The following is a 563,348-nucleotide window of genomic DNA, read 5'->3' on the forward strand; positions in this document are numbered from 1 at the left end:
AGAAGGATGGTTACATCAAAACATATCACGACAAATAGCATTCCAGGTCAGTGAAGGATTTTACTCGAATTGCATGTCTGTCATCAGTTCACGTATTGAATAAATTTCCCTCAGAAAGTGTAGGCAAAAGAATTTGCCTCTGTTTCATTCATACGGCTCAATGTGTGCGTCCAACAGCTTCTAATGGTTAAAGTCACTTTACCGCTGAATGTGCCAAATGGTGATTTCTGAATGTAGTTGCCGTGTGAAATAGAAGCAATTTCTTCCTGGACGCAGCCAATAATTGAGATGATTGGTTGTTTTAGTCTCTAGATCGAATAATTGCAGTAAAATTCATATGTATATCCTATTTACAAGCCAACATGTTTATCAAAATTGTCCAATAAATGTTATTTACGTAATCGTAATTTACGTAATTTATATAATCACTGGGAGATTATTATCCATTAGCATAACTCTTTGACAGGAGTGCATGATTTAAATATTTTAAACTTACAATAAAGTATGTGACATGGAAAAAATTTCTACAGACTTCCATGAAATTAGACTGAGGCATAGATTTCTGTTTCAAGACGAGCCACATTTTAGCGAAAATTGTATCGATTCTTTGAAAATAATTCATGATACTGAATTGGAAAAATATATAACATTGACTAGCTCACACTGCACCTGATTTGTCGCCCCCCGATATCTTTTCGAGAGGATATCCAAAAGTGCAATCTATAGTAACTAATCAGCATCTTCAGAATATTTCAATTGAAAACAAGTATCACCGAATTGCATCGGAAATACTTGGAAATGTGCAAAAAATGTTTCTTCATTATTTTATATATGTGGTTATAGTATCAGTTTGAATATTTAGTCAATGAATATTTAGTCTTATACTTGCCTTGATTTTCAATCTCCAATCAAATATCGATGAGTAATAAATGCATAAAATTCACATCAACATAAAAACACTTCCATGAAACCAGTGAAACTGTTGAGGTTAGAACCGTTCTTGCGACTCATTTTCCCATCATCACTCTTCTTATGAGGGTAAATCCAGAATTAGTTGAATACATCATTATTTATGGTCACTGATGTCAATCTAGCAACAATGTAGTGAGCAGATTCATGGCATCATCAGGGTTATGACCGGCTACACAACTGTGTAGTTTGCAAGAATTTCAGGACTTTTGGTTTATTGCTACACCTCACTGAATTAATTCAAAAAGAGTTACACTCTGCAAGAGCAAAACAAGGATTTGTTTGTGTTTCTCTTCCTTTAATATTCATTCCTATTTCAAATTCTGTAATGCATTATACCCATTGGCCCATTCGAAACGTTAGCGTGTTTCTATTAGTTGAAGCAAGTCGTCAATAATGTTCTGTTGAATCCAAAAACTCGCCTTATGTCAAACTTCAAGAATGTTGCTCGTGCCAAATGAAGAAATATTTGGGATCTGAACAAGCGCTACGCTGTCCTTACATTATAGGGTATGCGCATAGTTTGAATTCTCATGCGCATCAGTACATGCAACCATAGAAAAGTGAACTATTTTCAGCGTCTGATATATAATCTCCAGAAAATCTCTGGAAACACTGGACGCCAGTGAAAACCTATCGTGAAATCTTTACACCAATTATGCCAAAATTATCATCAAATAATTGTATTATAAGGAATAGCAGAAAACATATTTCAACTCAGATTTATGTATTCAGTTGATGGCCGTGAAATCATTTACAAAATTAAACAAATGTTCAAAGTAAAATTTTTGCTAAATTCGTTTCAAAAAAATTAATCGAAAGTATGGCCACTTTTGTCAGGCAATAACTCGATTTCTCAAAACAAATCGACATATTGATTCAATTCGAAGTCAAAACCAATGCCAAAGTTCCATTTAATGGAAATCTGTTAAAGAAAATGTTTCTCCAAGTTACAGACTTCAGTGAGTGACAGTGTTAAAAAAAATTCAATTAATTGCAGATGTTCACAAAATGTTCAGTTGGGACTTTCACATCAATCTCATTTCCAAATAGATATAGTGACTATCATTAATCATGGAATTAATCCTTAATCCAGAAAACTAAACTGCTTCACAGTTTTACCTGTGCTCAATATCGTCCCCGACAAAAAACGAGAGTGAATACCTATATTCAAAAACATCATTGTTTAGCCTGTACTCTTCAATGCCTCAAGCCTTCACTCGCCCTTTGTAACCACAGCTTCTTCGTCAGTCTCGTTGTCTGATTCATCGGATTCTTTGGAACCGAATCTTCTGCGGAACTTCACTTGACATTCTTTCATCTTGAAGCCTATCAGTGGATGCAGGGCAGACTGCAGAGACGTGAACAGTTTCGGAAAGAGTATTTCTTGTTGGGTGAGAAGTTGTTTGATTCTCTGGCGTTCTTTCGTGAGTTTTGGACTGGAAGAGCTGGTCAGGACTGGTAAGTTGGCATTGGTGCTGAATTGACGGAGTGCCTTCTCTCGGACGTAGACGAAAGGTCGTATCACACGAACATCATGTTCCCTAGAACCAAAATGAATTATGTTTCAGTGAACTAAAACACACCTAAATATTTGTTTGTGACCTAAATATTTGAAGAATTCCGTATGATGTCACAACAAGCTGTTTGGTGTGCTGTACACCAGCTTCTGAAGGGGTCCTCACAGAATAAATGAAGACTGTTGAACCTGGGTATCTAGGTGGTATGATTGTTATTCTAGGTGCCCTATCCAATCATTAATGTAATGTTGTTTCAAAAATTTCCGTACCTGGAGACTGATTTAGACGTAAATGAATCATATGATGTATGCACGGAATAGGGGCGTCGCCTAGCAAATTTGGTAAACTCTGTTCAAGAAACTGGCAATAATTATTCTCGTCCAAGCTGCCGGGAGGAAAAATCCCCAATTGGATAATTAGTAATAATTCAAGCTCGAACAGTTATCGAAAGTCAGCTACTTTCATGAAAAATGTTTTGTTTTGACATTAAATTGGAAATTTTTGGCCTCCATTTGTGACAACCAGAAATTAATTTTCAATGGAAAATCTCAAGAAAGTAAGGCGTGGACTAGTTGAATATGATGAGGATATAATATCGAATAATCATGAATATTTATCAGCTATAATATCCCAAGGACATTGATAACTAACGAAATAATTTTATCACAGTTTTCGAAAGCACGTTATTTGGTAACATCCCGACGCCGAAGGCGGAGGGATGTTACCTAAAATAACGTGCTTGAGGAAGTTGTGATAAAATTATGAGTTATTTATCAATGTTCGAGGGATATTCGGTGAGAAAATTTTTTGCAATTCGAACAAAATTATTTTTTGAACACACAGTTATTAAAAGAACAATTCGTATAATGATATAACTCCATAAATATTTTCCAAGTGTATTTTTTACTATTGACAGTATTTTTTGGTGTATTTTCTTCAATGATTTTGTCAATTGCCGCATCATTTTGAACACCAAAGCGAGGAAGTGACATTTTTGAAATAAATTGAATTACTGAAATGTCAAACAACTTTATTGTGTTGGTTGCTTAGCAATGTCATGACATAAGTGATAACTACCCGTGAAAACTATCCATGGGTAGTTATCAGTGTAATGATGGTTTCATTGGTTATTTCGACACACATGACTAGAAATAGACAAATTTGATAGGATAATTTTTTTGGCAAAAAATTTTCCATACTAGAACACCACCATACAAATCATTTGTTTTTTCTCTTACTCATTTCAGGGTTCTCTTGAATTAAATTTCCAAGACCTTCTTCGGTTTCCGCTATTCGTACAGTATGGAGTAGTTTTTTGGTTGAAAAGATTCTTTCCACTCGTGCATCCGAAACTATTCTATTCTAGGGTCTTTCATTAGGTCCTATCTTTCAATTTAAATGAAACAAAATGTGTGTTAGAGATATCATCGAATTTTCATATTCGTTCAAAGACCTATTGATGCCATTATGTGTGAAATATAACATTATTCAAATGTCCGCCATGGTTTTTTTGGGTGGAGCGCATCCTCTGGCGCCTAAGTAAGTATGAACTTGACCGATGACATGGATTATGTTGGATTTGAAAATCCCTGTAGTTTGTGGCTTATTTGCACAGAAATTTTATATTTGCACATGTTTTGGTAATGAGTGATTTTTTTGCTGGTATCTTTTTGGCATCACTGTTTTTGACAGATCGCGCGTGAATCGTGTCTTGTGTCATTGTCGAACTTGTTCGGATTGGTCTATAATTTAACCATGAATCGACTTACGAATGAACAACGCTTGTAAATTATTCAATTTCATTATCAAAATGCATTGTGCACTTCTTCCAATTTATGGGCAGTTTCGTCGACCTACTGAGGGAGCTATTCGGAAGCTTGTAACTAAATTTCGAACCTAGTTTACATTATTGGACATTAAACTACCAACACGCATACGTAGAGTGTGGACCGAAGAAAATATTGCGACTGTATCCGCCAGTGTTCATGATGACCGTGAAATGTCGATTCTCCGTGGTTCGCATGAATTGGGCCTCTGTTACTCCACTACGTGGAAAATTTTGCGAAAAGATTTGTATAAAACCTTATAAGATACAGCTGGTGTAACAATTGAAGCCACATGACCTCCCACAACGTCTAACAGTTGGAGGAAAAATTGTGTTCAGCGACAAGGCTCATTTCTGGTTGAATGGATACGTTAACAAGCAAAATTCATCTGGAGTGAAGACCAGCCACAAGTATTGCAAGAGCTACCGATGCATCCCGAAAAAATCACTGTTTGGTGTGGATTATGGGTCGGTGGCATCATCGGGGGCCGTACTTCTTCAAAGACGACAATGGCCGAAACGTTACTGTGAATGGCGAGCGCTACCGTGTGATGATTAATGACTTTTTGTTGCCCAAAATGGAAGAATTGGACATGACAGACATGTGGTTTCAACAAGACGGTGCCACATGCCACACGGCACGCGAAACAATGGCTCAATTAAGAGCCGCCTTGGGGCCCGTCAATTGGCCACCTAGATCGTGTGATTTAAAGCCTTAGGATTATTTCTTGTGGGGTCAAGTTAAGACTCATGTCTGTAGGGATAAACCAGCAACGACGGACGCTCTGGAAGTCAATATTGGGAAAAAACTCCAGTAATATTCATTACTACACCAAAGCTTCCAAACAGTGCATCATAAATTGAAGCATTTCATTTATACGTGAAATACCGGTCGATATGTTAGAAAGAGTGTGCCAGAATTGGAACTTGCGTATGGGACATCTAAAGCGGAGCCACGGACAACATTTGCATGAAATCATCTTCAAATATTGAATTATATTGATCGTTCTATCGATTCCAATGAAGATACTCATCATCTATTTTTTCAAATTTTTTGTGTTGTTTTGAAAATCAAATCCTGTACCTCTCAAAAAATCACCCGTTACATCCATCCATGGTGATGTGATAAAACAGAATGAATAAATGACAACTAATTTGACAGATGTACCAATTGTCAAAGTTTGAAAGTCCCTTTTTGAAGACCCTATATCTGGATAACATTCTTGATGTAATCGTCTAGCTTCAAATGCATTGCCATCAGCAAGCCCATTTATGCAAAAATGCCTCATGCCAGAAGAAAAAATGCCTGGAATTCGAATTCGCTTCAAAATGAATGGTGCCTATTTTTTCAAAAGTATTCACTCTATATTCCTGTACAAATGCCACTGAATAAAATATCATAAAATCTACTATAATGAATGGCTGTTGATGCTTAGATGGCGTGTGCTGAATTTCAAAAAAATGACAAGGACGTTATTGAAGTTATGATGAAAACAAGTTTTTCCTCAAGATTCCAACACCCTGCAGCTAAAAAGTTGAAAGATTCAATACAAAGTTTCATTTGTTTTTTTCTTGTTTTCTAATCACCTCCTCAAAGATCAACTTCCCATTCTGAAACACCCTTACTATGTTGCCTCATATTATGACTGACGACTTCAGTTTCATTTCACATGATGTTGGTGAAATTTGACTTTCAACCATTCCGATACTTTTACACTTACCAACTAGTTACTATATATCAAAAATAATCTATAAAATCCACTCACTTGGTGTAATAATGAGCCCTCATGGTTCTCAATTTTCCAGTATGAAACACAGAAAGCATAAAACTTTCGCAGAGATCATCCAAGTGTTGACCAATTGCTAACACGTTGTAACCAGAACTCTTTACTGAAGAATACAATCGATGCCTCATCGTGGTGGTACAAAAACTATAAAAGTTTTCTTTTGGTTCCTCTAACTTTTCTGAAGAAAGTAAACACGAATAACGAATTATTTCATCAATAATCACCATAGTTACCTGGTTCTGTTCCAACATCACATTTCTTGTCGTCGATAATGTAGTGAACCCCTAAACTCTTGAGGTGAGGTATTAGCGCACATGGATCACATCCAGACGAATCTGGATCCACTGTGAGAGCTCCGATACTGAACAACACCCCGTTATTCTTGGCATGATTCTGGTACTGCAGCAGTGTATGTAGAAGACAGAGCGAGTCTTTGCCTCCCGAGAGGCAAACCATCACTTTGTCTCCGTCTTTCACCATATCAAACTCATTGATAGCTTCGACGGAAGGTTCCCAAATGGTTTTCTTCGGGCAGGTATATTTCGTAGCTAATGTTTCCAGTAGGTTGGCATCATCACTGAGATCTCTGAATATTCTAGGTCTTTGTTTTTGGAGAGTAGAAAATCTAACTTCGGAATCCGACCGCCTGTGGCCGTGAAGAGATTCGGAGTTACTCCGAGATTTGAACTCCCCGTTTGAGTATTGCTCTTGCTCGTGAAAAGACAGGTTGATTCCGCTGTCTTGACTGCTGACGCTAGCCACCGTCGAGGAGAGTATTTTGTTTTTGTGAGCTTTCTCGTCGACGTTTTGTTCGTCAAGTTTATGCGAACTCACGGATTTGTTGATGACTTGTTTGGCAATTTCGCTATTAGAAGCAGGAGAATGAGTCTTGAGTTCATGGTCGAGGGTAGATAATTGTTTTTCTTCGCTACATGTTCCTAGGCTGGATGTTCTTGAAAAGGGGTTTTTGTCTTGATTATCAGGAGTGATAAAAACGTCCACAGCACTCACTACATCACGAATTTCAGACTTGACCTCATTAGCCATTTCTATCGAAACTTTCTCTAAGTACTCTGCCACCTGAAAAAATAATTCATGTGAAAATCTGTGAAAAAACTTTTATCGCTCAAGTTTATGAGGTGGGCGTATAGAAAAAGCCTGGGAGCTAGGTCAAGATACCATAGAAATTGATTGAATTAAAAATTTTATCATCATTGACTCGACACTTGGTGTTTTAAATAAACAGAATAATTTATTCAAAATCGTACTAACATTAAAAAAATTTGCCTCTTCGTTCAATGCGAGCCTAGAAACAATGCGGTTATAAGATCGAAAAACACATACTCGACTTACACACACAAATTACACACAAAAATTGAAAAAATTATAACAGAAACCTAAAATAACTTATTCTCTACTCAAGAAGCCTGCACTGAATTTTAGAGCAACAGAAACAGAATCTGCATCATGAAAGAAAACAAACTCCCATTGAGAAAGTCAGTAAAGGCTTATGCTCAAACGATGATTCAGCCAAACCAGAGACGATAAAACCTGTATGACTGGATCCTCTGTGTTGTCAGGTACATCTAACTCACAGATCATATCATATAAAAACGTTGCTGCGGGCATTACAGTGTGATTCTTGCACGTTGAACATTCGATCACATCAGTATCGATCAATCAACTGGAATGACTTCAGTTAGTCATAATAGTTGCCGTAGAGGATTTTCCAGAAAAGGTAGGATTCTAGAGCTGAACAGCCCGGTTTGGATGACTACAGGTTACTTGAAAAGATCAGAAGAGCTCATCTCTGACTGATCTAGATTGAGGAAAATGAATCAGGATCTCACAACTTTCGAATGTATTAGTTTTCACGAGGAAGTTCTGGCCCTGTAATATTATCTCAGCTTCGATTAATGAATATTCAATAAGCATCCAAAATTTGTTAGCAGATTCTCAGGTACGATGCTAAGACATCAGATCATCAGGCATCAGGCGTTGACCTCATTCCAAAGTTCCATATGAATTGTATGTTTTTCTGCCTATGGGTTATGAATAATTAACAAAGTTTAGTCCAAGATCGAAGAAATCTTTAAAAAACGGATCCAAAGGAAAATTACACATCTTTCTTTTCTTCTCATAATTCCGATCACGTTTTACTGTCAACTTTTTAAATTCAGTCGACCATTTCATTTTTCCAATTGTATTTCAGAAGGCGTGAAAAATATGAATACAAACTAGGAAAGATGATGAGGAAGAGGTACAACACCTCTCTGTCAGCATGGATACTCTGCTCTCAGCAGGAATACAGACCACAGAAAATATGCCTGCTCCGTCATGGTCCGGATCAGATTTTCAACGTTTGGCAGAATCTCACTCAATCCGGTGATCACCACCGAATGAAGTAATCAGCTTTGTTGAAAATCTGAATGAATTTGGTCGAGTTTGGTCAACTGACTCTTTTTGGAGTGAGCTCAATTCCATATCTACTTATCTGATCTATATTTATGTGTGATCATAATGAATTTCTCAAAACAGTAACGTTCATGTCCATGATACAAGGCAAATTATTGTCTATCACATAAAGGTAGAACATATAGCATTTTCTAATTCCTCTAATATACAGGGTACTGAAATTCATTCATGTCAAATAGATAGAACTCAAAAATCATTCGAAAATGAATAAAAAGTGTTTCCAATGAATATTGATTATTTCTCAGTTCATTTATTTTTCTCAATATTTTTTTATTTTGAAACCAATTTGTAGTTAATCCGCATGTGACTTGAAAATTGGTACTGTGTTGTGTGAAATTTTATTTATAGTGTGAATATGTATAACATGAATTTCACTTGTATGGACTTCCATCGTCTAATATGATTCTAATATGAATCAAAAGTAAGTTACTTCACGACGTCTTTGGGTGATGACTGAATTATTCCCTCGTGATATGACTGTTTATAGATCATTTGAGCGCTTTCACCTATCCCCTCTTACCTCTCTTCGTTTTACCGGTTTAGCGGGAGTTGAAAGATTTTCCGTTGGACTACAGGTTTCCATATAATACCTATCTCTACGCTTGTATGACTGAATTAGTTGTTGGACAATATATATGCAGCTTCTTCGAACTTCCTATTGAACCAGTGTTTCTCATTGTTGATGATCTCAATTTGGGACCACTTGATGTTATGTTGATGAATCCAAAATGCTCTATTATTCCCGATTTGCTGGTTTCTCCTCGCTGTGTATTTCTCTTGTGCTCGGCAATGCGAGCTTTCAATGGCCTCTCAGTTTCACCGATTTACGATTTGCCGCACTAACAGGGTATTCAGTAAATGTAATTCTTGGAATCGCAATTCACGTTTGGTGGCCTAGTGAAAGCACTCGAATGACCTATAAATAGTTATCTCACGGAGGAATAGTACAGTCAACAACCATACAAGAAATTTATTTTCATAATCATTATCTCAATATAATACTAACAATATTTATAATAAGAAAATCACATTATAAAATGTTTAGGCATTTGTAATAAGGAGTTTCAAAAAATATAAATATAAATAAAGTAGAAAAGTAATAATTCTGCTAAAAATTGCCAAAATTATTAATTATCGTTTTGAGGATTTCTTCGCCTGAAGACGTACTCTTCGATTTTATAGGGTATTTCATTGTTTCTGTCAAAACGTCTCTGAAAGCTATGGATATCTAATTTCTTATAACCATTTATAGTTGAAGATTTTTGTTTATAACAACTTTGGGAGGTCCTTGATTGCTTACATTGAGTCTTTTTGGTGATTTGACTCAGCAAAGATATATTTTTCGTTTTGTATTATTCCTTGGCATTTAGCACTCAACTTATTTTGACATCTTACAACCCACTTCTGACTCCAGCGAGGCTCAGTCGGTGTACACCCTAAACTTTGTAACGACACAATTCATTATTCTCATGCAAAGATATATTTACTACCTTATACTAGAATGAGTCCTTTATAAGATTTTTATGTCCACTAAAAAGTGCTTACCTCATTCGCAGAAATCGAATCACTTCTTCCATCTTCACTTCCACTCCCGTGCCTTTCATAAAACGAAGGAATACTATCACTATTCTCCAAAACATCTTCCACTTTGGATATAACTTCTCTGATTTCAGACTTGATATTAGTAGCTAACTCTTTTGTCATTTCGGTGACGTAGGTCTGCAAATCAGGACCGGGCGATGCTCTACCACACTGCAAACAATCGAACGTATTTGCCAGAAAGTTCAAGCTGTGTGTTGGAGACATCTGGTTGGAGTCTGATTCCAGAGAGTTAGGCTCGTTTTGGCTACTGTAACTGAACTGCCTTTGTCTTGTGTTCATCCCCAAACTCACTCTTGTCGAAGGGCTTAGAACGGGAGGAGACACATTGGTATTTCCTAAGCTGAAACAGCGTTCCCTAGCGAAACTCTGCTGTAAGTGTTGATTCAAATTCGCAGCATTAACTGCTTCTCCAACGGCGAAATTAACAGAAGGCTGAGAAATTTGGGGATAATACAGCCCATTCACGTCTTGCAAAAAATATGGCACAGGTGACGAACAAGTTAACAAATGGGGATCATCGATGGAAGGAAGACTATAGTGCCTGGGGGATCCCCCAGGATTATTTATTTGATTCGGGTATCTACCAACATCGCTGTCTCTGTCCTTTACTTTGCCACGGTCATGTTTCTTGCAAAATAAGTTATTGGCAGGATCAAACGGGACCTTTTGTTTGACATTTTGTGCATTGCTGGTGAGTAAGCTCTGAGCTTCGTGTTGTAACATGAACCATCGCAATTTTTCACTTCTAGAATCGAACTGAATACCCTGGTCCTGGTAAGGGCCTCTGTTGGCAGTTTTTCTAGCTCTATTGAATAAATTTCTGGCAGTTTGAAGACACTCGGAGTGGCTTTGAGGAAACAACCCTGGTCCGGAAATCCTCCTTTCATTCATGGTCATTTTACCATCGACATAACGGATAGAAGAAAGCCACTTTCTGTCCTTGGAGGCTGGATTCGAATGGTGTCTCCATTCAGCTGTTTCTAGATCCACCACATATTGAGGCAAGAGTTTCCAACCTTCTGTAGCGACCATTTTAATAGCTTCCATGATGAACGCCAGTTCAGCATCGTTTATGAAGTACGGAAGACTGATTCTAGTGAAGCCTGGTCTAAGTAGTTCCAAAGTTGAATTCTCCACGCCTAGATTCAAACTGCTCAAGCGCCTGAAAACAGAAGCAACTCAATGAGGAACAAATGTTGGTCGATAAATGAATATGGAAAACAAAATATGTGGTATCACTGTCTGAACATTTCAATTGTAAGGATATTTTAATAAAGTATTTTTTGTTGAAGCTATTTTCCGGGTCCGGTCCGGTCAAATTAGTCTAAAAAATAAGAGTGAAGGTACATGAATTTACAACAAGCTGCAAATACGTGTAATTGTTCAAAACATAGTTGAAAATAAGATTTTGGAATTCCGAATGATTGCGATGCCTGGAAAAAAATTTATTCGAGGTCAAAGGTCAAAAATCTCGAATAAAATTGGTACTTTGCGATTTTCAGGAAAACGGTAGGTTTTATCATAAAATAACTTCCGATAAGAATTGTAGATCATAAAATTCTCTACAAAAAATGTATCAATCCTTTTTTTTCTTAGAGCCACCGTTTCTGAGATACGACGAGTCAAAAAGTTCTAAAAGTTGTAATCGTCATTATATGCATAAGTATGCCACGTATATGATTCTCTGAAGTTGTAATTCAAGTAAAAATATTTTTCTATTGGTATAAATAAGTATAAATAAAAGAATATCAGGTAAAATGAAATCCAGTCCCTTAATTTGTACGCTAGTGTAACCTTGAGCCAACATCTGTCTCCCTGTTCAATTGTGTGCGTGGTTTACTCGTTCTTCTTACTACTCGAACTCCACCTGAAAAAACTATTTTCTTTCTGAAGCCAGGAAAAGCTCAAAGTCAAACCGAAATATATTCGTCAAAAAGTTTATCTACTTTTGCAAAGAGTCAAAATCACGTACTATTTTTACACGCAATAACTGGCTGTGATACGACGTCTGCATTTTACAAAAGGGATAAAGCAACAGTCTTTAAAATGTTTGGAAAACAATATTTAGTTCAATGTGCTGAAGTTTTCAAAAAAAGTAGTTCGACTCAACAAGAAATTATCACCAACGGAATTCAGTTTCTTCTTTCTATGTATAAAGCTCCGAAAAAAACCACCTGCTTAGATCAGGATCGATATGCATGTTTCGTAAAAAACACTAAATATAAGAAACAGGTGCAATTAGCTTGTCTTCCTCCAACCTCAGTTGCTGCTCATAAACATCTTTTCCGGGTATATTACCAAGTTCAAGTGTGGCTTGGTTATCAGCAAGACCCAAAAGACTGAGGTTGGAAGTTGGTCGACAATGCATTAGAACCTATTCAGACTTTACTCCCACCTGCGCCGGAAAAACTACTGAACACAATTTTTTGCAACTGTAAAAAGGGATGCAGCGCTAAATGTGGTTGTAAAAAAGTTGGACTGTTGTATTCTCTGGCATGTACACATTGTCAAGGCCAGTCATGTTCTAATGCTGATTCACCAATAGTGGAGGATTCATTTGATACCAACGAGAAAACATGCGATACATCACTCTTGACGCAGTTTACCTACACCCAGGGTGAACATCAAGAAGTAGAAGAAGATCAAAAAGAAGAAGACCAAGAAGAAGAAGAACGACAAGAAGAGGTATTTGAAGGTTATGACTCAGATGAATAAATTTTTAATTTTTTTTTATTTCAATCGCTTTTATAATTTCCAACCCTTCCTAATATATTATGCAAGTTTTCAATTTGACAGAATCACAGCAGACATGTGGGATAGGCCTACTGGGGAAACCACGTTTAAAAAAACGCGCTAAGTACACTACCTCATAGGTGGCGTGGAAATGTGTGCATATAATGACAATTGCAACTTTTACAACTTTTTGACTCATCCTATCTCAGAAACGGTGGCTTTAAGAAAAAAAGTATCAATACATTTTTTGTAGAAAATTTTATGATCTACAATTTTTATCTGAAATTATTTTATGATAAAACTCACCGTTTTCTTGAAAATCTCGAAAAAACCAATTTTTTTCGAGATTTTTTACCTTTGGCCTCGAATACATTTTTTCTAGGCATCGCAATCATTCGGAATTTTAAAATCTTATTTTTAAATATGTTTTGAACAATAACACGCGTTTGCAGCTTGTTGTAAATTTATTTACCTTCCAATGTCGCAGTGCCCAAGTTGATGCTCCCGTTGTCACGAATGCATTTCTGGACAGAATATCAGGCATAAAAAGCCGGAAATAGCTTTCACAAATTTATCCCTGGCCGTGAAATTTACATTCTATTTCTTGTCTGTCACACCGTAGGAATATAAAGACCAAAACTCTAGTTGATTATTTCACTATTTAAAGCAATTGAAATTTTTGTTCAAGTTTTGTAAATCGATGTAATTGGATTTCGAAATTTGGAAAAATAGAAGCCTAAAAAGTTAACAAATATACCATTCTATCGGATCTCTCAAGAAATGCGATTTCAGAAGGTCTTTTGATTTAACCGTTGTGGGACTTCCTGCACAGTGATATACTTTTCTGTCCAATATCAAGACAGACATTGGTGCAAACTTCCTCGTAGAATAAATTCTCACAGATGATCCTCGCAGCAGAACCAATCGAGTGATCACGTGTACACCGGTTTCAAAGTGTTGCTCCTCATGAGCGCAGGACAGATCCAACCTAAATGACATACTGTCAGCTCCAACAGTGCTGCACCGCATATATGAATCATTCGTCTGAGAGATGATCTGTTTCAACTACAATAAAGTCAAACACTAACATAAAATTAGAACAATTTCGATGACTGTGTCAAGGTGAGACGTACGTATTAGAAAAATAGATTTTTCGAATTGAAAGTCGAAAAATCTCTCCCCACCTTTCCGACACAGTGAGATGTTGTGAATACCTGCCTAAAATCAACTACTTTTCTGGCTATTACCAAGATGGACTTTGAAATATATTCAAGAGGCGATTTTGATAGTGAATTTCTGCATATGCTTGTTGTTTGTGCTACGACGGGATCTTGCTGTCTGTAAACTTGTGATATTTGCTGGGTAGTTAGGAGAACTGAGGAGAAGTGGCTGTTTTCAATTTTTTATTCGAAATAATAGTTCTAGAATTAGAGATCTTCATGAAGCTGCTATGAATTGTTTGTCTGGCTCTGAAGCAGGTTCTAACGTTCAACAGACTTTTGAAGAAGAGGGAGGAATCACCAAATGTTTTTTCTTTTTGAGCTTTTCACGTTTCCTAGCCATTGTCTTTGAGTTTCGTTAAGTTGCAGTAAACTGAACTGGAAAGCCGCGAAATTCAAAATGAGAGAAAAGAAAGGGTACCTAATTGACCTATAAAGTAGTGTGTAATCATCAAGAATGAGTCTGTCAACACCAGAAGATGATTGTTGATATCAACGATTGATAACATTCTTCGTTTTCTCCACCATTTTAGTTACTATTGATGTTTCTCTACTAACTTTCTCTTTCTAATAACTCTCTTTCTCTAGCACCCTATAATTTTCAACTGACAACAGATATCACATCTTTCTGATACTTAGAAGCAGATTTGCTCACTAGGATATCCTCACTAGCCTGGCCTTCAGTAGAAGTCAATACAAAAATTGTTACCTTCAGTTTTAGAGTCACAAAACCGTTCATATGCGACAAATACACTAAACAAGGAATGTTACCTGTCACGACCAGAGAAATATATATCAGATGGTTATGTTCAGAAGATTATCATGCCTGATGTTTCACCTACTGTGGCAGGTATACTCAAAGGAGGTGTTAGAACAACTAAAGCACTGTCTGTTATCACCGTTGATAACGGTATACGGTATTTTTAAAGGAAACGTTAGTAATGATAACCTGCAGACTACAGCCAACATATCCATAAAATATATTTACCACAATCACATTGAATCCATGCTGTGATAATGTGAACTCACCTATCCTCTAAAATTATATTTTCATATTGATCTGCCAGACTCTGATCTATTCCTAGCAAATCTTGGGCATATGCACCCGAACATGGACAGCCGGCTCTTGCTTGGATTCCAAAAACGTCGTTCAATACGGCGCTCACGAAATTGTGGTGTAAGAAAGTTCCTCTGGGGTGCCTGACCATGAAGGAAAACACCGAAATTCTTTTCAAGTTAGGCGAATTGTTTCCCAGCAGAATTACCTCTGGAATGGTCCTGATGTGTTGTAACATTTGTCTGAAATTGGAAATTTTCAGCTGAAGGAAGATCGAGTACATTTAAAAAACAAATTTAGACTTGATGGATAGAAATCAAACTTCATTAAAATGATATTATCCAAATCCATTGAGTTTTTGTAATGTTTTTCTCAAACTCTTCCCCCAACATTTTAGTGTAGCACATGGTATAACTGGTTTATGAATAATGATTCGGCCATGCACTAATGAAACATTTTATCATCAAGCCCATCAATTCTTGAAACCCATAATGATACAACTTGTTAGCAAAGCAATTATTGGGGTTTTGAGTGGTTTCTGTTGTTTGAATGTTTTGAATCGAGAATATGATTATCAACTGTGATCAGTTTGTATAAATTACCAGTTGTGGGCAAATTCTGTGCGATTTTTTATCGCACAGAATATAACAAAACACACTTATCTCGAGTACATATTCTTGAATGAGTATATAAGTGTTTCAAAATAAATGACAAGTAAATATTTCATTTTCGGCAAATGAACACATATCGTTTGCAGCTAATAAACAGTCCAGTTGAAGATAATTATCTTATCAATTTGCAATAAGGGGCGTCCATAAATTACGTGAGGTGTTTAAGGGGGGGAGGGGGTCGAGTCAAATCTCATCTAATCTTACGTTGGAGAGAGGGGGGGCCCCGGCGAATATCACGCAATTTTTTTCTGATTGAAACAAAAAAAATTATACTATTTTGGTCCATTTAATGCAGATTGTATATGCTTAAGATTTAATCTTAAGCGTAATCGTAATACGATTAGGATCATTCACTAATTCGTTCGAAAGAAAATAATTTCATTCATACTTCGACGTTATACGTCTACTGACTGTCAAGCAACCATATTTGTTTTATACCAAATAGCTCAATTTGATCTGAATTTACGGTACAGTGTAGCCCGTCCTTTGTTTTCACGCCACTGTCAGCCGAACGCACGACTCGATGCACGAGAGCGTACGAGCTCATATGGACATGTTGGTTCCAATAGTCTCTCTTGAGACTGCGCACGATTCTCCATGGACTGAATTAGAGTAGATATTCTTTTCACAGTAGTTAGGATTTGAGTATTCTATTGTTGAATTTTTATTACACTTATAATTAAACTCTCAGTAATATTGATTACTAGTCTTAACTAGTCGTAAATAAAAGCACGAAGCAATTTTTTTTTCTTTTTACAATAACCATCCAACGTGTTTTCGTAAGAAACCCACATTTTGAAAAATCTCACGTGAGATTGGGGGATGGGGGGGGTTGAGTAAAATCTCACGACATCTCACCAGGGGGGAGGGAGGGAGGGACAGAAAATTTATAAAAACACCTCACGTAATTTATGAACGCCCCCTGAACAAATAAATATTCCATTTTCCATCAGCACCTTTTGATTTTGAACAAAATATGGTTTGCTGGTTATTTCTGTTAAGAGTATTAGTTTCAGAAATGCAGTTATTTGAGGTAATCGTAATTGGTTTTAAGCATCTTTGCATTTCTTACATCTTTGATTTTTATTTCCCATGGAATCAAAAAAATTCTCGAAAACAATCAAAGGAGAAGGGTAGATCACTGATTCACCCAAAAAATTTCACTGCTTTCGAATGAAAATTCCGATAAGGATTTATCTCATTATGAATTTTGCCCTCCAATTTAAAAAAAATTGTGTATTTTTAGAACTTGGATTCTTAATCATTTCAATGTATGACCAACAGTTCCCTCACATCCTCATATGACTGAGAGGAATGATATTTGAACTGGATAACCCAATAACCATTGAAGGTTATCCGGATATACATCCAGTGGGGTCTAAAGTCGTTCACTTGAAAATATATTTCCTTTTTCTCAAATCCTTGTAGAAAAAACTTGAAATATTGTACAGAATTGTATTTGTTACATTCAATATCTTTCAAAATTGAATTTTACATACATAATATACTGAATGTTGACATGGTCCTTCCCAAATTATATTTAGACAATACCGCTGTATAAAAATATTTACCATACCTTAAAATAAATTGATGGATGTAGCCGTTACTACGTGGTAGGAGATCATAATGAAAAGAGAAATGAAAATTTCTATGTTTTTTACCACTTTTATTTGTAACTGACGTTACTGCAGTTTCGTCCTATATGGACATTCTCAAACTTATACAATAAACTTATTATATAAGTTTCAGAATGTCAATTTAGGACGAAACTGCAGTAAAGTTAGTTACAAATAAAAGTGATTAATAACATAAAAAGTTTCATTTTTTTTACCATACCTGTTTACCGTACCTCACAAGTAAGTGATTTTTTACTCAGGTGCTAATTGATGATGTAGCGAAAAGACGTTTCAATCGTTCATTCAAAATAGTGTTTGTTTTTGAAAAAATGTAATATCAAATTGGTTAATTTTTTGCAGAAGGAGTTTGAAAAACAAGTACATGACCTGAAATAGCAACTTCATGTCTCTAACAATAATAATAGTAACAATAATCGAACGGTAGCTCGTTATGATAGCGTGGGTGGTGTGCTCTACTCACTCACCGACAGTGGTGTGAAGCGGTCGGTGAGTAAGTGAAGCGAAAACAGATTCTTAACAGAATATCAATAATAATAACGAAATTTTGTGGGAAACTCTCTATGAATTATGAAAAACTTCACACAGAGGTGACTACTTTCAACAAAATACAATTGTCAGTTATGAAACCATAACCAAATCATATAAAATGTATCAATGATACGTGGAAATAACTAGCATTAGAAGACATGTTACTTTTTACTTGGTAAAAATAATTGTTAATGGGATATGAGCAAATATTTTGGAAACATTGCTCATAATATTGAAAATATTACTCTGAATCAAGAAAAATAAAACACTGTCTCAATATATTTGTCTTTAGTTACATTTCAGAATCAAACGTCACACAGACATATGGATAGAAAACTGTATCCGAAAAATATGTTCCTATTCTCTAGACGTGTGCATTCAACAACTACTCTTCAGGATAACCAACGGGAATAACACCCAAATCGCATCTCCAATTCACTCTTTCACGGTGTTAGTGCGAATGAGTTGGAAAAGGAAACATTGCTTCTGTAGTGAACAGAGAGCCGGACTCGAATCACGGTAGTATTTTTTCAATTTAGTTTTTCCCTTATATTCCGCAAATCTAATTTTTCTTATTTATATTACAGACGCTCAAATTTCTTTTATAAACATTCATAAATCTGCACTGATGTTGTAACCATGCATAGCAGACGATACACGATACTTGGCAGAGTGTGAAAATACCAGTAACAACAACGATCAAACGAGAAATGAGATTGATTGATGCCAGAAGCGAGAGAAATCTCAGGGTCACTGTTATTTCACAAGCGCGATGAAAATTCGAAAGAAAATATCTATCTGTTTTCAACAAACTAGATATCTACTGGTACTAGTGAATATTTAGGACAAAACTGGTAATGTATTCCTAACATAAATGTGTCTAACTTCATAACAGGGCTATAGTGAAATATTTTTCAATCACATTTTTCCCAGCTCATTCAATAGGCGAGTGTAACCACATGAATAGTCTACCGGATCACCCGTCTCCAATTCAGTTGCCTACCGTGTTTGAAGGTAAAGTCCAAATTTTGCAAACATTTTCAAAAATTTGTTACACATACAGGGCATTCGTAAGTTTGACACTGTTAGCATCAATCCCATTCTCTCCCAAATATATATTTTGGTTTCTACTCAAAAACTAAACAATAATTTAATATACGCAAAACACCGAACACATTTATAGTAATTAAATTTTTTGCTATTTTCGAAAAAATAATCAAATCCCAAAGTTTTGAAGGGAAAGTGTTTTTAGGAAGTGAAACGTATTTTTTCCAAGTCTGGACCTGGATTTCACTTTTCATTCAGACGATATTCGACACTATGTTGAACGAAAAATGTATGCAGTAAGTATGAAGAAAGTTACTGAAAACCACCTAGATGTTTCCCTAAACAATCTGTTTCTAACCAATGAAATACCTTATAAATGATATTGAACAGAGAAATATTAACAATTTTCAATAATAAATTTAGAATAATAAACTTTGAGGAGATGATACGCAATTCTTTAAATTCTTTTAGAGTATTTTCGTTAGACTGTTAAAAAAACTCAGTTTTCATATGATACTGAGCAAGTTCCACATGACAAAAGAAAAATCAGTTATTCAATTTATTAATTTGATAAGTTGATAAGTTGATATAATCCTTATATCAACTTATCTGAAAACTAAAAATGATACTTAAATCATCAAACATTCGATTTCATGATCTTTACTTCAGGACCATCTTAGGGATTGTCGGGACCCTTTTAACACGAATTTGGCACCCCGTTAGAGAATAATATCGAACAAATTTAAACCGACTGCAAGCAAACAAAAAAAAGGAGAAAACAAGCGATAGATATAAATATGTATTCTCAATTCCTGCTTTTAATTCAAACGCTGAATTAAATCACGTAGTTAATCCTTCGCCACTAGCATCGTTTTTTTCAGCTTCATCTTTTACTTGGTGAAAGCTCAGTGTTGCTAAATTTTTCTTGTTTGTTTCTTGTTTACACTATTTAATCAATTGAACTTTGCATATTTACATTTTGTACGTATTTGTGTTGAATAAATAGCCATTCATTCGACATACAAGTTCTGGGGTGAATTCAAAAGTGAATTATGTCAGCGTCAGTCATTTGGGGCCACCGTGAGGCCGGTGTGTGCAGACGGAACTACTACTAATAAAGAGCTTTCCAACAAGGACTTTCGAACTCTGACAATCGATAGGAATCATACGTTAAAAGGTAAGACCTCGTTAGTCCTTAGCACAAGTTTCTCAACTTCCGAGACTTGTCGTTCGTATGGGGGCGACAGCTAATTAACGAAAAAACAGATTTTGAACAGATTTTTTTCAAACAGATAACGTCCATCTGTCAAATCAGTTGTCATTTATTCGGTCTGTTTTACCAAATCACCATGGATGGATGAGGAATTCAGTATAATAAAATAATAATATTGTTTCATCAAAATGGATTTCATTCGGGCAACACCCGTACGTTGACAAAACGCAAGATCTGTCAAAAACATATCCACTGTCTGTGAGAGTGTGCAGGATAATCCGATGCAGTTGATTTGGCGTCGTTCACAAGAACTCAGCCTTTCGCAGACCACAACATGGCAAATTTTACGTCGTCAGCCTGCCCCCGTACAAAATTCAACTGAACCAGAAACTGAAGGTGAACGACTATAGAAAACGACGTGTGTTCGCTGAATGGGCTCTGGAGCAGTTGGCAATCTACCCTAGTTATCATCGAAAGATCATCTTCAGCGATGAGGTCCATTTCTGGAATGGGTACGTGAACAAACAAAATTGTCGAATTTGGGACAATCCATATGAGATCCAACAGCGTCCAATGCATCCCGAGAAACTCACTGTTCGACATGGATTTTGAGCTGGCAGCGTCATCGGTCCATATTTCTTTGAGAACGACGTTGGTCAGGCCATTACTGTCAACGGCAAGCACTGGAGGTCGATGATATCAAACGTATACTGGCCTCAGTTGGATGATCTGGACACCAACGACATGTGCTTTCAACAGGCCGGTGCTACGTGTCAAACAGCGCAGGTGGTGTAAACTGGCCACCGAGATCGTAGATTTGACCACGTTAGATTTTTTCTTGTAGGGTTTCCTCGAGTTTCAACAAACCACAGCAGTCCTCAAGCGGACATAATCCATGTCATCGGTCAAACATTTGAACGATATTATATTCCACACATAATGGCATCAATTGGTCTTTCAAACAAATGAAAAATTTTGATACCTGGCACACTTTTATTCAAATTAAGAGATAGGAAGCGCCTTTGTAATATAAATGAGCGGAAAGACCAATCATTAACGTAACCTACATTATTTTATTTCAAAACGCAATAAACTAACTAATTATTATGCGATACAATTTACTGGAATCGTTAAAACATGAGACGAGAAGGCAAGGTGACGTAATTAAACTGATATTAAAGATCACACCTACTACAACATGTGTTCTATAAGATTGTTCAACGAATTTTTGATGAAAATCAGCGATGTGCAATAAAATACAAACATAATTGAACTACATCGTTTGACATTGTAACCACGTAATAAAATGCTGCAAATTCCTCGAAGAATGAATGATTCAGTGATCAAGCGTCACAAATATAATAATTCAGGAAAGTTCACATGGACCTTGACACTATTCTGTCAGAAATAAAGACCTATTATTTATAGAGATATTTGTATTCTTCCCACAATGGCACCAGCCGGTCCAGAAATAATGCGGTAACATTGACATAAATAATCGCAAAAATGCAGCGTTTGCAATGCACACTCACTTGTTGATTTTTTCCTGTCTCTGTACTATATTAGTAACGGAAACCGTGTCTTTCAGTTGCATTACAAGACCTGCTCTGATCGATTCCACCACAGCTGCACAGCTGCCATCTTCTACCATGTCAAAGCTCTGAAACAGAAAATTAATTACAACATAAATAATATCACAACAAAAATAACATCAGAACAAAAATTACATGTGTCTAGTCTCCCAAAATATTGATATGCTAATGACCCTGATCTAGTAATGAACATGAGCAACAAAAGAGTGCATAGCTTTTTTTAGGGTGTCAGATTGTAAAATCTCAGTTTGCTATGCACAAAGTCCATTTAAAAGATATATGTAAACAAAATAGTGCGATTTACCGAGACTTCAGATGTAGACAATATGTAACTCTGGCCTGGATTGAACACTGGATCAAAGGAGGCAAGCAACTCCTGGACAATTAAAATTATACACAAAGAAATAGAATGGGTCTGTACAAACATCAGCTACAATGAAAATGATTGGTACAATATGTATGTATCACTAACAGATAGTGGAATTTTCCAACTATTTTCACATGCCATACTTTGACTCTGAAGAGAGAGTTATTGATTGATTCGATTTTCATTATTATTATGTTTTTGGTGTAGACCGAGTACTACTACTTTGCCAAGCTTTTGCTTCTAATGGTACAGTACAAATCATACTTACACTAAAAATCAATGTGAAACAATGAAATAAACATTTAAATTACTATATATATATATATATATATATATATATATATATATATATATATATATATATATATATATATATATATAAATAGGATATATATATATATATAGGACTTTTTTTTATCGATGATAATATGACTAGTGTATATATTGGATAATCGAATAATACCGTGCATCAGTAGGGCAATTGAGGAGAATATGAATATATTCGAAAACGAAATAGTTTTTCAGCAGGATCTTTCCATTCAAGAAACCACAATGCTCTTCAATACTTTGGAAAAAAGTTATCCCCGTTTGGCCAATACTGATCTATTCGACACTGAAGTTTCTGCATGTATTGTTTTCTGGTCCATGGCTTTTTTTCGTAGTTTGCTAGAAAGTCGATATGGAGTCGATAATATCCACCTTGTAACTGTTGTTAACAGCGGTTTGTTCTATGAATCTCAGCTCTCTCTGAAAATTACTTTCCGATAGTGGAATTCAATAGTATGTGGAGCATACTATTCAACTGCCAGTCATGATAACTGACAGTTATGTCCATAATAAAGCTCTAAATTTTTGACATGGACAGTCAGTCAATTGTATTAGAATTCGTAAAACAAATATTTATGAACTTTTCATTCAGTTTTTTCGACAACTTCAGACTATTCGACGATTACACAGACGATTCACAATTTATTCGACACTTTATTGTGAGATTTTCACTGTGCAGTTTACAAAATCGCAACACATGTTTCGCTATATCTACAATTGCTTTCTCACACGTTTTCATACTCACATACTTCACCGCATCACTTCATAATTCTTAAAACAAAATATATGTTAGATATTTGAAAACAAAATCATCTTTTATAATCATAATCTCTGCGAAAGACAAATTAGGGGCCAACCTAAATTTTCTCATCTGCTTCTAATGGAGAGAGAGAGAGAGTAATGAAATTGTAGAAAAAGCTTGGGATGAATTTCTATCACGTTCTTCAAAGACACGTGGAGTGTGAGCCGAACTTCAAATAAATCACTTCTATATCTTGATAATCGCTGGGTAAATAATCCTTATCTCATTGCCATTGCCGAATTATATGTATACTCATTCGAAGTATGAAAAGATACGAAAAATTAAAACTTCCCAAATAAAAATATTGTCAACATTGAAAAACACTTACCTTATCATGTTCGTTCGACGCGAAAAACCCATCAGGCTCGCAAGTGTTCAACCGTCTAAATATAGATTTTTTGGCAATCAAAATACCTGGAATAAATAAATAATCGCTGGTGAACGAAAACGTGTATAAAATATAAGGTGCTTCCTCACCTGGTGTTTGAACTCCGCCTATGAACTTGTGACCGGAAAAATAAACAGCATCTTTGAACGCAGAGTGTTCTTCTACTCCTGGAATGGAAGGATTCATGTCTATGAGTATGCTGGGAGCACCAATATTGAAGTCCCAAAACGCCTGAGCGCCATATTGATGAAGAAGTATCGTACAGGCTACATCGTCTATTAGAATACCAGTTACACTAGAAGCTATCGAGAAGCATCCTATCAGCTGCCTTCCGCAATTCTGGTGGAATCTCAGTTGGTTTTCAAGTTCGGTTAAGTCTAAGTGTCCTTCTTTGGTTTCTTGAATTCTCACTATCTGTAACAAATATATACTCATTGACGATTGAATTTTGTAAGAAATGTGACCTTAAACATTTAAATTATGTATTCAGCACCAAACCTGGGAAGGTTGTAACGTTTCATGCTATTCAATAATTTTCAACAAAACTGATTATCAAAAATATAAACATATGGATAACCTAGTTGGTAGGTCGAAACAGTGTATTCAAGAGTTGAATCATGAAGGACGGAGTCAAAGTTTGACCGCCTTTAGGAGCATCATTGATATTTGCGGTTTGAATCTTCACTTGATTACATAGATAGCGTTTCCGAAAATGAGGAGTACTCCAAGACATCATTCACAGATACCCTAGTTTTTCTTAGAGATGACAGTATCTTTTTTCTTAATCTCTTTTTAAAATTCAATTCGTTCAACTGTTACGCGGTTTGAATGAGATTGCTGATCTTCTCCTTCCACGTTGCTTCTTCTTAGAAAGTTTCGCAATGCAGCACAGCTTTCAATACGGATTTTGTCGTTATATGTCGACCTAATCTGTACACCAATCTATTGTACAAGTTGTGCGGCTGATGGTGTGCCGAATGTACTAGTCTTTCGATAACTGCCACGTTTTTTGCTGCTTTTCGCTGCCTTATGGAGTCCATTTTTTTTAATTTCCGAAAAACACTGCAGCCTCATGAACTTATTGCATTTTACCTCTCATCTTTTCATGACGTGCTTTCTAAGAATTTTACTTCCTGTTTCTACAGGTTCTTTATTGGATGTTAGTCTAATTCTACTGGACATCATTTCGATAGTCTATAAATGGCTCAGTTCCTCTGACTGAGGGCCTCACCTAAAATATGACAAACTGTCACTCTCCCTACCTATAGTTAAGATCTTCGTTATAATTCAGGTGTTCCCTAAATGGGCAGTGTTGAGTCAGTAACTCTGCAATCATTCTGGGTTTAATACCTGTTCTTCAGGTATTTACTCAGTCGTTTGCTTCATAAAGGATTTTCCGTGTGTGCTCCATGATATATTTTTAGGTAGGATTCTTTACATTTCTTATCAAGCCAATTTCCAATCTGGTACAATAGATTCTGGTATCCATTCATATGGTTCACGGCTCATTTATGTAGTTGATGCCCGTGGGTTGGGTTACCTATCGTGCGCGTCCCAAGGTGGCGAATTGGGAAACGGCCAGGGGACTGGAGGCCCTGCCCGGGAAGCCAATGCGGCCTTACGGACGGGTTCGCCGGACTCCTGGTCAGTGGCAGAAATAAATGAGGGGAACTGAAACCCCCCAAAATCCTTTGCAAAACATGCCACCGAGGAGCAGCCTACCCAAGCTAAGGTGTAAGAAATCATGCCGACAGCTGAATGGCCGCAGGGTGATTTGCGGTTACGAACGATCCTCTTGGGGAACTGGGGAAACCTAATTGCGATCAGCCTACCTCTGGTAATGCGAGGCTGTGCCAGAAACGGAAACAACAAAAACTAATCCCGAGGCTGGACAGAAGTGCTCACCTCAATCTAAGGCGGTGGCTGGGGATGAACAGAAATGTCCACCCCAATCTACCGCTTGGAATGAGACTGGACATAGCAGATCTCATCCAATTGCAAGGGCACTTCCTGCGGCCGCGCCAAGGGCTCGACTTTGAATACAGACAAGGAACCGGCTGCCCCTGCAGGAAAGCTCCCTCACTTGTGCACCTCCAAGGGAACCGCAAGAGAGTTGGAGAAGCCGCGCAACGACAGTAATATCGTTGCATCTTCCAAAACCTTGGCGGAGGCCACCGTGAGACACCTCAAGGTTGCCAAAGAGAGTGTGGGTTCGACGAGTCTTGGCCTACACCTGCCAATATAAAAAAGGTGTCTCCTAGTGACCTATTCACCTTCCTGGAAAGGACAGGATGGACGATGACCTAGGAGGACAACTCCTCTGGAGGATGTACAATGATTCTTCATTGCCTGTGTCTAGTATAGAATAATTCTATTCTGTTCCGCCACTGTGTTTCTGTTCTTCACGGCATTTTCAGGCTAGCTGCCTATGATGATATTGATCCGTTGATACCTCGAATCAATATTCTTTGTACAATAGAAAATCGCATACCCTTCCGTCTGAAAAATGGATCTATATTGACTGACCAAGTAGCGAATGTAAATTTCTGCTTTAAATTTCTTATTTCAGTCCCCGTGACATATTCGGTTTTCAATCATACTGCAGGGTGTTTCTGCCAAGCATGTTATCGAGATGACATCCACTTCTCACAGTTTGTGAAATTCGTGATGAAAGTGAACTTAGGTCCATGAACAGGTTTGGTTTTCGTTCACCAAATGCTTCAACTTTCAATGTTGCCCCCCCTGTAATTCAGTAAATTTTCCGGCCTGAATCAGTCAACCTTTGCTTCCTCCATCATTACAAGATATCAAGGAGTGAGATTCAAAAGTATCTATATCATAAACTGTTTTGAGTAATTTATTTTGCTTTGAATACTCTAAAAATAGCCAAGGACTTGCGCCCTGCAGAGTTGACTGCAATCATTTGACTCATCTTTAACTACAAAACTACATTCTGAATCTAGAATCACTCCCATAAATTCAGCTTTCTCTTATCTCCTCGCTTCAGAAATTCAGAAGTTAGTCCAACTATCTCCTCCATATTATAAGGTTTCACAACAAACAACCAGACTGCCCCTTCGTAACGGTACCACTACTGTTTTCCCCATAATGGTTTGGCACACTAATCTTTCTTAGCATGGAGTCTATGACTCAATATTGATACTTAGTATATAATAAGGCACATGTACCTTGACAACTCACTTCAATTGGCTTTTCCCTTCTGAGTTTGTCAGGAGTTGAACATTTTTTGGCAATGCGATTCTTCCGAGTTTGAAATACACGAAGAGTATTATTCTACCGTCTCACCTGTGCACTTTACTTAATTTCCATTGGTGAATTTGTAATGTCATAAAATATCCTGCTTCCGTATATTTTAAGCTACTTCATCAAAGTCAGAGGTTTTGAACTTAACTTATGTCTCAGACGTAACTCATGTCTTTCACTAACACAAAGTTATAATATGAATGGACTGACCCCGTTACTATCCATGATATCTTATCTTAAGATACTTTGACTGAACCACATGGCCTGAATCCAAAAATGTATTTTCTTGGCTATAAGCCTATTTTGTTTTATATAATTTAAATAATACAATGTACAATTCACTTATCTTGATACTTCCTGTTGCCTGACAAGTGAGCACTGATGATGACGAAAGTCGAAAGCGCTTTGCAAGAATTTTAATATATTATACACTTTAATACAAAACTCTTCGATTCATTAATTCAAATAAGTGTATTCAGCTTTTCCAAATCCTTTTAATTATTGAACAATTCTAACAAACGTTTTTTCATTTCTAGATGTGTTTTGTTAACACCGTAGCTTCCTCGGTGGAAGCTACCAAGGAAGCTACGGTGTTAGCGAAACGCGCATAAAAAATTGTTTGATTATTATCATGGACAAAGTTATACGTTTTCTAGTTTATACAGTATGTAAAAGCCAAATGAAATAAATTAATTATTTCCTTGACGGTACATATTTAAACAAAATCTCAAAATATCAAATTCAAATTATAATTTGACATATATCAACAGAAAAATGCTACCCTTACCTTCAACCCCCTTTGGATGACAAGTACAACCCCCAATTTTTTAATAGGAAGTATAGGTTTGTGATATATCGTTTGAAAGGTCTCTTCATTCTTTATTCAAAAATGTTATTGCTCTCAAAATTATTGCAACAATTAAGATAAAATAAATTAAAATCATGTGGTTACCAAAAATCGATAAAATACACTCAAAACTTATTGTAATATACTCAACTCATTTCATGTTGAGGTATTGATAATAAGAAAGGAAGCAAAAACCGTAGCAATGTTCTTTTCAGATGGTATCTTTCAAAAAACTGTAAATAATTTCCGTGGCAACGTTAGTTCAAAACGTCTTGTCAGCTTGTTTTGTATGTTACAACATTGGTTGTCAGTATTTTAATTTAACTTTAAAGTTCGTTAACTTCAAGTCTGACAAATGGTTAGATTAACGGAAATGCATAAAATAACAGTTTCACAAATGATTGGTTACGGAGATAAAGTTCGAACACAACAGAAAGTAGCTCGCCTATTTCTTGAAAAATTTCCTAATTAACCGCCCTTATCTCAAGGAACAATAAGCAAAATAGAGAAGCAGTTCCTGAGCTTGGTTATGTGGGGCAGATAGAAAAAGCAGCTTCCAATGCACTGAGTGATGAACTCAAATTAGATGTGATACTTGAGTTTGAGGAAAACCCACATACATCCAGTAGTCAGGTATCCACTACATTCAATGTTAGCCGTACATCGATAGTAAACATATTTAAAGAATATAAAATGCATCCCTATAGAATAATACCTACTCAGGAGCTCATGGAAGACGATTTTGATAGAAGAACTTATTTTTGTGAGCAAATTATGAGCATTGAGGGCAACTAGAATGGTGATAATTATTTGGCACTACTTCAAAATGATGTCATTCCAATTTCAGCAAATTTATATCCTGGTCCAGGAAACACTCTAGTTTCAGCGAATACGATATAGTTTCAGTAGGATGGAGTATCACCACATTACCAAGTCAATGTCCAGCAATACCTCGATACAACATTTCCCAATCGGTGGATCGATTGAATGGCCAGCGCGATCACCTGATCTGTCATCATCAGATTTCTTTTTATGGAGGTATGTGAAGAGAAATGTGTACAAAACTAAACCTTCAGATTTGAGTGACCTAAAAACTAATAACGCTTGCAATTGGGTCGGTCACACCTGATATGGTAAATAGTGTTAGAAGACAGTTTTATTTGACATTAGAATGTTGCCAAGACATTCGCGGTGAACATTTTGAACATCTACTTCGTTAACTCCATAGTACTTTTTCGTTTTCTACATTTCATTACGTTTTGTATCACATTTTAGTTTTCGAGTGTATCTTATCGAATTTCGGTAACCACATGATTTTAATTTATTTTATCTTAATTGTTGCAATAAACTTGAAAGCGATAACATTTTTGAATAGAGAATGAAGAAACCTTTCCAAAACCTATATTCCCATTTGAAAAATTTGGGGTTGTACCTGTCATTCGAAGGGGGTTGAAGGTAGGGGTTGCATTTTTACTTTGGAAAATGTCAAATTATAATTTACTTTCGACATATTTCGAGATTTATTCAAATATGTATAGTAACCCAAATAAGGAATTTATTCCATTTGGCTTTTACACACTGTATATCACACTGTGGAGTGAACAATCACCTTCAGTGCCAAAAAATCGCTAAGTGTTGTTGAGTATTTTTATCCGTAACATACAATATGATCGTGGAAAATTTCACCGGGAAACTACATATGAAAGCCGTTCTATCAATAATATCGTACTAAAAAGTGAAGTTGAAGTATTTCGGCTTGGCAGACGTTCAAATTTGTTAACCGGTTTGTAAACATGTTAATTAATAGCCGATACGTCTAATGATATGACAAAATAAATTCGAAAAGTGAATCATCCCCAGAATCGGGTCATCCAAGAACATTTTATTTCGGTTATTGATAGAAATGTGAGTTTTATTGTTAAATTTGTCGAGAAAAGGTTTAGCCTCATGTTTTGATATTTCAAAAATCAGTTATTTATGTATACGAGGTATTGTTGAAGGAGGCATAACATTTATCATCTTCACAACAAATACGAATCCCAATTTAGAATAAAATGAATGTCTGGAATAACAAGGAAACGATTTTTTTCGTTTACTCTGATAGGAATTACATTTTGAGGAATTTCATTATAATTATTGTATTATCATGTGGCGATCATCATATTTAATGATGAGATGTAGGAGATTGATCCTAAATTTAAAAATTACACAATTCAACAGACAGACAGAAACTGTCGTAGTATTTCGTTTATAGTTTCTACCGTATCAAACACCATTTCAGCCAATTCAGGAGCGCTATTCATTCCTGTTGCATTCAATTCAATTTATTTAGAAAATTTATAAAATTCAGTTCAGTTGACACAATTCTCGCTAGGTTTTGAATCCTGTCGTGGACAAACGTATGCGACAAACATTTATATTGAAAGTTTTAAAACAAATAGTAAAACAATGTTATTTTTAATAATGAATTAGTGAGAGTAGAAAGGGGAAAAAACTGGATGAAAGTTATGTACTTGTAAGACAACTGGGATTGTGATATAGGTAATTTTCAGTTCAAGTGAGTAAACCAGGCGAAGATCTCTGGCTTACAGAGACAGGCTTGTCTGGCCATCAGTGGGGCCATCAGTACCACACCGTAAGCGGCCATGGAGATCCTTCTAGTTCTACCTCCTCTACACATTTTTCTTGAAAGAGAGACTGCATACAGACTTGCGCACATTGTCAATTGCACAAATCAATTTAATGCCGATTGCAACATAGTTGACACTGGAAGTCACAGCATTCTGGAAATGACCCCTGCCTCCAACTGTCAACTATTATTATTATTATTATTACAAATAAATGAAGGCTGAGGACAAAGTCCTATGTAAGCCTAAAAACGAAGGATATTAACAAGTTAATGCAATGCATGCAAAAAGAAAAGAAAAATAATTAATATATGCATAGAGGCGATTAAGCAAATGTTTATTTTGTTTTTGAAACTGTTCATTGAGTCGGAATTCATAACATCGTTGGGTTAGTTATTCCATGTTTCGAAAATACGATTCACCAAAAAATATTGTCTCTGCTTCGTTGCGAATTGTTGTTGAAAACAAAAAGTTCTTTCTGATTAGCATAGTTATACTTAGCTATACGGAAAGATATGATGAGATTTCCACGGAGTCGACGTTGGTCAAAAGCTAGCAATTGTGCCATCCTCAGTCGTTCGGGATAGGTTGGACACACTTTACCAAATGTCATACGTGTGGCTCGACGCTGTACATTTTCCAACAAGTCCCTATTGCGCACCAGAACAGGACATCACACAGAACCTGCATACTCCATGATTGGACGAACGTAGGTTTTGTAGAGTTTTATGGAACTTGTATATGATAGATGAAGGAACGTTTTGCGGATGAGGTAAATCAGTGTATTTGCGCGTTTGCATGTGGATATTATATATGTTCGGATCAAGTTAAGTCAGTATTAATAGCCACTCCCAAGTCTACATATGAGGACACTGTACGTAACGATTGACCGCTTATTGTGTACGCATGAGGTGGATTGTTCTTTCCTTGTCGACGTTAAGAGGTAGAAGCCAATCCTCGCACCACTGACTAATCGAGTTGAGGTCTTCTTGAAGGGAATGATGTTCGACTAAGGCATTTCCATACAGTTTAGTGTCATCGGCATAAAACGAATGCTGGAGGTTATGTGAAGAGCAAGATCACTTGCATAAACAACGAAGAGGAGCGGGCCAAGAACAGATCCCTGGAGAACTCCACTTGTGACTTGTCTGTGCGAAGAAAAAGAGTGACCCACTTTGACCGTGAAAGTTCTGTCTGTCATGTAATTTTCAATTCATAGGTTTAGTTGGCCTCGAATACCGTGTGTGTCAAGTTTGTGCCATTAGCCTTCTCACTGGGACCCTGTGATAGATTCCATTACTTTTGAAGATACGGTAGTACCTTAACTACCTAGGTAGTTAATTGGATTGAGTTTATCGCCTTTTTGAAAATAGCGGTGACAGATACCTTCTTCCAAGCCCGTGGGATGCGAGATTTTCCGAAAGAGACTGACATGATTGTTGACAACGGAGAGCAGAAAGTTTCGGCAAACTTTTCGAGAAAAAAGGGGCTCATTCCATCCAAACCAGGAGATGAATTCGATTTAATGTTCAATAAATGATTTTTAATGTTTTCCGAAGTGAACGTCACATTAGTGAGATCATCACGTAGTCGTTCTGCTACAATTTTTGGTAATTGGTCATCTCTAGGCTCAACCATGAAGGAGCTTGTGAAAGAAACGGCCAAAATCTCTGCTGCCTTATAAAATACTGTTTCCGGGAGAAGAAAATATTAATACCAGATAGTTGTTGGTTCACAGATGGATCAAAAACACCTTCCGGTTCTAGTGCAGGTGTTTTCAGTCACCGACGCAGGACAGAAATATCAACCTGCCTAGGAACCTACGCGACTGTATTTCAAGCGGAAATTTACGCTATTGAATTGTGTGCGGAGAGATTGGAAGAATCCAACCTCATATACAAGTCAATAAAAATATTCTCGGACAGTCAAGCGGCGTTGGTAGCTCTTAGCTCCTAGCGAGCAACGTCTAAATTGGTAGCAAATTGCCAAAAACGACTCTTCTCGATAGGAAGACTTGAAAGATTGTCTCTGATCTGGATTCCTGGCCATACTGGCCTGGAAGGCAATGAGGCTGCTGACGCCCTTGCAAAAGATGGTACTGCAAGCAGCTTAATCGAACCAGATCCTGTCATTGGCATCGCTTTAGGCTTTGCCAAACAAAGATTGAACACCTGGATGGCAAGAAGATTTATAGACTTCCGGCAGAATCTTCCAGGATTGGCTCACTCCAAAGCGTTTATTCACCCTTTGAAGCTTGATACCAAACAGTTGTTGGACTACAGTAGGGATGAACTACCTTCTTCTTACAGGTCACTATCATTTGAATCGTCATATGCAGTGACTGGGATTGTCGGAACACACTGTGTGTTGCCTCTGTGTGGAAAATGATGAAACAGCAGAGCACATACTTTGTGCTTGCCCCACTGGAGACCAAATCAGGTTTTTAGAGTTCGGCAGAGCCGTACTCTTACCATCTGACCTAAAAGACCTTCGTTAAGAAGCTGGGTTTATTTGGTCGAGTGTGGATATGTGTGGCCACAATAAACCCTTGGAGGTTGCGGTGGAGTGTCGAATAGGCCCACTCACTTTGGAACTAACCTAACCTAAGTAAGATGTCTGAAGTAGGATTTTTCAAAATGAATATTTATATTTTCGTTCCGAAATGTTTGAAATTATATATTCCTTTGAGATTTTTGAGGAGAACATTATATAAGTCGAACCCATAAAAACAGAAAAGAGATTTCGAAAGCAGTTTTATGAAAAAATTATTTTCTGATATTAGAATTGGTCTTCCATCTTGTATCTTTTGGCAGTTGCAGATATTTTTTTCATGTTCATAAAATTTTCATTTGAGTTTCTACGTAGAGTTGTTTCATTGTAAAGTGTCATTTTTTAAACTAATTTTTAGTTTTATATTTTAAGCAGTGAGGTAGTATATGAAGAATATAACATAAGTGATTTTTTTTTCGACAAAGTATCAAGTATATCATTTTTTCCATTGAACGACTACTCCAGATACTTTTATTTGTTCATCTACTGACAACACTAGTCTAAAGTAATGTTCTTCGTCAGCAAACATTATCATCGGATTGAAAAACCTTCATAAAGTGTAACTAAACCTTACCTTCGCTCCAGTCTTTTGCCACAAATTCAAATTGTCATGATGCTCAGTAGAACCTGTGAAAATTATTGGTGCCTCCCGAAGATCAAGGGCAGATATTAATTTTTCTAAAGCGTCTGTGCATCCATGCCCGGAAAATATCACCGCGTCTTCTTCTGTTGCATTCACGGCACTTCGAATGATGTCTCTCGCTTCTTGCCTAGAAAAAAAAGTAACCTCAATATGAGCACATTGGAGGTGAATAAATGTATTTCAGAAATGAGAGATCCTTCTGGTCATATGTAAAAATTCTGTTCGTTCAATCATACTAATGTATCAGGTTGTTTCAATAAATATTCATTCCACTGTGCCAAGGTATATACTGATCGATACAGAATTTTGTACTCTATACATTCGTGCTCTCAATTTTTCTCAAATTTCAATGTTTTGCCTCTTTCAGCATATGATGTCTTTGAACGATTATCGGCAACATTTTTTTCTACAAATTCAAATCTCCCTACAGCGCTGTTGAAAAATTAACCGGGCATTTGGCAATGATAGTGTTAATGAACGCACTGTTTGACGTTAGTTTGCGAAACTTCGTTCCGTAGATTTCAGCCTCGAACATGAGCCCCGAAGTGATCGACCTACAGAAATCCAGAATTAGGATTTGAGGACCCTGGGGGAGACTGTTGACCAATCACAAACAGAGTCCTATTGTGCCGAAAATTAGATCAGCAGCAGCCGGCACTGGTCGACAGAAAAGGTCCGATACTGCCGAATGGAGCGTTGATGTTCCGCCTCGAACACCATACTCTCCAGACCTCTCGCCAACCGACTATCATCTTTTCAAGCACTTCGTTAACTTTCTCACCGGTAGAACCTTCGGCAATCAGAACCAGGCAAAACGGTTTTCGTCGACTTCATCGAATCCTGAGCACGCAGTTATCATGCTGACAAAATTAGTTGACTCGTGTTACGTTGACAAAAGTGCACTTATTGAAATGGCGATCATTTCGATTGAATCGGGTAAGTATTTATTACAGTTTAAAGTAGATTAATGAAAATGGACAAAATTTTTGGAAGAACCTTATAATTGATTCTGTTGAGAAGATAGAAATTGAAAATTATTTGAACACAAACAGGGTTGGTAGGTTTAAACCAACATGCTTGAAACCATGGTTTAAACCAACTGGTTTAAAAAAACTGTTTTTTTATTGGGTTTTTCTCTCTATGTTCTTGATATTATTCTGATAATGAAAACTACAGCTCAATAAACTATAAATGAAAATTTGATATTTGAATTTTTAAATTAATATATTTTAAGTTATTCCAATAATTAAAAGAACTGTAATTTGACACTAGTAATATTTAAATTTTTCTTCATTTTGTTATTTTTTCAATACATCTGCCGCAAATGAAGATGAATAAATTGTATTTTTGTAATTTCGAACTTTGTTATTTTTTGTTTGTGTAAATAAAAATAAAAGTTGTCCTAATCATTTTTTTCATTATTTATTACTATTATTTCATAAAATAATTTATTAATTTTTAAAGTATTTAGACTTATATTACTTTGTATCAAATGAACCTGGTTTAAATCAATAAACTTAGTTTGAACGAAGAAACCTGTTTCTTTTTTGGTTTTTTGGAGAAAACCTTTTTTTGCCAACCCTGAATACAAATATGTTCAATTTCGCTACTGTTCTGTAGATCAAAAAGCACTACGATATGGTCCGAAGCTGAATAGAAATGAATAGTTTCATTTTTCTCTCACTTACATTCATGGTTGTGTCTAGACCTGAGAAGATACGCAACACAAGCTTTGCTTAGGCGTTTCCTAAGAACTGAACACCACCATCACTTATTTATTGTTATTCATTTTTTTTTTAATTTACTGTAATTATTATTAATATATTATAGACAAGAATAAGTATCTGAATTGAATGAATTGATTGATTCTGGGTGCAGGATGGCTCTGAAGTGAAATTTTTTAAGTCTCATTCATTCTCCTCCACTAAACAAGGCATACCTGGCCTGGCATACCATATAGAGCGATTCATGCCAAAAGTACATAGCAAAGTGCAGCTGCTCATCATTTCGAGATTCAACCTAATATACCTTGAACCACACGTTTTAACAATTCCCTCATTTGAAGAATATACTTTCCAAAACGGTTTTTCCAAATAAATATAATCTGCAGCGATTGATATCCAAAGTAACTCGCTACTTTTGCGCAGGTACAGAACATTTTGAAGATTTTAATACAATGTTTGTACATTTCCATAAAGAAGTTTTCAACGCTATAATGTTTTCTCACATATTCAAGAGTGATATCATGTAAATGATGGCATGAAAATTTATTATCATTAGGTGAATGAGGAAACTTCTGTATGAATAACAAATAGCATGATAATGCCAAGTATTCCATCAAAGTGACTTAATATTGCGTGGTTATCAAAGAGATTCATTAACGAATTATTGTGTGTGCTCTTATAATTTTTGGGTGATGGTAGTGTGCAATCGAAAACATAATCAGTTTTTTATAACTCATCGCCCGCTTTTAGAAAGCAGGAAGTTAGGCGAAATTGAAGAAAACTTTCTTGAGCAGCAAGTTCAACGATGTAATTGTAATGTAATCAAGTGAATGTTGCAAATGTAAATTTGTTCACTTTTCGAAGCAGGAAACTCCATTTTTGATGTGTGTATTATTAGGATGCGTAGGTTAATTCCAATTTTATCGCCTGCTTGGATTTTAATAGATGTAAACATTCTCTTTTCGTCTCAATAATTGAAGAGTTAAAAATAGTTCGTAAATTCGTGAATAGCAATAATCTATAAATATTACAGCTTCCTTGGTGTGAGATTTCAGATATTTGCAGCTGACAGAAAGTTCTTTGGGTATTCTAATACCTTCGAAAATGCGCGATAGAAATTAAATGGAGGAAATCGAAACTAGAGTTTTCCAATTATTGTTGTTCACTGTGCCAGGAAATGAAATGAAAATAGCTTGTGTATTATGACCAATAGTTTCGGCTTCTAATATGTGTAAATTCATTTTAATTGATTGGTTCAGTGAAAATGATACTTTATTATGTAGTATTACGTATATAATTTCATCAAATATTGAAAACATCAATATAATCCCAGACTATTGAATTTATTCTGCTGATAAAATAGTAGCCTGCCAATTTTTTACTGGGTCTTCATTGTATCGTAAAGAACAACAACTGGAACGTTGAAGCAAATTTAAGTTGAATACTTTGAATACTCGAATACTTTCACCATAAACGCTTGTGTTCCCCAGGGATCCATATTGTCTCCAACCCTCTGTTTAATGTATATCAAAGACCTATTGGAAAAAACCAAGAATCCAATATATTACTTTGCTGACGAGAGCACACTTGTTCCGTCATTTCATCTGGAATCTAGGACATCGGCATCTTCACTGGCAGCAGAAGATTGCATATCTTAATAAGGATCTAGAAGTGATTTCGAATTGGGGTGAAAGTAAGGAGGTTCAATTCAATGCCACAAAAACCCAGGCATCGGTTTTCTCCAACAAGAAAAATGTCTCCGGACCGGATATAATAAATTTCAGGTCAGACAATGTCTTGATACAATCATGTCGCCGAAATTGCGAAGGCTGCTTCTCAAAAGACTGGAACACTGTTCCGAACCAAAAAACTGTACCCACCTAAGCAACTTTTGATGCTTTATAAAGGTCAAACCAGACCATTTTTGGGGTATTGCTCTCATGTATGGGGCTCTGCAATTAAACATACACTGAAGTTGCTGGATTCCATCCAGAAAAAAGCCATCCGCCTAAATGGAGACGCGAACATCACATGCAACCGTGATAGCCTGGAACATCGAAGAGAAGTTGTGATTTATCTCTATTCTATAGATACTTTCACGGGAAGTGTTCAAATGGTTTGGCACATTTGATTCCACCAAGAGCGGTACGCGACGTTTTGAGGTTCAAATCAGTACAACTCGAACTTCGCTGTTTAAGAACTCTTTCATCTGGAGAACTGCGTTTATGTGGAACACACTTCCTGAGAACGTTTTTCCAAATGGATTTAATCTTCAGCGATTCAAATCCAATGTGAATCGCTACTTTCGCAGAGGCACCGCTCTGGGAGCGCCTTAAGGATTTTCCTGTAGTGTTTGTGTTTTGTCCTTAAAAAAAAGACTGCCTTTTTGCCTCAATCTGTCTCTTACAGTACGAAAATTATACTAAACAGATGAGAAAAAATTATGATAAAATATATAGAATCACGGGGTGAGTGGCGGGGGATCACTGTCTCTCTCTTATGGGTGTTTGACAGTCCCCCGGTGCAGACCACACGGCACTCACCCAGTAAAGTTACCGGTCAACCACCCAATCCCGCACCTGCGGGTAACAGGCGTTGGCCGGTTTCAAGCTAGATGTGTGGAAGAGGTGTCTCGTAAGAGCCCTCGGCGGTTACTCATCCAACGCTGGAAAGGTACCTTTCCTAACATGAGTGCCCCTCGGGGTAACGTAAGGGTATGCGGTGCAGACCACACGGCGTACATCCAAAAGTTGTTGATGAACCGCCCTATCCCGCACCTACACGGGTAAGGGGCGCGACATCTTCGACATATGATGTGTGGTAGAGGATGCTCGAAAGAGTCCTCGACGGTTACTCATCAAACGTTGGAAAGGGAACTTTCCTAACATGAGTTCTAGGGGGGAGGTGAGTGCCCGCTCGCGGCTGGAGGCTAGCGAGCCTCATCTCCAACTGGCATTGGCCTCTTAGGGGCAGCGGCTCCACTAGCGGGTAAAGGGATACGGGGATGCGGTAATCCATTCATGGGTGCATTGCAGCCCCATACCGAGGCACTGGACGGCTTATGCTGTTCCGTGATCCTCGCCTGCTTCTGTACGGATCCGAGCGTTCGAGGTGTCGGGGCTCGCGGTCCTTCCGGGCTCTAGTATCCGAGTCTAGTCTTGGAGGGCACCAAGGCAGACGCTTGAGGTGTCGGACCCCGGTTGGACGGAGCTACTAGTATCCGAGCTTAGGACCCCGACCGGCCACTTCCGAGACCATATTCCCAATTGATTTGGCATGGTTGGTGGGGGCAGGTGTGCGACGCGAGCACTCTCTGGCGAAAGAAGAGCTTAGTTAACTTGTACGAACGTTCGGTCGACCGCTGCCGACGGTCCTGTCTCTTGGTTAGCCACACTAAGTAGATGTAAGGAAGCAATTCCGGGTTCGGTGAGCGGGAGGAAGCCCTGCGAAATCCTGTTGATGTGGGGAGAGGGGCGGTACCCGCAAGGATTTCCCGAAAATCCACCCCTCCACACCCGATCGCATCCAACGCCAGGGTGCGTCTGGGGGCCTAACCGGCCCCCCAGGCCCCCCGGTGCGGTCGTAACTATGACTCTCAACACTGTTTTCGTTTTAGTGCATCAATATTTCTGAGAATTCAGTACCTACTGTTATGGAATTACACTCAAATTAGTAAAGGAGATTACGCTGAAGTGTGGGAAGCCTTCAAGTATCGCCTAACTTCAAACCAAATTTCGGTACCATAGTATTCCTCAACTCAGATATGCTCTCCATTGAATTTTCGAAGTTATCTGGTTCACCAGAAACGTCTAATGTGGCCATCCACCGTGAATCATCCTGTATAGTGTGTGCACATCGATATTTTGATGCAATAAATGTACAACCCCAGGCTTTCAGAAGGAGACAGTGAAGACAAAAACAGTAAATTCCAGTCAGCTATTGGCCATGGCATGAAGGTTTCTTATTTCGCCTACAACTGAGGTATACATTATCAGAGAAGATGGCGCGATATACTTTATATAGTCGCAGTAAACGATATAATCACATTTAAAGTTGCCGGCACTCTCAAAGGCCAAAAAACCAACACATAGAAATGAACCGGTTGCGAACTAGTCCACGTGTTCAGTTCAGAACTGATCGCCATTTAAGTATTGAAACTCGATATTGGTGCAGTAATAATTACTTAAAATTTTTGTTATCTGCTTGAAATGTGGCGTCCTTGGACAAGTATTGATAGTAATAACGAGTGTGATAACAACGCAGATTTTTCCAGTGTAGTGATTCCAATAGCCATGGTGAACAATGCGAAAAAGAGATACCAGTGAATAAGATTCGTATACATTTCAATATTGAAACACAAAAAGTATGTTTCAATGTATATCTACATCTCACGTTCGGTTTCGAGGGAAACAAACTATTACAAGCAACATCAAATAACTAAATAGAGACAAGAACAACGACAAATTTTCTATTTGGACGAAACTTGGTATGACACTCACGACACAGTTCCGAAAGGGTGGACTGATGGTTCAAGAATGTGTACGCCTAACATGCCTGCAAACAGAGTGTCACGACTAATCATTGTGCATTGCGGAGGAAGTAAAGGATAGGTTCCGCATTCTTCGAAATTATGTGGAAAAAAACTTGAGGACTGCAATGTCGACTATCATAAGAACATGGAAGCTAATATTTTCGAAGAATGGTTAGAAAACACATTTATCCCAAATTTAGATGCGCATAGTGTAATAGTTCTTGACAACTCTTCGCGACAGCTCATCAAAGTACCGAATAAAAATTCGAGGAAAGATGAAATACAAAGTTTTTATTGGATAAAAATTTGTATTTTGAAGATTACTATACCAAAATCCAACTACTTGAACTTTAGCAGAAAAAACATTTGAAAAAGTGTATGCCCTTGAGAGTATTACTGAAAAGTATAGGCACACCATACTGAGACTTCCCCCCTATTTTTGTGTTTTCAATCCCATCGTGTTGATTTGGGAGAAATTGAAACAAAGCATCAAGCGTAAAAATAATTTTCCAAAGAAAGTAATAGAGCTAGTTAAAGAAGAAATATCTAATAATACCGAAAAAGACTGACAGAAGAGGATTAAAAAAGTAATTTTAGTTGAAAAAGACTATATGGAGATTGGACAATTCCATATTAATGGTGGAAATAAATTCATTATTGATTCAAATGACGACAGTGATAGCAAAGAATAACCAGAGCACCACTTACGTTGCCCTATAGCCTGTGATACTGTATGTTGCAGTTGTTGTAAATGAGAAAATGTATGGAATGAAATCCTGCATGCCAAGGCGAATGAATCCAGAAAATAGTTTTGTTGCAGTTGTCTTCGATCATAAAAACACAAATTACTTCAAGTATTCAGTAATACTTTCATACAAAAATATTTGTAAAATATAGAAATGAATAATTCAGACTAGAACAACATAAATTATGAAATCAGAGACGTTTCATTAAAAACGCCTCATTAACCAAAGCAGTGTTTTTGTAATGATCACTCCACTCAAAAATAATGGAAGGGAAATTATAGTTATTAAGAGACTTGTAAGATGATGCAACTAGTGTAACGATAGCATGGTATGACATAAACTATTATATTAAATGAACTGCCCCAGAGCTTTTGTTTCCTAGATAACCATTTGAGGCTAATGTATGCAGATTGTGGTGAATGAAATCTGGAATTCCCCAAGTGTTGTTGGTTTCCTGCGTGATCTATTTTATCCAACAAACTATCGGCATTTATAATAATTCTATCATGGAAATTGCGTAACAATCAGAACGAAAAAATATCTTCACAACAGAAAAATCTGTGGAATCATGGTATATGGAAAATATTTTTTTCTTGTCTGACATATATTTTACTGGTTTTTTTGACATGGATAACTAATGTTTGGTAAGTGCACCTGTTTGTTTCTCTTTTACATAATATGAGATTGTATAAACTTCATAAATTTTGCAATATGTATTGCCATATACTGTTCACTTATTAAATTATTTTATTATAGAGCGATGATGGATCGTCATAAAACCAAATTGTTCATCTACAAACATTTTTGATCCCTTTCCCAACCAATAGAAAAAAACCGCATTTGAGATTATTATTTTTATTAACCCCTGGCATCAAATCGGAGTTTATTTTGCCACAGATGGCTAAATCTTGGTGACACTCTAGTACTAGCCCTGAGATTATACGTTGCTGTTCAAGGCTAATAGGGCTTGTCTGCTGCCAGTGCAGATTGTTATGTTTTTGCCAGAAATTCCTTTCCTGGTTATTTCTTTTGTGGCGATTGAGATACCAGCCAGTTCTGTTTGGTCCAAGCTGGTATTTTTTCTGTTGTATATTTTTTCATTGAGAGTAGCTAAAAGGACTGTTATATTGGTAAAATATTATATAGTATCAGCCGGAAAAGTGATGACACATCTTGACGAGATACTTAATTGAGTTCGAATCAAAGTGAAGGTACAGAAACCGACAGAATGGCTTGAGGCATATTCTTGCGAAAAAAATTCAGTCTCAGTATTTGTATACTCTATATCAATCAGTATTTTTTCTCAAATATATTCTGGAGATGAAACACAAAAAATATTTGGCATTATTTGCAACAGAAATGAATACCCAGTTGCACGAGAAAACCAAAACTTCATTCGCAAATTCAAAATGAAGACAAAAACCACTATCTCAAAATAATTTCCAGTGTGAGGAAAAAAGTCTATTCATGCAGTGAAGGACTAATGATGAAGTACCCTTCGAGTCCCTTGCTGTCTGAAATTTTCATGGAAAACATAGAGTATGAAATCCATAATAATCAGTCAACTAACAGTTTCTTGTAATGGTACAGATACGTAGATGATATCGTAGTCTGTTTCACTGATACAGATAGGCAATTAGGCAAGTTCATTGAATATGTCTATTCCATCCACCTCTCAATAAAATTCATCACTAAGAGGAAGGTAAATAATTTAATAAATTACCTTGACTTAACCATTAGGAAAAATGAAAATAAATATGAGTTTCCAATTTTCCACGAACTATCTTTCACGGACATTATCATACATAATTCCTCCACACACCCTTACCAGCATAAAGTTGCTGCATTCAATAGTATGTTTCACAAACTATTGAATATTCCACTGTCTGAGAATAATTTCCAGAGAGAGCTGAATTTGATCAAATAAATCGCGGTCAACAACGGTATTAAGGTAGATATTAAAGACTCCATTCTTTCCAAAAAACCACAAAAGCAAGACATGGACCTGGTCTACCCAAATTCAAGATGCGATAACGTCAGTTATAGGACATTGTCATATTTGGGTGAAACAACCAATAATATCGCCTGTTTTTTGAAGAAAGAATTCGTAAACGTAGCTTACAGAACGAATAATAGTCTAAGTAAACTTATTAAAAACAATAAAGACAAAGCTTCGGTGTCGGATAGATCAAAGTATATAAGCTGACTTGTGGCTCTTTCCAAAACTGTATATTGGCCAAACAGGGAGAACATTTCCCAAAGAATTAAAGAGAATATACGTTGTTTGGTAAGTAGAAAGACCAATTCCACATTTGCAAACCACCTTTTAGCAGAAGGACATGAGTTCAATCATGAATACGACAGACACATTACATTTAGAAGAGAAGAGTTCGAAACTCAATCTTCTAGAATGTTTAGAAATCAATAGATTCAGGTAATTTGCTGAATGATCAATTAGAATTGAATAATTTCCCGTTACTAAATATTTTTTCAAATGTGGTAACTGGGACATAGGCTTAGGTAATTTAATTCATCACAAACTTAGGTAAAAATCAGGTAATTGAAATGTAGGTTCTTCTAATTGTGAATCTAAATTTATTAAGCATTGAATATGTAGAATATTGTTAGTAAAGACACAACACGTGTTTCGCCCATGGCGAAACACGTGTTGCGTTTTGAAAAATTGTTTAGTTAAAATCTCACAATAAAGTGTTTTTTTGAATACGTTAAAATGGAATTTTTTGAATCCAGAACTTCAATGATTTACAGTATGATCCAAACATACACACACACAACTTCCATAACATGAATGTAGATGCTCGTACGAAGTTCTAATGGATTGTATTTCTTGTGGCATATGTGGTTATTCAAATTCTGCATTAGTTTACATAATAAAAGTCAAAAAAACTGTTCGCCAGTCTGATTCGATTAGTGAGTACTTATTATACATCGTCGTACTGTGTGTTTGTTTGGAGCTCTACGAATCAAATTCATTCACACAGTCATCCAAAATAGGGCTATCACTGTGTTTCTCAGAATCATAACAATACTCATAAATATTTGTTGAAATACTGGTATGTGTATGATATATGAACACAAAGTGAAGATAATCAAAGAGCATTACGATTACTGAATATGAAAAATAATATTATTCTCAATCCGAATCATATTGCTTTCTCTGACTGTACCTTTCCGAACCTTAATCAAATCATAAATTCCAATGGAACCCATTTTTATGAAATTCATCTATTTATCATGTTTTATTATTTAATTCATAAATCAGGTTGTTTCGAAAGTTTAGTCCGTTTTAATGTCATGTGTTTCTGTAGCTCCGTATCTCTATAAATATTTATTCTACTATACTGATCGATAGAGTATTTTGTACTGCATACATTGATGCTGTATTTTTTCCCAATTTCAATTTTTATCATTAGTGGTCGACGTACAATAATCGAGAACGAGGATTTGAGGACCCTGGTAGAGACTGACTCATCACAAATGGTGCGTGGGATGGCAGAAAAACTGGGCGTCATCTCCAATGAGGTTTTTGATGATATAAAACGTATTGGGAAAGTCAAATAACTCGAAAAGTTGGTGCCCTACGATTTGAACAATCGACAGAAATTGTCATCTTTGGAAGTAAGTTCTTTGCTATTGCGAAATCAAACTGATATTTTTTGGATCGGGTCGTCATGTGTGATGAAAAGTAGATCCTCTATGACAACAAGAGATGATCAGAACAGTGGTTGGAAACCGATGAGACACCAAGGCACTTCCTAAAGATGGAAACCCAGTAAAAAAAGACCATGATTACTTCATTATTACTGAAAAATGTTCAAATCTAATATAGGAATGTGGGCTTCCGAGCTGGCGTCAATGTTTTGGTTAGTTTCCTTTTTTTAAGGACAAAACACAAGAACTACAGAAAAATCCTCAAATGTGCCAAGTCACTTGAATACTTCCCGTTAAAGTATCTACAGAAGGAAGACAAATCTTCAACTTTTCTTCGATGTTCCAGACTGTCAAGGTTGCAAGTGATGTTTGCGTCTCCAATCAGGCGGATTACTCTTTTCTGGATGGAATTCAGCAGCCTCAGGGTATGTTAGGGGGGCGGAGCTCCATACATGAGAACAATACTCCAAAGAAGATCTGATCTGAGCTTTTCAAAGCACCAAAAGTTAATGAGGTATGTACATTTTTCTGGTTTCGTTCCAAGCAGCCTTTGCAATTATGGATTCTTGTTCCTTTCCAATAAGTCGTTGATATACAAAAAAGATGGTTGGAGGCAATATGGATCCCAGGGGAACACCGACGTTGATGGTGAAAGTATTCCAGAGATATCCATCGACGGTAACGTGCAGAGAACGTTGTTCCAGGAAGCTGAAGAGACATACACAAAAATGATTCGACAAGCCATAGCATCGAAGTTTAGCCATCAAACTCTCATGCCACACATGGTAGAAGGCATTATTTTTTGTTTGGTTACAATCTCCACCGTGATGTTTTCAAAAAAACATTTATATCGAACATCAACTATATAAAAAGATAGTTAAATGGCATCGATTTGAGAAATTTCGCAACAGCGTACTTTTCGAAATATTTTAGAATTTTCAAGCGCGCGTTCTTTCAATATATATTTTTCGAAAGTAGATATTTGATTTGGTACAAAATAAAGTCAATGTCAACAATGTCGTAAACAGTTATCGAATGGATTATTTTTCATAAATACCTAAATAATGTGGTTTGGAGTGATGATATGCTGGTAGTATAATGAGTATTCCCATAGGTAGGTAGTACCTCTCTTAAAATATATTCTTCGATGAATTGCAGAGATCGCCCAGAAGCCACATAGTCGCAAAACACAACTGAAACAAAAAAATATTGATATAAATTCATATAAATCTAATATATAAAAATGGATATTTGTTGGTTGGTTGGTAAGTGATAAACTTCTACATCGCTCAACCGATCGTGATGAAACTTGACATGTATCAGTAATTTTCCATAGAGAAGGTTTTTAGGTTATCAATTTTTCTGTAACTCGCCACTAGATGGCGCTGTAGAACAATTTTTTGAAAGCAGTGTTCTATAATGCTGCGTACGCCTAAGTTCGTTGATTCTGAGTCTGTCAAAACATTGGAACAGCAGCGATACAGCAACATAGTACTAGTATTCATATAATATTCATATAAATATTCATATTATTGATATAGAAAAGCTGAAAAAAATCAATATGATGAGCAAGTCTCACCAATCTTCATGGTTTAAGACGTATCAAACAATGTATTCCATGAAATAAATCCTTCTTGGCTTTCTACTTATCTTCAAATAGAAAAAATTGAGAAACTTGTATAAGAGTTTATTTTAAACTAAATTGATAGTTAGCCTCTTCTGTGTGCATTGCGCCTTTATGAAAGTAGGATATCCATCCTTACTCATTCTCAGGCTTGTTTTTTAATGGCAATTGAGCCCAATAACGTATTTGGTTCACCCCAGCACTACTAATGAGAATACGGCAGTTCGAAATAGCGCTATCTGGTGTTGAGTTCCAAATGATTTGTTTTGGAGTTCAAGTTTCCGCTAATTACCTTGCAGTGTGAGCTACGCATATAGACATTATGCAATTTCTCATTCGACGGTCGATATCGATGACAACTTTTTCAACTTGCTAAGCAAGACAGAAACTCTTTTGAGCAGCTTTGGAAATTATTCTCTTCTCTAATGATCACCGCTTCGTTTATGGTGATGCTAGGATAAAATGATTTGGTGAATAGGCTAACGAGAGTAGGTTCAATGTGAGATGTTTAGTTTGTCCACTAGCTGTTCTCAGATTCGAACTTAGAATTCAGCTATGTCTAAAGACAAGTACTGTACTCGTCTTGATCTGTTCATGAATTGTATGTTTGGATAACTTTTTGTAGGTAGGTTAGGTGTTAGAAAGAATAAAAAAAGCCAAAATTCGTGCTTCATCAATCCTACCGATTCAAATACTTCTCTTGAAACGCTTGTGGTTGGACAACTTCCTTCATCAAATGGATATATCAGTTTGATTTGCTTAGATGGATATTGAAGGTGGTCTGAAGTTTTAACTTTAACCAAAATAACAACAAAAAAGATCCTCCAATTTTTGGAGGATGGACTTTTGATTTGAATTCTCTTCGGAAATAACAACGGATAGTTTGACTCTTCAGTCTTCAACGAGTTCTGAATGTCGTTGGGTGTGCAGTAGAAAAACTGCTACTTATCTCCTCTCTGAGAATGAAATTATTAAAAAAAGCATTGTGCAATGAAAGCAGAACTTGAATGTCATAAATCATAGATCTGCCTGCTATTTCCACATGATGAAATTATGCTACGCAAATGCGGTGAGATCACTATTCTCGTAATAAAGATATGGAATGTCTGTGAAATATAAAACATCACAGGGTGGAATACCGAAAGGTACAAAATGATGTCACTCTAATTCTTCGAATGTCACGTAATCATGCAATATTCAATTAGAGTTCACCCAAAGTTCGAATGCTATCTCACGATGATTTATTACCAAATGATTAGTAGACAAATATCAAGAACGATAACGTTTTCATATCAAATGTTATGCTATCCTCAGATCCAAAAATTTGACCTACTGACATCGATATATAAATAATCATCTCAAAAATATAAACATTGTATGATTAGCATGTAGTTCAAAGCGAACCTAGTTGATTTATAGAAGCTGTCAATCACATTTGAGTATATCGTAGATTTTGAAAGGTTGTCGCACTTTTCGAACTTTTACTTATTCTAACTTTCATAGCTGGTGTCTCTTATAGTACAATTCCATAATAGTAGGTACTAAATTCTCAGAAATAGTACTGCATTGAAACGAAAACATTGTTGTCAAGATTATGATTCTATATTTCAAAAGAGTGTAGAGTAATAAATCATGAAGTGTCATAAAATTTGCCTGAATTTCGTTGTCGTCCATGGTCGTAGGCAAATCTTAGGATTATTAAACTTAATAATTAAAGTAAATTAAAAATTACAGACATAGATAATAATAAAAGGCCATTTTTGGGAAGTAATTTGGTCTAAAACTAAGTACCTACATATATTTAGGTAAGTAAAATTTCTTAAAAAAAGATTAAGATTAATTTTAGTGGTTCTTGTAAACTTATTTAATATGCAATTTGGGTTCATATACTTGAGCATGATTTCTCAAAAAAGGGTTAACACTTAGTTCCGAGGTGCCATGTCATTATAATAATCCCTTTTTGACCCTGCCCACCAATCATGCAATACCTATTAAACCCAGGTAATTAAGAAAAAGGGTTTAAATATATTGTAATGGTATCTTAAACATTCGAGTTATAATAGTAATTGTTACTACACCAATTAAACGTACAGTGATATTGTGATATAGAAATAGTGAAAAAGTTATAAAATGGGGACATTTACTCCAAAGAAAAGAAGTGTAAAAAATTCTCCGCTATCTGTTTGCGAAAAAGTTATAATTTTAAATGTATATGATTGCATAAAACACGATCACCCTAGTTTGTCTGTACAAGAAAGTGTTGAGCGATGTGCCCGAATGACTGGAATTGGACAGTCCACGATTTTTAAATTATTGCGAGAAAGAAAGATATCAGGCCAGGTAAGTCCATGCAAGAGAAAATCAGGAAGACCAATAAAAATCTTAGATGAAGACACCAAATGTGACATTCGAAGAAAAGTTCATTCGTTTTATTTTAAAAAGGAAATACCCACTCTTGAAAAAATATTTATCGAGATAAGCCAAGATAACGATATTCCTTTGATATCCAGAAAACTTTTATGGAAAACTTTAAAAAGTATGAATTTTGCCTGGGAAAAGCACAATCGAAAGGCACTATTACTGGAAAGTGATGAAATTGTTTGCTGGAGACGAAAATATTTGACAACTATAAAGCAGTACCGCAGAGAGCAAAAGAAAATTTTTTATCTTGATGAGACGTGGATAAACGAAGGTTATATAGTCAAAAAAAATGTGGCAAGATAAAAATATAACAAGTTCTCGCCAAGCTTTCATAGAAGGCCTTTCGACGGGTATTAAAGTGCCTTCGGGAAAAGGGAAGAGGCTTATAATTGCTCACATTGGAAGCGAAGACGGATTTTTAAAAGAAGGTTTGTTAAGCTTTGAGTCGTGCCGGACGGGAGATTATCATGAGGACATGAATTCGGATGTCTTCGAAGACTACTTCGGGGAAATGTTAAAATTTCTTTCAGCTGATTCGGTCGTGGTTATGGATAATGCAAGCTACCATTCAAGGCGCTTAGAGAAGGTACCAACTTCAGCTTGGAGAAAGCAAGAAATTATTAACTGGCTGTCAAATAAAGGTATTCAGTTTGAGACGAATTCAGTAAAGAAGGAACTACTAGCCATAGTAAAACAACATAAATCTCGCTTCATGAAATATGCCGTAGAAGATGTAGCAGAAAAGTATAAAGTAACTGTGCTGCGCCTACCGCCATATCATTGCGAATTAAATCCTATAGAACTTATATGGGCACAAGTTAAAGGATATGTTGCAAGGCACAATACCACATTTAAAATGAAAGATGTCAAGGTATTGTTTGATCAAGCCATTATGGAAATCACATCAGAAAACTGGCAAAAAGCAATCCAGCATGTTTTAAAAGAGGAAGATAAAATGTGGGAACTGGACAACTTGGTCGATCAGGTGGTTGACCCTATAATTATAACACCAGGGGATGATGACAGTTCTTCGGATGAAGACTATACTGATGTAGAATAATTTAATTGAATTGTAAATATACTGTAGCGGGATAAGCAATCTGGACAGAGACCAGTGTATCAGTGACAGTGACACTTTTGCTTAGGTTAGGGTTTAGAATTAAGGGTAGTCTGAATAATTATTTTCTCGGAAGGTTCTCGAAAATTGTACCTAGTAATCTCTAGAACATTCAATTAGGGTATAAATAGAGTGTTGTTAAACTTTAAGGGAAGTTCACAGTTTTAGTATTGTTCAAGTGTCAAATTGTAATAACGTATCCAGTAAAGTTCTTGTCGTTTTTGTGAATAAATTGATTTAAAGTCCCCACAAGTGTTTCAATACGTAAAGTTCGTTCGTGTGTGTTTGTGAGTATTTCCCGATTTCGGTTCGTATATATTTTATTGTTACATTTTATATTTTTTTAATAACACTGTTCTGCTGTATTAAATTTTTATTTCCTTTAATTTAATTATTATGAATGTATATTCTTTTGGCAATTATCCCACTAGCGCGCCTCTGGCTCAGTATTTATCCGTCGATAACAATGGACAAATCCCTTAAAACAGGGTGATACCTACCTGCTCTTTATGAAACGACATAATTTTGCAATGCGGACTAGGGAAGTGACAGAATTTATTGACGGATCACCCTGTAGCGCTTTTGAATACTTAATGAGATTTTATTACTCTACACTCTTTTGAAATAGACTATATATATTTCATCATTTTTCCACATCTGTACGCCACTGTAAGAGGCAAATCAAGGCAAAAAATCAGTCCTTTCTGAAAATTTAGTACCTACCATGAGATCCGGCTTTTAAATAACGAGACTGCATTCCTGGAGGAGAAGGGAAAAAACGAGTAGTGCGTTAGGTATACGAACATATTTTTTTCTTGTGCATCAATCACAAATTTCTGGACTGAGCGCTGAAAATTGTTGCAAGAGGCCTATAGGGACAATTTCCTATCTCGTGCGCGTGTTTTTAAGTGGTATAAACGCTTCAGTGAGGGCCAGAAGAGCAATGAAGATGACCAGCGCCCAAGTCGCCCTGTCACTGTTTCAACTCCGGAAACAGTGACCAAAATCAACCATATTGTGCGTACAGATCGATGCTCTAAATGCCGACAAAGAAACGGTTAGAAAAAATTTACACGAGGAATTACACACAGGCAAAAGTCTGTGCGGAGTTGGTGCCAAAAAATCTGACTCCTGACCAAAAGCTTTTGCGTCAACAGGTTTGCTCAGATTTTCTTGGAAGGTTAGAAGAAGATCCCGGACTGATGAGAAACATTATCAGGTACTTGCGACGAAACGTGGATTTGAATGTTGAAACAAAGCAGCAATCGATGCATTGGAAAACGCCTGAATCGCCCAGAATCAAAAAAGCAAGGATGTCCAAATGAAAATTCAAGGCAATTTTGATCCTTTTTTCGACATTAACGGTATCGTGATAACTGAATGGGTTCCAGAGGGTCAGACTGTCAACCAGTCTGCGAGAACGAGTTCGTAAGAAACGGCCCGAGCTGTGGAGGAACTCGTGTATTTCGCACGCTCCTGCTCACAACACGCGCCGTACTCGCCAGATTTGGCACCATGCAACTTTTTTTGTTTCAGAAGATAAAATCTGCTTTGAAAGGGAACCGATTTGAGTCGATGGAAGCGGTAAAGCAAAAAAACAGCAGAACTCCTAAAGGCCTTTACCAAAGGAAACTTCCAGCGCTGCTTCGATGCTATCGATAAAACGTATGGAAAGGTGTGTGACGAGGGAAGGGAAGTATATTGACCGGGAGCATTCGAATGTGGAATAATTTATATCATAAAACTCTTTTTCGTAACCAGCCTCGTTATTTAATAGCCGGACCTCGTATTTTGGAATTATAGTTATCAGTATTTTGTAGGTTTAGTTTTCCTTATCATCTTTTCCGAATACATAAACGTTATTTTGAAAATCATAACTTTGTATTGGATTTTTGTAACTGTTGACATGATAATTTTATTTGATAATATTTGGTAATTTGTATTCATCAATTCATTTATCAATTTATTCATTTTCACCCTAATTCACACTGGAATTGTTTTTTTTTTCTCTGACAAAAACTTCACCCGAAGTCAAAACTCATAATAATATCCTGAGATCTTCAGTGTCGCAAGAATAGTAGAAGTATGTTTACAGTGTTCCGTGTTTGTGTATGGTCAAACATGTACTGGTGAGACTTCAAGAACTTCCAGAATATAGAGATCAGAACAAAAAAACAATGTGTACATTGAAATGTACTCGGATGTGGATAACTATTATAGTTATTGAATTAGCAGCATGTCTAGGAACTACATAGCTCTCATGTTTCTGTATAATTTGTGATACCACTCCACACCAATATTGCACAAATTTCAGTGATCAGTGTTACCCAAAGGCATTATTTTGAAACTGAATGTTCAATTTTCATGGACGCAATCGATATTAAAATACAGTGATATACTGATTTTAATTTCATTCACAATATTCATGTTAGAGATTGTAAATCATGGTAACCCAGTATGTGTATGATATCCTTGATTACAGATAACAATAGGTAGAGAATTGTCACTTTCATACAGGCCTTTAATATAATGAGAATCTAATAATGGCTTCAGTGCAGAATGGTGACATATCAACTAAAAACCATAACCATGAATTCATTCGTCAACCTGAACATAATTGCCACCGTTTTGGCCATTTTATTACCATCAGCATACAATTTTAAATGCTCCACTTTTGCATTTGGCTCATAAATATCAAGGTGTTCAATTAATTATTCAGTTCCAACTTTTTGAACGTGCAAAGTACATACATATATTCAAATTCTGAATACGGGATCTTTCTCAATGCTACCACAATGTCATATACTCAACAAAAATCAAGTTTCTCTACGAGAACATGGATGTGAATAGATCCTTGCTTGATGTTCTGTTTCACTGATCATCAATCCGACTTCAATGTTTCATAATATTTAGTACTTTCAGGTGAATATGGTGACATCTCCCAGAACGAAGACTGCATTTTAAGATTCCATCCACGAGTATCAAAGAAAAACGAGGCTTCCTAAGGCGGTCTGTTGCTAAGTCAAGCTTCAACATCAATCGCCAAACAAGATAGGTCCTCTTTCTTTCAATGCAGCTTCCACTGCAAAATATAGAGAGCAGAACCAAAAGACAACAAAACATTCGTGATCCAACATCAGGCAGTGCTGTTTCGACTCGTCATAGGTATCATCAATGGTGCTAGGCTGAACCACGAATGTATTGCTGAACTCAAGTGCCCTTAAAGGACCCAAATGACTCTACAAACAACAACACAAATTCAACAACCACCAATACAAAAATCACCGATTCAACATCCACCGACATATTTATGATGTTAGAGCTTCTCACAAAACAACAAATACACTGAGAGCCATACCCGCATATACAAAATCTGACTACATAAGTTACCTCGTGAAATAAAAGTTATATTGGTGAAACTTCCAAATCATGTATGTATGTATATATATATATATATATATATATATATATATATATATATATATATATATATATATATATATATATATATATACAAATATGAAAGTTATTGAGTGTCTTGATATTGAAACAGAAGTTAATATCGGATTAATATCGGACATAGCACTCATGAAAGTGGCAAACCATAGACACGTGTTTCGGGCTTTTGGCCCATATATATATATATATATATATATATATATATATATATATATGTATATATATATATATATATCTCAAATAACCGGCAACTATTTCACTCTAATATAATTGATCAATCACAATAATGATTTGATGTACACTCCTAATAAAGTTTTCATTTAATGGGTTATATCGACTCTTTTTCCTGAGGTAAGCGTATTGTATTTCATAACAATGAATTTAATGACAAATCTATACAACTTACGCGACCTTTCATTATTCGCGTGTACTTTATGACTTGTTTACTTCCTTACCCAGCTAATTTATGGCGTTTACATTTCAACAATTGAAAGTGACATGACTAGACAACGACCGTCAAATAACCGTGAAAATTTGAAATACGTCGTGTTACTGACACTAACTAGATTCTGCAATGTTCTCGACATTATATGTATATTGAGAATATATAGTGTCACCATAAAGTAATGCAAAAAAAATTTGAAAACACTGATATAATCCTTGTTCCCGGAAAGAAATAGCTATTTTTGCATTTAGAGTTTCTCGACAAACCTCCAATATTTTTCGAAACTTATCAGTAAAAATGTGAATATAAATTATTTGCTCAACCTATACAAGGCGTTCCAATGAAAACTTGACCCCCCCTGTGATTCAGAAACGGTTCTAGGAGGACTAATTCTGAAATTTTGAAATCATACCCGAAACTTCACCCTCCTGCGATCAGCAACTACCCTCCTATTTTTTCAATGGCATGAGGGGTCCAGTGATACATCATTCGAAAGGTATTTTGTCCCTCTATTACTTCTGTTAAGTTTTTTCGAAATTGTTTCATTTGTTATTGGGAAATTGAATGTTGAACGTTTTATTTAAGAAAAAACAGAAAATTCGCTGTCGCTCATTTTATTGAGGAAATCAAGAAAAGTTATATTAATGGGGACACAATCAATGGATGAAGTGTTCAAAATGACCTCCACCTAGTTCCATACAATAATACAGTCTACTTTCAAAAGCGTTCCGTACATTATTCAAGATGTCCGGAGTCAGCAATGAGCATTCACGAACAATTTTCTGTCGCAGGTCTTCTAGATTTGTAGGCTTCAGGTGTTCCCACAGAAAAAAAGTCCATCGGTATGAGATCAGGTGATCTAGCTGGCCACTCTACTGGACCTCTTCAGCCGATCCAACGCATTGGAAAACGTTCGTCCAAAAACTGTCTCACCCGAACCTCAAAATGTAGAGGTGCACCATCCTGCTGGAATGTTATTTCATTTTCTACTGAATTATCATCATTTTTTAAAATTTGTTTAATCATAGGATATAGGTACACAGTCTTGTAATATATTTAGATATGTGTCTCCATTGAGGTTACCTTCAATAAAGAATAGTACAACAATATGATTATCAAGAATACTGGCCCAGACACTCAATTTTTGTGGAGTTTGTGGATGTATTTCCATCACTAAATGGGGATTCACATCGCTCCAGTAAATACAATAATGTCTATTCACTTCACCATTCAAAATGAAAGAATTATCGTCTGAAAAACATGTATAATAGGTTTGGGTTAATTATTGGTCAATTTCTCGATGAACATCTCACATAACTGAAGTCGACGATCAGTATCATCTTCGTTTAATTCCTGACTAGCCTTATTCTGAAAGGATGGAATTTGTAGGCTTTCAAATAGATTATCGATTATCCATTTGTAATCTCCTAAAACTGCAACTTGAACGCCGTCATTTCTGACAGGACGGGATAATTCATGTTATGGTCTAGATGATTCGTATTATAAATTGTTGCATCCGCTTTAGCACATTCATTATTACGATAACAGGTTGCAACAATTTCTATTCGTTTTCCAATAGAATAAACTATGTTGGAACACAGTGAACAAGGATGACTGAATAATAATTCGTGAAGAAATTACAGTGGCCCACTATCTACTTTTTGTTCTGCGACAAGTAGATTCAACAAAAACTACCAGTGCAGAGAAAACTAACAGTGTCGTCCACTTCAAAACGTTTACTACTAATTAAATAAATGTTTACAAATCTAGAAGACCTGCAACAGAGAATTGTTTGGGAATGCCGATTTCTGACTCTGGACATCTTCAGTAATAATAAGGAACGTACTAGACTGGAACTAGATGGAGGTCATTTTGAACACTTTATCCGTTGACTGTGTCCGTTGATATTTTTTTTGGTTGAATTCGCTCAATAAATTGAGCGACAGCGAATTTACTGTTTTTTAACGATTCTGCAACTTTACATGACTGATGGACTGAGAATAGCCATGATGCCTAGATGATTCCTAGGTGGTTCGGGAAGTTATTAACATTGCCTACCCAGGACACGAGGCTTATGACCCATGTAGTCGATGCCGATGACATCACGAAAAAAAAAGATATTTTGACTATATTATCAAATAGTAGTTTAGATCGAAGGGACAAGAAGCTTCTTTGCAACCCGTAGAATGAACGGTTCCAAAGTCGAGTCAATTGAAAAACCAAAACGATAATACAATCGTTGACGGAAATATTCATTAGTTGAGATAAATGGGATTTTCAGGTGAACCGTCAAGTTTCGCCATCGTTTTTGTTTGTTTGAATAAAACTATCGTTAAACCAACGTAGAAGTAATACGACTTTCGTAACCTTGACTGTATTTACATATTTGCTGAAACGTTCGTTTTCCATAAACGTATATCACTCAGTTCCAGTTCGGCGTCTGCTCTAGAATATATGCCAAGACTGGAGTAAGCGTTTTTTTCTGTATAAACAGGAAGATGAAGATGGAATTTGCACTAATGTACTGAATAAATAGTAGGTTTTATGGTGCATCAGTTCATCCAATGAACATGTCGTCGCCAGTCTGGCATTTCAAAACAAACACAGCTCACAGAAACAGTTTCATATTAATGAATCGAATAGGTTTTTGTATGAAAGTGATTAATTATAAAATTATTGCAAAGCGCTTTCGACTTTCGTCATCATCAGTGCTTTCTTGTCAAGCAACAGTACATGGCACATTTGTAATATTTGATAATTCCTGTTACCTGACAAGTGAGCACTGATGATGACTAAAGTCGAAAGCGCTTTACAATTATTTTATAATAATACACTTTCATACAAAAACCTCTTCGATTCATTCATTCAATAAGTGTATTCAGCTTTCCAAATCTATTTAGTTTTATATTAGTTATTGAAGCAGGAATGTAAATTTGAGAATTGTGAAACTATGTTTTTGGAGTACAAACTGAATACGGAAAAGTGGTTTTCGTGTAATTCAATGTTCATGTGAATTTTTCAGGAGAGCTTTTTCTTCCAGAATGTTTTAGAGAGGAACTTCTATGCGTGATCTACACATGTCTGTGAAGAGTTCATTTTGAATTCCTGTCAGTTTCCTTCCTTCGGAAAATTCCCACATTTTTCATGAAGATGGAGAGGTAGAAAGCCAAAATGCTTTTTTTCCAGAAACTATATACCCTTTCAATCTACATACAGTGTGTGAAAGCGAAATGGAATAAATTCATTATTTCGGTTACTGTACATATTGAAAAAAACCCGAAACACGTTAAATGTAAATTATAATTTGACATTCTTCAAAAATGCCACCCCTACCTTCAACCTCCTTCGAATGACAGGTACAAACCCCAGTTTTTCAAATGGGAAGTATAGGTTTGTATTATATCGTTTGAAATATCTCTTCATTTTCTATTCAAAAATGTTATCGCTTTCAAGTTTATTGCAACAATTAAGATAAAATAAATTAAAATCATACGGTTACTGAAATACACTCAAAACTAAAATGTAATGCAAAACGTAATGAAATGTAGAATACGAAAAATAACGAACGTCTTAGCAACATCTTATTCCCAAATAAAATTGTCTTTTAACAATTTTTAAAATATCAGGCGTGACCGACCTAATCGCAAGCGTTATTCGTTCTTTTGAGTCAATCAAATCTGGAGGTTTAGTTTTATATACAGTGTTCTTTACATATCTCTATAAAAATAACTCAAATGATGAAAGATCAGGTGATCGCGCTGGCCATTTAATCGATCCTCGCCTCTCTATCCACCGATTGAAAAATGTTGTATCGAGGTATTGCCGGACTTGGTAATGTGGTGTTGCTCCATCCTGCTGAAACCACATCGTATTCACTCTAACTCGAGGGTTTCCTGGATCAGGATATAAATTTGCTGAACTTGGAATGATATTATTTTAAAGTAGTTTCAAATAATTATCACCATTCAAGTTGCCCTCAATGAAAAAGGGACCAATGATATGGTTTTCTACAATACCTTCCCAAACATTAACCTTTTGAAGGTATTGCGTGTGTTCTTCTCTCATCCAGTGAGGATTTTTCGTTGACCAGATGCGGCAATTTTACCGATTAGCACGAGCCTTAAGAGATCAGAAAACTTAACGTCTTCCAATTGTATGATTTTGTAATCCAACATGTCTATCATTTGTAAAACTGTTATTTTATGCATTTCCTTCAATCTAACCAATACTGACAACTAATGTCACTTGTGACAATAAGTTGACAAGTCGTTTTAAACTAACGTTGCCCCGAAAATCATTTACAGTTTTTTAAAGGATACCATCTAAAAATAACGTATCACAACATGAAATGAGTTTTGAGTATATTGTAATAAGTTTTGAGAGTATTTTATCGAATTTCGGTAACCACATTTGATTCATTTTATTTTAATTGTTGCAATAAATTCGAGAGCGATAACATTTTTGAAAAAAAATTGAAAAGACCTTTCAAATGATATATCACAAGCCTATACTTCCTATTTAAAAATTGGGGGTTGTTCCTGTCATTCGACGGGGGTTGAAGGTAGGGGTAGCATTTTTCCGTTGAACTATGGCAAATTATAATTTGAATTTGACGTATTTCGGAATTTCGTTAAAATATGTTCTGTAACCAAAATAATGAATTTATTCCATTTGGCTTTTACACACTGTATGTTTGCCTATAAATAATCATTACCAAATGCTTCCAAAGATAGAATTGAGGAACAACTTGACCATAAAGAAATCTAACAAATTGTTACGGTCACCTGTTTTAGTTACAGAGAAATGGTGAAATATATGAGAAACTGGAAAACATATACCCCAAAGAAGTACAGAGTGTACATCTTCATTTATAATTACATTAGAGTCTTTAATGACATCGAATATATCGTTACGATTGTGATGGAAAAAGCATTAAATTCACTATTGGAACTTTCAAAATATCACCATGTATATAATAAATTTTCAATGGTGTGTCAAACCTGGAGTTGATCTTCCATTCATTTGAATATTGAATACAATAAATAGTAAAGAACTGCTACCTTCTCTGATCTTATTGAAAAATGAATGTTTCTATGGACTGCAATACAAGATGAAATATACAAAGACATGAAGCTAACTTTAACAAAAAAATCAATTGTTATCAGTTGATTGAAAAGACACCTCCGTTCATCAAAAATAATTGTTTAGCTTTATTGTTTTCACGATAAACAATGGCAGTTATTAACATAGGATATGAATTTTTCACATAATTTGTTTATTAAATTGTTTTAAATAAATAGAGAAATTCAATATTATTGAAAAATTTTTTTTGCTATTTTGTTGTCTGGAGATAATTATGATTCTAAAAAAAATTTTTTTTATTCATTCTAATACTTTTTTTATGGCACTTTTTTATATACAGCTGTTTCATTTTTTTTCTGCTTCAGAAAGAATTATAACGTTGGTCAATATTTGTTTATGAAAAATTGTTAAACTATTAAACAATTGAATAAAAAAATTTTTTTGACAAACTATTTAAAAGTGTGAATTATGGTTTTTGAAAGCAAAATTATTTCTTAACTAATTATTTAAACAATCGGAATATAAAAAAAAACGATCTTAAGCAATTAAAAATTTAAATTAGGAAAAAAAAATTTCAACAATATTGAATTTCTCTATTTGTTTAAAACAATTTAATAAACAAATTACGTAAAGAAATCATATTCTATGTTAATAACTGCCATTGTTTAATGTGAAAACAGACAAAGCTAAATATCAATTGACAAAAATATATATATATATATATATATATATATATATATATATATATATATATATATATATATAACAATTGAATAACTTTTTGAAAAATGGTGATAAAACTTTTTTTTCTACGGGACTCGATTCATTCAAGTGTTGAGAAGACACTAGATTTTTTTCAAAATGACATTTTATGTTATAGAAAAATTATTTATTTTGATAAACTCCCCTTAGCGGCAGCGCGCGCATGCCGTAACAGCCGCACGGAACCCTATTTTCAACGTCAAATGAAAATTATAAATACTGGAAATAGAGTTTAGGGAGTCGTGACTTTTTTATCGAAAATGCCCTCCTCTTTAACGAGCTTTTTTCAAAATTGCTTAAGTATTGATATTTTTTGAGTTATTAACGAAAAATTAAATACCATTTTTTTAAATCTTATTTTGTTAATAACAATTGCAATTTTTTACCTGCACCAAAATCCTTCAAAAAATTTTTTCTAGAGGTGATTCCGAATCGAATGAGCTATCGCTCATATTTTTAGGACCTTTATCTCTATTTTTCATGTTTTTGAACTTGTTGATTAGACTATCAATATAGTTCGTAGATGGTCAATATATTGATCAAAATCGATATTGGCACAATGATATTGACCGTGTAAGGCCCGCTTCAGAGATGCAAAGTCGGTTAAATTAGGAGAAAGTTGCCCATTTATAGCTTGTTTGAATGGTAATTCAAAATTTACTAATTTAATGATAAGGGTGATACATTTATGAAGTTGTCGTCAAAAATGCCGACATAAGCCAACCGGTATTGGCGAAGGTTTGTCGAAGACGAAACGTCGAATTAAAAATTTGTAAAACGAGACGATGAGACAGCGTTCTTGAACTGAAGTCCAACGAACGAAATTGCGGGCAAAGGGCAGTTTTTGATAATTACTCATTCACAATGTTTGTTCCCTAGTCATTATTTGAAATTCCAGTTTTGGCACTTGACCTGAAATAAAAATCATAATCACTCGACTGTATGATTGCATATTCATTGTTTTTTGTGAAACTATATTGCAACTTCTGATGTGAATGTAAAGTTCACATAAAAAATGTCGACGCTAAAAACGATTTACCATTAGTAGATTCGATATTTGCCAAAATACACTCGTTTAATTTATTGATGATTAAATGTGGCCCTTCCATGACACGTGCCAAATATAATGAACAGCAAACAGATTTGTATTCAAAACTTTGAAGCAGAACACGAAGTGGTATGGATAATTCAAGCCAATTTATCTATATTTTTTGAGCGGAAGGCTGAATACTGATGATGTTTACACTTTGCAGAAGTCATAAATATATCAAAGATTACATAACAGTGTTCAGGGTAGGCATCGAAGATTATTGAAATTAGCTTAGATTCAATTTGCCATTACTTTTTTTTACCAAGAGTTTGTATATGTAATTCAAAATATTAGTTTTGCCATTTCATTCAAGTTTGTACATATCATTGATTTTTGTGATTCGAGGAACAAAAACAAAAATATTATTGAACTGATCATAAAAATTATCAGAAAAAAGAAATGTTTTCATCTCCCGATTATGCTAGCTTGGTTAGAATACCTATTTTTGTGTGAAAAGTGTTTTCATTAGGTACACTACAACACGAATCAATTATTTTTTGGGGCATAGAAACCACAAAAATCACTATATTGTTCACAAAAAAGATGGAATAGTAACAAAGCATGATCTGCTTCTAATTTTTCAAAGATCGATCATTATTGAACCATGGATTTTAGCCCCCAAGCGTTTTCACACACACAACTAAATTCAATCTATCGATTTCGTTTCTGTCAATACATTTTCATTCTTAGTTATGGTGTGTCGATATGTTTGTTTCATTTTCCTTCTCCAGTTTTCAGAAATTTCCATATTTCTACAGAGGACAGATCATGACGAAAATTGAGGTTATGATATTTGTGATTGAGTACGCATGAATAATTGATTTGTAATGGTAGGAGTGAAGTGAGCAAAAATATCACAGTATTTCTTACGGTCTTTTGGGTGTATAATCTTTCATAATGTGAAAACTGAACGAAGATAAATCAACAGAGAATCTACCGGGGATAATAAAGGACAAACTAAAAAGTTACTGCGTAATATGAACCACTACCATAATAACTTGTATTCATAAATTCTGCCTACAAATTGAATAATTCATGGAGAAATTGAATTTCCATACAACCAAAAACACAAAAACACTGATTCCTCCGCAAAAATGTCTTTCATAAAATATTGTCATATGTTATTCACAATAACGAGAGTATGAAAATCAAATCCATCTCAACGGAGCATGCAATTAGTGTATCGAATATTGCGAATCAATCCGCTGAAGGTGAAGAAGAATTTGCCCGAGAGAAGCGCCTTGTTTAGTATGCCCAGGTCTATCTGCTATGTTGGCTCCGGAGCTACTATTAAAATCTACTAATGACTCACTTTATCTTCATTTAATAATTATTAAATGGCTATGAATAAGTTAAATTACCATAATATATTTTCTACTGCTTTTTGTATGACGCCATTGTTTTTCGGACACAAAATCTACATTTTAGCAAGAAAATGGCCTAATAACACTGGCTGTGTTAGTATTGGTCGACTTCGTGCTTCACGAACACTATATAGATAAGTTAGATCCATTACGGTATACGAAGTTTGTCGTTTCAACTAGTTAGTTCATAACAGTGCTTCTATTCTAATAGGAAAAAAAATTGTGTAAATTTCTCATGTTACCGTTTTGGTATTGAACGAGCTGCTGAAATCAACTATCAATCTTATCCAGGTCATAGGTGCGTTACAATTTATTTTGACGTTATTCACTCCTTCAGAGAATTGTTTCCTTGTTGCCAAATATTGAAAAGACATTCGTCAGAGAAAAAGAACATTTAGACACTTTTCTATGTTAATTTTCGAAACAACTAGTCCAAGAGTGTGAGTGTGACTGCGAGAAGTCTAATGCCGGTCCTGGTCAAACAAAAACAAATAAAATTCATTTGGATTACACAACACACTGAAACGATACAAAAATATGAACAGCAGGTCAATAAACATGAATACGTCAGAAGTAACAATAACTAACTTTTAGTTTCCAAAGTTGATCATGAAAAGGGGTTGAATCTGATGGTTCTTTGATGTCGGCCTATCTAATTCTTTTTAAAAAACACAAATCCTTATAATATTTATTTCATTCAAGACGCGTTTTCAGTCCGTGTAATGAAACGCATCTTGAATTAAATTTATATTATGAAAATTGTATAATTATTGGGTTCTTGTGATGCACTGTTTGGAACCTTTGGTGTAGTAGTGAATATTGCTGGAGTTTTTTCCCAACACCAAAACGTTATTTTAACATCTCGACACGTGTTTCGATCACCAAGTGATCATCTTCAAGGGGAAGATTGATCTTCTTCTTGAATATTCTTGATATTTGTTAAAGTTATGAAAAACAATTACAGAGATAGGTTTCGCAAAGTGAAAACTAGATGGAAGAGCAATATTTCATATTGTACAATACTCATTATTACATAGAAACTGAATCTTGCCCTAACTTCATGAACAAAATGTGTTTAATTTTTTTATTGGTATTTCATTGATTTTTAATTGGTAATAAAGACTTTTTTACCGTAGTGTCAGGCGCTGGTTAGGCCCTATCCCCCGTAGCCCTGATACATTCGGGACGGCGCGCCAGCATTATCAACCTATGACCACTCCCCACACCGTGGGGTAAGTGATCATTGGGTCCGAGAATCATGTGCCCTGAGCAAGCGCAGTGAGCCAAGAATGACAGCCTTCTACAGCTGTGCGACTGCCTCAGTGCGGCAAGCCGGTATGATTTTGAAATTCGAGAGTAGAGAGGACATCATACCACCAATGACTCCAATAATCAGAACAACCATCTTGACAGAGTGATCTGCATAGAGTCTGCGGAGTTCGAAGAGAAAATCTCGATATTTCATCCGTTTTTACTCCTCTTTTCGGACGATATTCGTCTCGCCAGGAGCTGAAAACACCATGACAAATATCGTCTTGCTCTGGTGGTCGATAAGAACTACTTCAGACATATATTATTGTTTTTTTTCACCGTATTGTGCGCTGGTCAGGCCCTATCCCCCGAAGCCCCGATAGGTTCAGGAGGGCGCGCCAGAATTATCAACCAATGACCACACCACCCACGCCATCATTGGGTCCAAGAATCATGTACCCTGAGCAAGCGCAGTGAACCAAGAATGACAGCCTTCTGCATCTGTGTGGCTAAGATTTCTGCCTTAGTGTGGCAAGCCGGTATGATTTTAAGATTCGAGAGTAGAGAGGGCATCATTCCACCAAGGACTCCAATAATTAGAACAACCATTTTGACAGACAGATTATTGTTATTACTATTATTATTATTGTTGAGTCACATTTTTTATTAACTGCAGAAAATTTATCACGTCATTGCAATTATTCATTTTCGGTTATTTATTACAGAATGCCACCTAAATAAACTTTATCACTGTTCATTACCCAACGTTGGAAATACGTTTCACAAAGTGAACTATATCAAAATCCAGTGATGTTATATCAGGCATTTGAGCTGGCCGCTCTGTAAGCCCTCTGTCTCCAATTCAGCGAATAATTTCTAAGCATTCCATTTCAGAAAACGTATTTCATTATTTTTCATGTTATATTGTAAAACATCAAACAACATAACAGTAAATTATGCAGTAGTTCGAAACAGTAGAACCTGCAACTACAGATAGTTCCTCCAAACCTCATGAGTGTGGATTTACAAAGAGTTGATATTTTCAAAAAATTCAAGATAATATGATCCTTACTACAGTATCCAGTGTAGAAATTTGTTTTGTTCACAATTTTCAAGAATAATATCGGTTCAAATGTACCTATTCAGATCCATAATTTTCGAAAGGTCATGATGGAGTGCCCGTCATCGTACTTCTGTATCTGTAGAGTAGGGAGGCTGAGTGTATACCCACAGCACTTAGGCCACATGTGACCCATTGTACATCCTCCCGAAGAGTTGTCCTCCTAGGTCATCGTCGATTCCGTCCTTTCCAGGAAGGTGGACAGGAGACATCTCCTTTATATCGGCAGGTGAAGGCCAACCCCTTTTTCAGTTAGTACTAACTTTCTAAAGTAAACTGTTATGTGTATTTGTAGAGTAGGTAGGGTGAGTGTATACCTACAGCACTCAGGCCACATGTGAGCCATTGTACATCCTCCCGAGGAGTTGTCCTCCTAGGTCATCGTTCATCCTGTCCCTTCCAGGAAGGTGGACAGGCCACTAGGAGACATCTTCTTTATATTGGCAGGTGTAGGCCAAGACTCGCCGAATACAAACTCTCTTTGCAACCGTCAGGTGTCTTACGGCGGCCTTCGTGAAGGTTTTGGAAGGTGCGCGGCTTCTTCAACCTTGTTGGGGTTCCCTCCGTGGAGCTGCACAAGTGAGGAAGCTTTCCTGCAGGGGCAGCCGGTTCTTTGCCTTTATTCAAGGCCGAGTTCTTGGCGCTCGCCGCAGGAAGTGCCCTTGCTGTTGGAGGTGAAGAGGGGGAGGAGGAGGGTGCCCTTATAGCTGCTGCCAAGCCTACCTCTTTTGCTCTTTTTCTCCTTTTGGACTCGGCGCCGCAAATACGCTCATGCCTTGGCCTTTGTATTATATCACGAGGTGATCTGCCATGTCCAGCCTCATTCCGAGCGGTAGATTGAAGTGGACATTTCTGTTCATCCCCAGCCACCGCCATAAATTGAGGTGAACATTTTTGTCCAGCTTCGGGATTGGTTTTTGTTGTTTTTGTATTTGTTATATTCATGTGTGTTCTCACGAGTAACAGGGGAAGAGTTGGTCACTCTGGCAGAGCCCCGCATTACCAGAGGAAGGCTGATTACAATAAGGTTTCGCCCGGTTCCCCAAGGGGATCGTTCGTAACCGCATATCACCCTGCGATCATTCAGCTGTCGGCACGATTCCTTACACCTTAGCTTGGATAGGCAATCTCGTCATCGTACTTAAAAAGTGCACAAATGAACTTCCCATAAAGTGCAACAAAAATCTTCCAAATAACTATATACCAGTCGCTTTGCTAACAGTGATATCAAAGATCAACCTAAACCAGTTGAATATTTGGAAGGCTTTAACATTTTGAGCGACCATCAATATGGCTCTAGGAAACAAAGATCAACAGGCGACCACCCATATTTGGAATAACGCAATCGAAAAACATGGAGAATCAAGAGCTGTCGCGCTTGATATTTCTAAGATCGTGTGTGGCATGAGGGTTTGCTGGCCAAACTTCGATGCTATGGCTTGTCGGATCACTTTTGTGTATGGCTCACCAGCTTCCTGAAAGAACGTTTCTTGCAAGTAGCCTTCGGTAGATATCTCTCGAATACTTTTATCAACAACGCTGGTGTTCCCCAGAGATCCATATTTTTGTATATCAACGACTTATTGGAAAAAAAATCCAATATATTCCTTTGCTGACGACAGCACGTTTGTCTCGTCATTCCATTTGGATTCCAGAACATCGGCTGCGAAGGCACATCTTCACGGGCAGCAGAAGGTTGCATATCTTAATGAGGATCTAGAAGTGATTTCGAATTGGGGTGAAACTAACCAGGTTCAGTTCAATGCCACAAACATCCAGGCATTGGTTTTCTCCAAAAAAATAAAAGTCTCCGAACCGAATATAATAATGTCGGGGCAGACAATTCCGCGTTCTGCTTCGATCGAAGTCAAAATGTAAATCAATATGTCTTGGCACAATCATGTCGCTGGAATTGCAAAGGCTGCTTCTCAAAAGCTTGGATCACTGTTCCGAACCAGAAAACTATACACACCTCAGCAACTTTTGATGCTTAATAAAGCGTAGATCAGACCTTCTTTGGAGTATTGTTCTCATGTATGGAGCTCCGCCCCTAAACATAACCGGAAGCTGCTAGTTTTCATCCAGAAAAGAGCCATCTGTCTGATTGGAGACGCTAACATCACGTGCAACCTTGATAGTCTGGAACATCGAAGAAAGGATGGGGTTGGGGTATCACTTCTATAGATACTTTCACAGAAAGTGTTCAAGTGACTTGGCACATTTGATTCTACCGAGACCAATGCATATCAGAAATAAGCAACAGACTGTGGCTGCTCATCGTTTTTAGGTTCAACACAGTTCACCTCGAACTTCACTGTTCAAGAACTCTTTCATTTGGAGAACTGCGTGTATGTGGAATATGTATGTAGGACCGTAGGTCGAAGATTCTCACGATAGCATTTGCTCTAGAGCAAAATTTTAAAACTTATGTGATTGCCTGCATTTTGCGCTTGATGTGGGATTGTTTCTATAAAAAAGTAATCGCTATTGTAAGCTCAATAATAATGCGTTTCAAAATCAAAATTTCAGGACTCATGTGTCATATTTCAATATGATCAAGTTCCGAAATTATAATTACCTGTCAAATATATTGATAACCTGAATCGGTTGAACAGTCTTGTGCATTTTTCCGGTGAGAAATTGTGTTAAAACTGCAAAGCCATCAATTTCTTCATATTAATCTGTATAAATATCATAACGAAATAATAATATAATCAATAATATAATCAGTTGCCCTATCCATGAAATGAGTTTGTTGGATGGATCAATATCAAACACTTCTTATTACTTGTTCGTTAGAGTCATCTTTCAATTTCAACGAGATAATCTAACACTGAGACACCCGGTATATAATGAAATTATCGAATAGCAATATACCTTATGAATAAATGAAAGAAAAACATCACCTCGTACCTAAATAGCACCTTTCCTGTAGCTTAGGTGTGAAATAATAATGGTATCTAGAATTTGAAATGTCAAGTTTTAATACCTGGGCTCGTATTCATAACTTTCAATTAGTGATTGGCAAATTGTAATCACACCTGTTGGTCACTCAAGACATCAATCAAATCCGCAGCGATTAATCCTTGATCTACTGAATGAAAATTTTGCATAAATATAATGCTGTCTGATAGAAAGTTGCATGATCTCATAAATATACAATTTAAATGTGATTTGGGCATGAAAGATGAATTGGCAGATATTAATTATACATATACAGCCTTCTAGCATTCGGAATGTATTGGAACTATCCCGTTTACTATTCAGCACACTAACGAATGTCCAATGAGATCATTTCATTAGTTTACTATAACGTGTAGCAATGATAACAAAACAATGTCGATATATCATAGTTGGTGTTCAGAAACAAATTTCTCGGACTCGTCAATTTTTGTTTGGGAGAAAGATATTGTTTAAGCAAGTCTTCAACTTTGTCACATCAAAGAAGTCAGATCCAAACCATGAACCTCAAATGGTATTAGAGGTCAAACCTCGTTTGAAAGGTCAGCAATTTTTTTCCAATAGGAAGTATTGTGAAAACACATTATAAAGAATATTGAACAAATATCGAATGTTTACATTCCTTCAGTTTCAAGTCTAATTGCTTTTTGTCAGTATTTAAACAATATTTCTTTGTAGATGGATCAGTGGAAGAGGTAACCCGCTAGGTAAACTGATTCAGGTCCGATAGGGTTTTTCTAGAATCACTTTGAGACTACAATTGATACAACCAAATCGGCATCTATAGATGACATACGTCAACGCATGAGATGCTGAAAATTGGAATATTCACATTGGAAATATTTCATAACGTCCAAAACTGCTCAAAACACCTCTTTTGATCACTCATTGAAGTGGAAAGTTGGTCAGTGATCATTTTTATGTATCTCCCTTTGTTCCCTTGATTCTTCTTGATCACGATCTTGTCTACAGATTTTCATTAACATATGAATTGACAGCTAATATGCAGGCAATTCGTTCGTTTCAAATAGAACGTTAATGCATATTAGAAAGACACTTAGAGACAATATGGGTCCCTGGAAAACACTAGTGTTGATAGTGAAAGGATCCGATAGAGAACTCTGGATGGCTGGCTACACGTGAGGAACAGTTTTTGAGGGAGCCAGGGGGAAGATCTGAGAAACCATCACATCCAAATTTGATTAGTATTCCTTATGCCACACACGCTCAATAAATGAAGACTCTCCTCAATCGCATCATTAAAGGTGAGTGCTTATAATATGTTTTATGTATTCAACATTATTTAAAAACAAGAAGGAAAAACTTCTTCAAGGTCAATTGGGGAGCATAAAAATAACTTTCCATTATTGGCACATTTTTCATGCATCGGAATCAGGAGCTTTGTTGACATTGATTCGTTTCAGGTGATTACTGTTCACAGTCAATAGACTAGTTCTTAATTACCTAATTAATAATACGATTAGTGAGAATCAGCGTGCGTTTGGTAATTGAGAATGTAAATCCACAAGAAGTAGACACATTAAACTGGTTTTAAGTAGTATGTCACTTGTCTAGCTGTACTTGCTTCTCTCAATAACTTGATGGGTGTAGCCGTTACTACGTGATAACTACATTATTTACTTAGGATTACAACTGAATTGAATTGCCAATAATAATCAAGTAAATAAATTCATCTTGCGAAAAACGATAGTTTAGAAAACTGTAATAAAAACAGTTGTGACTATATACAGCCAAAAGTGACCAAAATGCAGACTATGACGGAGCCCAATATTTCATAATGATAGTAACACGATAAACGATTGCATAGGCTGGTCATTTTTATGTTTCCAGGAAGAAGTGGACTTGCACTTCGAAATTCTATTTCATGAATACAATTTCCAGATTGGTACTGATATATTAGTGTTGGCACATCATCAAAAATGAAAAGTTACTGTTTACAGTGGAGTGTTGGATAAACATCGACTGTTGATAATCAATGTACTAGTCATTTCAGATGTCTGGTTCCAAACATATAAGAATTTGAATTCGAATATATATCAGTTGGAGTGTTTTCCATAAACTTACTAATATTCCAGAAGGTTATTTTAAATTCATTTCGCTTGAGAAAGCTGTTGTTTAAGGAAACACGTGTCGCGATTTTTGTATAACCTTTATAGTAGTAGGTAATCTGACAATAATTTTTGTCATTTATCGTTAATAATGATATTCATCAAGTACCGTCCCGATTCAATAATATAGTTCAGATATTCATCTATACAATAGCTTCCTTAACCATAATGGTCCGGAATAAAAATGTATTCGGTCTTTTCACAAACATATCTGGGGGTTATACAATAGTTATCATACACTTCAAAAAATCAGGACACATTTATATATGTTTTTTTTTCCTGAAACGTAGCCAAAAATAACTTCTACCAATATGAGCATATTATTTGGAAGCACCCTGTATCCATTGTTGCCATGTACGACTGAGAAAGTTATTTCTCGTATCAACTCCTCAGAAATGAGCGTGATTTCAGAGATAGCAATCTGGAGGAAACTAATGAGGGAAACAGATGACTAAAAAATCGTAAAAATCTTGAAGTGAATTCTAACGGACTCGACTTATTTTCGAAATTACAATGTTTTTGTGTTTTCTGTTTTTTTTTAGATACTGTTTTGATGAAACTGAAAAATAAAAATTCGATTTGAATATGACCTAACGTTTGGTTAATGTTTTTGTTTCAATAACGGCTTTTCACAATAGTAATACAGTATTCAATAATCTTAAAAATAGTTAATCACCAACGAAGTCTTGGTTATAAATGAAAAAATAATCAGTTATATCAATAGAAATTTCAAGGAGAAAATAAGTTTTTCATGTAATGGTTTCAAAAAGTAAGCAGTATTTTTTATGGAAAAAGTATATGGAAACTTAGATTTGCTTCAGATGCAAAGTGGTACAACATATTCAATATAATATGTTAATATGTTCTGTTTTCCGTGGTTGAGCTCTAGAAAAAACAAAAAATAAAAACGAAAATAGAAAAAAAAACGAAAAACATGAAAAGGAGATCAGGGTGGATTGAAGGGGTTATATTTTTAGGAGTGATTAATTTTTGGGAAAGAAAGTTTTTGGCTTTCTACTACTCCATTTTGATACAAAAAAAAGAGGTGAGGAAATCTTCCAAAGAAAGGAAGGAAGTAATCAATTTGAAAATAAGTAACTCTATAGAAGTATTTGTTTTGAAAGAATTTTTTTTTATTTCGTGTAATTCAATGTTTATATGAAAGTAGCTGTTTCAGGAGGACTTTCTTTCAGTTTGTGTCTGAAAGTTACTTTTTTGCATGATCTACACATCCATGTATAGAGTTACTTATTTTCAAATTGATTACTTCCTTCCTTTCTTTGGAAGATTTCCTCATCTCTTTTTTTGTATCAAGATGGAGTAGTAGAAAGCCAAAAACTTTCTTTCCCTGAGATCAGGGTATATTGCTAAACCAATTGCAGCAACAAAATAACTAGGGAAGCAAGAATGCAAAAAAAAAGTTAAACAGGAGACTTTGCTGAAACAGAGCAAAGAAAAACAAAGAAAGCAAGACCAAGAAAGCGAGACCAAGAATCGGGAATACACCAACATCTGGGAAAGCAAGAAAATAATTTTATACTGAAAATTAGTAAAGGGCCACGAATTTTTCAAAAAGAAATAATCGAAAAAGTTGAAGGTTATATTAAGGAAGTGCGGATTGAGATGAACACATTCATGGGCTGAATAGTAGTTAACCGGTACTTCCTGCACAGAGTTTACCAATATTGATGAGAATGGGCTTATTAACAGCCACAAAACCATCAGCTGGCAAAATCCTGAAACGTCCAACTTGAGGTAGTCATCATGAGGTATGGACCGCCAATAGCGCTTTTCATCACTATTTATTTCTCTACGTTTTTCGTACTTCATTTCAATAAACAGACTTGTTGAAATAACCCGGTAGAAAAAATAAACAAAATAAATATCAAGTGAATTGCATTTAATTCAAATAAGTTAGAAAAAAAAATAAGTGTCCTTGTTCGGAGTCATTATTATAATATCATTTCTCCGAAAAAGAACAAAGAAATGGTGTTGTTATGGAGTTCGTAATAATTCATATCTATATTCTATAAAGTTCATACTAAAACATGTTCGAAATGTAGAATAATGAGTGTAAAAATATGGTAAAAGTGGCAATGGCCTTCGTCTTCGATCGATTGATAATGTTACCAAAGATACTTAATTTTTCATCCCAATATTTCTATGGAGAAAATATATAAATCAGTCATTGAGGTAGTTCATAATTCATTAGTACAATAACAATATTTTCGAAAATATAACCTCAAACTTGGCATCAAAATTTTCAATTACTCATATTATAAATATCATTGGGATCAATTTCTATAGTAATTTAAAAGTTTCTACTGGTTTAACAATGAATTTTCACCGTTTATTGAGATGAAATTTTTCAATAATATTCACTTCAGTAGTGATGAAAAAACCTGTTGTTATAACGAATCAAGGTAATGCAATCGAAAAATTGCTGTATAGTTACTTACATTGGAATACGTATAAATATTTTGAAAAAAAAACTTTTCGCGATTTTTTTGTTGAAGTTTAACAATATTGGATAATTCAATAATGAATCATCGAACATACATCTCAAGTACTTAACTTCAAGTATGCATAGATATTTTAGAAAAAAAAACTCCGCGTCATCATCATAAATTAAGATAACTATAGCCTTTGTTTGGGATACTTTGAGTGAGGAAATGGTTTTGCCAACAATAGTTTGGATTCATATTATTTTAGCAATTTCACTCCTACTATTGACAAAATAAAAAAATGAGTTTTTTTTCTAGAACATTTCACAATTAGATACTTTTTCCATATGCAAATGTAACAATTTTAAGATATCAGTAATTGGTCATAACAGTAAGGCGTATCAACCAAATCACCTTCTCATTTTTGTTAAGATAAATAATTTTATCTCCTACATAAAATCTACATTTTGATGATAATTATGTCATTAACAATCGGTTCACTTCACGTACAAGGAAACTAGGAGTGTTTTGTACCAAATGAATTTCGCAAATTAAATGCAATTGAGGTTACGTAACACCAATAAATCTACGGTCAATTACCAAGTTCCACAAAGTTGCACTATACATCAACTACCAAATTAGGACTTCCTTTTGAAGGCGAACTGAAAGATCTGCTCCACTGTGTCAATTTCATTAAGGATTTCCTTCATCATTCGTAGGATCAACCGTTAGAATACGAATTGTTGTTTTTATAGTGAAATCATTACCCTATTGAACCATTTTTCTCGTTAAACCACAGTTATTGGTTAGGTTATATTGTTATACACACGGATTTATCATTTCTCGTTAGTAACTATTAAAAACATTTATCGTATAAAGTTATATGGGAAAATTTGATGTCATGTCCATAGAGGAACCTAAGGACCAGATAATATCTTAAAATATATTTTCAAAAATCACCTGAAAAAATGTATAATATATATTTCAAAAAATCTTAAGAAAAGGTCGTATTTATGGGAACAGACCCTTGTATTTCCTATTAACAAATCTGGAAACAGACTGTATTTCCAGAATTATACACCAATTTCAAACCTATTTATTGAATAGTTTGAATCGGTGGTATTCGATCATCTACATTGTGATGTTTTTATTATGTGTGACTGAGAATTTGTAAGGAAAGATCTCTCAAAACATATGTATTCGAATATATCCAGCCTGGATAGCGAAAATCAAGTTGAGGCATTTACATCGACTTCAGTAGAACTTTTGAAGATCGACTGAACTTACTGGTGCCAGGTTTCCTGTATTGGCAAATTAAGAGACTCAAAATCTCAAGGTATAACAACTGGTGTACCTCAAGGAGCATATTTATGCCCCCTGCCCTTCAATATGTATATCAAACATTTCGTCATGTTTCAAAATCGATTTCGCTCTCGTATATCGATGATCTTGAAATATTTCACACTGTGTCTAATTTGAAAGATTATCTAGATGATGCGCCTTTTGCAAAACCACAGCCAGTTTCACCACAATAAATTCCATACATACACTCCATCAAATCAATTGATGGAAAGATAGTTTGGTAAAAAATCTTCATGAATGTGCTTTCATCTTCAAAGGTTCAAATAGGTGCCCATAAAATAGCAAACATCCAAAACAAAATCATCGTTAACGACAATAAAAATATTTTCGTAACTTAGCGAATAACTTCAATATTATAGAGTTGAATCTAATCTGTATTACAGAAACAAGTTATTCCGAATATAAAATCTACGTTCAAAATACTAGACGGTAAATAGATACTATTTTCATCAGTAATCAAATTCATTATATTCGATATCACTATCTACAACAAATTACAAATTATTACACGAATTTTCCTTTGGGTCAAACATTAGAGACAATATTAGAGACAATCTAGGGATATCCTATATTTCAAGGAGAATATCATTCTATAAATATATACCTATGATATAATACACCTGACCGTGCTTTTGGGCTCTGTAATACAAAGGAAGGTCTCGAGAAGGAACTAGACATCATCAAAAATGATCTTCAGCGGAATGGATACTCCAAAGCGATGGTAGAAAAGACTTTGGCTAAAAGACAGCAGGAGCCTCGCAAGGAAGAGAAGCCGTCACAACCAGTGCTTGCACTTCCCTACATCAGAGGATTATCGGAGAGGATAAGAAGAATTGGTTCCAAGTACAACATTAGAACCTGTTTCAGATCCGGTAACACTATCCGTAGCAGCCTCGCGAAAACCAGGCCCCCAAACGCGGACTGCGATTCCAAGAATTGCATTTACCGGATACCTTGTGAGTGCGGAAAATCCCATATTGGTGAAACTAAGAGGCCATTGAATGTTCGCATTGCCGAGCACAAGAAGCACACACAGCGAGGAGAAACCAGCAAATCAGGAATAGCAGACCATGTTTGGACCCATCAACACAACATCGAGTGGTCCCAAGCTGAGATCTTGCACAGAGAGGAACATTGGTTCAGGAGAAAATATAAGGAAGTCGCATACATGATGTCCAACAATGTATTCAGCCAGGCCAGCGTAGATATACGAAACATATGGAAACCCATCATCAAAAAATGACCAACTCCCGCCAAAACGGTCATCTCTCACGGAATCAGTGAAGCGGAAAATGGAAAGTAGAGAAAGTGAAAGTATTTCAACGGCCTATAAAATAGTCATCTCTCGGAGGAATCAGTTCAGTCATCACCCGAAGACGATTGTAGATAACAACAATCGAAACGTCGTGAACTAACGTGACTTGGAATCTCTACACTTTTTTATTTTTCTATTATTTTCTTTTTTCATTCCTTTAATTTTTATTTATTCAATTATTATATTTTTACTTGTAGGTTATTTCACTATCATTTCATTTCAGGTCTATTGTTGCTTAATATAATTGTTATTTTCAACTATTCTTTTTTTAATTATTCTTTTTTACTTGTTTCAGGGATTTCAAATCATTTTATAAAGTAGACAATGGAAGTCCGAACTAGTGAAATTGAAATACACCTGACAACGTAGTATGAAAATTCTTAGTCATTGTAAAAAAATAACGAAATGCAGTTGAGATTGATTGTTTTTTCATCGTCTATCAGCTTGTTTTTTTCATACAATGACGTTTCATCTCATCGAGTTATGTTAACCAAAATATGGAATTTCACCAGGCAATAAAATAAAATGTTTCTGTTTACTCGAACCAAATGAAATCGGTTCATGGAAGTATGTTCATAAAACTAAATGAACCTAAAATATGGTCATTATTTATGAGAAAATGTATTGACGTAAATTGGGAATATTCTTTTAAAATTGACCTTACTGAAGTATCATTGTTTTTATAAACATTCAACATATTAAAAACAATTTTGGAAGTGTATCGGAACTCTGAGAAGCCTAACTCTTCCAAACAATGACCTTTCAAAAGAAATGAAAATAGTTGTTCTGTTCAAATCAGTTATGCCATTGGTATATTTTGCTGAATTTACTATTCAGCGTTTTGATGTATCACATATAAAGTCGTTTCATACCTATAATGTTTGTTATTGATACATATTTAGAGAAATATGACTTCATCAAGGTAATGAACTCTAATAAAATTCAAATTAGTCTGATGACTGTGCCGAAGAGAGAAGGGAATAAATATACACATCATGTACTTATGTGAATCATTCAGACTATTGAATACATCTGAACAACTCATTCTTTTGAGTTTGTCAGAAGGAATAGACATGCATTTTAACTATATGTTAATGACCTGACGATGCTTGACATTATAGGAAATGTCACCCTCTTTGCCGATGATACCACCATACTATAGCATAATGATAAGCAAACTGATCTTCATCATATTATTAAATCAGGTTAGAGTGGTGCGACTCGAACCTTTTACCCTTCAACATTGGAAACTAAGAAAGTGTCCTCCAAATGTGCAGTTGCTGATATTTCTTTAAACCACCAGATTATTGAAAACAGTGTTTTTTCTAAATTTCGAGGACTATACATCGACAACGGTGTCAAATTCAATAAACATGTCAAAAACTTGAATGAAAAATTTTCCTCTGGAAGTTATGCTGTGAAAATTGCTGCAAACGAACTAGGATACCCAACCGCAACGACAGTATACTACTCCTTGACAGAGTCACATTTGCGATACGGTATCCCATTCTGGGGAGTGTGCAGTGGCAATGTTCTTCAAAGTGTTTTTGTATTTCAAAAAAGAGCCCTGAGATACCTCTGTAAACTAACAATTTCGTGATTCGTGCAGACTTCACTTCAAGCAACACAACATACTCACGGTAGTGTCTATATTCATAAATGAACACAAACAAAATTTCATTACAGGGAATAGATATCCCACCCGTCAAAGTAACTATCTTAAACTACCATTTCGATCTTCCACTCTCGTTAAGGATTCAATTATATATAACGGCTGCAAAATGTATAATAAACTTCCAAATAGTATTAAAGATATACCGTCCAACGCCAGCTTCAGAAAAGAAGTAAAAAGATTTCTTTCCGATAGAACCTATTATTTTGGAAGAATATTATGTGGATAGAATAGAATGATAAGTAGACCAAAACTATACACGTTCTATACACTTATATACACTTTCTATACACCATATACCTTCTATTGTTTGTTATATTTTGAATTTCAAATAAGTGGCCGTTTTTATTAAATTTAATTTTATATTTTATACATTTATCAAATGTTATCCATTTACAGGGTGTTCCATCTCAGACGAGCCACCCCGGACATCTTTTGACGTATATTTTAGGCTTAAACGAGCAACCCCATAATAGGAGGCTCTTCAACCCCTCAAACTTGAATAGGGGAGAGGGGTTTGGTTATACTTCATTTGAAAGGTCTTGGATGTCTCTTTTCAACGGTGTATGAAAAACGTAAATTTGATGAACCATTGTCGCCAAAAATCTATTTTGCAGCTCGAATGAGCCACCTTGAATAATTTGGTTAATTTTACAACGTACACGCCTATTTTTATCAAGCCTTTTTTACAGACTGAAACAATCGTCAAAAAATTACATTCTTGAAGAATTCAATTGTGTTATCATCATGCTTACAATCAAAAAAATAAAATCTGCATGTTTAAATCCAATCTTCAAATTGTCCTCCATTGATTTCCATACAAACTCGCAAACTGATACATACAAAAACAGCAAAACATTTCCTTATCTTGCCTCAATTTTTTTGTGCTTAGAAGGTGATTATCTAGTTGTTACTTTCCTTCGATCATATCAGAATTGAAAATATTCTGTTGAGTTACTACTTTGCTGATTTATTTAAAATTTAAAAAAATATGGTGTACACATTGCAAGAACGTGTTGAGCTGGTTAGCTTTCATTACCAAAAACAAAATTGTGCCCGAACGGCTGCAAGGATATTTAACCAAAACCATCCTGAACGTAGCGTTCGCCATAAGTACGTACTGGAATTGATTTCAAAATTTGTGGAGACGGGTTCAGTAATGGATAAAAAAAGGGCACCCATTAGAATTGTGAATAATGGAGGAGCAGTTGTGGCGGTATTGGGACATGTCCAACTTATGCCAAACACGCAATCTGTACGACAACTTTCTGCAGTTTCCAGTATTAGTCAATCTAACGTTTTCAGAATTTGACATAGACACAAGTTCCATCCGTACAAAATTAAATAATTTCATGAATTAAATGATGATTGGGATCGAAGGCAAAAGTTTTGCGAAATAATGGCCGAGCGTATCAACAATAACCCAAATTTCTTGTACAACGTTTGCTTTTCTGACGAATGCACTTTTTTACTTGATGAAGAGGTTAACCGGCATAACTGTAGAATTTGGAGCAATACAAATCCTCATGTATTTCGAGAAGCTCACACTCAACATCCAGAAAAGCTAAACGTTTGGGTAGGAATTTTGGGAGACCACCTGATTGGACGTCTGTTCATTCCTGATAATTCAACTGGCGAACGTTATCTTCAAATGCTGGAAAATGCGATTGATCCGTTAATAACTGAACAATTAGAAAACGATCCTCTACTACTTGAACAACAATTGCATTTCCAACAAGACGGAGCTCCTCCACACTAAGCCGCACCAGTTCGCCAATACCTCAATTTGCAATACCCCGGTCGTTGGATTAGAAGAAGAGGTCCTATGGAGTGGCCTGCCCGATCTCCTGACCTGAACCTTCTGGACTTCTTCTTGTGGAGACATCTCAAGTCCAAGATTTTTGTGACTCACCCTGAAAATTTGGACGAACTACTCCAAAGAATTGTGAATGAGTGTCGTCAAATAACTCCAATTATGTTGAACCATGTCAGAGACGGTTTTCAGTCAAGATTGTATTATTGTACAGAAGTCAATGGAGGACAATTTGAACATTTGATTTAAACACGCAGATTTAATTTTTTTGATTGTAAGCATGATGATAAAACAATTCAATTTTTTCAAGAATGTGATTTTTTGAAGATTGTTCAAGTTTGTAAAAAGAGCTCAATGAAAATGGGCTTGTACATGTAAAAATAACCAAATTATTCAAGGTGGCTCATTCGAGCTGTAAAATTGACTTTGGCAAAAAGGTTCATCAAATTTACGTTTTTCATACACCGTTTTGAAGAGGCTTCCCAGACCTTTCAAATAAAGTATCACTCAACCCCTCTCCCCTATTCAAGTTTGAGGGGTTGAAGAGCCTACTATTAGGGGGTTGCTCGTTCAAGCCTAAAATATACGTCAAAAGATGTCCCCCAAACAAAATCATTCGCATGTTTCGGGAATTTTTTCCACCCACTATGGGATAGAAAATATACGGGGCTCGTCTGAGATGGAACACCCTGTATACACGGTTTCTCAACAAGGTTCATTGATTCAATAATTGATACAATTTTAGGAAACTTCCAAAGTAGGCAAAGTAGGCACAAAGATGTATAGGTCATGCATATAAGTTACTTTCAGATTCAAATTAGAAGAAAAAGCCGTTTCGAAACAACTACCTTCACATGAACATTGATTTTTAAAAAAATATTGTCGAAATAACTATATAATTTCATGTGAACATTTAATTTATACACGTTTTCCTATTCAGTTTGAATGCTCCATACATTCGTGATGGAGATTTAACGAGGTCTTACCTTTTAACGTGTGATTCCTAACACGGGTTCGACGCTGGCCTTGGGCTTGAACCCACGGCAGTCAATTCGAGTGAGTAAACAAAACACCCACGTCGAACCGACCGGCTACCGACCGATACAGAATATAATATATGGAAGAATGTTGTTATGAAATTTCTTATACGCGATGAAACACTAATTTCATTCATAACCTTACGGAAGAGGCAAATCTACTCATGTCACGACGACAGTACTTGAAGACATTCATATGCTTATTTGTTCTTTCATTCATTACGTTCTGTAGTGTTCCTATGAATTCAGTTCCTTAACGAATGGTTTTACTACCAACTGAATGAGAAAAAATTATATTCATGTAATATAAACATATGAATTATGAAAGGATGAAAGTAGTTACTTCGAGAGGGTTTTTGTTGCAGTTATTTTATTTCTTTTTTTATTTTGAAGTTTCCTATATTTTTATTCGATCATGCAGAAGTAGGAATCCAAAAAGTACTTGGTACTTGAGGTACTGGGTACTGGTACTTGAGTAGGTAGTTTAGGTACTAATAACAGCTCTATTACTAGTTGAAGTGAATTTTATTGGTTTTGAAAACAACTTTCCAAGTATTTTGTATTTGAGAAACAGTGGAAACTGAATTCAGCATTGGTCCTAAATGAGAAAAGAACGAAAAAAATAAACTCATTGATCATATTCAAGAAATAAAACCCGCTACCAAGTTCTATTCTCTGAGTTATAGAAACTGCAAACAAAAATCGATTATTTTTGCTGTCATGACTTACTCGTCAACTCCTTTATGTGCCAAGTAAGAACCTGAAAGTTTACAAACTTTTTGACTAATTTTAGCAGACTCTCGCTAAATGTAGTTTAAAATATCGTTTTATGATAGAGTTACGTCAGTGTTTGAATAAAGGTGTATGAAAACAGTGAACAATGTTCCAATAAACGATCAACATGGTAAATATTCTATAAGAAATCGTTGAAATTGAATCCAGATGCTCATAAAGCATATGATCAAGTTAAACATTTGACATTTAAATACTCGTTCGGAATATTATGTTTCAGTAATTTCGAATGTAACGGAAACTTCAACACGTGTGAATTTTATCTTTATCATTAACAATAACACGAGTGAAATACAGAATAAAAAACACAATAACTGTCACGGTAAAATACGCTCCTTATTTTTCTCGTTATCCTTGACATCGGTTCACATTGTCACCATCGCAGAGGAAGGTGATACGCTGTCTGTTCAAAAAATAAGTTGAATTTCCATTTTTCTCAGAAAATATTTATTTATTCGTCACTTTATATTTGATCCCCTTCAAAGTAATCTCCCTCATATAATGTATACTTGTGCCGCCGTTTTTTCCAATCTTCAAAACAGTTCTTTTATGGATGTCCTTGTTTCTATTTTATTTTATCTCCTCAATTGTCGCAAAACGACGTCCTTTCATAGGTCGCTCCAATCTTGGCATCTCAAAAAAGTCGCAGGGAAGAAAATCTGGTGAATAAATTGTCTGAGGCAGGATTACGGTGTTGTTTTTGGCCAAAACAAGCAATGACGAATGACCAGGTGCATTATCGTGATGCGAAAACCATGAATTGTTTTTCCACAGCACTGGACGTTTTCTTCGTATTTCTTCTCGCAAGCGGCGCATAACTTCAAGATAATTTTCCTTATTGACCGTAGGACTATGTGACAAGAACTCTTCAAGATAATTTTCCTTATTGACCTTACGACCAGATGACTTGAACTACTGATGCACTACGTCTGTGACCGAAAGCTTCATATTTGATCGAACGTAATTTTTTGGTCTTGGCTCGCCTAAGCTCTTCCATTAAGACTATTGGACTTTCGTTTTCATGTCATGACAATATACCCATGATTTGTCACCAGTTATGACATTTGGATCGCCGTTGACGTCATTCATCAATTCCTCAGCTATGCTCATGAGCCGGATTATTCGATTAAAATTCAGCAATTGTAGAAAGAACTTTGCTGACACACGCTTCGTATTAGACCTGTTTAGATTCTCGGGGAACGAGCTCGTGGCCTGATTCACTGCGACCTTTTCAGATCCATTGTGGTGCTCCTTGGCTGTTAGAGCTCATTGTTTAGCTTGATTTCTTTGATGAAACTTTACACTGACCTCTTATTCACATAGCTGGCAGCTTCTGGTTTCTCTTCCATGCATATTGCGTGTCTTAGCCTTGCTATCGTTTCGCATGCACAGAGTACGCGTAGTGCGGTTTCTTCATCTTCTTGACAGAACCTACATTGGATTTCTTCTGTCAGACCCATGTTGTTCATATGCTAAGTGAATGGGAATGCTAATTGCTAAGTGAATGTACGTAGCCCGCAAAATTTGAACATTATCCTTATTTTTTTTTCAGCAGTCCACGTTACAGAAGAAATACCAGTGCTAATTGTTATTGTAATCATCAATAATATCGAATACCGGTGTTGAAAATAAAACACATCATCTAATAATATTGACACAGATCTCTACTCTATTCTACCCTAATCCAGTTATAAAAATACCAAAATCACGAAACTAGATAAAAAATATAGCAATAAAAAACTAATAAAATACAGACAAAAAAAGTCTCTATAAAAGGATCATCTGATCGGAAAAACTGCTGTCGAATTGGAGGAAACACGAAAATAACATGGTTCCATAACGAAATCCTCAACAATGAATCGAAAGAGACAGTTCAATCCAATACAAAATGAAGCAATGGGTTACAGGAGTTAATCAATGTTACCAAGAATGAACCTGTAGAAGTAAGTACAAAAAACAAGATTGGTATAATCAGTTATCACCCGAAGACGATTGTGGATACTAACAATCGAAACGTCGCGAAGTAACTTGGCTTAGAATCTTTCAATTTTCATTTCTTGTTATTAATTTTCAGTTCTTGATAATACTTTTTAATTTTCATCTTATGTTAATTTCATTGTAATTTCAGTTTTTTTGCTTAATATAATTGTTTTTTTTAGTCAGCTAATCGGTATAATGACTGTTATGAAAATACCCTAGTAGCGTTTATATAGAGTCTTGTTTTGACTAGAAGGGGCATTTTGTTTCGAAGGCAATACCATACCCCTCTGAATGTTTATAGACCATATTTCCAATAATTTCCAGTGTTTGCTCTACAGGAGGTCAAATTTCGAAAGCAAATCGACTAGATCTCGGTACATACACAGGATATTCATATTTACATGCTATCCCGCACACTGACAGACTTTACTACTGCGAAAACAAACAACAAAGGCATGATTAAAAATATCTCTCATTAAATAAGTATCAAGAATCGTCCAGCCTTGAATTCTACGTACACAAGGATCAATACGCTTTCATGATAAACATTCTAAGGTACCTATATGCTAGTTAACAAAGGCCATTTCATTGAGAATCTTACATCCAAGACCTGATATTATGATCAAGATATCATTTGATGAGAAAAATTTTAAGAAAAGTCAACAGAAATGGTGAAAGCTATGAATAATTTAGTAAAAAACTCACGGACTATTTGAAGTATTTGAAATCTGAAGAAAAAAAAAATCAGTAATTTCACCTTTGAAAGCTGTACCGAGAATATTTTCAATTTTAATTTCGAGATGAAAATTGAACAATTATATAATTAAATTGAAAAAATGGTTATTACCTAGACATGAGTGAACAATAATCCGGGGGCATAATATTTTACTGCAGTTTTGCAACTAACTTTATGCTTTTGCTAATCAGATAATGTTTGCTAACTACAAATTTACATGAGAATTGAAAACCTTGGAATTTTTTCACTATTTGGAGTTAAGTTTGAAGGTTTCAAAATTTTTTTTTTGTAAAACTTCAAAAATTTTCAATTCTACTTTTTTATCAATAATGTGTCATTTTTATGGACAATTTTTTTTTATTTTCCTTTATACTAGTGCTCAATATCGTGCAGTTATCTGAGAATATCAAAGATCTGAAGTATTTTATTCGTATCTTCAATAGTTCAGTTAGTTATTTTAATAACAATAAAGGAAATTTAAATAGAAACGTCCAGTCCGAGTGATGAAAGGAATAATTTAAAATGATACAAACATTTCAAAAAGAATGTAGTAGTGAACAAATATAGGGAAAGAAATAATTTTTTCATAAGTGAGAATTAATTTATTGAACAAATAAATATGGCAGAATACTACAAATAATGACATGAAAGATAATAGATATTGACATGTAGCAGCATATTAATGAATCCAATTTTTAGCAACACGATTTTTTTTGAGAAATGATTTGTTTTCTCAAAAATTATTCTTTTTATTGAGGATTATATTGTTAATTTTTATATTTGACTCTCTCAATGTTTAAAATAATCTTTCAAACAGTGAGAGTTGAAAATTAAAATATGTTGTTGTCATTCAGCTTCAAGGAAAGAGAAAATAAAATGATAAGAATAATTCAAAAAAATGTAAGTTAATTGCTTTATTCACATTTCAATTGTTGAGATGACATCGACTACTGATAAAAAAGTGAAAACTGAACTGTTAAACATTCCAAGGAGAAAAAAATACCAGGTTTTATTTCAAAAAGTATCTGGTTTTCTATCACGCCAAGTTCTTGCACTAACAAAAATAACTAATCAACCAGAGCATGGTAAAAAGGAATATGGCAATAAAAAATGTCTGCCAACGGATTATTTATTTATATTGTTTTTCTTAATATAACTAAAAGTGAACTGATATTCATTGAATTGTACCTATTAAACTACAACACGCCTGAGGAAGCTATTTATATAGCGAAACACGTGTTGCGGTTTTGTAAACTGTTTAGTAAAAGTCTCAGAATGAAGTTTTACTTCAATATATTGGATTTTCGGCCAATTCCATGACAGGGATTGATTTTGTCATAACCATATATAACAGTCACGACCGAGGTTTCTCAATTCCTTTGATGGCTATTTTGAACACTGGCTTGCATAACAATTAATCTGTTTAATTTAGGCGGTCGGTAGTCAGGCGTTCGGTAGTCAGGCGGTTCGACGTGGGTGCTTTGTTCACTCATTCGAATTGACTGCCGTGTTGGTCGGTGGTTCAAGCCCTAGTCTTAAAGATCGATTTCCACTTGCTATCGTCCAGCCCGTGTTAGGAATCACACGTTAAAAGGTAAGACCTCGTTAATCCTTAGCTCGCACACGTTTCGACTTCTGAGGGTTGTCGTTCGTAGGGGTGTGACAGTTGGTTAACGGAAAACAGATTTCAAACAGATTTTTTTAATATTATTATTATTATTATTATTATATTATTACACAATTTAAAAATAATCCAGTCCAACTGTTATATGTGATGCGCGATTATTATATATTTAATGTATTCAATATTCTGTAGGGTTTTTCCTACAACTACTTAGTTTAGAAACATTTTATTTCTTTATTGATTTTAATTTTGCGTTATAAATTTTTGTAAGGAAATTAACTTTTTATTTTATAACTGCGTTATCTAGCAGTCGTCCAAAATATCTATCTGCTTGGGTTTTTATGTTAATTCTTTTATTTCAATTTTTACTTATCATTTTCGGATTTTCCCATCGCATATCATTGAAATGCTATTTTCTTTCGAAACGAAAGTTGATTGCTGAAAACAGATGAATATTTAGAACGACAGACAGCACTTGTGATGTTTCGAGTAGGTACTCATTGTTAACACTTTTATGGATCAAGACAAGGAATTCGGGCCCAAGTGGTTGACCTTTCTTGACTATATTTATGACCCCGACCTTCATGAGTGATACTTTTTCGAAAGTTACTTCGTATTTTCTTTGTCATTGTGCTTTGTTGTTAATACATTTTATTATTGATAAACGCTGTGTTCTTCTAAGTAATAATCACCAGTCCCGATTATTCTTTTACGTTTCTTCAAGAATCCGACATATATATTAGGTTGTTTCAAAAGTTTGATTCGTTTTACTATCATCTTTTCAAGCACAAGATGATTTTTTCATTGGTGAAACATTCGCCAATCAGGACCAGGCAAAAAATCCTTCGTCGATTTCATCGAATCCGGATCATCCAATTTTTATGCTGACGGAATCAATCGACCTCTGTTCCGTTGGTGCTATTTGCAAAAATCCAAACCAAACGTTTTTACCCTTTAGTAATTTCAGCCGATCCTCAAAAGTTTACGAATATAATAACACCTTGATCGTAACTTTCGGTATTCAGTCTTGGAGATCAGGTAAAATGACGTTTATGCACCAGACTATATCGTAAACATTCTAAACTACCTATCCTATGGATAGATAGACATTGTAAACATGTTAACAACCCATCACTGGTCGAATGATACTTTTAATATTAATCCAGAAAGCATTCACCTTTGTGATGAGCATCAGAAAACAAATATTTGCTGCACGAAGTCTAGTCGATCGTTTTGAGGTGAAGGTTAATAAAAGAATGGATATTAACTTTTTTGACTGACAAAAAATCCGTCATCACGCAGGAAACTGACTGGATTTGAAGGTCAGTGTTAAGATGCTTATACACTTCTTCAGTAAATCACTTGAATGGACTCTTTTTATTAAGGATGAAATAATTTTGGTTGTATGTCCAGTTCTTCTAGATAATTACTCCCCGTCCGAATATTTATATGAAATACATACCCTAATTGGTACAAAAATTGATATTTTCAAATGCACTACATCTAATATTCAAGATGAAAACCAGAACTGATGAAGAAACGATCTGAGTGGCAGTCAATAATTGTTCATAAATATTTCATTTTGTCAATGGGTTTTATTGAAATTATTTTTTGGTAATTGGTTATTTCAAGAGAATCAAATTCAGGTAATGATGTCTCATAACTTTCTAGTTATTCCTACTAAATCCACGGTAAGAACTTCATAATTGAACCAGTCTCTAACTTTGCACAAATTGTTTTCAACTTTCTGTTTGTGAGCAAATTCCGTTTGATCGGGATTGTAGAAACAGAAATATGACAGTGTCGTCTGCATACCTGAATATATTTCCTAGGGTTTTCATAGTGGGAGGATTATTTTCATTTCTATATAAAACTAGGGGGCCCGGCGAACGTCTTTCCGCCTATCAGTCAATGAATGTGCAAATTCAGGGATTTTAAAATTTCTACAAAATTATTGAGCATGATAAAATAGATGGGGAGTGGTAGTGAGAGGGTTCTCTTCAGTAAAGCACCCTGTGATATACATGTGAGCTATTAGTAGCTTTTCATTATAACACGTCACTATCATCACCGATGTATTATTATTATTGTTATTTTTCTTTTTTCATATTTACCCACCTTTTAAACCTTCCCTGCACTTCCACAAATAATTCAAAACCAAAATTAGCTAAATTGGTCCAACCATTCTCGAGTTTTGGCGAGACTATCGAAAAGCAATTTATTTTTATGTATTAGATATTACCATTGTTAAATCATCTGAAAATGGAACTTTTAACAGGTGATCGACTGTATTGCCAAACATGCGCCAAACTAACTGACTGCTATAAAAAAACAAGTATAGCTGAGGCAGCAGTCAATCTGATAATAACACTGATTATCTTCAAACATGACTCAACCTCTGCCGGAAACACTATACTCTTACGAAGGTTCGAAATATGTGAACACTTCAATCTTGCAGACCACTATTATAATCTTCATTCAGTCATTGTTCACTGTGGTTCTGGCATTGAATCTGGTCATAATTACGCCTTGGTCAAAGACGAAACGGACTGGTTTAAGTTTGACGATAGTCGTGTCACTAAGTGTTCTGGCGATGTATTGAATTTATTGGAGCCTCTGGAGACACTCTACATTTTTATATGAGAAAGAGAACATTGGCATATCAAGATCTTCAGATGATGTGATGCTGCAGGTTTTTCCGGATTTTCCTGCAGCTGAAAAAGCAAATGCGCCTTATTATCCTATATTATCCTATTCTCGATAAAGAAAAACACAAAAATCATAAAAAAACTCAAAAATCATAAAAATTGGTCCAGCTGTTCCAGAGTTTTTCCATATCATTCTTCGATATTCATTATTCTATTTTCGACAAATCCAAAAAGCCAAAAATCATAAAAATTGATCCGGCCGTTCTTGATTTCTTTCATTATTATCATTATTACTTTTCTTTTATCATTTTTACTCACTTTTTAAACCATCCCTGGACTTCCTCAAATAATTCAAAACTAAAATTAGCCAAATCGGTTCAGCGGTTCTCGAGTTTTAGCGAGACTAATGAACAGCAATTCATTTTTAAATATTAGATATGGAGAAGATGGGTCCTAGAACAGGTCCCTGGGAAACAGCACTCTTTTTAATTCTGTGCACACTGTAATGATCATTGCTATTGTTGTAGATGATATTTCAAACAGCCTTTTTTTCTTGCAAGGCATTAAACAACTAGGAATGATCCATATATTGTAATACCAAAAAGAATAAGAATTGGCTTGAAGAGGATGATTCCGTCATTCAGGGATTTTCCACAAAAAACGGGTTTTCAACTGCATAAGATCGATCACGGCGGCTTCGTGAAAGAAAATCGTTCGTTCTCCATTATGATAATCGACCTAAGGGCGTTTGTTGGTTCCCAGAAGAATCGCAAAGTTGTTATGTAGTCACGATACCCCAGTGGTAAAAATAGAAATGAGATCACCGTGAGATCCTTCGAAATAACAATGCGAAATATCAAAAAGAGTTGTTTTTCACGATCTGTGAGCTGCACCGCAATATTCAATAAAATTAATGGCTCCTATAATAAAGCCGGAATTAAGCTGGAATTATATTATTGTGTCGTGGTGTGTCGTGACGCGCCACAAGTAGGTATATCATACCCAAACATTTATCTTGTTTAGAATTATATTACTAAAGTGCAGTGTGTCGGGACGCAATCTGTCGTGACTGCGATCGGTCAATTCCCGATCGGCGTCAGAACGATGGCGGGGTTATGACGCGACAGAATACTCCATACTAGTATGTTTCTGATCTGACGCGTTAACTAGCTAGAGAATAGTCGTTTGCATTTATTTGTGCAGAAGATGTCGAACGAACTTATTGAACTTGTTAGAAAATACGGGTTTGCATTTTTTTTAATCATTTTCTACCATAGAATGTAATATCTCAAATTGATTTTTTGACATCCTGAAATATTGATGAAATCTTTCTTCATCACTAGTTAATGATATTCGCTTCGACTACCTCTCAGATCATTAACTGGATGAACCCAATATTTTCTCTTCTCTTTTTAAGTAAACTTTACATTTGAAGACACGCAAGGTTTTCTTCAATATCACTATCCGAATCGGAAGAAAACATTTTAGATGCTCGCATGCGTTTACTCCAAAGGCCACCACTGTATTGACTCGAAATAACGTCAGAGCGCGCCCCGACACGACAGAATACTCTGCACACTTGCCGTCACGTCAGAGAGCATCACAACACACCACGACACAATGATATAATTCCGGCTTTATATATGGCGGCACAGATAGTGCCGCCATATAGAATTTGGAAACAATGGCTTTCACGCCGCCATTTTGGAAAGAAATGGTCACCTGTAATATATTGTAGAGAAAATAATTGTATATTCTATTGAATCGACTGAAAAAATCACAAGATTATATTCGAAAGTTTTGACTTGGATTCATTTACAGTGTAACTTTTCAACTGTTTCATCAGTATTAATTTCTGGAGAACTGCGTTAATGTGGAATAAACTTCTTTAGAACGTTTTTCCAAATGGATTTAATCTCCAGCGATCCAATGTGAATGACTACTTTCGCACAGGCACCGCTCTGTGAGCGCCTTAAGCATTTTCCTGTAGTGTAGTCCTTTAAAAAAAGATTTCTGATCAAGATTGATTAAACATATTTCGCTTCATTCATCTTATTTCAAAACTGCTCTCAATTTATAATTTGTCGATTATATTTGAAAATGTATCTTGATTATAAAAAGAAGAAGAAAATAATCACCTGAAAGGTGCGACTCAGTTCCCCGCTGTTCATGAAAGAGAACATATCTCTCCTCACATATAAGCATTTTCTTCTTTCCTTACACCTCGAATACGTTGGTTTTTCATCTCTTTCCAGATTTTGTGGTATGGGGAGAATCAAATCCCAGAAAGGATCAAAGGTTACCAGAAGAGTTTCAAATATAAAAATTTGAATTTTATTCGATCACCTGAACAAAAATGCTGTATCTTGACGAGTGTTTCGCCAATCAAGTTAGCATCATCAGGAGATGACTGAAAGTACTCTTGAAAGCTATGTTAATGTTTTTGTATGTATCTGGACGAATCATTGCTTGCATAATGAGGGTAATTGATGCCTAGTATTTTTTTATTGTCCTATTATCATTTACTACCTGACTGATACCTATTCTATACCTTTTTTATACTTATAGTTACGTACGAGTGCCAACAATGAGGTTTTAGGAATAGGAGCTTTATCACCGTTCATCGGTTCTATTGAACAATGACGTTATTGTAATAACTAGCAAACTATATAGCAAAGTTTCATACTTCATTACTCCTTCATGAACTAGTAAATGATTAATTGTTTCAAAACTAAAAACACGTTTTAAAAGCAACACAAACTCAATCAAAAATAAAAAATAATTCGACACTAACTTGAGATTGTGTTCAACATCAATAATAAGTCCTTTGGCTTGATGTAACTAATGACTTCTAATAAGTCTGAAATCAACATAAATATATATACAAAAAAAATTGTAAGAAAGTGTGGGATGATTTGAATTATATTTTAATTATGGTTTCAATCTGGCACACAGCTCCTAACCAAATATTTATAACAATAGACGCCACGCTTTTTACACCAAAATTATTTTTTTACATAGATTTATTCTCATTTCAGACTTATGGAAAGTCATTCATTACATAAAGCCATAGGACTCCTACTATCTATGTTAAACACAATCTTAAATAAGTTTCGAATACATTTTTATTTTGGGTTGCTATTAAAGCATGTTTTTTCATTTTTCCAAACTTATTGTATTGTTACCGATTGCCTACCCTGCTGAGGATCAAATCAGGTTTTCATAGTTTGGCAAAGCCGTACTCTTACCATCTAACCTGAAAGACCACTCACTATACAAACTAATCAGCTTTTTTAAGAAGCTGGGTTTATTTGGTCGAGTGTGAATAGGTGTGAGCCACAATGAACCCATGCGGGTTGCGGTAGAGGACTCACTTTGGACCTAACCTAACCTAAGCTAATCTAACATGATTGTCACCGTTTCTGTACAAAGTTTAAAATAAATCTGTCCATTCAAAGTCAGTCAAAATCGAGTCCAAAGGAGTGGGTTACAAACATACAAGTGAAGCTAACAAAAGCGTGTTAGAAAAATTAATTCTATAATGCAAACAAACAAGAGAAAAACGAATTGAAATTCAATGAACAAGAATCACAGCTTGTCATAAATATGTGATTCATTTCAATTCCAAATATTCGCGTGTGGACAATAAAATTGATTGAACAATAAATATATTCGCACACAGCACTTACCCTAATCAACAATAATTGCTAGATTGGCGCAATTTGCGAATTTTGCACTTTATTTGCATTGGAAAACAAACAATTTTCTGACAGCCTACATATTATACACGGGTTACGAAAGAATAAACGCAAGGTTGAAAGTTTTGAGGGTCATAGTGTAACGGCTGATCCAGACCTTGGAGTTCAAATGCTTTTTTTAACACATGTGGGCGATAAAACTTTTCCAATTGTCAACGCGACTGTGCGTGGGATATTACTTATAACCTGCGTTTTTCTTGGGTTATAAAAAGTCCGAAATGAAATATGAAGGAAAAAATAAATACAGACGCACTCATATTTTCATGACGCCAATGGCAACTCAAAACAGGATTATTGTTATTGTAAAAAAGGTAGACTAATAATAGTTTCAAATTGATTTTAACCGAAAAATGTCTGCTGCCTGAAGAATATGTAGAACCACCCTAACATAATCCAACTTCTTTTTAGACGAATCTGCGCATCTGATTAGTTAAATAAACATTGTTATCAAAAATTACCGAAAGTGGTCGGTTTTTTTTGTTTTTCGTTTTTTGTTATTTTAAATGATAATTCAGTAAGTATACAGGATGACTTAACATCGACTTATTACGTCATCACCTGTCTGTATGAAACACTCCCTCTATTTTTCAATTTTCCTGAGATACCTAGCGGAGCCAATCCCAAGTTGTGTCTAAATGGCAGGTACAGGGTGGGCAACAATACAAATGATGCTTTGAAAAAATTGGAAATTTTTACGTTCTGTGAACGCAATAACTCTTTTCTCAAAAATACTGTTGGGACCGAAATCGCTGTTTCCTTTCAAAATTTTTGCCATACAGTAACATTATATTCAGGAATGTTTAACACCCTCAAATACACCCCATTTGTGCTAGTGCAGTTATTGACGAGGACAAGATAAGATGGGCTATATCGGGCATTTCCCCCTTCAAGTCGCCAGGAACTGACGGTATAAGACCAGCTCTTCAATGGGGACTGGATATTCTTATGCTGCACCTGGTTGGAATATTCAAAGCCTCTCTAGCTCTGAGGTATATTCCCAGTAAGTGGAGAGAAGTACGAGTAATATTTATACCCAAACCAGGCAGGATGGACTACACCTTACAAAAAGCATTCCGGCCAATTAGTCTCACATCGTTCTTTTTATAAACTATGGAGATGGAGTACTTCATAAGAGATGAAGTACTAGTTCACAACCCACTTCATCCAAATCTGCATGCATATACTCCGGATGGTCTACTGATTCGGCCTTTCACCATGTGGTTGACAGAATCGAGAGATCATCCTGGGTATATTCATAGATATCGTTTGATAAAACAATATTTCCAACAATTACCCAACAACTACACTCCATGAGTGTACCCTTGGTAGTAGGAGACTGGATACTAAAGATGCTCTCTAGTAGAGCAATAAGTATCCATGTAGAAGACATCAAAGTGAGAGGACTGATCATGAGGTGATGTCCACAGGAAGGGGTCTTATCACCCCTTCCCTGAAACATAGTTCTGGACACCCTGATTAATGACCTCATCACCAAATTAATCACGATAATGGATTCTACACATTGCATATGCAGATGACATAGTTATCTTGCAGACCGGCAAATTTGTGAACAAACTGTGCGATAGAGCGTAGGATAGGCTCAAATTAATAGAAACATGGTGTAAGAACTGGCTAATTTGAAATATCCACAAAAAAATAACCAGAAAAGGAATTTATGACAAAAACATAACAATCTGTACTGACAGCAGACAAACCCTATTAGCCTTGAACAGACAACGTTCAATCTCAGGGCTAGTACTAGAGTGTCACCAAGATTTGGCCGAAGCCTCGGTAGATGATAACATTAAGTTGAGGTGGGTTAAAGGGCACGACAGGAGTGAAGGTAATCGCATCGCCGACTCTTTAGCCAAGGACTAAGAATTTTAGGACGCAGTGGCACCCACGGCCTGATTTCGACAATTGCGGAACTAGCCAAATGTTACACCATGCTCAATTCCTAAAGAGACGGGATGGAATCAAATGACGCAATCTTGCCAGGAAGCTGGCGCCGAAGAAATATCTGGCGATGACCAGAAAAAATCTACGCTTCATAATAGGATTTCTGACTGGTCACTGTCAACTAAGGAAACACCTCCATAATATAGGGCTAGTAGACACACCTCTATGCAGGATGTATGAACAGGAAGATGAGACTGTCAGGCATGTCCTATGCGAGTGCCCGAAGTTATCGTCGTCGTGTGTTCGGCGAGTCTTGGCCTACACCTGCCGATATAAATGAGATGTCTTTATTCAGCTCTGAAGTACATTCGACTACTCATCGATGATGACGAGAACCATCACTTCCGAAGATCCAATATCAGATTCTGCGATATTTCCTGGCAGCATCTCCATCAGGCATCCATTTATTTCAACTTCAAAAACCCCAAGCTGGACAAAAGTTTCGACGAAAAATTAAAAAAAAAATATTCAGAACAAAAAAGTGTCAGAATATTATTCGATTGTATTCACTGCTCGGAAAGGGTACTAGATATTTTCACAGGGCTACAACCTTTATTATAAGGTGGATTTCTACAATGTCTCATCATCCGTACACCCTTGATCTTTCTTTACAAATGATGGATGCCGTGAAAAAACAAATTCCATAAGGCATTGATGACATTTCCTGTGCGTCCATCATCATCATGCATTCTGATTATTATGACTAAATATTATAACACGTCGTGTTTTATTTCTTCTGTTGCAGTTTCATATTCGTTCCAAAAAACCGGAGGATAATGTTACTGTGTTGTCCACCTTCCTGGAAATGACAGGATGGACGATGTCCTAGGAGGACAACTCCTCGGCAGGATGTACAATGGGTCACATGTGGCCTAAGTGCTGTGAGCTTAAACTCACCCTCCCTACTCTGCAGATACAGATACACCCCACTTGGTCAGGCATAAAATTTGCTGGAGTTTTATCCTAACGCGAAACTTTTTTATCCTCGACACGTCTTTCAATCACCGAGTGAACATCGTCAAGAAGATTAAACTTCTTCCTCTTGAAGATGATCACTTGGTATTTTAAACACGTATCAAGGTGTTAAGAATAACGGTATGGTGTTGGGATAAAACTCCAGTAATATACATTGCTACATCACAGGTTCCAAAAAGTGCACCACAAGTATAAAATTTGCGTTTATTATTGTATTCATATCAAGCCAAAATGTTCAAAACAGGTGATTCATTATCATGCGGACCTCCAAAACAGAACATTTGTCATTTCACAAATCCCACTATTTCTAATTTATGTATTTCGTGTAACAGATCGAGCTTAACATTCAGCTGACCTTGACGAAGTGTTCGGAATTAAAAATAACTTTCTTTTCCGCGTGGAGAATTCGTACGGATTCATCAAGTCTCTAGTGAAACCTTCTTCGTTTTGTACCAAATCAACCGATACTTGATTATATCTCAGTGGTTAGCTGTGTGACGTAAGTGAAATTAGTTTCCGGTTTTGCTGGTTTTATTTTCAGATAATAATTAAATTAGCACAATCATTCTTACATTCTAGAGAACATATCAGTCCCTCTTTTCAAGTAGATATAGTTAAGAATACACAATGGAAAATTTTCGTGTACAAACTATCTATACCATAAACAAGCATATAGCTTGGCAAAATTAGGAAGAGACTTGAGAATTCTATCTCTCTCTCACACAGTATCCTAACGAAAGCGCGTCTTAGGGAAGGTCTTTAGCCGAGACTTTGAAGTCGCTTCCAAGCTGTACACCAAAATACCTGATGTTCTCTTGCACCTATCTCACACACTATATATTTTTTTTTTTTTTTATTTAAAGAAAAATATTGCATCGACCACGCAGGGTCATTAGCAATCAACATTACAATTTCAATTTACATATAGTGATTGTTTTAACGCTACGTAACAATAATTCCATTTTCATATTTTGTCTATTAGATGAGTTTCAGTCAGAAATGTTATTAAGTCAGAAATATCCGAACGGTTTTCTAATAGGGTTTTCAGGTTGGGCTCCAATTTGAACTGAAACAAACGTACTGACGAGTATAATCCAGTATTTTCAGTAGTAGTTACTACAGGATGATTCTGGACGAGGCCTTGTTAGATGTATCATGAGAAGTACTTGATAGAAATCTGCGACTAAATACCGAGTTCATTATCAGGAAATAAAGTCAACCAAGAAAAAAATCAATTCTTCTGTTCCTTAAAAAATTCCAAAGTACAGAGGATCTTCAAACCTTCCTCTTTCAAATCACATTTACAGCTGACGCAGGTAACTTTTTGAAAAATTATCAACAATAATTCCAATTACCTCTTCCTTTTATTATGAGAAACGTGGGTTGTTTCATCTCCAGTAAATGCATGAAGGAAAAATAGAGGATTTATTGTGATCAGATATTTCATCAACATATTTTTGTGGAATAAACTTGAGAGCATTATTTTCAAGTATTTTGAAAACATTTATCAGTCATCGAGTGCTAAAGCCGCCGATAAAACTAACTCAACAACCTTCTGTTACAATTACCTAAAGGAAGTTGTTATCTACATCTGATTTTGTGAATAAATGGTCTGCAACACTCTCTGTCCAACACCAACAAATATTATTTTCGGACAGTTATTTAGCAGAGAAAAATAATCAACACATTTGTATTCTTGCTGTTCTCTAAAAACTTCTCTTTACGTATATTTAGAGGCATAAATTCCTCAAATTGATCATCGTTAGATTATAACTGATATATCCACGATTTCTCTCAAATATTTCCGTCTATAACAACGTTGGTGTCATAATTATTACCTGGATACTGGAAGTCACAACATTCTGGAAATGACCTCTGACTTTATGTCCAACTATCAGACTCAGGACAGAGATATCTACCTACCTACCTAGGAACCTATGCGACTGTATTTCAAGCGGAAATTTACGCTATTGAATTGTGTGCGGAGAAATTGGAAGAATCCAACCTCATACACAAGTCAATAAAAATATTCTCGGGCAGCCCGGTGGTAGCAAATTGCCAAAAACGACTCTCCTCGATAGAAAGACTTAACAGATTGTCTCTGGTATGGATTCCTGGTCAAACTGTCCTGGAAGGCAATGAGGCAGCTACTCCCTTGCAAAGGAGGGTGCTGCAAGCAGCTTCATCGAACCAGAATCTGTCATTGGCATCGCTTTAGGCTTTGCCAAACAAACATTTAACAATGGCAAGAAGATTCATGGACTTCTGGCAGAATCTTCCAGGATTGGCTCACTCCAAGGTGTTTATTCACCCTTCGAAGCTTGATACCAAACAGTTGTTGGACTACAGTAGGGATGAACTACGATGTCTAACAGGCCTTCTTACAGGTCACTGTCATTTGAATCATCATATGCAGAGACTCGGACTGTCGGAAGACAGTGTTTGTCGCCTCTGTTTGGAAAATGTTGAAACAGCAGAGCACATACTTTGTGTCTGCCCCGCTGGCGAACAAATCGGTATTTTAGAGTTCAGCAGAGCCGTACTCTTACCATCTGACCTGAAAGACCACTCATCATACAAACTAATCGGCTTCGTTAAGAAGCTGGGATTATTTGGTCGAGTGTGAGTAGGTGTGAGCTACAATAAACCTTTGCGGGTTGCGGTGGAGGGTCGAATACACCCACTCACTCTAGATCTAATCTAACTTAACCTAAATACTCAATGTACTGTAGTTATACTAGTTACTATACGAGGAATTCTTGGGAGAAAAATCACAAAAATCATAATTTTTAACATATCATACATATTGTTTATACAAAATGAATAATCTTCAGAAACTTACTGAATTTCAGTAAAACACACAACCGTTAAAAAAAATCGAAATCGAAGTTGTTTCTGGGAAATTCCTTCATAGTTTCTTCTACTTGTTTGAAACAAGAACCGCAGCTAGCATAGTCCTCACATATCGGACACTGAAGTTTCGTTTCAACTGTTTTCAATAAATTTGTTGAAATTACTTCTGTTCAATAAGTTACATCTTCAAATTTTCAGAAAATGGGCGATATTATTGGGTCCACCAAAATGAGTCAATGTCCTAAGACGTTTATCCTTCTTTTCAAATTGGACAGACATGGTTCATGACTTGTTTCCGTAGTTTTTCAGACAGAATTGAGTCAATATTATCTACTACGTTACCGTTGTTGACAGCAATTTGTTTACGAACCTCGATTCTAGTCAAAAATTACTGTCTGAAGGTACAATCTTGTTGAACGTTGAAGTAATCAAACACAACTCTAATTACTGGAGACACGTCATTCTCTATTTGGTCAAAGATATATGTGGATGTCGTAATCTCCATGTTCTCCATTGCCAGCTTTCAGTACCACTCTCACAAATCCCTAATATTTATGACAGAGAAATAGCGAGTTTAGAAAGCCGGTCGAATTTTTGCAGGGCACTTGAGGGAGGTCCTACTTTCATTCCTATTATTGTTGATTTATGTCGAATTTTCTCAATAAGAGAAACGAATCAAATGTAGAAGTCGTAGAATAAATCCAAAACAGGCACTCTCCCGAACCCCAAAAACCCTGAAGATGTCAACTTGTTATGGCATCTTCAGGGTTGAAACGTGTTGAAACACGTTTCAACATGCCTGAAGAGTAATGAAAGCAAGTGTTGAGTTTTCTAGTGAATGCAACATCGAATTTCTTATTAAGAAAATAACCAATTTTGACACAATTTTTGGAGTTAGTAGAGGGACAAGAGATCTTTCAAATGAAACGTAAATCGACGTAACTTTTGAAATTTTGGAAGTTACCACCCAGCAAACCAAAAATCTGGGTAAATTTTTAAATCAAACTATCTTCTTCCCTGATGCATACGTCACAATTTTGATACCTTAGATTACATTGAAATGTTTGTAATGCAATATTTTTTATTTTTTCGGGAAATAGAATACAGCTCAAGTTACTCAATAATAGCTTAGCTTTCTATTGGTGGGTTGATTAGTTTTGAACTCTGTATTATAAACGGACAAACACATTATTACGTTTACCAGTGGGTTTGTTAATTTCCAGATAAAACGTAGTTATATATTTTTTTTGTTTAAGTACAGTTGGTTTAGTTACCAACTTGAAACATTCAACAGGGCCGTGGATCAAAGATGTTATCACCAATAGTATGAAAAATTTCTAAACAAAATGGGCGCCAAATGATTTGGCCGGCTTTTATTACAAAATTCACTAAAATATACAGGAGATAACTACAAGATTCAAGCATAAACTAATACCCAGGGTGTTAAACGATATATGGGCACTAAACAAAAAAAACAATCGCGATTAAGAAAACCGTAAAGGTGATGTCACTGATTCTTATGTTCTAATTAACGATGTAATGAGTCAATTCTTGCAAGAACTTCGGTTAGAAGAGTTGAATGTGAACAGGCAACACATCAATCATTCAATTCTTCTCAACTATGAATATGGTTTCTAGTATAATGTACAACGATTCGACCCCAATATACTATTTCTTATGGGGGTTTCTCAAGTCGCAGGTGAATGCAAATAAAGGTGCGTATTCAACAAAATAGCGAGCACGAGCGAACATGAGCGAATAAGAGCGAACATATACGAATGCTCGCCCATGCTCGCTCGTGAATTATATCGCCCGTTCCCATGTGAACCGCTGACCATGCTGAAGCAGAATCTCGCGATTCTGGGAAACTGATGTGCAAACATTCTTATCTTCATGGGAAGAATACTTTTGTAGTTCAGTTATAATTTTGCTCTCATACTGTTAACATCAATTTCTGTTAATAAAATTAATTTTTAAAAAAGGACTTTGACATCCGAAAGTTATATTTGGCGCAGTCGGTAGGATACTCGAAATTGAACGTATCGAACGTGCAGTTTTCGTTTCAACGATTTATCGGGTATCGAACTTGTTGTTTTGTCTTGTGGAGGTGTTTGTGAAGGAGTGGCTCTTCAAACCTCAAGAAACCCAATCCATCGTGGACCTTTAGCTACCCTCAACAGGCAGATCATCGGGGAGTGGAACAGAATCGTCCAGTCTCGCAAGGAAGTCTTTCTGGAAATCAAAAATCGAGGAACCAGTCGTCTACCTTATAAAGGATGCTCAAAGTTCTTACAATTTTAATGTAAGTCGTAATTTTTAAATGTCTATTGATAACTTATCTCAAATTCTTGGAAAGTTAAATTTGAATAACGAAAACCCTTCAGCTGACTCTTCAGTTTCTTTGCCTAATTCTTCTAGTAGTTCAAATATAATAATGGCTAATCAATTCAACTCAGAATACCTTAGGTGTGTGCCTGAATTCGACGGCAACCCTAATGATTTAAATAGATATCTAGCAGTTTGTGATTCAATAATTAATACTTTTTATAATGTGGCTGAGCCGACAAGCTTTCAAAATGTTTATTTGCTGAACTGTCTCATTTCAAAATTTCAGGTAATGCTAAAGTAGTAGCCAATATACAGAATGTTTCAAATTGGAGAGAACTCAAAGATACATTAACCAGAAACTTTGCCGATCAAAGGGATGAAACTTGCCTAAACAGAGACATGGTTATGCTTAGGCAATCCCCTAATGAAAAGCCTCAACAGTTCTATGATAGGTGTTTAAATATATTGAACCTATTGTGCAATTATATCGACGTTCACGAAATCACACAAGAATCTAAAAGGTGTAAAAGAGATTTATATAGCAATTTGGCATTGAAAACCTTTCTTTCTGGGCTCAAGGAACCCTTGGGTACTACAATACGTTGTATGCAACCCAAATCTCTCAGTGAAGCATTGCAGTTTGTTTTACAGGAAGACAATGTAAATTACTTCCAAAATTTCTCAAATAAGAATACATTTAGACCAAACTTTCAACCTTCTAGAACACCAATTCAGATCAGACAGCCAAATTCTTCTCCTGTCAATAATTATAGTACACCAAATAACTTTTTCAGACAGCAAAATCAATTTCCTTCACAACCAATACCAATTCAGCCACGAGCACCAAGCCAACCCCAAAAATTCTTTACCAACGCGCAAGTTTTTAGACAACCATTTCAAAACAGAAATGTTTTCAGGCCCAATCAGAATCAGAACTTCACAAAACCTACACCCATGAGTGTATCCACCAGAAATACATATCAAACAAATAAACCAGTACCAATGAGTGTTTCGACAAGAAACGCCCCTAATTATCGATCAGGTCCCTCAAACTCATTTCAAAACCAACCCCAAAGAAATTTTATATCAGAGGAATTATTTAATACGGTAGTTAGTGACACTCAAAATGAACCAAATTATAGCGAACACGAATATTACGCTGAAGAAGATTATAACGAACATTATGACGAATTTCTATACTGCGAAAATGAAAATCAGGAAAGTAACTTTGACAATTCCGAGGTAAATTTTCAGGAAATGCCAACCACGAACAATCAAACCTAGTTCCGCAAATAATTTCTTTCAATAATTCTAGTTCTAGCGAATTATCATATATAACATTTCCGGAATATGACGCAAAATTTCTCATTGATTCAGGCTCCACGAAATCTTTTATAGATCCAGAAATTGCTCAAAAACTGTTTCCAAATCTAATTAAATACGACCCGTTTATTGTTTCCACAGTTTTCCAAAAATCAGCTCATAAATATAGCGCATCTATGCCCGCTTCAAAATTATTCAATTTGCCACAACAAAAACATTTAAAATTTTTCCTTTTCAAATTTCATGACATTTTTAAAGGATTAATTGGTCTTGACAATTTAAAACTTTTACAAGCTAACCTAGATTTTGGTAATGGCTATCTTATCACTCCTTATGCGAAAATAAAACTGAAGTTTCAAAAAACAAAAAGCGATCTCAATTTAATTACAATTGCTCCAAGATCTGAGCAAGTGATACAGGTCAAAACATCAATTCAGAATGGTGAAATAATAATACCTCACCAACGCTTTCATAATTGTGAATTGCCAGAGTGTCTTACTGTTGCAAATAAAGGTAGAGCTCTCACTACTATCTTGAACAACACCACCAAACCAGTAACCCTGAATTTTTCAGAACCAATCGCTGTTGAAAAATTTGATAAGAACGAAATTCAAAAAATCGATTTTCATAATTTTGATGATTCCCCTAAGCAAAATTTAGATTTTTCAAAAATTCGATGTGACCATTTGAATGACGAGGAAAGATCTAAGATACTTTCGCTGTGCAAAGAATTCTCTGACATATTTTATTATGAAAATACCCTGCTGACTTTTACGAGCCGTGTAAAGCACCAAATTAGAACATCTGATGAAATACCGGTGTATACAAAATCATACCGGTACCCATTCATACACAAGCAAGAAGTCGAAAATCAGATCAAAAAAATGCTCGACCAGAAAATTATTCGGCCAAGCAATTCTCCTTGGTCATCGCCTATTTGGGTGGTACCCAAAAAGGTCGATGCTTCTGGGAAGCAAAAATGGAGGGTTGTTGTTGACTATCGCAAGCTCAATGAGAAAACGATAGATGACAAATACCCTTTACCTAACATCACAGATCTTCTGGACAAACTGGGAAAATGCCAGTATTTCACAACACTCGACCTGGCCAGTGGCTTCCATCAAATTGAAATGGAAGAGGACGATATTGAAAAAACAGCTTTCAATACGGAACATGGCCATTATGAGTACCTGAGAATGCCATTTGGTTTGAAAAACGCGCCAGCTACCTTTCAGCGCGTAATGGATAATATCCTTCGTGGTATCCAGAACGAAAAGTGCTTGGTATACCTCGACGATATTATTATCTTCTCGACTTCTCTCCAAGAACACCTTGAGAGCCTTAAATCTGTCTTCAACAGGCTGAGAAGCTCAAACTTCAAAATTCAGCTGGATAAATCGGAATTCCTACGAAAGGAAGTAGCCTATCTGGGACACGTCGTGACTCCCGAAGGTGTTAAGCCGAATCCAGATAAAATCACAGCCATCAAAAATTTCCCCGTCCCAAAAACCACCAAACAGATCAAAGGATTCTTGGGTTTGTTAGGTTACTATCGACGCTTTATCAATAATTTCGCTAGACTAACGAAACCATTAACCAAATGCCTGAAGAAAGGCGCAAAAATTGAACATAATGCAGAAATTTTGGAATGTTTCAATACCTGCAAAAACCTGTTAATCAATGATCCGATTTTGCAGTACCCCGACTTTTCTAAAGCTTTTAATCTCACCACGGACGCAAGTAAATTCGCCCTAGGAGCTGTCCTTTCTCAAGGCCCTATAGGCCAAGACCTTCCAGTTGCATACGCATCTCGGACCCTGAATGACTCTGAGCAAAATTACTCAGTCATTGAGAAAGAGCTTCTCGCGATCGTATGGGCTACCAAATACTTCCGCCCATATCTCTTTGGACGAAAGTTCAATATAGTCACTGACCACAAACCCCTTCAGTGGTTATTCTCTCTGAAGGACCCCAACTCAAAATTGCTGAGATGGCGGATCAAACTAGAGGAATACGATTATACCATAATCTACAAAAAAGGCAAGTTGAACACCAACGCCGATGCTTTATCCCGTGTCGAAATCCACACTAAGGACACCAAAACCTTTTGGGAGGAATTGGATGACATACTAGACGAATCACAACGTCTAACAAATCAAGGTGTCACTTTCAGTGGTCAAGGAAACCCAGTAAGTCGTTGTCTTGAAACCCCGGATTATCAACCCTCTTCCGATATTTTGATTATTGGAGAACCCAATCTGGACACTGAATATTCCCCCATCATGATTCCTCCTAACGAAATGCATGTAAATAATACGGACAACGAGTTACCTCCGAAAAGTCACACAGAAAATGACAATCTTTCTTTACAAGTTCAACCTGATACCGAACGTACAGGAGATGAACCCCTACCAGAACCCAGAATACACGAAGACAATGAATTACCTTCCACAGGTAATGGAAGAAATGACATTTCTTCACCATTGCAACCTAATATCGAACAAATAGAAGATGAACCCCTACCAGAACGCGAAAACCTTGAAGATGACACCATTCACTCAAATGCTGAACAGAACCCTGTTGTAACAATTCCAATAGCGCAGTGTGCCGTGAACCTAGGGCTCAATCAGTTGATTATAAGTTCAGTTCTCCATTCTCCGGCCAAACCCAAAACTACCATTCTGTTCGAGAAAAAGATGAGAATTCATGTACAAATATCGCAAAATAATACAGAAAACGATATTTTGAATTTTATCAAAGAATATGTCGCCCCAGGAGTGCAGTACCATGTCTATTTTGAAAACCCCGAACTTTATGAACCATTTTCGGCAACAATTCAAAAATATTTCAAGTGGCCCTCTATAAAATTCAAAAGGTGTACCAAAAAGCTTCTGGACGTTACAAAAAAAGAAGACGTTCAAGAAATTATCAAAAACCACCATGAAGGTAAGTCAAACCACCGCGGTGTTGACGAAACTTTCGCAAGAATTAAGGAAAAACATTACTGGCCGAACATAAAAGAAACCATTCAAACATATATTAATCAATGCCTTATTTGCCAACAAAGCAAATATGAGCGAAACCCCATCAAAATGAAGCTCAACATCACCCCTACAGCAACCAAACCTTTCGAAATCGTACATATGGATACATTCACTATCGAAAGTAGAAAATTCCTCACAATCATAGACAGTTCTTCAAAGTACGCACAGGCATACCTAGTCAACTCCTTGACAGGTACGGAAATAGCCGACAACCTCATTCAATTTTTTTCTCATCATGGTATCCCCAAACGAATTATCGTTGACAACGGTACCGAATTCAATAACTTTCTCATTTCGGAACTCCTGGCTTTACACAAAGTCGAAGTTCATTTCACATCACCACACCATCCTCAATCCAATGGAATGATAGAACGGTTCCATTCTACCATTCTAGAACACATTCGTCTACTCAACACTAGAGGATTTTTGAAAACCCCTCCAAAAATGAAAATGTTGTACGCAATTTTGGCATACAACCACTCTATACATTCGGTCACAAAACTCAAGCCAATTGACATCATAAGTGGTCACATTTCAACCAATGATCCTTTCAATATTGATATTGATCGGAAATTACTAAATGATTACACCAATGATCACAAGGAACGATCGAAACTCCTCTATTCCAAAATAAACTCGAACCTAATAAAGCAAAAGGAAAAGATAGTAGAACGAGAAAATAAAAAACGCGATGATCCCATTGTATTCAAAACCAAACAAAAAGTTTACGTGAAAAAACATATTAGGCAGAAGGATGCAAATAAATTTCAAAAACCAACTCAAATCAAAACGGTCGATCATACAATGAAAACAGTTTCTACAGAAAACCAACAAAAAATTCACATGGACAATTTAAAACGTCCCCTCAAAAAATACCCATCTCCCATTAAAAATTGATTAATTTTTCAGATTATCTGGAACTCTCGGACTCCAGAAAAATATATCTAAACAAAACCTAAAGAACAATCCAGGACTTATTCCTCTCAAACTTGGAACAGCCAAAGTCGAAACGCACGCATATTCACTTATTCATTATTATGATTTAAATCCAATAATCGTGGAGGTAAATAAACTGAAATTCCATTCAAAAAATGTGAGGACACTTGTAGGCAGTCACAAAGACTACTCATGGGACACATCTAACTATTTAAAAATATTAGAATTTTCGGAAAAGGAGGTGACTGATAGACTCAACAATATTTTACCACATCCACTTAGAACAAAGCGCGGTCTTATAAACGGAATTGGATCCATTTTCAAGTCGATCACAGGAAATTTAGATTCCAACGATGGTGAAAAATATGACCGCCTGATCAAAGAATTACAAGATAATCAGAATAATCTAGTAACGAATATCAAGAAGCAAAACTCACTCTCAATCTCATTAATTGATCAGTTCAATAGTACAGTTCAGCAAGTGAAACATAACGAAAGGCTTTTGGAATCAAAAATTAATCAAATAGCAAAAATTGTTGAAAATCAAACGTATAAAGAAAACTCTATGTTTATTAAAGACATCTTGAATCAGATAATCAATACATTTGAAATCATAAATTCAATTTTGCAAGATGTTGAAAACTCAATACAATTTTCTAGACTGAACATTCTTCATCCTAGTATTATAAAAACAAAAGATTTGTTCAAAGAACTGCAAAAATTGAATAAAATTGTTGAGAAAGACCAACTACCAATTGAAATAAATTTCGATAATACTTTGCTTTATGAAAAAATTATTAGCCTCAAAAGCTATATATCAAATTTCAGAATAACCTATATCTTGCATATTCCAATTACCCATCCATCAAATTTCGATTACTATCACCTATTTTCTATTCCGATATTAACTAAGGGTCAGTTTAAGGCTGTTATACCTCAAAACAAATATTTGTCAAAAAACGAAAAATTGTATGCATTCTTGAGCGATCCTTGTTTGGAGATCTCCCATCGAACCTATATCTGCCCATCCACCAACATCAGAGAGCTGACAGAAGACAATCCATGCGAAATCCAGCTACTCAATGTCCAGAACACCTCCACTTGTAAGCAGACTGTCATACATTTATCGAGACCAGCCATTAGACAACTAGACAACTCAAACAAATGGGTTGTCCTCCTACCGGCTCAACAAACTACCAAACTCAAGTGCCAGAACCAGAACGAAATCGAGAACCTACTACCTGGAAGTTATCTATTCGACATTCCAATTGGATGCCAGTTATCCTGTGGCAACCAAATCATAACCAACGATCACCAAGTTACCAATAGCGAACCAATCATCTTACCAGACTTGGAAGAAGGGAAGCCAGAGCCACCCAAATCAATAGGGATCCAACTTGATGACCTGAACCTGGACGAACTTCATTCAATAAAAACTGCAATAATGGAAAACGAACCGATTATATCTTTCAAAGACGTAGCACATATCCCAAGTTTTTGGACGATGTTTATCTACTTGGTCGTAGTATCAATTTGTTTGTACCTAGTGCACAAGCAGATTGGCTTTAGAGGGTGCAAAACCAATGGTCCATCCGAACCAAGTCAAGATATCGAGATGTCTAGGGTTCAACTTCCTCGCTGACCCTCCTACGTTGAATCTTCGGGGGGAGGAATTATATCGCCCGTTCCCATGTGAACCGCTGACCATGCTGAAGCAGAATCTCGCGATTCTGGGAAACTGATGTGCAAGCATTCTTATCTTCATGGGAAGAATACTTTTGTAGTTCAGTTATAATTTTGCTCTCATACTGTTAACATCAATTTCTGTTAATAAAATTAATTTTTAAAAAAGGACTTTGACATCCGAAAGTTATATTTCGTGCTCACTTTTTTGGTGAATACGCACCTTTAGATTTTAATGTTGTGAACTCCATTCTGGGAAGATATAGTGCGGAAAGCGTGAATTCAGTTTCATTTTAGGTGTTGAGTGGAACTTTAACTGGGTTGTGAATAATCAAAGTAAAATATTAAGGTGCGTATTCAGCAAAAAAACGAGCACGAGCGAGCATGAGCAAACATTCGTGTATGTTTGCTCGTGTTCGCTCATGTTTGCTCGTGCTCACTTTTGTGGTGAATACGCACCTTAAGCCATAAACCACAGCGGCAGCGGTCTTGAAAGCCTACATAACCCATGATCTCGGTCAAATTCAGCCTGATTTCTACGCGAGAGTCGTGGAAAATTGGACGTTTCGAACGCGCTCAACCCAGAGAAGCCACAGCGGACATTATAACAATGGTATATCCCACAAATAAGTATTTTATACGAATAAAACATTTCGATGATATTTCACACACACACTTAGTTTTACTCAAATTTAAATAAAGGACGCGCTTAATGAAAGACCGTACCTATGCTTCTTTTTCATGAAACTCAACTGTTGCAACAAATTGAAAATTCAATTGTCATGGAGTGTTCAAGTAGCTTCAAGTAATTCAAGTTGAAGTCCGCACCCGGGCAACTGAAATTGAACCCAACAACCACAACCAAAAAGCGATCAAGAAATCCCTTTTCTTATTATATTCCAAATCCCACTCGAACTATAAATCCAGTACAACTTCAATATCAACTAGTTTCCAGGTGATCACAAATAGGTAGAGGTGTTGTGCTTAGGAAATTTTAGTTCAAACACAATGTCGGAATCAATATAAATAGAATTGGATATTCACGTATTAACCAATAAATACCTCTATGTAATATTACTATTGCGAACCAAATGATATGTTACATAGAAATGTAGGCTTTCATGGCTGGCGTCAATGTTTCGATTGGCTTTCGGGTTTTGCTGTGATCTTCATTGGTTATAAACTCCAAACATTCCAACTGCAACTGCGGCAAGTCATCTTCAGTAGCTTGACGTTTCAACTGAAACTCAGTTTCAGTTGACACGTACTTCGACAGTCGGTAGTCATCTTCAGTGATGTGATCAAAGAACTCTTCTTGACGTGTCAACTGGAACTCAGTTTCAGTTGACACGTCAAGAAGAGATGACCGTTGCAGTTGCAGTTGCAACATTTGGAGATTATAACTGATATCACGGCAAAACCCGGAAGCCAATCAAAACAAATGATATAATAATATTTGACATTTTTTTGACATTTCATAATATATACATCGGAAATAAACTTCTAAATAAACTAATAATGACCTTGAAAAGTAAAACTTGTGCCAAGATGAGTCATATAAAAAAATACATCTTTATAAATACAATCTCACATATATTCATATGCAAAGTATATGAACATACAGTACGATGCAAATGTATGGAATAAATTCGATATTCACAAAAGGAGCGTCTTTCGGAAGAAATCCAAAAACAGGTCAACTTTAATTTTTGACGGCCCATCTCATGATATTCATATGAAAGATTTTTCGTCACCAGTGTTAGCGTAATGACGTAATCGACAATTTTTTTAAATGCAAACAGGGGTCATGTGGCACCCCATTCAAAAGGTATAATGGTTTCAATATGTATTAATACAGGGTCAACCGAAATTATGTATTCAGAAGACTGGAATTACAAATAATAGTAATTCGTTGAACCAAATAATGCTATGCACCGCCACTGAGAATAAAGTATCGTACTGTCTTCTATTGTTTTTGTTGATTAGAAAAAAGAAATGGTGATAAAAGTCCTACACTCTACTTGAGATTACTCAATGTCATTGAAGTGAAGTATCATTGAAGCGGTTGACATTATTTCTAGAAAAATATTTAAATCACTTATAATCTGGCAATGAAAGTAACAGAAACCCAAAGAATCGAAATTTTAATTATGATTGGCTGTAGAGATAAAGTAAGGACTCAGGCAGAAGTTCGTGATTTATTCAATGCGAAATACCCCAACCGAGAACCCGTTTCTCAATCAACAATAAGTAAAATTGAGAAAAAGTTTCGAGAAACGGGCCATGTTAAAGATCTCCCTAAAAGTGTTAGAAAATCAATTTCAGAAGTCCAAAAACTCGATGTGGTACTTGCGTTCCAAGAAAACTCCCATACCAGCACGAGGCAAGTCGCACTGGATAATAATTTACACCAATCGACTGTTGTTAGAGTGTTGAAAAAAGAAAAGTGGCATCCGTATAAAGTTCAGCTGGTCCAAGAACTGTTAGAAGATGACTCTGTCAGAAGAGTCGAATTTTGCGAAATCTTGATGGAGCGCTCGCACAGAGATCGGAGTTTCATACAAAATATAATATTTTCAGATGAAGCTACTTTTATGTCACGTAAACCGTCAGACTTATCGATACTGGGCAAGAGAAAATCCACATTGGATGGAGGAGCATAGCACACAATATCCACAAAAAGTGAATGTTTGGGCCGGAATTTTGAACAACCAGATAATAGGACCATACTTTTTTGAGGAAAACGTAACTGGTGCTCGGTATCTACACTTTCTTCAAGATTATCTGATGCCACAACTGAATCAGCTATTTCCAAATAGAAATAATTTGTGGTTCCAGCAGGATGGGGCGCCCCTACACTACGCCGTTGATGTATGAACCTACCTGGATACTGTTTTCCGAGAAAAGTGGATAGGAAGAAGAGGGCCGATCGAATGGCCACCAAGGTCTCCGGATTTGACCCCGTTAGACTTTTTTTATGGGGATACTTGAAGAGTAAAGTTTACCAAAATCGACCAAATGATTTAGAAGAGTTGAAGGAACGCATCAGAGCGGAGATTGCACAAATAATCCCCGAAGTTCTCGGAAACGTTAGAAATGAATTCAGTGCCCGGCTTTCACATTGTATCATAGCTGAAGGTCATCAATTTGAACATTTATTATAATTTTATTGTACTTCAATAAATAACATGTTTTGGTTCATCTTGTATAAATGAATATTGGCATGGTTATACCGTTGAATAGATGATTAGTAGACCTTTTGAATGAGGTGCCACATGACCCCTGTTTGCATTTAAAAAACTGTCGATTACGTCATCACGCCAACACCGGTGACGAAACGTCTTTCATATGAATATCATGAGATGGGCCGTCAAAAATTAAAGTTGACCTGTTTTTGGATTTCTTCCGAAAGACGCTCATTTTGTAAATATCGAATTTATTCCATACATTTGCATCGTACTGTATGTGAGAAAAAGGAAATAACTATTGAATTCATAATTTGTAAAGAATAAGAATAACAAATGCATACATAAATTTAAAACATGTCCTTAATAACAATATATGAATTACTTAAATAAAATTATTCAGAAATGTAGTTGATGAAATGTATATCATGATTTATTGAAATTCATTATATCATGGAATATTTTTTACTAATTTTGAAAAGGTGTTCACTTGAAAAATCATATTTTTTATTATCGATTATTTTTAGAAAGTATTTTTGAATAACCTCAAGTTCAATCAAGCAGGTTCTACCCACTCCACACCAGCCTAATATTCCATATTGTAGTTGTGATAGAACCAGAGCAAATTAAAGTTAATTCAAATGATGTATAAGAAAGAATTTTTTTAAATATTCAAATTTTGGTAGGAGGATCCTTAATTTTTTCAGCAAATAATTGATTTGATGATCCCATTCCAAATTTTTGTCAATCATTATGCCGAAGTACTTGATACAGTCAGCCTCGAAGATTTCAATTCTCTCACTAATTTTTAGTGGACCTGATTCTGGTGAACAATTTTGGCAAGAACTGAAAGTCAAATATTTGGTTTTTCCAAAATGTATCGTTAATAAATTACTATCAAACCATTTCTTGATATTTTTGAAATCTGCTTCCACACTTACTTTTAAATTACACCAGCTATTAGCGGTATATGAAATCCCCGTATCATCTGCAAAAGATTGAATTTTTCCTTCAGTTTGCATATAAAATAAATCATTGATGTAAATATTGAACAATATCGGACCCAAAACAGAACCTTGAGGAAAACCGTAAATAAATATTTTTTTTGTCACTGTATATATCAATAGATTGAATGTAGTTCCACGAAATCCAATTGCTTGTGTAATTTTTCCTGAAGTATTGAATTGCTGACCGTATCAAAAGCTTTAGCTTAATCAAGAAACACAGATAAAGTTGGTATTTCATGATTTATATACATTATTTACTATGTGACGAATTGCATTCTGTGTGGACTCATTTTTTCTGAATTCAGATTGAGTATTTAACAAAAAATGTATTTTTTTTCAAATATTTTTCAATTCTATATTCAAGGATTTTTTTCAAATATTTTTGCTAAACTAGATATCAATAAGATAGGTCGATAATGAAAGAGAACGACTCCAACTCCAAATTACGAAATATCAGGAGTGCGTTCCATAAGGTTCAGTCCTAGGGCCGATATTATTTCTATTATACATAAATGACTTAGCCGGTATTGATATACAGGGTCAGTTCAAAATGTTTCCTGATGACACGACACTGATGTGGAAGCAGTCTAATTTTGAGTTACTAAAATAAAAAATGGGAGATGATTTGAAGAAGGACAACACTGGTGCGACTCAAACCATCTCTGCTTCAATGAAAAAAAACTAGCTTTCTTACCTTCAAATACATTCATGAACCTCTTATATTTGACACTACAACCATTGAAAACAAACTGTGTACCAAATTTCTTGACATTAAAATTGATAGTAACTTATAATTTCATATCCACATGCAAAGTCTCAAAAGGAAGCTGGCAACAGGCTGCTTTGCAGTGAGAGTTGTGCCTGAGGAACTAGGTCTGCTAATGAGTATTGTGATATATTTGTCTCTAATCGAATCACACCTGCGATATGGTAATGCATTTTGGGGTTAATGCAGCTAGCAATTGTTTATACTTGAAACTTTATATTTAGAGCATAAGCACAAGTCCAACGCGTCCGATACTGAGCGTAGTCGAACAAGCCACAATGCTTGTCAAATAACGATCAAAAACTTACCTCTCCCCATCTCCCACTTAGAATTAACGAAAAAATCAATAATGTATGAAAGTAAAAAGATATATAACAATTTGCCACCCTGTTTGAGAGAAATCTCTATACATCATATTTTTCGAAAAAAAGTCGAAAAAATAATTTTGTTCAAATCCTATTATACCCTACAGGAGTTTCACGATGATGCTCACTTTCTTGTATTGTGATAAAATTTTTCATGTACAATTTACAAATTATACATCATACAATTTTATTATAATTTTTTTACGATGATGCTCACTTTTTGTATTGTGAAAATGTTTGTATTTGTCGACTTGTGGTAGATATGTGGTATATTTGTCAAATTTAATTATGCACTGACTTTAGAATATAGAAAGCTTTGTCAATAAGAATATCTTTTCTTGGACAATAAAGTATATTGATTGATTGATTGAATTCTTCATTTCATTCTTATCACCATTTTTGTAAACGGGCTTAATTATTTCAATTTTGAAAGCATCACATATTCCACTATTAAAAAACATATATATCAAATGCACTAAAGGTTCTGATATCAGATGTATCAATATTTTGACAACTTCAGAAGTTAATTCATCATCATAACTTTTGTATCTGTTGTAGTTACGCCATTAGTCATTTTGATGTATTTAATGTTATTATTTTCAGTTTCATTACATATTTTTTCAATACAATTTCATAATTCTTTGGATGTTTTACTATTTTTGTTAATTTCACTCTAATAAAAGTTGATTTGAACTTTATACAGAATGGTTGTTAAATGATATGTGTTATATCGTGAAGATGATTATAATTTCGTAACGCAGCTGTATAGAGGCATATGTGGAACCCTTTCAGTGTATAGAAGCCAATGGCCACTTCATCCCAGTCTCCCATATCTATTGTCTCACATATTTCAGAATTGCAGGCATTGTTCATCAGGAATAATCAGAATGTAGATATTATTTCTTCTCTAAAAATAACTATTGTATAAAATGCGAATTGAACCCTTGACAAAATTCGTAGATTCAACAATGAAGGCTTCGATTATCTTGCAGATTTCGAGTAACTTCAGTAATTTTAGTTTGGAGTCCTTCACCCAGCCAACCAAAATTGAATCCACCAACCACTGTGGAAAGGAAGTTATATGATCCCTTTTCAGATTATTATTCCAAATCCCAATCAAACTATGAATTCAGTACGAATTCACTTCTAACTAGTTTCCAGATCACAAGTAGAGATGGAGTACCTAAACTTCGAAAAAGTAAGAATAGGATTGAATAATCACACATCAATCAATAAACACCTCAAACTATTACGTAGATTGCAATGTTACTTACGCGAAACACTTGATATGTAATTATAGTTTCGTAACGCAACTGTATAGAAATACGTGGAAACCGTTCTAGACTGATCGTCGCCTTTCATTGCCCGAAGCTACACTTCTTATCTGTTTCAATTCTATTAGTTACTGTGTTAATTTGTTTTGCGTAATGATGTCATCGGAAGCAACGTATAATCAATACTCTTGTAGTATTATGTTGTTTCAAAAGTTTTGTCTATTTTAATGTCATGTGTTTTTGTAACTCCATATCCCAAATTTAAATTTTTTATCTCTTTTCAGCACGTGAGTGTATAATGTTTGGCCATTTTCAGCCAATTATTCTCTACAAATTCAAATTGAACCAACGCACTGCCTTATCAGTCTGAAAAATTAATCAGTTATTTGGCAATGATAGTATTAATGAAGGCTTTGTTCGACGTTGGTTTGCGAAACTACGTTCCGTAGGTTTTAGCCTCGAAGATGAGCCCTGAAATGGTCAACCTATACAGTAATCCAGGACGAGAATTTGGGGAAACTCGGGAACACTGCGTGGGATGGCGTCAGCTTCGATACGGCTTTTGATGGTTCAAAAGGTATTGGAAAGGTAAAAAGCTCGAAAAGTATGTGTTCCACGATTTGAAAAATCGACAGAAATTGTCACGTTCCGAAGTATGTTCTTCTTTACTTTTGCGCAACCAAAACAAACATTTTATGGATCGGATCTTCATGAGTGATGAAAAGTGGATCCTCTACGACAACAGGAGACGTTCCATACAGTGGTTGGCACCCAGGCACTTCCCAAAGGAAGACCTTGGTTACTGTACGGTAAGCAGCGGCTTTTGCGATTCTGTAACTTTCTGCAACCGGACCAAACCATCACATCAAAGCTCAAAGGAAATCGAAAAAATTTACCGAAAATTGCTTCAGCATGATCGTACAGAAAATGTCCGACCATGCTCCACAATAACGCCCTCCCGCACGTCACAAATCACTGTCCGAAAATTAAACGAATCGAGCGTCGGAGTTCTGCCTCACCCATCATACTCCCCGACTACCATCTTTTCAGGCACTCCGATAACTTTCTCATCGGTAGAACCTTCGCCAAAGAGGACCGGCAAGAACGGCCTCTGTCGACTTCATCGATTCCCGAGTACCCAATTTTTATGTTGACAGAATTTATCGATATGTCTCACGTTGGTCAAAGTGCACTAATTGAAATAGCGCTTAGTTCGATTAAATTGAACAATTACTTACTGAGATATTACAGTTTGAAGGAGACTTATGAAAACCGATAAAACTTTTGAAAACCTTACATAATAATTGTTATGTGTTAGGTTAGGTTAGGTCCAACGTGAGAGTGTCTATTCGACCCTCCACCGCAACCCGCAAGGGTCTATTGTGGCTCACACCTATTCACACTCGACCAAAAAAACCAAGCTTCTTAGGGAAGCCGATTAGTTTGTATGGTGAGTGGTCTTTCAGGTCAGATGGTCCGATGGTCAGATGGTTCGGCTCTGCCGAACTCGCTCTGCCGAAAACCTGATGATTCAGTTCTCAGCGGGGCAGGCACCTAGTATGTGCTCTGCTGTTTCATTACTTTCCAAACAGAGGCGACACACACGGTCTTCCGACAGTACGAGGCCTGTTATTAGACATCGAAGTTCATTATTTGGTATCAAGCTTCGAAGGGTGAATAAACGCCTTGGAGTGAACCAATCCTGGAAGATTCTGCCAGGAGTCCATAAATCTTCTTGCCATCCAGGTGATGCCAATGACAGGTTCTGGTCCGATGAAGCTGCTTGCAGCACCCTCCTTCACAAGAGAGTCGGCAGCTTCATTACCTTTCAGGTCAGTGTGGCCAGGAATCCAGACCAGAGACAATCTGATGAGTCTTCCTATCGACGAGAGTCGTTTTTGACAATTTGCTACCAATTCAGATATTGCTCGGTGGGAGCAAAGAGCTTTCAACTCCGCTTGACTGCCCGAGAGAATATTTTCGTTGACTTGTGTGTGAGGTTGGATTCTTCCAATCTCTCCGCGCATAATTCAATAGCGTAATTTTCCATTTGAAATACAGTCGCATAGGTTTCTAGTCAGGTTGATATCTCTGTCCTGGGTCTGCGACTGAAAACACCTGCACCAGAACCAGAAGGTGTTTTATCTGTGAACCAACAACTATATGCTTTTGAAATTTCCTTCTCCCGGAGGATCCAGTCCTCTTTACCCGGGAACAGTACTTTATAAGGCAGTTCATAGTTGACAGTTCGAGGCATAAAGTCAGAGGTGCTGTGACTTCCAGTGTCAACGAAAAGTCTGTTGCGTTGGTCTGACAATCATCACATAAATTCAATGGATTTGTTTCGGACCCAAACATCAAGTTTTATCACAAATCCTTCGACATGTCTATAAAGGACAGTCTGGCTATTTGTAAAACTTTTTCCAAGTTAGCGTTCCAGGTAAGTTTTTCATCAAAGACAATGCCAAGATATTTCACCTCTGTTCCAAATGAAATGACCTCACCATTAGGGGAAAGTGGCGTTAGATCGTCCAATTTTCTCCTCCTGGTGAAGGGAATTATCACAGTTTTGCTAGCAGACTATCCATCAGGAGCAACCACAGAAGGGGAGATAGTACCAAACCTTGAGGGCAGCGTCTGGTAATCCTGAACCTAATGACCTCGCCTTAAAGAGTCGATTCTATATATTTCGTAGCCAGAGATGATCCTATAGATTTAGGTAGTGCATTGTCAAATGCTCCTTCAATATCGAGAAATACAGCAACTGCAATCTCCTTGTTGACAAGGGATTGGGAAATTTTCTATACAAGGTTGTTTAATGCTAAATTTCCCGGTTTGATAAGCATACTGGTGGTTATTCAGGGGGATGCAATTTGGGTACTGACGCAAGACATTGCTCTCATGTATTCATTAATATTCTCCGATGAAAACTTTTTCTGGGAATATTACCGTTTACGAAAAACGAGATACATCTTATGAAAGTGAATCGATTCAGCTCCATATTTTCCTAAAACAATGGATGACACCGACCTTCTCTAAGCCCAGTTTCTCCTCAATCTATCTAATGATTCATTTTGTTTCAAAAATCGAAGAAAGATTCAAAATAAGAAACACGATAGGTTACTATTTCCACAAATTGTGGTGATTATAATGAGTTTCTTGCTAGTTGCACAACCAGCTTCAACAGTGATTTCTGTCATTCCAATCTTCACATTGATGTCGTTCGCTTTGTCTTTCGCTTTACCTTAGTCTGTCTTCCTTTATTTTTCCCATTAAACTCCATTTCGCTATTTATCCTCTCCTCTGGCAAGCTTTTTCTTTACATCTTTTTTTAGCTTTAGCATTTATGTATCGTACACTTCACATGTCACGTATTTCCTTAAAAACATCTAGAGGCGTCATATCAGGTGATCCACTAGGCTCTTGCAAGGAATTACGTTTGCCCGTCTGCCGTTTTGAGAAATTGACAAACCCAAATGAGTTTTCAACTGATATTGAGTTTCGGCAAGAGTTTCCTCTTCATTACGATCGATACAATTGTCAAAAATGAAAAAAATGGTGGATATAGAATAGGGAATGTTCTTCCTGCCGAAAATCAAGTATTTTTCATAAAAGAGCTCTAAAACAACGCATTTTAAACTTATCATTTCAACCTTTTTCTTTAAAAAATTTAAAAAATTTAAAGGGATTCGTTTCTATTTCACCATTTGGCAACATCGGTTATAGCTAATAAAGGACAATGAATATGTTACCTGTATGAGACAAACAAAGATGACATATTTCAGAGGCGTGCTATTCTGTTTATTTATGTTCCGAGTTCCGAGACATTCTGTGACATATGACGATTTGTGCAACTAACCTATCTTCCTCTATATAAATAAATAACAAAACAACTGTTGTTTATGTGGTTTGTGGAGGTGGTATTGAACTATAATTTATATTTTGCCTTAAAGTAGAATATCTAGGTACGTATAAATTATTTCAACTTGATATAGGCGCTGTTACCATTATATGAATTAGAAACAAATTCCTTTAAAAATTAAAACATCATCATTTGAAACATCAATTTGAATACTTTCCGAAGTGAATTTGAAAAACTCATGAATTAAACTCAACTTTATTTTGTTCAAACTTGCATTTGCTGTTAACCCAAATTGAGGAACATTCCCCATTGAAATACCTATCAAACGAATTATCGCAAAATTTCTATTTCTGTTCGAAAATAAAAGTGGGAAGGACCCTCCTACCGATACGTGATGCCCACTATTATCTTTCTAATCGAAGACTACTAAAAATGATATCTACCTTCCCACGTAAATTATATGCAACTTTGTATCTTGTTCCAATCAAAAGTTAAGACGGGGATTATTTACATCCACTCTGTATAGTAAGTACATTAAAACTCTACATTTCTAATATTTCATGGATTCCACGTCGGATATAATTACAGAAGCTGTTGAATAATTAATGACGCATCAATTATGAGTGGCCGTTCAAACAATGACCATGAAAATGTCCGGTGGAATTGTGTTTTTCAAATGTCATGTATTTCGCGGAATTTTTTCACATTTGTTTGCAAACACCAGATGATAAAGCTGTAGCAGGAGTTTGCCGTTATCTCGCTCCTCTAGGTCAATTTTTATCTTATTTTTTATTAAATAATACATATTGGTGTCTGTGAACATCACATGACTCAACCGTGATAATAAAAGGATTATTCTGATATTTTCAATTTATTTGATAAAAACAAATCGTATCTGTCTAGGAAAATTCCTACACCTACTTCGTAACGCTTATCTGTGATAACAAATATAACATTTGAAATATCACTGGGTAATTTCACGTTTCAATTGTATATAGAAAATAAACAAGCATTTTGAATTTGTATACCTACATCAAAATTAATCGTTACTGTTTTGGAGTCATTATTTGTCTTCTTAAACTTTTTGTAAAAAGGAAAAAAATAGTATGGAACTTTCTCTACTTTCATCAATGTTATTTTTTATTATTTCAACCCAAGTAAAACCCTAAATACGAACTAATATACTTGTGATTACTATCGATTATAGCACACGGTATACCCCAAATATACAGGGGCTATTCAAATCAGGGACTTCGCAATTGAAAAAAGGTAGAGAGTAGGTTGAATTATGGCCTATTTTCGAGTACTATTGAGTAATATCAAAAAACAAATTTTAACTCTGTTGCTTCCGATGGTATAAGAAAAAACTCAAAAATTACAGATCATACTTTGGTCTGTGTCCTACTTATCCCGATAGATTTGGTTTAACTGTGTCACAGTTACTTTCAATTGATAATAATTAAATCATGTCGGGATATATTCACAAAAATATTCTTTCAAAGACTTGTGGGTGAGTCAATGTTTCTCACTGTTTTTTGAGTTGTTAACTTTCCACATTCTGAAAAATAAACAGATATAAATCATCAGAGCACAGCCAATATGTATTTTCATACCACAGCTGATTAAAAAAAAAATCATAAATAATGAAACAGCAAGTATAGTCGAAGTGAACGATATTGTGCACTCTCAAAGTTGGCGGCACTCAAAGGCAAAAAAAAACCAATACATAGAAATAAACAGGCTGCGAAATAGTCCACGTGTACTGTAGAATTGGCGGTTCGTATTGAATAATTTTTACTAACCGAGTTTTATGATTGGCTGAAGAGTCATAAAATTGAATTTGAAGTCATGTTACGGTGACGAATTGAAATCGGGGAAAGCGGTGATGGTTATCGCCGTCGTGTTCAGTTCAGGAACTGATCGCGATTTGAGTGTTGAAATTCGATATTGGAGCAGTTATAATTATTTGAAATTTTTGTTATCTGTTTGAAATGTGGCGTCCTTGGACAAGTACTAATAGTAATAACGAGTGTGATAACAACGCAGACTTTTTCCAGCGTAGTGAATCCAATAGCGAAAGCGAAAAAGAGATACCAGTGATTAAGATTCGGATGCATTTGAATATTGAAACACAGATAGTATGTTTCAATGTATATAAGAACCTACATCTCAAGTTTGGTTTCGAAGGAAACAAACTCTTACAAGCAACATCAGATTTGACCGAAATTTCTTTCTCAACTAAACGTAAAATAGTCAAAAACAAACCTTATGAATGGAAGACCCGATATGATACAGGATTACCAAAACCTTTAGATGTTCATCTGATGAAATCATTAAAAAGAAAATAATATACGACTGTTAAAAAAAAAGCAATGAGATTCCTATTGAAATCATAAGGAAAAAAGTGAATACTTCCGACCATAACGTGAGCTGCTGTAACAAAACTTTTCAGAATTGAATAAAGAAAGTAGGATTTACATTCAAATTAATAAACAAACGTCAAGCATTTATGGAAAGCAGAAAAATAGTGGAATTGAGTAACAAATACTTAGAACAAATAACTAAATATAGACAAGAACAACGGCAAATTTTCTATTCGGATGAAACTTGGTATGACACTCACGACACAGTTACGAAAGGGTGGACTGATGGTTCGAGAATGTGTACGACTAACATGCCTGCAAAGAGAGGATCGCGACTAATCATTGTGCAATTTGTATGCGAATGGTGTAATAGTTCTTATGATGCACTGTTTGGAACCTTTGGTGTAGTAATGAATATTACTGGAGTTTTTTCCCCAACACCAAATCGTTATTTTCAACACCTCGACACGTGTTTCGATCACCAAGTGATCATCTTCAAAGAGGAAGATTGAAATATCTTTTAATTTTCCTCTTTGAAGATGATCACTTGGTGATCGAAACACGTGTCGAGGTGTTAAAAATAACAATTTGGTGTTGGGTAAAAAACTTCAGTAATATTTAATAGTTCTTGACAACGCTTTCTATCATTCGCGACAACTCTTCTAAGTACTGAATAAAAATTCGAGAAGAGATGAAATACAAAGTTTTTCAATGGATAACAATCTGTATTTTGAATTATACTATATCAAAAACCAACTACTTGAAGTTTTACAGACAAAAGCATTTGAAAAAGGGTGTGCCCTTCAGAGTATTGCTGAAGAGTATGGACACACCATACTGAGACTTTCCCCCTATTTTTGTGTTTTCAATCCCATCGAGTTGATTTGGGGAAAATTGAAACAAAGCATCAAGCGCCAAAATAATTTTCCAAAATTGAAAGTAATAGAGCTAATTAAAGAAAAAGTATCTAAGACTGGCAGAAAATGATTAAAAAAGTAATTTTAGTTGAAAAAGACTATATATGAAGAATGGACACTTCCATATTGATGCTTGAAATAAATTCATTATTGATTCAAATGACGACAGTGATAGTAAAATAGAAAATATAAAAGAGAAATCATCAGAAGCTGTCGAAGAAAGTTACTGGAGTGTTTTTGAATTTTCATCAACTAACGGCCGAATCAATCAGAAAAAAAAAGTATTCTGTTTTTGTGAAAATCTCACAATGAAATGTTTCTTGAATAATTCACAATTTCTTTCACCAGCATTCTCAACTTTATTATTTTTCAACTATTGATTTTTTCCTCTTTTGTTCATGATTTGGTAAAATATTGAAGTTTCAATCCCAGTACGATATCTATTGGTCATTTCGCATTATACCGTTTGACATAACCATGGTTGAACATTTCAGATACCATTTTATTTTCTAACTTTCCCAAACACGTGTTGCCTAGTTGACCGTTTTCATTTTTGAAAGGTACATATGATGAAGATATATATGCGGCAAACAAACTTCCATTTACTTTCCGATAAGATAAGAGTTATAGAATTATAATGACACTTTTTATCAATTTGCAAAATAAGTAGAGACTAATGAGTTAAAAATTACCATCTGTAGTGGTAACCTTCAAAATTTACAAATAGAGAATGTTTGACAATAAAGGAAGAACTATTCAGTAAATGAATAAAACATAAGGTAAGAAATTATAACTGCTGGCGTAGAAAAGACTTCACTAACGAAGGATCTTGCTAAAGATCTAATTTGAAAGAAAGGCAGTACATTTTTCATCCATGAGCTTATCGCCATCTAGTGGCATACTTGTCATTTTCACCACCCTACTTATCAAGTATTTGTGCCATTATTTCACCATGATCATTCATATTTGTCGAATGTTGAACTTTCACTTCTTTGATCATATTTTGCATTTTTTTACATAGATGGCATTCTGTCGTTATCTAAAAGCAAAGTTACTTCCAAAAAAGGCTACTTGCACAAATATTTCATTTGTCATAAATCTGCTCACTGAATAATAAGTCATTGACTTGTGTTTTTTGTTCATTTTTTTGTAGTTGGTTGTCAGGGCATAACAGAGAGCTCTTTGGTTTAGGGTAAAAACCTAGTGTAGCTGCGTAACATGTCGCCAAGCGCCAGCAAAGAAACAATGGTTTCTTTGAGCCGGGACCCGAACAAAATAGGGTCGTATAACGAAAAGCTGCATAAGTAATATAAAGGATTAGAGAAAGCACAATCAAATCGATTTCAGTGGAATTCATCCTGCCCTTGGTTATCACAGGGTACAACAAACATCTAAAGAAGGCCCTTTACAAAGTAGTGTATTATCAAAAAAGACAATGACGCAGTGTTTCTCGGAAGCTTGAAAGAAATGGACAAGCAAGCTTCTAATAACTTGTGATACAATGTTTGGAACCTTTGGAGTAGTAATGAATATTGCTGGAGTTTTTTTCCCTACACCAAATCGTTATTTTAATACCTCGACACGTGTTTCGATCACAAAGTGATCATCTTCAATAGAAATATTAATCTTCCTCTTGAAGATGATCCTTCAGTAATATTCAAGCTTCTAATTAGTTTAGGCAATTTATTGAAAAAATCAGCACTGATCGGATATGCCCCGATCTAATGGGTATTCATGATTGTAAGTCTAGGTAATATGCAATATTTTTTTAACAAAGAGAACAATTATGGTCCCTTTTCTATTTCCCCTGCAAACTCTCACTGGCATGTCCCATGTCTTTACTATGGCACGTGACTGTGGAACAAACTGAGATATATCGATCTACAAAGACTGACTATAGATATTTTATTCTGCGAAATGAATCCAGAACCAACATTGTCAGTACATACCAGAGTTGTAACACTCCCATCGACTCGAGTTTCAATAACCAAGTTGACGTCATCAGGAGATGAATTATAGTGCGAAATAAAATTGAGTATGTCACTATATCCATTAGATGGCAAGATGATGTATGGACTTCTGGCACCCTTCGAAGCTTGATACCAAACAGTTGTTGGACTAGAGTAGTGATGAACTACGATGTCTAACAGGCCTTCTTAGAGGTCACTGTCATTTGAATCATCATATGCAGAGACTTGGACTGTCGGAAGATAATTTGTGTCGCCTCTATTTGGAAAATGATGAAACAGCAGAGCACATTCTTTGTCTCTGCCCCGCTGGAGACTGAATCAGTTTTTTAGATTTCGACAGAGCCGTACTCTTACCATCTGACCTGAAAGACTACTCACCATACAAACTAATCGGCTTCGTTGAGAAGCTGGGTTAAAGTAGTTAAAGTTAATATATTTCACGTGTACCTTATATTTGAGGTTATTATTTACTGTATCAGTGGAGTTATTTTATTGAGTGATGCCTAATAAGCTTTTCTGTTCAACATGTAGGTATAAGGAATCATTGGACTCAACAATTGTTTCATTTATAGTTTTCTCCCTATCAATCATATTTATGTAACAACTAAAAAAGATGTTTGATATATAAAGAGAATTTTTTCAGTGAAAACAGCTATTAAAGTGATTTTTAAAGTTTTATAGTTACGTGTAGGTACTCATAAATCATGCTAATAAAGGATGAGACTCTTCCTTTCATGGCTAAATGCGCCGCACGGAAGCAAAAGCCAAGAGAAACTAGAGAGAGATAGAGATACTTCCTTTCCGTTGAGTGAAAAAATAAAGTCCAATTTGTGATGAACCGTTTATCTGATATTTTCTTTGAAGATTTCACTAACATCAGTGAAAAAAGTCATTTAACTACATGTGATTCAATTTTCCACTTCTTGTTCCAAAAACAATAGAGGTTCCAAATTGTATTGTTGTTTTTGAAGTTGACAATGCGTTCTGTGATAAATAGTAAACAAATAAAATTAGTATTTGAAAAACTAGTATACGCCATCCACTCTAAATTCTGAAGTTGCAAGCAAATCACCCCTTAGTTTTAACCCGTTTTGAATGAACTCAACGAACATCTGCAACGTATAAGCCGTTCTCTTTTACATACCGATCATTTGAACGAATTATCCACAGATGAAAATATATTATGCCTGCTCAAAAGAAGACGATTCCTGAACAAAATGTATTATGAAAATGATCAGTGTCAAAAAACGGATATATCTACACTTCTTCAAAGAACTTCACAAACCAACTCTACCACATATATTTCTTCCTTTCAAAGATAAAAACAAAAGAAAAGCTTGGTGGATATGTTTTTCTCTCTGGCTAAAGGAATTGATGTTTCACCTCACAGGAAATCGCTATAAGTACGTCATTATTTTATTTTTCACGCAGACCTCATAATAGATAAAAATATAAATCTGAACTGCAAGCAGGATGCGCTCCGATTGTTGCCTTTCATTTTGATTGATGATGCCTAAAATGATTCAAGCGATGAATGTGAGACTGGTATATTATTCGAGAAAAGATGAGATTTAGAGAAACTTGAGTTAACAGTGTTAACAAATACTAAACTAATGGAATGGAATTGACCGGATTATTCTTTTCATCGCATAGTGTTTATATTGTATACCGGGTGTAACAAAAAGTGGGTCATAAATTGAACCACATATTCTGGGGTCAAAAATAATTCGATTGAATATAACTTACTTCCATGCGAATATGTACACAAAAAAAGTTACAGCCCTTGAAAAGTACGAAATGATTTTTTTTTCAATAATTCATGAACATTTTGTAATGAAAGTGGATCCATGGCTTTCTTGTCGTAAGAGCATCTTTTCCATACAAAACCTCGAAATCTGTTCATTGAAATTTTAGGGGGGTATTGAACACCCTGAATCCCCCAAACTTTTCTATGGGTTAGAGTTAAATCAATATTGTGGCACCATTTTGACACATACCGTCAATTGAACCTTTCGATTATTGCGTATTTTGAGAGTAATGAAAAAAATGTAACTTTCTGTCTCAATGGTTTAAACGTTGGCAGATATGCATTCAATTCTGAGTGAGTTTGGTCTGGCTAAAACAAGGTGTCAAATAATTATCTGTAATTCTGGTAATCACAGGTGAATGCCAAGGGAGTACTGCAGCAGCTGCAAGGTTCTATGCGGAAAAATAGCCCAATCGGAATACACCAAACCAGCGATTATTTCTTTCCATTGATACTTTCCATTGGTACTTTGCGACCGCATGTTGCTGGCTATAGGTCGTCAACCTGCCAAAACATTGACTTTCTGAATCAATCTTTGGGCAGGCATTGTGAATAATAATTCACTAGGACCAATATTTTTTCCAAAGTTTTTAAAGGGTGCATATTACTCACAGTTCTCAAAAAATTACTCACCAGAATACTTGGGAGAGGTAAATTCAGAAATGATAACAAAATTAGGAAATATCTTTTCGGTCTGTGTCCTGGATTTGAAAGGGCCCTGATGTACCTATTTCTTGGCCAGCCAGAAGTCCAGATCTTGACCCTACCCACACAGCACTAGATATTCTTGGAATATTCCCTGTATATCATAAAACGAACGTATATATTCCAAATATTCATAGAATATTCTTGGAATATATACATACCTTTAGAATATTCATAGAATATGCTTGAATGAATATGGCAGGATTATTCCCGAAAGAATGTGCATAGAATGTCTATAAATGGATTATTCTCCCTTGAATATTCTAAGAATATTGTCGATCGAATATACCATATGGTATATTCTTAGAATATGTCCCCACGGTATATTTTGGAATATTCTATACAATGGAATTTTGAATTATCTTATAATAACGTATTCAAATAATTCAATATTATTAAAAACAAAAATATTTGAAGATCTTAATCGAATGCATGACCTAATGTATATAACCCTGATAGTGTTAACCAGTTTTTGAACTCAACGCAAAGATTCTGGATGAATTGCTCCAACAGCAACTGTTGGAAACGACAAAAAAATTTGAATGGGCCAATAAATGAACCAATTGCATCAATAAATTGGTTAATTCTCATCCTATTTGTCTTTTTGTATTTGAAATTATTTAATTACAAAGCGAAAAATCCTGGAAACAGAGAAATGGGGAAGTGAATAATTGGAGTAAACGTTTCTCATTGGTCAATTGAAGTATAGCGCGCGACAGTCGAATAAGCTCTGTGAAAGCGGCTGTCCCTTAATGCATGGTACATTTGCGTTTGCGTTAAATTCGACATTTGATTCAACATGGCGGTTGACGTGGCAGGTTCGCGTGTGTAATGCATGATGTGTTGGTGTTATTATCAAAGTATAATTCTGTCACGTTCAGTGTACCATTTATAATTTGGGGTTGTCCAATTTGCAGTACAGCGAATAGTTTGATTGTGGATCTTCAAACAGGAGAGTTGCATCTATTCAGTCTTCAAGAAAAGTAAGTAAAATGCAATAGTATCGATAGTAAACTGAAAACGTAATGATTACTTTTCAACAAGACAATGCAAGTTGCTCTCCAAGTCATAAAATGTTGTAAATGTTCATGAGTAACCTATGCGAAAACTATCTATTTGATTTTTATTCCAGTTTTATTGTGCCACTTTCAAATAGTGATAATGAACGTTAATGTACATTTTGTTCCAGGTATTACTATTGAAACACTGGCTGATACATTGTTGGACAAATATAAGGAAAACTATTCTGGTGAGCAAAGTTTGAATAACTTTAAGTAAGTGAAATTCATTGAAGAACCCATCATACCACTCATTTTAAATACTTCATTTGTGGGTTTATTTTTCTAAGTGAGAAACCTAACCTAACCTATTTCTTGATGTAATACACTTTTTCTTTTTCAATGAAATGATATATTTATTATTTTTTAATTAGTGCTGATGAATTCACAGAGTTGTTAATTTTAGTATATTTTTTAGTATACATTTGTTTGAGAGTAGGAACATCCTAATTTGAATACATTTTTAATATTTGTAATATGACAGTATTCAGGAAAATTTTATTCAGTGAATAAATATTTTGAATTAGATTTTTTATTTTTAATATTGGTTGAAACGCCAAATATTTCAGTGTATATTGTTTTTAAAATATATTTGTTTATGAATATTATGTGTTTTATTACTTGTGTGAATCTTGTATCAAAATGCAATATATACATGCCTAATAGCGGTTACTCGTCACATTCTTGGAATATTCCAAATATTCCTAGAATATTCATAAAATATATTTAAAGAATATTCTATGGTGTTTCTCTATTGTATATTCCTACAATAAACTAAGAATATCCTGAATATTTTATGAATATTCCTCGGGTTCTATTCCTGGAATATTCTTAATAGAATATACCTTAGATATTCTAAGAATATTATAAGATATTCTAAGAATATTCCCAAGGAATATTCTTAAAATATATCAAAGGTTCGCCAGGAGCACTTCCAGGGAATATTCTCCAGAAGATATATATATCCATGGCATATTCATAGCATAATACAATATCCTTAAATGTATATTCATGAAATATACCTGGAATATCTATTGCTATGTGGGTACTGATTTTTGCTTCCGGGGGTTCATAAGAGAGGACGTGTATTATGTTGGAATAATTATCGAACAACAACTGAGGCATCGAATCATTGAAAGTGCAACTCCATTTCGTCAGAAGCCTATGCTCTTGCAAATAATTCGGTTTTTTTCTTTTTAAAACGGTGCCAAATGTGTATTCAGGAAATTGGAGATCATTCAAAGCATTTATTGTGTGAAATACCACACATTTGTACATATTTTTTGTACCTGCATATAACATGAATTCTCAGTTATTGTAACTTACTTATTGTTACTCAAAATTTTGGCCGCATCTCGATGAAAACTGGTTTTTCGAAAAGATTCTACGAGGCATAAAATTCAAAAATGATGGTTGGTTCAATTCATATTTTTCGCAAACGCGTTGTTCATACGTCTCCCATTTTACCAACAGACGTATAAAAATTAATTTGACATAAAACTGTTTCAGTTTCAAACTAATCTCATTTTGTTATTGAGTGATTAACTTTTGAAAAATGTCTTCGTCATATTAGAAATTTCTGGTGGAGTACACTAGTTTTAAATTTTCGACTCCAGCATGTATTTATTTTTTTTACTAGAAACTATATATTCCAAAACGAACTGTCAGTCCATCGATTGAGTTTTTCGTTTGAGAACATATTTTGAATAGCTCATTTAAAACTGAAAATAATTGAAACAAAATTATATTATGAATTTGCTTGCCTGTGATTGGCCCTGAAAGTAGTGGGTTAAACATCTGGTCAAATGTGATTGGTTCAAAATTGTGAGTCATAGATCATTGCCTACATATATACCTATCCAACAAGAAACTGTCACATAATTTACACTTTTTTAACAGTCACAGTTGTTAGTTTTCATTGTATCAAATAATATTTCTCAATCAGCTCGGAAACATATTTCTTGGCATGATAAATTCCATTTCTTTGAAAGCACAAGATAGGCTTAAATAAAATATTGGATCAATAACTATGTACCTAATGTAAGTGACATTTCTTGAGCATCAAAGTGAAAGAACAGTCGTCTCACAGTGTAAAAACTCTTGTATGAATATGAATAAGACCTTCAGCATTCACACCCCAAAATCGATCCACTCTGTTGGCACGTGCGACTCATTTAGGACTCGCATGTACCCATAAACAGAGTGATAAAAAACATTGGAAACCGAGCCCTTCGAAGAGTAAAATGAGTTCAAGGCTTATATATATTCTTCCCTATACATTCCTGATTATTCTCTGGAAGTGAAAATAAACTGAATAAGTATATGTTTGAAGGTGATTGACAATGTTTCATGATGAATTTCACTAGTTCGGACTTCCATTGTCTACTATATAAAATGATTTGAAATCCCTGAAACAACTAAAAAAGAATAATTAAAAATGAATAGCTGAAAATAACAATTATATTAAGCAAAATAACCTGAAATGAAATAATAGTGAAATAAACTACAAGTAAAAATATAACAATTGAATAAATAAAAATGAAGGAATGAAAAAAGAAAATAAAAAGTGTAGATATTCCAAGTCACGTTAGTTCACGACGTTTCGATTGTTAGTATCTACAATCGTCTTCGGGTGATGACTGGATTGCTTCCTCCGAGAGATGACTATTTATAGGTCGTTCAAATACTTTCACTTATCTCTGCTTTTCATCCACAACATCGAGTGGTCCCAAGCTGAGATCTTGCACAGAGACGAACATTGGTTTGTTGTCCAACAACGTATTCAGCCAGGCCAGCGTAGAAATACGCAACATATGGAAACCCATCATCAAGCGAAAAATGGCCAACTCCCGCCAAAACGGTCATCTCCCACGGAACCAGTGAAGCGGAAAATGGAAAGCAGGGATAAGTGAAAGTATTTGAACGACCTATAAATAGTCAACTCTCGGAGGAATCAGTCCAGTCATCACCCGAAGACGATTGTAGATACTAACAATCGAAACGTCGTGAATGAACTAACGTGACTTGGAATCTCTACACTTTTTATTTTTATTTTCTTTTGTCATTCCTTTATTTTAATTTTGTTTTTATTTATTCAATTGTTATATTTTTACTTGTAGTTTATTTCATTATCATTTCATTTCAGGTATATTTTGCTTAATATAATTGTTATTTTCAGCTATTCATTTTTAATTATTCTTTTTTAGTTGTTTCAGGGATTTCAAATCATTTTATATAGTAGACAATGGAAGTCCGAACTAGTGAAATTTGAATAAGTATATATTTAACGTAAAACGTCGTGATAACTAATGTTTTGATATATGAAGGTCAATATTTCATTGTGGAAATGTCCACGAACAAATCAAAAGCCTTTTCGGAGATGTGAGTGTAGTTAATAATAGAATATATATAATATAATAATATAATATTTATTTGCCATTAAATTTGAAATACACGATAATCTTAGTTGACGACAAATAAATATAGTTCCCACAGAAGGATAAACCTGTGCGTTGGCTATATCATTTTAATATAGGTACAATAGATTATAATGAATGAAAGATAAAAAATAAAGTTTCTTTGGGTATGAACAAAAAAAGTACTAGAAAAATTGTATACAGATATTACATTAAACTCATATATAGTCAATATAAATAGAAACATTTAGCATGAACAAAAAAAGCACTAGAAAAATTATATACAGATATCATATCAAAATTACATATAGTTAATATAAATAAAACATTTAGGTTATACCTATAATGAAACAATCGCAATAGGTAAATTACATCGAACATCACTCACACATCAATCAAAAACAAATACCCTATTTTTTTTTAATGAAAAAAAACAAACAAACCATGGAGAAGTTGACCTACAGATTACATAACTCTAATCACATACATCTTCTACAGACATTTATACATTGTAGTAATATGTATTTTTCACATCAACATATTGGTGAATCTGTGCTGTAGGCTAACCTGAGATCCAAGCTTTAAGCTTATTTTTGAACATATTAATGCCAAAGATAGTTCTGATATGTGCTGAAATAAGATTATACAGCCGAGGAGCTGAGTAAGTATAACACTTATGTAAAGTGTTTTTCTCTGATTTTGGTACACAGGGTGAATTCGACTTGCATAATGGTGTTCAATTTTTCTGAGTTCATGTTTATTTTTGTATTGCCTTATAACAGTTTTGAAAAAGTAAAGTTGCCTTATGTCTAAAGTCAATGTTTCCTTATATAGCGCTTCTGTGGGGTAAGTTCTTTTTTTATTTGTGATTATTTTCAGAGTTAATTTTTTATTTGTTCTAAGATTTTTATATAAGAATTACTTGCTGCTCCCCAGGCAACTATCCCATAGGAGAGGTGAGTTTCAAACAAGGTATAGTATAGCATGAGCATTTGAGCTATATCTAGGTAGGATGTCATGTATTTCAATCTATATGTAACTACGTAATTTTTTCACCAAATAGTTAATATGTGCATCCCATTTTAAATGGGCATCTATATATATATATATATATATATATATATATATATATATATATATATATATATATATATATATATATATATATATATATATACCAAGATACTTTATTTTATTTACTGAATGATTCACATTATCACTTGGTAAATGGCTAGCATAAGATGTAAAGGTAATGTAAAATGTTTTAGCCATATTAATACTCAGTAGTTTACTTTTAAACCATTGAATTATAGCTTTGAAATTTTCTTCAACTTTTTCTTTCTCAGACAGTTCCACGTTTCCGATTTGTAAATGACCATTGTGTCATCTGCGAAGCTTATTATGTCCCCTTCCACATCTAGCATAAACAGATCGTTTAGGTAGATATTGAAGAGAATTGGACCCAGAACTGTCCCTTGGAGTACACCATATTGTACTATTCGAGATTCACTGAGAGTGTCTTTCGATTTTTACACATTGTATTTTCACACATTGGTTCTTTTCATAGAGATAACTATAGAGGCGTTGGTGGGATGTTCCTCTGAATCCAATACTCTCAAGTAAATCTAGAAGTTGATCATGGCTAACTGTATGAAATGCTTTCTTCAAGTCTACAAATATACATAGCAATGGTGATTTTTCGTCTATATATTTACTGATTTTGTTGGTAAGGAGTGTTATTGCATCTTCTGTTGATTTTCCCTGTTTGAAATCCGAATTGATTGTTTGATAAGATTTCATATTTTGTTAGATATTTTTCAATGCGTGATTTCAAGATCGTTTCGAATATTTTCGCAAAGTTTGTAATTACGGATATTGGGCGATAGTTATCCACTTTGAGTTTATTTCCAGACTTGAATATTGGTGAAATAACAGCACACTTGAATGGAGCTGGACATATTCCACTACTGAATGACCAGTTTATTATGTATGTCAATGGAATTGCTAGTTCTTTTGCTATTAGTTTAATAGTTTCAGCTCTAAGAATGTCAATTCCGGGGGATTTTTTGTTCTTCAAGTTCTGAATAACTTGCGAGACTTCACATTCATCAATTTTTTCTAGGAAAAAAGAATTCATAATTTTGGTTTTTGGTTTATTTTGTTTATAATTTGGTCTTTTTTGTATTTCATCCGCCAAGACTTTACCAATTTCTCTATAGTGTTCAACAAATTTGTTAGCAATTTTTTTCTGGTCAGTAATCATTAGATTGAATTTCTTTGATTGTATTCTCGTTACTCTCGTTATTTGTCATTTAATCAATAGTTTTCCACAGTTTAGAGGATTTTCCTTTATTATTTTCAATTTTGTTTCGATAAAAATTTATTTTGGCTTCCTCTGTTATTTTTATCCATCTATTTTTGTACTGTTTATATTTTATTTTATGCATTTATGTTGGGTTGCCTTTCACTGTTACATAAAGATTAGTTTTCTCTTCAATGGACTTCAGTTTATCATCAGTAATCCACGGATTCCTTTTCATGTTTTTCCTACATTGTAGACTTTAATTGTGTTTGTGCTTTTTTCCACGATTTTGTTGGTTTTTTGAATTAATATTTGAGTAGCAAGTTCAATGTCATCTGTCGAGTATAAATCCAGCCAATTTTCCTCGCATAAGTTGAAAGTTAAGATCATCAAAATTTTCTAAACAGGTGAACACTTGAACACTTCATGTGAAATTATCTATAGAAGAGAGACACATCTCCAACCTTTCTTCGATGTTCCAGGCTATCAAGTTTGCGCGTGATGTTCGCGTCTCCAATCAGGCAGATGGCTCTTTTCTGGATGGAATCCAGCAACTTCAGGACAGAGCTCCATACATGAGAACAATACTTCAAAGAATGTCTGATCTGAGCTTTATAAAACATCAAAAGTTGCTGAGGTGTGTACAGTTTTCTGGTTTGAAACAGTGTTCCAAGTTTTTGAGAAGCAACTTTTGCAATTCCAGAGACATGATTGTACCAAGACATATTGGTGTCCATTTTAACCCCCAACAAACTTATCGAAGCGGAAACATATATTATCTTGGAGAAATCCGATGCCTGGGTTGTTGTGGCATTGAATTGAACCTGTTTACTTTCATCCCAATTTGAAATCACTTCTAGATTCTCGTTAAGATAAGCAACCTCCTGCTGCCGGTGAAGATGTGCCTCCGTAGCCGATGTTCTGGAATCCAAATGGAATGATTGTGCTGTTGTTAGCAGAGCAATATATTGGATTCTTGGTTTTTTCCAATAAGTCGTTGATATACAATAAAAAAGGTTGGAGACGATAGGAATCCCTGGGGAACACCAGCGTTGATGGTGAAAATATTCGAGAGATATCCACTTGCAGGGAACGTTCTTTCAGGAAGTTGAAGAGTCATACACAAAAATGATCCCACAAACCATAGCATCGAAGTTTGGCCAGCAAACCCTCATGCCAGACACGGTCAAAGGCCTTAGAAATATCAAGCGCATAAGCTCTTGATTCTTGATAGAAAGATAGAAAGTCGCCTCTTGATCTTTGTTTCCAAAAGCCATATTGATGATCGCTCAAGATGTTGAAGCCTTCCAAATATTCGGGGATATGGTGGTTTACGACTCTCTCCATGGTTTTTGATATCACTGGTCTATTGTTTTTTGGGATAGGTTGAACACTGAACGGGGATAGGCTGAACTCGAGCAATCTTCCAACAAGAAGAAAACACCCCTTTCTCATAAAAAAAAATTGAAAATTCTGCAAAATACTGGTGCGAGTTTATTAGCGCACTTTTTAAGTACGATGACGGGCACTTAATCAAGACCAGACGCCTTGTTAGAGAGTTGGTTCAGAACAATATCGTTTTCCTTAATTTTCTATACAGTTCAATAGATGCAAGTTGATTGATATTCAGCATTACTAAATTCCTGTATATTTTCAGATTGTACCTTGAACAAGACAAGCTGTTCACAAATTTCCAATAGAATTATTTTTTAGGTTTCGACTAATTTAGGACAACATGTTTGGCGATATCTTTTGAGATTTGGCATATTCACGACATGAAAAATTGGTAGCGCGAAATAGGTGAGAAGTTGAATGGACCGAAATTGAAGCTGAATTGTATGCCGAGAAAGAGGTCAAGGATGTTTAGTTGCGTCATAGAGAGGTAATTATGTTAGACTTCGCGCTCGACTTCGCACAGTATGCTCGTGTCAACCGGGTACATATTGAAAATGTTGCTGTTCAATGTCGCCAACAATCATCAATGAAAAATTGCAACCATAGACAATGGAATTTTAGGGAAGGTAGTTTACACATTATCAGTCGTGATACCATTCCAATCATTTTATTCTTATTAATTATTTAATTCAAGGAGAAATAGCGAGTTCGAAAAACGAGTTGATACTTTTAGATCAAAGAGAGAAGGGGATATCCGTTCAAATATATCCAATAAATAAAAGAAATATTTTGTGACAATTAAAAAACGGCAGGCATGGCGTTTCGGTGGATGAAACCCTGGTTGCATAGATTCAGAAGTCCTTCATCATCACTCCGTACAAATAAATCCCATGGGGAATGTTCCTCAATTTGGGTTATTACAGCAAATACAAGTTTGAACAAAATGAAGTTGATTTTAATTCAGGAGTTTTTCAAATTCACTTCGGAAAGTATTCAAATTGATGTTTCAAATGTTGGGTTTTGATTTTTAAAGGGGTTTGAATTGAATTGAATTGATAGCATCAATGTCCTATGTATTTTTAATAATGTTCGTATGTTAATCTGATCGTTTGAATGATGCGGGTGGTTGTACGTAAGGATTTAAAGTGAAAAGAAAAAAAAAATGAATCGAACGCGTCAGATTTTTTAAGGGGGTATTAGCAACCAAAAAAAAGTTCTTATTCAATAATCTGACGATTTCGATTTGACGCAAACTCGCGGCCATCATTATAATCTGCAAAAAAAATCGTCATTTTGAAATACTCAAGCGCGTCAGATTAAGATATATATGGTTCATCTTTATGTTCTAGACGTGCTGTCTCATAGTCTGACGAGTATCTAGAGGGATTCGTCCAATCTGACAAAAAATATATTTTTTTCAATTTTTTTTAATCGTGTTAGGAATCACACGTTAAAAAGTAAGACCTCGTTAGTCCTTAGCTCGCATAAGTTTCTCAACTTCTGAGAGTTGTCGTTCGTATGGGGGCGACAGCTGATTAACGAAAAAACAGATTTTACTGATTTGCAGATTTACAGATTTACATTGAACTTTATTAATTGAAAAGCTCAGAAAATAGCCTGCAAATAAATAAGTGTATGTTTTTTGAATAGAATACTTGTATTCATAAGAAAATAATTTAAAAAATATGCTCAAAAAAATGTAATATTTTGTAATCAATTGACTAATTAATATATGAATATTATTGGAGTTTTTTCCCAACACCAAATCGTTATTTTTACACCTCGACACGTGTTTCGATCACCAAGTGATCATCTTCAAGAGGAAGATAAAACAGTTTTATCTTCCTCTTGAAGATAAATCCAATGGATTTGTTTGGGACCTAAACCCCAAGTTTTACCACAAATCCTTCGAAACGTCCATATAAGGACAGTCTGGCTTAAACTTTCTCTAATAGTTTTCGTTGACCTAAATATTGGTTTCACGTCCGGTCTGTATCATTTTTAACATAGAGAAGGAAAGTTTGTCCCTTGACTGGTCTAGCTGGGATTCCTTTGGCGTACAATTCACCTTCGCTGTACCCAGTCCCGTCGGAGGTCCACAGATACGTCGTGCTCTCTCAACTATTGTTTCAATCAACCCTCTCTGCCGTTGTGGCTGATGAAAGTTTTTGGTCAGGTTCCTGTCTGTGTGTGTTGATTTCCTGTATACTCTGTGGCTCAATGTACTATCTTCACGTCTGCTCACAAGAACATTCAAGAAGGCTAGAGTCCTTTGGGTTTCTCGTTCGATTGAACATTGGATTTTTGGGTCGACTTGTGCTCATAAAAGTGGAATGGGTTTCAGTAGGATCAACACCTGAGACAACTTGATGCTATGCCTTAAGTTTGCTCAAGCACATGTAGATCTTTGTCAAGCTGGTCAAACTGAGGATTAGTCTTATATCTATATTGTAAATTTTGATTTATAGTTCTTGTGGCATATTTTTGAAGAATGAGTTGCCACATTATATGATTGTTTAAAATGTTTCCACTGTGTACCACTGCACCGATATGGAGAACTTTGCACTCTTGCCTATTGAGATCCAGGAGTTAATTTTGGTACAAATTTTTCACAGATACTGTAATTCTATAAAGGTTTGGATTAGCATACAAATATTTTCGAATCGCAAAAAAATTCGGTCTGAAAAAATGTATATGATAGCTGATGTGAAACCAGAAGAAAACATATAAGTAATTTCAGAAGAGAGTTTCAGAAGGAAACCAAAGGAAATTGTAAAACAAAATAGTAAACCAAGTCAACTGAAACTATGAAAAAAAATGATTTGAGTGTGAGGCAATGTAAACTAGTGGCAGAAAGAAAGAAAAAAGAAAATGGATACAATGAAAACTCTTCATAGAGATATGAAAATCATCCATAAAAATTTCTTTTGAAAACAAACTAGAAAAAACCCTTTCGAAACAAAAACTTCCACATGAAATGTGGAAATGTGAAAAAAGTATTTCCTAACACCTGCTTCAATATGAGCACTGAATGTATTTTCTTCCAGTACTTAGCATTCTTAAATCAGATCTCATTCAACTCTTTCTATTTTCCCCATGACAAGATAAAGTCGTGTAACAAAAATAACTTTTATTCATCAAAATATTTTGATTCCGATCAATATTTTCGAAGAAAGTTCTATAGAGTATACAACAGGAATACATAGTGGAAAATAAGTACTTTCCACGTATTATTGGGAATATCCGTGTTCAACTTCAACTGAATCCTACGATTTGGGAAGTTCCAAGCTGTCTAGAACAATAGATGGTAATTATAGATTAACAGGAAGAAAACAATATGTTTTTAATGATTCTGTTCCAATTTGTATTCGCGGAATTGTCGAACATGATGACAATTTACAAAGTAGGTCACCTTTCAACAGCTGCAGACAAATTAATCTCACTCGGTTCTGACTAAAAAACTATTTTGGACTCTGAAAAAATCTAGCCAAACTGGTATATTAAACCAAAACACCACCTCGTAAGAATAGATGAATGTATTTGCTTTGCCAAATAGAAAGATATATTTAACTTGTAGATAATTGGACTGACAGATCGTATTTTGTAATGTGAATTACTCAATATATTCTAAGTTGACCATTCGAAATGATATATTTCAATATTTTTTCAATATGTTCAATTTAAATATTTTGTATTCTTATTTTTTTCTCCAGTACAGTATAAGAACTGATTGAGACGAGTCTACTTTGTGAAGGTATTGTTCAGTCTACTTCTCAAATATCGTAACTTTTATTTCTTTCGCCTCAAGTTTGAGATTTCCTGAAAATTGGTAGGTTTGACGAGCATATTTCAGAAAATCCAATATTAGAACAGAGATGTTTTATGTGGAGGTGTCATTTCGCAAATTTCTTTAGAGGAATTAAAAGTACATTATTATTCATACCATCGAATAGTCTTGGGGATGTTTGATTGAGTGTTGCGTTTAATATGATATGGAAAGGAAAGCGAGATCGTAAAAGCTTTCAGATAAAACCAAGTCGTTTGAAGCAGAATGTACCTAAGTTGCTATAAACATATGTTTGAAATTTCTTGCAATACCTAGATTACTAACAATATCAAAAAAACTTGAAACATTGGCCTAGTTAGTGACAACAAAGGAATGCTTTATTATTGCAAAGACAGGTAGCCAAGTCCCAAATTGAGCATTCTTTCACTTTCTTATCATTGATAATTGTTTTAGTAAACATATTCGACAAGTAAAAGTGGAATGTTAATTAACTTTTTCTGATTTTTTAGAAACTTATTTCAAATGATACTCAAAGTAAGTACCTGAATTATATCCACCGATATTTCCTACAATTTTTCAATTTTTGTCAATCTTCACCGATCCTTGATAAATATTCATTATTACCACTGCAGAAATGATAACAAGTGATCCAGAAATTCGTAACGATATTGTCTACAAGTATTTTGTAAATTCCAAACCTCAAAATGAGAAAATTTCAAAAAATTTGAAACTTTCTAGGACACCTATCAATTATAAAGAATATTAGAATTTTTTTTTCTTCAAATAGATATGGACTCGTACTTTCGTTTTTTCTATTTTTTTTTTGAGAAATATTTGGAAAATTTCGTTCTAGAGATTTTAGCCTCAAAGATGAGCCCCTAATTGGTCGAATCACAGTAATCAAAGACAATGATTTGATCACAGTGGTGGAGACTGAGATGAAGTGTGAGATGACGGGAAAACTGGTCGTCAGCTCCCAGGCGATTTTTGATAGTTTAAAACGTATTGGAAAGGTCAAAAAGCTTGAAAAGTGGGTGCCCCACGATTTGAAATATCGATAGAAATTGTCACGTTCCTGGTCTTTTTATGGGATCGTCAAGTGTGATGCAAAGTGCACCCAGGCACTTCGAAAACCTACCAAAAACAGACCATTCACTATAACTTTCTGCAACCGGGCTAAACCATCACAGTGGAGTCCTATTGTGAGAAAAACGACGAAATATTGCACTATTCCACAGAAGAGGTCCGATCCTGCTCCACAACAATGCCCGTCCGTATGTTACACAAGTCGCCCTCCGAAAATTAAACAAAATGAGTGTCGAAATTCTTCCTCACCCACCATACTCCCCAGACAACCGATTTACATTTTTTCAAGCACTTCGATAATTCTCTTTGCGGTAGAACCTTAGCCAATCAGCATCGGGCAAAAACGGCCTTCGTCGACTTTATCGAATCCCGAGCACACAATTTTTATACTGACAAAATTAATCAAATCGTGTCACATTGGCAATAGTGCACTGATGCACTATTCAATTCGATTGAATTGAATAAGTATTCACTGAGAATCTACAATTTGAAGTAGACTCATAAAAACGGACAAAACTTTTGAAACGACCTAATAATAATAAAAGAAACTGATAAATTGAAACATAAGAAAGAAATATTTTCAGTCGGTCGGGATATATCGTATGTTGAAGAAATGCCAAAAATAACTTTAACATTTTCAAATTTCTCCAAAAACAATGTGTTTCGTCAACCTCAGATTTCAAATTGATATCTTTCGTCTGAGAAATAATATGCATACCTACATCACTGTGCAACAGACCATAAACAGATGGAGAAAATTTTTATTTTTCGAAATTATATAAGTATTTCGTCCAAATCAGCCACGAAACAATTCTCAACAAATTGAAAATTAATGGTCCACTCTGAAGATCGTAGAATATATTCCTATAGGTCAGGTTTGAGGTAATGCATGGATTGAATGGCACATTCAAAAAACGCATTTAGTCTCCAAAATTTTAGAGTCCACCAACAAAAAATGTTAAATTCTACTAAAACCAAAGTGTCGGGACTGGTGATAAGTGAATTAATTAATAATCAGACGGACACAGCGTTTCCAAATAATAAAATTTATCAACAACACCAACAAATGAACAAACAGAAAATAACAATGTAACCTCGTGGCGAGGAGAATCAGAATCAGGATTAGTTCCCGTCCGAAATCCCTGAATCGTCTGCATGCATCGGCTAAGAAATGTGTTTCCAGTAACTCTTGAAAAATCACCGTTGGTCGGGGTCATAAATATAGTCAAAAGGGTCAACCACTTGGGCCAGAATTCTTTGTCTAAATCGATGAGTGTTAAGGATTAGTACCTACTCGAAACATCCCAAATGGTTTCCTTCTAAATATTCATCTGTTTTTCGGCAATAAACTCTCTGGAAGAGAGCATTCCAATGATATGCAATGAGAAAATACGAAAATGATAAGTAAAAATAAAAATAATAGAATTAACGTAAAAACCCAAGCAGATGGATATTTTGGACGACTGTTCAGTAATGCAGTTATAAAAAGTTAATTTCCTACCAAAAATTCATAATACAAAATAAAAATTAATAAAGAAATAAAATGTTTCTAAACTAAATAGTTGTAGGAAAACCGGTAAATATTCGTTTTGAGGGCACCCAGCGATTTTTGAAAAAATTTTGAGTGTACTTACGTATTTTGATGCGTAAATTACGAATCCGAAAAAAAAAGCGGTGCTCTCTCTTATTTATAAAGTTACAGCCCTTCAAAGTCCTTAATTCACACTTTTCAATTCAATTTTTAACATTTTTCTTATAAAAAACTCAATTTAAAAACGAATGCTTGCATCAGTCGTACCAACTATGCCATTAACCTTAAAACGTAAAACACAGAGATATATAAACAAAAAGCAGCTCCATACATTTTTTAACATTTTTATTGGAAAAATGTTGACTGTTGAAGTGAAAAGTGCCAAAGAAGGAGGAATAAAGTGTAAAGGTAACCTAGTGAATAAATGCATGTGTTTTTAAATAGTTTATCTTGTGAAAAAGAAGGCTGAATAGTTGCTCTTGTCTGAAATTTGAAGGGCCGTAACTTTGTGAATAAGGGAGAACGTCGCTTTTTTTCTTCCGGATTCGTAATCTACGCATCAAAATACGTAAATACACTCAAACATTTTTTCAAAATCGCCGGGTTCCCTCAAAACGAATATTTACCGAAAAACCCTACAAAAGTAGGTACTTATAAAAGTATGTTTTTTAAATAATGTCAACATGTTTTCTGAGAGACAAGAATGAACAAAAATTAGTTTAATTTTTCAAATTCTAATGTTAGTGGCGTAAGTTGAATTGTTTAAAATTGTTATCTACGTACAGTTTCAGCGTTTGTGTGTGTTTTGTCCAAATGTATTGTCTATCTATGTGTATTTCTTTATGTTTGTTATTGTTCAATTATTATTATTAACAAAGTATTCACAAATCAAAAATGTATGGGTTCGCTCTGAAAATCTGATTATCAGATAGAAATTGTGAAATGTGCCCATCCTGAATATGGTTCAATATTATTGACCAATAAAAATGGGAAAATGAAGTACTTACAAGCACCTTTTTTAAATGATCTCTGAATATTACTTTGAAAGAGATAAGAATGAATTGTACATAAAATTTTCCTTATCTGACATTAAAAATGAGAATCTGAAAAAATTATCTCACTGAAATGTCAATATAAGTGTGCTCTAAAACATCAAAATATAAATCACACGACAGTTTAAAGAATCATTACCGAAAATGTCGGCATGGTACATCACATCCTAATAATATATCTACCAACATAGAAGAATTTACTGTTTGAGCCAAGTTAATTTTATTTCAAAATATTATTGTAAGGAAAACAACAGACAGGTCGTCGCCAAGCCGTCATTATGATCCACGATAAAGACAAATGATGCCGGATATATGTGATATGGTTTATTCAGAATATCTAGCAATAAAGAATGTATCAGAAATTAGGACCAATAAAATAAAATCATCACTTACCTTTTCTTCTACCAAAAGGTCCAAAAAATGCGTTATTTTTCCCCACAATGTTGTCGTCGATGTATTTAACAAGCTTCGCAATTTCCTCATTCTTTTTTGGTAAACTGGCGTTACTTTTTTGTTTAGTGAGTCTCACGGGGGGATAGTCCTCCGGAAAAGTATACAATCGTCTGTTCCCATAGGATTTTCTTATAGTTGTAGTGGTCGATGTCATATTTTCATTTTTTATGGCACATTCAACAACAATACTTGTTCAGGCTGCGCTTTTGAGTTCTTAAATAATCGAAACACGCGTAACGAAATTCAAACACTTTTCTACACGCAATGCACCGTCTAACTAAAACGTTGATAGTCAGCAGGACTGACTATCCGACAATCGTGATATCGTTGCAGGAATGAATCGATCGCCACACGAATAGAACCGAACATGGAACCGAAAGCCGAAAGATGATTTTTCGCAATAATTCAGATGATCGCGCCTATAACGTAGATCACCAACATTCTAGCAAATCAGCAGGTAACTCAGACAGCGTGAAATATGCCGAAGGAGCGCATTCCTGCAAAATGTTCCGGGATGAATCTATAGTTATGAATGCGAAAGTCACTCACTCAACAATCACTCATTCATCTCTGTTTCTCTGTACCACTTAATTTTCTGAGGTTGAAATTTTGTATGTAGGTTTGTTTTATTTATTTGTTTGTAATACAATACAATAATACTTTACACGACATAGCCCAATTACAGAGTAAGAAATAACAGAGTATAATAAATAGATATAGATTTTTTAGATAGCTTTTCATTCAGGTCGATATCAGTATTAATCAGTATATTATATTATATTAATATATATATAATATATATATTAATATATATATATATATATATATATATATATATATATATATATATATATATATATATATATATATATATATATATATATATATATATATATATATATATATATATATATATATATATATATAAATAAATAGATAAGTACTCTTTGATCATTCCCATATTGATTTCAATTTAAGAGCCACCGGTATACCGCTGTTTCAGCCTATTGGGCATCGTCAGTACCGGGCAGGCGGTCCTCGATTGAAGACAAAATGAGAAAAAACCAAGAAAGTACTTGATAAAAATAGCTGCGTAAACGCAAGCGAAACATAAGTGGAACCACCTTGACTGCATTAACCTTTCTAGATTTCATATATATATATATATATATATATATTAAGTAAAAGATGTAGAATATTCTATTCCTTGCAGTCTGAGGTCACCTTAGCTAAGCTTGCAGTGTGCCCCTCAGGGTGCTTAATTTCAACATAAAAGATATAGGTATATACCAGTGTACTAATGCTATCTAACTGAAAATGTAACTTAGTTTTAGAGAACAGTTTGAATAGAGACATATGTAGGTAGAGTATACACCGATGGAGGTTTCTGATTCAGTCGTTCTCAAAGATATTTTTCAGTTGATTATAATGGTTTTTAATGAATAGTTTTTTTTTTGAGTTTTTTGTGGCTTTTGATATTATTTATATGTGTAGGCAGCTGATTGTATAATTTAGGACCAAGCTAAGTGACGAATTTCTGGTTGTGGGTCAATCTGCAACGTGGTTGCAAGCTAGGCTTGCCATCATTCTTGTATTCTGCGTGTGATAAATTATGTTAATGGGTTTACTCATTGTCTATAGTAAGCATTCATATGCATATATTTTCCTTATGTTAAATAGGCCAGTTTCTTCATATAAGGACTCGGTTTTTCTAAACCTTATTTTAATCAAAGTGTTTTGAATTATATCTAAATTGTGTAAGGAACTCTTGTATAATCCCCCCCTTCCAAACAATGATACAATAGCGTATGATTGACTCAGCCAAGGCGTTATAAACCAGCAACATAACCTCTCTTCTAAGAATATTTCGGAGTTGATAAAATTTATAAATAAGCTTTCGAAGTCTTTTCACCGTATATTTTACATGTACGTTTCAGCGTAGTGATTGACCAATCATGATGCCCAAGTTGATTCTATTTCATTTATTTCTAGGCAAGAGTAATTAGAATTCTCTGAGCAAGTTGATTTGTGAATAGGAAGTATTGTTTGTTTTGGTTGATCTTTTTTGTAGAGGAGAAAGTTATGAATTTTGTTTTGTCTAGATTGAGGCTCAGTCAGTTAGTACTTAGCTAAGAGTGAATTTGTTTCATGCCAATTCCTGCTCTTTCATAAACTTCGTTCCATGTTTCACCTACGAATGCTACAGTCCATGACAGTTCCCTGTGATACACCCCTGGTAACAGGCAGTGGATCGCTAAAAGACTCATTTATTTTTACTCTCTGTATTCCGTTCGCCAGGTCTAAAAATACAGGTAAACATTTTTTTCTGATCCTGAAAGCAGTTGATTACCTTATTTGTTAGTTCAAAAACGGCTTGTTCTGTTGATAAGTTTTCCCTGAATCCATATTGGGGGTTGGAAATGATTTTGTTGTTGTCAAGAAGGTTTACCAATCTGTTTTTTAAACATTTTTCAAATATTTTTGCGAAATTGTTTATAACTGTTATGGGTCAATAGTTGTTTGTTTTTTGTTCGTCTCCAGATTTATAAACTGTGATTGTGCTGGATTCTTTAAAGGTAGTCGGGATTTTTCCAGTCAGAAAAAATGAGTTCAGAATAAAGCGAAATGATTTTATGAGATAAATGTGATATTTTTAATGAAGGATACCTTAAATTTGTCAGGACCAGGAGAAGTATTATTTTTTAATCCAGATATTATCTTTATGATTTCATTTTCTGTTATCGGGTGGAGGAATAGCGAATTTCTCATATTACTGTTGTTTTCTATAGGAGGAAATGTTGGTTTATCTATTCTGTTTGACATGATTTCAGCTGTATTTATGAAATAGTAATTGAACTCGTTCGCTACTTTTCCATTCGTTTGTTTTCTGCCTTGTTCATCGATAAAGTGGAAATTTTGTGTACTATTGTGATGCGAGCTATCATTTGTTACTTCTTTTATTTCGTTCGAAACTTCTCTAAAGTTTTTACTCGATTCATTTATTTTAGTTTTGTAATAGTCATTTTTGGAAGTTCTTATTAAATTACCTAGAAAGTTTCTATAGTATCTATATCCTTTTTTTATGTTCTTCGCTATGTGTCCTTACAGATTTTTGCTTCAAATAGTCTCTATGATTAAATTGAATTGATTAAACGAAGCGATATCCAAGGTTTCAGTTTGGTCTGGTTTTTCAACATGGTATTTGTTTTTATTATCACATCACAAATAAGTGACTGTGAAGTCTACAAACACTACAAACAATACAAACAAGTAACTATTAAGACTACACATTTTATATCTATAGTAGGTGACAAAACAATTATTTTGGGAAGTGGGATTTCATGTCTGACAGTTTGCAACTAATATAGGTACCTATCTAAATTAACGCCAACAGAGTTTGTCGCTTTACACACGTTATGGATCAGAGAATTCTCCTAAACATTTGTGCGAGATATTTTTATAAAGAAAGTACTCGGGTGTCTGGAACAGATTCAAGGAATGCGAGTATTGAACATTTTCAGTAATGTTGGGCAGTCAATTATGCATAATCTTTAAAGATGAAAGCTGGAACGTCATCTGAAACAGTGATCTTTTTTCTTTAGTGCCTCGTATACTTCGTTTTCGCTGAAGCTTTTATATGCTGTGGATGTGTAATAAAGAATGATTTTTAAAATATTCCAACTTAGGCTCCCCCACTGGGAATAAAAGGGGCGCGTTTACATATGAAAATTACCTTTTCATAATCGTTCTCCATACCAGTATATATACTTTCGGAGGCTGAAATGTTGTATGTAGGTTAGTTTTATGTTGTAGGTATGCAAAAGGAAAGGATTTTTAAATATTCCAACTGGAGGGCCAGCCGCGGAGGAAAAACTCGCGTCCATAAAAAAATTATCTTATCTCTCCATGCCCTTGAATTTCCGGTGGATGAATTTATATTTAGTATGAGCATTGCACCCGTGCGTAGCCGGGGCGGTTCGCTAGTTGTCCATATCCCACATTAGGATTCAATACTCCAGGATTCAATATTTTTTACAGGCACCGCCACTTGGGGTAACATTACACCGGGAAAAATGATTGAAATTTACCTCGGAATTTTCATTTCGAACGAAGAAAATTACTCCAGTTTTATTGAAAATATACTCTTTCTATTGAGTAATTCACATCCCCGAGCCTAATTTCAGTAGGCAATGTACTTTTCATTGAGAATTAAATATTCATCTAATATATGTGTGAAATCATAACGTATTATTTCATGTGGAGAGAATTACTAACTGGACGATGGGTATTCCCCCTTAGTGAAATGTAAATTTTCGCCATCTCTTTATCGAATGTAAAATTACGCTTGTATTTGTGAGTATTTATTGTATTGTTCATTCTTGTCTACAGAAGCGCATCGGTTTGTCTGACGAGTGCATTAGAATATTTTTGTTGTTGGTGAAAATAAATAAAGAAGGTGAGTACATTTCTTGTAAAATTTCAATAACTAGTCCAATAAACAAATGAATTCATTGAGTTTTCTCGTTATGCATTATAGAGTGTTTTTTCATTACAAGTATATCCTAACCTCACATCGCGAATTATTTCATACTGTATGGAATAGTACAACATATTTTAACAGAACATATATTTGAAAATGTGATAATTACTGAATGGTATTGAGAAAAAGAGAAAAAAAAGATATACTCGATAGCAGTGGCGTGACTCATCAGTGACGCCGTATGCACGATCCATTTTAAAAATGAATTTTGATGTGGAATAAAGTTTCGTATTGGTGGTTTCAAATATCGGACAATGTTAAATCGTAATTTCATTTACCTGAAAAATATCTGAATGTTTTATTCGTATCTCTCATAATTTTGGATAAATTTGAGGATTTGTGATTCTTATTATTGAACTTGAAAACATTTTTGTGATGGGAGGCAAGTTGGAACTCAAAATTGAAGGAATCGAGAAACACTTCAGGACTTTTTTGTTTCTGTTGAAGAGGTGAACAAAACACTTCATCACCACTTTATACCATATCATTATAGCTATATTTGCTATATTTCAGAAAATGTTGGAAAACATTTGGAAAAATCTAATTTTTTATTTAAACGGTTGAATATGTATCAAAAATTTTTGAGAAATATTAATATTGAATTCAAACTAGTAGTAGTTTCTCTCTAAGAATGTGTGTTCGTCAACTTATTGTGTTTTTAGATTTCTAAACCTATTCATTTGATGATATTTCATTTCTCTTTTAGGATAATAACAGCAATTGAGGAAAAAAGAAAAAGAAATATTACTTTCATTTCTCTTTTTCGAATAATACCACCATGAGCAAGAAAGAAAATGTGTTAATTTGAAGAATGGTTTTTTTATTTTGTACTGTTATTTGACTTTTTTGAAAATGAAAAAAAAATGTTTTGTAGAATTTCATTTCAAGAATGTATATGAATTTATTTTGTATATACACATTTTTTTAATATATCAATGTGTAATATGTCTTGTGCATTCAATTATCTAAATTATGAGGAAAAATGGCCACTTAAGAGTCAAGAGTCAACATCCGATTGAGGTATCATTATCTTCAAAACTACTCTGAATACGGACCTTCTTACAACGGAATATCCCAAGGTAATATAACCCGTAAATGAATAATTACAATGTTAAATTTTATCAGAGTATAGAATTCCACTGTGAAATTATATAAGAGTGTAAAATTCTACTGTAAAATTCTGTCAAGAGTGTAATATCTCGATATAAATTTATATCGCAAATTTACCCTATAAAGTTTTATTTCAACACAAAATTACACTCAAAATGAAAAATTACACTGAAAAATTCCACACTTGTCTTCGGGGTAGAATTACAAAATAATATTCCGCATGGAATGTGAGATCACACGCGAAAGTAATTTCTCGCTACCAGTGTAGCTCTATCTTCATTTTTTTATGTTTTGGTTGCTTTATAGGACAATCACATATCTGTGCAAAGTTGGGCCTAGAGAGTCTTGTAAACCCTTGTTCAAGGAGCAAAAATTACTAATACTTTCTTCTTTGTTTATACGCGAAACTGTGTGCCTAGTGTGGTATTTATGTGCATTTATATATGCATATTCATTTATTTACCTATTTATATTTACTGTAATATCCTTATAACAATACTTTTTTATATTCCTAAATGTAAGAAAATTATTTCAACCTACATTTAAATAACTTGTTGTTTACAACCGATTTCCTTATGGTTTCTATAACTATTTATAATTGCTTTGTCTACGAGATGTTCATGTTTCAACAATAAAGTATACTTTATTATTATTATTATTATATTATATTGAAATATGTGATTTTTTCGATATGTTCTGTTATTCATACATTGTATTCCGTGAAGGTTATTTTAACTTCCGATATATATTTACAAAAAAAATAGAAACTTCGGGATAAAGGGTCAATTGATTGGGGTGGGGTAACTCCATTACGCAAATTTAAATCTATATACTTGAAGCTTTTCACCTCCATTACGCAAATTCAAATCTATATACTTGAAGTTTTTCACCTCTTGAGTGTTTTCCGCTTTCTCTGACACTTTAGTCCTTTTTCCAAGAAACCCACCCATTTTTAGAAATATTGTACACTTTCGCGATTAAATGTGATTGATAGAAAAACCAACAACATGCGTATAAAATATCTCCTCATTTCCTTTTTCCATGCAACCTAACAATACCCCGTGTTCAGGAATACCCTTCACTCGTCCCAGATATTTTCACGAATAAATGTGATTTCATACAAAAAAATTCTATTGTGGGCTACTATTACCTTAATAAAAAATGGTTTGCATTTTTTGCAAATCAGAATATATTTCGCTTACTTTATCTAATTTCAAAAAAGTTGGTTTATATAGCTGTTGTGACTTTTGGAGATTTTTCAGAAGGTTACATTTTGAAACCAAATAAACTCCATAATTCTAAAGATGTCTTTAACACTAACGCTTTTGCCTGTAAGCACTCATTAGTTTTTTCTTCAGTGATGTAGATATAAAGTAATCAACTCATTTTGTCTCAAATTTCTTCAAAAATAATGAACCCACCATATCTTCATCGGGTTATCAACTTGTTTTCATTCAGTGAACAAACTCCACATTTTTCGAATCCAAATATTCAATTCTGACTTTCTTTCAAACAACTCATTCGTTCTTTCCGGTGGATTGAAAGAAAACATTTAGGAATTGTTGTTAACTCAGAATCTGATTTGGATTCCGTCCATTTTTTTAAAATCCTGTGCCATTGCCTGATTTTGATGTTTTTCTTTGTAAGAAATCAGAACTGTTTTCCAAGCTTTCCAATGTACGTGGGCTGTTAATGGGCTGTGAATGTTCAAATTTCGCGGCTACCTACATACTATCCCTTTTTTTTTATTTTGGTATGGGGTAAAACCGGGATAGATGCTCCACTTTTTGAAATAACTACTATTTCTACTATTTGAAAAATATTAATTTCATACGAATAATTATTTTTAACCTACTTAAATACAGATTTTGCAAAAATTTGCTTTTTGTGGAACATTTTTTTGAGGATAGATGCCTACCTGTATGGATAGTTGCCCCACCATGAAAATAGTGAGAAGGGATGCCTGCAGTGCAGGATAGATGCCCTTTATACCGTGTAGGTAAACAAAAACCCAAACCAAATGTTAGGAAGTTTCACTCCGGAAACAGCAATTGTCTACAAAAAACATAATTCATAATTATAAAAAAAAAATTGCATTTTTTTAAATCTTTTAATTATCATTGAAAAATAATTCTAATATTACATCATAATCAAATTTTTAAAGCGTTTGTTCAACTAAAATATAAATTCTCAAGTTTCAACATGCATAGGTAATCATGTTTTTTCAAAATAAATTTTACAAGCATATATTCAACAAAAATATAACTTCTTAATTGTTTTTATGGAACATTCAAATTGAGTTTCAACATGTACATCACACATTTTTTTTTTATATTGAAATAACACAATAAAGATATCTTCATTATTTTATCCATTTGCACTTTGGGTCAGAACTTTTATCAAAAGATCATAGAAGTTATTGACTTCTTCTCTACTAAGACCTTTAGCTCTAGCCACGGATAAACCTTCAGATTGTCTGATAGACAATTTGTTCCAGCTTTTCAGCAAATTGATAAGGCAGCATGCATGTGGCTTGTCTATTTGGGGGAAATCATGCATCACCAAGCTTGAAAATGTGTTTTACTAGCCTTTTCTCGTTGTCAAAATCCAAAGTAGGATATTTTCCTAAAAAAACGCTTACGTTAATTAATGTATTGGAAACTAGAGACAGCAATTAGTTACTTTTGATACACTGTTTGGAATATTTGGTGTAGTAATGAATATTACTAGAGTTTTACAACACAAAATCATTATTGTTAACACCTCGACACATGTTTCGATCACCAAGGGATCTAAAGACTAAACTATAGTTTAGTCTTCCTCTTGAAGATGATCACTTGGTGATCGAAACACGTGTCGAGGTGTTGAAAATAACGGTTTGGTGTTGGGATAAAACTCCAGTAATATTCAACAATTAGTTAATTGAAAGTTTGAAATGTCCTGTAGTACATGATCTTTGATACATACCCAGGGTCAACTTTTCTGTATTTCGAGCAGCATATCGTCTTTGCAATGTCCTCGATGGAATCCCATATTGTCGGGATATTTCGTTTATCCCCACGGTTTTCTTGTCCATTTCATCGAAAGTTGACTGTAGGTTCTCTGTGGTCCACGAATATACTCGAGCTCGCACTCCTTCCTTTCTTTTATAATTTCGTGGCATAGTTCTGCTGTAATCATGAATGACAGTATATGGAGGAATAGATGCCCCTAAGGGCACCTATACCTCGAAAAATCAGGGCAACTATGCTTTCTGATAGGGATATAGTCTTAAGTATTTTTTTCAAATAAATTAAGTATAAAAAAATCTATTTGCACCTAGATGTAGACTTAATGAACTATTTATAGCTGTGCTCCTACTATAGAATTAATTCTTAGTCACGAGTTCGGAAAGTTAGCTTTTTAGGATATGAGGCATCCATCCCGCAGAGGCATCTATCCCGGTTTTACCCTACTTGTCTAGAACATATGTTCACAGTTTCAGCTGTTTAGCGTGTTAAATTTGGAATATAGTGCTCAAAAACACTTGAAATGTTGACCGTGGCATAAGGTGATTGTACTCTGAGTCAGAAGGTCAAGAAGATGTGAATAACGACGGTCGTCCTGGACGCCCTAGCTCATCAACAACCGATGAAAATGTTGACAAAGTAAAGAAAATTGTTATGAAGAATCGTTAAATCAATATTAGAGAAGTTGCTGAGGATGTCGGCATATCGGTTGGCTCATGCCATGCAATTTTTTCGGAAAGTTGGGGCATGAAGCGTGTGGTAGCGAAGTTTGTTTCAGAATTGCTGAATTTTGACCAATAAACCGTCGCCTGAGCATCACTCAGAAATTGTTGAATGACGTCACGGTGATCCATATTTCGTTAGTCCGGAGGAAAAACGACATATGTCGAAAAGTAGCACTTTTCAGTACACGAGATTTAAGTTTTTTAAAAAGTTTGATAATTTAGTTCACGACCTATACTAACTTTTCTTTTGCACAATGTTACCTAACATAAAGATAATGGTGTTAAGTATCAGTTAGTATATTACAATTATTTATGTTGAATACTAATAGACAGAAAAATTAAATAGATTTGACTTGTGTCGTGAATGAATCTAAGGCAAAATTCAAAAATAACAAAGGAAAGTATGGTACATTTTAAGAGTTTTTGTGGTGAGCTGTAAATGTATTGAACGTAAAAGTCGATAAATTTGCATTGGATTTATGGTCTAATTATTGTGTTACCATGGTAACACATTAATCAAATCAAATCAAATCAAATTTTATTAAATCCGTTTTCCTCTTATACAATGGATTGGACGTGTCTGGTGTGGTGTAAAACCCCACAATCTTACTACAAAAAAAAGTTACTCCTAAAGTACAAGTTTACAAGTTAGGTTGACAAAATAGAATATATACACATAAATACAATGACACATAAAACAAGTATACAAGACATCTTGATATGAATATAAAAAAAAATCATAAACCACAATAAACACTATGAACTCAGTTAACACTACTAGAAATGAAGTCATCAAATTCCCCTAAGCTATAAAAACAATGATTCATTAAAATTTTCTTTAACCTACTTTTAAAAATTCCGTACGTGTTACTATTTTTTATATTATAAGGAAGCCTATTGAAGTAAGACGCTCCAATCATCAGAGGTGATTTTTTGTGGAAAGTGTGGTTCGATTTTTTTTGCAACAAGTCGTTTTCATGCCTTGTGTTGTGGCTGTGAATATCAGAACTTTTTGGCAGTTTATTTCGGTTTCGGTAGATATGGCTCAGTAATTTATATAAGTAAATAGAAGTAACAGTAAGAATTTTTTGGTTTTTGTATACATCGCGACATGCAGTTTGATAAGGTAGGTCAAAAATTAATCGCAATATTCTTTTTTGTATTACAAACACCCTTTGGTTATCACGCCCTTGCCCCCATACTATGATACTATACGAAATCACAGAGTAAGCATACGAATAATAGACACTCAATAAAGTATCCCTATCTAGCATAGATTTCAAAACAGTCAATAGATAGAAACACTGATTGATTTTTTTACAGACACTATTAATTTGTGCCTCCCAAGATAGATTACAGTCGAATATGGTTCCGAGAAATTTTGCAGACTTGGATGTACTGATTAAAGTGTTATTTAATAATATTGAGCAATCTGATGGTAATTTTTGAGCTGTATGGTATTCAATGCAAACCGTTTTAGAAACATTCAACATTAATCTATTACGATAGCACCAAACTTTGAATTGGTTTAGTGTTCTGGTAATTTTTTCTGAAAGTGCGAGTTTTGACTGATCTGATATTATTGTGCATGTGTCGTCTGCATACATGAGAACTTTTGCTTCAGTTAAATATTTAGGAAGATCGTTAATAAATATGAGAAAAATTAACGGACCAAGGACACTGCCCTGCGGGGTTCCAAGATCCATATCAAATTCATTTGAAAAACATTATCAATTTTCACTATAATCTTTCGATTTTCGAGGAAAGATGGAAACCAATCATTAAGACAGCCACGAATACCCAACTTTTCTAGTTTTTCTGAGACGAAAGACCTTACAACTGTATCAAACGCTCTTGTTAAGTCGAACAATACTGATACCACATATTCACCATGATCCATTCTTTCAAAAATGTTTTGAGTGTACTCAGCCACACTTGATTCAGTTGAGAAGCCATTTCTGAAACCGTGTTGATTGTTTGTTATTAAATTGAAAGAACTCAGATACGCTTCCATTCTTCGAGCAACCACTTTTTCAATTATTTTAGAGAAAATACTAAGTAATGCAATTGGTCGGTAGTTTTCAACATTACTAGGATCACCCTTTTTGTACAATAAAATAACAGAGGTTATTTTCAGACTTGAAGGGAACTTACCTTGCATAATCGACAAATTTATAATATGAGCGAGTATTGGAGATATGATATCTTTGCATTGTTTTACTACTGATGCAGGTATTTCGTCCAAACCTGTAGATTTTTTGTTTGGTAATGATTCAATAACTTCATTAACGTCATTGACAATCACAGGTCTAAAAAACATAGTTTGTATTACAAAGTCACTTATGGTGCAACGAGTACTTAAATTATTGGCAAAAAAATCTAATAATTTTTCGTGAATAGCCGTAGATAATAGGTTACTTTTAACATTGTTAAGACCCGTAATGAAAGAAAAATATTAACATGAATAGAAAATATTCAAACAATGTAGGTAATCAAATAAAAGTAAAATAACTATCAAAATATTTTTTATTGTGGTTCAATTTGTTAAAAATTTGAAAAGATAAGTCCTCATAACATTGTGGTACACATTTTTTTCATCAATGAAATATACCTCCTTCTTTTCTTTCTATAATTCCCGGTTTGACAAGGTAAACAGGTTTCGAAGTATAATTTGTGATTGACCTCCTGCTGTTGATAATGCTAGTCTTTTCTTGTGCTTTGAGGAGTTTGGCTTCAGTTTTTCGTCACTTCTCTCCCATTTTTATTCTTTATTTTCACTTCTCTCTTCTTGACAGAAATGTCTTTCGTTCTTTCATTTCTAGAGTGTAGTCAGGGTCTCTTATACTATTGTCAGAGCTAAAATCGCGTTGAGCATCAGATGAAACGTTATCAGATTCTGGAACTTGCACCAAAGCCGTCGTCAGTGTTGTGTCATCAGAATCAGTCTCTGAAACTGAGAGTTGTGAAGAAACCATAGGTAGTACAGGACAATTGGCATCTGAATGTGTTCCGGAATCTCCGGTTAGCAAAAGGTATTCAGTCTCAAGTTGCCCAGAATAATCAGTCTTGGGAAATTGTGCCGGAGCTGCATTCATCCAAATATTATAATTAGTATTGGAAGTTTGCCCAGAAGTAGGATTTTCAGCCTCCAAAAGTTGCTCAGAAGCATAGTATTCAGTTTCCAAGATTGGCATAGAAGCAGCAGTTATCACGTGGTAATCAGAATCACTAAGTTGCGCAGAAACCTCGTTTGCTGTGAGGTAACCAGCCATAGGTATTTGTGTGGAAGCTGCCGATAGTATAGCATAATTTTCATCCGTAAGTTATTCGAAGGTTGGAATGAAGTCATAATAATCAGTAATTGGCTGTTCCGCAGGTGCTTTTGATTAGACCAGGGAATTTTTTATTTGTGGTTGAGCAGAAACTGTTGTGGGAGTATCTTCGTTGTCATTGGTTTCAGTAAAAAATGAGAACAAATAATATAAACCGATACTTGGTGCCTACTTGAAGATCTACCAATCAAGATGAACAGTGGATACATAGTCCTTGACAGTCAAAACGTGTTGATTGGTTTTCAGCTATCTCGATAAATTAAATAATTTACGTACTCATATTTCCTTCTGCTCACGTGCTTGAGTTGTAGATAGGATGTCCATAATACGGTGTTCGGACGAACATGGGACATCTTCGACAGTTGCATGTTGTTTTAAGACAACATGAGTAAATTGGTACATTGATTAAGCTTTCTTGAAAAAGCGAAAGATATCAAATAGGCATTTCTCAAAAGTATTTCCCAGAAAATGAATATTTTTTGCGGCTTATTGACTATAATCATATTTCTAAAGAAAATGATCATAACCTTAGGATTGTAGTGAATTTTCTAAATTATACGAGATAATAATCTTGAAAAACAACATATATTTCATTGTGTCTTGATAATTTCCAAACATGCATTTTGAGTATAAAAATATGAACTTACCATCTTGTGTCGTTTTTCCCGGCATTGCGACGACCACTTCCTAGAAATGTTCGATCTCAACTAATTTGTGTCGCCTTTCTTGTTAAGATGATAGGTGGTTCCCACGAAATGAAAAACGACAAAACTGCTATCTAGCGTACAAAAATCACACTACCGCTTGTGACATTTTTTCAGCTAAATTTAGTAGGTCTTCTTAATCATCAGGTGTGATAAGTCAAAACCTGATATTTTTGAGTTGTGACGTTTTTCTTCCGGACTAACGATTTGCTTAATAGGGTCATAACTGGTGACTAATCATGGGTATATGGTTATGACATCGAGATCAAAGTCCAATCAGCTTGAGGATTGAAAAAAAACATTGGCAAAAGTTTATTATATCTGAGGGGACCACTTTGAATGGGACGAAATGGAAATTTGATGAATTAATATTTATTGAAAAAAATTAAAATTCACTCCATTTTCTGAATAGACCTAGCATAATATGGATTTCTCAAGGATCTATTGGTGTGCTTATCCGAAAACCATCAACTACCAAGAGGTGTTTTTCCAACCAGGGCCGTCGCCATGGGGGAGCCTCCCCCCTGCTTTTTCGACTTGGGAAAAAGTTGAGAAATTTTCGGCCGTGAAGATTGAAAAAAATAATTGTAAAAAAATGAATAAAAACTAAAAAAATAAAAATGAGAGAAAAGAAAGGAAGAGGTAATAAGAAAAGGGAAAGAACCAAGAGAAGGTCGGGATTTCCCTACATGGATAACTTGGAGATCCCATACTTTGAAATTCTGAGTTGTTTGAAAACTTCAAAAAAGTTTAGTTTCTCCCAAGAAAGAGAACAGTCCTGAACAGTCCACAAATTTTTAAGTGACAATTTTACTGAATTCACAAATTTTCGCTGTTTTTTCGACTTGGAAAAGTTGGGAAATGCCGAGTCGTGCAAATAGGAAAAATAAGAGTAGAAAAACAATATTATTTAAGTGTTATTTCCTTTCATTTGTATTGAATATTCCTATACATGATGGATATGGTGGAAAACCAAGGACCTTGGTCCAAAGTAGAATAATTCCCATTATTATTTTTATAATTAGCAAAATTTGTTGTTTTTTGTGCATCCCTAACGGGCATAAGCATTCAGCTAATCTTTGGATAGCTAAGTAAGAAAATTGATATATTATAGTAGTAACTAATCCCTCGGCTTTCATTTTTTTGAAAGTTGGGAAATTTTGTTGGTAGGGTTGGGAAAATTTGGATTCCCTTCCCCCCTGGTTTTTCTTTTCGCTACGGCCCTGTTTCCAACAATTGTTAGCAATACTTAGAATATTTCTATTTCCCGATGCCAGTAATATGTATTTACTTAGTTCGGCAAGAAGAAAGAATAAACATCAATAGGATGTTTACAATACAAAAAATGTTTAAGTTTTTCTGTTAATGGATCATCTCATGTTTTCACGAATTTCATCCTGGCGAAGTTAGAGATACATGGTGATCATGTTCATTTTTGTTTAAAGTGGCGTATAACTGACATATATATTACTTCGGTTTTATAACTGAAAGAAAGACAATATTTCGCAATAAATTGATGGATGTAGCCGATACTACGTGGTAGGAAATCATAATGAAAGGAGAAATGAAAATTTACATGTTTTTTACCCCTTTTATTTGTAACTAACGTTACTGCAGTTTCTTTCTATACGGACATTTTCAGACTTATACAATATTGTATTTTCAAACTTATACAATATTGTATAAGTTTGAAAATGTCCGTAAAGGACGAAACTGCAGTAACGTTAGTTACAAATAAAAGTGGTAAAAAACATAGAAATTTTCATTTCTCTTTTCATTAATATTTCTCACTTGATAAAAGTCCTGGCAGTACTACTGAAGAAACAAATATATATCTTAAGCAAACAAGAATTCAATCTACCTTAAATTTTTAAAATAGACTATACTTAAATGAAAAAATATTCTGCTTAAATTATCTGGGTCGTTGATTGTTTATTTAAAAAAAAAATCATTCACAACGAATCGTATTTATTAAATCCTAATTTTATTTGACAGGTTTCATTTGCCAAAGTCCATCATTAAGATAATGACAGTTTTCTACTCCTATGCCCTTATTTATTTTGGCTCTGAAAATTAAAATTATTTTTAGATTATGGTAAACACAAACACATTGAATAACTCACATGTCTTCAGTTGATAATGTGGTTTTTCCAATTGCTAAAGCATGGTCTTTTCCTTCTGCCATAATAGCCTGTAAAAATGAAATTTAAAAACTGTGAATAATCAATGATAAACTAGATATAAGAAACAAAGAAGTAAATTAAATTATATGAAAATATTTTTAGATAGTGGAAAGGACTTCTCACAAAATATGATTAAAAAAGTATACTCCTACAAACCCCCCTAGATTTTGAATTATGGAGAAATGATAGATGCCAAATGACTTTGTATTTTATTTACTTTATTATAGTAACTCAGAATAGTAATTTTAGGCATATCAAACGATAAATACTAACAAGAATGCAAGTAAATTATTAAATTATTTGTTTTTCGCCTTGAATATAAGCTGTATACCAGATTCTCAAGGATATGTGGAGATTTGAAATCAATTCATTTATTGTATATTTAAGACAATCCCCATTTTGGCCTGAGTTAACTCCAAACTCACTTTATAGTGTACTATAAAAGACTTTATTCAACAATTATTTAGTATAACAATATAGATTTATGTGATTTGCATTTGATAATTTTGAACACAAAGCAAATTATTTGTATGTTGTACTGAAAAATAGTACAAAAATATATGAATTTTCTTTTTAGAAATGGATAATCGAAAACTTGTTGTTGTGTTGTTTATGGTAATAATTTCTTATGGAGAGGAATGATTCAGTTAAACCCTGTGAAAGATAATCACCGATGCCAATGATTTTGGACTTCCTGATTCTCCAGATTCTCTAAAACCCAATAGTATTTTTCAATATCGCTATTCTCTCATCACATTTTATGTCTAAGAATAGGTTTTTTTCAATGTAATTCTTAATAGAATTACAATATAGGTAATCTATAAACTAATTGGCAAAATGAGATTTTTATCAAACTATGATTTACAAACTAATTCAATAAAATAACTCCCAGTTGTGTAGCATCCTCTGAAAAATGAAAATTTGCTCAAGTTGAATCAAGGTTTTTTCAAAATATAAGGGAAATGAATGGGTTTCATTGCAAAAGTAACAGATTAACCTCCAAATGAAGATATGTCTTGGGGTCATTATCAAGGTCATCAGAAGGTAGCTCATTTATATTCTGGCAAATATATTATGCGAAGTTACCACAACCCCATAGACTTCAAAATCTTCGAATAGAAAAACAGCCATTTTGCGACTTTGAAATATATGCTTGGGCAACTTGGGCAATGGGCAACTCATTGTTTTTTCTAATGGCTATTCTGTTCAAGAGCAGATTTGATATAGAATCGCAAGAGAAGAGTTTGACACGAATAACAGTCTATTGACAACATTTTTTCCACACCAGAACAAACTAGTCTTTCAACATATGTTATAATTATGAAAAACACTGAGAATGGTTAAGAATTTGATGAGTATAGGAAGAATACCATCACTTTCAGATATATCCCTGACAGCTTAAACCATTTTCATTTTCATAAAATGGTCATGTTCCCCTCGAGTAGAAATATCATAAAAAAGTTATCACGATTATAACTAATAAAGTAACGGGTAAATCTTTTTAGATTCATGAATTTTCAGAACTTTCATATGAACTGAAATGATTTTTTTTTCAAAAATTCAACATGAATATGGCTTTCATAATTTCAACAAGTGTTGGACAACCCAAAAGGCAAGACAACTGGAAAGAAAAAGTCTGGGATTTATGAAATGAGTTCTGTGAGAATTGTATTGAATAATATTATGCCATTATATGCAAGTGAATCCTTGAATGTCGATGTTTTATGTTTTGGGATAGTTAATAAATGTCTATTTCGTGTTGCATAGTTATGAACTGTTGATTCATCTCTCAGATTGGGTACATTATTTTTTACATAGAGCAGAGCTTTATATATATAGATACACGGTAACGTTAGCATCTTGTTCTTGCAGTAAGAAGGTCTACAGCTATCCCTGGGTTCAATATTGAAGATAGTTCTAATTATTCTTTTTTGAACAATAAAAACAGGTTTCGCCCCCACAGAAGAACCCCACATTAATACATTTTGAGCCATATGTCAGTACGTAGTAGTAAACAGTCCTGATACCATCTAAACTAAGCACTTCTTTGATCTGTCGTATTGCAAACAACGCTTGATTCAATGTTTTGCAGACATAATCGATATTGGGCTCCCAAGACAAGGTTTTGTCTATAAACATACCAAGGAGTTTGGCTGTTTCCCAGAGTTGGATGTTATTGAGTTTCACTGTTTTCCTTAACGCGAAGCTTAAATGTACTGTTTTACTTTCGTTCAGTTTTAGTTGATTTCTATCACACCAAGAAATCATGTCATCCATGACTGAATTAATGTTGTTTTCTAGCTCCTCCGCAGTATTTCCGGAAACTGCTGTCAATAGGATAATTAAACCTTGTTTTATATACTTCGGAAGATCATTTATATAGATAGAGAAAAGCAGTGGACCTAAAATGGACCCCTGTGGAACCCCAAGGATAATATCTTGAATATCAGATACTGCATTATTCACAGTCACTACCATTTTCCTATCTTCCATAAAAGATTTTATCCATTCCAGAAGGAACCCTCTAATGCCAATGTTATATAACTTACTAACCATTATGTCACTATTTACTGAATCAAACGCCTTAGCCAAGTCAAATAATATTGAAACTACGTACTTCCCCTTATCGATTTCATTGTAAATAAACTCGAATTTTCTAGCAATAGCAGTCTCAACTGATCTAGCTTTTCTGATATCATGTTGATGATCGGTTAGAATCTTGTATTTTTCGATAAACGCAATAATTCTATTTGCTACTATTTTTTCAATAACTTTAGATGGAATACTCAGTAATGATATTTGGCGATAGTTATCTATATCTTCATGTGCTCTTTTTATGAATAGGAATAACTTTGGCTGTTTTGAAGACACTCGGAAACACGCCTTCCATTATAAAGTGATTCATAAGATTCAATAGAATTTCAGATATAGATTGAATGACATATTTCAGAACTTTTATTGTTATATTGTCTAGGCCACTGTTCACGTTTAGATCACCACAGACAATGAAATAATTAAAATTTTCCTGCAAGTAAATACAAGTCTGCTCCAATTTTTCAATGAATATATCAAAATCACCCAAAGGAGGTCTATGAATGCAACAGATAGCTGTTTTATATTTAAAACTATCCACTAAAGTGACTGCACTTATTTCAACATGCGACTGTACCGAGATATTTTCAATATATTTTATTGACCTGCATTTCACCTGTTCACGAGTTAAAGTAAGAGTTCCTAAATATGGAACTTGTCGAGCAAAGTAAGAAGCCACCTGTAGGTTGGGAAATGATAGTTGAACCATATCAGAACTTTGAACCCAGTGTTCAGATATACAGAGTATATCTATGTTTTGATCATCGAAGAGGAGTTCTATTTCTTTATTTAATTTTCTATATTTTGAGAATTTACATGAGCTACTACGAGAGTATTGTCGCACCTTGTTTTTATAGGTTTAGTCACATGCTTAGATTGGGAGCATTTTGGGATGATAGAGAGATTGTTAATAAAAAATCATTACCTTCACTTACACTTCTTTCTGGCTCTAAAAATGTATCACCAACTTGTGATAATGTCTCACTCGATGTATACATTGCTCTTTCGGATTCACTTTCTGCCAGTGCAAGTTCGTTTGCTAAACTTTGGGTAGCCATCCTTTTTGAATTTGTCACAGTTTCAGCATTGAGAAGTTGTGGTTTGGATAATTTCCTTGGGACACAGTTTGACAGAACATCTCTACTTTTCATATGATTTATTATAGCTCTGCTTATGTACCATTTTACAATTTTGTTTACATTGCACCCCCAATGGTTTAATTACTCCTTCTGAGGATATTGTTGCAATCCACGAAACTAATATTAGATTTCCCAAGCCGATGAACAGTTTTCACAAACTCTAAGTTTCTTTTATAGATTATTGCATTGGCGTTATTATTGTCAGGGCGATAAGGTTCAGTCAATATTATACAGTTTGTGTTTCAATTGCAGGTGGATGTTTTTTTAACTTGTTTTCAATTTTATTTGGCCAGAAGATGACTAGGTCTTGTTTTGACAGCCCTTTTGAACATTGTGAAAGTGTTTTCATGAGTTCATCATCAGTAGAATGTGGTTTGAGAATTGACTGGATAGCAAATTTGTCAACAGTTTGACTTAACAACATCTGCATCATATCCCTATCCCTGAGTCCACTGATCAAAATTATTTTATTTTTTTCTCTTCACTGAAGATTTTCTGGCACATATCAGCGTTTCCGGAATTAATACTGTTACAAACGAAATTTGTTGTTGATGATCGAGTAGAGATATTAGTATTCGGAATATGAACTCCCGATTTTATTACGCCCGCTGACTGGCCACCACTTGTTTGGGTACAAGCATGCATTAACACCACTGGATTGGTTGAAGGTGTTATGTTATTTTTGGTTTCTTCATCTGTTTGCAAACTCGTACTCTGGATACTAGCATGTGTTGAAACCAGTAAATCGGTTGAAGTCGCTTTGTTTATTTTGATTAAATTTTCAGTTTGAACACATACACTAATTTTTTCTACCGTCATCCAGGCCAATTGTTTTTGAAGATCTTTAATATTCTGTTGTAGCTCTTCAATGGTTTTGCGTTAATTTTCAATTAAATTCATAGATTCAAGTTCTGATTCCTGTGCATCTTGAAGAAGTACATGTTTTTCATATTCGGTCTAGTGTTGCTAAACATGGGTTATAGAACCTCCACAGAATAAATAAAGAATGTTTGAAATTCTTGGCAACTGTAACAAAGGCCCCATTCTAAACAGTGTGTGATTACTCTTTTTATAATAATTACAAGTAAAAACCAGGTAAATATTAATTATAACAAGTAGTAATTTATATATAAATAGGAAGTAAAATACAATAACAAAAAAACAATAACTGTCACTAAGAATTCATTAATGACACTCATTACCTACATTTGATGAACCCCATTATCAAAGTTGATGGTTCACCCAGTTGTATAAAACTTTTAAGTCAATTCTGATTATGCTAACTTGGTAAGACAAACAAGCTTTGAGAGGATTTTTGTTCTGGTATGAAAAACGTTTTTTCAATAGGCACTGATATTCGTAACTCAAAATGTAGGGACTTTTGTAACCTAGTGCATGGAAGTGCTTTCATTCCATGCTCCTCAAGTAATTCATTCAGCCAATTTTGATTGAAATAAACGTACTTAAACTTTTTTCTTAATATTTTGTGTAGAGTTCTTTGATAGGTAGAATTGGAAACATAATTATTACTTCAAATAATGAAATTGAGGTTAAATAAATAACAGTCACGGAGACAGAATATCTGCATTTATCAAATTCTATCTATTAAGAGGTTATTTTACATATATTAGCCAAATCAGTAAACTTACCACTATAGTATCCTTGGGAACTTCAGTCATTTTGGCACCAGGTGATGTCAATCCTGGACACATAATATTTGCGCCACTGAGTACAAACCTAATGGCACCCTTATCTACCTGTTGCATGGGCAAAAAGAATGGATCTGTAAAATAAAAGTTGAACAACAGCAAAAAAAACAGATAATCGGACTCACATCTGTGAAGTAATTTGAGCGTTGGCATCCACTGACCCTCCCTGTGGCGGAAGAATAATAATTCTCCTGCTGAATTCACTACAATTTCAATATGATCATGACTGAAATAGAAAGCTCTTATTGTAGGAGAGTTATTCACAAAAATGAATGTTTTTACCATTTTATTATACGGAGAGTATCTTTTTTCGGTAATATACTATCAATATAGTTTTCTAGGTGAGGATAGGATTCCACGAGTTTGGTTCTGATAGCCTTTTGGACAGAAGACTTGAGTTGCAAAACACCTGATATACTTTCTTTCTCATCAAATCTGAAAATTCAAAATACTCTTTTGTAATAATATTTGACACACCATTAATTATTGCTCACTTTTTAAACATTTTTCTAGATTATAGAATAAATACTTCTAAAATCACAAAATTTTAAGGTTGTTTATTTATTTGACAAATTCTTCTTCATTTCTATTATCATTAATTTTTAGTCCTAAGCGCTATTGACCATAGTCACGTAAAAATTATTGTTGTTTCAGGCGTTTCATGATGGGCAACACTGACATTTGACATAAAATATTGAGAAGACAGTAATCTGAAAATCTTGAAAAAATGTATCGCGTTTAATAAAATGATTCAATGACAATGAGTAATTCAACTGTAAACAATTAATGCATTCGTATGTGGAATTCATCGGTATTATATTGTAGTAACAACACAAAGGATAATGAAATATCATTTCACAGATTTCTGCGAGGTGAATATGACTATTTTCATGGTAGAATTGCTGTAATAACTTTGACAAACACGAAAGTTTCAGTTCTGTGCAAGATGGATGGAAATACCACGGTGTAAACACTGGAACCCCTTCTGTGAAATATTTTGACGAAAACACTAACGAGATCCAACATACTTCCGACATTCCTTACACATTTGAAAATCGGTTCTTATTATATCTATCAACATAATATGTACAAAGTTAGAGCAATCTCATTTCACCTGATTTAATTTAATGAAAACGAAAGGAAATTGGTTTAAACACCGGATTTTGATGCATCTTTGTTCTGTACTTTTGGCAGTGTAGAATGCAGTGAAGTGACGCCAATCCTCAGAGCTATGGAGGATAGAGGTAAGGGAACTATCTCAAATGGAGATTTAGCTGAAAAAGTGTGCACTAGTAAACGATGAATTATAGTTTAAAATTCCATTAAAATGGTACTGATATCAAGGGTGGTATGATATGAATAGAGAAAGTAAAGTATGCCAAGTTCGAATATTAAATATTTTTAATGACTCGTGTCGTTAATGATATAGAGATTATAGAAATGTAACTATTCACGTAGTCGAATATTATTTGGTGAATATAAGCTAACCTAAGTTACTGTAAGATAACGTTGAAAGTTAATGAATTATTGTGGATTTTAAAAAGCATTTGCAAGCGACGATTTATACTCCCTTTTATCTAGCTTTCCTTATTTAACTCTCGGTTAACTATCTGATACACAGATGGTTCTCCTTACCTCTACCCTGCATACTTAGACCATTGTCTTAGGATTCTTAGACAATGCTTAGACGTAATACCCAGAATCATAATTCTGTGATAGGCACCTCAGAGCAATAAAATGTCTAGAATCACCTTGCCTGTTTGAGCTACTAAGAGTTTGTTTGACTTCAACACGTAGGTGTCCTTTATGAGGTCCTTTATTGCTGATTTGATGAGACGTAGAGATCGGTTTTTTTATTGAGGGTCACGAGACAGTGGCGTGACAATGGTCAGTTGCAAAAGAACTATAGATATTTTAATGCATTGTGTTAAAAGGTGTTACCAACACAAAAGTGTATTTTGAATAAATTACCATATTTTTATTTCAATCTATTGGATGCGTAATATTTCATTGCTGATGAGAATGAATATAAAAATGTAATTTTTCATCAGTTCGGACTTCCATTGTCCAATTTAATATAAATTAATTTGAAATCCTTGAAAGAAAAATTAAAGAGATTAACCGAAAAAATAACAATTTTATTAAAAAAAAACTGAAATTACAAAATACACCAGGAAACATTGTCAACCACTTTCAAAAAACAATGTAATTTATTTAATTTTTCTCCACGTAGATATAAAATAAAACAAATAATTGTCTATCACAACTTTGTGTTTTACTTTATTATGATTCTGCAATCAGTGTTAATAAATATTGATGATTTTTAAATACAAGGTGCTAGTGAATTGATGGTCACAGTTTTGTGACGCCTGAAGATGCTACTGTATAGCAGAACACATGTCGCGGTTTTGTAAACAGTCAAGTAGAAAACTCACATTAGTTTTTTTTTGAATATGTAATAGTACAAAATAATCTTCCATATAGGTGGGCTGTTCAGCACGTTAACAGTCAACAAAAATGTTTCGTCGAATCACTGTTACAGAAGTTGCTGAAGATGTTGACATATTGGTTGGCTCATGCCATTCAATTTTTTCAGAAATTTTGAGAACAAAGCATGCAGCAGCGAAGTTAGTTCCAAAATTGTTGAGCGAAAACACCGTCGCATGAGCATCGCTTAGGAATTATTGAATGACGTCAACAGCGATCCAGACTTGCTCAACTGGGTCATAACTGGTGACAAATCATGGGTATATGGTTATGACATCGAAACCATAAATCCAACCTTCCCAATGGAAGAGCACAGTAGGATCGAGACAAAAAAAAGCATGAAAAGTTTGATCAAGTCAGGGTGGCGTAGTGCATCAGGAATTCTTGCCACATGGTCTTACGATCAATAAGGAGTATTATCTTGAAGTTATGTGTCGCTTGCGAGAAGCAATACAAAGAAAACGTCCGATATTGTCGAAAGACAATTCATGACTTTTTGTATCATGATAGTACACCTTGTCATTGCTTGTTCATAATTTTTTGGCCAAAATCAACACTGTAACCATGCCTCAGCCACCGTGTTCACCAGAATTGGCCCTCTGCGATTTTTTACCGCTCTCAAGATTGAAGAGGCCCATAAAAGGAAGACGTTTTGCGACGATTAAGGAGATAAGAAATTCTAGGACATACCAGAACTGCTTCGAGGATCAGCATGGTCCTGCTGCTGGATGAATGAAAAACATCTGCGAGACTGACCTCTGTGAGGTATCTTGCAATAAATGTTTGTCCGATATAATTAAATATCCAGCGTGGTATCAGCCAGGGAAGTAAGTGGGAGAGATTAATATTTTGAAATTACATTTTTATATATTCATTATCTTATACAATTGTATCTCTCCTCGATAATTTTCATTTTTGTAGCTAGTAACATTTACAAAAAGCAAGGAGATTGTAGGGATTGGGATCAAAATAAGAGAAAATAAAATTGACATCGATAGCAAAATACCATCGAATAGTTTTATTAACACAAGATTTCACAGTACAATTGTTTTAGTTTTTTAGTGACACATTAAGTAATCTAAGTGTATAATCAGAAGAAAAAATTAACTAACTTTTGTAACAAAAATACTCAAGAAATACATGGTGATCCGACATAAAATACACGAATGAGAACACAGTTTTATAAAATGATCTATAGAATTAAAAGCTTGTTTTTAGATTTATAAACACAGTCATCTGGGTGGTAAGTGCAAAGATGTAGACATATTCTCGAGACAAAATCTTGAGAAAAAAGTCAAAAATTAAATCGAAAGTATAATAGTAAAAAAAATACCCATTAGCTGATTTTCTGAGACACTGCCTTGATGAAGACGAGTATCTAAGCAAACTCTCAGATCAACATCACTCAACTATTATTCATTCAAAAAAATACATCGCTCACACAAAAAAACTAAGTTTACAATTCCACTAAGAGTTCATTGACGATGGATAAAAATTGCCCACAAGATGAAGAACGAAAATTCATCCAAGAAAAATATTTTAACAACGTCCATTTAAATGGACAACTCATTCATAATCTCATATGAAGAAATGAATGACGGGTATAAACAAAAGTTTTACACCCCATAACAAAATCATTTCTATGGAGCAGAAACCTAAAATGAAATGTCTAAACTGCTTTCGTTCAAACAAGTGATAAAGTAAAATAAGGACTGTCACGTCCCTGTTATGTTTTAATAACTTATAAATATGTTTAAACTTTTTCTATTACGCAATTTCATGCTACTTATCTAACCAAAAACGATTCAATCATCGCCTTCTTCTTCCTCAGATTCAGCGTTTTCTAACCAGTTCAACCACTGGTTAACCTGAAAGAAAAAAAATACTGCTGAGAATCTTTTTATGGCAATTTCAAACAGTTTTCAAAGAACTGTCAAGTTTCTTACTGATGATGATTCTTGTGGTTGGTACATTTATTTCTTACATAAAACTGAGGACGAATTTTTTATCTAGATCTTGTTCTCAGCTGATTGAAATTTGAAAAGTACAAAAAATTCATGAATATTTTCTTATATATTTTAATAAAAATTCAAATTGAAAAAAAAATAATTGATAAGAGATTAATTTTTGAGAAAAAGTTTTCTGGCTCTCTATTTCTCAATCATTGAACAAAAAATGGAAACATCATTCATAGGAACTCTCATTTAATGAAAAAAAGTTAGATGTAAAATGTCGCTTACATGGAACAGTGTCACCCTCAATGGCGTACTACAAAGTTCTGGTATGAGATACTTGTGTTATCACACCATTTTGGATAATATTAGGAGACAAAGCACTCATTTACATTTATTTTGAAACTTTAATATTTGTCAGGATGAAATTTCAGTGACGTATGAGGTAGGTTGAGGAGTTGTAAATCATAATGAGCTTTAAACTGGAGGTTAGGTTGAGTCATTTGTATCAATTTATATAAAACGAGATATGAATCAATTATATTTTAAAACTTCTTTGAAGGATCATATTATAATAAATTGATGGATGTAGCCATTACTACGTGGTAGTAGATCATGATGAAAAGAGAAATGAAAATTTCTATGTTTTTTAGCACTTTTATTTCTAACTAACGTTACTGCAGTTTCGTCCTATATGGACATTCTCAAACTTAACAATAAATTCAAGTTTGAGAATGTCCATATAGGACGAAACTGCAGTAACGTTAGTTACAAATAAAAATGGTAAAAAACATAGAAATTTTCATTTCTCTTTTGATTATATTATATTATATATATATATATATATATATATATATATATATATATATATATATATATATATATATATATATATATATATATATATATATCCAACTATCAATAGAGCTTCCGTACATTTACAATTTTCTATCAATCGGGCGTCCGGTTTCAATGAGGCGTCCATATATGGACGCCGAATTGTTTCACCATGCCAGGCAGTTCAGAGGTTCCCTATCTTCCATCTGACAAAATTTCAGATGGGCGCCTATTTATCAATTTCATTGTCAAAATTATATGTATTGGCGTATATTCTAGTTGAGTCTTTTTTATTTTGGTGGCGCTCGGGAGGTACGCGTATACTTGTGCCGTATATTTTTCATACATGTGAGCGATTATGAGGCGTCCATATAACTGACAACAATGCAATAGTTTTTGCGAGAGGGAAGTCTCAATGATTTGTTAGAAATATCGTTGATTTGGTATGTTTGTAGGTCGGCGCCGGTTTCATACACAGGGTGACAATTTGAAAACTTACAAGGTCTATCTCTGAGCAACCAAATAAAATATAAGAAATCGCTGAAAACAACTTTCATAATACAAAGGGAGAAACAAATGATGTGATGACTAACTTGTTTTTTCTCTCACACCCTTGCCCCCAGCCACCACAACTTCATATTTTTGAAAGGCAACCACCTACTTGTGATACATTATCTGAAAGCTCTTAAGATATGCTCTTCAATGGTACTCTTCAAAGCTACATTCGATGCAGTAAGTTTTGGTTCATCAAATAAAAGAATTCATTCAGAATAAATTTTATTTTCTATTATTAATTTAGTAAATTTTCAAAAACATGATTTTTACCATCGTAGCATTAATATTAAGACTTGAATATTTTACGCCTCTTCTATTTTTTTTTATTCGTCTCGATAATAGATAGGGATAGATAGGGAAGGAGAGTGGCACCTTGTTTTAGAGGTCTTTCGAATACCTTTACTACTCTGTCAACAGAAAATTTTTGTGACGGTTAGTTTTCGAGATAATTTGAAGTTTTAAAGGTATTTGCATTGAGTTCAACTCTTTTTAAAATAAATCAAATTGTTTTTAAGGTGCAAGTTACGTTCAGAACTCTCATAAAAAAAATAAATTTTTGCTTTTTATGACAACCTGCTAATACGTGTCCATTTGATGTCGAATTATTTGTTTATTACGAGGAGATTTCTCCGGGGGATGGGGTTGGTTACCACCATTACATTTTAGGTAAATTGAGTGGCACCTACTTATGAAGGTTGAATTGCCTCTTCAAGAAGTTGTTAATAAGAATCACCGGTTGAATTTCCATCAATGAAAAATGAACCTATAATATGATTGCCTAATATTCCGGCCCAGATATTCAACTTTTGGGGATGTTGGGTATGTATTTCTGCGTATTGTCTTGGGTTTTCATCCGACCAATAACGGCAATTGTAACGGTTCACGCAACCATTTGAATAAAATGAGCTTTCGTCCGAATAACAGATGTTATAAAGCAGTTCGGGATTTTGCATTAATATTTCACTCATGCCCTCACAAAACTCCTGTCTTCGGTCAAAATCATCCTCATTGAGTTCACGAACAAGTTTAATTTTGTAAGGATGGTATTTGTGGTTTTTAAGGATTCTCCATGCGATCATATGGCTTATTCCTGCCATTGCGGATAAACCTCTGGTACTTAACCTGGGATTGGCGATGACTTGACCAAACACTACAATCGCATTATCGTCATTCACTACCCTTCTCTGAACATCACTTTTTTCATTTAAAACCGAACCTGTCTCCCTGAATTTTGTGACCAAATCCAGAACGTGATTTCTGCTTAGGTGTTTACCAGGTTTTTGCTCGTTAAATAAAATTGATGTTTTATTAGCATTTTGGTCGTTGCCAAAAAATGAAGCAATAACTGAAACCCTTTCGGCAGTAGTGAAAGAAATGTTTAAACAAATAACAATACACGACCCGTTTCAACAAAACAATCGAACGTTGTTATTTAACAAAAAATTGATAAGAAGAACTGCTTAAATTTTTTTTTATTTAGGCATACAAGTTACCGAAAGGTCTGTCTAATGTATTATCAACATGGCAATTTTAACTTCAAATTATCTCGAAAACTAATCGTTACAAAAATTTTCTTTTAACAGAGTTGTGAAGGTATTCGAAAGACCTTTAAAACAAGGTGCCACTCGACCTACTTTCCCCATCTAAATAAAGGTCGTCGGACGCACCTCTCTGAGGGGGTGCGTACTACAAAAAATCTGATTAGTCTGAAAGGTGTCCCCCTTCAATTAGAAATCGACGTGTCCGAGCTTTTTTGAAAATCTTACTTTTTATATTCAAAAACGGCTCTGTTAGGTTTTCGTTGTTACACACTGTATATAGAAGAAAATGTAAATGGCGAAATGTATGATCACATGCTAGAAAGATCTATCGAACCTCGGATAGTTCATGAATTAGAGAATCACAGAGACATACACGGCAATTTATCTTTGAAAGAAAATGTATTACATTTTCAACAGAATGGGGAACCTTATTATTTTGTAGTTCCAGTTATTCAATGGTTAGATAATAATTATGCTGATCAATGTATTGGAAGAAGAGATTCTACTGAATGGCCTCTCACATCCCTGGACCTATCTCCTCTAGATTTTTTCCTCTGGCCCACTTACTTAAAATAGGTTGTTTTAAAGACGACGCAATCTGATTCAATAAAGCCACTGAAGGAAAGAATAATCCAAGAATGCTGAGCTATTTTCAGAGAAACATTTGCCAATGTTTCGGAATGACTTTCGGAAATGAAAATTGCGAAAGTTATAAACAATTTAGTGAAAAATAAAAAATGGGTCCAGTTTTTTGGAAATATCTCAAAAACTAATTGGAATTTTCAAAATCGAAAAAAAAAATTCGAAAAGAGGAAGAAATTTCCTATCGAAAAGTCCTGACTACCGGAACTGTAGGACCAATATTTATAATTTTCCCGGAGCTCTGAAATAGAGCTCTAAATCGGGTGTTTAGCCGCGTGTAGGCCGTGCGTGTTTAGGTTAATTTTACAAAAAAAAATTTATAGCATATAAAATATATAAATTGAGGAATGAAAAAATTCAGTCATATACTCAAAAGATAAATTAACAGTAATCAGTCGGTAAAAAATTTTTAATGCAATTATTAGATTTATTATGCTATTGTTAATTAACAATTTTTTATCACTCGATTATCATTATTGCAAGTGTGATATTTTTCAAACTAAAAGTGTGGAATTTTTTTCCTTCCATAGAGTTATGATTATAACGGTTAGGAATTGATTTACTTCCAAAATATTGAAAAATTATTATTTTTCAGTTATTTATTAACCATTTACTGCATTTTTGAATTAAAAAGTTTATTAAATAATCGAAGAACAATTTTTTTTTGATTATTATTATTAGTATATTTTTTTTTCAAATCAGAAGCTACATAAAAATATTTTTTTCATTTCATCACTTATTGTTTAAAACTTTGTTATAAATTCGATAAAAAATGGAGTGAATAAAAAAATGCATGGTTTTTTTCATTCATCAATTGCAACTGGAACAAAAATGAAATGAAAACATTCATTTGTTTATAACAAATTGTTTATTCAATACACAATGGAGAATTTTAAAAATTAAATTGTTTTTGTTCCGAATTAAAAACAAGATGAATAATTATTTTAAAAAATTGGTTTCTTAATATTATTAATTGGTGGTAAAAAAATTGTTACTCAACAAATGCGTTTTTTTGCATTGTAAAAATTTCTTCAAGAGACAATTGAAAAAAATCATGATTTTTATCAAAAATTAAGATCCAAAAAAAATTCAATCATGTTATAAACAATGCATTTGTTTATAATAAATTTTTAAACAATGAGTGATAAAAATTTTAAAGAAATATGTTCATCTAACTTCTGATTTGTTGATGATCGAGCGATAGAAAATTGTTAATTAACAATAGCGTAATAAATCGAATAACTGCAATAAACATTTTTTACCGACAGATTATTGTTCATTTATCATTTGAGTATATGCCTGAATTCTTTCATTCCTTAATTTATATATTTTAAATGCTGAAATTTTTTTTAGTAAAAATGGCCCAAACAGGCACGGCTCACGCGCGGCCAGACAGCCGATTTCGAGCTCATTTTCAGGGCTTCGGGAAAATTATATATATTGGTCCTACAGTTCCGGGAGTTGAAACTTTTTTATAGGAAATTTCTTCCTATTTTCGAATTTTCGATTTTGAAAATCTCAATTAGTTTTAGAAATATTTTCAAAAAATTAAATCCATTCTTTATTATTCTCTAAATTGTTTATAACTTTTGCTATTTTCATTTTCGGAAGTCGTCCGTTTTCAAAAACTTTCTAGACGCTATTCCGAATCGAATGACACCTCAACCATAATTTTCGGAGACTGCTGAAGAAAGTTCGGAAAAAAGCACTTCTTGATCAGATTAGTCAAGTTCAAACATAGCTTAACAATCTTTCAACAGCTACAGATTGGGGATGAGAAAAAACAGAGACTCTGTTTTTGCCCATGAAAACACCATAATCATTGGCAGGTTTAGAATTACTGAAACTAGTTCATTGTAGTTGCATAGTAGGTATCTAACTGCAGTAAAACTCAAAGCAGTAGAAAAACAGTGATGAGTGCATCCGATGTTGTTGGGATGATGACAATTTCAACTTCGAGTACGGCATGATTGTTGATCAACAAAATACTAACCATCCAGTATATCGAAAACTGATTCAGGCATTCTACGTATCAAACTCAGATACTAACTCTGACGGTTAAGAATGCGTTAATAATAAATTGTTTTGGTAATAAATGATAAAATTAATTATGAAAAATGTTTCTGTCAATTTGTAGAGAAATGTCAATTATGATTTTCAAAATAGAAAACATTCTCCGAATAATCATTTGAACATTCGAGATATATAAAAAAACGTTCATAAACAATTAAAAATCGTATTTTTTTCTGAATATCATATTATGAAGATAAAAATTTTTTGAATTCCCATACGGTCATACACAATTTATAAACAAATTGCGCTAAAACAGTTTGTTCAACTTACCGAATGTCTTTATTTGATACAGAAACAGGATATAATGATAAATATATAGAAAAATTAAAACAATATGTTATGTTACTAAAAAAAATCATAATGAACAAAATATAATGTTTTTGAACTTTTATAATGTGATCTTGTGGAGCACATTGATAAAAAGAGATTCACGTTCATTACAAGACCAAACACGACTATGATACGATATTTCATCATGGAATCCTAGTGCCTATCTTCGGCTCCATCATCAGATCAGCTCCAGAGTACCTACCATATTGTCATCAAAATCACATAAAACTGCCAATTTTCATAACGCTACGATCTTTAAAAGATGGTTAAATTATTTTTCTTAGATTTGACTACATAGTTACATACATACATACAGGTCGACCTAATAAAAGCGTATTAAAAACGAAAAACTCTAGAAAAAATTAAAAAATATTTAGGTCAGTCCTTAAAGAAATATTGAAAAATGCATGACTCGAAAAATCGTATACCATACACGGAAATGAATCTTGACAGGTCTTGATGCCTTCTAGATGGCTATCCTGTGTAGTGTGTATCAGCCAAATGGAATAAATATGACACTGAGTAAATATGACTGTGCTCAACAAAACACTCAGGCACGTCCAATTTTCAACAACCAAATTTTTCAATGCTCAATAACTCAGTTAACGGGAACAACAACTCGACCACGAACTCGGGCTTTGCAACCGTTACCACATCGCCTCTGATAATGTATACCGCAGTAGTAGACGAAACGTCAGGCATAAAAACCTGCAAACCACGCAAACGCTGAAAACAGATTTTACACTGTCATCTACGGCCGTGAATATTTACATTCTTTGGTAATTCATATTATTTATCCTATCGTCTGTCATTTTGGCGTCTTCAACTAGTTTGAATACTTTGAATTCTTGCTGTTTTCTAATGGAAATATACAATGAACTTTTTGTAATTAAAGTTGAACTTTCAATAATCACACCATGCATGTGTCGGTTTCACTTCTCCTATCATTATATTCGGCTCACTTAAATATCATACAGTGTTAAAATGGAAATATGCCAACCAAGACAAAAATTATCGAATGATATTGAAAATTTCGTTATGGAATAAACTTTTCATGATCAGTCAATATCACTTGGTACCTATGTAAAAATGAAATACATACCGGCTACCTGAAATCCATACGCAATTTGTCGTTGGCACAACGCTTGTTGAAAAACAGATGTGAAGAAATTAAAACCCACTTGCTGCCTACATTTAATGCGGTAAATATTGGCAACGTTGTAAGGATTCCCAATAATCTATTTCATGTATGAAAACATACTTATTGGACTCCCTATTATCAATCAGATGCCTGATGATGGTGTATACTGAGGAGTTCTTATGAATGTTTGACGGACGGACGCTCTACTATCGAATCAATAGTGAACTCAATTTTTTTATGGTGGTAAAAATGTCATGCCAGCCTACAGAAATCAGTTTTCTAGTACTTACCATGAAATATATTCGGTAAATTCTTCAAATTATGATGGACGCCCTATCAGCGCATTCAATGTATGGATGCCATATTGATATCGGGATGTATATATATATATATATATATATATATATATTTATAAATATAAGAACGCTAGTTAAGATATATGCATACAATGAAATTTAAGAAGAATAAAACTATTGCATCTTTCATATTCATTACGATGAGAAAACGAAAAAATGCAAAAATTATAAAAAAAGATTTTTTGTTTGTTGGTATCTACTGTCAGTTGCTGTCACTTAAAGAAGTTGACATTTCACTTATTGTTCAACCCATCTGAATTCATTTATTTTGGTGCAGCTAGTACTCTCAATTATTTTTATACTTCAATCATTCAATTTAGATTTTAAATATATGGAAGTTGGAAACAGTGGATGTTATAAATCTACAGCTACCACAATCAGTATTACCTTTCTTGAAATTGTGATTTCTATAAATCCAAATGTATTCAATCTCACTCTCATATTCAATTGAGCCTCATTTGAAGTGAAATACAATATATTTTTGTTTGTTCGAATAAGTAAAATCTGTATATTTACCTGGAACAGCGCATTCCCTTTGCCAGCGTAAGCATCGGTGACATCTTCCCTCCAGTGCAGGAATGCTTCTTCGTCGACAATTTCCATGTCATACAAGGCGACAAACCATCTCAACAGTTGTCCTTTAGGAAAGCCAAGCGAATGAAAATGCATTTGGAGTGAATATAAAGCCACCAACTGCAAACTTGACTTATCTTGAAGAAAGGTATGAAGAATCGGTTGATAACGTTTCAAGAGGGTCGTTTCCTTCTCGATAATCGATTTTTCATTATCACCGCCATTAGCTGTAGACTCCTAGAGAACAAATGATTATCTCAAACATCATGAAATTCAGAAATGCAGAGTTTTCTGCATTTTTCCTATTGCTCGGCATCTAAAGCTTCCAGTGGTATGGATTGGATGCCTAGTTGTGTAATTAAAGTCATAGATTCGGATATTTCTGAACCTCTGTTTTGAAACAGGCGGCTTCCCAGATCAATTAAAAAATGCGAAAAAGCGCTAAGAATATTTTTAGCAACTTCTACCACTGTTCTCATAGATATTGGAAAGGCTGGTATATATAATATAAAACTATCACACTTCTTAGAAGAAGAGCATAACTTCCTCAGTTCATTTCAATAAGCTTTCTAAAAATGCCAAATATGACCGACAGTGAAGTACACTATTCAGATCGGTCCCGAAAAACGTGCAATTATTGTAAAAAAAAATACAAACACAGGTCTCAAATGTAATATATGTGAGTCTGTATATCATAATAGCTGTGCAGCAAGAGTGAAAATTTGCTGTGATGTGCCAATTATTAATCTAATAGAGCTGGAGCCCATTCAGCCCAACGAATTTCTGAAAGAGGAAAATGAATTTCTGAAACAAATTATCACTGATAAAAATACAATAATTAATGATCAGGAAACTGTCATTAAAATGCTTAAAGATAAAATAAATGCACTGGAAACAAACTTTGAAAATGCAAATCGTGGAATTCAGCATAAAAATGGTAAACAATTGAAGATTCCCACAAAAACAATTGAAGTGGCAGATAAACCACATGAAACAAAAACCGACTCAGGTACAAAAAACAAACAAACGACTACCTTTGAGGAAATCCAAAACAAGCAAATAAATGTAATGAATCAGCTAATAACTTACAGGATGATTCCCCTCAGCAAAATATCACAGACACAAACAGAAGTAGACCATGATTTTAAAAATATTACTTATAAACGACACAAAAAGAACCAAAATAAAGTTTATATCGGAGAGGCAAAAATCAATGAAGAGGGGGAAAGTAAAGGATTTGCAGGAAGAGATCAGGACAAAAAATCTGGTTGTTTGTATCCAGGGTTAAAGACCATGTTACAGAAATATGATAGTGGAATATTTGAATGTAAAGACTTATTAAAAAATCGTGTTACTGTTACAGAGATTGATACCCATAGAAAAATTAAAGACAACAGATGCTTTAAAATCGGTGTGGACTACAGTGTAAAAGAAATGGCTTATACAAACACATTCTGGCCCAGAGGTATTGCTGTGTATAGATACGATTTCAAAAAAGAAATGCACAACAAAAAATTCAGAAATAACTATAATAATGCATCAAATGTTCGAGATGTACAGAGTCTAGAAATGCAAACTAAAAAATTTTAACGTGTAAATTATATGAGTGTGTTTTATACATTGTAATTTTAGTTTATTTTATTTATATTCATTTTGATTTGTGTAAAACTTTATGTTAAACAGCACCAATAAACTATTCTATACTAATAAAATCAGTCGAAAAGGCTGACTATTGAGTCGATAAAACTGATAAGGAAAATCCTGTTAGAATTCACTTCGATCTTTATGAGGCATTTGACTGACTGAATCATGTCATTCTACTGAAAAAACTCAAACTCCATAGTGTTAGAGGTGTATCCCTGAAATTGCTCTTCTATTTCGACAGAAAAGAGTCAACAAATACTTCTTTCAAAATTCGAAGTCATTAGTAGACTTCAAAAATTGTTTGAAGGTGGTTGACAATGTTTCGTAGTGCATTTCATTAGTTCGCACTTCCATTGTCTAATATGAATCAATTTATTTCATATTAGACAATGGAAGTCCGAACTAATGAAATACTTCAAAAATTACTATGCCACTAAAAATATTAAATTAGGTGATTCGCAAGGAACCATTTGGGATCCTCTGCTATTTTTTATATGTCAATGACATACCTCAAACTCCATCCTTACCATCATTTTATAAGTTTGTCGATGATATATCTTGCTTCATAACAACCACAGACCGTATGAATCTCCCAGTTAATGTAACAAAGTTGGCAACCGAGATATTAGACTGTTATTATTATTATTTCTTCTCTGTTGATATAAAAATTTCCTATTCTATTTCTAGTGGAGTGTGTATGAATACTTCTTGTGTAGGTTAACTAATCACTCAGATAATTTGGCAACATATTGTGTATAATTTTAAATATAATGTTGATAAAATTTGGCTGAATGTTGATGAAATAATTGCGGTATCATTCAGTAACACATTTTAGTCAGAATTCAGTATTCTATTTAACTTAGGTCAAATTTCTAGTAGTGTAGATAAAAATGTATCCTTTGGAGAGGTATGTTTCAAGGTCTGTTGGAAAGCCGAACAGAATATGATATGCAATTCATAAATTGAATGGCTCAGTTGACATGTTTTTCAAATTCTTCATTTTGCGTATATACTGTTGTTCCCTCTTAGCTCAGTTGGAAATTTGTGAAATTGAAAATTATACTCACAGATTGAGATTTGGTTGTTGATACTTTTTCTTGGCTTGTCGGTCCAACTGTGTTCACTCGGTAAACTTGGTTGGGAAGGAAAGTTGGGATAAGGAAATATGAGCAATTCCACAATTTCTTTAAATCGAAAGGACCAGCTAGCCGAACCTAGCACCGTTGTCGAGCTTTTGCAACAACTCATAAAAAATTAAGAAAACCGCCAAAAAATGTACACCCGATATGCATTCATGATAATATAATATCTTATTGAATTGTTTTCCCACTCTCTGGTCAGCCGAAGAATACAATGTTGCCAGACTTAAGGCGCTCTAAGAGCGGTGCCTATGCGAATGTAGCGAATCACGCTGAATTTGAATCCTTGTAGATTAAATCCATTTGGAAAAACGTTCTCAGGAAGATTATTCCACATAAACGCAGTTCTCCAAATGAAACAGTTCTTAAACAGTGAAGTTCGAGGTGTGCTGAGTTGAACCTCAAAATGATTAGCAGCCACAATCCGACGCGTACTTTTGATATGTACCATTTTTGGTGGGATCAATTTAATGGTTTTTCATTAAATGAAACACACCGAATAGTTAACACTTAATGGAAAAATATTACTTATAAAAGCTTCATCTGCAAGTGAATTACTTCATCATTTCATCAAGATCTCACTCAGTTCAAGAGCACAATTTTGTAATCTATGACCTGTGTAAAACTGTATTCATTGTTAACACCCACTTAACAAACTATGGTTATATTTCTTTATAATTTACTGTCTAGTTCATCAACTCAAAATAAGGTTCAGTTGAGTTTTGAATATTGAGGGTGTTAGTATTTATAATAATGGAAAAATAAATATAGAGGTTCCCCCTTATAAACCTATTACGTATGAGTGGATACTAACCTGGGTAATGTACTTCAAAAGCACCGTCATGAGTGCATTGATGAAACCAGAATCATTAAAGTTAGATGGCTCCAAGTTCTCTTTGATCCACTTATAAAACGACTGAGGATTCGGATCAGTTTGAAGTTGACGAGTAAGATCTGCCTGGATGCGTAGTAGAGGGTACAAGAAAGTCAGATCACGTTCTTCAAGAATTTCGGTCAGCCGCTCTTTCGTCTTGTCCTTTTCGGGTAGTTGGGTCATAAGATTGATCTAATAGAATTAAATATTTGATGTACTTTGAGAATTCAATATCACTATATTAAAAAATAAATTGAATAATTATATTTGTACTGAAAGTTGAACAGGATTACTGGGTCGAGAGTCAATTAAGTTCTGAAAATATATTTGTCCTTTCCTTTTTTCTAAGAAAAACTTTTCCAGTTGTGTGGTTCAAAATGAATATGATACCAGATATAAATCTGCTATAGCGCCATACTCTCCGTTATCCACCAATCTCAACTGTTTTAGATTTCGTCTATTGAATGAATATGACAATTGGATCCCAAACAAGTGGATGGAACTGATAGATGGATAATATATTTGTCTTTTTAGGTTGTTCTTACAACATGAGATATGTCAAAAAAAAAAGAAAAACAAACAACAAGTACAAACACATTAACAATAGTCAATTTCACATAAAAGTTAAAACATATTGGATGGATACATATTAAAAACAGTACATATAATGCATACTACATAGATGAAAATGAATCAGCCACACTTTTGAATAAAATCGTCTAAAGTATAAAATGCTCCTTGGATTAAGAACTTTTTCAGTGTATGTTTAAAAGTTTTTATTTTTGTTTCCGATTTCATGCTTTCAGGCAAATGTGCCCCTGCATACAGAGGTGATTTTTTGTGATGTGATCTGAGTATGGGATGTAAGTGAAAGTTATTTTTCTTTCTCGTATCGTATCTGTGGTACTCACTGATCCTAGTTAAATTGTCCAAAAAGGCAAAACGTTTTTTTGAAATCTATTTTTTTTTATAAAAGTGAAGAATTTATATATTTCTTTAATGGAACAAGACTCAATGACGGTAGCTTGTGAATTTGTTATACTAAGTGTTCTTTGTTATATTATATGTACGAGTCTTAAAGTCACAAAGTATATCTCATTTGATATTTGAAAAGGCTTAAAATTTGTTTTTGCAGGTGCCCCAATTTTTTGTCTGTACGTTTTTGACGAATATATACAATTATTGAATTGCCACATAACAGAATGAACTCTACTCTACTCTGTAGTTCCTTTATTTGGACCGTTTCTATACCTGTGAAAATACTGAATGGAAATTTAAATAAAATCATTCAATCTTGAAGAATTTGTTATTTGAATAATGAAGGTTATATGGATTGATTGATTTGAATCTCAAATTATATCACATGATTCACTGAAAAATTATTTGTTTTGTTGCAGAGCTAATCAATCTCGAAATTATCAGATGATGAACCTCAGAATTTGAACAAATTTAATTAACATATTAAAAGTATATGGAGGCTACTTTTCGGATTTTCCTGGCCTTGGTCTGCAGGTTTTAATGCCTGTTTCGTCAACTGCTGTTGTAGACATTTTTAAGGGCAGACCACGGGCAGAAAACCCGAAAAATAGCCTTCATATAGTTATCTCAGGCCGTGAAAGCTCACATTTTTCGATATTCCAAGTAATCGGAATAACTTATCAGCAAAGTCGGGGTCCTCTCCAAAAAAAACCATGGGATACTATCCCCTAAAGTTAGTTTATAAATTTCATTTACCAAAAAAATAATTACCAACACATCTAACAACTAACTCAATAATTGACACTTGAAACTAACACCTGTAGTAACGAAAAAAATGAAGGAAAGTTTACAAAAAAAAACTGACCTTGCTTTTGTTGAACAACTCTGACAGCTCAGACTTGCCCCTCTTCTTATGAATATGCTGCAACACCAACAAGAACAAAGGATAGTGTGCTCCGTTATCTGTCAGCGATGCGATGTCCGACAAGGGTATGAGATGCTCACATACTGCTGTAGCGAACAGAACTGAAGCAGAATTCGTCACTTTAGTGATATCATTCTCTGTCTCTCCCAATACGTTACACAGCGACTTGAATGCTTCCTGCACATTGTGGCTGCTTACCAAATTATCCTCCTTCAGGTTACTTAGGAATTTAATGAGTTTTTCTTGTTCCACATCTAAAAAAAAAAGAATGAGCAAAATGAATAATCCGCAAATATATTAGGGCTATTGAAAGAAGTAGTGAACATTTTTTAGGACTCTCATATTCTTAGTTGAATGAAATAGTTATTTATTTGAATAATTGTTGATTATGCACTAAAAATACTCAATAAACTTTCCACTGTATATAAGAAAGCATTGAAAGTTCTTTATCGTCTTTCAGATGACACTTCGAAGAACCAAAATTATATGCAGTGACAAACTCATTATCTTTGGAAAAAAATCATAATGAAAAGACTCAAATTTGTTTATATTTCATAATCAACAGAAAAAGAAAATCCAATATCAAATCAAGAAAGAATTCAGAATTCCATAATCGTGTCTGTGCAGATTATCTCTCAAACGTCTTGGACGTAGATTTTTCAAAAGCGTTTGATGAAATCAACCATACTCGAATAATACAAAAACCTGACCATATGGGAATTTGTGGCAAACTCCTGTCTTGGATACAAAGTTATTCCTTTAATCGGATACAGATAACTTGAGTTTACGAATTTAAATCTTCTGGAAGTTTAGTACCGTCTGCTGTGCCCAAAGGATTTCATTTGGGACTATTGCTGTTCGATGCTTTTATAGACGACATTCAGTACTGCTTTTCTAATGCAGAGTTCTTGTGCTTCGTAAATGATTTAAAAGTTTACAAGAAAAGCGATTCACGAGACGACTGTGTTGAACTTACTACTTGGTGTTCTGTCAATAGTATGGAACTTAATATACGTTATTGGAATTCCATAATTTTTAGCAGCAAACATAATCCTTTAGCATTCTCTTATTCTTTAAATTAAGTCTCACTCAATAATGTTGAATATAATGAAATAAAAGGCTCGGGTTCACTTCTGGACAACTAACTCACTTTCGTTTCAACCCCACATACTCTGGAAATGCTTAGCTTCCCAAGAAGATGCACCTCAGACTTCACTGATATCAAATGCATGTATTGCTCTCTGGTTAAAATTCATCTTGAATACGTGTCATCCGTATGGAACCCATATGGAACCACATCCTTATATTTGGGTGTTAAATGATTTACTCATGATTCACTTTCCACTTACAATAAATTGCTCGAACACATTTCTCAATGATAAGTTGCATTGATTTGAATCTTTTTGTAATATATGTATACAGACCCCCTTCATTCAAATTAATTTCCTGGAGATATTGAAAGTTATGTATAACAGACTGTACTAAGAACTCATTCTATCATAGCTACCCAACTCGATATGCAAAGTTGAGCATTCCTAAACATAAAACTATAAAATTCGAACATTCTCCCAAATATATGGGAATAAAATTATTCAATCGGTTACCAGACCATTTCAAACAGATGAACACTGTAGCATTTAAAAAAGCAGTTAAAACATTGCTTCTTTATTCAAACAATTCGGAATTCTAACAGTAATGGCTTTATACATTTTTGAAACTGTTACATTAATAAAGAAACATATTGACAGATTTGGGTCACCCCAAGTTCATTACACTACTAGACAAGACAATAATATTAAACTTCCGAGACCGACTTCCACTTTATTTAAAGATTCATTCATTTACAATGGATAGAAAATATTCAATCATTTACCTGATGAAATTAAAGACATTATACCTCTTAAGCAGTTCAGAAAAGCTGTAAAAAATATTTTGGTTGTTAGACCGTATTACCACCTTGAGGAATATTTCAGTGACACGCTATCATAGTTGTACTATTCATACTCCATAATTCTTAGTAATAATTCATTTTTAAATATTCGTAAAGCGATATTGTGGTTTAGGTATATGATTCATAATTTCACACATTGTTATCCAGATTGATATACAGATATATATATATATATATATATATATATATATATATATATATATATATATATATATATATATATATTCTCTCTTTTAAAAATTGACTCAGGCTTAGAACTTTATTGTGTTTTTAATGTATGTACTATGCATGTGTGTGTCTGTTGGTGTGTGTGTACACACACCTTGTACTGATTTTAATATTTTATATGTATTATTTTGTACTATTTTTAAGCTTTGTAACCATGATTTATCATGTATACAATAAAGCATATTTTCTCTCTCTCTCTTTCTAAGGCCTACTATAGTATTGGCGAATTTCTCTCGGACCATCTCGACTGAATGGGTTCATGCGGCTTTGGCATGACATATTCAATTTTTATAACTACAATTGTTTTAATTTTTGTAATTCTGACTCATTTGTATAAATTTTTATTGTATTATTTTTATCTACTGATCTACAATTTTATCGTTTGATGTGATTTTTATCTGCTTAATACTGACCTATCCTATACGTTTGTCAACGTCTTTCGAGGATGAATAAATATTATTATTATTATCTCAGATCAACTTTCCTTAGATGCGTCCATACTCAGGTTATCTCACTATGAACTATTCTGAACAAATATCTACAAATACTAAAGTATTTATTGACCTCATTCAATATTTGTGTGTATGTAGACACTCTTACGAAAATTTCAAACTTCTCTGCCACAATCACTCATTATTTACGTACAGTAACGGCTGAAACTGTGAATATAAGTTCAAGAGGAGTGTACTAACATAAAAAAAAATCGCTAATCGAATGTGTGTAGCCCGCAAAATTTGAACATTCACTTTATTTTTTTCAACAGACCTTGTATAGGGATCTATAATATATATTGATAAAGACACTCAAACTATTAAACTAGAAAAAACATTTCTTCCTTACCAGATTTTTCAAGTGCAAAGGTCAAACCACTGAGGATCACCGACTTGCCAAATTTTTCAGGAACTTTGTGCTCTTTATAAAAGTTAATTGCCTGTTTGAGATCTATTTCCCCCTTCCAATATTCATCGATGAAAGAATTGAACTTCTCCAACACCTCTGCCATACTTGGACCCTAGAAGAAAAAAACACCATAACTAATTCCCTTGGAATGAGAAACAAAAAAATCAACTCACCTTGTCTTTTTTTGATTGTTTTGGCTTTTCAGCTGGCACTTGTTTTATGGGCAAAGGGTCCTTGAGCAAACTGGTAGGCGGCTGTTTCATACTAGGAGGTGCAAAAGTGGGTTCCAAAGTTCTGTTATTCATCAAATTGTTGGTTTTCAGTGATGCTTTGGTTATCAGCATCGAGTTCGGTCTCAGTTCAACTTCAGACATTTCGTCTTTGGCCACTATGAGGTTGCTCTTCTTAAAACGAGGAGCAACATCCTTATTGGATTCTATAAAAAAAAACAGAAGAATAATATGTGTATACAACAATTAATATCCACCATTCATTCGATATGTGACTAGATAGATAGATATCTTTATTTACTTTACAGAGTACTTGTAGTCCTACATGAACACAGTGGCAGAAAACATCTGTAAAAGTAGGTCAAAAAAATACAAAATACCAAATCTACATACACTTCAGGAAATATGGACTGTCAAAAATCACACAAGGAGCTTAAAAAAAATAAATATATAGTAGTAAATGCTAAAAAAACTAAAATACATCACACTTTTTTAGATACATCATACACTGACTAAAATTTTTTGACTACAGACATTTTATTCAAATGGAACTTTTACATTTTTACACATTTTGAAAAAATTCCTGAATACTGTAGGGCTCCTGATCGAGAAGGAATTCTTTCAAAGACCTCAGAAACCTGCCTACAACCTCAATGTTGCGTATATTTTGGGGGATTCTGTTATAGAATTTCATCGCTTGATAGATGGTGCTACGCTCATACAATGCCTTAGTGTGAATGGGATACGCAAAATCATTTTTATGTTTCGTTTCATGTATTCAATTTACCAGTGAAGTGACAGCTTCAGTAAATGTTACTGAGCTCTTATTTAAAAAGCACATTCAATATGGTTTGGCACCATAAATTAGATTTAAAATTAGACCGCTGGGCCACTTAAATATAAAGCTGGATAATCCAAGGTTTATCATGATGATGTTTCATCTTAGACTAAAAACAGAGAGACATTATATCTAGAATAACATAAACTGTTCCATTTGAGAAAAAATCAACAAAAATATGTGTGACTTTTACAAAATAAAACTGTGGCCAAATTATTAACCAAAATTGAAAAAACTACACTTCTCAAATATCTTCACAACAAAACAAACTCTTTACAATAAAAAAAGGAGATGGTTGAATAGATCACTTTTTGGCATACAATCTATAGTTTTTGGAAGTACTTTTCTGATGGAATTCGAGCACGGAAAGCATATATGGAATATATGGAAAGCATTTAACTTGAATAAACTCAACTTTGATACACTTCTTTTCTACTTGGTACATTTTATAGTACATTGTAGAATATTCTCTCATTAATCTCTAAACTCCTAATGGAAGCTGAATATGACATACTGTATAACAGGAGTGAATTTATACATGAATACCAACAATCTAAACAAAAACAATAAGGAATAAACTTACGATTGAACTGAGAGTTTGAGTTGTTCTGATTGTGCTTGTATTGTCCTCTCTGGTTATTGGAGTTGTTGTAGCCTCCGCTACGTTGGTTGTTGTGACCACGGTATGTTCCGTCCCTTTGACTTCCATATCCGTTGTGGCTCCCGAACGGCGGCGGAACAGTAGGAATCAAGGTAGGGGTGGTTTGAGTCAGATTGATTCCCATGAGCATGTTATCGATACCGCCTCTGGTCTTCATCGGGTAACGAAACAGTTCCGAAGTGTTGGAACGTTCACTCTCTCGTTCGTGATTACGTTCCCGGCGATACCCCGGACGATCTTCCTCGACCGGTCTGATCTGGTTGATGGGCATCGGACCTTCCACGACAGTCGCCTTCCTCGGCACCCATCCATTATTTCTCAAATCTATCACGTCTTTCAACATGAATTTTATCCTTGGCTGTAAGTCTTGATTTTCAGTAAGCATCTTCATTCTTTGGAAATATTGGTTCATGAGGTTTTTACCTTGAAGAAGAAATGATGGTGATGGAAAAATATAGACAATTTAGTGAAGTTATATCATTTTGACCTAATGAAAACTAGAGTTACAAGTTTAACCTCTAGCATTATTTATCTAGCAACTGAACTCTTGGAAATTCAAAAATTTCCAACCCTTTCCAGTTTTCATAACAGAATTATTATTCAGCACTCATTAAACTATGCTAATTTTCAATAACAAGTACTTTTCCCAATAACCAGAATTTTCTCCATCTCCTTAAGACGCCAACTTGGTTGGCGTCTTAAGAACTGCAATTCTTTTCTAGACGGATTCTAGAAGAGTATTGCAGTTCTGGTAATTGGGAGAAGTGCTTGCTTTTGTATTTATTCTATACCAGATGTTCCCATTTTTACTTTCTATCATGCTTATTTTGCCTTCTTTCTTGGAAAAATATTTATGTTACAAATTTTATAATAAATCCATCGAACAAATAGTTAAGAAGGCAAAATCAGTTTTATGAGAAGTTTGTAGGATCGAAACCAAAATCAACATAGAAGAGAAAATCAACCCTACTAAAGATGCCCGCAAAAATAAAATAAGAAGAATGAGTTATCCAAAATAAATTTTTCTGAAGCTGGTGACTTGTGATGGGATGGATATTTGATTATATTACTTTTATTTATTGGTCAAGTACACTACAGAATTATTATAAAATCCCAAATTGTACATCAAGAAAGTTTCAATTGTTGAAACCAGTAAAGCATTAGAGTTGAGTTATGAACCCAACAAGTAAGATCCTTAATATAAACTATTGTAATTGCTTAAAAATAAATAAAGCTATTCATTTTTTATTAGTCCAGTACACCACAAACTGTTACAAGCATAATTACAAAGAAATGTAAATTAGAATTGTCACCACAGCCCGATATATTATTTAAAATTTCATTTTAGTTTAATAATATTCAAAAATTTAAAAATTGAGAAATTAAGAAGGTCCTAGAGAGAGCCATCACACCAATCCCCTCAGCAATCTACGGTATTGATCAGATAAAAAATAATATAATAATAATAATATTCCTTTATTTTATCATTTGAACGCACAAAGGTTACCATAAATGATTAAAAACATCAATATTTCAGTTACATCATTACATTGAACAATGACATGTCAACAATACAAATTTACATATACATGTATATATAAAAAACATCAATTATATAGTTTAAAAATAAATAAAAAATTATTATCATGAAAAGAAATCGTCTACGGAATAACAACACTTACTAAGTAGGATCTTTTTCAGTCTTGATTTAAAAATATGAATAATTGTTGGGCGTACAACATATTTACAAATTTACTCAGTTTACGCTGATCAATACCATAGATTGCTGAGGCGAGTGGTGTGATAACTGCTACCTAGGACCTTCCAAATTATTTTTTAGTTTTTAATAATCATCTACATCGTTACTACTATCTTTTTTTTCAATAAAACCGTTTAACATAAAAAATGTGTTTTCCTTACTTTATTTTCAAGTTTATAGTTTCTAATTACAATTCATTGTGAGATTTTCAGTTTTAGGAAAGGACAACACGTGTTTCGCTATACAATAGTTTCTTCAGGCGTGTTAGTATACACCAGGGGTGGCCAACCGGTCGATCGCGACCATTAGTCCAGTCGATCGTGGAAAGGCAAAAAATATAAATAAATAGACCAGAATGCGCAACGTGATTTAGACTGGCAATGTGATTTAGCTTTCTTGGCCGATTTTATTAGAAAACTGAGTACATTGAATCTGAATCTACAAGGCAAGAATAAAACATTAACAGAAATGATGAGTTCTATTGCAGCATTTCAAAGTCAAACAGCGTCTATGATAGTTGACATAGAGAAGACAAAATTTGAACAATTTGTAAGCATCAAGGGCCATATGGAAAAACATCCTACCTACAATTTCATTTCTGAGAAGTACACGACAGAAATTAGGGCAGTGATAGCAGACTTCGAAATTCGCTTTAGTGATTTCAAAAAAATTGAGAAATTGGTTCAATTCATCAGTTATCCATTTAATGATTCCATTGATCATAGTGATATCTATGAATTGGCTACAAAATTCGCAGATATAATTCAAATGGAGCACATTATGTTATAAAACGAAATTATTACTCTGCGCTGCGACATATTTCTAAAAGCAAGATCATTCTCAGGTCAAGATTTCTGGGCATTGGTCTCCAATGAAAAATATCCAAATTTGAAGAAATGTGTTAAACAACTTCATTCGTGTTTTGGTTCAACATATTTATGTGAGTCAGCATTTTCCTACTTAAAACAAACAAAAAGTAAACACCGTTCTCGCTTGACAGACGCTTATACATTGGATTCTTTAAGGTTGGCAATTTCCAACTACAAACCAGATTATGCTAAACTAGTGGAAGATACTGCGACGCAATGCTCATACTAATATATAGATAGGACCTATAAATGTTGATTAAACATCATCAACTCAGACTTCCATTACAAAGTATTGAGTAAATTTAAGGAAACAATCTCATATGTGATACGAAAGAGACTCCTAAGACTGTCCAATAAAAAATATTTTGTGATTGTGTACTAAACACTATGCTGTTTCATTTAAGATTTCAAGAAGTATGTAAGTGGTAGATCGCACAGGGTTTCATCAGTAAACAGTAGATCTTATGTCTAATCAAGTTGGCCACCCCTGGTATACACACTCCTGACCATTCTATTTTTCTCTGAATGCAAAATATATTCAAATTTTATTGTTTATATTTGTTTGAATATCATTAGTGGATATAAAATGTCATTTCATCAAGCATCATTTATTAATTCATTTTCATTTCAGGTCCAAATAATTCGTTTTTTTTAAAAATGTGTGTCTTAAATGTTTTCAATTGCAATAAAATGGGGAGCTTTTAAAAGACAAAGAAATAAAGATGTAAATCTGATAAAAAGGAAAAAAGATCTATTCTAGAGTAAACCTCATGTCATGTGGAGAACTCTTTTATATTTTCATTGTGTATTAGGAGCATCCCCTATTCAATAAACCATTCATTCATTCATTATTCCTAAAAATTGAATGATTTCTCTCTTCTATATAGTATCACCACACACGTTGAAATGGGCACTAGGCGGCGAAGGTTGTTTTCTTCAAATAACAGAACACAGCAATATTCTACAGTACTTGTTAAATTCTTCTCAATTGATTACATAATGAATGTTTTCAATACAGAAGTTTCAATATTTAACTGAATCATTAAACTTGACGCCAACAGCATGAAAATGTTAAATACTCTGTTGAAAGCTTACCCTTGTCGGTGTCCAAGATGCGGCCGCAGGTCCGCATAATCTGACAGAGGCATTCGAGGTCCTCGGAGGGATCGTCCCCACGCCTGACCAACAATTCCTTGATGCAACGATGCAAGATGCTCTCCGACAGTATTTCCAGTTTGCCCAGCTCGCCGATGAACTTGATGTTGCCCAGCATCTTGAGTTTGGCGAGCTGTCGGCGCTCCTCCTCCTCCTCTGAGAGGTTGACAGCGCCATTGTATTCGAGTGCAGCAGCACGATTCTCAAATTCAACCTATAATGCAAAAGGTTTTATACAATGAAGATTGAAATTATTAAATCAACCTTGTTCTCTTCTCAAGTACTCATACATAATATTATGTCAATTCAAAAAAATAAATAGAACTATAAAACAATCTGAATATAGTTGATTCAAATGATTTGTATACCAGTACACTCTATTCTATACTAATATCATATATATGAAAGTTAGTGAGGATGGATAAATGTATGTATGTATGTTAGTGGCTCTTTCATGCCTAAACGACTGAACGCATTTAGATGAAACTTTACATGAATATAGCTTATACATCAGAATAACGTATAAGCTACAATTTACAAAGATTTTGTGTGATTTTGGTCATAATATAACGATAATTATTAAATGAGTAGAAAAAATTCTTGCTCCCTGTGAGCTATCTTGGCGTGTATGTTAAGAAAGACAAATATGTATAATAAAATGTAATATATTCAAACTTACCTTGCACTTGTTGAGCAGTAAAACTCGGAAGGTGCACGGCTGATCTGCGGGTTCGAAATTTGGAGCTTCTTCTGACAGTCGTTTGCACAACTGCGCATACATAGACGAGTATTTGGGTTCGTCGAGGGCTTTCTCGAATATGAGAAAGATGACGCCCTTCAAGATGACAATTGACTGTAGCTGTTCGGTGCGTAGCAGATCATCGCTCAGCTTCTTGAATTTCTCTGGTGTGAGTTTGTTGAGGATGCCGCGAACCTGAAGAATAATAATAATTATAATATTTCTCTCGTTAAAAAGTACACAATTTCATTAAAAAAAAATAATATGCAGTGACAAGGAAAACATCATTAGATGTTCGTAAAGCAAAAACAATGTAACCACAAAGGACCTGGTAGTTAGAACTAATTAAAATACATAAATGTGGGTACCTCAGGAACTTCTTAAAATGTCTTTGATGAGGTAAGCTTTCAACCTTGACTTGAAAATTGATGAACAGCCAGAATCTTTTATGAAAGTATCTAATTTATTGAATATTGAATATTTTAGGTCCAAGGTACGGGTGTTTAAAAATCTGTTTTTCCATTAATCAGCTGTACTTTCTGACATTGAACAATTCGTTGAGGAGCAGCAATCCATTAGTCTATTGTTCTAGTGTCTAGTAGTACAACTAGTAGAAAAAACTTACATAAACAATAGTAGTAACAATAATGATTATGTTGTATACAACAGTTTTTAATGAAAGAGGAGCTGAATAGAGAGAAGCAAAAGTTATTAAAATTATTTCTGAAAGAAATGATATCAATGAACAGTATAAATCAAGAACTTTGCTCTGAAAACCAAAGCCTTATATGTATCTGAAAAAGTTGATAAACAATGTATCAAATTATCTTATTTATCTCACAATGAATATTTTTATATAAAGTATAAATAGGAATTTGTTGGATTAAGATTTCTAAGAAAGGAAAGAATTGGATAAATCAGTGATATTTTTCACCAAAGTGAGTAAACACTTCTAATAAGAAATGGTGCCAAATATATAATATTAAAATACCTATTCTAATCTAAACAACAGAAGCTTAGACTATTTGGAGATATGCAAACAGTATTTAAATGCTTAACCGAGTATGTAAATATTGAAAAATTCATCATTTTAATGTTTCACGAAATATTTATTATGGAAAGTTTATTCCTTGGACACAAAAAAATCCATATTCGAATTCCTCACATGCTATTTTTATTCCTGCATAATAGATGAAGTTAGATTTATTCATGGTAAACATAAAATAGGACCAACAGCTTAATAATAAAAATATAATGAATTAACATTTTCCAATGCCTGAGAAAAAGCTAACAAGGACGTTATTTGACTTCCATTTCTACAACTCTAGGTATAATTGTATAATTACTTTATTTTACTTGTACAAATATATAGATATATACAATTTTAACTAATTTAAGCTAATCACCGTTCTTGCATCTTTTCCATATGTCTGTCCACTTAACTGCTAAGATGTATATAGACATTGTAACTATAGATAAGGGCAGTTGCCTTATGTTCTGTTCTGACTAGTCTGATAAAGTTTTATATCTGTATGTACTACATGTATGAAATTTTTAATGATGAATAAATTTCTATTCTATTCATCAATTTGTACGAAATTTGCGCAAACTTATTGTCAAACAATACTGATAAAAATATATAACAAGGTTGAGTGGAAGAGCAGTTTTTTTAGAGACCAGTCTCTGCAAAAAATGAACTCCGCCTTTTATTTTCATTTATAGTGTGTCATATTTAGATTAGATTATAAAAGTTTTTAATAAGTGAAAATAATGAAGACGTTGAGTATTATTATTATACAATAGCAAGTAGAGTAATTTGATTTATTTAGTTCATAAAAAACTACAGATAGTAGTATGACATAATATTTCAAGTCCAAGGAATGTGATTTTTTTTGTAATGGTGACAAACCCAATAATTTGTGTCAACGAAGAATAAATAAATCTTAATAAGTAAATAAATAAACAAGAATGTAATAGATACGATTTTCTATTTTTCATTTAAATTGTCTGAGAAGATTTTTATTTTTCAATGAGGCATCTCTCTCATCTATCACCTGGGCTGAGAAGTGGCGAGCCTATGAAAAAAAAAAACCGTTTTTTTTTTCAAAATTGACTTTACTCATCAACGCAATCTCCATCAATAGCCACACAATCATTCCAGTACCGCTCCAACTTTTCAATACCACTTTTGTAGAACGATTAATCTTTTGTCTCAAAATAGTCCTCAGTTTCAGCAATATCCCCTTCATTAGAGCAAACTTTATTACTGGTGAGCATTTTTTTGAGGTCTGCGAACAGCCAGGAGTCGCTGGGAGCCAAATCTGGCAAATACGGTGGATGTGAGAGCAATTCGAAGTTCGATTCATGTAGTTTTGCCATTGTTTTGATTGACTCATGACACGGTGCGTTTTCTTGATGAAACATTTTTTTTCTTTGACATATGCGGCCGTTTCTTTGCAATTTCGGCCTTCAAACGCTTCAATAACGCTATATAATATTCACTGTTGATGGTATTTCCCAAACACTGCTCAGAATCATCAAGACGTTCTTGTTTTGGTCAACAGTGAGCTCGCACGGCACCCACTTTGAACAGAGCTTTCTCATAGTCAAATGCTCGTGTAATATATAGCCAAGACGTCCTTTTGATATCTTAACAATGTCAGCTAACTCGCGCAACTTCTCTTTTTGATCATTCCAAAAGATTTTGTAGATTTTTTTATGTTTTCTGGTGTTACTGCCTCATTTGGACGTGCACTGCGTTCTGCATCATCGGCGTCTCTACAACCAAGTCTGAAGTCAGCAAACCAATGTTTAATTGTTGTTTCTGATGGAGGGGAATCCTTATAATACTTTTCAAGCCATTGCTACGCTTGATCGGTATTTTTTGCTATCAAGGAGCAGTGTAAAATTAAAACACGAAATTGTTTTTGATTCATTGTTTTGAAAATAACAAAAGTAATGTCTCTCTTAGCACAATAACCCACAAACTCATGAGTAGAATACCATTAAATTTCAACAGTTTACTTCCCCGTGGGTAGGGCTATCTATCGGGCGCGTCCCCAGGTGGAGGATAGGGGAACGGGGACTGGAGGCTCTGTACGAGAAGCCAATGTGGCCTTACGGACGGGGTCGGCGGACTCCTGGTCAGTGGCAGAAATAAGTAGGGTGAGGGGAACTAAAACTCCACAAAAGCATTTACAAAACATGCCACCGTGGACCAACCTAGCCAAGCTAAGGTGTAAAGAATTGTGCCGACAGCTGAATGGCCGCAGGGTGATATGCGGTTACGAAAGATTCCCTTGGGAACTGTAATCAGCCTTCCTCTGGTAATGCGGGGCTCAGCCAGAGGTGACCAACTCTTCCCTTGCTACTCGTGGGAACACACATGAATGAAACAAACACAAAAACAACAAAAACCAATCCCGAGGCTGGACAGAAGTGCTCACCTCAATATAAGGCTGGACATAGCAGATCACCTCGTGATGTAATACAAAGGCCAAGGCGTAAGCGCATTTGCGGCGCCGAAGCCAAAAGGAGAAGGAAAGCGAAGGAGACAGGAGTGGCAGCAACTATAAGTGCACCCTCCTTCTCCCCCACTCCCCCTCCAACAGCAAGGGCACTTCCTGCGGCGCGCGCCAAGAGCTCCGCCTCAAATTAAGGCACGGAACCGGCTACCCCTGCAGGAAAGCTCCCTCACTTGTGCACCTCCACGGAGGGAACCCCAAAAAGGTTGAAGAAGCCGCGCAACGACAGTAATGTCGCTGCACCTTTCAAAACCTTCGCGGAGGCCACCCTGATACACCTCCAGGTTGCCAAAGAGAGTGTGTGTTTGGCGAGTCTTGGCCTACACCTGCCAATATAAAGATGTCTCCTAGTGGCCTGTCCACCTTCCTGGAAGGGACGGGATGAACGATGACCTAGGAGGACAACTCCTCGGGAGGATGTACAATGGCTCACATGTGGCCCGAGTGCTGTAGGTCTACACTCACCCTACCTACTCTACAAATACACATAACAGTTTACTTTAGAAAGTTAGTACTAACTGAAAAAGGGGTTAATGCAATAAGACAAAGGGGTTAATGCAATAAGACTAGCGCCATCTATGTGTAAGGCCCGAGACTTTTCAATATGTACACAAATCTTTGGACCAAAATAATGCTTCTCGTAATATTTCGATATTGCCGTATTCATTTTCTAGACATTCTTGGTAAAAAATTTCAAAAAAACTTTATTTTTTCTCTCGTATAGCCCAGGAGTTATCAACCAAAACAAAAATCACGGTATATAATTCAATTATTCAGCCGCATTTTGATTATTGCTCATCAGCCCTGTTTTTGTTTGATCTTACTAAGCTGAATATGCTACAAAAACTTCAAAATTGTGGCATGAGAATAATTCTGAGAACTAATCGTCTCACCCCCATAAGATCTATGTTAGCAACGCTTAATTGGTTCTCAGTCGAAAAAAGAATGTATTATTTCACAACGATTTTTGTATATAAAATTTTGAATAACCTGGCTCCTGTTTACTTTCATACATTTATAATATTGAATAGAGACATTCACACTTATAACACTCGGGGTAAAAATGACATTCACATTAGCAGCACTGCTTATCGCAGTACTATGAACTCTTTATTTTTCAAAGGTTTCCAAGAATTTAATAAACTACCAGACTTCATTAAAACATCATCATCGTTGAATTTGTTTAAAAAACAATTGAAAGAACTTATTAAGATGAAATAGATATCGTACTGAAAGCAATTCTTGTAATTCTACTAATTCTATTAATTCTATTTTTAAAATTGTAATTTTCGTATATTATTGTTGCATTGTATTTCATTTTTTGTGTTTGTCTAATGTTGTATATATACACCGTTGATTTAATTGGGATATATATGTATATTAGGGTTACCTATTTTTAAATAAAGATCTATCTATCTATCTACTCTGATGATCAAATGAAAAATCAAAGTGTCTGGCAAACTCACCCTGCGGAACACCAGGTCATTACGAGATTCCGGTGTAAGGGCATCTTGTTGTCGCAGAGTTGAAGGTGGGACCCAGCGTCGCTTGGTGGAAGGAGCGTTGTCCTTCCCCGAAACACGAGCTTGTGGCCCCGTTTGCCTGGGGCTCTCCGTTGTGGTGGGTAGGCTTGCGCTCAGTGTAAACTTTCGTTTATACGCACTAGTTTACTCCCAACGGCTTTGTGTCTGTACCTGAAAAGAAAATATATCTTTGAAAATTTTGATTTATTATCCAAAAAGAAAATTATTACCAAGGAAAATTAAAAAAAAAATTAGTACAATAGATATAAAAAAAGTCGTTTTTGAATTTTCAATTATTTGAGTCTGGCCAGGATTTTTCCAGCCAACCCACTCGCGATTAATTTCTTAACAGATTAAATTAATAATAATAATAATATTTTATTAACCATTTGTTGGTACGCTAGGTACATATGGTAGGTCCTTATAGTATAATATTACAATTTGTTACACTAAAAATATACGGACATATGTATAAATAAATAAGTAAATAAATAAAATCTGTCAATTTGTACATATGAATTTGAGTGTCTGTATATAAAAATAAACAATCAATATTGTTAACCATTAAAAAAGGTAAAAGTCATGTAAGATCTGTGTCTATCGAATTATCGTTCATAAACTCTCGATAACTATAATAGCACTTTCTAAGTAAAAAGATTTTAATTTTGTGAAATACCTTATCATTGGTAATTTGTTTCAGCTGATTTGGTAATAAAATACTGTTTGTGAAGGTGGTCTCTAATTGACATAAGTATTGAAAATATTTTTTGATAGATTTTGAAACATTATTTAGTTTTGATTTTATCAATGGAAATGGGAATCAGGTGAGAAGCTATATTTACGCAAATAAGTCTTTTTATGAATCACAGTATCATATTAATGTATGTTGCAAACAGAAGTTGATCTAAATACAAATTATTAAGAAAATTAAAACATTCTGTGTAAAAAAATAGAGGTGACAAGTGAATGAATGTCCGCATCATGCGAGTGTGAAAAAAGTGACATTTTTAGAGTTTTTATTAACAAAAGTGACTTCCTAATCAGATAGATTCCTGGATGACCATCTCCAAATAATGATGCTCGACTCAAATTTCGTTTTCAAACGTGATCAGGGGAGAAAAATAAGTGAGTAACAAAGAAATAAATAAACATTCATGGTGATCGCAACTGCGAAATAATTACCAAATTATTTCTGCAGAAGTCCGACCGACGTTTCGAATTCCAAATGTTCATCATCATTTGTTAAATTTCTTCGTGATGAAAATTACTGTTGCATACATAACCAGGGTTTCTTACTTGTCACAGTATATAACGTGTGAAATTTTCAACATCAACAAATCAAAATACCAAAAATTGATAAGAAATACGATAAAGGCTCCGTTGCAATACTTCAAACAATGACGATCCATGTTGATTTCTCAATCATTCACTACCTTTCAAATCAACGAACCGTCTATTTTGATCAAGGTGTCATTGAAGGCTAGACGATAACGAAACAAGGTGATAATCGGTAATGAAAATGAATTCACTGTAGGCAGTTTATTTATTACTGACAAACTAACTATTCAACAGATTATTTCTGGCTACATTTTAAAAATGTGACTGAGAAGTTCTTAATTATTCTTATTTTCGTCGTCGAGGTCATGCTTCTCAAATTAAATATAACTACCCAATGCGTCAAAAAGACACATAAGGCATTAAACTAAGCCTTGCGCCAAGTCTGTCTATCTGTATGCGAGAAACTCAAAAAATACCCAACGGATTTTCATAGTTTTCTCCAATGGACGGAGCGATTTATATGTCTACAAAAATCCGCGATGGCATATGTCTATCTTTCAAGGATATCTCACTGTACCCATTTTGATGTTCAATTTTAAAAAGACATATGATATGGTAATTAGAAAGCTAATGAGACGGATACGATATTAGTTCTGATCGTATGAATACGTAAAAAATCTGTTTAAAATATGTTTTTCTGTTAATCAGCTGTCGTTACCTTAACCATTTTGTACACATTATTACTCCATCACACCATACAATTCAAATGATCATCTCAAGACTTTGAATTGCTGCGCAATTGTTCAAGCGACCTCACAATCCGATATGTAGGAAGGTTATTATAATTGTGTTGGTTTGGTTTTACGTAGTGAATCATTTCTAAGGTTGGGATCGCATTTTTGTTTCGTGTTGTCCTAAGATTAGCAAAAACACTTAAACGACGTATATTTTCAGCAAACACACTATACTCTGTCCATCTAAGCAAAGGAGTGCTCCGAAACATTACCATGCATTGTGCACGTGCTCTCCCAGACAAGGCTGCTTGTACAGAGTCGCACTATGAAGAACGACCGATTTTCTTTAATAATATGCGGCTGGGTATAGGAATTTTTTTTAGATGGAGTACAGGGACACAAATTAACAGTTTCTTCAGATGTACCAGTACTTGACATTTTAAAAATTTCAAACTTTAAAATACCGTATATGTAAATACCATATGCGTTAAAACGTAATTGACCACTCTGACAGTGTAAAATGAATTCCGCCAGCCGATTGCAGTTGAATCTGATTAGCCAGAGTAAAGAGGCTTGTTATTTTACCCAATAGATGCAAACGTTGTGGTGATCATGCGTTGATCACGCATCTATCTTTGTTTGGGTTGCTTTGTTTGTTGGATGGATATAGTTTAAATTCGTACTTCTACACTAAACACACAAAATCATTAAATATAGTGATCACTTGGCATATATCCAATTTTGACAGTTATCTAGGGAGGCGAAGCTCAGCGTAATGAAGTGAATTGCAAAGTTTGTTCTTGGGTATCTTCAAAACTCACTTTTTGTAGTTATCGTAATTCGTATAATGATGGTAGTCATTATTTGTGCTGTTTGACCGTATGCACTATCCCCAGCTATTGTATTTCTTTTTCGACTTTTTCAATTTTTAGAATTGCGATATCTCAAGGAAAAACATATAATATTAGTACATAACTGCATGATCTAAATGTTTGTCATAGATATTTTTATATTTAGCATTCACCATAAAAATTGAAAGGCAATACTTTTCATCTTCAAACTTGAAAGCACCTTTTAGCAGACATAGAATCAGTGAGATTTTTGTCCCACAGGTAATTTTATTTGTAATAGTATACCTAAGATCTGAACCAATTTTCAGATCCAGGATAACTATTGTAAACTTAACACTATTACCCCTAAAATATTTTTTTAAACTGAACTGAACTTCCTAACCAACAATTATGTAAATTCTTTTTTTTTTTCTCATTATGTAAGTATTTTGGATCTGGTTGAAGAGCAATTAATTGAATAAGGTATTGAATAAGGTAGTATGTTAGCAACATGTAACTATTAGGAATGAAATTGAAAGTAAGACATTGTTATTTATACAATTTTTGAAACTTGTATCAATAAGCAATAACAGACACCTTATTCTGGATTAGGAATTCTATCTTAAATACAATTTTAAGACAATAAGTAATCTTCTTGAGGCTAAATAAACATTAAATATATTTTGGATGAACAAATTAAATACCAACACATATCAATAAGAAGGAAACAATATCAATACATTCTGATTTAAAAATAAAAAAGGCAAATACAGCATTAATATTTACCTAAAATAGCTACTGTTCATTTTGTATGATTTCCAAAAATTTTTCGGTATTGAAAACATCCCTTATTTGTTTTTTAAACGGGTTTAGACATTGATAACTCATTAAATTATTGTAAAACTAAAAAATGAGGACATTATAATGCGATATGTAATTCTGGTTATATGAATATTATATTTTCTACATTTGTTACACGCACTGAATATCTTTATTGAAAATTATAAACATCAGAGTCCTTTTTCATAAAAAAACCATCCAAGTGTCGTTGGTGTTCATCCTATTCGGGCGAGCTGTTTGTTTTTAAAATATTCGCAATTTCAATAGAACCTTCATTCACCCGAAATTAGATAAATACAAATTGAAGAGCAATAATCAAACTATGACTGGATGATTGAATTATAAACAGTAAGTTTGGTATAGTTGACAATTCTCGAGATATCAGACTGAGAAAATAATTATTTCAAGATTTTTCATGGATGTAATCAAAATTTTAATGAAAGTTCATACTGAACATTTAACACAAATGAAATTCTTTCATTGTTGAAATTCAACTTTATGTTGTCAATAATACAAAACCATCATATTTGAATTTATATGATAATAATTAAACAATTTTTATTTAATTATCATCATGGACAGTGTTATCAATTTTCATCAAGTAACTGATCAGTCCACTCATAATATTTAAATTTGGTTGTAATAATCATTGCTGGAGTCTTTGTTGCATTCACTTTCAATTTATATATACGTGTACATGTATATATATTTGCGTACTGTCTATATTGTAGTAATCATTTTCTAAACAGCAGTTTCATTGATAGTACATACTCTGTAAAGAGATCGATGACAACAGCAACCATTCCGTCTGGAACCAACAACGTACTACTCCGAACGAAATTGTTCAAATCATATTTATTTCCTCGCAGAGTATGGCTCCCGAGGTCGCGTTAATATGCATATTTTGACCTTAATGCACCTCATCAAGACACGAACTTGAAATAGCGATAACGGTATGATCAACTATTTTCACGCATCATGGCCATCCGGTATTAATTTCCTTGAATATTTCATTAATAATACTCAGCAGGCTATGGAATTGAAACAAAAATAAAAATCATATCCCCTATCATTATTTCTGACCATAACTTGAAAAAGTCATAATATGATCATTATTTTATAATGAAATTTATACGATTCAAAATAATAACTTTTGAGTAATCAGAATAATTCGAATCAGAAATATATATATTTTTTAATTTATCTCAATGATATACAGTGAATATTGTTATCAACTATTAGCAGCAGAACATCTTAATTGTGTCAAATATATTGGACATAACGTATAACTCATTGATTATATCAGTGGAATTTAGTGGAATCAATGAGCATCAAAGATCGATTTGAAATTTAAATTGAAAATGAAATTCAACTATTTTATGATTTTTCGGATTTTTAAGTTTCTAGATTTTACTGCGGAAATCATAATCAGTGATTAGTCTCTAGTCGAAAAGATTCAAGATGACACACAAAAACCAGGATATCATAATGCGACATATTTTACAATCAATGAAATTAATTTTACAATATTAGTTACATACGTTTTTCAAAAAGAGACTTAATATATTATATAAAATGCTCGTGTCACTGTTAGTTGCCATACTCCTCGGAAACAGCTCGACACATTTTCATGAAATTTTAAATGTATATTCGATATGTCTGAGAATAGGTTTAAATTTTTTTCATACCCCTAAGGGTGTTCACCCCATATATTTTTTAATAAATTTTGGGACACATTTTTTAATTTTTTTTTATGATGTAGCATTGAAAAATACATATAACCCTCAATTTTTACCCTTCTATCACCAACCCCTGTTTTTTAATAATCAATTTGGTAATTCAATCATTTTTAACCTTGATTAGTTATTTCCGCCAGGCGTCTACCGGTGTCATTTCTCACTCAGTAAACAGCACGGAGTAGGATTGAGAACGGAGCTGATCTCCTGTCTCTCACACACAATAAGCCTTCTCTCACTGCCTACTATACAGTTTTCGGCCACTATTATTGTTTATTGAAGTAATTGGATTCGCCAGGCATGCCACCGCATAATTTACAACACTGAAGGTTTCATCGCTCCGTAATTTGAATTCACCACGGATGAGCAACGGCACGCGATTATATATAAAACCAGAAAGATTAAAAATCTTATTGACCAATATAGTAATACTAAAAATGAGATACAATATAAGTATATAATGAAGTTGATTTTTTTTATATAGCAATATTTATTCTATTCTAAACTAATAGTTTAGACACTCCTGAAGAAGTTATTGTATAGCTAAACATGTGTTGAGTTTTTGTGATACTTTCTAGTGAAAATCTCACAATTGAGTGTTTCTTGAATACGTTATGGATTTTCATCAAGTATCAACCGATTCCATCACATACATAGTAGTATTGTCATTAAAAACGAATAAAAACCTTTGCATAAGCATAGAAAAACAAACTCCTCAAACCTGAAAAATATCGTAAACATAAGTAAAAAATGAATACACACACAAATAAGAAAAAATCCGTCACTATTGAGTAAATCCACAGTATTGATAAAACATCTGACGGTTTGAAATATTTGTTAAGAAATTCACTTCACATGTTTTGGGTTTTCTACCACCTATATAGAGTATTTACAAAATAGCTAAAATCATCAGACTTTGGGCTTTGTGTTGTTAAACAACGCAACAATTCTTTTCACAATCACTAGTAAAAAAAATATTGTAATAGTATCCCGACACAAAATTATCTGAATGTTTCGGACTTTACCTCTTATAAGATTTTCATTCAGTTTTTGACCTAATTACATGTTCTATTTTAATTCAAATGGAAATAAACAACCCAAACAGATGAGTGCACCAAAGTTAAAACAGACGTATCGTGAAAGAAACTTGTCATTATTCAAATTTAATGCTGATGACTAGGAAAGTTTCTCCACCGAATGAGTTTCCGGTGGTGGTTTATAATTCCAACAACATTTGTTGAATTTGTATTAGGAAATGTAGTTATGGTTAGCTATGCCATCAGAACAGTCGTAGAAATGATTGTGTTATAATGATATTTCGTACTTAATAGGTCCATCTTCAAAGCTACACAAAGAAACCAATTTCACGAAAAAATAATTACTATACAGTGCATTCTAGTTAAAATGGGCCACTTGATATTGAGATTGAGAAAAAATCGTGACAGACGACAACTTTAGTTTTCAAGGGGAAATTTTAACGTGAAAATGAATCTCTGCTCAGCCATTTAATCCCGCTATTAACCTACATATCAAAAATTTCAAATGGGAATAAAAGTCCAGTAACACCTTATTTTAAAAAGTATTTCAATAATGTAACATTAGGCAATACCTGGGGAAGAAAAAATTAGGTTTGTATTTAATTAAGAATTATGAAGTGAAACTAAAAAAAAATATTTTATCGATTGTTCGAACAGAACACCATTAACTTTCTGAAGAATATATATCTGGCTGCGTCTATAGGATTTTTTATCTAAACCATCCTCATAGAAAAAAACTCCAAGGCAGTCAAATCGGGGATATCTATAGTCATTTTGTAGAACCTGTCCTAAATCCATCGACCAAGAACTGTGTCAATTTTGATTTAACATCAACAATTTTAGCAGTAACTGAGCCATGAAGTTTAGGTTCATATTTTCACTGTGATATTTCTGTTATTTTAATCAGTATCATTCAATAGTGCTCAGGTTGAATATTTCCAATAGTGAAATTGAAATCAGCTTCAAGTTCTAGTTTGGAATTGAATTTTGATTTTTTTTATATTGCTTTTTATGTCAAAATTATTTTCATTTTAATTACACAACACAACAAAGTTTTTGTTTCGGGGTTGAAATTAGATGATTTTAATGTATTTCCACGTGTTAAAACCGAAAGTGACCATAAAAATTATATATTAGCTCTTTTTTTCAAGATATAGTATCATTATATTATATATATGTATATTAAGTTTTCAACAAATGAAATATTTCATCACCAACACCAATGGCTTTTGCAGTACCTATGGTTTGGCGTGAGCCTACCAATCATACAGACGACTGTTATTTCTGCTTAACTCCTCCCATTAAGCAAGGTTTATCTATGAAGAAAAGAGGAACGGTTAAATACCCTAATCTCCCATCTGCTCTTCGGCCTGTACCACACTCAGACAATTTGCCAGTCCCTTCTCCACCCCAAAACTATGACATTTTAGAGGAAGGTGATGAAGTGGAATCTTCTAAAACATGATCTGAAAATATCTCAGTACAGACAGCGTCAAAAAGATTTGCTTCCTTTTTTTGAGAAAAAAGAAAGCCTCGTAGTTTGTTCTGATGTTAATGGTTTGATGGACTGCTTGAATTTGGATCACACTCCATCTGAATGGAGACTGTTTATAGACTTTTCAAAACTAAGCTTAAAAGCTGTACTTCTGCATAATGGAAATCAGCTACCCTCTATTCCTATAGGTCATGCAGTTCACATGAAGGAAACGTATATAAATATGAAAACACTTCTCCCACCAATCAAATATGAACAACCCAAGTGGCACATCTGTGGTGATCTGAAAGTCATTGCTATACTCCTAGGAATGCAATTAGGTTTCATCAAGTACTGTTGTTTTTTGTGTCTGTGGGACAGTCGGGATAGAAAATCTCACTATAAAAAAATGAACTGGCCTACACGAGACCTAAACCCTAATGAGAAAAATGTAGTTTACGAGCCTCTTGTAGATCCTAAGGATGTTCTCCTTCCCCCATTACATATTAAGTTGGGACTAATGAAAAACTTTGTGAAGGCCATGGACCAGGAAGGACAAGCTTTTAAGTACTTGAGAGCAAAGTTTCCCAGGTTGAGTGATGCTAAAGTCAAGGAAGGCATCTTTATTGGGCCTCAAATCCGTGAAATCGTAAATGATCCTGCTTTTGACATGATTTTAACAGGAAATGAAAAAAGAGCCTGGGAAGCCTTTAAGGGGGTTGTACATGGGTTTTTAGGTAACAAAAGAGATGATAACTTCACAGCATTGGTTAAAGAGCTTCTTCAAGCTTACCACCAACTTGGATGCAACATGTCCTTAAAAATTCATTTTCTTCACTCTCATCTTAATTTCTTCCCACAAAACTGTGGAGCTGTGAGTGACGAACATGGAGAAAGATTCCATCAAGACATTGCCTTAATGGAACAGAGATATCAGGGCCGTTGGAATGAAGCAATGCTTGCAGACTACTGCTGGTCTGTGTGTAGGGATGCTCCAGAAGTGTTTTATAAAAGACAAGCTAAACGACAGCGATCTTACAATGAATCGGATGGACTTAATTGAAATTTGGTGGTACAAACTTCTTTTATTTGTCAAAACACTAAGAATAATGTTTTTTTTATTAATTTTGTACTTGAAATATTCTAAAAGAAACATAACAATATTGTTTTATGTACTTTCACTTTTCACGTATAGTATAACTACTCTTCAAGATTAAGTACTGTGTATCTCAAAAACCAGAGCTAATAAAAATTTTTCATTGTTATTTTCGTTTTTATCACCCCAAAATTAGTAGAAATTGACTAATTTAGTGTAGGAAACATTCAAAAAATATTTTTTGTCGTGTTGTGTTATTTAGCATTTGAGTTGTCATGGGGAGGGGGTTGCTAACAAGGTAGAAATTTGTTTCACGATTTTTTTTTCGGTTTCAATATCAAATGACTAATTCACGTTGGCACTGAATATATTTTATTATTGAATTATTACTATCAGTTTCTGGGAAATGTTGAAAACTGATTCAGAATATTTTTCCAAGTGAATACAGGTTGAAATAGTGGACATTTTACAGAAAAAATAGGTACGTGGAAAAAAGTGAAATGAGTTAAAACTAATAGATACGAAATAACAAGCCTTGGACCCCTTTTAACCAAAATCCTTGTAATTCCACCAGTAATTCATTAAACGTAGGCAAAGCGTTGAAAAGGAAAATCTACGGCCCTTCAAACAAGGTATCGCTTGACCGTTTACCCCATTTAGGATTCAAGGGTTGGATTTAAATTCGCCAAGGAGCGAACTGAAAAACATGTTACAATAATTTCGTTAACAACTATTGCTGCTCACTGACTTAACACTAATGTGACTTGAACTGAACTATATTCCCTAATATTTACGTGCTCGTATTTTTATACCACCAGGAAAGACCCTCGAAGACTATTTCCCCTACGTCAGGATGTCTAACCAATTTCAACCTTTGCCCATGTACGGTAACGCGATCCTCGCTAGTCACTGGGTGATCGTTTCGACCCTAGGTACATCATCAGGATTACGCTTCACCGATCAATAGTTCGTCCGCAGCAATTGTTTGTTTTACATTCTAATATAAATTTCTAATACTCGTAAACTTCGACATTGACCGTCTAGGGGGGTGCAAAATATTAACTAATTTTATGCGTTTCAAGAAAAAAAACTACTCAACATTGAAAAAGTACTTTATATGTATGAAATGCATTTATTCTAAATGAATTTACATTATTCATTGCATAATATACTTTCATATTTGATTTCTTAACACTTGTCATGTTTTCATTATATATACGGGCTTTCTGTAGTCTTACATTTTTTGTGTTTGTTTGTAAATACTGCATTCAAAGTATCAACAATAATGCATATGTGGAACAAAGGAAGAAAACACAAATGCAGCAATGACGTTCGTGTGACACGAGCTTGTTTGTTTTCAAGAATTGGGTGTCCTTTAGGACCAAAAATAGTGTAATTAGTCTCAGAATTGAATTAATTGTTTTTGATTTATCAAGGAATGAAACAAATAGGCCACTCTTTCCCTCTCTCACCGCAAACCAAAGGAAAAGTCGAAGTATTTTCCTAGGATTTGGCTAAGGTATGTGGATGATATTTTCGGAATATTCAATACAAAAAAATCGAATATTGATGAATTTGTTTCCTTTTTAAATAATAGATGTCCATATTAGATGTCCGTATGAGTTAGAAAATAAGGGACAACTACGATTTCTTGACGTTTTGGTAATGAGGAGCCAAGATGGAGGGTTAGAATACGATATATTTAGAAAAGAAACAAGCGCGTACAGGTATGTTCCTGACAGTTCACATCACTGTGGACAACACAAACGTACTGGGTTGAATTTTTTAGTGCATCGTCTTTTGACTTTTCCTCTAACACATAATAGGTTCACAAAAGAAAGACGTACAATACAGGAAATAGCAGCCACTAACGGTTTCTCGAGGGGTATTTATTGTAGATGACATAATAAGAAGAAGCTTAGGTTAAGATAGAACGAAATCTCGACTTTCAAAAGGGACAAAACCCAAGATAAATACATCTCAGTTCCATACCACCAATATACGAAGAACTTTAGAAAGATTTTCAAGGAACTAGGTATGAAGGTGGTTTTTAAAACAAGTCATACACTACAGAGCCTTTAGGGAAGTCCAAAAGGCAAAGTCGAGAATTCGGAAAAGTCTGGAATTTACGAAATTGAATGTAAGGACTGCGATGCAAAATATTATGTACAGACAAAAAGATCTATATTAATATGAGATATAAGGAACACATAGCACACTTAAAATATGGAAGACCTGAAAAATCAGCAGTCGCCCATCATATTTTGCAACAAAACCATTCCACAGACTTCAGTTCATTAAGATTAGTTAGACAAGTTAACAACAACAGGCAACTAGATGCCTATGAGAGTGTAGAAATAAGTAAACATAATAATATTATGAATAACGATAACGGACCAATACTAAAATAATAGTGTTGGGTTTACTGATTACTACATAAGGACACATTGCAAAAATGAATTTAGATAGGCAATATTGTGAAATTAAGTTTTTTTATATAGCTAAAAATTGTTTTATATACAGCTATAACATTTAAACAGATGTTGTAAAATAATAGATAAGGCAAAATTGTAAAATTAATTTAGGGTGGTATACCTGTATGGGTGGTACACCTGTATGGTTTACTTGTAGGGTATATCTATATAGTATAAATAGCGTTAACTTCGCGTTAGTTTCTAGCTTAATCTTCCTCTTGAAGATGATCACTTGGTGATCGAAACTCGTGTCGAGGTGTTAAAAATAACTCCAGTAATATTTAATAGAAAGCATAACCGTTCAGGAGTTGTCAACGATGAAGCTATTTGCACTGCAGTTTTAGGGCACGTTGGCCTAATGGAAAATTCGCAATATCTCACGACTGATTCCCGATTCTCAAGTTATCTTGAGAATCAGGAATCAGTCGTACAAATGTTTTCAGGATCCTTCATAAGTACCAATTTCATCCATATAAGATTAGACTAGTTCATGAATTGAACGAAGATGATTTCGACAGACTTATCTAGTTTTGTGAAAGTGTCACTGAACGGATCAACTTGCATCAGAATTTCTTGTATAAAATTTGTTTTTCGGATGAATGTACGTTTAGTTTGATTGGAGAGGTGAATCGGCAAAATTTTCGATATTGGTGTGATACGAATCCTCATTTATACCGTCAAGTTCATACCCAACGACCTCAAACACTTAATGTTTGGGCAGGAATTTTAGATGATCAAATCATAGAATCTTTTTTATCACTAATAATTTGACTAGTGATAAATATTTTGAAGAATCGAATAATAGCCTGCATCAATAGGGCAATTGAACAGGATATACATTTATTCGAAAACGAAATAGTTTTTCAGCAGGGTGCACCTCCTCATTATGCAGCTCCAGTGCGACAATTTTTGGATGATTATTTTCCTGGTCGCTGGATTGGCACAAGAGGTCCTACAGATTGGCCACCAAGGTCTCCGGATTTCACTTCTGTAGATTTCTTTCTATGGGGTCATTTGAAGTCTAAAGTGTATGAGATAGAATCAACAACATTAGAAGATTTGAGAGAGAATATCATGAGGCATTGTAAAGAAATAACTCCCGAGATTCTCAACCATGTGAGAGCGGCAATGGAAGCTCTTTTGTACCACTGAATGGAAGGTGGTCCAGTCATCAGATTTTGATTCAAGAATTAATAAAACATATCTCTTTCTGATTTATTGCTTTCGTATTTGCCTCTAGAACGAATATTTCAAATTGTATAAATGTTGACCTGTTTTTTATTTTTCCTGCACATTATTGTTTCTAAAGTTATTCAGGGTGGTTCGTTTTCAACTCAAGTAATTTGTAGCTCCCGAACCATGAGCTTCAGACCATATGTTTTATACTTTGTTGACATCTGCTCATCATGCGAAACCATATTAGGTGATCCATTAAAAAAAAAGTGACTCTGGTGGTGCGATAGGGGAAGTAACATCAAATGTGAATATCTCAAAATGTGTCCCCCTGTATACTATTGTTGACGTGTTTCTTATCTTTCCTGAAAATCATTGTATCAAAAGTTATTGTGGCTTGTTTTAAATGTATCATCACTGTATCATCATATACTTCTGCCGCTTTTCTCTTTCCTGTCTCTTTTCTTTGCCATTGTCATTAGTCAGTGTTTTCATGACTGAAATATAAATGTCAGTGATACATATTCTGACAGAAAAAAATGTTTTTATTTCCTCATTTGAGGCGTTGAAACGATGACGTCACATCAACTATGATTTGAGATGTATTCATCATGATTCAAAACTAGCGTGAGGTTGGGTTTGAAACGGAACTTGACATTACGTTACGTCAGTTTCTGCTTTATTTTTATAATTATCAATATATAAAAATGGATGTTTGTTGGTTGTTTGGTAAGTGATAAACTTCTACATCGCTCAACCGATCATGATGAAACTTGACATGTATGTGTAATTTTTCATAGAGAAGGTTTTTAGGCTATCATTTTTTCTGTAACTCGCCACTAGATGGCGCGGTAGAACAATTTTTTGAAAGCACTGTTCTATAACGCTGCGCACTCCTAAGTTCGTTGATTCTGATTCTGTCAAAACATTGGAACAGCAGCGATACAGCAACATAGTATTAATTAGTACTACAACTACCAAATTCAACGTGGCGAAGCCGCGGGCAACAACTAGTAGTTTATAAAAGTGCTTAAAACTTTTTATAAATTACGTTATAAGGATGTACAAAATAAAGCTGGAAAATTATTACTTGCCCAAATCCGATTAAAATTGGCGTTAGAGAAAGTTGACAAGTTTGTTTTTATTATTGAATTTGACATCTGACACAAATTGAATCATTCCATTCTGGCGAATTTTATTGACGTAACTACGAATCGTTTTTGAATATTGACGTATTTGATGAATGAAAAAATACCAATTTTCTTGGCGCCTGAGTTTCTTTTGTACTCGAATATGAAACTTCTAACAGAGTGAACGTCACCAATGCGTTGGCAAATGTTACACGATGCCTCCACTCCATGTCCATAAATTATTTTAGATCGTGCAACGCTAGCGGGAGAAGAAAAGAACCAGGGAAAGAGAAATGCAAACATTCTGTTGAAAAATAACAAGAGATTATGAAATTGCAACAGACTGAATTATGCTAAATTTATGACTGACTTCAATGCGGAACGTGACATCACTTCAAATTATGTATTTGAGTCTTTGTGTGGTCGATCGACCTGAATTCTCTGTTAGTATATGAGACAGTAACATTGGATGGTTGACTGAAATTTTCAGAAGATATAATACCACCCGCGTCTAGAGACAAAGTCCGCGTTAAGCAGATGGGCACGTGGACCTTGACTCGATAAATCTGGTGAGTTATTCTGAGAAATTCCTACAAAATTATTACTTGTTCAATATTCGGAAATGAGACTATTTCACCACCCACACTTTCAGAATCTTTCGAAATTCTGAAGCTATAATCATATTATAAAACGAAGTAGGCATTTATGACGGTTTTCACCAATGGACGGAGTGTATAATTCACTAATGTTTTGTGTGAATTAGTTCGAATGTGACGATGTTATCCATGAAAAGTCGAAACGAGAGTTTCACTTAAGAAGCTCTGTCTAATCACTGAAATTGTTCTTCCTTCATGTCTACAAAAATATTCGCGATGGCATATGTCTATCTTTTAAGGATATATCATCTAATTTAGTAATTAGAGATCTAATTAGACGGAGACATAATAAAATAATCCACAACGTAATTTTCTTCTTTTATAGGTCTACAAAAAAGTCCGCAATGGCATATGACTATCTTTCAACGGTACACCCTTTTCGATGTTCAAAACAATGGTTACATGATATAGGTAATGTGATAATTGAAAAGGTATTCATACGAATATGATATTAATCCGTATCAAATTAATAGGATAGTTACCTAGCATTTCATGCACATTATGATTGCCCTTTACATGACAAAATTTAAATCGATATCTTAGGAGTTATTGCAAAATTAAGATTATCACCAAAGAAAATACATTCAAGAGGCCTCATAAAATATCACAAGTTGAAATGATGAAGATAAAACTCCCAAATATATGACCGGTAGTTCATTGAATTCAGAATGGAGTATAAAAAAATGGGTTTAGATAATACTACAGTAGACAAAAAATTACAATTGTCAAATTGAAAATTTGAACACCTCAAAGGTAATGTCCCGTAAGAAAAAAAATAATTTTTATTTTTCAAAAATGTACGTAATGGTTAAGCAACAGATTTTCCCCAACCTCTGTTTTAACAACTGGCGTCTTACGAGTTAAAAATATTCAAATAATGGTTCGAAATAGTGTCCGACCGAAACAGGTTTTTACAATCGAAACCGGTCTCAGTTTCGGCCGAAACCGAAACTTCCTTACAAGAATTACGTTTTGAGGGAAAAATAAAGAAAACGTTAGTTATTATAATCAGTCAGTCTTTATTTTTTTATCTTTAAATCACAACGTTATGCAGTTTTCGACATTATTATTTATCGATAATCAACATAATAAACCCTTTAAGTAAAAATATTGATTGCATCTTAAAAATACTTAAAATAGGTAAGGTGTTTATTTGAGTAGGTGTAGCCTTCATTTGAATATTATTGATGGTTTTCTGAAACTACACCTCAACGATTTCATCTCCACATTACACATTAGCTTTTTCAAGTGACAAATCACTTGAAAAAGCTAATGTCTTAGCGAAACATGTTGTGATATATGTTTCAAATAAAGTTTGTGGAGATCAAATAGTTGAGGTATAGTTTTTGAAATTATTGATGGTTATTCAAAAATATTAAACATAAAATTTCTTATATGAGTTGTTACCCAATATCACAATAGGTACTTAATATTTATGTAATAAATAAAATAAATCACAAAGTAACTCTCGAGTCACGACATGATTAGGCACTTGGACGCGGCAAAATGTATTCGTCGCAAAACGTCTTCAACGCGCCGAACATGACCGATCACAGCGCGGAAACTCCCGAATGCAGTTTTGGTTTCGGTCGTAGTTTCGGCAGGTTTGCCGCCGAAACCGAAACTAAACCGAAACCCGTTTTTTTGCCGAAATTCGACCGAAACCGAACTTTTGGTCGGACACTAGTTAAAAAAATATTTACTTCTAGAAGATTTAGAAGCAATATTTATGGTGGGTGTTCATACTGAACATTTCATTTCCCCTACAATTTCTGAACCTTGGAAAATTCAATATTTATCTAAAGAAATCCTTCTTCATGATGTTACTTCTTGCTGTGATTCATTCACATAAAATTGAATTGGATCTTTAAAATTAGTGTCTTTAACCTGCGATTGCGTTTCAAACTGATGTTTTCATCAGTATTAATTGATAATGATTTTTGTAAGATTTTATCGATAGGCTAGATAAAAAGTTACGATTTTGAGTTTTCGAAATAGGAAAAATGCAATTTTTTTTAAGAACTCTTTTATCTGGAAAGCTGCGTTTATGTGAATAAACTTCTTGAGAACGTTTTTCCAAATGCCTTTAATATCCAATGTGAGCCGCTACTTTCGCACAGGCACCGATCTGATAGCGCCTTAAGGATTTTCCTGTAGTGCTTGTGTTTTGTCTTTAAAAAGAAAAAAATTGGAGGGGTTCATAAAGTGCCTACTTTCCGGTGGTATCTCTAATAATTGGAACAATACCCATAACAGAATGGAAATATCTGCTTCCTTAGCCTCTGTCCAGTCAAATACAAATACACTTCAGTGTCAAAAAATTTGTTTTTAATCAAAACGTTTCGATCATGTGCGGTCTCCCGCCTAATACTATTTGTCATTTTCATATTTTCAATATATTTTTTACATTCAATATAAGGAAAGAAATGCTATAGAAAATACATATATTCATATTGAATAAACTTTTTCATAAATATATATATATATATATATATATATATATATATATATATATATATATATATATATATCTATTTACACCAATAGCAACCAAATAGGTCGTCAGAATAATCGCAAATATTCCAAACTCTTGGAAATTACGACCGCAACGTTATGGAAAAACCCTTTATGATATCCACCATATAAATAAACTGCACACTTTCTCTTGGGAACATACTAATCGAGAATAATTATAAATTGAAATAAAACCTGAACGAAAACATTTGGACATGTACATCGCAACTCGGATTTAATTTACGTACAAATGACGCTTTCAACTACATCGAAGGAGGTACCTTAACTTAATACTTACTAAAACTTGACTGTATCATTGTAGGATGATGAAAAAACAACACGTGTAGCAGAGAAAAATACAGAAAAAAACAATAATGAACAAAGAGCCGTAAAGTCATATAAATATAACTCACCAAAACAGATCAATATATAAAACGTTCAAAACTCGTGATACGCTTAAAATTGAAGGTTGAATGAAACATTTTATCGCAGATGGCCTTTTATTCAAACCCACCAAAGGGGTTAAGTTATCAATAACGGTAGAAACAGCAGTTGTAAAACGAACCACTTTACTGTTCGGAGATGAGGACCTTTTCAAGCAGTGCAGGTAGGAGATAATACCTGAATAAATTCAAAGATAATCCTCAACATTTCATGAAACTCTCATCAGTATGAATGATAGATATCTGGACATTACTTCAATAATAGAAAGGTTAAAGAGGGTGCAGACATTTTTACAATTCATTTGCTGCAGATAATTTTGAAATGAAAAAATATTTCCATGACTGACCCTTTCTTTCGAAAATAAGACTACTTTTGCATCGACGATATTCGATGAAGATGAAAGCACGATGTTATTTGTTCTTCGCACAACTATTAAAAATAAAAACCGAATAACCATGGGCTCATCGAGTCTTCCGTGTGATATGTGTAGGTTATGTTAGTGACTCCATAATAGGAGATATATATTCTTGCTTGCTAAGTAAGAACTATACATTCAATATTCAAATATTGCAAACACTCCGTTATTAGGGAACCGAAAAATCATCTTGTTTTATTATTTTGCGCTCTTTGGATAGTTCATCCTTGACCCGCATGGGTCTAGCTGCCGGTTCGCAACCTTTACAATTATAACCCAAATATATTCCGCCATTATCAACGTGATGTTTCGTCAATCAATCGGTGACCTACTTTCATCTTCCGTGTGTCAATTCCGTCCTGCACCCACCGGTGTGTCTTCACGGAAAACATTTATCGACTAGATTACAATTGCTTGTGAAATATTATTCGAAAAAACCGGCAGGCAAAAAAAAATACTTAGGCATCGAATGTATCGATGCTTATAGAGTTGATTTTTGAAATCAACTGAATGTTTTTTTTAAACGTTTCGTCGCCGTTATTAGTGGATTTGTCAATAGATATGATTTGGCCATTCTGTAAAAAATTATATAGGTGATGGTATAATTGGAAGTTCAGGAAAAACCACCATTGTTGAGAAAAGTATTTTACAATGGTGCTACTCTAGGTACTATTTCTGATTATAAGATAGGCAACACTCGAGATAACAAAATGAAATTTGTGTCCAGAATATTTCAAAATAGTATAGAAATATTGTTGGGATTATTATCAGACATAGTTACGAAAAATGAAAGCACGTTTGACAGTTGTTTTTCCCCAATATTTGTTTCGGGCCAGTGGCTGGCATCCTCAGAAGTACTCTTAGAAGAGATACAAGATGATACTTTTTTATTGTGGAAAAAAATGTATAACGAGGTCCAAAAAAAGCAGGACTCAAAGCAATATTAGTGTCTATAATATTCTAATATATCTTAGAGTGACAAAAAGTTTGCAATGTCTTTATGTACTTTGACAGCGGTATTTAAATATTAATTTCATTATTTACAATATAATTAAAACGTCAGTAGTCATTATCTCAATGAAAATAAATCAAAACTAAAATAAACTTGACAGACTTTATAAAATTGCATTATAAAGAAACGATTTACCAATTCCAATTCGGTTTTACTTTAAGGTCATACAAATTATAGTTGTGAAATTCATTCCACAATAATTGTTAAGGATCTAAAGAATGGCAATAATAACGTTTTATAATGAGTAATTCGGATTGTGAAAACTCTGTGTGACTATGACAAGAAAAGAAAAGGTTTGATTAGGTAAAAATAGAAAAAACGAACTTTGAATAATTTCATTTTGCGAGGCTCATTTTATCAGCAATAATTAATTGAATTTGGCCATTTCACTCAAAAATTATTGAAAATGCAATTTTTGCATTTTCAATGGTTGATGTCTCCTAAATTATTGAATTTTTAGTATTATATAAAATGATTTTTCTTACTTAGATGTATATTCTAATATAAAATTTATTTTAACCTGAATTTAATATTGAATTAGGTCTCCAATTAGGCGAATGGCTATTTTCTGGATGGAATCCAGCAACTTCATGGTATGTTTGGGGTCAGAGCTTCATACATGAGAACAATACTCCAAAGAAGGTCTGATCTGTACACACATCTGATTAGTTGCTGGGGTGTGTACAGTTTTCTCGTTCGGAACAGTGTTCCAAGCTTTTGAAAAGCAGTCTTTGCAATTCCAGCGACATGATTGTGCCAAGACATATTGGTTTGAAAGGCTTAGTGGAAAAACTGGTAATATTAAACTACAAAACAATGCATATTTTATTTTTCTGCAAATGCAAATGATTTTTTGTTGGGACCAGGTCTAGTTTCAAGTACTGAAAGATATTTATATATTATTATTATTTTCAAATGATATATTTCAGTTGTCCTGAAGAAGGTGGTAAGCACCACCAAAAGCTTGACAAAAACAAAGAGTTTTCTTTGAGTAGCCTGACTGCAACCCCAAAAAACTGCTCTATGCAAGAAATACAACTTGATTATAAATAATAAGACACATGAAACCCATACCGAATGTGCCATAGTTATTTGTGACGAAAGATAGTCTAACAACTAGACACAGCTGAAAAACAAAATTAATGGTAAGAATTTGTTGGAAAAATGGAAAAGAATTGTAAAGAAAATACTCATTTTGTAGAGAGCTGAAAGAAGATATAGAGATGATGAAAATAAATATCTCTGCAAGAACTACAAGAAATTATAAGAAACTTGAAGATCGGGAAAGCACCAATCTATGTTAAAATAAAAACTGAAATGATTAAAGAAATGGAACAGAGTAAACAACACAATGTGAAAGGTACAAAAAATACCAAAAGATTGTCAATGTTCAAAAGAATTATGCCAATATAGAAAACACACCGGAAGAATCGTAAAGTAGTTATAGAAAAGGAAGAAGTACGCATGACCACACATTTACAGTAAAACAGATATTAGAAAAATACTAACAGCAAAAAAAGAAAATATGCATAGCCTTTATAGACCTTTACAGACAAAAATTATGGAATATACGGGAGAAAAGAGGAATAAAAATAATAACACTCAATTACCAAGATAACATTAACTGTGTCATAAGTAACAAAGGAAAATATGAAACTTTATCAAGACAGGAGGGATCGAGACAGTGGAGAATTATATCCAGCATTATATAGTTGAAATAATAAGTGTTTGAACAAAATAAAAAAACTACATGTTGGATACAGAAATCTACAAAGGGTAGACATCTCGGCAGGAGCTTTTGAAGTTGACAGTGTAGGTACTGTTCATTATATATAAAAGTATTAAAAAAATGAAATCAATAACTGAATGGGGAAAACAATGAAGCTGTATTCCGCAATACACAAAAAATGTATAAACAAAAATGAAATATTTAGTAAAAAAACATTGATATATTAAAATCAATATACAGATCTGTCCTAACATTCGGTTGCGAGTCCTGGGTACTCACAGAATAACAGAAGAAAAGAATACAGGCGGTAGAAATGAAGAATCTCAGAAGCGTTATAGGTCACGAAAAGAGATAAATGAAGAAAAATGAATGAGAAATGAAGAAATTAGGGAAAAAATTAAATCAGTGATGGATTTTATCGAAACAAGGCAACTTAGTTGTTGGGGACGTTTACAAAAAATGGCAAATCCAAGACAGGTGAAGAAGACCAGGAAAGCAAAAATGAATATAGTCCAATTCCATAATAGTAGACACTAGATTCTCAGAAATATTATTGCATTAAAACGAAAACATTATTTTCAAGGTTATGATTCTATATATTTCATCATCATTTTTCCTCATCTGTTTAAATAAATATTACTGGAGTTTTTTTCCCAACACCAAATCGTTATTTTGGAATTATGGTATAGGAACTAAAGGAATAACATGGACAGGGGCAAAGATATTGACAAGAAATAAATAAGAATGGACAAAATTTGTACACAAAGATATGTAACAAGAAGTAAAAATATTTGTCACTCAGAAAGTTTTCAATTTCATCACCACTGCTATATGACTTATTCTTTGATTTTTCATTGGTAATTTAGTATTAGTACATTAATTTAAAAAAATTATACCATCTAAACTGCTTTTGAAATAATACTATCAGGCAGCTTGTAGAGGGAGTTCTCAAAGAGTTTAGTTACCAAATATTTCCCTCCCAGAAAAGAAACTGAATAATCATTTGAAAAAATCATTTCTGTGAGTAGGTATATTTAAAATATTTTCGAGCTGACCAGTAGCTTTTGATTATTAGACTAAAGAAAGGAAAATATAAAATAATGACTGATTCCAATGGATTCGTGTAAAAGGTTGAACATTACCGAATCAATGAAATTATTATTGAATTTTATTGTTTTGGTTATGTAGAAGACACCTCTTCATTCACAGATATCCTTATTCTTCAATGAAGCCTTCTTTCAGTAACTTTCAAAACTTTTCATTCAGAAACGTTCTGGTTATTAATTTTCTGAAAAAACTTTCACTTAACTGACATTTCATCATGTTACAATTTTCTCTTCTTTACATTTATTCACTCAATATCTAATTGGAAGAAGAATTAGAAGAATTTGTACCAGTGCCTTTTTTTTAACAAATATTTCTGGGTAGTAGGTACCGGAATATAAACTGATTCATTTGTCAACGATTCTGGCATAGTTACTCCTAGAATCAATTTCTGAACTATCTGGATTATCTTACAAAATCAACAAGCAAAACTATGTGCGGAACTGACAATAAATCATTCAGTCTTGCCAAAGGTTTTTTAAATTTTCTGAAATTTGAGATCTCATCACTTGCTGACCCTATTTCAACACTTCGGGTGTTCCCCGAAGTGTGCCCCGTTAGGTCCTGTCCGAGGAATAAATCGGTAAAAGAAATATTGATGCAGAAAAATAAATTTAAGTTAAATGCAGTAACCTGCATGTTCAACCTACACCTGAAGTAAATAACAACTACTCCATCTATTGTTGTTAACAATATTCACTGTTAATTTCAAGACTATATTTCACTAAAATGCACAATCTCCCAAACTTGTAATTTAAATTTGTTCACAACTTCAAAACTATTTTCACCCCTTATATGGATAATATTCTCAACAAAGTATGCATATTTAAAAAGTGATCAATAGGTGAATGAAATCCACAATATTTGGGAGCACATATCAGAAAAGATATTTGTACATGTTTTCTTTTGATCTAGTTTGGAAATATGGGAACTAAATTATGCACTGTTTTTTGTTCATGTGTATTTTGATTTTCACACTATGCCAATTTTATTTGGTTTCCAACGATTAATTCACCAGATAATGTTCGAGTATGAATGCAGCATGAATTATTGTATTTTAATACAGTTTGGTAACTTGATAATTTCATTGCTTATAGATAATTACTTGGGTGAGCTCAAGTTTGGGGAAAAATCTACTTTATAGATCCTTCCCAATCCCAATCCTTCCTTACAACAGAGTAACTTAATAATTCACTCATTAATTTCCAATATCCATTCAGTAAGTAATCTCCTGACAAAATAAAACTTGATGATTCATGATATTTTCGGTAGTCTGACTAAATGTTTTCTCGAGACAAAATCGATGAACAAACAAAAACAGAACAATGAAGTTCGAGGAATTATTCATTCGCAGGTATGAGACATTTCTATTTCTTTCTATAGGAACTTTTGGACACTAAACAGAGGAGGAAGGCAGAGACAGACTGCTTAGGTCGCTGACCGGATGAAGCAGAAAACCGTAAATCTAGCGACCACATTCAAGGTCCTTTTTACTTACCAAAGAATGTGGAAGATGTATGAACAATGAAGAATACCTTTATATGTCTACATTAGATGTTTGTCCTCAGAATACTGATAAAACACAAAAACAATCAATCACAAATTTGTAGTTCTGATATTGGATGCCCAAAGTATAACTACACGTTAAAAAGTATTAAACAAAGCTCTTACCAATCGAGAAACATTTCACAAAGAAAGTATTGTAATCCAGGAATATCCAATTATGTTTAAACAGTTTTTTACGAAAATGTTGCCAAGAAATCTGTAAAAATTCGCATAGTACCAAAGTTCAGTCTTAATTTAATCACGTTTAACGCATCTTCTCAAGTATATAAAGGGAGATATATCTTGAATGGAAAATACGAGCTTCACTAAAAACATGACGCATAATAGATGAATCTCCATTCAACTCGAACTTCGATATTAATTGAACAATTAGAAATAAAACTGTAGTGAAATGAGAATTCTGACTTACCACTTAATTTGGAATGAATATAAAGTTAAAGAAAAAACTTAACACTAGATCACTTAGCGAGTTACTGAAATGCAATGCAAATTTCACTTACTAGCTGTTGTTTGTAAGGGCACTGACAGCACAGAGCGAGTGTATGTGGAGTGTGAACAATTGGATTTGACCGTCGGAAGTGGTGTACGGTATTGATCGTTGAGTAACTTAATTGTCAATTTCATTATATTTTGCATCAGTATCTGTCATAGGTATCAAAAATATTCTGAAGGAAAGAAAATACTGCAATTCAATATTATCAAAATAGTGATAATTTCAAATCATTAAGTATATTAACGACTCACTTTTGCAAAACCTGAACATAAATGACGACATCCGCCCGCCAAATTCAATTTGCTGTCAATGTCAAAAAATCCTTTGATGGTCTCTGGGTTTCAATTCTGTGTTTGGGCCACATTTTCTGAACTATTGGGAATTTTTCATGCATTTATCACATCCTGCATATCAAGTGAAACGCATTTATGAGAAATTATGTGTAAATATGCGACATGCTTCCTGTTTCAAATTGCCAAATTGCATTTCATGTAAAGCTCTTAGTTTATGATAATGCAAGATAAGATAATGCAAATAAGTGAGGTGAGGAATATTATTTTTTGCATTGAAGAAAACGTAAACTAAGATACAATACGATGGAGCTGCACAAGTTGCCAACCTCATAAAATTCAAGTTGGCTATTTACTTTCTTTATATGACATTTTTCACCCCGTTACTTCGACTGGATATTGAAAATATTATTTTCAAATATGAACAACATGTACTTCAACAACATATGACAGCTGCCACGAATGACAATTACACAGAGTAGACAACTCAGAAAAAGTATATGTGCTGCAGAGAAAATTCTCATTGAAATGGATTATAATGAATACAATGGAGCAAACAACAACTATAATAACTCGGTGAAATGTAGAGAAATATATGTACTTCAAATACATTTCATTGAACGTTGTGAAATTTAAAGTCCTTCTAATATATTCACAGAAATTATACGTATTCCATTTGAATATCAGTCATAAAACGCCTATAACTGTTGTATGTTGTATCATGTATTTCGTGCTCCATGTTCCATGTGTTTTGACAGTAAAATGTAAATTGTCATCTTCTTGACGGAGATTCGATTCCATTCCTTTCCATTACCTGACCAATACATGTACATGTAGATGAAATCATATTGACCTGAAAATAGTCGATTGACCGTTATTCAGTCAGTTTCAGACACTCATATTTGACATGCCATATAAAATAGACGTAAATTGACCATTATTGTGATTGAAAAACTCTAAATTTCACATCGTTGAATTAAGTGAATGCAAATGTGTTGTTACTACGTTACAATACTCAACAATGCCAACCCAATGCGTCCATTATTTGCAGTCTTCTTCTTTATATTATCTGCCAAATATCAGTATAGCCACCGTACATAGTGTTTACTTCTATGCTGTGGTATAGCCCTTAGACTTGTCTATAGCCAATCATAAAACGCCAGAAATATATTCGATCAGTTTTATGTGAATGTTATCAATTGTTAACCTCAATTTTGAAAAACTGACAGATAATTTTACTTACGAAATAATTTCTGAACGGTTTCTTGGCCTCATCGGAAGTGTGAGTTGATAGATGATGTCCCGTGAAACTATGTTTCAGCATACTTCAACAAAATTAAATTAGTGGTGTTTTTTCGTCACTTATATCAAATGAATGTCTACTGATAATGCCAATTTGGCTAGCGAAAATCTTACGAATGCATTGGAGCAGTTGGATCTTGGCTCCTGTGGTACGGAAGAGGAGAAATCTCTAGATCCCTTTTCATATTGTGAAATTTTCATATTTGATGTTTCTATTGTTTCAATTTTCTATTTAGTTTTCTTCATATTTAGTGGAAGCACAAAATATCGGAACTAGTAGTTCTGATATTCTGTGGTTGAAGTAACGTTGTGAATATTTGAAATGACAACGGACACAGTAGCCAACAAGCCAACTAAAAAAGACGCATAGAAATCCTAGTGTTTACCGATTCACTTTTGTTTTGTCAATAACTCTCGAAGTGATAAATTAGATTGACTCAACTTTGTAAATATGTTGATAGATGGTGCAAGAATCGAAATCTGTCGTGCGTATTTTGTTCAGATATTTAATTCATAGGTCGCGAGTTTTTGAGAAAATATTTTATATGAAAAAGGGGTCCAAGTTGATTACACCAGGAATATTCTGATTATTCTATGCAACTCAATACATATGCTCCATTTGATTTTATTTTCTTATATGGTTCATTTTAGTTCTTATTCAGTTCATTATCTACTCAGACAAAAGAGGTCTTTACTAGAAAACAGAAACACGAAATGTTTCAGGGAAGCCGAGAAAAAGGATATGAAACAGGAAATAATCTAATATACATCTAATTACGCTATCAAAGGTTAACAACACCTACATTTCTGTGATAATTCAAGGTTCATGGAATCCACTACTGATGAATGAGAATAAATTTGAGCTTCTATGTCTTCCATTCGTAACATGAGTTCGTAATTTTATGAATCGATTGAGTGCTTTATTGTGTAGTATTGTCCAGATTGGTGCTGAAGAGACAATAAGACAAGTGTCTTATTCCGAAACATCGATGTCCATCACTGAGGATGATCTACACATCTTTCTAAAGAGTTCATTCAGAAAGCAATTGCTTTTTTTCTTTCATTGGAAAATTCCCATATTTTTTCTAAAAATGAAGAAGCAGAAAGCCAAAATCTTTCTTTCCCACAAATCAATCAAAAATTCAAACAAAAATATTATTTGACGGGATATTTTCTAACATAATGAATTCATATTTTTTTCCATTGTATTTTTCTGCTATCACATATACACTTTTTGCTTCAATTATATCGATGGAATTACGATAATGACAATATAAAAATATTTGATTGTTTTAAATTTCACAGATAGGTAACCGCCTTCCAGGCTGGTTTCACTTCACTTTGGAACAAATGTGAAATTTATAACTTCATATACCTACAAAAAATACTTACCTCTAAAACGAAGTGGGCCATTGAAACACCCAGTAACCCAGTTTTCAAAAAATTTATTGGAGAATATATATTTTCATTAGGTTTAGTGAAATTTGTGTATGGGGTGAAATATTTTGGTTATTTCTGAAAGAGAAACGTGTGAATACTGATTCGAGTGAATAATTTTGCAAAATTTTGAGTTAGCAGAAGTGCAAGATTACTTGTATATTAATATTGAATTACTTTATTAAAATGCTAAAACTACAGTAGGACTCTAATGATCTACTAGTATTTGGACAATCAAACTGAACTTTGATAAAACACAGTCTTATTAAAATATCCGAAAATGTTTCAAATAACTGACAAAAATGAATTCATTGTACCTAATTCAAGATTTCAAACATCATCTTATCACTGTAAATAAGAAAAGTAGGACCAGAGTATGATGAAAATAGTAGGTATATACCTACTCACATATATACAAAATTACTGCATAAACATGTCCTCCCGCATAGTCTTCGCACATTGTTTGCATAGTGAACTTACTGTGCAAACAATGTGCAAAAATGTGCATGAAATGTGCATCCAAAAAGTGATCGGGGTAAGTAGCGATAGTGATGGTTGAAGTACAGAAAATTGGACTCCTACTTTACATGCAAAAGTGATTATGAATATAAAAAATATATATCTAATTACAATTTAAATAATAGAGAACGCCATTTTGTTATAATACTTAATTACGACTTAATTACGTATATTTATATTACCTAATATGTATTTTGCAACAGAGGTGTTATAAAAACTATTAACAGAAAAAACCCATAGTGCATTATTGAATCAGATAAAACTGGAAAATATGAAAAATCTGTTATTCACTCCTTTAGATACCTGTTGGCCTAACTATCTCAGAAAAATAAAATATACAACTGATGGAATAGTACGATTTTGACATTTTGCAAAAATTTAGGATAATAAGCAACTTGGGATCTTCAAAGGAAACTTCGAAATTCAAATAGTTCTTGTTACAAATAATAATTTGGACTGTTTATCTGAGAAGTATGCCAACCAAAATAATAATATCGTAAAAGTGTTACCATATCTAATACTAATACACTGTTGTTTCTTTTGCTGTGCTCGTAACGTTGCTGTTATTATCGTCTTCATCTGAGTTGTACTCTTCGGCAGCAGTTAATTTTCTAGCAGCAGCTTCCTGAGCTTGTCTTGAAGAGAAAAAAATATTCAACAGAAAATCTCTAATGAACAATTAGAGAATGATAAGCTTGATTTTTTTTTAACCAGAATAATTGAATAGAGGACAACATTCACAAAACTGTTGTGGATTTGGAAATAAAAAAAAATTGCTTGATTTATACGAAAGTTCAGAAGAAAATCAAACGTTTCGCCAATTCTATTAAAAAAAAAAGCTTATTCCTTGAGCAATTCAACTGATATGGTAAAAAGTGTTGGAAAAGCTAAATGAGGCAAATTCTCACTCCTCAGAATTTTTTTCTTATTAGTCAGTGGGCTATGCTTGAACACTGGCAGTCAACAAATCTAAAGCAAATCTTTAAGCGTTCAAGCCAGTCTCTATATACCTACACAGTAGGTTTAATGGACTGACGCCTATCAGAAAACAACTACTCCCCTGGCTAATACCACGAAGGGCGTTGGATTATATCCGACAGGCGTCAGTGCAGGAACCTTCACAGAAAATTTCCTGCTTATGCAATTGGCAATACAACTGAAAGAGTCGACCTTCAATTATGGAACGAACACACTTGCAGACCGGTTTCGGGCTTATTAGCCACTCATCAGTGTAAGATAGTGACCATCATCGACCTAAAGTCAATGATATTGAAAATCGGAATTCTTTCAGAGTATTTCATTCCTCTTCCAAAGTTGGAGCGAACATCACAAAATGTCACTGCATCTAGTGGACGAGGTACTAACAACTGCATATCCGTAATTTGCCCGATTCCTCTGAATAAGGAAGAAAAACTTTCTTATTAGTCAGTGGGCTATGCTTGAAGACTGGCAGTCAACAAATCTAAAGCAAATGAACATCAAACGTTCAAGCCAGTCTCTATGACCGTTCCATAATTGAAGGTCGACTCTTTCAGTTGTATTGCCAATTGCATGTGCAGGAAATTTTCTGTGAAGATTCCTGCACTGACGCCTATCGGATATAATCCAACGCCCTTCGTGGTATTAGCCAGGGGAGTAGTTGTTTTCTGATAGGCGTCAGTCCATTAAACCTACTGTGTAGGTATATAGAGACTGGCTTGAACGTTTAAAGTTCATTTGCTTTAGATTTCCTCAGAATTTGCCTCAAAATCATATATCATAAGACAGAGGTGTTATTTGACGATGAAGTTGGATGAAATTATTCTGATTTTTGCCGATTTCAATGCAAAGAAGTTTGTGATAGGAATAACCAAATGATTGAAATGAATTGACTTTGCATCATAGACAATTCGTTACTGCCATTTTTCAGTGTTATTGCAATTTAATTGCTTTTATACCTAATATAAGTTCTAAAACTAGCACTAAAACATCAATTTGACAGTTCGAATCTATAAGAGGAGTTTTTTGATTGTATTAACTAGTTATTAGATTATATTTTTGGTCTCTCAATTCTCAACTCGATTAACGAATACCTATAATAAACCCCTCATGCCCATGTACAAGGTTCTACCTTCAATGGGGATTCTCCCTCTTTATTTAACAATTAACTTGTATTAATATTAATTCCATTGTAAATTTTGTATATTGATCAAATAAAGTTTATTATTATTATTATTCGATTGAGATACTTGGTCGGCTGTTCTTGTTACCGTTAGCCATTTTTTATTCAAAATCCAAAGAGTATTATAACTTTGTATATTGCTTCATTTCAAAAAAATTTCAATAGTTTTGCTTTTATTAGGATCTCTATTCGAGGTCTTCTTATGTTGGAGTTGTGATTTTTTGACAAATTAGGTAATATTCAGCATTTTTATTTTTGGAATTTTTATTCGAAGAAATTGAATATTGCGAGTAAAGCAAGTACCTATCGTTTGTTATATCGATTCATGAAAAATATAAAAAGCAGATAGAAAATTGTTATTCAAAAACAAAACTTTAGAATTAAGCCCAAGTCAATGAAAAGATAATTGATCAAAGAAAAAAGATTTAAGAAAACGAAATCATCAATAACAGTCATGATTTTCTTTAATTTCGATGATAATTTTACCAATTCTGCTGATGAAATTCCATAAATAAATGACATTTTGTAAAATTTCGTTTTTTAACTCCTATAACTAGAACTCAAATATCACTGCGTCTTGCAAGAATTGCAGGTGGCAGACATTTTGGCAAAGTTTTTTCACAGCTTTATGTGAACAAAATAAATATTTGTACATCTTGCCAAATCTAGGAAGCGACTTCAAAGTCTCGGTAGTTTCGATATTCTGTGGTCTCGGCTTTCGACCTCTCCTAAGATGCGTGTGGTAGAAAACCCGTAAAGACGATCGACCATCTTGTAGTGTCCACTTCAGTGAAGTATAGTACGCGACAAAAGTCTGTGCTCTAAGGAAAAGTCATCCGAATTGAAATTGAAATGAAAAACTTTGTATGGTCAAGCGAGAGAAGTGATTGTTAATGTATTTTTTTTTATGTAACGAGAAGCTGATAATGGCATAATCATGGACCTGAAAAAAGTTCAAGAGCGTTGTACAAAAGCGGCAGGAGTAAGTTTGGGTAGCACTAAAAGAATAGCTCGTGAATTGAAAACAATTGAAAATGGTGAGGCATCCTCTATTTCAGCGCCTTATGAAAAAAGGCATAAAAAAGCATCAAAATCAGATTTTGATGATTTCGGCAAAGGCCTTCTTTGTCGATATATTATCAATTGTTACATACTGAGAAAAAATGTCCACCTTACGCCGCATACATAAAAAATCGTTGACGAAAATGGTTATAAAAGATCTTATGAGTCTTTGAGGAAAGTAATGAAAGAAATAGGGTTCAGATGGAGAAAAACGGAAAAAATAGGAGATTGCTCTTGGGGAAACCGGCGATTCACCAGTTGCGAAGAAATTTTCTCAGAGACATGAAGAAATAGCGTAAAGAAGGTCGAACAATAATTTATATGGATGAAACATATATCCATGCTTCTCATACACATGAGAAGAGTTGGAATGATGATTTGAATGGAGGATTACTTGCACCAATTTCAGAAAGGCAGGGACTTATGAATGCAGGAGGAGAAAATGGATTTGTGAAAAATTCATATGTAAAATTCAAATCCAACACAAAATCGGGCGAGTATATAGCGAAATGAATTACGACAATTACAAAAAGTGGTTGCAAGAAATGATGTTGTTTTTGTTAAATGTTGTTCCGGAAAAATGCGTTTTGGTTATACACAATGCCCCATACTACAATGTTCAGTATGTGAAGTGCCCAAACATGTCCTCGACAGATGAGATGATGAGAGAATGGTTAAGACGACGGAACATTCATTTCACGGATGATATGCATGCTGAAAATTGATCTCTATTCCATTATTGAAATTCATAAACCACGACTCAAGTTGTATGAAATTCACAGGATTATGGAAAATCATGGACATACTGTACTCAGATTACCTCCTTATCATCCAGATTTGAATCCAATATGATCAGTATGGGCATCATTGAAACAATATGTGGCTGATAAAAATGTGGACTTCAATTTTAAATATGTTGAAAGTTTATGTGACGAATTCTTCACTTCGTTTTCTCAAGAGCAGTGGAAAAAACATTGCGAACACGCTAAATGTTTCGAATAGATATATAGATATATTTTATTGATCCTTTTTGCTACATATTGTGTACATTGGATAAGTCATAATTGTAGTTAAGTTAGGTATATAGAATTTTATGCTTCGAAGGAACTTGCTCTTGATTTCACAATAGACAAAATTATTATAAATATTCAAGCTGATAGTGACAACGATAGTACCAGTGAGGATAGTGATAACTCTACAAGCGATTCCGATCTGGAGTTGAACCTTTGCAATTTTTTGATCATAACCTTAATTATATTTTTGTTTCGATTCATCCATCTGAATGACTATAATGTTTTCCAAGAAATTTTTATTTTGAAATTTCACCCAGATAACCCAGATAAATTACATTTCTAGAATAAGTCTTTCTACCTTCCCTTATTCAACCCGAAATTAAAAGCAATACAGACTGCTTGAAAACAAAGTCATTTAAATTCAATAACGTAAATTCCGCATTGTGTACTATATATCTAAACTAATAATTGATCATCAATTCAAACACCATCAACCCTCGTTGCTACTTGCGGCGAGGAGTGTACTCTCAGGCCACTTTAAAACCCAAATAGACGCACCAAGTCGCTAAGTAGATTTCATCCTTTTCTATCCTAATCGTTCTCCGTCAGTTTGTCAGTAGTGTACCTACGCAGGTGGTGATATGTTACAAGTCGCTTCCTAGATTTGACAAGTTGTACAGTTGATGGGACGCGAAAGTGGTTCAAATACTTCAACCGTGTTTTTTGATTGAATGAAAAATTATTCTGTTCAGAAAAAAATCTTTCCGTGAGCCTGATTGAAATATGGTTGACTGATAAAAGTTGGACTTAATGCGCCTGAAAAGAAGCAAAAGCCAAACACGTTGGGACAGAGAGATAACTGATAAAAGTGATATTTGACAAAAATAGTGTCATGAGAGATTTATAATTTATAATCATTATAAGTTGATCGCGGGATTAGACGTGACATTCTTTTTTTGCATGTAATGCGTCACGAAGTGAAAGTAGATATTGATTTGCTGAATTTTGATATAATAACTCCTCTTCAAAGTAAAATATAGTGTCTTAATATACCAATATAACTTATTCTAGACGTTTAGTCTTACCTTTTCTGTTGCTCGTACGCTTGCGTTTGTAAATTTTCTTCGTCTCGTTCTTTCTGTTTCTTCTTGAGGAACATATAAGCCAGATATACAAATAATAGAACTAGTGGAATAATTATTGCGAGAACGGCTCCAGAGGCAATGGCTGATTGGCGCTGAGAATATTCTTGTTGACCTATGAGTTATCAGTCCATGTTAGCATCTTAGTGATTTTGTTTTTTTTACCTTACAAATATTTCAATCTGCATTCATCAGATACTATTTAAATTATCATCCATATCAAAATTAATTATTTCTTGGTGTCAAGAAAATATCACAAATATTCAAAGAAATATAATAAAGAAATATGTTACATTGATTTGTTATTTTACACGGTTTCTGGAAAACAATTTTTTGGAGTCGCAGATTTGTCTACCTACTCGTAAAAAAAAACAGTATTTTCTGAAATTCTTACGTACGTTATTACTTCTCATCTCATCGTATTTACAGTTCTCGAAGACCATGAATTGGTCAATATCCAGATGTTTTAAAAGTTAAAGTTCTGCCTTTCAGACTTATATTCATATTAATAATGAAGAGGTAAAATAATAACATAGAATGGCCATTTCACATGGTAGGGATAAAGATAAACCTTTCAGTTCTCATACCAAATCCATTGAATTCATTACGTCCCTAGCATGTGAAATGCCTTTGTTAATCTGTTAAGATTATTTTTATTTCTAAAAATGTACAATGACAATAAATATTCCACACAACATGAAGTAATGAATTGAAAAACTATCCACATGCTAGAGATAAATTGCAATTGAAAAATGTTCTTGAAATGGAATCACTCCACCTTTTCTGTCAAATCAGCAATCTGAGACAGCGTCGAGGAAAAATCCGAAGCTTCTGTCTTCAGTTTGTGTCTTCCCGATCAACTGTTAAACATCTGTGACAATACTGCTTTGACTACTAAATCGAGTTTTGTCAGGTTTCTTAACTTTAGCGTATTCGTCAGAGCCATAATCCAATGCAGGTTTATTACCTGTCTGTATTATATCGGGGCTTTGATTTTGAGAAAAATCAAACTGACTCGTTGGAGCTTTATAAGGTTCGTTGTAGAGCGAACTATTTGTCGGACTAACAGGAACACTAGGAGTTTTATCAGGCTTTCGTATGTCTTCATATCCAGGAACATAGTTAGGATCCCAAGGCTTATTCTCGAAGTCTACCTCCGGACGACCTTTCAAAGGTTCGTGGGTTCTGTACGACTTGTCATAACTAATCCTCCTTTTTTTTATAGATCCCGAATCATTTTCTGACTTGTCACTGGGATTGGGAACATAGTCGTCATCATCGTCGTCTTCTTCATCTTGGTATGGACTGAGTGCCCGATTGAAGGCTTGCAATTTTTTAGGTTTAGTTGAATCGTTGTCCTCCCATGAGTCGCCTTTGATTTTTTGATACACTTTGTATCCCGCGAAAAGTATCAATAGGATTAATGGTATAAGAACTGCAAGGATTATGGACCAAGTGATCATGGCGGTTCGGGAAGAATATTCTTGTTGACCTAAGTGAAAGAAATAATTAGTTAGTTAGTAACTGTAATGAATAGCAGTTGTTCATTTGGTTTTTCAAAATTATATTGGTATTGGTATTATATTAGTCAATATCTGAAGTCGTAAATGAAAATAAATATTTTGATTTCGGTCATAATCCGTTTTCCAGTCCTATTTATTGTCAATGTGGCTTCTATTAAAAGGCGGGTTGGCTGTCGTTGTTCATCTTTCACTGCCTGAACCACTGGGCGTGCTGCTTTTGGCGAGTGCATTGGCTTGGGATGTGGGGGTTGAGCAAACCGGCCATCGGATGCCTGCTTCCACATAGCCCCGCTGGATACGGGAATGACAGAAACACTTGTGGTTCTGTTATTCCTTAACTGAATGGCATCCCAACGATGGCTTAATTCTAAGGTGTGTGTATCCGTGCCGAGAGGATGAATGACACTGAGCCTATCAGCTGTCTCTACGGAACCTTCGAGATACCGGGCGCCCTCTCGTCGTAGCATCGCCTTGTCACGGTAATGCAGGGCTCTGCCGTGATTGACCTTCTTTCCCTAGCTACTCGTGGACTTTTATGGATAGAGTAAACTTAATTCTTTCTGACGCTGAGTCTACAGAGGACATGGGTGTCGAGCTTACGACTCCAACTGACCTCCCTGTAAATTTAGATCAGGAGCGAGAGCTTCTTAAGTTTCCAACTCCTGATCCAATAACTGAACCTAAAAAAAAAGGTTTGGTGATGCAGCCAGGAAACGCTCCTCAAGAGCGGGGTACCTTATGAAACCGCCTTGCATCAGATTCTTGAGGGGCGTACGCAGAATCTGTCTCAGGTGGAAGAACAAACCCCCCCATGAGCAGGTTAGCAAACGTTTGCGCTCAAGTGATGATTCACCAAAACCAGAGGCGAAAAAGCCCTGCACGGTTGAATCTAAAGCATCATTAGTTGTAGCTGACGTGCAAAAACCTTATATCGGAAGCTTTTCGCGGGTATCAAGGTGCACCGACTACCTCATTAACGATGAAACAGCAGATCATTTCATTTGTTCCTGCCCTGCTGGGGACCGAATTAGGTTTTAAGAGTTTGACAGAGCCGTACTCTTATCATCTGACCTGAAAGACCACTCACCATACAAATTAATCGGCTTCGTTAAAAAGCTGAGTTTATTTGATCGAGTGTGAATAGGTGTGAGCCACAATGAACCATTGCGTGTTGTGGCGGAGGGTCGAATAGACCCACTCACTTCGGACCTAACCTAACCTCTTTTAGAAAGCTTACGTCAAATAAAAAACCCCTAATAGTGTATTTACTATGCACTAATATGATTTTAAGTTTTTGGGAAAGAAAGGTTTTTTGGCCTTATATTTTTCCATCTTGATACAAAAATGTGGAAGATTCCAAAATTTTTGTACCAAAATGGAGAAGTAGAAGGCCAAAAAACCTTTCTTTCCAAAAATTTATCTCTCCTAAAAATGTAGTATTTCAATGGTTTTTAGTATTTCTTCCACCCAAGAGGGAGACTCAAGAAATCACTTAAATCAACTATTAATACAAACTTTCCAAGAAAGGTTCAACAATAGTTAATGAACAATGAAGGAAAAACTGTGTATAATTCTGAAGACGAAGGTAGATCAACGCCTCCGAAACGTTAAGATTGTGGAAGTTAAGGATACACAAAGAAGGTCGATAAAAATTGACATACATTTCATCTGAAAAATGGAGTTGTTTTTATAGTACCTATATACCAAATCTAATATAAAAACAAAATAGTTACCGAATGTCGGCAGTTTCTTTGTATGGCATTGGTATAATTTACGGGATCTAATCATTGTTTCAATGGGGAGGTTTTATATGATATTAAAAAGTAAATTTCTCAGACCCGGTACATTAGCCTTACTTAGCTGTTCGGATTGACTTCGTATAGACTATACTTGGTATCATCAAGTTATTCTTTTGTGACGAATTTCTTAGTAGATCTAGGTTTCTCACATCATTTGAAAGATTGACTGGTTCTACGGTTTCTTCGTGATTTAGATCTAGATTTAGCATTTGCTTTATTTCGTCCGCTGTTACGGAGGTTCCTCCAACAGGTTTAGAACAGAACTGCTTGAAACTTTGATCTAACAATTTTTATTTGGCAACTTCAGCTTCAAAAGCAATCCGATTTCTTTGGAGTCCAATGTTCTTATCGGTAGTTTCAAGAAATTCCGTGTTGAATGACTTTCGAGAAAATAATTTCGATTTACTCTTCTTCCCGCGAGAGTCATTCTGGGGAATGTGAATCGATGTGAAACTGTCACATGTTTGATGGAAACAACTACTTTTCTCGGTAATACCACGACTAAGTCGCTTTAGAGACTTTGTTCACTAGGTGGAACTGTTACTACTCCACTGAAGTTGAAAAAAGTTCTTTCTAAGACGCAGGTTTCGTATATTTGGTGGAGCTTCAATAAATTCAGTCGAGTCCCGAACAGCAAACTGTCTACCCTGCACTGATGGGGAGTGATTGATACCTCAAAGCAAATCTGTAGATGATCACTGCAATGTTGACAATGCGGGGAAAGTTCTAAAGATGTTTAATTTTTAATTTCGAATAGAATATTCCGGCATGAAAACATTAAACAGTAGTTATTCCACCAAGGAATCTTATGAACTCAACCCTATCCTAACAAAATTAATTGATATTCGAACAAATCATTTTTTTTCTGACGATATTTCTCTCAACATGGATACTTATTATTGATATGTAGTTACTTTAGGTTACAGAATGACCCAAATTGAGATGAGATGTCGTCGTTAAGGATTGTCCTTCGAAAACAGTTGAGTCCGGCATATCGTGTCTGGTTTTAGCCCCTAAGTCATAGCTCTTCATCTTGATGTTTCAAACGCCATGTTTATTCTTATCTTAGTCCTCAATGGAAAATGCTACTATTCTTGTAATTTCTGTTGTACATCTTGTTATAATGTTCAGGTTATGCTGCATATTTTATATCTATCATGATCCAGAAAATGTAGTAATTCATATATCATAAAATTCCCCACCAATAAAAACTTCCACCTCCTTTGAGGATAGCCCATTGCCACCCCTACCAATACTGTTTTCCTCATAATCTTAACCAATAGTCAGTTGGGATTCCTCTAGCTGACATAGTATGAAACCAAAACTAGTATGTAGTCCATAAATATTAATATATATAATATTTGTTGGTTATTTTTACTCAAGATATATATTACACGTCCTGTGAGATAATGTGGTATCTGTAAGTTAGTTTGGTAAATTATAGGTTTGAGTCTAATTTCGATTTATTGAAATTGCTTAGTAGATACGCGGCAGATAATGAAGAAATGACCGTTTTCCTACCTCTAGATTCAGCTGAAATACCAACAGTTTCTGCTCAACTTTTCAAAGATTTGATATCTTGACAGGAAAAAACTATACTGTGGAGTGAACCGTTAACTCATTATTTTAATATAATATTCTTCCACCAGAAACCAATTTCTTTCTTCAAAAATATGAAACTCAATACTTACGTAAACATTCGGTGTAGCCATATTCAGGAGCATTCCATGTGCCATCTGCCAAACATTCTCTTCTGGGATCTCCCACCAATACGAAGTCTTGATTGCACTCGTAAGTGACTTTGGTTCCAGGTATAAAAAGAAAAGTACTCTTCCTACCGAATCGCGGTGTTTCCAGAACTCCGCAAGAAACAACCTTCTGCCTCGTCGTTTCTTTGAGTTGATATATGGTTGCTTTATAATTCTGAGTAAAATGGGCAAGATCTCTGTTGAGCGTCATGGCATAATCGTAGAAGCATTCGTACATTTTTGTGCTACAAATGTCGTAAGTTCTCTGTATCTGTATCGACCTGTTTGCGGGTATTATGTCCTCAGGTAACATAAGGAACTGCGGTTTGAAAGTTTTGTTGTTGTACGTTGCCGATGATCTGCCGAATTCTCTGAAAAATAGGGATCTACCTCTTTTCGGATCTAGTACGTCGTCCACCATCCATTTGGAACCAAAGTCGTTGTAGACCCTTTCCATATCATTGATATTATCCACGACGGCAGCCTTCGACTCATCAGGAAGAGTGAAGTCATCTTCCTTATTGAAACTCCAGTTGCCAAAGAGACCAACAGTTTTGTTCTGTAATGAAAATAATGTAAGTACCCTTTGAGACGTGAAGATTCCCACATTTTTTATATCAAGATAGAGAAACAGAAAGCCAAAACCTTCCTTTTCCAAAAAAATAAAAAAGATTTCCATTCGCCGGACTGAAACCACTATTGATTCATTCATTGACGAATTCACTATTGCATTAGCATTAGAGGAAACGAAAATCGTGCTGGTTGGCCGCGATCGAATGGAACTTGAAATACCACAAGTTTCGTCGGCTACTGTGGCAGACATCGTCAGTGGTATGTGCGTGGTCTGCGAGGATCAAGGTTATATCCCGAAGTCTCAACAACGACTCGCCGCTGAGCTCTGTGTTCACTTGTATTTATAATTGTAGAAGGTGGTGGGGTTGATGGTGTAGATAGCGGCGGATATGGAGTTGGGCGTGATGGTGGTGGTGACGAAGTTGTCCATGTAAACGCTTACTCTTGATTGGTCCAAACTTTTGCTGGGTTGTTCTGATGGGTCCACGTTGCTGACAGGTACGCTGCTGGTAGGATGTCGATCGGATTGATATTCTAGTCCATTTCTGGTTCTTTCGATCAATGGCTATCACGTATACCTTCTTTATTTCTGTTCAAATTGCTGGGATGCTTATATACCTCAATGGCCTCACTATGAAGTCAGGCCTAGCCTGTTTCTTTTAGAACATGTTCTGAGATTGCGAGTTTCTCCGGTTGCAACGGCGGTAACTGCGCTAGTTTTTGTATTATAGTGTTTGTGCTGCGTTTGATAGTTCCGAAGTAAACTGTTCTACATGAGCAGGGAATACTGTGAACAGCTGCGGATGTCAGAGTCTCTCTTTTGTCCTTGGTGATTCGATAGCGTTGATTACCAGCCCTAATTTTGTTTCCTCTAATCGTGATTCCGGCCGTGAAAGCCTATATTTTTATATCACTATTGAATGTAATTTCTTTATCACTCTTCATATAGAGCAAGCTGTAGTGTATGAAACTCACACTATTGAAAATAGAATCAATATGGATCCATTAACCATTCATTTCCCAAGCAACATACAATTAATTCATTAATGGGAAATTTACAAATCAATACTAACAATGAAATAACAAGTAAATATTTCAGACTAGAAAATATGGATATGATTATCAGTATCAGCCCTTTCAGTATTTAGAAAAAATCGAATTATAGCAATCGATAATTCACTGCATGATTTTATTTCAACATAAGGAATGGATTTTTCACATATGTAATGCTTATGAAGGATGAAAACGTTGAAGGACAGCTTTTCTAGAGTTTTATAGCAACTAAATACACTACTCCTGTTCAGTCGATAGAAATTAATATTTTTGCTCATAACAAGGGCAGTCATCATTAATATTTTTGACAGGTGACTTTTGTTCCTCAATAATTTTGAACTATTTCACATGAACTCTTGAATTTGGATTCTGAAAGTTAGTTTAAAATTATGTGAAATAGGACATCGTGAACAAAAACATTATTTTCCATCATGTTGCAATGAATGTTTGAATAATTGAAATAACTACGAGGGTGGGCCCAGAAGTACTCAGCCTGATCTAGAGATGGCGGTAGTTTTTTGGAAAATATCACTGTATTAGAAAGTACACAATCTATGAAGCATATGTTTCATGGATTTTACTCTGAGTGAGTCTGCTCCTTCGTTTACAATGGTAAAATATTGGATAGCAGAGTTTTAACGAGGAGCTGCCAAAATGGCAGAGGTCGACTATATGAGGTGACAACTCCAGAATCTGTGAAGAAAATCTACGAAGCGGTACTGAATGATCGTCGACTGAAAGTGCGCGAGCTAGCAGACTTTCAAGAAGTGCGGTACATCGTATATTATCTGAAAATTTGGACATGTGGAAGCTATGTGCAAGATGAGTGCCGCGTTTGTTCACACTTCAGCAGAAACAGTGTCGTGAAGATGTTTCAATCGAGTGTTAAGCGAAGTTCCACAGCAACAAAACAAAAATCTTGCGGAGTTTCATAACCATGGATGAAACATGGGTTCATCACTTCACACCCGAGGCAAAAGAATAATCAAAACAGTGGATTCAAAAAGGAAGACTGGCTTCAAAGAAGGCAAAGACCGTTTCATCTGCAGGCAAGGCCGTAACATCGGTTTTTTGAGATGCGCGTGGGATAAATTTCATTGATTATCTTAAAAAACGTAAAACTACCAACGACAAGTATTTTGCGAACTTATTGCAAAGTTCAAGTGGAGAAATCAATCAAAAATGGCCACAGTTGGCTAAGAAAAAAAGTGTTGTTTCATCAAGACAATGCACCAGCTCAAAAATTCATTATCGCAATAACCAAAAATTGAATTGTTACCTCATGCACCCTATTCACCAGATTTAGCCTTCTCGGATTATTTCATGATCCCAAACTTGAAAAAATGGCTCAGTGGTCAAAGATTTTCCAACGATGAAGAAGAGCTGTCGGCAGTTAATGGAAACAAGACAGTTCTTATTATAAAAACAGTATCGAACTTATTGAAAGTTGCTGGGAAAAGCGCATAGAGCTGCAAAGAGATTATGTTGAAAAATAAATATGTTTTTGTTTTACTTTTTGTGTTTTTTTTTGTTGGGCGAGGTACTTCTGGGACCACCACGAATAGGTTTGTGAGTAGAATCTTGTTTGACTCCAGATCTTTAGTCAGATTTCTGAACACTAATGATATCTTACCTGAGGAATATGACGAGAGAAGATGTTGAAATTTTAGAAAAATTGAAATAAAGAAAAGTACCATATCAATATATGTGAATTACCCGTGGGTTGGGCTACCTATCGGGCGCGTCCCCAGGTGGCGGATAGGGGACTGGAGGCCCTGTCCGGGAAGCCAATGTGGCCTTACGGACGGAGTCGCCGGACTCCTGGTCAGTGGCAGAAATAAGTAGAGTAAGGGGATCTGAAACTCCCCAAAAGCCTTTGCAAAACATGCCACCGTGGACCAGCCTACCTAAGCTAAGGTGTAAGGAATCTAACCGACAGCTGAATGGCCGCAGGGTGATATGCGGTTACGAACGATCCCCTTGGGAAACTGAGCGAAACCTCAATATAATCAGCCTACCTCTGATAATGCGGGGCTCTGCCAGAGGTGACCAACTCTTCCCTTGTTACTCGTGGGAACACACATGAATGAAACAAACACGAAAACAGAAACAAGAAAAACAGCCTGTCCCGAGGCTGGACAGAAGTTTTCACCTCAATATAAGGCGGTGGCTGGGGATGAACAGAAATGTCCTCCCCAATCTACCGCTTGGAATGAGGCTGGACATAGCAAGGTCATCTCGTGATATAATACAAAAGCCAAGGCGTGAGCGCATTTGCGGCGCCGAGGCCAAAAGGAGAAAGATAGCGAAGGAGGCAGGAGTGGCAGAAACTATAAGTGCACCCTCCTTCCCCCCACTCCACTTCCAAGGGCAAGGACATTTCCTGCGGTGGGCGCCAAGAGCTCCGCTTTGAATCAAGGAACCGGCTGCAGGAAAGCTCTCTCACTTGTGCACCTCCACCGAGGGAACCCCAAGAAGTTCGAAGAAGCCGCGCAAACGACAGTAATGTCGCTGCACCCTCCAAAACCTTCACGGAGACCACCGTGAGACACCTCAAGGTTGCCAAAGAGAGTGTTTGTTTGGCGAGTCTTGGCCTACACCTGCCAATATAACGGAGATGTCTCCTAGTGACCTGTCCACCTTCCTGAAAAGGACAGGATGGACGATGACCTAGGAGGACAACTCCTCGGGAGGATGAACAATGGGTCACATATGGTCTTAGTGATGTGGGTCTACACTCACCCTGACTACTCTACAGATACAGAGATACAGATAAGTGAATTAGAAATAGAGAATTTGCGGAGCCGTTTGAAGTTATTTTATTACTGCGTGCCACATATTTGGAAAAATTAGTCTGAAATCCTTATTTTGTTATGTTATTATTTTTATCATTAATATCTTTTATATAACTTACGATAAATGACCAAGGAAGATACACCCTCGCGGTCATGAATCCCTGGTTATCCATTACTTGAACTCCTGCTCCATTATCGAACATAATGATGACTTCAGACTGATTGAGGATATAAGTAGGTGTATAAATAGTCACTCCTGAAAATAGAATTCATTAGTTGATATACTCGTTATACATTCGAATTTTTCTCGCCTTGGAAATGTTGGAATTTCAAAGACGGCCTGTCGAAGAACAACTTCCTGTTATCAGCTATGACATCCAGCCTATACCTCCACCTAGCATCCAATGGCCTCCTTCTGACCTCCACTGCTATAGTGTTGTTTCCTCTTGCCACAATTGAAGTCAGTTGAGTTGCACGTACTTCTCCATAGGCGTTAGGGTCCATTTGCTCAAATCTGCCTTGCACCTCCAAGTTGTCAGTTTGTGTCACAGATTTCACAAGAGCAAACTCTCCTTTCCCGTTGAAGGTGTACTCGACGTCATCGAAAGTGATGACGTGGGGATCTCCGTAAATCCCAGCAATCCCTGGAGCTTGGTACGCGACACAGTCCTGAGTTGGTCTTCTTTCGAATCTCAGCGTTTCGCAACCTACCGCCTGTTCTTCCTGCCACAAACAGCAAAGATACTTCGGTACCATATCGTTGAACCATTGCGATAAGGTTGGAACTTTTGTTGCTTCGTTGTAGGGCATTTTTCCCAGATTGTGGCAACGCCGTGGACTTGAACCCCACTGCTGATCGTATGATAACATGAGATACCCGTTTTTGTCATAGCAGCACTGCTGTTCTGATCCCTCCAACCTGTAATTATTTTCAGTCATGTTGTTGGTGTTGAATGAAACCAAAAAGAAATTAATACAGTATAGATGAAGTGTTGAAAATAAACATGAACTATATACAAATGAATCTGATACAAACGAAACTGTGATAGCTCTAATTTTTACGGTTTTTTTATATTTCCTTTTTTTTAAGTAGGAGCATCATAAGAAATTACTGCGTCATATGCAAAGGATAATACGCTGGCGTCTAAATGGTGGTTTTGGAACTGTACCTTGGGGTATGCCATTACCACCATTTGCGAGGTAAAGATATGGCCTAAACTATTCTTCTGACACCAATATTTTCCATATGTTCAAAAGGACATTAGTAAAGATGATGCCTCGAGAATTTTATTGCCACGTAAAAATAATTCCAGATATGCTCCATTTGTTCAGTGTTCAATATCGTTGATATTGAAGTATAGGCATACAATTTGATAAAAGCGAAATTTGTTTATATTCAATTCCAACTGATAATCTGGTTGCATCCCAAAATTCCAAATAACATTAATTTTTATTTCAAATTCGTTAACTATTCGTGCAATTTCTTAGCTCTACTTTAATAGGCAAAATCATTAAATAGAAGTTACTGATAAAGAAAACATTTTTCTTTGTGAAATATACTTTCTTTATGCAGTAATTTAGAATCATGGATAGGTAGATATTATTTATTCGTTCAAGGGTGAAATATATAATACCCAAGCGGGTGTAGAACATTGCAATCATATAAATAGCTTATAGATGAAAGAAGATGAAAGGACAGGAGAAAGAACCCAAAATGGGAAATATAATAGCTTAATAATTTCGAATGAGGGGCAGTAAACTGTAATTCTGCTGCGTATTAGAAAACTCCATGAGTTGACTCTTATTATTATTTATTTGCATATTATTCATTTTGAACCAATTTTTTAGTATGTTTAGAACATTTGATATGTTGTTTTTAATATCATTTTCAGTTATTTTGTCGGATATTAAAGAAGTGTCATCCGCAACGTGGATAATTTTTTGATCAACTATATGAGGCAAGTTGCCGATATATAAAATAAAAATTAGTGGCACAAGTATAGAACCTCGTGGAACCTACCTTCTCAGGAAAAAAATACCAAATACATTTCAATGCCTATTCCTATCAGACATTGAAATGTATTTGGTATGTAAGAGTATCAGTTTCAAGGAAACTCCACATTTTCCGAAATATTCAAGTTTTTTTAAGTATAGTGTGGTCAATCCTATCGAAGGCCTTGGAGATATCTATACATACTCCTAAAGTTTCATTTTTATTGTTCATCGCGTTCAATATCACAGTAAAGGCATTGTTAATCACACGTTAAAAGGCAAGACCTCGTTAATCCTTAGCTCACACAAGTTTAGACTTCTGAGGGTTGTCGTTCGTAGGGGTGCGACAGCTGGTTAACGGAAAAACAGATTTTAAACAGAAACAAATATAACGCTAGTATAGTGAATGTATCTCTTCTGAAACCATTTTGAGAATCTGAAATCAGTTTGTGATTTTCAACAAAATTCAAAATTCTTAAACATATTACTTTTTTAAAAACCTTACTGATATTTGATGAAGAGTTATTGATCGACAGTTTTGACAGTTTAATTTGTCTCGTTTTTATAAATAATGCTGATTGCAACAATCTTCAACTTATTTGGGAAAATTTCTTTGGTCAACATCAGATTTATTAGGTATACTATATTTGCAAAATAGTAGGTACTAAATTCTCATAAATGACATACGTTGTTGCCTTAATCTGTCTTTTGCAGTGGCGTACAGAAATTATACTGAACAGATGAGGAAAAATGATGATAAAATATATAGAATCACAACCTTGACGCAATGTTTTCGTTTCAATGCAATACTATTTCTGGGAATTTAGTGCCTTCTATTATGAAATTGTATTATTGAGCGGCAGACAGATCTCCTCAGCTACATATTTTAATACTTTCATCGTCTCCCAATGATTTTTTGTTTTTTAGTGAGGTAATTACATCATATATTTATTTTGGGTCACATTATCTCAAAAACAGTGAAATTGGTATGGTTATATTTCGGGGAGAATTAAAAGGTTTGCCCTTTCTACACCTGCATTAAATTTTCCATTATAATTTTCATATTTTTCAGATTATGGAAAGGGAAAATACAAAAAATGGTCGATATTATTATCGAATATAGGATAAAGAAAACAACTTTTGTCTAATTTCTACTAAGTTTATTATTTGTTACGATCCGTTTATCATTTGTTATAAACCGAAACCGATCGTAACAAATAATAAACTTAGTAGAAATTGGAAAAAGTTTTATTGTTTATCCTATATTTAATATGAATTTCTACAAAATTAATACGTCATCAATCAAACGATATTATTATTGCTATCGACATTCATTCTCAAGTAACTTACGTTGGTGATCCTGTTTTCACACAGTGCAGAGCTTGGTTATTGTAGTAGCATACGGGATTTGAGTCCTTGTCGCAATCAAAGTCGGGCATATACCTCCCTTTGTCTGCCAAAGCCTGTTCTACAGTGCAAGGGCATTGAGGTAACTCATGAGCAAAGTTTTTCAGGTATCTGTCTGTTCTTAGCCAGTCATCGCAGAGTGCTTTGGGCCAGCTTCGTCCATACATATTTTCCCATTGGAACTGAAAGTACCATCCTAGGGGAATGGGTCGACTCCATACAACAGGAACTATTTCCACCGATCTTTGTACAGATGTATAAGTGTTCACCTGTTACAAAGTAACCAACATTAAAGTTGCAAATTTATAATTAAATGAAATAGGTGAGATGAATTTTCTTTGAGAACGAAAGGTATATGTTTTCAAACAAGGTGCTTGGTCCAATTATGTTCTTGATGTAGGTACCTGTCTGAATGATTCAGCATCTATTGGTATTAAAGGCAAATCCACATTTTCATACGTAAGAACTTTCGATTTATTTATTATACTCTTACTGGTAGGTGGTCAATTTAATGACAATAAATTAAATTATAACTTTCTCGTTTTGAATATCGTCAGTTAATTAGCATACATAAAAATGCTGAGCAGTAGTAGCAATAATGAATCAACTTGAATTTCATATAGATGGATATCTATCGAATACTTTCACCATCAACGCTGGTGTTCCCCAGGGATGCATATTTTCTCCAATCCTCTTTTTATTTTACATCAACGACTAATTGGAAAAAACCAAGAATCTAATATATTGCTTTCCTGACGACAGCACACTTTTGTCGTCATTGCATTTGCATTCCATAACATCGACTACGGAGGCACATCTTCACCGGCAGTAGGAGGTTGCATATCTTAATGAGGATCTAGAAGTGATTCCGAATTATGGTGAAAATTACCAGGTTCAATTCAATGCCACAAAAACCCAGGCACCGGTTTCCTCCAAGAAGATAAATTTCTCCGAACCGAATATAAAGGTTTGAGGTCAGACAATTCCGCTTTCTGATTCGATAAGTTTGTTTGGGGATAAAATGGATACCAATATGTCTTGGCACAATCATGTCGCTGGAATTGCAAAGGAACACTGTTCCGAACCAGAAAACTGTACACACCTCAGCCACTTTTGATGCTTTAAAGCTTAGATCAGACCTTCTTTGGAGTATTGCTCCCATGTATGGAGCTCTGCCTCCAAACACACTCTGAAGTTGCTGGATTCCATCCAGAAAAGAGCCATTCGCCTGATTGGAGACGCGAACATTATGTGCAACCTTGATAGCCTGGAACATCAGAGAAAGGTTGGAGATTTGTATCTCTTCTATAAATACTTTCACGGAAAGTGTTCAAGTGACTTGGCACATTTGATTCCACCAAGAGCTGTACATATCAAAAATACGCGACGGACTGTGGGTGCTCATCGTTTTGAAGTTCAACTCAGTACACTTCAAACTTCACTGTTTACGAGCCCTTTCATTTAGAGAACTATGGTTATGTGGAATAAACTTCCTGAGAATATTTTTCCAAATGGATTTAATCTCCGGCGATTCAAATCCAATGTAAATCGCTACTTTAGCACAGGCACCGTTCTCAGACTGGCAAAGGTAATTTAAGACAATCAAGACGCAGGTACCTAACTCTTTGGTATAAATAAGTACAACATTGTATGTTTATTTAGTTTGATATTCGTCCTGAAGATGATCACTTGTTGATCAAAGCACGTGTCGAGGTGTTAAAAATAATTGTTTGGTGTTGGGATATAACTCCAGTTATATTCTTGTCAATGACAAAAAGTGATTATTCTGGCATGGCTGAGGAAGTTGCCAAATTCAGTTGAACAAGTACTTAATAAGCATGGTCGACGGGATGATGAGAAGTATCAGAAATGTAAATACTTGTGCTATTAAGACTTTCACTTCATCAAAATCCTTATTCGAGACATCCATAGTCATAATCAGAGGGATGAGTAATGTGGTATCACATAATCACAGTCATGGCTGAAGAAGTTGCCAAATTCCGTTGAACAAGTACTTAATAAGCATAGCCGACGGGATGATGAGAAGTATCAGAAATGCAAATACTTGTGCTATTAAGACTTTCACTTCAACAAAATCCTTATTCAAGACATCCATAGTCATAATCAGAGGGAGGAGTAATGTGGTATCACATAATCACAGTCATGGCTGAAGAAGTTGCCAAATTCCGTTGAATAAGTACTTAATAAGCATAACCGACGGGATGATGAGAAGTATCAGAAATGCAAATACTTGTGCTATTAAGACTTTCACTTCAACAAAATCGTTATTCAAGACATCCATAGTCATAATCAAAGAAGGAGTAATGTGGTATCACATCATCACAGTCATTCGCACTCCCAGAATATAGTTGTTGGAAGAAACAAAATATAAAAAACTATTGATTGATTTGTCAATAATTGAAAAGATTTAGCTGTCAAAACTTCATGAATACAGTTTTATTGAAGAAGTCATTAGTAGTTATTTGCTAACTATATATAGTCAACGTCTAACTGAAAACTATGAAATATAAACTAAATATGAAATTATTTCTTGGTTAGAAATATATCAACTTTTTCTATCATAAACTTACTTTGATAGATTCAGTCAAGTTAATTTGCAAGAAACCAAATTTGATATCCGTGAGAAACTCATTAACTTTTGTTCTATATTGGGACGGTACGATGGTATACTCTCCAGTATTTTGGAGACTGTCTGCGATATCAGTGATGTAAACGAACGTTGGCCTTATTGTTGTTTCTCTGTAACCCCATAAGGAGATGCGAATGTTAGCGTTTTCGTTAGTGGTCAAGTTGTATTTTTCCCAAGTTATTCTTATTTCACTAGGCGATTTTTCATGAACCTTCATGTCCTTGAAGTAGATTTTTTGAGAAGCCGCTGCGGGGGATTCTGAAAATAGAAACAATAATAATCACAACCTCCAGATAAGTTTCCATTCGATAGATCTTACCGACATAATATTTTCCCTTCCATTTGTATACCCCAGCCCCTATGGCTATTTGTAAATTCACCCATCCTTCGGCATACAGTCTAGGTTGGATGCATATAGCCCTGTTTTTATCTATAACGACGCCATTTATTTCATCGGCTACATCAAATTTGCATTTAACTTGGTCGTCTAGGCCGAAACAAGGTCCTGTTATATTCACTATTGTTCCACCCAGCATATTTCCACTTTCTGGAGATATCATTAGCGGTAGATTAGCACCATCTGAAAAAAAAACGAATCATTTTAATGCATAGTTTCGTATGCATGTTCTTAGATTACTTTTTGAATTCGCGATGGAAAAGACTTCATGAACCCGATATAGAGTCTTCTAATAGGGATTCCGAACTTTGACAAATGGTAACGGCCATCTTGTTGAAGTTACATCCCTCAAATCAGTTGTCATTCATTTAATCTGATTTGCCAAATCACCATAAACGGATATAGCATTCAACAACATGTGCAAATAATAAAATTGTTTTGTCCAAATGGGTGTTCTGTTCGGGCAACGTACCGCGCGTTTAGCCCATTTTACAATATCATTACTTTTTGCAATATGGTTGATAAATTTGAGTCCACTAGTTCGGTAAACGATCTACCAACACCCGTACTGGGACAAAACGCAAGATCTGTCAAAATGTCGCCGGTGTCTGTGAGAGTGTGCAGAAGAATTAGTCGATTTCGTGACGTTCACAATAAATCGCGCTTTTATAGACCACAACTTGGCGAATTTCGCGTCGTGACTTAGGCTTGACTTGGGTAAATGACCATAGACAACGACGAGTGTTAGCTGAATGGGCTCTGGAACAGTTGACAAGGGACTCTAATTTTCATCGAAAACTCATCTTCATCGATGTAGCCCATTTCTGGAAGAATGGGTACGTGAACAAACAAAATTGTCCAATTTGGGACGATATCAATCGATTTCACGTCGCTCACAATAAATCGATCTTTTGTAGACCACAATTTGGCTTCGTGACTTGGGCCACACTTAGGTAAAAAACCATAGACAACGACGTGTGTTCGCTGAATGGGTTCTGAAGCAGTTGGCAACGGACCCTAATTTCCATCGAAAACTTATCCTTCAGCGATGAAGCCCATTTTTGGATGAATGGGTACGTGAACAAATAAAATTGTCGAATTTGGGACGATACCAATCCACATGAGATTCAAGAGCGTCCAATACACCTCGAAAAAGTAACTGTTGGGTGTAGATTTTGGGCTGGTGTCGTCATCGACCCATATTTATTTGGAAACGACGTTGGCCAGGCTATCACTGAGAGGCTAGAGAGCGCTCAATGGGAGATCTTATGTATACATTGAATATAAACTGTAATGGCTGAAGACAAACTTGATCTGCAAATAACATCTTTCTCTCTAAAAGAGATACTCTTCTTTCGTACTGGTGAAAAAACAGTAGTGTAGTTGGTTATTTTACTCACCTATATCTTTATTGCATGTTCCAGTTAGGATATTTTCGTCGATTCGGAAAATGTGCCTTCCTTTGAAACCATTAGCGAAACCAGTTTGTGTGAGATCTCGAATAACAGATTCTTGACTGTATGGTTTGTATTCAAAACTTCTAGTACCGTTTCCAGCGTTGAATCCCACAAAAGCGGGAACTCCTCCTTCTCCTTTTCTTGTGTCGCCTCCCGCTTCAGTGTGGGTGGTCCAGTCAAGATTCAAGTAGTTGAACATGGCGTAGGTGAAAACTTCATCAGTGGCGAGGATCATTTGGAAAGTGTTAGTCTGAAGAAAATTGTATATATGATTTACTATGAGTTCTATGAAATATGAGTACTGTTAAAAAATGTTTCAGTTGAACCAACCCATGATAGATGCATCCTTGGTTTGGTGGCCTGATACGAACTAAGAAACGATTGTTTCAACAAATCAAGGCAGGATACAAATACTTGCTTGTTTGGAAATGGTGCAATGAGAACCATACAGACACAATATTATGAATGAAGACATTCTTTATTCTATTTCCTTTACATCTTGTAGGAATAGGGGGGCATAGAGAAAACTGAGTCAGACAGGACTATTATTCACCAATCTAAAAAGGATCTGGCAAACAGTAATTTCGGAATGCGTGTACTGTATATTAGCTTATCGATTTTTTAAATTTTCGTATGTTGGCACACTTGTCTCGAACACATATTAACAGTTTCAGCTGTTTTATTTTGTTGGTGGAAGGCATAAAAGTTAGAAGTGTTTTGAGTTTGTGAAAGAATGATTTACAATTAAAAAAACCTACAAAACTATGATATTTACTAGTGAGTTGCTTTGTCAAACAAGACACCTAGTATTACTATGCTTTCGAAACTAACAGCTCTTATCTATTGATTCTGGTAGATTAGAATTGTTTGCAGATTAGTCACTCTTATGATATTTTTATGTTGAAATATTTCTGTAGTTGGTTTCTGTACGACGTTTTCTATTGAAATGGATTTTTTTACAATTTCATGACGAAATAATGATGATACCTGTTTGGGGTTCCTTTATTGATTCGAAATTCATTGGTTTGTTATTTTTGTCTTAGTCATCTCCTGATGATACTTACTTGAATAACGTAACATGCGTCGAGAGACAACATTTTTGTTCTGGCGTGGAAAAAGTGTTTTCAGTAGACCTAAATCATAATTTTCGATGAAGACGAACTGAAATTATGTGAAACAACATTTGTGACTATCAGAGATTTGAAGAACAGGTCAGTATTATAAAAAAAACTGGTTCGGGACGATTAAGCTAAGAGCACCTATAATATTCATTATCGATTCAATGCATTGTGAACTTTACACAATCGATTTTAACCATATGTCGAAGGAAATCAACTGAGACAAGTACACTGCACGCAGATAGAAGGAAGCAAATCTAAGAACAAGCTGGAAGTCACTTCTGAGGCATGCTCACATCTACTTTGGCAGAGAAGGTTATGTTTGGCGTAATCCTGAATGGTCTAGAGTTTTATTTTCTGATATACATCTATATACATACAGTTTTCAAAGAGTATGGAGTAGAAATAGTTAAGATCATGGTGCGAATGAGAGGTTCCGTAATAGTTTGAGAAGGAATTTTGTTAGAAGCTAGCATAAAACTTAGCCTGTTTTCTAGAAATGCCAATATGTACTTTGAAAATAATTTAGCCAAATACGTAGATAGAGCCATTTACACTATTTACTGGGGAACTCACAATCGTATGTGAATACTTAAATCGTGTTGAAAAATGAAACATAGTTTGGCCACCCAAAAACTTTGATTTGAACCCATTGTAACATTTATGTGATCGACTAGGGCAGGAAATCAAATCTCGTCAGATTGTTCCACTAAATCTTGATGATCTTATTGAGGAATGAAACAACATGACAAGGGGTGGTAATCCTTAATAATAATCACAATTGCATTCGTTTATGAGACTATTTTGCTGTTATTATGGTTTTGTGAAATAAAAACGCTTAAATAGTTCAAAGTACTTTTCACAAAAATGATTATTTGATACTTCTGAATATTCTATATTTTGAACCAATTGAGATAGAGACGAAATTCAAAAATCAAACTTTTAAAAGGAGTTTACTAATCAGATATAAAAACAAAATTCCACTCGAGTACTAGTGGAATCCACAGGGCCCTTCAAAAATAATATAACCGTTTAAGCGAGTTTGATTATCACAGGGAGATTTTGAAGCAACATGAAAACATCTAACTATTATCCAAAAAACAGATACACACCAGTGAGATGAGGTATTCTATGAACTGAAAAAGTACCTACCTACGTTTATATGGACTGAAATAATATCAGTGAATTGACAATTCCAGAAAGAAATGATTTTGTTGGTATACCTACTCACCTGGTAGAGAGCATTGCCAAAACCTCCATTGAAAGAGATATTTTTCCATGTGACTATAATGGCATGTTTGGGATTGAATGTTTCTGACCCTATCACCCCTTCCCTTATATCCCATTTCAGTCGTTCTCTGATCTCCACTCCCATCCTGTCCTGCCTATTTCTGAGATCCCTTTCCATCCTAAAGTACACTCCAGGGTCTCTTTGATCAATATCTCCGTCCCTCAGGTTACCGATTCTACATTTACTGAAAAAGATACCGATGAAAGAAGGGTCGTTCTTTTTAGGCCATTCCTTGACTGGAAAGACCAAAGGATAGTCGTAATTTGGAGGCGGATCGCTGAATTCCAAATAGCCGTTTAAGGAGACCCTCGTGTAATTGAATCGAAATCCGAAGAAAGGGAGTTGGAAGTTGAGGTTCTTGTACACTTGCGGAATAGATGACTGAATTTCTTTCTGGTAGTCTCCTTCGTCATCTGCATTACCGCCTCTGTTGTAGTAGGGATACATGAAATTTTGGCGGATCTGTTGCAGTCTGGTTTCCGTCAAGACATATGGTACTCCTGAATATCCTCTCTGATCACTATCCGGTGGAGCAATATGGGAAGTCATAGGATCTAGAATCGAGTAGAAAAAATTGTTTTCACCGGCGTTTATATAGAAAGCAATTTAAGCCGTGCTAGCCATTTAAAACAAAAACATGATGGGAGGCAGTGGAAGCTTCATATTTTAGATCTCATTGGAAAAGATTATGAATAATTGAGAATTGTTTACAAACTGCTCAACCGATCAAAAAGTTCAACTAGCATTAAAAAATTAAAATTAGGGAATGCTTCTCACATACGAAAACAATTAATAGGAATAGCCGTTGAAGAGGATATACTGAAGTGTACTCGTGTAGCAATGAATTCAAAACTAACTATTTCTGTGCTAAGTGAAAGCCGCATATGGATCCCATTGGCAATAATAGAAAATGATTTACGATTCCTGGAAAATTCTTACTGTGTTTTACAGAAATATAAAGCTTTTATTTGGGATGTAACTGAAAATCGATTCGTATATTATTAAAAATGCCTATTTTTGATTCGTCTCTTTTTGTATGTGTGTTTTCCAAAAACTTTTCAATCAAAATCAGAGGTTGCATCTTTCGATTCAACCAACTGATCTTCAGCCGTTCCGTTTCAGTAAATGTTCACATTAATTTTTTGTATCATTCTGGGAATAAAGACCTATTATTATTATTATTAAAAGTGTGATACGTTAATCTCATCCGGGCTTCTAATCAGCTGAATTCTCCAACCTACTGTGAAATGATTGATATCGTTAGCAAACGATGGATTAAGAGTTTAGGAGTTTCTTTTCGAAAGTAGCAGTGGCGTAGTCAAATAATTTTAATTCCTGAGTGGTATTACCCCTGCGGAAATAGAATTGCGCATAAATACCACTTTTTACGGCAAATTAAAGAAGGATTTCCAACAATAGATGTTTATGAAAACTGGTAAACCTTTTATAAAACGGGTTTTAGAAACTGGATTCATTGAATCATGTAAACACCTACTTCAAACGGTAGAATGTCTAATTATACGGGGGGACACCTTTCAGACTAATCAGATTTTTCAGTACGCACCTCCCTCGGAGGGGTGCGTCCGACAACCCTTATTTAGATAGGGAAAGTAGGTCGAGTGGCACCTTGTTTTAAAGGTCTTTCGAATACCTGTTCAACTCTGTTAAATGGAAATTTTTGTAACGATTAGTTTTCGAGACAATTTGAAGTTAAAATTGCCATGTAAATAATACATTAGACAGACCTCCCGGTAACTTGTATGCCTAAATAAAAAAATTTTCGAGCAGTTCTTCTTATCAGTTTTTGTTAAATAAAATCCGTTTTTTAAAAACAATACCCACTCCTCTTCTTCCAGTTTTCAGTGTAGGTAAGTTTTTAGTATGATTCACTTTTTTATCAGAAGCATAAAATATCCACGTCAAAAGGCAACCTTCATATGGAGGTGCCACTCAATTTACCTAAAATGTAAGGGTGGTAACCAACTCCATCCCCCGAAAAAATCTCCTCATAATAAACAAATAATTCTTCCTTTTTTACGAAATCAAATGGACACGTATTAGAAGGTTATCATAACCTTAAAAACAATTTGATTTATTTTAAAAAGAGTTGAACTCAATAAAAATACATTTAAATCTTCAAATTATTTCGAAAACTAATCGTTACAAAAATTTTCTTTTAACAGAGATGTAAAGTTATTCGAAATACCTTTGAAACAAGGTGCCACTCGACCTACTTTCCCTATCTAAATAAGGGTTGTCGGACGCACCCCTCCGAGGGGGTGCGTACTACAAAAAATCTTATTAGTCTGAAAGGTGTCCCCCTTTGATTAGAAATCTACATGTTCGAGCTTTTTTTAAAAATCTTACTTTTTATATTCAAAAACGGATCTGTTAAGTTTTCGTTGTTACACATTGTATAAAAGTTTGAAGTAGATAAAACTTTTGAAACAACCACAAAATAGACATTCAGGGAGCAACTGCATCTTCTATTTTTCCTGAATACATGGCGTTACTAATACAAAATACAAACGTCAGAATAATTTGGTTCCAGAGAGAAAGTATTCCTGCCAGCACAAAAAGTATTTCCTTGGTTTTCCATTTTATAGCAAAAATTAGCTCATACGTCTGATAGCTCATATGCCAAATTTACGAACATCTAGTTGAATATATTATGTTGGCATCGATGGTAGTTAGGAACGGGTTTTATAAAGGAATAATCAGGTTCTCTTGATCTGTGTAAATGTATACTTGATCAGTACAGATGGTGGTTGTTAGAATACCAGTTGTTGTAGTAAATGTGGTCAGAGAAAACTAGTAACAATGAAAATGATGTAGTGGAAACAAAGAAATATAGACTCAGTAGGCAAAACACAAAGTTTGGAAGCCTTCAGGGAGGTTAGGTTAGGTCAAAAGTGAGTGGGTCTATTCAACCCTCCACCGCAACCCGCAAGGGTTTAATGTGGCTCACACCTATTCACACTCGGACAAATAAACCCAGCTTCTTAAAGAAGCCGATTAGTTTGTATGGTGAGTGGTCTTTCAGGTCAGATGGTAAGAGTTTGGTTCTACCAAACTCTAAAGACCTGATTCGGTCCCCAGCGGGGCAGGCACAAAGTGTATGCTCTTTTAATGAGGTAGTCGGATAGTCAAGTTGCAAGAATCACACTTTGATACACACGACAACCTTCCCATATGAGGGTTTTTACACGTCAGCTACATCTAACGATGCCTTGGATTCAGCCGTGCAGGGCTTTTTCGCCTCTGGTTTTGGTGAATCATCACTTGAGCGCAAACGTTTGATAACCTGCTCATAGGGGTTTGTTCCCCCACCTGAGACAGATTCTGCGTACACCGCTCAAGAATTTGGCGCAAGGCGGTTTTATAAGTTACCCCGTTCTTGAGGAGATAACTTAGTCGTTTCCTGGCTGCACCACCAAACCTTTTTTTAAAGCTTCAGTTGTTGAATCAGGAGTTGAGGAGTTGAGAAGCTCTCGCTCCTCAACTGAATTTACAGGGAGGTCAGTTGGAGTCGTAAATCCGACAGGGATTTACTACATTTACAGGGAGATCCGTTGGAGTCGTAAACTGGACATTCATCTCCTCTGTAGACTCGCTCCTGAACTAAATTTACAGGGAGGTCAGTTGGAGTCGTAAACTCGACATCCATCTCCTTTGTAGACTCGCTCCTGGACTAAATTTACAGGGGTCAGTTGGAGTCGTAAACTCGGCATCCAACTCATCTGTAGACTCGCTCCTGAACTAAATTTACAGGGAGGTCAGTTGGAGTCGTAAACTCGACATCCATCTCTTCTGTAGACTCGCTCCTGAACTAAATTTACAGGGAGTTCAGTTGGAGTTGTAAACTCGACATCCATATCCTCTGTAGACTCGCTCCAGGAAGGAAAAAAATAATGGAAAACTCAAAGGATGTTCTCCAAACTTGAATACATTCCAAATATTAAAAAAAAACTAGATATTCACGTGCTGGTATCAAATAGATATGTGACCTAATTTTGAAAATTTATGGTAAGGATTGAATATGAATTGAACAGTAATATTCCTGAATATATATCTCGATATATTTTCTTTGTTGTTCGTCAAAAAAAAATCTGATGAATGTTATAAAACAAATCAAACTTTGCTTGAAAATACACCTCATGACTATCGTTATTTGTTTAATGATGAACACATCCAATCCCTGATAAACAAAGTAAATAATAACGATCTAGATGTGATTACTAACATAGTTTTATGTGGAGCACGAAACTGAATTTCATATGTTATATTATAAAATAAAAATTGGCTATATCTTTTCAATTTTATTTGCGTTTCGATAAAAAAATATTGTATTAAAAAATAATACAATGTTCGAACTTGTAGGTTGTTACGAATAGAATTGCTGTTATTATTATAATAATCTACGTCTTTATTATTTCCACTTATTACACGCTTTTGAAATATTTTAATCTGAATATAATGCAATGTAAATGAAAATAAAAGGCGGAGTTCATTTTTTGTAGAGACTGGTCTTAGAAAAACTGTTCTTTCACTCAAACTTCATAAAATCCAGCAATGATTTTGAAAATGAGGAGAAAAAGAAAGAATAAAATAAAATTAACTGAGGTTGCTTGAAGAATAAAGAATGATTGGGGACTTTCTACTTGATTACAGTTGTAGTCTGGATCACCAAATCCTTTTTTGGGACTTCTGTCCAAGGGGACCAAAAATTATGATCAAGGGATAAATTTAGGTGACTTTTGAAATGTGAAATGCTTTCGTGTTTCATCTTCTGGGACATTTAATTATATATTCTGGTGATTAGAAATAAGAATGATCGCTTGAAGGTTTCTGTTTTAAAGGCTGGAGGAGTCAAAGTACCTTTGAACCTCACATTCAAATTGTGGATGTCGGAACGGAAAGTTATTTGTCTGTGTAGATAGCACGGAGCTTTATTTGTGATAATCCTATGAAACAGATTTGCACTATGTAGATGTCTTCTATTGGTCATATTCAACCATCCGATGTCTCGCAATTTATGTGATATCCTTTGACGTCTACGAATTCCAAACCAGCGTTGGAAGCTCTTGGCTCCTACTGAGCAACGTCTAAATTGGTAGCAAATTGCCAAAAACGACTCTTCTCGATAGGAAGACTAAACAGATTGTCTCTGATCTGGATTCCTGGCCATACTGGCCTGGAATACAATGAGGCTGCTGACTCCCTTACAAAGAAGGGTGCTGCAAACAGCTTCATTGGACCAGAACCTATCACTGGGATCGGTTTGGACTTTGCCAAACAAAGAATGAACACCTGGATGGCAAGAAGATTTATGGACTTCTGGCAGAATCTTCCAGGATTAGTTGGACTACAGTAAGAATGAACTATGATGTCTAACAGGCCTTTGACTAATTTTAGTGAATTTTCATGAAAATAAATTGAGTAGTGAGAAATTGACTTCTTGTTGGTGGTTCAATGGGAAATTTTATCGTTTTCATTCATTCATTTCCAAAGATTTCGGCATTTTCTCGAACAAATTTATTTACCCATTAATTTTAATTTAGTCTCCTTCAAAGTAGTCCCTCTCAGATATAATATACTTGTGCCAGCGCTTTTCTCAATCCAGGAATCAGTTCTGATATGCATTTTTTGGAATGTCCCTGAGCTCTCTTAGCGATTCGGTTTTTATTTCCTTAAGCAGGGATGAATTACGATGTCTAACAGGCCTCATTACAGGTTACTGTCATTTGAATCATCATATGCAGAGATTCGGACTGTCGGAAGACAGTGTGGGTCGCCTCTGTTTGTAAAATGGTGAAACAGCAGAGCACATACTTTGTGCCTGTCCCGATGTGGACCAAATCAGGTTTTTAGAGTTCGGCCTAACTTAGACCTAACCTAACCTAACATATTTGTTAGTCAAGTAGCTATTGTTCTTTGACGAATTCTACTACTTATCAAATAAAAGTTAAGTCAATTACTCAACACAATACACCTGTGACTAAAGTCTTCGAGTCCTTCATTTGTAAAATGAAAGGTGAATATACATCCCGAGGTCATCTTTTTCTTGATGATTTTATATCTGACAAATGTCACTGTAGGATTCTCCACTGAAGTTATTCCTGTATATGTTGTTGGCGATACAACTGCCGCAATAGATTTTCAATTATTGGAACACACTTGCAGACCAGTTTTGTGCTGTTTGGCCACTCGTCAGTGCAAGTGCAATCATCAACATAAAGTCGATAATTTCCGATAATGGAAAATATCGAATTCCTTCAGATTATCATTCCTCGAACTAGGCTGAAGCGGACAACAAACAACAGGATTTTCATCGCTCCATCTGCCTGTGAACGAGGTAACCAACCACATATCCGAAATTCCTCGTACAAGGAAAGAAAACAGTGGGCATACTCGAAGACTGGCTATAGATCAAATCATCTAAAGGAACAACTCGTTCAGGCCAGTCTGAACTGGAAAAAATCCAACACCCTTTGTGGTATTAGCCAGAGGAGCAGTTGTTTTCTGATAGGTGTCAGTTCATTAATCTACAGTGTAGGGAGTTGAGACTGGCCTGAACGAATTGTTCTTTTAGATGATTTGATTTATAGCCAGTCTTCAAGTATGCCCACTTGAAAAATTCTTGAAATGCCAAAATATTCTGACAATATTCATGTTTCGGTTAAAATTTATCAGAGGAATTTTCGAAAGGGCTATCTATACTACCAACATTTAAACTAATATTGAAATCTGCAAAATGACTTCTATAATAGGCAAAGCATTGCGAAAGGAAATGATACTCATTCCTTTGTTTCAAACTTTGTGATATGTTTATCGATATTAATCACTTGTTTTCACTGTTATTAAGAGATAGGACAAAAATGAGTCATCAAATAAGTAATAGAGAAATAGAAAATCGTTCGTTTAAGCAAATTGTGTATTTCACGATCACAACGAAATGGAAGATCTTGATATTTCAAACGGACCAATATGGATAATGATAAAAAGTGAGGAAAACTATTATATTGACATATGTCCTTTCACCACGCCCTGAAAAATGGCGAAAGTGATGACTCATCAAAGTATTTCAGAATCTAAAGCGTTAAAAACAAAAAGCTATAGGCTATTTCAGATTACAGAATGAACTAACCGTAATCAGTCGGATATTCCAATAAACGTCCAGATCGTCCCTTTTTCATGAGAAATTTCGTAGGACTCAACATTACAACATCATTGTTAGTGTCATTTGTTTCACTATTTGTTATTGCAGGTTTGCTATCAGAAACTACAGGGGGCACTACAGCTATAAAAATAAAAGTCTACTTTAATATATACAGATTTCAGACGCCTCTACACTTACCATAATTTGGGTTTGTAGTATCTGAAGGCCCAGTGTTATTGGTGGGCTCTTCTACAGCAGCTTCAGATCCTGAATTTGACCTAGTTTCTGTAGCCACTATTTCCACATCTGCTGTATTGTCTTGTGGCAAGGGGATTATATCTGTTGAAATATCTTCCCCAATCACGACACCAACACACAGTACTAGAGTCAAAACCAATTTCCACTTGACGTACATTTTCCAAAACTTGGCACAGAGCCTCAGTTTGATAATTTATTGTTTTCTATCACCATACGTGTACTTTTATGTATGAGGTTCGTTACTCGATTGCCTTCTCACAAGTGTGCTCTGTAACAAGATAAAATTTGTTATCTGAGTCTGTATTAATGACACCTATAATGAAATAAGTGTAAATATAACAAGTGATGCGATAAATATCGTTTATCTCGATAGATAATACGTATTCACCTGTCTGAATATTCGTGGTTCTAGCAAGGAATTTTTCCCAGAAATTCAGAAATAATGTTGTTCTCAAATGGGGTGAGTCATGCGATTCATTAATTGCTGTTGGCAAATAAAAAATTGACTAGAATTCAACCCAACCCAGAAAATTATTAATATTCATCTAAAAATTGAACACAAAAAACTGACCCATTGTCTGAATGAAGAGGGATAATGTTAAAGTTTGTCGGTTTTGGAATTTGGGTCTCAGTGGATTTTTTTAATTTTGATATGATGTAGTCCATGTAATTCTCAAATAATTCATCGTAATCTGGAATTAAACAAGTAAAAATATCATTCCCGCCTATAATAAATTGTTATGAGCAAGATATGACTTTAACGCCTCCTAGTATCAAAACTATCCATTTTGGGGTGTATTCACAATAACATGTATCATATTAAAAATTCAGAAAAATCCACCGATTTTTTTTGTTTTGTACCCCTCGGCAGTAGGGGGGATAATTATATAAAAAAGTGCTATTTCCCTAATTGAAGCGTATTCAAACATCCGACGATGCATTTCAACGTATCCAGATATAATTTTTTGGGTTTCATAACAGGTGGGTGGGGGGAGAGGGGAAGATTTTTTTTATGAAAAAGCATAATAATAATGAAACAGGTGGAAATGTTGTTTCCGGTTTCGAAAATGAATAGTTTATTCTAAGAAAGGGGTGATTTTAACGACCCCTAGCAGAAAAATTTTCTTTTTTTCGGGGTGGGGGAATGATAACATTGGTTGAGAATTACATGGACTCCGTTATGTTAAAAATTCAAAAAAATCCACCAAGACCCAAATTTCATAAGGATTTTGCGGGGTTTTTACCAGCTGAATAATTTGCAATTCATTCCAGAGCTGGTTATTTTCAAGGCTGATATATGGTATCACTGTACAATTCACAATACCGGAATTAAACAGTTTAAAATCAACAAGGTTTCTGGTCACGATGGATTAGTTTTGCATCTTGAAATAAAAAAAATGCCCCAATGAATTAGTACCTACCCGTATTTTATAAGCTTTCAACCTGTTTCAAAAAATATGTTTTTTTTTCACTCGAATCCAGTCTACGAGTATACACAAGAAGTGTAAGAAAAAAAGTTCAAATAAGTATAAATGAGTAGGTTTGTACCATGTCTACTCGAAAATTGAGCTGGAAATGTAAATCAATATGTTCTTGAATATTCGGTACGCATAAACATCTGGAGCGACCATTATGTTTCATGCTACCCATCTTTCTAAAATCTTTGAACGTTTGTGGCATAAGTATTGTCAGATATTTTCCTTCGTTAATCTTCTGCTTTCTCAAAAAACAGTTCTTCATCAATATCATCGATTGTTCTTTCTTGGATACCTTCAAGAGTGGACTCATATTGTTTTCAACCATTTCTCTATTGTAAGTATATCGACAAATTATTAGAAGAGACCAATCTTTACAATCTGTATCGTCAAAAGAAAATTGGAAACTGGTCACCCTTTTAGAATAAGAGCCTTTCTCAATAATATGTTGATATTTCAAGTTGTTTTTTTCGTTCATTTCCGCACTTGTGCCCAGTGGGACCTGTTTTTAGTATTTTATTCAAACCAACACTCTTAAATCCACAGAAAACCCAAACCAGGTTACGTTCTTGACGTAACCTGGCAATGAAAAGAGATCGCCTTGAATGCCTTATTTCCCCTTAAAACAAACAAATTAGCACAAGTCGAATATGTATGTGATACCACACTTTTGAATAATATATTTACTAACCGTTGTGAATGTGAATAAGTTATGAAAGAATATAAAATATGTTTTATCGTCGCATTTATGAAAGTTTTGTTTCAAATATCTACGATATTCACAAAAAATCTAAAAGTGCTCATCAAGGAAGCAGGGTGGTAATGAAGTGTGATAATGAAGAAAATAAGTATCAAATTAAATACAGTATACTCTACTAAAAGGCATCATTTTTTAAAATTTATTATTGATAAATTTAGCAGTTCAGCAATTACATGGCAACTGCTCATTTTTCAAAATCTATTGAAACTATTAAAAGTCATTGATGTGAAACGTATACCTATAATAGTACCATTTATGATGTAGTGGAATTAATTGTATATTGTTAAAATTTGTAATTATCATTGGACTGGTACTCTACATTACTTTACAACGCAATACATACAAATTATTATTCTTAATAGATTAAAAATTGATTTACAGGTAGTAAAAAGAATAGGTACCAACAGGTACCTATTGTACAGGTACAAATTCTAGTAAATTTTTCATGAAAATAGATTTCAGAATGGTAAGAAATTGACTTATTGTTGGTCGTTCAATTAATTTCCAAAGATTTCAGCATTTTCTCAAAAAAAAATTATTTATCCATTAATTTTCATTTAGTCCCCCCGCACCCGCACGGGTGCAATGCTGATACTGAATATATAAACGCGTGCGATCACTGCTAATCATATAGGTCGAAACGTGGCCTTCGACACGCTGATTATAGGCACGCGACTCCGGCCCCCCAGCCAGTACCGCCACAACCATCATTTGAATATTGTGGGTTATACCTGAGAGATATACATATCCTTGAGACATATACCATCGTGGACTTTTTTTGTAGATGAAAAGAGAAATGAAAATTTCTATGTTTTTTACCACTTTTATTTGTAACTATTAGTTACAAATAAAAGTGGTGAAATTTCTATGTTTTTTAGCACTTTTATTTGTAACTAACTATTAGTTACAAATAAAAGTGGTAAAAAAATAGAAATTTTCATTTCTCTTTTCATCATGATCTCCTACTACATAGTAACGGCTACATCCATCAATTTATTTTTTTGTAGACTTTTTTAAGGTATACAATACTGTAGTACCTACACATTATTTTGATCTATTTAGTAGGGTTCAGTCAGCGTTAGCAATGTAAGCGCAAAAATGTGTTTATTTACATCACACTAAAAACTTCCAAAATTGCCAGTGTTTCTCTACTATATTATTCAATACATATAAACCTTCCTGTATCTATTAAAAACCCCCATAAAAATCCGTTGCGTAGTTTTGAAGATCTAAAGATACTGCTCAGCGGGAAGCGCTGTTTTAAGTTAGCTTGCTACAACGGCAACGTTCTAAATAAAGTTATCGTTATCATTTTTATCTTGATTGTAAAATTATGTTTCAGTTAATGTTTCGAAATGAAGTATAGATGCGTTACGCCTTATATTCTCACATGAAATATTGATAAGCTGTAGGTATGACACATATACCTTTGGTGATAAATAACGTACTGAAAATATCTGATGCTATTTTCAAAAACAAATATCTGTGATAATAATTATGAAAATAATTGAATTTCGAAGGAAAATATATGTACAGTGGTACATATCATATATTAAAAAGTCACACTGTCACAGTAGAGGGTTCCTTTTCTTGTCTTTGATACTTGAGTTTGATTCCTATAAAAACTGTGTTCAAACTAATTCATGTCCTCGGATCAAAAAATCAGGAAATGCAATTAACTTTTTGATACATGTACATAGTTTATTTGAATAAATAAAATACATTTGGGTGCTATTAACTGTCCATTTTCAGCTTTTTCAAAGAGTATTACCAAAGTTTATATTGAATTTTTTTCTCTTTTACTCTCAAGCAGCCACATCTCAGCAACTTCTAATGACTTATAAAACTCAAATTGAACAGCCAGATTTGGAATATTGCTCAAAAATATGGAAGTCCGCCCCTGAAATTACTAGATTCTATTAAAAAAAAAACATCGCCTTATTATGGTCCCAAACTTCACAAGCCACCTTGATAGCATGGAACTGCGAAGGAAGATTGGGGACTTCTCTCTTTTCATGGAAAGTGTTCGACTGACATAACCCGCTTGATTCTTCCGAGGGGAGTATATATCAGAAGTACTCAGCAGCTTGCCATTGTTCAGTGTAAAACACCTCGAACCACACTTTTTAGAAATATGTATCATTTAGAGAACAGCTTCTTTGGGGAATGAACTTCCCGAGATGGTTTTTTCAAATGAATATAATCTACATCGATTCAAATCCAAAGTAATTCGCTACTTTCGCAAAGCACCGCATCCAGATCACTTGAAGAATTTTTCTGTAGTGCTTGTGCATACCATGAAAAATATAGGACGGATGTGATTCAAACAAGTTGTGCTTCAACATCTAGAATAAAAATGAGGGCGATTTTTCGGGAGAGATTTTTTGCTTTCTACTCCTCCATCTTCACACAATTTTTTTTAAATGTAGGAAACTTACGAAGAAAGGAAAAAAGCAATTAAGTTCAAAATAAAGTCTCAACAAAGAGGTGTAGATCATGCACAGAGGTTTCTTTCAGATACAAACTGCGTTTCTTTCAGATACAAACTGCAAGAAAAAGCCCTCTCAAAACAACTACTTTCATATGAACATGAATTACATGAAAGAAAAAAATTCTTTCAAAACGACTACTTTCATATAAACGTTGAATTATACGAAAAACAATCTTCATTCAGACAAAATCACTTGTGATTCTTGCACATCACGATTTTATGTCACCAGATGAGACAAATCTGCTCGTCGCAATGACAGTATGTAACACATACATACGATTATTTGATTCTGATACCAACCATAGGAACTTCAAGTTTCCCACATTATGACGTTTCGATATAAAATTTCGATTCCAGACATTCAATATGAGGATTATTCAGCGGAAACTTAGTCTGTACTAAGTTTTTGGGCCAACAGATAGGAAGCACTTCGAAATTTGGCGAAGACATATTGAGGCTGACAAAGATATTAAACTCCGGATGCTTTGTAATGAGAAAGATTGCTAATGAACTAGATTACACTTCAGCATAATTCGTCCTAATCGAGTCACATTTGATATATAAGATCGCATTTTGGGAAGTACAATTTTAGACGATCTTTGTGATTCAGGTATGAGCTGCAAGGTATCTGTTAAAGTATAAGTCGAAGGGCTTCTGCAGACCTTCGTTTCTTCAAAATGAAATTTTGACTTATCTCGGTATCTATACTTGAAATGATCTGACTTATCAACAAGAATAAAATCAATCTAAAGACTGCTCCAAATTACTGTGGCGCTTGCTTTTTTGATTTTTGACCCGTCCTAAATATACAATCAAGCCAATGAAGCACAAGTAAGTTTATATAACAAAACTCCTAACAATAGTATAAAACATGAATTGCATCAAGTCCAATATTCTACCAGAGGAATTTGATATGATTGTACCTTTTAGTATTTTTTGTTATTGTATTATTCCTGTAGTTGAAACCAGAGCATATTTGTGACAGCTGCAGAAGATGTATCTCATTCAGCAACGGATCACCTTGGAAATGTTCGTTTATCTTTGATATCCAAGGATTGAGTCTTCTGTCAATCTCATAGATGGCGTCTTTTTGAGGAGAGGAGTCCTTGCCTTTACATTTCCATAGTATTTTTTATATGTGTGTTACATATGTGTGTTACTTATTTGTATATATTCCATTCGTATATTACACACCAGAAAAATACCAATTTTATTTTAGGCTCCCAAAAAACACGGTCCAGGACATATAAGAGCCATAATGCAGCGAATGTCTAAATAAAACTAGATGTAAAGATTGAAACAATCGCTTGTATATAACGAAACACGAGTTGCGTATTTTGTAGAACTGTTTAGCGGAAATCTCACAATAAAGTGTTTCTTGAATATGAAACAGAATCAATTATAAAAATTCACTTCGAAGAAGGGTAAGTAGATTACTTTTATTAGAAAATGTGTCCATGTTTGAATGTGTTTGTTGAAGTCTATGTGTTCAGATTCTAGTATTTTTGTAACAATATTTTAGATACAAAAAAATTCCACCAAAATAATATGAAAACTGAAAAAATGTTCAATTCCTGATGGTGAATCTTGAGTACTAGAAGTAAACTCTTTTTTAATGTTAGGGAGAGTTAGGACGTAAAATATTTTTCTTAAGAAACCATTTGGTTACTGCCTAAATTTAGTTTAGTTTTTATTTCCAAGTATAATTAAAATATTTCCAACGTTTCAGATACTTTTGGGGGAGCTGTCAATGCCCTCAAATATCAATTTTAATTCCGTGTTAGGAATCACACGTTAAAAGGTAAGACCTCGTTAGTCCTTACCTCGCACAAGTTTCTCAACTTCTGAGAGTTGTCGTTCGGCAGCTGATTAACGGAAAAACAGATTTTAAACAGAACAGATTCAAACAAATAATTGATGAGCCACCACCAGACAGTAAACTTTGTAATTGTATGCAAGAGGTTTGGTGATTAAATTAATATTATGAAGTGTTGTTTTAATTGAAAGAGGTATTAAAAGTTTTCGAAGATGAACAATTTAGTATTTTGGCAACATTTCGGTAAATCCATCATCAGGACTTATGTTTGAAAAGTTGAAAAGATATATAATAGACAATATAGATACACTAATGTTTGAGCCATGATGATGGATTTGATAGAGTCTGAAATGTTTGTCAAAAACTAAATTGTTCATCTAGGAACATTTTTGATCCCTCTTCCAACTGAAACAACAACTGAGTAACATTTGTTTATTAAACAAAATAATCATACTTGTCTTTGAATTTAAATGGTTGGAATCGTTAAACATGCTTGAAATATCTTCCCCCAATTGAAATTTTTGCTTCATGAGAATTTTCAAACAGCTGCTTTTCTAGTTTCAAAAACTTTGTTGAAAATTGTTTAAAATAGTAACAATATTTTTAGTGAGTTTTTTCCAATCATCAATATTTTATTTCAGAGTGAGTAAAGCATTTCAGCATTTTTGTCTCGAGGTAAAAAAGTTGAACTGAAATATAAGCATAAAATTAATATATTCCAGATGAGTACAAAAATCAAGATATGATTCTATTCAAAAAATTCGGTGACTTCTTGCAATTCTCTTTCCCTTGCTTGTTCATGTGCCCATCTATCTTCTGCAAGTTTATCAGTTAAAGACCATTTGAAATGGTAGATTCTCTTATTGCAGGTTGAGCACTTCTTATTTCCAAATGGTGGTGTCTTCATGTATTTGAAAAAGCATTCCTGGTGGAAAAGATGACCACAATAGACTCTCTCGATGTATTTTGGAGAATTTTCATCCCTTTCCAGATCCTGTGAACAATTAAACAGATGTGATATTTATTATTTTTTATGTATTCAATGAAAAATGATACTTAAAAAAATGAAGGAACTTTGCTTTGAATATTTACGAGAGAAAAAATTTTCAGCACATATTTTCAGTTCACCAAATAACAGAACTTTACCCTGATTGAATAGAAGAATAATCTAGTTTTTGATGCATTATTGATAAAAGTACCATATTAAGAAAAAATAAACTGAAAATATACATGCAATTGTACAGGTCAAAATATAATAATCAGTCATTCATCATTAGAATTATTCAAACATATTTTAAGCCACCGAAAAGGTAAAATCATATGAAAAACATTAGGACTAGTTTTATTTAGTATAGGGGATAGAACTGATAAAAAATATTGTCGATTTAACAGTATGCTTTTAGGGAAAAGTCTTGTAATTTATTTTTCAGTGTTGTTTTAGATAATTTTTTAGTGTACTAGGGTGTTTTTGATAATTATTTATTGAAGTGAAGGTACTTTACATTTCTCTATACATGAAAGTATCGAGAATACTGGTAACCAATATTAAAGTTTCAATTGAAGAGAACAAGAGGCTGTGCTTAAGTGGAACCTGAAGCACCAACCGTTTTTTCTGCTACTGTGGCAGACATCTCCAGTAGTATGTGCGTTGAATGCGAGGACGAAGGTTATGTCTTGAAGTCTCAGTCATTGCTGAGATGAAAGCCAGTACTAGCCTGGATTTTTTCTCTTTAAGTGGTATTTTTGGTTGGATGAATAAGTGATTCATCAAAATCCTCAATAAGCTTTGCATTATTTTTATTTTGAACATTGTACAATCAAAAATGTACCGACTATAAGTGGAAAGTCATCTTCGTATTAGTCAGGTTTGGAGTCCAGCTCCCCTACCCTTTCGGCTGATTGTTGGTCTCGAGAAGGACCAATGGGTTCATGACTGATGGTATAGTGGTATGAAGTCCTCAGACATCAGTGCCGCCCTTCACGGGATACCCCTACCTGGCTGGGGTGGGATGGATGAGAAAGTTGTTCCTCCGTTAACGGGGGACATGAGGGCCCAATTCAACAGAGTGTCGGAGCCTTCTATATCGGGAGGGGTCGTCTACAGCATAATCTGTGGCTTCCCTAACTAACGGGTTCTCATGAGTTTCCGTATCTCCAAAAACTCTCTGATTCCTCGACTGGATGGACTGCCGAATGGAAGGCAGCTGCAAATCTCTGCGGATGGCTTTGTTCCGCATGAACCAAGGAGCATTCACAATCATCCTAATTAACTCATTTTGTAACCTTTCCAAAATGGAAATGTTGGACGGAGCCGCTTGTCCCCAGACGCCTGAAGCATACATGATGACAGGTTTGAACATCGTGTTATAGATTGTGATTTTATTCTTCGTGCTCAGTTTAGATTTCCTATTGACCAGAGGGTACAGACTAGCTATCCGACCCTCGATCTTTGACTTAACGCACATGATGTGCGGGTTCCAAGTGAGCCTACGGTCTATTACAAGGCCGAGGTACTTTACCCGCGCTTGCCATTCAATCTCCCTTCCAGAGATTCTCACTTTTCTGGCCGGAAAAGAGAGTAATCTTCCAATGGTTATCGCCTGAATCTTTTCCAGGTTTACTCGGATCTTCCAGTCAAAGTACCAGCGCTCGAGGTCGTCCAATGCACGTGGCATGTAGACGACGCCGAGCTCTCGACTCATGGAAGATGAGAGAAGAGCCGTGTCATCGGCGTAGAGGGATATCTTCACTCGCTCGGACCTGGGCAGGTCGCTGGTGTAGAGTGAATACAGCGTCGGAGAGAGCAAGGCCCCCTGTGGCACTCCAGCGAGGATCTCTCTGTTATCAGACAGAGAGCCCTCTACTCAGACCTGAAAAGTTCTGTCTTTCAGGAAATACCCGATTCACCGGATCAGGCCCCGAGGTAGGTCGAACGCGTTTAACTTGTGCAAAAGGCCTTTGTGCCATACTCGGTCGAAGGCCTTCGAGATATCTAGCAGCACAATATGCACTTTCTTGTTTGCATTAAGCTCGCTGATGATGTTTTCGACCATACCGACTATAAAAGATCAATACTTTCTTTTCAATGAAGTTTTACAGTTATTAGTTTTTTCATATTTTAGGAAACATATTTGAGAAAAGAAAAACATGAATTTTTCTTCAGTATTCTTCAGTGAACTTGTGCAAAGTAGATAGACATTTATTGTTTCAGTGATTATTCTTAGTGTACAGCAACATTTTGTAAAATTTTTTGATAAACTATATAGTCAAGCGAGTTTTCCAATTTTATGTGGAATCCAGCTGAATTTCCAGGAATTGTGAACTTTTACTCATTTGCTGTTATTATTTTCAACTCAATGAGAGCATTTATTTGGTCGAGTTTTGTTTTTGTTCAATATTACATGATTTTGTGCAAATTGAAACTTCCAGAGTATGTAGCGAATTGAAAACATTTCTGTCAAAGACATCTCTGTCTTGTTCTTCGATGATAGCAATTACATAACAACAAACACATTAGTAGTTAATTTCTTAACCGTTGGTAATTTATTAGTATAGAAAATATACAGTAAAGGCTGTAGAATTGAATCTTATAGTATCGCTCTAAGAATAATTGTAAGTATGTTATATCTTCGGATCATATTTGTAGGGTGATATTTTCCAACAACACATATTTCCATTGTAGACTATGCTATTGAATTGTGTACGGAGAGATTGGTAGAATACACAATTCAATGACAATATTCTAGGACAGTCAAACGGCGTTGGAAGCTCTTGGCTCCTACCGAGCAACATCTAAATTGGTAGCAAACTGTCAAAAATGACTCTCCTCAATAGGAAGACTTAACAAACTATTCCTGGCCATACTGTCAATGGCATTGCTTTAGGTTTTGCCAAACAAACATTGAACACTTGGAAGACTAGAAGATTTATGGACTTCTGGCAAAATATTTCTGGATTGGCTCACTCCAAGGTGTTCTTTCACCCTTTGAAGCTTGAAACCACACAGTTGTTGGACTACGGTAAGGATGAACTATGATGTCTGAAAGGCCTTCTCACAGGTCACTGTCGTCTGAATCACCATTGGCAGAGATGCGGACTGTCGACAGTGTCTTCCGACAGTGTGTGTCGCCTCTGTTTGGAAAATGATGAAACAGCAGAGAACATACTTTGTGCCTGCCTCGCTGCGGACCAAATTAGGTTTTCAGAGTTTGGCAGAGCCGCACTCTTACCATCTGACCTGAAAGATCACTCACCAAATAAACTAATCGGCTTCGTTAGGAAGCTGGGTTTATTTTGTCGAGTTTGAATAGGTGTGAGCTAAAATATACGCGTTGCGGTGGAGGGTCAAATTGACCCACTCGCTTTTGACCTAACCAAACCTAACCCATTGTAGAGTAGAAATCTGTCTGTACCAAATTGTTATGTATAGGTGAAAATAGAGCATTATTATGACACAATAATTAACAGTAGAATACCTTAAAAGAAAAGTTGAAAATGGATTCGAAAAGGAAACAAACATGTCTTTGATAAAATTTTCAGGCATATCTCTGATTAATAAAATTCTTACATATATTTTCGAATGAAATTGCTTGCATTGAAGACGCAAAATTCACAATCTCTGAGATTACTTCAAAGTAGATTAAGAGTTCGAAGAGCTAATATTTTCGAAGTATAAATCACTTATTTCTTACTTCTGGATCAGATGGAAAGCAGTTCTTCTTGCATAATTGGCAATTTTCAGTGGGCAATCTTTTCACACAATCAATAATAAACTCAACAGGCTTTCTTAATGATGGACTGGGTTCAAATTTCGGTTCGTTAGGCTTCCTTCTCAAAGGTGGTTCTACGCACTTTCTTGCTATTTCTTTTGCCTGCGCTACCATGTGACGATAGAATGATTGTGTGAAATTTGTATCAACATCTTGAAAGCTACAAATACATTATAATATAGTAAAAATGTTTTTTTACATATATTTATAAACAATAATTTTTATATACTTATATACAATTTGAAATTATCACTGTAAATGAAATCTTTATATATGGAATTAACCTAGGATGAAGTAGGAGGAAGTGGCAGAAGTAGTTCCAAATTCTCCAAAAGTGACGGTAAGTAGTATAGAATCAATACAATGTGATTTGAAATTCGATTATGGTAAATTAGATAATCAGGAAATTACATAATGACTTCATAAACATGGTGTATGGAAAAAGTTTTTTGACCCTTTGTTGAGTAATGGAAAGGTATAAGTAGTTTATTTCTTGTACTTGTACTTGTACCTGTTTTCAAGAGGATCATTTCTTTCAGCAGAATGAGTAGAAAGGATTACTCAATCGAACTTTTACTTAGAAACTGTGAATGCAAATCAGATAATTCACAGACTGTCAATTGAAATTGTGGACATATAAAGTTCTCTCTTTTTTAACTTTTGAACAAGACTAGATGTCAAGGTCAGATAAAATATACTTGATTTTTAGTACTTTTTGACGAAAAAGGAAATGGGCTTTATTTGCAGCCAAGAGGGAGCTATCAACCTCTATTTCAAATAGAAAAAGAGGTGTAGTGGTACCTCGTTTGATAGAGCTTTCAATTCTCAATCCAACAACACTTTATTTTTAGTATCAGACCAGCTGTCGTTAGAGGTTTTTAATAATTCTTAAGAATTTATAAAACATAATTTCATTAAAAATTTTATTCAACACTTACCTCAGTATATATCTATAATGTTCACTTTCTGACAATAAAAGTGTGTTAAGAAATTAATTTCGAAGTTTCTAAGGAAATTTCATTGAAAGAACCTATTATTCTATCCATGGAATGGTCTGAAGTTCTCTAAAGTACACTTTCGACTGATTTTCCACTATAAAAACATAAGGAAGTCATATCAGGTGACCTAAAGGGGCTTTTGAATGGTCGTCTGTCTAGCCACCAATTTGCATAATTGTCAGGCACTCACAAAGCACCCTGTCATAATGAGGAATGGCCCCATTATGCTGAAAAGAACCAACAGGTGAAAACTCATTTGGGTTTGCCTGAACTATTTCATCAATAATAGGTCTGATGCTTCCCTTTTTATCTCATGAATAAATGGTCCACCAGTATGTTAAATTATTGACAGGTACTATTATTATTTATTCCGTGAATAAACGGTTCAACAGTATAACTTACAAAATCAGTCCAGACACATTCCAAAGATCATTTGAATGAGGTATCACAAGAACCCACACAATTGTTTTCCTTACCAAACAGTATTGAAAATGTTGCCTTTTACTTTTCCCGACTTTGCTATTTTGTCTCATTCAAAAGTTGAGAGGGAGATTTTTACATCCGCCACTGTATAAAAATTATTTTTATCTCAGTATTAATTTAGAATTAATCTTTCAAATATATGTTGAAAAGACTGTTCGATGAACTTTTTCTTGGGGTACACAATATATTTCTGGATCTCTTCTGAAAACAAATGATACTTACTCCACGGCAGTTATGGGATAATCATCTGGAACAACAATTCTACAGTTCAAATAATATTTCACATTAAAAACTTTCAAAATCAAACTTGAGGTCTTTTGCTTCAACTTGAGCTCATCCTGGCCACTTAGTGACTTCTTTATGGCAGTGATTTCATCATAGCAACAGGAGAGGGGATTCTCTTCAATAAAATTGTGTAAAAACTTTATAGTATTGAGTACCTGAGGTTTCCCTAAATACTTTTTCAACTCTTGTTCACATACATTGGTCAAACCTTGCAACAACTTTTCTGATAGAGTTTTACTTTTGAGCTCAATAAGCAAAGGCGTTTGTGGGTAGTCTGGGGGAAACTGTATACACACAATAATTTTTTTGAACTCAGTCCGCTTTATTTCCGTTCTAACCATTGTCTGCACACAAGAGACGAGCTTGCTACCGGGCACGACATGTTCGCAAAGTTTCCTGACCTCTGAGAGCTCATCGTCTATTAATCCCATTAAATTCTTGGAATAATTAGGAACGCCCTATTCTTAAAAACCGCAGGATAAATACAAACAGCTTGATTTAAATTTATACAATGTTTTTGATAGCCAAACGTTGAATACATATAAACAACAAATAGGTTAGAATTTAGACCATTTGACCTTGACAAAGCCCAGCTTTGCTGTCGATTTCGATTGTCTTCTATGGATTGTTCTGAACTGGCATATTGCTCACGGAGCAGAGCCAAAAAATTAAGAAGAATACGATTGTTTTGTCTTCGGTCTGTGTCTTCGGTCTTTATGTAGGTGATGCGAGATAATATTGAGTCAAGAGGCGTTCTCGATTGGCGTTTGGTAGCATCAGTTGTGGACATGAAAGTGACAAAGATTTGTAACGCAGTTGAGATTCTGAAAAATTGGAGACATCCTAAAGGTGAATTCATATTAGAACGATTAGGATAATATTTTTGCGGTTCCGCAAATTTGCCTCAATTGTCAAAATACTCTGTTCATGTTGAAGCGGGCAATATCTAGGGATTTCATTGTTGAATTTTAAATTTTATTACATGAACCTGAATGATGACATACGACTCATACGAATTACGACTTTTAAGACCAGACCCCATCATATCAGAATATAGGACTAACAATTTTCTCAAAAATTGTTTAATAGGAGTGTGTCCTCAAACCACTTATCTTAACGTTACTGCCTGCAGGGGCGAGGAGTTCTTTTGCAAAATGAGTTTTCTTTAATGAGGGGCCAACCAAATTCAATAATTTATTGAATAATGAGAAAGTGAGCCTAAAATAGTTGAAGTATTTCTCTAGATCACTAATTCTCATTTATTTCGGCCACAAGATTGTGATATTCTCCATATTTTCTTCTGTTTTTGAAAATATTTCCCACTATAAGGACGGGGTTTTCTCAATGAAGCTTTTTACGGTAAAGTTGATATAATTTTAACAACCTGACACATTCGTCCATTTCGGATTCAATTTCGATGTATGGGCTTAAAAAACAAGAGTCAAAGCAATATAACTACTTTGTATTTTGACGTATAACATTTTGCGGAAATCGCAAAAAAGTTCAATTTTTTCAACTTTTTTACGATAAACACGACGCCATTTCAAATCGCACTTTTTATGCGATGTTCGTTCCAACGTGAACTAGCCTTAATTCGAGTAATTATTATTGAGCTGTCAGTGTTAAGTTGACCGCTGATGATACGTCAATCGGGAACACCTAAAAATCTCGCGACGTGGCGACATTTGCAATTCTCCGCACGTGACTTTTGATCACAACTCTAAAACTTGTTTCTGTATGCTGCGTACGCTTTTCTATTTCTATGTTGTTATACATCTAGCTGCATAGAAATACCACGGTGTAAACGCTAAGATCCCTCCCTATGTTAAATATCTTGACGAAAACATTCGATGTAAGGCACTCCTAATTTTTCGTAAAATAAAGAGATATAACATATTTAAGCTTTCCATTCATAGAGGCGCTAAGTGCACACCACATACCGATGTTTACATTTGGAAACAATTCGACATGTCTATCAACATGTGTACAAATTTGGGGTGATTGGCGTTAGCTGTCAAACTGACATACAGAATATTTTTCGCTGCGATAATTTCGAAGTTTTTTCCACAAATACGACTATGTCTGGTGGATGATCAGCCATTCACCAGTAGTTACATATCTCCTATTAGTGAGTGCGTTGGTTTTAGTGCGCAAGGACACTCCAGACTTCTGGTGAGGGCGTTCAAACTATCACTTTCACGGAACTGTTCATCGCCTTCCCTTGGGATATCAAAGGGTGTGAGTTTTTCGACAGCAGTATGGAGGAACTGCTTGACAGCCTGATGGCCAGAGACAGGGATGAAGTAATTACCCTCATGGGTTTATTGCTTGATCGCCTGGGCCTGAGTCCATCAGAACTGCTAAGGGGGAGCTCCGTGGCGGCAGTTCGCGAGCCCTATGGCCCTCTACCAGGAACCAAGGAGCTCTCGAGCGTCCGTCACGGAATGTATCCTCCCGTCGGCACCACCCTCTGATCAGTCTGAGACAAAAAACGACGACAATACAATCAAGTCTCAAGAACCGGCCAACAAAAAGCGTCGCCTTCCAGAAGAGTTTCCTCCTCTTCCATCCAAACCAGTCGCTCCAGTAAACAAAAATACCGGCAACAAGCCTAAAAAAGTGGCTAATAAAATGTCAAAGCTCCGGGACGAAGCCAAGAACAACACTTCAGAGTCAGAACTCTCAACAACAGAATCTTCCGTCGAAGATTACCATGAAATGTTGGTTGACGACAATAGGTCTGAAAAATCGATTTTGACTACGCAGGGTGGCCCAAAACAGCCATCCCAAAATCTAAATCAGGTTGAAAACCCCAACGATCTGGGAACTAGCTCCCCTCTCCTTCCGCGTTCTGAGGTGCCCCAAAGCACCAGAAAAAAACGCGTTCCCATAATTGTCGTTCGCCAGAAGGACGAGTGGGTTCAATTCACAAAGCTGGCTGCCTTTCATGAGGTGAACTTTACCAAGGCAGTAAACATGACTGACGGCATCAAGGTTCAGCCTTCTTTGGCCGAGGACTACAGGAGAATATCCAAACTATAGGTGAGGGAAAAATCCCCACCACACGTATACCTTACCTGAAGACATGCAAATCAGAGTCATCCTGCCGTCGTAGGTTAGTGACATCTGTTCCGCTCAGGACCAGATGAAGAAACTCTTCATTCAGTTCCCCGTAATCGAAAAGATGTTTACGGTGAAGACCAACGTGCTAACTGGAACCTGTTAATGGCTAGACAACCAACATTGCCTAATTCTCTCAAGGTTGTATTTTGGAATGCCAACAGTATTTCATACAAGAAATTAGATTTTGAGAATTTTCTAATACAACAAAACATCGATGTTGCACTGGTGCAGGAAACCCACCTGCACAATGAAACTTTTGGTATTCCAAACTATCGTCTTTACCACAGAGAACGCTTGGAGGTGCTGGAGGAGGAGTTGTCATTTTTGTCAAACGTAATCTTCCTCACGTACAATTCGGCATTGACTCGGATCAGTTACATGGCAGGACAGCCGTTGGCGTTGAGCTCCAACTGAGAAGATCTCAGTTTACAACCCTCCGCGGAATCGTCTACTCCCAGAATCACTAGATGAACTGCTGATGTCGACAAATACCCCCACAATTGCTGCTCCATGCGCATGCTGACAGCCATGAGTATCGAGATGGGTTCAGATGAGCCCACGTTCTACCGTGGGGATTTAAGGCCTGACGTGCTTGATATCGCATTGCTCAGGAACGTCTTCATATCTAGCGAAGTGTACACTTTATCGGAACTTGACTCAGATCATAATCCATTCATCCTGATGCTGGGTGATGATCCCCCTCCCCAGGATCATCGCATGATATCATCCATGGATTGGGAAGCCTTCAAGGCTCACCTAGTGGAGACACGTACAGACCGTGAGGCGCTTCAAACTCGCAACGGTCTCGACGCGCCAGTGGCAGATTTCGAATTGTCTGTGAACAAAGCTTTCCGCGCAACCACAACCAGGACAGAGTGTCCTCTGCGGAGCTACAATGAGTTTCCTCCCAGGATAAAGAACCTTATCCGAGAGAGAAATCGACTCAGACGAGTTTATCAGCGGACTCTATACCCTGGAATCAAGGCTGCGGCTAGCAGAATGACCAACCAGGTGGAGGTGGAGCGAGTGTTTGGAATCGCTCGAACCTAGGGATGACGAGCTCTGGCGAGTTATCTGCAGGCTCGAGAAAAGGAAAATCGCTCCCTCCCCTCTTCACGGACAGCGCGGCATCTGCTACTCCCCCGCCGAGAAGGCGTTGGCCTTTGCAGACACAACGGAGAGTCAGTTTCGAGTTAACGTTGATCCGGATGATGATATTGACCGTGATATCCGGCTGGAACACCGGGTTCGGCGCATCCTTAGGGAAAACGATGACGACGTGATCCGTCCAGCTTCAGAAGAAGAACTGAAGGGGTACATTAGGGCCTCCAAACCCAAAAAGAACCCGGGAATTGATTCAATCAACAACAGATTGTTGAAGCAGCTCCCGGAGAACTTAATCAGATACCTGCTGGACATTATCAACAGCTCAATCACTCTCAGATACTTTCCTCGAAGATGGAAGCATTCCGTAGTTGTCACGATTCTGAAACAGGGCCAGAACCTGCTGTTTCCCCAGAATCATCGTCCGATTAGTCTGCTTTGCTCAACGGCTGAGTTGGCTGAACGTGTTGTGCTGCAAAAGCTAACAGAAGAAGTTGAAGACCGAAATGTTCTGCCTGACGAACAATTCGGCTTCAGGAGGGCACACTCCACCGAGATGCAGGTCCTGAGACTGGTCGAAAATTCCATCTCAGAGCTGAACAACAGGAAGACAGTCCATCTCGTCCTCCTGGATATTTCGAAAGCCTTCGACCGAGTCTGGCACGAAGGCCTGCTACACAAAATGTTCGATTTCGATCTGCCTCGGGGTCTGGTCCGGTCGATTAGGTCCTTTCTGAAAGGTAGAACATTTCAGGTCCGAGTTGAAGGAACCCTGTCTCCCGTCAGGGAAATCGAAGTGGAGTGCTCAGGGAGCTGTGCTGTCTCCACTACTGTACAGCCTTTACAGCCTTTACGTGAGCGACCTTCCGAGGTTCGATCACGTGAAGGTTTCCCTTTACGCTCTCCTCGCTTCTACCATGGGTTGGGCGATGGCGGTCGTCTACATGTAACGCGCATTGGACGACCTCGAACGCTGGTACCTTTACTGGAAGATTCGAGAGAATCCAGAAAAAACTCAGGCGATAGACTTGGGGAGACGTAAAGTTTCTCCAGACACAAGGGTCACGATTTCAGGCAGGGAGATCGAATGGCAAACGCGAGTCAAGTACCTAGGTCTTTGGGTAGATTGCCGACTCACCTGGGCAAATCACATTGATTATATCAAGAGCAAAGTGCAGATGAGGATAGCTAAACTTTATCCTCTGGTCAAAAAAAATTCAAAACTCAATCTTAAAAATTAGATTTTACTATACAACACGATGTTCAAGCCTGTCATCATGTATGCTTCAGGTGTTTGGGGACAAACCGCCCCGTCAATCCTCTCCAATTTGAAAAGGTTGCAAAATAAACTTTTCAGGATGCTGGTGAATGCTCCATGGTTCGTGCGGAATGAAGCCATCCGCAGAGATTTGAAGCTGTTAACTATACGGCAGTCCATTCAGTCGAGGAATCAGAGAGTTTTCGAGTCAGCGGAAACGCATGATAACCCATTAGTCAGGGAAGCTGTAGATTACACTATAGACGACCCCACTCGATTCAGAAGGCCCCGTCGCTCGGTTGAGTGAAGGCCCCACGACGTCTGTTAAAATGAACAGTTTGTTTATCAAATACCCCAGTCAGAAAGGGGTACATAAGGCCAGAGCGGCATAGAGGTCATTGACCTTTATGTCGCCACCAAAACACCTTACGTTATGAACCATTCGTTCTCCTGACGAATCTCAGTTGAAAGGGTAAGGGAAAAAATTTCCAACCTGATGAAAATGAAGATGACTATGATGTGTACAAATTTGGGTCAATCTCATTTCTCGCGTCTAGAGATTTTGACAAAATGATAGCGGATCCGTAAAAACAATAGGGTTTCTATACATACTTTAATACAGTAATCTGTTTACATTCGATTTTTTATTTGAAAAATGTTTACCGCTTTATTGTAACATTGTACGAAAGCACAATTGAGCCACAGCAACAATTTTTTTGATATTTCACAACTCAAACTAAGATTTACGTTTTCCATGATTCAAATCGAAAATTCCAACTGATATTGATGTTATTTGTGATGTGAATGAGGTCTGTGAGGCTAGATTTAGCGGTTGCAATGGAGAAAATTGAATTCCGAGTTCAGAGTAGGAATTTCTGAATTACATTATACAAAGTGCGGTTAAGATTATTTCCTTCCTGTAACCACGTGAACGCGGTTGACGTAACATTGAAAGGAATATGTCGTTGGACAAACCGTTGATGATGCCAAACAAACGATATTCTGTATCGAAAGCTTCGCCGCGGTCTGAACTTCTTTTCTCACAGGAACAACAATAATGATGCTGCTTTTCTTTTTTCCGTCACAGAAGGTTTATTTTTCCAAGTTACAGTTCATAGGTTAAACAAATTTCTATACTCTAACGAATAGAGAGTTAACGATAACTCATCAACTTTTCAGGCACTTTTGCTATATTTGAATAAGTGAGAACAGATCTAGTGATGACATTTCTTACTAGTTAGGCATATCCGACAGAATCGTAAAACTTGACCTTCCTTTCGTCGTGAATTACGTTAAAAAATATTTTTGAAAAAATTTTGCTCATCTATGTTGGCTCATTCGATTTATTTTATTAGTTAATGAAAATTTCATTTGCAGTACTTTGTGTTTGGCAGACTAAAATTCATCAAACAATATTGCTCATAGTTGTTTTTATCGACACGTGACTGGAACATAGGTACACCAAATCTTCATTTTCAGTTTATCCTGCCATTTCTTCAATTTCTTGAACAAAATGATTTCAAGAAAATATATTATTACACATAGATTTTTCGATGCTCTATTCAAAGTACGTCAAATACTTGAAATTTGAGAGGCAGTCATTTTTAATCTTAATTCAAGGGTCACAAATCATGCAGAACTTGCCCATTTTGAAGGTCGCTTTATAAGAAGGTAAGAACGTCAAAAATTTTAGACATCATGTTGTGAGGTCATTGAAGAGAAGAATATTGCCAAATTTTAACTGATATAGAGTATATCCCCAGATAATCTAGAATATATTTATTTCTCTCCCGGTATTTCCCCTGCTGGTGAAGAGATGAGAAGATGAGACATAGGTCATAGAATGCACAGCAAATCAATATACACCGTCAGCTATCTGAATGAAAAATCCAACGATCGGTCAAGTAAAAATTAAGGGATAATCAAAAGTTTAGTCGAGAGAGCGCGATGCTTTCAAATGCATTTTTCAGGTGAAGAATGTTTCTGACTGGATCAGGATAACTCAAGAAAAACGTGAAATTGATATTCAGGTCAATAAAAGACATCAGATTGGCTGAAGACCCCCAACCCTGATAATAAACCGTAATTGGATTATACTCGTTTGTAATTTTGTGACTGCCATATATCAGAAATGACTGATGATTCATAAAATAAAAAAAAATATATTTCGATAAAAATTCGCACCGGCTGAAGTCCATTGTTGAAGTAAATTTCTCTTTCACATGCCATTTGAAAGCTTGTTAGATCCTATTTCGAATGGTTCGAAAATAGAAGAAAGCATGTAGTTCTTGTGACGTAGTGATATGTGATGAAGACAGTTCAATTAACTGACTGACGACAAGCACTCAGATAATGAGATAAAAATGAATTTATTGATTAGATAAATTGATAGATGTAGCCGTTACTACGTGGTAGGAAATCATAATGAAAAGAGAAATGAAAGTTTCTATGTTTTTTACCACTTTTATTTGTAACTAACTTATACATTGTATAAGTTTGAAAATGTCCGTAGGTATAGGACGAAACTGCAGTAACGTTAGTTACAAATAAAAGTGGTAAAAAACATAGAAATATTCATTTCTCTTTTCATTATTGATTAAATTGTATCTGTTTGAAAAAAAAATCAAACCACTTTTCTCTACTGAACTATCCGCGGAATTACGTGTAGTTACCCTAATCCCAGCAAAGTTTCCTCGCTCTCAAATACCGGTTATTTATCCAGATCCAGAAGCACTACATGAAATTACACAAAAAATGCTCGTGCAAAAGTAGCGACTGATGTTGAATTTAAATCGCTATTCTGTAGGTAACTTTGGCCATGATATTATTATATGGACCACTAATTCTAGACGAACTTGATTTGTTTAAGTTGATGTGTTTTTAATAGATCCTAAGAAATTTCGACATTGTTGTCGTGTTGAATTGATTGGCCACGAAATTATTATATTGTAAAAATGAACCTATTAACTACAACATGAAAATTCATAAATTTCATAAACATAGGGCATGGCATAAGCGAAAAAGTTTGAGATCTATTGCTATTTATATATTTATACGTATATATCGAATCAACGTTTTTTAAAGTACAAACACAGGCTAGTAAACCATACAAGATGATACACTGGATTTGGGTAAGAGATAAGCTAAATAGAACAAACTTTTCTACAGGATTGATATGAAAAGTTAACACATAACGGCAAATTTTTTACGTATTTCATCAATTTGTATTTTTTGACTTTCCATAAGGGTTTATTGCTAGAAATTTTGTTGACCATACTTGTTTTAGGAAATTGTTTTTAGTGTTAATTAATGAGCTATGGTCCATATTTTTTTTTAAACAGATGCAAATGAATGAAAACTAATTTTGATTGGTTCACTACCACTATGGATCCCTGTAGAAATCCTATTGAGCATTATAGTTTCTGCAATGTTTCATCATCAATTTCAATATACTGAATTCGGTTATTCAAACAGCTCTCAAACCACTGCCAGGGTTTTCCCCAAACCATATATTTTCAATTAATAAAGAAGTATTTTGTATTCTACCAGGAATTTTGTAATATTTGGGTTTTACATCTGTACTTTGGGAAGAGGAACTTCTTTCTTCAATTATTTTTCTAATAAGAGCTTTAGGAAAATTTTTCTACTAGATAATTCTAAATTAATTGGAGATTTTTGTTATGGAATTTAGAATTGGAAATGGCAATTGCTCTTGATTTCAAATTTCATATAATGTTGATTTTACTCTGAAAGTTATGTTTCTGTTTGGGCAACATACCGCGCGCTTCACCCATTTTACGGTAGTCACATTCGTCCCACCGCGAGAGGACCATTAGCAATGTGCTGGATACATTTGAGTCTACTGGTTCAGTAAATTCAGTAAACTTTTGAAACATTTGTTAGTAGCATTTCATTTGATATTACAACGTACCCTTGACAGATCATGACTTAAAAAGTTGACATTTAGTGGTTCATCAAGTTTTATTATTGTAAAAAAATAAGCATTTTGATATGTTGGATTTGAACACTCCGAGGCGTACTTCAAATGCGCCAAAAGAGGGTATCATTGAAAATAATCTTGTAAAAACTATTATTTACCTCTTTTGATATTCAATCCTCTCTCCCCCAATTAGAAACGTTGCCGGGCATATTTCAACAACGGAATTTCCTGTCAGTGCAGATACATACCAACTGTGATTATGAAGCTCGAGGAAAAAGTTATCTTAATTGGAACAGAATTCAAACAATGACAAACGCCAAGCGCCTCGTAGGAAACAATATATAAGAGCAATATGGTATGGTACGACACAGTTGAGAGACCTTAGACCATCTGGGCACCCTTCGACTGTGCCACCTGTCCCAAACAGATCACTGAAGTGTGCAAGGATATCTTTTCCTCGGAGTCCGATACAGATAACGGCTTCTTTGACGCTGCGGACACGTGCCGTGGAGGTACCATCTGTCCATGGTTATTGATATTTCTACTTCTAATTTTCTAATTATTTTAATCACTTGACAAGATGTGTGAAAACTGAGAAGGTATTAGGGCTAGATGAAAACAAATATTTATTCGGGGTGTAAAGTTTCGACGTTTTATCATTCTTTATGGCTGATTATGTGTTATATTATGTGTTATGTTATATTTTACGAAGGATGCCCGGTACGAGGACTTTAGTAATCAGGGGACAGCGTCCGCTCCAGCTTTTATATTGCCCCAAATTGCCTCCTTTAAATAATAATAAATGAATAATTGATTGAAGATTTGTTTATTTTTCTCGAGAGAATTTATCTGGTTGAAGCTGGGATAATTCTGCAACCGTGTTAAGAATCACACGTTAAAAGGTAAGACCTCGTTAGTCCTTAGCTCGCACAAATTTCTCAACTTCTGAGAGTTGCCGTTTGTATGGGGGCGACAGCTGATAAACGGAAAAACAGATTTTGAACAGTTTTTTTTTTGTAGAAATTTATGTTCACTGAGGATACACTATAAAAACACAATTTTGCCTATTTTCCACGATAGTTTTATAATTGTTGACTAGTTTCAGTTATCACACCATTGAAAAAAAAAGATAAGTGTGTTTTTATAGTGTATCCTCAGTCAATAATATATAATTTTTATTAAGAATCAAAATCAAATAGTTTCTAATTGTAATAAGAACTCATATCTAAAAATGAACACGTAACATAATTGACAATTGAATCACACAAACAAGACTTGTATCCTACAAAAATAAAAAGTAACATTAAAGTCAATACTGGGCGATTCATCATTCCTCATACAGACTTAAGAATATCCACTTTTTTTGTCTCAATTATTCGATGTTGAGAGAGATAGAGATAATTGGTTCTAATATCATAACACTTTTCTTCTAGAGGTTAGTTAATAGTATATAAACCCCACTGCCGATATCCATCTGACTAAAACCCACACTAATTAACATGGGACACCACCAACATCGTTGCGATCTATACGATGACCACCCCCTGGAAACCGGTTTTTTCAGTTAGACTTCTAGGAGCACTGAAGAATATACCAGAGTGGTTTTTTGACATCCTGGAAGAGGACCAGGTAAAAATGGCCTTCGTCGATTTCATCGAATACTTCAACCGAGTTATGAAATATTTCATAAAAGTGGTGCCATTTCCAAAACAGAAATCATGTCACCAGAATTCACTTGGTGGGCCGTACAAACATAATTTTGCCATGATTGAAACGGATGCGTTTCCATCAAGTTTCCAATTACGAGTTATAATAACCCCTCTGTTATGGACAAACCGACGGACCCAACAGGCTGCGATGATTTACTATCAAAAGCTTCATTCAACATCGCATTAATTTGGAATAGTGCCACGGCATTCCGTCGCTGACAATCCTATCTCGTCCACTTGAATCGATTCAAGTGGGACAATGCCCAAATAATATCCGCAATGTTTGATACACTGGTTCAACACAGCATCTGTCGGTGGATTCGGGTCGCGAATTTTCCATTTCGATTCGAATTATTGTTCGGAATGAGGAGACGAGAATAGTTCTTTCCACTGAAATTGGAATACACAATTTGACTAGTGGAATGTAACCTTCATTACTTTTTGGAATGAAAACTTTTTACTTTCTACTTCTTCATAGGAAAGAAAAAATGCAGTAGACAAATGAAAACTATTCGAAGAGTCTCGCAGAAGTCTCTTTCGGATACATACCATTTAAAAAACCATATTACTTCCGAATATGAATATTGAAATATATACGGTTTATACTTCAGACATTCGTAATAGAAATGAAACAGATATCCTACACAGGAACTACACAACATAATGCATATAATAGTATAGATATGAATTTCACTTATGAAAAAAAAATAATTTCCAGGTGAACTGGAAGTTTCTGGCAAAACATTGATCTTCCATTCCTCATCAGCGGAGGTCTCTTTTCTGGACGGAATCTAGCAACCTCAGGTTATGTTTGGGGGCAGAGCTCCATATATGAAAACAATACAAGTAGGTCTGATTTGAGCTTAATAAAGCATCAAAAGTTGTTGGGGTGTGCATAGTTTTCTAGTTCGCAACAGTTTTCCAGAGAAGCAGCCTTTGCAATTACAGCGACATGATTGTGCCAAGACATATTGGGGTCCATTTTAACCCCCCAACAAACTTATCGAAGCAGAAGCATCATTATATCCGGTTCGGAGATATTTATCTTCTCGGAGAAAACCGATGCCTGGGTTTTTGTGGCATTGAATTGAAACAAATCTCCAACTTTTGTTCGATGTTACAGGCTATTGAGGTTGCACGTGATGTTCGCGTGTTCAATCAGGCGGATGGCTCTTTTCTGGATCGAATCCAGCAACTTCAGGGTATGTTTGGGGGCAGAGCTCCATAAATAAGAAGAATACTCCAAAGAAGGTCTGATCTGAGCTTTATAAAGCATCTAAAGTTGCTGTGGGTACAGTTTTCTGGTTCGTAACAGTGTTTCAAGCTTTTAAGAAGTAGCTTCAATTCCAGCGACATGATTGTGTCAAGACATATTGGTGTCCATTTTAACCCCCAACATACTTATCGAAGCAGAAAGCGGAATTGTCTGACCTGACATTATTGGATATATCCGGTTCGAAGATATTTATCTTTTTGGATAAAACCGATGTCTGGGTTTTTGTGGCATTGAATTGAACCTGGTTATTTTCACACCAATTCGAAATCACTTTTAGACCCTCATTAAGAAATGCAAACTCCTGCTGCCAGTGAAGATGTGCCTCCGTAGCCGATGTCCTGGAATCAAAATGGAATGACGAGACAAGTGTGCTGTCGTCAGCAAAGCAATATATTGGAATATTATACACGAAACACAAACAACATTTTTTGTACAACTGTGAATGTGAATGTAGATCGTCTGAAATATATTAGCTAACTGTTTGACTGTGTTTGCTCATAGTTGCTTCAATTTCGAGTTATTTTCAAGATGGATGTTGATTATAATAGTGGTAGTGATACCCAATTAGATATATCTGAGAAAGCAAATGCAATAGTATGCAATATACAGGGCGTAACTGAATAAGTGTAAAACATTTAAGGAGATGATTCCTCATTGAAAAAGAGATAGAATGTTTCATACAAAGAAACTTCATTGGAGCATCCCTTGTTAAGATACAGCCCCTTAAAGGGGGTACATAAAATTTGTATAACAATTTTTTTCACAAGTACTGAAAAAGTTACAATATTGAAATTAACCTGACGTTTTGTACTACCAAAAAGACACTTAGCCAGTAATTTATTTGGTTTACCCCATGGTTGTAAGGGGTGGAAAACACAACCCCTAAAATTTATTTCCAATGTAACTTTTTGTTTTATCATTTGTTTACCATTTGAAAATTTATTTCCGATAGCCTGTTTCATTCTAAACAAAAAATGTCTCTCGGGTTTTTTGCCTAAAATAAACCAGTTCGCAGCAAAAAATTATTTTACGAATAACTACAGAGATACATCGTCATAAATGCGAACTGGATTTATTGTTATTTTGTAGTTAGTACCTGCATTAAATGATTAAAAGATAATAAACAAAACTAATTTATTAATAACAAAACACACAACATGTTGAAATCATAGTAAATGTTCAATATGTCTACCTTCAGACATTACGCATGCGTGACGCATTGAGCCACGTATTCGCTCAAATATTCCTGGAGTCTCTCTGATTACCCTGCTCGCATCGATGATGTGGTTTCTTAAGTCCTCTATATCGCGAACAGGAGTACGATAAACCAAATGCTGTAAATGGCCCCACATAGAGAAATGGAAAGAATTGAGATCCGGGAATCGAGCGGGCCAGTTATGTGGTCCTACTCGACCTATCCACTGATTTGCATATGTTTCAGTTAAATGCTGACGTGCTACTTGACTAAAATGGGCGGGAGCCCCATCATGCATAAAAAACATATTCCTTCTGACGCCCAAAGGAACTTCCTCCAGCAGTATTGGATGCACTTCTCTTGAAAATTGAACGTATGCCTCACCATTTAATCGAGGAGGCAGAAAATGAGGACCAATTAAATCATCCCCAATAACTCCGAGCCACACGTTAAGAGAAAACTGTTTTTGATGGTTAGTTTCGACAATAGCGAGAGGGTTTTCATCAGTCCATATGTGGTAGTTATGAAAATTAATAATCTTGTCCCGAGAAAAACTACATTCGTCTGTGAATTCTATCGTCTTCAGAAAGTCACAATTTCTTCTAATCATTTCCCGCATCCAATTGCAAAATTCAAGACAGTTCAGAAAGTCTCGCGGTAACAGAGTGCCTGTACTCGTTGCAGATGGTGAGGGTGTAAGAGTTGTTTCTTTAAAATTCGAAATACCGTCATATGATCAACATTTAGCTGGAAAGCAATCTTTCTAGTACTGGTAGTAGGTTGTTCTTCAATCAAATTAAGTACTGCTTCCTCAAGCTGTGGTGTTCGTACTCCTCGATGGCGACCACAATCCTGCGTTCTTTTGTCGAATGAACCATATTCTCGTAATCGTTGATGAAGTCGAGCAAATATTCTATGTGAAGGATACTGCCGTTGAGGATACATTTCAGCATATCTTATAGAAGCTTCCAACCCATTCCCCTGCGACAGACCGTAAACGTAATGCATATCAGCCATTTCCTCATTTGTGTATGCCATTTTAATAACAAGTGAATTATTAAAGTAACAAATTAAGAACAGAACAACAACACACAATTAGTATTAATTCAATTTCGAAAATTCACAAACTGACAGCGTCATACCAATTTAATTGTCACTATCGCTAACTGCGACCTACTAGATAGATTAGTTTCGTATTTTCGCATTTATGACAATGTATCTCTGTAGTTGTTCGTAAAATAATTTTTTTCTGCGAACCGGTTTATTTTGGCCAAAAAACCCGAAAGACATTTTTTGTTTAGAATGAAACAAATGAACAAATAATAAGACAAAAAGTTACATTGGAAATAAATTTTAGGGGTTGCGTTTTCCACCCCTTACAACCATGGGGTAAACCAAATAAATTACAGGCTAAGTGTCTTTTTGGTTGTACAAAACGTCAGATTAATTTCAATATTGTAACTTTTTTTAGTGCTTGTGAAAAAATTGTTATACAAAATTCATGTACCCCCTTTAAGGGGCTGTATGTCAACAAGGGATGCTCCAATGAAATTTCTTTATATGAAAGATACTATATATTTTTCGATGAGGAATCACCTCCTTGAATGTTTTACACTTATTCAGTTACACCCTGTATGTTACCGGTTAAATCCGAGTTAGCATATGAGAAAACATATGACCAATTTCGTAAATGGTGCGACAAGAAACATGTAAAAAAAGTTTCTGAAAATGTGCGTATATGCTATTTTGAGGAAAAATCAAAAATTATGAAACATCCTTTGTTATGGAGTGACTATTCAATGTTGAAAAGTACATTGGATGTTAAGGAAAATATTAATATTAGGAAGTTTTCAAAATCGGTCCCGCTCATTAAGACCAATGAAAGAAATTTAAAGTTTCATCAAGGGATGATATCAATAAATTTATCTAAGATGCTGATAACGAAACAAATTAACTTTATAAGGTTCAGATATAATCATAATTTAGTATGATTAGTGGTAATTTAAATATTTTTTATTTGTAGATTGACCTAATTTTGGGAATCAGCGGTGCTTGTCGTCGTGGAGAATTATAACATATGACTATTTATTTCATTGAATATGCTGAATCTATATTGATTGTCAAAATACCTGATACGAAGACCTATTGCATAAGAACGTTTCAAATTCTGATTATATTGAGATGTACCGCAAGTATAGAGCACTACGGCCGCCATATAAATAATAACAGATTATTTTTGAAATATTCGAAAGGAAAATGTGTTAACCAACATGTGGGGATAAATAAAATAAGAGAAATGCCAAGCTTGATTGCAAAATGGATTAGAAAAGACATGTATTGGAGCTACACAGGTCACTGTTTCAGGAAAAGCTCTGTAATTCTTTTGGCCAACCCAGGGGGCAACATTACATCCATAAAATGCTACGGTGGCTGGAAATCTGCCTCCGTAGCAGAAGCATATATAGAAGATAGTTTGAGTAACAAAGTTGAGATTTCTGACAAAATATTGAATTGCCCATCTTCTTCCAAACAAATTGAAATATCTGATAAAATTATGGAATCAACTCTTCAAGAAATATCTAACGTTTCTGATCAGCAGCAACATGGAACATCTTCGGAAATTTATGTTGGAAATGATCGTTCAAACTATCAATTATTATTCTAATGAATCAAATTCTTTTATGATAAATACTCAATCGATAATTGACTCGGTTATAAATAAATCCTTCAAAAAGTAATATTTCACGTTTATTTTGTGAATTATTTTGGTAGTGAGAAAAAATAAACATTTGCGCATCAATACAGATGCAGAAATATCAAGTAACTATGTATTTACTAATTTCCGAACGGAAAGTAGTTTTCGTCAGCAAACTATTTTATTCCGCTGTGGTCAGTATATTAATAATAATGTTAATTTACCATTTTTGATACACTTGGGTATGTAAGGTAAGTCGGTTGTACTACAAGCTATTAAAGATAAAAAGGGAAGGAGATTGAGCATTAAAAAAGCATAGTCTCAACACAATCATGAAATACTTTGTCACTTGTGATTTTTTTACCTACATTTGGCAGCTTATTGAAGCACATAATGGCATTATACTAAAGGCTATAAAGCTTGTCATGAGATGCTGTGGGATTTTTAGAAGGTAATCATTTCTTGTATTATGACTGTATTCTGAAGTAGTCTTATTTATCATATAATTTATGGTTTGTCCAAAAAATAAAATATATTTAAGAATAAAGATGGAGAGGGCTGTCAATAATTTGTTGTCTATAAAAACGGGCCGGCAGCTATTCCGGATATCCATACTGAAGATTAGCCTTATGATGCGTTTCTATGATATAAAGACTCTGGAAAAATCCCTTGCTCTGCCCCAAGCCATAATATTTAAATTTTTATTTATATTTGAACTTTTTTATATATGCTGAGTAAGCCAGCTTCATCCAAACAGGATTTCAGCTGTTTTATGGCATAATATGCTGCATTTAGCTTAGCACATATATAGTCTACCTGCATATCCCAATTTAGATTAGCGTCTAGGTAGGTCCCTAAAAATTTTATTACTTCAAAAGTTTTAATATCATAGCTAGAGCGTCGACCAATTGGAATATTTCTTCTGGAGTGGAACTTAACACTGATCGATTCACAAGTATTTAGAATGAGCTATTTCTTTGGCACCAGGTCCGGAACTGATAAAAGATGCATTATTGCCTGCTATAGTTATGGTTGTATCATCTGCAAACATTGTTATATGTTATTGTTGTTGTTATATGTTGGGGAAGATCATTGCCATAGAGAAGAAACAGTAGAGGTCCTAGAACAGAGCCCTGTGGCACTCCGAGTTTTACCGTCTTTGACTCAGATGTCGATCCATTGCAGATCACAACCATTTCTCTGCTTTTCATATAGGATTGTTTCCAATTTGTTATATTTCGTGGAAACCCGAGCATTGACAGTTTTATGTTGAGAAATTCCGCGCACACTGTATCAAACGCTTTTGATATGTCGAAAATGAGTGAGATCACATAATTTTTTTTATCAATCTCTATGTGAATATAATTCAGAAGGTGTCTCTATAGATTTATTTTTCCTGAAAGCATGCTGAGACATACATAGCAGCCTATTTGATTCTAAATGATCCATAACCTTAAGTGCTACAACTTTTTCAAAACATTTTGATACAGCTTCGTGCAAGAGCCGCGATTGGGTCATTTTCGCCAATCCACGATTTAATAAAAACATGGCCGCCTGTGACAATGACAATTGTTATATTATAACAGACCTGTCCAATTGGAATTGCTGGGGCTGAACTAACTTAAATGACCAGCAAATGTATTGTTGCTGAAGGCGACTTGCTTGTAATAACCATTCCAGACTCAAAAAATAGTTAATGGCGGATTTCTACAGTTACAGACGAACCTTGCGGCGGAGTGAATCATTTAGAAACATTTTGACAATATACCAACCCAAACATTGTACAGTAAATGTGGTTGGTGTGCGTAAGTTTGCGAAAATAATTAGCTAGATCACAAAATACTCAAAATTGCCAAAAGAACTATACCTACTACCTACACCGGGAATTTTTTCCGGGGCAAATCTGCAATTCTTTTAGTCAATGCCAGCGCAGATATTCTGTCATTGAACAGCACGGGGGATAGAAATCATCAAATGTCGCCTAAAAAGATAAACATAGCGAAAAGCGTTTCAACAGATGAAGTGCTCCTAGAGAAAAGTTTTGGAAACAGTGCTGCTGGTGAACCTGCACCTAAAGTTGCATCAAGTACTCAAAATCAAAAAATGTGTTTGGCATCCTTCGACAGCAGGAATTGATATCAATGATTGCACAAACTGTATGTTCAATATTCATCTTCGAGATTGATTTAATTATGTGGTATAATCAAAATAAAGAGTGGTTACACTTCAGATACGAATATATTTTGTTTAAATGTATTGACATTATTATCGAGTCTGCTATTCAAATGGTGGGGAGTAATCGAGATCAGCAAACAGGCGAGTGCTTACTTTCATGAAGGTATGTGAAAAGTCACTTTTGTAGACGTGATATGCCTTTCGGCCAAAATCTGTCTCTGCCGAAATCCATCTTGATTTTATTCAGGTTGAAGCCTGGCTCCCTTCCCCTTTGAACTGATGTTTGCCAGAAAGACAAACGGGTCATAACTGATATGGGTGTTAAATGGTATGGCGGTATGAATGTCCTCAGACATCAGTACCGCCCTTCATGGTGTACCCCTGCCTGGCTGGGGTGAATTGGATGAAAACGTTGTTCATCTTTCATCGGAGGATATAGGGGCCTCATTCGACAGAGTATCGGGGCCTTCTATATCGGGAGGGATCGTCTATAGCATAATCCATAGCTTCCCTGACTAATAGGTTTTCATGAGTTTCTGCATCATCAAAAACTCTTTGATTTCTCGACTGAATGGACTGCCGAATGGAAGGCAGCTGCAAATCTCTGCGGATGGCTTCATTCCGCACGAACCAAGGAGCATTCACAATCATCCTTATTAGCTTGTTTTGTAACCTTTCCAGAATGGAAATGTTGGACGGAGCCGCTTGTCCCCAGACGCCTGAAGCATACATGATGACAGACTTGAACATCGTATTGTAGATGGTAATTTTGTTTTTAAGACTCATTTTTGATTTTCTATTTATCAAAGGGTACAGACGTGCTATTCGACCCTCGATCTTAGATTTGACGCACATTATGTGCGGGTTCCAAGTGAGCCTACGGTCTATTAGAAGGCCGAGGTACTTTACCCGCGCTTGTCAGTTAATCTCCCTTCCAGAGATTCTCACTTTCCTGGCCGGAGAAGATTTCAATCTTCCCATAGTTATTGCCTGAGTCTTATCCGGGTTCACTCGGATCTTCCACGTGCATTGGACGAGGTCGTCCAATGCACGTTGCATATAGACGACACCGAGCTCCCGACCCATGGAAGATGAGAGGAGAGCCGTGTCATCGGCGTAGAGAGATATCTTCACACGCTCAGGCCTCGGAAGGTCACTGGTGTAAAGTGAGTACAACGTCGGAGAGAGCACGGCCCCCTGTGGTACTCCAGCAAGGATCTCTCTGTTGTCAGATAGAGATCCCTCAACTCTAACCTGAAATGTCCTGTCTTTCAGGAAGGACCCGATCCACCGGACGAGGATCTGTCTCTGGTGCATAAATAACTATTATATAGCTATTTGGTACTCGCGACTTCCATAACCTTCTCATCTTTTTAGCTTTAATTCATAAGAATATCGCTTAACGAAGTTCCAGTCCCTTCCAGTATTCTTATAGTATTTTCTCTATTAAATATTTGACGTGATTCCTTTAATTAACATAACATTTTTGTTTATGAACCAATACGAGTAAATAGAACACAAGTGTAAAAGCCAAATGGAATAAATTCATTGTTTTGATTACGATACATATTTTAACAAAATCCCGAAACACGTCAAATTTAAATTATAATTTCACATACTTCAACATGAAAATTGTACCTTTACCTTCAACCCCCGTCGAATGACAGGTACAACCCCCAATTTTTTAAATGGGAAATATAGGATTGTGATATATCGTTTGGAAGGTCTCTTCATTTTCATTTCAAGTTTATTGCAATAATCAAGAAAGGATGAATTAAATCATGTGGTTACCCAAATTCGATAAAATACTCTCAAAACTTATTGCAATATACTCATCATGGGGTATTGATAACAAGACAGTAAGCAAAAACCATAGCAATTTTTTTTTAGATGGCATCTTTTAAAAAACTGAATAACTGAATAGTGAAAACGTTTGTTTAAAACGCCTTGTCAACTTCTTTTCTGTTATAAAACTAGTTGTCAGTATTTTAATTTGAGTTTAGAGTTCGTTAACTTCAAGTCTGACAAATGGTTAGATTAACGGAAATGCATAAAGTAACCATTTTACAAATGATTGGTTACAGAGATAAAACCTGAAATCAACAGGAAGTAGCTCGCATGAGAAAGTTCCCAATCTACCGCCCACATCTCAAGGAACAATTAGCAAAATAGAGAAGCAGTTTCGCGAGCTTGGTCACGTGGGGCAGATAAAAAAAGCAGCTGCCAATGAACTCAAATTAGGTGTGATGCTTGAGTTTGAGGAAAACCCACATACATCGAGTAGACAGGCATCCACTACATTCAATTTTAGCCATACATCGATAGTAAACATATTAAAAAAAATAAAATGCATCCCTATAAAATGATACCTACTCAGGAGCTTATGGAAGACGATTTTGATAGAAGAACTTATTTTTTTAAGCAAATGATGGACATGTTGTATAACAATATCATCCAATTAGAAGACGTTATGTTTTCTGATGAGTGTACTTTGTCTCTTAACGGTCATGCTAATCCTCAAAATTGCCGCTATTGGTCAACGGAAAATTCTCACTGGATGAGAGAAGAACACACGCAATACCCTCAAAAGGTCAATGTTTGGGCAGGGATTGTTAGAAACTAATTATTGATCCCTTTTTCATTTAGGGCAACTTGAATGGCGACAATTATTTGGCACTACTTCAAAATGATCTCATTTCAAGTTTAGCAAATTTATATCCTGATCCAGGAAACCCTCAAGTTCCAGTGAATACGATATGATTCCAGCAGAATGGAGCACCACCACATTCCCAAGTTAATGTTCGGCAATACCTAGATACAACATTTTTCTTTCGGTGGATGGGGAGGCGAGGATCGACTGAATGGCCAGCGCGATCACCTGATCTTTCATCATTAGAGTTATTTTTATGGGGATATGTAATGAGCAATGTGTACAAAATTAAACCTTCAGAATTGAATGACTTAAAAGGACAAATAACGCTTGCGATTAGGTCGGTCACACCTGATATGTTAAATAATGTTAGACGACAGTTTTATTTGAGATTAGCATGTTGCCAAGACGTTCTTGGTGAACATTCTGAACATCTACTTCGTTAACATCCATAGTTCTTTTTCGTATTCTACATTTCATTCCGTTTTGCATATCATTTTAGTTTTTGAGTGTATTTTATGGAATTTTGGTAACCACAAGATTTTAATTTATTTTATCTTGATTGTTGCAATAAACTTGAAAGCGATAACATTTTTGAATAGAGAATGAGGATACCTTTCAAAAGATATATCACAAACCTATACTTTCCTTTAAAAATTGGGGGTTGTACCTGTTATTCGAAGGGGATTGATGATAGGAGTGGCATTTTTACATTGAAGAATGTCAAATTATAATCTGCATTTGATGTATTTCGGGATTTTTTTTTAATATGTACAGTAACCGAAATAATGAATTCATTTCATTTGGCTTTTACACACTGTATGAGTTTTGGAGCTCATCTCAAAACAATAGTAGAATAGACTGAAGTCGATTCCACCGTTTTTGAGATTAGTACGCACAAAAGCACAGACTAAGAGACAGCGATCAGTTACACTTACTTTTATTATGTGTGTTGATATAAAAAAATGTAGTGTTTCATGAATTCCGGATGCAATAATTTCATCGTGAGGTGTTTCCTGAAGAGTTTGGTGTGAAGCTGACCAAGTTTTTCCTAATGGAATAATGTAACAATAGTACACCGGAAGACACATTTTGACATATTCCCATTAGATGTTACTACCCCTATCGCATCTCCAGAGTATGTTACCTATTTTTTTTAAATGTATCACCCTATAATGTTTCGCATTATTAGATGCTCCATGATGAGCAGATTTCAACAAAGTATAAAACATATGGTCTGAAGATTATGGTTCGGGAGCTAATAATTATTTGAGTTGAAAACGAACCACCCTGAATAACTTTTGAAACAATGATTTGCAGGAATAATAAAAAACAATTATATAGGAGGCCACATTTTGAAATATTCGTTCTAGAGACAAATATGCAAGCAATAAATCAGAAAAAGAGATTTTTTATCAATTCTTGAATCAAATCTGATGACTGAACAATGAGAAGAAAAAAATTATCTATAGTAAATGTTCAAAACCGTTCCATGGTTGAGAATCTCGGGAGTTATTTCTCTGCGATTCCTCATGATATTCTCATTCAAATATTCTAATGTTGATTCTATCTAATACACTTCAGACTTCAAATGACCCCATAGGAAGAAATCTATAGGAGTTAGATCCGGAGACCTTGGAGGCCACTCTGTAGGACCTCTTCTGCCAATCCAGAGACCAGGAAAAAATTGTCGCACTGGCACTGCATAATGAGGAGGTGCACCATCCTGCTGAAAAACTATTTGGTTTTCGGATACATTTATATCCTCCTCAATTGCCCTATTGATGCACGGTATTATTCGATTCTCCAACATATCAACTCCAACATATCACTTAAAATTCCTGCCCAAACATTCAGTTGTTGAGGTCATGAACTTCATGGTATAAATGAGGATTCGTATCACTCCAATATCGACAATTTTGCCGATTTATCTCTCCATTCAAACTAAACCTACATTCATCCAAAAAACAAATTTTATACATGAAATTCTGATGCAAGTTGATCCGTTCAGTGAGACTTTCACAAAACTCGATACGTCTATCGAAATCATCTTCGTTCAATTCATGACTTATAGTCCGTTCATAATTTGTCGATAGCACAAAATGAGGGCCCAAGTCATAAAACGGTCGTAAAACTCGTAAAATCATAGGCGGAGGTTCCTGAGGTGTTTATTCATTGAATATAAAGCTTCAGTTTATATTCGAAACTTGCCTTGAAAGGGTGAAGTTGTTACGAACGAAAATAATTTTTGGTTTAGTACATTTTTTAGTCGCATTTAATTTACGGCTCGTTGGTGTTTCGGCGTCTACGGCAGTAATTAACGTCTCTAATATTTATTTTGCGAATTTTGTGCAGTGCGTGAGTAACTTTTTTTCATATTCCTACAAACATATACGTACTTTTCGTTCCTGCTTGTTTTGTTTGATTGCTTGCGATGGCTTCGTCATCATCATCAACATCATCAAGTTTCACACCGGTACTGTTGCGTACAGTCAGTAAGTCTGTCTATTCACCAAGAGAGAAGACTATTGTTTTAAACGTTCACGATGCTCTGGTTTCTCAGAATCCCACAAACACTGTTCAGAACATAATCAAGAGTTGTGCCAACATGACGGGCGTAGGGGAGTCAACAATATATAGGTTCCTATCAGAAAGAAAAAAAAAAGGTATAGCTAACCCAAATACAAACGAATACTTAAAGAGGGGGAGAAATTGATGAATTTGCCAAAAATGGTATTCGAAGGAAAATTCACGAATTTTTTTACAACTTAAACAAAATTTTACAAGAAGTTAGAGACGACCTGGATTTGCCTCATGTCGGACGAACCAAATTGTGGCGAGTTTTAAAAGAATTAAATTTCCGGTGGGAGAAATCAGACCGAAAATCACTTTTGATTGACCGGGAAGAGATAATATGTTAGAGAAGAAAGTATCTAAGATCTATACGAAAATTTCGGGCTGAAGGAAGGCCAATTTACTATCAGGACGAAACGTGGGTAAACGCAGGTCATACTCTCACAAAAATTTGGACAGATAAAAATATACCAAGCTCCAGGCAAGCCTTTATGGAAGGTTGGTCTACTGGTATTTCCCCACCCTCTGGTAAAGGCAGTAGATTAATAGTTTCTCACATTGGCAGTGAAAAAGGATTTGCTAAGCATGGTTTGTTGGAATTTGAATCCAAAAGCACAAAAGACTATCACGAGGAGATGACAGCTGATGTTTTCGAAGAGTATTTTGAGCAGATGATTGAACATATACCACCAAACTTAATTATAGTATTAGATAATGCACCTTATCATTCACGACTAGTTGAAAGACTTCCAACGACTGCGTGGAAGAAACAGGATATCATTGACTGGCTGCGGAATAAGTCCCTGCCTTACGAAGATGGAATGGTTAAAGCAGAACTTTTAAAAATTGTCCGGCAACACAAATCTAAGTTCAAGAAATACGTAGTTGACAAAATGGCGGAAAGACGAAACATCACAGTCCTTAGACTTCCACCCTACCACTGCGAATTAAATCCAATGGAACTCATTTGGGCACAAATGAAAAGCTATGTGGCTAGAAAAAATACGTCATATAAAATACAAGCTGTACGTGAATTGTTATATGAGTCTTTACAACATATTACAGAACAAAATTGGCGAGATGCAGTAAGACATGCAATAGAAGAAGAACAAAAAATGTGGGATCTTGACAATATAATTGATGCGACTGTAGAGACACAACCGCTAATTATTAACCTGCAAGACGACTCGGATTCCGAAGATGATCCTGTTTATTTTGAATTTGAATAGTTTTGTAAGTAATCGTAGTTTATATCATTTAAAAATAGGTATTAATTAAATAAATGTATCTTTTACAAATTGCAAGTAACTTATTATTTTTGAATAAAATAAAAAAAAATTTTAAAATAAAAATACAGTTTACAGTACCTACAGTTTAAGAATATTAATATATTTATTTATTTAAAGTGACTAATGTTTTAATCATATACTCTACGACACTGGTCACTCATTTCCACTCAAAATACCTACATAATCGGATTAAAAGTTTTATAGCTGTATTGTATTTCTTCAGATACAAGGTGGGTTAGTCGAAAACATCTTAAACTGCCAGTTTTAGTTTGGTTATAGTTATTATATCATATTAGCTGTCCTCTCTGTATTTCAGTTCTCTAATGAGGGTCAAACTTGCAGTGAGCTATCAACAAATTATGAACGGACTATAGTTTATGAAAATTGTATTTATGAAGTAACATCGAATGGGAATATGAATATGTCAAAACGTGTTCCCCTGTATACTATAGTTGACGTGTTTTTTTCCTGCAAATCATTGTACCAAAAGTTATTCAGGCTGGCTCGTTTTAAATGGAATGCACTATGAGCTTCATATAAGATATTATATAAGCTGAAAAATCGTTGCCTCCTATTTTGATTGCGTCATCGGTGATACTCAACTAGCAGAAATATCGAGCAACCCCTCTTTATTATGTCTAGGGGGTAACTCCATCACGCAAGGTGCGCTTCGGTGTAGTACATTGGTGGATTATTATACAGGTGGTCAGAATGCAACCAACCATGAAGTAAAATACATACGAGCAAGTATGTTTCAGCAAGGTTATGAACTCACATGATTTTATGAAATAGTCCATTCCCAAGATGGAATAGAACCAACTCAACGAAAACAGCTGATATATTTTCAAATATAGGGTCTCATTTTGTAAACCTCACACAAATTCTTTCCTGACAAACATCGAATATATTAAGCAAAACAAATCCTGAACTAAAATTCCATTGAAATAAAATACAAGCAAAAAATTGAAAATCGAACAATTAAACAAAAAAGGAATTGAGATTTCAAGCCAAGTTACTTCAAGGCGTTTTTATTGTTAGTATCCACAATCGTCTTCGGTGATGCCTGATTCCAGTGCTTTCACTTATCCCTTCTTTTCTCCCTTCACTTCACCCAGTTTAGCGGGAGATGTCCGTTTGGCGGGAGTTGGCCATTTTCCGCTTGATTATGGATTTCCATATGTTGCGTATCTCAACGCAAGCTTGGCTGAATACGTTTTTGGACAACATATATACGGCTTCTTTGAATTTCCTCCTGAACCAGTGTTTCTCCGTGTGCAGGATCTCAGCTTGGGGCCACTTGATGTTATGTTGATGAGTCCAAACATACTCAGAAATTCCCGATTTGCTGGTTTCTCCTCGCTGCGTGAGTTTCTTGTGCTCGGCAAATACAGACTTCCAATGGTCTCCTAGTTTCACCGACATTGGATTTGCTGCACTCACAGTGTATCCGGTAAATGCAATTCTTGGAATCGCAGTCCGTGTTTGGTGGTCTGGTTTCCATGAGGTTGTTACCTAAAGTGTTTCCTTCGTATTAGGGAGCCCGATAACACGGTCTACTGGAGTCCTGATGATTTTTCTTTTAGTTAATTGACGGTCGTTTGATTCGTTCAGATACTGTCTCGTGTGAGTGGGTTTTCGGTATACAAATGTTTCTCACTTCGGTCTTCTTTATCAATGAGTCTAAGAATGGCAATTCGTTGTGGACTCCTTTCTCCATTGTGAAGTGATGAAAGGTCCAGCATCCTAGTAATTCTGTGATAATTTCTACATATAAGTTCGTTCTATCTTCTAGATCCTCGTCATCGGATAGCCACCTCTGTATGAGGTGCCTCCTCGACAGGAACATTGATGTAAAGGCTTTCCATGACGGAACTGAATAATTGATCTTGCTTATATTGTGGCTCCAAGTTCTTTGGTATATTTGCTGTTACATGATATCACAAAAACTTCTTGATGAGGTGATCCGTTCGTGAGCAGACTTTTGATGTAATATCCTCGACGCACATTGAAATGTACGAACCAGTTAATCTTCACCTCGCACAAGTTTAATAACTCATTTTTCCTGTGAATTGATTAGATTCATTCACTCGGAATAGTTGAAGGCTTTGGACGACGCGGCGATAAAACAGAAATAAATTGTAGTAGCTATCAAGTGTTGAGAAAACTTTTCACTTTTCATAGCAGTAATTAAAACGAATAGTTTCAATAAAACTATATTAACCACTAATAAATGAAACTTGAGAGAGCAGCAAAACTGTGCATCACTGCTGCTTCCAATTTGTATCTAGAATTGGTCAACAATTCAAAAATAATCTTCTCCAGAGATGAAACTCCTTAGGCGTTAGGTCCGGTGACCTGGCCGGCCAAAGGTTGGATCCTTGGTTGGTTATCCAATTATTATCAGAGTTTACAGCCAAAAAATTGGTGACAATTGCAGTGTTGTGAGGCAAAGCTCCATCTTGTTGTAAATATATGTTTCTGAGCTCCATTAGTGACAATTAATCAACAGGAGGTCCAATAATCTAAATACCTCTGAGATGTTCTAGTGCTATTATGAATGAACGGGCCGATAATTCTACCCCTGAAAACACCAGCCCAAACACTAAATACAAATCTTCCTTGACTTCTCTGCTCCACAATAGAAGGAGGACTTTGTTGGAAATGCCGGCACTGCTCACATAAGCATCGTCTGTCCATGTGATATACTGTTTGGAACCTTTGGTGTAGTAATGAATATTACTGAGTTTTTTCCCAACACCAAATCGTTATTTTTACACCTCGACTCGTGTTTCGATCACCAAGTGATCATCTTCAAGAGGAAGATAAAACTTGATCACTTGGTGATCGAAACACGTGCAGAGGTGTAAAAATAACGATTTGGTGTTGGACAAAAACTCCAGTAATATTCGTCTGTCCAAATAAAATTTAACGAAAAATCACGTTCCTGGGAAGTTTGGTTACAACTTCCCAGGAACCACTGGTAAAAAGCCATGCGGCGTTCAAAATCTCCTGGTCTCCTAACGTTAGTTCTTGGTAGGCCTGTTGATATTTTCAAATTTTGCGTTGACGTTTTAAGATTATTTTCGACGGCTTCTAAAACGACTATTTCTTTCAACTGCTTATCCCTATTTGATTTATATAATTTTGGCTTTTTTTCTTCGAATTGACCACCATCAATTAGGTTGTGTCGCAATCCTGTCTCTGAAAGGTTGTCTTCTCTCTGGATACCTCTCGTGATACAAATTGCCAGCTGCTTCTGCATTTTTCCGGGTTTGTATAAAACAGACTATCATATCCCGTTTAACATAATTTTTATACTTCATTGCGGATATGTTTGAAAATTGAATTAAAGCCACTAATCGAAGAGCATCTTCACTGCTCAAATCAAAATTTGACAGTTACCAGTGAAGATTTGCATTCGGTTTCAGCGCCACATCGTCCAAAAGCCAACTTGATCAAAGTGTGTGTTTCAAAGTCTACATGATAAAACCTAAAAGCTCTGCATTTCAAAGATAACTCTAGCAAAATATCAAGTATGCTACATTTTTGGCAAGGTAATTTTAAAGTCGACTGAAATATGCAGGAAAATACAAGGTGTCCCATTGTGAAAAAGTGATATGGGAATGTTTCCATAGAAACAAGAAACTTATGACAGGAAAAAAATTCCAGCAATTTTTCTAAAATGTGCATGCTCTAACTCGGAAACGATGATAGATATGGATATGCGGTTTTCACATTGAGTTTTTCATAAAAGTTGACCCTCAGACAAAGCTCAGTTTTCAACTATCTAGTCAGAAAACAGAAGTTTCCCTTTAAAAGTGTTCAATTTGGTCCACTCTGTACAAAACGACACATATAGATAAAATTATTCCCATTCAAAACAATTCTAATGTAGTTTTAAGATCTCAGACGGTATTCAAAATAGTTCTATTTCTTGGGTTTGAGAAACATTTATACAGTTAGTTGTTAAGAATAGGAATATTGGAATGGGTCCAGAAAATACATTAAATCGATGTTGCATTATTGGAATTGGCATCGCAGTTTGTTTCAGATTTATCGGACACTTTCCAGAGTGATGAATGGTGATTGTAATAATTCATAATTTCGTTTCGTCCAGATCCTCAGAGCTTTGATTACTTTCGTCTGAGATATACATTGAGTAAATTTCTTGTTGGTCGTTATGTAGATGACAGTATGATTGAAATATCGAGTGTCAATACACAAGATAACGAAACTTTCCGGAGCGCATCTCAAAATAGGAAATGTTTCATTGAACATTTCATGAAAGATGATAATGAATATCAAAATAAATGGTGATATTACGAATCAGATTTATCAGACTGTTTGAAAAGTTTTGTCCGTATTAATGTCATGTGTTTTTAAAACTCCATATCTCAAGAAATATTTATTCAATTGTGTCTTGGATAATATACTGAACGATATATAATTCTGTAAGTTATATTTTGATTTTTTTCCCAAATGTTTTTTTCAGCTTATTCTTTACGAATTCAAATTGAACCAAAGCGCTGTTGAAATCCGAAAAATTAACCATGCATTTGACAATGACAGTGGTAACAAACGCACTATTCGAACGTTGAAACGCTAAATTTTGTTGCTTATTTGGATAGGTTCATCAAGTGTGATGAAAAGTGGATCCTCTGCGACAACCGGAGACGTACAGGACTGTGGCTGGACACCGATGAACCAGGCACTTTCGAAAGGGTAAAACCCACCAAAAAAGACGAAGGTTATTGTACAGTGGTCAGTGGCTCGAGAATTAAACGTCGAAGTTCTGTCTCACCCACTGTACTCCCCATAACTCTCGCCAACCGACTACCATCTTTACGAACACTTCAATAAGTTTCCCACCGGTAGAAACTTCGCCAATTAGGACCAGGCAAAAACGGCTTTCGTCGACTTCTTCGAATCCCGAGCACGCAATTTTTATGCTGACTTGTGTTACGTTGGCAAAAGTGCTTTGATTCAAATGGTGCTCAGTTCGGTTGAATTGAATATTAGATATTAGAGTTTGAAGAAGACTCATGAAAACAGACAAAACGGCGCTCAGCTCGCTTGGATTGAATATTAGATATTACAGTTTGAAGAAGATTCATGAAAACGGGGAAAACTTCTGAAACATCCTAATTATTCACGAGATGGATATTTACGTAACAAATTTTGTAAAAAATTATCAATCTCCAGTGTTTCACTTTCCGGAACAATATTTTTCCCACAGTGGCCCTAGTCATTCCATTATGGTATTACTGTTCATTAATATTTTTCGTCCTTAATTTATTTCCTCTTTGTGCTGTTCGTTCAGGTTTGATTTCCCAATGGAACTGGAAACATTCTATCTTAATTTCCAACAGGTTGGAGCCTGGCTCCCTTACCCTGACAGAATTTGAAACATATCCATAGAGAGAGTTTATATGGTAGAAAAAGAGTTGAATGGGCCCACCCTGTATATTTTAGATGTGTGATATACTGATACTAGATGTCGCTCATACTGGAGCCGTCAAATATTGCCATGTGTCAATTTGTAAGTTTGAAATTTAGATAAGGTTATGTTTGTAAGTATCGTGGAATGTAATGTTCACATATATAGGGTGTAACATAAGTACGCCAAAATATTCAAGTGACGTATACCTGAGACAATTTTGAGAAAAAAAGTATACATGAACTTGTGTCCGAAAATGCTTCGTTTCGGAGATACGGGGTGTTGAAATTGAATTTTTTGTTCGCTTTTTGAAAATAACTCTGGCAAAAAATAAGTTATTGCCAGTAAATTCGATACACGGTTTTTTTTGACGTGGGAAATCATAATTTCGTATTAATGTTCATGTAACATCTAGAGGGCGCTGCGTACGCTGTCATTATTTATTTCAAATTGCCCTTTTGGTACTTTTCATGAGAAAACCTAATTCCCACACCTTTTCCAAGTAAAAAAGGTACTCCTCCTCAACAAAGCTGGAGGTGATCGTTTTCGAGATATTTACAATTTTCTATATCGATGCATATTACTTAGCTCCTAGGGCGCTAAGTGAAGTTGCTGAGAACATTACAAAAACTAAGTATGTGGTGGAGCTCGTCAAAATAAACAACTTTTTTCTTCAAAATGTCCAACAACAATGATTCGTTTTCGAAATACAGATTGTTGATATTTTTCAAAACATGGTAGGTTTTTGTCATACATTTTTTGCAATTTTAGTTATTTCCATCAAACTTTATACGCAGTATACCCGTACAGACTTCTTCTAAACTGAACATTATCGAACTGTTTATTCAATCCAAATAAAAAAAAATTGCCAGGTTTAATTATCCAATTAAAAAGTGCTACATTTCGGAGTTTGTAAAAAAACTATTCGGAGAACGGCTGAGTTATTTATTAGGAAAATGAATAAAAATTGAACGAAACAACTATTACGACAACTGTTCAAAGTGACGACCCCCCAATAGTAATAGAAGCTTCTGCTCTCCTCATCGAAGAATTCCGCACCTGTTGAAAAATGCCCGGAGTGTTTCTTATTGTTTCGCAGCAAGCTATGATGCGATCCCTCAATATTTCCTCGTTTTCAATGGGGCTAGCATGAACTAGAGATTTTAGGTGTCCCCACTAATACCCGTAGATATGCTACGTCTGAAAAATTTCTTGCTATCACACTAAAAGGAGCAGGAGCTCCAAGAAGAATAAACCAAGAATGATTTTGGAGACCAATGGAAACATCTTCCATAAGTTGGGAAAGCTCGTGGTCCAAAAAATGTAGGTAAGCATCTCCATTCAAACGTAAGGGGAGAAAATAGGGCCCAATTAAATAATCCCCAATCATGCCTACCCATAGATTAGAAGAGAATCTGCCTTGGAACTGAGTTTGCGTTATCGCATGTGGGTTATATTCCGCCCAGATGTGGTTTGTTATTGAAGTTCATGATACCATATCTTGAAAAATTAGCCTCATTTGTGAAGAGGATTTTCGATGAAATTTGCGGATGTTGTTCGACTTTTCTTTGAAGCCATTGAGCAAATTCGATACGTGGTTGGGAATCACGTAGCGTAAGTGCCTGGACACGCTGAATATGATAAGGATATAATTGATGTACCTTTGAAAATCTGTAAACTGTCATGTAACTTACATTTAAAGTTTGACTAATTTTTCTTGTACTTGTCTCTGGATGTTCACTAATTTCTTCAAGAACCGCCTCCTCTATTTCTGCAGTTCTTTTAGTCCATGGCCGTTCTACTGCAGAATTTGTTTCAAAGCTTTCAGATTCGGAAACTTGCCGGAAAAGATTCGCCAATATCGCTGCACAAGGAGTCACGCGTTGGGGATACCTTTCCTGATAGATGCGTCTGGCTTCCGTCAGCCAAGCCGTATGCAAAAACCATATCAGCCATTTCAGCATTCGTAAAGTCGGGCATGGTACCAAAAAATCACTTTATAAACTCCGAACTGTGAATTTGTCAATTAATAGTTGAAAATGTGACAGCGAACTTCTATTTTTATAAACCAACTTTCATAGCCTACTCGATTTAATTAACTTAATTTGCAAGCCGAGAGTGACACAAATTATTGAAATCAAATTTGGCTATGAAGTAATATGCATCGATATAGAAAATTGTAAATATCTCGAAAACGATCACCTCCAGTGTTGTTGAGGATGTGTACCTTTTTCACTTGGAAAAGGTGTGAGAATTAGGTTTTTTCATGAAAAGTACCAAAAGTTTACTGTCAAAAAAGTTAGGGCAATTTGAAAAAAATAATGACAGCGTACGCAGCTCCCTCTAGATGTTAAATGAAAATTAATACGAAATTAAGATTTCCCACGTCAAAAAACCCAAAATACCAAATTTCGTGCAAATAACTTATTTGCACGAAATTTTTAAAAAGCGAACAAAAAAATTCAGTTTCAACACCCCGTATCTCCGAAATGAAGCATTTTCGGACACAGCGAATAAGTTCTACGAATACTATGACCTATGTAATATTTGGGATTGGGTAAATTTAAAAGTTATGCGATTCTTGATCTGAAATTCCCAAAACTAGTGATACCACCAGACTGAACCGAATCTTTTCCTTTTCCGTAATTCACGGATAATCTAATGCATTGATGGATGTATAATATACATTTTGAAACTTATACATTAAAGTGTAATGTATGGGTTTGAAAATATCTTTATAGGACGGAACTGCAGTAACGTTGGTTACAAATAAAAGTGGTAAAAAACCTAGAAAGTATCAATTCTCATTTTACAGATAATCTGTTATGTGGAGTATGGAATGGCCATAAAGATAAATATTGCTTATACAACAGCAGCTTTTTTGCCCAATTACTACAAAAATTGTCTCAATATGTGTTTTGGAATCTGGTATTTTCAGTGTTCCTTGTGTAGTCTACACCCACCAGCTAACCCAATAAGTATTATTGATCTGCTCGTCGTTGAAGGATTCTGATTTCTTTATTCTATAACCAACATTCTCCCTTGTGAAAAATGCGATAACCTTTGCAAAAGTGGCTATGTTTACATTTTCCTTCATTAAAATGGTACTTTTCAACATAGAGCAATGTTCCGCATGGTAGAAGATTGAACGATTTCAGATTTTCGCGCCAACTAAACCAAAATCACATCTTCTGTAATAGTTTTTGTGTTTCTTTATATCCATCCATTTCAAGAAGAAATCGAACGTTTTTGTACCTGGACTTTGATTTTTCAGGCAATAATTGTGCTGTACTAGAAGCTGCTGCATCGGAAATTTCAATTGGAAAATTTTCAAACTCATTATCCTGCTGCTCTCCAAAGTTTATTGCGATAATTGCGAACAAAAATCATGCAAATTTTCAAAATTGTCAAATTACTTCATGTCAAATAGCTATCAGTCGTTATTCCGCTGTTGTGGTTATGATCAACTTCATTTATCATTCATTTCATCTCCACTGTTGAAATTATCTCCCATACATTTCAACAATCTTGTTTACATGTCATTTTCTTCTAGACATAATTCCAGACATATCGTACTTGAAAAGTGTGCCAATAAACTCACACCAGTATTTTGCAGACTTTTCAACCTGTCTTACAAGTAAGGGGTTTTTCATTCTTGTTGGAAGATTGCTCGCGTTCAGACTATTCCTGAAAAGGGCAAGAAAACTCTTCTAAATGATAAAAGACTAGTCTCTGTAGTTAGTGATATCAAAAATCATGGAGAAAGTCGAAAACCACGATATCCTTATTTGGAAGGCTTCAACATCTTGAACGATCATCAATATGGCTTTTTGAAGCCAAGATCAACAGGCGACCTTCTATCGTATGTCATCTATATTTGAAATTATGCAATTAAGAAACATGGAGATTGAGAGCTGTGGCGCTAGATATCTCTAAGGCCTTTGACCGTCTGTGGTATGAAGGTTTGCTGGCCAAATTTCGATACTTTGGGTATGACTCTTTTCTGAAAAAGGGTTGGTTGAGTAACAGGATCATTTTTTTCTTAAAAAAACAATTGTTTCCTTGTCGACGTTTCGAATTTGAATAAACTCTTCTTCAGGGCTCGAAAAGTAGTTTTTCGTGTTAATAAAAAAATCTGTTTAAAATATGTTTTACCGTTAACCAGCTGTTTGGGAAAGCTCAATTGGTAATTCAGTTCAATTTATTTTGTAAATATGAATATTTCGCGCTGTATCGAGCATTAAGGGGCCAAAGCAACGTTCCACCCACAAGAAACGTTCATGACCTTCTGAAGACCAAAAAATCAGCGTATTAACAAAAAACCTATTTGTCCGATATATTGACTTTAAGTATCCAACGGAATGAACTCCGGTGCTCATGTCGAAGTAATCGTCATTGAAAATAACGCCTAATATATTTGTGGACATCAAAAGTGTTTTGTTTTGGGAATGTCATTATCAAAAGCGAAGATTTCCTCCAAAGGAGCTTCCCGGATCCACTCCTCAGAAAGGTACGTTTCCAACGCTATTCTTCAAGCGGACGACCACGAGGAATCAAAGTAAGTCCCTTAAGGTTCTCGTTCTTGACATAATTTTACCTATTGTTTTCTCTTTCGCCATAATTTTTGGGAATAACGGATATCACCCCAACTCAGAATATTTTCCAACAGTTCATTATTCGAAACCAATTTCTGAGGCAAACTTGGAGGCAATATATTGCCTCCCAAAAATCCACAAACCGGGAAAATCAATGCACCCCATCGTGTCAGCTATTGGAGCTCTTACCTACCAAATAGCAAAGTGGCTCACTAAGGAATTTGAAACCTTGTCTATTGCGGAGCCAAGTTTTAGTATAAAAAACTCTTTAGAGTGCATACAACATACAAAAAACGTGATTCTGCAAGAAGGTGAGATTTTGGTTTCTTTTGATGTTAGTTCCTTATTTCCTAGCGTCCCAATTCCACAGACCTTGCAATAGCTCAGGGAGTTACTAGAGAAAAATTATTTCAATAATAACAAAATCGATGAATTCGTTTCACTTACTAATTTGTGTATGAAAGAAAATCGGTTCCAGATAGAAGGTTGCTTATATGAACAACAGGAAGGAACGGACTTGTCCCCCTACCTGGCAGATCTGTTCATGAGCAAATTCGAAATGGAAACCAAAGAAAAGTCGAAGTATTTTCCTAGGATTTGGCTAAGGTATGTGGATGATATTTTCGCGATATTTGATACCAAAAAATCGAATATTGACGACTTTGTTTCCATTTTAAATAATAAATGTCAATCAATAAAATTCACGTATGAGTTAGAAAATAAGGGACAACTACCATTCTTTGACGTTTTGCTAATGAGGAGCCAATATGGAGGGTTAGAATACGATACATTAAAAAAAAAACTAGCACGTACAGGTGTATTCCTGACAGTTCACATCACTGTGGACAGCACAAACGTGCTGGGTTGAATTTTTTAGTGCATCGTCTTTTGACTTTCCCTCTAACACATGATAAGTTCACAAAAGAAAGACGTACAATACAGGAAATAGCAGCTACTAATGGTTTCTCGAGGGGTATTGTAGATGACATAATAAGGAAGAAGAAGTTTAGGTTAAGAATGAACGAAATCTCGACTTTCAGAAAGGACAAAAACCAAGATAAATACATCTCAGTTCGATATCACCAATATACGAGGAACTTTGGAAATATTTTCAAGGAACTAGGTATGAAGGTGGTTTTTAAACAAGTCATACACTACAGAGCCTTTTGGGAAGTCCAAAAGACAAAGTCGAGAATTCGGGAAAAGTCTGAAATTTACGAAATTGAATGTAAGGATTGTGATGCAAAATATTATGGACAGACAAAAAGATCTATCAAAGTAAGATTTAAGGAATATATAGCATACTTAAAATATGGAAGACCTGAAAAATCAGCAGTCGCCCATTATATTTTGCAATAAAATCATTCCATAGACTTCAGTTCATTGAGATTAGTTAGACAAGTTGAAAACAACAGGCAACTAGATGCCTATGAGAGTGTAGAAATGAGTGAACACAATAATATTATGAATAACGATGACGGACCTATACCTAAGAGCATACTATATAGCTTGTTGAAATAAAATAATGTTGTTGGGTTTACTGATCACTATATAAAGACATATTGCAAAAATAAATTTGGATAGGCAATATTGTGAAATTAATTTAGGTTGGTATACCTGTATGGGTGGTACGCCTATATGGTTTACCTGTATGGGATATCTATATAGCATAAATAGGGCTAGCTCGCAATAGTTTCTAGTTTTAATCTTCCTCTTTGAAGATGATCACTTGGTGATCAAAACACGTGTCGAGGTGTTGAAAATAACGAGTTGGTGTTGGGAAAAAACTCCAGTAATATTCAATACCACACCAGAGGTTCCAAACAGTGCATCATAATTACAAATGATATATTTTATTTGCAGAACTGAGTATATGTGGTAGAACGTTTTTCTAAATGATCCAGCGATTCAAATCCAACGTGAATCGCTACTTTCGCACAGGCACTGCTCTTAGAGCGCCTCAAGGATTTTCCTCTGGTGCTTGCGTTTCGTTCTTGAATAAAACTGTCCTCACATTCACATAGAATATGATGAGCTGTCTGTGTCCCTTTGTTAACTAACAGAGTTTTCGTTGAAAAAATGTAAATTCATCGATAACATTTTCAGGTCTTGTAGTATAATTTTCAATAAATACATTTTTAACTTGAATCAACTGAACTGTGTGATAGTATTGAAGACCTGAGGTTTTCAGTGTAAGTGTTCTAGTTCACTTGTAAGTAGTGAATTTTGTCATTTTGTTTGAAAGTGGTAAATGAAGGGTGACACGGTTCTTTCAATGTTGTGGATAATGAACTGTTGCCGTCACGAATGTAGATTAACTGTATGATTTTGCCGCTATCAAAATCCTAATAGTGGTTTTTACAGTTTTTTCTCAGTGTTGAAAAACTACACTTGCAATGTTGACTCCTGCCGTGCAGGTCCCGCGTACTTTTCGCCCTCCCCTCGTAGGTCCGCAGCGAGCCGACGTCTGACCGGCAGCAGCAGCACCACCACCGCCGACGTCGACCGGCGGCGGCGGCGCTGAGCGTCTGCGCACCTCGCGCCGCCGGGTCCTCAGCGGCATCCTTCGAATGTCGAATGTGGTTTGTTTCGTGCCATCATGCCGTTTCAGTGTCGATCAAGCTGGCGAGGTGTGCGCGTGCATTTTCCCTCAAGTTTCTCAATTCCAATCTAGTAACCATGTGTGTTGCCAACCGAAAACGGTAGACGATCGAGTCGAATTCTCGCGTGTGTGTTCGGTGCTGCGGCTCGGAAAAATGGGCCGTACAACTGGGGGTTCTCCCTCCGGCTAACGAATTTTTCTTGTGGGCCGGGGAAATAGGCCATGGCCTTTTTGATCACGGTTTGGACCACCCTGCTGTGGCTAGCCTCAGGTAAGGTGGATGTTCCTAGATTTGGTTTGAAAGTTTCAGGAGATCCGGATATTTGACCGATTTTCTTATGAATCTGCTCAACTATGATGTCATGACTTTACTAGCTTATTTTCAGGTAAAATTGACATGGATAACGTTTCAATTTCCATCAGTAGCTCTTTATAGCGGCGAAGCTATGAATCTTGTTATTTAGTTTTGCAGAGACATCGTGAACCAGGTCAATTTATGACAGTGCAATTGTGCCAATGCAAAACATACCTACTTTGAAACGTCAACTACAACTTTCCAAATATGTCATGCCACACTTTCCATCTCTCAATTGACCCTCTTCAAAAATGCCAAAAAATAATGTTAGTCGGCAGTTTTTAAATGAAAAATTTGGCAATTGAAACACCTAAATCTGAAATTTTTGTATAATGGTTGGTTAAAAAACTTCCAGTTGAGACTTCAATCTAGCAACTAACAATTCAAATTCAACAGTTCATACTGTTCGTCTAACAGTCTGTCAATTGACACTTTTCAGGTTGGCCAATTTGATAAAATCGAATCCAAACCGAGCGATTTGAAATATAACAGTGACATTTGACACATTTGCAGTCTAAAATTTTCACTCAAGGGTTTTGGAAAAGTTATTCACATTTAGAATTCAGGTAGACTTTACCCTAGTAGCTTATGTCAGGATAAAGAATACTTTTGACTTGCAAGTCATTTCATTTCTCACCAATAGCTATTGGAAGCTGCGAAGATATAAATCTACTTATTTTATATTTCAAAGACATTTTTGAACATCAACTATTCCTAAATCTGCAAGTCTATACTTTTTATATATCAGTTAGCACTTTTAAAACATACTAACTATATATATACTATATAACATACTTAATATGTTACCGATTAACTGACAGATTCCTTCCGAGGAAAGGACGGAAGCCATCAATTTCAAAAAAGGTAACTCCATACAAAAATGTGTAGATCATGCAAAGAAGTAACTTTCAGACACAAATTGAGTAGCAATCCTGTGAATGATATCTGATTCAATTCCATAGCGATTGTTTGGAATACAATCGTTTGTTCAATTATATTTGTTATTAGAGGAATTTTTGTTTTTTGTTGGGGTCTGAAAGTCACTTCTTTGCATGATCTACACATCTTTGTGTAGAGTACCGTTTTTGAAAGTGATTGCTTCCTTCCCTTATTTGGAAGATTCCCACATTTTTTCGTATAAAGATGGAGAAGTGGAAAGACAAAACCTTTTTTTCCCAAAAATTAATCTCTCCAAAAAATATACCTCTTTCCATTCAAACGAAATTTTTGGTTATGAATGAGTTGAAAAACTATCATTTGACATGAAAGGTAGAAGTAGTTCAGGAGGTGAACTTGACTAATTCCTAACTTTAAAAACTGGTCATGTTGTTGGTGAAACGCGCGCAAAGAAGAGTGTTGCATCTCTGGTGTTTGGAAACAGCTCTTCTTGAATCTAATAATTCAAATTTATTGATACACACTCTTTATCTATAATTCTATTGGTTGAAACTCCTCAAATATATCTACTGATAATATCAATATCTTATATTTTTGCTCAAAAATTGTGGAGTTGCATCATCCACATGTTGATTGAAAATAGAATCAGATTGAGTCGATTCATTCTTCAGTAGTTGTATTGTACAACAAAAATTTTCAGGGTGGAACAGAATACATTTCTGAATTTTTTGATGAACAGAACCGAACTATTTTTTCGTCAAGTCGTATAACTGAAAGTTTTCAGTTTCCATAAAATTTTTTTCTAACTGCAAATATGTGAAGCTCACAAAGTGTACAAGTTAGTTTTCTCTTGAGATAGCAAAAAAAATTAAACCAATCAATTAACATTTAATCGTACTAATGACATGAATAACGTTTCAATTTTCATCATTTACGGAATAAGGTCTATGCACATAAGAACATAATGAGAAAGTTGTCTATCGATACTATTATATATATATATATATATATTTTTTTTTTTGATTGATGCAACTAGTTTTCCTTCATTTTCAATATTTTAATATTAACATTTGTCCGCAAAAAGGATTTGAAGCTTGAATAATTTCTAATTATTATATGCGAGCGCTTTCGATAGCAGGCTGTGCTATCTTCTTAATGGCTCTACTCAAACTAAACGTTTTTTTTTCTTGTTTATTCTTTTCTACGGTTAGAACGCTTTAGTGCAGGTATTTGTCCTCCCCTCTCATTCGGATGTCTCTTTAAGGACAAATACCTGCACTGAGGCTTTCTGATCGTATAAAAGAACAAACAAGAAGATAGAACGTTCAGTTTGAGTGGAGCCATGAAGATGATAGCACAGTCTGCTATCGAAAGCGCTCGCATATAATAATTAGGAGTTATTAAAGCTTGAAATCCATTTTATGAACAAATGTTAATTTTTTTATTTAATATACTTTTCAGATCTCCCAATAAAAAATGCATACTTACATTCTACTCCTGAAGTTTTGTGTTTGGATAAAAAGAATTTCTGGATTTTTTCAATCGTGGTCTGCAGATTTAGGGTTTAACGTTTTGTCTGCCACTGCAACATTGTCAAAGACTATGCAGCATTGCTGTACTTCACTGTACAGTATTGTAATCGATGAGTGAATTTCATTGATTATGATGTGTACAGTTTTATAAATTACTTGCTGTTGAAAATTATTGGCAAGAACAATTACCAATACTAGTATCTGCAAAAATATAAATCGGATATTCACCATGCTATTTCATAATAGCATTACAGTGCCAATGCAAAAAAGTCGAAATGTTTTTAACATTTTTATATATCAATGAACATTCTTACAATTTTATGAACTTAAACCAAGACATACACATTTTGAATCCGTCAGTTCACAATTTTTATTTATCATATTACACTCTCCAAATATGCCAAATGAAAATATGAAATATGTCAATTGACAGAGTTAGCCCAAAGAGTTATCCCAAAAACTCTCAGATTACATACAGAGTATATTCTTAGGAATGATAGAATATGTAGGGTTTGGTTTTCTGGTGTTCATTAGTTGTGCCTTTTCAATGTCGATGTTTTGCCATTATCTCTCAAGATTGGTGACTGCTCCTGCCTCGTGAGGATTGATATTCTTAAATTCACAACTCTAAAATATGTCAACTGGGAGATTCTGAATCTAACAGCTAAAATCTGGTAAATAATACACTCAATATATGACATTTTTGATCGAAAATTTTGTAAGAAGTTATGTTTTGTTCTATTTCCAATTAAGCTGGAAGTTGGTGGTCTTTTGCTAACCAAAAAATGCTCTTTTGTGTGTCTGAAATGTTTAGTCAAGCGGTATTGAAGAAGTTTCGTTCCGAAACGGTGAAGTTGCTGACTTTCTACTACAGCAGCCAATATATTTTGTGTTGAGCATTTTTGGATTTGATTGTTGTCGTTTCTCCTCGAAACGTTTTTGACCTACTCATGAATCACAGAATTTCAATCTGTCAATTGACATATTTTAAGTGTCGATTGACATATTTTGTGAGTGCCAATTGATAGACTTCAGAAATACCAATTGGTAGCTTTCTGAAGTATTGTTTGTTTTTTTTTAATTTTCCATCGTCAACATTTTTAAATTAATACTCCTACCATTTCAATATTAATACCAATCTTAATTTTTACGATATCCAACCAATTTGTTTTAATTGTCAACACAATTGAAACATGTAGGTATTAATTGAAAAGAATTCACCACGTGCAATGTGAATAAGTTGAATGTGATCTTGTTTACACCAATTTTTGCTGATTATGTGAAATTCTTTAAATATTGAATGATAGAGATCCTCTTGATATATTGGCTGGGGGGCACTGATAAACAATTTCCTTTCATATATTAGATTGATGATTATATTATACAATTAACAAGTATCAAGCCGTTGGTAGAATCAACACTTTTTCAATTAGCGATTCAACGGGCTGAAATCATTAATACGTAAATATCCACATTATATTCATGATATTTCACATTGGTCAAACAAGAAAAACGTTTGCAGCACGCATAAAAGAACACATAAACAGTTTTCGGAATGCCACCCCACAGGAGGAACTGAGTTCAATAATGAATTCAAAAATTTTCGTTTCCAAAATGTCAAAATGTCAAAAACATGAAATTTCAATTCTATATTGTTGAATCTTCAACGTGAGTGTTTTCAGGCCAGGTGAAGTTTCATTTGAACGGGCATTTTACTCGTCAAAATACCTGTTATATCTGATGAAGAACTACTCTAGAGTGTGGAGAGAAGTGCTAGAGTACCATATGCAACTACCATCAGTGTTGAAGGCGTGAGCTGGAGTTTTGCGAAAAAAGGTCCATATTTTTTGTTGAAAATTAGAGAAGCTTCATATCTGGATTTTTCATCCAATACAATAATTCCTAATTTGATTCAGAATATCTCGACATTTAAATATCTGGTTTCAAAAGAATGATGCTCCGAGTTTGTATACAGATCCTTTCCATAGTGGAAGAAAGGAAACAGTGGCCCGATAGATAACCTGATCTCAACTCATTATACCCCATAGTGGGTTATTGACTAGTAGTTAATGAAAAACATAATGAACATTCACTGTAAATTTTCTTCTGTCTGTTCTTGGTTCTATAATCTGTAGCTGCATAAACATGTAATTTCAGTAAATCATTTTATTTGCGCTCATTTGAAATGACAGGTGATGACGTAATTACTCGAAGTTAGATTGCTCTGACTGTTGAATTATTATTTGGAAAAACAGAAGATCAAATTGAAAAATTGACCTGTTCCGTGTTATTTTACAGACGCACAGTATGAATACCCAATCTTTAACAAATATTGAATGATAGTCATAGATCAAAAGTACTACGAATCAACAAATGTGTGTTTGCCATATTTTGAAAACAGCGTTATGTTTTTTGGAAAGAAAGTTTTTGGCTTTTTACTACTCCATCTTGATACAAAAAAAAGGGATGTTATGTTATTCTATATTGTATTTTGTGATCAACAATATTCAACTTGACATTGCTTGCTATCAGCTGGATAACGAAAAAACAGATTTCAACTAATTCAACAAATTCATATCTATTTTTCAGTTTTTTCTCTTCCTTATTCAGGAATGTATTGGCAATACTATTTTTTTCTGTGTCTCAAGGAAAAATATCTGAAAGTTACACCCAAAAGGATACATTTTTCATTACACTTTGGTTAAAACATGCTCACTTGAAGAAAATAATTTTCCATGTCTTTTGTGACTTATCTTAAATAATTTATTTTTATCATACCGGTCTTCAAACTTTCTATACGATACTTCGTATAGTTTTCTTGATTTTTTCGATACTAATATCACAATTGATGATTCAGTAGTTTCAACTTTTGAATCTCCTCAGTTGCTCGTTATATTCATAACTAGATTTGAAAGGAGATTTTTTATTTCACTCATATGATGTATGCCACACAACAAAAACCAGATTACTTCGAGCACCAAACTGTAAAAAATTTTGCAAGCCCACTGTTGTTTTTTTGTGACAGATCTTTAGTAAATTGAAAGGGATATATTTTTGGGAAAGATTAATTTCTGAAATGAGAAGGTTTCGGCTTTCTACTTCTCCATCGTTATACAAAAAATGCGGGAAATGTCTAAAATTTATTTTCAGTCTAAAAATTACTTTTTGCATGGTCTACACATCATTGCAGAAAGTTTATTTCGAAATTAATTGCTTTCTTCCTTTTTCTGGAACATTCCCACACTTTTTCTATAAAGATGAAGAAGTAGAAAACCAGAACCTTTTTTTTTTCGAAAAAAAAATCGAAAAATAATAATAGAGAATGAAATGGAACTTGGAACAATTGTATGAAATTTGGAAGCCTTTCTTTTCCTCATATAATAATCGGTTCAAATAAATGCATAATTGCAGACTATGCCATGTTGTCTGACTGATTTTTCTATTCGTAGAAGCAGAAAAAGTTTCAATTTCATATTTCTACTGAAAATAAATCATGCGATGTACTGAACAATAATGCATTATCGTTCACTACCATTGAGCTCGACAATCATTTCTGAATGCTTTTTTACTTTTTTTTTCAGTATTCATTAAAAAACCTCGCATTGTCACTCAAACATATTTACATTATTCTAATGACCATGACCATGTGACAAGAAAGAATATATGATGTTGTATACATGTATCAGGAGCAGCTATATCCTTACCAACATGAAAATATTTCAGATAAAGAAAATTGCCTGAGAAAGATGTTATCTGTTTGAAATCTGTTTCTCCGTTAACCAGCTGTCGCACCCTTACGAACGACAACTCCCAGAAGTCGAAACTTGTGCGAGCTAAGGATTAACGAAGGCTTACCTTTTAACGTGTGAATCCTAACACGGGTTGGGCGATAGCAAGTGAAAATCGATCATATAGCCTGGGTCTTAGACCACCGACCAACACGGCGGTCAATTCGAGTGAGTGGACAAAGCATCCACGTCGAACCGACCGGCTACCGACAGGAATCATTCATTTGAAGAACGAAATAAAAAACGTGAATGTCTGTCAAACATACACACAAACAGATATATATTTCTCAACGTTCGCTGATGTAGCACCTACATTCGTTTTTCTACTTGTTCTCATGCTTGTTATAAAGTCTACCTACCTCCAGCTCAGCAGGATTTAGCATGATTGGGATGCTTCACTGAGTGATTTACTTTATTTACAATTTTGCTGATTCTGTATCTATATCCATTAACTCCATTCAATATCCGCCGCTGTTTTCAATTCATAAACAGTAGTATTTTGCCCATAATGTATGCATGGTAACGAATGAACTAAAATGCTGAACCTTTACCCAATAATTAGTCAAACCTGCTTCTTTACAAAGTTGGGCTCGACTAAAAACATTTTCATGCTTGCCATACTCACCTTCAGTTCAGCAGGATTCAGCATAATTCAGCTGATTCAATGGGTGATTTTTGCACTTGAATTTATGCTGATTTTACACCTAGATTGATTGACTTCATTATTCGAAATTCGCTTTTTGTAATATCCATACACTCAGTTTTGTTGTCCATAATGTATGTATCGTGATGTATGAGTTGAATTTTTCTCAAGTTCACTCTTTTGGATTAAGCCAAACCTGCTTCATTACAAAGTTGGGCTCATTGCTTGCCATAAGTTGTACCTTCCTCGAATCCATCGGGCTGATTCAATGAGTGAATTGCTTTGCTATCAGTGATATCAAAAATCATGAAGAAAGTAAACCACCATATCCTCAAATATTTGGAAGGCTTCAACATCTTGGCTTTCGGAAACAAAGATCAACAGGCGGCCTTCTATCGTATGTCACCCATATTTTGAATAACGTCATCGAGAAACATGGAGAATCAAGAGCTGCTACGCTTGATATTTCTAAGGCCTTTGTCCGTGTGTTTCATGAAGGTTTGCTGGCCAAACTTCGATCCTATGGCTTGTCGTATCATTTCTGTGTATGGCTCTTCAACTTCCTGAAAGAACGTTCCATGCAAGTGACCGTCGATGGATATCTCTCGACTACTTTCACCATCAACGCTGGTGTTCCAAAGGGAACCATATTGTCTCCAACCCTCTTTTTATTGTATATCAATGACTCATTGGAAAAAACCAAAAATGCAATATATTGCTTTGCTGACGACAGCACACTTGTCATTTCATTCCATTTGGATTCCAGGACATCGCCAACGGAGGCACATCTTCACCGGCAGCAGGAGGTTGCATGTCTTAATGAGGATCTAGAAGTGATTTCGAACTGTGGTAAAAGTAACCAGGTTCAATTCAATGCCACAAACATTCAGGCATCGGTTTTCTCCAAGAAGATAAATGTCTTCAAACCGGATATAATAATGTCAGGTCAGACAATTCCGCTTTCAGCTTCGATAAGTTTGTTGGGGCTTAAAATGGACACCAATATGTTTTGGCACAAATGTCGCTGGAATTGCAAAGTCTGCTTCTCAAAAGCTTGGAACACTGTTCCGAACTAGAAGACTGTACATACCTCAGCAACTTCTGATGCTTTATAAAGCTCAGATCAGACCTTCTTTGGAGTATTGTTCTGACATACCCTGAATTTGCTGGATTCCATCCAGAAAAGAGCCATCCGCCTGATTTGAGACGCGAACATCACGTTCAACCTTGATCGCCTGGAACATCGAAGAGAGGTTGGAGATTGGTCTCTCTTCTATAGATACTTTCACGGAAAGTGTTCAAGTGACTTGGCACATTTGTTTCCACCTAGAGCGGTACATATCAGAAATACGCGACGGACTGTGGCTGCTCATCGTTTTGAAGTTCAACTCCGTACACCTGGAACTTCACTGTTCGAAAACTCTTTCATCTGTGGAATGAACTTCCAGAGATGTATTTCCAAATGGATTTAATCTCCAGCGATTCAAATCCAATGTGAAACGCTACTTTCGCATAGGCACCACTCTGATAGCTCCTTGAGGATTTTCCTGTAGTGCTTGTGTTTTGTCCTTGTAAAAAAGAGCTGCAAAAACCCTGAATCTTTCTTTGGATGTTATCGTTGATCTTGCTCCACCATGGAGGGGAGATGATGGATGGTATAACTAGATGCAAAGAAAAGTAGTGGAATCAACGAACCTTACAATATAACTTGATTCTTTTTCTTTTCAACTTCATGCTACAAGAAAACTTCGTTTGGTTCGTTCTTAAAAAGATTGACAGTGAAAAATAGGTTTTCCCAAGTGTAGTAACTGAATGTTCTGATTTCATCTACTAGGTAACCCAACTTACCCATAATCCAATATTTATCTGAAGTTGCCTGTTTGTAAGACATCATTGAAAGAAATATAATTTTTGGTAACATAACAGAAATAGTTTCGATTCAACTGTATCAAACGAGGTGATTCATCAGCGTTTTTCGAAATGAACTTCTTCCTCTCAGATTTATGTTAACCTGAAAGACGTAGATTTTAATTGGCCCAGATTCGGCATCCCGAACCGCATAACAAAAGACGGCTGTTCGAGAAACATCTCATAAAAATTTCATCATACTCTTCTCGGAACACGCGGTCGCCTTGCCAGACGAATCATTAATGAATTTTCCAAATTCCATTCCTATTACTCCATTCAGGTCCGAGAGTTCGAATCGGAAAAATGCAGTTTTTATATAATCAGGCCACCGATGCGAGGCCCAATCGGATTTTTAGACGATTTGCAGACGTCGCACAAAAAATATTCTCAAAATGTTGACCGATTATCGAAGAATGGGTGGATGCCTGTCATTCCTTCGTCTGAAAGTGGATTGTCTGATGCAATTCTGAAACTGAAACAGACTTCATGTTACCGCTCTCGCTGACTTTTGAGTCACTTTCCGTAGAAAACAATTATTTGGGCTAAAAGGATTGAGAATATTGGCAATATGTGTTTCATGAATAGTGTGATCATATGAATTTGGATTATTATTGCTACATGGTTGCTGGAGTAATTGGAAAGAGGACGTTTACATGAAACACAATACTGATATTTCTAGTATGAAAGGTACCCTAATCATTGCAACAGTTATAAAAACACTATGGTCGATAGATACAGTGAACACAGTTTTATTAAAAAGTTTAATCCAAAAATTAATTCCTCATTTAATGGTTCATTTGTAACAAGATATTCAGAAGTTTTTCAAATATTTTTTGGACTTCCATTGTCTAATATGATTTGAAATCTCATTAAGAACAGATGAAAGACTAATTCTTCACGCAAAATTAGTGACTGCCGATGGGATCGCCATTTTGACCAGATACAGCCGACATATATATGGAGTGGCTTGGAACTCTGGCCATTGAAGAAGCCCACAAAAAGCCTCTAGTCTGTTTGAAATACGCTGACGACACCCTGATAGTATGGAACCATGGGAATTCAGAACAAGACACCTTTCTAAAGCACATCACCAGCACAAAATCTTCACAATGAAGAAGGAAATTCACAACGAATTGCCAGTCTTAGACGTATTGGTGAAGACGACAAACACTAACCTGGAAACATCTATATACCGATAACCCACTCACACGAACGAATCCAACAATCATCAATCTACCAAAAGATACTCATCAAGATTCTAGTGTATCGTGCTTTCGGGCTTTGTAATATGAAGGAAGGTCCCGAGAAGGAACTAGGCATTATAAAAAAGATCTTCAACGGAATGGTTACTCCAAAGTGATGATGAAACAGATTTTAGCTAGAAGACAGGAGCAGCATCACAAGAAAGAGAAGCCGTCACAACTAGTGCTTATCCTTCCCTACGTCAGAGAATTGTGGATAAGAAGAATTGGGTCCAATTATAAGAACCTGCCTCAAATCTGGAAACACCATCTGTAGCAGTTTCACGAAACCCAGGCCACGAAACGCGGACTGCGATTCCAAGAATTGCATTCATCGGATACCCTGTGAGTGCGGCAAATTCTACATCGGTGAAACTATAAGGCAGTTGGAAGTCCGCGTTGCCGAGCACATACATCAAGTGATCACAAGCTGATATCATCCAGTGAGGAACACTGGTTCAAGAGGACGTTCAAAGAAGCTGCGTATATGTTGTTCAACGACGCAATCAGTCAAGCTAGCGTACTTCATATAAACATTAAATTACAGGAAAAAATACTTCCAAAACAAATACTTTTATATGAACACTGAGATATACAAAAACGCTTTGCTCTCCTGAAAATATTTTCCTTTCAATTAAATATCTAGAGGATTGTTATTCTAATCTTTCATTATATTGACATATAGTTTGTAATGATAATTACAAACCAACGCCTGGAATTGTCAAAAAGTTTTGAAATTCAAAAATTGTTATTCACTTGAAAATAAAACTTCTCCCCAAGTTTGATGAGAATGTTGAGTGAATCATATTTCGGAGGACTTAGCTACACAAATAGGTCTCTGAAGTTCTATAAATCATGAAATGACAGATTAGCTTTTCATAAAGCTAAATCCATTTGCTTAGACATATTAGACATATTGAGGATTTCATCAAATTATTACTGTGAAACAATTCCGAAAAACCTGCGAATGAGTATGTGCAAATAATAACCACAATAACAAAGTTTTATGTACTCGTACAGGACAGGAGGGTCAGCAAAAATAGTTTTTTAAACATCTGTCGAGATCTTGGAGATGTGCCAGGAACAGAAATATTCGAACTATCATTTCCTACCTCAATGCTTGATGCTTTGAAATTTTTGGAAACTTCTTTCTGAAACGTATTCAATACTTTTTGATCATGTTGAAAAAATTGAAAACAGTTCTTGAAGTGAATTATGAATTTAGTGATGGTTGGTTTGTTTCTAAATGAAATTTGTTTTTTCTTATTGAATCGTGAAATGGGAAAATCCATTTTTTTCTTGGCATGGAATTTCGTGATGAACGTATTTGAAAATTGTTTCTAAAATAGTGTTCAAATAGTTCAGGAGGTTACCTATGAGCAACTCTCAGTAGTCTTCGAGAGATTTGTTTTTAAGTCAAGAAGTGGGTCTTTAGTTTTGATCTGTGATTGCAAACATGAAAACAACAAAAAACTCTACTTTTTATTAAAGTTTGACATTGTCAACTAGAATTTGTAGTCACTATTGATAGTGTATTTTGATACATTATTTATTTTGTTTCGCTGAAATGGTTTACTCTTTGCAAGAAAGAATTGAAATTGTAGGTTTATACTACCAAAATAATAATTGTGCAAGAGCTCGTAAATAACGAAGTAATCCAAGTGGCAATTTTAGGGCAAGTCAGCTTAGAGGCTCAACAACCCCAATCGTTGTCAACAATAAGTAGAGCGATCGGTGTTTCATCTTCTACAGTTTTCCGAGTTCTACATAAATTCAAGTACCACCCATACAAAGTTAAGTTGGTGCACGAGTTGAATGAAGATGATTTTGATCGTCGTCTAGAGTTTTGCGAATCAATGACGCAATTTATCAATAACAATCCACAATTGTTAAACAATATTTGCTTTTCTGATGAATGCTCATTTTCATTAAATGGCTTAGTAAATAGGCATAATTGTAGATATTGGGCTGAAAGTGATCCACATATTATGCGTGAACTCCATACACAACATCCCCAAAAGTTAATCGTTTGGTGTGGTATCCTAGCTGACCAAATTGTCGGACCTTTCTTCATCAACGGATATTTAAATGGTGAATCATATCTTGAGTTTCTCAGGGAAGGGGTTGACCCACGTATTACAACAATAATAGAAAATGATGATAACCTTTCCGAAGATTTACTGCTATTTCAACAAGACGGGGCTCCCCCACACTATGCTATGCCTGTCCGACAATTTTTAACCGAAACATTCCCCGCTCGTTGGATAGGTAGAAGAGGGTAGATGATGGAGTGGCCACCTAGGTCACCGGATTTAACACCCCTAGACTTCTTTTTCTGGGGATATTTAAAAACAAAAGTTCATGCTACCCAACCAGAATCTCTGGAGGAGTTACGATAGAGGATAGAAAATGAATGTCGACAATTAAATCCAGCCGTATTAAGCAATGTCAGAGAGGCATTTCAAAATAGATTATACCATTGTATGGAAGTGAATGGTACTCATTTTGAACACTTATTGTAACTTCATAATAAATAGCACAGTTAAAAAGATTAAAGAGTTTGAACTGTTATACAACCCATTTTATTACAGGCAAATAAGGTGAAAGTAAGAAATAAGTAAAATTTGTGCCATTAAAAGAAAAATTGTTTATCTCATAAACTAATCACTTTAACATACAAGTATTATACATTTTTGAAATCCGCTCAAAGAATCCAAATTTTACATAAAAAATGAGAAGTATTTAAAAAAAAAGGGATGATGCTAGGGGCTAGGGGGTGGCTTTTCCACTAAGTTTAAATAAGCCATAATGCTTGCCCCTTCCAACATAAATTGACGTGTTTTTGGATTTTTCCTAAATACCAGTATTACAAAAGTTATTAAAGGTGGATATTTTTATCTGAAAAGCACTGTATAAAACTCTTTCATAAAACTTGTATACCTTCTCAAACTTAGGTCCGGCCTCTGGAGTGAAATTGAATCGTTGGTCCCTTGTTTCTTATGAAATATGTGCAAGATCCCGCATTTCATAATCATAAATTGATGTAGAATTTCTGTTTATTTTCAAATTGTTATACTGACTTATCACATCAAGTCCAGTTCCATACAAATAAAAACACAAAAGGTTCACTTACTTTAGGATTTCTTCGGTATACCCGAACATTGGGTTGAGTTACAGATCTACGAAAAGCAGTATTTTAAATGATGGAAAATAGGGGACCAAGAATACTCCCGTGCGGAACTCTTTTTTTGATTACAGTGTAGTCATAGTGTTTTCTGTTTGGTATCATTTTCTGTTTTCGATTAATTAAATCCCAAGTTATCACTGCACGTGAATTATTAGTGAAAACCTATTATTTTGATTTGGAATATAGAGATATAGATTGATGGTATCGAACCTTTCGAAAAATTCAGTTGTTTTGAAAATCTTATGTTTTTCAGGAGGCTCACAAAAAAAAAGTTGTGAACATATTTTCATTTCAATTTGACCTGAAACTATTTGGAGTCGCATTAATTCATTATCATTATGTGTTTTCATTTTTTCAACTTCTCTTTAGTTTTAGAACATTCTCGACCTTCGTAACGTCAAAAATACATTTCCCGAAAACTGCAAACTCGAGAAATGGTACGGACGTAACTATCCAATCAGCAATAGACTATCACATCAACGAATTGTGCCTTTTCCTCGAACAAATTTTACCTTTTCAACTTCTTAATACATAACTGTTAACCAGTATCCAATTGATATTCATTATGCTCTAGTATATAAGAAACTAAGCCTAAATATTAGTATTTGGGGTTATTCGTCGGTGATTGACTGGATATTCGTTGTTCAAAAAAGTTCATAAGACTAATATTTGAGCTCAAGTATAGAGGGTTCTGTAGAGAAATTGATAAAAAAGCCAGAAGGTGATAAGACATATCCATGGTAACTTCCAATAATTCACACAAATCAAACATTCTCACCCGCACGAGACGATAAATATCTGAGATATTCATTGGGAAAAATTCAATTGTCAAAAATTATGAAACAAGATAGCTGGATGGAAATCATGTGAAATTTCTAAAGAAATTGAAGGAATGTATTGCAAAAAATTGTTTTTATTTCCCGAAAAAGTTTGTAATGTATTAACAATGTATGTTTTGTTTTGTCAAATGTACCATGTGTATATTCAAATGACCAATAAATTACTTCAAAATTGAAACTTGAAACACTTCATTACAATCTAAAAAGCAGTCTGAGCCTATTTGAATCTTTCGTAAGTGAAATCCGATACTCACTCAAGTCAAAACCAGAATATCGTTTCGAAGAAATTTGTCTTCAATATTTGGAAAAAATATTTTAATTTTTCAATACTTTATATATTCTGGACGAGTGCACCTATTTTTGAGCAAAGCAACAATATATAGAATATTCCTATTGAAGAAAATGAGAAAATGATATTTCCATTTAAGGGGTTGAAGGTTTCGCAATGGTTTTCACATCAAAACTTGTTCCATTTACGAAAAAAACTTGAAGTGTTTTTGAATTTTTGCCATGTAGTACAATTTTGTCATTCTATGTGAATCCTGGCAACTTCACCATTCTTTAGAAGCAGTATTACGTATCTTGGAAATAATTTTGATAACGATTTTATTCTGTCATTTGTACTTTTTCATTGGGTTATTTCAAAAGTTTTGTCCGTTTTAATTTTATGTATTTTGTAGCTCCATCTATATCTATAAAAGAAAGTGGTGTTAGTTACACTATTTATAACTTAAGTGAACCAATTTGGCTGAAAATTGGTGGAGAGGTAGCTTAGAACAAGGAGAGGGACATAGGATACTTTTTATCCCGTTCGACCGCCTTTCCGTGAAGTCACCAAGAAGTCACTATAAAACGTGGTACAGCAAAAACGCATCAGACATGGTATAACAAAAAAAGGGAAATGACAGCTAAACGTAATTTTGTCAATGGTTAAGTATGGTAAAAAATTTGACAATTATAAAAATGACTTTGAATCATCATTAACAATGTCGCGACCAAGACGATCGATTTTTTTACGACAAAGCCGTAATGCAAGAAGGAAACCTTGCGAATGAAATAACTGGAGAAGCACAAGGAATTGCCCGTGAAGAGCACCGCGTTAGTATGGCTCGACTTCCAATCGAGAATTGGAACGGAAACGTGAATACGATCACGAGGAATGAGATTTAGTAGTTCAAACAAATGTACCACTGTTGAATCCCCAACAAAAAGAAGTTTATGATACATTTATGAAAGCAATTGATGATGAAAATGGTGGTTTATATTTACCGGATGCCCCTGATGGAAACGGTAAGACATTCCTGATGTCATTAGTTTTAGCTACTGTTCGTGTGAGATCCAACATTGCGCTTGCTTCTTCTGGAATAGCAACCACATTATTAGAAGGATGCCGTACGGCTCATTCAGCATTGAAACTCCACAATGGCCAAAGTTTTATCAGCATCGAAAATTATCATATGGGACGAATGCATAATGGCGTACAAACGTGCATCAGAAGCACTTAACCGAACATTGAAAGATCTATGAAATGACTCGAGATGTTTTGGAGGTGCAATGATTTTACTGTCTGGCGATTTCTGCCAAACACTGCCAGTAATTCCAAGATCTAACGGCTGCCGACGAAATAAACGCTTGCCTCGAATAATGGAATCTATGGCGCTATGTGAAGAACATAACAACAAACATGAGAGTTGCATTGCTTAATGATACATCTGCTGAAGATGGTCAGAAATGGTCGAGTACCGGTCGACGAATCGAGCGGATTGATTTCATTTCCTCAGAATTTCTGTAACTTTGTCTCATCGAAAGACGAACTTATCAGCGAATTATTCCCAAACATAATTACTAACTTCAAAAATAATGAATGGTTGAGTGAGTGAGCAAATTTAGCGGCTAAGAATAAAGATGTAGGTGACCTAAACTACATAATTCAGAATGATATCATTGGAACAATGCATTCATTAAAATGAATTGACTGTGCAACAAATGAAGATGAAGCCACCAACTATCCAATTGAATTTTTAAACTCGTTGGATGTGCCTGGCTTACCACCGTACAATTTACGACAGAAGGTTGGCTCCGTAGTAATCATGCTTCGAAACATAGAACCACCAAAACTTTGCAATGGTACACGTTTGGTGGTAAGTAAATTGATGAACTATGTGTTTTACGGGACGATACTCATAGGAAAATTCGAAGGTGAGGAAGTTCTCATTCTGAGGATCTCGATGATCCCAACCGATATGCCGTTTGAGTTTAAAAGACTTCAATTTCCAATTCCTCCTGGATTCGCCATGACCATTAACAAATCATACGGTCAATCCTTGACAGTTTGTGGTAGGAATCTGGAAAATTAATGTTTTTCACATGGTCAGTTATATGTGGCACGTTCACGGGTTGGAAGACCATCTGCGTTGTTTATACTTGCACCTGATGATAAAACAAAAAATGTCGTGAATCACAGGGTGCTTAACTGAAAAGTGCAACCTAATAAAGAACAATTGAAATACATGATTATTAAAAAAATCAAATTATTAAAATAAAAAATGTGCTTTTTTATTGCCTCCAAGGCGAAACGAAGTTCGCAGGGTCAGCTAGTATCTCAATAAATACTTGTACTTCACTGTTTGGACCTTTGGTGTACAGGAAGATTTAAAGATGCTCTTCATTTTTATCCAAATAATAATTTTTTGCCTCTTCTCATTTCAATCGTTAAGTGATTTTCGGCCAATTCTTCTTTACGAATTCAAATTGAACCAAAGCGCTGCCGAAACAGCCAAGAAAAATCAACCAGGTTTCTGATGGTTTAAAACGTATTGGAAATGTCACAAAGCTCGAAAAGTAGGTGTTGCTTTCACGCAACCAAAACGATCCTTTTTGTGGATCAGATCGTCACATGTGAAAGAAGATGGATATTCTACGACAGGAGACGTTCAGGACAGTGGTTGGACACCGTTGAGCCACCTATGCTCGAACATCCACAAAAAAGGCCACTGTTACTATATGGTGGTCAGCAGCTGGTGTGATTCACTATAACTTTCTGCAACCCGGCCAAACTATCACAGCGGAGTGTTACTGTGAGGAAACCAAAAATTGCGTTAGCGACAGTCCAAGTCTCTGCATATGATGATTCAAATGACAGTGACCTGTAAAAAGGCCTGTTAGACATCGTAGTTCATCCCTACTGTAGTCCAACAACTGTTTGGAATCAAGCTTTGAAGGGTGAATAAACACCTTGGGGTGAGCCAATCCTGGAAGATTCTGCCAGAAGTCCATAAATCTTCTTGCCATCCAGGTGTTCAGTGTTTGTGTGGCAAAGCCCAAAGCGATGCCAATGACAGGTTCTGGTCCAATGAAGCCGCTTGCAGCACACTCCTTTGCAAGAGAGTCAGTAGCTTCATTGCCTTTCAGGCCAGTATGGCCAGGAATCCAGGCCAGAGACCATCTGTTGTCTTCCTATCGAGGAGAGTCGTTTTTGGCAGTTTGCTACCAATTTAGACGTTGCTCGGTAGGAGCCAAGAGCTTTCAACGCCGCGCCGCTTGACTGTCCGATAATATTTTCATTGACATGTGAGTGAGGTTAGATTTATCCAATCTCTCCGCACACAATTCAATAGCGTACATTTCCGCTTGAAATACAGTCGCATAAGTTCCTAGGCAGGTAGATAACTCTGTCCTGTGTCTGCGACTGAAAACACCTGCCCCAGAACCGGAAGGTATTTTTGATCCATCTGGGAACCAACAACTATCTGCTCTTAATATTTCCTTCTCCCGGAGGATCTAGTCCCCTCTACTCGGGAATAGTACTTTATGATGCAGTTCGTAGTTGACAGTTGGAGGCATAAAGTCAGAGGTCATTTCCGGAATGCTGTGATGTCCAATGTTAACCAACAGTCTGTTGCACTCTGCATTGAATTAATTTGTGCGATTGGCAATGTGCACAAGTCTGTATGCAGTCCATCTAGCCTTTCTTTCCAGAAAAATGTGGAGATGAGTTAGATCTAGAAGGATCTCCATGGCCGCTGACGGTGTGGTACTGATGGCACCACTGATAGCCAAACAAGCCTGTCTCTGTAAGCCAGAGAGCTTCTCTTGGGCCGTTTTCTGTAAAGCCTTCGGCCACCAAGCAATCGCACCATAAGTGATCATTGGTCTGACAATCATCACATAAATCCAATGAATTCGTTTGGGACCTAAACCCCAAGTTTTACCAGAAATCCTTCGACATGTCCATAGAGACAGTCTGGCTTTGTGTAAAACTTTTTCCAAGTGAGCATTCCAAGTGAGTGTTTTATCAAGGATAATGCCAAAATATTCACCTCCGTTCCAAATGGAATGAGCACACATTGAGGAAAAGTGGTGTTAGATCGTCCAATTTTCTTCTCTTGATTACCACAGTTTTGCTGGGGTTGACAGACATCTGCTCCCTCAGGCAACAACTGTGAACAACGTCCAACGCGCTTTGGAGGATATTACAAGCTACCCTCCTCGCCGTGGACCTTGCCAGGATGACAAGGTCATCTGCATAAGCTTGCAGATCAACATTTTTCCTGTCGAGGGCATCAAGCAGACTATCCACCAGGAGCGACCACAGAAGGGGAGATAGTACCCCACCTTGATGGCAGCCCCTGGTGACCCTGAACCTGATAGCCTCGCTTTGAAGAGTCGTAGTTGCAGTTCTGTTTACTAGCATGGCATAGATCCACCCAGTTCTGGTCGATTCTATACCCTTCCTAGCCAGAGACAATCCTATAGATTGAGGTAGTGCATTGTCAAATGCTCCTTCAATATCAAGAAATACAGCATTACCGGTACAGAATTTTAGTGCTGATAGAATTAATCGACTTGTTTTATGTTGGCCGAAAGTGCAGTGATTCAAGAAACAATAAAAACATACAATAAGGATTAAACAAGTCTACATTCAGAGCTTTGGAATATAAAGACTCGCCGTTAGGAATTTCGAACATATTAAAAATATTGTTGACAAAATTTTCATCGGACATTTTTAAAAAAATAATAATATTCGAATGCAAATATTTTTTAACCAGAATTTTTTTGTTACCTTCTGAAAGTTAATAAAGAAATACAACTTTTCAATTAATTTGGTAAGTGAGCCACTATTGGTACGTAAGCCATTATTAGTAGGAGAGCAGAAATGCTAATCGCCAATCAGGATCAGGCAAAAACGGCACACAATTTTTAAGGTGACAAAATTAATCGACTTAAAAGTCTCCTGATTCAAAACGCGCTTATTTGAGTTAAGATGGATAAGTTTCCACGGAGATAATAAATTTTTAAGAAGACACATAAAAACGAACAAAACTATTGCAAAAACCTAATTCAATTTCCGAAATTTGGACTTTTCTATAATATTTTTTTTACCACATTATACATAGACAAATAGTTACTTGATTTTCTGGATTGAAAAGTCGTTTCACCGTATTGAAGAAACTATCGATTTCTTTGCATGAAATATAGCAGTAAGATATTATCGGAAAATGAAACGTCATTGAATTTAGAAGTTCACTACTAAGATAAATATATTCGTTGATATGGAAGAAAAAACAATTTAATCGCCTTCCAGCACGAAAGTAGGTTCTGGAAAGGAAATATATTCTCATAAATTATCTGTACAACGACATTCTGGTATATAGTATTGATCGTTGGCGAACAAACAGTTGATGATCAGCTACTGTATAAACTCAATCGTTATTCTGGAGCGGTAAGTGACTTCACTTTAATGGATTTTTGACTGTACTTCTTTAGTAATATATAGAATGAACATTAGTAAATGTCGTGTTGGTCTGAGGAATTAATTCAGTTTCATTTAAAAAAATGTGTATGAACTTCACGTTCTCTTCTTTTTAGAGTTTCTAACTTATCTTTCATTAAGAACATGCTCTCATAATTTTTGAAGGATTAATTCACAAATCAGTCTATAAAAATAATGTAATGTTACGTTATTTGAGCAATGTCAATCAGGTTACTTCAATTTACGATTTACCGAAAGCGTTTCATAAAGTCAGTCATGAATTATTACGAGTACTACAGAAGTTATAATGAACATGTATATCGTTTATGACGAAAAAAGGTTTTGGCTTTCTACTACTCCATCTTGATTCAAAAAATGTGGGAATATTCCAAAGAAAGGAAGGAAGCAATCAGTAACCGTGTGCATGAATGTGTAGATCATGCAATGAAGTAACTTTCCGACACAAACTGGAAGAAACCCCTCCTGAAACAGCTACTTCTATATAAATATAGAATTACATGAAAGAATTATTTTTTTCGAAACAAATAATTTTATATGAACACTGGATTGTACAAAAAACATATTTCTCAACTCAGTTTGTATTCCAAACATTCATTATGAAATCAGATATCATTCACAGGATTCCTACACAATATACTAAATGAAAACTAAACATTTCAGTTACATGGAACACTGTTATTACCACTGGTAAGAAAGACACTTGCCTCAGGGCTTTTCAGTTCCAATCTGGATAACATTATAAGAAAAAACACACAATTTCTTTCTTTGAAAGATTCCCACTTTTTTGTATCGAAATGAAGTGGTAGGAAGCCAAAAACTTTCATTCGTGTGATTCAATGTTAATATGAAAGTAGCTGTTTCAGGAGGGCTTTTTCTTTCAGTCTTTCAGTGTCTGAAAGTTACTTCCTTCACATCTTACTTCTTTAAAATTGATTACTTCCTTTCTTTCCTTGAATGATTCCCACATTTTTCTGTATCAAGATAGAGTAGTAGAAAGCCAAAATTATTCACTCCTAGGAGTATAACCCTTCCAAATAATTTTCAATATGTTTTGAAAATACTATTCCATTTCAGCAATGTAACACCAATTTTCAAAGCAGAAAAAAACCCCAAATCAATAACTATAGACCTGTAATAATATGGTCTGTTTCTGTGGACAATGAAAGGGGAAAGAAGAAACTGGAGGTTTCAAAGTTTCGAGTATAGGAGCTTTCTAGCTCGTTTCTCCTTCATTTATTTTCTGAAATGAATTTTAGCAGCGCTGTCACCAGATGCAGATTTCTCCACATCAAATTTTGAATATCAAGGCAGGTCCGAAAAAGCTGTAGAGTTCGTGCCGATCGCACGAAGGCCGGTCTTTTTTAAATCTGATCATTTGGTATACTTACTTATATTCTCTTTCATTGTGTGGTTCCAGAACTGAATTTTAATCTTAATTGAAATGCTTTTCACTCACTATTCTCTTCTCGATAGATTGACAAAAGGTCTCTTATTTGTTTGTGTTCTCTTAACTTCATATTACCCTACTAGGATGGTATTTTTCTCAGTCCAAGAGAAAATGAAAGTCCAAAGGTTTCAAATATAAAGTATAATAGTAGAAAAATGACTCCATGGATAAAATAAAACAACGTGTAAAATATTATATAAAAGGAAAATGTTAATTTCTATAAAATGAAAGAATCAGAACAAAAGAAATGCCGCCAATTTTACCATACTATTTACTATTAATCTAACCTATTTAATAATTACAAATGCGCCAACTCGGTACAAAAATACTCTTAGTTTTACTTTTACTTCAGGGAGAGTGGTGTATAACTTTGAATTTTCACCCCTTTTGTAATTGTATTAACAACTTTATCTTTAACAACAACAATTAGCGCTAGAAACCCCACAATATGCAACTTTCTGCAAATAGGAAGTGGACTCAGATAAAATATTATGTGAACTCTCTCTAAATATCAACTGGTTAGTAGAAAAAAAAAATAACAAACACTTACATAACGCCTCTTTGTGTGGTTTGTGGTCAACCATAGGTTTCGTTGACCCGGTGTGTCTTCTACACCAACACTTTTAATTTAAACTCCCCTGTACCCCATACCGGCTTAAGATTTCACTATCATTTTCACTTAAATTTCGCCCCACGCGCTTACAAACAAAATATCTCCCCTATTTAGGCCACCTCCATCAGCCTCAAAGGCTGAGGGATGAGACCCCCGATCTCGTCTCGACGAGATCCGGTGACCGACCTCCTCTGTCTCTCCCAAGCCCTCGCGTCAGCTACGCTATCCACAAAAACCTCATATCAGCGTTTTTTCAACCTTCCCAAGTGTATGATCATCGGCAGGATGCAATACATTTAGTTGTTTAGTCTAAGTAAATTTTAACATGACCACAACGACGCTCGCAGGTTCGACAGTCATAAAGTAATTCAGCGCTTTTTCAACTGGAAAAATATCGACACCGAAGAAACGGGTGATCGACCGCGATCTCAATGAATAAAATAATATTTTATGTTACTCTCGCAATGGCCGTTATTACAGACCTATATCTATCATAAATACGCTAGCTTACCTTAAAATACAAAAGATATAACATTCTTCAAACTATTCAAAAAAGACGCGAAAAAGTATGTACATAATCACTCAGAAAAATTTCCAACTTCATACTGAAATCAATACTAACTCATAATTTGTATATATTGTGTATATAGGCACCGTGTTAGGAATCACACGTTAAAAGGTAAGACCTCATTAGTCCTTACCTCGCACAAGTTTTTCAACTTCTGAGAGTTGTCGTTCGTACGGGGGCGACAGCTGATTAACGGAAAAACAGATTTTAAACAGACTTCAGATACAGTACCAAAATTTACCAATAATACCACACTGAGCGGTTATACCCCAATCGAAATGATTCAAATTATCCAATCTTATTTGAACCCTAATTTTTAATTCTCCCTCTTATTCTCTTTTTATATTCATAAAAAAATGTAAAAAAGCTTCACTTACTTACCATTTGAATCAAATTTAAATAAGATATAAAATTGTACAAATGCCATGCTGATTCAGACATCACAAAACAGGCTATATTTGCCTAGCGTGAGTTTACTTCAGTGAGTCGTTAAAAAAAACTCAACGACTATCCAATATCCATTATTATGTTTATTTCCACATTATTGATTGTTTTTGATATTGTTGTTCGTATTTAAAATGGTTTTGAAAAATATATTGAATTGAATTGAATATCAATGGTTCCTCGTGTTCCTTGAATAAGAAAATACAATGTTGCAAACGAAAGTTCGTAAATGACTGAAGCTTTGTATTTAGTGAGTACATGTACATGTCACCAGACAATATTTAACTGAAAACTATCTGAAGTTGATTTGGAGTCTATATTAGGATCCTGTGTCTTTCCTCCTAACATTTTTTCGCAGAGTCTGCGAGTCTGCGTGTTAGGAATCACACGTTAAAAGGTAAGACCTCGTTAATCCTTAGCTCGCACAATTTTCGACTCCTGAGGGTTGTCGTTCGTAGGGTGCGACAGCTGGTTAACGGAAAAACAGATTTTAAAACAGATTTTTAAACTTGGACTACAATTGGGGTAAATGTGATAAAATGTTAAATTTTCCCAGAGAAACTTTCATACATTTGTACCATCTACTAATTTTAAGGGGCAAACGTAGTAAGTTACAGCAAATATGCTCGAATACATTTTTTTGAACACCGAATATTTTCACTTTCATACAAAAAATGATATTTCGAATTGAAACTTAAGTTATCAATTTGTATAATACGAGTCATGAACGACAATTGAAGAATGAAATTCATTCATTTATCTGTCAGTCAGATAGATTATTTGAAGTGAGGTGAAAAAGTATTTTAAACATATAAAAGTGTTTGTGTAAATGTAATTCAACCACAAAAGGTTGCGATAGGTCAGTTCATTCAGGTGCTATGCAGTGAACAATATTTAAATGAAATACTGAGGGGTAAAAAAGTGCGTGACTTGTGTTGATCAAGTAGGGAAGTGAAATGTTACCACTCTAATCGTAAAACTGAGTGCGGAGATTTACTGAATTCTTATGATTTGAACAAAAGTCAATAAACCACAAATAGATCCGCGGTTTCAGAGTGAACGATATATAATTTTGTATTCTGGTTGTTTAATCGTGTATTCATCATTACATTATTATATTTGATAATTATCATTATGTTAGTTGTCGAAAACGCCTTTTGTTGAAGTTTTATTACCAGAAAATTTCGGAATTTTTGAAGTGATAACTTCTTATGGGAGGGTAAACCGTTTGGTAACCTAACGCATAACGGCGCCAGTATGCCTGTTTTCCTTTTCTTCTCATTCTCATTCGACATATATTGTTAACAGTGAGCATACAACGTAAAACTATGTTTGTATATATGTAAAAATCTAACCAACCAGTTAATACTACAAAAGTAACAATTGGGTTATGGTAGCTATAATATAGGTTCATACACAAAATAATCAATAAAAGATTACAATAATGAATAACATTTCCTTACATTATCATATCATACACGGAATTTAGGTAACAACCTAAATTTTTCTCGAGTTTAATAATTTATATATTAAATAGTTCAACTTAGAATAGTTAAAGTTTTCACTTCTGTCGGGCGGCCTAAGACGCACAGGTTTTTTTGTATAGTTACCTGATTTACTGTACTGTACTGATTTACTGTACAAAAAATCATGTCTCTCAGCGGAGACTCAAATTTCGCAAATGTTTTCACAGTGAGAGGTCAAATCAGGCGAAATGGAAAATTAGAAATTATGCCATAATGAGTTGTTTCTGGCTAGTGGAATGGAAATATGCAGAAATGTGATCTTGAATTCCGCGGTCATTATTTTAATGAGGAAGACTCAGAAAAATGTAAGGAAATCAAGGTTGATTGGATCATTCAAATGCTGCATCGCGATGAGGATCCTTTTCAATTGAAACTAGAGCACAGCCATCATCCCCTTTTCACATCTTCGTATATATGCAACCTAATGTTTAGAAAATAAGCAAATAATTATCATGTATGTTTCTCATTAACTGAAGTATAAAAAGTTATATGGAAAAATTACATGAGTTGATATCTTGTAGGATATGCAACTTCCAACTCAATGGAAGATATTGAAAGGAAATATTTTCAGGAGAGATACGCATTTTGAGAAAAAGAACGTTTTGACCTCCTCCTTCTTCATCATTGAAAAAATGTGAAAAACTTCCAAAACAAGGAAGAGAGAATAACTACAATGAAAACTCTCTACAATGGTGTGTAGGTCGTACATAAAAATTTATCTGATATAAACTGGATGATAAAACCCTTTCGAAAAAACTTCTTTAACACAAACATACTTTCGCATAAATATTAAATTACATGGACATCATATTTCACATTCTGTTTGTATTCCAATGACAGAGAACTATTCACCTGGTTCAGTTTCGGAAACCCAACCACATCCATCGGCGTCCTGATAGATGCCACATTTATAAACTCTGTTCCTTGTTTTACAATGATCACTGATCAATGATCAATGATGCTTAACTTTAAAAGAGTTCTCCACTGCAGTCACTTTTTCTGAGTGGTAATGTTCTATTGCGAAGTAGGTGTACGTTTCTAAGGAATCAAGATGATGCAAAGTTCTTTCGTCTACGATCAACATGTCCTCAATGAATTCTAACATAAATTAAAATCTTTATTTTTCGAGATGCGTCATTGTTTATTTGCCATTCCAAAATTCCACACTCCACTCTCCACTCCACAATTCCACCAGACACATCTCTGTTGTGTCACCGATAGTCTAATAAATCAATCACACATTAGACACAAGATTGTTAGGGAATCTATAGACTATGCTGTAGTCTACCCCTTCCGATGTGGAAGGCCCCGACACTCATGTTCTCAGTTAACGGATGAACAATTTCCTCATCCATTCATCTCAGCCAGGCAGAGATTCACCGTGAAGGGCGGTACTGAAGCCTGAGGACATTCATGCCGCCATCCCATGATCAGTTATGACCCGTTTGTCCTTCTGACAAACACCAGTTGTAAAGGTAAGGGAGCCAGGCTCCAACCTATTCGAAATGGGAAATGTTCCTCCTGATGAAAATCAAGTAGTTTTCATAAAAGAGCTCTAAAACAACGCATTTTAAACTTATCATTCCAACTTTTTTCTTTAAAAAATTATTTAAATACTTTAAAAAGAGGTATGAAATAATGCATTCAACATTTGAAGGGATTCGTTTCTATTTCACCATTTGGCAACATCGGTTATAGCTAATAAAATGACAATGAATCTGTTACCTGTATGAGACAAACAAAGATGACATATTTCAGAGGCGTGCTGTTCTGTTTACTCATGTTCCGAGATCCGAGACATTCTGTGACATATGACGTTTTGTGCACCTAACCTATCTTCCTCTATATAAATAAATAACAAAACAACTATTGTTTATGCGGCTTGTGGAGGTGGTATTGAACTATAATTTATATTTTGCCCTAATTGTTGATTTATAAAGGTAATTTTCCTTTTTTAAAGTAGAATATCTAGGTACGTATAAATTATTTCAACTTGATATAGGCGCTGTTGCCAATATGTGTTTTAGAAATGAATCCCTTTAAAAATTAAAACTCATCATTTGAAAAATCAATTCGGAGTGAATTTGAAAAACTCATGAATTAAACTCAACTTAATTTTGTTCAAACTTGCATTTGCTGTAATGACCCAGAACATTCCCCATTAAGATGATTGTCGATGGAGACATAAGATACTTGTCTCGCTGATTTGATCTTTGCTTCCATCTCGTGTACTTGCCATTAAAATTTTCTGATTTCTTCATATTCTATAATACGAGAATCGACATAAAGAGATGATAGTCTCCCCCTACTGAGACTCATTTTTTGCTTTCCCTCATGTTTTTTGAATTGGAAAAATCAAGAGGAAAATTCTAATTTGCTTGTTTGTTTTCAACACAAATGTTGTCAAGGACAGATGAGTATCATGACCCTGCCACTGAGATTACGATAATACTGTAATCACCGGTCTATAGAAAGTGTTGACAAGACGCAAATAACGAAAACAAAATCAAGGATACTACGTAGAGCTTACTACCCTGACGGGTTTACTGGAATCGGGAAACAGAGCAATCATCTTCATTAGGCAACCTCCTGTGGCCTACCCCAAGGAAAAGCGACTTGTAAAGAGTTCGGAGAGAAAAATGGGTGTTGCCGCTCCATTTCTTACAGAATTGATGAATATTAGACTCCTGCACATAGTTAACTAAAAATATATGTTTAAATATGTTTTCTGTTACTATTGACCCCTATGAACAACAATCCTCAGAACTCGAAACTTGTGCGAGCTGAAGATTAACGAGGTCTTACCTTCTAACGTGCGATTCCTAGCACAGGTTGGACGAAAGGATGTGAAATTCAGTTGTCCAGCCTCTGGGTTTGAACCACCGGTTCACACAATGGTCGATTGGGTGAGTGGAACGAACCATTCACGTCAACTGGACCGGCTACAATCATGCCAGGGTTAACACAATGTCGAATCCACAAAGTCCTTTTTTCGGGAGTCCTAAGAAATACTCGTTTTTATGTATTAATAATCAAAAGCATAGTTGACTGCGCAACATTACTGGAAATGTTTAATATTTGCATTCCTAGAATCTGTTCCAGACATCTCGCACAAATGTTCTGGAGAATTCTCCGATCCATACCATGTGTAAAGTGACAAACTCAGCGGTAATTAGATATATTCAGTTGCAAATTTGTCAGATATAAAATCCCACTTCCTAAAATCCCACCTATTGTAAATATAAAATGTATAGTCTTTATAGTCATCTGTTTGTATTGTTTGTAGTGTTTGTAGACTTTCCAGTCACTTGTTTGTGATGTATTTATTATACTCTGTTATTTCTTGCTCTGTAATTAGGCTATGTCCTGTAGAGTATTGTATTACAAATAAATAAATAAATAAAAAATTAATATTCAAAGAAAAACTTTAATCCTTCATATGGAAAAAATATTAGCACAATCATCAATATAATAACAGTACATTGGATCTCCGCGTAATAAAAATGGCACCAACGTTAAAGTTGTTTTCGAATGATATTATAATAATATAGACTACAACTAAAGAAACATCATGGCAAACAGCAAAAATAGAAATGGGTTCAAGTTCAAAAATTGGTATATTTTCAATAATACTCAGAAGTCACATGCAGCAGCTGAAACTTTCATGGTTCAAGAAGTACTTTCTAATGAAAATATCAAATGTATTCTCAACAACATTATTCACGATAATAATTACAAATTTCCACAATACATGAAATTCTTATTGACTTCTTTCAGAAGTTTTGTTCATTTTAATGTTATGTGTTTGCGTAGCTTCATATCTTATTAAATATTTATCCTACTGGACGAGGATTTGAGGATCCTGTTGGAGACTGACTCATCACAAACGATGCGTGTAATGAAAAATAACTCAAGAAATGTAATGAGCTGATCAAACTGACTTTGTGCAGGAGTTTGTAAATCCTTTTGAAGTACTTGAAATATATGGCCTGCAAAAAGGTCAAATGCCAGTCAACTTGGTGTGATCAATTGTCTTATTGTAGGTCACCGATGGTATACGCAGATTGTCAAACGGCTAACAGAACAATTCGGAACTGTATCGATTTTGCAACCCTGTTTAAGTATCGTTAATCCCCAAAAATCCATTGAGGAAATAAAAAATGTATTGTTGCCTGATACTAAGATTTTAGTGTCTCTTGACGTATCTTCGATTTTTCCAAGAAGTATTTTCATTACACAAAACCGTTTGAGAGATTTTTTGAAGACTAATTAGCTCTCTGGTGAAATGGTCGAAGACATTGCTCAAACGAATTTATATGAAAAAAAACTGATTCTAATTCAACAACTGTATCTACATATTTCCCACTAGGCCCTATGACAAAAAAACGACGGGATTATATTTTCATTTTTCCCTTGAGCAAAAAGAGATAGGTCGTGGAATAAGCTATCAAGAAAACAGCTGATAATAACAGGTGTTCTTCAGAAATGTCGAGAATTTTGATTGGAACTTTGGCGGCTTCGTAAATACTCGACTTTTCAAAAACTCAAAGGCTCAGATCATTGGGTTATCCAAAAAAAAAACGGGACGACAAAGAAACTTTGAAGAATGCGACAGGAAGTATGTTGGTCACACTCCTCGATTATGAGAATCAAATAAACAGCATAATGATGCATTAACTTTGGTGAGCTCTATTCATTTTCCTGCTATGCAAAATCGATGTGTTTTCGTGCACATTTCCATCAGGATAAAACAGCAAACCATATTTTAGCTGACTCATGGCCCTCTTTGAATAATTGAAGATGGTTTTAAAATGTTAGCTCAGGGCTTTTATGGATTTAGTCTCTGATATGAATTCTTTCTACATGGGATCTATACCATGATCATTTGAAAGTTGATGAGATTTTATATCGAATGCTTATGGAATTATACATGCTCATATTGCTCATATTTCCAAATGGTAGTTGTAATTTCATTATTGCTACGTCAACTTAAACCTCTGATTTCGATAGGTTAGTTCAAAGAATGGGAATATTGGAATCAATCATTGCCTTCAGATTCAGCCCAGAAAAAAGTATTGTTGAAAGAACATATTTCCTACACCACTGAAATGCACAAAAACTATTCTTGTCGGAACTTATCTGTTATTTTTGTGAATAAATATATCAAGAATCAGCGAAAATTTCATTTCTTTTTATTGTGAAATGATAATTTATTTGGAAACGGTCCCTTTCATGTTTTACTGAGGAACCTATATCTGAAAATGGTTTCAGAAGTGAAGAACACACTCTGAAGATCAGTAATTGGCGATTACATGTAACTAACAAAAATCTGCATCGCACAGAATCACTTCAGATAGCATGTGGACATGCCAAAGGAAAACCAACTGTTCTCCATCGTGTGAATAAGGTATTTGCGATTTTTGACACAGAAAATTTTACTTGTAAAGCACTGTTTGCAACCTCCGGTGTAATAATGAATATTACCGGCGTTTCCTCTTGAAGATGATCACTTGATGATCGATACACGTGTCGAGGTGTTGAAATAACGGTTTGGTGTTGGGATAAAACTGCAGTTATATACAGAGAATTGTTTAGTGGAGAATTTTGTTTCGACTCTTGATAACAGGTTCTTGAATATAAAGTTGATATATGAAATCGAAAACAAGAGGTTACCATTTCTGTATGTCTTGATGATTAGGAGCAACTAGAGTTGCTCCTAATCATCTGTCTATAGACAGAAGACTAGTACTTTTGAATATGTTTTCAATAGCTCACACCATTGTCCACAAAAAAGAGGTTCTATATTTCCTTGTCATATACTTGTTACAGTGTCCTTAAGTAGAGGGACGTACATGGAAGCAGTGGTTTGATGTTTATTAGGAAACGTTAGTTTGGAGAATTTTTCCAGAAGTCACTGATTCAGCACACTTGTCTCGTCATTCCGTTTGGATTCCAGGACATCGGCTGCAGATACACATCTTCACCGGCAGCTGGAGGTTGCATATCTCGATGAGAATCTTGAGGTGATGTCGAAATGGGGTGAGATTAACCAGTAACGTACGTAACCAATTTAATGCCACGAAAACACAGGCATCGGTTCTCTGCAAAAAGATAAATAAAAATAATAATAATACGCCTTTATTCACCATAAAAATACAAATGGAATATACAAAAATGAAATAAAACGGTATACAGAAACAATAACAAAAACAAAAAAAAAAACTTTCAGTATATGGTAAATAGGCGGGGTATCAGCCAAGGTTGTTTTTCAACTCAAACTGGGAGAAAATATAATTGAATGATGTGAACACAAGTCAAGTTAACAATATCAAAAAAATTTAGTTATTGCTTCACTTTATAATATTCATTTCAGAAATGCCAAGGTCGGGAACGGACAAGAGGCTAATGAGTTAAATAAGTCTTCAGTCTTTTTTAAAGTTTACGATGGTGTATGATCGAAATTCGCAGGGTAGTTGATTATAATATTTGGGTGCATTATACGAGAAGCAGCGGGTTAAGATGGAAGATTTGTGTTTGGGGATGACTAGAACTAAACTGTTCCTTGTAGTAAAGCTACTGATCGTAGATAATGCTTTAAGCTTTTTCAGTAAGTAATCAGATTGTCGAGTTATCAAAACTTTATGTGTGTTGGTAAGAAGGTATAGAGTTCTAAGTTTCTCAACATTAAACCATCCTGATTCTTGCATTGCTGGGGATATATGGTCATATTTTCGAATACCAAACGAGAAACTATTCTGAATACGCTGTAGTCGGAGAGCATCCGATTTTATTAAAGCAGGTCCATAAATACTGTCGCAATAGGAAATTATTGACATAATCAGTAACTCACATAGTCTGAGTTTTAAGTTTGTGTTGAGCAAATCACGATTAGGAAAAAGCTGTCTGAGAACGTTATAAAAAGATTGGTTCAGATAGCTGACATGTTTAGCGAAGCGAAGATCCAGATCAAACCACAATCCTAAATTTTTTATCTCGTCCACGGAGGGAAGTATATCGTTTTCGATGCGAACTTGAAAAGTAGAGTTGGTAAGCTCTCTGTCTTTCTTAGCTCCGAACATCATTATTGCGGATTTGTCAGAATTGTGCTTGAGCTCATGGGCAGTATCAAATCAAATCAAATTTTATTAAATCCGTTTTCCTATTATACAATGGATTGGATGTGTCTGGTGAGGTGTAAAACCCACACACTTACTACAAAAAAAAGTTACTCTTAAAGTACTAGTTTACAGGTTAGGTTGAAAAAATAGAGTATATACATATACATACATGGACATAATACATTGTTGAGTATGTTTAAAAAAAACCGTTTGAAATCTGTTTTTCTGTTAATCAGCTGTCGCTCCCATACGAACAACAACTCTCAGAAGTTGAGAAACTTGTGCGAGCTAAGAACTAACGAGGTTTTACCTCTTAACGTGTGATTCCTAACACGTAACCCGAATATTACTCAATGATACATGTTATATTAGAAAAACCACATAACATACATAAAAACAAGTATACAAGACATCTTGATATGAATATAAAAAAGCATACAGCACAATAAACACTATGAACTCAGTTATCACTGCTAGAAAGGAAGTCATCAAATTCCCCTAAGCTATAAAAACAATGATTCGTTAAAAGTTTCTTCAACCTACTTTTGAAAATTCCGTACGTGTTACTATTTTTTAAATTATAAGGAAGCTTATTGAAGTAACACGTTCCAATCATCAGAGGTGATTTTTTGTGGAAAGTGTGGTTCGATTTTTTTTGCAACAAGTCGTTTTCAGGCCTTGTGTTGTGGTTTTGAATATCAGAATTTTTTGGCAGTTTATTTCGGTTGATATGGCTCAGTAATTTATATAAGTGAATAGAAGTAACAGTAAGAATTTTTTGGTTTTTGTATACATCGCGACATGAAGTTTGATAAGGTAGGTCAAAAATTAATCGCAATATTCTTTTTTGTAATACAAACACCCTTTGGTTATCACGCCCTTGAAGAAATGTCAAAGATGGCTTGGAAATCGTTATTAATATACGACAGAGCAGATGTAGACTCGCCAGGCGAAAAAGAGAAATATAACTGCGTGTCGTCTGCATAGTGATGTATATTGCATTTTTCACGGACAGATAAAAGTCACAAATATACAAGCTAAAAAGCAAGGGCCCAATGATAGATCCTTGTGGCACTCCCTTTAATACCGGTAAAGCATCTGAAATAACTTCATTCACAACAACTCTTTGAATATGATTCTTCAGAGAGACACTGCTTTCCGAAAAAAACCGAAGTAGACAAGTTTGTCACACAATATCTCATGATCTAGATTATCAAATGCCTTGCTGTAATCTAGAAGTATTAAACAGGTCAAATTTTGTTCATCTGTAGCTTGAAAAATATCGTAGAATGTCTCCGAACCGGATATAATAATGTCAGGACAGACGATTCCGGCTCCTGCTTCAATAAGTTTGTTGGGGGATGTTTCTCAAAATCTTGGAACACTGTTCCGAACCAGAAAACTGTACAAATCCCAGCAACTTTTGATGCTGGGGTTGATGCTCAGATCAGACCTTCTTTGGAGTATTGTTCTCATGAATGGAGCTCCGCCTTTTAGCATACCCTGAAGCTGCTGGATTCCACCCAGAAAAAAGACATCCGCCTGATTGGAGACACGAACATTACTTGCAATCCTGATAGTCTGGAACATCGAAGAAAGGTTGTAGATTCATCTCTCTTTTAAAGATACGTTCACGGAAGGTGTTCAAGTGACTTGGCTCATTCCACCATCAGCGGTACATATCAAAAATACGCGACACACTTTGGCTGCGTTCACTGTTTAAGAACTCTTTCATTTGGGGAACTGTGTTTATGTGGAATAAACTTCCTGAGAACGTTTTTCCAAATGCATTCAATCTCCAGCGATTCAAATCCAATGTGAATTGCTACTTTCGCACAGGCACCGCTCTGAGAGCGCCTTAAAGATTTTCCTGTAGTGCTTGTGTTTCGTCCTTGAACAAAATTGGGCATCGGAATCATTGTCGGTCAATACACCTTGAGAAAAGGTCATAGATTGAATAAACACTGTCTTAAATTGTTGAGATTGGTACATGACACTGAACTTTTGGATGCTTTCAAGAGCCTGGAAATAACAAAGTGTGACATGAAAAGTGACAGAGGTCTTATACCAAACAGTCCATTTTACATACATATGAATCATTCGGCAACTTTCACGAGAAACTTTTCCCAGGAATCAATGAAAGTAAAAGTGTGCCCTTTTGAGATGAGAATTGGGGTACTCCATTTCATGAAGACGTCAACTCGGCAGGGGAAACGCACATGGAGAAAAATGTTGCATTTCTGTTGTTCGGGAGCAAAGCTCGTTTCGGAATTATTCTACGCCATAGGCTGCCGTTTCACCTTTCATTGACTACTTTTCTCCAGTTCATGAAAAACCCACTCTTGTGTGAGTGGAAACGAAATCCATAAAAATATAACGGCCGTCGACGAGGTACTCCCTAAAATACCATATCGTCGATTGATTTCGATTAACTTTTACAGCGTCTTGTTGACAACGGATATACGTAATCGATTATAATCGGGTACGAACATTTCCTTGCACGCTGCACATATAACTATAAAAACAAACGTGCGTTGTAACGATTGATTTAAATGTTTTCTTGTGAATTCGCTTCAAAGAACTTACATAAATATGTTATATCAGTTTATTTATACAACTTTATATACTATTTGTATATTTTATTTATTTTAGCACTATTGCGCAAGCAGAGTGAATTATCGAATAATGGCAATAAGGGTGTTTATACAATCGATTTATTCAAAGAGAACTCAAAGAGAATTCCACTGGAAAAGTAATTCTTGTTGAGTAATGTAAGATTATCTATAGGAAGAGTATATATTCGAACTGAAATAGTTCTCCTCTGGAATTCAGTAGAGTCTGGCGGACATCTTTCACCACAAAGAATATTTGAAATATATGATTCAAACAGTTTGAACCACTGTTTTTTGAGCTCTACAATTCCAAAAAAAAGTTCTTCAAAATCGGAGGAAAGTTGCAAATTTTAGCGAGGTGTCCCGCTTTCAAGAGGGTCAAATAGGTGGAAAAATTATTTTATGTTTATCCTTTGGTGTCATCCGACTTGTCTTCGAAAAACACAGCTTTCATATTACTCATTCTAACTCACTTATTGGTCCTCTGTTGAATATTTTTCACAATCTTCTAGACTCAATTCAGGTTGTCTATTGTTTTTTGCATTCTTTAATCCAGTGCCCCACATCCACATGTACATAACGAGCTAACTCCATCAATCCGATTCTGTCAACGGATGTGTCTCCTAAATGGACAGTTTTCAAGTAGGTTTGTATATTATGGCACCTAGAAATTTTCGAGTTACTAAATTTTTTGGTCACCTATGCAGAGAGTTTTGGAGGTTATTCAGTGTCTTCACAATGAGGACAGTCCCATACGATCCATGCCAATAATTTTCTCCATACTATTCCAAACTTCTTCTGATCACAGAGTCTATCTTACCAGTCTGTTTCGTGTACCCCTCTCCTAGTTAACATCTGCATGATTGATTCTAAGAACTGGTCTCTCAATATACAAGGAAGATTATTCCATTTTTTTAACGTCCTGGTTTCAAACCGTTAACGTCGACTGACCTCTCAATCGTTTTATGTTTTGATTGTTGCAAGTGACATAAGTGTGATTGGTCTTGAGGTCTTGAGCTTTAGAATTCTATTCGATTCTACCTAAAGAGATACCGTGCTTCAGTTAGGTATCGAAGAGCCAACCTGCTCCGGGTTTTGAACTTTTTGGCACAAGATCTTTATTGTACAATTCCTATTCGATCTTCGGCTGACTGAGGGAGTCGGTCTGGTCAGTACATTATACGTAGAAATTATAGCTTCCTTAAATCGGTTTGCTAACAAATCTATGGTATTCAGGTGTGCTCATTAGGATCATAATTTCTTCACTGATGCGTTTTTATGAGATATGATCAAAGTTGAAGAACAAAGTTCATGTGCCGATTATCCGAACAACATTGCTATTAAAAAAACCCTTTCTTTTCTTATTATTAAATTCGTAATTTAACCAAAATTAAATTTCCCCGGGTCATTTTAGGAACAATTTACTACTTTTTTCATTGAAGGTCACCATATTATAGTCATCATTTAATTCTCAGTCGATAATAAAATCAGTTTCTTCATGTATTCGTGTTTGTTCACAAATTAAATATTTTAAGCTGTTGTTTCCCATTATATTTCTGAGACTCTCTTTCTCATGAGCATTTTTATCATATTTGTTGAACATTCCAGTAATGACATCAAAATCTGTTTTTCCGTTAACCATTTTTCAACATGACTTATATGTATTGGAATTGTCAATTGGTACGTAAAGTAGTGAAATGAAAAAAAAATTCACATAAAAAAGTAAAAAGGTTTAAATATACCAACACTAAATTTCACATGACATATTGTTCATTACAAAGTATGAATTCTATAAAATCATATTCACTATGAAAACATTTTTCAAATGGAAAGTTCTTTAAATCATATTTGAATGAAAACAATTTATTTATATACTTCAGTTCTTCTGGAAGATTGTTGAATATTTTCAGGTCAAAATGATTAGAAGCACATAAGTTTAATTTTCTTTTTACTAAATTTACTTGTTGCATCTCTCACTGTCCTCGGGGGAACTTATTAGTACTTTTTTCCAATACTTTCTGTATTTTCTATTTCTTTAGAACGATTTCTTTTTCGGTGGTATATAATATTTACGGTCTGTTTAGCTTTTGATCTTCGAAAAACCTGTTTATTAACATGAATTCCAACCTCAAAGGTATTTTCCTGTGTACCTGCTTCATCAGACATAATTTGATTTCCAGCGATATCTTCGTTACAAGTATTTAACAAAATTTGTTTTTCCTTCTTTTGAACAAACGGTGGAGCTTTAGACCGAATTACGTCTGTTTTCAATATAATTTTTCCCACTTTCATAGTTTTGATATACTAACATGTAGTTTTCTAAGTCTGATTCAACCTAAAATTCAAAGTAGTGCTCAGAGTAAAGTAAAATTTTTCTGTACTGTATCTGTTAGAAACTCTCGAGATACATCTCAAAATTCGTTTTTGTGCAATGAAAATATCTTTCGCACCTGGTGCATTGCCCCATAGACAAATGTTATATCTGAGTCTCGATTCGACTTGGGCATGATAAACATTCACTATCTGTTTCACTTCTAGAACAGATCGTCAATTTATAAAGATGAATTTCATAGAATTCAGTTTGGAAGATAATTGTTGGCGAAGAAATTCCCAAGGGAGATCTTCATCCAGAGATATTCCCAAAAACCTAACCTCTGCATGTGTATTCTGCATAGTAATTTCACCAATTTCAACTTCAATATAATCAATTTTTCTCTGGCGACAGTGAAATCTTAATATCTGAGTTTTTTCAACACATTTCGTTCGTAGATATTCATTATCCGTAGAGAACAGAAACGATGAAAAGTCGTCTGCATACGCGGTATAATCAGCAGTACCAAAGATCGCATCAAGATGGTTTTCATACAAAATTATTAGAATTGGATCCAAGATCGATCCCTGTTGAACACCCATTTCGATTTTTCTACTATCCAAGCGTATGGCTTCAATTTGGCTATCGAGTTGGAACTGGGGTGTTACAATTTGTTTCCACCTTGTTAAAAAAGATGAAATCTAGTTCAGTGGTACACCTCTTATGCCAGAACTGTCCAATTTTTCAACAGGGCATTCATCTGCAAAAATGAACTGGGCAATTCGTTTATGGAATGAATACATTGCCTTGGATGTAGACATGTTACGGCGAAAACCGTGTTGATTGTTACTAATGATTTTGTATCGTTTATGTTTGTAGTTTTTAATGAATTTGTATGTCTGCTACTGAAAGGTTGCCTGATATGCTAGTGCCTTGGTTAAATCACCTGATGAGGATCAGGCATAATTTATTCTTTGGCACGGGTCTTGCACAGGCATGAATACCGCGGATTCATTCTGACTTCAGTGCGGCACGCGTAATGTCAGGCCATACTAAGATAGCTTGTGCGCTGCTTCGTTTAATTTGTATTAATTTCAATCCATTGAAAGAACCATTCCGGCAGTACTAACTTTCTATCGTTACTTTAAAAATCGTTGAGAATAGCACTTCTAGAACAGAATAAAAATAACTTACTCTCGTGCAAAGGCAATACTGGCTGTCGTCGAACTTTTTTGAGACTAGTCTAGACTGCAGACACTCACGTTACCTTCAACAACTTGTGTTTACGATTCGAAAAAACTTTTTGGCATTCATTCATGCATGATGCATAAATAAATGTGTTTTATTTATAAAACACATAACCTACCTGATCTATTCTTTACTCGTCTGCGCGACGAAACTTCAAAAACCGCAATAAATATCGAAATTCATCCGTTTCACATCGTCATGAAGATATTATTTAGGTTTAATTCCCCAGGTTTTTGCATTTTCCTCAGTTTTTTCTACTTTTAAATCAAATGAACTGAAATTTATTTCTTTCTTTTCTACAATCAATAGTACCGTATAGAAGTTATCAACATATCAGTAACTTTGGCTCATCCTCGTTTCCTTCAGGTTTGGAGTCCAGCTCCCCTACCCTTTCGGCTGATTGTTGGTCTCAAGAAGGACCAACGGGTTCACACTGGACTATTTCTCCGAGAGATGACTTTTTATAGGCCATTCGATTACTATCACTTATTCTCTCTTCCCTCTCCTGCTTCATCGGTTTAGCTAGGTACGATAGAAAAATACACAATAGCTATTGTAGCAGCGATATTTTCCGCTAATATCGCTAGCCCAGACAATCTTTCTTGAAGCATTGTCGATCTTAAATAATTTTTAATGATTTTTAACTTTGAAAAAGATCGCTCGCCAGACGCTACAGATACAGGCAATGTCAGAAGAATTCTTAGTGAAATGCTTAAGTTTGGAAGGGTGGAGATTGAATTGTTTCCAAATATATATTGAAAATACTTAAGAGGTCAGTATCATCAGGTAATGAAAAAAATTTAACGTACTCAAGTAAAAAGCAATTTGTTCGAGCGTACTAAACTAATTTGATCTTATAGCCCTTAAAAAAACCTACAAAATGGTTTTTTGAAAAGATCGGTAGCATAAAAACTAAGCGAGTCATTAATAAAAAACCAATTATTTTTTTAAATTCGTATACAGGGTCTTTGACTTTTTGACTATATTTATGTGCTTCCTAGAGCCTTTATTATGTCAGATAGAAAAAAAATGTTTTATGCTTATATTTGTTTGCTATTTGGACTATTGAAAATAAATTATATTTCTTCTAATTGTTTCCATGGCTTTCTCTGCCATTTATTTAAGCTAATATAACTCAAAAATATAAAAACAGCTCACCCAAATACCGAATAATATACAGGGTGTTTCATTAATGTGGATGCTGCCTATATTTTTTCATTTTCGATGCGATTTTGTTTTTATCTTATAACTTCAAAAGATAATATAGGAAAAAAAACCTCCAACTTCTGCTCAAAACATTTTTTTCTATTTGACATAAGGCTCTAGGAAGCACGTAAATGAAGTCAAAGACCCTGTACATGACATTTCAATTAATAAAAAGATATTTGGGTAAACAAAAAATAATTATAACCAGTAACCTATAAAGGGTTAATGTTGATAGTATAAATTAAAGTAGGGACTACTTACCAATTTATAAAAAATCAAACCGTTGAAATTGGAGTCAGCAGGTATTCAGAATTTGATTTTTAAGAAAAAAAGTAGTAAACAAAATATTATACAACACAACACTTGACAAAATAAAAATAACTTTAAATGCAATAATTAATAGGATTACTTATTTTTATGCACTTGTTGAACGGTCCAGTAAACTAATCGGTTTAAAAACGTCTCTGGCGATGCATCATCTCTTTTATAGCGCTCCGGGCATTGTTCATGTCTAAACAGGAAAAATCACCGCCTGACGCTAGTTGCACACACACCGATTTTGGACGGCCAGTATAAAATCGGCCGATATTTTATTGGTAGCTGGTGCTTGCACACTCACCGGATTCTTATCGGTCAAACAATCAGTTGCTTTGTTGTCGTAATTATCACGCACTACCAGAACGAAGTTAATGCGTAGTTACTACAATTTCACCGAGCATTCGAGACTGGAATGGTCGGTAAAAAACCGGTGAGTATGCAAGAGTGTATTTAGTCATGTACGCCACTACTTCCCGGTACTGCCGGCGATACAGTGGCAGTGGACGGCTGCTCACCGGTATTTTACCGGCGACGATCACCGGTAGGCATGTGTGCAAGGTCCCGTTCCCACATGTGGTTCACTATTGGAATTTGGACGACCGGTACAAAGTCGGCCGTCCAAAATCGGTCTGGGTGCAACTAGCGTGACATGTTCTCGCAACATAGGAATCGGCAGTAACTGGATGATATACTAATAAAATTTCGTGTGTATTTATACCTAATCCTATTTAATTTCTCAACTTCTATTTTAAAATTAATTTTTGTTTTTTTTCGAAAATCATTGCAATTTTTTACCCTAGATTTTGGCGCCCCTAAAGGATGGCGCCCAACTCAACAAAGCTAATAGCAAATATAGTTTTTTGTTTATTAATTTTTTTTTTAGTTTGAGTATTCGTAAAAATTGATGAATTCCAAAGTTGTGTTAGTTACAATGAAGTGAGGAGTATACTTGTCTATTTTATATTTGCTGTAAAAAAACGTGCGTCTCGGGATACCCCACAGAAGTGGTAACTTAAAGTAATCTAAGTTCAACTATTTAATATTGAAATTGTTTGACTTGAGGAAAGCTCAGGTTATTACTCAAATTTCATGTATATTAATATAATAATGTAAGGAAAGGTTATTTCTGATTAAAATCTTTTATTGATTATTTTGTGTATGTATATTATAGCTACCATAAGCCAATTATTATTTTTGTAGGATTAAATAATGATACTAGTGGTACATACACAAAATTAGTATAATTATTTGTAATCCACGTTTCACATAATGAAAGAATATTACTTGCTTGCTGGTTTCATAATACTGTCAACAGTATGTATCTAATGCAGACTAAACACTGTCCGTCTGTCCGACGAGAGACGTGAAGCCTGCCTTCCGCTGTGGTATGCGTGAGAGAAAGGGAAGCAATACAAACTATCGACATTACGCGTTAGGTAACGAAGCGGTTTAACCTCCCATAAGAAGTTATCACTTCAATAGAATGAGTTTTTGTTGTTATTACTATTAATCTGAAAACAATTTTACGTTCAGGTCTCACACCCGAAGTTTTGACCGTGATTTTACTAACAATTCGTAGCATGAAAGTTTATCATTCTCTCACTGGGTGTTAACAACAAGAGTTCTTATTGCAATTCACACAAGAAAGATATTTGAAAAATAAATTGCCTCGTATTATATTACGAACTCTCATTTCAAGGACGAATAAGCATCCTGACCATTACAATTTGTTCAACATTATTCCTTGCGTATCTCATTATCTCAGTTGGTGGAGCGTACAAGTCATTACTAGAGAAAATCAGGAATTCAAGCTGGGAGAATAATTGAAAAATTCCGTAGTAACAGCAAGTTACATGATGAGTTGTAATGAAGAGAATTTTCCTCTGAAAAATCAGTTGTGATTGTTTGAAGGAAAACGAGTTGACCGTAGGAATCTGAAAGAAAAATTTTGAAAATTAGCCTGCTTACATTTCAGTTCGTTTTTCAGTTAATACGTATGTAAAATATTTCCTAATAGAGTTTTGTTTTATGATGGAAGAAGGCTGTTGTGCAACTATTCAAGAAGTAATTTGGAAAAACTTCGTTCATATCGAGGATATATGGTTGAATAATGAACAGATATATGAGTTTTTGTATATAAAAAATTTGATAGTGAATCATAATACCACGAACTAATGAGAAACACTAGGAAAATCACAAATTTCATCCTATTCAAACCTTCTATCTACAAAATTTCAGATTACTGAGGATCACATCAGCAGTTTCGAAAAATTTCGGGAAAACTGTGTTTTGAAGATCAGTTCATGATTTCTGAAAGTACAATAATATCGCGAGAAAAGATTCAGTTCAGTGTGTCAAAAAACTGTGAAGAGAAATTCTTCTCACACAAATGACATTCAATATAATGAACACCTTCAGCTTTGTATCAATCCATAATGAATGAAAGCGGAAAAAGTTGCGTAACTTGGAGTTTTTATTATGCGAGTGGCGTGATTGTATTTCATCAAACTCAGCGTTTTCGGGAATACGTGCATAAATCAACTTGATTGAACATTGAAAAATTATACGACTTTTCGTTGGAATTCAGTATGGAATAATTCCACCTCTCCATAGATGCCAAAGTTAAAATAATCTAGCAATCTCTTTTATGATGAGAATCATGGAGAGACATTTGAATTGGTGGAAAATTGAAGTATCTTCATTTTAGTCAATAAATGCCGAGAAATTATCATGATGTTTGTCGCTTTTCATAAGAATTGTTATAGTACTCTGTAGAGCTAGACCGTTTCACACACAAAACGAAAGTTCTTCTCAAAACATCTACAATCCCTACATTCCAATTTTCATAGTCAGCTCAATATCCACAGTTCACCCTTATTGATTTATGAACGGAGAAACTATATATTCCTCTAACGAGGAAACATTTTTCAATTATTTTATTTGTTTGGTCGTCTTCTACAGCAGAGGTTCAACCTGATAGTAGTTTCAATTATCTTGTTGCCCTCATTTTACAAATGTTGATGTGATAAATCCTTCTATTGATATCTCCACATTTCTTGAAATTTTCTTTCGTATTCAGTGGGCAAAGTAAGAGCTTCTCATTCCGTAGCAATTGGTCACTCAAGTTTTTCGGGTTTTGGGTCCGTTTTGGTTGGGTTAACTGGCCAGATATGTATACTGTTGAGTGCAGGTAGTCAGATTTTATTTATGTTAATTCATTCTTCCGTACGGGTAAAATTGTCACTGAGTTTTCGAATTTCTATCTCGTTTCTTCATGATCTTGGATAGCAGCTTCTGAGTTCTGTTAAGTACTTGGGTCTCTTCGAATACAATAACGTGAGTGCTCTCTGTGAGCATGTTCGGCTAGTGCTGATTCAAAAACTGATTCAAGATGCCACCATGCTACTTATTATTCTTGTTTTGTTACATTATCTAGAACCACTGAAACAGTATGAAATGATTTATGAAATACCATTGAGATCAATTTTATTCACGATATATTTTGGTAATAATTCAAGTCTATCTGTATCTTTCAATTCCAGAGCCATATGACCTACTTAATATGATATAAATTGATTTGAAATCCTTGAAAGAATCTGTAAAAAAATCAAAATTTAAAAACTGAAAAGATTTGCGGAAAAATAACAATTTTATTAATTATATAATTGTAACAACAAATTATATTGGCAGTAACCAAAAAATTGAAATATTAATACCAGATGAAAATAAAAAAAATCATTAACAAGATATGAAAATTAAAATTTAAAGATTCCATACTAAGTTACTTCACGACGTTTCGATTTTTGGTATCCACAATCGTCTTCGGGTGATAACTGGACTTATTCCTCCGAGATATTACTATTTACAGGTCATTTGAATGCTTTCACTTATCCTCTATTCCCTCTCTCCGCTTCATCGGTTTTAGCGGGAACTGACCGTTTGGCGGCAGTCGGTCGTGTTTCGCTTGATTAGAGGTTTACATTTGTCACGTATATGTACGCTAGCTTGGCTAAATGCATTGTTGGACAACATATATGCAGCTCCTTTGAATTTTGTCCTGAGCCACTGTTCCTCCTTGTGGATGATTTCATCTTGAGCCCACTTGATGTTATGTTTATGGATCCAAACATTCTCTGCTATTCCTGATTTGCTGGTTTCTCCTCTCTGTGTTCGGCAATGCGAACTTTCAATGGCCTCTTAGTTGGTTGATGTTTGGTGGTCTGGTTTTCGTGAGGCTGCTACGGATAGTGTTCCCAGATGTGAAGCAGGTTCTGATGTTATGGCTGGACCCATAACATCTATCCTTTCCTATCCTTTTTGACAATCCTCTGATGTAGGGAAGTACAAGTAATGGTTGTGGCGGCTCCTCTCCTTGTGAGGCTCTTCCTGTCTTCTAGCTAAAGTCTGTTCCACAATCACTTTGGAGTAACCATTCCGTTGAACGTCATTTTTGATGATGACTAGTTCCTTTTCGAGACCTTCTTTTGTATTACAGAGCCCGAAAGCACGGTCTCTCAGTCGATTGATGTTGGTCGAATTCCTGGATCAGATATTGTCTCATGTGAGTCGGTTTTCGGTTTAAAGATGTTTCCCATTTAGTGTCGGTCCTCTTCACCAATACGTCTATGAATGGCAGGCAATTCGTTGTGGACTTTCTTCTCCATTGTGAAAGTGATGGAAAGACTTACGTTGTTGATGTGATTCATGAAGGTGTCTAGTTCTGCATTCCGATGGTTCCATATTATGAAGGTGTCGTCTACGTATCTCAACCAGACTCGGTGCTTCTTCAATGGCCAGAGTTTCAAACCACTTCATATATATGTTGTTATAACCGATGAAAGTGACGATCCCATTGGCAGTCCCTTATCTTCGTCCTTCAGTTGGAAGTAGCAGTTTCGTACACAGCATCCTAGTAATTCCATGATTACTTGTATCAGTGAGTTTGTTCTATCTTTCAGGTCCCCATGTTTGGATAGCTTCCTCCGTATGATTTGAAATGCTCCTTCGCCATGAACGTTGATGCAGAGGCTTTTCACGTCGAAACTGATCAGCTGATCTCTTTGACGATTGCTCCTAGTACTTCGACAAAATGTTTCGAATTTTTCACAAAAAATGATTTTTTTTCCTTGCAGCGGTTCAGTTATTGGTAGTTAAAATCTGAATAATTTTTTTTATTCTTTATTTTCATTATTAATATTTGTTATATGGTTAATATTTTTTTTCAATTTTGTATTGAAATGAAACTCAAGGATCTCAGTTTATCTTTTCTCTTCTTCAGTATTTATCTCATTATCTATATCAGCCTTTATCTCTAACACTTTTCTGTTGTTCCTGTTCTCACTGCTTTCATGAATACTATAAAAAAATCAAGGCACTAGAGGGCGAGTTTCTTCTCAACCAACCAAATGTTTGGACTTCACTGGGGAAATTTCCCAAAATATAATTTACAAAGTATCCAGATGATCAAACATGTGAAGTCTAGTCTGACTTCTATCATTCCCTAGCGACTGTATCTGCAGCGCTGTTGAATAGCAGCGATGTTTCGTAGAATTTCAGTACATCTACACCCTGTATTTTATGCAGTCACCCTAACCCTAGGAAGTCTTGAGCCAAAATATAGAATTTGCTTACAATTCTGAGTATTCCATGTATTGAAATTTTCCCTACACTAAAACCCATTCACGATAACAACGAAGCGAACAATTTCTGCATGTCCTGATTTATAGCATACAATAACGAAGATATTCCAGACATTTTGGCTCGCATCCCTCAGCTCGCTTTCCAGTGTTCCCTAATATCAATATAATATCAAGATTAAAATTATAATGCATAACAATTGGCGACAAATCAAACAAGGCTGGAAAAGGTTTTCCACCCTCACAACTGCAATATTTAATCTGTGTATTTTGTGACATCGTTTTCATACCGGGTGGACATTCAGTCGAAGATAAGACCTCATCATGAGAGGACGTTTATAAAAATAATTGTAGGTGTGTGTGTTTACAACTAAAGCGGTCCTTATACGATCAGTATTATTGAAACAATATCGATTTTGATCAATATTTCGAACGTGTGACGAGTTTATTGAAACAATAATATTGATATCAACAGTGAATAAAATGAAAGCAGTTCGAATTTTATCGAAGGTTCATTAATATAATGAGAGGGCCTGTATGAGGATTATATTTTCAAATACTGCAACAAAACGTTCGTCATTCTCAAAAGGAAGCCTAGGTTGTTCATAATTTTTTAATTTTGAAATTGATCAATATTACTGAGTATTGTAAGGGCTACTAGTATTTTACTGTGGGGATAATATTGATTAAATAATATTGACCATGTTTTGGGGCGCCTGAAACATCTATATAACTGAAGGTATACGGTTACTAATCTGTTTCATATGGGTGATCTTTGATTTCACGTATAAAATTTGAAATTAAAAAAATTGTAACTATTTTTTTGATGACTTAGGGTTGGGGATAGGTTCCGAAAATAGTGGTATGAAATGAAGCCTTGCAACCACAGTTGCCATTTTCATACTTTCGCAGTTTCAAGCAATGCTCCTTTATGTCATGACTTTATCTCTAGACTTTCTCGGTCTACGAAACTGGATAAGTTTCAATAAGCTGGTTAGTCTGAGATACGTTCATATATTTCATCACAGTTCTTCATCATTGTATTTCTAGGTTGTTGGACAACTCTAACCTCCTCATGTTTCGATTCCATTGGATTGATTTTTGTTTCTTTCTAATTAAGTCTCATATAAGTTATTATAGGTATTTTCTATTCCTACTTTTTCACTTTACAGTATCGTTTCATTTGAAACATTTGAAGCCATTTTCGAGAACTGGAACAGGGTTTCATGACTTGGGAGTAGGTAGATTGAGACCTGAACGTCAAGTCACAAAATCTCGTTCTATTTCCTGAAACTGGCCGAAAGTCGAAGCCGAAACTTTCTACCACACATTCTCCATCTTTTTTCTAATTTTGAAAACCGACATTCAAATTAATGTCTTGAAAGGTTGACTATAGAAGAGTGTACCAATCTTAGAAAGTTGAATTCTGAGTTTTGATGATAGTATGTCATTTATGATTTCTGAGGATCTTCCTAAATTTTACATCATGATACAATCCGTCCAAATTTCAACATCAGAGGTGCCATTGATAATGAAAATGAACTAACAGCACATTTCTTCCTCCAGACATATATTTCTTGCACTCCGTAAGATATAAATGCTCACTAAGAACGACAATATTTCTTGATTGACGACATCCCATTATGTAGAAAGCAAAAAAAACAATATTGCTTGCAACATTTTCTTTCACGATTGTTTTATAGCGTGATGAATTACCAGTCGTTCAATAAACCGAATCAAGAATTTTTAATGCCTATTTAATTTCCAGCGATAAATCAGTTTTGCGATGTATTGATGTTTGAGTGGAATTTTTCAGAGGAACTCGATGTCCAAGGAATAGTACGATCCCAATATTTTTGCTCATTATGAATAGACTGACCTGTTACCTAATGAAAATGAATAACACTATCCATGATAATAAAAAAACAATGCCCACAAATAAAATCTTTACTCTAGACGCGTTTCGTTAACACCGTAGCTTCATCGGTAGTATGTGTACTAATAGGAAGATATAGTTCAAGTAAACGATATAGTGCATTCTTAAATTTGGCGGCACTCTCAAAGACTCACAAAACCAATACATAGAAATGAACCGGCAGCGAACTAGTCCACATGACTGTGAACTTGGCGGTTCGTATTGGATAATTTTTACTAATCGAGTTCCATGATTGGCTGAAGAGTCATAAAATTAAATTTAAAGTTACGGTGACGAATAAAAATCGAGGATGCGGGGATGGTTATCGCCGTCGTGTTCAGTTCAGATACTGATCGCGATTTGAGTGTTGAAATTCGATATTGCTGCAGTTATAATTACTTAAAATTTTTGTTATCTGTTCAAAATGTGGCGTCCTTGGACAAGTATTAATAGCAATAACAAGTGTGATAACAACGCAGACTTTTTCCTGTGTAGTGATTCCAATAGCGATGGTGAACAATGCGAAAAAGAGATACCAGTAACTAAGATTCGGATGCATTTGAATATTGAAACACAAAGAGTATGTTTCAGTGTATATAAGAATCTACATCTCAAGTTTGGTTTCGAGAGAAATAAACTATTACAAGCAATATCAGATTTGACAAAAATTCCTTTTTCAACTGTACGTGAAATAGTCAAGAACAAACCTTTTGAACACAAGACGCGATGTGATACAGGATTACAAAAACCTTTAGATGTTTGTCTGATAAAATCATCATTAACAAAAAAATATACGACTGTTACAAAAGCAATGAGATTCCTACAACTGAAATCATAAGAAAGAAATTGAATACTCCCGGCCATAACGTGAGCTGCTGTGACAAAACTCTTCAGAATTGGATAAAGAAACTAGGAGTTAGGTTGAAAATAATAAACAAACGTCAAGCAGTTATGGAAAGCAGAAGAATAGTGAAATGCATAACAAATAATCAGAACAAATAACTAAATATAGATAAGAACAACGGCAAATTTTCTATTTGGACGAAACTTGGTATGCCACTCACTACACAGTTACGAAAGGGTGGACTGATGGTTCGAGAATGCGTATCAGACGTAAACATTTTTTTTCAAAATTTGATAAGAAGGTAATAGAGCTAATTAAAGGAAGAAATATTTGATATTACCGAAGAAGACTGGCGGAAAATAATTAAAAACGTAATTTTAGTTGAAAAAGACGGTATGGAGATTGGACACTTCTATATTTTATTTATTTATTCATTCATTAACGGGTAACATCCAATTAAGTTTAAGATATTCCACAATATCGCTCCGTGTTCTGTGTATTTTCTCCCCATAAGGATTATTTTCACAACGTTACCATCAACATGGAGATCCGTTTTATCACTTCGCACAAGCAATCAGACTGCTCAACTTCAGAGGCAAAACTCGGTACATGACAATACAGGTACAAAAACAGAGACAGGAGAGGCAGCTCAGGTAATAAGACCAAAAACAGGTAGTCGAGCAAACACAGGTAGTGGCAGCAACGCAGGTAAAGGGAAACATCCATCCCTATAAATTGAGACACAGAGTTCGAATTAATCAGTCTAGTTGAAAAAACCAGACATCACCAGAAGATGGCAAATGAGACTTTGCCGAAACGTTGTGAAAATAATCCTTATGGGGAGAAAATACACAGAACACGGAGCGAAACCCGAGAAAACAGCTCATCATATATATATATATATATATATATATATATATATATATATATATATATATATATATATATATATATATATATATATATATATATATATATATATATAAATCAAAAATTAAATAATTCGTGGACACAACACTCTGAAAAGGGAGGCAAACCACGGACACGTGTTTCTGGCTATTGGCCTCATCAGCGCGGTGCAGCCAATAGCCAGAAACACGTGTCCGTGGTTTGCTCCCATTTTTAGAGTGTTGTGTCCACGAATTGTTCAGTTTTTGATTCATATCATGCTCACTCGATAAAATCTTTATTTGTATATATATATATATATATATATATATATATATATATATATATATATTTAATATATAGTTATTGTTATTAATATAGTTAATATTAATATAGTTATTAATATATAGTTATATAGTTATTGTGATTCTTAAATAATCAGAATTGTTTACCTCCCTAACTATTATTGAAGGGGAGCTGTTTACTTGAACTATACTACCGATGAAGCAACGTTACTAGCGAAATGTGTCTATAGTAAACATTGTATTTATGAAAATTGCTCAATAAGTATCATGGATATTTTTGCTCATGTTAGATATTAGCAAATTTTGGCTATTTTGTTATTTTGGTTGAATATTCAACCACTAAAACAATTAGGAATCTAAGTAGGAAACATGACAGTTTCATTTCGAAGAATTCCATGATTATTATGTGCGAATCATTCGTTCTGTCAGATTTATGCCTACCAACTTCAGCCTAGTCATCTTGGTTTATTATTCACAAAATCAGTCTGATGACAGTTTCGAGGAGAAATATTATTATGGAGAAAATCCATAACGAATCTTTGGAATAAAAACTGTGTGTTCAGTGTTCATATAAAAGTATTTGTTTCGAGTATTTTTTTCTGTAATTTAATGTTTATATGAAAGTAGCTGTATCAAAAGGGCTTTTCTTCTAGTTTGTGTCTGAATGTTACTTCTTTGCATGATTTACACTTCTCTGTGAAGAGTTAATTTTGTAATTATTTGCTTTTTTCATTTTTAGGTACATTTCCACAATTTTTTGTGTAGAGATGGAGAAGTAGATTGCCAAAACCTTTGTTTTCCAAGTTATCTTCATTTTAATGAAACCCATTTAAATTTTTTATAGTACATATTCATATAATGAAAATATTTATAATAGACTGATGAAACAATTATAGATTATTTCATGTAAAACTGACTGTCGGATTCGACAAAATTCAGAGTCATTTTCTGAATAGAATAATATAACTGTAAGTTAGGAATCACACGTTAAAAGGTAAGACCTCGTTAGTCCTTAGCTTGCACAAGTTTCTCAACTTTTGAGAGTTGTCGTTCGTACGGGGGCGACAGCTGATTAACGGAAAAGCAGATTTTAAACCGATTCAAACAGAAGATTTTTAAATTTTTAATTTATAATTGATGAGACAGATAGTTGAACAAGAGAAAGTAAACGGCATATTTAAGTGAAATACTGTTCGAAATTATAACTCAAGTTTATTTCTAGATCACAAATAGTTAACAATTATTGAAACCGTCGAATGTTTAATGATCTATAATTGAAAGATCATTCTTTAAAGTTCTTTACATCGTCGTTACAGCATATCTAATAAACACTCTTGGAAAATGTCGATATGTGGGTTGAAAATTGGATTACCTACTGATTCCGATTGTAGGCGGATATCACCTCTTTATCCTCCATGACGATTAATTGGAATATCAGGTGTAGAAAAGTACGTCATTACATAAGTTTCGTTCAAATCTTCAAGAATTGTTGAATTTTCTGATTGATTCGGCCGTTACTTGATGAAGATCCATAGTAGTTTCAAAAACACCTCACGATTTGATCTGAATTATTTGTAAAAGTTATATTTCGATATAGTTTTATAGGTTTTAAATGTTCCACAGAACTAACAATGAAATCCGTGATAGTGTAGAAAAAGAAGGCAAAGTACTCTGATAAAACTATTATCAATCAACTGTTTTTGGAGGTCCAGCTTCTGGGACAAACTAAATGGTCGGTTAGTGGAATGAGAAAGGCCTTGAAAATAAGATGTATGAATGAACAACAGAATTTTCAACCTCAATTCGATTTTTCTTACCGTCAAGACTGTTTTGATGGTGTCTTCAAAAAACTCGTACTAACTTCAAAGTAGGGATATTAGGAATTTCCAGAACGCATTTACTAATCAATCAGGTGGCATTTGTTGCGGAAAGATCTCATTGTCAGGAAGGCAACCATAGTATACTGAGAAAAACGGTTGGTTACCGTTTTATATATGAAAGTGAATTGAATTGTACAGTGAGTTAGTCTTATTGTGATATCTTCAACAGTTCAGATGCATGAGATTATTATTTGCACTTGGAGATAACTGGCTATTTGTTACAGGAAATAATAATTTTCGTGGGCGAACTTTGATTTTCCCATCATTTACATAATGTATTTTTTAGTTCAGAGCCTCAATATTTACTCAGTGTGACCTTCTCTGCTGTCACATAAATCTAGACATCTTTCTCTTAATAATTCAACTGCGGTGTTAGACATTTTATCGATAAACAATTAGATAGTGAAATAATACTTGGAATATGTCAAATATATCATGAATTAATTGACCTTTTAACTAGACTAGGAGACAAACCATATATCCTACTTAAAACCTCTTATTTGCGACTGTCTGTATTTGTAACCTATCAATTATTTCTCTATCAGTGCCGACATCAATAAATTTGATCATTAGACTTCGGTTATACCAATAAATCAATTGCAATTGATATCTTGATGCAGATTCCTTTCTCAAAAATTACTACATAGCAAAAAGAAACTGGATATTAAAACAATTCAGTCATCCAGTAATTATGTGAACTACTTTTTCACTTCTTTAATATTGAATTTCTCATTTCTCCCATTCAGTAATAATAACAATAATAATCATTCACGTTCCGATCTCACACTTCTCGTTTGGGGTGGTGAAGTGGAGTCGGGAGGAGCTGCATCCACTCGACGAAAAGACCCGAAGAATGATGCATCTCTGTAGGAGTTTGAAACCTGTATCGTCTGTTCCACGGTTGTTCTTCCCCCGACAACAGGGAGGCCGTGGACTTTCGAGATTGGAGTGTCTACATGGCAGAATGTTACTGAGTGGAGTCTGTAAAGTAATCAGGAGTTGAAATTTCTGCGTGATCTGTGAACATGAGAGAGAAGACAATGGAGCACTTCTCTTTGAGGCAGCTACCCGAGAGGCGGATGAAATCAGTTTAGTTTTCGATACTCAACGAGGTGATCACAACTATGTCACCGAGTTAGAACCTGTTCAGCAAAACACCCACATAAAAACCGCAGATATCACTTCACTCCTGCAGCACCAAAAGGATGAGCCGATGCAAGGGGTCCTTTTCAACAATATTGGTGTCCTGGTCTTATCTAAGCACCATACTTTCGCTGGGCTGGTGTTGGAAATTGAAGGGTTCATCATGGCTCACCAAGATGATGTATTCAACACCTTAGTCTACCACAGGTGCGTGGTGGATATAGAGGTTCCTGACACCAGGTTCAGGTTCTGATGCGGGGTGTCTGAGACGCTGTCGACATGTCCAGCATATGACGTCTCCGTCTATATAATCATTGATATATCGTGGCCTTTAAAGTTCTACATAAGCATCCGAAATTCATTTCTCACCCTCAGGTTTAGTCTGATTTAGTTCTTCTCGAACATCAGAGCAAGAGTTTTAAGCTCAGATTATTGTTCAAAAAGAGGAGGAAAAACGAAGAATCTATATTTTTTCTTCGAACTACACAGACACTATCTAGACCACTCTGTTAATATGGTTGTTCTAATTATTGGAGTTATTGGTGGAATGACTCTCGAATCTCAAGATCATGCTGGCTTGCTGAATTGAGTCATGAATCTTGGTCATTCTTGGCTCATTGCATCTTCATGGTTTTTGGACCCAATGGTCATTTATCCTACGGTACGGGGAGTGATCATTGGTTGATAATGCTGGCGTACCCAACCGAACGTATCGCAGTTGCGAACACAGGATCCGATCAACTTAACCTTCGGTCAAAATGATAATTGTGAAAATAATAATTATGATATGAGAAGTGAATTTGGAAGCCTCTGGTGTGAAATACATTTTTGAAAACTCCTTTCGCACACCAAAATAAAAACACTGTCTCTAGATGAATGATCATGGACTCTAGTTTTCGACTCAACTTTGAGCTAATAGCGTTGTATTGGTGTCTCTTGACCTCTATTTCTTAATACATAAAAAGAATAGAAATATACTGAATCTGAACTAGTTTTACCAAATGGAAAACTCCATGAATTTTTCATTGAATTAAGGTGTTCTTCCCAGAAATATTCTGTACTAGATTAGTACAAAAATACTTCAAGTACTAGTAGTATTACTAGTACTATTAGTAGAATACTATTAATATTTCACTAACAAGATTCATTGCTAGCAACTTTTTGGGATCTTCTATCCTGTTGATATCTATAACAAAAAGTCATGACAATATACAAAAACAAATTCAGTTAGTTTTTGGATTTTATTACGTATGATTCGAGTATTTTGATTTGATTGATTGAGTACAGGAGATATGAGTTGAAACTCCCTGTAGTACCCAGCATCTCTCAAGGAACTAATTCGGGTTTGTATGGTTGTTGGATTAAAAAAAACTTTGAATTGTAAGAGGTCGACGGTTCATGCTTTTTATATATGTACCTACCAATGGATAGACCCGCCCATACCAAACATGATATTGTTTTTGGAATGTTTCACAATGGACAAAGATATAGCAATGGTTTTTTCCACAAGAGCAACAGAACAAACAAAAGTTGAATGAGATTGTGATAGTCAGGGGTGGATTTGATTTTTGACAATGGCTGTAACCCTCAAAAAAAGTACTGTTATCGATTTTCGTATCATAATCCAAAAGTTGCCAGATTTTCCAATATTTAAGCAGAATATTGGTTGAGTCGGAACACCTACTCCAATATCATCTTAAAAGAAATCATGTATGACAAATATAAGCAACAACGTAGTATTTATCGTTACCAAAATGGCAATATGCGATAGTGGAGTATGCAGATTTTTATTCGTTCCTTAAATCCATTCAATACACATGTTCTACTTATAAACGTTATTTTTGAATGGGAAGTCATTAAACTGTTCATTCATTAAACCGACCGGGGTATGTAATTTCATACATCATGCGACAAATAGCAGCTGAATTCAGCAAAAATATGTGCATGGTAATGAATTATCATTGTTCGGTATGTATCACGTTAGTGTGAGAATATTCATTCTGATAGTCATTGAGGAGGTAGAGGAATTTGAAATGTCGTCGTCGAATGTTTAATGACGTAAAAAGTTTTACTCAGTAGAGCTGAGCTAACGCACTAGCTCTAGACCAATCACAGACGAGCAAATTATTATCTTGTGAATTCTGAGATTTCGTTTTAGAATGTATAGTTTCTTAATAGAAAACAAGAATGAAAACATGAAATCGAAAAATGAAAACGAATGTATCCCACTAGAAATTTGTAATGCGGCGAAATAATCAAAGCCCAAATAGCTTTATGTCACACTTACTTATATGCAGCTACTTGTAGTGATAATTAGGGACTCTTATATAGTCACATCTGCTACAATTTTTTAATTCATTCTTCCTTCAGTCAATTTTCAAACTATCTGAAATTAAATAAAATGACAGGTTACTTCCTGTTATTAAATTCAATGGCATTACTTGACAAATAAGTCATTTTTAAACTATGACTGTGATGGGCCATGGAAAAATTATAGTATTCTACTCGTTGTTGTTGAATGATATACTAATAATCATAAGACAAGATTTTGATGATATTCTGGTCACTGATAGCACAGAACTTACTGAATTAAGAGTAGTAAGAATTTCAATAAACATTCTACATATAAATGAACCATTGAGATGTTTAAATGGCAAGATTATCATATATAATAACAAGAAACACTTGAGAAGAAAAACTGCCAAATATGGTTAGTTGATTTTGTAAGTACCAACAAATTATTAGTCCTTTTTTTGATAAGCAAAGTTGAATACGACATTTTTTTTTGTGAAACATTTTTTGTAACTTATCGGGGTGGACTGAAAATGTACCTTTTATAAATCTCTCTAAGATTCCACACTACACTTTTCATCTAATTTTTTTTTCAGATTGTGAATGGAGAAAATCTTCAGAAAGGTCTATAAAATCTATTATTTTGTCCAATTCGTTCAATATACTTTTAATGTTCATATTTTTGATACAGAAAATGTCGCTACTCTCGTACAAAATACGAATATATGAATATTCATATATTACTGACGGTGTACATACACAGCAAATTTTTTATGTATTATGTTTATGAATGTTTCCTTCTCCCTTTTTTTCCTCTTACTGTCTCTATGTTCTATCTATTACCGTTTAGAAGATATAAATTAATTGCGATATTTTTTTTACCAAACATGAACTTTTTTAAATGCTGATAATCTTGAACTCTCTTGCACTAAACCGATCAAATTTGAAATGGAGTGATACTACGAGGATCTTCACTCAGAGTCATATTTTCATTTGCCTCATACAGGGTCTTCAAAAAATGCAGATACTTTGATCTCATGAAAAAATGGGTGGAACTCAATTTTTTCAAATGGAACACCCTGTATATTTTAACATTTTTGAGCTCTACATCCAATTTTAGATTAACTTTGTACAGATAATAATATTTCTATTTTGAACCGTTTTCGAGATAAACTGTTTCAAACGGAAACTGACGTGGTTTTCTTGCTCGTTTTTTTGAATTCATCACTTATTTTGGATATTCAACATTTTTTTTCACTTAGTAATATTCCTTTTCGATCCAGTTTTTTAACTGTCTCAGATCAGTCAATTCGAAATTGGTATGTACCTAGCTTAGAACAAGTTACAATTTGTATACATTGAGGTATTGGTCTCTAACGTACAACAGTACACATTAATATTTTTTAATAGTGTGCTTTGGAAAAATAAATTAACCAAGTATTTAACGTCAGACTTTCGTTGGTGGTTTTGACTGATTGTGATAGTTATCAATTATAATAGAATAATGTCAAGATTACGTTACAGTAATAAAGATTTCTTGAATTTATTAATAATTTATGGTGAGTGCAATAGAATTGCAAGTAGAACATGACGAGTATTTCATGAAAGATATCCACAACTTCCGAAGCCGAATAATAATGTGATAAATCGACTACTAAAAAACTGTAGGTTGAAAGGAACCTTCCGTCCAAAAATCATTCGTAAGAAGACTAAAGTGGATGATGATGACAATGGTATAACAGTTTTGGGATACTTTCATGCATTTCCAAATGCTTCTCTGCACGAGGCTGAAAGGGAGATACGTATACCCTACGTGACAATTTGTCGAATTCTTAATAAGCATAAATGGCATCCCTATAAGTTCTACTGTGTCCAACATTTGAAAGAGACTGATTTACCTCGTAGAGTGGAATTCTTTGAATGGTTAATTGTCAAGACTCAAGAGGATGAACATTTCCTTGACAATATCATATGGACAGATGAGGCGAAGTTCACAAAAAATGGAGTTTTCAATAGATACAACAGTCATTATTGGGCGCCAGAAAATCCACATGTCCGCCAAAGGGGTTTTCAAGAAAGATGGCAATTCAATTTATTTTGTGCCATAAAGAATGAGTCAATTTTTCATATCGAGTTTTATGATGATAATTTGAATGCATCAAAATATGAAGATTTACTAAGGAATGGAATTCAAATGATTTTAAATAATAGACCAGGAAGAGAACGTGTATGGTACCAAATAGATGGTGCTCCACCCCATAATTCTCATTCAGTCAGCGAAGCTTTAACCGAAATTTTCGAAGACAGATGGATTGGTAATAATGGACCTTTTCGTTGGCCTCCTAGAACACCAGATGGCAATCCATTAGATTATTTCGTGTGGGGTTTCATTAAAAATATGGTTTACTCTACTCCAATAACAACAATTGAAGATATGAAATCGAGAGTTACAACTGCTTTCAATAGTTTGACTCCAGACTTGATCAGAAGCGCTACACATGACAATCCTTTGAAGAGATTACATGTTTATTTAAGTAGAGGTGGAGATGTGTTTGAACATATTCTGAAATACACTGACGATTGAATAACCTTATTAATTTATGGGTTTATCATTTTCAGTTCGTGTTTCAGCGTTAATAAAACTATTGTTTGAAGAGAAGTTTCATTCGATGGTTGAGGAGTATTTTAATAATTATCTGTTCATTGTATTATCTGTGACTAATTGAGAAACATCAAACGAAATCTGTTTTACAAAAATGAGTGATGAACAAGGAAACCATGTCAATTTCCGTTTGAAACAGTTTATCTCGAAAACGGTTCAAAATAGAAATAGTATTATCTGAACAAAGTTAATCTAAAATTGGATGTAGATCTCAAAAATGTTGAAATATACAGGGTGTTCCATTTGGAAAAATTGAGTTCCACCCATTTTTTCATGAGATCAAAGTATCTGCATTTTTTGAAGACCTTGTATGAGGCAAATGAAAATATGACTCTGAGTGAAGATCCTCATAGTATCACTCCACTCCATTTCAAATTTGATCGTTTTAGTGCAAGAGGGTTCAAGATTATCAGCATTTATGAAAGTTCATGTTTGGTAAAAAAATATCGAAATTAATTTATATCTTCTAAACGGTAATAGATAGGTATAGGGAAATAGTATATGAATTTGTTGACAAAGTGATGATGAATCATAATTTGATATTATATACGGGGTGATCCATTTGAAAAATCAAAGAAGCCGGTACTTTATAGTAGAAGCGACAACGCCGCTCCGTCTAAAATATTTTAGGCGTGTAGGTTATATTGACTTATACATACTGTGGACTTTTCCGTTGAATAGTTTACCAGAAACGGCTAATTAACGCCCATCATGAAAAGCCCTGTATATGTATAACATATAACATATATAACTGATGGCATGAGTTATGTGGTTTGTGGTTCATTCGCATACATCTGCGACTCAATAAAACCCCACAAGGAAAACTCTAACGGGGTCAAATCACGTGATCTTGGTGGCCACTTCATATCACCTCTAAGTGAGATGCCCTCAAATCGCTCCTGCAGTGGCATGAGCTCCTTGTGTCACGTAGCGCCGTCCTATTAAAACCACATGTCGTTGGTGCCCATATCATCGATTCAGGTTAAAAGCACTTGGTAATCATCGACCTACAGTGCTTGTCGTTCTCAAGGAAATGTGGACAGATGACGCCGCCAGAGCAAATACCACACCACACAGTGACTTTTTCGGGATGTATTTGACGCTTTTGGATCTTGTGTGGATTGGTGTCCTTCCAAATTCGACAATTTTGTTTGTTCACGTACCCATCCATCCAGAAATGAGCCTCATCGCTGAAGATGATTCAATGAAAAAAATTATTAATTCGCAGATAAACATTTTTTTTGTCCCTTGGGAGCTGTCTGGCTTGTCCATGTTTCCAGAAAACACTGCAGCTTATTGCCTTTATTCTCCCATCTTCTAATGACACCCATTCCATCAGTCTCGTTCCCTGTACTAGTGTGTACAGGGTCCGTGTTGGATGTTCGTCATATTCTTCTGGACGTAATTTCGTACATCCATATATTACCTGCCTCTAAGTGTCAGTGTCCTCTAAGCGGACAATGACCGGTTAGTAACCCTGTAATTATTCTGAACCGATCCCTACTACATTGAAGTAGTTCTCCGGTTCTTTTCTCGGACAGTTACTTTGCAGATAAACATAAACCCGGGGAAATATACACATAAAATTTCCTCCAAAGTGCTTGAAGACATCTTAAAAAAGCGGTTTAAAATGTTACAAAATACACATATCTCAAAAATTGCGTCCAGGTGATCCCGAAAGGCGATTAGAATTTTGTATTTGGCTAATAAGAAGACCTGATTCTCATGAAAAATGTAATTTGGATAGATGAAAACACTTTTACGAATTGTGAGATATTCAACCTAAATAACGAACACATTTGAAGCATTTGCGATTTAGTATGAACGAGTGGGCAGGAATTTACAGATAGAATTTTGAATCCTCATTCATTTGACTAAATTCTGAATGGAGAAACCTATCACCAGCTTTTAATGTCAATTCTCGAAGACTATTTGTATGATCTACCTTTGGCTAACTATAACATCTAGTTTCAACATGATGGTGCTCCACCGCACACTACCAGATGAGTATCTAATTACCTGACTGAAAGGTTTGGTGATAAATGAATAGGGAATAATGGGCCGGTGAGGTGGCCAGCAAGGTTTCCAGACTCAAGTGTTATGGATATATTCTTATGGGGTACACTGAAAAATAGAGTGTTCGGTCATAGAGAATATCAAAATATTCACAGCATTGCTAGAGAGTTCCAAGATTGAGGAGGGAAGAAAATTAATTGTGCAGTGAATAATATTCGAAGAAGGGCACAGTTGGTTATCATGAACAAGGCTAGCATTTTAAGCATTTGCTGTGATTTACTTTTGTCTTTACATTTTCGTTAATCATCGTCATGGATTCAATCTATTCTATTTTCGTTGAAAAGGACACAATGTCTAATTTACCTCATACAAACCTCATTCATCAAATTTTAAGTGTTAATTCTGTCTCCGTATTTTTTCATTGGCTTTTCAAACGAACCAAACTCGGTGAGATTTTGATTCAATAACTTGTACATGGTTCGATGTGGTTGTCGTCTTTCGGGATACAAATTTAAATACATTTCCGATGCCCCAACCCTGTTTCTATCGTATTTGTAATGAATTTGTATCATATCTCTTTTTTCTTCATTCGTGAAAGCCATTTTTCGCCAAAAATTCAATGATTTGTACAATAAATAATGTCATTGAGTGTGACAAATTGAAAGTCAAATTTGGAAACATCAAAGTCAAAGCCTATCATAATAAGAATCAATTATAATAATGATAACTAATGATACATCATTGAAAAGTTGAAATCTGGTTCTATTCAAAACAGAAAGAATCCAATATAGCGCTCATAAGAAAAAATTATGTTGATGATGGTGGTCGGAAGACGAAACGTCGGATAGCAAATCCGAAAACACCATTATGTAGCAGGAAAAAAGTGGCAGTGTGGAAGTGCAATTCATTTTCGAATCCTTCGAAAAATGAAGCCAGAAAAAATGAAAACCATTTTCCGAAACTTCTGTTTTTTCCGGATATCTCCGGATATACTCAGAATTTCAGAACTTTCTCAACGGCATATTATTAGTCAGGTAAATGCGCAACTTTGCCCCGATTTAACCATTTTCGTATCTCTCATAGATTCCGAGATCCCAATGGTGAGGATCGAATTTGTAACACCCTGTACAGAGAATATATTTTCATAAAACAATGTACTCCTTCGCAAAGTTTCCAAAGGAGGACACGAAAATAGAAATATTAATTATCTCATCTCGTCTAACTTCCGCTATTCTAAACATCTGAAACAGAATTGTTACAGTGTTGAAAATATTCGTCACTTTAATGAAATTGTGCGCCCGTCCGAATAATTCAATTAAAACTTAAATTAATTATGAAATCTCGTTTTAAAGCAGCCTAATGGAATAACATGTCTGCATCAAAGATATTAGGCTCAATTAAAATACATGGAATGGTTTATAATGTTTCGAAATTTCAGTGATGATTTTGTTGAAAGTTTCTTCAGCATTTCAATTTCTATCGAATTTTTTGACGTATCAATCACTGTTATTTTCACAGCATAGTGGAAAAACTTATATATATCCTGAAAAACATTGATAAGATATTGGTGAATTCAAACTACAAGTTTACGATCATTCCGGATTTCATTTGTTAACAAAATTGATACTAGGGGATAGATAATACCATCTCAAATTGCATGGATTGTCTCCCCTATTGAAATCACTCTTCTGCACAGAGAGCATCCCTCACATTATCTTTCATCTATTTGTATAGGATATGAAATATTTATGAGAAACAACGAAACTATCATTTGAATCAATGAAATGTCATTATACTAAAACGCATCTGTTGCGCGTATTTCAGAAAATAAGTAATAATAGGATTGATTATAGAAGACTCATGTTCATTTTTATCAAAGTTCTTCACAATTGGATCGCAATTTTTTGACGATTAAACGAAGAAATGAATTTATAAGTTATCTGCAAATAATAGGAGACCAATGTTTTTTTTATATCGTTAGAACATATCAGAAAGAGAGAGGGCCCAAGATTGAGGTACTGAAGAACGCCGAGTAGTTCACGATGTCACCATTATTAATGCCATTATTGTCTATTTTTTACGATTATGCTGTGTAGCACAATCGTAAAGGATATTGCCTAAAGATTATTTAGAAACTGCACCTAATTGAAAACAAACTCGTTATTTTTTTAAAACAACACTTCGGAATACATTTCATTGAAGAGGTTTTGTTAAACGTGAATTCATTTTCCACTTAATGAAGACTTCACTGGTGAAACTATATACAGTGTCATATGGGAAACTTTTTGTTCGAAAAGTTTCAATGAAGTTTAACTTCAGCACTTGTTTGTGCTTTAAATTTAAATTAAAATGATGCGGCCAACTGCGACCCACTGATGTTCAGTTTTGTCAAATTCAACTTTTTTTTGAAAAAAATTGAAAAAGTGCATTTCTAGATCGAATTTACCAAAAAGTTACTTGAAAAAGTTGTGTCTACGGCAATTTTATATCCATATGCCAAATTTTATGCAACTAGGATGAAGTTAACGTTTTGCTTATTTTTGACAGGTATCCCCTTTATTTTAAAAAACAAGTTCGTCCAGAGTTTGTCCAAATTATAGTGAGAGGTAAACTGGTCTTTTTGCAAATAGGTATTTTGTGTTACTATATGCAGGATCTATCGTGAGCAGGATTTTTTTAAGGACGAAACACAAACACTACGGAAAATTCTTATAATGTCTTTGAGTGGTGCTCGTGCAAAATACTGATTCACATTGGATTTGAATCGCTGGAGACTAAATCCATTTGGAAGTTTATTTCACATAAACGCCCTTCTACGAATGAAAGAGTTCCTTAACAGTGAAGGTCGAGGTGTACTGAGTTGAACCTAGAAATGATGAGCAGCCACAGTCCGTGGCGTATTTTTATGTATCGCTCTTGATGAAATCAAATGTGCCAAGTCACTTGAACACTTCCCGTGAAAGTATCCATAGAAGAGAGACAATTTTTGGCTTTCTACCACTCCATCTTAATACAAAAAAAAGATGAGGGAATCTTCCAATCTTTGCATGATGTACACATCCATGTAAAGAGTTACTTATTTTCAAATTATTACTTCATTCCTTTCTTTGGAAGATTCTCTCATCTTTTTTTTGTATCTAGATGGATTAGTAGAAAGGCAAAAACTTCCTTTCCCAAAAATTAATCACTCCTAAAAATATAACCCCTTCAATTCAAGAGAGACAAATCTCTAACGCTTCTTCGGTGTTCCAGACTATCAAGGTTGCAAGTGATGTTCGCGTCTCCAATCAGGCGGATGGCTGTTTCCTGGATAGAATCCAGCAGTTTCAGGGTATGTTTGAGGGCGGAGCTCCATATAATGGAATAATACTCAAAAGAAGGTCTGAAGGTCACTTTTCTGGTTTGCAACAGTGTTTCAAGCTTTCGAGAAGCAGCCTCTGCAATTCCAGCGACATGATTGTGCCGAAACATATTGGTGTTCTTTTCAACCCCCAACAAACTTATCGAAGCAGATAGCGGAATTATCTGACCTGACATTATTATATCCGGTTCTGAAACATCATCTTCTTGGAGAAAATCGATGCCTGGGTTTTTGTGGCATTGAATTGAACCTAGTTACTTTCACCCAATCCGAAATCACCCCTAGATCCTCATTAAGATCTGCAACCTCCTGCTGCCGGTTAAGATGTCCATTCGCAGCCAATGGCCTGGAATCCAAATGGAATGACGAAACAAGTGTGTTGTCGTCAGAAAAGGAACATATTGGATTCTTGTTTTTTTCCAATGAGTCGTTGATATACCATAAAAAGAGGGTTGGAGACAATCTGGATCCCTGGGGAACACCAACGTTGATGGTGAAAGTATTCGGCCACTTGCAGGAAACGTTCTTTCAAGAAGCTGTAGATCCATACACAAAAAAGATCCGAAAAGCCATAGCATCGAAGTTTGTCAAAAATAAAAATATTCAATACGGCGTTACTTCAACGAGAATGTGTGTGGAATGAAGCATTGTCAAAACTGAGAAGTTTTAGGTAGGTTGCGTTGAGTCTCATTTAGAGACAATAGTGCAATTTCCAAAAAGAAAAAATCGATCTTATGTAGCTGAAATTTTGTATAAGGTAAAATCGCATTCAGAAAATGAATTCAAAAACTTTTTCATTTCGAGTTCTTTTGAAAAGAAATAATATTTGATAGATAATGTCAATTTTGAACAAAGTTATATGAAAAAAATATATAATGCAGACTCACTTACTTTATATTCATGTATACGTTCTTATGTATTGGAGAGAAAAAAACTTGGGAAGAAGACACCCAGATTTCTCAAGATATAGAAATATGAGAATAATTTTGATGACAACTAGTACAACCAACATAATCCTCCTCTAATAGAGTGGAGTTGATGTGCTAAGGATTCACAAGTCTGCAACAAAAAACTGTCTGGATATTTCAACTGATTTGTATGTATTTAGTTGTTCTGACACTGAAGAAATACTGAAATTACTGTTTTCAAATGTATACTGGCCATAACTATCGATACTTCTTGAATAAAGAACACCTTGAGCCCTGAGTCCTACTTTGCCCATAAGGACGAGATGGTTTATAGTACCAATATTGAAGGTATCTCATATGACCCAGCACAGCGGCGTATTTTCTTAGATGCTTCAAAAGGAAGCTACATTCTTGTCGGTCATTCCGTACACCTCAGGAAAACCTACAAGAACGTGGAATTGGTTCTTTGCAAATTAAAATATAAACACCACGGTTGGCAAGTGTGCGGTGATTTGAATTCTTAGGCATGTTGCTCGGACGACAATATGTGTTTACTAAATTTCCTTGTTTTTTTTTTGTTTGTGAGATAGTAGAGACCGAGCATATCACCGGACCAAAAAGTGTTGGTCTCCGAGGAAGCCTAACGTTAACGAAAAGAACGTCCTACATGAAACTTTGGTGCCTTCTCATAAAGTTCTTCTACCACCGCTTCACATAAAGCTGGGATTATGAAGTAATTCATAAAGTCACTTCCAAGAGGTGGAACTTGCTTCAAATACTCGATATCAAAGTTTCCAGGCCTTTCAGAGGCAAAATTGAAGGATGGTGGTTTTGTTGTACCAGATATTAGACGTCTTATGGCTGATCCACAATTCATGACAACGATGAAGGATCATGAAAGAGAAGGGTGGATTACCTTCAAAGGGATAGTGGAGACATTTTTAGGGAACAAAGAAGATAGTAACTACAAACAAATCTTCAAAAGAATGTTGGAAATCATTTCAATCTTTAGATTGCCACGTCAACTACTTTCCACAAAATTCAGATGTGAGTGAAGAGCATGGTGAACGATTTCCACAAGATATTGAAGAGAAAGAAGATACCAGGAAAGATGAAGCGTCCCAATAATTGCAGACTACTGTTGGTTGCTTCAGAGAGATCTTCCAGATGCTTCCTACAAACAAAAATGTAACCAAAAGAACTTTTACTCCGTAAAATGTGTTGAGGTGCTCACTACCAAATGTATTTCAGATAAAAAAAATGAGTTTCGTTACGCAATTACGAATATACTTTTTTTCAGGCTTTTTTCTTTTATTTTAAGATGACAACTTGTTTGATTACGATAATTACATTCTCATAAAACGTGACGTTTTATGACAGTTTATGAATGTAAATTGGGTTCAGCACACCCAAAAACCTAAGAATTATGCAAAAAAACAAAACAGCACTCAATACTGGAAATAAAAAACTGGAAAAACTGGAAATTAAATAGTGAGAAGAGATCGTAGGTTCTAGGATATTACGAAAAGAGAAAAAAACTTGGTGAAAAACCAACCAGATTTCTAATTCTGAGGATGAAGAAAAATGATGATGGACAGAAAGGGGTGGTCCGATCCTCTTAAAGAAACATCGGGCGTTGATGTATAAGTCTTCATCATTTGAATATTTACACTTTCAGCCTGAAGCACCGAATATCTCTAGGGACCCCTCCGGTCCTATTTTGCAAAAAGTGTATCGAATTTCATATTAATTTCCGCTTCCCAAGTAAAATGATACGGAGTGCGGCACGAGCGACAAAGAAAACAAGAAAGCACACGCGTGCTCTCTGTTGTATGTTGACACCCCATCGCGGGTGAGCAGCTGTTCCGCAAATGGCCCTTGTCCAAACCTATTTCACACATCATCACACCTCGTATGAGATACTAATGACGGCTTAATTACGGTTTACTTCCTTCAAAATTGTTACCAAATGGTCTGCGTCTTCAATTCCTTGCAAATCGTGCGAAGAGACGATGAAAATAGTGCTCGGAGATACGAGGGGACGTCGAAAGGTTGGATTCTGAGTCCGATGATGTTACCTGATTATAATAATGATAACAGTAACAATTATAACAGTAATAAATTTCATTAGGTCGGATTTTTATTGTCTGATAAAACATAAAACGATTCGAAATCCCTGAAAGAACTAATTAAAAAGAGATTTTTAAATTTGTTTTTATCTTCTCTTTAATTAGTTTTTTCAGGGATTTCAAATCATTTTATAGAATATGAGACAATGGAAGTCCGAACTAAGGAAATTCGTCATGAAACATTGTAAATCACCTTCAAACAAATAACAGTAATGATAATACTGAAAATACGAAACGCGATAGTAAGTGCTGAATCAGAAGTAGTATCTCGCAGTGTACCGAGTGATTTGAAAGTCTTTTTCAAAAATTAATTGTCATGTTTGTGGAATCAAGAGTGGTTAAATTCGCGATCAAAATTACATAACATTAAAAACAATATCTTGGGTTGGCAACCAACTTGTAAGAGCAGAAAAGCACAAGTGACTCTCACGCGCCTCCGTCTTGGTCACACAAGATTTACACACGGCTACCTTCTGACGAATAGTGACCTAGTCACCTTGATGTGACGATTGTGATGCAGTTCAGAGTGTAAACCACATTTTAATTGATTGCCCTAAATACAATGTTCAACGATCTAATCATCAGTCCCGAATGACATTAGAGTTCTCCTCGGAACAGAATTCCCCTCAAGAAATCTGATTGGTTATCTTAAAGACATAGACTTATTGAACAAAATTTAAATATGTGTACATATTGATATTATTGATAGTATTGTACTGATCCGCCGCTAATCACCTATCAGGTGGACGCGACTAGGTTCTCAATAAAAAAAATACTGAAAATACATTTATTACACATAAAAAAATTTGAAAAGTCTATGATATCTATGATATTTGACACTGTATTACACTTCATTGAAAACGTTTTCAATGTAACATTGTTGTACGCAATTGACGAAGTGTACAGAAGTATGAATTATAGTTAAAATCGTCCCATATATCAGAAAAGTTGAGGTTATGTAAGCGAAAAAACTGTTGAAACAAAGAAACATAATAATATATGAGGACTTGAATAAAAAGTCTAGAAAAGAGTTCGGCGTCATATCAGTCTGGACAATGGGAGGAAGAATATTTGCCCAATATGAAAACCGAAAGTTTCACATCTGTTGTATTGAAGAAATGTAGAGGTACATGCATGTCAGTTCATTCTTGAACGTACTTTTTTTAGCATTCGGGTTTTGTTTTGTAGATCAGTTTTGCAGATCAGTTCGGAAATTTCAATTATTTATTTAAATAATTATTTCGGTGCATTTTTTACCTCAGTACATACTCTGGCATGATTTTGCTTATTGAAACGATATCCACAGGGGAGTTTCAATAACCGAAAAGAAGTGATGACAGATACATAATGGTAGAGGTTTTATGGCCAACAAAATTAAAAAAAATTATCAATGCTCCACATTTACATATACTTCCGTTCGAATTGACATTCAATACATTCAAGTAGCTCTAAGAATAGATCTAATTTATTGTGGCAGACTTCTTGACGCTCGAGGTATCCGCAAATGTGCATAGCCATAGTTCCAAAACAGAAAAAACAATCTCCACTGAAAATATATATGAATATTCGTGGAAAAAATGTAAAAAGGATGGTTATCGTTTCTTAATGGTTTCTTAATGGCAATCGTTTCTTCCATTTACTTCATATGCTTTCATCAAGGATGAAACACAAGCACTACAAGAAAACCCATAAGGCGCTCTAAAAGCGGTGCCTGAGCGAAAATAGTGATTAAAATTGGATTTGAATCGCTGGAGATTAAATCCGTTTTTGGGGAGTTTATTCCACATGAACGCAGTTATCTGAATGATAGAGTTTTTAAGCAGTGAAGTTGAATGAGTACAGAGTTGAACTTCAAAATGATGATCAATCACAGTACGTCGGGTATTTATGGTGGAATCAAATATGTCAGGTCACTTGAACGCTTCCAGTGAAAGTATCTCTAGAAGAGAGACAAATCTCCAACCTTTCTTTGATGTTCCAGGCTATCAAGGTTGCACGTAATGTTTACGTCTCCAATCAGGCGGATGGTTCTTTTCTGGATGGAATCCAGCAACTTCAGGGTATGTTTGGGGGCAGAGCTCCATACATGAGAACAATACCCCAAAGAAGGTCCGATCTGAGCTTTATAAAGCATCACAAGTTGCTGAGGTGTGTACATTTTTTTCGTTCGGAACAGTGTTAGAAGCTGTTGAGAAGCAGTCTTTGCCATTTCAGCGCCAAGACATATTCTATTTTTCATTTCAACTTCCAACAACACATGGTAGTGACTGGTCTGAACTTAATAATTTGGATGGCATTAACTTAGTTGTAAATTGCTTTCGTTCAAAACTCTATGATATTTCTGATATATGTATACGCTGAGTTATATTAATGAGTAAAAAGAAAACATAGCCTTACATATCCTCCACTGATGATAATTAAAATAAAACTCATTCCGAAAGCGCAAGCTTATTTCTAATATTTTTTTTGATGCAAATGTTTTAGAAGAACCCCAAAAGCCAAAATAAAAATAGCGCATGATCTATATATTCTCAATGTGCTGATTAATTTGACGAACTATACAAATTTATTTTGGAATCATGTGCATGTCAAAACTGAAAAGGATAATGAAGTTAGAAGTTTTGAGGTTGATGGTGATGAAATCTCGAATGAGAAAATTATTTCCAATGAGTTTGCTGATTACTTCATTTCAACTTGTAACAGAGACTCGAAGAATTACATTTCATGGTTCACAAACCATAACTGATCACATTCCTGTAACTGGCCTTTTGAAATTTGACTTTATTTCTTGTGCTCATTAGGAATTACCGTTTACCGTTTAGAAAATTGAAACCTAAGCCATCTTCTGGGGTGTATGGCATATCCTGCTATATTTTTAGGGTATAAAGAGAATACTTTATGCATCCCTGAATACCTAATTTGAAAAAGCACGGTTTACACCAATATTCCAATAAGGAAATGAAAAACACGAAAGTAATCATCTTTTCATAGCAATTTCAGGATGTTTTTCCCAACATCTGAGTTTTTTCATTTATAGCCTAAGAGCAACATGATTTTTTCAAAAAAAGGTCAGTTGAAACGAATTTACCTACTTGGGAGCAAATTGTGGAATTTATTCATGAAATGAAACTGTTAACTATTTCATTATAGTTAAAACAGATCTCATCAATTATGAAAACGAATTTCATTTGAAGCAAACCTTCATTGAAAATGTACTCAGCATCTAGTAATCATTTGAAACATCAACTCATGATAGATGTTCAAATAATTTGCTAGAAATCTTCGAAACAAGCCTGTAAAAAATCACACAATTAATTCTAGCAAGATTCTGTGGCAATGAACGGAAGAGCAACTGCGAAAATTTTCTCTATGCAATATTTTGCATAATTGTTCCATTCTAAAACTGGGTTAGGTTGAGTGCAATGTGAGTGAGTCTATTCGATCCTCCACAGTAACCCGCAAGGGTTTATTGTGGCTCACAACTATTCACACTCGACCAAATAAATCCAGCTTCTGCTGTTTCATCATTTTTCGAACAGAGGCGACACACACTGTCTTCCGACAGTTCGAGTCTCTGCAAATGATGATTCAAATGTAAGAAGGCCTGTTAGACATCGTAGTTCATCCCTTCTGTAGCCCAACAACTGTTCAGTATCAAGCTCTGAAGGGTGAATAAACGTCTTGGGTGAGCCAATCCTTGAAGATTCTTCCAGAAGTCCAGAAATCTTCTTGCCATCCAGCGATCCCAATGATAGGCTCTAGTCCGATGAAGCTGCTTACAACCTCCTTCTTTGCAAGGGGTTCAGCAGCCTCATTACTGAGTCTTCCTATCGAGGAGAGTCATTTTTGGCAATTTGCTAACAATTTAGACTCGATAGGAGTCAAAAGCTTCCAATACCGCTTGACTGTCCGAGAATATTTTTATTGACTTATGTATGAGGTTGGATTCTTCCAACTCTCCGCACACAATTCAATAGCGTAAATTTCCGCTCGAAAAACAGTCGCATAGATCCTAAAACTAGCCGAAGAAAAGTTACGGATTCCAAAATTTCAGGTTCATTTGAATGATTCGAGTCATTTGCGAATCTTTTAAATTCTCATTGTCTTTCGAATTTTGACAGTAATTCATCAGAAATCGTGGGTAGTACAAAACAGATTTCAGTACAGCTCAAACATGAGATGTCGGTTTTGTTTATTTCATATATCACGTGGAGATCGCGGCACCAATTGAACACTAGGCAGTGAAAATATTTCGTCGTCGAATAATCATGCCACACATCGAACCATTACAGAAATTCTAAGCATGAGTGAACATAAGCATGACCTTTGGCAAGTAACCAACCTACACTTTCCATGTAGTTCGCTTCTCGGATTTGGAATATTTTTGGAGTCAAACGAAAAATATGTAAATGTATTTTATGTGAAATCGATTGGTCACTGACTTTAGATGGGGGAATTCCTTTGCAGCCAATTATAATTTGATTACGAATTATTTTTTTGTATCAATTCTTTTGAACATTTCAGTTTTAACAATGGTCAGTATCCTGTGGCCTAAACTAAAATTAAACTGTTTTCGTTCACAAATTGTTCAAGTATTTGGATTGTTTTTGTTGTGTTCCTATTTAAGAAAGTCAGTTATTTTGTTTATTCTATGAGTGACTGAGGAGAAATTAGTTTTTCAGATCAAACCACAACTAGCGAATGCCTTTTTTCAAAATCCTGGAGACAAACAATTTTTGAAACAAGTAAGAAAACTTTTGACATTGACATTGACATTGGTCGTTTTTATTCAACTGATTTCACAATTGCTACATCGGAAACGGTTAAACCTAGGAAGTCGGCGAAATCGGACAAATGTTTCCTGTTTAAAGGAACTAGAATAATCTCTTTTCAGATCGTAAATCTCAGTGATCATTTCTGAAATATTCGCCAGAAACTAGAATGGTCGAATTTTGTTTTCGGCGCCACCACTACTATTTTGAATGATATACAAAAAGGCAGAGGAACTTTAAATACTGTTTCGTATTTTCTATAATTTGATATAAACCTATTTGCAATGTGACATTCAGTTCGTTAGATTTCAATAACTTATTTTTTTTCGAATACGGACCTGTATAAAATACGGACCTCTGTAAAAAAAATTATAATGGAATCTAATGAACGAAACGTCCCGTTGCAAATTGATTCACATCAAATAATAATAAAAATTAAACATTATTTAAAAGTTCCTACATAGCTGAATTTGTAATGACAGTGACTACATGAAAAACCTAGAGGTCTGTATTTGAAAAAATTAAGTTGATGATGAAATATAATGAACGAAACGTCGCATTGTAAATTGGTCTATGTCAGATTATAACAAAAATGAAACAGTACTGATAGTTTCTGCATATGTTTCCTACACTTCCTAGACTTCTCAACCAGCAAAATTGTTTTATAATTTCATGCTGCTGCAACAGTTTTATTTTTTTTGCATTTTATAAATACTTCCAAAATTTATTACATTACACGAGCCGTGAACACAATACAGTTGAAGGCAAAAAAAGTGTTTTATAAAATTGTCATAGTTTATGAATTAACATTAAAAACCCGTTATAAAATAGTCACGTTTTCGCAACTTACTCATGAAATATATTTTCCTATAAAAGTTAATTGCTCTGTAACAGTTTTATAACACTTTTCTGCCAGGTTTGTGTGATATTCATAGAACTATTTATAACACTTTTCTGCGAGGTTTGTGTGATATTTATTAAACTATTTCAAGCTTATTTTGTAACTGCTTCCTGTAGCTTTAAAAAAATCATGTTATTGGAATGCTTTCAAACAAAATTTTTTATTCATTACCATATTTTCACTCTTATTGGTAATTTTCCAACTATTTCATAGTATGGTATATTTACTATAATTTCAAAACAATGAAATAACTGTTATACAATCAAATTGCTTCCTCGGATATATATTTGATGTCACCAAGAAAAAAAAGCAGCATTTGAGAAGAACCAGCTGTCATTGATATCAGAGGTCGAGTAATGAAGTATAATTTGTCAGTTTTATTTGACTAGCGTCCCAATAACTATGTACGTAATAATGTCGTGTAATATGGGTCATTGGTAAAAAATTGAGAAACGTGGTTCGTTTTAAACGAAGCCTCACGTAACCCAGTGCTTCAATTTTGTCCATGCTAGAAACAGAAAGAAAGGTTAATAATGATTAAAGTCCGTCGATTTAAGTGGAGCACCATGTATATATACCCTCAAATCACTAGCTCAAAACTCCTTGGAAATTCAGCCTTTATAATCGATGAAACAAGCTTCGTAGTCAAAATATGCCGACAGATAATATTTATTTTAACTATACGTGAGGAAAACTATCTTCATACAATCACTTTTGTAGAAATCTATAAATTTGAAAGTAGTACTATTCTGCCGCAATACCATCACTCCTAGAACTGAGTGTTTCTTAACACTTTTATAGGGGTAACATAGTAGTTTAAATACGTTGAAATGCTTGCTGTTGATACCAAATCATTTTATAGTATGACGCCATTTCAAAATGATAGCAAAATCGGAATACTGACATTAGATGAGTTGGAAATATGAAATACTGCACATAAATTGATATTTACAGCTAAAAAGTACATAGATATTATATTGTGTTATTTACAACAAACTGAGTTGAGTTTGCGACTAGAACATTAATACGTCGGCAAAGTGAATTTTCGTATAATTAATAATTTTTTCAAGAAACATTAATAAAAACGTAGCGCGCTCAAAATTTGCTGATAATGGGCTATATATTTATCGAAAAAATTTCATTTTCAATTGAAATATCAATCTTTGAGGCACGAACAATGTCTTTAAAACGGTTTTATAAGTACAGAAGTGAAATTATTAAAATTTGTTGGTTTTTAGTTGGTGACATATCTATTATATTCTCCTAGTGTCCAATACAAAATTACTTCTTGCGCCTTCAAGAGAACATTTCAAACACTTTTTTATTCCAACGTTATCTTTTTAGGTTGCATATTTTATAACGCTCACTTAGAACTACTAAGAAACACTCGTAAAATTGTATATCAATATATCATGAGTATATTCACAAAACTACTTTTTAAGAGTGTTAGAAAAATTTTATAGTAATTGTTGAAATGATTATAAAACTGTTTTTTCTACACCCGTACTCTAACAATACACTTATATGACCATAATCCGTTTCATAATGATATCCATTATGATACAGATTTTTCATAACGATACAGATTATCAACCAATAGAAACCCATAATTTTTCAATCAAGAATCCTGTTCCTTTGTTTGTCCTAGATTCTAACCTAAGTAACTAATTGCTTTATTTGTCAAAATCAGTTTTCATATTACCTACCTGTATTATCAAAATGTCTGAAAACAGCGATATAGAAGGAATACCATCGACTCCAATATTTTTAAAAGATCAGATTAATTACAGTTGTTATATTCGATATAAATATAATTAGAATCTTTATAGTTTTCATATATCCATGATAATACCATTAAGTTTGTGTTTTTTTTTAAATATGAGTTAATTACTGTAAATGTGTTCAATACAAATATAATATTTATAAGTTTTCATTATTTATCGGGTTTAGAAAAAATAGCGTATGCAACTCTCATGTAATGGTTATTAATACACTCGCATATACCATACAAAACTCGCCTTCGGCTCGTTTCGTATCCCGGTTAATGCTCGTGTCTTAATAACCATCATTACATGATCGTTGCATAATATATTATTGTGATGTTTGTAAAAGGTGTTACAAAATATTAATATAGACTATAATGTGTTATAAAACGGTGCCAAATTCCTACTCACAGCCCATATTTCTGGGAGAAATACAGTTTTATAATTTGTTTCTCCGAAAGCTTTCTCAACTATTATAATACATAAAATTGCTTGTTGGGTCGCTATTACAGTGGCCACAAAAATCGATGAAAAAAAGTAGAGGTCCCTGTTAAAAAAAATTGATGATGAAATCTAATGAACGAAATAAATTAATGGATGTAGCCTTTACTACGTGCTAGGAAATCATTATGAAGAAAAGAGAATTGAAACTTTCTATGTTTTCACCACTTTTATTCGTAACTAACGTTACTGCAATTTCGTCCTAGAAGGACATTTTCAAACTTATACATTGAACTAATACTTTTTAGTTTATAGGACGAAACTGCATTAACGTTAGTTACAAATGAAAGTGGTAAAAAACATAGAAAGTTTCAATTCTATTATCTTCATAATGAACGAAATTTTGCATTGCAAATTGGTTTATAGCAGATTATAAAAAATATAAAACAGTATTGACAGTTCCTTTGCCTCTTTTATTTCATTCAAAATGGAAACTGCAGAGCCAATAAATGAAACTCGGCAATTTTAATCTTGTCGAATATTTCAAAAACAACCACTGAAAAGAGATTATTTCAGTTCCCCAAATTAGAAAACTTTTGTTCAATTCAACCGTCCTTGTAGGTATTAACTTTTTCTAGACAGCAATATTGGGATCAGCTGAAAAAGGGGGTGTATAGCGTTATCGGTTGTTTGGTAAAAAATATTGAGCAGTACTAATCAAACTCGTTTCAAATCAATGTGTACCTTCGTTAATACATCGGTGTGCAAGGTCACTTGAGAATTTCCAAAGTTACCCTGAGAATTTCCAATTTTAGCGTAATTTATTATAATCACCATGATTATCATAGACTTTCTTAGGCCTCCATTGTTCATTGTCTAGAAAGTATAAAATGTCACTATTTCTGTATGCCTTTGCTTTGCATTGAAAGAAAAATGTGCCACCGCACTCGAAGTTTATTACAATACCTTCGGAGACGTGGACTTTGGAAAATAAATTTTACCTGTTTCTGAGTTATTCAAATTATGTACTTGTTTTGAACTCTTTCGTAATAGAAAATTACCAGTTATAAATTTTGGGCAAACATAGCAGTAGCAGTATTAATAGAAAACGCGAGGTGTCGCGACGTCTAGGAAACAAGTGGTGAAATGCGTCGCGTCGGTGTATTTGGAGACGCACAGTCTGACATTAAATATCCTGCAGAAAGAGAGGGTTGCCTGATATTGGATTACCGAGACATATCCAGTGTTCCGAGTAGTACTTTATGACTACGAGGTCGATTCTCGGGGTGGTTTAGCTGGTGTAATAAACTCTCGATGATCCAGTAATTTTCCTCTTCTCTTGTCTTTCGGTTGAAGGATATTGAACGTGGATGTGTATGGCATTTTTTAGAGCTCTTGAAATATTGTGTCTTCACTTTAACAATGGAACTGATAATGCTAAAAATAGCAATGTGACTACTCAAATACTCAATCATCATTAGGTATTCAGTACTAGATCAATAGTGGCACAGTTTTATTGATTCGTTTTTCAATGTTTCCCATACTTTGTTTCAAATCATCCGCACTTTTCCGTAATGAGGTTGTAGGGTTTTATTTTTTCATTCATCAAAACCACTAAAGTATTACTGGATTTCGTAATTACCAGATACTTGAGATGTTGATCATAGCTATCTATCACTTCTGAAACAATTTTCAGTGTACGACGAGCAAGTCGGTGAACTAATTGTGAATTTCCTAGGATGCCTACTGGTTATTGGGCTAATTTTGATCCCCACACCTTCACCAAATTTCAAAACAAATTTTCAAGCTCGAACAGGAACACGGACAACCAAGAGTTTAATTTCCTTTGGACATTCAGCAGATATATACAGTTTATTTTATGAATTACTCGGTGCATCGCTATATTGGTAACATAAGGCTGCACATATTTTCATTTCGGACAGAAAAAGCAAAAATTCAGTCATACAGTCATACCTTAGCAATTTACTATGCAAAATTATAAAAAAAGATAATCGATTCATTTTCTGAGATGGTAACATACATAGAACTTTTCAGGAGAAATCAAAATAACGTTTTATTGCTCAGATATGATCTTCAATTATCAATTTCCTGGATTCTTATCACTCCTCAATACTCTAGGTACATTCATTACAGCTGAATTTTCATTTTGAATAGAAACAGTCAATAATGATACAAGTTTCTTTGAGCTAGAAAAAAATATTGGGTAGATATTATGTTATCAGAGTAAGTAAATCTGAAACTATTTTGAATGAAGGCTGAACTTGAAACGAAATGAATAATCAAAAAATATTTGTATTTATAGCATTTCTGACACATAATGTTGTTTTGTTTACCCAAATTCTCAATTTCCCAACCTACACTTCTATGAATATTTCACTTAGATGAAACCAAAGACCAAATACGAAGTATTCGTAATCCGACACCAGACGGCGCTGTCTCTACCCACCATTGGTTTCATCATTGGTTTCATGAAAATATGTTTATCCTTTTCGTGTTACCCGATTTAGTATGATCTATGCCCTTTGCCCATCCAAAACAGTTTTTGATTAGCCTCTGGGAAGAGATACACGTTCTGCCAAATTACGGTTTATGTTGTTATTGAAAAGACGTATGAATAGAAAAATATAAATCATCACGATTCTTCGCCTGAACAATATTCTCTAGTGGAAATACATCTGTGACTCATTCAGTACTCTATGAATTGGAAAAATTGTTAAAATTGAACCTACTTCACTACAATGACATCTAAAATATACTGAACGATAATAGAATATCAAAAATAATGATGGTGTTATAAATAACAGTATTTTAACTCAAAAAACATACTTTGAAGGTCATACGTTATATAAACCGCACTGAAGAAAAGTAGTAAGTTGACAAGAAGATTATTGCCTTGAAGATTTTCCAGCTTTCTTCAAAATTCATTTCAATGAAAAGGAAACAAGGGAAATGAAAAAAATTGTTTTGGAAAACATGTGAAGATTCAACAGACGTTACCTAGAGAGATTTCTTCTAATTTTTTTGTGATAACTAACAATTCGTAGATAATCTGTTTAACTACCATGGATACTGTTGTTTATTACAGGGCTGATGAAAATTCATCTAAAAAACTCACTCACTGATGAGACTCGATTGAAATTAAGTATTTTCATTCACAGGAGTTGGGCACTGTGCCCGGGATTTTCTTTCTGTGGCTATCATCACTAAATCAATTATTTCCCATCTCCCTATTTTGACCTCAACATTGACATGTTGATCTACAGTCCGCTTCTCATGTATCTCCTAGCTGATATCTTGACCTCATTAAAATTCAACATTTTCCAGTGTCGTTAATATTGTTTGACATTTGCATGTTGAGGAATAATGAAGTTTTCTTCATTGCATGCTACATAACACTTTAAATGAATTCCAAACATAAATAGCTTTAAAGGTGTACTCTATATTTGGACATACCAATTAGTGATTCTTGAAATGTTTGTTACTTCTTTACTAAATTGAAGTTTGTGTTTCATTACATTATATTGTCATTTCCAATGAAGTAGTTTCCTTCACTGTCGCAAGATGGTGAAAACGAGCTATATTGGATTGTCCCCGAAAAACAAATGGTCAGTTTTTTTACTGGTACAGGTCAAGACGGAGAAGTTTGTAAAATTTGTCAGTTCTATTCACCCATCAATTAAATTCACCATTGAAATGGTGAATTCGACTGATGGGTCTATTCCTAGACTCTGGTCTATTCCGAGAGAGATAACTCATATTTGTCCACAATAGAGTTCACAATTGAATACAGCAATGTGGGCCAACTTCCCGAATGTTTTGGGGTACAACATTCGTTCGATAATCCATAAAACAGTGTGCGTGACTGATATTCCAAATGGAAGAAATGGAAACCAGTTTGTACGAGTTAATTGTTTGAATAATAGATCGACCCTACGTCAGAGTCAGAAAGGCTAAAAACTAGAATGAAATTAGTTTGCGCAAGCGAGCGCTTTCGATAGCTGGCTGTGGTATCATCTTCAAGGACTGACTCAAACTGAACGTTTTATCTTTTTGTTTGTTTTTTTATACGGTTAGAATGCCTTAGGTCAGATATTTTTTGTCCTCTCCTATCATCCGGATGTCTGTAAATTAATACCAAATAGCCCAGCGCATTTTTTTGCTGCTGGTAAAAAAAAATATTGTTATTCGTATGAGTACCAAAATTGAGGGTTTGGACAATCATGAGGTTTATTTGCCAAAGTAAAGACTAATGAAATAAATAAATATCTCCACATAATTCGCTCATTTTCAACTTTAGGAAGAAAGCTGATATGAGCTTTGTTGTTGAGAATGTTTTCACGAATCAAGATGCATGATAAAATATAGGGTCTTCCATTCAAAAAGATATAATTTTATGAATTATATTTTTTAAACGCGACTGTCAATTTTCCTTTTGTTTTTGGCTTCGAGAAGGCCATTAAAAATGCTAGTAGTTTGCCCAATCAACCGAATTCGTAGCATCATTAATAACGGAGTTGGCAATGGTGCCTACTTAATTTGGAACACCCTGTATATATAATATAAAGGGGAAGAGGCAAGGGGTAAGATGAAAACACACCCCTTGCCTCTCATGTAGACCTACGACTTTGTAGGTCAGAGTGGCAGATCCAACGGAAAAACAACAAGTAACCCAGCGAATGTCACGCAGAGAGTTTAAGTGAAACCATCAGGCAACTATGCAACGTTTTTGATTTGGAAGATTCGTCACAAGTTATTTTCCACTATGAAAGGCAGAAATTAATTTCGTTTGGTCGATACGACCAACCGATAGATCGGATTAGGTGTACTTGCCCCATCGTCAGTACAGGGCATGGTCTCTTCAGAACGGTGTGTACCGTCTGAGTATCACGATCAAACAAATATAATTCCAGCTAGTTATGCACTTTTTATGCAGTTGATTCAGTGGGATGGCCACTGGGAATTATATGTGTTTGGTACTTGAGATTCATTGAGATAGAAACATCTAAATTACCTTTGTTGAAAGAAATTACGAAAAAAGGATTCTAATGCATTTCACCGTTATATAGTTATATTCGTAGTGGAAACTTTTATCAACATCTGCATAATTCAATCTAATATTGATGATGGACATACTCTAAGCATGACAAAACTAAGAGTAGAAGCAAATATTTATACATCATTCGATGCCAGAAATTAAAGGATGTTTACTGTTGAGAATACATTATAAGGTTCAATAATACCGAGAATGTTGATCAATGAATATGCTCATTATGGAAGAGCATGGAAAATTATCATTTTCCAATTATGTAAGTTGAAAAACATAGATTGCCGTTAGTTACAGTATAGTCACATGATCTCCAGCATTGTTTCTTCAATTTTATCCTAAGTACTTGTATAGGACTGTATTTTCATATTTCAATTGGAAAATATGTACTCTTGTCTTTCGAGAAAAAGTACATACTTTATAAATATTACTGGAGACGCTTTGGCTATTTCAGATGTAATGAAAACGGAAAGTATATAATTCACTACATACTTTTTCAAGAAAAAAAACACCACATAAACCATAAAAAACCACTGAAAACTTTTCCTGTTAGATCAAAAAAAATTCTCAGTATTTTGACCTTTAAGATACGTTGTACCAAAACCAAATCTGTTGGAACCCCCCGGCTATTGGCGCAGTTTCGTTCCTGAAGAATAGGAATATCCACTACCGTAGTCTAGTTTACATGTACCATTTTGTTCAACATTTTTTATATAGTCTCAGAAAATTACGATCAAGGGGTCACGTAGAAAATTTCAAGAAAATTTCGGGAAGGTGCTGAAAGAAATTAGTAAAAAAAATTTTGTTGGTTTTTTGAATATCTGGCTTTCGCGCGCGGTGCATCAATATGACATGGCAACAAAAAATTATTTAAACAAATTAAATATGAAAATTACGGAATGAAAAAATTCATGTAGTTTTGGAATACATCAATGAACAATAATTCGCAGTTAAAAAATTTTCATCCCAATTTTTCCATTAATTAGGCAATTAATAATTTTTCTTAAATTGAGAGTTAAAACGAAAACCCCGATAATTGACAAACTAAAACCCTAGATTTTTTTCACTTCGTGAAGTTATTCTCAATAGGCTAATTATTAGCTCGCGGTTGCAAAAATTACAAAATTTTGATTTTCCACTTTTTATCAACAATTGAAAATTGAAAAAAAATCATTTTTTTCTGAATCTTTATTGTTTACTTTTTTTAGCAATTTTATGTGTTTATGGGTTTACCTCCACTTCCTTGGTCAGTTGAAGTTTGTACGGGTGCAGGCCCAAGTCACATCAATGAACAATAATTCGAAGTTAAAAAATGTTCATCCCAATTTTTCCATTAATTAGGCAATTAATAATTTTCCATTAATTGAAAGTTAAAATGAAAACCCCGATAATTAACAAACTAAAACCCTAGATTTTTTTCACTTCGTGAAGTTATTCTCAATAGGCTAATTATTAGCTCGCGGTTGCAAAAATTACAAAATTTTGATTATCCACTTTTTATCAACAATTGAAAATTGAAAAAAAAATCATTTTTTTCTGAATCTTCATTGTTTACTTTTTTTAGCAATTTTTATCAAAAACAAACCTCAATTTTTTTTACTAATTTGCTTGTAACTTTCAGCGCCTTTTCGAACTTTTCTTTAAACTTTTTTCGTGGCAATACAAATCGAATGACACGTTGATCGTAATTTTTGGAGACTATATAAAAAATGTTCTTATTTGCAAAAAAAATTGTACATGTAAGGTAGACTAACCGTAGCTTTCTCAATTGATGACTGCATGTGTATAATTCCCAATCACTTATATATGAGAATAGAGATTTGTTGACAAGGAATAGCCATGAAATCAACATATTTCATCCAGGAACATGTCGGCAATACACAAATAATACGAAAGAGTATATGAACAAAGAGAAGAAAAGAAATTTCGGGACTAACCTTGTGAATTTTATACCAGCTCGATGTCTCTCAGAGACTGAAAGTTTGGGGAAAACGTCACTATCGTTGTAACGATTGAAAAATGAAAACATTCCTACTGTTACCCAAGATATTTGATCAGTATGTACTGATTCGAATGTATTCAATCTGTGGTCTAAGATATCAACCCTGTAGGTTGTAGTATATTATTGTAAGAGCAGTTTTTCACTAGATATAAACAAATGTCTATGGTTTACTTCATACAGAAGATTGAATGGTATGCGAAATCCTATAATTAACTCAAAATAACCTTTACTTTATATGACTAATGTGAATATTATTGCGCTCACTGACGGCAAATAATATAATCAATCAGACTAGAAAATTTGAAGAATGTTACCTGTAGAGGTGAGAAGTTTCCACAGAACTTTATTTTAGGACTAATCATTCAACTTTTGTATTGTATATAGATAACATGTTAGAATGTATTCCCAACCTTGTAATGATTGAATGCATATACATTTTGACAAAACGATCAGAAGAGCATATTGCATCTTCATTATAGACGGATTTTTGATGTAAAAATCTTGAATAGTACCTCATTTCATAATAATGAATTGAACTTTGGTGTAACTATCTCTTTCAATAAGCGGCGCTTCTTATAATATTTGAATTTTAATAAAAAAAAGTGTGTGTGAGATCATTGAAATTTTTTATTTGTTTGGAAGGCCTGTTGATGCCATTATGTGTGGAATATAACATCGTTCACATGTCCGCCTTGGCTTCTGAGGGTGGCGTATAAATCAGACTGAATTAGACCGATGGCATAGGTTATATTGGCTTTGAGCACCGCTGTGGTTTGTGGCTTCTGTATCTGTAGAGTAGTGAGGGTGGGTGTATGTCCAAAGCACTTAGGCCACATGTGACCCATTGTACATCTTCCCAAGGAATTGTCCTCCTAGATCATCGTCCATCCTGTCCTTTCCAGGGAGGTGGATAGGTCTCCGGGAGTCATTTCCTTTATATCGGCAGGTGTAGGTCAAGATTCGCCGAATACACACTCTCTTATTGACGATAACTCTGGACATTCGCATAGGACATACCTGACAGTTTCATCTTCCTGTACACACATCCTGCATAGAGGTGTGTCCACTAGCCCCATATTGTGGAGGTGTCTCCTCAGTTGAAAGTGGCCAGTCAGAAATCCTACTGTTAAGTGTAGTTCCGGAATTGTCGAAGTCATCAGGCCGTAGGTGCCACTGGGTCCTAAAACTCTTAGTTCAGCCGCTTCCTTGGCTAAAGAGTCGGAAATGCGATTAGCTTTAGTCCTGTTGTGCCCTTGAACCCACCTCAGGATAATGTTATTTTCTACCGAGGCTTTGGCTAAATCTTGATGACGCTCTATTACTAGCCCTGAGGTAATACGTTGTCTGTTCAAGGCTATTAGTGATTGCCTGCTATCAATTGCTATGATTGATTGCTATGATTTTGCCAGAAATTCCTTTCCTGGAAATTTCTTTTGTGGGGATTGAGATACCAACCAGTTCTATTTGGACCACGCTGGTATTTTTTTCCATTCTCCACATAATCCTTAGGCTTAGCGATCTGGAGTACACTCCACATCCTGAGCCTTCTTTGGTTTTTGAGCCGTCTGTATGTATGCGTATTGCATTTGTACATCTGACTCAGTGTTCTGTTTTATTTGTATTTTGTAGGGTTTATTAAACACAAACCTGGGTTCAATTGCATCACTGGTTGCCTGCAGCAGAGGTTGCGCAGTAAGCGCTTCTCGCCATAGGCTCAGCCTCAATTGACCCACTCCTACTACGGGGTGCGAAACCTCTTTAACGTACAGGTCCATGGAGGTCCTTTACGTTAAGGAGGTTGCGTTAATGGCCATGTTACGATTGCGCACGGCTGGTATTTGTGGCTTATTCGCAAACACCTGCGACTCAAGAAATCGCCACAAGATCTCGCACGATCTCGGTGGCGAGTTCTCACCTACACGTGGGATGAACATATCCGCAAATCGTTGTGTGGCACATAGCGCCGTCATGTTCAAATCACATGTCATTGGTGTCCGGATCATCCAATTCAGGCCAAACGAAGTGGGTAATAATCGACCTATAGTGCTCGCCGTTGTCAGTGATGGGCTGGTCAACGTCTTTCTCAAGAAATATGGACCGATGACGCTGCCAGCCCAAAGTCTACATCAAAGAGTGGCTTTTTCGGGATGCATTGGATGCTCTTGGATCTCATGTGGATTGATATCGTACCAATTCATCCAGAAATTGGCCTCATCGCTGAAGATGATTTTTTTGTTGCCAACTACTTCAGGGCCCATTCAGCGAACACACGTCGGTGTCTATGGGTTTACCTCCACTTTCTTGGTCAGTTGAAGTTTGTACGGGTGCAGGCCCAAGTCACGACGCAAAATTCGTCAAGATGTGGTCTACTAAAGGCCAAGTTCCTGCACACGCTCACAGACCGCGGCGATGTTTTCGGCAGGTCTTGCGTTTCGTTGACATACGGGTATTGGTCGATCGTGTACTGAACTAGTGAACTCAAATTTATTCATTACATTGCTAATTGTCTTTAGGTTACATGAAATATTGATCATATTTTCTTATCAAAAGTTCAAGATAAATTTAGTTTACTAGTCTTTTTGGTAAAACTTTGCCGGTAAAAACTATAATATTCACAATGTTGAATTCAACTTTTTTCGGTTCATAGCTGCTCAACAATCGTTACAACTCCTTAAATATTCCAAATCATCTAAAGGAACAATTCGTTCAGGCCAGTCCCAAATCCCTACACTGTAGGTTAATGGACTGACACCTATCAGAAAACAACTACTCCCCTGGCTAATATCACGAAGGCTGATGGCTTATATCCGACACGTGTCAGTGCAGGATTTTTCACTGAAGTTATTCCTGCATATGCTTTTGGCGATACAGCTGACGCAGTACATTTTCAATTATTGGAACATACTTGCAGACCGGTTTTGGGCTGTTTGGCCACTCGTCAGTGCAAGGGAGGTATACATAAAGTCGATGATTTCCGATAACTGAAAATCGAATTCCTTCAGATTATCATTCCTCGAACTGGGCTGAAGCGGACAACAAACAACCAGTTTGTCATCGCTCCAACTGCCTGTGAACGAGGTAACCAACCGCATATCCGAAATTTGTCCAATTCTTCCTATAAGAAAAAAAAAACTTCAAATATGCCCACTGAGTATATGTGAAAACTTCAAACATTTAATGAAATTGAAGGAATTATTTTGAGATTGAATCACAAAAGGAACATCGAACCTAATCATACTATTTATGTCGAATAAACCACATTTAATTACAAATTAACTCAATGACGAGAAGGCTTTCACTAACTTGATTGTCAAGAAATAATGCATTCAATCAACGATCAAATGTTACCGCAATGGTTTTGATATTCCATAAACATTTCGATTACTAATCTCTCAAAGCTACTCCAATTTAATCGCTCCTAGGAACTGGGCTAATGTGCTCTCTATTGCAATTCTGGCCTCACGTATAAAATCGATATTCCCAGTTCATGAACTGTTCACGATCTTGTAATACTAAAGAAAATTGTCTATATCCAATCAACCTATAATACGATTTGTAGTTCTGAAAACTTGGATCATATGACTAAAAGCTAGCTTGAACATGTGTAGCTGCTCTCTTGATTCAGTTGATGTCAATCGTATACATAACGAAATATTGGGAACCTGTGCGACATGTTAACCATTTGAAACTTGTAGATGTACATATATTGTAAATGTAGGAATACTCGAAAGAACTTGAGAAGGACACTAAGTGGGACGAATATAAAAAATTAGAAACGAAGTTGTTGATTTCTTGAAATATTAATATAAATTATTATTAAGTGTAAAAGTTATAATATTTGGAATGGTATTGGGGTGGCTATAGGTAGCAAATGGCCGTGTATGTATTACTATAATAGGCATGATGACATATGAAATACTGTTCTATAATGTTGGGAAATATAATAACAACGTAATGATCCCAAAAAATAAAAGTTTTGAATAAACTGATTACTCTTTCATTTTTAAGTTTGGAATTCTCACCAAAGCACTTCAAAGTATCATGGCGTCGCTTGTGACATCACGTTCGCGTAGACAACATGTCATCATTAGGAGTTCTTCCATAAATTTGGTGATAACAATCAATAAATATGATTTCAAAAGATCATTGGTGGTATGCTGTCCCTCAGTGTGATAATACTTTAATAAAATCTCTAACCAAATTATTTGTAGTGTCACTATTTTCCGGGTTTGAAGGCCGTAGATTTTTAGAATTTCTTCCTGACGTTTCGCTGGCGTAGCTAGCTTCCTCGGAGGTTTATATATTCTGAGTTTATCTCCGATGACTGGATATAACGACTGCGTGACGCGTATCAACGTTGACTCCTCAAGTAGTATGGTGTGCAAATATATATATATATATATATATATATATATATATATATATATATATATATATATATATATATATATATATATAAATATACCTGGCTCAGATAAATTCACCCTCGACCAAATAAATCCAGGTTCCTAACGAAGCCGATCAGTTTGTATGGTGAGTGGCCTTTCAGGTCAGGTTAGAGTACTGCTCTGCCGAACTCTGAAAAGCTATTCGGTCCTCAGCGGGGCAGACACAAATTATGTGCTCTGCTGTTTCATCATTTTCGAAACAGAGGCGACACACATTATCTTCTGACAGTCCGAGTCTCTGCATATGATGGTTCAAATGACCGTGACCTTTGAGAAGGTCTGTTAGACTTCGTAGTTCATCCCTACTGTAGTCCAAGAACTGTTTGGTATCAAGCTTCGAAAAGTGAATAAACGCCTTGGAGTGAGCCAATCCTGAAACATTCTGCCAGAAGTCCATAAATCATCTTGACATCCAGGTGTTGTGTATGAGGTGGGATTCTTCCAATCTCTTCGCACACAATTGGATAGCGTAAATTTCCGCTTGAAATACAGTCGCATAGTTTCCTAGGCAGGTTGAGTCTGTGACTGAAAACACCTGCACCAGAACCGGAAGGTATTTTTGATCAATCTGTGAACCAACAACTATCAGCTTTTCATATTTCCTTCTCCGGAGGATATAGTCATCTGTACTCGGGAACAGTACTTTATAAGGTAGTTCGTAGTTGACAGTTGGAGGCATAAAGTCAGAGGTCATTTCCAGAATGCTGTGAGTTTCAGTGTCAACCAACAGTCTATTGCACTCTGCATCAAATTGAGTCTCTCTCTCTCCAGAAAAACGTGGAAAGGAGGTAGATCCAGAAGTACCTACATGGATGATCACTCACCCAACACCGTGAAATAAGTGTTCATTGTGGGAATCATGTGCTTTAGGCACAATTTCTGCTCTTTCATGGTCACCGACCATGCAGAGGGGGATCCGAACTCCTGACAACTTTACAGACTCTATCCAGTACCATTCTGTCGTGTAAACACTCCAGACTCAAAAGTTGACGGACTTCCTCTTGTCGGGTGAAGTACAACCGTGGAACGAACGATTTGGTAGGCAAACTCCTATGGAGGTGTATCATTATTCGGGTCTTTACGTCGAGTTGATACAGCTCCTTCCAAATTCACTTCACTACTCCAAACGAGTAGAGTAAGATTGGTATGACAAGCATATTCATTGCAAAAACTTTGTTCTTCCCCGACAGTTCCAATGACCAGATCAGAGTTCTTCACTGGTGTTTCCTCTTGTGAGTGGCGTTGTTCCGCCCCGAGGAAAGTATACGTCTTTCTGGCATCCTCCTGCACATCCTCTTCGTAATCCACGCATCGTTCTCTTTTGAGATGGACCGTTGCATTATTATCATTATTATTAGTGTTGGATTTTTTGTACGCCAATGGTTTCACTTTCAAATGTCAGTGGATTGTTGAAATAGTTCCTGGGGTTAATGAATTCTATCCAGTTACAATACAACTTTTATCACTCATTTCGATAAGTAGTTGATGAAAAATAAAACTTTTCAATGAATACTTTCATCTCCTGTGAAGAATTAATTTTTCCAAATCCTTTGTGAAACGTATTCCAATTGTAACTCACCCTCGAACTCTCTTTTCCATAGAGTTTATCCTTGAGTTATAAGATTTATCTCACGAATAATCGCTACACCACCACCCTAAAAGATTAGTCACGTACACTCAAGGGTGGTAAATGGGGTGAAAATGCTTCACTTGCTTCCTCTTTAAACAGAAATTAAGGAATTGTCAGAGGCGTAGGAGTATGAAGGACCTTTTCTCAATGCGAGTACTTCTTGTGAATGAACCCGTATAATACATGATTCTTTCTTTTGCGCTGATTTTAAAAAAGATTGGGATTAATTTTCGTAAATAGTTTTTTCCCGAAAAATTTTATGAATAGCTGAATATCATTTAGAAAAAAGGTATTGAAAAATCGTTACAAAAAAGTTGAGTATTTTGGACTAAGAGAAAAAATCATCCAATTTTAATTACTTCCACTAATACATTTGTATAAATTACGAAATTTCAATGATTTTACTGCTGAAAGAATTTAGCAAGTTTCGAAGCACTAATAGATCCGCAGAAGCTAACTTCTGGTGAGAAGCAAGCACTGTTTTTGAAGTATCACTACTTTTTGAAAACTCACAAATTTTTGGGGATTCAACAATTGTTTATGAATGAGATATATAACGTTTTGTCGTTATTATTTTCAAGCCAAACGTTTATCAATTCCCGTTTATTGAATCCTCTGAATTAGAAACGAGTGTTTCAATAAGACAGAGGAAACAGCAGCACTCCTTTTTTGTACAATTCTTTTCCATTTTCTGCAACTAATATCGACAGGAACTGCCTGGCTCATTATGAGTTCGACCATTGTTTTCTTCACTTCAAGAAATGATTCCAGTATGTTGCCCGTTATCTTTTCTATATTTCTCTATTTCTTGTCAGACAACCATAGTTTACAAATTTTGACAATTCTTCTACATCTCGACCACGGTTAGCCCAGTTCAACAAGATAACTGTATAGCTACTATACAGCTGGCTGTTCAGATTCAACATGGGATATTTCACATACCTCAAGTCATTACAGAATTCCTTTGCTATCTATAGGAGAATATATCCAGTTTGTGAGTGGTCTTCCATTTATCCTTTTCTTCACTTTTGAAATCATTTGGGCCAGTTGGGAAGATTTTATATTATGAGTTATTGTGGTGAGTAGATCTACTGTGACACATAAACTATGCCTTTCCAAGAGTTTTTCCATCAGCTGGAAGCCTAACCAAAAATGAAAACTTTTAGTGATGAACCCATAATCTTTCACTTATTACCACAATCGCAATACTTTTCTCGAATTGCGTTTCACCAACCAAGTTGACATCTTCAGCGATAGTTCTGTAGCACAACACAATGCTACAACTACTGAAAAGTTGGCAGATTAATTGCTGGGTGAAATTAAAATCTAGGAGCACAAAAAGAGATGAACCACCTTATATAAACAACCAATCTACCAACATCTAGAACTGAGGAATTACTTTTTTTCTAATTGTATGTGTTATGAAGCTCTTCGCTCTGGTATTGACAGCCTTCTTTTTGCATTTTCTGTTTCTGTTCTGAAAATGGGAGGTCATACTTTCTGTTTTGAAATTTGGTGTTTGGATCTACGCTGTGTTTCTTGGTTGTCTATAAATAATGGTCTATCTCTTTTTAGCTTCTATATTTCAATTCCAGCCAGCAATTATCTGCCAACCCTTCTGCAGTGGAAGCATTGTATTGTGCTACAGAGTTATCGTCGAAGTTCCTTCTATCTGTCTTTGCCTCAGATTAATGAAACAACTCTTGGCTACTTCGAACTATCATTTTGTTTGTAGATAGGTATAATTCATGCGTCACATTTTATCTTGTCATCACCATAACTCACAACATAAAAAACAAATGCAAGACCAATCGTACATGGAGTTGATTATCTCAAATTCTAGAGACTTCTGGATATTTTTTCCTGTATTTTGAATTGAATTTCTGGAATGGCCCAAGGGATGTGAGATTACTCAAGTCGTAGCTCAGGTTCTAGGATTTGAATATGAAGGTGCGTTCTGCGATGAATGTCAATGAGAAAAAGTCATGCAAGATGTAACGTAACTGAATTTGGATCACAGATGAAATACTGACTGACTGAGGATCATTGAGATCATTTACTATGTGGAATAGTTGTGATACTATATCAGTTGATTCTGACAAAAGCACACATCAAGAATATGTTTAAACAGCCATCTACACAGCATTCGAATAGTGGAAAAAAAGATGACTAGATACAAAACCAATGTATGTATTATACTGAATCAATCGTATAGACCAGATATTTTTTTCTTGTAGTTTGAACTGGAGTTCCAGAACGATCAGGTTTCTGTCAATGTCAATTTCAATGAAAGATCTGTCAATGATGCCAGCTTATTCCGGAAAACGTACATCAAAAACTATCTCAGAGTTCATCAGATTTATGTCACTCACATCCCAACTTCAGCATTGAAAAGTTCGAAAAATGATTTCAACTTCAAAAAATATATTATTGGAAACATTGAGTGCGCCATTGTGTTCTATCTCTTTGGGTTATAAAATTGCCTTCATTTATCAAATGCCGTGCCCGATTTCAGCTTACGTAAGAGCAGAAGTTTTCATTTCGGTCATGGCATTAACGGCTTTGCAGGAGTTTCGCTGAGAGTTCATTTCAATTTACCAGTCTGGATAAATGTGAATGCGAAAGTACAAGCTCACTGAATTTCTTATGATTGAATTATGAATAACGTATACAGTTGAAACTAAATCAAAAAGCAAAGGAGCAAGAGTTTTTAAATTGTTTTTTCTTGTGCTTTCTTCTATTATGAGGTTGTGAATGACAACTTTCCTTGCTAAAGGAAACTCGAGTAATAGATTTTCATTTTATTCTATTATTCACATTTGAGGTTACACCTGATTACCTTTCAAGCGGATGTTTCCGATAAAATAAACCTATTATTCTTGTCCAAAAACGTTTCTAGAATGTATACAGGTTATTGCTTTCAGAAATAATGTTATGGAAGGGCAAATGCAAATTTGTTTGCTCTCCAAATGAATCTTTGTTTACTTATTCGGTGGAAAAATTCCAAAGATTCTTGGGCATACGACATAGGGAAGAGTTTGAAAAACATCTATGTGTATGCGAAATTCTACATAATCTTATACTGATTTATTTCCTTATATATTTATTATACTTCTTCAACCGTACTAATAATCAGAACTCAAAATTGTGGTTGTCTAAAGCAATTTATTATTTTTTTCAACTTTTAAAAACAAGATATCAATGATTGAACAAATTAGAGCAGTGGCAAAACTGCAGTAATTCAAATGTCTACTGAGAGATTACAGTTTGAAGTAGACTTATAAAAACGGACAGAACTTTTGAACTGATGATATCCTTTGAGAGACATTTTTTCGTCAAGGACTAAATATTTCATACTTTTTTTTGGGTATATAACGTTTCACAATCTGTAAAAAATCAAACAACAGCAGATTCTCTATTGATTTAGCTTTCATTTTTCAGATTGAGGAAGGTTATATTCACAAGAAAACAATAGAAAAAAGAACATTTTCGGCCTGTGCTGGCTCTGAATACAATTCTGAAAAAGATTTTCTGGAAAAAAAAAGAAATACTGTCATCTTTTCAGTTTGGATTCCGACGAGGAAATTCAACTACTTGTGTAGTTCAACATTTCAATGAGAAAATTATCTGAGAACATGGAATAGAAAAACGATCCTGCTGGGGTCTTTTGCAATTTCAGTAGGATAGTTTATTGAGTTGACCACAAATGTCTCATATCCAAAATTGAATCATATGGCATTCGTGGAAAACCTTCATCGTTAGTTATTGATCATTTATATCGCAAAAAACAATGTATTTCAGTCGCTGAACCTACAGTTTAGAAAGACTGGAGTATTTTTTATCAAATTAAAGTGTATTTGTAAAATTTACTTGGATTTGTATTTTTTTAGGTGACCGTCAACTTCATGTTTGTTGCAACGAAATTTAACAGAACTCTGGAATGAAACAAATACTCTTTTTAACGAGGCAAATACTTTACTAACTAAATGTTCATATGAATAAACTGTCAATAAAAGTATAAAATTTCTTTTACTCTGACAACAATGCCTCAACTAGAACAGATACTAAAAAACAATCCAAAATCTATGGCGGATAGCCATGAACAAAAAACACATATGCCCTAAAGCAATACTGTAGTTTGATAGTGTGGCTTCTTAAAACTTGCCTATAAAAAATTTTCATATTTGTCCCCAATTGAAAATGCCTCGCCCAGTATTATTAACCTTAACTGAAAAGGCAGAATTAGTTTTAATCTGTGGTGATGGTTATAAAACAATGCGCGAAACTGCTGATATTTTCAACGAGCGGCATCCAGACAAACAAATTTGCTATTCGAGTGTAAGTAGAAACCTGTATGCACAGAAGAAAACCAGCTTGACGTACTTCAAGCAGTGGTAGAAAATCCTAGAAAGTCCACCCAAGAAATTAGTGATTATACCGGCATAAAAAAACCTCTGTGAAGCGTATTCTCAAGAAACATAAGTACCATGCTTACAAACCTACATTCATTCGTACATTTCAAGAAAGAGACTATGATTTGATATATGATTTTTTCATGTGGATTCAGAGTGAAATAGAAGAACAACGAAATTTTCATCGATGTATTCTGTTTGGAAATGAATCTACTTTTTCAACAAATGGGGTTCTATCATCACAAAATTGCAGATGGTGGTCAGATGCCAACCCAAATTTTATTATTGACAACAAAAATCAATACTATCAGAAAACAAACGTTTGGTGTGATATATTAAATGATAAATTACTAGGTCCGTTTTTTTTCGCGAGAATTTTAATGGTGACAGGTACTTGAACTTTTTGGAAACTGAAATAGGAGAGTTTTTGGATGATATAGTATTAGAAGAACGGCAAAAGTTATGGTTCCAACATGACGGATGTCCAGCCCATTCTACTAGAAATGTTTCTCAGTGGCTGAATAGGACATTTCGTAATAAATGGTTAAACGAAATACCGATCCTCGATGGCCTCCTCGTTCTCCAGACCTTACACCTCTAGATTATTTTTTATGGCGATAATTAAAACAAAAAGTCGACAGAAATCGCCTCTTCAATAATGTTGATGAGCTTGAAACTTCAATACGAGTTCATTGTGGAAATATTTCCGCTAATGTGTTGCGATCTACATTAAACGATTTTTATGTGTGAACAATCAGATGGATCGAAAGAGAAGGTGGACATACAGAGACGCTTCGATAATTTTTATTGTTAGCACCTGTTAAGTTGTTAAGTTACCTACTGTATTTTTCTGTACTATCGCTTATTGGTTCTTTTTTGTTCATGGCTATCCGCGATAAATTTTGACAGTTTATTCATGTGAACATTATACTTAGTAAAGTATTTGCCTCGTTAAAAAGAGTATTTGTTTTATTCTAGAGTTCTGTTAAATATCGTTGCAACAAACATGAAGTTGACGGTTACCTAAAAAAATACAAATTCAAGTAAATTTCACAAATCCACCTTAATTTGATAAAAAATACTCCAAATTGATTTGATTGTGGCTACTTCAAATACATATTAAATCAGAATAGTAAAAATTTGTATCATACGGGGGTAATTCAAAATTTTCCAAAAGAAAAAAAAATCGAATAGCAGGCTATGACTTCGTATCTGAACATAACTTTTGATTCTAAGCAACTTTTCTCTTCAACATATTTCTATATTCTTTGAAATAAGGGTACTTTACTTTTGAACGAACTTTATATTTTTTTTCCTATCCTGTATGGTGTTTGTCATAAAGCCATTTCAGGTACACTTGGTATAGTTTTGGAACATGCACCAACTTTTGTCAGGAATAAAATTTTCTGAGAAATCGATAATAAAAAAGTTTCCCATTTGTTGCAAACTTAGTGGACCACACTGTATACAGGCCAAACCGGTAAAAATTTTGATGTAAGGCTGCGTGTCTGTTTGGACAAAAAAATGTACGAACATCTTCAAGAATCAAATCACCAGATTAGTGAAGATAACCTCAAAATCCTACACATATGTAATGAATAAATGAATGAAAAAATGAATTTGTTGGAAGCCATGGAAATCAACAAATCGATTAAAAACCAGAAATATATACCCCTAAACGAGCAACTCGAGTTATGTAGGTCTCCATTCTTGAATTTATAAGTTTAAGGACCCCTATAATCTTCAGTGTTGAATTTTAAAGTTGGCACCATGGTTCGTACAACTATCTGTCGTTCAACTACCTGTCCTTACATCTCACCTGAAAACTCACGATATAATTGAGTTTTCATATTTCAGTTTTATACTTGATAATGGGGTTGAACTAGTGTCCGACCGAAACTGGTTTTTACGACCGAAACCAAAATCGAAAACGAATATCGGCAACGGTCTCAGTTTAGGCCGAAACCGAAACTTCCTTACAAGGATTATGTTTTGAGGAAAAAATAAAGAAAAGGTTATTTTAATCAGTTAGTCTTAATTTTTTTATCTTTAAATTACAACGTTATGCAGTCTTCGACATTTATACTTATTGATAGTCAACATAAAAAACCTTTATTTAAGAAAAAAATTGATGGCACCTTGAAAATACATAAAATAAGTGAGGTGTTTATTTGAGTAGGTGTAGATCCTTCACTTGAGTATTATTGATGGGTTTTCAAAAATATTAAACATAAAATTACTTATTTGAGTTGTTACCTAATATCACTTGTATGAATTTTAATGAGCCAAACATGACCGATCACAGCGCGGGAACTCCCGAATGCAGTTTCGGTTTCGGTCGTAGTTTCGGAAGGTTTGCCGCCGAAACCTAAACCCGTTTTTTGCCGAAACTCGACCGAAACCGAAACCGAACTTTCGGTCGGACACTAAGTTAAACCCGAAACTGGTCGTATAAACTAAATTAACTAGTGGTAATGAGACAAAAGTGTTTTCATTCATTTCATTAAAGTAAGCTGCACAGTAGAATAAATATTCATTGAGATATGGAGCTACAGATATGATATTGAAACGGACAAAACTTCGAAACAATCAAATATAATATGGAACTATCTTTTTCTCCCAAAATCGAAAAAACCACGATGAATATATCTGATTCAGTTTCAAGAAATTTAACTTCAAATTCCTCATTCCGTTGGTCCAATGATGGGAAGAATCATCGCATCCGTGATTACCGGAAAGGAAACAGCGGTGGCGAACGCATCACCAACAGCTACAACATAATTAGATCAGTGATACGTTCCTCAGTCAAAACCCTTGGGCTTAATGGGTTGAAAAATATTGGCAACACCTGTTTCATGAACAGTGTAATCCAATGTTTATCAAATACGAGATGGTTACTGGAATATTTGAAAAAACATGAGTACATGAAAGATATCAATATTAATATTTCTAGTTCGGAGGGTGCTTTAATCAAAGCTTTTGCAGAAGTTATCAAGGAATTGTGGTCAGAAAATTCATCTGATAGAGCAGTGAACACAGTCTCCTTGAAAAGTCAGATTCAGAGTTTTGCCCCTCGATTCATGGGTCATGCGCATCAAGACGCCCAAGAGTTCCATCGTTATCTTTTAGAAGGTTTACATGATGAAGTTAATAGAATTATTGAGAAACCTAAACCGACCTTAACGGAGATTAACGAAAAATTGAGCGACAGCGAAATACCACAAAAGTCATGGCTGATTTATTTGAGTGCATATAACTCTAAGATTGTAGATAATTTCGTTGGTCAATTGAAATCCACGATGAAGTTCACACATTGTGGACACTCATCTGTAACCTTTGATTCTTTCTGGGATTTGTCACTCCCCATACCAGAATGAGCTAACCAATTTGAGTTTATCATAGTGCTTGGATTCTTCACAAGAGAGGAAACTTTGGATGGACATGAAAAACTGACGTGTTCAAGTTGCAAAGAAAGAAGAAAATGCACAAAGTCTCTATCGATACATAAGTTTCCCCATATTTTAGTTATTCATTTGAAAAGATTTTCTCTAACAGAAAGATTTAGAGGCAAGTTAAATGTTGCCATCGAATTTTCTCTAGATGGATTAGATATGAACAATTATGCAGCAGATAATGTGACTCCTTGTCGCTATAATCTATATGCACTCTCGAATCACAGTGGGTCTACCTATAGCGGACATTATACAGCATTCTGCAGAAATCCTTATAATGGCACGTGGCACGAATACAATGATTCACAAGTGTCACCAATTTCACCAAAATCGCTTGTGAGTGGAGATGCATACATCCTTTCTTATGAAAAGGAGGAAGCGAGTTCGCACCTTTGAGCGTTTCGTAAAGTTATTTTTGAATTGTTCATTTTAATGTTTTGTATTATCTAGTTAAAACTAATACAAATTATTTTGATCCTCTAAAAAAAAAATCAAATATATGATCTACAGATATGAAAATTCACAAAAATTCCCTAGGATTTTTTTTCAGTGCTGATGCATTTTCATATAAAAGTCAGTCTTGTCCTCTCCATTGCAATTCTGTCTTATCATATCAAATCGCAGTGCCGTAACTAGTTACATAACATGCGTCCCGACGGACGTCCTCCGCGTCGGTTCAACATGTATCTGTGACAATGTCCGCTAGTCTGGTTGGCGTCCGACGAGAAATATAATCACGGCGTCTCCGGGAGTCGTGTGGGCGCCAAATTATTGTATTTCATTTCAACTCGTGGAAAGTCGCTGTTTTTCTCATTCGCGAATCCAGTTTCTCATATAGACGTCCGCCAAGTGATGCAATATTGAATGAACTTTCACTCGTTGGGGGTTCAGTATTCCCCAAAGACTCATTTGTTTGCTCGTGCTCGGGTTTAGAGAAAGCGTTTTTTCTTACAATCAACATGTGGTTATTACTAGCTAGGGCGAGTCTCTAACTTTGAATGAATTCCAATAAATCAAAAACGAATTATTTTCTGAAAAATACTCAGACACGTCATTCAGTATTTTGAGCCGGACTCTTTCCTGAAAAAATATTTTCACAGTATGTCCCAAATTGGAGTTATAACGTTATCGATGATTTTTTAAAGGAAAACAAGTGTTTCATGAGTATTCTGAAAGTACATATCAAGTCATACAAACTGCCAAACTTCAAATTCTCTTTCGTGTTTTTTGCGAGACATTACATAAGATTTCATTTTTGTAAAAATAAACCATATCCTAGTTTCCACTACCTCATTTTTATACAAAAATCTGATTCTTTCGAAGAAAGTTATCACCAATGAAAATATCCAAAAAGATGTGTAGACTGTGCATATGAGTTTCTTTCTGACGAAAACTGGGAAAAACAACAACAACAACAAACTACTACTTTCTTCCTGAAGCACATCAACAACGTAAGTTCTTCCATCACTTTTACAATGGAGAAGAAAGTCCACAACGAATTGCCATTCTTAGACGTATTGGTGAAGAGGGCCGACACTAAGTGGAAAACATCTGTATACCGATAACCCATTTACACGAGACAGTATCTGAACCAGGAATACAACCAACATCAGTCGACTAAGAAAGGATTCAACAAGACTCTAGTAGACATTAGGCATTATCAAAAATGAACTTCAACGGAATGTTTACCCCAAAGTGATGGTGCAACAGACTTTGGCTAGAAGACAGCAATAGCCTCACAAGAAAGAGAAGCCGTCAAAACCAGGAGTTGTACTTCCCTACATCAGAGGATTGTCGAAAAGGATAAGAAGCATTGGGACCAAGTGTAACATATGAACCTGTTTCAGATCTGGGAACACTATCCGTAGCAGCCTCACGAAAAGCAGGCCACCAAACGCGGACTGCGATTCCAATAATTGCATTCACCGGATACCCTGCGAGTGCGGGGAATCATACATCGGTGAAACTAAGAGGCCATTGAAAGTTCGCATTGCCGAGCACAAGAAACACACAGAGCGAGAAGAAACTAGCAAATTAGAAATAGCAGAGCATGTTTGGACAGTGTTCCAAGGAACACTGGTTTAGGAGTACCCGCTAAAACCGATGAAGCGGAGAGAGGGAAGAGGGGATAGGTAAAAGCACTCGAATGACCCATAAATAGTCAGATCTTGGAGAAATAAGTCCAGTGATCACCTGAAGACGATTATGGATACTAACAATCGAAACGTCGTGAAATAACTTGGCTTGGCAATTTGATTTTAAATAACGCTGTTCATCAAAATTTTATTAAAAAAATTGATGGAAATCAAAATTACGGGAAATTAATTTTAAACAACTCTTATAATATAATAATTATTTTTTGTATGGAATTGAAAATAAACAAAAATCAATCCTTAAATTCAAATGACGCAACGGGTCTGGTTACTCCGGAAACTCAAATTCAGACTGCCAAGAGGGGCTTTGCTGGCCCCTCCTTTGAGATAATTCCACTGAGCTACTTGTGATATGGGTGGTGAATAGGGATATTTTTCTCTGATTGAATAAATCACTTTATTTTGCGTTATTCTATCGCCGTTTCTAATCGTCATTGATATTTCGATCATATGTAATGCAGTTGAACAAGCTATTATTCCATTTCATTATTATAAGTTCAAGATATTAAAGAGGTCACAGAGTATTTTATAGGGGATATGAAACACTCGTAAAGATCAAAAAGTATGTAAAATAATGATGATAATAATAATACGTATAGTCCTTCTCGACCATCAGAGTAAGGCGATATTTGTCGTGGAGTTTTTAGCTCCTGGCGAGGCCAATATCGTCCGAAAACAGAAGACAAAACGGATAAAACATCGAAATTTCCTTCTCTCTCCGCAGACACTATCCAGACCACTCAAAATGGTTGTTCTGATTATTGCAGTCCTTGGTGGAATGGAGCCTTTCCTACTCTCGAATCTCAAAATGATACCGACTTGCCGCATTGAGACGGAAATCTCAGCGGGGCAGATGCAGAAGGCTGTCATTCTTGGATCAGTGCGCTTGCTCAGGAAACATGATTCTCGGACCCAATGATCACTTAGCCCACGGTGTGGAAAGTGGTCGTTGGTTGATAATTCTGGCGCGCCCTCCGAATGCATCGGGGTTTCGGAGAATAGGGTATGGCCAGCGCAATAATGATAATAATACATGTAGTCCTTCTCAACCACCAGAGCAAGACAATATTTGTTGTGGAGTTTTCAGCTCCTAGCCAGACGAATATCGTCCGAAAGAAGGAGGAAAAACGAATAAAATATCGAGATTTTGTCTTCGAACTCCGCAGACTCTATCCAGATCACTCTGTCAAGATGGTTATCTGATTATTGGAGTCCTTGGTGAAATGATGGCTTCCCTACTCAAATCTCGAATCTCTTCGAATCTCAAAATCATACTGGCTTGCCGCACTAAGGTTAGTTTTTAATACTGGCGCGCCCTCTAAATGTATCGGGGCTTCGGAGGATAAGGGCTGAGCAGCGGAAGCTGAGGTTAAAAAAATAATACGTTTATCATTTACTCTTATATAAAATAATACAAAGTAATTTGTGTCTACAAAAATATCCAACGGAGGTAATTGAAAAAAGAAGAATCTGCAGCCAATTCTTACTCAGTCCTCTTGTGTAATTCAAGAAAAAAGAACTTGACACCAACAAATACTTGGAGAGTATTGGAAGTTATTGATTTATCGCGGTGTTCGATAATGAAATACAAAGAAAATTTAATGGAATCACTGCATGAAATGAAATTAAAAAAAGTAGCTAGCTGATAATGGGTCCTAGAACTGTTCATTAGGGGCAATTTATGTAATACTTCGTTGCATTGCTGTGAAACACGTATCGAGAAATGTAGCAAACCATACGGTTCCATTAATTTCTGTCGAAAGCTTTACAAAAATAAACAATTCACATGAATAAACACCAGTGTAATTATAAAACTCACAACGTTTCCAGGAAAATGAAACAACGTCAATTAATCAAGGGAATGACCGCACCAGTAAGAGGTTTTCTATTGACATTCGGGAACAAACTTCATGAATAAACTATTCATGACCTCGAGTTACGTGACGGGGTCGAACTTTAGAATGAACGCGAGTATCGAAACCCTCACCGACGGGGGTTGCGTGTAGCCGGTTATAACAGTTTGCTTCCTTTAATATACTTCCATTACTTGTGGCTAGACGGACATGGCATGCAGTTATTAGTAAATTACTTTGCAGTGACCATGGTGAATTCAATTTTTTTTCACCTTTCCTGCAACCCTCATCTACCTATTCTTTCCTACCGTGATTTTGCAGCGATGATGATGATTCACCTTTCTGTAATTGTGTGGATCGAAATTGCACCAAACAAATCTTCAGAAGCTGCTCATTCATTTATTTATTTATACACTGTTCTACAGGTTACACCCATCTACAGAACAGGGATATAGGTCAAATCATAATACAATACAATTACAATAAGTTATAAGACAAAACAATATATATTGAATCAGCTGAAGTAAAAAGGCCTAATCTCATCGATGGAACAGTGAAAAATGTCGAGCTGACAATTCATAGAAATTATATCTGAGGTCATAGTAATACTTCTCGTGGGAGTACACAAAACCAGAGGGGGAAATTATTGAATCTTCTTCTTCCGTGAGTGAGAGATCGCAAATCGAATCTTGGACAGATTTAGTACTGAAGGCCCCATAAAACACAGTGTACAACAGCACAGGTATGTAAAAAAAAACAAAAATGGCTTTATATCGGATCAAGGAAGATGGAGAATATTCTTACGAGGAGACGAAGAAGAAGCAGAAGTGGATTTTTCCTGAATACTGTTATCATAAGAAATTGTCCAAAAATCTGGAGAGCCCTATGGTCGACAAAATAACGTAAAGCTGGAAATGCTGCTTGTTCAGAGGAAGATTGGTATTCACGACTCTTTGGGGAAAACAGAAGTAGCATGAATGGCAAGGAATTCTCTTTGAAATCTTTTATATTTTTCTGGACTATAATTGATACAACATACTGGGCTACGAAAGCGACTCAGTCATGATAGTTCAGAATGAGGGTAATAATATTGTGATGGATGCATTTAGTAGACTTTGAAAGTTACAACAAGATCGACCGAGGAAGAAGATCTGAGTATAAGCCTAACGAAATCGACTATAGTAGCATTCACCAAGTAGACTGATTCAAAGAGAGTGAATGCTCTATTATTTCCAGGTGAAGCGATACAATTGTCAAATGGCTTAAATATCTTAGAGTGATACTAGATTTCATATTGACAACCTGGAAACAACATTCAGATAGCATAAAAAGCAATGTTAAGTTAGAACTGATGCTAACCAGAACCACCAATTGGGACCGACGTGTCGATTTTCGATTACGAGTATAATGGCACAACCCATGATACGATAGGTATCTTTGGTAAGGTAGATAAATATGGAAAAAGTGACCACACCAGCAACGGAAATACTCTTGAATTGATAACCTTCATATTTTGTGAAGAAGGAAGAAGAAAGAGTGGGCTGATTCAGACTGGAACAAAATTGACAGTGAAGTTTACTTTCGACATAAACTTCATTCACGTCATAAACCGTGATATGAATGTATGATTTATAGACATCTACAGAACTTGCTCGGCGGAAATACCTGGAATATGGGTCGGAAATCGAATATGGTATGGGAGATGGAAATAGACCTGAACATTTAGAACGACACCTTAGTAAAATAGAGCCTCATAATGGAGACTAGTTGCAGACAATTCGACAAAGGCCAGAGAGAACTCATTATGTTGCATGCGAATATCAGGCATTAGGTCACATGGGGCAAGCAATTTCTACAGAATCTGAGCTCATTGTAGCCATAAATTGAATTCTGATTTACTTCCCGAATTTCCACGGGAGTTTTAGTCACTTTTATTCCATTATCTATTGAATTCGAACTCTTTGAATTCAAATGCAAATACTTTATTGAAACTTCATTATAATCTTCTCTTCTTACATCATTATCTAAGTAATCTAAATATGCTCAATCATGTTTTCATTCAGTTTTCATAAACTTTCAAAACTTTATCACTTTAATCTCTTCAATGATTCTGTTTTTTGGGTTGATGGTCTGGGTCTAGCATACTAATTAATTATTTTGTTGCCTGGAACCCAGTGGACAGAGTAAATTTGAAATTTTTTTCTGACGCTGAGTCTACAGAGGAGATGGATGTCCAACTGACCTACCTGTAAATTTAGAAAAGTTGCGAGAGCTTCTCAACTCTTCAACTCCTGATCTAATAACTGAACCTAAAAAAAAGGTTTGGGGGTGCAGTCAGGAAACGACTGAGTCGTCTTCTTATGAAACCGCCTTGCGCCAAATTCTTGAGCAGCGTACGCAGAATCTGTCTCAGGTGGAGGAAGAAACCCCCCATGAGCAGGTTAGCAAACGCGAAAACCAGAGGCAAAAAAGCCTGCACGGGTGAATCTAAGGCATCATCAGGTGTAGCTGACATGCAGAAACCCCCATATGGAAAGGTTGTCGCGATATCAAGGTGGGAATCTTGCAACTTGATTATCCGAATACTTCATCAATGAGTGAAGAGTCAGCTTCTTCTTGTCTGCCAGTTACTTCGGACCTCTAGAATATTTTCATACCATTTTTAATGTCATTTTTGGTTGTATCAATGCTACAAGTGATACCTAAGAATTATGACCCGTTCACTAACTTTGAGGCCTCAAATTATTATCCCTTGCACATTTCAAGATTGCATACATTTCAATTTGGAAGGCGGATGTACATTGTATATTTCCGATCGTATATTTCCACCAACAAAATATTTGCTAGCTCTGTGTTTTAATTTATTCACTATTATCAATTCCATTTTTCTTTCTTTGAAAGTATTTCAGAAATACTGACTAATTGTATGTTACACAGATGGAAATTTTTCTGTTGGATACGGACTAATCTCTCATTTGAAATTGGATTACCCACATTTGTCAATAAAGTTACCATGAAAACGACAGCTTTAACTCTAGCGATAAACCTCCAACCACGAAATCCCTCCTTTGAATTCGCCTACGAATATTCACAGCTAAGCTTAATTGCTTCCATCCATCTTTACGAGCTGTCAAAGGACAAAAACGGAACCCTACAGCTCGGCGATGTTATTGTTGCAGAAGACTATAGGAGAGAAATAGCGTAAAGCAGGAATGAAGAGCTAATTGCGAGCAGTTTGTGGCACAAAGAGTGCAATCAATGTCGCGTTAGAGAGCCGCAAGAGAACCCCTTAGGGCGGTCTTCAAGATGCGGAAATCAATATCAAGTAAACCCAGGCCGTACTCACTTTATTCCTATTGTATTTTCGGAAAGTTCTGTGCTCCACTTCGGAAGTTTTAACGAGACGATGCATTTTTAGGGTTTCGACTCGGTTCGTTTACTTTATTTATCGCGAAACAGTGAACAGACACAAAGTTGCTTCCGACAGCAGTTGAAAGATGTGATGAAATATAAAATAGTAATGTAATTCTCTACTTATAAATGCGAAAGTCACTCACTTAACAATCACACATTCATCTCCGTTTTCCCGTACTGGTTAGTCCTAGGAAGCAAACATTTGATAAATAGGTGCTTCTCAGGTCTTAGATGCGCCCTGAAAAAGTGTTTTCAAATATTACAACTGGGGCCAACCCCGTCGGGGTGAAAGGGGTGCGTTCACACATGAAAATTACCTTGGCATTGCTGTTTTTCCGTACTGCTATATTTTCGGAGGCTGAAATTTTGTATGTAGATTCGTTTCATGTTGTAGATGTGCAATAAGGAAGGATTCCGACTGAGGCGCCCGTCGCGGCGGAAAAGGCGCGTTCATAAAATGAAGTTACCTTTTCATCACTGTTTATCCAGTGAAAGACAGAGGACGAATCTTGTTTGTGGTCAATGTCAAAGCTTGAATTTGCAACTGATCGCGTTGGAAAACATGGATCCCTCTAGATAGGTTCTTTGTCTCTACTAGACGTTATAATTATTTCACATATCAATACTGTTAGGAACTTCAGGTTTGAGAATTTTCATGTTCAAAACTTTCGTATACCTATAAAAAAAATCGTGAATGGAAAAACATTGAAGGTTTTTTGTATCACATTTATTCTTCAGGAAGTGTTGATAATATAGTATCATTCATATCAGATAATATAACTCAGATATTTGACTCTTGTCAAAGAGAACATAGTTATCGAAAAACTCAGTCCATGGATGACCTTCAACATAAAATTAATGATCAAATCTAGAAGTCAAGCTTACGCCAGGTACATAATAAAATCATAATGTTATCCACTGGAATTTCTATGAAGAGATTCGGAGCTATGTGAACGGAGCTATAATAAGATGAAGAACACGAATATGCGGTACATTGGAATGAGAGGAAAATGACATGGTTTCTTCTTTGATTCTTCAAAATCATCGCTCTTCCACCTTCTTTAAGCAATGTTGATATGATCCATTACTGGTTCTTCAATATCACGTCAGTAGATAAATAGAACAGTTGAATCAATTGCAACGATATTTATATCGTTAGATGCTTCAGCATCTAAATGAAAGAATGGGTTTTTAGTGAGGTTTCAAAATACGATATCCTTCAAATGTATTAAATATTTAAAATTAGATGGTATTTTTAAGCAAATGATCTAACTCGTCTGCTTTCATCTTTCAGATCATATGATTTCCATCATGAATTCTGCTTTGAAATCTGAAACTTATCGAACAAATGCTTGATGAAAATATTTAAACTTGTATCACAGATGATATTTCAGCTGCTACAAATCGGAGTCAAGTAACAATTGTAGTTTTACTGATGGTTTTTAGTATGGTTTTTGATACCCCAGAGCATGAATTACTTGTAACAATAATGAAATATTATGGTTTCTTTGACCAATAGTTTCCTCATTGTAAATGTGTGACAGTACAATTCATCAATATGCTGTTGATAAGCGATTGAACTTCAGTTTATTCATCGTCTTGAAACGATGAATTGAATAAATGAAAATATACAGCAATGATTTGAAATCCCATTTGCTCACAACTTTGCACTGAATAAAGTTAGTCCAAAGTTTTTGGTTTCAGGCAAAATCAGATTAAAAATTATAATATATATATTGAATATTGCCTATAGTAGTACAACCAAACACCTTGCGTTAAACGAAGTTCGTGAATCAGGCAAAACTACGTATTGTACCTTGAGAATATTGTATCCCAACAAATATTTTCTTGGTCGTGAATTGAAACTTATATGCGAGAGTCTGATAATGTCTTGACTTGCCTACTATGACTGCCTTCATGGTCCAGTCCCCAGATTTGAAAACACACTGGGCTTCAGAGAATTCATAGATCATGTCTACGATTCTCCCTAGGAATAATAAAGTTCGATAATATCACACCAGCAGCGTTCAGATCTACAAATAAGTCGTGATATACGTAAACTACATCTGGCCCTTGTATATATAATTATTGGACCCAAAAATTAAACTGAAACGAATTGAAAATATTGATAATATTCCCACAATATACAGAAACGTTTTGGTTGATCCGCAACATTATTCTGCTGTTTTGCAGCATACTTTCTCTTAAATGCAACAATAATGTGTAGTACCACCAAATTTCAGAAACTATTCACTTATTAACTTCAAGGAAATTTTAATAAGTTCCCATGAGAAAAATGTTTCGTTTCGTCTCTTCATCATTTTTGAATAATGCGTTTTTTTATCATTGTCATTATGGAAGCCTTGTGAGTAATAATTTTTCTGAGAAATAATGATTTTTTAATTATGAGAGCATATTACAAATTTTTCTGTGGAATAGAAATGTATTCCAAACCTCAGCTATTAACTTTCATACAATTTCATCTATTTCATATATACAGGGTGTAACTTGAGTACGTTAAAATATTCAAGTGACGCATTCCTGAGACAATTTTAAGAATAAAAGTCTATATGAACTTGTGTCCGAAAATGCTTCGTTTCGGAGATTAGGGGTGTTGAAATTGAATTTTTTTGTTCGCTTTTTGAAAATAACTTTTACTGCAAAAAATAAGTTATTTGCACGAAATTCTGTACCCGGTTTTTTTTTAACGTGGAAAATCATAATTTCGTATTTATTTTCATGTAACATCTAGAGGGCGCTGCATGCGCTGTCATTATTTATTTCAAATTGCCCTAACTTTTTTGACAGTAATTTTTTGGTACTTTTCATGAAAAATCCTAATTCCCACACCTTTTCCAAGTAAAAAAGGTACCCCTCCTCAACAACGCTGGAGGTGATCGTTTTCGAGATATTTACAATTTTCTATATCGATGCATATTACTTTATAGCCAAATTTTATTTCAATAATTTTTATCACTCTCTGCTTGCAAATTAAGTTGATTATATCGAGTTGGCTATGAAAGTTTGTTGATAAAAATAGAAGTTCGCTGTCACATTTTTAACTATTAATTGACAAATTCACAGTTCGGAGTTTATAAAGTGATTTTTGGTACCATGCCCGACTTTACGAATGCTGAATTCGCTGATATGGTTTTTGCATACGGCTTGGCTGACGGAAGCCAGACGCATCTATCAGGACTGGTATCTCCAACGCGTGACTCCTTGTGCAGCGACTTTTGCGAATCTTTTCCGGCGACTTTCCGAATCTGGAAGCTTTGAAACAAATTCTGCAGTAGGACGGCCACGGACTACAAGAACTGTAGAATTGGAGGAGTCGGTTCTCGAAGAAATTAGTGAACATTCAGAGACAAGTATAAGATAAACTAGTCAAACTTTAAATGTGAGTCACATGATAGTTTACAGAATTTTAAAGAAACAGCAAATATATCCTTATCATATTCAGCGTGTCCAGGCACTTACGCTACGTGATTTCCAACCACGTATCGAATTTGCTCAATGGCTTCAAAGAAAAGTCGAACAACATCCGCAAATTTTATCGAAAATCCTCTTCACAGATGAGGCTGATTCTTCCATAACTTCCATAACAACCGCATCTGGGCGGAAGATAACCCACATGTGATAACGCAAACTCATTTCCAAGATGGATTCTCTTTTACGTTTGAATGGAGATGCTTACCTACATTTTTTTGGAACACGAGCTTCCCCAACTTATGAAAGATGTTCCCATTGGTCTCCGAAATCACTTTTGGTTTATGCACGATGAAGCTCCTGCTCTTTTTAGTGTGATAGCAAGAAATTTTTTAGACGTAGCATATTTCAAACGAAGGATAGGAAGTGGAGGCACCGAGCATTGGCCCTCGAGGTCACCGGACCTCAATTCCGTAAATTTTTTCTTTTGGGGATACCTAAAATCACTAGTTTATGCTAGCCTCATTGAAAACGAGGAAATGTTGAGGGATCGCATCACAGCTTGTTGCGAAACGATAAGAAACACTCCGGGCATTTTTCAACGGGTGCGGAATTCTTTGATGAGGAGAGCAGAAGCTTGTATTACTGTTGGGGGTCGTCACTTTCAACAGTTGTTGTAATAGTTGTTTCGTTCAATTTTCATGTGTTTATTTTTCTAATAAATAACATAGTACTTCATCGAATTGTTTTTTTAGAAACTCTGAAATGTAGCACTTTCTAATTAAATAATCAAACCAGACAATTTTTTAAAATTGGGATTGAATGAGCAGTTCGATAATGCTCAGTTTAGAAGAAGTCTGTACGGGTATACTGCGTATAAAGTTTGATGAAAATAACTAAAATTGCGAAAAATTTATGACAAAAATCTACCATGTTTTGAATAATTTATTTCGATAACGAATTATTCTTCGTTGAACATTTTATAGGGAAAAGTTGTTTATTCCACCACATACTTAGTTTTTGTAATGTTCTCAGCAACTTCATTTAGCGTCCTAGGAACTAAGTAATATGCATCGATATATAAAATTGTAAATATCCCGAAAACGATCACCTCCAGCGTTGTTAAGGGGAAGTGTACCTTTTTTACTTGGAATAGGTGTGGAAATTAAGTTTTTTAATGGAAAGTACCAAAAGTTTACTGTTAAAAAAGTTAGGGCAATTTGAAATAAATAATGACAGAATACGCAGCGCCCTCTAGATGTTACATGAAAATAATACGAGATTATTATTTCCCTCGTCAAGAAACCCCGGGTACCGAATTTCGTGCAAATAACTTATTTTTTGCAAGAGTTATTTTCAAAAAGCGAACAAAAAATTCAATTTCAACACCCCGTATCTCCGAAACAAAGCATTTTCGGACACAAGTTCATATAGATTTTTTTTCTCAAAATTGTCTCAGGAACACGTCACTTCCATATTTTAACGTACTTCTGTTACACCCTGTATATACTACCTAATTTCCCACCACTTTCAGTCACACGAATTTCCCGTAAAAAAGTTAAAACTCTCCCTCCTGGCTATAACACAGACCCCTTACCAATTGAAAACACGACACCTGCATTAATTCTCACAGTACCCACAATACCGCTCATAAAATAGTGGATGTAATTATGTAGAAATAGATCTATGCGTTCTTCAGTATTGGCATGCTCAAATTCAGGTTATATTTCCACAAAAATCGTTTTTGTGGAAATATAACCATTGTTGATCAATGTCGGGATATACGAAGTGACTATTATCATGCCACTAGTCACTGACAAGGATCTCGAAATACCTGTCAGGCGATCGTTATGTTTTCGTGAACTTCTGAGGAAAATGAAATACCTACATTTCCATACACCATAATACGTTTTAAAACTACTTCTTGGGCAGATATGAAAGAGTAATCAATTTCTATGTACTGTACGATTAATGTCATGTAACTAGCCTAATTCATTTTTTTCATAGAACTATAATGAATCCAAATAATCTTGAAGGTTTATTTTGGGACTAACAAGTTTTGACGTGGATTCGTAGCTGTGGCTATATTGGAACTTGTGTGTGAACAAATTACACCAGGAATATTAGGGGTTTCACTTCGGGCTGAGGGATATTCAGTTATAAACTCGTATGAACCTTTATTTCGACACCCTTGAATTTGTATCAGAACCTATTCATCGTAGGGCGTCCGCGACTACAGATATTCCATGGTAAAAAGTCAAAAAATCGATTTTTACACATGTATTGCAATTATCTCGTTTCCTATGGATTTTAAGCTATTTGTATTCATCATAAATATTGTACAGAATTAAATTCTCTACAAATTTTTTGGAACATTTTTTTCATATCTTGAACCATTTTCGAGATAGAGGCCAAAGCGATGTCAACCTGTAGTCTCGATTAAAAACACGCTGCATAAAGTTTATAAATGATTGATAAATATTCACTGAGGATACACTACAAAAACACACTTTTGTCTATTTTCCACTATATTTCTTTATTGTTAACCGGTTTCGGCTATTACACCATTTTCAAAACTAACTGATTACATTTAAATCTGAGTAATTTATACCTATGTTGCTTATTTTATCATAAATGATTTGATATACCTGATACCCGGTACCTGCGTTTCATATAGCTGTAAAATCCATGAACATAACAAAACTTTCAATATAATGTAGGTTTTGGGATCTGGATTATAGGTTCAGGAGAGGACTATTATTTAAATCAAGTTGTTCGTTGAGGACAATAGAATTGGGATTTTTCTTTGACCTGTTTATTTCCATAGATTCCAACAGATTCATCATTTTCCCTTTTTCGCATGTGTGTAGGATCTTTAAATTATCTTTGTCTATTTTATGTTTCGAATTTTGAAGATGTTCGTACATTAATGATTTTTTATCCGAAATGACATGTTCGTGGTACCTTGTATCAAAATTTCTCCCAGTTTGGCCTGTATATATGACGGGGCATTCACCACATTCTATTCGATATATACCAGATATCTTCCCTTTCTCTAATTTAGGTTAGGTTATCAGGTATATCAGGTATATCAAATCATTTGTGATAGAATAAGCAACATAGGTATAAATTACTCAGATTTAAATGTAATCAGTTAGTTTTGAAAATGGTGTAATAGCCGAAACCGGTCAACAATAAAGAAATATAGTGGAAAATAGACAAAAGTGTGTTTTTGTAGTGTATAAACAAGTCGTCAATCGAAGAAATTGATAAATATGCTTCTTTCATTGACTGTTACACTAAAATGAATACAATTAATATTTTTTTTCAATAATTCAGTATCTAATAATTCAGTAACTCTTACCTACTCGTGTTATAAAGTTATTAAGGAAAATAATTCAGTTATTTGTTAATTCTAAACTTATTTATACTAATCACGCCATGCCTGAATGGAAAGAAGTTAATTAAATTTTTAGTTGATGTTTTCAGATACAATTCAATACATTTATGGACGTAGGAATCTCAAAAGGTGAATAATGATACGAACAACAAGTTTCAATTTCAATTTTCTTCTTCTTTGTCATCGTCTTCCAGTGGATGTAAAATTTCTCCGTGTTCTCGTCTTCAACGACATTTGTCTTTAGTTCTTCCAGGATTTCGAGGGGATCAAAAGTACCGTCTTCCTTTTAAGGTGAAGCATTAAAACAGGCTTGCCACAAGCTAAAGAGTACTGCAACCCTACTTTCCTGTATCCTCATCGTGAACCACAACCATTCTTGCAGTTGCAAAATATAGTAATAATCAATTCCTCCGGAGCTGAAATGTTAGTGAGCTTTTGCACTCGTTATTCTCAAACAATGATTGAACCGGGCAGTTTTCTTCTTTAAGTGCTGCAAATATCAACCAGATGGTAAAAAATACATCCCATTAGTGAGTTTTTATCTTTTTTAATATCTTATATTATAAGTAACTGTTACGTTGTACTTTTATTATTCTCATTAATGAAGAATACACTTTCAAGAACTATTATTTTATTGTAGATTTCCGTCAAGTATTAAGGGTTCCGTAACAAAAAAGTTTGAAAACCGCTGCCTTACGATAAGTAGGTTCTGAGACAAGTTTGAGGGTGCGTAAAAAAGGTTTGTACAACTTCGTAGGTGACTATTTCTCATTCCGAGATACTTGCCAAATCGTTGTATTATTTGGTTTCACGAGGTGCTCTTACCTCGAGTCGTTTCAGTTCGGGGATTGTGACTGGCCTAAATCAATTTTCCCCCATGTCATGAATCAATTTTCCAGTTCGATGGTAGGGCTATATGAAATCATAATGAGTCCAAGAAATCTCGAAGGTCTATATCAGGACCAATAAGTTTTGATGTGGATTCGTAACTGTGACTACATTGAAGCTTCTATAGGAAACTTTGAAACCTCACCTCAAAGTTTTTTTTCAGGCATCAATCAGTTCAACTACTAATAACCCCCAATAGCATTTAAACTGTCACTTGGGATGAACTTCAATATTGAAAAAAAAACAAAGCTCCTGCGTCTTTGAACGATTTGAAGAAAACAGTACGCATGACATGAGGTATAACTCCATTTCGGGATTCCGATGGTTGCTAAAATTTCCTTCATCTTGTCTAAAAATATCTGACGCTGTGAACGAGAATGCTGACAACAATAATTAGAAATAAACGGCCACTATTCAGCAAAGTCGGAGAAAAAAGAAATGCGGTCTGGGCTGCTTTAAAGCCTCATCAACTTGTTATTTAATTGGTCGTTCCTTCAGTCACTAGGTTTTATTTGACATGTTTTTGGCACCCGTTAAGACGGCGGTACAAGTTAATTTACATTAGTACATGTCACGAAACAGACCACCAGGTGGGCGGCCATCCATTGTATCTTTATATAGATTTGAATTGATAGACTTAATAAAGACAGGGTCGGGGTCAGTTCTCGATCGAAAAACTATCAAAATTATTTGTTGATCGATTATCATTTCTATAAATTTTTCAGGAGATAAAGTAGACTTCGGTCTATTCAAATATGCCAACTTGGTTGGTGAAACGCCCGTCGAAAAGAGTGTTGCAGTTCTGATGTTTCGGAACAGTGTTTGTGTTCTAACTTCCCATGGAAGATGTTGAACAAGAGCTACAAATGTGAATTCATATCCGTATGTAAAGAAGAAGTCTCAATGACAGAATTCGACAGGAAATCTGTAATAAAAAATTTTTCTACTCTTTGGGAATTATCTAACTTGTTCATTTCTCCCAATGCTCCGAAAACGCTACAACCTAATGAGTTTATTAAATTTTTGTTACCATTTTTCTATGATACAAAACACAAGCACTACAGGAGAGGCCTTAAGGCGCTCTCAGAGCTGTGCCTGTGTGAAAGTAGCGATTCACATTGGATTCGAATCGCTGGAGATTAAATCCATTTGGATTCCGTTCTCCGGAAGTTTATTCCACAGAAACGCAGTCCTCCAGATGAATGAGTTCTTAAACAGTGAAGTTCGATTTGTACTGAGTTGAACCTCAAAACGATGAGCAGCCATAGTCCGTCGCGTATCTCAGATATGTACCGCTCTTGGTGAAATCAAATGTGCCAAGTCACTTGGATACCTCCCTGAGCTTCATGAAGCATCAAAAGTTGCTGAGGTGTGCATAGTTTTCTGGTTCGGGACAGTGTTCCGAACGAGAAAGCAGCCTTTGCAATTCCAGCGGCATGATTGTGCCAAGACATGTTGGTGTTCATTTTAACTCCCAAAAAACTTATCGAAGCAGAAAGCGGAATTGTCTAACCTGACACATGCACTCGTTCATACAGGTCGTTTATTAGATGCTTATCACATTCATTGGGACAGATTTTGGGTTTTCCATGAATTTTTTGCTTGTTGCCGTACCTATAGATAGCTGAGAATAAATTGTGTTCATCAAGTATTTCTATGTTTCTCATCAAGTCATTTGGTTTGGTTCCGTACCATAGATTTCAGTATCCTCACAGCTGGTTTAGGATCAACAAATAAAATTAATCACTGGTGTCTGGCAGGATACTATCTAATTGTAGGAACATTGAACATTTCGTTTCGTTAATATTTCTTGTTCATTGCAAGATTTCACACACCTCTGCCTGAAAGACGGATGTTGTATCCCAGTTGCTTCTGCCAATAATATTAATCATCATCATCATCTTTTCGTGGTTTCCATTATATTGCTAGTAGTTCTATACATTTTGCAGTCTGAAAAATGATTTCGTTCCTGCCTCTCCTGTAATTTCAAGATTCAAAGGAATAATATTTAAGAATCTCGAATGCTTCTGATCATGTGATATTCATTGCCTCTATTATTTTCAAACAGCAAATCAATGATATTGTTTCAATGACCATCAAGAATAGCTAATACATCACATCTGGTTTCAGCTCCATTTCTTTTGTAGGTGCTTCTGGCTAGCATCGGTTTTGGATTCGTTTATTGGTCCAGTCTGAGATCTGGATTCCTCTGGAAACTCAACCTTCTCCTATTGTTATATGTCTTCACCTTGGACTGAGACATGTCCTAGTCCCTTTTCTTGACTCCTACTTTAGTCGATTCGGATGAACTTATATTCTGCCTTAGTTTTCGGACAATAGTGTTTCAGCTTGTGCCATGTGTCTTCTCGATATATTATCATATCTGTCCTTTACCAAGATGACCAAGTCGTCTGCCTCCATTATGGCCCAGAAGGCGTAGTAGCAATCAGGGCTTTCCTGATTGCCAATACTGACAATTAATCTTTTTTTTTTATTTTTCTGGGGATTTTCTTCTTTCACGATTTGGAAAAAAAATTATGAAAAATTTCATATTTCGACAACTCACTGTGAGAATCTTATTTTTAATTCATCTTCAACCAGTCAACCGAAAAATGTTACTCCTATTATGATCGATTCTGATTTTATTATCAGTTGCGTCATCGTTCAAGTTTTGGTGAGCGTAGTTTTTCATAATCATTATTCATTAGGCTAACACCATATTGAAGATATTATTGAATTGTTTTCTAAATGTTGAAAATTCAATTCCATACAAATATGACGTCATTTTTAAAGTAGACGTATGAGTTGACATTCCCAAAAATCCCATTCTAAAAGTCGCAGGGGTTTGGCTCTAATCCCAAAGAACTTTGTTATCGCCATCGAAGTCTTCTCTGTCCTATAATTTCCAATAAACACAGTAGTACTCCAAGTCAGTCCAAGTGCAGAATCAATAACGATTGACGGGAACTAACCTATCTGTCATCTATTTGTGATGCATTGTTTGGTAACTTTGATGTAGGAAGATCAAACAGTTTGATCTTCCTCTTGAAGACGATCACTTGGTGATCGAAACACGTGTCGAGGTGTTAAAATAATGGTTTGGTGTTGGGAAAAACTCCAGTAATATTTGTTGTCATTTGGAATATTTATGATTTGAATATCCACTTTTGATTTAGTTATCGAATACTGTGCTTTTGATTCGATTTTCGTTCGTTAAGTATGTTGTTATGAAATGGCTAAAGATTTCGAAATTGTTGCGATAATTAAAGTGCAACCAGCTTTCGACTGTATATATGATATTGTTTCAAAAGAATATGCTTCATTGGCAATATTGCACTTGCAATATACCTCATTTCATCAATACAACGGGCCTAATAGATAGATGGCGCATTCACGGCTTCTGAAGAAAGCTGATAATATTTCATGAGAAGAATGTGCTAATAGTGAATCTACTTTTGTCATTTTCAGAACAATGGATCAAAAACAATTTCATGATTCAATTATACACACTGAAAAAAATACCATTCAAGCGAGGCAACGGCTTGAAAAGTGTTATAAGGATTTCGCTCCATCAGAAACGATAATTGAACGTTGGTTTGCTAACTTAACGTGATCGTAGAGACACCGATGATGACGAAATTAGTGGACGTCCAGATGAGGCAGTAACACCAGAAAACATTAGAAAAACTAACAAAATCGTTTTGAATAAGTTAGCGTAAAGATGCTTGAGTTAGCTGACATTGTTGAGATATCAAAAGAACGTGTTGGCTTTATATTGCATAAGCATTTGGCTCTGAGAAAGCCCTGTTCAAAGTGGGTGCCGCGCGAGCTCACTGTTGACCAAAAACAAGAACGTCTTGATGATTCTGAGCAGTGTTTGGCTATATTTAAACACAATGGATGAAACATGGATCCATCACGTATGGCCTCGGTATTTTGGGATGTGCGTAGTGTGATATTCATCGACTATCTTGAGAAGGAAAAAACCATCAACATTGAATAGCTTTATTGGAGCGTTTGAAGGGCGAAATTGCAAAGAAACTACAGCATATGGCAAAGAAAAAAATTTGTTAAAGCGGCGCTGGAATTATTATGTGGCTCTTGATGGAGATTATGTTGATGAATGAAACCAACTTTGAACAAAACAATAACGCGTTTTCTTTTTCAGGCCCGGGACTTCTCAGCCCATGTGTTAATCACGAATTAATCGAAACACCACGATTAAATTCAACTGAAAACTCCCACCCGTACATATTCCATAAACAATGAACCGTTTGGCTCATATCCAATATTTCTCATAAACAATAGAGATGAATGGCTAATATTCCTGTTGGCATAGACTAAACGTGTCAGAACGTCTGGCAAATAACGAAAATCTTACGTGGGGGCAAAAATAAGTAACATCCCATGTTGTCATCGAACCGCGTTACATGTGCAACAAACATGATTGTTTTGATTCAGTTTTGAATTTAAACAATTCCCAGAAGTATTACCTGGTTCGCCAATTTCTGATTTTCCAGAAAGGATCTTACTGTGATAAATTGAAGAATGGAATATTCCACCAAAGTTTTCTAATTTCAAGTGTACAGTTTCAGAGACTGTCCATGGTTTGGAATTCATCTAGGATAGGAAAGCAAAACAAAAACTGAATTGTAGTAGAGACAAATTCTGGAGAACCACGCAGTGGACAACATCTACGAGGGGAGTCTGCAAAGTTTTCGACCTCAACATGAAGATAACATCCCTCGTATATAAAAGCTAGTGAATTTCGTTTTTCATATGTTGACAGTTACTCACCAAAGTTTCAGCTATTTTGGACGCGCTGTTGTTATGTAGCAGTCGTTTGAGTGACAAAATCGATTATCTAGCTCTCATTAAATATTTCTTTTTGAAAGGCCTACTTGAATAAAATATTAGTTGGATTCTATGTATGGAGACTCCGCACTATCATTTATCACAGTCAAATGTTGGGAAGCTGAATTTAAATGGGGCCGTAAAAGCTAGGGAGACGATAAACGTTCGGTACGTCCAAAAACTGCAACTACCGACGAAAAAATCGCCAAAGTTTACCAAATGATTCTAGACTACCGCCGAATTGAAGTGAGAGAAATAGCAGAAGGTTATGAACATGTCAAAAGAACGTGCTTGTCATATATCAAATCAACATTTAGGCATGAGAAAGCTGTTCACCTGTTGGATGCCGCGTTTGCTCACGTTAGATCATAAACGTGTTCGAATGAACATTTCTAACACTCTCTTGGCGCAGTTAAGGTTCAAGAAATGCGAGTTTTGGCGCCGATTTATTAAGTACTGTAAATGAAACTTGAATACACCATTAATCGCCCGAAACAAAAATACAGTTCAAATAGTAGACTCCAAAGCGGAAACCGTCTTCAAAAAAAGCGAAAACTGTTTTTCAGCTGGGATAGTCACGAAGTTATTTATTATCTTCAAAAAGGAAAAGCCATTACAGGACAATTTGATCTATCTGATATCTGTAGAGTAGGGAGGGTGAGTGTATACCCACAGCACTTAGACCACATATGACCCATTGTACATCCTCCCGAGGAGTTTTCCTCCTAGGTCATCGTCTATCCTGTCTTTTCCAGGAAGGTGGACAGGTCTCTAGGAAACATCTCCTTTATATCAGCAGGTGTAGGCCAAGACTCGTCGAACTCTCTTTGGCTCTCTTAGGCAACCTTGAGGTATCTGATGGCGGCCTCCGCGAAGGTTTTTGAAGGTGCAGCAACAATACTGTCATATTGCGCGGCTTCATCAACCTTACTGGGGTTCCTTTAATGGAGGTGTTCAAATGAGGGCGCTTTAATGCATGGGCAACCGGTTCCTTGCCTTTATTCAAGGCGGAGATTTTGGCGCCCGCCGCAGGGAGTGTCTTTGCTGTTGGAGGTGGAGTAGGGGCAGAGGAGGGTCACTTACAGTTGCTGCCAATCCTACTCGCTCTCTATCTCCTTTTGGCCTCGGCGTTGCAAATGCGCCGCTTTTGTATTACATCACGAGGTTATCTGCTATGTCCAGCCTCACTCCGAGCGGTTATTAGTGTGGACATTTCTGTTCATCCCCAGCCACCGTCATAGATTGAGGTGAGCACATCTGTCCAGCCTCGGGATTGATTTTTGTTGTGTCTGTTGTTCGTTTCATATATGTGTGTTCCCACGAGTAGCAAGGCAAGAGTTGGTCACCTCTGGCAGAGCACCACATTACCAGAGGAATGCTGATTATAATGAGGTTTCGCCCGGTTCCCCAAGGGGAGCGTTCGTAACCGTATATCACCCTGCGGCCATTCAGCTATCGGCACGATTCATTACACCTTAGCTTGTGTAGGCTGGTCCACAATGGCATGTTTCGCAAAGGCTTTTGGGGAGTTTTAGTTCCCCTCACCCTACTTATTTCTGCCACTGACCAGGAGTCCGGCGATCCCGTCCGTATATTGGCTTCCCGGATAGGGCCCACAGTCCCCTGGTCGTACCCCCATCCGCCACTTAGGGACGCGCCCTATAGATAGCCCAACCCACGGAAACTAACGACAGGTATTCACTACATTATATCTACATTTCATCTGGATCTTTAAAGTAAAATTTTTCAATACATTTTAAGTCTTTAAATGGTTTTTCAAAAAGGTAATTTTGTTTCAGCGACTGGATTCGATCCCACATTTCCTGCAGGTCCAATCTCATTTCTCAGCCAGTCGATCGACCTCTTGAAATCCTTGGGATCATACAACAGCAGCTGGGAGGGTGTAACGCTATATCCTGAAGGTCCAGATCCACATCTTAGGCCGGCCTATTTGTTACAAGGTAACACTCAAGTTATTACTTTTAGATACTAGTTTTCAATTTCAAATGTTTTAATATCAGTTGTTTCTGATTGAGCGTAAAAAAAGGGAGAAGCGATTTAGTGAAGCGGTAGAGAACAAATTGAAAATGGATTGAACTTTTGTCTCCGTGATTCACAGGTTGCAGCTGCATACTTCCAATGTTGTTTCCAAGCAGTGTATGTGTATGTACAGTGCTCATAGTACATAAAGTGTATGTACTCATAGTATATCGACGTAAAACTCTTCAGCAAGATTTAATTACTTTCAGATTTGCAAAAACAGGTTGAGAAAGATATTTTTATCTTTTTTTTTAACTTTTATGATAACTTTAGTGAATCAAGTAATCATCTTCAAGAGGAAGATCAAATAGTTTGATCTTCCTCTTGAAGATGATTACTTGATGATCAAAACACGTGTCGAGGTGTTGAAATAACGGTTTGGTGTTGGGAAAAAACTCCAGTAATATTCATTACTACACCAAAGGTTCCAAACAGTGCATCACACGAATACACTTGTCTAATTTCCACTAGTTATTTAATTTTCACGACCGGTTTTGGGTTTTATCCCATTATCAAGTATAAAAACTACCTAATACATTTTGAATTTGAAAATGAGTTATATAGGGAGTTTGTAGGTAAACTGGATGGGGAGGTAATTGAATGAACAGCTATAAAAATTCAACAGTGGAGAATTACGGGAGTTGTTAAACTTATGAAGTCAAAAGTGGAAACCCCGGTAATTTTTATAATGTACAGCTTACCTACACACTCCCTATACAGTCACGTTTTTAGATTTCAAATGAATTAGTTAGTTTTTTTTCTTGATAAACCATAAAAATGAAATAACTAGTGAGAATTAGACAAAAGTGTTTTAATTCATTCCATTGAAGATATATTTTCAATTGCGTACGAGCAATTAAAAATATCACAATTAACACTCTTGTCGTTCCATCATATCTTTTTTTCACGCATTAGCTCCACCGAAAAGGAGCGAAATTCAACTTGTGCACACCAGTATTACATATTTTGATTCAATAACTCTGGAATATCTAATGTAGATTACCAATAAAGGAAATCTGAAAGAGTTCAACTTTGATTCTTTACATTTTATCGACAGTGAAGTAACCAAAGAATCCGACCAAGAGTTTAAGAAATGAAAGTCTGTTAAAAACGACTCGAATATTTCACACAGTGTGTGAAATATTTATAATTCGTTAGGAAGCAAGAAAAAGGTTATAGCGAAGTTATGTATGAGTATGTATGAGTTATGTATGAGTATGTTGTATTTTCGAAACTATCGATTGATGAGAAGACGAACTATACTATAGTTATTGATCATCAATCAACTCGTTTAGCAATTTATAATTGGTTGTGGAAAAATTGTTTCATTCAAAACTGAATCCTTTTTCACGTATTGTGCCCTAATATAATAATACATCATCAATGATACTTCTGTTCATGTTTCACAATGATGTTTCAGTAAAAAAACAATTCGAATTACGTTCACTTTCATTGTGATTGCTATTTCATATGTTGTTTTTGAAAAGGTCAAATGAAGTTTCAGCCTCATTTTTGCAAATCATAAACCCTGGAATCACATAAGTCTTCATTCCCTGAAGAGGTATATTCATTCACAAATTTGATAATTTTAATGTTTACAATAACAACTTGTACAAACTCTAGGCTTTTGCAATAAGTAGTGACTTTCTCATATCATAAATAAGGCAACAAAGATTTCTAACTGAAGTTGAGAATGTGCTAGTTTTCTATGTCTATAATTGACAACCAATCTTAAACTTCACACGCTCAATGTAATGGGCCCCTCACAAAATCATTTCAGTTTAATGTGAGTTACAAATGAGTTTTAAAAAGCTGCCCCAACTACGCAAAGTTTAGCCCTACGGATATAATGAATAAAAAGACTTTCAAAATCATCAACATGCTCTTCTTAAAGTAACTAAAGTTGCAGGCATGGATGCATATATGCATATGGATGCATATGGTTCAATAAATTGCGGTCATCTTTGAAAATGTTCCAGCCCTACCAAAGCTACAATTCCAGCTCTAATTAGAGAGTTCAAACGCTACCATAGGGATGGGTCAGTATTTTTCATCCCTCTCCACAGTTAATTCCACTTTAGAATCCACAGTGTCAAGTACCACAGCGCAATATCAATGAAGCTTCAGGTCCTTCTGAAGTACCTTCCATCGCCAACAAATGTGCTACGTTGTTTTGTAGGCTTTCACCGAGACTGGGCATTTATTTCTTGCTAGGAAACTGTTTCAGTTTATCACACAAAGAAAATGGGCTAGAAAAGTTTCCCAAATTATTATAGATCGATAGCTTTACTATCAGTGATATCAAAAAATTACGCGAAAGATGTTGATCACCACATTCTCAAATAACTTAATTGCTTCAACACCTTGAGCGATCGTCAATATGGTTTCAGAAATCGAAGATTAAAAGGCGTTCTTGCTTAATATGTCACATAACAGCTTTCTCTAATCTAATACAGTTATTACAAGTAAGCATCAATAGTTTTCTCTCGGATATCTGTACCATCAATGCTGGTATTTTTCAGGTGTCGATATTATCTTCAACATTAACCACAGAAGACCCATTTCTTTTTCATATCCACAGAAGATACCAATTCACATTTCCTCTGTCGTTTTTCAATAAACCCCAAACTACACCTTTTAGGAACTTGTTAATTAATAGAATGGTGAGCTTATGGAATCAGTTTTTCTGAATAAATATTGTAGAAAACAAGAAATGACACTTTCAGTGTTTGAAAATGTCCTCATAGGACGAAACTGCAGTAACGTTAGTTACAAATAAAAGTGGTAAAAAATATAAAAACTTTCATTTCTCATTTTTCATTATGATATCCTACCACGAAGTAACAGCTACATCCATTAATTTATTGAATAAATATCATACATTAGCAACCTAATCACCACTTTCGTAGTCATTTCTCTCGAAGTATCTCGAAGTTTTCTCTGTAATTTATGTTCATCCGCATTACAAAAACTGTCTGCTTAGTGAAAGGTACTAAATTCGAATCGCTATTGTGAGATAAAACAACAGACTACAGACAAGAGCTTTGATCTTATGGAGTGCATATAAGTGAGGGATGATCGATGTAGATTAAGACCTGATGATGCCAACCTAGTTGGTGAACCGTAGATCGAGGAGAATGTTACAGAATTGGTGGGCTAAAGCATTTCATAAGCCATATGTCTAAATCACCACGTAAACTAGTTGAACACTCTCACTCCTACTCTTGTCAAGCTTATCACATTAAATTTCATTTCTTCATTCACTCAGTGATATTTCTCATGTGTCCACATCATAGCAATCGTTAGACATCAAATTGCGAAAATGCCATTCCTGAGGCACTCCCCTAAACCGCTAATGAGTTGAAAAATCATATGGAAACAGAGCGTTGCCCTCGCTTATCCGGGGGATGATTCTCCCTAAAGCGATAAATGAAAGGGCAAACACTGAACTTATTAAACGTTTATGACTTCAAAGGTGTCAGTCGTGTTAACGTTGCTGTAACGGAGTAGAAGATCGATAGTTGTGTAACACTGAATAATCGTCGTCTTGAAGGAAGTCTGAGCAGGCAGCTCACAGTTTGTGGAGATGAACAGAAATCAAAAAGTGTGATGAAAGTATCGAGAATGGCTCAAAGTACTCATCTCTCCCAGTTTACAAAATTTTACAAATGCCTACTGTATAACAAATAGGGCAGATGCACCATTTGTGGCCACTTTAAGAGTTTGGTATCAACTATTACTGATTTTGAAAGATGGGCATAATAATATAGTATCCGTTTTAAAAAGAAATAGATTAAATGAAATTCTAGTTGAATACGATTTCGCCAGTTTTTGCCACCTTTTCACCAGTTCTGGCCAGGAAGATATCCGGCTGTGGCCATTGAGTGTTCAAAGACTGAACCGTAGGTAGGTAGGTACCTATATATTAATCACTGAATACCTATTTTATTGAAGATCATAAGCGATGTGCAGAAATAAATATAATAATATTCCATATTTACTTTCCATATTCACTTTGAAAACATTTTCAGAATGATATCTTCTTTCACACCAGAAGAGGTCAGGTGGATCAGGCCATTTCCAATGATTTATCCCACTTTTTTGCATTGCACAGCAGCATTCACCATTATTCTCCTTGTCAATAATTTTAGCGGAATAAAAATAATTCTCATATTTAAGAATAGCAAATGAATTTACACCAAAACTAAGTCATCAGTAATTCTACATACGCAGATGACATAGTTATCTTGCAGACCGGCAAATTTGTAAACACACTGTGCGATAGAGCGCAGGATGGGCTCAAATTGATAGAAACATGGTGTAAGGAACACTCACTGTCGATCAATCCCAAAAAGACTGAGATGGTCCTTTTCACCAGGAAAAGAAGTTTAACGGGCTCAAAACCTCCCGAAATCTTCAAAAGCCAACTAAACTTCTCTGAAGAGGTGAAATACCTTGGTATTATCCTCGACAAGAAGCTAACATGGAACTCTCATCTACAGAGTAGAGCAAAAAGAGCATACGTGGCTTATGAGCAATGTCGGAGGACAGTGGGACGTGCATGGGGTCTTTCACCCCGTGTAGTCGCCTCCTGGATCAACACTGCAATAATAATACCTATGTTAACGTATGGAGCCATTGCATGGGGACCGAAAGTTCTACAAGCAACGGCCATCCAAAAATTATATCAAATACAGCGACTGGCTTGTTTAAACATCACAGGAGCCATGAGAACAACACCAACCGCGGCAATGCAATTAATCACGGGTCTGACCCCTCTGGACCTGTACGTTAAGGAGGTTGCGTTAATGGCCATGGTACGATTGCACACGGCTGGTGTAAACCTAGAAGTAGGAATGGGTCGATTGAGGTTGGGCCTATGGCGGGAAGCGCTTACTGCGCAACCTCTGCTGCAGGCAACAAGTGATGCAATTGAACCCAGTTTTGTGTTTAATAAACACTACAAAATACAAATTAAGCAGAACACAGAGTCAGATGTTACAAATGCAATACGGATTTATACAGATGGCTCAAAAACGAAAGAAGGCTCAGGATGTGGAGTGTACTCCAGATCACTAAGCCTAAGGATTAAGTGGGGAATGGGAAGAAATACCAGCGTGGTCCAAACAGAACTGGCTGGTATCTCAATCGCCACAAAAGAAATAACCAAGAAAGGATTTCTGGCAAAAACATAACAATCTGCACTGATAGCAGACAAGCACTATTAGCCTTGAACAGACACCGTGTTACTTCAGGGCTAGCACTAGAGTGCCACCAAGATTTAGCCAAAGCCTCAGTAGATAATAACATTATCCTGAGGTGGGTTAAAGGGCACGACAGGAGTAAAGGTAATCACATTGCCGACTCTTTAGCCAAGGAAGCGGCTGGACTAAGAATTTTAGGACCAAGTGGCACCCACGGCCTGATGACTTCGACAATTGCGGAACTAGTCAAAAGTTACAGCCATGCTTAATCTCTAAAGGGATGGGATGGAATCAAAGGATGTAATCTTGCCAGGATCACCTTGGGCGACCCTGGGAAGCTGGCGCCGAAGAAATATCTGGTGATGACCAGGAAAAATCTACGCCTTACAGTAGGATTTCTGACTGGCCACTGTCAGCTAAGGAAACACCTACATAATATGGGGCTAGTGGACACACCTCTATGCAGGATGTGTGAACAGGAAGATGAGACTGTCAGGCATGTCCTGTGCGAGTGCCCGGAGTTATCGTCAATAAGAGAGTATGTGTTCGGCGAGTCTTGGCCTTCACCTGCCGATATAAAGGAGATGTCTCCCAGCGACCTGTCCACCTTCCTGGAAAGGACAGGATGGACGACGACCTAGGAGGACAACTCCTCGGGAGGATGTACAATGGGTCACATGTGGCCTAAGTGCGTGGGCTTACACTCACCCTCCCTACTCTACAGACAGAAGTCATCAGTAGATTTTTGATGTCTGTTAACATCTTTGGTACTCTATCGTGCTCTCGCTCATAATGACTTCCTCTAGAGCTGATATTGTGAGAAGATCTTATTCCGAAATATTTTTTTTACAGTAGTTATCTTGACAATATTTTCCTTAGGTTTCTTTCAACAGCCTGTTTAGCAGACAGTGCACCTGTCCTACTTTTCTACTAATACCATGTCAGCTACCTAATTAGATCTCATTTCTTTGAGCTGGTCGTTCACATTTTGATAGTTGAGACTGAAAGGTCGAGAAGTTCCTGGTTTGTGTCATATAACACAGTCGATGCTGACGCAAAAAACTTCGTTAGATGATAGTAAAAGCCCAGGATTATGTACCCTCGAAATTTCATTGGCAAAAAATTTCCCGATTCCCCTTTTTGAAGAGTACATTAGCTAAATTTCCATTGTAATCATACAATTCTGATCCATTCCAACTAGTGTGATGTGGTATTTTCATATTATAATGAAAAGTAATTAAATGATGCAGCTCCCTTTTTCTGAGGCGTAGAATAACCAATACGTATAAAAAAGTGTAACTGTTACGTGGGCTGAAAAGTCCCTAGGCTAACAAACAAATGGCGCTACCAGTATTAAGAAAATTTGTTTAAAATCTGTTTTTTCGTTAACCAGCTGTCGCACTTCTACGGATGTCGAAACTTGTGCGAGCTAAGGATTAATGAGGTCTCACCTTTTAACGTGTGGTTCCTAACACGGGTTGGACGATAGCAGGAGAAAATCGATCTTTCAGACTGGGGTTTCAACCACCGACCAACACGGCAGTCAATTCGAGTGAGTGAACAAAGCACTCACGTCGAACCGCCTGGCTACCGACCATATGCTTTTTAAATAACCCTATCTTCGAGAGATATCTACGTGTACAAATTTTACAGATGTCGGATTGACAGGATGCATTCTGAGTGAAACAACTTTTGTTAGTTTGAAGAAAATTATCAAAAAGAATCTCGTGTGTCAATAGAACAATGCTTTTTGGCGAAAGAAAAAATACTGTTGAAGCCACGGCTTGGCTTGATAAACATTATTTGGACTTTGCACCAGAAAAATCAACTGTTGAGAAATGGTTTGCCGCAAAAAGAAGTTGATCAAGTTAGCTGAGGCTCTAAAGACATCAAAGTAACGTGTTGGACATATTGTGCAGGAATATTTGGGCATGCGAAAGTTTGTTCAAAGTGGGTGCCGCGCGAGCTCACGATCAACCAAAAAACAACAACGAATTGATGATTTTGAGCAGTAGTATAATATTCATCACCTATCCTAATGAAAAAACCATCAACAGAGACTATTAAATAGCGTTATTCGAGCCATTGAAGAACAAAATAGCCCCAGTTGAAGAAAAAAGAGTGCTGTTTCATCAAGGCAATGCACCGTGGCTCAAATCAATGAAATCTTCCGCATTCATTTCATTATCCAGATCTGGTCTTCAGCGACTTTTTTCTGTTCTTAGACCTCAAGACAATGTTCGCCAGCCTCCGAGGCATCTGTCTGTGGTAACTCAAAAGATAATAAAAAATAATGGTTCAATTTGTTGAAGTAAAGGGAATATCTCTTGAAGTATTCATTTGGGACGACCCAACACACATTTTCAATACGTCGAACATCTCTTATCCACATAATATTTCTGGAGTTTTATACCGTTATTTTTAACACTTCGACATGTGTTTCGATCGCCAAGTGATCATCTTCAAGAGGCTCCCCAGAGGTGATTTCTATAGTTAGATCAGTCTTTCCAGTGGGAGAGTTTATTCTTGATTTTCCCCAGACATATATTTCATGTAAAAGCTTTGTGGTTTCTATACCATCATAAGCAGCAAGCAATTGATGGTGATGAGTTTGAGAAGAGAAGGCCAAAATTTGATTAATCAAATATGGATAAGGAGTAGGAAGAAATAGTCTTTTCAGATGTCGAAAATAATTCCAAAACGTCAACGCGAAATTTGAAAATATCAACAGGCCAAGATATAACGTTAGGGGGATTTTGAAAAAACGACCAATTCTTGATGAGCATCGGAAGCGGCAGCGATGCAAAATTTTGCGTCTCTCACTCCTATTGAACTAATTGATTCGACAAAAAACGTTTAGAAAAGGTGACGCCTGTCTATAGAAGGAGCTTCTTTGAAGAAATATATTTCATTACTTGTTCTTCATTAATATTATTATTATTATTGAAGTTCCATTTATTAGCAGTAAATATAGTATATATTGTTATCAGTTTTATTGAAACGATGCGTTTTAATTATTGCTGTGAAAAGCTTTCTCAACATTTGATAGCTACTACAAGACAATGCTATTTTGTTATATTGCCGCGTCGCGTATTCCAAAGCCTACTCAGTTTTAATTTTCTTCTTGAAGATGATCACTTGGTGATCGAAATACATGCCGAGGTGTTAAAAATAACGATTTGGTGTTGGGATAAAACTCCAGTAATATTCATTACTACACCAAAGGTTCCAAACAGTGCATCATAAGTACAAAGCCTACTTCGGTCGGTCGGTCGGTAGCCAAGCGGTTCGGCGTGGGTGATTTGTTCACTCACTCGAATTGACTGCCGTGTTGGTCGGTGGTTCAAGCCCTAGTCTGAACAATCGATCTTCACTTGCTATCGTCCAACCCGTGTTAGGAATCACACGTTAAAAGGTAAGACCTCGTTAATCCTTAGCTCGCACAAGTTTCGACTTCTGAGGGTTGTCGTTCGTATGGGTGCGACAGCTAGTTAACGGAAAAACAGATTTTGAACAGATTTTGATCAAAGTGTGCGTTTCAAAGTCTACATGAAAAAACCTGAAAGCTACCTGATCAAAGTGTGCGTTTCAAAGTCTACATGAAAAAACCTGAAAGCTCTGTATTTCAGAAATGACTAGCAAAACATTAAGTGTAATACATTTTTAGGAAGGCTATTTTAAGCTCAATTGGAATATGCTGGAATATTCAGGATATCTTATTAAAAATAGTTTCCCATCAGTAACTATTGATAACTCATTTGAAAAAATAAGTTTTTTACATCACTGAATTCTACGTAAAACGGTGCTTTGATAATGTTTCCAGAGAAACAATAAACTTTTGACAGGAAACAAGTTACAGCAACTTTTTGAAAATGCCATTTTTCGAAAAACATGCTGTAACTCAGAAACGACCATAGATATCGTAATGCGGTTTTCGACATTGAGTTTTTCATAAAATTTGACCCCCAGACACAGTCATCATTTTTCATCTATCTAGTTTGAAAAGAGGAGTTTTCCTTTGAAAGTGTCCAATTTGGTCCACTCTGTTCCAGCCACCGAGGGAGCATCTAGAACCGTTGTCTGGAAAACAGTTTTGTTCGAATTCTCGATTGTGCGATCAATTACTGTCATTTACTTTCAATTTGCATTTTTTTTATTCAATTGAAACAGAAATGTCATGTTTTGGCAAAGTCCTACGCCTAGTGATGAGTAAAAAATCATTACTGGGCTCGAGAATGAACCGGACAACATCAAGTGTAAAGAACACAATCGAAGTGTACACGACAAAACGAAAAAAGAAACTCCTTTATTTCTGGAATGCGACGTTGTCTGGAAACTCAGCTGTGCTGTTACGAATGAAGGTTAATATTGATTAGACTTCTTGGAACCCCCATAAATTTATGTAATAGCCGGCGTAGCGTCGGCGGATCATTCGTACTGAATGGGACAGGAATACTCAGAATTCCTGCATTCATATAAAAGCAGAGACAGGAATTTTTTATTGTCCCATTTCACGAATATGCAAATGACTGGGGACAACTAGCTTCTTGAAATACTCGGAAATGCGAAATATGTAAAATAGATTATCTAATTGTGTCTGGGTTTTGTTGGACTTTCATCGATTATAAAACGTTTATTGCTGATACAATCAGTAATATTACTTACATAATTTGAAAATTTTAGGACTCGAAGTAGTTAGGGGTAGTTAGGTAAAAATTCTACGAACATGTATGTTTTATAACTTTGAGACACATGGGCAAAAATAATTATAGTATGAAATAAATTATACAGTAAGCACTGAAATTATGAATTGTGCAATTTCAGTCATATATCTAGAGAAATTTATAATAATGAATTTATTTGAGTCCTGTCTGATGACATACTTGATATAATACGTCCATTCAAATGAAACATATTGGCAGTACATATACGATTAACAATGCATATAATTCATTTATCTACTTATTTATTCTATAGTTACCTCCAACTACAGAACAGGGATATAACTCAAATAACAATACAATACAATTACAATAAGTTATAAGGTAGAAGCAATACATATAGAATTAGCTGAAGTAAAAAGACCTAATCTCAGACAAGGAACACTTGAAAATGTCGAGCTGACAACTTGCTGAATTGCATTTGACACACATGTTATGCAGAGGTGAACGTTTCAGAATTTTTGTACGTGGTGTTGGCAGATAAAAAAGATTAACCAATCTAGAGGTTGGCCTGGGTACATTGAAATTAAGTTTCTGCAGAATATGTGGGTCAATAATAGAATTAATTATCAGTTTGAAGAGAAAAATTGTGGAGTGACAATCACGACGACAACTCAAGCTATTCATAGTATGTCTAGCTTACAATGCATCATGGGGAAATCCAATTGGTGGATAGATAGTGTCTGATCTATAGAAGAGAAGTTTTAGGAAACGATGTTCTACTGATTCAACTTTCTCTGTTTACAACTGATGAGATGGATTCCAGATTATGGATACATATTCTAATTTTGATCTGACAAAAGCATATTATAGGGTTTTCGATGTAGATGGATCCAAAAAATCTCTGGAGATTCATTCAATAAATCCAAACATTCTGTTTGCAGTAGACAGAATGGCTTTACTGTAAGGTACGAAGAAAAGTTTTGTATCAAAGGTAACACCTAGATCGGTGAATGTGAGAGGCCGTTGAAGTAGAATATCGTTAACAACCTTTAATCGCGTTCAAAGGAAGATTGTTGCTGAAACACCATTACTCAACACGTTTCAGATTGAGGTAGAATTGAAGACAGTCCTCGATGCCATTAATGTCACAATATAATTTCAGGTCATCCACATATATCAAACAGTTGATGTCAATGACCTCAACTATGTCGTTTATGAAGGCGTTAAAGAGAAGTGGACCTATGTTGCTTTCTTGTGGAACACCCGAGGTAGCTGCATATTCCACAGACTTAATACCATTGCATATAACATACTGACGTCTGTCAGTATGATATAAAAAGTTGGATCAGAGTCAGAGAAAATCTGTACCTGTACAATTTCGTGATCAAGTCTGTCGAACGCCTTAGAGAAGTCCGTATATATGTCATTAGTTTGGGATATCCTATCAATGGTTTCAGAAATATAACTCATGAATATAATGAATAAATATAGATGATGAAAATAAAAGTGATTGAAAAATTATAATAGTTTTGGACATAGGTATATAATATTTTGGAACTTTTATTTCAGATTAAAAATTTGGAAACGATATCAAAATAAACATTGAATTATACAAAAAAAAAACACTTTTTGTATGATTCAATGTTTTGAACAACAGTGGAAAAGTGTGAACGTCAAAAACTGATAACAACGTATTATACCTAATTACATGGCTGTGACTTGTCTTTAATGTATCATTCGGCCTTCACAAAATATCATAGATCTTTCAATTTAGGTTAGGTTAGGTTAGATCCAAAGTGAGTGAGTCTATTCGACCCTCCACCGCAACCCGCAAGGGTTTATTGTGGCTCACACCTATTCACACTCGACCAAATAAACCCAGCTTTTCAACGAAGCCGATCAGTTTGTATGGTGAGTGGTCTTTCAGGTCAGATGGTAAGAGTACGGCTCTGCCAAACTATGAAAACCTGATTCGGTCCCCAGCGAGGCAAGCACAGCACAAAGTATATGAGCACAAAGTATATGCTCTGCTGTTTCATCGTTGATTAGGTAGTAGGATAGCCAAGGTGCAAGATTCCCACCTTGATACCCGCGACAACCTTCCCATATGAGGGTTTTTGCATGTCAGCTACACCTGACGATGCCTTAGATTCAACCGTGCAGGGCTTATTCGCCTCCGGTTTTGGTTAATCATCATTTGAGTACAAACGTTTGCAAACCTGCCCATGGGGGGTTTGTTTCTCCACCTGAGACAGATTATGCGTACACCGCTCAGGAATTTAGTGCAAGGCGGTTTTATAAGGTACCCCGCTCTTGAGGAGAAGACTCAGTTGTTTCCTGGCTGCACCACCAAACCTATTTGTTAGGTTCAGTTATTGGATCAGGAGTTGGGGAGTTGAGAAGCTCTCGCTCCTGAACTAAATTTACAGGGAGGTCAGTTGGAGTCGTAAACTCGACATCCATCTCTTCTGTAGACTCGCTCCTGATTTAAATTTACAGGGAGGTCAGTTGAAGTCGTGAGCTCGACATCTATCTCCTCTGTAGACTCGCTCCTGATCTAAATTCACAGGGAGGTCAGTTGGAGTCGTAAACTCGACATCCATCTCTTCTGTAGACTCGCTCCTGATCTAAATTTACAGGGAGGTCAGTTGAAATCGTGAGCTCGACATCTATCTCCTGAATGGGACAGGAATACTCAGAATTCCTGCATTCATATAAAAGCAGAGATAGGAATTTTTTATTGTCCCATTTCACGAATATGTAAATGACTGGGGACAACTAGCTTCTTGAAATACTCGGAAATGCGAAATATGTAAAATAGATTATCTAATTGTGTCTGGGTTTTGTTGGATTTATCTCCTCTGTAGACTCGCTCCTGATCTAAATTTACAGGGAGGTCAGTTGGAGTCGTGAGCTCGACATCTATCTCCTCTGTAGACTCGCTTCTGATCTAAATTCACAGGGAGGTCAGTTGGAGTCGTAAACTCGACATCCATCTCTTCTGTAGACTCGCTCCTGATCTAAATTTACAGGGAGGTCAGTTGAAGTCGTGAGCTTGACATCTATCTCCTCTGTAGACTCGCTTCTGATCTAAATTCACAGGGAGGTCAGTTGGAGTCGTAAACTCGACATCCATCTCTTCTGTAGACTCGAAGGTTCCGTAGAGACAGCTAATAGGCTCAATGTCATTCATCCTCTCGGCACGGATACACACACCTTAGGATTAGGCCATCGTTGGGATGCTATTCAGTTAGGGAGTAACAGAACCACAAGTGATTCTGTCATTCCCGTATTCGGCAAGGCTACGTGGAAGCAAGTATTCGATGGCCGGTTTGCTCAATATCCCACATCCCAAGCCAATGCACGCGCCAAAAACAGTATGCACAGTGGTTCAGGCAGTGAAAAATGAACAAGAACAGCCAACTTGCCATCCTTCAATTCACTAGTAATTTTAAAAGTAACTCCAATTATGTAGATAGAGATGGAGCTGTTGCTAGTTAACAATATTCCACATAGACGAAGGTTTCATACATGCAGCCGAGCCATGTTGAGAATAATCGAGTCCCTGGCACTTTGCCACCTCGAAACCGGTCTGCAGGTGATCTACACGAATGATTTCAGCATGATCCTGCAGATGGATGAACGAGAAACATCTGCGAGACTAACATTATGCAAGCTACCTTTCTTATTATTGTATGTCGAATATAATTCAATATCCACTGTGGTATTAGTCGGGGAGTTTGTGTTTTTCTGGCAGGTATTTACCAGAACCTAGTGTGTAGGTAGTTGATAGATTTGAATGTTCCGAGATTTTATCTCCAAATATTTATTTTCTTTCAAGTACTCAAATCTGAAATCATTCATGTAGGTCAGTCAAATTTTTGCCCACTTGCGGGTGTGTAGTATTCTCCCTTTGATACTCACGCTGAATGGAATATCATACATGATTGATCCGAATCAATTTTGAACGGTACGTGTCCACAGAGAGTGTGAAATCATTTTGGATTTAATTTTTGACTGACCATTTTACAATTAGGAAACAAGTGTTTTCGAATACTTCAGTTATTTTCTTGTCTCTTCACTTTGAATTGCTTAACGATAAATGAAGCAAAACAATATTTGATTATGTAAGAAATATACTGAAATTAGAAGACTTCGTTATGAATGGAAGCCTTTCTATATGTTTATGTGAATTCTTATCCATTTAAAATAATATCATCATATCAATTTCATTCGGTGGTGGATGAACTTTCTCTCACTATATGCATTTTTTTATATAAATCCTTCCTGTGAGTTAACTACGTATCACCATAAATATGCTACACGTCGGAATCATAGTATCTTCATACCATTAATGCTCAAATCAGTTGGGCAGAAATCCTACCCGTATTTAGTATCAAAACTCTACAGTTTTCTTCCTGAAAATTTAAGATGTGAATCAGATCTCAAAAAATGTATGAAAAAGATTAAATTATTTGTCAAGAATATACCACGAGCAGAGATACATAGATAAATATAAATTTAAATACTTACTTCCACGATTGTTGATATACAGGCTGATTCACGGTGGATGGCACATTAGACGTTTCTGGTGAACCAGACAACGGATCACTTTGAAAATTTAATGGAGGGCATATTCGAACATTCTCTAGCCAACTAAAATATTTTCGACAATGCGGTGTTGCCGCTTCTATTAGAAAGCAGTAGCAACTTTGATTTTTCAAATGGAACACTCTGTATATAATATTATTTTTATAATCTCCAACAATTGCCCGACAACTTTTCTTGATATTTCCCTATACCTATCTGTTACCGTTTTCGAAATAAAAATTAATTTCAATTTTTTTCTTCGAAAATCATGACTTCTAAAAATGCCGATATCTTTTAGTTAAGAAGTACTATGATATCGAAATTTGGTTTGGAGTTAGGTGATACTTGGACACTTCCCATACGTCAGCCTAATCTCCGTTACTTCAATACAGGGTGGTAAAAAAATACAGTTTTTTCGTTTGCTTGAAAAAGTTGCTGAAATTTGATTATTTTGAATGGAACACCCTGTATATTATTGAAAATTCGGAAAGCTGCTAAAATTTGCTTTCTTTCTATGTATATCATACCTATACCTAACTAGTCAAGTTTCGGACTTATGAACATTTATTTGTGAAAATGTCCCTTCAGAATGGTATTTCCATTCGGTATTTGGTAAGCAGGCCATGATTACTATTTGACAGTAGCGTTGTGACATTCTCCTAATAATATCGACATTTTCGTCACTTCAGAAGTTGCAAATACCTTCAAAACGATGGAACAAAACTATTCAAACGAAGTTCTTCTGAATTTGTTTATTATTTTTGGACAGTGTGACAAAATTATCAGCAGAACATGTAGAAAGTTCAATGAAATGTATCCGAATCTACCGCCAATGAACCTCAAGAAATTATATTTTTATCCATACTTAGTACCCATTCAATACATTAGTGTATTTTTAATTCTTCATATTCTGTTCAAATATGTCCAGTTTAAACTTATATTCTTATTTATATCTAGTACTTATTCCAATAGATTGATTGGTTTTATTTATTTATATTCTGTTCAAATGTAGCTATTTCAAATTTATATCTTAGTACTTGATTCAATGCGTGAATCTAATTCAATGTCAGATTCGGTATTCTCATTCCTTACACACAGGCAGATCATTTTGCCTCGTAAGATGTATTTTATTTGTTCACTGTTCATTTCTATATGTACATGTATATTTACTGTAAACAATCTCAAGAAAGTGAATAAATACATAGCATCATTATTATTATTACAAATACATCTGACGAAGTTTCTAAAAAATCATTGAACATTCCGCCATTTTTTGTTTGTTCGTTATATTACCGAAATATTTCTGGGAAATGAAGTTTTTGACCTTCTTCCTCTGCACCTTGATATAAAAATGTGGGAATCTTCCAAAGAAAGGAATGAAGCAATCAATTTCAAAAATTAATTATATACAAAGATGTCTAAATCATGCAAAAAAGTAACTTTCAGGAACAAACTGGAAGGAAAAGCCCTCTCGAAATAGCTATTTTCATATAAACATTGAATTACACGAAAGAAAAATACCTAAATAAATATTTTTATATGAACGCTGAATTATATGAAAAACACCCTTCTCCATTCTGTTTGTATTCCAAACGAATGTTTAGAAGAAAAAAGCTGTTTGGGGCGGCTCTTTCCTCCAGTTTGTGTCTTGTAGAAGGAAATGTAGATGGCCAAAAACTTTCTTTGCCAAAAGTTAATCTCTCCTGAAAATATACCATTTCAATTCAAACAAAATATTTCGTTTGATTCCAGGGGACTTCAGAGATTTGAAACTACCACCATCAGAATTGAATCAAGTCATCGAGCTGCTGCGTTCCAATTCGGAGTTCACCATTTCAGCAAGACTTAAACAAGAACCGCGCAACACCGGATCAATTATTTCCTTCGCACACGGAATCAACAGGTACTGCCATTCCATCATTGATTCAGATAAGAATAAAATTTTTCATATGAGATCGATTCCCAAGAAATTAAGGAAAAGTTGGTTAGATCAGACTCCTCATCCATCAAATATACAACTTAAATAAATCTACAATTTTCTATTATTGAGTCTGAAATTATTAATTGAGACGTGATTAGGGATCCTGTAGTCCACGCAGAATCTGGTCGTTACATCTTTTGAAGTAACACCCACTACCATAGTTCATGTTCAAAAAGTAATATGGGATGGAATCAAAGGATGCAATCTTGCCAGGATCACCTTGAGCGACCCTGGGAAGCTGGCAACGAAGAAATATCTGGCGATGACCATGAACAATTTACGCTTAACAATACGATTTCTGACTAGCCACTGTCAACTAAGGAAACATCTCCATAATATGGGGCTAGTGGACACACCTCTATGCAGGATGTGTAAACAGGAAGATGAGACTGTCAGGCATGTCCTATGCGAGTTCCCGGAGTTATCGTCAATAAGAGAGTGTATGTTTGGCGAGTCTTGGCCTACACCTGTCGATATAAAGGAGATGTCTCCCAGTGACCTGTCGACCTTCCTGTAAAGGACAGGATGGACGATGACCTAGGAGGACAACTCCTCGGGGAGATGTACAATGGGTCACACGTGGCCTAAGTGCTGTAAGCTTACAGTCACCCTCCCTACTCTACAGATACAGATAATATCATTAGAGGAGGTGTCAATAGAAGATGAAGGAAATAATAGTAATGAACTTCTGAGGACAGTTCTTAAGCAGCAGAAGGAAAATTAATCAGGATCAGAATCTACTTGATTATTTCATTCCTTCATTACGCATTCCTTCAACATGTCAACGCGACCTTTATTTCTATCATCAACTTTATCAGTTTGGTAATGTTCGCATATAATGTCCGATTATGACTTAATTCTGCAACTGTCGAATTTCATTGTAGAAAATACGTGGATTTCTTTCATTACAAACCTGTTTGGCTCACATAGTACTTCTATGAGAACATAGCTACAAGATGCAGGAACAGTTGATGAGTTCCGTTATAACGAGCAAATACTTTGTAAAGGAGCCCCCCCAATTTTGACAACTTCATCATTGCTTTGCACAAACTCATACCTCCTTTTTATGGTCATTTAGTTTGCTACGATTATTGAAAGGGTTCTGTTGATTTCATTCATTCAACAGAGATTCCTGAAACCTCAATTAGAACTTTTCACTCAAGAGTTTTTTTTTCTATCTTTCACTGCTCTAACTTTGACATACTCTGCTACCAAATCAAGGATATACCTGTGACATGACGACTTGGATTTTTTGGATATACAAAAAGTCCACACTTCGTATGCACTTTCAAATTTTCTAAGAATTGAGAATGATGTAATTACTTTTTTGGAGGGAGTCAATTTTGGTCATTCATTCACTTACCTCACCGGGTTACGTTAGGTTAAGTTAGGTCTGAAGTGAGTGGGTCTATCCCGCAAGGGTTTATTGTGGATGACACCTTTTCACATTCAACCAAATGAATCCAGCTTCTTAACGAAGCTGATTAGTTTGTTTGGTGAGTGGTCTTTCAGGTCAGATGGTAAGAGTACGCCTCTGCTGAATTCTAAAAACAAAGTATACGCTCTGCTGTTTCATTATTTTCCAAACAAAGGCGACAAACACTATCTTCTGACAGTCCGAGTCTCTGCATATGATGATTGAAATGACAGTGACCTGTAAGAAGACTTGTTAGACATCGTAGTTCATCCCTACTGTAGTTCAACAACTGTTTGATATCAAGCTTCAAAGGGTAAATAAACACCTTGGAGTGAGTCAATCCTGGAAGATTCTGCCAGAAGTTCATAAATCTTCTTGCCATCCAGGTGTTCAATATTTGTTTGGCAAAGCCCAAAGCGATGCCAATGACAGGTTCTGGTCCGATGAAGCTGCTTGCAGCACCCTTCTTTGCAAGGGAGTCAGCAGCTTCATTGCCCTCTAGGCCAGTATGGCCAGGAATCCAGACCAGAGACAATCTGTTAAGTCGTTTTTGGCAATATGCTACCAATTTAGACGTTCTAAAGAAATGAACTTTAAATGGGCAAGCCTGTCTCAGATATACATACTCAGTAGGTTGAATGGACTGACGCCTATCAGAAAACAACTACTTCCCTGGCTAATACCACGAAAGGCGTTGGATTATATCCGACAGGCGTCAGTGCAGAAATCTTCACAGAAAATTTCCTGCATATGCAATTGGCAAAACAACTGAAAGGGTCAACCCTCAATTTTGGAACGGGTACACTTGCAGACCGGTTTTGGGCTCATTAGCCACTCGTCAGCGCAAGATAGTGGCCATCATTGACCTAAAGTCAATGATTTTCTCTAATTGAAAATCGAAATTATTTCAGAATATTCAATTCCTCGTCCTAAGTCAGAGCGAACAGCAAAACTGTCACTCCATCTAGTGGACGAGGTACCAACAAGTTATTCAGAGGAATCAGGCATTTGCCCGATTCCTCTGAATAAGGTAGGAAAACTTTATTATTAGTCAGTGGGCTATGCTTGAAGACAGGCAGTAAAAAGATCTAAAGAAATGAACTTTAAATATTCAAGCCAGTCTCAGATATACCTACACAGTAGTTTCAACCTACTGTGTAGGTAGTTTCAGATATACCTACACAGTAGTTTCAACCTACTGTGTAGGTATATCTGAGACTGGCTTCAAAATTTGAAGTTCATTTCTTTACTGCCTATCTTCAACCATAGCTCACTGACTGATAAGAAAAAATTCAGACGTTGTTCGGTAGGAGCCAAGAGCTTTCAACGCTGCTTGACTGTCCGAGAATATTTTCATTGACTTGTGTCTGAGGTTGTATTTATCCAATCTCTCCGCACATAATTCAATAGCGTTAATTTCCGCTTGAAATACAGTCGCATAGGTTCCTAGGCTGGTAGATATCTCTGTCCTGGGTGTGCGACTAAAAACACCTGCACCAGAACCGAAAGATGTTTTTGATCCATCTGTGAACCAACAACTATCTGCTCTAATATTTCCTTCTCCCGGAGGATCCGATCCTCTCTACTCGGGAATAGTACTTTATAAGCCAGTTCGTAGTTAACAGTTGGAGGCATAAAGTCAGAGATCATTTCCTGAATGCTGTGACTTCCAGTGAAAACCAACAGTCAGTTGCACTCTGCAATAAATTGATTTGTACAATTGGCAACTCACTTCACTAACATTTTTTCAAAGATTTTTCGGCTAGGAAGTTTTTAAATTGACATTCTGTATACTGGTGTCTCTGATGCCTGACCTACTAGTGTCGTTTGGAAGATAATATACAGGGTGTTGATTAAGTATGTACCATAAATTTAACAGACAATTCTCTAGGTAATTTTAAAACTAAATATTCATATAAACATGGATCCGCAAATCCTTCTTTCTCAAGATACAGTGGTGTACATTTTTAAGTCAAAAATATTCGTTCTAGTCCCGCTCGAGACGCTACTGGACTTAATAAATTGAATCATGTTCGGGCTAAATTAGCTCCTTGATTATATGAATACTATTGCCAAATTACAACAAAATTGGGTAAAGGATATTTAAAATATTTACGACAAACTTTTTTTTACTTTTATTTTAACACCCTATATCTTGAGAACGAAAGATTTGCGGACCCATGTTTATATGAACATTTCGTCTTGAAATTACCTGAAGAATCGCCTGTTGAATTTATGATACATACTTAATTAACACCCTGTATACACATCCTATTCAATTTTTCAAAATGATTGTTTAATTTTCCAGGTACCTAGAACTTCAGTCGAGTAGCCGTGCTGACGAAATTCGTCTATCTTATATTACCAAACTAAATTCCAAAGTGTACGTCGAAAAATTTCCCTACCGTTTGAATGACAACAAGTGGCACGATATTGTGGTATCAGTGAGCGGACCAGAAGTGGAATTGTTAGTAGACTGCAAATCGCTCTTCAAGAGGGTGCTGAGGATGGGAGAACCAATCAGAAACTTTCCGGGGACGACGCAGTTGTGGATAGGTCAGAGAAACAATATGACTTATCCTTTTAAGGTGAGTGAGGTGGAATACATCCAAAATGAAGTTCCTTATAATTTGTTTTCATGTTTCGTAAAATATCTTATGTGGTTTTGGGAAAGAAACGTTTGTTTGGCTTTATACAAATTTATACAAAAAAATGTGGAAAACCACCACCAATTTTCAACAATAAACAAACATAAAAATAATATATTGTTATTTTCCCCGTTGGTTCGATGATAATTGTACACTGGACAATTGAATTCAGTCCTATTTCACCACTACACTGCCAATATAACATAAAAGATTCAACTAAACTTTAGATTAATATTCGTCTGTCGCCTCACTATCTCACTTCGTACCGCACTTCCAACTAGACTTGTCCCATCTGTCTATTGATAGTGTTTATAGTGTCATCCCCAAAATATGCATCATATGGGAAACTAATTTATTAAGGGTTTTTCGATAAAATGTTATTCTTGATAAAAATTTGTGCATCCCCTAAAACTGAATATGCACCAACAAAATACAGTAAAACACACGTAATGTACGAGGAGCTTTCAAATATTCGATTTTGAGACAAGAGTGAAGTACTCTCATTTTGAAAAATTTTGGGAAATGTTATTTAAAAATAGTTGTTCAACAGTGAAATTTACATCTAGGTTTGAAATCATGGACATCTAAGTGAAGTTTCATTATTTCACCCATTTTTTTTAAAATGGGGTTTACGAAAAAAAAATTGCTGAAACGATAAATAGACAGCATCCTGTATACGACAGTTTATTTCAAAAGCCTTGAATATTGAGAATTACACAAATATGGCATTAACCATTGTAATTTTTTTTGAAGAGTAAAAAAATTTTCAAAGTTTTTGCTGCAAAGTTATTTTTATTTTGTGTTGAAACAAAATATTACTCAAAATTATACGGTATTTCAACAAGAACTTAATATTCGATAACATCAAATCACAAAACAGAAAAATAAAATAGGTTTTTCGGAACAAACTCAGTAATTTTCTGGAGGTTTTCTTGTCCAAAATAATTCTCCAAAATAATCTGTATGTATCTGTATTAATATGTATATAATAATGGAAGTCTCTGGAAGCTAATGAGGAAGTGTCTGGAAGACTCTCGAAGTCACAGTCGATAACGAAGATCAGTGGCGGTCAAATGTACCCTAAAGCAATCAGAAAAAGAACACTATAATTATTATCCTGAAATAATCAAATATATAACAGCTTATCAGAATATATCACAATATACAGATTATGAAACTTGCCATTGTGTAGGACAAGAACATTTAAACATCGGCGGTATGACACAAAAATGAAAAATCATACGGGATAGATGAGATTATGATGTATGTGAATAAAGTAGCAAAAATGTGTTGAAAATGCCTTTCTCAATTTTCCTTGATATGTCTTTCACCAACGCTAGATTTCCGAACTATTGTTGAATATCTCTCTATGAATTTCTTCAGAAACCAAAAAAGGAAAGCCTAACTAGCCAAGTGGATTGCGAATTATCAACGCAAACCTATTAATCATCAAAATGTTAAAAGGGATAATACGGTCAAAAGAGTTCACTCTTGAATTTGTCGATTTGTATAAAGCTTCCTGAGAATTGAAACCCAGCATTCCGTTGAATAATCTAAAATACTTAGGCAAATATGGTACCATAATTTGATTCCGAAAGATGTCTATGAAACATCAATATTTTGATGAGGATAAAATATTCTGACCTGAAACAGATTGATCATTTCGAAACAAAAATGGGTTTTTTAATATCGCCGTCCATCTTTGGTCCATAATTTTTTTGTTTACATCAATGATATAGTCGTTAATTTCTAGAATTACTTTCTCCAATTTCTGTTGATGACAATGGCATGATAACTTACCTATGGATGGAAAAGAGAAAAGCACACGGCAACTGACCTATAAGTAGTTTCGAAGTATAGGGCAAGGTCTAATTCAATTGTCGATATTAATAATCGAATCATCCGGAGAAAGCTTGCTCTGAAATAATTTTTTTGAATTCTTGTTACATTGTTTCTTTTCTTTCTTCTATCAGCATTCAACTGCATTTTAATTATTTTTATTATTTGCATATTATTGACAAATTATTTATCGCCCAACCCATTTCTTAATTCATATCCATTTCAGGTCACACACATTTCGTTTTATTTTGATGGTATCTTCTTCTCATTTTTATACGTTTTCAGACGTTGCAAATGAAAACCTCTAACATACACCAAGAAAAATTGTCAAAAAAAAATGAGAAATTTTCTGGTAAATATAAACTGTATAGAAGGCTGGCGCAAAATCCAAAATCCAACAACGAGCTATGTTTCAGATTTGAGGAAAATTTCATCCCCATTTTGGTCGAGAAATATATAAAAATGACGAAATTTTCAATGTGGTAACGTAAAATATCATCTGACATTTCTGAAAATCATTGTCATAAAATATTTTAATGATTTTGTTGACACCAGAACTTACACCAAAATAACAAATTTTAGTTGATGTTTGAATTCAATAATTGCCGACGGAACGGGTATTCGGAAATATATATTTTTAAGGAAAGAACACAAGCACTACAGGAAAATCCTAAGGCGTTGTAAGAGCGGTGTTTGTGCGAAAGTAATACATCCCATTGAATTTGAATCGCTGGAGATTAAACCCATTTGGAAAAATTTTCGCAGGAAATGTACTCCAGATGAACGCAGTTCTCCAAATGAAAGAGATCTCAAACAGTGAAGTTCGAGGTGCACTGAGTTGAACATCAAAACGATGAGCAGCCACAGTCCGTCTCGTGTTTCTGATATGTACCGCTCTTGGTGGTATCAAATGTGCCAAGTCACTTAAACACTTCCCTTGAACGTATCTATAGAACAGAGACAAATCCCCAACTTTTCTTCGATGTTCCAGACTATCAAGGTTGAAAGTGATGTTTGCGTCTCCAATCAAGCGGATAGTTTTTTTCTGGATGGAATCCAGCAGCTTCAAGGTATTTTTAGGGGCGGAGCTCCATACAAGAAAACAATACTCCAGAGAAGGTCTGATCTGTGCTTTATAAAGCATCAACAGTTGCTGAGGTGTGTACAGTTTTTTTGTTCGGAACAGTGTTACAAGCTTTTGAGAAGCAGCGTTTGCAATTCCAGCGACATGATTGTGCCAAGGTATATTGGTGTCCATTTCAACCCCCAACAAACTCATCGAAGCAGAAAGCGGAATTGACTCATTAATTGGTTTTTCAATGATGAATTGATTTTGTTTCATGGTCTTTTTTCAACCAATGTGAATAATTTTTGGTGCTTGCTATCTTGATCAAAATGAAAGTTATTATAATTTCAAGAGAAATGTGTTTTCAGAAAAATAGTATTACAGTGATGATATGTTCATTAGAACTAGGCAAAAAGTTCAAAATATTTCAAGCATCTCTCCCCAAAAAAGAAACTATTTTGGTTTTCATTTAATTATTCCAATATTGAAATGGTCATTGATTGTGATAATTTCATGGTATTGAAGTTGGAAATGATGATTAAATCATATAGTCATCTTTGATAGTTTTAATGATGTCGCCATTTATTCTATTTCTTCGATCCGAATGAATTTCTATATATGCATAGGATTTTTCAATTGGGTAGTAACTCATCTGATATGTGAATGATTTGTTGGATCCTCTTCAATCTCACTTCATATTATGTTAATTGAAATAGTATTTTGGCAGAACAATAATTCATGAAAAACTCATTCCCCTCTCAGACAATGGTTTCGTGCGATAAACATCTCAAGATAACTCATTTGTATTACTTTTTCGTTATTTCGAAGTAGTCAGTCAATTCGTGCACGTACTGGAATCAGAATAAAATAGTTAACCTCAAGATTGCATGTTCGGTGAACCAGACGACAACAAAATCATTTTCTTTTCGAACTGACTGAGGTTTTTTTGTTGCAAACCTTGAAGGTAAATATCCTCCACAAGGAAATTCAGGGGCTGATAGCAGAGCACATAATCTGTGCATTTCCCGCCGCAGATCTGATCAGGTTATATAGTAAATATAATAAGAGATATATTTTTCTGTTTCAGGGCGGAATGCAAAATGTACGACTGATTGGAGGACCACACGGCTACCTATCGTCCTGTCCAGATTTGGATTCAACGTGTCCGTCATGTGGCCAATTCTTCCAGCTTCAGAATACCGTGCAGGAACTGACGAGGCATCTTCAGGAACTTTCCGAAAGGGTATATGGACTAACATGTAATTCAGAAATAATGCGTTCTGTACATACCACAACACTGAAATTTCTAGAAAGTTGATACATGTTTTCTAAAAAATGAGCATTGGCAGAAGAGATTTTTCAAATTCAAACATCCATTCATTTTAACGTTATTGTAGGTGGGCAGGTCTGAAATGAGTGGATCCATTCGGCCCTCCGCTGCAACCTGTGACGATTTATTGTGGCTCAACCAAATGAATCCAGTTTCAGAACGGAACCGATTACTTTATTCAATGGGTTACCTTTTAGGTCATCTAGCATGAGAGGTATTGCCAAATGCTAAAAAACCGATTTCGGGCATCACGGTTCATGGTCCGGTTAGTGTGGTTCATCCTAAGGGTTCAGGTGTAGATCCGGCCTATGAGGCTGCCCGCTCCCAGCTCCGGGATTTCCTTCTGGGCTTCCAGGAGTCTGGCTGGGGAAATGGGAGTTTATTCCTCGGGATTCTTCTGATGGATGCGCATAGCTTCCAGGAAGTAGATAGTATGTCGATGGCAGCGCTGTTGTGCAGTTCAGTGTTTGGTTGATGTTTTCCTCGAAGTTCTTGAAATCTTACTTACTAAGTGTGAGTTTGATACTATCATGGTAAACGATAGGGAAGGTTGTGAATGTTTCGAAGGATTCTTCTCTTGGTTGTTGATATAATAATCACTATCGTTTCTTCCTTCAGGCTGATATTGTTGTCATATCTGTAGGTTGCAGTTGCAAACAGTCTGGAGTCTTTTTCATGTTCAGCAACCCTTATTCTAATCAAAAGCCGAGTTGCGGCACAGGAGCATGTTATGCGATAAACTCCTAGGCACGATTGGTGTCTCTTGTAACCTACGCCGACTTCAGGCATTACTGCATTTTCTTAATGGATCTATACAAAGTCCTGATATTCTGCTTTCCAAGCAACCGGTTAGTTTCGGGGTGTTGTTGCCTCCGTCTTCGGCCGACGTTTAGGATTGATTGTCATCGACTTCTCGATGTCCCGTTAGGAGTACTAATTAGCAAGAAAAACTTCTTCAAATTGTTTTTACTTTTCTTCTAAATGCTGTAGGGCGTAGATTCTTTTCGCTCATTTCCTCAACGATGCCATTATTCCACATTTTTAACTGGAGCGTTGGTTCGAGCGTTTCTTTAGGTCACTGTCGGTATGGATAGCCTTTCAATATACTGTGTAGTATATTCGCTCTATACAAGCGACCTGCCTAGGTCCGATAGAGTGAAGATATCCCTGTACGCCGATGACACGGCTCTACTCTCGTCTTCCATGGGGCGGGAGCTCGGCGTCGTCTACATGCAGCGTGCATTGGACGACCTCGAGCGCTGGTACCTCGATTGGAAGATCCGAGTAAACCCGGAAAAGACTCAGGCGATAACCATGGAAAGATTACTATCTTCTCCGGCCAGAAAAGTGAGAATCTCTGGAAGGGAGATTGACTGGCAGGCGCGAGTAAAGTACCTCGGTCTTTTAATAGACCGTAGGCTCACTTGGAACCCGCACATTACGTACGTCAAATCCAAGATCGAGGGTCGAATAGCTAGACTATACCCTCTGATCAACAGGAAATCTAAAATGAGTTTGAAAAACAAGATCACGATCTACAACACGATGTTCAAGTCTGTCATCATGTACGCTTCAGGCGTCTGGGGACAAGCGGCTCCGTCCAACATTTCCATTTTGGAAAGGTTACAAAATAAGTTAATTAGGATGATTGTGAATGCTCCTTGGTTCGTGCGGAATGAAGCCATCCGCAGAGATTTGCAGCTGCCTTCCATTCGGCAGTCCATTCAGTCGAGGAACGCGAGAGTTTTCGAAAAAACGGAAACTCACGAAAACCCGTTAGTTAGGGAAGCCACAGACTATGCTGTAGACGACCCCTCCCGATATAGAAGGCCCCGACACTCTGTCGAATGAGGCCCTCATGCCCCCGTTAAAGGATGAATAACTTTTTCATCCATCCCACCCCAGCCAGGTAGGGGTATCCCGTGAAGGGCGGCACTGATGTCTAAGGACTTCATGCCGTCACCCATCAGTCATGTACCCATTGGTCCCTCTCAAGGCCAATGATCAGCCAAAAGGGTAGGGGAGCTGGTCTCCAAACCTGAACGAAATGAAGATGGATTTCGACTGTGTAGTATAATTGGTTTTTCATTCTTGTCACTGGAACATCCAGAAATACTAATAGTATGTCTGTCTTTGGCGGGGTTTCGATCTGTTGTGGCATGATAAGAATTCAGGAGTGGATCCGGGCTGTGAGGCTGCCCGCCACCGAACATCCAAACTGTCCTGGAAAATCTCCGAGATATCTTCTCAGAATGCAAGGAGTCTGGCTGGGGAAAACAGGAGCTCCTTCCTCGGGATCCTTCTGATGGTTGCTCATGACTTCTAGGTAGTAGAAAGCGTATCAATGGCAGCGGTGTTCGTGCTGTTCAATGTTTGGTTGACGTATAAGCATCGGAGTTTCTGAAATTTCACGTTGCTAGGTGTGAGTTTGACGCTATCATATAGCATGGCTTAGGAGCGGTAGGGAAGGTTGTGAATGTTTCGAAGGATTCTCTTTCCGGATTTAATCCGGATTTTCATATACCAATGGCGCGCTTATAGACGCAGGCTATAGTTATCAGTGGCTGAAGAGGAAGGAGCCACCCCTGAAGAATCATGTGTGGGTTTTTCGACCAGCCTATACTGCTCAGACGGTCCAGGCATTCCCACCGTACTAGTATTTTGAAAAGCTATTGTCTGCACTCTACTTCATGTTCAGCAACCCTGCTGATCGAATGCTGGGTTGTGTAACAAACCCTAAAGTTTACCGCATAATTGCGATAAACCCCAGGGTTTGATTGTAATCTCTTTCATCCATTATCGACCTGATGTTTTCTCAGATAGATAACAAATATATCATCTATATATCGGTATCACACTTGAGGCATCAGGTATGAGTTCTATCGCTTTTTGTTCAAAGTACTCCATGTTGGGATCAGTCACGGCAGGAGTTAGGAGACTTATTATAGCAGCTTCATCCAGTTGCTCGAAGGCATTATCGTTTCAGAGAAAGTATTTTTCCAAGAGATAGACATGAAATAGACTGGTTATGTCTGATGAGAATAGAATCCTGATGAGCACTTGGGACTCCTCTGGTTCCCTTGTCCTGAAATTGAACTCATTTTCCATCATTCTGTATGTTATTGTATCAATCTTTTTTCAGTTCACGGTTCCAGTTATCACGGTTCCAGAGCAAGCAAAGTTTGAAAAATTATTCCAGCAAGATTCTGCCGATACAGGCTAGGTATCCTCGTATTTTATGTCTCGTACAACCTCACGTAGGCCATAAAGAAACTTATAGCAATGACTCATGACATGTCATTGGTGAAAAAGAATGATATTAGGAGAGGAAGATATCCTCGATAGTTTTGTCGTCGTTTTACTTTTCATCAAGGTGCCTTTGAAGGAATCTCTAGGGCTCACCACTATACCCGGTTAATTTCGTATCTATTTCACAGTTCACTATATAACTGAGCAGTCAACATACACGATGGAGACTGAGAAAACAAAATTAGCATTTCTGAGTGTTCTGGTGACAAAAACCGGAGACCAATTACATCACAGTGTATATTGAAAGGCAATTCACATTAATAGAGTGAACCACCTCGACACGCTCGAACTCCAACACCAGTCAGAAGTCAACAATAATTTCAAAACTGACGAAATGAGCAAAAAAGATCTGCATCCTGCAACATCTACGAGAAGAGCAAAAAACTCCCTAAAAGTTTTTCTTCCTAATTGGGACTCCAAACAAGGCATCAAGAAGGCGAAAAAAATTTATCCGGAACGTAGTCCAAAGCACTTTGATGCCAGCAGCAACACACCCTAATGGGGGTATCTGAAATCAACTATACCTGAAAATACTAGATTTAGCCAAGCAGGGTTTTTTCGCCTCTGTGAATTATCGTTTGAGCGTGAATGTTGCTGACCAGGGGAGTTTGTTTCATCATCTGATGGAAATTATGTAATTGTTACTTAAGAATGTGGCGCAAGAAGAGATGATGTCACTCTCGTGCTGCACAACCTAGCCTCCCAGGTGTGTTAACAGGTTCAGTAGTTAGGAAACTGATCTCTTGATCCTATGTAAAAGGGAGGACATTGGGGTCGTTTAGTAGACGTTTTTATCTACTTCATAGTACATAGTCCCATGAGTAGCTGGACAAAGAAATTCCATAACGCCAGAGCCTCACATTGCTATGACTTCCTACCACGAGAGGGCGTCCGGTATCTCAGAGTCATGCATTCTTTCGCCACAGATACAAACACCATAGAATGAGGCCATCAGTTAAGGGGTCTCTTTTCTCCAAGTGAGATATTCCAAAGCGCCCCGCTGCAAGGCGGGGGCGTACTCAATACTCACTTCATACAGGATGCAGGTCCCATCGACGTCGCGTCGCCTAATGAGATTTAATTGCAGTAGCTTATAGCATAGTCCCAGTCGGACTTTGGAAGTAATCAGAATCTTTCTACTATCAGGACACAAAGAAATAACGTATTTACTGCAGTTGTTAACAGACTCAATGGATAATCTAAAAAAAGTCACGTCAACTTTCTGTACGAAGGCTACGACTTCCATTGCAAAAATAAAAGTGTACACAATAATGTTAAAATTTTGATGTCACATGGTTTATGATGTAACATAAAATCATTAGTTTCGAAAGTTGCATCTATCAACATCCAAGCGTCACACAATACAGGGCACTATTTCCACCACTGATTATCTCCAAATTAATCATCCTATTACCAAAATATTTGTATTCAAATGGAACACAAAATGGATTAAACAAAATAACCAATCAAAAATGAATTGGAGTAGGAGTACAAGTAGGAGTTTTGCACCAATGTGCGCTATGTTAATGCTGTTATAAGTTTCTAGGGTTGCTCAATATAAAATTATATTCAATTTCATTTTTACAGTTAGTGGTTGCAGAAAGCCGAATAAGCAAAGTAGAGGAATGTGACTGTCACAAATCCTGTCATTTGAATGGAACCATATATGCAGATGGAGCAAAATGGCAAAGCAAGTGTGACATATGTTCTTGTGTGGTAAGTTGAGAAAAATTTGACAAATATATGTATGAAAGTTCGTAAAATTTTGAATAAATGACATACTGGGATCACTCTGTACAATGAATCTAATGAAGTATAGAACAAATAACCTTCTATGGATAATTGTAGTGTAATGCAACTACAGTAAATTGAGAAAACATCATTTGAAGGTAAAAAATGTTAAAGAGTTTGAACTGTTTTTACAAAATATTTCATGTGACCCACAATTCAATTGTGGGACTCAACTGTTTCAGTTGGGGTATTTGATTTCACTGAAAAAAATACATAGTCAATATGAATGAAATAAATTACTCCAAATGAAACAATTCTGTAGAGAAACCAGTGTTATTATTTATATTTTATTTCGTATTCTGATGACACGTGGAAAGTATTATAGAATATGTAGAGTGCACATAAAAAATATTTCATATCAAAAACGTATACTATCACCTTTAGACAGTAGCCATAATACAAATATCCAAATTCATGTATTAGGCAGTCATGATTAATGCAAAATACATTAAGCGAACTATAGGTCAAAATGGAACTATTACCAGTGGAACTATTAATCAGTGACAGAACTATTTGAAGACAAAAGTGCCCTTATCAAAGTTTCGAAGGTCCAAACGCGATACAAAATTACTGATCCCTGAGTAACACTCATGTAGACTGATTGATGTTGATAACTGTGAGTACGTGTGGCAGATACTCAACAAAAAACAATAGGTAGCTCGGCTATTATCTTGAATTTCGAGTTGGAACTAAAATTCAGTGAATTTCGTCAATGACAAGTTTTGTAGCCCTTCTACTCCCACAATCATAACTTTTTTTTTTCTTGTTAAATTCAAGTTGTTATACATTAATACTAATAGTTTTTTATTATTATTAATATCAGCCAATTCATGTGAACTATATTTGTGTTTGTACTATTCGAGTGAGAAGGTTGATAATAATGAGTTATTGATCGCTGTTGGTGAACTAGGTACATATCGTAAGTCATTATTACATGTATGTGGTTAAAATTACATATTTGAATGAATCAATAATTAGTCCATCAATAAGTATAGAAATCAGGTGTATAATCAAAACACCAATAAAGTGTGTGTTCATATACTCATTATACATTTCTATAACGAACAAAAGAACGATAAAAATATCAATTCGAGCAGAAATGCGAATCAGTCAGGAAATGAAACATTGAAAACCAAAAATACGAAAACAATCATTATCGGTACCGTTGTAAGATTTATATTAAATATGGGTCTACTAACATATCATTAACGAAGCCTTGGTAACTGTAGTAGCTTATGGAACTTTTATTTGAAACAAAATTCGATATATTAATCATTGCATTGCATTGAATTTTCATTTTTTATAGCATGGGACCGTGGAGTGCCAGCCTGTGAAGTGTCCTGAACCACCTTGCAAGCATCCTGTCAATATTAGTGGACGATGCTGTCAAAGTTGTTTGAGTATGTATATAAACTTATTAGGAAACTGTTTCATAAAGATTGTACAAGCTGGTAAAATCTCATGCTTACATTGTAAAATGCGTTTATCCGTTAACAGTTACCACCCCTCACCAACTTCTACCCACAAATTTCCAAACTTCTTCCAGATAAGACTTAAGAGGTCTTACTCTTGACGTGCGATTCTTATCAATTTGATTATTTTTTTCTTTACATGTGTAAAAAAGTAATATCAATTGATATGAATTACTTTTGGAATTGTTACGGATTTTCTATATTACTATCTTTTATCTTTGAGGTACTCATATGATCATTGAATGATTGCTGTCATATAACGTCAAGTTGTTGAAGTTATACATAAAAAATTGTCACTTATTATTGGGACTATGGGAGTATTAGCGGTGTTGATGCAGTGAATTTTCATCATTTTCTTCATTTTAAACTGTCATACTTTTTTCTTTAGTGCGTTGACAATATCAATAGGTCATTCAGGACAGTCTCAACTGGCCCTTTTAGATAATTTGATTCACAGCCCACTCAATTTGTGAAGTTTTCTTCCTTTTACGAAAAACTTATCAAAATTTCGGATATGCGGTTGGTTACCTTAGTCACCGGCAGATGGGGCGATGACAAACGTGTTGTTTGTTGTTCGCTTCAGCCTAGTTCGAGGATGATACTCTCAAGGAATTCGATTTTCAGTTATCGGAAATTATCGACTTTATGTTGATGAGAGACACTACCTTGCACTGAAGAGTAGCCAAACGGCCCGAAACCGGTCTGCAAGTGTGTTTCAATAATTGAAAATCTATTGCGGCAATTGTATCGCCAATAGCATATACAGGAATAACTTCTATGAAGAATCCTGCACTGACATCTGTCGGATATAATTCGACGCCCTTCGTGGTATTAGCCAGGGGAGTAGTTTTCTGATAGGTGTCAGTCCATTAACCTACAGTGTAGGTGAGCATACTAACGAAAAATTATGTTGAAATTTACATTTAAACTAAAAAAAACTTAATCAATAGACTTGAATCAAATCTTTTAAAATTTTAATAAAAATGAAACCCCTAACTTTTTAATGTCTTCATTTTTTGGTTTGAAATTTTAATTTTAAACCAAAATTTTTTAAATATTTTAAATTTTTATTTATTTTGTCTCTATTTATTTAAAGGTAACTTAATGATTATATATATGCATATATATTTCCATATTTTAAAGTTCATTTCATGTTTACTATCCACATTTGGGTGATAAAAATTTATATTATGCAGTGGATACTTTTGATTATTTTTCTTTTTAAATTTCTTTCAGTTTCACCTTGCTTCTGAGTCTCTAATTCTTATCCCATTTTTGCCAGCTTTGTAATCTTTTTTGAAAGTTTGAATTATATTGTCTTTCATTTTCAGAAAACTGTTTATTTAATGGTCAATTTTATGACCACGGTGAAGTGATTACCGTGAAAAAGTGTGTGGATTGTGAATGCAAGGATGGATCCATGAAGTGCAATAAAACTGATCCAGAAAAGAGCTGTCCTAAACTGAACTGCCCACCAGAGAAGCAGTTCAGTGTGCCAGACCATTGCTGCATGTTTTGTCCAGGTATTTATAGAGAATTGATCTGATTATATTTGTAAGAAAAATTCAATTTTAGCAAAATATTCCAGTATGATTTAAACTTCTTTATAATGATCCTTGACAATTTCATGCTTATTCTGCATGCTTTTCTACAATTAACAATCCCGTCTCGCTATCATTGAATTATAGAAAAGTATCTGTTTAGACATTCTTCAATACCAGTTTTCAAAACTATCCTTTCGAATATTCAATTTGTATAAGATCGTTAAAGTTCGTAAAAAATCATAATCATGAAATAATATTCATTTATATTGCGTTTCACATATTCAAATTCGAGTCTATGCTAATTTCCGAAACAGTGAGGAATAACCCGTCTGATAAATTGTACAAATGTTGCCATTTCAATATATAATAGGAAATACTCCAAAGATAAACTATGTAAGTTTGAACAGAGTGGGCCAACTGTTTGAAATCTGTTTGAAACATATTTCTCCGTGAACCGGATGTAACCCCTTTACGGCAACTCTCAGAAGCCGAAATTAGTGCGTGCTGAGTTTTAAAATGGTCTTGCTTTTTAACGTACACAGGTTGGACGATACACAGTTAAATCGATAAGTGCTGGGATAAATTGCAATGGATAATAAATATGCTTAGTACAAAAAAGTATCAACAGCAAGGGGTGTGAGCCATATAAGTGCCTGGCGAATATTAAAGGAGTACAAGTTCCATTCGTATCAGATTCTGTTGTTGCAAGAACTAGATGAATACAACTTTTAACATCGATGGAAAATGGTAATTTTCCATTCAATGTATTTTTTTAGACTAGTGTTTTTTAAAGTTGATCGACACAATTATCGTTGCAGGGCCGATAACAATTCCAGGGTTATGCTCGTGGTACAGAACCCAACAATAATAATTATGGGATATCCTTTGCATAGACTCGAATTGTCATTTATTTCATCATATGTCATATATTATTATCATTCATTATATGCTAACTAAATTACATTAGTTCAATGTGATTTTTACTTGAATATGTACTGGAATCGTACAGAGAATAATGAAAATTCTTGCATAGTTTGCAATACTTAAACTCTATATCCATAACACTTCAAACTAGTATCATTACCATAATTTCATACGCTTTACTAACTTTTTCTAACAATGGCATCTTTTCATTTTCATTCTAACAGGTGTTGACTACTGCGCAAAAGGGCATTACTGTCATGCCAATGCTTCCTGTCTTAACTTACAAACTACTTACGCTTGTCAGTGTGACCAAGGCTTTCATGGAGATGGCAGAATGTGTTCTGGTATAGTATTTGTTAACATTGCTTGGTTTTTATGTGATTTTTCGTTTTTGTATTCGAATTTGTTTTTCTTCACAAAATGATATTGAATTAAATCAGTCTATACGAACTGAAATATGATATTGATTCACAGAATGTTTCAAATTCGATCCTCACCACTGGGGTTTCGAAAACTATGAGAGATACGAAAATAGTTGAATTGGGGCAAAGTTGCACATTTACCTGACTAACAAAGTTCTGAAATTCCGAGTATTTCCGGAGATATCCGGGAAAAATAGAAATTTCGGAAAATGGTTTTAATTTTTTTCTGGCTTTATTTTTCGAAGGATTCAAAAATGAATTATACTTCCACGTTGCCACTTTTTCCCTGCTACATAATGGTGTTTTCAGATTTGCTATCCGACGTTTCGTCTTCCGGCCACTATCATCAACTTTATTTTTTCTTACGGGCGCTACATTGGATTCTTTCTGATTTGAATAGAACCAGATTTTACTTTTTCAATGATGTATCGTGAGTTATCATTCTTCTTCGAAAAATTGGAGATATTGAAAAAAATTAATTCTTGACTTTGATGTTTCTAAATTTGACTTTCAATTTTTTACACTCAGTGACATTTTGTTATTGTACCCGTCATATAATTTTTCACGAGAAATGGCTTTCACGAATGAAGAGATATGATACAAATTTATTTCAAATACGATAGAAACAGTGTTAGGATATCGGAAATGTATTTGAGGTAAATTAGAGGTAAGTAAGACATTGTGTTCTTTTCAATTAAAATTGAACTTTGAATAAATAACAATAATTAACTGAAATGTAAGAACAAAAGTAAATCACAGCAAATGCTCAAAATGCTGGCCTTGTTCATGATAACACAAATGTGCCCTTCTTCGAATATTAGTCACTGCACGATTACTTTCCCTTCTCCTCAATCTTCCGAACCCTCTAACAATGCTGTGTTGATAGTCCTCAATATTTTGATACTCATTTAGTGTACCCCATAACAATTCATCCATAACACTTGAGTCTGGAGACCTTGCTGGCCACCTCACCGGCTCATTATTCCCTATCCATTCATCACCAAACCTTTCAGTCAGGTAATCAGATACTCGTCTGGTAGTATGCGGTGGAGCACCATCATTTTGAAACCGGATAATGTTATAGTTAGCCAAACATAGATCATCCAAATAGTCTTCGAAAATCGACATTAAAAACTGGTGGCAGATTTCTCCATTCAAAATTTCGTCAAATAAATGAGGACCCAAAATTCTATCATTGGAAATTCCTGCCCACGCGTTTATACTATCACATGGATGCAATATTTACGATATGTGTATTTTGCAACATTTTAAACCGCTTCTTTTATGATGTCTCCAAGCACTTGTATGACAAATATTCATTTCGGAGGAAATTTGACATATAGATTTTCCCGGGTTCATGTTTATCTGCGAATTATCAATTTTTATTGAAAAGGACACAATGTCTAACTTACCTCATACATACCTCATTTATCAAATTTTCTTACGTTTCCTGGTCCATTCTGTCTTCGTATTTTTTCCTCGGCTTCTCAAATCAAACTCGGTGAGATTTTGATCCAATAACTTGAACATAGTTCGATGTGGTTGTCGTCTTTCGGGATACAAGTTTAAATACATTTCCGATGTCCTAACACTGTGTCTATCGTATTTGTAATAAATTTGTATCATATCTCTTCTTTCTTCATTCGTAAAAACCATTTTTCGCCAAAAATTCAATGACTTGCACTGAAACAAAATGTCATTGAGTGTAACAAATTGAAAGTCAAATTTAGAAACATCAAAGTCAAAGCCTATTATGATGAGAATTAATTTTTTTCAATATCTCCAATTTTTCGAAAAAGAGTGAAAACTTGATACATCATTGAAAAGGTAAAATCTGGTTCTATTCAATTCAAAAAGAAGAAAATGTAGCGCCCATAGGAAAAAATTAAGTTGATGATGGTGGCCGGAAAACGAAACGTCGGATAGCAAATCTGAAAATACCATTATGTAGCAGGAAAAAAGTGGTGATGTGGAAGTGCAATTTATTTTCGAATCCTTCGAAAAATAAAGCCAGAAAAAAATAAAACCATTTTCCGAAATTTCTGTATTTTCCGAATTCCATAACTTTCTCAATGGCATATTGTTAGTCAGGTGAATGCGCAACTTTTCCCCAATTCAACCATCTCCGTATCTCTTATAATTATTAATTTGAAACAACCTGTAGATATTGAAAAAATTCTGTACTCTTTTTCCAACGTTTATAACAATTTTTCAATTGGATTCGAAATATGAGCCAATAGTAGAGTGATTCGGAAAAATCAAAGTGAACCTTTTTCAGTATTTATCAAAAAACCGTGCGACTTCCAAAGATTATGAAATAGGACTAATTCCCGGGAAATACATTTTCAAGAGGAAAGATTTCACGAAAAAAGCAACGTATATTGATTATTTGCTATATGCAAATACTGTTTGTACTTGTATTTATGTAAATTTTAAACTGAGAAAATTCATCTAAATATAAATGTTTTTTGTTTATTAATGGTTTCAACTGGCGGTAATATTTCGAGAACAATACAGGTTTCAGAGATAGAGATGAGAAGAGTTATACATCTCCTAGGAAAATTTTATGAAAGCCAAAACATTGTGAGTGGAAGATTCAGTTAGAAATTTAAAAAAATGTTTTCGTTGTAGCTTTAAAGAATAAAATATTCAGATGACAGCGTTTTAGACTCGTTTCACTGTCTATAATGAAAATAATTTCCCTTCATTTTATTTTCAAAAAAATCTCAATAATGTAACTAGTAACTCACACCAAATATAGGTCTAGTACAGGAGTTTTGTACTCGTCTCCGAAATTAGACATCAGCGACAACAATCACCAGACTCCGTCTCGGGCATTCAAAAGTATCCATGAATATATCATTGCTGACCATGATGAACATATGTGTGGATGTTTAGTACAAAACTATCTATTGAACACGTAATGGTTGAATGCCCGATGCATGCTGTTGAAAGACTGAATCATAAACCACCAAAGCAGTTCAAAGTCATTGTAGGAAAAATATTGCAATGCGAAATATCTCACATTATTTCTTTCTTTTATAAGGAAAAAACACAAGCACTACAGGAAAATCCTTAAGGCGCCCTCAGAGCGGTGTCTGTGCGAAAGTAGCGATTCACATTAGATTTGAATCGCTGGAGATTAAATCCATTTGGAAAAACGTGTTCAGGGAGTTTATTCCATATAAACGCAGTTCTCCAGATGAAAGAGTTTTTAAACAGTGAAGTTCGAGGTGTACCGAGTTGAACCTCAAAACAATGAGCAGCCGTCGCGTACTTCTGATATGTATAAAATTGTTTTTTATTATTCAAAGATAGGAAGCGCTTAATAAAAGATCCTTTATTTCAACCATTGTTATGGAACCGTTCTTTTCAAGATGTTTCAATATTGATGCAACAAATTCAAGCAACAATTTTTTTCATCCAACTCAAATATATTATAGAAACGACATGAACAAATCAAATGTGCCAAGTCACTTGAACACCTCTCGTGAAAGTATCTATAGGAGAGAGACAAATCTCCAAACATTTCTTCGATGTTCCAGGTTATGAATGTTGCACGTGTCTTCAATCAGGCGGTCGGTCCTTTTCTGTATAGAATCCATCAGCTTCAGGGAATGCTTAGGGGCGGAGCTCCATACATGAGAACAACACTTCAAAGAAGGACTGATCTGCGCTTTATAAAGCATCAAACGTTGCTTAGGTGTGTACAGTTTCCTGGTTCGGAACAGTGTTCCAAGTTTTTGAGAAGCAGCCTTTGCAATTCCAGCGACATGATTGTGCCAAGACATACTGGTGTCCATTTTAACCCCCAACAAACTTATCAAAGCAGGAAGCGGAACTGTCTGACCTGATGTTATTATATCCGGTTCGGAGACATTTATCTTCTTGGAGAAAACCGATGCCTGGATTTTTGTGGCACTGAATTGAACCTGGTTACTTCCACCCCAATTCGAAATCACTTCTAGATCCTCGTTAAGATATGGAACCTCCTGTTGCCTATGAAGATGTACCTCCGTAGCCGATGTTTTGGAATCCAAATGAAATGACGAGATAAGTGTGCTGTTGTCAGCAAAGAAGTATATTGGATTTTTGGTTTTTTCCAATAAGTCGTTGATATAAAATTAAAAGAGTGTTGGTGACAATATTGATCCCTGGGGAACACCAGCGTTAATGGTGAAAGTATTCGAGATCTATCCATCGACGACCACTTGCAGGAAACGTTCTTTCAGGAAGCTGAAAAGCCATACGCAGAAATGATCCGGCAAGGCATAGCATCGAAGTTTGGCCAGCAAACCCTCATGCCACACACGGTTGAGGGCCTTAGAAATATCAAGCACAACATTTCTTGATTGTCCATGTTTCTCGATTGCGTTAGTCCAAAAAATATAGGTGACATACGATTGAAGATCGCCAGTTGATCTTTGTTTCCAAAAGCCATATTGATGATCGCTTAAGATGTTAAAGCCTTACAAATATTTGAGGATTCAGTGGTTTACGACTTTCTTCATGATTTTTGATATCACTGATAGCAAAGCGACTGGTCTTTAGTTATTTGGAAGATTTTGCCCTTGAGCTAATATAAACGTTTAAATTAAAATACAATATATATTATAACCCTAGAGGTGGATGCGATATTTTTATAACTGAAAAAGGATTATTCCAAAAACTATTGAACCTGATTATTACAGTAGCTTTCTTACACTGAATGAAATCCAATAATAATCCGCTACAGTGTGAATTTGAAAGCTGAAGAACACTGGCTTGTCCGAAACGTAAATTAATCAGTCTGATCCACCTGTGATATTGTCAAAGTTCGTAACAACTGCAAATAGGAAGTTTGGGTTATTAAAGCTAGCGCTGATTCAGAGGAGAGTCAGAGATTTGTAATTCTTCCATTACAAAGTGGTATCAAAGACAATGTTGAAGGAGACTGCAGCACATTCAATGTATACTTCTCAACAGTGAATATTTCCGAGCAGAGATAATGAGCCTAAACATCAGAAAGGGCACCTTTATTGAAGCACATTCGAATATTTACTGTAGACATTGACTTCGACTTTAGAACTAAACCTTATTGCATCATTATTCATGATAGTATTATTGAACATCTCTCACTTAGCAATATTGAAATAAGTTCATGAAAAGATAACAAAGAGCAGGTGGAATATATATCAGCTATAAAAAGCGGTTCATTCTAAAAAGGTTATGAAGAATATGAGGGAGAAAAAATGTTTTTGCTAGAAAGATATTATATACCTCTTTCAATTTAAATATCGGGAAATTTCAAATTGGTTACATGAATTCATTAAATCATGACTCAGAAAACAATTAAAAATAATACTAATATGAGTTATGAATTGATTATATTATTCATTATGAGAGATCATATTATGCTAACGAAAAGATAAATGAAAAATGCAAGTATTTCAAATAATTCTTTCCGGTTCGTGCTGAGTTACAAGAATATTTGAATAAAGTTCACTTCTTTTGTTATTATGTATTTGTCCTAACCTCACCAGCAATATTTGAATGAAGAAATGATTGGCTTGGAACCCACACCTTCGCCATAATATATAGTTGTTTTGATGAATTAAATACATTCATTCACATACCGTAGAGAAGTAAAGGAGAATAGAAAATCGAGAATTATACAAATGACATCAAAAGATTTCTATTTTATGTTTGAATCTGTTTAAATAAAATAGTTTTTGCACAGGACGCCTTACGCTTCAACTACAGAATATTTCTAGTTTTAGCGCATAGATACCAACCCTGTAAGCCTGTGGAAAAAAGTAGCCTATATTACTTCTAGATAGTGTAGCTTTCTAATGGTAATGAACTCAATAAAACCAATAAATTATTGAAGTTTTTTAAGATTTCTAATTTTCCCAAACATAAAATATACCTTCTATTATTCGCTAACTATTTATGTATCAGGAACAGAAATAAAACAATAGACAATATTTAAATTATGAAAGTCAATTTTAGAAAAATTAACGTTTTGACTTTCTACTTCTCCACTTTCGAACAAAAACTATTTATCAATTTCGGAGCGGCCTACACACGTTACGATTTTTCGTACTGCATGTTGAACTGCAAATTGTAAAGAAAATCGTACGGCATGCAGTACAACCATGTTTCATCCACACCTCACAACAACAGGTACTGCCGAGGTTTAGATTTGAATCTTTCAAAAGTCACGTCTGAAGGAAGTTCTTATATTGTTCATTTTCTTTTTTATTACTTCTTGAGATTCGTTTGGGAAGAACTCTTTAAATTTTGCAAATAGTATATCGTAACTTGAATTTCTTTTTATTTGTATACAGCAATAAACTCTTCCCAGAACGTCTTATTTTTCATATCCATCATAATGATATGGAATATATAAAACCCTTTTCCTTAAATTATTTGCTTCAAACGATATAAAATTGTAACTGCCTTAACAATAAGCTCCACACGTTCCAACTTTTCTACAACCCCACCCCAGACACGACCGTTGATACGATATTTTATGGAAGCTCCGTACTGCGAACGATTCGACGACTGCATACTGCAAAACACCCAATTTGCCTACATACGTTATGATTTCTCGTTACTGTGGCAGTACCTATGCATATCGTACTGCAAGCAGTACGAAAAATCGTAACGTGTGTAGGCCGTTTTAGTCAGCTTTGCTTTTACTCACGATGATTGATTCAGAACTAACCTTACTTCAATTTATTCAGATATAGACGAGTGCCAGCAAGAAGGAGGTCTCGATGGTCATCATTGTCACCAAAACACCAGATGCGTCAATATTCCCGGATCCTACGAATGCGAATGCCTTCCAGGATACAGGAGAATCGACAAATTCAATTGCGCTGAATTGGACGAATGCAGTACTGGCGAACATAACTGTGATGTCAATGCTGAATGTATTAATTCTGAAGGAAGTTACCATTGCGTTTGTAAAGATGGATACACTGGTGATGGATACTCCTGTCAACGTAAGTTCTGGTGTGGGAAACACTCTTCCCAATAGATTTACTCTACCTAGCAAAGTTTTTAATGTAAAATGCCATGAAAATTATTATGGGAATAAACAGCGGTTAGATATATTCAAAATATGAAAGTCACATTTGTGAAAGTTTTCAGAAATGCTCTTATGAATGAAAGTAGTGGCGTTTCCAAGAAAGTGATGTAATATATTGGTGTCATACGTAACAAAAACAAATTGCATTTCGAAACCTACAATCCTAAGATGTCAAAAGATATCTCAAACAAACACAAGCAGTTTTTTGTCGGTTTCAGCAAACATACTACTGTCACTAATGAAACTGAAATATTATTTATACTCGAAAAACGGCCATGCAGTATACATGGTAGGTACCCATATTCAAGCACTGCTTTCAATTCAAGAACCCTGAAAACGAACTTGTCAATGCCGAAACGTCAGTAATGAACCAGTAGATTTTTCCAGAAATATTACTGATTATGTCCCTTAGTAGATCCTTGATTCTTCAATTTTTGAATCACCATTCGGATAAAAACTAGATTTGTATATTTGTAGCATCTAACAACCATGGAATTATATTTCCACACATCAAGATACCTAATTCTAGCACAATCACTAGTTGAAAAAATACAATTCTGAATTTCAACTATTGTAATTAATTGCATAGAGAAGTAGTCACTTTGTCAGTTTCATCATAGATATCAATTTCTCAATATCAAGTAGTGGAAATTTCCCTAGTATGAGAAATTTGAGGTAAATTGCACTTTCTACATTCAAATTTCTTTCACATATAAACAGTAATTGGACCAACGCTAATTATTTTGACACTAAATACACCATTACATTGAACAAATATTGAATGATACAACGCAGTAAAGATTATAGACAGGGCATATAAGCAAATATGTGTTGCTCAGATTGTAACAATGACATCAATATTTGGGAAAGACAGGTTTTGGCTTTGTACTTCTCCATCTTCAAACAAAAAATGTGGGAAACTTCCAAAGAAATGAAGAAAGCAATTAATTCGAAAGTATTTTTTTAAAATAACGTGTAAATCATGCAAAAAAGTAACTTTCAGACGCAAACTGAAATAACTACTTCCATTGAATTACATGAAAGAAAGTGTACTTTCGAAACAACTACTTTTATTTGAACAAACAATTTTTAGTATTCAGATTGTTCTTCAAGCATTCGTTATGGAATATCATTCACAGAATTGCTACACAATATTATATATACGAAAAGAGGTAGATTTTGACTTACGATGTCTGATCAAAAAATTAGGTGAATTTTAATTTTTTTCAAAAAATATGCATTTATTCATCAACGTTCAAGTAGTCCCCCTGTGCCAATATTTTTTCTAATTTTTGAAGCAGTTCTGATATGCACTTTTTGGTATGTACTTGAGCTCTCTTGGCGATTCTATTTTTATCTCCCCAATCATCACTACGCCATCTCTTCGTGGGCCTATTCAATCATGGGACCAGGAAAAAGTCGCAGTGGGCCAAATCTGGTGAATACGGTGACTGAGGTATGATTGTAGTGTTACAATGACCAGTGAGCAGGTGCATTATCAAGATGCAAAAGCCATGCATTACGAATTTAGCTGACACACGCTCAATGCCGAATATATCCGAGAGAATTGCATGGCATGAGCCAACCGTTATGCTGACGATTCTCCATAACAATTTTCTTCACCTTCTCAACATTTTCATCTGTTGTTGATGTTCTGGGGCGTCCAGGGAGAGCGTCGTCAATCACATCTTCTCGAGCTCCTGAGACAATTTTTACCATTTGTGAATATTTTTCTGACTCAGAGTACAATCACCCTATGCCACTGTTATCATTTCGAATATTTTTGAACACTTCCTTCAATTTTTTTACAGAAAATTTGATGCAAATTCTTTGATCTATTTTTTTCGATAGCAGAAAAATGTTGAACACGCAAATAACTTCAAATTTTATGCCTCTCACCAAGAAAATGAACATGATAAGCAGCTGAAACTGTGTTCGAGATGAATGTACCAGCATAAGAGAAATGAAGAAATCGCTAATTGAATGTATGTAGCCCGCAAAATTTTACCATTAACCTCATTTTTTGAACAGTTCACTACCATCCTCAATGGTGGATATCGATGTTACGGAAGAAGACTCTCATTCTATTGATTCTTCTGTACGAATTTGAAAGTTTCCCACATTTCTTGTATGAAGATGGAGGAGTAGAAAGCCAAAACCTTCCTTTCCCGAAAATTAATCTCTTCCAAAAATATACCCCTTTCAATTCAAGACATCAATATCTATCATCATCACCGACATATTCCACACCCAAATTGAAAAGTGTACTGAAACGTGAAGACTTTGATGGTATACACCTAATTTAAAAATTTTAAAAGCTGCCATTTTCTCTAAAAGTGACGTTTCTTTTCTTTCAGCTGTTTGCAGTCAAAAATGCTTGAATGGTGGTATATGCAGGAGGCCAGGAAAGTGCGCCTGTCCAAACGGTTACACAGGATCAAGCTGTGAACTTGACTTGGATGAATGCGCCACTGATTCCCATAGGTGCACAAATACTTCAGTATGTGTTAATATGATCGGATGGTACTATTGCAAATGTGACGAGGGATACGAGAATCGTTATAAAGACAATAACTCGAAAACTATATGTTTAGGTAAGCAGTAGACTTTGGGAAAATATTTAACATCTATTCTACAGTGGATCCATCATACTTGGCTTCAAACTTATGTCGAGTGATTTATACTGTTCGAATTAAAATAATTCCCTGAGTAAGATTGTTGAAAGTGTAAAACATAGAACTGAAATTGAAACTCACAAATTCAGAAAATTTCATCCACAACTGTAAACTTTATACATCCAGGATAGAGAAAATGGAAAGCATTAGCTAGTGAAAACAGGTAAATGCAGGTGAAAATGGTAAAAATACTTATTCAATAGTAAAAATTATGTGAAAAACAAATCAATAAACACTATATTCCAAGGAGAAAAATCATGATTATCTGGAAACAACATATTGAGTAACGGGGAGCTATTCAACTCGACTTGATATTTCATTACATTCCGGGAATGTTTGTACTTAATGATTTCCACACTTTCCAGAACATTGGATCCCTCTGTGGGGAGGAATTATTTTTCCATTCTGCAAACTGTTTCTAATTACATTCATGCGTGCTTTCAATGTTGTTATAGTTTGACCTAAAAAATATCGGACATGAATCGCAAGACATAAACTCCTGATATACATCTGACACAGAACCCTTGTCTTTGTTATTTTCAATGTGCATGCTCGAATTATTATTGATTTTGAACACTACATTCACACCTTAATTTTTTGGGAAATTAGAATTATTCTTACTAGGTTGGCCCAAATTTGTTACCCTTCTATTCGTTACCCTTCCATCACATCCATCAAGGAGATGGAAGAAAATGGACAATTGACAAGGACAATTGACAATCAACAAAAATCAATAATGAACACGATTTACCTGCTTTTACTAGTAAATGAATTGATTGTACACGCTCCCTCAAGGCAGTTGAAACTAGATTGAAATTCATTATCTGATCGGACCATGTATCATAGTAATGTTTCACAAATTGCCATCCGAAAACTAAACGAATTGAGCATCGAAGTTCTGCTTTAATCACCGTACTCCCCAGACATGACGCTTATTTCGATTACATTGAATGAGTATTCAGTGGGATATTACAGTACTCATAAAAACGGACAGAACTTTTGAAAGAACCTAATGATTAGGTTAGGTTGGGTTAGGTCGAAAGTGAGTGGGTCTATTCGACCCTCCACAGTAACCCGCAAAGATTTATTGAGGCTCACACCTATTCACAATCGACCAAATAAACCCAGCTTCTCAACGAAGCCGATTAGTTTGTATGGTGAGTAGTCTTTCGGATCAGATGGTAAGAGTACGGTTCTGCCGAACTCTTAAAATCTGATTCGGTCCCCAGCGGAGCAGGCACAAAGAATGTGTTCTGTTGTTTCCTCATTTTCCAAAGAGACCCGACACACACTGTCTTCCGACAGTCCGGGATTCAAATGACAATGACCTGTAAGAAATTTGCTACCAATTTAGACGTTGTTCGGTAGGAGCCAAGATCTTCCAATGCGTCTTGACTATCCGAGCATATTTTTATTGATCTGTGCATGAGGTTGGATTCTTCCAATTTCTTCAATATATCCTAATGATATATCTCTCTCATTTTATTAAATAAGACATCTCTCAACTTAGTAGTTTTTAATAAATTTCTATAAACTTCCAGTTCAATGGTGCAATATATTCAAAAATTTTAAATACATTAAAAAATTCTGACTTAAGAGATGTTGAAATTTTCAATAATGATTCGGCCAAGCTTGCAGATCGGGTTACAGGTTGCTTCCTAAGATTTTGGAGACGTTGTTTTGAGTCCTCAGAATTTTGTTATACCTATTTTTTAGCATTCGTTTTTGATTACAATTGAAATATTTCTTCTGTTCCAGATATTAATGAATGTAATAGTGATCTTCACACTTGTCATCCCTCTGCTCAATGTATAAACACCAATGGAAAATTTGTTTGTGAATGTCCCCCCAACAGACCAGAGTGTAAACTGAGTTGCATTTTTGAAGGAAATGAAATCCTTTCTGGCGAGTCAGTCTCCCCTAGGCACGATCCGTGTGAAATTTGCACCTGTCAGAAAGGAGTTATGACGTGCGAAAAACCAAAGTGAGTAACAAATAATTTTTCCACCACCCTGTATAAAATTCAGTTTCACATCAATATTTGTATGTATCAGCAACGGTCGTAATCGAAACTTCGAAATATTACCTTCGTTCTCACTGTCGAAGCACATAATACTGAATATGTATGCCGCAGTAGCAAACGAAACGTTAAGTTCTACAAATCCCATCCAAGGATATTTTCCTGATGAATTCAAAAAAGCTCTAATTTTACCGTTGTTTAAAAAAGGTAGTAGAGACGAAATAGATAACTACAGACAAATTTCTCTGCTTTGTGAACTTTCCAAACTATATGCGAAATTAGTGACTAGCAGAATTATCAGCTATCTGGAAAGTAATATCCTGCTATCAAACTGTCAACACGGTTTTAGGAAAAATCATTCTATTGAAACAGCTAGCTATTGTTTTCTCAGTCATATTTATGAAAAACTTGATAAAAATGATTTCATTATCAGTGTGTTTTTGACCTGTCAAAAGCATTTGACACGGTATCAACTAATTTTGTGTTGACCAAATTAAGTGTGCTTGGTTTGCCTAATAACATAGTACTATAATTTAAGTCTTTCTTGAGTGGTCGTAGCATAATTGTAAAGCAAATAAATTCAATGTCTAATTAACGCGAGGTTAGATTGGGGGTTCCCCAAGGCTCTGTTCTTGGTCCCCTATTGTTTTTAATTTTTGTCAATGATCTGTCGGAATATATGAGTGATTGCTATTTAACTATGTTCGCTGACGACATCACCATTACAGTCGCTGGACCTACTACAGATGATTTGCTAACAAGAGTTACACTGATTATAGACCAGTTCACAAGCTGGTGTGATCGTAATCGTCTAGTTCTGAATACCTCAAAGTCGGTATCGATGAGATTTTATAATAGAAGTAGGGGTACCATAAGTGAATTAGCTCAGTGCGATGATATCAATATCAATGCAGCAAACAAAGTTAAATTTTTAGGAACAATTTTGGATGAAACATTAAGTTGGGATCAACACATAAAAAACTAAATAAAGCATATTTTGCGATCAAGCAAATGAAAAACTGTGTTGACCAGCAAGGTCTATTGGCAATCTATTTCGCTATGGCTTATTCCCATATTTCACTCAATATAATGTCTTGGGGTTCTGGTAGAGATTTTAATAAGATATTTGTAGCACAAAAACGTATTGTAGGATTGATTTTCAATATGGAATATAGAGATAGCTGTAAACCGATATTTGTCAGAATACAACTATTATCGGCACCATCAATTTATCTGTTCAAATGTGTTAATTTTGCGAGAAAAAATCTGTCCACTTTTGCAACCAATGCATCATCCCACAATCATAACACGCGGCATGGTAGCTTATTGAGAATACCAGCCCACACCACATCTAAATTTAAAAACTCTCCCCAGTATAGTGCTATTAAGTTTTATAATAAACTACCCAACTTTTTAAAAAACTCCAAATCAGACAATCTTTTTTATAAAAGTACTAAGGAATTTTTTATTGAAAAATGTTTTTATAATGTACAAGTATATCTGGATGGCAACTTCAGCTGAGTTTTATTTTGTTTAGTATACTAACAAAATCTCATTGAGATTTTAAACTTTATATCCTACTTACTTGCTATATTTTAAATGTATATGTTTAGTATAAATAGTACCTGTTGACATACCATATGTACATATTATACCTCAGTAGCTAAAAATTAGTATTATTATTATTCAACTACGACCTACTAGCCCGGATTTTATTCTCACGGCCGTGACTTCGGCCGTGAAGAACTGTGTTCTTGATTCATATAATCATTTCAATATTAGTTAGAGAACTTTTGAGTGCTAATGAAGGCTGCAGGTGATTAATGTGGAATCTGATTCTGATTAGATTAACACAATTCTCTTCTTTGGGTTATGCCAAAAGTCATTTTGTATCTGATACTGCCGTGAAATGGACACTTCTGGAAAGTATTTCTCTATAAAAGACCATTTTTGTTTCAGATGCGACTGCACTTCCCCCGATGCCAAGGAAAACCCTTGCTGTCCCAGATGTAATGAAAGACATGCTTGTCGACACCAAGAACTACCGAATGTCATCCTGAACCACGGAGATCAGTGGTCTTACCAGTGTCAAGTTTGTGAATGTCTCTACGGAGACATAGACTGTGAGGAGATGATATGTCCTCCTCTACTCTGTGACAACCCCGTTCTCAACCCAGAAGATTGCTGCCACCATTGCGAAGATCTCTGCTCTTCCGGTAATGGTAATAGCTCTGCTTCGGGACAACAGTGTTCCTTTGCAGGCAGAATGTATGATTCCGGGTCGCAAATTATCGATCCCAAAGATCCGTGTACGGCTTGCAACTGTAAGGTTGGTGCATACTTTATTATAGCCAGTTAACCTAGTTTTTGTGTTAACCTTACTGACTGGTCTGTTTGTCTTGTACTAATCAACAAGAAGGTACAGTGATACATAAGAACTGCTTGGTTGCATTAGATGCAGGACTAGTGCCTTTGTGTTGCCCCATTTTCATCGTAAAGTACATTCCTTTGTGATCATCAAAACTTAACTTGTTTGTAGACAGGATCTTGCAGAACACACATCTGTCAGTGGTAGAAAATGAACATTTTCATAAGCATTCCATGGGGTATAGATAGATAGATTTTGGGTTTCTAACCTCCCACAATCTGAAAAATTTATAAATATGGGTTAAAATGTGCGTTGTTATCCTCCTAATTATCATTAATTTCTGTACTTACAATCAGGTAAGTCGGGAGGTTCAAATTTGTTTGTCTTTTTGATCTCTCCATATTTTGATGAATTTTATACTGTTTGATCCCAAACATATCTCAACAGTCGGAGTTATTCTCAGAAAAAATAAAGCTGTGCATCGGTGCAGTTTCTAGAAGAGAAATGTTCAGCATTTCTTCTTTTGGATTTCCTTCTTTCAAAATGTGTAGAAAACTTGTATTAACAAATGTCTACACACAAGCACAATAAGCGTTCGGTAAAACTCATTGAATTTATTTGGTTAACGAGTCATTTCGTCGGCAACATATTTCTTCAACTTAGATATATGTTTCTTTGAAATATTGAGTTATTGGACTCTTAACATATTATCAACAAATGGTAATTTTTTCGAGACAGCCAGTTAATGATATCAACTTCTCACCAAACAGTTATTGGTGACTGTTCCGATTGTTTGCTGTGGTAGGAGGCATTGCCAATGAGTTTGATTCAAGGTTCAATGAAATCTTTGAAAAACCAACTTTCGCGCGTCCGTTTCCTCGTGGTCGTCGCTAGTTTTCTTGGACTCGAAGAGTAACAAGCCATTTTCCAAAAAAACCCGAATTGCTGGCTATATGAGTTATTATGAGCCTCCGTCCTTTGCCAGCTGGCGCATCTAATCCTGTTGAGAGGCCTTCGATGAAAGCGTGTCGACAACTTTTCATTTATAAATCTTGTCATACCTTTGAGGCAATATGACCTTGATTCATCCAAGTCTAAATCAAATTATCTAAGAACAATTCGTTCAAGCCAGTCTCAACTCCCTACACAGTAGGCTAATGGACTGACACCTATCATAAAACAACTACTCCCCTGGCTAATACCACGAAGGGCGTTGGATTATATCCAACAGGTGTCGTGCAGGATTCTTCACAGAAGTTATTCCTGCATATGCTGTTGGCGATACAACTGCCGCAATAGATTTTCAATTATTGGAACACACTTGCAGACCGGTTTCGGGCTGTTTGGCCACTTGTCAGTGCAAGGTAGTGTATATCATCAACATATAGTCGATGATTTCCGATAATTGAAAATCGAATTCCGTCAGAGTATCATTCCTCGAACTAAGCTGAAGCATACAACAAACAACAGGTTTGTCGTCGCTCCATCTGAGACTGGCTTGAACGAATTGTTCTTAAATAATTTGATTTATAGCCAGTCTTCAAGTATGCCCACTGACTATATGTCCAAGTCTAAATAATGAATCTTTTCACCTTGAAGACGATGATATTCTCGGATTTTCATCAAGTGGTTTCTCCGCCATAAAACAATTTCTCCTCTTTCTATACCAGAACTTTTCCTTCTCAATGGTTGTCCTGCAAAACATGTTATACTTTGCATTGAAGGAGGTGTCTCCAACTGAAAAATCAATTGATAAGTCCCCTCCAAATTAAAAGTCAACGGTTATTATTATTAGGAAATACATTGTTAATAGAAATGAATAATTTTGGATCCACGACGTAGGTTCTTGTTTGTTTTAAGTACCATCATTCAATTGGCGATTTCACATTTCTTGATTCATGTCCATAGTTTGCAAATATTTTTTTATTATTTTTTCTGCAGCAGTCTCCTTTTTCTTGGGAGATTATATTCTACAAAGAGCTTTATCTTATAACTGGATCAGCTCAAACCTTTACTTTTTGAAAACGTAGCATTTAAAAAAGTACGTATACTTTCTAGACCGTGACTCTGTTGGTCTGTTTTACGAGTATGTGAGTTCTGAATTAGTCAGGTTGTGTGATATTTCTTATACCTTGAGTCTTATTTGGTACTGTATCTTCAGAAGTTTTGATGATTTATTGCAATGTGGTTTCTCTAGGATTCAACTTCAGGTTGATAAATCTGATTTTCAGGTCGTTGATGATGTGATTTACGGATTTGTTGAGTTGGATAGATCTCTAGCTTTGAATGTGGTAGAAATTATTTCGGGTATTTGAGCCCATCCAGTTCATTGCATTTGTCACCACCTGAGAAGTAGGTACAATTTTTGCAATTTTTTAAAATGCTCCAAAATGCAAATGAAAATAACAAACACAAGAAACCTATAAATACTGTTTCAACTGCTGAATTGAAATCTACAAATATTTATCTATTAGTTAAATTCCCAAATTTCATTTGTACAAAGTATAACGTTTAATAATAATAAAATTGTGCAACTACTTGAAGATCTGGTTTGAAAAGACCCTGTTCTACAAAAAGCATGGCTAGCCTATCCGCATAGAGCTTAGGCTGGCTTTCTAGTTCATTCTAAGCTAGGCGTTACTAACAATTAACACTGGATTCCTTGCAGGTGCCGTACTGCGCAGAACTGGTGAGCAATGTCGCGTGTTGTGTGCATCGGTAATCACTCACACTCCTAACTACACTGTCTACTCAAACTTATAGTTTGAGGTGCCTACCGATTCGTTAACGTTACTGCATTCGCAAATTTGAGCGATCATTCTAATAAAAGCATGCAATACTAACACTAAACAAGATTCCATGTAATTTGTGTGGATCATGATTCATTTATTTTCCTGTTCCACTCTTCTGAATGAGACATTTTTATGTAGAATAGCGAATTATTATTTAATACTTTTTTTCAGTTGGCAGCCTATTCTACTATCAAATGACCCTTTGATCTATTGGCGATATTCTTATTTCGTTTATAAAACCATGTTGAGAATGATGACACTGTTGCAGTTAGGTGAAGTTAGGTTAGGTCCAAAGTGAGTGGGTCTATTCGACTCTTCACCGCAACCCACAAGGGTTTATTGTGGCTGAAAAAATCGACCAAATAAATCCAGTTTCTTAACGAAGCCGATTAGTTTGTATGGTGGGTAGTCTTTCAGGTCAAATGTTGGGAGTACGGCTCTGCCGAACTCTAAAAAACCTGAATCGATTCCCAGCGGGGCAGGCACAAAGTATGTGCTCTGCTGTTTTATCATTTTTCAAACGGAGGCGATACACACTGTCTTACGGCAGTCCGAGTCTCTTTGGTATCAAGCTTCGAAGGGAGTGAGCCAATCCTGGAAGATTCTGCCAGAAGTCCATACATCTTCTTGCCATCCAGGTGGTCAATGTTTGTTTAGCAAAGCCTAAAGCGATGCCAATGACAGGTTATGGTTCGATGAAGCTGCTTGCAGCACCTTCCTTTGCAAAAGAGGCAGCATCCTTATTGCCTTCCAGGCCAGTATGGCTAGAAATCCAGACCAGACACAATCTGTTGAGTCTTCCTATCGAGGAGAGTTGTTTTTGACAATTTGTTACCAATTTAGACGTTGCTCGGTAGGAGACAAAAGCTTCACACTTTTGTGTGAGGTTGAATTTTTCTAATCTCTTCGCACACAATTCAATAGCGTAAATTTCCGCTAATATTTTCTTCTCCTGGAGTATCCAGTCCTCTCTACTCGGGAATAAGGCAGTTCGTAGTTGATAGTTGGAGGCATACAGTCAGAGGTCATTTCCAGAATGCTGTAACTTCCAGTGTCAACCAACAGTCTGTTGCACTCTGCATTAAATTGATTTGTTCAGTTGGCAACGTGCACTAGTCTATATGCAGTCTATCTAGCCTCTCTTTTTAGAAAAATGTGGGGAGAAGGTAGATCTAGAAGGATCCCAATGGTACTGATGGCATCACTGATGGCCAACAAGCCTGTCTCTGTATGCCAGAGAGCTTACCATCGAGGGAAAGTGGCTTCAGATCATTCAATTTTCTCCTCCTGGTGAAGGGGACCATCATAGTTTTGCTGAGATTGACAGACATATGATCCCTCAGGCACCAACAGCAACCTCAATCTCCTTGTTGTCAAGGGATTGGAAGATTTCCTCTACAAGGTTGTTTAATGCTAAATCTGTCAATTTGCCGGTTTGATAAGCATACTGGTGGTTATTCAGGGGGATGCATATAATGAATGCCACCCTCCTGATGTGTCCGTCCAGTATCCTCTCAAGTCTTTTCAACAGGAAGGGTGTAAGGTGTAAGGTATATATATCACCCTTGCTGCCAACCAACTGGGTGGTATATAGTTCCACGCCAGACTAGCTCTATACAATTTTATGAGAATAGGTAAAATTATTTCCAGTTCGTTTTGAAGAAGACCTGGAAAAATACCATCCTCTGGGATCCTAGAAGCAGTGAAATCCTCCCAAGCACTGATAGGCTGGTGTTTAGGGGACTTTGTCATCATCATGCGGATTATGGTTTGCAAGACTATATATTAGTAAGGGAATTCAAGGCAGCTCTCAGTAGGAAAGTTCTATAAAATGGAACTTGTATGCTCCTAAAAGAGCACCATGGAATGGAACTGGAAAACCTATGCTTCTCCAGAACACTAGTAAACACTTCGTATTTCATTCATGCATAGGAGCTGGTTGTCGAAATAGTTGTGAACACCAAACAATTGACCTCCATAGCGTAACCCTGGGGACCAACTACAGTACTACAATCATGAGACTTTTCATTTCATTACATCATGGGAAACAATGGAATAATTCTCTTCTCTCCTGGAAACATTAAAAGTAGCATAAAATGTAAATGACTATTTTTATGTGGGAGTTGACGTACAATAATTGTGAGTACTCTAGTGAGGTGCGGATGGTTTCTGATATTTGTTAAAATAACATACAGTTCAGAATACCTCTCGTTCAGAAACGTGATTTTCCGGCTTTGAAGGCTCATCGATATTCAAAAGGCGAGTGAACAGTTTGTAAAACTCAAAGTGTTCTTATGGATGTGTTTTTTTATGCATTCTGTTTGGATCTCCAAAAATAACTTCATTAAGTAAAAAACTAGGAAAAGAAATAACAATAGTTTGAGTTGTACTATCAAATCTAAACCAACTACGAAACATTGGAATATGGAATGGAATAGATGATGAATAACACCATCGCAAGATATTCCAGAGAATGGACACACATTGAAGCTAAGATTTTTTGGTCATTTGATGGTATAGGTTTCGATAAATGAATGATTCTTTGTTTATATTCATATATTATTTACTCATACTTTTTTTTAGAAATTCAGCAAATCAATCAAATTCTCCATGCAATAACGATATCGTGAAGTGGGCTCACATTTCAAACATACACACCTCTAGTAGTGCCTGTTCAGCCTGTCAAGTAGACAAAAATTCGACTTTATAATGTGTTGATGGTTCTCTAACACAACAGCGTGACATTTTTCAAAAATTAACGAATGACTACAACATTCATGTTCACAAGTTCAATTTATCGCGAAAATTCTACTATATACGTGATAGAGAGCTCACTTTGAAATTATCTATTATTTGTGTGTGAACTTTCAATATAGAGCACTCTACAGATGTGTAAGCTAATGCATGATTTATAATCTAGGTAGTTTCTCAACTTGGAAAGGGTAAATTGGTGTTTTGATGAATGATAAGAGCATGTTCTCATAGAATTGTCACTGATGGAAGCTGTTACGATTTGGACGTATTGAAAAGTGTTCGTATAATTTTGATCACTGAAGGATACTTTTCGAAATCCAAAAGTAAATTACAGACCTTTCCTGAAAAATTTGGCGAACTCTGTTGAATGCTAGAAAATAATCCTTCCGTGTTATTATATGTACTCTCGTGTTGAGATAGACAAGCACCGTTTCACTTTATTCAAAATTGGCACAATTATACAGAGATTTTTGCAAATGACGATTTTTTAGCAAAATGCAAGCCTTTCAATCTGAGTCATCCTTCAAAAACCTAACTGAATTTTATTTTTAAATTCCCTGCCAGTGAACAATCAAAAGTTTTTCATATCTAGTGGGTACAGAGTCAAATAAACTTCAAATGTGAAAAACATACACTTTGAATTGAAGAAATCCTCATAACAATCAGAACAAATACTATATAGTAATTTTTAATGTTACATTAATGACGTATAATTATAATATTTTTTATTTTATTTCCCTATCGACCGAATCTGCCAAGGAAAGCTATTGATATGTACGTGGATATTTTTTCATTTCTTAGATTGAAATGTTTGATTCGAATAAATTTCGTAATTGAATGCATTAAAGCCCTGTTACTCCCAATACATTTGAAAACCTATTTCATATTTCATTTCGAATTAAAAGAATATGTATATATTACAAATATTTCTTCGCATCTAATTCAGACATCCATAATATGCATGGAAAGTTAAAATCATCACCTCTAGAAGGAAAAAAATTATAAGTTAAGACTGTGATATTCCAACCGATATACAGAAAGAAGATAATCTCACAGTTTAATCCTTTTGGGGTTATAAATAAATATTTGTCCTTCGAATTTGTCCAGAAACTTCAGAGTTGAATATCAGAATTATTTTTATTCATACAGTATTATTTTGAATTATATCCTTCAAATTTTCTTTTCAAATGATAATACAAAATAACAGGACCACACCACAGGCAACTAAGAATGTAACATTGTGATGAACTATCTAATTCATTTACAAGATGATCTCACGATTGAGATGAAAAAATAGTTAGCAAAAATACACAACAAAATATCCTAATCCATTTTTCTGTTGTTTTGAAAATTGGAATTATATCTGAATATATTTTCCCGCTAAAAAGGAAAAGTTTCTTTCGAAATCCTTCCACATATCGTGAAAATTCTGTGGAATATTTTGATTTTTTCAGTATCGTCGAATGGTCAATTATCGTGGTTTTTCTCCATTCAGTAAATTCTGTAGCATTTATAGTCCACTGTATCCACTGTATCTCAATGCTGAGCATCAAAACGTATCCTTTCTGTATTCAGTATCAAATATTCATTGCATATTGAATATTTATTTGATATCACTTTGAACTGACTGTGTCCTCAGATGAACACGTGAAAAAATGTGCAATGTACGAATAGATACGAAACAACCAGAATCAGAAAACTCCAGCAGTGATAATGCCACCAAAAAATTGTTATTTTATTCCATCACAAGAAATCTTTTAGAAGATCCTAAAATTTGGAATCAAAATATAATTGAGTTCAATGATATTTGTAGTATATATTTACAGTATATTCATTTTGGACAAATTATGACAAGAAACTTCTAGTGTCCGACCGAAACAGGTTTTTACGAACGAAACCGTAAACGAATTTCGGCAACGATCTCAGTTTCGGTCGAAACCGAAACCGAAACTTGCTTACAAGGATTATGTTTTGAGGGAAAAATAAAGAAAACTTTATTATAATCAGTCAGTCTTTATTTTTTTATCTTTATATCACAACGTTATGCAGTCTTCGACATTTTTACTAATTGATAATCAACATAACAAACCCTTATTTAAGAAAAAATATTAATTACATCTTAAAGATACCTAAAATAGGTGAGATGTTTATTTGAGTAGGTGTCGATCCTTCTTTTGAATATTATTGGTTTTTCACAAATATCAAACATAAAATTACTTATTTAGGTTGTTACCTAATATCACAATAGGTACTTAATATTTATGTAATAAAGAAAGTAAATCACAAAGTAAGTCTCGAGTCACGACATGATTAGGCACGTGGACGCGGCAAAATGTTTTCGTCGCTTGTATGAAATTCAACGCGCCGAACATTACCGATCACAGCACGGGAACTCCCGAATACAGTTTCGGTCGTAGTTTCGGCAGGTTTACCGCCGAAACCGAAACTAAACTAAAACCCGTTTTTTGCCGAAATTCGACCGAAACCGAACTTTCGGTCGGACACTAGAAACTTCTATTTCTATTTAATTTGATACTAGTATTTCATTTGATATTATAGGGTCTTTCATTAGGCGCTTCCTAGCTTTGAATTTATATAAAACAAAGTATTATGAGATATCGAAAGTTTTCATTCGTTTGAAAGACTTATTGGTGTCATTATTTGTGCATCCGAAACGTCTGATTTTCCATGACTCTGGCTCATAAATCAGAATTTGACCGATGGCATGGGCTATGTCGACTTGGGAAAATTCCACAAGAAAAAGTCCATCGGGGTGAAATCGCACGATCTCGGTGTCCAGTTCATATCACAACGTGAGATGACCATGCCATCAAATCGCTCCTGCAGAATATCCAATGTGGCATGTACCGCTGTCCCGTTGAAACCACATGACGTTGGTGTCCAAATCATCCAATTCAGGACAAAAGAAGTTGGTAATCATCTACCTATAGTGCTCGCTGGTGGTAGTGATGGCCTGGCCAACGTCGTTCTCAAACAAATATGGACCGATGACGCTGCCTGCTCAAAAGTGTTCAATGATAATTAGGGTCAATTGCCAACTGCTCCAGAGCCCATTCAGCGAGCAAACGTCGTTGTATTTGGTCGTTTACCTTCAGTTCCTGGGTCCCTGGGTCAGTTGAATTTTGTACCGGTGCAAGCCTAAGTCACGACGTACAATTTGTCAAGTTGTGGTCTGAGAAAGGCCGGGCTCTTGTAACGAAGCAAAACAACTGCTTCAGATTCTCCAGCTCACGAGCGACTGTAAAATGGGCGAAGGGCGCGGTATGTTGCTGAATGCTATATCCGTCCATGATGATTTGGCAAAACAGACTGAATAAATGACTACTAGTTTGACAGATGTAACTTCAACAAGTTGTCAAAGTTCGGAAGTCCACGATGGAAGACCCAATACTTTGTGTAAAAGTCAATTTTATAAATAAGTACCTGAAATTTTTTTTTTCTCGCTGAAGATACATTGTTTCCTAATTCTTGAACTGAATGACATAGAGAATATGAAGATTAGCTTCTTATCACATGCGAATTGATTGTTGAATTATCTTATAGTAGTTGTTCCCAGGTATACAAATTATTGCAATGAAAGTTCAGTTAGGTTTCACGATGACTACCATTAACCTCTCATTAATGTAATATTCTTTTTATAGGACGGACAGCTTTGCTGTAGCTATAATTTCGATTGTGGTGACAATCCACGGGCAGTGGGGTACGATGGATTGGTGGCATCTAAAAACGAAACTACAAGCAGTGATAGTGCGCTTTTTGACGTTACTAAACATTCTAGTGTTCTTCGATTGGCTACTAATAGTGCTGGGTTCTCTGTCAGTGACTCGAGGAGCAGCGAGACTGAAAATAGTCGAGCTCCGCGAAAACGCCTACGAAGAGCCTCCCCTGGCGGTTGATCGCCCCTTTAACAGGACCGGTTTTACATTCCTTGACACTTGCGAGCCACGTGTGCAATAGCTGGCTTGCGACATTTCAAGTGTCTTCCCTAGATGCGTAGAGGGGACTCAGTGTCCATACCCGTTTTAGCTTCAACGGCTTTGTTATAATGTTATACTCAGAATTAGTAGTAATGGTACATTATGGGCTACTACAATGTGTCGTTTTATACTTAAATGTTTATCATCAGTATATATGATTCCATAAAGCTCAAGTCTTCTTCAAGAACCGCAGTAATTCCTTCAGAAATATTCGAATAAATGTACAGGAACAATATTTTACAAAATCACTGCTTTACAATAACCAGAGTCAATGTTGATGTAAAACATATATATATATATAAAATACTTCTCAACATGTTTTCGAATCTTTCTCAAGGCATTTCTTAGTGGAAGTATTTAGAGTTCTTAGAAGACTTCAGTTTTTGTGGTGGTGTATACATTTTTTGTGATTTTATACAAGGTATATTATTGAAACTAAGTGTTGTTATGAATATAGAATAAACCAGCTATATCAGCAGACTTAGAGTTTAGAGCTTTTCTACAAAAATTCTTCGAAGGTGCATCGTCCTCATTATGACTGTATTTGAATGGGCCTAGGGTTGCCGTAAGATTGATAGTATATACTATCCCTCAATGCCTATTGTCGTTTCTAACATTTCAGAATAACTACTATTATGTAGATGAATGTATATATCTACTCCTTTCAATCGATAAATCTTTATAGATTCATATTCACCTCAGAATAATGAGTGACTAAAAGTCATTCATGGCCTTGACAATGGCAAAGGCAGAAAATTACAAAAGCTAAGGATATTGTAAGAAATATAGACAATAATAATTAATATAGGTAAGTTTGAAATAGAAAAATCATCGCCTGAACGCGCTAATACGAATTATTCAGGCATTAACGAAAAATTTGAATATTAGTTCATCAGATTGATGAAATTAAATATCCGTGCTGGATTGGTACTATCAAGTCAATTCAATTATAAGCTTCGAATATAGTTACTATATAGTATTCAATATGATGTCTATTTAAGCGATGGATTGAAAGTCAATTCATTCAATATCGATTGATGCAATGAAGACCATAAGTGTTTTACAATTCGAAAAGTGCTGAGACCGATTTTTTTTTAAACTTTGGAAGTATCATGGTCTACGAATTTCAAACGAATCAAATAAGGACTTATTATAGCTTTGAGAGAAAGAACTGTTATTAGAATCATTTTAGTAGTCCATAGTGAATGCAAAACAAAATAATGTCATGGAATCAATCCAGCCACCGCAAAATAGGTAAGAAGATTTATTGCGTAATATTATTTTTTCAATTTTTGTATTTATTTGATGATTTATGTGTGTAGAATAGTGGTTCGATTGATTCCAAAAATAAATGAATTAGTGTATAGTAAGTATATGTTTCTGTTTCTAGAGCGTTTATAATGAAAAATCTAGTCAAATTGAGCTTGTTTCAATCTATGGCAAGCTTTAAAATATCGAATACAAATGTGTTTTAATGCTTGATGATTTTTTTTATTATTTTTTTACAAAGCTAATAATAATATTTTCCAAGGCATCTCTTAATCGTACAAAATAGATCAATGTCAATGTCTATTTTCATCGTGATTTCACTTATGACTTTCAACAGTTGATTCTTCATTGTCCTTTATACAGGGTCGCGAAAATTTGAACTTTTTATATTTGTCTTCCCAGGTGCTTCACTTTAGAGAAGTTGCAAACTATTTTTTGTCGCTCGCTTCCTCAATTTCGAAAAGTGGAAGTCAAACTTTATGTCAAAAAAATTATCGAAGTGTATCAAATTTTCCACGATTATAATTTGACTATCAAAAATCTTCATTTCAATTTTAGCCATCCTGTATGAAGGAAAAGGGAAATGTACTTGAATGTAGTACCGGTTTCCATTATTCAAACACTCCGAAATATATTTAGTTTTTCAGGTCAAAAATTCATTTGAATACGTATCTACACAGTCCACCATATTTGATTATTTAATGTTTCCTTGGTAACAACTTTCACCAATTCAAATTGCACAATATAAACATATATTTCACATTTTCAAGAAACACTTTCCATAAAATGTTCAGATGATGAATCGTTTTTTTTTAATAAGAATCAAACCGCACGACGGGCGTTTCATCAACCAAGTTGGCGTCTTCAGGAGATGAAGAGAATCGAAAACTTAGTGGTTAATGAACTGCGCCTCGAGAAAAGTATTGGGAAAAGTGCTTGTTCTGGATTTATTCTACGCCAGAAGTTCAAATTGTCTCAAGTGATTTGCAGTTTCTGAAAATCTCCATTCTGAAACAAAAATTAGAACTATATATGACGCTATAACTATTCTCAACTTCCAACTATTGAACTTATAGGAGTACTTCAACACATTTCATTCACCATTACTTAAAATAACTTTCAGACCTCTAGAAGATATGATTACTATCAAAGAGATATTTTCAAAACTCCTAATTTTTATCGATAACTGTTTTGGAATGTGAACTGTATCAACTCTATAGTACTGGGCTTCTCAAAAGAATTTTTTTTTAACTCAGGATCAGACTCATTCATCCGACCCAAAACTGAATTGAAGAGAATTTGAAACCAATTCGGAATAAATTTGAAAATGGAAATCAAAATTGATTGCAATTAATTAACTGGATGTAGAAATTCTAAACGCCGTCGTCTCTATTAACTTACATTTAATTTAGGGCAAAGTGATAATGATAACTTGACTTCAGATTACCAACATTTATGCATACATGGGTAAATTAGAAACAACGTGTTAGGAATCACACGTTAAAAGGTAAGACCTCGTTAGTCCTTAGCTCGCACAAGTTTCTCAACTTCTGAGAGATATCGTTCGTATGGGGGCGACAGCTGATTAACGGAAAAACAGATTTTAAACAGAATTTTGAAGATTCTTGAATTGGAAATACACCCAATATCGTGAATATCAAATATTTGAAACTGAAAAACATTAATGGATTAGGGCAAAGAACAAGTTCATTAACATGGCTTTTGTTATTAAGAAATATTTTGTTCGCACTCTCATGTATTTCAGTTTTTCCGAAAGATCGTCGAACCAGCATACCAAAAAAAAAACTTCAAGCAAGAAAATAACTGTTGAACTCTGTATGGAACTATCCGTTAATCCTACTTCTGATGATATTCATATTACCGACTGGATTTTTAATTTTTTCCCAATTGAGAATGGACTGTATTGTCCAAGATCAATTGTGATCTCACTTGTTTCTTGAACAAGAAGTAAACATTTTGGACGGATAGCCACCAGATAATAAAAAAGAAGAATTATTTTTAGTTCCATCCTTTCCTTACATTTTTTTATGTACACATATACTTAGCGACCATCAATTTTTTTATTAGCATCAACATATACAATTCCAATATAATAAACTATATATCAGTCGGTATGTATTTCAAGTAAAATTGCTTGTAGTTCATTTTGTAATCTTGAGCGAGGTGAAAGTTTCCCCATGAAAACATTCGTAATCAAATTTTGAAGGTGGAGTAGTGTTTTCATCATAAATACATTTATTGACAAGGTTGGCAATTATTTTATGGTGGAAAAGAACCGGATGCCGTTTTCTAACGTGACTAAATAATAAAAAAAATTAAAATAAACATCTGAAAAAATTTATAGTAATGGAAGCATATCTAGTTATACTTAAAATTATTGCAATATTCAAATTGTGATATTGTTAAAATAAGACTAATGTTTAACATAATTTTTCCATTATTTGTAAAGTTTAGATCTTCGCCACTATCACTAATGAAAGATCAAAATTATTGTTTTTTTATGAAACATTGTAATTGCTATACAGGGTGTCATAGATTATATTAAGAAACTTCAATTTTTATGATTATTTCATAGTTCATAATGAAGAACTTTGTTTGTGACTATCCCTGTGACCATTGAGCACAAAGTAAATATAATTTCAACACTAAATTAGCACTTTCAAATGGAATCGTATTGATGTTGGTCAATTTTCTCTTTCAAGGACAAACTGGTACTAGTATAGTCATTGGGATACACAGGTGCGATTTTTAAAAATTACCTATAATTTTGTTATGGAATTGATGTTAGAGAGATTTGTTGTCCTTCTATTCACCATACCTACTACTCACTATGGAGTTCATCGATTTTATTTTCGTAACGCCCTGTAGACGAACAACGAAAGAGGACTTTAACCTCTTTATTTTAATTTTTAATCTTCATTAGGTAGATAATTCTTGTAAATTTGTTCAAATATGTTAATTTATTGCTCATATGTATCTCGCAGTACCTATTTTATCATATTTTTTTTACCAAAGAGGTCACTGTTGTAAATATAAATACGATCGCTGTTAGCAAAGTAAATAGTTGAGAGAGCTAACTCAAGTTTTTCAAATAGAGCACATAATATCAATTATTGTCACACATCAGTATTTTCTTTGTTTTTCGATGACACCAGTCTCGCAGATTTGTATCATGATTGAGATCACTCGTAATTTTTGGAAAGTGGATGCATATCTCTGGAGCTCATAATACATGGTTGTTAATTTTTTTGGCCTTTGTGAAGTATTTCACTATACATTCAAGCACTGTTGTATTTTGTTCAGAAATTATTCATAAGAACCATATTATTTATGTACATTCTGAGATTCCTATTTATTTACAAATATTTTATTATTGTACAAATATTGCCATAATCTTCTGTTGTAAAAAATGTGTGCCAATCATTATTAAAATATATAATGAATAAACAGTCATATTTTTCACTCCATTAGTTCAGTTCATCGGTATATACCGACAGTCATTCATATGGATATAAAATCCAACGTCGAGCCTGGTATTAGCCAGGGAAGTAGTTGTTTTACGGTAGGAATTCACCTGAACCTACTGTGTAGTAACATTTGGACAATGAATGTTTCCAGATTTCTTTTCGAAATATTTATTTTCTTATAGGAATGTATCTCTCTTCGATACAGTCTTCAGTCTCGTTTTGATTTCTGTTGGCGTGTCGGTACATGAGATGGGATGGAATTTAGAGAACTTTACAGAACCCTTAACTTTCATGTGAAAATTTTACTTTCTAGATCTAGACTATTGGCACGTACTGGGATGAACATTGGGTGTTATTTTATTTTATTCCTGAGGCCAATTCAATTAAGAAATACCACTAATAAAATTATTAAATAATCAAAATGTAGGGTCAGGAACAAATTATTGTATCATATCATAATAAATTTTCGAAATGTAGGAGGAAACTTTTTAGAAGAATGCAAAATTTGGTGGAGAGCATTTTTGCAATTGTTGCTATATATGAGTTGAATTCATTAAATGTCCATTCTTTGTTTTATTATAATACTAAGAATAATCAAACATTTCAGTAATGATAAACTAAAATATTATCTCGTTGCACTTAATTTTGGGTTATGATATTTATTAATTTATTTCGAGAGTGGAGAAGTTATAGACTATTTTTTTTAGATTTACAATTTGAATTTGATAATTCAAGTTTGCCTTATACTCATATGTAAAACAAATCTTGAGAAGCCTATCATCAGAAATTGATAAAACCGATTGGGTAAACTTTCTTAAAAAAATTATTGACTTCAAAACTACAATAAAACGAGTAACATACACCAGGTAGGTGTATTGAGTTAGATACTACTTGATGCCAAGAATGAAATTTTTCTTTGTTTGTGTCATCGTTTGAAACAAACTGCGTACAGATGATTGAATTTTTACTATGATAGAAAATGAAAAATGATACATCTTACAAAAAAAAATGAAAAAAGTGAAGTATAGAAAATCTAAAGATAAATCAACAATACACATACAAGCAGCTGTGCGACACTGGAGTTTTTGGAAATCTGCCTTGAAATTGCTAGCGCCAAAGTGATATGATAATATAAAGGAATACAAGAAAAATGGTTTGAAGTCATAAAATAACTTGAAAGGATGCTGTTATGAAGATTGATGACATTGCTGAAGAGGAGATTAACATTTTTGGGAAAGAAAGTTTTTGGCTTTCTACTACTCCATATTGATTCAAAAAAAGGATGAGGGAATCTTCCAAAGAAAGGAAGGAAGTAATCAATCTGAAAATAAGTAACTCTATACATGGATGTGTAGACCATGCAAAGAAGTAACTTTCAGACACAAACTGAAAGAAAGTCCTCCTGAAACAGCTACTTTCATATAAACATTGAATTACACGAAAGAAAAAAATTCTTTCGAAACAAATACTTCTATATGAACATTCAATTATACAGAAGATACTTTTCTCTGCTCAGTTTGTATTTCAAACATTCGTTGTGGAATAAAATCAGATATCATTCACATGAGTTCTACTTTAAATGAATGGTAACAAATTGTATCAAGATGGAGTAGTAGATAGCCAAAAACTTTCCCAAAAATTAATCACTCCTAAAAATATAACCCCTTCATTTCGAGATTAACATGTTAACTAACAATCAACAACAAATTTTATTAGGTAGATTCAAAAGTTTTGTCTGATTTTATGTTTTATCTTTCAATATCCATCATGGTATTAGCTAGGAAAGTAGTATTTTCAGGCAATCATTTAGCAGAACTGATTGTGCGTTGGGAGAAATGAATTTGTCCAGATTTATCCATGATAATAATAACACAATTTTCACAAACATTTCAATTTCTAGACGCCTTTCTGCAACACCATACGGAGCTACGAAACAAACATTTTCGATTGTTGTGAGTGTTCCCTATCTCCAAATTATTTAAAGTATTACCTCATCATCAAAATAACCAGGACACATTTCATTTAGGAGAATACTTTTTGCTCAGGGCGTTTCCTAAATTTCATGTTTATACATGAAACGAAACACGCTTTACAAATATGTTTGTTTGTTTGTAACTCTCCTTTTCATTTCATATCGGGATCTGTATTTGACAGAATTATCGACATTATTGCTTGATCTATTCGCGGGAAGATCTATTCCCTGCTGCCTTATTTGTAACCCTCCTTTGCGCGCCTGCTACTTTGGGCTTGGTAGCTGATTTTCAGGCTCCCTCTCCGGAATCGGAAAATATCAATGGTCATTTTTCTAAACAATATACGACTGATTGATCCTAAAGTTTGGATAAAATAAATATAGTTTAAAAAGACTAAAAAAACACGCTTTTATAGCATCCAAAACTAAAACATGAATATAGTTTAAAAAACTAAAAAACACGCTTTTAAAGAACATGGAACTAAAAAGTTTAATTTTTTTCAAATAAGCTCAAAGCAATAACGAACGAAAAATACTGGCATTATTGTGAAAAAAGCGTGGACGCTTTGTGCTATATTTTTTCACAATATACTAGTATTTCTTGTTCGTTATTTTTTTAAACTTATTTAAAATAAACTTTTTAGTTCAATGTTCTTCAAAAGCGTGTTTTTTAGTTTTTTAAACCATATTTATTTTTCAATCAAACACTTTGTCAATTCATAAATATTCGACATAATACAAGTCTTTGAAAAATTTTCATACTAATATCTTGATTTATGTGATATTGCCCTGATTATTGATTTACAATGAGCTTAGAAAAAATTCAGTACCAAAAAACCAATGAAGAATATTTTGAAATTTCTATTCAAGTAGAAAATGTAATCAGTTACAAATGAGGCATTTATTGTTATTTATCTAGTACACATATCAACTGAGTCTTCCTCAAAAATATTCTAGTCGGAGCAGATCCTGACTTTCTGTGTAAAGATAGGCTATCACCTTTTGACATTATGAATCCATACCATTTGTTATAGAAAGTGACAAAGATGACGGCATGTGGTAATGTGTTGAAACAGTAGGGGAGAGTAGGCAACAGTTTTTTGCTTAAAGCAAATATGTAAATAAGGATGATGTGTTATTAAGTAATGAATTATCTGTCAGATATCATCTAGTAATTTTATTAAATAAACATGAAAATGTCATTATAATTATAAAAAAATTAATGTAATTCGTCTCACTGTGTACCACTGTGTCGGGTACAGTGAGACACTGACTTTTTATGTTGGATGGAGTTACTGCCTTTGGTAGTACTTTACCGAAACATTCAGCTACTTGATAAATTGTTAGGGGAATGCCAGGATGGGCAAGGAGCCAGTTATCGACAGCTTCATTATAGTACGCTTTTAGAGGTCCGTAAATAGACACATCTAATGGTTGGGTCTTATGACTAGTGTGGGGAGGTATAGTGAAAAGTGTTACTCCATTCTCCTTGGCTATATTCAACGCTATTATACTTATGTGCGATTCGTGTTTATCGCATATAACCAAGGTTGGATTTTCTTTGCTGCTGCTGGTATATTTTATAAAGTGATTCAAAACTTCAGGAAACAACTCTGTTGTCATCCATCCAGATGGACTAGCAAGTCCAAGTGTACCTGCTGGAGCTCCTGTGAGCATGTGTTGTTTAAATTTTTTTCTTGGGATTCCGAGCACAGGAGGAATAAACGTACCTACTCCTGAAATAAATACAACAGCAGTTGTAAGTTGCCCCCGTTCAGCACTAGTACATTTATTTAATTGTTTAACTCCTTTCTGGGCAACAACTTTTTTAGGTTTCTGCACCGTTGTCAGTCCTGTTTCATCAAAATTGTATATTCGAGAACCATCTGATATCTGTGGTAGCCTTTCGTAGACTTTTTTCAAATTATCAAAAAACATGTGAATATTGTGTTTATTGAATGAGGTTAATCTCGATAGACTACAAGCTTCAGGTGTTCTAATGCTCAAGTTGTTTTTACGATTTAAAAATCCCTTAGTCAGTCTTTACCCGCACTCTTATACTTTTTCCAACCATCAGGTGTTTTTCACTTATTTATTTGTGCCATTTCGTAGGCCAACGTTCTCAACTCTTTTGTTGACAAACCATAAGTCATTTTACTACATTCTTCAAGATACTCAGCAAGGTCTTGTTCTTGTTGTGTAGTAAATATTTTCCCAACATCATAATGTGGGGTGGTTCTTATATTACCCTCTGGACCTATTTTTGACTTCTTAACGTACCTATGTAGCGTTTGAAATGCAATATTTGTTTCTTTTGCTGCCTCTCGAATAGACATTCTTTGTTCAATAACTAAATTAATAGCTGCAGCCATTTGCTCTGATGACGTTTTCCCAATTTTTCGTTGCATATCTTTTTGCCTTCCCATTTTCGAAGAAAACTAAAAAAAATTAAAACGTGTGAGGCGTCCTATCACCCTATGGTACACAATGAGACATGTCTCACTGTGTACTTCCTTGTAGTGTCTCAGTGTGTACATTTGCAGGTAAAAACTAAAATGGCTATCAAATATTTGAACACAATATAAATCACCTTTAAACTATAAATACTTCTGGTTTGAAAAATTAGCTTTAAAGGTACTTACTCATTAAATTTTCAGAAAAATTTTCTGACATATCAGAAGGTCTTCTTAGTCAACTAGTACGTAACTTTCAATGAAAAAAAATACCAGTTGATCACCTCACAATAACGACTGAACATGAACTAACAGGAGTAAAAGGAAGTGACTGGGTATATAATTATTAACTGACGGTGTTGTCAAACCTCAAAAATCTCAAACTGTTTAGGAAAAAATGGAGGTGTCTCACTGTGTACGCTGTCTCACTGTAACCCACTCTCCCTACAAGTCGAATTGTGCCATATAAATGAAATATTTTCTAACAACGTACTGTGTCGAATTTCTACAGTATTTTTTTTTATTAGTCAGTGGGCTATGTTCGAAGACTGGCAGTAAACAAATCTAAGGAAATGAACTTTAAACCTTCAAGCCAGTCTCGAATATACCTAAACAGTGGGTTAAATGAACAGACGCCTATCAGAAAACAACTACTCCCCTGGCTAATACCACGAAGGGCGTTGGATTATATCCGACAGGCATCAGTGTAGGAATCTTCACAGAAAATTTCCTGCATATGCAATTGGCAATACAACTGAAAGAGTCGATCTTCAATTTCGGAACGGGCACACTTTCATTTCTCTTCCTAAGTTGGAACGAACAACAAAATGTCACTCCATCTAGTGGACGAGGTACTAACCAATTGCATATCCGAAATTTGCCCGTTTCCTCTGAATAAGGAAGAGAAACTTTCTTATTAGTCAATGGGCTATGCTTGATGACTATCTAAAGAAATGAACTTACCTCGTACCTCGTCCACTAGATGGAGTGACATTTTGTTGTTCGCTCCAACTTAGGAAGAGAAATGAAATACTCTGAAAGAATTGCGACTTTCAATTATGGAAGGTCATTGACTTTCGATAATGACCACTATCTTGCACTGACGAGTGGCTAATGAGCTCGAAACCAATCTGCGAGTATGCCTGTTCCAAAATTGAAGCTTTCAGTTGTATTTCCAATTGGATATGCAGGAAATTTTCTGTGAAGATTCCTGCATTGACACCTGTCGGATATAATCCAAAGCCCTTCGTGGTATTAGCCAGGGGAGTGGTTGTTTTCTGATAGGCGTCAGTCCATTCAACCTACTGTTTAAGTATATCCAAGACTGGCTTGAACGTTTGAAGTTCATTTCTTTAGAAGTATTTTTTCTGTTTGACTGGCTCAACAATAAGTATTTGGTGAGCTGAAAAGTATTTGGGCTAACCCTAACCTTCAAAAGATACGTAAACAAATTTCACAGCTGTCGGACTATCAGTTTGTGAGATAGAATATCTTGAGTGAATGAACTTTCATTAGCTTGAAAAAAAATGGATGGAAAGGAATTTCGTGTGTTGATAAAGCATTGCATTTTGGCGAAAAAAAATTCTGTCAAAGCCAAGGCTCGATTTGATTAACATTATTCGAACTTTGCACCAGGAAAATCAACCGCTAAGAAGTTGTTTCATGAGTTTAAACGAGGTGAAAAGAGCACCGAAGACGATGCATGCAGTGGACGCCCCAAAGAGGCTGTTACCGACGAAAACATTCAAGACCACAAAATAATTTTGGATGACTGCAAAGTGAAATTGATCGAGACAGCTGAGGCTCTAAAGATATCGAAGGAATGTATTGGACATATCGTACATGGTTATTTGGGTATGTGATAACTGTGTTCAGAGTGGGTGCCGCGCTAGCTCACATTCGACCGAAAACAACAACGAATTGATGATTCTGAGCAGTATTCGAAGCTGTTCCACCATAAAAAACCCGAATGTATGCAATATGTGTATGTATGCAATATGTGACAATGGATGAAACATGACTCCATCGTTTCACACCAGAATCAAAACAATCATCATCTGAGTGAATTGTACGTGGTAAACCGACTCTAAAGCGTGCAACGACACAACATTTGGCTGCCAAAGTTATAGTATCGGTATTTTTGGATACGCATGGTATAATATTTATCGACTAACTTGAAAAGGGAAAAATCATCAAAAGTGACTAGTACATAGCGTTCATCATTTGAAGGACGAAATCGTGGAAAAACGGCAACATTTGAAAAAAATAAAGTGCTGGTTCATCTAAACAATGCATCGTGTAACAAATCAATAAAAACGATGACAAAATTACATGAATTGGGTTTTTGAGTTGCTTCCTCATCTACCATATTCTCCAGATCTGGCCCCCAGTGTTTTTCTGTTCGCAGACCTCAAAAGAATGTTCACTGGAAAAAATTAAAGGGGCAATCGTCAAAACTGAGGCCTATTTTGAGGCTTGAGAAAAATCGTACTATAAAAATTGTATGACCGCCATAATCGTTGTATCGTCCCCGGAAGCAACTATATTGAATGATAAAATCAAATTTGATCAGAATTTTTTTTCTATGGTAACCTACTACTACTATATGACAAATGTTATGGTGGTATATTTTTCAAACTTCCAACAAAAAAAAACATTCAAGTAATTTGATATCAAAAAATATATTTTTCGTGAAAGTTTAAAGATAATCAAACAACATTACAGTTAGATCCATAACATGTTTATTCACAACAGACAGCTAGACAACTTTTGAATTATTTTGGAAGTGTACATTATCGATACCAGTACCACAGACAAAACGTGGCTGGTTAACGTCAAACAATTCGATGCACTTTTTGCTGCTATGAGTTGTTCCTGCTCGGGGGTGGTTGCAGATAAAAAAGGTAGTCCTTTGTTCTGGCATAGCCACTCCATGCTGATGTTGTCCATACATTTTCCATTCTGCAGCAACATTTTAGTTTTCGCAATCGGCAAATTACAAGTATAGGAGCAATTGTTTTGATTCTCCTCATCTAAAAAAACTTCATAAAAACTTTCTATGGGAGCTGTGTTGTAACCGTGACCAGTTCCTGAAATCAGCCAAGCTGAAAAAAACAGAAGAATGTAGGAAATATCGTTAATAATGAATAAATTTATATTCCATCATCATGCATGAAATGAATGTTATAGAAATAAAATACTTTGTCTAATTTCCACTTATTTAATGTATTGATATTAATACTACCAAGGTTTCGGTTTTTACACCATTCTCAAGTATTCTAACACTGCGGACCTAAGAGAAATATCGGAGTATATATATCCGAGAGTAGGTAATAATACATACACCTATATATATATATATATATATATATATATACGAACATCACGGCTAAGGAGCGAATTTAAAATATTATCATTAGAACAAAGACGCAATTTGTCAGCCCTGATATTCATATATAATATAATTAATAATCGAATTGATTCCCCCGAAATCCTACACGTGATTCCGTTTCATGTCCCTTCACGCCGTACTCGACATACAATTATGATCAATATTTCTTTGTCAATATCTAGCACTAGATCACCTCTCGCAACCATGTTGATATTAGCTAATGAATTCAATGAAATAACGGATATTGATTGGTCTTTACCATATTCCAAATTCCGTAACACAATACTGAATAATATACTAAATATATCTTCGTGAAAATTAAATCTACCTAAATCTGTACCCCAACAGTTCTTATAGTAGGTACGTAATAAAAATATATTTCTCTTTTAAGTTGAATTTACATTGTATATATTGTTAATAATAGGAATCCATGTAATAAAACTTAACAAGTTTGTATGGATCAAATAAATCAATAAATAAATAAATCAAAAGGAGGAAATTCGTGGACATGACACCCAAGAAATATGGAGGCAAACCACGAATTTCTTCCTTTTGATTTATATCATACACACTCAATAATATCTATATCTCTGTATTTATATATATATATATATATATATATATATATATATATATATATATATATATATACCTATATACTTAGAATTCTTGAGAATGGTATAAAAACCGAAACCTTGGTCGTATCAATATATATACATATATATTTTGAATGATGCAACTAATTTTCCTTTATTTTCAGTATTTTAATATTAAATTTCACAAAAACTTCTTCTAGGCCTAGAAGATGACAGTACGACCAGCTGTCGAAAGTGCTGTAGATAATTGATAGAAGATATATAGCTTCAAATCCTTTTTGTGAAATTCAATATTAAAATACATAAATATATATTTTTTGGGAAATGAAATTAATCACTCCTAAAAATATAACCCCTTCAATTCAAATATATATATATATATATATATATATATATATATATATATATATATATATATATATGTATATATATATATATATGTATATATATATATATGTATATATATATATATAAGTATATATATATATGTATATATATATATATATATATATATATATATATATATATATGTATATATATATATATATATATATGTATATATATATATATATATATATATATATATATATGTATATATATATATATATATATATATATATATATATATATATATATATATATATATATATATATATATATATATATATATATATATATATATACATAACATTTCTTTTTCATTTATAAAAAACTTACACACACATCTTTGCAAAGCATTTTTATTGATATTTTTTTCCTTCTTTTTCTAGGTTTCCACGTTTTATATATCCGTGAATAAAATGGTGTTTTATCCGAAAAACTAGTCTCTTTTCAATAACAATATTATGCTCGAACTTACCCGAATTCTCACAGGAACAAAAAATGCTGTTTTCACTCAATATTATATCACTCGCTACAGTCTCGTATGCCTCAAAATCCGGGTTCAAACATCCAGCATCCATAAAGTTAATACAATTTCCTTTAAATTCGTAAATAAACTTCAATCTTCCGAAATTTCTTCCAGATATATCGTCAAGTAGTCCCGGGCTTATTTTTTCCAACGCTCCACTTTTCAGATACTCAAATCTGTTGTCCTGAATGTATACGTTTTGAGATATGAGAGAGATACTATGAGGTTGTAGGATGTTAACGAAATTTTTATAGAAGCTGAAACTTCCTAGTGTACCGTTAATACCGTTTGGAGATATTTCCAAGAATTTGTTTTCTCTGTGAACAAACATAATTAAATCATGCCGTTGGATTGATGAAGTTTTAGAAAGTATTTTGTCAAGATAAGGATGAAATGCGTTTATTATTGAAAAAGTTATAAGAAAATGGAATTTGAAAATCACATACTTTTCAAAAGTTATTAGCTTCTTCTTCAAATTCGAACATATCATTGGATCACGTAGTTTTGACAAAGGTTATGTCAAAATTGTGTTCGTCATTAGAAAATAACATTTCAAAAGTATACCTTTTAATATTTCACCAATTCAATTCTAGAAAATCAATTGGAATTAAGATTATTTATTCTACTGGATTCAGCAGGTTTTGGTTTATCAATAGCCAGAGTGTATTCAAAATTTCTTCTTCATCAATTTCTTCTTCAGTTATGAGTTAAGAATTATTGAAAGACTTCACACGAAATATTTTTCAACCTTTCTTCATTTATAACTTTTTTGTTGGTCATCAAATTTTGATGCAACTGTGGACAGTGATAAAGCAAAATGTACTGAAAACAGTGAAGTGATCTGAATTTTCATGAATGTTCTAACATTGATTTGATAGGATAGTTGAATGATATATTTTTCAAACTTCATTCTCTCATAATTTTTTCAATTACGAACGCAATTTTGACGTGAACTATTTCAGAATATTCAGTACGTGAATCCGATGGTGTGGCCAAAATAAGAAAGGACGTTTAAAGGAAATTGCGGAAAAACGAGTTGTTTCATCAAGACAATGCTCCGTGATACTAATCAGTGGGAATGTTGGCTGTCCTTGTTCATATTTCACTGCCTGAACCACTGTGCATGCTGTTTTTGGCGAGTTCATTGGCTTGGGATGTCGAGGTTGAGCAAACCGACCATCGGATGCCTGCTTCCACGTAGCTATGCTGGATACGGGAATGACAGAATCACTTGCGGTTCTGTTCTTCCCTAACTGAATGACATCCCAACGATGGCTCAATCCTAAAGTGTGTGTATCCGTGCCGAGAGGATGACACTGAGCATATCAGCTGTCTCTACGAAACCTTTGAGATACCGGGCGCCCTCTCGTCGTAGCATCACCTTGTCACGGTAATGCGGGGCTCTGCCGTGATTAACCTTCTTTCCCAAGCTTCTCGTGGGACTTTTAGGGACAGAGTAAACTTAAAAATTCTTTCTGACGCTGAGTCTATAGAAGAGATGGATGTCGAGCCTACGACTCCAACTGACCTCCCTGTAAATTTATTTCAGGAGCGAATCTACAGAGGAGATGGAAGTCGAGTTTACGGCTCCAACTGACCTCTCTGTAAATTTAGTTCAGGAGCGAGTCTACAGAGGAGATGGATGTCGAGTTTACGACTCCAACTGACCTCCCTGTAAATTTAGTTCTGGAGCGAGTCTACAGAGGAGATAGATGTCGAGTTTACGACTCCAACTGACCTCCCTGTAAATTTAGTTCAGGAGCGAGAGCTTCTCAACTCCCCAACTCCTGATCCAATAACTGGACCTCAAAAAAAGTTTGATGGTGCAGCCAGGAAGCGACTGACTCGTCTCCACAAAAGCGGAGTACCTTATAAAACCGCCTTGCACCAAATTCTTGAGCGGCGTACGCAGAATCTGTCTCAGGTGGAGGAACAAACCCCCTATGAGCAGGTTAGCTAACGTTTGCGCTCAAGTGATAATTTACCAAAACCAGAGGCGAAAAAGCGCTGCATGGTTGAATCTAAGGCCTCGTCAGGTGTAGCTGACGTGCAAGAACCCTCATATGGAAAGGTTGTCGCGGGTATCTAGGTGGGAATCTTACACCTTGCACCGACTACCTCATTAACAATGAAACAGCAGAGCATATACTTTGTGCCTGCCCCGTTGGGGACCGAATCAAGTTTTTACAGTTCGACAGAGCCATACTCATACCATCTGACCTGAAAGACCACTCACCATACAAACTAATCGGCTTCCTTAAGAAGCTGGGAATATTTGGTCGAGTGTGAATAGGCTTGAGCCACAATAAACCCTTGCGGGTTGCGGTGGAGGGTCGAATAGACCCACAATTTGGACCTAACCTAACCTAACCTACTAATCAGTGGAAACGATACCAAAATTGCATAAATTGGGCTTCGAATTGTTTCCGCGTCTACCGTATTCTCCAGATCTAACTCACAGCAACTTTTTCTGTTCTCAGATCTCAAAAGAATGCTTGCTGGAAATAAATGAAGGGGTAATCGTACTATGAAAATGGTATCGAAAAATTGAATGGCCGCTTCAATTGTTGTATCGTCTTCGAAGGCAACTAAATTGAATAGTGAAAAAAAAATCTATCTTAGCCTACGCTTACGAACATGGTGCCAAAACTGCCGGAAACTTGTATGAACAATGAACATGATTCTGTCCCTGCTTCAGACGGGTTTTGTGTTCAAACAATAAAAAAAAGCATTAAAAAGCCTCATCAAAATCGAAGCTGTTTTTGATTACTCCTGAAGGTTTCCTGTTACATGTATTCATTCGTGCCACTGATTGTGGCGAAAGAAGTTTTTTAAGACGTCTGGACAAGCATAGATGAATTCTACATTTTCTAAATTTGTACAGAATTACTATGGATGGTAAACACTAATTGCTCACCTGAAAATTGCTATTTTTCCATATATTCTGAATGCAAGGCTCTCAGTATATTCGACGGCACTACTTTCAAAAAAAAAATTTGATGTTGTAGATAGTTTTGTCACAATGGCAGAGCTCTGCAATCTATGAATCGTAACGTTTATGAAGGTGACATTACCAAAATCGTTTGGCATATTGAAGGCATTCGATTGAACGGTGTGTATATTGACATTTTTCACCAGAATGTCGTTGAAATCCTCTTTTGGTTTGAAGCAGTTAATAGTATGCAAACGCTTATCAATTTGGGAAAAAGTAAAACTAGGTATAGTTTCCATATATCCTATATTCTCTAGAACAACTTTCGGTGGCAGTTGAGACTGGTATTGAAGCCTTTCCATGTTCAAGACTCCTATATTATTGATATGTAAGTACTGGATATTTTTCTGTTCACTAGAGCATCGTAATGATATTGTGAGATTTTTGCAATCTCTGATTTTTAAGGTTTCGATATTGAAAGGACTCGCGAATTGGTTTACCATAAAGATCAACCCCTGAAAAAAAAAAGCAAATGTATTAAATGAACAACAATTGAGATAAAGCAGTACATTTTTTGTGTAGGATGTCAACTCGCAAACTATAACCCACAACATTATTCTTTTGTTAGGTAGGAGATGGTTTCAAAAAATATTTCTGTCGTCGTGGTTCAATCCACTACGAGGGGATTACATTTGAATAGGTGTTTCTCCGGGATCTGTTTTAAGCCCACTAGTATTTTTTCAATCTTCATCTAAATAAATGATACCTGAATATCTGCATCATAATTCAGTATGTAATCGAATGTTGATATAAGTAATTCTAGGAAAAACATTGTGTTTTTTCATGAAATAGGTAAATATCATGACAAACTTTTATATCATATGGATTGGGTAATGTAATAAAGGTTCGATTTGACTTAAGTTTGATTTTTTGTCTTCAAGGCTGTTGTATAAAAACGTGTGATTTATTGTAACTCCAGCAGCAATAGTTTTGTTCATTGATATTGCCATTCAAATAAAAATGAATATCAATCGGTAAATTAGAATTTTCACAAAATATTAGAGATGGCAATGAAGAGAAAGGACTTTTTTTACAAATCTATATTTTTCAGTTGAGATGAGTGTCTTCTTCCTATTTGAGATTCTAAGGGTAGCAATTAATCTTCGTAGGGAACTTAAAACTCATGTGGATGAAATTATTTATCATATGTTTATGATTTCTTATATCAATTTATAGAAGGGGTATATTGGGAATGCGAAATTTCCTAATTAACCTAAACAATAACACGTATATTGAGCCTTAAAGTGTACCTCAAACTTTGAAGTGTACCTCGAGGCTCAATATTGGGTCTGATACTCTTCAGTACTCGTATCTCTCAATTATGTGAGCATCTGAAACACGTAACATCACATATTTATGCAGATGATAATCAATTGTACCTGGCTTTCGATGAAAAAGGAAATGCAAGAAGATGGATGAGGATCTTGCAAGACTTGCTGGTTCTGCTCATCTATCAACACCTTCAAATATGAAGCTTTACTTTTTTGTAATGAAAATTGCCAAAAATAGATCCCGACCCATCATTTTTCTTTACAATGAATGAATCCACTCATCGGGCTACTATGAGAATTTAGGCTTATTTATTAATAATTTCCTCCTCTTCATCAAGCACGTATCTCATACAGTAAAAAAAGCGTTTGCAAGTTTGATATTAGTCTATTTTAACAGTCATATTCTGAATAAGGCATGGAAAATTCTGCGAATCACTCGATTTATTCAAGCTGAATTATCGTGATGTTGTCTTTGATTCCGCTGTAAGATACCTCGATAAAAATCGTCTACAAAGAATCCAAAACACTGGTACCTGGCCTACTCCCTCTATCAGAAGATGGATTTCAACATCTACTTATATTAATCGGCTCAGGTGGTTGTCTATGGACAAACAAGGTATTTTCTAAATTTGTACAGAATTACTATGAATGGTGAACGTACTCTACCACAAAATTCTTTTGCCAAAGAAACCTTCATATCTCCATCAGCAGGAGCACGCTGAACGAAAAATATCTGCAAGAATAACCTCTGTAAGACTAACCTCTGTAACGTATCATGCATACATTTCTGTCGAATATAAATCAATATCCAACGTGGTATTACCCAGGGAATTAGTTGTTTTCCGGCAAGCATTTATCAAAACCTACTGTAGAGATGAATATTTCGAGATTCTATTTTAAATATTGATTTTTATACGTTTGCATTTCTCCTCGATACAGTCTGCAGAGTCATTTTAATTTTTATTAGAGTATTAGTATATGGAATGTTTTTTCACAGCTGGAAGCTTTGTTTTCTAGATAAGGCTCTTAGTAGTCAACAATTTTTCTCTCGGACGAAAGTTTCATACATGTATTCGAGCCATGCTAAAGTGGGATATATTCTGCACTGATGAGAGGTAATATTTCGAAAAAGATTTGTGCGTGATCTACTCGATTGTTTTCAAAGTGCTTCTGCTGCTGGATAAACAGGAAACATCTGGGATATTAGCCTTGCAGTCTTCAAACTTGATAAATAACTAGTTTTGATTGATGTTTTGTGTCATATTCATGTTGTTAAATTCTACTATCCTGTTTTTTTCTGTTGGGATTAGTTTCTGCAACTGATCCCATGATATGCTTGCTTGCAATGCAATACTACTAAACATTATGTAACTTACTTTGGCGATCCTACCAATAATGTCGCTCGTATTCTGAAAAGTTTAAATACCAAAGAATTTGACGTAGCCTAAACCCTGATGAAGCATTAGCCTATAGCAGGGCCCCCAAAACCTAATGTAACTAAAAATACCTGCCAAAAACTAAAAATAAATGTGTTCAACTGAACGTAGCCCTTCAGAACGAATGATAATTCTGGTAAATTCATTAATGAAAACAATAAAGATGAACGTCCAGTGACGGAGAAATCGGGAGTAAAAAAGTTCTTGTCCAAAATTCACGAGATCAATCTCAGTTATGACGTATTGCATTTGGAAGAGAAAAGTTTGAAATTCAACCTTTTGGAAAGTTTAGAAATCAATAGAAATTCGAGTCTATTGTTCAATGATCAAGTATGTAGATTTGAATCGTTCGCCTTTATTGGATTCAGTTTGCATCTAGGAAATTGGTACTCGAGATAGATCTCAAAAGTCAGTAAAATGATGGCTCAGGTAAAAATTGTATTTATTGATCTCCAGTCTTATGAGTTTTTCTTAGAAAGGAAAATAATTTAGATAATGGATTTATCATGTGAAAATTCATCAGGCAGTGATAGTTCTAGTGTTTCCAATTATTATAAAAGCACGATACAGAATTTGTACAACAATAAAGTGTTTTTTTTTAAATATGCTATAATTGATTTTTATCAAGTATCTGTCATTTCTATCATATTTTTGTAAAGCAATAAAGTGCGTGATTCCCTACTTTGATTTGAAATCACATGAATATTATATAATGATTTTTGTAGAACATTTGGCTTGATAAAATATTGAAATTGCTTTTTTTGGAATTCACAAAGATTATTTTGAACAAAGCAATATTCAAACAACTACAACAGACTTGACAAAATAATATATTGGACCTTTTGAATAATAACGATCCAGCTGAGAGTTGACAGCTTTGTTTCGAATAATTAACATAATCTACTCACATTTGTATCATTTGGGCACTGAAAAGTGATATCTTTCGTATTAGTGCAACTAAACCCTCCTTCACCACAATTACGAAAAAACACTCTTTTGCTTACGGACAAGTCGAAACATAAAACGAAAAGACAAGACAAAAGAAGTTGATGGTGGCACATGTCGAATGATAGTGATAATTTCAACTATTATCGAATACTTTCATGATCGCAATTATCTGCAAATGTTTGTTAACACCTACTCAAAGTTATTTAATGATAAAACATCCTCTTGTCCTTTTATCATATTGACCGTGACTGTGGCAAATTAGACAACCTCCACACTTGAAATTTCTCTTTTAATGTTACTGCTTGAAAATAATGGATTGAATGGACGTTTAATCAGTTGCCAAATCAGGCTCCTATGTTTACGGTGAAAACTATATGCTATTTCGCAAGTATTGAGGTCTCAGAAGTTAATCAAATCATATCTGCAAGGTGGAACCTAACGAGCTGTTGTTAGGTGTACTGTGAATGAATCATGAATTATCGAGCAAAGTGCCTTCCAAGGATCTATATTCGGGCTGCTTTTTTACTTTCACGAACTCGCATCATTCCACGTGGTGACACATGCGGTTTATACAAATTTCCCTATCACAGAAAAAACACTCCATATATATCAGACAATACCAGTGAATTATAAAGCGAATAAAAATAATCTGAAAGTCAATCAATATAACTGAAGATGTGCTGATGTGAGGATGAAGATCTTCACGTAGAATCTTCTAAAAAAAAATGAATTATTAGGCATCACAGTTGAATACAGACTCACATTTTGACATAGTCTGCAAATGACGTAAAAAACTGTTTTGCGTTAAGCTTCTTGTCAATCTGTTGGGCTGGAAAAATTCGTAGGCTAACATAGGAAAATAAAATTAATAAAATCTGATTTCAATATTAAATACAGTTGCCTTCAAAGGCGACATAACAATTATGGCGATCATACAATTTTTTGACACCATTTTTATAGTACAATTTGTCTTTAGCCTCAAAATATGCCTCAGTTTCGACGATTACTCCTTTATCAGCGGTCAATTTCTTCGAAGTCAACATTTTCTAGAGGTTCGAGAATAGGAAAAAGTCGCTAGGGACCAGATCTGGAGAATACGGTGGATGCGGAAGCAATTCTGCCATCGTTTTCATTGATTTGTGATACGTATTGTCTTGATGAAACAGCATTTTTTTTTCAAATGGGTTGTTTTTTCGCGATTAAGTCCTTCAAACGATCCAGTAACGCTATATATAATAGAAGATGTTGATGGTTTTAACCCTTTCAAGATATCAGATGAATATTATACCATACGCATCACAAAATACTGATAAACTTGCCAACCGACTGTTGCATCTTTGCACGTTTTGGAGTCGGTTCACCACGTGCAGTCCACTTAGATAACGACTATTTTGATTCCAGTGTAAAATTATGGAGTCACCTCTCCTCCATTGTCACATGAACACCTAAGTGGATAAAGGTGTTATGTCACAAAACTGAAGTTTCGAGTAAATAGTAATAGACTATCTTGATTTGGAACTTTTTTGTTCCATTTTTGCTTTTAGCTTGCGGTTTTTATTGAATGGGTATATAATAATTATTTTTATTTCCATAAATTTTGATTTGTAAAACAGTTGTAACTTACGAGAAAAATAGAGTTTTATGTATATAGCACCTTTATTTACCAAACTCGATATTAAAGTGAGGTTTGGTTTATATGGATAGAAGAATCAAGTATACTAATGTTTGTTTATTGCTTTTATAAAAATACACAAAAGCTGGTTATTAAAACATTTAACATGTTTCTCTCTTCTTTTTTGGGTTTTCGATGTTGTTTTTCAAAATGTCCTCGTAAAACCACCTGTATTCCTCCTCAACAAATTTGATTTGCTCTTTTGAATTTTGTAGCTTATCAAGAGTTAAACCGCTGTTTTCTTTGTGGGTCTAGTTGGTTTTACTTCACTTCTGTGAAGTACCTCTTTTATTTGAATCAACTGGACGGAATGGTGTATAATCAAGAAAACATATTATATAATAATAGTAGCCAAATTCGTTCACTTTAATCCATTTTACATCATCCAAAAGGTTAGTTTTGTCATTTAAAGTATTCTTTCACTTTCTAAATAAATATAGTTTATCTGGAATCTCTTCGAAATTATAGAAAAAGTTTTTCATGTTTCCACAAATACTATTTTTTGTACTTGATGATTTCATAATGTCACGATATTGGTTAGGTATGAAAATGGAAAATAACTTTCTCGATACGGCCAAAGTCCCTATCAGAATCAAAATAGCTATGATCTACTTCCGGGAAGTTGTGATCAATTATTTAAAAAAGCAATTTAAAATTAAATAATCATATATTCTTATTCTGTCCGGAACACGAATCAGACCATACAATCAAATGATTTGTTTCTGGATATTCTTTCTTGAGCATTTTACAAAACCGAAAAAGACAACTTGCAATTTTATTGCTGCCTCTATTGGCTACATCCTCAGTCCACGTGAAGAAGTATGATTTCTGTCCCAAATAGGTAATACAGTGTATCCCAGAATTGTATAGCCACATTTGACTTAAATATAATGCTTTTGAGGTTGATAGCTTGGGCAGAAGCATAATTTGTTGCAAATCCATAGTGATATAGACTATGTTTTTGTTGGAAAGTGGGTTTTGCCTTTCAATTTTTCGAGATTCGAAAGCAAAGGTGTAGGTGATCAGCGGTATTTCCACCGGAATCGCATACACTACACGCATCGCTCTTGGGGTGACCAAATTGAAAGTTAAATCTTGTTTTGAATATATGACGATACATTTTGTTCAAATACATGTCTTCAAGTTTTTTTTTACACTCGTTTATGTACATATGGTGTATCTGCGTTACTTTAAGTAACGGGGATAAAATCTGTATGTTTTCATTTGTATTGCATGAATAGTGTTTCTGTGACTTAACACTGTACGTCATTTCTCCTTCGCCAGTAATATAGATACAACTGTTCGTGGGCAATATTTTCATTTTCACAAGTGTTGATCTCATTTTCATCTGCATCATTTTCAATTTCAGAGACATGAACTTCATTCAATTCGTCTACATTATCTGGAGTACTTTCAGTATTAGTTTTTTGTCAAAAAATATTTTTCTTTACATTTTCTCTTCTCAAACAGATGGTATTGTCATTACCTTTTTTATAATCATCATCTAAATCTGAATCTTCACTAGAATAATTCGAATTATCTGAAGGAAAAAATTTGTCACTAGATGATACGCATTCCTGCTCGTCGCTTTCTGCTATATCTAAAATTAAAGGTTCCTTTTAGTACTACCTGGAATGAAATAGTAAAAAATAAACAAACTAACATATCAAGCCTTTTGAAGTGGATGGCTTTTGGGTACTCTCTTGAAAAAGCTGCTCACTATGCTCACTTTTTGTACATTTTTGTTGAATGTTTATAGTATTTGAACTGCATTGTACGTCTACAAACAATAATGTATTGTTTCAAATTATAACACTTGAAAAACTAGATATTCAAAATATTACCTTTCTTCACAGAATTCAACTTTTGATTTTCATACAATATTCTAAGAATACGTTACCTCTACTCTCCATTATATTTAAAATATAAAACACAAATCAACTCACTAATCGTTCAAAATTATGTGGAGATACGATGCACGCAATTTATGAAACATACCCTCAAAAGTGACATGTTACTGCAACTCGTGCTTACCAAACAACCGTACGTTTTTCACGAAATGAAGGTGTTATGTCCTAGATTTGTGACATGACACTTTTATACACTAAACGGTGAGTATGCTATGCGACATACCACTTTTATCAACTGGCAGTTTTTTCAAATATGTAGTTTTATATATGTATCACCTTATAAAAAGTTAGATTAGGACCTGGGCGCTCAAAAAATAAATAAAATCAATTTTTCCAAATATGTCACATAACACCTTTATCCACTTTATTCAACGCATGAATTCGGGTTTCTTAACGTGGAACAGCTTCAAACACCGCTCAGAATCATCAATTTGTTATTGTTTTCGGTCGATTATGAGCTCGCGGGGCAACCATTTTCGCATACAAATATTCTTGCACGATATTTTCAACACGTTCCTTTTATATCTTCAATGCCCTAGCTATCTAGATCAATCACACTTTGCGGTCATTCAAAATTATTTTTTGGACTTTCTTTAGGTTTTTCATCGGTACCAGCGTGGTTCAAACAAAACTGGCAGATATCTCAATCGCCACAAAAGAAGTAACCAGGAAAGAAATTTCTGGCAAAAACATAACAATCTGCAGACAGCAGACAAGCCCTATTAGCCTTGAACAGACAACGTGTTATAGTACTAGAGTGCCACCAAGATTTATCCAAAGCCTCGGTAGATAATAACATTATCCTGAGGTGGATTAAAGGGCACGACAGGAGTAAAGGTAATCTCATTGCCGACTCTTTAGCCAACGAAGCGGCTGGGCTAAGAATTTTAGGACTCAGTGGCATCTACGGCCTGATGACTTCGACAATTGCGGAACTAGCCAAACCTCACATCCATGGTCAATCTCCAAAGAGATGGAATGAAATCAAAGGATGCAATCTTGCCAGGATCACCCTGTACGACTCTGGGAAGCTGGCGCCGAAGAAATATCTGGTTACGACTAGGAAAAATCTACGCTCAACAGTAGGATTTCTGACTGCCGCTGTCAACTAAGGAAACACCTCCACAATATGGGGCTAGTGGACACACCTCTATGCAGGATGTGTGAACAGAAAGATGAAACTGTATGGCATGTCCTATGCGAATGTCCGGAGTTATCGTCAATAAGGTAGTGTGTGTTCGGCGAGTCTTGGCCTACACCTGCCGATATAAAGGAGATGTCTCCCAGAGACTTATCCACCTTCCTGGAAAGGCCAGGATGGACGATGACCTGAGAAGACAACTCCACGGGAGGATGTACAATGGGTCTCATGTGGCTTAAGTGCTGTGGGCCTACACTAACTCTCCATACTCTACAGATACAGATACAAATCAGTAACAGCATCTTTGGAGCATCCATTGCGTGCATCGTGCTCGGTGTAAAGTCCGAATAACGTTTATCAAGCCAAGCCTCGGCTTCAACAGTATTTTTTGCCAAAAAGTAATGCTTTATTAACACACGAAACTTATTTTCGTCCATTTTCTTCAAACTGTTGCTTCACTCAAAATGATCTATCACACAAAGTAATAGTCCGTCAGCTGTGAAAGTTGTACACGTACGTTTTGAATGTTAGTGTCAACTAACAATCATATGGATTTAATACTAGTGGCGCCATCTGTGCATTACACCACGAACTTTTCAGCTCACCTGATATATACTTGATATCTTGTTAAATCTGTAGTATTATTAGTAGTATTATTAACATTTGCGATACGGGATTTCAAAGTGGGGTTTGGGAACCTCCGTGAAAAAAAATCATTTTTCACACGTCAGTAGTTCGACCTGGATGAAGAGAATTATGTAGGAGATCGCACCTTCTAATGGTTACGATTTTCAGAATATATACGAGTATTTATGGATCGTTTAATTTTGTTTATAAAAACAGATCAAGTTTTCATTGAATCATCGAATTAATAACAGCCCAATAAAAAATTGTTTTTGAAAACTTTGTTTACTATAATAATAGCTGGTTTTTGTAGATTTTTGTGTGCTGAATCCAAATCTGGTCTTAGTTTTTCTGTATCACCCATAGTTTTTGAGAATTGAGTTTTTTATATAGTTAAAAATCTGTATAGTATATGGTAAAATCAATGAAACACTATGTTAAATCACTATCATGGTTTTTATTTACAGTAGGTTACTTGAAATAATGTCTTGGTGAAAACGCTCACCTTGCTCCTCACCAGCATCTCCCAAATTTTCCGGGAAATTTTCAAGAAGTGGACTTTCAGGCTCATCAAACATCCTAGTTTCTCAACATGTTAGCTACAAGGGTACGATATTCTGGGTCTTTTGTATTTCCTAAGAATTTCGTAAGAACTTGCTTGGATGACATCCATGCTTTTTTCTCTTGTATGGTCATTGTGGTTTCGAAGTTTACGTCGAACATAATTTTTCGAATGTTGGGTCCTACAAAGACGCCTTCTTCGAATTTAGCCTCTGAAAGGTTTGGAAATTTCTGACAGAGATACTTGAAACAAGGTCCATCTTTACAAACTGTTTCATGAGGCCTAACTTTATATGTAGAGGTAGTAAGAGAATGTTTTTATGATCTACAAGGTTTTTGCGGAGTCACCATATATCATCCCCATGAGCCAAATAGCCAATTTTATTCGACGCTGTCTAAGATTTCCTAGCTCTCTTTCATATGTACAGAATGGCCAACAGTTATACTATTACTATTGTGTAATAAAACAACTTATGAACTAGTTTTGGAAGAATCTCAGAAGCCTCCAGTCTTCCTTTTTGTATTCAACCCCAAACTCTTTGATCAGACCTGAAATCACCTTCTTGTTCAAAAAATTTCTGCTCTCTCTTGCTATACACATATATGCTAGGTACAAATGCCAATAAGTTTTTTTCTTTCAGTCTAGAATCACGCAATTTAGCTTTTCCTTCTGTTAACCAAGTCGTTGAGCTCAATCTGAGTAAACAGTTTAGGCTCTATATCAGAAAACATTTCCGTTTGAACAGAATTCAAATCATTTGGAGGTTCTGGGACCCGCAAATCTACATCGCGCCCTACTTACTGGTCGGATGGCGGAAATCAGGTTAGGGTAGCTTATTACCTTCTTGTTTTTCGAGTTATGGCCAGTAATATCAATACTACAAAAATAGCAATCATCAGTGTGGTTTCTAGGTTGGCCTGTAAATTATCCAACTCACTTGGGAGATTTACTAGTACCTAGTACTAGTACCCAACAACCCTCTACCAGAAAAACTATCTCGGACCGAAAATTTCAAAGGCGATTCTATCTATTTCCAAATATTCTCTGTTGTTTGTTCATTATGTTACTTGTGTTATTTTTTCACTAAATATATAACTTCATCCTTGTTGCATAGTTTTTTCTTTTGTACTATTCAAAAAGTGAAATAAATAGATATTATCATCATTCATGATATTTTTATTACTTTTTTCCCTAAGGTTGCGCTGGTCGAGCTCTATCTCCGAAGCCCCAATGCATTCGGGAAGGTGCGCCAGCATTATCAACCAATGACCACTTCTCACACCGTGATCATTGCCCAAAACAGACGAAGTGAGCCAAGAATGACAGCCTGCTGCATTTGTCCGGCTGAGATATCTGCCTTAGTGCGGCAAGCTAGCATATACTAGTAGTAGCTAGTATATACATCGTCATTTCACCTAAACAACTATATTCACTGAATGGTTTGGATATAGTCTGTGGAGTTCGAAAAAAAAAATCTTGATATTTTATCAGTTTTCCTTCTCTTGGGGCTATATTCGCCGCGCCAAGTGCTAGAAACTCCCAGACAATCATCGCCTTGCCCTAATGGCCGAAAAGAACTACATCAGGCTTATAAGCTTGTATGAGCCTGAGGGTGGGGAATGAATAGTTTCCATAAATTTGACACTTCCCATTTCTTCCAAAGGATTCAATATCCCCGGTGCTGGACATCCTGACAGCAAGTGCATTTGGGTCGCAGGCGCCTCACGGCAGACCCTGCACCTTGTATCAGGAACCTCTATTCCCATCACGCGACTGCGGTAGGCTGAGGTTTTGAAGACACCATCCTGGAAGGTCATGATAAACTCCTAAGTTTCCGACTCCAGTCCACTTGATCTGAGGAAAGCAAAAATCAGGTGCTTTAATGAGCTGAGATATTCAATATTATTGAAGGAGACCTCATGCGTTGTCTTGTCCTTGTGATGCCAAAGGAGAGAAGTGATCTCTGCGGCTTCTCTATAGGCCTTTTTTCGAAACGGGTTTCAATTCGATAACTAAACGGAGTTCAACAACAGTTCGAGCAGCTGCAACAAAGATAAATGCTCCAACTCCTGGTCTCTCATGGTTGCGGACCATGCAGTAAAACAAAGTTGGTGTTCCATTTCAAAATTTCGGCGATGACATCATTACTCAAAGATAGATCACCCTGTATATTGACTCATTATTTTCAATAACAGTAAACTAAAGAAGTATTTTTTGGTGGGCTGCTATATGGAATCGAATAATGAATGGAATTTTGAAGAATGAAAATACGACTGATTTTTGAAATTTTATTATAACATTTCATTATGAGTTACAACTAGACAAAAAATATCATAAATTATTATATCATCAGCATGAACATTAATGAATATTACTTTTGCAAAAGCGTGAAGCTGTCGATAGACCATGAAAATGGCCGATGTATATATATACAAAAAATTCCCAGGTTTTCCTGGTCGTTCGAGGAAGTCTTGTCTATAAAATATCAACTGGCATATCTATCAATCAAAACACATATTCCTATTTTTGATTCATCATTTGATTTTTCGATTTTTTGTTTTGAACAAGTATTCTGCTGATAGACATAGCAGTTCTTCACTGGCAATCGGAACCAGAATCCAGCATCTTTCACTTCTCTCTCTTTCCCTCACAGACAAAATGGAATAAAAACACGACATCCAAAAATTCTTTCAAAAAAATATGCGCTCCAAAGCATAAATACTATTAGTTGCTTGCGACTTGCAAGCTTGTTTATTTTTAGACAGTCTTAACCAACTACGAACAGAAGGGTATTCTTTAGATCGTTTTGTTCTCGACTATTACAGACGAAAGAAAGAACAATAAATAAGATCCCCGGAGTGATATGATTTTAGTTTTCACGTTTTTTCTCTTTTTGTTTCAGTCAATTTCGTCTATTCCATATAAAGGAGTGTAACTTTTCTGAACTACAGCATCCTCTGTATCTATTGATTAAGAATGTTTTAATTTCGATAGCTTAAGCCATGGTAAGGGTTCCTGCACCCATACCAAACCCAACGCCTTTAGGACCAAAGTTTCTGCCGTAGCAACCTGTAAAAAAACATTTTCTATTATTGACCGAGTTGAAAAAATAATTTTGTAAAAATAACAAGAGCTACATCCACAAGTTATATCTGAGATATCGTTATTTTACCTATCATCATTCTGAATAAAAAAAGAAAAAAATCATGAATGCCAAAGAACGTTCTACTGGCCTCGAACTGTGTGAATAAGTTTGTCTGTTGAGAAGAATCAACCACTACAGATAACGACAGTGAGCAACTACAAACGATGTCGTGAAATGATTGTATTTGTTGGTTGGAGGTTTTATTGAACAATGAATACAAGTATTGCTAGTTAGTATATTCATTGTGTCAAAATTGTCAAGAGGTGTATCTTTCATTGGAAAACGACATGAGGTCACATCTATGGCTGAGACGCAATTGAGTGATACACAGCAAAGCTGACTGTCATGAATCTGATCATGAGACTTTGATGATAATCTCCGACACCTCACCATAACCTTACATGACCTGTATCTGCAAGCGAGTGTTCAAGAAAATTCATAGTCAAGTATAGGGTATGAATGTTGGTCCATATGACGTCGTTGATAGTAATATACCTGGTAAACTCTACTGATTAGAACTTCTCAGTAAATATACAGTGCTGGTTCTGGCTCAAAATCCCATGTTTTTTCTTATGGAGCTTCATTTTGCAAAATTTCAGACTTTCGAGCGGAACCTTGTGGAACACCCAACTCGAGGTAGGTATGTTCGTTAATAATAGTCGGATTGTCACGTGTATCACATCAAATGAAAGTAAAAATAAATAATGTTAGATTTATAGACGAAGTCAGAATGACACTAAGGAGTATCTTCGTTGATAGAAAGAAAACTAATGCAGAATTCATCGACAAAGAGAAAAACAAAAACGATACAATGAGGGCACTAAGCGGCATCTTTGTTAATAATAGTTGGATCTCAACGTGCAACACATCAAATGAAAGGGAAACTAATGCAGAATTCATCGACAAAGAAAAAAACAAAAAAATGCCAAGAGGGCACTAGGTTGTATCTTCGCTTATAACAGTGGCATAGGAAAAAAAATGTTAAAATTATTGACAAAGAAAAAAGTCAAAGATGATGCCAAGAGATTACTAATTTGTATCTTTGCTAATAACCATGGCATCGTCTTTGTTTTTTCTCTTTGTCGATGAATTCTACATACGTTTCATCTTCATTTGATGTACTGCACTTGACGATCCGAATATTATTAACGAATATACAACTTAGTGTCATTCTGATATCATCATCAAAAGTACCTCAACAACATGGATACGTTTGAAAATATTTCAGGCAGATGGGTCATTAGATAACACACCATCAAAAACTGAAATCACTGACAAATCTGGAAAACTGAATTGAAGAACCGATTGGAGTTATGCAGAAACCGCAATAATAGTAAAGAGGTATAATTATAATATAATTACAAGACAATGCATATTCAGGTTCCACTGATGAATAGGGAAACAGGGCATAAAAGTAAATGAGAACCACTTTGTGGAGAAAAAGTGGCGTGTACTGACTACAGATTGTAATCAATGCAATTTCACGAGACGAGATCTCTCTGTAAATCCAATCTTTAAATTGAGATATCTGGGAAATTGGATAAACCTAGAAAGCAACGAAAGAAGAAAGGGTGGCAAAAAGTATTCATACATTGTACTCAACTGCAGTCCAGAGAGGAAAATAGAGAAAACTCTGCCCTATTATTTCAGAAGAAGGTATCAACAAGAACGAAAATGATGAGAGCATCTAGAATTGTTTAAATGCAGCCAGAACATCTATGATATTCATCAACTTGCTGTAACATAGAATAATAATTGTGTCAACGTTATCCAACGTTTTTTTTTTGCATTCAGTGAAAGAAATCATCATCGGCTTGAAACCGTAGAGTTTAAGGGAGAAAACAATATGATGAGGGTCTCAAAATGCTAAGACATCATGAAATAGAAGAAATATGATAAAATTTATGGTATCTTGTAAAAAAAGATGGAAAAAATGAATAAAGTGATAAAATTCATTGTGGAAATTGAGGAGGGATAAAAAGAATTAGGTAACTAATTCAGATATCTGTCAGAAAAACAGCACTCTCACTGAATCTTTATTCTCCAAGAAGTTTCAGTGAGAGGAGCAGATAAGGTTTCCAATCATAAAACTTTCTGCAGGAAGATTTTGATTACAAAAAGTGTCATATAAGATATTCGTCTCCTACCAAAGAAACGAAAAGAATGGATAGAAAAGGAAAAGGGGGAGATCCAGAAGAAATTGTGTTGAAGAATTAGATGAATCTGGTAAGAGTGAACATGAAACACTAATAGACTGACTTATGATAGAGACAAATAGGAAAATTGGGTCGAAAAAGATATGGAATCTCAATCCTACATTTGAAATTCCAGAAGAATGAAGATCCACCTGAGGATATACCTTATTCATGAAATATTTTTGTTTGCAGATCTTCAAGCAATAATATCCTAATTGAGATTATGAGATTACTTCCAAGAATGATATGATATTCTATATCTAAACTGAAATTGCACTCCAACCTCTATTGAGCTCACCTCTACAGTAGATATCTCCATTGGGTCCATCGTTAAGGATTGTAGAATCCAGGGAGCGGTTGCAATCGGCACAGCTGAAGCACCGCTTGTGCCAAATTCCGTTTTTGCTGATCATCTGCTCAGCAGCGTAGACGGAGTATCCGCAGCGGCGACAACCTTGACCTGGGGCAGCTTTGGGGCCGCTGTTGGGTCTGGGGTCATGAACAGCCGGTGCGACTGCACCATCGGAGCATACCAGAGTGGGGGCGTGTCCGAAACCAAAACCTTTGGGTCCGAAAAGTTTTCCGTAGCAGGCACGGCAGTGGATTTCCTTGTCAGGTCCGTCGCAGGCAAGAACTGAATCCAGTGGACGGTGGCATTCAGCACAGTTGAAGCATTTCTTGTGCCACATCTGGTAGCAGGAGAAATTGATTTCAGAATACATTTTTGAAGGCAAAGACTGAATAAGTATTCATGAAAAAAAAATTTGTACATTATTCAGAAATATACCGGGTATCCTAAAAGACACTGTGCAGACTGATGTATTCGAATTGTGGAGAAATACGAGAATGTTAGAATTTAGTATATATCTGCAGGCCGTTCCATAAAAATAATCTTCATTGAATAATTAGTTCAGAATGCGGATTAGTTGAAAGAAGTGACGAAAAACAGTGAATACGTGAAATGAGTGGAAAAATTGTAAAATATAACAGTTGTAGTTCTGAATCGTTAGTTAAAATTATAGAATTTCAATAAACCTGTCACATATTCATTATCAAAAATCCAAGCATAGACCTTACAATAGTGGCAGCGATAGTTCATATTTTTTTCAAAGATATTTTATACCACTATAATTGTGATGATATTTTTCTATAAAATTTGCAAATTCCAACTCTATGAAGTGATACTCACGGTTCCTTTCGCCAGCTGCTGTTCGGCAGCAAAGACCATTCCTCCACATCTCGGGCAACCTTGTCCAGGAGGGGCCTTAATCGAAGTCGTGTCGGGGTTGTAGAAGGGTCGGCTTGCGGAAATTTCGTCCTCGCTAAAAAAAAAACATTTCGGAACTGTAATTTCAACTATGTTTCAATTTGTGAAAACAATATCAATGAAACTTCTTATGAAAATCATTTGTTTGGTTATATCCACATCACAAATGTAAGATTTTAAAGGAATATTGACGAGGTTTTTATGTTTACTTTTGATCATACTGACTACTATGTGAATCGTAACTTACGTTAAGCCGTCGGTTTGAAGGAAACCAGATCCACAAGCGAAACCGTATCCGTGAGGTCCCCATTTTTTGCCGTAACAGGTTCTGCAGTAAACATCGCTATCAGGTCCATCACAAGCGTTGATGGAATCCAAAGTCTTGGTACAGTCTTTGCATTTGAAACACTTGCGATGCCACTGACGACCCTTAGCCAAGACCTCTTCAGCAGCGAAGACTACCCCTCCACAACGAGGACATCCTTGGCCTGGCTTGGCTTTGATGGTGGTAGTATCGACCAGAGTAGTTTTGGGAGCTTGATCGCTAATGAAATTGTGGAAAATATTGATGAGAGTGCGTGAAGATTAATAATTTTGAATATATATATATATATATATATATATATATATATATATATATATATATATATATATATATAGTATTCTCGAATCATTAATTATGCCACTGAAGAAATAAATCCAATACTTCATAAATAACAGTAATAATTATTGAGAAATTGTAGATTTATTGAATGTACGATATAGTTTTCCGTAATTTTTTTTCAATTTTGTTATTTTGAATACTAATACTGCCATTCAGTTTTTCTCTCCCCATATATAGTCAGATAATTGATTAATTTAATTACCTAAACGAAACAATCCATAAGTTGTAGTGAAACTAGTTGAATGAAATTAATGATAATACTTAGTAATTTATTTTAGGAATGGATTTCTGGTAAGATAATGCGAATCAATTCAATCAATGTGATCACTGAATATTGATTAATTTTTTAATTCAATAATGTTCATACTTTCCGGATGGTTGTAATGCTTGAACTGAACCTTCTAGAGAGTATAAAAATTAATAAATTCAAGAATTCCCAATAATACTTATACTTCCAAGTGAGTTTATCTACATTTTCCTTAGAACTCAACAATATTGACATAAATTGATATTAATAGTAATTCCATTTAAAAATTCGAATTTCATTCAGTATTGTAAATTTTTTTCTGGATTTCTTAAAATTGAAACGATATAATATCTGTAAATTATTAATTTACAGTTAACTGGTTCTTCAATTTCAGTTGAGTTCTAGGATTATTCTCGATATAATATCTGTCAATTACTAATTTCCAGTTAACTGGTTTTTCAATGTCATTTGAGTTCTAGGATTATTCTGATTGTGAATTCGAAATACTGCATGTTCAAAGTTGTTTTGAATCATTTGAATGTTTTACTGTACTCAAAGTGTAGAAGTTTCAAAATGTTTTGATTTCATCATTGAGGCTCTAACTATTTTACGAAACTATTTTATATGAGGAAACTCAACATAAATCATCCTGCATTGTAATACATATAATCTTGACAGACAAACTGTATTCATAAAAAAACTACACAAGAAACACGAAATAAATGAATAACTTTCTCAAAACTTTTGTTTTTTTCTAAATTGTGATGAAAAGTTACAAATTGTACTGTGATGTTTGAACCTTCGACAACACAACTTCAAACTGTTAAACATCCGGTAAGATAGGATTCTTAGAATCGAAGATACCCTTTCTTGAGCCTAACTAGAGTGTGAGATTATAATCCAAAAAAGTATACAGAATTGAATTATTTTTCGAACGAACAATTTCACAAATATTTCATAAAAAATATTTCCGAAAACCTTACACAGATACTCATCAACAAACACCTTAAGGTGGCTATTTTAAAATAAATATAAAAAAGGAAAAGGTTCTGGCAGTCCGATAATTCACAAATGATTGCAATGATTGACGAAAATATAATGTGGGACAAACTGGTTGGCATTTGGAAACACGGATGTCAAAGCATACTATGAATACAAAAAGCTCTTCTTTGAAATATCAGACATATCTTTCGAAGATTCTTCTCAGTACAATGATTTACAGTTCCCTACTCGGCAAATTTCACACAGAGAAATATTAGTGGTTTGAATACAGCATATTGTAATGGATGAAAATAGTTCAAAATAATATTTATTGCAGTGTCGTACCCTTCACTATTTCCGGCACCAAATAATGATATTATAGTTTATTTTTTCGAAGATATAATTGACCCAAACTGCAAGCAATTTTCCCATTTGAAATTGTTGGATTAGTAAATCTTTTGAATAAATAATTCATATAAAGAAGTCACACTTTACACTTACTGCTAATAATGAAATATTCATTGAAAATATTTCAAACATGACTCATCCATGATTTATTTTTACCATTAAAAATTATCGAAGAATGAAAATTCTTTAGTGAATGCAAGGCAAGGTCTGGGTGCAGTTTATATAACATGTGAGGATTTTTTTGCAAAATTTATTTGCAAGTTACTCAAGTAATACATATTTGTTACTATTTAAGTGTTTTCCGGGAAATGATTAACTACTTTTGGAAACTGTATCAGATCAGAAAATATGTCTTAAATGATTTAGAAATGAGTTGTTCAGTGGCATAATAAATTGTGAATAAACTAGTTGCAACTTAATTTTTCTGTATATTTCCCAATATGTAAAAAATAATTATATACGCCAATAAAAAGATATTGGTTAGCATACGATTTGGAATGAAGTATACACTTCATATCGAAGCACTATTAATGAATTAAAAATAACTTACTTTCATCAATTGATATGTTTTAAATAAAAATAGTTAATTCATCTATAATCTTGCATGGGGTCGTACTTTAAGGGGAAAACTCTTTTGCTTTAGCTCTTTGCTCAGCTCTTCGACGATTTTGGACCCATTCATAAAGCTTTTATTCGACATAGTTGCTATTGGATGTTCAAATGACATTCACGGAGCATTCTCATAATAGCCCTGTTTTCAGAAGCCATTTTTCATTGAAGTCACAAACTGAAAAGAGGTTTTCTTAAAATCATTTTCCTTAGTATAAAGAAAAATATTTTGGACGTATGAATATCAAGTACAATACGTCACTTCTGAACGGAATATTATATTCAGATTTTGATGAGATTATAGAAAGAAGTGTTCAAAAAGTTGAATTTGATATGAAAACATTTCTTCTTCAGTTTTTTCATATATTGATCACCTAAATAGTGCTTTCGCTTTTCTGGGAAATATAGAGAAATTTCTGAGAAATTTGCAATATTAGCAGAGCTGCAGAATTGCGATTGCGTAATTAACTATGACTATACTGTACTGAAAACGGTATAATTCAGTGAGTGCAAAAAACTCTTGAAGTTTGATTAAAAACTTGCGTTCTACCTTTATTTCAGGGATATTTTTTTAATAATTGCCATACACTTTCCATTGAATGATCAGCATCGTGTTGAAAAAATATTGACACTAATCTACATGTAAACTAGTTCGAGGTCAAAGCTCTTTGTGATTAGCTGATCGTTTTAAGTCCAGATATCTGAATCTGCGGTTCACCATAAAACATTATGATATCGAAGATATACGGTTTAAAAAGTAATAAACGATGATGGTTAGTGACTCAAGCAACATTTTATTCTAAACAATGATCAAACGATTACGTCTAGTTCAAGATATTAAAGGAAATTCTCAACTTTGAGGATTGAGGAGAATAATTCTACGCATGTGTATGTTAACAATAAAACAGGAACATGAATAAATATCATGTTATTTATGTTTTTTCATAAACATTTCCTGATTCATGAAAAATAGAAAAAAATATTGTCATTTCCATGCTAATAATGGAATTGAAATTTCAATAAAAGAAGTGGATTCATTGAACATTACTATTTTATTATTTCAATCCCGATATGGAATAATCTCAACATAACCTCGAAATTGAGGGATTGAATTGAATTCAATGGATTGGATGAATTCCATCAGACTCTAAACTCTTTTGGGTAATTCATAATACGACATTTTCTTCCATATTGGAAGAATGATAATTTTGATCGCTCTATATCCTGCAAGGTGAGCAGTTATTCATCATCTATGTTCACAGTTTTATGCTGCAATAAAATGAAAACAAACTTCAAGAGTCGAATTACTTTTTTGGTTGCACACAATAATAATTAGTATGACTGACAGAGGTTTATCGAACACACGTATAACAATCAAAAGACACGACCACAAAACGATTGAATATAATATTTGATTATACCTCTGCCATTCAAGATCCAAAGCATCAGACATAAGCCCTAGGAAAAGCCCCCCTGCGTGTCCAATTCCACGTGGGCCGTAGCGTTGAGCATAGCAAGCTATATACACAAAATATGTTGAGTTAACAAGCACATCTTGGGAACAAGGGTAGCGAAATCAATCATTTCATCTTTAGAGCAGAACTTTTGAATGGTGAATGTATTGCAGAATAGTATAGTTCCCAGGAAAACACAGACTCAAACATATTTTTCCAAGTTATTATAGCCTTTAAGCTGATGATGAATTGGAACAATGTTATTTTGGAAGTTCAAATAAAAAACAATATACAAAATGCATTCATTGCAAAATAAAGATAGGTCAATTTACGCGTTATACGTTAACTGTATTTCCGATTCGAATACTTTCAATATACTGACAAAAATAGCATTACGGCTCTGTAGTTTAAATGGTGACAACTCACTATCTTTGTGGATCAAGTTTTGTATAATGACAGGTAAGTAATAGGTTAAATTTTGAATCAATAAAATTCACTTTCAAGTTATTATTCATAATAAATTTCAGAAAATTATATGTTTATATAACTGAATATTCATCATCTATAGAAAAATAGATGATATTATGTGAACCAATTATCTTAAAATTGATCACAAATCAAACAGCTCAACACACCAGTGACTAAAAGAATGTAATAGAGAAGTGATTTATGTTGATGCGAAAATATGTTGCACAGTAATGTCATTACCATAAAACAGATTCCCTGACTCCCAATTTCGCTTTTATTAACATTTACATACTAAGTTTTTCATGGTTGTTCATTTCAAGTTGTCCAAATGTGATCGAGACTCGTAAATTTTATGATTATGTTTTTTAACGTTAGTTATAACTTCTCAACCTTGTTTGAATATGAAAGATCTGATTTCTTAGTTGTTACACTTGTGAAAAATGATCTATGTTTGAATAGACTTTCGATTTGAAATCGTTGGAAAAGCTATTTGAATCTGTAATACGTGGAATTTGGACCAATTTACAATTTTCCTGTGGCAATGTCACAAAACTAGATAAGTGCGTCTGATAAGAAATAACTTGTTTGTCTAGTCATTCACCATTCATTCGTTCCTGAACTATAGAACGATTGAACTTTCCTACAGTTGAGCGACTCAGCAAAAAACTTCTAATTTACCTCACAGCGAAACAATCGCTCTGGAGAGTACCACCACCTTGGCCATATCCATATCCTCTGGGCCCAAATCGCTTTCCATAACAAACTGTGACACAACACAACAATTATATTACGTGATACGTAGGAATCTATCATAACCTTCATTGGCCCAACTCTTTTGCTATTCTTTTGTATAAAAAATGTTCACAATCAAACGTATTTACCAAAACAATTATTAACTATAGTGGAGATGATAAGTCAAATGGAGTTGTTTATAAAGCATTCAGTTATTCTGAAAATTCTGAATTCTGGAAATTCCAATGTTTCTCAGATGTAATATCAAATGCTGATAAAGGGTTATTATCTGATTGTTGCCTTTCTGAATAACTTCTCAAATTCTGAACAGGGCAACATGGACAGAATTTGTATGAAAAGAATAATTTTTAGTACTTTTTGATAAAGGAACCAATGATGTGGCTTTGGCATCGGAATATAGAAATTTTATAGAGGACAAGCGAAGTATGATCAACTCAAAACAGAAAATGTTTCCACTGTTACGATCTTCGTTCGGGTTTGAAGGACGTCGTGGTTTGGAACGGTACCTAACGTTTCGCCAGCACGAGTGGCTAGCTTCTTCAGAGGTTTATTCATCTTGATGGTTCACCGATGACTCGTGATTTCTAGTTCGTAAGCTGTATTTATATTGACTCAGGTAGCCCGCCTCTCTAGTTATTGCGTTGTTATTGGCCGAAGTGTTGTTACCTGCTACCACATTAGCATCTTTTAGTATGAGATTCCAAATCCGGTTGAGCGTTATCGCCTCCTCTTTTCTATTGTAGTTTTCTGTATGTTCATGGATTTCTATGGCTTCCCGTACAAGCCGACTGTGGTATCCATGATCGGGTGTTCCGCTACTGCCGATTTTTCTATTTGACCTAATTTACAGTCTCTACGATGTTCATTCAACCTTGTACCCATGGATCTTTTGGTGGTACCGATATAAACTTTTCCGCAGGTGCATGGTATACGGTACAGTGGATAGTGGATATATTTTGTCTTTTGCAGATATCAGACTTTGCTCTATTTCCTGGTGGGCTTGAACACTGTTTTTGTATTATGTAGAAACGCACGTGCAACCATTTGAATTTCCTCCCCATATTGACTTGTAGAAGTTTTCAGTTTCATGGCCTTATTGATCCCGGTTACACTGTATCCATTCAATCTTAAAGTCACTTGAAAATGTTCCAATTCTTCTTGTAGGTGTTCCGGTTCACACATTTTAGGTGCACGTTCCGTCAGAGTGTTGATAATTCCCTGCTTTTGACTTGGATGATGATACGAAAGTGCATGCAGATATATGTCTGTGTGTGTCGATTTTCGGTACACTTTATGTGTCAGTCAGTCTTCGACGAGTACATCTAGAAAAGCTATTCGTTGTTCCTGTTCAGTCTCCATGGTGAACTTGATGCTAGAGTGTTGAGCATTTATGTGGTCCAGAAAAAGGTTCAGTCTATCCCTCCCATGTCTCCAGATAACGAAGGTGTCATCCACGTATCGTAGCCAAGTGGTTGGTTTGAAATCGAAAGCGTCAATTGCTCCATGAAGAAGTTGGCTATCACTAGGCTGAGTGGACTTCCCATCGCTACGCCGTCTAATTGCTCATTGAATTGCTCATAGCAAGTAATTCCAGTCCAAATAAAAAATACTTGGGAATTTTAGAATTCTACTATTGAATGGACAGAAATATCCACTGGAAGAGTTGTGAGTCTACTTTTCTATTCATAAATAGAATTTTCACAAAAAGTATGATGCTTTTCTTAAATAACACTTCTGTAGAAGTATCGGCGATTCATCAATAAAACTCGAAATGATAACAATTTCTTCGTGAATATTTTCAACCTTGAATTGTAATTCCACAAAAGAAATATTCCGTGTTCAATGTCGTGAATTAGTAATATGAAATAAAATTATAAAAACTCTAACGCTTTTGGTTTCATAGTAGCGCATACTTGATCCTAGTATTAGCATAAATTCCAAATTGTAGGACTCAAAGCATATCATCAACATCGTGTATTTAGGTTGGGCCAATATAGGTTTCTGCGACAAAAACATCCTCAAAAATACTGGAAAACAAACCTTTGCAATAAATATCCTTGTCAGGACCTTCAGTTACATTAACGGAGTCCAGGTTCTTGGAACAATCACCACATTTGAAGCAGGACTTGTGGAAGGCCTTGAATGAAAAACACACATCAATGTTAAAGGGACGGATACAAAATTTGTTATCAGGAATAAACAGATTCACGGAAACCCTCATGCCAAAAATTCAATAGTGGGCTTGTACCTCTGCAATATACCATTCCATCTGGTCCATCAGAATGAGAAGTGGAATCCAACCATCGATCGCAGTTGTTGCACCGGAAACATATTTTGTGCCAACCCTGGATAGGTCATTGTTAAAATACAATATAACAACTATGAACTGGATATTCAAACGATAGCATGAAAAAAATCGTAATATAAAAAATTTCATGCTACGCGTGTTCATATTTATGTTTCTGTTTAGTTCAAACAAAAATACTGGTGACACATTAATCATTGCACATATTAAATTCATGAACACAATTATATTCTATTTTCAATTAGGTAGTATTTTTATTGAGTTTTGTATTGAGATTTTAGAAATGTGGAATTGTTTTTTGAAGTGTATGCCACATGACAGTATTTTGCATAAGAAGTAAATCAACTTTCTAGTCTTGCACAGTTACTTATTTCATGAAGATATAATGAAGAAAAGAGAAATTAAACTTTCTATGTTTTTACCACTTTTATTTATAACTAACGTTACTGCAGTTTCGTCCTGTAGGGACATTTTCAAACTTATACAATAATATACAATACACAATAATATACAATATGCAATAAATATTCACTAAGGTTTATTGTATAAGTTTGAAAATGTCCGTATAGGACGAAACTGCAGAAACGTTAGTACAAATAAAAGTGGTAAAAACATAGAAAATTTTATTTCTCTTTTCTTCATTATGATTTCCTACCACGTAGTAACGGCTACATCCATCAATTCATGAAGATATATCTTTCAATATACCTACTTCTAAAATTTCATAACCGTAAAGGCAAATGTCACAGTTAACTTGAATATCTCAGTAGTGAGGCTCATAAAATAAGGTCAAGGGCATAAAAATTAGTTGTGAGTTTTATGAATCAGGAATTCATTTCTACATTTTATGACTGTCACAAAGGTAGACATTATTTTGTTTGACAGTATCAGTTATCATGGCCAGTATTGACTGGTTCCAATATAAAGTCGAATATAAGAGATGATAATATTTATGATATCAGTGGAGAGACAACAGAATGAATCTTTATTTTCCCCTCTGATGATATTCATCATTTTTTTTCAATAAGTAATACTATTTCATCAAACATCCTTCATTACTATGGGTCAGAAAGTAGTCTCACATCAAGTTCATATATGATCCCTGAATTATCAGGGGTCATATACCTATGGTATGCGACTTGATCAGAAAATAAATCAATATCAAAATATTTATACATGAGTATACTCATTGTATTGCACTTAGATGAAATAGGGTTGTATGAATGAGACCTTTTGAAGACAATGCAACAAAAGGACAGAGACAGCTCGTCTTTTCTCATCCAAATATGAGACACCAGACCAGAGAAGGCAAATTATGGACCAATAAAATTAAGTCCAGGAGAATATTACAAATTATTACAGGGAAATATATTTTTGGAATTCGTTTCATGAAAGAGTGGGGAAAATTAAATAAATCCCTGAGGCTACAGTATTTTTCGAACAACTTTTAGACGTCAACTGAAAAAATTATAAATTGACAATTTATTTAAACATACAGGATCTTTCCTAAGTACCGTTCGAAACTTCAGAGGATGATTCGTTAGGTCGTTTTAAGAAAAAAACGTTCTTATGAACATATGTCCGGAGTTAATTCGTTTGTAAGATACAGGGTATAAAATATTATACCTACTCTTACATTGATTTGGGTGAAATTTGCTACAGTTATTCGACGTAATAAGGTGCTTATTTAGCCCCAACTAGATTGAAATTATTAGATCCAGTGGAGTCTCAGCGGGCATTACAGTCAACAATATTGTGAAAAAAGTACGCCACCGACTTGTTGCTGTATTTTATTTTTTCAAATTATACAACTTTTTCGTTTTCGAGCTTCGTTGCTTTGTTTTCGAGAAAAAAAATTGAAGTCACTTTTCATATCATAAACATCTGCTTTGGAGACCAGTGATAGTGTTGTCATATTTTACTAACACTGAAATGGTTGACATGCACTTCACGCAGAATTTTCAGGACAGATAATTTCATATGCTAAAACATTCAGAAGGCTACATGCATGATTATGTGAAACTGGGAGTCTTAATAAAAAATGCAGGTGGTGGTGGAAGACCAGAAACTGTAACAACTCCTAAACTAGAAGAAGCTGTACTTAATACGACAGAAGAAGATCCTTCAAATAGTACCAGGAAGATTGCACTGCAGCTCTGCAGAAACCGTTTGAACAGTTCTAAAAAGGAACCTCCTATACCCATACGTTATTTGAGAAAGTCATTTTCAGCAACAATTTTCGTTGTTGAAAGTTTGGGAGGGAATGATTGGTGACTACCTAATTGGCCCATTTTTATATCAGCATAATAACAGGTGAATCCTACACGGACTTTTTGCAAGATCATTCATGTATTTTGTTAGGAGAAGTGCCGGTACTTTTAAGAGGCAACATGTGACTCCAGCTCAATTTAGAGTTCTTGCTAGTCGATATCACCTACCCTAATAGCTGGATTGGACGTGCAGGACCTCAAAATTGTCCAGTTTGCAGTTCTGAGTTGAATCCTCTACATTTCTATTCATAGGGTTATCTGAAAGCTCTTGTTTATGAAACTCCTGTACTAGATGTGAATGAGTGAACCTAATAATTTCAATCTAATTTGGGGTGAATAAGCGCCTTATTACTTCAAACAACTGTATCAAATTTCAGCCAGATCGCTTCACGGATATTTATGATATTTCATAAAAGCCGTTTGTTTCTTTAAACTTCAACGTCTGGTATCTCAGAAACGAAGCAATTCCGGACATAGAAACTTTTTTTTTAAAACAGGGAACAACCTGTATACTCATCTATTGAAATACAAGGATTTGCAGAGTTGAATGGTGGTTAAATGCCAGGAAAAATGGAGGAGATATTCAACAATAGTGTGCATGGAGGAGATATTCAACAATAGTGTGCATAAATTGTATAAAATCCAAATGCCCAATCGCTGCCAAAACATTAATCGTTTGAGGGTATTGTGTGTGATCTTCTCTCATCCAGTGAGGATTTTCCGTTGACCAGTAGCGGCAATTTTGCCGATTAGCATGACCGTTAAGAGACAAAGTACACTCATCAGAAAACATAACGTCTTCTAATTGGATGATATTGTTATCCAACATGTTCATCATTTGCTCACAAAACTAAGTTCTTCTATCAAAATCGTCTTCCATAAGCTCCTGAGTAGGTATCATTTTATAGGGATGCATTTAATTTTATTTTAATATGTTCACTATCGATATATGGCTGACATTGAATGTAGTGGATGCCTGTCTACCCGATGTAAGTGGGTATTCCTCAAACTCAAAAGCATCACATCTAATTTGAGTGCAGCATTCATTGCATTGGCAGCTGATTTTTTGACCTAGCTCGCGAAACTGCTTCTATATTTTGCTCATTGTTCCTTGAGATATGGACGGTAAATAAAAAAATTCTTATGAAATAGGCGAGCTACTTCCTGTTGTGTTAGGGTTTCTTCTCCAAAACTAATAATTTGTAAAACTGTTATTTTATGTATTTCCACTAATATAATCATTCGTCAGACTCGAAGTTAACGAACTTTGAACTCAAATTAAAATACTGATAACTAATGTTGCAACATACAAAACAAGTTGACAAGGCGTTTTAAAAACTAACGTTGCCACATAAATTATTTACAGTTTTTCAAAGGATACCATCTGAAAAGAACATTGCTATGGTTTTTGCTCACTTTCTTATTATCAATACCATAACATGAAATTTTTGACTATATTGCAATAAGTTTTTAGTGTATTTAGTCGAATTTCGGTAAACACATGATTTTAATTTGTTTTATCTCAATTGTTGCAATACACTTGAAAGCGATAACGATACAGAATGAAAAGAACTTTCAAACGACATATCACAAGCCTATATTTCCCATTTGAAAAATTGGGGGTTTTACCTGTCATTCAACGGGGGTTGAAGGTAGGGGTAGCATTTTTCCGTTGAAGTATGTCAAATTATAATTTAAATTTGACATGTTTCGAGATTTTGTTAAAATATTTACCGTAATCGAAACAATGAATTTGTTCCATTTGGCTTTTACACACTGTATAATTATTTATGAAGTTTCAAAATGTTATAAATAGTTCTTGTACGAAAGTTTTTCGGTTTTCGAAACTAAAATAATTTTTTAACTCTAAGTATTCTGCGAAATATCCAAAAAACACTATAGAATTGCTCTGTTTTATTTTTGAAATTTACACATAATTTTTATGTTATGAAGTACACTTTGACCAATATGTCATCAAATTTTCAGATGAAACCTATCCCATTACGAAGTTGATATATTTCTCACATTCACTGAAATCTCACTATTTCATTTGAGGAATAAAATGGAAAAACTCAAAACATGACCCACTTTACTACAATTGCAGAATAAAAGGCACTTAATTCTCAGCGATGACTGACTTTTTTGTATTAATCTGTCTCTTGCAGAGGCGTACGGAAATTATTCGAAACAGACGAGGAAAATGATGATAAAATATATAAAATCACAACCTTGACAACAATGTTTTCGTTTTAATGCAATAATATTTCTGGGAATTTAGTGCCTACTATTATGGGATTGTACTATACACAATTTAAAATAAAAATACTCACTCTGCCACGTGCGAGCATTTGTTCAGCAGCGTAGACATAGCCGCCACATTTGGGGCAACCTTCTCCTTCAGGGGCCTTTGCAATGGCTTTAGCCAGAAGTGGGGCTCTGGACACAACTATGTCATCCCTACAATGAGGTTATTTGTGAAATTGCAGCCAACAAATGTGCCGAAGTGCAATATAATACAAGAATTAGAAAGCAGTGTGAACGAATAAGAACCAGCGTGAATAGAAATACTGTAACGTGCTGTAAAAGCTGTTTTGCTGAAATCTAATAAAGTGATAATAAGTAAAATGTAACAGGAGAAGGTGATTTTAGTCCCGAAAACTCCTACATTCTACACTGAAAAAAATTATTTTAACATTGAGGGAACTCTCCTTATCCCACTACAATAGGTTAGGGATGAACGATACTACTTTGTTAATGTGCGGTTTAGCTGACAGTAGCCATGCTGAAAATTTTCAAACAATTCTCACCGTCTGGGTTTTTCACAACTTTCCAACACTATCGACACAATTTAGATCACATACAACACCTTTAGGACACTTAAGGATGGGAAAGGATATTGAAGATATTCAAAAAACGGGATTTTATAATTCAGCATAGAAAGCAACTTTTCAACTTACACAGCCATCGTTTTTTGAATATTGCTTTGGAAACACATACTAACTTCTCCAAGTGTGTTTTATTCATTCAATTATAACAAAATAATCGAAGTGTATACTTAATTTATATATATGAAAATTTATAAATAATAAGTTCTAAATTCTAAAAACTTTACATTAGTGTAGTGGGATGATGGAAAAGAGGGTTGTTTGAACAGACGACTGCTTGACAGTTGGTTTGGGCCGCCTTCTTGGTGATTCCATTTTAGTTGCTAGGGGAAAAAGGAACTATCAGCTCCAAGTATTGTATCATTGGCATTAGCTCATGAAGTGAGCTTGAAACTTTTGGTTAGCAAAAAGCAAAGTCAGTTCTTGGACAAATGCTTCTATAATTCGAATTCACTTTAGAGAAATGTTGAAGGTTTTCTAAGAAATACTTCGTGGATCAGAGAAACATTTGAACAAGAACAACAAGAGATAAGGAAAGCCCTCAATCTGACAGAAAATAAGGAATATAAATAGCTGACGACAAGTGTCTACTCATACTGAGGAGACAAATTTAATCATCATTGAAATTGAAATTATAACTACACAAAAACTATAGCACTGGGTTTGTTCTGCTAGTATTGCGTTTTCGAAATGTATTGGACATAGGCTCTTCTCTATAATCAGCATTGTTTAACTCGAACAACTTTCTACGTAAGCATGTAAGCATGTAAGAAATTCCAATTGATATAAAATGATACTTCAGCAAACATATTAGTTTTGAGAAATAGTTTTTGAAATGAAAGTATTCATGAAATAGTATATTCGTCTTATAGGTATTGATTTACATTTTTTACTCTTAGAACTTAATGAGTATCAATAAACATGTATTGAAGAAGAAAGGCTGAGAATAGTATGCGTAAAAAGATGGAGAAGTAGAAAACCAAAACCTTTCTTTTCAAAAAAATTACGTTTCAGTTCATTCAGTTGCTGGAATGATTGTTTTTTTCGTATTATGTTGATTGTTTTAAACAAAAGTGTAGAAAAAACTTAATTACACACACTCGACTCAGTTCTATTTTGATGATTCTATTAGGTTTTTATCAATCTCTATATATTTTCCAAAAATGTGTTGAAAAGTACGTTATTGTGAGACTTTTATTCAAATAGTCAATAAAATAGTCTTAAAAGACCAATTTTACAGTGAATCAATTTAAGAAAAAATCTAAAATGTTGATAAAGATGAAACTCCCTTTTCAGGACTCTTCATATATTTTCCCCGACCTCTAAATTTTCACAACAAATTACTGTATTTAATTGCATAAAATTTCGAATGTATGCCTCCTACTGGTGCAGGGTCGAATGGACCCACTCACTTTGAACCTAACCTAACCCCTACTAGTTGGATTTTTTTTTCAATATATGAGTGATCATGTGTGTGATGTGTTTTTGTAGAATGTGAACTTACCCTTGGAGATGAGCTCCAGTATCCATACTGAGACATCCAGCACCACCACCGAATCCGTACCCTTTAGGTCCGTATTTGCGGGCGTGGCAGTTTTTGCAGTAGAGTTCAGCTTCGTGTTCTGTTACGTTGGTGGAGTCCAACATTTTTCCACAAAGTCCTGGAGAGATTGAAAAGAGATAAAATAAATCCAACACTGCTTGTGCAAATAACGGAACAGAGAGAAGTAATGAGCGTTATACAAGCAACTTATCTTCAAAACTCTCTAACATAGTACAGGAATTTTAGTGGGAAGACTTCAGATGACTTTAAGAATGAATTTGTGTCAACCATTTCAGGGAGAGATGAAGTCAAGTACTTTTACTCATTCGTCCATGTTATGAATATTTGTGATGCACTGTTTGGAACCTTTGGTGTAGTAATGAATATTACTGGGGTTTTTTTCCAACACCAAACCGTTATTTCATCACCTCGACACGTGTTTCGATCACCAAGTGATCATCTTCAAGAGAAAAACTAAACTGTTTAATCTTCCTCTTGAAGATAAAATCACCTGGTGATTGAAACACGTGTCAAAGTGTTAAAATAACGGTTTGATGTTAGTAAAAACCTCCAGTAATATTCATATTGAGAATAGTTTGGGAGGCTACGACACTTTAATTTTCTTTTGAAAAATATAAGTCATTTGACAAAGAACTGCAATTGATAGTAACGTGAAACATTCTGAATTTGTATTGGTTGAAGTTATTGGGTATGATAATGTTTCTTGTTTCACATCATTCAGGAAAATTAAAAATTGTTGATGGTATTATATGAAGAACTGTCATAAATTGATTCAGGTGAGATTATATCTTGTCAAATTCTGCTAATCTGCTAGGTTGGTATTGAGCTTTTCCTACAAAAGTATACTAGATTCATCTAGATTCAGTCTAGTACATTTGTGTAGAAATAACTTCAAATTAGCACCAAAAAAAATCAATATATGTTCAAAAACCTATAGCTTGGTTTCTTTCAGAATCAAATGTTGTTGATAGGAATAGATTTCGCAAATATATAAAGCCAAAGAACTTCTTCTCAAATACTATAAAAAATGTTTTTAGCCTTTTGGACCTAGTTCATAGATTCTAGAGAGGTAAAAGGTAGCTATAGAAGTCTACCATACCAAAATTGATTTGAAATAAATGAAAACCTTTGCTGTTTTAAGTTTTTTGCGATTACTTTCGTCGTATTTCGTTAAAGTATTTACTTTTTCCTCAACTCATAAAAAAATATCTACTTGCATCACATAAAACGTCATCTTTAAATATTTTTCCTCAAATCTCAGCACTTTTTCTCAAATCTCAGCACTTTTTCTCAAGTATACATATCCCTTTCGGTATCATACATGATATATTAGCAAATTCTGGATATTTTTTTTGGTTTTCAGGTGGTATGAAAGAGCAGAAGATGGATGAACAATTGATTGAGGTTTAAAATAAATTTAATAGTGAAGTTTCGAAAATTCCGTCGTACTCCATTAATTTCAATGAATTTGTAGACTTTAAAACATTATTAATTATTATATTTTTTGTTTGAAATGGAAGTGTGCGTGTAAGTTCATTCTTCAGCGCTTGAAGTGGATTTCAATGAATATTTATTTACTTTGAATATTTTCAGCTCAATTCACTGAAATTATCAAACTGTTAGAATTGAATTATTTTCAAAAATATTATTGAGATATTGTAATACAAAAGGGTGTATATTTCATTCATATTCAGAATATAATCTCTGTGCTTAACATTTATCTGTAATAATTTTTGAACGAGCTAGGGTTTTCCAATTTGTTACTTTATTCGCAAAATTTATCAAAAGCTAGTAATAAAAGTATAGTAATCGAATTACGCGCCTGAACGGGATTGTGTTAGATATATTCTTCATAGAATAAATTGAGAAACACATAGTCATTTTTCAATAGAAAAACAATTTATTCTAGATGGTATATTTCACCAGAATATTCAATATGTTTGAAATTAATTTTGTATTTCATTACAGAAGCAGGTGGTATTCCGATAATATAATTTTATGTGAGTAAACTCATCGATCTTCAGGTGATTTGCTTTATCTTCCATTTCGTAATTCCCAGTCGAATATAGTGTTGAGAAAAACAAAAAAGTAAAATATAGGTATGTCTTAAATGAAACTTTCATCCGGAAAAAATTTAAAAATGGATCAATAATCGAATTACCTTGAGAATAGATTTCAACTTGAATGAATGAATGAAAGATTTGTACCAATCCCGATTTGCCATTCCGAATACTTTAATCAGACTGTCCAAAATCTATATATACACACTCGTATACACACATTTTGATAGTTATCATATTGAGTATGAATTTCATCAGACTTTCATATGAAAAAGGCAGACTGAAATTATCGATATTCATTTAATATTTCGGTATTTCCATTGATAGTTTTTAAATTACTACTCCTGTTTTGATTCCTTTTCTGTTTGAGAGTTGAAGATTTGAGTATTGCCATTTTTTTATTTCGAACTTCAAAGTGTGATTATTCAAAAAGAAAATAGTTGCCGAACCGCTCAGAGCATTGATATCCAATAATTATTCATTAAATTGATGAAGGAAAATTTCATTTTCGTTATTTTTTTTCAATAATAACCCGAAAGATCTTCCTCATATCCTTATAACGAATGAATTAGGGAAGTAATATCAACTCCGACCATTTTTAACTCAACAAGTACAGTTAATTTAATTCTGCTTTCATGAAAAACAACTGAGTAATGAGAACTTGCAGTGCACCAGTATCACTGGTTTCAACATTATCAAAACTCGAGAGTAGTTTCTGTTCATTATCAATATTTTCTTACCGCATTTGAAGCATGATTTGTGGAATTTGTATCCTCCAGCTACACGTTCTTCAGCAGCATAGACGGATTTGCTGCATTTGGGGCATTTTGGGTTCTCAACGGGTTTGAAAGGCATTTTGTTCTATATGCAGTCGATCTGAAAAGACATTTTCCCCAATTAACTCCCAATTATTATTATATTAGGCTGCAAGGGATAAGCTGAAGCTCATGGTGAAAAAAAAATAGATTGAGATTTGTAGAAACTGAAAATTCACACAAAATTTTCGAGTAAATCAGTATCTCTTTTTCTAAAACTCGGCAATAGCTTTGAGTAGAAAATTAAAATTTGACTCTTTGCTTCGAAGTGATTCACGTTTGTTACAAATTTACTACGTCCACAAATCCAATCGTTGCGATTGCCAAAGAATGCAAATAAATTCCATCGAACTTCAGTCCACAATGAAAAGCAAAAATCGAATCATGTTATTCCAAACATCCAAAAATACTAAGCATCTCTCTACTGGGTCACTTGGCCCAGCGCCAGTGGCGTAACATTACACAAACACACCGAGTTAAAAATAGAAATAATAGTTTCCATTGGCCGTGAGCCAGCTCAGCTCTAGTAGCTGATACCAAATATGGCAACATGCAGGTGAATGCACAGCATTAACTTTCAAGCTTCACTTCAAAATAAACACTTCCACTAATACAAAAAAGCCGGCTTGAAATATGTAACTGTTATCACTCGCGGCAAAGGGCTCAAAAGGCACGTACCTTATCGGAATCGTGTATGTATGGTGGATAAGGCCCTTTGTGTCCTCACTACAACCACTAATTCGAGTGTCTGAAACCTCCGGAGCTTGGGACTTAGTCTATAAAGCAGTTTGCACACGGCCCTAAGAAGTAGAGGGGTCGCAAACTCATAGTCCTGTGTGAATAAGCAATTCACTGTTCTATTTTCGAAGCGATGCATATAAGATGAAGTGGATGTAGTTTTTGGTTAAAATCCACACCTTTTTCAGAAATTCGATATCACCTTACCTGAGCGCGAGATTTTTTGGACGTGCTGAAAATTTTCAGTCTTCGAGAAGTATTTGCGAAATCACGCTGTTTTCTCGTTTGACCTGCTTTGTTTATTTGTTTATAGTGCAAAGATCAAGTGTGAACATCATTTGTCGCGTTGAGATATTTCAAGAAAGGGATTTCACTTTTGGAATGCCTGAAACAATTTCTTTAAAGAGATGAGAGATCAACGAAATAATGGAAAAAGCAAGGTTTATCTTCACGTATTTTTAAAATGTAATTCTAGATTTTTCTCACTGTTAGAGATACGTACGTTCACGTGAAAAATAAATATGCTTGTTCGAGTATTTTATTATACGCAAGTTATTTCGGGAACAGGGAATTTCTTCAATGAATTCCATGGTTTGCTAAGATTGTGAAATTCTGTAGTTCGTACACTGTTTTCTTCTGAAGTGAATGTGATTGATTTCACTGAATCGAGAAGAAACATATGAGAAATCCAACCTGCCGGCAAAAAAAATTTGTTGTAAAAAAACAAAGTCACTATCACGATACACCACAGGAGATTTTACTTCAGACTTGTTTTTGTTTTTCGGATGTCTTTATTTCTGGAAATGTTGTATGGAAATGAAAAATAATAAACAACTGATAAACTAAGATAGAAGTTGTTTTGAAAACAATTATATTATCAATTACTTCCTTGGTCACTCAACTGAAAACTAGTAATTTGAATTTTTCCGTTGAACTTTGTGTGTTGTATGATAATAAATAAATAATATACAACGTTTGCTTTGGAAAATATCAGATAAAACTGAAGATTGTGTACATGGTGATATTTCAAAATTTAAGTGTTTCAATACAGCTTTTCAAAAAATATTCAAAAATTTTCGGAATGGATATGTTCACTGAGCTTAATTGGCATTTGTGTGGATAATTATGGAATTAGTATTATTATACCCATCATTACAAAATACAACAAATTTCTGTTTGAAGTATTAAATTCGGTATAATTATTCCTCTCATAAATTCATGAATTATTCATTCTGCTTTTTCGTAGTAGTTTCATTGAAGAGAACTTATTATGTTCAGAAATAAAATAAAATCTTGAAAATTGTTGAGAACTATTTGATAAAGTTACACAAACAGAAAATTATATAGCTGTTTTAGGGACTATTACCCGTTTTGAGAAACACCAATTCAAACATACAAAAACCTACAATTTAAAAAATCTTTTTATCAATTCAAACTTTTCCAATTTTTTTTGAGGGTATAACACCTAAAATTATTCAACAAGTTGTTTTCTAGTATTCATTTTGAGATTACTTTGTTCACTCGACTTCTTAATAATAATAAGAATAATAATAATCGCCTTTATTTCTCACATAAATTGTACACTTCATATTTCTGGAGGAGAAATTGGCGGAGTTCAATTAATTTTGATACAAGACCTTCACTGAAATGTTTTTCCACTCAACCCCAAAAATGCGGCCCTAACTTTATCAACCTTATCGAAGTATTAGCATCATTACACATCTTTCCATGAATGAATTTTATGAAGAAAAAATAAAATCGAAAAAAAAATGTCTTGTATTTCAATTTGAATTTTGTGAATGATGAACATTGAAATTCCAGAGGTAAAGGGTTGTAGTTATATAAACGATCAGTTTGAAAGTCTTCCCCTCTAAATATTCAACCATCCAGCAGTAATTAGCTCATTCGAAATTCTTTCATGTCTACCATTTACAGTTCTCAGGCAAGAGTTTTGACCTGTTTGCACTTTTGCTGTCACAAGGATCAAAACTCATTTTTTTTCAAACTATCAAAGATAATCCTGGAAAAGCTATTGATTGTGCGAACAGTTCTAGTATTTCATTAGTTTGTGCAATGTTATATGATTTTCTTTTCTTCTCTTATTCATATAACAATTTTGTGAAAGTATGACATCCTCATTAAAAATATGATAAAAGATAAGTTTATTTTGATAAATTGATTGATGTAGGTAGGAGATCATCATATGAAATGTGAAATGTAACTTTCTATGTGTTTACCACTTTTATTTATAACTATCATTTCGGCAGTTTCATCCTATGTGGACATTTTCAAACTAATACAACAAGTTTTATTTCATTTTATTGATACAACACATCCAACGAAAATTTAGGAAACAGATTATTCAATGCTAAACCTAAATTAGACAAAGGGAAGAGATCTGGTATATATCGACTAGAATGTGATGAATGCCCCGCCATAAAGGCCTAACTGGTAGAAATTTTGATACAAGGTACCATGAACGTGTCATTTCGGATACAAAATCATTAATGTACGAACATCTTCAAAATTCGAAAAATAAAATAGATAAAGATAATTTAAAGACTCTTCACACATGCGAAAAAGGGAAAATGATGAATCTATTGGAATCTATGGAAATAAACAAGTCAAAGAAAAATTCCAATTCTATTGTCCTCGACGAACAACTTGATCTAAATAATAGTCCTCTCCTGAATCTATAATCCAGTTCCCAAAACCTACATTATATCAAAAGCTTTGTTTTGTTATGTTCATGGATATTACAGGTATACAAAATTTAGGTACCAAATTATTTATAATAGGATAGGCAACTTAGGTATATATATATATATGGTGTAGTAATGAATATTACTGGAGTTTTTTCCCAACACCAAATCGTTATTTTTAACACCTCGACACTTGTTTCGATCACCAAGTGATCATCTTCAAAGAGGAAGATTAAAACTTAGGTATAAATCACTCAGATTTAAATGTAATCATTTAGTTTTGAAAATGGTGTAACTAGTCAACAATAAAGAAATATCGTGCAAAATAGACAATAGTGTGTTTTTGTAGTGTATCCTCAGGGAACATGAATTTCCACAAAATAAATATTCATTTTTCAAGAGTTTATTTCTTGACTTTTTTATTTAGATGATGATCACCAGAGGAAAACCTTTGGAAACTTCAAAAGTGGTGCCTGTGTTGAACTAGCGATTCATATGAGCTCAAAATCGTTGTTGATTTTATTTAGAAGAGAAAAGTCTCACCTTCGATGTTCAAGGTTTGTAGTGATGTTTAGGTTATCACTGAAGAGGATAATTTTATTCTGGATAGAATCTAGCAACGTCAGGAATATGCATGAAAGTGGAGGTTCATATATGCAGACAATTTTACAAAGAATATACAAGAAAATAAAAATTTCGAATAGAAATTTTGAATCATTAATTTATACCAACGTTCCCACACAGTAGGATGTGGTAAATGCCAACTACTTTCTTGGTTAAACCTTCTCTTGTAAGAAATTTCATCGAATATCATCAATGATGATCCAAGATGATTTGTGCAAGATAAATAACTGGTGTCAAGCTATATCTAAACATAAGAGAACTCTAGATGAATGACGGAATTCAAGGACCTAATAATACAAGTTCAAATTCAGCTGCCACATAAATTCTTTTGTTTCTAAGAACTATAAAATGCTCAGTTATATCATCAGGAATGCTTAATGGATACGTAAGAATAAAATTAACGTTCTCCTCTTCAGTGTAGATGATAGTTCAAAATTTGAATATGTAAGAGTCACATAGAATTCTGGATACAATGTACACATCAATCGATCAGAGACGGTTTTTGAAATATTTTAGTTTCAAATGTGATGGAGTTTATCCCAACCGTGGGATACCATGTGTGCAAATACTTTCTTGATTTCAGGTGGAGTTCTAGGATAAATGTCAAATTCATTTTGATTATTTTATACACAATTCTAGGCTTCCATTTATCCATATTTGCTGCCACATATAAACCTGTGGAAAAACCACGACTTCACATTCCAATACTAACGGGAATACATGAATGTTCAAGATGTAGATATTTCAAATTCAATTCCAAGTTCAAATTCAGCTGCCACATAAACCTCTTTTGTTTCTACGAACTATAAAATGCTCAGTTATATCATCAGAATGCTACTAGTAGCTACTAGAACAATCATGACTATGGTGTATTACAATTTGGAAAAGAAAGGTCCAAACCAGTAATATTTTCAATTAGAAAACCAATTGCAGAATCATCTTTTGGCAACAGGCTCCTGATACAATCATGACTATGGTGTATTACAATTCGGAAGAGGAGTGGCGAAAAAAACAATGATCTTTTCACTGACAAAACCAACGGCAAAATTTTTTTTTTTTTGAAGAATGGTTTGAAACCTCGTGATTGAACCAGTAGCCTACTGGCAAAAAACAATTTTGCTATTGGTGTTTGCAATACTGAATTTTTGCTATTTCATCCTCTAGGAGATACTTTTTTTCGTTTAACAAATTTTATTGTACCTATTCATTGTACTTATTCATATGCTATATCGACTACATTCATGTTTATCTTCTTCAAATTAGAGCATGAATTTCACTTCCGCACATGAAACGAAAAAATCATATTTTTTTCTATTTGAATATTGAGTGTATCAGGAAATTTGTTTTTGGAAAACGTGTGGTTTTTTCTTCAAATTACGTCATATGTTCGAGAAAACCTATTTTTTTAAATTCTCTTTATGACTTGCCGCGGGATTAGCCCACTCTGATATTCATGCTCTAGGAATCCTTCAAAAAAATAGTCATTAACTTTTTGAACAGCTCTCTAGTTGTTTTCCAACCTACGCAAAATCGTGTTTCTAAATTTGACCGAACCATTCCAGTAAAATGAATCACTCTCACACATTTGTACCTATGGATAAAAGCTGAAACGCTTCTGGCACAGATATTCGAACATTATTATTCATTTTCTAAAATAAATGTGTGATTATTATCGAAAACATCTTATTCAAACAAGACCATCTTACTCAGTCTCATGTGAGGCTGTACTACATAATCGTTTATCCATAGGGGTATTTTGGATATTTCTGAAAACTTCAATTTTTTCGAAAAGGGCAACAAGACGAAATACGAAAATGTATGGAACTTCAATAACGAAGCCATTATACAGCAGTTATTTGAATATTGGCGACTTTTCAACTACTGAGATTTCAGAAAATTGATCCTTGCTGAGATTTATTCAGGTTGAACAAAATAAAAAAAATTCTTGTATGAAAATAATCGGAAAGGTCAGGAATCAAAGCATCATTTTTGAAACTTCTCTTAACCAGTTTCACCATTCAATGACGAAAAGAGGGTATCACACCTGTATTAATGGAATGTATTTTCCCTATTCTGAAACTCCTTCAAAATCTTTCAGAGCACTTTTTCGTTCGAAGAGAAAATCTCGATATTTCATCCGTTTTTCCCCCTCTTTTCGGACGATATTCGTCTCGCCAGGAGCTGAAAACTCCACGACAAATATCGTCTTGCTCTGGTGGTCGAGAAGGACTACATAAGAACTACATAATAATTGAATAATAAAATAGTAATAATAATAATAATCCGGTCAATCTAGACATTGGAAGGTACATACATTTTCAACAAGCTGCAAACGCGTGTAATTGTTTAAAACATAGTTAAAAATAGGATTTTAAAATGTCGAATGATTGCGATGCCTGGAAAAAAATTAATTCGAGGTCAAAGGTCAAAAATCTCGAAAAAAATTGGTTTTTCACGATTTTTAGGAAAACGGTGAGTTTCATCATAAAATAATTTGAAATAAAAATTGTAGACCATAAAATTCTCTACAAAAAATGTATCAATACTTTTTTTTCTTAGAGCCACCGTTTCTGAGATACGGCGGGTGAAAAAGTAGTAAAAGTTGTAATCGTCATTATATGCACACGTTTCCACGCCACCTATGAGGTAGTGTACTTAGCGCGTTTTTTTAACGTGGTTTTTCCAGTGCGCCTATTCCACATGTCTGTTTTGATTCTGTCAAATTGAAAACTTGCATAATAAAATATATTAGGAAGGGTTGGAAATTATAAAAGCGATTGAAATTTGAAAAATGTAAAAATTCATTCATCTGAGTCATAACCTTCAAATACTTCTTCTTGTCGTTTTTCTTCTTGTTCTTCTTGGTCTTCTTCTTCTTCTTGATATTCATCCTGGGTGCAGGTGAACTGCGTCAAGAGTGATGTATCGCTTGTTTCCTCGTTGGTATCAAGTGAATCTTCCACTATTAGTGATTCAGCATTAGAACATGACTGGCCTTGACAATGTGTACATGCCAAAGAACACAACGGTCCAACTTTTTCATAACCACATTCAGCGCTGCATCCCTTTTTACAAATGCAAAAAAAATTGTGCTCAGCAGTTTTTCTGGCGCAGGTGGGAGTAAAGTCTGAATAGGTTCTAATGCATTGTCGACCAACTTCCAACTTCCAAGTCTCTTGGGTCTAGCTGATAACCAAGCCACACTTGAACTTGGTAATATACCCGGAAAAGATGTTGATGAGCAGCAACTGAGGTTGGAGGAAGACAAGCTAATCGCACCTATTTCTTATTTTTAGTGTTTTTTACGAAACATGCATATCGATACTTATCTAAGCAGGTGGTTTTTTTCGGAGCTTTGTACATTGAAAGAAGAAACTGAATCCCGTTGGTGATAATTTCTTTTTGAGTCGAATTACTTTTTTTGAAAACTTCAGCACATTGAACTGAATCTTGTTTTTCAAACATTTTAAAAACTGTTGGTTTACCCCTCCTGTAAAATGCAGACGTCGTATCACAGGCAGTTATTGCGTGTAAAAATAGTACATGATTTTGACTCTTTGCAAAAGTAGATAAACTTTTTGACGAATATATTTCGGTTTGACTTTGAACTTTTCCTGGCTTTAGAAAGGGAGAAGTTTGTATTTGTTTTTGTTGTATTTGTCAAATTAAATTGCTCTTTAGCTTTTGTTTGAACGTGGTTGACAATGTTTCGTGGTGTATTTCATCAGTTCGGACTTCCATTGTCTAATATAATATAAATTGATTTGAAATCCCTGAAAAAAATGAAAGATCACCCGAAAATAACAATTTTATTAAAACAAAAAACTGAAATTACAAAGAAATAACATACAAGCTACAACCAGAAAATAAAAAATTGAAATATTAATAAAAGCTGAAAATTAAAAAATATTATTAATAAAAATGAAAAATAAAAATGACGTAACTTGGTTTGGAATCATTTAAGTTTTATTTTTATTTTTCATTTTTCTTAATAATATTTTTTTAATTTTCAGTTTTTAATAATATTTAAATTTTTTATTCTCTGGTTGTAGCTTGTATGTTATTTTCTTGTAATTTCAGTTTTCTGTTTTAATGAAATTGTTATTTTCGGTTAATCTTTTATTTTTAGTCAGGGATTTTAAATCACTTTATATTATATTAGACAATGGAAGTCCGAACTGATGAAATGCTCTATAGCTGTTTCAATAATCAGTACATCGGCATCGTTATTAGCCTGTTTAACCAATATATTTCCGCCAATAATCCTTCAACATTGAAATTTGTTGTGAGTATTTGCAAGAAATTTCTGTCGATTGGTAGGAACCGTGATAAGTTCATCAAATAGAATATCGGAAGATGAAGATGTTGCTAAAGTTCGACGACGTTGTTCTGCAGCTTTATTATTTCTCGTGCAATCATCATAGCCATCAAATACGACCGTAATTCTGGCACCAAAATGTCTACGTATATACTGAACGTATTTATCTAAAATAATGCTAAATGAAAATAGAAAAATATTTTTACTCAAATCACAACTTCAGATATGTATATACGTGGCATACTTATGCATATAATGACGATTACAACTTTTTGACTCGTCGTATCTCAGAAACGGTGGCTCTAAGAAAAAAAAGTATTGATACATTTTTTGTAGAGAATTTTATGCTCTATAATGTTTTTTCCAAGGTTATTTTATGATGAAACTTACCGTTTTCCTGAAAATCGCGAAAAACCAATTTTTTTCGAGATTTTTGACCTCTGACCTCGAATAAATTTTTTTCCAGGCATCGCAATCATTCAGAATTTCAAAATCTTATTTTTAACTATGTTTTGAACGATCACATGCATTTGCAGCTTGTTGTAAATTTATGTACTTTTACTCTTATTTTGTAGTCTAATTTGACCGGAGTATTATTATTGATATTATTATTATATCTGTATTCATTGAATTGTGTATTCTTTATGATATTTGACTAATTTTATTTATATGCATACGCATTCTCAAATTGTCACAATTTCCACATTTTATTTTTTTTATAACATTTTCAATTCTGGGAAACAAATGCTTTGCACTTATTCTAATATCGCTCTATGTTGTAACTTACTTGTATCTGTATTTGTATTCATCTATTATGAATAAAGTTTTATTATTATTATTTATGTGCATTTGTTGAAAAAATCTGCGTTGAGAAACTCATTTCATTTGCAGTAAATACAAATTATTTGAAGATGAGGTTTCTCATAGATATTGACTAGCAACTAATTTTTTTCTTCGTATTCGAATGCTTAAGTGTTTTATTATCTTTCTCAGCACAACTTGTTAGAAATTGTTTTCCCAAACGTCCCTTCAAAATAATACGGATGGTGTTGTTTTATCAATAGTGTATGAATGTGGTAAGGACACTGTAATTTTGCGTAACTAACTATTTCATGTTACATTATTTATTAGTCGTTTGCTGAATCATGTTTTTTGATAACCATCATTTTCGGATCCAGATAATTAGGATAAATATAGTCAAATTGGGCACAGAATTTCAATTTATTATTTCTGTTGGCTATCGCGAGACAGAAAAATGATCAGCACAAGATTAGTTTTGCCAAGAATGATTCGCCTATTACATTCGCCATTAGCACGAACAATAAATCGTAGTGAATTGTTTCCACTCGGGAGAATCAGCTCATATGTGTGTCACTATTAGAGGAATATGATATATCAAGTGAAATATTTTCATTACTATGTCTAATAATAAAATTAACATAGAATAATGGAAAATAGAATGAAATCAACATAGAAATTTTCATTTCTCTTTTCTTTATCTCCTACCACGTAGTAACGGCTACACCCATCAATTTATTGAAAGAAGAAAGTACAGCTAGACAAGCCACATACTACTTTAAACTAAAAATGAAGTACCATCAAGCATCGCAGAATTTATGGTTCAACCAAGGATGCCTGAGAAGAAAAATCACCCCGAAATACATTAACATCAGGACCAGGACAAAAACACCAGCAGCGGAGAAGGCGACAATGAAGGCACGAGTGATCTGGTCAAAAGAAGAGTGCAGGACACTATTCTCAAAAAGAAATATCCTGCAACATTATTTGAAGGTCTTACACTCGGAACTTACCTATAATCTTCACCAGATAGAATTTGACATTTTTTATGACCAAGTTAGGTCTACAATTTAGGGCACTAACACAGAAACAACAACATATCATAAACAGCGAATCAGTCGAACCAGATATCCAGTTCAGCGAAAGAATCATTAACTTGACCAAAGTAGAATTTAACAAAGAGGAAATTTCAACACTGTCCAGGGGGCCGAAATATATACCAACAATAATTAATAAAAATAGTTTGGATAGGTTGATAACAGATACAGCTATTGCATTGAAACAGACAGATAATAGAGATATAGGATACAAGATAAATGAAGTAATTCAGAACCATTCATTCTCTTTAGTAGAGAAACCGGCATAATAAAAACTATACAACAAAAAATAAGAAAAAATGATCTTGTTTTCACGAAAGCTGATAAATCGAATGCCATAGTTATCCTTGAACGAGAAGCATATGTTCAGAAAATTGAGTCAGTCATTCGAGATGGAAACCTTACTTTCAAGAAAGACCCGACAAAAAATAGTCAAAATGAACTGAAAAGTTTCCTCTTAGATACTAAAATCATTTTCACGGAATCAGAGAAACGGAGAATCACCAACATGAACCCCTCTTGCCCTAAACTGTATGGCCTGATAAAAACACATAAAGAGGATAACCCCATAAGACCAGTAGTTTCGTATATAAATAGTACGGTAAGAGAACTAGGAAAACATCCTAACAAGTTGTTCAAAAATATTACCAATTTCGTCCCACCTCACAGCATTAAAAAATTCACTGACTTTAGTAGAAAACATAAGGAACCAAAGCCACATTTCTGCACTATGCAAGGAAGGGTTGCAAACTCAATTATTTAGAATCCTTGGAAATTTACAAGCATTAACATTGCGGTTGCAACCTGTTAAATGATCAAATCGATTTAATTTACTCTCCGGTTTTTAAACACACATCCGCATTGTGAACTGTAAATTCAGGTACTCAATCAAGTACCTGAATGGTATATATTGGCGAAAGTAATGAATCATTGTTAGTTCATTGTATTAGTTTGGGAATGTCCATACAGGATGAAACTGCAGTAACGTTAGTTACAATTACAAGTGGTGAAAAACATAGAAATTTTCATTTCTCTTTTCATCAAAAATTTAAAAGAATAGCTGAAAATAACAATTATATTAAGCACAAAACCTGAAATGAAATCAAAATGAAATAAAAAAAATTAAAAGATCTCAAGCCAAGTTAGAGAGAGAGAGGAATATACTTCATAGTCCAAGAAATCAAGTTCTTATTGACAAAACATTGTTAAAGAGTGATTTTCAAATATACAAAATATTTACAAAAGTAGAACAATCCTATACTAATCAGTTGAAAAATGAACAAATATAGATAAAATGAGTGTGTATATAAAAAAATCACATAAAAATGAAATAAAAAAGCAAATAAAATATAAATATACTGAGAATAAAATCATATCTAAAATAAAATCATAGCAGAGTTTCACTGAAAAATTCTTCGAGATTATAGAATGCTTTTTCGAGTTAAGCTTCTTTCATTATTTTTCTGAGTTTGTAATACATTTTTTTGTTTCTGATTTCGGAGGGTACGTAATCATATATTTTCCTGCTTTAATAAATAAGAGACTCCTTTGTCAAAGTAGATTTCAGAATAAGGAGAGGTTTTTTATTTTCCGATATTTGCCTTGTAACATATTTCATTTGACTCCTTGGTTTTGGGGTACCAGCTGTATTAAGGTTTTTATGTATTAAACATACAGACTCTAGAATAAAAATACAGATGAGAGGTAGAATACCCCTGCTGATTAAAGGAGACTATGATTTACGCAATCGAAGGCTTTTGAAAAGTCACAAAACACAGCTACTACAGTTTCTCCGTTGCTAGGGTTCGTATAAGCATACTCAAGAAAATGAAAAATTCATTGGTGCTTTTTGAACTTTGAAAACCGAACTGTGTGTTTGATAAAATTTTGGGACTGTCTAGAAAGGCAAGTAGGTACCCTTCTTTGACAAGTTTTTCAATCACTTTCGAAAGTGTTGAAAGTAAAGAGATTGTTCTGTAATTGCTTGGATCTTCTGAATCACCCCCTTTGAATAGTGGAAAGACTAGAGCTGTTTCGAGACATAAGACTTCACGACATTTCGATTGTTAGTATCCACAATCGTCTTCGGATGATGACTCATCATATTAGACAAGTCCGAACTAATGAAATTCACCATGAAAAATTGTCAACCACCTCCAAACAAACATCAACTAAAATATCTATCAAGAGAAGTCCGAGGGACATTGTACATACGGAACATCATTGAACACGAGTTGCACATACCTAAATGTTCTTATTTTCACTTCTGTGTTTTATTCATTCATTGCATGATTGGGGATACAAACAGAATGAATGCAAATGAAATTCTCATTTTGGAATCCATTATAACTCCCAAATCAAATACTTCATTCACTATTTTGAAAATTAATGGGATTTCTACGTTTGGTAGAAGTTATTTTGTGGCATTTCTTGTTATTAAGGTTAAGGCTACTATTGCCACATATTTCTGCTAATGCATCAAAATCATTTCGTAATATAGTATAAAGTTGGAATGTTGGAAATCTTCAACAATAGTGTTAATATAAATTATAAAGAATAACAGTCCCAAGTGACTTCCCTCTTGTACACCTGATGTAACCGCAAAAAGTTCTGACTGGTAACCGTTAACATCCACAACTTGATTTCTTCCTGTAGTACAATCGTCCCCAACCGTTTTGCACTTGCGTACCACTTGATTTTTTGAGAAATATTGGCGCAACACCAGACCTAAGTATTTTAATAAACGTATAATATTTACTCTTTCAAAAGTGTTCAAAGGCTTTTTTAATTAAATTCCTGACAAAACTTCATATTTAATGATTAGATATTTGTTTATTTATAACATGCTTATAATAAAGGAGGAATAAAAAGATTAAAATGGTATTCATTTACAGTTTTATTTATTACCCATAGGTCTGAAAACATACAAATAAATAATTATTATAAACTCAGCGAAAAATTTATCATCGTATAGTCTTCAGTGCGAAACTTGTTGTTTGCCGTGATTAAAATATCAACATTAGGAGTAATGGAAATTATATTCAATATTATTCTGCTTTTATATTTATTTTTTATGTACAAGAGTTCAGAAAATACACTCTCACACAAGTAACTCGTAACAAATGGCATCAAAAATAGCAGAGCTTGCCAGAAGAGCAAAGGGTACTCGGTTTTACATCCGATCCAGAAATTAGCTGAAGATTTCTCTTTAAAATAATCTTTCATGGAACTATCTTCTGTAAGGTCGTTAAAACTTTCTTTTAGTTCCAATTCATTTAGTGAGGTTCTCGAAAAAGGATTTCTGATCCAGTGCACTTTTGAATTATTTTCAGAGAAATACTTCTTAAAGCCTTTTTTAAGGCCAAGTGAACAATGATATCTGCAACCAAATCTGGCATTGGAAAAATGATGAAAGAGTGGGGAATGCAGATGAATTCTCCTCCTGTATTTGTGAACAAACAGGACCCACTTTCTCTTGAAGGAGTTTATTTTGTCTGGCTGTGAAGGCTGTTGTGTTTGTTTCCTGAAGTCCCAAGTTCAGTGTGTTGAGTTTGTCAAAAATGTCGGCTAGGTAAGCCAATCATGACAACCATTCTTCATCAGCATTTTCATGTCATGATTTTTTTTCACTTAAAAACATGAAAACTTCTGATCTGAGTTCAAAGATACGGTTCAAAATTTTCCCGCGAGATAACCACCTCACTTCTGTATACAGGAGTAAAGTTTTGAACTTCCCACCCATTTCTTCACACATCAAGGAGAATAATCTTGTGTTTAGAGCCCTAGCCTTTATGAAGATTATAACTTTCACAGCATCTGATAGAACGGAGTTAAGATTTTCTGGCATACTTTTAGCAGCTAATGTTTCTCGATGGATGACATAATGCGTAATTTTGCATACAGGAGCAACTCCCTTCTTCTTTGCTGCTAGCCCTGTTCATTTTTTTGACATAGCTTTTGCCCCATCTGTACACAAGCCAATACACTTGGACCAGGGAATGCCTACTTTGAGCACATATTCATCAAATACCTTAAAAATGAGTTCCGCTGTGGTATTTGATTCAAATGGTTTGCAGAAAAAAACTCTTCTATCACCTCTTCATTATAATCAAATCGCACGAAAACAAGAAGCTGCGTCATGTTTGTAACATCAGTGCTTTCGCTAACCTGAAGTGCAAAATAGGTGCATTCTTGGAGTTTAAAAGCCAGTTGTTCTTCAATATTATTAGACATATCGTCAATTCGTCTTTTTACTGTGTTATTTGACAGTGTTTTTTTTTTCAATTTCTTTGGCTGCCTTTTCTCCTAACACGGCTTGAACCATATCCACAGCAGCCGGAAGTAAAAGCGTGTCACTTATTGTGTGACACTTTACATCTTTGCAATTCTTAAACTAGCCTGGTATGACGCCTTCATCAAATTAGTATCAGTATTGACAAACTTCGTCAAACATTGGGTTTCTTTCTTTAAAAAATTTGATTTTCTTTTGAAAAATTCAATGGGCTTACCAATCAAATCAGGGTGCTTACTATTTTGATGTCGTATCAGTAAAGGAGGATTCATGGATTGGTTTCAAGGCATACAATACATTGAGGAATAGTAATGTCACTGGTTTCAGTCCCTGGCTTCACTATAAAACCGTACTGTAAGTAGTTTTCATCGTATTTACGATTGGCCGGTAATTTAGGTTTTTTAGCACAATCCTTTGAAGACACACAAGTGAAAAATGAAACACCCTTTGTTTACCAATTGTACTATCTGGGGATTCCTAGGTAAAATTCCTAAAATGTTTTATTATTTTGTTACCTAGGAATTATAAATTCCAATGTAATAGAAAAACAAAGATGTCAGGTCGTTCACTGGGTTTTGGATATTTTGTTTTTCTAACGACCCGTGAGCTGAGTCATATTTGCTATTAATAACATGAACATCACTCACGCGTACCACCTGAAACTTTCCCGCGTACCACTGGAGGTACGCGTACCACCGGTTGGGAACCCCTGCTGTAGTATATGACAATATACACACCAGAAGATGCTGATCTATGCCGATCTCCATAATGTCTTTCAATGATCAAGTTGTGACTTAGTTTATCGAAAGCCTTGCTGAAATCGGTATAATTCACATCCACTTGCACCTGATCATCCACACTCTCTGTAGGACCAATATTTATTTTTTCAGAGGGTTGAAAATACTCTGGCTTTCGTAATCGTAGGCTTCCAGACAGTTCTTTTTAAAAATAGTTATTAACTCAATATAAATAACACACCTGCGTCGGGACAAAATCGAATTGCGTCAAAAATATTTCATTGAATCACTCCGGTTTATTTTTCCAGTGGGACGAATATGATAAAACTGAATATTCGATAAGATATTTTTATAGATTCATAAAAATATCCAACATTTTGATTGTAATCTATATATCATAGCGGTTCTATAATTGAAATGAAGTGGGCGGGGAAACTTACGCAAAATAAATTCTCGTTTGGCTCTTGACAAACGTAAACCACATGTTTTCCAGATAAATAAACACAATAAAAATTGTAACTCAGTTGTTTACATCATAATAATTGTTTTCTGCACTAAAGCACATCAAATATATTCATAATTGAAACCAGTGCATCTTTCCTGTCATCATCACTTTCAAAACCTTGCATAATTTTATAATCCGGTCAATCTAGACATTGGAAGGTACATAAATTTACAACAAGATGCAAACGCGTGTAATTGTTCAAAACATAGTTGAAAATAGGATTTTAACATTCCGAATGATTGCGATGCCTGGAAAAAAATATTCGAGGTCAAATGTCAAAAATCTCGAAAAAAATTGGTTTTCCACAATTTTCAGGAAAACGGTGAGCTTTATCATAAAATAACCTCAGTTAAAAATTGTAGATCATAAAATTTTCTACAAAACATGTACCGATACTTTTCTTCTCAGAGCCACTATTTCTGAGATACGACGAGTCAAAAAGTTGTAAAAATTGTAATCGTCATTATATGCACACGTTTCCACGCCACATATGAGGTAGTATACTTAGCACGTTTTTTGTAAACGTTTTTCCAGTAGGCCCCTTCCACATGTCTGTTGTGATACTGTCAAATTGAAAACTTGCATAATAAAATATATTAGGAAGGGTTGGAAATTATGAAAGCGATTGAAATTAAGAAAATGTAAAAATTTATTCATCTGAGTCATAACCTTCAAATACTTCTTTTTGTCGTTCTTCTTCTTGGTCTTCTTCTTTTTGATCTTCTTCTTCTTGATGTTCATCCTGGGTGTAGGTAAACTGCGTGAAAAGTGATGTAGGTATCGCATGTTTCCTCGTTTGTATCAAATAAATCCTCCACTATTGGTGATTCAGCATTAGAACATGACTGGCCTTGACAATGTGTACATATCAGAGAACACAACAGTCCAACTTTTTTTCAACCACATTTAGCGCTGCATCCTTTTTACAGTTGCAAAAAATTGTGTTCAGCAGTTTTTCCGGCGCAGGTGGGAGTAAAGTCTGAATAGGTTCTAATGCATTGTCGACCAACTTCCAACCCCAGTCTTTTGGGTCTAGCTGATAACCAAGCCATACTTGAACTTGGTATACCCGGAAAAGATGTTGATGAGCAGCAACTGAGGTTGGAGGAAGACAAGCTAATTGCACCTGTTTTTTATTTTTAGTGTTTTTTACGAAAAATGCATATCGATACCTAACTAAGCAGGTGGTTGTTTTCGGAGCTTTGTACATAGAAAGAAGAAACTGAATCCCGTTGGTGATAATTTCTTGTTGAGTCGAATTGTTTTTTTTTGAAAACTTCTGCACATTGAACTAAATCTTGTTTTTCAAACATTTTAAAGACTGTTGCTTTACCCCTCCTGTAAAATGCAGACGTCGTATCACAGCCAGTTATTGCGTGTAAAAATAGTACATGATATTGACTCTTTGCAAAAGTAGATAAACTTTTTGACGAATATATTTCGGTTTGACTTCGAGCTTTTCCTGGCTTTAGAAAGAAATTAGTTTTTTCAGGTGGAGTTCGAGCAGTAAGAAGTACGAGTAAGTCTACAGCTTCACCAACAACAATAGTTGTATATGTCAAATTAAATTGCTTTATAGCTGTTTCAATAATTAGTACGTTGGCATCGTTATTAGCCTGTTTAACCAATATATTTTCGCCAATAAACTTATCCTTCGAAGTTGAAATTAACCGAGATATGTTGTGAGTATTTGCAAGACATTTCTGATGACTGGTAGGAACTGTCATAAGTTCATCAAATAGAATATCGGAAGATGAAGATGTTGCTAAAGTTCGACGATGTTGTTCTGCAGCTTTAATATTTCTCGTGCAATCATCATAGCCATCAAATACGACTATAATTCTGGCACCAAAATGTCTACGTACATACTGAACGTATTTATCTAAAATAATGCTAAATGTTTCTTCACTATCCCACACAACACGATGTAGTAAGTATCCACCGTCGATGATGTATGTCGTATTAGTATTGTTAATTTCAATATTGACTTGTTGGAAACAATTGTAAATGGCAGACTTCTGTGTTTTACGCATCCCGAGGTCATCAAACAACGATAAAGGGTAGGGAGCCAATTCATATTCAAAATATTTTTCAATTTCATTTCAAAATGCTGCAGTAATACTCATGCGCTGGAACAATAATACAAGGTCAACAGGTACTTTTTCTTCGAGAACTTTTATAGTACTACTCATCGCTAAAAGAGGAACAACTTTGTCTACGCGTTTAAATTTAAAATCATTGAATGTTAGTCCTGTTATTTTCGCCGTAGAGTCAAGTCCAACTTCACGAGCTTTACAATAGTTTATTTTATCATCACCGACGACACCACTTGCAATATATATAATTTTGTTTACCTCTGGAAATGGGTCATGTATTGAGAACCACTTAAAAAGTTTTCGGATGTCTTTAGCATCTTTTTTTACTCTTGAGTCACTCGCATCAACATGCTGCTTGGTCGTATCTGAGATTATTATATGATAAAACTCACCGTTTTCCTGAAAATCGCGAAAAACTATTTTTTTTTCGAAATTTTTGACTTTTGACCTCGAATAAATTTTTTTCCAGGCATCGCAATCATTCGGAATTTTAAAATCTCATTTTCAACTATGTTTTGAACAATTACACGCATTTGCAGCTTGTTGTAAATTTATGTACCTTTACTTTTATTTTTAGTCTAATTTGACCGGACTATTAATAATTCTGGAAATATCATTCAGAAATTGTATACCATCTGCAGTAAATAAACATCATTAGATAAATATTGTCTCTTTTCTTCCATCATACTATTGAGATCTGCTGCCAATTTAATCTAGTTCCTTCGTTAAGCCCCAAGTATTTTTTTCACACTATATCCAGGAAATGAATAAATAGCAGAGATCAATAAAAATATCAGGAGGACACCAACCAAAACTTTGATCATCTTCCATCGATACAACTTACAAACGATATGCTTCAAGGTCATCAACGGATTTTTGAACCATAGGAACGATGTATCAGGGCGATTCGGAAAAGGTAATGCTTGAGGTTCATGGCGACCCAATCCTGCTGGTTCATTTGAAGCTTCTTCCATCATGAGGATTTCTATTTCTGCTTCAACTTTTCCCGCACAGATCACTTCCTTAGTTTTCCTATCAATACTCTTGAATGGCCACCAACCTTTTGTTCTCCTAAGTTTGAACAAATTAATTTTGGGTGCATTTTTTGCCATGATAGATAATTGACATTTTTCTTTTGTTCTTGCAGGTCGGTGAAGTTTTGATAGCTCCAGTGTCAAATTTCCCAAAAAGTCATCCTTAGAAAAGGTATCATTATCCCATATTTGCATGGTTAAGACACATGGCATTTTGAATTCAGTTTCATCAGATTCAAAAATTGATTCTTTTTTGTAAACAAGCAGTTTGTTCTCTGCGGGTAAATATTGAAATGGAAACACAAATATCCAACTGAAATTTCCTTCACCTGTGAGTGATCTATAATGAACATCAGTATATTGAGCTTCCATCATATCATTTAACCAGCATTTGACATAAATATCAGATTTTTTTTCACCGGTGAAGAAATCGTCTCCATCCAACGTGACGTATTCCAGACAATAACTCGCAATTCATATTTATTCGGTTTTCTAGGAGTTATGTTGACTTTTTTAGGAGGAGGTAGGTCGATTACTGAAAATATGTCTATCCATAGTTGAATTTTTCCCTGTTCAATTCCCGGCTTCGATGGATTGTATAGGGACTTCGTTTCTACGTGTTCTGGCACCAGTGTGAAACCAACGATGGGCATTTCTCTCCAACGTCGCAAAGCGATTAGGGCTAACACTTCTTTATGTTTTTGTTCGAGTAAGTTTTTTCTCTACTCCTCCGAAAAATATGGACGGGATGTCATTCAAGTCGTACTAGCATGTAGATGATTTTAAAAAAAATTCAAGTGCCGCTTGTAAAAATTGCAAACGTTATAAACCATCAATTGAGAAAAATTATATTTGTTTTTTTAAATATCTCAAAAACTATTTGACATTTTTCAAATTTGAAAAAAGATTTGAATAAATATAGTTTAAAAAAATTGAAAAACATGATTTTGAAGAACATCGAACCGAAAATTTAAAAATATTCAAGCGACGGGCGCTTGATATACAAAAAATATGGCACAAAGCGCCCACGCCATTTTCACAATAATACTAGTATTTTTCGTTCGTTATTGTTTTAGGTTTATTTTTTTAAAACTATATTTATCTTTAATTTCAATTAAACAAACAAACATATATACATACATACAGGTGAAGCTAATAAAAGCGTGATGAAATAATAATAAATTGTTTTTTTTAAATGAAGAAATACATGTAAAGTGAGTTCGAATTATATCAAGGAGATTACTTACAGCGCCATCTGCCCGCGGATAGATCACGCAATAATGTCGATAATTCTGAAGTTACAAACAAACATACAGGTGGAGCTAATAACGAAAGGAATAGGAAATAATAGTAATAGGAAAGCCTTCTGCACCAGCCCAAGCCCAAGCCTACTGTGTTTATCTGGAGAACCATCACTACATAGCAGAAGAAAGTACTTGAGCCTATCTTACGCTACAGCGATTTCTTCAAATAAAAATAATCCAGTCCACAATTACTGCTTCTCAGATCGCTTATAGGAGAATGAGAAACCTTGATCCACCCTTCTACGAAAGGATAAACAGATATCAAGCTGAATATAATATCAGCATACCAGAATGCTATCCCCATCACATTATGTCGCCTCCACCATGCACAATAAATATCCCGAAAATAAATACATCCTTGCAACAATACAACAAATACGATACTAACCCTACAATAATAAAGCAACACCTATACCAGATCCTCGACACAATGCCATCATACTCACGTATATATACTGATGGATCCAAAACTCCTGAAGGAACAGCTGCAGCATTTTCAACAAACCAATACAACGCCACCTACAAACTCCCCTCGACATTCAGTGGTTTCAGTGCAGAGCTCTACGCTGTATGGAAAGCCTTGGAATTCGCAAAAAATTAAAAATTACCAAACTTCCTTATCCTTACTGACTCTCTCAGCTCCATAATGAGCCTTTCCCAAATCTATCCTCATAATGCAATCCTTCGAATGATAAAAATAGATTCCATCACATATCGGCATTAAGGGAAATGAAAAAAGTGACCTACTTGCAAGAAATTCAACAAAGAGTGAAGCACTCCCATGTACGAACATAATTGTCCATTCCGATTTCAAAAAAATTGTGAGGAATATTCTGATAAATAGTTAGCAACAAAAATGGAACACCAATGGGTCAAAGCTGAAGGAAATAAAGTCGTCAGTGAAACAATGGAAATACATACCAATGCCTAGAAAACATCATGTCATCCTCACAAGACTTCGTATAGGACACACAAGGCTTACCCATGGGCATATCATAGACAAAACTGAAGAACCACACTGTGATATTTGCCAGACAAAAATCACTGTTAAACACATTCTCCAAGAATGTCCATTGTATTACCAACAAAGAGAGGACAATAACATCCCAGACAACATAGACAATGGAAGTCCGAACTAGTGAAATTCATCACGAAACATTGTCAATCACCTTCAAACAACATCCCAGAGAATATCACGCAAACCTTAGGAGAATACAGTGCAGTCGAAAATGTGATAAACTTTTTAAAACAAACTAATCTCTTAAACAAAATTTAGTACCGTTACACAGTATCAATGTATTCACTAACAATATGAATGTCTTTAATAAGTGTAATAGTTGATGAGACAATAAATAAAGCTAATTAAAAAAAAATTGAAAGCGTGTTAATAAAAAGAGAAGTATATTTTCCTACCTTCCAGAACTATAGCACCAATTTTTATAATTTTCCCAGAGGATTAAAAATACGTCCTAAAACGGGTAGTCTGTCTGGCTCATGAAAAAAACGCCAACTCTGGACCTCAATAACTTAATAAGTATCAAAATTAAGAATTGAAAAATTTAGGTACCTCCTGGATCAATGAATGTACAATAATCTGCGGTCAAAAAAATGTTATCGTTATTTTCCAGTAATTTGGTCATTAGTTAATTGAAAGACTTTTTACTCAAATAGCAAGTGCGATAATTGTTGAATAACAAATCTGATTTTTTTTTGTTTCTTTGGAGCTGTTTGTCAAAGGTCTGAGAATAGATTCCCGTTGTAAAAATAAAACAATTGTTATTTTCGATTTGTTATCATCAATTTACTTAGGTTAATGAATTGAAAAATAAATAAATATAAAAAATGCCTTAAATAATTTGTTAGACTTGGCTAAATCTCCTATAGATAAGGCACGTATAAAAGCAGTGTCGTCAAAATATGCAGGTGCTTGGTTGGATGCCTTACCAGTTTCATCCCTTGGTACATTATCAGACAATGAATCTTTTAGAGTTGCTGTAGGCCTTCGACTAGGTTCCAATATTTCTGATCAACACAAATGCAAGTGTGGAGTGGAAGTAGACACCCGAGGATATCATGGATTGAGTTGTAGATATAGCGCCGGGCGCTTTTCCCGTCATCAAGCTGTAAATGATGTCATCAAACGTGCCTTAGGTTCGGCAAATATACCTTCCATCTCAGAAACCCCAGGCACTTGCAGCGATGATGGGAAACGACCAGATGGCATGACTCTCATTTCTTGGCGGAAAGGAAAACCGGTTGTCTGGGATTTCACATGCGTCGATACTTTGGCTCCTTGTCACGTTCCTTCGACTTCTGTATCCAGCGGTGCAGCAGCTTCATCAGCGGAATTGTCAAAAACACGGAAATACAATTATTTGGGAGATAACTTCATTTTTTATGCAACAGGAATTGTAACATTTGGTACGTTAGGTTAGGTTAGGTTAGGTTAGGTTAGGTTAGGTTAGGTTAGGTTAGGTTAGGTTAGGTTAGGTTAGGTTAGGTTAGGAGTTCATTCGTGAAATCGGCAATAGGATATCCAAAGAAACGAATGGCCCAAGAGCTACCTCTTTCTTGATTCAAAAAATTAGCATTCTGATTCAAAGAGGAAATGCAGCTTCATGTTTAGGTACAATTCCTCAATCAAAAACCCTAAGTGAATTATCAATGTTTCCCATGAACAAAATGTATCGGCATGTACAGACAGTGCAAGAACTGGAGTTGTGCAATTTGGTAGAAGACTCGCAGCAAAACCGTCAAGCTTTGACAGAAACGGAAGTGGGAACTCTAAAAGAGGCTGAGTTTGGTCCTCTGGCTGAGCCCTCAAACAAACTAATATCTAATTCAGTTTTGAGCAGTTTTGCTTCGAATTCTTTATCCTACCAGTCCAATGAAGGGGTGAATCATCCTATCCGTGTTTACTCAGAAGAAGACAGTAGTGGCAAACGTAGTTGCAACAATAGATCGGTGATACATTCTTCAATCAAAACTCTTGGGTTCAATGGTTTAAAAAATCTTGGAAACACCTGTTTCATGAACAGTATAATCCAATGTTTATCAAACACGGGATGGTTGCTGGAATACCTAAAAAAGGATGCATACATGGAAGATATCAATACTAGTATTTCTAGTATGAAAGGTGTTTTAATCAAATCGTTCGCGGAAGTTATCAAGGAATTATGGTCAGAAGATTCATCTGATAGAGTAATTAACACAGTCTACTTCAAAAATCAGATTCAAAGATTTGGCCCTCGATACATGGGTTCTGCCCATCAAGACGCCCACGAATTCCTTCGATATCTTTTAGAAGGTTTACATGAGGACCTCAACAATATTACTGAGAAACCTGAACCAATCTTAACTGAGATTGACGAAAAATTGAGCGATAACGGAAAAGCACAAGAGTCCTGACAGAGATATTTGAATATGAACAACTCCAAGATTGTAGACTATTTCGTTGGTCAATTAAAATCCACTATGAAGTGCACACACTGTGGACACTCATCAGTAATCTTTGATCCTTTCTGGGATTAGTCCCTTCCCATACCTCAAAGATCTGGCCAAGTGAGTTTATCACATTGCTTGGATTCTTTCACAAGAGAGGAAACTCTGGATGAAGATGAAAAACCAATGTGTTCGAGGTGCAAGCAAAGGAGAAAATGTATCAATCTATAATTTTCCCCGTATTTTAGTAATTCATTTGAAAAGATTCTCTCCGTCGGAAAGGTATGGTGGCAAATTGAATGTTTCCATTGACTTTTCTTCAGATGGATTAGATATGAGCAGTTATGCAGCAGACAATGTGGCTCCTTGTCATTATAATCTATATGCTCTTTCAAATCACAGTGGGACTACTTACAACGGACATTACACAGCATATTGCAGACACCCATATAGTGGCACATGGCATGAATACAACGATTCACAGGTGTTCCCAATTTCGCCAAAATCAATTGTGAGCAATGAGGCATATGTCCTCTTTTATGAACAGGAGGGAACGAAGCAGCACCTTTGATGTGTGTTTTTTTTTCTTTCCTTTTTTTTCTTCTTTCCTTTTTTCTTAATAATCTTAGTTCTTTGAATTGATTTGTATTTCTAGTTGTGTCACAATATATATATATATATATATATATATATATATATATATATATATATATATATATTAAATACGGAAAAAGAAAATTGAAAGGCTTCATCAATGATTGGAAATATTTTTTATGATCTGGGGCTATATGAAAATGATTAAAAAAATGTATGTAATGTAAATAAATACGTTGTTTACATGATATTTCAAATATTTTTTTTGGAAACATAATCTTTGATGCAATTATAAGTTATGATTGCTTAGAATCAGATTTGTTAATTAACAATTTGTTTCTACAACATGTAATTAATATTAGGGAACCATTATTTTCAATCATAACCCATCTTGTTCTTTGATAGCTGAAATCACTTTTTTCATTGAAATCGTCATTGATCACTTAATAAACAGTTTATTACAAATAATTAAATTTTTTCAAAAATTATTTTTTTTTCTACACAATGTAACAAAAACAACCTTGTATTGTTTCTTGAGAAAAAAAAGTATTTATATTTCATACCTCATTTTGAAAATTCTCTTCTCCGTTAGTTACTTCATCATTCCCACCTGGTTTTTATGTTTCAAATTATTATAACTTATTAACAATTGAGATACGATAAACAACGTATTTATTCTCAATTGATTAGAAAACAAATTCGGCACAAAATTCAAATATCCAATCATTTATTCCAGCCAAAGCATATTATTTTTTTTCAATAATTATAGTGCTCTCCAATTTTCAACCTGAGTAAATTATTGATGACAAATTGAAAAATAACATTTTTCTCCAACGAGAATCTATTCTGAGACCTTTCAAAAATAGCTCTAAAAAATGAAAAAATATCAGATTTATTTTCGCCCTTGCAATATTTCTGTTAAACTGAAAAAAATTTACTGAGAAATCACGATGAAAATTTTTTGATCGCAAAATATTGTTCATTCTTTCATCTGGTAGGTTTCTCAATTTTTTCAATTGATATTCATTAAGTTGAAATGATATTTTATGTCAAAAGTCCAAAGTAGTCGTGTTTTGCGCAAGGCAGAGTATCCGTTTCAGGAGATATTTTCAACCCTCTGGGAAAATTATAAATAATGGTCCTACAGTTCCGGGAGGTTAAACTTTTTTATGAAAATGTTCTCCTCTTTTAGAATCTTTTTTCAAATTTGGAAAATGCCAAATAGTTTTGGCATTGAATTTGGTCATTATTACGCCTTGGTCAAACACGAAACCGACTGGTTTAAGTTGATGATAGTCGTGTCACGAAGTGTTCTGGCGATGTATTGAATCTATTGGAACCTCTGAAGACACCCTACATTTTGTTTCATGAGAGAGAGGACATTGGCAGATCAAGATCTCCAGATGATGTGGTGCTGCAGGTTTTTTCGGGTTTTCCTGCAGCTGAAAAAGCAAATGCGCCACTGGAATCAATGAAGTCGCCCCGGAGCACCAATTAATTTTTATTGTTGTTTTTATTTTTATCTTTGTTTTATGAGTTCACAAATAAAAGTTTTGAGACATTTGCTAAAATCCAAAACACTTTTTTTCAATTAATCGTTTATAACTTTTGCAATTTTTGCAATGGACATTTGATTTTCTTCAAAAATATCATATACATGCTATTCCGAATGGAATGACATCTACTCAATATTTTTTGGAGGCGTAGAAAAGAGTTTGACCAGAAAGACACTTGTTGACCGAAGTGCTACACATATTGACCCTGGATACAAAATGAAACCATTGTATATTATATCATATTTATGTCCTTACCAGGCGAAAACGTTTTTCTTTAGATTTTAAAGATAAGTATATTGTGGAAGAATGTATTGATATGTTCACATGTAATAACGCCGTTTCTAAGATTTTGAACCTATTCCATTATTACATAAAGAATGGGGCAATTGATGAATATGAATGAAAAATATTCAGGGAAATGAGTGTTTGATTTATAAACCTTTCTTTCGGTTATGATCGGCAAAACAAAACTCATCCGAACAACTATTTTCCCTATGGTTATTGAATTACAAATAAATCATTACTCTAGCAAATCTCACAGAAAGATATTCTTATTTTCGAGACTCTTTCCAAAGTGCAATACAATTGAATTCAGAAGTCATCAACTACTCCGGCTATTTGCACTGTTTCAGAGACTGTTTATTCAACATAGAACATATGCAGCTAGTGGCATGTTTGACAGAAAACAAATCTCATTCGGCTCTCTATATCATTATTTCCCCACTATGAAATCTACAATATCGAATATGACTTTTTTGATAGTAACATTTCCGATGAACTTGCACCAGTTTTCTGTAGCAGCTAGAACCTATTCTTCAAAACGGAGTGTTTGTAGTTGGAAGACCGGTAGTGTTCAGTATGAACCCATAAAAGTTAAAAGAATCATGCACGTAACATCAGACCAATGATTTCTAAAATCATCTGAAAAGCTATTAATTGATATATTCATAAGTATTTAAAATGCTTCGAAATTATCATCAATTTGGTTCACTGAAGTCGAGATCAACAAGCTCGCCTTTGGAATAATGCAATGGAGAAAAGAAACGAAGGTCTCAGACTGTTTACTAATCAAGCTTTGATATTGTGAGTTGTCTGACCGTCTTTGTTCGTGGCTTTCTAGCTTCCTCAAAGTACGTTGGTAATAAATTATCATCGAGTGCTCTCTCTCCGACACCAAAAACATCAATGGTGTTCCTTAGCGCCCATTCGCTCGTGAAGCTTCACGTCTCTCGCTCCCGAGAGAGAAGAAGGCTCTTAGTGCCAAAATGCAACGAGTCCAATGGAGCTCTCAGACTAAGAGCGGGAGCCGCCACGTCCCGGGAGACGAGAGCTCTCTTGTCTCCTGCACCTCGAGCCGGGCACCCCAACACCAAATCGTAACACTTCGACACGTGTTTCGATCACCAAACGATCATCTTCAAGAGGAAGATCTCCTCTTGAAGATTTGGAGAAAAAACTCCAGCCATATTCATCTACACATCTATGTAAAGAGTTTCTTCTTTCAGAATTCTTCAGAAGATTCCCACTTTTTTTCGTATAAAGATGGAGAAGTAAGAAGCCAAAACCGTTATTTCAAAAAATAGGGATTTCAGTTCTGAAAACGGATTGATTATAAAAATATACGTGTTATTTTTTTAAAGACCTTCCTTGCATTTCTGGCTTGTTCGAAACAGGAAAACCTGTTAGAAACAGGTATTTGTAGAATGCCACTGGTCAGCATCAAATTATATACAACTTGTCAACATAACAATCATTATGAGACATCTACCCCAAACCAAAGTCCCTCGTGTTGAACTTTTACCCTTCTTACGAAAGGTACACAAATAACTATTATTCAAAGAACCCACTCGTAACGTAAATAACTGCGCTTTTACTGGTTGAGACTGCGAGTTGTTCAGATTTGTCAGACGTCTCCGAAAATAAATGTCATCGTCATCCTTAGAAGGCACCTACGCAATTTCACGATCCAGAGAAAATAATGAGGTGATTTGTGTACCATATCAAAAATCGAATATATAACGAAAGTATATTTGGACGGATTTCTGAAGGACACAGTGTGTGCACTTAGCAACGAAAATCATTGTTCATTGCAGTTTCTTTATAAATACAATTTTACGTGCTTTATCATGCAGTAACCTTGAATACAGATGGGTTTCCCATAACATGTTTATTGTATAACTCTGTATACCTTTTTTCATCAATGGGTAATGAATTGGCAGGAATACATTGTTGAGGTAGTTGCTAAGGTTGCTGAATTCTATCCAAAAACAGAACCCTTCATGTCATTGCACACACAAACATCACATCAGATATAACTTTGACAGCCCAGAACCTCAGGGGAAGGAACAGTAACAACAGTACATTTTACATACTTTCATGGGGATTTCTAGACTCATTCCGCTACATACATGATTCGGGGTTCGATTCAATACAAATACACACTTTTTACTATTCACTTTGTTTTCCAAATATCTGTTATGAAATTGAATCAGATATTATTCAAAGAATTGCTACACAATATAGTAACTGAAAGAGGTAAAACTCCACTTAGGTTAGGTCCAAAGTGAGTGGGTCTATTCGACCCTCCACCGCAACCCGCAAGTGTTTATTGTGGCTCACACATATTCACACTCGGCCAAATAAGCACAGCTTCTTTTCGAAGCCGATTAGTTTGTATGGTGAGTAGTCTTCCAGGTCAGAAGGTAAGAGTACGGCTCTGCCGAACTCTAAAGACCTGATTCGATCCCCAGAGGGGCAGGCACAAAGTATATGCTGTGTTAATGTGGAAGTCGGATAGTCAAGTTGCAAGATTCCCACCTTGATACCCACAACAACCTTTCCATATGAGGGTTTTTGCACGTCAGCTATACCTGACGATGCCTTAGATTCAGCTGTGCAGGGCTTTTTCGCCTCCGGTTTCGGTGAATCATCACTTGAGCGCAAACGTTTGCTAACCTGCTCATGGGGTTTGTTCCCCCACCTGAGACAGATTCTGCGTACGGCGCACCTCTTGCTCCTGAACTAAATTTACAGGGAGGTCCATTGGAGTCGTAAGCTCGACATCCATCTCCTCTCTAGAAGCGCTCCTGAATTGAATTTACAGGGAGGTCAGTTGGAGTTGTAAACTCGACATCCATCTCCTCTGAAGACCCGCTCGTAAATTAAATGTACAGGGAGGTTAGTTGGACCTGTAAACTCAACATCCATCTCCTGTGTAGACTCGCTCCTGAACTAAATGTACAGGGAGGTCAGTTGGAGTCGTAAACTCGACGTCCACCTCCTCTGTAGACTCGCTCCTGAACTGAATTTACAGGGAGGTCAGTTGGAGTCGTAAACTTGACATCCATCTCCTCTATACACTCAGCGTCAGAAAGAATTTTTAAGTTTACTCTGTCCTTAAAAGTCCCACGAGTAGCTAGGGAAAGAAGGTCAATCACGGCAGAGCAGAGCAGAGCAGAGTCACGCCGTGACAAGGCGATGCTACGACGAGAGGGCGCCGAGTATCTCGAAGGTTCCGTAGTGACAGCTGATAGGCTCAGTGTCATTCATCCTCTAGGCACGGAAACACATCTCAGGATCAAGCCATCGTTGGGATGCCATTCAGTTAGGAAATAACAGAACCACAAGTGATTCTGTTATTTCCGTATCCAGCGGGGCTACGTGGACTCCACTTACATGGAGCACTGTCATCCTCATTGGTGGACATCCGATGTTTCAGAATTAGATATTTAATGAAGAAAAAAGAAATGAAACTTTCTATATTTTTTACCACTTTTATTTGTAACTAACGTTACTGTTTGAAAATGTCCGTATAGGACGAAACTGTAGTAACGGCTACATGCACCAATTTAATGAGATATTTGTCTTATTGCTTTTTCATCAACAATCTAGATAACATTACAAGATGAAGCACTCAATTCATTCATAAAATTACGACTTTTTATGTCACGAATGAGTTTAATCTACTCATGTCAACAATGACAGTATGTAATGATATTTAGTTGCTCATTTGATTAAATCCCAGCCATTAGAATCTTGTTTAAATTGAAAGAGGGTATATTTTGAAGAGAGGTTGATTTTTGGGAAAAGATATTTTAGCATGACCACAATCACGCAAAAGGATAACATTCAAATCCATATCACAGGAAATAGATTTCAGATACATTGATACTCAACATAATTTTTAATGTTATTTTTCTTTCGTCTAATTCAATGTTTATATGAAAGTAGCTGTTTCGGGAGGGCTTTTCTATCAGTTTGTGTATGAATCGTAAACCGATATCAATTAGTCGAGGTTTCAGTATTTCGAAACATTTTAAAAGTAGTAAAATTTACCATTTGAATATTCTGTAGTAGGTTTCTGTAAACAGAATGGGAAATCAGTATTCTCCACAGTATTCTCCCCAACCAAAGGTTAATACTCTGATGCCCCAAAAACTTCTTCCTTTGTATATAGACTATCCCTTCTACCGTTAAGAATGGATCAATAACTATGGGTATATGCTTAATACTTGTATAGAAGACTACGCAGTCGTTCAGTGGAACTTAGGAAGCTCATTCATAGAGGGGGCACTCATTCGCAAATTAATGATTTTTTGGTGTATAACAAAAGCTACTTGAAATTGAAAAATTTTTCCGTCGGAAATGATTGTTCTGCTCAAGATTCATATCTGGATGACCCGACCTGCAATGTTTATTTTCAATTTTATGAGAAATGGGACATTTTGTCACACGTGAAGGGTGGGGATTGGAATTTTTTTCATGTTCATGTTTAATCTGGTCTTGATTCATATCTGAGAGACCCGACCTGTAAGAATTTCTGTCGACCTGCAAGGTATATTTTAAAATTTTTGGTAAATGTTAAAATTGTTTTGTGCATGAAGGCTGGGGGTTGGGAATTTTTCTGTCGAAAATAATCATTCTGGTCGAGATTCATAGCTGGGAAACCCGACCTGAAAGAATTTCAGCCGACTTGCACGGTTTATTTTCAATTTTGTGAGATATGTGAAAATTTTTCATACTCGAAGGGTGGGGGTTGAAAATGTTCCAATCGGAAATGATACTCCTAATCGAGATTCATATCTGGGGGGGCGACCTGCAATTATTTCAGCCATCCTACAAGATTACAAGAGCAATGTATACTGGGAACAAGTTGCTGATCTGCAAAATAGATAACCCCTATCAGATGTCATTGTTATTGAATTCAAATCCCTAGAAATTCACAGATGCAAACCTTTTTTTCCTAATACTTTTATGTCAGGTACACATTGAACTTCATACATAAGGCAAATTGACTTTCTTGCGTGAAACTCTACGTGGTTATCATCACATCAAACAAAAATGTTTCTAATTCTTGTCCGCAATCGAGCATCTCCCAAGAGAAAACGAGCACAGCGAAGGCAAAACAGAGAAGTCAATACGATCCAGGAAAGATATTGTAGAGGTAATGCCATAGAGGTACGTCTTGAAAAAGTGTTCCTGCCATATGTCTAAATTGTTAAAGATCATATTGGAAGAAGTCTGGAAAACACCACTTTGAATCGATATTGAAAGGTTAACGAGAAGGCCCAGTGCTCCACAGCTACTATCCAAGATCCTAGGGGAAAGCAATACAAATTCAAAAGCACAGAGATAACTTCCATCAAGAAGAAAAAATGATTGACATAAATAAAAGTTGTCTCCCAAAACTCAATAACAAGAGTCAGTCCGATTGAATAAACCAAAGGATCCGAACCCTGAACAATGCATAGTCTTGATATTAAGACGAACTCATATAGAAGATTATGACTCGCATTTGTACTCTTGTGGCATTGTCTGTACCTGAAGTCCTCTAGGTTCAAGTATTCGTCATAACTAACCCATTTTCTGATGAATATCCCCAAACCTGATATAGGGCCCTATATGGAGCTGATGGCCCTTATCTGGTACCCAGTAGAATTTGTTTCTGTTGGCGAGATCTTTCAGTTCTTCAAGTCATTCCTACACAGATGTTTTTAATTTCTTGCGTCTCCTCTCGAAGAAGGCCATTTAAAAACGTTTTGTCCAATCGAAAATCGAAAATGATTGAAACGATACTTGATGAAAATCTATATCAAAACTTACTGATACAGTTTATTATTTTCAACACAAAAGGTTCACAAAATCGTGACACGTATTCAGCTATACAATAACTTTCATAGTGAATATCACAATGAAATGTAAAAGTGAGTTTTAAAAATTGAACACTTAAGGGTGGGGCACCATATATCATTTACCATAAATCATTAATCTCAATAAAAAAAGAAGACCATTATTTTCCTCTTGATTCATTGATACTATGCAATTTTCAGTTTCCATTTTTTTTTTATTTTGAGTTTGGATATTCGAATGTACATATTGTAGCAGAAGGAAAACCTCCATTATTGACTCGAAAACTTTGCAAATAATTTTCAAACTGATACCAAAGCTCAAAAGTGTGGTATTTAAATTCCATCATCAGAAAATGCTTTTTTGACCTTCTGTAGATCTCATTAGGAATATGAAATGCAGAGTTTGAACTCATTATAACCTAAGGGGAATAGCTATGGGATCGACTTGAAACTCCTGATTCTGTTTAAAAAATCTGTTCAAAATCTGTTTTTCCCTTAACCATCTGTCGTCCCCCTACGAATGACAACTCTCAAAAGCGTAACTTGTGTGAGTTAAGGACTAACGAGGTCTTACCTTTCAACGTGTGATTCCTAGCGCTATTTTCATTCTATTTGACAAAGGTGATTATAATCAAATTGCAAGTCAAATTGCAACATAACTGAGAAAAATATTTCTGAAAAAAAATGATTTCGAACTGAATCCATCCAGGTGTCATAGTTCCCTCCTTTTGAAAATCGAATGTTTGTGAATTAAATTTGAAATAAACATAGTACCTAATCAGTTGGTACGCAACACAACTCTGTTACAAAATATATCAAGAGCCAAGAAAGTGTAAGAATCCCTTTACAACAAACAATATTAATCTCAAAATATTTCAATATTTCCACACATCTGTCCGACCTCTTGAAGTCGACCATAAAGTGTGTGTTTTATTTTCATATACACACGTTTCCAAAGACTTTTGGAAATGTTCCCAAATTGACTGCCTTCCACACCTGTTGAAAGTGAGTGATATTTCATTGGGCCAATTAATAAATTCATAACTGAATCTCTTTTTTTTATCCAAGAAGACAATATTGAGTTGAGTGGAAGATCAATTGAATAATAACTTGTCACCATGCAAATTGAATTTTTCGCCTTTAATCTTCACATAACAATTTAATTGTACCTGATTGATTGGCATGAAATGTAATTGAAGATTATGAACACGATATATCATTATTATTATATATAAGTCACAAAATACAATTTGTACGAGGGGCCATTTCTTGAATTTAAGCATAATTTCTGAGTTTCAAATAGATTTGGAATTGTTTGGATCCTCTCAGTTGAAATTTAATGTATGCAGGGACAAAATGCCGGCTGATGGAGACATTAGCTTCAAAAATTTCACCCATAACTGCAACACCCATGTGCGTTAGTAACACGCATAACCATAGGTTCTACTTGACTTCTTCTCTTGATAGCTTAAAACATAGTTCAAGTCAAATGAAAATTTCACATTAGTCATTTTTTTGAAACTTTATAATGGATTTTCATGAAGTATCGGTCAGTTGGAGCTAGGTTAGGTTACGTCAAAAGTAAGTGGGTTCATTTGACCCTCCTTTGCGACCAAGCGACCAAATAAACCCAGCTTCTTAACGAATCCGATTAGTTTGTAAGGTAAGTGATCTTTCAGGTTAGAGTGTAAGAGTGTGATTCCGCCAAACTCTGAAAATCTGATTTAGTCCGCAGCTGGGCAGGCACTGTTTCATCATTTTCCAAACAGATGCGACACACACTGTCTTTCGCCGACTGTATGAGTCTCTGCAGATGGCAATTCAGACGACAGTGACCTGTTTGGAGGCCTGTTAGACATCGTAGTTAATTCCTACTGTAGTCCAACAATTGTTTGGTAAGGATGAATGAGCGCCTTGGAGTGAGCCAATCCTGGAAGATTTTGCCAGAAGTCTATGAATCTTCTTAACATCCAGGTGTTCAATGTATGTTTGGCAAAACCAAAAGCGATGCCAATGAAAGGTTCACGTCCGATAAAACTGCTTGCAGCATCTTCCTTTGCAAGAGAGTCAGCATCCTCATTGGCTTCCAGGCCAGTATGGACTCGAATTCAGACCAGAGACAATGTGTTAAGTCCTATTGAGGAGAGTTGTTTTTGGTGATTTGCTACCAATTTAGACGTTGCTCGGTAGAAGCCAACGCCGCTTGACTGTTGGAAAAAAATTATTGACTCCTGTGTGAGGTTGGATTCCAACAATCTCTCTGCACACAATTCAATAGCATATACTTCTGCTTGAAATACTATCGCATTGGTCCCTAGGCAGGTTGATATTTCTGTCCTGGATCTGTAACTGAAAACACTTGCACCAGAACCTGAAGGTATTTTTGATCTATCTGTGAATCAACAACTATCTGCTCTCAATATTTCCTTCTCCCGAAGGATCCGATCCTCTCTACTTGGAAAAAGTACTATATAAGGCAGTTTGTAGTT

The 563,348-nt window shown here is 35.1% G+C and overlaps 8 protein-coding genes, 1 long non-coding RNA gene and 2 pseudogenes across 18 annotated transcripts; 3 read left to right on the forward strand and 8 right to left on the reverse strand.

Moving 5' to 3' along the window:
- Positions 1–382: 382 nt before the first annotated feature.
- LOC111518186 (uncharacterized) lies at positions 383–140,096 on the reverse strand. Its single transcript, XM_023174548.2, has 11 exons — positions 139,713–140,096; positions 45,422–45,557; positions 33,623–33,818; positions 23,850–24,174; positions 23,701–23,786; positions 21,817–21,944; positions 15,161–15,430; positions 10,122–11,340; positions 6,335–7,181; positions 6,081–6,279; positions 383–2,513 (listed from the first exon to the last, which is right to left on the reverse strand). The coding sequence occupies exons 1-11, from the start codon at positions 139,924–139,926 to the stop codon at positions 2,186–2,188; spliced, it is 3,948 nt and encodes a 1,315-aa protein (XP_023030316.2). The 5' UTR covers positions 139,927–140,096; the 3' UTR covers positions 383–2,185.
- Positions 123,746–125,355, forward strand: LOC141485776 (uncharacterized). The gene is made up of 2 exons (XR_012467443.1): positions 123,746–124,675; positions 124,882–125,355. It is a non-coding gene; the product is annotated as an uncharacterized lncRNA (long non-coding RNA).
- Positions 140,097–155,142: 15,046 nt separating the features above from the next.
- On the reverse strand, positions 155,143–161,464 carry MCTS1 (malignant T-cell-amplified sequence 1 homolog). The gene is made up of 6 exons (XM_023174547.2): positions 161,309–161,464; positions 161,097–161,249; positions 160,940–161,040; positions 160,755–160,888; positions 155,315–155,382; positions 155,143–155,257 (listed from the first exon to the last, which is right to left on the reverse strand). The coding sequence occupies exons 1-6, from the start codon at positions 161,317–161,319 to the stop codon at positions 155,176–155,178; spliced, it is 549 nt and encodes a 182-aa protein (XP_023030315.1). The 5' UTR covers positions 161,320–161,464; the 3' UTR covers positions 155,143–155,175.
- A 2,817-nt stretch (positions 161,465–164,281) lies between these two features.
- On the reverse strand, positions 164,282–217,044 carry NAT1 (N-acetyltransferase 1). Its single transcript, XM_074183301.1, has 11 exons — positions 216,890–217,044; positions 193,182–193,409; positions 188,132–188,386; positions 187,393–187,666; positions 183,592–184,092; positions 182,114–182,376; positions 181,881–182,052; positions 178,802–179,115; positions 176,899–177,150; positions 173,245–173,538; positions 164,282–165,169 (listed from the first exon to the last, which is right to left on the reverse strand). Exons 3-11 carry the CDS (start codon positions 188,231–188,233, stop codon positions 165,107–165,109), a joined length of 2,235 nt encoding a protein of 744 aa, XP_074039402.1. The 5' UTR covers positions 188,234–188,386; positions 193,182–193,409; positions 216,890–217,044; the 3' UTR covers positions 164,282–165,106.
- Positions 217,045–219,997: 2,953 nt separating this feature from the next.
- Positions 219,998–253,403, reverse strand: mesh (sushi domain containing 2 mesh). 3 transcript variants are annotated; one of them, XM_023158568.2, is made up of 12 exons: positions 253,060–253,403; positions 252,850–253,002; positions 245,643–246,256; positions 243,237–243,543; positions 241,759–242,019; positions 241,381–241,697; positions 238,733–239,058; positions 235,702–236,309; positions 235,510–235,646; positions 230,913–231,528; positions 225,843–226,014; positions 219,998–221,156 (listed from the first exon to the last, which is right to left on the reverse strand). In XM_023158568.2, exons 1-12 carry the CDS (start codon positions 253,274–253,276, stop codon positions 221,042–221,044), a joined length of 3,843 nt encoding a protein of 1,280 aa, XP_023014336.2. In that variant the 5' UTR covers positions 253,277–253,403; the 3' UTR covers positions 219,998–221,041. The 3 variants fall into 3 exon arrangements, with proteins under 3 accessions (XP_023014336.2, XP_023014320.2, XP_023014329.2); XM_023158552.2 differs by lacking the exons at positions 219,998–221,156; positions 225,843–226,014 and adding an exon at positions 226,537–227,391; XM_023158561.2 differs by lacking the exons at positions 219,998–221,156; positions 225,843–226,014; positions 252,850–253,002 and adding an exon at positions 226,537–227,391.
- Positions 253,404–260,356: 6,953 nt separating this feature from the next.
- On the reverse strand, positions 260,357–266,793 carry LOC111504084 (uncharacterized). The gene is made up of 3 exons (XM_023158578.2): positions 266,134–266,793; positions 264,353–264,590; positions 260,357–260,655 (listed from the first exon to the last, which is right to left on the reverse strand). Exons 1-3 carry the CDS (start codon positions 266,625–266,627, stop codon positions 260,410–260,412), a joined length of 978 nt encoding a protein of 325 aa, XP_023014346.2. The 5' UTR covers positions 266,628–266,793; the 3' UTR covers positions 260,357–260,409.
- Positions 266,794–303,799: 37,006 nt separating this feature from the next.
- LOC111504041 (protein kinase C-binding protein NELL1) lies at positions 303,800–478,649 on the forward strand. Of its 3 annotated transcripts, XM_023158519.2 has the most exons (15): positions 303,800–304,089; positions 420,048–420,209; positions 436,499–436,649; positions 440,453–440,732; positions 444,785–444,940; positions 449,924–450,052; positions 451,434–451,527; positions 452,931–453,122; positions 454,292–454,411; positions 461,218–461,478; positions 463,922–464,158; positions 465,998–466,223; positions 468,219–468,588; positions 471,296–471,316; positions 477,836–478,649. In XM_023158519.2, the coding sequence occupies exons 1-15, from the start codon at positions 304,041–304,043 to the stop codon at positions 478,088–478,090; spliced, it is 2,703 nt and encodes a 900-aa protein (XP_023014287.1). In that variant the 5' UTR covers positions 303,800–304,040; the 3' UTR covers positions 478,091–478,649. The 3 variants fall into 3 exon arrangements, with proteins under 3 accessions (XP_023014287.1, XP_023014295.1, XP_023014303.1); XM_023158527.2 differs by lacking the exon at positions 471,296–471,316 and having other exon boundaries at positions 303,801–304,089; XM_023158535.2 differs by lacking the exon at positions 454,292–454,411 and having other exon boundaries at positions 303,801–304,089.
- Positions 478,650–490,015: 11,366 nt separating this feature from the next.
- On the reverse strand, positions 490,016–499,043 carry LOC111503891 (uncharacterized). Its single transcript, XM_023158322.2, has 4 exons — positions 498,858–499,043; positions 495,168–495,697; positions 492,200–492,567; positions 490,016–490,457 (listed from the first exon to the last, which is right to left on the reverse strand). Exons 1-4 carry the CDS (start codon positions 499,008–499,010, stop codon positions 490,099–490,101), a joined length of 1,410 nt encoding a protein of 469 aa, XP_023014090.2. The 5' UTR covers positions 499,011–499,043; the 3' UTR covers positions 490,016–490,098.
- An 8,037-nt stretch (positions 499,044–507,080) lies between these two features.
- LOC111504010 (muscle LIM protein 1) lies at positions 507,081–529,732 on the reverse strand. Of its 6 annotated transcripts, none has more exons than XM_023158485.2 (10): positions 529,575–529,732; positions 528,822–528,957; positions 525,962–526,118; positions 523,903–524,029; positions 519,038–519,134; positions 516,923–517,007; positions 511,661–511,957; positions 511,336–511,468; positions 510,445–510,835; positions 507,081–507,875 (listed from the first exon to the last, which is right to left on the reverse strand). In XM_023158485.2, exons 2-10 carry the CDS (start codon positions 528,934–528,936, stop codon positions 507,802–507,804), a joined length of 1,476 nt encoding a protein of 491 aa, XP_023014253.1. In that variant the 5' UTR covers positions 528,937–528,957; positions 529,575–529,732; the 3' UTR covers positions 507,081–507,801. The 6 variants fall into 6 exon arrangements, 4 of the variants coding, with proteins under 4 accessions (XP_023014253.1, XP_023014246.1, XP_023014261.1 ...); XM_023158478.2 differs by lacking the exons at positions 516,923–517,007; positions 519,038–519,134 and adding exons at positions 515,744–515,840; positions 519,246–519,342; XM_023158493.2 differs by lacking the exons at positions 507,081–507,875; positions 510,445–510,835; positions 511,336–511,468 and adding an exon at positions 515,744–515,840 and having other exon boundaries at positions 511,784–511,957; positions 529,575–529,730.
- A 17,704-nt stretch (positions 529,733–547,436) lies between these two features.
- On the reverse strand, positions 547,437–548,548 carry LOC141485794 (otoferlin pseudogene; annotated as a pseudogene).
- Positions 548,549–551,822: 3,274 nt separating this feature from the next.
- LOC141485820 (ubiquitin carboxyl-terminal hydrolase 2 pseudogene) lies at positions 551,823–553,170 on the forward strand (annotated as a pseudogene).
- Positions 553,171–563,348: the final 10,178 nt, after the last annotated feature.

Source organism: Leptinotarsa decemlineata, unplaced genomic scaffold (genome assembly GCF_025532065.1).
Source record: "Leptinotarsa decemlineata unplaced genomic scaffold, Ldec_3_MD MMD2_tig00026336_RagTag_RagTag, whole genome shotgun sequence".
Lineage (NCBI taxonomy): Eukaryota > Metazoa > Arthropoda > Insecta > Coleoptera > Chrysomelidae > Leptinotarsa > Leptinotarsa decemlineata.

Coding starts and splice junctions, on each gene's coding strand:
- NAT1 (XM_074183301.1), bottom strand. CDS start 188,233: ATGTATGCGCAGTTGTGCAAACGACTGTCAGAAGAAGCTCCAAATTTC. Junction 179,116..181,880: donor CTTTGCACTTGAAAAATCTG/GTAAGGAAGAAA, acceptor TTTTTTTTTTAG/ATGTGGAACAAGAAAAACTC. Junction 177,151..178,801: donor AGTTGTTCAACAAAAGCAAG/GTCAGTTTTTTT, acceptor TAATTCTATTAG/ATCAATCTTATGACCCAACT.
- LOC111504041 (XM_023158519.2), top strand. CDS start 304,041: ATGGCCTTTTTGATCACGGTTTGGACCACCCTGCTGTGGCTAGCCTCA. Junction 453,123..454,291: donor TTGCTGCATGTTTTGTCCAG/GTATTTATAGAG, acceptor TCATTCTAACAG/GTGTTGACTACTGCGCAAAA. Junction 464,159..465,997: donor CTCGAAAACTATATGTTTAG/GTAAGCAGTAGA, acceptor CTTCTGTTCCAG/ATATTAATGAATGTAATAGT.
- LOC111504010 (XM_023158478.2), bottom strand. CDS start 528,936: ATGCCTTTCAAACCCGTTGAGAACCCAAAATGCCCCAAATGCAGCAAA. Junction 510,836..511,335: donor AGCAGCTGGCGAAAGGAACC/GTGAGTATCACT, acceptor TCCTGCTACCAG/ATGTGGCACAAGAAATGCTT. Junction 507,876..510,444: donor TGGAGATATCTACTGTAGAG/GTGAGCTCAATA, acceptor GTTTTTTTACAG/GTTGCTACGGCAGAAACTTT.
- MCTS1 (XM_023174547.2), bottom strand. Junction 160,889..160,939: donor GCTCAAATTACTTCACAGAT/GTGAGTCCGATT, acceptor TTTATTTTACAG/ATCCATTCTTTTTGCCCATG. Junction 155,258..155,314: donor ACATTATCAACTGAAGACAT/GTGAGTTATTCA, acceptor TTTAATTTTCAG/AGCCAAAATAAATAAGGGCA.
- LOC111503891 (XM_023158322.2), bottom strand. CDS start 499,010: ATGTGCCACCATCAACTTCTTTTGTCTTGTCTTTTCGTTTTATGTTTC. Junction 495,698..498,857: donor AGTGCCCAAATGATACAAAT/GTGAGTAGATTA, acceptor TTTTTTTTTCAG/GGGTTGATCTTTATGGTAAA. Junction 492,568..495,167: donor GGAAAAATAGCAATTTTCAG/GTGAGCAATTAG, acceptor GTTTGTTCACAG/AGAAAACAAATTCTTGGAAA.
- LOC111518186 (XM_023174548.2), bottom strand. CDS start 139,926: ATGACATCGACCACTACAACTATAAGAAAATCCTATGGGAACAGACGA. Junction 45,558..139,712: donor ACCTTTTGGTAGAAGAAAAG/GTAAGTGATGAT, acceptor TTTTTGTTTCAG/TTGTGTTTTGCGACTATGTG. Junction 7,182..10,121: donor ATTCGATTTCTGCGAATGAG/GTAAGCACTTTT, acceptor TTATTTTTTCAG/GTGGCAGAGTACTTAGAGAA.
- LOC111504084 (XM_023158578.2), bottom strand. CDS start 266,627: ATGGGATTAATAGACGATGAGCTCTCAGAGGTCAGGAAACTTTGCGAA. Junction 264,591..266,133: donor TATCCCATAACTGCCGTGGA/GTAAGTATCATT, acceptor ATGTATTTGTAG/CTTTCAAGATGTTGATACAA. Junction 260,656..264,352: donor GCTTTCCATCTGATCCAGAA/GTAAGAAATAAG, acceptor AATTGTTCACAG/GATCTGGAAAGGGATGAAAA.
- mesh (XM_023158552.2), bottom strand. CDS start 253,276: ATGTACGTCAAGTGGAAATTGGTTTTGACTCTAGTACTGTGTGTTGGT. Junction 246,257..252,849: donor GGAATATCCGACTGATTACG/GTTAGTTCATTC, acceptor ACTCGATTCTAG/ATCCTATGACTTCCCATATT. Junction 241,698..241,758: donor GAAGGGAAAATATTATGTCG/GTAAGATCTATC, acceptor TTCTATTTTCAG/AATCCCCCGCAGCGGCTTCT.